Below are 523,727 nucleotides of genomic sequence, written 5' to 3'. Positions count from 1 at the left end.
GTAAATTGGTTTATTATTGTCACAGATATGAGGTACAGTGAAAAACTTTGTTTTGCATGTCATCCATACAGATCGTTTCATCACATCAGTACATCGAGGTTGTAAAATGGAAAACAATAACAGAAAAGAGGTGAGTCTCTGTGCGTGTGCTTGGGAGCTTTACCTTGTAAGAGTCTAAACCAGGCACATCTGCAAATTGTTACCAGTTGACTGGCTGATTAACAGCAGCAAATAAAAAGAAGGGACATCTAACCAGAGCAGCAGTTTTGGGGGGGGAGAAAAAAAAAGCAAAGGCTTTGGTGAGAAGTTAAGTTTCTTTCTTTGCTTTAGTGCCAGGACAGAGTAGTAAGAATGGCTCTAGGATCAGTGGTGTGTTCAGCTTGTGAAATGTGGGAGTTCTGGGAGACATCCAGTCTCCCTGATAACTACATCTGCATGAGGTACATCCAGCTGCAGCTCCTTACAGACTGTGTTTGAGAACTGGAGCTGCAGCTGGATGAGCTTTGGCTCCTGCAGGATAATGAGTTTATAGGTGAGAGCTACAGGAAGGCAATCACTCCTAAGCTAACTCCAGGAGGTAGGTAGCTGGGTGACTGTTAGGAGAAGGGTAGAGGATAGGTAGGTAGTGCAGAGTACCCCTGTGGCTGTTCTCCTCAAATAACAGGTATACTGCTTTGGATACTACTGGGGGGAATTACCTACCAGAGGAAAGCTGCAGTGACCAGGTCTCTGGCACTGAGCCTGGTTGTGTAGCACAGAAGGGAGGGAGGGGGGAGGGGGGGGGGGTGGGGGGAGAGAAGAGTGGTAGTGATAAGGGGTTCCATAGTAAGGGGGGTGGGGAGGAACAGAAGGAGATTCTGTGGATGTGAAAGAGACTCCTGGGTGATACATTGCCTCCTGGGTGCCAGGGTCAGGGATGTCTTTGATTGGGTCCACAGCATTCTGAAGGAGGATGAACAGCCAGAGGCTGTGGTATATATTGGTACCAATGACATAGGTAGGAAAAGAGATGAGGTCCTGAAGAGGGAATATAGGGAGCTTGGTAGGAAGCTGAAAAACAGGACCTCAAGGGTAGTAATCTCTGGATTGCTGCCTGTGCCAGTGAGAGTAAGAATAAGATGACTTGGCAGGTGAATGTGTGGCTGAGGCGTTGGTGCAGGGGCAGGGTTTCAGATTTGTTGATCATTGGGATCCCATCTGGGGAAGGTATGACCTGTACAAAAGGGATAGGTTATACCTGAACTGGAGGGGAACCAATGTTCTTGCAGGAAGGTTTGCTGGAACTGTTGGGGAGGGTTTAAACTAGTTTCCCAGAAGGATGGGAAGCAGAGTGATAGGTCAGATGTTGGTGCATTTAGTGTACAAGTAGATGCAGAGTGCAGAAAGACTGAGGAAGGATAGGCATTTGAAAAGGCAAAATTGCAGTCAGTTGGATGGGCTGAGGTGTGTGTCTACTTTAATGAGAGAAGTATCAGGAACAAGGCTGATGAACTTGGAGTGTGGGTAACTATGTAGAACTATGACAGGGTGGCCATTACAGATGACTGTCACAAGGGCAGGAATGGCTGCTGGATATTCTGGGGTTTAGATGTTTCAGAAGGGACAGGTGGAGGAGTCCCTTTGCTGATCAGGGACAGTATCACAGCTGTAGAAAGGGAGGATGTCCTGGAGGGATTGTCTACTGAGTCGGTGTGGGTGGAAACAGGAAGGGAGTGATCACTCTATTGGGAGTATTCTACAGACCCCCACCCCCCAGTGTCAGCAGAGACAGTGAGGGACAGATTTTGGAGAGGTGCCAAAATAACAGGGTTGTTGTCATGGGTGATTTCAACTCCCTGAATATTGATTGGCACCTCATCAGTGTATTGGGATAGATGGGGCAGAGTTTGTTAGTGTCCAGGAAGGATTCCTGACACAGTAAGTGGACAGACCAACTCAAGAGGCCATTCAGGACCTGGTACTCAGCAATGAATCTAGTTGAGAGTCAGATTTTTTTGGAGATAGTGACCATAACTCCTTGACTTTACCATAGCCTTAGAGGGATAGGAGCAGATGATATGGGTGAGGGGAATTATGGTGCTATTAGGCAGGAACTTGGGAGCATAAATTGGGAGTATGTTCTTGGGGAAGCAGAAATGTGGAGGTTGTTTAAGGAATACTTCAATGGGCTTCTGGATAGGTTTGTCCCATTGAGGCAGGGTAAGGTTCACTCTAAGGAACTGAGGTTGACAAGAGACATAGAATGTCTTGTCAAGAGGAAGAAAAGCTTACCTAAGTTCTAGAAAGCATGGATCAGACAAGGATCTGGAGAGTTACAAGGTAGCCAGGAGAGCTTAAGAATGGACTTGGAGCTAGAAGGGGGCATGAGAAGGCCTTGGCAAGTAGGATTAAGGAAAACCCCAAGGCATTCTATGTATAAAGAATAAAAGGATGACTAGAGTGAGGGTAGAACTGATTGAGCATAAGAGGAAACGTGCCTGGAGTCAGAAGAGGTAGGGGAGGTCCTTAATGAATAGTTTCCTTCAGTATTCACCAGACTGAGAGATCTTGATGTCTGATACGCTAGGGCATGTTGATGTGAGGAAAGAGGATGAGCTGGAACTTTAGAAAAACATTGGGATAGATAAGTCGCTGGGGCCGGATGGGACATATCCAAGATTATTATGGGAAACTATGGCAGACATCACTACAGCTTTAGTGATGATCTATCCTCACTGGCCACAGGAGTAGTGCCAGATGATTGGAGGGTGGTAAATCTTAGTCCTTTCCCCAAGAAAGGGAGTAGGGTAACCCTGGGAATTACAGGCCAGTGAGTCTTACTTCAATGGTGGGCAAATTACTGGAGAAGATTCTTAGAGACAGGATTTATGGGCATTTGGAGAAGCATAGGTTGATTAGGGACAGTTAGCATGGCTTTGTGAGGGCCAGGTAGTGCCTCATGAGCCTGATTAAATTCTGAGGATGTGACAAAGCACATTGAAGGTAGAGCAGTGGATGTGGTGTACATGGATTTTAGTAAGGTGTTTGATAAAATTCCTCATGGAAGGCTCATTCAGAAAGTCAGGAGGCATGGGATCCAGGGAAACTTGGCTCTGTGGATCCAGAATTGGCTTTCCCATAGAAGACAGGGTGGTGGTAGATGGAGTATATTCTGCCTGGTGACCAGTAGTGTTCTGCAGGGATCTGTTCTGGGACCCCTGCTCTTTGTTACTTTTATAAATGACTTTGCTGAGGATGTGAAAGGGTGGGTTAGTAAGTTTGATGACAAAGGTTGGTGGTGGTGTGGATAGTGTAGAAGGTTGCTGTAGATTACAACAGGATATTGATAGGATGCAGAGCTGGGCTGAAGTGGCAGATGGAGTTCAACCTAGAAGTGTGAAGTGATACTTCAGGAGATCTAATTTGAAGGCAGAATACAAGGTTAATGGCAAGACCATTGGCAATGTGGAGGAACAGAGGGATCTTGGGATCCATGTCCATAGATCCCTCAAGGTTCATGCACAGGGCAATAGGGTTGTTAAGAAGGCATATGGAGTGTTGGCCTTCATTATCTGGGGTATTGAGTTCAAAAGCCACAAGATAATGTTGCAGCTCTATAGAACTCTGGTTACTCCACACTTGGAGTTTTGTGTTCAGTTCTGGTCACCTCATTATAGGAAGGATGTGGAAGCTTTAGAGAAGGTGCAGAGGAGATTTACCACGAGCTACCTGGATTGGAGAGCATGTTTTATGAGGATAGGTTGAGTGAGCTAGGGCTTTTCTCTTTGGAGAGGAGGCTGAGAGGTGACTTGATAAAGGTGTACAAGACAAGAGGCGTAGATTGAGTGGACAGTCAGACTTTCCCCGGGGTTAAAATGGCTAACATGAGGGAGCATAATGTGATTAGAGGAAGGTATAAGGGGGATGTCAGAGGTAAGTTTTTTTTAGAGGTGGGTGCATGGAATTCACTGACAGCAGAGGTTGTGGGGGCAGATACATTAGGGACATTTAAGAGACTTAGACAGTCACATGAATGATAGAGAAATGGAGGGCTATGTGGGAGGGAAGAGTTGGATAGATCTTAGAGCAGGATAAAATGTCAGCATATTGTGGGCTGAAGGGCCTGTTCTGTTATGTTCTAGAATGCAGAATGTCTCACTTAAAGTACAGTGCAGGTAGACAGTAAGGTCCAAGTTCATAAGGCAGATTGAGGTCAAGAGTCCATCTTATCATACTAGGGGACTGTTCAATAGTCTTAAGTGAGATGGATGCTATCCTTGAGCATGGTGGTACATGCTTTTATATCTTCTGCCTGATGGGAGGGGAAGGAGAGAGGATGTGATGTCTTTGATTATGTCAGCTGCTTTAAGGCAGTGAGGTGTAGACAGAGCCCATGAAGGGGATGCCAATTTCTGTGATGTGCTGGGCTATGTCCACAACTCTGCAGTTTCTTCCAGTCCTGGGTAGAGCAGTTGCCATTACCAAGCTTATGATGCATCCAGATAGGATGCTTTCTATGGTGCATCGACAAGAATTGGTGAGGATCAATGAGGACATGCCAAATTTCTTTAGCTTCCTGAGGCTTTCTTGGCTGTGGTGTCTATGTAGCTGGACCAGGACAGACAATTGGTGATGTTTACTCCTAAGAACTTGAAGCTCTCAATCATCTCCAACTCAGCACCATTGATACATACAGGGGGGGGCACTTGGTCCACTCCACTTCCTGAAGTCAATGACCATCTTTTGTTTTGACACTGAGGGAAAGGTTGTTGTCATTGACACTGTCACTAGGCCTAACAAAGCAGTTGGCTATTCCTGCGCACATTGTAGTGAGCTGAGGGGCAGGTCACACCCTGACTGCAGAAGGTTGACAGTGTGGGGTAGCACAGTGATGCAGCCTGTAGAGCAGCTGCCTCTTCACTCCAGTGACCCAGGTTCAATCCTAGCCTCGGGTGTTGTTCATGTGGAGTTTACAGTCTGTGACCTGCTCCAGTTTCCTCCCACGTCGCAAAGATGTGCGGGCTGGTGGGTAAATTGGCCACTGTAAATTGTCCCTAGTGTGTGGATGAGGAGTAGAATCTGGAGGGGGGGGCGTGTGATGGGAATGTGGAGAGAATAAAACAGATGTATAAATGGGCAGTTGATTGTCAGCACAGTCTCTGGGCCAGAGGATTTGTTTGTGCTGTATGAATCTAATTGCTCCTGTTCATTCCTCTGGGGAAGTTTGAATGAAAAGGTCTGAAAGCACTGAATGGAAGTGGTGCTGGGTGAAGGTAATCCACTGAATGATCGCAGGGATGAGGGTCTGAATGGTCTAAGATAGGACATTCCCACTGCTGCCTGTAAGGAGTTTGTACGTTCTCCCATGTTGGCATGGGTTTCCTCCAGGTGCTCTGGTTTCCTCCCACATTCCAAAGAAATACGGGTTACGAAGTTCTGGGCATGCTATGTTGGTGCCAGAAGCATGGAGACACTTGCAGGCTGCCCCCAGAACACTCTATGCAAAAGATGCATTTCACACTGTTTTGATGTACATGTGACTAATAAAGATCTTTAAAAAAAAAGTCCTGATCCATGATCTTGATGGATGGAACAGACTCAAAGGGCCAAATGGCCCACTCCTGCTCTTAGTCCTCATGTTCTTGTTAAACGTGTGCCTTTTCTGTAAGGCACTTGAAGTTAATATGCTTGCACAAGAGAAAGCCTTCACCATTGAACAGAAATCAGTAGTTAAAATATCAGTTAAAAAAAATAAAAACAAGCAGATTTCTGTATTATTTAATTTTGTTTTATCTGCATTTGTGGCTGTTATTGAAACCTGAATTTTCCACCTCATTCACTGCTGGTGTGCTTGGATGGTTAGTTTGGTTCTAGGATCACTGGTCTTGAGTGAGGATCAATAACAGACTGTAAAACAGAAACAGAATGTCAGCACGATTGGAAGGAACAGAAGCATTTTCTCATCTAACCCCTGGGATAAGAAAATTACATTCTCCACTTTAGTTTTCTAAGCCCTGGCTGTATCAGAAAAGGCTGCATTATTTTACTAATTCCAGGTTTCTGTACAGGTTTTACACATTAGCATTAAATAAAATAAAAATGACAATAGTTAGAATCCATAAATTTTAGGGAAAGAATGGCTGAAAATAAATGCAATTCACTCTTCCTTTTATCCTTCATTGAGTTTATAACAAAACTCATTATTGAACAATGTTATTGTTAGTGGAGTTGTAAGAAAAACTCCAAAATGGAGAAGTCCAGCTGGGATGGATGTATAAAATACACACACAGTAAGACATTTGACAAGGTCCCACATGGGAGATTGGCCTGAAAAGTTAGGGATCCAGGGCAAGCTGGTAAATTGGATCCAAAATTGGCTTGGCAAGAGGAGATGGTGGTGGGTTGTTTTTGTATTGGATGACTGCAATGAAGGGTGTTCCACAAGGGTCAGTGTTGGGACCCTTCAATTTGTAACAGATGTGAATGATTCGGTTGTGGGTGTTGGAGGTGACAAGGAGTCTGGTGGACTTGTTGACAGTGTGGAGGGCAGTCTTACTCCACCAACACGCATGTCTTTGGGATGTGGGAGGGAACCAAAACACCCGCAGGAAACCCACACAGTTACAGGGAGAACGTGCACAGGCAACACCCAAGGTCAGGATTGAAGCCAGGTCACTGGAGTGTGAGGTAGTGGCTCTACCAGCTGGGCCACTGTGCCAACCTTCCCATAAACATCTGATAAACCCAGGGCAACATACAAAGAAGACTGCTAATGTGAGCATCTCCTTGTGATATGATCCCATCAGTGGCACCACAGTTTCCAATCTCATCCACAGACTGAATGTTTGCATTATAGAATGGAAAATCAGGAACAGAATGCATGACATTAAAATGGGAGACTTAATATGACTCTGCAACTAAGCAATACCCATTGCCCTTTAACTCCACCTCACCTGAGGGATGCCCTTGGGATGATGGTACTTTGGTTGCAAGTACTAATCAATGTGATAGTATCACAGTCTGTGTTCCCTGGTCAGCACTATTGATATCACAAGCTGAGTACAGCCAATACCACCATATTCAACAATGGGAGACCACAGCTTGAATGCTGAGTAGAGGTCTGGTCACCACATTACAAGAGAAATGGGACTGCATCAGAGAAGAGGCAGATGAGATTTAGACCCATAGAGTTATAAGGCATGGAAGCAGGCCCTTCGGCCCTACTCATCTATGCTGACCAAGTTAGACATGTCAGGCATGGTAGTGTAGCAGTTAGTGTAATGCTATTACAGCACCAGTGACCTGGGTTCAATTCCAGCTGCTGACTGTAAGGAGTTTGTACGTTCTCCCTGTGTCTGTGTGGGTTTCCTCCGGGTGCTCCAGTTTCCTCCCACATTCCAAAGATGTACAGGTTAGGAAGTCATGGGTGTGCTATGTTGGCACTGGAAGCATGGTGACACTTGCAGGCTGCCCCCAGATCACTACGCAAAAGATGCATTTCACTGTTTTGATATACATGTGACTAATAAAGATATCTTAAGTTGTCTACCTTATGACCTTGTTTAAAACAAATTGTTTACTTCTTGTGAATGCTGCTTATCTGATGCTCTGTGCCTGTGATGCTGCTGCAAGTAAGTTTTTCACTGCACCTGTGCACACGTACTTGTTCATATGACAATAAACTCAACTTTGACTTTGATGATGTCACCAGGACTAGAAAATTGTAGCTATGAAGAAAGATTGGAAAGGCTGGGGTTGTTTTCTTTGGTATAGAGGAGTCTATAGGGAGACCTGATTCAGGAAAATAGTTGGTGGGCCCAGGTGGGGTAAACAGGGAGGATCTACTTCCTTCAGATGGGGGCATGAATTTAAAGTGATTGTAGGATTAGAGGGGAGAACAAGACATGTAAGTTATGTATAATTTATGTTAATTAAGTTTGTTAACTATGTTTCTCCTGGTCTTGGAGTCCCCCTCCAGATTCTGCCTCTCACCCACACACAAGGGGCAATTTACAGGGGCCAATTACCCACCAACCTGCACATCTTTGGGATGTGGGAGGAAACCAGAGCGCCCGGGAGAAACCCGTGTGGCCCAAACTCCACACAGGCAGCACCGAAGGTCAGGATTGAACCTGGGTCTTGAGTTATGAGGCAGCAGCTCTATCATAGAACACCACAGCACAGTACAGGCCCTTCGGCCCACAATGTTATGCAGACATTTTATCCTGTTCTAAGATCTATCTAACCCTTCACTCCCACATAGCCCTCCATTTCTCTATCATTCATGTGTCTATCTAAGAGTCTCTTAAATGTCTCTAATGCACCTGCCCCCACAACCTCTGCTGACAGTGCATTCCATGCATGTTTTTAAAAAAAAAACAACTTACCCTTGACATGCCCCTTGTACCATCCTCCTATCACCTTAAAATGATGCCCCTCATGTTAGCCATTTTTGCCCTGGGTAAAAGTCTCCAACTGTCCACTCAATCCATGCCTCTTATCATCTTGTACACCTTTATCAAGTCACCTCTCATCCTCCTTTGCTCCAAAGAAAAGCCCTAGCTCGCTCAACCTATCCTCATAAGACTTGCTCTCCAATCCAGGCAGCATCCTGGTAAATCTCCTCTGCACCCTCTCTAAAGCTTCCACATCCTTCCTATAATGAGGTGACCAGAATTGAACACAATACTCCAAGTGTGGTCTAATATTCTGGAGCTGTGTTAGCCCAATGGAACAGTTACAACTTTCTGATGCTCTCCAATCCAGGCAGCATCAGTTGTGCTACTGTGCCATCCCAATCTTATACAGCATTGTCTCAGCCCTTATTACCAAAGTCCCATCGAACCTTCCACCTGAAACACCTCAGGCGAGCCTGTTCTCGTGGCACATGTACCTTGGTGACTCGCATTAAGCCCAGTTGCAACAGTTGCAGGAAGCCTGGTAGACCAATCCACTGGGACAGCTTTTCACATAGGTTTTCCCATTGAGGCATCCGTAGAACTTGTGGGGATTTTGTGGGTCAGGGTAGTTGCCATTAGCTTTGCCAGCGCAGAATCCGGACCCACCGCTGCTGCCGCCACTCCCACTTCCACTACTGGGCGCGTCAGTTGGGGGAGGCCCAGGTGCATATGTGGTTTTTGATGGTGTACAAGCTGAAAGGAAGGATAATTGAGTTGAAAGCAAAAGTGAGGACATTGTCACAGGACAAATTCCCCTCTTGACCTGTTTGTTTCCAGGTCAGTCACTTTACTCAACCCTTGTGGCCCCTTGTCAAAAAGTCCGAGGACACTTCACTATGGGAAGTATACATATTTCTCCAAACTGTACTGTGGGATCTTTCATGGTCTACTAAACCTTTGGAAGGTTGAAGCTCCAGCTCAGCAGCACTTCCTCCATACCGCCTGAAGATACAACTCAAGAGCCGTGTGCTCCAGATCAAAAGGGAGGCTGGAGCCATGACTTTCCAGGAGAATTGATATTGGTTTATTATTGTCACATGTACTGAGATATTGTGAAATTACTTGTTTGCATGCCATCCAAACAGAAGATCATAAGGGTCATAACGACACTGTAACCAACCCTTCAGCCCATTCAGACCGGCCTTCCATCAAGCACCCATTTATACTAATCCCATTTTATTCTTACATCCCCATCGACTCTCCCCCAGATTTCCCCTCTGATCTGAACCCTAGGGACAACTTGCAGTGGCCAATGAACCTTCCAACCTGCACGTCATCGTGACGTGGGAAGATACCAGAAAATCTGGGGGAAACCCACGTGGTCACAGGGAGAACATGCAAACTCCACACAGACAGCACCCGAGGTCAGGATTGAACCCAGGTCACTGGAGCTGTGAGGCAGCAGTTCTACCAGCTGTGTCATATGCCCAAGCCAGTGATTCCATGTAAACAATCCAACTTGGCTCTGTGGACATAGGAGGCTGGAGATGCTGGAATCTGGAGCAACACACAATCCGCTGGAGGAACTCAGTGGGTCGAGCAGGATCTGTGGGGAGGGAGAGAGGAACTGTCAATGGTTCAGGTCGAAACCCTGCATCAGGACTGAGAGGGAGATGCCTGGTCTAAAGGGTGAGAGAAGAGTTCAAGGTGATTGGACCCGCTGAGTTCCTCCAGCGGTTGTCTGCTGCTTTAACGTCGCTAATCAGTACAACATGTCACCTCCAGAAATCCCAAGGCCAGTGTGCAGAGTGTTAATAAGGGGATAGGGTCCCTGGTGACAGAAGGCTCCAGAGAAGTCATCCAGGGCAAGATCCCACACCATGGCTCCTCCAAAGTTGTTGTTCTTCAGCCACTCAACCTGGAAGAGAACAAGGGCAAAATCAGTCCGTGGAACTTTCTTTGGAGGAAGGTCAGGTTACTAAAGACTAAACTATTGACAAATTTATTTGGAAAAAAAAAACTTTTCCAAATGCTTTTGTAACAAGTGGCCAATCAAAAATTAAACCCATAAAACAATTCTATTAGAAGGTCACCTCACCCACCTCCACCGAGAAGCCATGTCAAGCATGGGTTGGGCAGACAATGGTTATACAAATGAACATATTTCATTCTGTGATCTGTGGAGTTTACTGACCAAGACCACCAAGAACTGAATGCTGTAACTAGGGAGATCCCTCAAGTAATGACACTAAAATCTGATGGGTGCCCAGTTCTTTAAATCCATCCACAATCCCCAGTCCCAGTTGCTGGTTATAGCAGGGGAAAAGCATTGAATTTCATTTCTGAAGTTTTGTTCCAATGAAGTCCCCATTTCACCCGTGTTATCATTCATATTGCTTTGAATAAGTAAATGCAGTCTGATACGCCAGGGTTTACAGAAGATACCTTGTCTGCAAAGCTGTTGGGATTATCATATCCGACCCATATTCCTTGCTTAAAGGTGTACGGAGTCATCTGTGGGGCATCCCATTCCTTGGTGGCACCATTCAAGAACGTGCAGATCTGTCAGAAGAGTGAGACATTAGGGAACAAGCCAACAGAGTTGCAAGGTGGCTAGTGATTTACATACAGAACAAAAACGTTGTTAATTCCTAGGATCAATTCCAGTTTTTCACCAGTTGGTGCGCATTTTCCAAAAGTGATATTTTATTAGAAATTTACGAGTCTTCAATGAGGTCAAGTCCCTGATTACTGTCCAATCACAGAGGGAATACTGATCACAATAACCCCACAGATTCGGGAATGTGGAATACATAACAGAAGCAGAAATACTCAGCAGGTCAGGCTGCATCTGTGGGAGGAGAAACAGAGTTAACATTTCAGGTCAAAGATTCTTCAACAGCTCTCCCTGATGAAGAGTCTTCACTTGAAATGTTAACTCTGTTTCTCTTCCCACAGATGCAGCCTGACCTGATGCGTTTTTTCAGTATTTTCTGTTTATATTTTAGATTTCCAGCATCTGCAGACTTTTTATTTTCATTCGACAGTGGAATACTTTCTGTGGTGACCAGACTGGAAGAGGTTGCTCACCTGCACACAAGTTTAAGTCAGCTTCTTCGCAGATGGAACCAGGACCACTTTGCTTCACCTTCTCACATATAAGCAATCTGACCGGATCTATGTCACACCAAGAACAACTTAGAACAATGGTGCAGCCCATTGCAATTCTCTGTTGTCAAGAAATGAAGCCAACTTGGTCTCAGGTGACTCTTGGGACATGTAGTGAAAGGTATCCAGGAACACTGATCATTGGTCAGTATGCTATCTCATTGGAATCTGCCCTACAGTTCATTGGTAGCCCTCTCACCTCTTGAGTTGTGGGTTCAAGTCCTACCCCAGAGACATGAGCGCTAAGTTCTAGGATCAGTCTGAGTGCAGTCCTGAGGGAATGCTACAGTGTCAGGAATTCCAGACCTTTGCATAGGGCATTAAATTGATACCCCAGTCATGCTCTCAAGTGGATACTTAATGTTCCATTTGAAGAAGAGGAACATATATCCCTCAAGTAATGTCTCTAATATAGATTATCTGCTCAGTATCACCCCAGTGTTTGTGTTTCCCTAGATTACCAAACGACACAAATATAAAGAGGTGGGCAAAGGCACAAAGCAGATGTGTGGTTCTGATCTGGAACTCACTGTCCTGTAGGTACGGTGGAATTGAGGAATTGGTTTATTGTTGTCACATGCACTGAGATAGAGTGAAAAGCTTTAGTTTGCGTGCCATCCAGACAGATCATTCCATACATAAGGACATCGAGGTAGTACAAAAGGAAAAAGACCAGAATGCAGAATATAGTGATACAGTTACAGAGAAAGTGCAATGCAGGCAGACAAATAAAGTGCAAGGGCCACGAAGAACAGAATTCATCTGGGCTTTCCACTGCGACATGGACAGGTATCAGAGGGCAAATCATTTGCTGGGCTGTGTGGAAAGAGGGGGGAAATGGGACTGAAGGGAGTGCTCAGTACAGAATACATGCCTTCTGTGCTGAACAATTCTTTGCTGAACTTTGTTTGACAACCCCTTTGGTTTGGAAATGGCACTTATATTTTCCTTTTCATTAAACCACTTGCAGAATATTCCAAATATTTGCAACTATTTAACAATGTTGAGCGACAAATGCGTTAGTACCTCATAATAAGCCAAGAACCCGGCCTGCCTGGTGTACTTCCCTGCTGGTCCAGGGCCTCCCGCTGGGGCTAAGACCCCGGTGTTGGATGAGGTCAGTCTGAAGGTGTGCCCATACGTGGGGAAGCCAACGTTCAGTTTCTCTGCCGGCGCTCCCTTGCTCTTCCAGTAGTTCATTGCATAGTTCTGCAGAGACAGAAACGGGGGTCAGGTTCGTGTTGGAAAGACTTATCAGGCTGTCAAGTCAAGTTTATTGTCATGTGCACAAGTACAGTGAGGTACAGGTACAATGAAAAACTTGCTTGCAGCAGCATCACAGGTACGTAGGTACAGACAACACACAGAACATAAGTTATACCAGACAGTGAAGAAAAGAAAATTGACCATAACCTGGCTCCATGTTGATGGGATAGACACAACTGAGTAAAGTAGATTCACTGGAGTTTAGACTACAGTGTATGGAAGTTCAAGTAACAGAAATTCACCATTACAGAATTCACAAATCACAACCAAAAAAATTGAGGTATACAATAAAAAAAATCACTCATGGAATTTATGCAAGAAAAAATAACTAAATAAACACAAAATTCAAAAGAAACAACAAATTTTGACAATTTTTGTCAAGGGTTTCATGCTATGGAAAATTGTGAGATGGACGGTTTTCAAGGAACACAAACCACCCATAACGTGGGAGCGGACTGTACCGGCGTTGTCCCACTGAACCTCACGATTCTGGGCACTAGAAACATCAAAGTGATTGTTTCCTGAGGTTGGAAAGGAAGGCACGTTCTGAGGGTGAGGGCAGGAGCTCATTTACAAGCAGAAATGTCTTCCTTCATGGCACTTTGAACATTTGGAATTCATTTGAACTTCAAGGGAGTCAACGAGGAGAAGGAGAGAAAGGAAAGTGGTGCCCAGGCCATGATTGGATCAGCCATGGTCTCACTGGATGGTGGAGCAGGCTCAAGGGGCCGTGTGGTCCACTCTTGCTTGTTTCTCATGTTCTATGTTTGTGGATGCTCAGTTACTGTGATCAAAGGAATCAAGATGGGTTAGTTAGTTTGAAGACAATATCAGGATTGGTGGAGTTGTGAATAGTGTAGAAGACTGGTGACGGATACAGCGTGATATAGATCAGCCGCAGACGTGGGCAGTGAAATGGCAGATGGAGTTTAACCTGGATAAATGTGAGATGTTGCACCTTGGTAGGACCAATGTCAAGAGGCAGCACACTCTTCAGGGCAAGACCCTTAACAGTGTTGAAGAGCAGAGAGACCTTGGGGTGCAAGTCCATGACTCATTGAAAGTGGCTACACAGGTAGACAGGGTGGTTAAGAAGGCTTATGGAATGGTTGCTGTCATTAATCGAGGTATTGAGTACAGGAGTCAAGAAGTTATGATGCATCTCTATAGAGCTCTGGTTAGGCCGCATTTAGAGTATTGCGTGCAATTCTGGTCACCTCACTATAGGAAGGATGTAGAAGCTTTAGAGAGGGTGCAGAGGAGGTTTACCAGGATGCTGCCTGGACTAGAAGGCATGTGCTGTCAGGAGAGGCTGGACAAACTTGGGGTCTTTTCTCTGGAGCAGCGGAGGCTGAGGGGTGATCTGTTGGAAGTGTATAAAATTATGAGGGGCATAGATAGGGTGGACAAGCAATATCTTTTTCCCATTATTGAGAGATCCAGTACCAGAGGGCATGCATTTAAGGTGAGAGGGGGTAGGTTCAGAACAGACGTGATGTTTTTTACTGAGTGTGGGGGATGCCTGGAATGCGTTGCCTGATAGGGTGGTGGAGGCAAATTCATTGAAGGCTTTTAATAGGGGCTTGGATGGGCACATGAATGAGAGGAAAATGGAGGGATATGAGCATTCTGTAGGTAGGAGGGATTGGCTGTGTCAGCACAACATTGTGGACCGAAGGGCCTGTTCTGTGCTGCACTGTTCTATGTTCCGTGTAAGACAGAGAACAGTAGAGCACAGGAACAGGCCCTTCAGCCCACCATATCTGTGCCAACAATGATCCTGCCTTCCTGTACATGATCCATATTCCTGCAATCCCTGTATATTCACGTGCCTGTCTAAAAGTGTCTTAAACACCATTAATTTATCTGCCTCCACTACTACCCCTGGCAGCCTGTTCCATGCACCCACCACTCTGTGTAAAATGCTTTGTAAATCTCTCCCCCTCTGACCTTAAAGCTATGCCCACTAGTGTTTGACATTTCTACCCTGGGAAAAAGATTATGACTGTCTACCCCGTCTATGCCTCTTGTAATTTTATATACTATCAGATCTCCCCTCAGCCTCCAACACTCCAGAGAAAACAACCCAAGCTTCTCCAACCTCTCCTTATAGCACATATCCTCTAATCCAGGCAGCTCCCTGGTGAACCTCCAGCACCCTCTGCAAAGCCTCCACATCCTTCCTGTAATGTGGCAACTGGAATGGGAAACAAGCAGGACAGGGGGAGATAAAATATCGCCCACAATTGTACAGTCTTCTCCTGCTCCAATTTGTTGCATTCTTATGGGAGATTATTTTACTGAGTACCTACCACATTGAAGTACAAATTGGTGTAATCCTGGTTATTGGGGAGGGAATAAAGGGGACTATTTTCTCCAGTCACATGGCTCCAGGGTCCATAGAAGTCGTAGGTCATCACGTTGAAGAAGTCCAGAACCCTGCAAGAGAGGAGATCTGAGTAACTCTGATAACTTATCTGCAGTCGTGAAAACATGTCACTGGGCTGAGTGAGTGAGTACGAGCAATTCTCTCGCTCCCGCTAATCATTGGTACAACCAGGTTTGATTGAATTTGCCAGCTAGGGATCGGTAGGGAACACATTTGCTTTTAAAAATGTTGTGGGTTCATCGTCTTGTTGTGTGTGGGATCTTGCTGCGCATGTTGGCAGCTTCAACAATATAGCAGAGCCTACTTCAGACATTCCAGCTGTGGGACAGGAACAGGCCGAAACAACAGTTCTCTGCTTTGTGGTCCCTCCACCAGCTCCTGATCTGCTTTCTCACCTCCATCATCGTGAACTCCCATTCCCGTGACCCCTTCCCAAGCAACCCTCAGAGGTGAACCATCTGCTCTTTCACCCCTTCCCTTCCCATCCGGGGACCCAAACACTCCTTCCAGGTGAAGCAATGGTTCACGGGCAGTTCTGCTCACAGCAGAGAGACCAAACACAGGTGGCGGCGACCACTCTGCAGACGGTTTCAGTTCAGTCTGCAAGGGTGACCGTAGTCTTCCTGCTGCCTGTCACTTCAGTACTCCTTCCCACCCCCACCCTGATCTCCCTGTGGTCTCCTACCCCCACCCTGACCTCCCTGTGGTCTCCTACCCCCACCCTGATCTCTCTGTGGGGCTTGGATGGGCACATGAATGAGAGGACAATAGAGGGATATGGGCATTCTGTAGGTAGGAGGGAATAGCTATGTCGGCACAACATTGTGGGCCGAAGGGCCTGTTCTGCGCTGTCCTGTTCTATGTTCTAAATCCATTCCTGCTCAGTGTGAATGTAATGGCGTGAGTATCCCCTCCCCTGTGCCATAAACCCTTTCTGATTGTACGGTGTGAACACTCACTGTCCAAGCTGAGGAACTTCATATCCAGAATCAATGATACTCTTCCCGCCGGCCACAGCCGCTGACAGCAACAGTCTTGGTTTCCCGCTGCTCTTACCCTCAGCCTCGAAGGCCGCCATCAGTTCCTGCGGGTTAGAGTGGTCAAAGTTTCCTCTGGTCAGTGTGGAATGGATGCTTTCAAACTCTGCTCAACATTAGCTTCCACCCTGTGCAATAAATCAAGCCCCGATCCAACCATGCTCATTGGATGGCTCTCTTGTCATGGATTCCCCACCGCCCCTCGAGGAAGGAAGTTCAAAGACTCACGAATCTCTGGGAGAACGTAAATTACCATATCCCTGTCTTAAATGGGAGAACGCTTCTTTTAAAACAGTGACCTCGAGTTCCTGGTTGTCCCATCCCATGTGTGAGTATTCACTGTCGGCAGATGGGGCACGAAACAACGGCCCGGGATCCCCTCCCAGATGGATGGGAAGGTCCCTCTGCATTCTTCTGAGGATTGGGGAGATTTGTGATTCTTTGGAACTCGTTTATTTAATTGCATTAAACCAGATCGTGTAGCCCCTATCACAGTGCTGCCTCTGGCACCTTGTTCTGAGGAAGTTTGCTGTTGTAGTTCCTATCGCACACATATGTTTATATTTCAAAAACACTTCTCAAGGTCCCTTGGAACCTCTTGAGATGTGAACGGCACAATATATTATTATTCCATAAATGCCATTGTTGAACCAATTGGGATTTTGCAATAATCTAATTCCTACACATTCACCACAGTTAGCAATACCATCCTTCATTTACAGTGTTATAGTTAAGCCAAATTTTCAATCTGCCATGATTTAAGTTTGATATATTTTTCTGGATTACTAGCCCAGCAAAGTAACCACAGTACCACGAATTAGGAGAAGAAGTAGGCCACTTGGCCCCTCAAGCCTGCTCTGCCATTCAGTAAGATCGTGGCGAATCTGACTGCACCCTGAATTCTACATTCCCACCTACGCCTAGTAACGCTTCAACCTTTTGCTTATCAAGAAGCTATCTGCCTCTACCTTCAAATATTGCAAGACTCTGCTTCCACCGCCCCTCAAGGAAGGAAGTTCAAAGACTCACGAATCTCTGGGAGAACATATATTACCATGTCCTTGTCTTAAATGGGAGAACGCTTCTTTTTAAACAGTGACCTCGAGTTCCACACCATCCCCAGGATCTCTTAGGACTGTACTTTTGATCTTACCTGTGCCAAGACGGTGTAGAGGTGCTTGTCGATGGAAGGACTCCCTCTAGACCCAGGATATTCCCAGTCTATGTCCAAACCATCAAAGCCGTAGCCCCGCAGGAAGCTGATCACTGACTTTACGAAGATTTGACGAGTTCCTGCTGTGGAGACCATCGCACTGAATCTGGAGGAAGGAAGGATGGGAGGCGAGGAGTTATAAAGATCGGAGGTAATAAATTCTCATCATTATAGCCCAAAAATAATTGCATTCAGCTTAATGCAGATCTTTCACCAAGGTTCTCCTCTGTCTTCTCTGGGACTGAAAGGCTTCCACTGAATTTATCCAACTCCACCAATGTAACACCATTGAAAATGTAAGTGAAAGGCTCCTTAACGGATGAACATGATTTCCATCACATCTCCAGAGACTTTACAGCAAAGCCTGGAGCATCTCCCTGGAAATTGTAGAGGTTTCCTTCTCACAAATGGCAGGTAATTCATTGACAAGTTAAGAAATAATTACTCCTGAATTTGCAAAATTTTCTTCAATTAGAATTGATAAATGTTTACAAATTATGTTCACCAATTCCAGCAAAGGGAAATGAAAGATGGGAGTTTAACATTACACCAGTAACCAGTAACATTAGAACATAGAACACTACAGCACAGTACAGGACCTTCGGTCAACAATGTTGTGCCGACATTTTATCCTGCTCTCAGATCTATCTAACCCTTCCCTCCCACATAGCCCCCTCTTTTTCTATCATTCATGTGTCTATCTAAGAGTCTCTTAAATGTCCCTAATGTATCTGCCCCACAACATCGGCAGGCAGTGCGTTCCACACACCCACCACTCTCTGTGTAAAACAACTTACCCCTGAAATCCCCCTTATACCTTCCTCCAATCACCTTAAAATTGTGTCCCCTCGTGTTAGCCATTGTCGCCCTGGGAAAAAGTCTCTGACTGTCCACTCGATCTATGCCTCTTATCATCTTGTGCACCTCTATCAAGTCACCTCTCATCCTCCTTCTCTCCAAAGAGAAAAGCCCGAGCTCACTCAACCTATCCTCATAAGACATGCTCTCCAATCCAGGCAGCATCCTGGTAAATCTCCTCTGCACCCTCTCTAAAGCTTCCACATCCTTCCTGAACACAATACTCCAAGTGTGGTCTGACCAGAGTTCTATAGAGCTGCAATATTACCTCGAGGCACTTGAACTGTATGGCCAACACTCCATACGCCTTCTTAACAAGCCTATCGATCTTCATGGCAACCTTGAGGGATCTATGGACATGGACCCCATGGGTCAATTTGTATATTCCATTAAATCTTCCCTTATTTCACCTAAACTAAAAGGGATTCCCCAACAGTGGCCCTCCACTATTAAATTATGGAAATATTTTATCTGAATGGATTTACCATCTTGTGCATGAGAGGATTTCTTTCCCTAGTAATGGTATGGACATTAGTGCCAAAAGAAATAAAAACTCTCTTTGAAACAATCCTTAAGTAAGAAGTTTCCAACTTACTTCTGAGTTCCAAAGTTCCAACCGCCAATGGACAGGAGAGTCTTGAGGTTTCCATTCCTTTCAAAAAGAAATAGTGGAAGAATTAGAGTAAGAAAAGGCAAAATATTATTAATATTATTTCAGTTATCATTGTATTTCTGTTGAAATCTCTTAATTTCTTTAGAAATTTGGCGACATCAACTTCTTCACTCAAGCAACTGAGTGGCAACAGCTTCTATAACCGAATCTCATCTTCAATTACCTCAAACCCAAGGTCCAAGGAGATGAGAGAAACTCAGGATAACATGCATCCAAGTTGCAGGAACGTTCCCAGTTTGGGCATGGCCCCACATAATACAACAATCACATGTGTGATTGGGCTGTTACTACCAGTAGAGAGTCGTGAACACAGCCCAGTCCATCACGATAAAAGGATTCCCCTCCGTTGACTCCGTCTACGCTTCCCACTGCCTTGGGAAAGCAGCCGACATAATCAAGGACCCCACCCACCCCGGTCATTCTCTCTTCTCCCCTCTCCTGTCGGGCAGAAGATACAAAAGCTTGAGAACACGCACCACCAGGCTCAAGGACAGTTTCTATCCCACTGTTATAAGACTGTTGAACAGACCTCTTGTATAATAAGGAAGAATTTTTGATCTTTCAATCTACTTCTCGTGGCCCTTACACCTTATTTATTTACCTGCACTGCACGTTCTCTGTAGCTGTTCTGCACTGTTATTGTTTTTCCTTTAGTATGACCTCGATGTACTGATGTATGGAATGATCTGTCTGGATGGCACGCACACAAAACCTTACACTGTGCTCCCTTGAAATTTAAGATTTTTTAAAGATTTCTTTATTAGTCACATGTACATCATAACACAGAGTGAAGTGCATCTCTGCATAGAATATTCTGGGGGCAGCCTGCAAGTGTTGCCACGCCTCCGGCGCCAACATAGCATGCCCACAACTTCCTAACCCGTACGTCTTTGGAATGTGGGAGGAAACCGGAGCACCCGGAGGAAACCCACACAGACACGGGGAGAACGTACAAACTCCTTACAGACAGCGGCCAGAATTGAACCCTGATCGCTGGCACTGTAATAGCGTTATGCTAAGCGCTACACTATTATGCCTGCACTGTACTAAGTTCACTGGAACTTTTTATATACTACTGCACTAAAAAAGTGAATAGAAAATGTTATGAATTGAATTGGTACAAAATCCACTCGTCGGGAAGATCTGCCAGTCAGACACCATCAAAGTACTGAACATGCCACATTAATGGAGTGTCACACAACCTGTTTTTAAGACTGTTGATCTCATGGTAGAGTTTCACATCATTCCATTCATAAGTAGAGATCTCATTGTTCTTCATCCCAGCGAAAGCATAGATTACATGTGTGCACAGGCAGGGGTCCACATTCTCGGGCAGGTATTTCCCTGCTCCTGGTCTGTACTGAGCCCAGTTTGTAAAGTAACAAACCAGTCTGTAGGCAGAGCCTGTGGGTGGGAAACAGGGGTCAGCAGAATGGCTCTACCCAACAGATAAAGTGAAGCAAAGCTTGAAATGCACAAAGACTCACCCAGCTGCAGGCACGCCAAAAAGACCACCGCTGTAATAAAGAATGCAGAATTAATGTTAGAATTTGGGAACAAATTATGCCTTAAACTATAGCAAAAGATAAGATAAGATTTCTTTATTAGTTACGGGTTAGGAATTTGTGGCCATGCTACGTTGGCGCCGGAAACATGGCAACGCTTGCCGGCTGCCTCCAGAACACTACGCAAAAGACATATTTCACTGTGTGTTTCAATGAACACTGGGAGAACATACAAACTCCTTACAGAAAGTGGCCAGATTTGAATCCGGGTCGCTGGCGCTGTAAAGCATTATGCTAACCACTATGCTACCGTGCCTGCCCTGCTAAAAGTAACTAGCTTATAGAGTTATACCGAGCAGAGACCCTTCAACCCACCATGTCCATACCAACCATCAAGGACCCATCCATACTGATCCCATTTACCAGCATTTGGTTGGTAACTGCCTTGGCAATTTGCACTTGCCCAGATGCTCCTTCAATGCTGTGAGAGTCTCTGCCTCCACCACCCCCTCAGGGAGTGCATTCCACATCCCAATCACCACTGGGTGGAAAAATTCTTCTCCAAACCTCGTACTCTTCATCTTAAACATATTCCCTCTAGTTCTGGATACCCCTGCCATGGAGGAAAATTTCTCACCTTCCACCAAATCTCTACCCCTCATAATTCTGTCAGGTCCCCCCTCACCCTCCCCTGCTCCAAGGAAAACAAACCCAGCCTGGGCCACGCTACACTGCAACAAAACACTGCAGAGGCTTGAAATCCAAACAAAAAGAGAAGAGCATTGGAAACACAGCAGGTCAGCCCACATTCACGGGGAGGGAAACAAGAGTCAATGTTTCACATCAAGACCCTTCTTCAGAACTGAAAAAGTGTGAAAATAAGTATGGGGAGGGGTTGGAAGCAGCAGACGCAATGTCTGCACTGAGCTGCAGAGTAACCAAGGCAACAATTCTTCTAAAAGTTGAAGAGTGAAGATGTAAAGAAACAAATTGAAGAACACAGCAGTAACCTGCCCCTTCCTCTTCCTGATGGGTGTGGCTGCACCTTCATCTTTTCGGGTTTTTAAATTAAGTTGGTAAATTGGTTTATTACTGTCACATGTACCGAGGTACAGTGAAAATCTTTGTTCTGCATGCCATCCATACACATCATTTCATCACATCAGTGCACTGAGTACAAGGGAAAACAATAACAGAATGCAGATTATAGTGTTACGGAGAACATTGTCTTCACCCTAATTGTCTGCACCCTATCACAGGCAGTGCCTCTGCTCTCTCCAGCCCTCCACTCTATGCACCATGTCCCAAACCATCCGCTCAACTCCTCTGCTCATGAACACTGTCTAACCTGCTTTGAGAATTTTCTGCTGTTGGGTTTGTTAACAAAATTTCTTTGAGCTCCTAAACTGAACTGGGAGTACACAACTCTAGATCGCAAATATATAACTATTTATTTTTGGAATTAAAGGGGTCACGTGGTTTCTTTCTGTGCAGTAACGATTGCAAACTGCTGGAGGATCTCAGCAGGTCAGGCAGCATCTGTGGGGGCAGAGGGATGGTCCAGGTTTCTGGTCAAGACCCTGCATCAGGACTTGGCCCTGTTCTGTTCTCTGACCCTTTACAACAAGTGGGGAAGTGGTTTGAACTGAAAATGTCCAATCCTGTTTCCTTGCATCATTCCCTCTAGCCTCAGTCCTGCACTTTCTGCCATGGATGGAATATTGGAATATATTCAACTGGAACAGAGAACAGTACAGCACAGGAACAGGCCCTTCAGCCCACATGTCTGTGCCGACCATGATGCCAAATTAAACTAATCCCACCTGCCTGCAAGTGATCCATATCATTCTATCACTTGCCTGTGTCTGTCTAAATGATTCTTAAATGTTGCTATCGTATCTGCTTCCACCACCACCCCTGGCAGCCCGTTCCAGGCACCCACCGCTCTCTGTGTAAAAAAAACTTGCCCCGCACGTCTCCTTTAAACTTCCCCCTCTCACCTTCAATGCATGTCCTCCAGCGTTTGACATTTCCACCCTCGGAAATTCCCACTGTCTACTCTATCTGTACCTCTCATCATTTTATAAACCTGTATCAGGTCGCCCCTCAGCCTCCAGCACTCCAGAGGAAACAATCTAAGTTTGCCCGAACTCTCCTTACAGCTAATATGGTATTGGTATTGGTTTATTATTGTCACCTGTACCGAGGTAAAGTGAAAAACTTGTCTTGCGTACTGATCGTACAGGTCAATACCTTACACAGTGCAGTTACATTGGGTTAGTATAGAGTGCTATGTTCCAATCCTGTTAAAGGACCATAAACACAAGTCCAGTCAGGTTTCTATCTGTGTTGCAGTTAATAGCATCGATAACTTCCCTTTTGCACCAATCCCATCCAAAAATATAAGTTCTTGGACAGCATTTTGCTTACAGCATCAGAATTAAATGTTTTATAGTCACCAATGTACAAGAGAGTTTACATTTCTTGAGTATTTGTTATAGTGACTGAAGAAATTGTGCAACCAAAAATTAAGAAATATATTTTCGTAAAATTTCCATCTCTCTCTTCCCTCAAATTTCTTCCTGTTCTCTAATGGCAAAATTCCCTCTCATGTAAGTATGATTGCTACAAAGCTGTGACCAGCTGTTTCCTTTGCAAGCACTCAGTCACAATTAATAAATCTCTCCTGTAAAGGTCACCAAAAGTCAAAGTCAAAATTGAGTTTATTGTCACATGCACAAGCACATGAAAACTTACTTGCAACAGCATCACAGGAACATAGCGTCATATAAGTAGTATTCACAAGAAAAACATAAATTAAACATAAATTAAACAATTTTTACAAGAAAGCACACAATAAGAACAAAAACAAAGTCCATTTTAGTGCAAAGTGTTCAAAGTGGTCATAGTGATGCTCAACTGTTAGGGTTTTGCCGATTGGTTCAAGAACTGAAAGGTGACATCTGACCAGCAGACAGAAGGAACCTAATGTCCTAGTCCTGCCCTTACTTCTTATGTTTTAGAACATCTCATTAACAGAGAGGGTCTGAACAAATCCCTTGAGTGTAAAGAGAACAGATCTCCAGAGAGGGAACTTGCAATAATTACTGTTCAAAGCAAATGACTGAAGTTTTGCTCAAAATTGCACGATTATTTCAGAGCTGAACACAAATCTAAGAGATATCCCTTCACTCTGACATGTATGCAATGCTAAAAATTTTATAACATAAGTGAATAAAACGTTCACTCACCTGACACAAGCAGAAGTTTTGCCATCTTGCAGTGTCTGGACGTGGACCTTACAAGTCCTTTTATACACTGAGCTTATCACCACTATGAATGGCTCATATTTTCATATAACGTGGGACCAGTCACATTGCTGATTTAATATTTGCAATAGAAAAACTCTGCCAGTTCTACTTATCTTAGTGCCTTTTGTCTTGAATATTACGCGTTGTCTTCATGGACTGGTGACTTTCACTGTGTCCTGAGCCTGACAGATTGTTCCTTTATTACTTTCATCTGTTGGAAGTAGTTGACAGCAGTAGTAACTCTATGTTTTGGATTGAAATCCTTCATCTGGGTTGTTGCATCCCACCGCTGCAGTCCTGATGAAGGGTCTCGACCCGAAACATCGACTGTCCATTTCCCTCCACAGATGCTGCCCGACCCACTGAGTTTCTCCAGCGTCTTGTGTGTTGCTGGTAAGTCAGTATGTTGGGATCTATTAGACTGCAGATAACAAGCAAACATCCGTGGGCCTGCACAATTAGTTGTGAAATATTTCAGTAAAAGAGAAAGCTAAGAACCATAAATATGCATGGCAAACCCTGTAGCCTTCGGTTCCTTCGGGACACTGAAATCTTCTCCTGTGTATACGCTCGAATAAATTCTTTAGTTACTTGAAATCCATGGCCTCGTGATCGGCCTTCATCACACAACAGTAACACAGACATTGTGCTTCCTGCAGTAACTGACTGGAATTGGTTTATTATTGTCACATGTCACCTGAGGGGCAACTTTTTCACGCAGAGGGTGGTGAGTATATGGACGAGCTGCTAGAGGAAGTAGGTGAGGCAGGTACAGTATCATTTAAGAAGCACTTGGATAGGAACATGGAGGGTTGGGGCTTATGGGGATATGGGTTGAATGCAGGAAATTGGGACTAACTGTGTGGGCACCGTGGTCGGCATGGACTGGTTGGGCCGAAGGGCCTGTATCTGTGCTGTATTGCTCTATGACTCTATGTACCAAGGTACAGTGAAAAACTTAGTTTTGCAAGCCATCCCTACAGATCATTTCTAAACATAAGTACTCTGAAGTAGGACAAAGGGAAAACAACCATAATAATCAATGATTTCAATTATAATCTCCCGCTTGCAATCCGGACCTGGCAAATCATTCCTTCCCTGGAGCAGGAACACTGGGAGTGAGGATGAGCATGTTACCTCTCACTCCGGTCTGAAGGTATTTCTAAAACCTGCCTCATTGACCAAGTACTTGATGCCCCACCCTAAGATCTCCCATGTGGCTCAGTGTCACTTTGGTTGAGAGTGCCTTGTGGTGCTTTTGCTCAGTTAGAAGGATCTTCTCGTTGTTTCCCATTATGCAACCAACTTAGACACAGCTGTCAGCAGCCGGACCACAGACAGGCGGGACGGCACTGACCAGTGGGCACCCATCTGAATCGATCCCATCTTCCAGCACTTGCCCAACAGCCTTCTATGTCTGGGTCATTCAAGTGCTTGTCCAGACACTTCTTAACCAATGCGGAAGCGACTCAGATCCCACTGCAACACACAATCTGCTGGAGGAACTCAGCGGGTAGGGCAGCGTCTGTGGGAGGAAAGGATATGTCAACATTTCGGGTCAAAACCCTGCACCAGGACCCAATTCCTTTCCCTCCGCACCCCCCCCCCCCCCCCCCCCCCGCCACAGATGGTGCTTGGTCTCTGTGTCTCCACTCTGGTTCCACCCCCGTCTCCAGCAGTACATTCCAGATACTCACCACTCTCTGGGTGAAGAAGGTTCCCCTCACATCTCCTCTAAATCTCCTCCCCCTTACCCTAAATCTACGTCTTCTAGTTTTATCCACCTGCAGTCTACCTTACATATCCCCTCACATTGACTCTGACCTGTTGTTAAGGAATAGACTCCAGAAGGTGGACGGCTGAGGGTTATGTTACAGTTTTGTGAGAGCTCAGTGCACTGACCGATCCAACAATTCCGGAGCACTGGACTGGTCAAAGTCTTAGATCCATGCTGGGTAACCTGATGCACATCAGCGCAAAACCTTGTATGCCTTGTTTGATTTTCTGCAGAGTAGACCGGGAACAATTGGCTCAGGACTATGGGATTGACAGTGGGCTGAAGGGCCTATTTCTGTACTGTACAACACCAAAGCAAAGTTACTTGGAGCCAATGCTAAAAGATCCCTGGTAAAGCAGTACAATGGTGCAGCTGGTAGAGCCACGACCTCAGAGCGCCAGAGAGCCGGTTTCAATCCCGACCTTGGGTACTGTGGGTGTGGAGTTTGCACATTCTCCCTGTGACCCTGTGGGTTTCCCTCGGGTGCCACGGTTTCCTCCCACATCCCAAAGACATGTGGGTTAGTGGGATAATTGGCCGCTGTAAATGTGTGGGTGAGTGGTAGAGTGTGGGGGCAGTTGATAGGAATGTGGGGAGAATAAAAAGTGAGATGAATGTGATGTAAATGGGTGGCTGAACGTGAGCACAGACTCGACGGGCCAAAGGGCCTGTTTCTGACTGTATCTCTCTGTGACCCTGGTGCCAGGCAGGCGTTAGTTATGAGGCAGTCACTGGAGGGAAACTAACCATGATGTAAGGTCTGCTGATCTGGAAAATGGTCATATTTGGCTCGGATCTCCCCTGCTGCTCAAAATAATTATCATAAAGCAAATTACAGAGACCATCAGGACCCTCCTTGTGACTACGTACACACCTGATAAGGAGCCAAGGACATTTCTATAAGATGGAAAAAAAACACTGAAATGGAATCTGGCTTTAACTTTGTAAGGCCTTTGAGAAGATGCCACATGGGAAACTAGTCCGAAAGGTTAGAGCCCATGAGATCTAAGGCCAGTTGGCAAATTGGATCCAAAATTGGCTTGATAATAGGAGGTATAGGGTGATGGGGTAGAGTTGTTTTTGTGACTAGTGGTGTACCACAGGGATCAGTGCTGGGATCCTTACAGTTTGTTCAAGGGATAATTGCCTTCATTAGCTCAGGCATGGAATATAAGAGCAGGGAGTTTATGGTACATCGGTTAGACCACCGCTGGGGTACTGTGTACAGTTCTGGTCATCATACCATAAGATATCTTCATTAGTCACATGTACATCGAAACACACAGTGAAATGCATCTTTTGCATAGAGTGTTCTGGGGGCAGCCCGCAAGTGTCGCCACGCTTCTGGTGCCAACATAGCACGCCCACAACTTCCTAACCCGTAATTCTTTGGAATGTGGGAGGAAACCGGAGCACCCAGAGGAAACCTATGCAGACACAGGGAGAAGGTACAAACTCCTTAAAGACAGTGGTGGGAATTGAACCCAGGTCGCTGGTGCTGTAATAGTGTTACACTAACCGCTACACTACCATAGGAAGGATGTTACTGCACTGGAGAGGGTGCAGAGGAGATTCGCCAGGAATATACTTCCTGCGTGAGTGGTGGAGGCAGAGACTCTCACAACATTTAAGTATCTCTCAACAGGCCCTTAACTCATCAAAGCATCAAAGCTATGGGTAATGGGATTAGTATGATGGTCAGCATGGACAAGGTGGGCCTAAGGGTCTGTTTATGTGCTGTAGGACTCTATGACACTATGACTCTAATCAGTGAGCTGAAAACCGACTGGAAGGAGCATCCTGTTTGAAAAGACACTTCTGCACATAAGACAAGTTAACGCTGGTCAAATTCAGCACTGCTGCATGGGATTGAGGATGACGTGGGATCTGTGGGTTTTTGTCTCACTCCACGAACTGGAGCATAAATATCTAGGCTGACACTCGTGGGGAGTGTGGCACTGTCAGCGGCACAAGCCTTTGGATGAAATGTTAAACCCAGCCACTGCCTGGCCATAGAAGATCCCACGGCCCTCGGTCAAGGAGAGCTGGAGGTCTGTCCTGATCAATACTTCTCCTGAACTTAGAGTTGCTAACATAAATAAGATCTGGACATTATCACATTGCTGCAACACACAATATAAGAGCAGGGAGTTTATGGTACATTGGTTAAACCACTGCTGGAGTACTGTGTGCAGTTCTGGTCATCATACCATAAGATAAGTTATCTTTATTAGTCACACGTTTGTCGAAACGCGACTTTTGCGCCAGGTGTTCTGGGAGAAGCCCGCAAGTGTCGTCACGCTTCCGGCGCCAACATATCACGCCTACAACTTCCTAACCCGTACGTCTTTGGAATGTGGGAGCAAACTGGAGCACCCAGAGGAAACCCACACAGACACGGGGAGAACGGACAAACTCACAGAGAGTTAGAGGAACGGAGTTGACGACATAATATTGCTCTGTTTCTACTGAGAAATTTTAGTCCAGTCTTTTTTTGTTTTTTTTAAATTTTTCTGTTTCGTTTAGTTCATATTATTTATAATTTTTCTTCTTGATTTGGTTTTTTTATCTCTTTCTTTAATTTATATAAGAAATCTTTTTCTTTCCTTTCTTTTATATTATATTCATTTACTAAGAGATCGTTGGATCTACAGATTTTTTATATCTTATTGTTCTTTATGATTATCCATGCCATGATTCTTCTCCAAATCTCTTTGTATTACATGTATCAACATTGATGCTATATATTAATCTGTATTAATTTGAAAACTAATAAAAAGATTGAAAAAGAAAAGAAACAGACTCACAGACAGCAGCCGGAATTGAACCCGTGTCACTGGCACTGTACTAGCGTTACACTAACCACTACACTACCATGCCTGCCCTTCCCTCAGTAAGATTGAAGTATGATAGAGGAGGTGCAACAGAGATTCACCAAACTGGTTCCAGGGGCGGCAGGGTTGCAGTATGAATAGAGATTGAGTGGACTGGAACTGTTTTCTCTAAAGTTTAGGAGAATGATCTCAGTGAAACACAAAGATACAGGGAAGGTATTGTCCCGGCTGAGGGAACTAGAACCAAGTCTCAGAATAACGGGTCAGCCATTTAGTACAGAGATGAGGAGTGATGGCTTAGGTCATTTGATGGAAAATCATTGCTATTCACACCCCTGGAGGCTGTGGGGACTCAGTGACTTACTTCACCAGAACTGAGATGGATAGATTTCTCAATGTTAAGGGGATCAACAGATATGGGGTTAGTGCAGAAAAATGACATTGAAGTCAAAGATCAACCATGACCTTGGTGAACAGCAGAGCCTGCTAGTTTTTACATTTTTATAACTTTCAGGGTCAAAAACTGAACACCTTCTTCTGGTAATCTGAAGACCAATCTTGGACTTTTTCTACCTTCCTCTCGGTTTTCCAGCATCTGAGGTATTTTAGTTTTGTTCCTCTAGTAGTCCTGGTTGAAGGACAATGTGACCTATTTAAATATAGATTAACTAGCTCATTCAAGTTACAGAGAACTTAATGCTGCTTGAATATGTTGAGTTCTAATAATACTTAAGTAGTTTCTTATCTTGTTTCTTATCTTGATTTCAGCAAGGCGTTTGATAAAGTACCCCATGTGAGGCTTATGGAGAAGGTGAGGAGACACGGGATCCAAGGGGACATTGCAGTGTGGATCCAGAACTGGCTGGCCCACAGAAGGCAAAGAGTGGTTGTTGAAGGGTTGTATTCTGAGTGGAGGTCGGTGACCAGTGGTGTACCTCAGGGATCTGTACTGGGACCCTTACTATTTGTGATTTTTATAAATGACCTGGATGAGGAAGTGGAGGGGTGGATGACATGAAGGTTGGGGGTGTTGTGCATAGTTTGGAGGGCTGTCAGAGGTTACAGAGGGACATAGATAGGATGCAGGGTTGGGCTGAGAAGTGGCAGATGCAGTTCAATCCAGATAAGTGTGAAGTGGTTCATTTTGGTAGGTCAAATATGTTGGTGGAATATAGTCTTAATGGTAGGACTCTTGGCAGTGTGGAGGATCAGAGGGATCTTGGGGTCCGAGTCCATAGGACGCTCAAAGCGGCTGCACAGGTTGACTCTGTGGTTAAGGAGGCATATGGTGTATTGTCCTTCATCAATCGGGGAATTGAATTTAGGAGCTGAGAGGTATTGTTGCAGCTGTATAGGTCCCTGGTCAGACCCCACTTGGAGTATTGTGCGCAGTTCTGTTCGCCTCACTACAGGAAAGAAGCCATAGAGAGGGTGCAGAGGAGATTTACAAGGATGCTGTCTGGAATGCAGAGCATGCCTTATGAAAGCAGGCTGAGGGAACTCGACCTTTTCTCCTTGGAGCAATGGAGGATGAGGGGGGACCTGATAGAGGTGTATAAGATGATGAGAGGTATTGATAAGGTAGATAGTCAGAGGCTTTTCCCCAGGGCTGAATTGGTGGCCACAAGATGACATAGGTTTAAGGTGCTGTGGAGTAGGTACAGAGGAGATGTCAGGGGTAAGTTTTTTACTCAGAGAGCGGTGAGTGCACGGAATGGGCTGCCGGAAACGGTGGTGGAGGCGGATACGATAGGGTCTTTTAAGAGACTGTTAGATAGGTACATGGAGTGAGTAAAATAGAGGGCTATGGGTAAGCCTAGTAATTTCTAGGGTAGGGACGTGTTCGGCACAGCTTTGTGGGCTGAAGGGCCTGAATTGTGCTGTAGTTTTTCTATCTTTCTATGTTAACACAGACACCCGAATTCTAGAGAGAGGTTATTGGCTGTCTGAGACATTTACGGATTGAACGGTTACTGAAGATTTACTGACCTTGTGTAGACCTTCAGTGAGCTGATTCTTTTCTCTGAGTCTGTAAGGATGAGACTCACGTTGTAGGGGGAGAGTGGGGACCAGACAATCACTGACAATCTAGAGACACGAGTTCTGTGAGCCTCTGGCTCCGAGATTGGCCGGAATTGCACTGGGGCCAGGGACCACTGTGCCATGGTCCAGACAGTCGAGTCACAGAGTTGTACAGCACAGAAACAGGCCCTTCGGCCCTCTGCATCCATGCCAACCTTTTTTCCTATCTACACTAATCCCATTTGCCTGCATTAGGACTGTATCCTTCTATGCCTTGCCTATTTAAGTGTCTATCTAGTTCAAGTTCGTTTATTGCTGTCTTAGGCATACATACCCAGGGTATAAATGCCATGAAAATTACCTTCTTGCATCAGCAGCACAGTGCATTACACACGTGACAAACATAAGTTTGCAATTTTCGTCCAAATCATTTATATACATCACAAACAGCAGAGGTCCCAGCAATGATAAGTACATAAGAACATATGAAATAGGAGCAGGAGGAGGCCATTTAGCCCATCGAGCCTGCTGCACCATTTGATAAGATCATGGCTGATCTGGCCGTGGACTCAGATCCACCTCCCTCCCTTTTCCCCATAACCCTTAATTCCCCTACTATGCAAAAATATATCTAACTGGGTCTTAAATATATTTAATGAGGTAGCCTCCACTGTTTTCCTGGGCAGAGAAGCAGTAGAGGCTACCTCATTAAATATATTTGATCCCTGCAAAACCACTGGTCACGGACCTCCAGTCAGAATAACACCCCTCCACCACTACCCTCTGTCTTCTATGGCCAAGCCAATTTTCAATCCAATCTACTATGTCTCTGTGGATTCTGTGCCTTCATCAAGAACTCCATCAAGCTTCTAAGACATAAACCTGCCCCAGGGCCATGCTGACTATCCCCTTTTTTCACGTTTTCCATGTTTTTCCTGATGTGAGTAGATCCTATCCCTGAGAATCTTCTCCAATGATTTCCCTACCGCTGATGTAAGACTCACCAGTCTATAATTCCATGGTTTGTCTCTATTGCCCTTCTAAATGTGTTGGAGCATCTGACAGATCACACAAAAACACAGGATGACGAAAGACAAACTAAAATGCAGAAGGCATTTTGCACAGATTTATAGACAGTTGGGTTCACTTGCTTCATTGCCTTTTTCTAACATATGTCACTTTACTGTCCTCTGTCTGTGGTTACTGTGCTCCTTGGACATTCTCTGGACATCCTGTCGTGGATCGCTGCAGGTTCCCCGAAGGGTTTCTGGCAGATCCATCGAGGTTCCCTGCAGGTGGGCTTTTACATCCTGGATTTGTAAATCTGAGAGCACAGGCTTTCCCAAAGGAGAGTGAGAGCCCTAGAATATCTCTATGGTGAATCAGTGGACACTTAATAGGGGGTTGACTGTATTTCACTCTCCTATATTTGGCTGTGGTCCACAAATTTTGACCAGACATCCTGTTGCCAATTAAGCCACATTAAATTCAGCAGATGACAGACCACACCAGACAATGACTTTGCACGTTAACTGTATTTCTTTATTAATTGCAATTACATCAAACAACTCAAAGATTCACTACGTAGAACCAAAACAAACTTCATTAACTCTTTTAGCAGTTTCACTACTCCATTAAATCTATTCAGACATTACCCGCTCCAGATGAACCTGGTCAGGGTTCGACATGGCCGGTTCCTCTCCGAGCCAGAGACTTGGGATCTTCTTCTGCAACTGTTGGTCTCCAGAGTTATTGATATCGATCATCTCATGAGGCACCTTTTTATACATTACTTTGTAAACTTTTCAGACATTGCTTTGATTTCATAGCTTATTATATGGCTAAAGTCAAGTCCTTTTCCACAGATGTACTTGTTTGAAACTTTCAAATTCTTGCTGGTTCTTGTAATCATCGTAGCCACATGGTCCACAGGTGTCAGTATAGACTGGTACAATGCTGTTCCTGCTACACAGTATTCAAAACTGTCTGTGTCTCTCGGTGTCAGGAATAGTTGGTGGGGAGAATACAGCACTGTAAAATTGTCTCAGGTGGAAAATGTCTGCATCTATGTTCCCACACTGACACCAACCGAATGTTCACATGTCAGAGTAACCCCACCACATCGTCCCTTCATACTGACCAAGCCTCTTTTGTTGTTTTCAATTCGTCCATTCACCACCTTCTTCTCTCCTCGACTGTCTATACATAATAAACAATTTTGTCAATGTAAAAGATCGAGATTTTAGCTGAATCTATTTTGTGAGTTATTCCAGGATCTCTGCAGTCCACTTCCTTCCTTCTGCAAATCCAGCGGTTTGGGCCGTGACTGGTTAATGGATTGTCTGCCAGAGATGATGAGAGTTTACCCTGGCCTGGGTAGAGGGGAGTAGTAAAAGCCACCAGCTCACCATGGAGATGATTTCATGTGAATTGTGTCCATTCTCCAAGAGCCATTCCTCCTTGTTGCCTTTTCAAACAGTTTGTCAGACAATAGCTTCCTCAAATAAACCCATACTGAATGTCATTGATCAACTTATAAATGATGTATACAGTCCTTAAGAATGTTTTCTCCAACAGTTAGCCTAACCTCACGCTGTCTGGGCTCCCTTGCTCAGGTTAGATGGTCCTCGCTTCCTGGAAGGGCACCAGGAGCTTGGACAGCTCCCCAACAGCACCTTCACCACAAGGTTCATGACGGTGATGGGCAGCAAATGATGGCCTTCCTTGGGAGAGCTACTTCCTGGAATGGATAAAAAAGGTCATAGAATGGTTGGCTGAGACCAGGAGAGAGTGGAACTGGTGAGCTTTAGCTGCACTATAAGGACAAGGCGATAAATGGAACAAGAATGCACCACGATGGACTTGTGGGTTTTTTTGCATGAATGTCTTGGTTTTGCACAGCCTTCTTTCTTCAGTGTCTTGTATAATTTATATACTGGGTGTTGTCTGTACCTACGTGCCTGTGATGCTGCTGTGAGCAAGTTTTTCATTTTACCTGCACCTCACTGAACATGTGCACATGACAATAAACTCAACTTGACTTGACTTGACTTAAATGCTCCCATTCTGCTGTGGTCCAGACTCAGTGGTACCAAGCGACTCTGTTGATTGTGGTTTTAATACTAAGTCAGGCTGATAATGTTTCTGTCAAGCTGTGATGTTCCTGAGTGCAACTGGTGCTGTCAGAGCCAGCAGCAGAAATGATGATCCCAGCTGCCAAAAGAGCAGACAATATATTAGACCAGTTGTTGCTCTGATAAAATTATCTACTTGCTTTTGCAACCCAAGGAAATGCCCTTGCAAAAGTTCAACTCTCCAATCTTTGAGTCTCATGGAACAGCCCTGAAGTTAGAGTGACAATTGCACCATTCATTTAAGTTCTTCATCTACATCTTGAGTGTAAACATTACAGACCACTGGAATATTTAGCAGGACGAGCTCAGGCACAACAGATACTTAAACCACTTCAGCTGTGCTCTTGGTATAAGGAAAATAAATATGGCCAGACATTTCTAATCATTTGTCCCATGAATCCACCGACAAAACCAACCAAAGCCGTGAAGAGCAGCTGATCTGAAAGTTATATACCATGCAACATCATTAGATCTGGCTGAACTACCTGTTCACACATTTGTAGAAACATTAAAAATGTGCAATCTTTCTGATTCCTGACAAGAACCTCCCCTCCAATTGACTGACTCAATAATGGTTTGTATTATGACACCTGAAAACTGATTGTGACATGGCATATGGAATTTAAGCTCTAGCTCTAAATTACATTGGATTTCTGGTACTGGAGGAAGAAAAATAATGTAAGTTAATGAAAACTCAAAGAAAAATACGAATGTTAAACGGTAACAGTGCTGTTCTAGGAGGTGAATCACAGCTCCCAACAAAAAGTCAAATGTTTACAATCTGGTCAACTTCAACCATTTTTATTCTTCACGATGGCTCACCTGGCTATCAGTAGATTGAAGGAAAGCTGGAGAGAAAAGGACAATGCAACTCAAAAACCAAAAAGGAGTTTGATCCTTGACAGAATTTCTGAATAGAGATCCATTAACAAGCAAATCAAGGTGACTGGATAAGTTGCACCAATTATTTATTCCACTGAATTTCAGGATCTCTTTTAGATTTTTTGAGATCACTGTAAAGCTTCAGTAGTTGATGAGGAAGGTAACCTGGTGAACTCCCTTTTGCTGCAAGGAATGTGAAAGCACATATTGGTGCTGAACATTTAACCCTGCTCAAAACAGTCCACCAGAGTGAACGTGCATGGGCTCTCATAACATCCTCCTGCACCGCAGGAGATCTGTGCTCAGAAGCAGCCATGTCACTCACCAAGCTGTTCCACTGGCACTTACTGACAATACAGAAAATTACCCAGGTATGTCCCATTCACAAAAAGCAGGACTAACCTAATGCAGCTAACTATTGCCCAACTAGTCTGTGACCAGTGGTGTTCTGCAAGGATCAGTGCCGGGACCTTTCTGACATATAAATGATTTGGATGAAAGTGTAGCTTGGCTGATTAGCAAGTTTGCAGACACAAAAATTGACAGAGTTATGGATAGTGAGGAATGCTGTCAAAGGATTCAGCAGAATATAGACGCCTCTCATATCTGCTTCCACACCACCCCAGGCAGTGCATTCCAGGCACCCACCACTCTCTGTGTAAAAAACTTTCCCTGCACATCTCCTTTAAACTCTTCCCCTCTCACCTTAAAGCTATGCTCTAATATTCAACATTTCAACCCTGGGAAAAAGATTTGGCTGTCTACCCTATCTATGCCTCCAGTAATGTTATAAACCTCTATCTGGTCTCCCCTCAGCCTCCGACACTCCAAAGAAAACAATCCAAGTTTGTCCAACCTCTCCTTGTAGATAATACCCTCTAATCCAGGCAGCATCCTGGTAAATCTCTTCTGAACCCTCTCCAAAGCCTCCACATCCTTCCTGTAATGGGGCAACCAGAAATGTATGCAATACCCCAAGTGCGGCCTAACCAAAGTTTTATACCACTGCATCATGACTTCATTGACTCTTCTGCTCTATGCCAACTGATGAAGGCAAGCATACCATACACCTTCTTTACCACTCTATCTACTTGGCTCCCACTTTCTGGGAGGTATGGACTTGGACCCCAAGATCCCTCTGTACATCAATGCTGTTAAGGGTCCTGCCATTAACTGTGTACTTTCCCCTTGTATCTGATCTCCCAAGGTGAAACACCTCACTCTTGCCCAGATTAAGCTCCATCTGCCATTTCTCCGCCCATAACTGTAACTGATCGATGTCCTGCTGTATCCCTTGACACCTTCTTCACTGACCACAACGCCACCAATTTTTGCGTTGTCTGCAAACTTACTAACCAACCCATCTGCATTTTCGCCCAAGTCATTTATATATATCTCAAACTACAGAGGTCCCAGCGCTGATCCCTGGGGAACACCACTGGTCAAGGACCTCCAGCCAGAATAACACCGCTCCACCATTACCCTCTGTCTTCTATGGAGAAGCCAATTCTGAATCCAAATTATCAAGTTACCGTAGATCCCACACATCTTAATCTTCCTGATCAGCCTGCCGTGAGGGTCCTTGTCAAATCCTTGCAAAAGTCCATGTCGACAACATCCACAGCCCGACCCTCATCAATCACTGCTCCGTTACTGTACAATCGCTGTACTATTCCATGTTCTAGTCTACTCTTAACCATCATCAAAGAGAGGGAGATGCTGTTGACAGTGGTCTTGAAGGACACTTACTCACATAAGAAGTTGATGACATAAAATTTAGGAGCAAGTCTAGGCCACTCGGCTCTTCGAGCCTGATCTGCCAGATATCGAGGTCGGGACTGACCTTCTACCACAGTGCAACTTTCTCCATAGTTCCTTTAATATAGAAATATGTCATAGAGTCATGGAGTGATACAGCATGGATACAGGCCCTTCGGCCCAGCCAGTCCATGCCGACCACGGTGCCCATACATTTAGTCTCAATTTCCTGTGTTCGGCCCATATCCCTCCAAGCCCCACCCCTCCATGTACCTATCCAAGTGCTTCTTAAAAGATACTGTTGTACCTGCCTCACCCACTTCCTCTGGCAGCTCGTTCCATACACTCGCCACCCTCTGTGTGAAAAAGTTGCCCTTCAGGTCCCTTTTAAATCTTTCCCCTCTCACCCTAAACTTGTGCCCCCTAGTTTTGGACTCCCCTACTCTGGGGAAAAGACTGTTACCGTCCACCTTATCTCTGCCTCTCATAATTTTAAACATTTCTATAAGGTCGTCAAGGAATAAAGACCCAGCCTGGCCAACCTCTCCCTATAACTCAGGCCCTTGAGTCCTGGCAACATCTTCGTAAATCTTCTCTGCACTCTTTCCGGTTTAATCACGTCTTTACTATAACAGGGCGACCAAAGCGGTACACAGTGCTCCGTGCGGCCTCACCAACGGTGAGATGCTTCTTCTCCATTGTTTCTCTCTCACCCTCCATCACAAGAACCATCCCCCCTCCTTTTCCATTTGCTCGTTTCGTCTAAAAGTTAAATATCCTGGAACGTTTAACACCCAACTTTGGTCACTTTGTGACTTTGAATTAAACAGATGTCATTACTTTAAATTATTAATTCTTTGCAAGTTCCTTATCTTTGAGTTCTTCTACAGTTCTCTTTTAAGTGATGTACACATACCATCAAAAGCCTACTCAATATAAAGCCAGTGATAGAACTACCTGCTTCAAACACTAGGATGGGCAAGGAACTTCACCTGATGGGTAAGCTTTGGATATTTTTATCATAGATCTTCATTTATAATCTAAGAATTAGAATTAAGTCATCCACAAGGCTGCAGGGACCTCCTGCATCATTCAATAAATCCTGACTGATCTTTTACCTTGACACTACATGTAAACAAGTAAGGCCAGACAATAGGGCCGTAGCTTTCATTTGCAGTCTGACCTGATTAGGTTTCTCACTAACCTTCAGTGTAACAGAATGTTGTAGAGAGGCAGTACAGCAGCACAACTGGTAGAGCCACTGCCTCACAGCTCCAGAGACCCTGGTTCAATCCTGACCTCAATTGCTGTCTGTGTGGAGTTTGCACATTCTCCCTGTGATCGCATGGGTTTCCCCCGGCTGCTCCGGTTTCATCCCACGTCCCAAAGGCATGTGGCTTGGTAGGATAATTGGCCACTGTAAGTTTCCCCGGTGTGTAGGTGAGGGGTAGAATCTGGTTGGAGATGATGAGAATGTGGGGAGAATTAAAAAGATGGGACTAATGTTGGATCAGTGTCAACAGGTGATCGATTTTTGGGGAGGACTCAGTGGTCTGAGGGGCTTGTTTCTGTGTCGTATCTCTCTGTTTCACTGTGCTCAATTATTGACATCTCTTTTCATTCGTCAAAAGCCAACATCAAAGACATAAAGATTATACAGAATGGCGATTGACACGTCAGAATACACCGTTTCACCAAAGAATATTCAATTGATAATACAAACTTGAGTTTTTAAATGAGTTTGTAACCTTCCTTGTAACACTAAAGGGCTCCACGTAGAACACAGAACATAGAACACAGAACATAGAACATAGAACACAGAACAGTACAGCACAGAACAGGCCCTTCGGCCCACAATGTTGTGCTGAACTCATTAAACTAGTAATTAAATGCCTAATTTAACTAATTCCTTCTGCCTACATATGCCTACATCCCTCCATTCTCTGCATATTCATGTGCCCATCTAAGAGCCTCTTAAACGCCCCATCATATCTGCATCCACCACCACCCCAGCAGTGTATTCCAAGCACCCCCCACTCTCTGTGTAAAAAACCTTGCCCCGCACATCTCCTTTGAACTTTCCCCCTCTCACCTTAAGTGCATGCCCTCTGGAATTAGACATTTCGACCCTGGGAAAATTTAATTGGGATGTATTTAAGGCTATTTTTACAAATGTGATAAGAACTAAAGACATGTATTTACTTTTGTCTTAGTGAGTGTGATCTTCTTGTTACATGGATCTCTGGGTAAGTCATTGCTCATTTCTAATTTATTGCTGTGGTGTGCTTCGGTCACACTGTGAGTGTTCTTGAGTGTTCATCCAGTTCAATGTGAACGGAAGATTGGCATTTTGGATTTGGATTAAAAACTATAGTTAGTTAAAATCAGGAGAGAGAGAGAGAGAGAGACAGAGAGACAGAGAGAGACAGAGAGAGACAGAGAGAGGTAGAACAAGGTATTGTTCTGAATTGATATCGTAATGTAGACTGTCCCTGAATTCAAAGTCACTCTGAGATCTTTCAGGCAACAGTCAAGCAGGGAGAAACAGTACTAATGCAAAGTCATTGGCTGATACAATGATGTGAAGACCTAGAGTGTGCGAGATTTTGTTCAGTAAGGTCTGTCATGAATGTAGCAGCAGTGGGGATGGTGGATATCTGCGCCAGCAACTCTGTGATCGATCTTTAGTGAAAGAGGCAGCAAAGATCAACACTAGAGCCCATAGAATTCAGTCTAGACCAGATCTTAATTCTGGTAAAGTAAAATATGGAGATGTTTTACCACTGCCTTTCAAACCCTGTGATTAATCACATTGGAGCTGCTGTGTGGTGTGATGAGCTCAGTAACCATCTGAATCATGACAGCCCAGAGCAAGCCTCACTGGCCCAGAGGAAACCTTACACCCAGAGTAAACCTCACTGGCCCAGAGAAAACTTCACTGCCCCAGAGGAAATCTCACTGGACCAGAGCAAACCTTACTGAACCATAATTGATAATCGTTCCTGTGAATTTCTAAAATTGTCATACCAATATTAGCAAAGGTGCACCAATCGTCTCTTGTTTACAATTAGAACCTGTAATGTGCAATCCTTGATTGGCCTGCAACCAACACATAAACGTTCATGCACTTCACCACTGGCTCACAGCGGCTGCAGGGTGTTCCATACAAAATGCACTGAAATTACTCACCCAGGCTACTCCGACAGCACCTCCCAAACCCACCAGCTCTCCCACCCAGAAGGACAAAGCAACAGGGGGAACATCACCACCTGCAAGTTCTCCCCTAAGTCTCACACCTTCCTGACTTGGAAACATTTCACTGTTCCGTCGTCGTTACTGGGTCTAAATCCTTGAACTCCCAACACTGCTGTGGGAACATCTTCACCAAAAGGACTGTTGTGGTTCAAGGAGGTGCCTCACCATTATTTTCTCAAGGGCAATTAGGGATGGACAACGAATGCTGGCCTTGCCAGTGACACTGAGGTGATAGAAAATGAAATAAATAAATGAAAAGGCATTGAGACGGCACATAACAGCATAACAACCTGAGAAGGAACAAGCAGAGTCAGTCAATAGATGCTGCCTGACCTGCTGAGTTCCTTCAGCTTTTTGTGTGTTGCTCCAGATTCCAGCATCTGCAATCTCTCTTGTGATTTAGCTTAGCCTCACTAACTGTCTTTATTCCACAATTCAACCCTTTACTCTTCCCTGAGATAAGCCAGCACACATTCACTGACAAAGTATTCCAGATGTCCAGAGCTGATCATAATCTAATCGAGCTCTCATTATCATTAGACTAGTTTATTACTCAAAATAACTGCATTGTTTTCTCTCACACTTTAGTCTCCTCCTACAAACTGGTCTGTTACTACGCAAGCTGGGCTCAGAACAGAACAGACGGTGCTAAATTTCTGCCAGAAAACATTGACCCATGTATGTGCACCCATCTGATCTTTGCCTTTGCCAACATGACAGACAACTATGAACTCACCACCCTCGAGTGGAATGATGAAATGATGTACAAGAGGTTCAATGATCTAAAAAATAAGTAAGTCATATCATTCCCCCTAAATTATGTTCGTTTACAACCTTTGGATCTATTTCACAATTCGTAATTAGTCTCACATCTGGTTTAGCCAAGCAATCACTGACGTAATCAGTGTTTATTCTTTGTGTGGCTGAAGTGAAAGTTGGTGCGATATTTTCTGAACCGTTTGCAATACTAATAGCGACATGGTTCTAACTAAGGAAATAAAAGAAGGCATCAAGCTGAAAGCTCATGCATACAAAATCGCCAAGAGTTGTGGGAAACTGGAAGATTGGGAAAATTTTAAAAAGCAACAAAGAACCACTGAGCAAGCAATGAGGAAAGGGAAGATAGATTGTGAAAGTAAATTAGCACAAAATATAAAGACAGATAGTAAAAGTTTTTATAATTGTATAAAGTGGAAGAGGGTGGCTAAAGTGAACTTACATCCTTTGGAAGATGAGAAGGGGAAGTAATATTGGGTAATGTGGAAATGGCCCAGGCCTTGAATGACTATTTAGTGTCAGTCTTCACAGTGGAGGACACGTCCAACATGCCAAAGAGAGATGTTTGGATGCGGTGGGAGGTGAGGACCTCGATACAATCGCTGTCACTGAAGAGGTAGTGATGAGCAAACTAGTGGGCCTACAGGTAGACAAGTCCCCTGGTCCTGATGGGATGCATCTCAGGGTACTGAAGGAAATGGCGGAAGTTATAGTAGAAGGTCCCGGCGGATTGGAAGACAGCGAATGTCACACCACTGTTTAAAAAAGGATGTAGGCAAAAGGCAGGTAACTATAGGCCAGTTAGCTTAATGTCTGTAGTCGGGAAAATGCTTGAAGCTATCATTAAGGAAGAAATAGCGAGACACGTGGATAGAAGTGGTTCCATCAGGCAGACACAGCGTGGATTCAGGAAGGGCAGGTCCTGTTTGACAAACTTACTGGAGTTCTTTGAGGATATAATGAGTGCAGTGGATAGAGGGGAACAGGTGGATATTGTATACTTAGATTTCCAGAAGACGTTCAATAAGGTGCCGCATAAAAGACTTATCCATAAGATAAGGATGCATGGAGTTGGGGGTAATGTATTAGCATGGACAGAGGATTGGTTAACCAATAGAAGGCAGAGAGTTGGGATAAATGGGTGTTCCTCTGGTTGGCAGTCAGTGGTGGGTGGGGTGCTGCAGGGGTCGGTGCTGGGCCCGTAACTGTTCACGGTATACATTAATGATTTGGAAGAGGGGACCAAGTGTAGCGTAACTAAATTTGCTGATGACACTAAATTCAGTGGAAAAGCAAATTGTGCAGAGGATGCGGAGAGTCTGCAGAGAGATATAGATAGGTTAAGTGAGTGGGCAAGGGTCTGGCAGATGGAGTACAATGTTGGTAAATGTGAGGTCATCCACTTTGGAAGGAAAAATAGAAGATCAGATCATTATTTAAATGGTGAAAGATTGCAGCATGCTGTTGTGCAGAGGGACGGGAGTGCTTGTGCATGAATCACAAAAGGGTTTTCAGGTACAACAGGTTATCAAGAAGGCAAATGGGATGTTGGCCTTCATTGCTGGAGGGATTGAATTTAAGAGCAGGAAGGTTATGCTGCAACTGTACAGGGTGCTGGTGAGGCCGCACCTGGAGTACTGCGTGCAGTTCTGGTCTCCTTACTTGAGGAAAGATATACTGGCTTTGGAGGCAGTGCAGAGGAGGTTCACCAGGTTGATTCTGGAGATGAGGGGGTTAGCCTATGAGATTGAGTCACCTGGGACTATACTCACTGGAATTCAGAAGAATGAGAGGGGATCTTATAGAAAAATATAAAACTATGAACGGGATAGATAAGATAGAGGCAGGAAGGTTGTTTCCACTGGTAGCTGAGACTAGAACTAGGGGACATAGCCTCAAGGTTCAGGGGAGTAGATTTAGGATGGACTTGAGGAGAAACTGCTTTTCCCAGAGAGTAGTGAATCTGTGGAATTCTCTGCCCAGGGAAGCAGTAGAGGCTACTTCATTAAATATATTTAAGACACAGTTAGATATAGCTTTGCATAGTAGGGGAATTAAGGCTTATGGGGAAAAGGCAGGTAGGTGGATCTGAGTCCACAGCCAGATCAGCTGTGACCTTATTGAATGGTGGAGCAGGCTCAATGGGCCAGATGGCCTCCTCCTGCTCCTATCTCTTATGTTCTTATGTTTTTTCTTTGTAACAGAAATAAGAATTTGAAAACACTCTTAGCCATTGGAGGATGGAATTTCGGCACCATCAGGTAAAATCTTACAGTTTGGTGAGGCAGGAGTTGAGAAATACTGTAAGGAGTTTGTATGTTCTCCCCGTGTCTGCGTGGGTTTCCTCCGGGTGCTCCGGTTTCCTCCCACATTCCAAAGATGTACAGGTTAGGAAGTTGTGGGCATCCTATGTTGGCGCTGGAAGCGTGGCGACACTTGCGGGCTGCCCCCAGAACACTCCACACAAAAGATGCATTTCACTGTGTGTTTCGATGTACATGTGACTAATAAAAATATCTTATATCTTATATATCCACCCTCTGTTGAAATGAGGGGAGTACTGAAAATAAAAGAAAACTGCAAGTGCTGGAAATCTGAGTTCTGACGATGGGTCTCTGACCCAAAACATTGATTCTGTATCTCTTCCCACAGATGCCACCTGACCTGCTGAGTGTTTCCAGCATTTTCTGTGTTTATATTATATCAGACGTGTTCTGTTCAGTGCTGGAACTGGTAAATTGGTTTACTATTGCACATGTACCGAGGTACAGTGAAATGCCCGCCATACAGATCATTTCATCACGTCAGTGCATTGAGGTAGTACAAGGGAAAACAATAACAGAATGCAGAATAAAGTGTTACAGTTACAGAGAAAGTGCAGTGCAGGCAGACAATAAGGTGCAAGGTCATGAGGTAGATTGTAGGGTCCATCTTATCGTACTAGGGAACCGTTCAATAGTCTTATAGCAGTGAGATAGAAGGATAGAAGCTGTCCTTGAGCTTGGTGGTATGTGCTTTCAGGCTTTTGTATCTTCTGCCTGATGGGAGGGGGGAGAAGAGAGAATGTCATGGGGTGGGAGGGGTCTTTGATTATGCTGGCTGCTTAACCGAGGCAGCGAGAGGTATAGACAGAGTCCATGGAGGGGAGGCTAGTTCCCGTGATGTGCTGAGCTGTGTCCACAACTCTCAGCAGTTTCTTGTGGTCCTGGGCAGAGCAGTTGCCATACCAAGCCATGATGCATCCAGATAGGACTTCTCTGATGCATCGGACAACTGTTCAGCTATAGCATGCTGGTAGATGTCTCATTCAGTTGCTGAGATGAAAATTAAGTAGACAGACAGACAGCCCAAAAAATGAGCCATTTTTACCAGGAACCTAACTCTAACTATCTGCAGAACTTGCACTATTAGTGGAGACACAAGAGACTGCAGATGCTGGAATCTGGAGCAACACACAATCTGCTGGAGGAACTCAGCGGATCGAGCAGCATCTGCGGGGGGAAAGGTATTGTCGACATTTCAGGTCCTGATGCAGGATTTTGACCCGAAACGTCAACAATTCCTTTCCCCCCACAGATGCTGCTCGACCCGCTGAGTTCCTCCTGCAAGTTGTAAGGAGCTCTGCAAATCTGTGGGCTATTCTTGAGCAGCTTTCTAAATATTGACAACCTTTCCCTCAGAGGATGTGCACTTGCCTGCCATCAGTAGGCCCCAAACTGATCTGGAAATCTTTTTATTTCAAAAAATAAACTTTATTCATATTAATAAAAAACAAAATAATAAACACAGTGTAAAGCTCTAGGTGTTGTTTGGTCAATACGTTCAGTGTTGCTAGGTCTGTATGTAGCAGTGTTGGCACATCTTCTTATGTTGTACATGGCGCCTTTGCCACTCATGTGGACCCCTGGGGTGATACACCCTTCCGATGTTTGAGGGGCTTCCCACCTGACTCAGCCCCTCCATGTGCGGTAGTGGAAGGAGCCCAGACTGTGGACCTTCCCCACAGAGCCTTAGCGTTGGCTGCACCCAGCTTCAGTGCGTCCCTCAGCACAGTCTCCTGCAGCCTGGGATGTGACAGTTGGTAGCATTCCCTGACAGACATCTCGCTGTGCTCTGGAAAAAAAATTACTTCATCATCTCATGTAGTGAGATTCCCCGGACTAAAACGATCAGCAAGAAATCACCCCAGTTAAATGACACCTTTCCCAATGTTGGCACTTCACTGCTAACGAATGTGGTCACCGATATAATGCAGGAAACTTAGCAGCCAATTACAAAGCAATTTGACCAGAGGGTGTGCTGACTGACATTGCGCAGGACAATGAATGTTGGCCAGGACATAAGGCTTGTCATTGTTCAATATGTTCCCTCTGGATTTTAAGTAAACATCTGCAATGACAGACAGGACCTTCATTTAACATCTTATCCAAAGAGCAAATGCCCAGTTCTGCACTATTACCTCTGTAAAAGCGTTCACATTACAACCTGGAAAATGTGGTTACATTTCTAGGGTTGGAGGCAGCGGTGGCAGCAGGTAGTGCTGCTACCTCACAGCTCCAGACTTCCAGGTTCAGTCCTCTGCCCTCCGGCGCTGTCTGCATGGAGTTTGCACGTTCTCTCCGTGACCACATTAGTTTCTACCAGGTGCTGCAGTTTCTTCCCTCATCCCTCAAAATTCCCTCAAAATTATGAGGGGTATAGACAGAGTAAATGTGAGTAGGCTCTTTCCATCTAGATTAGAAGAGAAAAGTACAAGAGGACATGGCTTTAGGGTGAAAGGGGAAAGACTTAGGGGGAACTTCTTCACTCAGAGAGTGGTGGGAGTGTGGAACGGGCTGCCATCTGACATGGTAAATGCGGGCTCAATCTTAAGTTTTAAGAATAAATTGGATAGATACATGGATGGGAGAGGTCTGGACTGGGTGCAGGTCAATGGGACTAGCAGAATAAAGTTTTGATACAGACTAGAAGGGCCAAATGGCCTGTTTTCTGTGCTGTAGTGTTCTATGGTTCTATTCCCAACCACTGGCTGGGTGGAGGTTAATTGACCATTGTTACTTACCCCGAGTGTGGGTGTATCGGGAATGTGAGAGGGAACACATTGCAGGGAAATGTGAGGAAATCAGATTACTGTGAGAGACAGCATAGTCTTGATAGGTTGAATGGTTTCCTTCTGTTTGGTAAGAAAATAAGAAGAGATATGACGTGAGAATTGAACTCATAACCACCTGACTTGGAGGTGATTTTTTTTTTCGCTGAACCAGTTTTATCTCCAGGCAATATAAGGTGTGGACCGGTTACATTCCTAGAAAATGGTCCATACTGCGATGTTCCATAACGCAAAGCCATATCACCGGCGCATGCGTCAAGAAATACGAGCTAAAAAAATAAATTTTATATTTATTTATTTATTTACTTACTTTTTTTCATGCAAATTCCATGAGAGAGAATTTTATTGCATATCTCAAATTTTTGGGTAGTGATTTGTGAATTCTGCAAGGCCGAATTTCCATAACTCGACCGGCTGTGATACGGGGTCCCCTGTAGTCAACTCCAAAATGTCTCTGATTAGAGTTTTGTTTGAAAGACCTTCCCTGTGCGAGATTCCCACAGCCTTCCTTCCCATTTCAGGAAGATAATGCTCAGCAAAAAATAAACCCATAACCACACACAAACCCCATTCATCACAGCAACCCCCAATTCATCACGTCCGCCAGTTTTTGTTGGAATCAGAGTATACCAGTGAGTTGGGGTTTCAGTCAGTGTTAGAAATTTAACCCAAAATATAGAAACACGGAATAATCACAGGTCCAGTTTACCCCCACAGACACAGTTTACAACCACAGACACAGTTTACCACCACAGATACAGTTTACCACCACAGAACTAGTTTACAACCACAGACACAGTTTACAACCACAGACACAGTTTACCACCACAAAACTACTTTACCACCACAGACACCTCCACAAATTGGAGGTGTCTGTGGTGGTAAATTATTGTCTGAGCGGAAAATGATTCAGCAAAAAATTTCAGAACAATGATCGACATCTTAGAGGACTGGGCAGTGAATACAATCGTGTAGTTAGTAAACCGTTGAGATTACTCTGAACAGGTTAACTGTGGTTTACCAGAAAAGAACATCTCCAAATCAGCTGCCAATGAGATCAGCTGTTACATCATATTCCTGCCTTATTTCCTTAGACCAATCCGATCTACACCAGCTCTCAGAGCAGTCCCATCCTATATAGAAATAACAGTCATACAGAACAGAAACAGGCCCTTCGGTCCAACTGGTCCATGCCGACCAAGATGCCCACCTAAGCTAGTCCCATTTGCCCGCATTTGGCCCATGTCACTGTAAACCTTTCCTATCCAATGTAGAGTCAAGTTTATTGTCATGTGCACAAGTTCGGTGAGGTACAGGTACAATGAAAAACTTACTTGCAGCAGCATCACAGGCACGTAGGTACAGACAACACACGGAAGATAAGTTATACATAATTATGCAAAGTGAAGGAAAAGACTCTGCAAAACATTTGTGCAAGTACAAGAGGTGGTCCGTAGTGTTCTGTTGCTCAGGTATGGTTAAGATTACATCGAAAACATAGAACATAGAACAGTCCAGCACTGGACAGGCTATTCGGCCCACGATGTTGTGCCGATCTTGATGCCAATTTATACTAAATGTCCTCCTCCTGTGTATCATCCATCTCCCTCCATTCCCTTCATATTCATGTGTCTGTCTAAAAGTCTCTTAAACTCCACCAAACTGCCTGCTTCCACTACTACCCCTGGTGACCCATTCCAGACACCCACCACTCTCCGCGTAAAAAACTTGCCCCTCACGTCGGCTTTAAACTTCCCCCCCTCACCTTAAAAGCATGTCCTCTGGTGTTTGACATTTGTACCCTGGGGAAAAGATTCTGACTGTCTACCCTATCTATACCTCTCATAACTTTAAAAACCTCTATCTCCCCTCAGCCTCCAATGCTCTGGTGAGAACAACCCAAGTTTGTCCAACCTCTCCTTATAGCTCATGCCCTCTAATCCAGGCAGCGTCCTAGTGAACCTCTTCTGCACCCTCTCCATAGTCTCCATATCCGTCCTATAACGGGGCGACCAGAACTGCACACAATACTCCAAGTGCGGTCTGACTAAAATTTTATACAGCTGCAGCATGACTTCCTTACTCTTGGACCCGACACCCCTACCAATGAAGGCAAGTGTGTCGTACGCCTTCTTTACCACCTTATCCACTTGCATAGCCACTTTCAGTGAACCAAGATCCCTCTAAATGGGTTGTAGGACTGGTACCTGTCCAAGTGCCTTTTAAGCGTTGTGATTGTCCCTGCCATCCATGCAATCTCATCAGTGTCATTCCTGATTTTTTTCCATGTTGCTATTCTCTCTCACATCCCCAACTGCCCCCTGATTCCCCCACCAGCCACCTACATGAGGGGTAACACATTGGCCGATTAATCTACAGACCTGCATGTTACCTCACAAAGGAATAGTGCAGGTCAGACAAGCAACTCCAGCCTGGAAGTTGGATCAAGCATCTCTGTTTTGTCAGCATCCAAAACCAATTTTACCTAAAGTAAACCACATTAGTGATCATTTCCAGATCAGATCACTGATGCGGCAATATTTACTGCTGCAGAAATGGTAACATCCAATTTCTGAAGTGGAGGTACACGAATTTAATGTGTTCCCTGTTCCCTTTTATTCCCATTAGATTCACCAACATGGTCTCAGTAGCAGAATCCCGGGCAACGTTCATCAGTTCCGCTGTCTCCTTTCTGCGGAAGTACAGATTTGATGGTCTTGACCTGGACTGGCAGTATCCCGGCTTCCGAGACAGCCCACCAGAAGACAAAAACCGGTTCACAAGCTTGGTCAAGGTGAAAGTCCGAGACTCTGCCGTCACTTTTCATCCAACACCGTGAATTACTCCGTTAATAGTCCTGGCCCTGGACACTGGTTCTGGGTTTATTTGTGAACATGGTCAAGTTGCTCATCAATTCTGGGCTTAACTTGGTTGCAAGAGTACAGAGACAGCACACACACACACACACACACACACACACACACACACACACACACACACACACACACACAAACACACACACACCCTCTCTTATATACATCTACAGGCGCACACACACATGCACATATACAGGTAGACACACACAGGCACCCTCTCTTATATACATCTACAGGCACACGTGCGCGTGCACACACACACACACACACACACACACACACAGAGGCAGACACTCTCTCACACACACACAGACACACACACACATACATACAATCATCCATTTACCTGTTGGGTTCCAGACTCCTGTTCAGCTTTGTGAAATCGATAAGCTTGTTTTAGCATCAAACTTCCTGATGCGATGGTTCTCTTGATGGTTTAACTGGTAATCCGTTCAACCAGATGTTTCTTACATGATTACAAAATATGCAGCAGTTAAAGTCATAGGGTTGTACAGCACAGAAACAGGCCCTTCTGCCCACCCTGTCCGTGCCAACCTTTTTGCCCATCTACACTCATCCCATTTGCCCACATTAGGTTCATGACCCTCTGAGAGAAGAAGTTCCTCCTCATCTCCATCAGTACCTTGCCTATTGAACTATCTGTCTAAATGTCCCTTAGTGAATGTGTCTGATTCCACCCCCTCCACTGGCAGTGAGCTCCAGATAGCAACCACTCTCTGTCTATGTTTGGACATTGGGATAGGCTGGTACATTCATGCACTTTGTATTTTGTCCTTGCCTCAATCACCTGTTAGCCACACATCTGATATTTATCAGTTCATTTGCATCTATCGATCTTTGTCTTTTAGAAATCAAAACCCATTTGGTTTACCGAACAGTTGGGAAGGTTACTGTCCTCAATAGGTTTTGTGAAATGTCCAGGTCGGATTTTGGCACATCTATTATCTGCCTGTTAGAGGAGAAATTGGCATATTCTCTTCTGCTCAAGACTTCCCAACAAACCAAGCCTTGGTTTTAAGATATGACCATGAGAAAATAGAACAGATGAAGAACGTTCAGCCCCTGAATCCTGTTCTGCTGTTCAATACGATCATGGTTGATCTGATCTTGGCTTCAATTCTGCTTTTCTGCTTGTACCACGGAACCCTCAACTCCTCAAACAATTCAAACGTCCATCCACCTTGGCCTTGGCAGAGAATTCCAAAGGTGCATAACCCTCTAAGAGAAAAAATTCCTCCACATCTCCATCATAAAATTGTGACTCTCTTTAAACTGTACCCCCTGGTCCTAGATTCTCCCATGAGGAGAAACATCTCAGCACCCAACATGTCAATCCCCCTCAGAATCTGATGTGTTTCAATAAATCATCTCTCTCTCCTCAAAGTCCACTCACCATAGGCCCAACTTGGTCAACCTTTCTTCATAAGACAACACTTCATCCTGGGAGCCAGATTTCCCCACTTCTATACTCCGTTGCCCTTTGTAGTTAAGATCGGCATCATACTTGGCCTCCGGAGTACTTACTTATAACTGTGTCTCGCAGTTTCAACATCTGTGATGATCCTTCCTCCTTGCATTCTGCAGTTGGAAGATCCAGCCACAACTTTTACCATCAACCTTTTACCAACAGAAGAGTCAAAGCTCTTCAAGATGGGACTAACTTGCTGGGCAACACAGTCAGCATGGACCAGTTGGGCCGAAAGGCCTGTTTCCATGCTGTATGACTCTATGACTATTTTGTAGTTCAGGGATTAAATGACTGGATTATCATTCGGAGGTCTGAACCATTGGCAGAGTTCAAAGCCGATGAATTCAGCTGGGGCAAAGTACTGACAATAATGGTGACCATGCAGGATTGCTCAGTCTACCGCCATCTGCAGCTGGTGACTTTCTGCATCAGACACTTCTAAAGATATAGGAGCAGAATTAGGCCATTCGGCTATTGCATCTGCTCTGCCATTCAATCATGGCTGATTTCTTCAACCCCATTCTCCCTCCTTCTCCTCATAACCCTTAACCCCCTCACCAATCAAGAACCTCTTGATCTCTGCTTTAAATACACCCAATGACTTGGCCTCCACAGCCCTCTGTGGCAACGAATTCCACAGATTCACCACCCTCTGGCTGAAGAAATTCCTCCTCATCTCAGTCCTAAAGGGACGTCCCTTTATTCTGAGGCTGTGCCCTCGGATCCTAGACTCTCCCACTGATGGAGGCATCCTCTTCACGTCCACTCTGTCCAGGCCTTTCAGTATCTGGTAGGTTTCAGTGAGATCCCCTCTCATCCTTCTGAACTCTTATCGAGTACAGGCCCAGAAGCATCAAACGCTCCTCATACATTAAGCCTTTCATTCCCAGGATCATTCTTGTGAACCTCCTCTGGACCCTCTCCAGGGCCAGCACATCCTTCCTTAGATATAGGGCCCAAAATTGCTTACAATATTCCAAATGTGGTCTGATCAAAGCCTTATAAAGCCTCAGCATTACATCCTTGCTTTTATGTTCTAGTCCTCTCGAAATAAATGCTAACATTGCATTTGCCTTCTTTACTATCAACTCAACCTGCAAGTTAACCTTTACAGAATCCTGCACTAGGGCTCCCAAGTCCCTTTGAACCTCCGACTCTGGCAAATTTAGCCATTTTCAGGCTCATTAATTTCATTGGTAGTAACTGAATTAATTCCTCAGCAACACTGTTCCTTGGTCCTCCAATATTTCTGGGAAGATCTTTGTGTCTTCCGTGAAGGTAGATACAAAGTGTTTGTTTAATTTCTCTGCCTTTCCCTCATTCCCCGTTACAAATTCTCCCGTCTCCACCTGTAAGGGACCCACATTTATCTTCACTAGCTTTTAGCTTTTAACGGATTTAGAGACTGGCTCGTCTGGGTCTGTTCCCCTTGGAATGGAGGAGGCTGAGGTGGGACCTCATAGAGGCATACAAAATTATTAGAAGCACGGATAGGGTGGATAGTGAGAAACTCGTCCCCGTAAGGGAGATCAAAGTCAAAGTCAAGCTTATTGCCATATGCACAAGTACATGTATGCACAGGTGCATTGAAAAACTTACTTGCAGCAGCATCACAGGCACAGAGCATCAGATAAGCAGCATTCACAAGAAAAACATAACTTAAGCATAAATTATACACAATTTTTACAAGAAGGAACATAATTAGAACAGAAAAAACAAAATCCATTTTAGATCAAAGTGGTCATAGTGTTGCTATACTGAGGCAGTGATTAGGGTTGTGCCGGTTGGTTCAAGAACCGAATGGTTGAAGGGAAGTAGCTGTTCCTGAACCTGGTGGTGTGGGACTTCAGGGACTACCTCCTGCCCGATGGTAGCTGCGAGAAGAGGGCATGATGTCCAAAACCAGAGGACATAGTTAAAGGTGAGGAGTAAGAGGGTGAGAGGGGATGGAGTCATCGAGTCATCACATCATACAGCAGGGAAACAGGCCCTTCAGCCCAACTGGTCCATGCCCACCAAGCTTCCCAGAATCTGAAAAAAAATCCTAAAGAAAGGATCTGAAGAAATAGTTTTTCACTCAGCAGGGGATTGTGATCCGGAAGGAGATTATAATCTCAGAAGGTGATGAAGTTAGGTGTTCTCAACTTTCAAAAAATATCTGGACAACCACTTGAATCTCCAAGTCATAGAAGGCTTTGTACCAAGTGCTGGTAAGTGGGATTAGTGTAGATGGGTACTTGATGGTTGGCATAGACATGGTGGGCTGAAGGGCCTGTTTCTGTGATGTGTGACTCTACAGCTCTTAACTGCATCTATAAAAGATCCATTAAAGTCTATATTTTGTTTCTCACTGGTCTGCTCTCACATTCTATTTTTCCTGTCATCGATGTCCTGGTCGTCCTCATTAAACCTTGAAATGTCCTCACCTTTTGCAGGAGTTGCGGGAGGCCATTGATAAAGAGGGAAAGGATTCAACAAACAGCAAACTCCTGCTGACAGCCGCAGTTGCTGCTTGTCTGGAAGTTAGCGATGCTGCATATGATATATCCGAGATTTCACGGTGTGTACTACTGAGAGAAAGTTATGGATTATTTCATTTTTGGTTGGCTTATTGGTTTATTATTATTGTCACATGTACCAAGGTACAGTGAAAAATTTGTCTTGCAGATGGTTCACACAGACCAATTTTACACAGTGCATTGAGGTAGTACAAGGTAAAACAATAACAGAATGCAGAATAAAGTGTTACAGTTACAGAGAAAGTGCAGTGCAGGCAGACAATAAGGTGCAAGGCCATAACGAGGTAGATTGTGAAGTCAAGATTCTATCTTATCGTACTAGGGAACCATTCAATAGTCTTATAACAGTGGGATAGAAGCTGTCCTTGAGCCTGGTGGTACGTGCTTTCAGGCTTTTGTATCTTCTGCCCGATGGGAGAGGGGAGAAGAGAGAATGTCCAGGGTGGGTGGGGTCTTTGATTATGTCGGCTGCTTTACTGAGGCAGGAAGAAGTGTAGACAAAAGTCCGTGGAAGGGAGGCTGGTTTCTGTGATGCGCTGGGCTGTGTCCACAACTCTCTGCAGTTTCTTGCCGTCCTGGGCAGAGCAGTTGCTGTACCAAGCCACGATGCATCCAGATAGGATGCTTTCTATGGTGCATCGATAAAAATTGGTAAGGGTCAGAGGGGACATGACAAATTTCTTTAGCCTTCTGAGGAAGTAGGGGCGCTGGTGAGCTTTCTTGGCCTTGGCATCAACGTTATTGGATCAGGACAGGCTATCGATGATGTTTACGTAGGAACTTGAAGCTCTCAATCCTCTCAACCTCTGCACCGTTGATGCAGACAGGTGGATGTGCACCACCCCCTTTCCTGAAGTCAATGACCAGCTCTTTTGCTTCGCTGACATTGAGGGAAAGGTCTTTGTGATGACACCATGTTACATTGTTATTAATTATTCATTAATTGATTAAATTAATTGTTTTGCATAATTTCATTTCATATAAGTCAGTGATAATGAATCTGATTCTGATTAGAATATTACAAATAAGTCATTTGCAGAATTATGCGAAGAACAGGTAAAGATTTTATGGAACATCGAACACAGCACAGGAACAGGCCCTTCAGCCCACAATGTTGTGCCGAACTAATTAAACTAGTAATTAAATGCCTTAACTAAACTAATCCCTTCTGCCTGCACAATGTCCACATCCCTCCATTCTCTGCATATTCATGTGCCTGTCTAAGAGCCTCTTAAAAATACCTCTATCGTATCTGCCTCCACCACCACCCCTGGCAGCACATTCCAGGCACCCACCGCTCTCTGTGTAAAAAACTTTACCCACACATCTCCTTTGAACTTCCCCCCTCTCACCTTAAATGCATCCCCTCTAGTATTAGACATTTCGACCCTGGGAAAAAGATACCGGCCTGTCTACTCCACTTATGCCTCTCATAATCTTATAAACTTCTATCAGGTCTTCCCTCAGCCTCCGCTACTCCAGAGAAGACAACCCAAGTTTGTCCAACCTAATAGCACATGCCCTCTAATCCAGGCAGCATCCTGGTGAACCTCTTCTGCACCCTCTCCAAAGCCTCCACATGTAATGGGGCGACCAGAACTGAATGCAATACTCCAGATGCAGCCTAACCAGAGTTTTATAAAGCTGCAACATAACCACATGACTAATTTTCTGATTTTGAATAATGTTAATATTGAATTCTTCAGGGGCAATTAGGGATGGACAATAAATGCGGGCATTCCCAGTGTTATCCACCCCCCCCCCCCCCATGAACAAATAAGTCAACAGGAGTTTGATGTGTTTGTACTTCCCCACAACCCCAGTCATGACCCAGCAAGGACATTGATGGTAAAGCCATCATTTATTGGCCATCCCCGAACTGCTGGTCAGAAGGAGGTGGAGAGCTACATCATGGCCAGCACAGATATTGTGGGCCGCAGGGCCTATTCCTGTGCTGTACTGTTCTATGTTCCATTCTTGAAGCTGCAGGTAAAAGTTCTCCCACAGTGCTGTAGGGGAGGATTTAGAGCCAGTGATGCTGGAACAGCTCCAGGTAGGGCTGGTATACAGCTTGGACCCTACAGGTGGTGGTGTTCTCTGACAGCTGCTGCCCCTGACCTTGGTGGCAGAGACTGTGGGTTTGGGAGATGCTGTGGCAGTAATTGCAGTGCATTTTGTAGATGCTACTGTGTATTGGTGGTGGAGGGAGAGAATGTTTAAAATGCAACGGAAGCAGATCGTTGAATCATAAATGGTCTGGAGTGTAGGATCGGGTGACGCAAATGCACTGGGCCTCATTAACTCACTGGTAGGGTTGTCCTCACCACAGACGTGTTCCTGCTTACACTGGAACCAGCTTTGCATTGTGCATAATTATGTTTAATTTATGTTTTTCTTGTGAATGCTGCTTATCTGATGCTCTGTGCCTGCGATGCTGCTGCAAGTAAGATTTTCATTGCACCTGTGCACACATGGACTTGTGCAGATGACAATAAACTTGACTTTGACTTTGACTTTGATGTGCCCAAACCAGTGAAGCACATGACCTGAAGCAGAAACTGTGGCCTAGGAAGTTCATCAAAAGCTGGTCAAAAATCAGATGGCTCTGCTGTTAGGACCATGGAGTCACCAGAACGCAAGACAATCGGAGCAGGAGTACATAGAACGCCACAGCACAGTACAGGCCCTGCGGCCCACAATGTTGTGCCGACGTTTTATCCTGCTCTAAAATCTACCTAACCCTTCTCTCCCACACCACCCTCCATTTCTCTATCATTCATGTGTCTATCTAAGAGTCTCTTAAATGTATCTGTCCCCACAACCTCTGCCGGCAGCGTGTTCCACGCACCCACCACTCTCTGTGTAAAAAACTTACCCTTGACATCCCCCTTATACCTTCCTCCAATCACCTTAAAATTATGTCCCCTCGTGTTAGCCATTGTTGCCCTGGGGAAAAGTCTCTGACTGTCCACTCGATCTATGCCTCTTATCATCTTGTACACCTCTATCAAGTTACCTCTCATCCTCCTTCTCTCCAAAGAGAAAAGCCCGAGCTCACTCAACCTATCCTCATAAGGCATGCTCTCCAATCCAGGCAGCATCCTGGTAAATCTCCTCTTCACCCTCTCTAAAGCTTCCACATCCTTCCTATAATGAGGTGACAAGAACTGAACATAGACCACTCAGCTCCTCAAGCCTGCCCTGCCATTCAATAAATGGCTGATCTTTGCCAGACCTCAGCTACCAATTCCACATAGCCCTCAATTCCCTGATCATTCAAAATTTATTTACTTCCTCTGTAAGACCCTCAATGATCTAGCTTCCACATTCCTCTGAGGCGGAGAATTCCAGAGATTGATCACCTGTTTTGTATCTTTGGTCTCCTCATTCAAGAATTTCTCAGTGGTGGAAGTATCTCAGCATCTACCCTGCCATGTCCCTCAACGAGATCACCTTCACTCTTCCAAACTTTAAAGAATGCAAATCCACAGAAACCCAATAAATAATGCTGAAAAATCATCTATGCCAATAATTTGCAGATACAATAGTGGTATTCAAGAGGCTTTCAGATAGGCACATTAATATATGCAGGGAATGGAGAGATATGGATCATGTACAGACAGAAGGAATTAGTTTAACTTGGGAGAAACAAAGGGCTGCAGATGCTAGAATCTGGATGAAAAACACGATGATGCTGGAGGAACTCAGCAGACCAGGCAGCATCCATGGAGAAAAGCAGGCGGTCAACGTTTCGGGTCAGGACCCTTCTTCAGGACTGAAGATAGGAAAAGGGGAAGCCTGATATATCGGAGGGAAAAGCAGAGCAGTGATAGGTGGACAAAAGAGGGGAGGTGGGGTGGGCACAGGGTAAGAGATAGTGATGGGCAGGTGTGGGGGAGGAAGGGAGAGCAGATCCACCGGGGGATGGGTCAAAGGTGAGGAGAGAGAGGGGAAAAATTGGGGAGAAAAAAGAGAGACAGGCTAGGAGAAGAAGCATGGTGGTGGGGAGTGTGGGGAAGTGGGGGGGGGGTGGTTACCTAAAGTGGGAGAATTCAATGTTCATGCTGTTAGGCTGCAAGGTTCCAAGATGGAAAATGAGGTTCTGTTCCTCCAGTTTGAGTTTGGACTTCTCCTGGCAGTGGAGGAGGCCGAGGACTGACATATCAGTGATGGAATGGGAGGGGGAGTTGAAGTGACCGGCAACGGGGAGATGCAGATCGCGGTTACGGACAGAGGGCAGGTGTTCTGTGGTAATGCTCAGCACAGACATTGTGGGCCAAAGGGCCTGTTCCTGTGCTGTATTGTTCGATGTTCTATGACTAATGCACTGGGATTAATATAGATGGGTACTTGATGCTCGACATGAAAATTCAGATTCAGATTAATTTATTGTTATATACACCAGGGTGCAATGGAATTCCTTGCTCGTGTGAAGCTCACAGAGTAAAGAGTGTAGGTGGTAATAATAAATACGGCAATAAATACAGTGACAAGCACAAAACAACAGAATGGGGCAAAGTACAGTAGCGCAGAATGAGGTGGTGCAAAAAGAAATGTTAAAGTGACAATAACAGCAGAGGTCGAGTTAAGAGTCCGAGAATGTGGCAGCACCACCAGGAAGATGTGATCAGTTCAGGAGTCTGACAGCGGCGGGGAAGAAGCTGTTCTCGAGTCTGGACATCCAGGCTTTCAGGCTCCTGTATCTTCTGTCAGAAGGTAGAAGGGAGAAAAGCGAATGGCCGGGGTGGCAGGCATCCTTGATGGTACTGATAGCCTTCCTGATGCACCGTGCCGTGAAGATGGACTGTGGACCAAAGGTTGTGTTTCTGTGCTGTATGATTCTATGACTCCATGAATTAATATGTTTTTTTATCAGATATTTGGACTTTATGTCCGTGATGACGTTTGATTTCCATGGGCATTGGGAAAAATTCACTGGCCACAACAGCCCCCTCTACCGAGGTTCCATTGATCAAGGCAAATATATTTACTATAATATTGTGAGTACGTTCATTAAAAAATGACCAGTTTTGCATCTTATTCATTGTCGCTGTTTTACCAACATGTGACAATATATTTTTAGCAAGTCGAGCTTCAGTAAAGTTACCGCGCATATTAATCTTTGCAGGACTTTGCTTTAAAATACTGGCAGGACCAAGGTGCCCCAGCAGAGAAGCTCATCGTTGGGTTCCCGACATACGGGCGCACCTTCACCCTCAGCAGTCCCGCTACCAGTGTCGGTGCTCCAGTGTCTGGAGCAGGACAAGTTGGCGTGTTAACCAGGGAGCCAGGACTAGTGGCCTACTACGAGGTAATAGAACAAACAAAGTTATTCAGTCGGAACAACAAACAATCTTCAGGAGGAACTCGGCCGGTCGAGCAGGATCGGTGGGAGGAAAGGAATTGTCGACGTTTCAGACTGATTCAGGATTTTGACCATGTTTTGACCCCTTTGGATTGTTGTTCAATATTGACAGTGGCTGGTCAGCCTTGTAGACCCAGTGACTTAAACCAATGCACATAATATATTGACCAGCTTGGCATTCAGTGGCTGGGCTAAATATTTCAACTAGTTCAGTCCACAATCCTTTAGCAATGAATCTCTCTCATGAGTCTGCAGTTTAGACACAGACAATCTGCTGGAGGAATATGCATCAGCTTACAGTCAATGAGAACTGTTGCAGGGTTTCGACCCAAAGCATCAACAATTCCTTCCCCCCACAGACGCTGCTCGATCCGCTGAGTTCCTCCAGCAGGTTGTTTATTACTCCAGATTCCAGCATCTTGTGTCTTCTCTTTATTTTAAACTATTTCCCCAATTGGCAATTTCAAGGTACACAGTGGGGTATGACTGCTGAAGGGTCAGTTGTAGAACCAATTTGTTTCACCCCATTCCCAGCTGGATCTGGTCAATGGAGTATGAAGCTTTCCTGCACAAACCTTACCCTACGCCTTCTCACCCAGTCCTGCTGCTTTCAATTTCTCAATAAAAGCGGGGAGTGGGGAAGGGGAGCAGAGGAGAGAGATCTCCAAGAGAAGAGTCAATTACAGTACAAATTGAAACACTAACCCCAACCGTAACCTCCCTCATATTACTCTGTCACAGAAGCCCCTTCCTCAGAGTTGGCCATAGTAAGAACAAGCAGATGAAAAGATTCCTAAGGTAGGAATCAACTTCACATTGGAGACCGTGCACAATCATTTGCAGACTGACAGGGCGGCTATGCCATGAGCCCAAATATTTCAGATGTGGCGAGGGAATAATTTTTAAAGAGAATGTATTCCTCATTACCCAGTGGCAATCGAGCTTTTGCTTAAGCACATGATCTGAAATGTTTAGCTTTATCAAACTTTCTAAATGAGGCACAGATATGCAATGATGCTAGCAGCTGTCACATCAGTGTGACCTATGTCTGCACATTGGACAATGTTATTCGCCCAAAATGAGAACTTATTTGAAGAGTGCTAGTGTCTAGAGAATGATTCACTACAAACCAACATCAAATAAAACGTAAATACATGTCCAGACATCCTATACCACTCAGACATGTTCTACGTTCCTGTGCTTCTCCACAGATGCTGCCTGACCCACTGAGTGTTTCTGGCATTTTCTGTTTTTGTTTCTGATTCCCAGCATCTGCATTTCCAGCAAAACTACAAGTTATTCGTGTTGACATCTCCAATAAAATGCCAAATATTTTCTTCTAATATAATTAATTGTGTTAGTTACATACTTGACTAGGCACTAATTATAATTGAGGCTGGACTTTAGCACAAGACAGAATTAATTTGTCTGAAATGTTAACAATATTTATTTTTCACTGACAGACTTGCGTATTTTTGAAAATCGCTGTCTCACAAGTTATTGCTGACCAGCAGGTTCCTTACGCATTCAAAGGAAATCAATGGATCGGGTACGATAATCAACAGAGCTACAAGGTCAAAGTACGTAAATTAACTTCCATAGTTTCACACATCCATGTTGACTTGTTCAATCTTTAACATCTAACATCCACTAGTATTATACAAACCAGGGAGCAGGGACCGTGAGTTACATATTCATAGAGTCATTAAGTTGCACAGCGCCCAACTGGTCCATGCCAACCAAGCTGCACATCAAAGCTAGTCCCATTTGCCCATGTTTGACCCATAACCTTCCAAACGTTTCCTATCAATGTACCTGTCCAACTGTGTTTTAAATGTTTTTATTGTACCTGTCTCAACCACTTCCTTTGGCAGCTCGCTTTGTATACTGACCACTTTCTGTGTAAAAAAAGTTGCCCTCAAGTTCCTATTAAATCTTTCCCCCCCCCCCACCTTAAACCCATGCCCTCTAGTTCTAGACTCCCCAACCCTGGGGAAAAAACTGAGTGCATTCACCCTAACTATGTCCCTCATGATTTTATACACCTCAGTCTCCTATGCTTTAAGGAAAAAAGTCCTATCCTGTGCAACCTCTCCCTATAGCTCAGTCCCTCGAGTCATTTACCAACTGTTGTGTTTTTGTGGACTATACAGATGAATTTAATCCCAAATCACACGAACAAAGAGCCAGTGGAATTGCACTGTGTGCGGAGTCTGTGTTAGTGTGCACAGGATGTCGGGGTGCGCACACGTAACGGCAGGTGTTATGCACGCCTTGTTCGTTGAGCCTGCAGCTGAGATTGGGTCCTGCGTTTCCTGCTCGGTGAACCTCATGGGGCAGCCGATCACCGTGCCTCTTCCCAGCCTTGATTCTGGCTCCTCAACCCTCCCCGAATCAGCTGTCGAATGTGATGCTGGAGGCAGGCCAGAGAGGCTACAGGGGACTCCAGGGTGTCTCTCCGCCCTCGCTTCTCTGGTGGTTTCCCTGGGTGTGCTGAGCAAACGGAAGGTGGATTAGGGACAAAGCAGATATGTGCAGGACCCTCACTGTTGGCAGGAGGAGGGGGGAGAAAGGCTCAGGACACAGCCTTGTTCAATATGCCGCCATTCATATCTCCTGCTTTTGGTGTAGAAATATATGCAGAGTCTCGAGCCGCATCTGTGGAGGGAAAGGAATTGTCGATCTTTTGGGTCAAGGCCCTGAATCAGGACAGATGCTCGAAATGTCAACCCCACAGATGCTCGACCTGCAGATTGTTTGTAGCTCCAGAGTCCAGCATCTGCAGTCTCTTGTGTCTCTACATCCAAATTATAAAGTTTTCCAAGTCAGTGGTGGTGAAGATTGTGACCTTCCATGTTTACTGACTGCACACACCTGTGTCTGGAACAGCTCCTCCTTGGCAGGTGAAGACCACGGTCACCCTGAACTTCCCTGGCCTCTGAACCAGTCCAGGCAGCATCGGCTGACCTCTGGCACCACTTGTGCTTTGCTGCTACTTGAAGCACTGGGAGGGTAACTGATCAGTTCTACTTCAGGAAAAGGTCCATGTCACTTCCTTCAGTAAAGCCCTTTGACAAGGAGGAATGCTGATTTGAAAGTATTGTAGGATTTTGGAAGGTCAGAAACTTTACTCATTAAGTTGCTTGAGTTCCCCTTGAGAAGGCAAAGCTCCTTGTGAAGGATGATGGTGAAGGTTCTGCACGTCCTCCAGGAGCACAACTATGGAGGGAATTGGTCCTGACTAATGCCATTCCTACAGGGACCTTGGAACCTTCACTTACTCTCAGATGGTCTGGAACACCCGTGGAGGCTTGTCCCTCCACCTGACCTCTCCCTCCTCTTCAGCTAATGCAGCTGAGTTCTGGTACAACAAAAGCCCCAGGACCAGATCAGAGAAGAATGCCATTGGTCTTCAGGTTAACAGCTGCATGCAAAGCTCCAGCAAGGTTTGGAGGTCCAGCAGGCAGAAGACTGGATGTAGGCAACAAATGACAGGAAGTCCTCTCTGCACAGTGCCGGAAGGTGGCACGGCTAGTATAGCCACTGCCTCACAACGCCAGAGACCCAGGTTCAATCCTGACCTCGGGTGCTGTCTGTGTGGAATTTGTACGTTCTTCCTGTGACCATGTGAACCTCCCCCAGGTTCTCCGGTTTCCTCCCACATCCCAAAGTCATGCAGATGAAGCTTAAATGACCACTGTGAATTACCCCAAGTGTGGGTGTGAGTGCTAGAATCTGGGGGGAGTTGATGAGAACGTGGGGAGAGTAAATCACGGGATTAATGTAGGATTAGTGTAAATGGGTGGTTGGTGGTCGGCATGGAATCGGTGGGCTGAAGGGCCTGTTTCTGTGCTGTATCTCTCCACTAGTCTACAGTTCTATGATTTTATTGCCTGCTGGTTTCACTGAGGACCCTTCCACTCTCTCCACACCACAACCACGATAGCCCACCCAAATGGTGCATGGGTTTGGTGTTCATTGCCCAAGGTCTCACAGCAAGCGTAATCTCTCTCACTGGGACAGTCTACATCAAGTGCGGTCGACTCACCTGGAGTTGCTGGTCCAACAGATGGTCAATATCTCCAGCATTCTCTGAGCAGAATCCTAGAGGAATCTTACCCTGAGGTGGAACCATATCCTAATGAGTCTTCACGCCTTGTGCAGCAGTACAAGTACATCACTTCCTCACTTTGGGAAAGATATTCTCCGTACTAAGTTTCCAGGCTATAGAACATCACACAAATAAGGAGACTTTTTTGAATTTATTTTTGGGGTTTCCAAGGCCAACATTTACTGCCCATTATTTATTTCCCCTTGATAATCTGGGGGGTGAGTCGCCTTCTTGAATCCTTGCAGTCCATGTGGTAAAGGTGCTCCCAAGTGCTGTTGGGGAGGGAGTTCCAGTGCTTAGACCCGGTGACGGTGAAGGAACTGCCTCCGTGCAGTCGTCACACCGGTGGAGCTCCACAAGCAGTTCTTGCACCGTGTCTGTCCAAGGGGTTGGCTCCACCCACTTGTTCCTCTCCCACCCTGGGTAAGTCCTTCAATGCAATGCCAATTTTATTCAACAAAGCACACCTTTCAGTCATGGTTCTTTTTACTGCAGGCTCAGTGGCTGATGTCCAACCACTTTGGAGGTGCCATGGTGTGGTCTCTGGATCTGGATGACTTCAGCGGAACAAGATGTAAAGAAGGCCCCTACCCTTTGGTCAACGTATTGAAATCCCTCCTCAACATTAATGGTTTGGATAAATTATTAGTTACATCCCAAGTAAAATTGAACTGCTTTCAATTGCTACAATATATTAACAGATCCTAGAAATTGTGTCACATTGAGAGGTTTCGTTCACCATTATGGCTGCTGATTTGAGTCCAGTTTTGATCGTGACTGCAAGTGCCTATTTGGAGCACAATAGGAGTGTGCAGAGAAGTTGTGTTAATAGCTGCTGTAGAGATTAGGAATGAGATCACAAGGAGTCTTCCTTCTGCATGTGGAGGTCTGGTCCCTGCAACGTGGCACCAACTTGATGGCCTCAAGGATCAGAGAGGAGCCGCCCATGAGCAAGTTGCTGCTCTCAATGAGCAGTGAGATGCCACTTGTCAGCACATTGCTGCTCTCGGTTGACACAGGCATATGAACTGAAGACAACTTGTAGCTCCCCAGAAGCAAAGGGATACAATGAGAGGGCAAGTAGATTCAGTAGGAGCAAGAGGAACAGGAGGAAGACGGAACAGGGAGATGCCTTCTGTGAGCAGTTCAGTGTCCAGAATGGTCGGACAGATATAAAGATTGCTCTCCATATAGGTAGCTCATTCCATATACGTAACACCCTCTGTGTGATAAAGTTGCCCCTCAGCTCCTATTAAATCTTTCCCCCTCACCTGAAACCCATGCCCTCATTCCCCGACCCTGGGAAAAAGACTGTGTGCATTTACCCCATCTATGCCCCTTATGATTTTATACACCTCTATAGGATCACCCCTTGGTCTCCTACTCTCCAAGGACTAAAGTCCTAGCCTGCCCAACCTCTCCCTATAACTCAGTCCTTTGAGTCCTGGCAACATCCTCATAAATCTTTTCTGCACTCTTTCTGGTTTAATGGCATCTTTACTACAGCAGGGTAACCAAAACTGAACACGTGTGGCCTCACCAATGTCTGCAACGTAACATCCCAACTTCTACACTCAATGCCCTGATTGATGAAGGCCAGTGTGCCAAACGCCTTCTTCACCACCCTGTCTACCTGTGATGCTACTTTCAGGGAACCATGTACCTGTAATCCTGGGACCCTCTGTTCTACAACACTCCCCGCGGCCCACCGTTCACTGTGAAAGTCCTACCTTGGTTTGACTTCCTGTGAGTAAGTTTGTGTGAAGATTGGTGGAACTGTGGACAGCGAGGATGGCTGTCTAAGGATACAGAGGGACATGAGTTGGAGCAGTGGCAGATGGAATTTAATCCAGGCAAGTGTGAGGTAGTGCATCTAATACTGGCTGGATACGTACAGTAAAAGGCAGGGGCCTTAGCATTGACGTACAGAGGGACCTAGGGGTGCAAGTTCATAGCTCCCTGAAAATACCAACGCAGGTGGATAGGAAAGAAGGTGTTTAGATGCTTGCCTTCAAAAGCAGGGGTATTGAGTATAAGAGTCAGGACATCATGTTGCATCCCTACAAGACGGTTGGGCCACACTTGGAATATTGTGTGCAGTTCTGGTCACCACACTATAGAAAACATGTTACAGCACCAGAAAGAGTGCAGAAGAGATTCGCCAGGGTGTTGCCTGGAACGGAGGGCTTTAGTAACAAGGAGAGATTGGATAGGCTGGGACTGTTCTCACTGGAGTGAAGGAGGCGTTACGGAGGTTTATAAAATTATGAGGGGCATAGACAGGGTAGATAGTCACAGCCTTTTTCCAAGGGTGAAGGAACATAGGTTTAAGGAAAAAAGGGAAGTATTTAAAGGAAGTCTAAAGGGCAAGTTTTTCACACAGAGGATGGTGGGTGTGTGGATTGAGCTGCCAGAGGAAGTGGTAGAGGCAGGTACAATCACAGGTAAAATTCATTCAGACAGGTACACGGATAGGAAAGATTTATAGAGGGATATGGGCCAAATGTAGGAAAATGGAATTAGCATGGATAGGGATCTAGGTCAGCATGGACAAGTCGGGCTGAAGGGCCTGTTTTCTATGACTCCATGACTCTATTCGGGGTAACACTGAAGTTGGACCTCTCAATGTTCAAAGAATGGGTGCTACACGATCCAATTTCACCTCATAGAACAGCCACATCAGCCAGGTATCCCGGTGTAATCCAAGTCATTGAAACGTCTCTCTCTCCCTCACAGGATGCCAAGAATCAATCACAATAGCACTCCCATCCATCGACATTCAGACCAATTCCACTGTTCCAATCACCCTCATCACGCCCACTAACCATGGAATGAATGCAAATTCGTGGTGTGAGGGCAAAGCGGAAGGGATATACGCTGACCCTATTGACCGCAGTAAATATTACCTGTGTGGAGCTGGAAAAACCTTACACAGTATGTGTCCTGAACTGCTGATCTTTGATGAAAATTGCAATTGTTGCAACTGGTTGTAATTCATGGAAACAGGAATAAATACAGTTGATTACAACATATTACCTACCATGAGACTGGAATGAAAGATTGAAGCATGCTAAACATACAATATTTAATTTTTTAATAATATGCAAGTCTGTCATTGTATTTGCTGGAATTCAATGTGATGCTGTAAGATTATGTCTCCAGTAACCACAGCTATAGTTTTGTTTCATTAATGTGAACGTGGTGATGAATCAATTGTTTCTGAGGAAAGATATTTTATGAGGGGAGGCCTGATAGAAGGTAAATAAAAATATGAGAGGTATAGATAGGGTTAATAAGAGTCCTTTTCTCAGGTATGTCAGATACCAGAGGACATGGCTTTAAGGTGAGAGAGGGAAAGTTTAAAAGAGATGTGCGGGGCAAGTTTTTTACACAGGGAGTGGTGGGTGCCTGGAACGGGCTGCCAGGGGTGGTGGTGGAAGCAGATACGGTAGCAACATTTAAGAAGTATTTAGACAGACACATGAACAGGCAGGGAATAGAGGGATATAGAATACATCCAGGCAAATGAGATTTGTTCAGATTAACATCATGGTCAGTGCAGATACAATGGGCCAAAGGGCCTGTTCTTGTGCTGTACTCTTCTATGTTCTATGTTGAAAGGCTGGAGTGGGACACGCTGGGGCCAAGGTCAGGATGTGTGTGATCATTTGTTAGCTGTTTGGCTTCCTGGATGGCCCTAACCTCATTCGTGATTAGCAACATATACGTGGCAGCAGATTGGAATGAGGTTTGGCCTAATTCTGGGTAGTGCATTGTGTGAAAGTGTTTGGTTGAAACTAGGCGCCGTGGAGCCGAGGATGTTTGGCACAGTCTGTGGCAGGCACACACAGCAGAAATGTAAGTGACGGGACAGAACAAACCACAGAGACTGGAACAAGACCGACAACACTGCACTGTTGTCCCAAGGCTCAGAAACACTTATCCCTCACTTGATTCGTTTAATTGAAAATCAAAGAACTGCAGATGCTGGAAATCTGAAATAAAAACAGACTGCTGGAAACACTCAGCGGGTCAGGCAGCGTCTGTGGAGAGAGAAGCAGAATTAACGTTTCAGATTAATGACACTCCATCAGAACTGGAAATGAAAGAAAACAAGTTTTAAGTTACAGAAAGTGTGGGGAAGATTGGATAGGACAAAGGGAATATCTCCAACAGGGTGAGGGGCCAACACTTGTTCAGCTGCAGTGAAACTCCGGTAATCACTCTCAGGACTTTGAGGTGTGGGGTTCGGAGTTTCTCTGTATTAGTGGATGATGAAGGAACGGCGATCTATTCCCAACTCAGGTTCATGTTCCCCAAAGAGGATTGAGTCCCACATGTTTATAAGAGCCTGCCACATTGTCCTTCAAAGTTCAAAGACCTCATGGTTCTGGGAAGTGCTGTCAATGAGCCCTAGTGAAACTGCAGCAATAAATCTTGTAGATGCTGTACCTTGTTACCATGATGATGAAGGGAATTGCTGTTGACTTGCATGTCAGTAAACTGATTGACTTGAAAATGCCAGTAAACTGATTGACTTGAAAAGTCGTGAGTTTTTGGAGCATTCCTGATGCTACACGTAACCATTTGAACAATATTTCACTGAACTGTTGACGTGTCTTGGAGGTTGGAGCAAGACTTTGGAAAGTCACGGAGACGCACAAGGTAAACAGCTCAAAGCAGATTATGCAGCCTTTAACCATCACTGCAGCTCCAGCTTTTATCTGCCACTCCAGTTAAATTTCCAGCCAATGGTGAGCCCTACAAGATCAGTGGCGGGGAAGATCGGAGAGATTTCCTTTGCCCTATCCATCCCTCTGCAACTTAAAACTTACTTGTTTTCTTTCTTTCCCAGTTCTGTGAGATGATGAGGGATAGGCTCGCTCCCAAACGTGAAGGGAAAATCCAGATGTTCTGAAATTATAACTCTGTTTCTCTTCCCACAGATGCTGCCTGACCTGCTGAGTATTTCCAGCATTTTCTGTTTTTATTTAAAAGCGAATGTTTGCATTATCTGTTGGTGGAAACAGGTAACGGCAGTAATAAAGAGCTTGATTTCTGTGGGCTTTAATAACCAGCATCTGGATGCAGCAACCATCTGGATCCTTCACCCGCCACAAGAAGAATACAAAATGGGAAACAAGAGAAAACAAGACTCACTGCTTTCTGCTGGTTTTATTTGGGATTCTGTACTTTTCTCCCACACAGTTCTCTGCCCCTACACACCTTGGTATGACAACTGCTCTGCCTAAGAACACAGGAAATTGATGAGAGTCATGGACACAGCCCAGTCCATCACAGAGACCAGCCTCCCCTCCATGGATTCTGTCTACACTTCCAGCTGCCTTGGTAAAACAGCTGACATAATCAAAGATCTCTCCCACCCCGGTCACTCTCTCTTCTCCCTCCTACTGTCAGGCAGAAGGTACAAAAGCTTGAGGACACATACCACCACCCGAAGACCCACACTCAGCGATTCAGGAACAGCTTCTTCCCCTCCACCATCAGATTTCTGAACAATCCACGAACCCATACACTCTACCTTATTATTCCTTTTTGTTGCACTAATTATTTATTTTAGTAATTTATAGATGTTTATGTCTTTGCACTGTACTGCTGCCACAAAACAACACATTTCACATCATACAAGTCAGTGATAATAAACTCGATTCTGATTCCCAATCTCATTCTGATTCACCAGGCTCAAGAACAGCTTCTATCCCACTGTTATCAGACTCTTGAACTGACTTCTTATACGATAAAGACGAACTCCTGATCTCTCAACCTACCTCATCATGGCCCTTGCACTTTATTTGTCTGACTGCACTGCACTCTCTCTGTAACTGTAACACTATAATCTGCATTTTGATTTTTTTTCTTTTGTACTACCTCGATGTCCTTATGTCTGGAATGATCTGTCTGGATGCACGCAGACAAAAGTTTTTCACTGTATCTCAGTGCATGTGACAATAATAAACTAATTACCAAATGCCAACTTCCAAGGAGCAGGGCAAGACAACTCAGCGGGATCCCCCACAGCATGTGTCCAACTCCTGTACAGACAGAGGAGGCGATTAAAACATAACCTAGCCATAATCTGTAGCAGACTGGTGGAAAACCATCAGGAACCAGAGGTTTCCCATCACAAACTCTCTGATAATTAAAACCCACCTCTCTCACCCCAGTCTCCCCAGTATTTATTCCCGTGTCAGTGTATTCTACAAGTTGCAATCAATATATGACATCTCTTTTCAATGTGAAAATGGATTGAAGATTATATAAAGGAGATTTTTAGGACAGACAAATTGTTTTCCCTAGAGCGTTGGAGGCTGAGGGATGACCTGGTATAAATTTATAAAATTATGAGAGGCACAGATAAGGTAGACAGTCAGAATCTATTTCCCAGGGTGGAAATGTCAAATACTAGAGGAAATAGCTTTAAGGTGAGAGGGAGAATGTTTTAAGAGGCAGGTTTTTTTACACAGAGAGTGGTAGGTACTTGGTGGGAGAAGATACAATATAAAGATTTAAGAGGCATTTAGACAGACACATGAATAGGCAGGGAATACACGGATCTGGATCACGTGCAGGCAAAAATTTAGTTTAATTTGGTATCATGCTCAGCACAGACATGGTGGGCCGAAGGGCCTGTTACTGTGCTGTACAGTTCTATGCTCCATGAAAGCAGGATCTCAACGTTTAGTTTCCCTCCTGTGACAAACCCCAGCAGGTTTTCCTGGTGAAATTCAGGAATCCCAGGAATATCAGACTGCTGTGGTTAAACTTTGTTCAAAGGCTCGAAAGATAAACTTCAACATAGCACTGTGACGTCAGCAGTGAAAGTATGCAGGGGAATTCCTCACAGCTGACACTGTTGAATTGAACTGATAAACAAACACAAGGTACACCGTTTATCTGCTTGAAATAATGGAGTTATTTTATTGTTTTAACTGCAACAATAACCTTCAGGTGAGGCAGTCGATGAGGCAGTGTCATGTCGATATTGTTGTCAAGCGAAGATAAAGGCACTGGAACAGAAAGAGCATCTTACAGTTCTCTTGTCCAAAAAGTATCTTTTAATATCTGATCAGTGGCATCAAAATTAATGTTTAAAGTACATATTTTTTAAAAGTTTAAGTGATTTCTTCACCTCCGTCGCCCAAGGGGTCTGAGTTAAACTTCCTCAAAAAGTCCAAAAACTTTACTTTGAATCACTTTCTGAAAAATCATAACAGCGTCTTGGCCTGAAATGACACTCAGTAACTGTGTGAGGTTTGTCACTGCAGAGGTTCCCGAAACCACAGTGTGAAGCTGCACACTCCCCGAAGCCCCAGCATACTGCCTTGGAAAAGGAGCCAACATAATTCAGGACCCCTCCCACCCCCGGCCATTCTCTCTCCTCCCCTCTCCCATCAGGCAGAAAATACAAAAGCTTGAGAACACGTTCCACCAGGCTCAAGGACAGTTTCTATCCCACTGTTATCAGACTCTCGAATGGACCTCATGTACGATAAAGATACACTCTTAATCTCTCAACCTACCTCGTGGTGGACCTTGCACTTTATTTGTCTACCTCCACTGCACTGTTTCTAAGTTTTCCATTTATTTGTGAAGGTTCGGAAGGAAGTAAAGTGCAAGCATGAATTTTTGTTTTGTCTTTCCTTTGTCCTTGGACTTCGTTCCTTTGGAATTGATATGACCATAAGACATAGGATCAGAATTAGGCCATTCAGCCCATCGAGTCTGCTCCACCATTCCATCATGGCTGATTTATTTTTCCCTCTCAACTCCTGCCTTCTCCCCGTAACATTTGACACCCTTACTAATCAAGCACCTATCAACCTCTACTTTAAATACACCCAATGACTTGGCCTCCACAGCCGTCTGTGGCAATGAATTCCACAGATTCACCGCCCTCTGGCTAAAGAAATTCCTCCTCATCTCTATTGTAAAGGGACATCCTTCTATTCTGAGGCTGTGCCCTCTGGTCCTAGACTCTCCCACTACTGGAAACATCCTCTCCGCATCCACTCTATCCAGGCTTTTCAATATTTGGTAGCTTTCAATGAGATTCCCCTCATCCTTCTAAATCCCAGTGAGTACAGACCCTGAGCCATCAAATGCTCCTCATACGTTAACCCTTTCATTCCTAGGATCATTCTTGTAAACCTCCTCTGGACCATCTCCAATGCCAGCACATCCTTTCTTACCCAAAACTGCTCACAATACTCCAAATGTGGTCTGACCAACCCCTTGTAAAGCCTCAGCATCACATCCCTGCTTTTATATTCTAGTCCTCTCGAATGAATGCTAACATTGCATTTGCCTTCCTTACTACCGACTCAACCTACAAGCTTTAGGGAATCCTGCACTAGGGCTCCCAAGTCCCTTTGCATCTCCGATTTCTGAATTTGCTCCCCGTTTAGAAATAGTCTGCACTTTTATTCCTTCTACCAAAGTGCATGACCGTACACTTCCCTACGCTGTGTTCCATCTGCCACTTCTTTGCCCATTCTCCCAACCTGTCCAAGTCATCCTGCAGACTCCCTGCTTCTTCAACACTACCTGTCCCTCCACCTATCTTTGTATCATCCGCAAACTTGGCCACAAAGCCATAAATTCTGTCATCCAGATCATTAACATACAATGTGACAAGTAGCAGACGCAACATCGACCCCTGAGGGACACCACCGGTCACGGGCAGCCAACCAGAAAAGGCCCCCTTTATTCCCACTCTTTGCCTTATCAGAAGGAGGGAGAGAGACCTGAAATCCCAGATTCTACCACTCATCTACACACAGGGGGCAATTCACTTTGGGATGTGAGAGGAAACCCACGCGGTCACAGGGAGAACGTGCAAACGCCACACACAGACAGTGCTGGAGGTCAGGATTGAACACAGGTCACTGGAGCTGTGAAGCAGTGGCTCTACCAGTTGCTGCTGTACCAATTTTGTCCAATGTCTGTTTGGGGCACCCAGTCACACCAATGGTAGGAAAGGCTCAGACGGACATGGGCCAAGTGCGGGCAAATGGGACTAGCTTGGATGGGCATCTTGGTCAGCATGGACCATTTGGGCCGAAGGGCCTGTTTCTGTGCTGTATTACTCTATGACCTGAACATAGAACAGTACAGCACAGGAACAGGCCCTTCGGCCCATCATGTTGTGCCGAACTAATTAAACTAGTAATTAAATGCCCAACTAAACTAATCCTGCCTGCCTACACAATGTCCATATCCCTCTGTTCTCTGCATGTCTATGTGCCTATCTAAGAGCCTCTTGAACACCTCTATTGTATCTGCCTCCACCACCACCTCTCGCAGCCCGTTCCGGGCACCCACCTCTCTCTGTGTAAAGCACTTGCCCCGCACATCTCCTCTGAACTTTCCCCCTGTCACCTTAAGTGTCTAGTGTTAGACATTTCAACCCTGGGAAAATGATACTGGCTGCCTACTCTATCCATGTCTCTCATAATCTTATAAGAGGCATAATCTTATGATTTTATTCTATCTCAATATCTAATCCAACATAACAGCGTAGAAGGACAAAAAGGCTCAGCATTGAACTGTTGGGCCAAAGGGCCTGTTTCCATGCTGTATGACTCTACTCCCCACCCGGTATAGAGCGCTAGGTTGGTAAGCATGCTCACCTTCTCTTCAAGGCCAGCTGCAACAGTCACAGGCAGGATCAAAGACTAATCCAGCGGCACAATGCTTCTCATAGGTCCTTCCATTGACACACTGGAAAAAGGTGTTCTTGTTTTTGGGATCAACGTAGATACCATTGGCCTTGCCAGCGCAGAACCCACTGCCACCACTACTGCCACCACTACCGCCACCACCACTTGGGGCATGTGTGGGAGGAACTGCTGGTGCCAACGTTGTCTTGGATGGAACGCAAGCTGGAAAGAAACAAACTTTGTTAATTCATCGCCCAATTCAAAATGGACGTCAACTTTACACCATGCCAGGGGAAGTGATCAGAACTGGTTAGAACGAAGTGATTAGCATTAACTGGTAGTTCAAGGATGGGGCGGGGGCACTGATAATAACTTCTGGGCAAATGGTACAAGGGGGAAGGCAAGAGTTGTTTTTATAGCCCTGGTTGTCGGGGTAGTGGAAATCGATCCAATTAGGACTTTCAATGGGGAATTGGACGGGCACTTGAGGGAGAATAACCTGCAGGAAAAGAGGAAGGCAATGGCATTGAGGGGCCGAATGGTCTCCTTCTGTGATTTTCTGTGATCGATTCACTCGGTGGTAACTTCCTTTGGAACATATATAACAGTGAATTGACTTCGGAATTTCAATTCAGTGAGATTCACTGACGGAAACCTTACTGCCCCTGAGAATGGAGTTTAAATTTTCAGTGGAAGCTTTGAGATGTGGTTTAATTTTCATTTTATTTATGGCAGATGTTACTGCACCTTCTAATTAAAAATTTGATCATAACGTGACAGAAAGTTACACAGATAAGTCAGCCATTTGACCCAGAGTGGAAAGAAATGATCAAGGTTTATCCATTTCAAGGCATTGAGTTCTAGATTCCCATTACCTGTTAAGTGAAAACACTTTTCAACTTCCCTCTAACTCTTAACTCCTACCTATTGTCCATTCTGCTGAGGGAAGTGAGTCTCCATAATTCCTTGCACCTTGATCAACTCCCCCCTCCTTTTCCCCTCCACAGAAATCGATTTCAGTCTTGTGAGATTCCTCTTTTGCAGTGTACATTTAACTAACACACTGGTACACATGTTCTGTCTGTTTGTACATGCTGCCAGATATTTCACTTTGTGCAGCCTCAGTCCCTGATATATGTACATGTACCTTACAGTGAATTCTCTTTGGAGCTTTTCTTGCATAAGTATTCAGAAATATTTTAGTAGTCAAATTACTGCTATTTTAAAAACATCAAGATTGAAATAAGTTCAGGAGCTCCAAGAAATCCAGGAATTAGTGGTAAGGTTGCCTTTTGTGTGAGCAAACTTCTATCCGGCTGCAGATTCTGACAATTACCTCCAGAAATCCCAAGGCCAGTGTGCAGAGTGTTAATGAGGGGGTAGGGTCCCTGGTGACAGAAGGCGCCAGAGAAGTCATCCAGGGCAAGATCCCACACCATGGCTCCTCCAAAGTTGTTCTTCTTCAGCCACTCAACCTGGAAGACATTGTTCACAGGCTTATTCAAAACAATCCTCATTTGAAAGCAATCTTGGCTCAAATTGTAATTAAGGACAAACAATGCAGGCCAACTGAATACAAAAAGATTCGCCTGAAATTGTGGAAATGTGCAGTTTCTCTCCATGAGTATTGCCTCGTGAAGGTTTACGTAATGTACCAGGGGATGGGGATAAAAGAAGAAATTCCAAGTTCCCTTGGTGTGAGTCATTTCAGGTTAGTCCCATCTCTCTCTCTGGGCCACAGGAAATACGTAAAGTCCCCTGAATATCAGTGCATAAATCAAAATTGCTGTGCTCAAACCACTTGAGAAATACATATCTTCATCTCAACAGCCACTTATACAGCTTCTTCTGGTTCATGAATTGTGTACGGTGAACAATTATGCCTCCATTCAACATCCAGCAAGGTGCAGGATCTAAGGCCAATGTGACATTATTTTACAAAATTATAATATTATAAATTTTAATCTGGTGAGTACAGAACGATCTGAAAATCCTATATGTAGTGACAAAGCTATTCAAATGATCAGTATTACAGTATGGTTCTGAAGCTTACTGTTAGAACTTTGGCAGTATATTACAATAAACATTACAACAATACTTCAGAAGGTTGAACACCAAAGATCAACGATACCTTGTCTCCAAAGCTCTTCTGATTGTCATATCCGACCCATACTCTTCCTTTGTAGGTGTATGGAGTCATCTGTGGGGCATCCCATTCCTTGGTGGCACCATCCAAGAACGTGCAGATCTGGCAGAAGAGTGAGACGTTAGGGCACAAGTCACTGTGGTCATAAATGATCAGTGGTTTGCAGTGCCCTCTTTATGTGTTCTTCTTTCGTCTGTTTTATTCAATATCATGGTCTCTCAAATGCCAATCTGAAATGAGACCCCTTCCTTGTCTGCTAAACACTATTTTATATTTATATTCTGAATACTGTGATTTTTTTTGTTATTCATTCAGAGGATACCGATGTCACTGGTAGCGCCAATACTTATTGCCCATCTCCAATCCCCTTGACCTTACGGGGAAGTTGAGAGTCAACCACATTGGTGGGTCTGGAGTCGTAAACAGCCCCGAATAGGAAAGGACATCAGATTTTATTCTTGACAGTCAGGTGGTTTCATGGTGATTGTCACTATTAGAACATAGAACATACAACAGTCCAGCACCGGACAGGCCATTCGGCCCACAATGTTGTGCTGATCTTGATGCCAATTTATATTAAATGTCCTCCTCCTGTGTATCATCCATCTCCCTCCATTCTCTGCATATTCATTGTCTGTCTAAAAGCCTCTTAAACTCCACCAAACTGCCTGCTTCCATTACTACCCCTGGTGACCCATTCCAGGCACCTACCACCCTGTGTAAAAAACGCCCCTCACGTCGCCTTTAAACCTTCCCCCCTCTAACTTTAAAAACATGTCCTCTGACATTTGACATTCCTACCTGGGATGAAGTCTCTGACTGCCTACCCTATCTATGCCTTTCATAATTTTAAAGACCTCTATCAGGTCTCCCCTTGGCCTCTGATGCTCTAGGGAGAACGACCCAAGTTTGTCCAACCTGCCCTTATAGCTCATACCCTCTAATCCAGGCAGCATCCTGGTGAACCTCTTCTGCACCCTCTCCAAAGCCTCCACATCCTTCCTACAATGAGATGACCAGAACTTCACACAATACTCCAAGTGTGGTCTGACTAAAGTTTTACAAAGCTGCAGCATGACTTCCTTACTCTTATACTCAACAGCCCTACCAATGAAGGCAAGCATCCCAGACACCTTCCTTACCACCTTATCCACTTTCATAGCCACTTTCAGTGAAGATTTTATTTTTATTTTTAATTCCGAGTTGAAAGGATTAGTGCTAGAACCTTTGATGTTTATAATATATATTAACCACTTGGATGCAGACACAGGATATATGATTAGTAAATTTGCAGATGACACGAAAGTTGGTGGTGTTGTGGATAGTGAAGAAGGTTGTCCACATGGGGTAGTCTTTTATCTTCATTAAAAAGTAATCAGTGATTCCTCACACTGCCAGTTCCCACTCCAAGGTGCTGGAGGACCCAAGCGGCTCTTTGGACTTCAGTCAAAGTGCAGTAAAGACACTGGCATCAACAGGTAGCTCACACAAGCTACCTGTGAGGAAATAGAACAAGAACCTGGGACCCCAACCCAGAACTGGGGGAGGTGGGAATGCTGAATGATGTAAAAGATCATGGGGAAAATTTCTGCTTTGATCTCTGATGGTAAACTGCTGCTAGTGTACCAGCTGCCCACTATGGTCAGCTCTGCACATTCGTATGCGTTGAAGTACATGGAACAACACAAAAACTGGTGTGGTTGTGGACGGTGTAGAGGGCTATCAAAGGATATGGATCAATTACAGATACAGGCGGAGAAATGGTAGATGGAGTTTAATCCGACCAAGTGTGAGGTGTTGCACTTTGGGAGGTCAAATGTAAGGAGAAAGTATACAGTTAATGGCAGGACCCTCAACAGCACTGATGTACAGAGGAATCTGGGGTTCCAAGTCCATAGCTCCCTGAAACTGGCCACACAGTAGATAGGCTGATAAAGAAGGAGTACGGTGTTCTTGCCTTCATCAGTCAGGACGCTGAGGATAAGAGTCAGGAAGTCATGTTGCAACTCTGTAAAACTTCGGTTAGGGCTACTCTTGGAGTATTGTGTGCAATTCTGGTCACCCCATTACAGGAAGGATGCAGAGGCCTTAGAGAGGGCGCAGAAGAGGTTCACCAGGATCCTGCCTGGATTAGAGGGCATGAGCTATAAGGAGAGGTTGGACAAAGTTGGGTTGTTTTCTCCGGACTGTCAGCTGAGAGGAGACCTGATGAAAGTTTATAACATTATGAGAGGCATAGATAGGGTGGACAGTCAGAATCTTTTCCCCAGGGTAGAAATGTAAAATACCAAAGGACAAAGTTTTAAGATGAGAGGGTTTAGAGGGCATATATGGGGCAGGTTTTTTACAGAGAGAGTGATAGGTGCCTGGAACTGGCTGTCAAGGGCAATGATGAAAGCAGGGACGATAGTGGTGTTTAAGAGGCTGTTAAATAGACACAAAAATGTACAGGGAATGGAGGGGTATGTGCAGGAAGGATACATAAATTAAATTAGTTTAATTTGGCATTGTGATATCATGGACCGAGAGGCCTGTTCCTGTGCTGTACTGTTCTATGGACCTGTGAATGAAGCTGGCACATACACCTCGAACCAGTTTCCTCAGCGGGATTTCTCCTCCTCTACCTACTGCTTCCAGAGCAGCCAACAATGGCCGGATAAAGGGGTCAAAGACCTCCCAGTGATGGAGGGGTCACCAAGTCTTTATCCTTCAAAGCTGGAGGACAAATCATGTTCAAGTATCTCTGCGTGCAGCAGAAATACTCAGAAACAGATCCTTAGCAACAAACGATCTGCTGGAGAAACTCAGCGGGTCGAGCAGCATCTGTGGGGGGAGAGGAAATGTCGACATTTCCAGTCGAAACCCTGCATCAGGATCTAATGTGGGGTCTTGACCTGAAACATCGACAATTCCTCTCCCCTACAGATGCTGCTCGACCCGCTGAGTTCCTCCAGCAAATTGTTTGTTGCTCCTGATTCCAGCATCTGCAGTCTCTTGTATCTCCAGAGACAGATCCTTGCTCAGGATGTCAAATGTACCATTAGAGTTTCACATAAGGATGTTCCAGAAACTGCCATTACTTGTCCTTAAGTGACCTCGGGCAGTTCCTTTAATTACAATCATACAGGTATCCCCAGTATAAAGCTCAGGTGTTTTTTTTCTTTTGGTAGACCACAGTATATGGTTATTCAGTACATTCAGATAGAAGATAACATTGCTCCTGCTGTAAGATGTGGGGTGTCAGGGAACCTCACTGTCTCCCTGATGACTACACCTGCAGGGTGCACCCAGCTGCAGCTCCTGACTGACCAGGTCAAGGAACTGGAGCTGGAGTTGGATGTACTCCGGACCATCCGGGAAGCTAAAAACCTCATAGATGAGAGTTTTAGTGAGGTGGTCACACCCAGGGTACAGGCTTCAGATAGATGGGTGACCACCAGGAGAAGTGAGGGGACTAAGCAGTCAGTGCAGGGTTCCCCTGTGGCCATATCCCTCAGCAACAAGTCTACCCCAGGTCAGTAGCACTGTGGCCGGCTCTGTGGCTCAGCAGGGAAAAGTAAAGTCAGGCAGAGCAATAGTGATAGGAGACTCAATAGTTGGAGGGACAGACAGGAGATTCTGTGGCCGCGAAAGAGACACCAGGATGGTGTGTTGCCTTCCAGGTGCTAGGGTCAAGGATATCTCAGAGTGGCTGCAGAATATTCTCAAGGGGGAGGCTGAGCAGCCAGAGGTTGTGGTGCACATTGGTACCGATGACACAGGTAGAAAGGGGGAAGAGGTCCTGCACAGTGAGTATAGGGAGTTAGGAAAGAGGCTGAAGAGCAGGACCTCAAGGTAGTAATCTCTGGATTACTCCCAATGCCTGTGCTGGTCAGGGCAGGAACAGGATGATAGAGCAGATGAATGAGTGGCTGAGGAAATGGTGCAGGGGCCAGGGTTTCAGGTTCTTGGATCATTGGAACCTGGGGCAGGGGTGACTTGAACAAGAAGGATGGGAACCAGCATCCTGGCTGAGAGGTTCGCTCGTGCTACTTGGCAGGGGGATGGGAACCAGACACCGAGTCGGAAGGTGGAGGGATTGAGAGGAAGGGAGATGTCAGGGCCAGTAAAACAGGCAGGAGCAAAGTAATAGACACGATGGGACAGACAGTTCGAAGTGTGTGTGTTTGAATGCTGGGAGTATTAAGGGTGATGAACTTAGAGCATGGATCAGTTCACGGAACTATGGCGTTTTGGCCATAACAGAGACTTGGCTGAGAGAGGGACAGGAACGGATGCTCAATGTTCCAGGGTTTCGATGTTTTTAGAAAAGATAGAGAGGGAGGTAAGTGGGGGGGGGGTAGATGCACTACTGATCAGGGACCATATCACAGCTGCACTCAGAGGGGACATAATGGAGGGCTCGTCCACTGAGTCTATACAGGTAGAACTCAAAAATAAGAAAGGTGTAATCACTCTGATGGGATTATACTACAGACCCCCCAATAGCCATTGAGGAACAGATATGCAGGCAGATTAGGGAAAGGTGTAAAACTAATAAGGTTGTTGTGGCATGTTACAGCATGCTTGCCTTCATTAGTCGAGGTACTGAGTTCAAGGGTCAGGAAGTTACGTTGCAGCTTTATAAAAATTTAGTTAGGCTGCACCTGGAGTACTGCATTCAGTTCTGGTCGTCCCATTAGAGGCAGGATGTGGAGGCTTTGGAGAGGGTGCAGAAGAGGTTTACCAAGATGCCCTCTGGATTAGAGAGCATGTGCTATGAGGAGAAGTTGGACAAACTTGGGTTGTTCTCTCTGGAGCGGCGGAGGATGAGAGGAGACCTGATAGAGGTTTATAAGATTATGAGAGGCATAGATAGAGTAGGCAATGAGTATCTTTTCCTCAGGGTTGAAATGCCTAATAGCAGAGAGTGTGCATTTAAGGTGAGAGGGGCTAAGTTCAAAGGAGGTGTGTGGGGCCAATTTTTTTACACAGAGAGTGCTGGGTGCCTGGAATGTGCTACCTGAGGTAATGGTGGAGGCAGATACGATAGGGGCGTTCCAGAAGCTCATAGATTGGCACATGGATATGATGAAAATGATAGGATATGGACATTGTGTAGGCAGAAGGGATTAGTTCAGTTGGGCATTTTATTACTAATGTAATTGATTTGACACAACATTGCGGGCCGAAGGGCCTGTTCCTGTGCTGTACTGTTCTAGGTTCTAGGTTCTATGTTCTAGGTTCTAGGTACTATGTTCTCATACCTCATAATAAGCCAAAAACCCGGCCTGCCTGGTGTACTTCCCCTCTGGCCCTGCACCTCCCGCTGGGGCTAAGACCCCGGTGTCGGATGAGGTCAGTCTGAAGGTGTGCCCGTACGTGGGGAAGCCAACGTTCAGCTTCTCCACCGGTGCTCCCTTGCTCTTCCAGTAGTTCATTGCGTAGTTCTGCAGAGACAGAAATGGGGGTCAGGTTCGTGTTGGCAAAAGGTAGATGCCAGTTTAGAGAAAGGAATTAAAATGTTTGGGAGGATTCCCTTTTCTTGAGTACCTACCACATTGAAGTACAAGTTGGTGGTATCCTGGTTATTGGGGAGGGGATAGAGGGGACTATTTTCTCCAGTCACATGACTCCAGGGTCCATAGAAATCGTAGGTCATCACGTTGAAGAAGTCCAGAACCCTGCAAGAGAGGAGATCTGAGTCATTCTGACACTCTGTTTACCAAATTAACAATAATATCTCAATCACCATCCAAAGAACTCTGACCATTGAAACTCAGAAAGAAGAAAAACTGGTTAAATTATCACTAACCAGTCAAACTCCTGAGAAAACATGCAAGTAAAAGTTGAGTTATCTGTTCTGAAGAACACTCACTGTCCAAGCTGAGGAACCTCATATCCAGAATCAATGTTACTCTTCCCGCCGGCCACAGCCGCTGACAGCAACAGTCTTGGTTTCCCGCTGCTCTTACTCTCAGCCACGAAGGCCGCCATCAGTTCCTACGGGTCAGAGTGGTCAAAGTTTCCCTTATTGGTATTGGTTTATTACTGTCACATGAAAAGCTTTTGTGTGCGTGCCATCCAGACAGATCATTCCATACATAAGTACATCGAGGTAATAAAAAGAAGACAGAATGCAGAATATATAGTGTTACAGTTACATAGAAAGTGCAGTGCAGGCAGACAAGTAAAGTGCAAGGGCCACGGCGAGGTAGATTGAGAGATCAAGGGTTCATCTTTTGCGTAGAAGAGTTCCGTTCAAGAGTCTGATGACAGCAGGATAGAAGCTGTCCTTGAGTCTGGTGGTGCGTGTTCTTAAGCTTTTGTATCTTCTGCCCGACAGGAGGGGGGAGAAGAGAGAATGACCAGGATGGGAGGGGTCCTTGATTATGTCGGCTGCTTTCCTGAGGCAGCGAGAAGTGTAGCAGAAAGTCAATGGAAGGGAGGCTGGTTTGTGTGATGGAAAGAGGCCTTTTAATCACCAATTAAAGTGTTTTTTGGTTCCATAAAATGAATCTGGGACCAGGAGAGGGAGGAACGCAGTCTGATGGTCACACTGAGCACCCAGCTCCTCTTCTGTGACTTAGACCGCTCACGAGTTCCACACCTAGGCAATGCAATGTAGGGAAATCACTGGAAGTCAGATGGAGGCACATTTGCCTCTTGCTATGCCCCTGGACTCAGCTCTGAGTCAAGGAGTATTTCATTAAAGGGCTGAAGTGGAGGGTCTGATACTCTCTGGGTCAGCTTCACAAGCTACAGCCAGTGCATCAAGTGGTGGCAGAACAGCGTCACCGAACATCATTAAAGAGTAAATGAAGGTAAGTGAATTGTGTTCTTTTATCTGTTATTTTAATTAATATTGTTTTAATTAACTTATGTTGATAACAAACACTTTTGTCAGAGTGGCTAATGACGCCGCCATTAAACAGTGGCGCAGCAGGTAGAACTGCTGCTTCACAGCACCAGAGACCCGGGTTCAATCCTGACCTCCGGCGCTGTCTGTGTGGAGTTTGCACGTTCTCCCTGTGACTACGTGGGTTTCCCCCGGGAGCTCTAGTTTCCTCCCACATCCCAAAGACGTGCAGGTTGGTAAATTGGACACTGTAAATTGCCCCTAGTGTGTAGGTGAGTGGTAGCAATCTGTGGAGCGTTGATGAGAATGTGGGGAGAATAAAAAAAAATGGGGATTAATGTAGGATTGGGAGAAATGGGAATAGATGGTTGGGATGGATCTGGTGGGGTGAGGGCTGGTTTCTGTGCTGTATCTTTTTTTAATTTTATTTGCAGCATGGTAACAGCTCCTTCTGGCCCAATGAGTCCACGCCGCCCATTTTAAACCCATATTAACCTACCCGTTCATCTTTAGAATGTGGGAGGAAACCGGAGCACCCAAAGGAAACCCAAGCAGACAAGGGAGAACGCACAAACTCCTTACAGGCAGCGACGGGAATCGAACCCCGATCGCTGGCGCTGTAATAGTGCCGCCCCTATCTCTCTGAGACTCTATGGGAATTCATAAATTCCTTCATCTAATCTATGAAAATCTGTCCTTGGTGAGAATCTCGAGAGGATATATTTGACAGTTCTTTTAGTTTAACTAATTGATGAATCATGTAGTTAAATATATTTGATCCTACCTGTACCAAGACAGTGTAGAGGTGCTTGTCAACAGGAGGACTCCCTCTAGACCCAGGATATTCCCAATCTATGTCCAAACCATCAAAGCCGTAGCCCCGCAGGAAGCTGATCACTGACTTTATGAAGATTTGGCGGGTTCCTGCTGTGGAGACCATCGCACTGAATCTGGAGGAAGGAAGGATGGGAGGCAGGAATCAGAACTGATGCATTCTGGTCTTTGCAACAGCAGCTATTTAACGGTTTGGTATCCTTCAGCATTTCCAAAATAAACCGGGAAATCAGTAATAATTTCCAGTCATAAAACAGATATTTGTTGCATTTTTCCATCTCTGCTAATTCTACTAATCTTCAGTCTTCCTCGTACAGGAAAGGTCCATGTCTGAGGGACAGAGATGAGGAGATATTTCTTCACTCAGGGGCTTTGCCTTTGATAATTGGTTGTCAGACTAGATAGAGATCAATAGATTTGCAAATATTTGGGATATGGGCATTGAATGGGAAAGTATTTTTTTTACTTATTCATTCATAGCATGGGGTCTCCCTGCATTGGCTACTACTTGCTGTCCATCTCTAGTTCTCCCCAAGAGGCATGCTGTGCCTTTCCAATTAAGACAATGTTATTGGTGATTCTGAGGGCCAGACTGGGTAAGGATGGACTACTCAGCCGGTCAGGCAGCATCTGTGGAGGGGAATGGACAGTCGTCATTTTGGGTCAAGACCCTTCACCTGGACTGAGTAAGTTGACTGCTTCCTCTCCTAAAGGACATCAGTGAACCAGGTAGATTGTTGTGACAATTCCCCAGCTACAGTGGGAACAGTCCAGCTCTAAACCCTAGCTCAGTAATGCACTGACTCTGCTGCCACATCCTATCAAGTACAGATTGACCCATTCCCTCATTAAGTGCTCAAGTGGCTTGTCCCTATACCTGCCTGATGTATCACATACAATGATTCTCTCTGAAAATAACATTATCGTTGCTCTCAGGCTGGCCTGAATCACCTACATTACTCAAATTGCAATTTGCACACTGCTCAGGTTACTGTAGGATAATCCCTTATATATTTACCAAAGGCTACATGAATATCATTTCCAAATCATGTACATTTGATATCACAAATAACTGGAAATGATCTACTTGTCATCCGACACCCAGATAAAAAGTTTCCAACCTACTTCTGAGTTCCAAAGTTCCAGCCTCCGATGGACAGGAGAGTCTTGAGGTTTGAATTTCTGCAGGGAAAATGAACAAAATATTGTTTTAGAATAACATTCAGAGCAACAGAACATTTTCTGAACTTTTCAGGAATTCCCAGATCTTCTGTTCTTTTGGCGTTATACTTAATTGAGAGGATTTGCCTCAGCGCAGGGCACACGGATATCTGAGAAAGTGAGGGGCAAACTCAGTGCAACAATGTTTCATAAGTAATGGGCCAGTCTCACTTGGTGGGCCAAAGGACCTGTTTACATGAATTATGACTCAACAATTCTATGATCTTTTTTGCAAGTTATAGCATCATAGAGTCATAGAATCATCCAGCATAGAACCCAGCCCAACTCACCCATGCCGACTGTGTTGCCCAGCGAGCTAGTCCCGTCCACCCGGGAGTTAAAAGGTTATTAGCTTTCTCCTGAATATCGCCCTGGACAACATAAATGGAGCAAATCTCCTTTCAAACCAGGAAAGTAGGTGGCATGGAAGCAGGGTTTCAAAACCACCAACAAATGGAGGTGTAATAAGTAGGGAGTAGTCTTATCACCGAGCTGACGTGTGTTTAAGAATATAACAACATAAGAAACAGGAGCTGGAGGAGGTCATCTGGCCCGTCAAGCCTGCTCTGCCATTCAATAAGATCATGGCTCATCTGGCCGTGGACTCAACTGCACCTACCTGCCTTTTCCCCATAACCCTTAATTCCCCTACTATGCAAAAATATATCTAACTGTGTCTTAAATACATTTAATGAGGTAGCCTCTACTGCTTCCCTGGGCAGAGAATTCCACACATTCACTACTCTCTGGGAAAAGCAGCTTCTCCTCATCTCCATCCTAAATCTACTCCCCCGAATCTTGAGGTCATGTCCCCTAGTTCTAGTTTCACCTACCAGTGGAAACACTGCCTTTAATATATATGTTCCTATAAGATCCCCTCTCATTCTTCTGAATTCCAGTGAGTATAGTTCCAGGTGACTCAATCTCTCCTCACAGGCTAACCCCCTCATCTCCGGAATCAACCTGGTGAACTTCCTCTGCACCGCCTCCAAAGCCAGTATATCTTTCCTCAAGTAAGGAGACCAGAACCGCACGCAGTACTCCAGGTGCAGCCTCACCAGTACCCTGTACAGTTGCAGCATAACCTCCCTGCTCTTAAGTTCAATCCCTCCAGCAGTGAAGGCCAACATCCCATTTGCCTTCTTGATAACCTGCTGCACCTACAAACCAACCTTTTGCGATTCATGCACAAGCACTCCCGTCCCTCTGCACAACAGCATGCTGCAATCTTTCACAATAATAACCTGATCTTCTATTTTTCCTTCCAAAGTGGATGACTTTGCATTTACCAACATTGTAGGTGGCTGGGAGGATTAAAACATGTTCAGTGATATCCTGCTCACTCTGGGCATTGAACAGGTATGTGCACATGGTGGACTTGCATAAAGTTCAGTACCTAAGACAAGTAGAATCTTGCTACGTACTCTTCAAAACAACCTGTTCGCTTGATCAACCATTCAAAAAAATGCTGAGTGTGTGCAGGATGTTTCTTTGCTTGCAGCAAGAAACTGGTGAATTAATGGTTGAATTAAGGCTAATTGGACCCAAATCAGCTCCACTCCACCCATGGCTCAGTCATGAAAATTTTGTAACTTAAAACAAAACGTAAAGTTCCCACATAATGGAGACACAAGAGACTGCAGATGCTGGAATCTGGAGCAACACACAATCTGTTTGAGGAACTCATTGGGTTGAGCAGCGTCTGTTGGAGAAAAGGAATTGTCGACACTTCAGGTCGAAACCCTGCATGCTTAACATTTCAGAAACACTGTTAGTGGTTATTGTGAAACTATACTTGTTTTTAAGGCTGTTGAATTCATGGTAAAGTTTCACATCGTTCCATTCGTAGGTAGCGATCTCATTGTTCTTCATCCCAGCGAAAGCGTAGATCAGGTGGGTGCACAGGCAGGGGTCCACATTCTCGGGCAGGTATCTCCCTGCTCCTGGTCTGTACTGAGCCCAGTTTGTAAAGTAACAAACCAGTCTGTAGGCAGAGCCTGTGGGTGGGAAACAGGGGTCAGCAGAATGCCTCCACCCAACAGACAAAGTGAAGCAAAACTTGAGATGCACAAAGACTCACCCAGTTGCAGGCACGCCAACAAGACCACCGCTGTAACAGAGAACATAGGGTGTGTTAGAAATATGAGCAGCTTTTGCTGAACTGTTGCTTCTACACAATGATGCTGTTACATAAGTGGTTGGGAAACTATAAAGATCTATCCTTCAGCTCATCCTATCCCTGAGTCATACACTGCTCTTTAACAAGTTCATCTGAAGACAAGCAGTCAGCATACACAACTACACTGCTGTCACATGACCACCAGCTCTCGACTACTTAACATTACTTGTGAAGTAATTCAATTACTCCACACATTCACATTACTTGTCCAGTCCTGATGGGACATGATATTTTCTCAACTCAACATTGGAGAGACACGTTGGTCTCCCGAAGCTGATGCCCCAAAACTTGCCGCCAACTCCTTCCTGGTGACTGTCTCAGACCAACTCCCAGTGGCCACCCACTTCAATTCCACATCCCACTCTCATACTGACATGTCTGTCCACGACCTCCTCTACTGCCACGTCGAGGCCAGGCGCAGGTTGGAGGAACAACACCTCACATTCCGCCCTGGGAGTCTCCAACCTGACGGCCTCAACATCGATTTCTCTAACTTCCGGTAACCACACCCCTTCTTTTACTTCCCCCCTCCCACTCCTTTGTCTTCCCTTATTCCTGTGACTCCCTTCCCCTGCCTTGATGACCTGCCCATTTCCTCTCCTCCCCTCCCCCATCCTTTATTCCATGGTCCACTGCCCTCTCCCACCGGATTCCTCTTCCTTCAGCCCTTTGCCTCTTCTACCCATCACCTCTCAGCTTATTACATCTCCTCCCCCTCCCCCACCCACCTACCTTCCCCCTCTCACCTGGACTCACCTATCACCTGGACTCACCTGGACTCACCTGTCCCCCGCCTGCGTGTGCTCCTCCCCCTCCCCTCACATTCTAGCTTCTACCCTCTTCCTTTCCGGTCCCGATGAAGGGTCTCGGCCCGAAACGTCGACTGTTTATTTCCCTCCGTGGATGCTGCCTGACCCGCTGAGTTCCTCCTGCACTTTTTGTGTATTGCTCCAGATTCCAGAATCTGCAGAATCTCTTGTTGTCTCCATGAATGGAGAAAGGTTTGTCAATGGGACTGAAGGGAAGTCTACAGTGGAACTACTCCCCTTAACATATCTTGATAATTTAGACTTGGGTAAAGGGCGGCAGTTCCACATTTCCAAATGACACCTCACCCGAAGAGTAGTGATGGACACCAAGGAGATATAACAGATTGGTGGAGTGGGCAGGGAGGTGCCAGATGAAATGCAATGCTGAGAAACACTTCATGTTATATTGTGGTAGGAAGAATAAGTAGAGGCAATATAAACTAGAGGGCACAATACTGAAATGAGTGCAACAGACAGATCCTAGGTATATGAGCATAATTCATTGAAAGTTATAGGACAGGTTGAGAGAGTATTTGAAGAAACATTCGAGAGCCTGGGCTTTATCAACAGACGCATCAAGTACAAGAGCAAGGAAGTCGCGAGGAAGCATTGGTTTGGCCTCAGCTGGAGAACTGTGTTCAGTTCTGGGCACCATACTTTCGGAAGGTTGTGAAGGCTTTGGAGAGGGTACAGAATAGATCTGCCAAAATAATCCCAGGGATGAGAAAGTTTAGTTATGTGGAGTGACAGGAGAAAGTGGGACTGTTCACTCTGGAAGAGAGGAGGTTGTGAGGGGATCTTATGGAGGGATTTGAAATCATGAAGAGTCTAGAGAGAGTAGATGCGAGAAACCTGCCCTGACTAAGGGGGGGGGGTTCAAGAAGTGGGGGACATGGGATGAAGATGCCAGTAGAAGAGTTGTGTTAAAACCACAGGGTAGTCCAAGTTCCATGATACCTGATTGTCATGTTTTCCATTGGAAATTCCAAGAATTTTTTGCCGTAATAAGTAACACTTCAGAATGTAAGAATTAGGAGCAGGAATCAGCCATTCAGTCCTTGGGTCTGCTCCACCGTTCATCAAGATCATGGCTGAGCTTTACCTCAGCACCTTTTTCCTGCATGACCCCCACTTTACCAGGTTCCCTTGACGTCCATAAATCAATCGATCCCTATTTTTAATGAATAAGTGAGGGCCTCAACAGCTTCTCTGAGTGAAGAAATGTCTCCTTATCTCAGTCGTAAGCGACATACCCTTTATTCTTATACTATGCCCCCAGTCCTAGATTCCTGAGTCAGGGGAAAAGGTTTCCCTTCACCTGCACCATCAGACCCTTTGGTAAGTATCTGTAGCTTTTGGTTATGTGGATATAGTAGCAGTAGAGGCAGTGCAAAGGAGATTGACCAGGGCTAATTCCTGGGATGACAGGGTTGTCCTGCCAAGAGAGACTAGATAGCTTGGGTCTGTATTCCTTGGAGTTTAGAAGAATTAGGGGTGACCTTATTGAAACATATAAGAATCAAAGAGGGCTTGACAGGGCAGATGTTCAGATGCTTTTACTCATAGAGTCATGGAGTAATGAGCAGAAGACCATAAGGCCATAAGACATAGGAGCAAAATTAGGCCATTCAGCCCATCGAGTCTGCTCCGCCATTCGATCATGGCTGATTTATTTTTCCCTCCCAACCCCATTCTCCTGCCTTCTCCCCATAACCTTTGACACCCTTACTAATCAAGAACCTATCAACCTCCGCTTTAAATATACCCAATGACTTGGCCTCCACAGCCGTCTGTGGCAATGAATTCCACAGATTCACCTCCCACTGGCTGAAGAAATTCCTCCTCACCTCTGTTCTAAAGGGATATCCTTCTATTCTGAGGCTGTGCCCTCTGGTCCTAGACTCTCCCACTGATGGAAACATCCTCTCCGCATCCACTCTGTGCAGGCCTTTCAATCTTCGGTAGGTTTCAATGAGATCCCCCCCTCATCATAAACTCCAGCGAGTATGGCCCAGAGCCATCAAACGCTCCTCATATGTTAACCCTTTCATCCCTGTGATCATTCTCATAAACCTCCTCCGGACCATCTCCAACACCAGCACATCCTTCCTCAGATATGGGGCCCAAAACTGCTCACAATTCTCCAAACGTGGTCTGACCAACACCTTGTAAAGCCTCGGCATTACACCCTCGCTTTTATATTCCTCTGGAAATGAATGCTAACATTGCATTTGCCTTCCTTACTACCGACTCATACTGCAAGTTAACTTTTAGGGAATCCCGCACTAGAATTCCCAAGTCCCTTTGCACTTCTGGTTTCTGAAGTCTCTCCCCATTTAGAAATTGACATCATGCACAAAGTTCTGGCTCAACACACAGAATGCTGGAGGAAGTCAGCAGGTCAGGCATCATCTGTTGGAGGGAAATGAACAATGTTCTGGCTACATTCCTGCAAGTGAAATCTTCTGGGTGAAATCATACAGCCTGTATCAACACCCTTGCGTGACATCCCTCTGCTTTTCTAACCTGTTTAGACAGGCACTGCGAGGAGGCTAAGCTGAGGAAGAAAGTCCTAGTGCTTCAAACCCACCATTAACCGATTGTGGTCGAGAGAGCTCACACCCGTATCTCTGCCATTTCCCGCACCTCTGCTCTCAGCCCCACCCCTCCCAGACCCAACAGGAATAGGGTCCCCCTTGTCCTCACATTTCACCCCACCAACCTACGTATCCAATACATCATTCTCCGCCACTTCCACCATCTCCAAGGGGACCCCACCACCAGCCGTATCTTCCCCTCCCCACCCCTTTCTGCCTTTCGCAGGAACTGCGCTCTCTGCAACTCCCTAGTTCACTCCTTCCCCCCCCCCAACCCACCCATCCCGCTCCCACCCCGGGAACTTTCCACTGCCCCCACCATAGGTGCAACACCTGCCCCTACACCACCTCCATCACCTCCATCCAGGGACCCAAACAGTCCTTTCAGGTGAGACAGAGATTCACCTGCACCTCCCTTAATATCATCTACTGCATTCGGTGCTCCAAGTGTGGCCTCCTCTACATTGGTGAGACCAAACGCAGACTAGGTGACCGTTTCGCAGAACACCTGAGCTCTGTCCGTAACCGCGATCTGCATCTCCCCGTTGCCAGTCACTTCAACTCCCCCTCCCACACTATCATTGATATGTCAGTCCTCGGCCCCCTCCACTGCCAGGAGAAGTCCAAGTGCAAACTGGAGGAACAGCTCCTCATTTTCCGTCTTGGAACCTTGCAGCCTAATGGCATGAACATTGAATTCTCCCACTTTAAGTAACCACCCCCCCCACCCCAACCAGGCTTCTTGTCTTCTTCCCTTTCCTAGCCTCTTTTTTTCTACTTTTTTTTCCCTCTCTCTCCTCACCTTTGACCCATCCCCCGGTGGATCTGCTCTCCCCTCCTCCCCCACACCTGCCCATCACTATCTCTTACCTGCATCTACCTATCACCACCCTGTGCCCACCCCACCTCCCTTCTTCTGTCCACCTATCACTGCTCTGCTTCTCCCTCCTATATATTGGGCTTCCCCTTTTCCTATCTTCAGTCCTGAAGAAGGGTCCTGGCCCGAAACGTTGACCGCCTGCTTTTCTCCACGGATGCTGCCTGGCCTGCTGAGTTCCTCCAGCATCACCGTGTTTTTCATCTAGATTTCAGCATCTGCAGTCTGTTTCTCTATTAAGTTTAACCCATCAACTTCATGATTGGTTAATAACTGAGCAAGTGTGCCTGTGAAGCAACACTGAGGTTATCCCAATCAGCTGCAAGCCAGAGCCTTCACAGTCTTCTGCATTCCAAAAGAATATTCCCAATGGATGATGCTTCCATGAAGGATTTAGTGGAGAATCAGCAACTACAAAACTACTGAGTTTGCTTCAAAGCATCTCAACAGAGTTCCAGCAATGGTGAACTAACGTCCGAAAATACAAAAAAAATTAACACCTTTTTAATAAAACTTGTTCTCATCCTCATTTAATCCTAGACCTGAATCTTTCACAAAATATTAAACCGAATTAAATGACAAAAGCTGCTTACCTGTTCCGAGGAGAAGCTTTGCCATCCTGTCACTGTTCTGCTGCGGACTTCAACTGCCTCTTTTATACAATCGACTTATCATTAGCAATAATTAAATCTGTAGGTTACGCACTTTATCACCAGGAATGGGACAGTCACTACGATTCTTCTGCTGTTTACAAGGGGAAAAATAACAGTTCTTATCTTGACCTTGCTACATTCTCTGAAATAACACCTTGGTCCTTGTGCAATGTTGTTTAGATTGTTGACCTTCATCTTAACCTCAAGCCTGTTTTTGTGGTAAGAATGGAGAGCTGGAAACAGATGGAAGGGGACTTGGCCACATACTCTCATTATAGAGCTGCGGGAGTAGAAATGAGGTGGAAGGAAGCCAATATGAGGAACCTGTAAGTAAATGACTCAATTGGTACAAATGCATATTTTGAAATGGAAAACTGATGCTAGATTTACTTAATTACATGAATTTAAATTTAAATTGAGGTTGACACGGTGGTTAGTGCTGCTGTCTCACAGCTCCAGAAACCCAGGTCCAATCCTGACCTCTCCTGCTGGTCTGTGTGAAGTTTTCACTTTCTCTCTGTGACCGCGTGAGTTTCCCCCGAGTGCTCCGGTTTCCTCCTACATCCCAAAGACGTGCAGGTTGGTGGGTTCACTGGCTGCTGTAAATTTCCCCTGGTGTGTAGGTGAGGGGTAAAATCTGGGGGAAGTCGATGGGAATGTGGGGCAAATTAAGTTGCAGGCAAATAATTGGGGGACTGCTCTGGGAGCTTGCGTGGACTTAATGGGCTGAATGGTCCCCTATGTCACGAGAAACATGAAATATGAAACCTCCAGCAGTGGTGAGATTTGAACTCGTGTCTCTGGATCAAATGTGCAGAACTCTGGCTGTTAACTCAGTAACTTAACCACTATATCAATAAACAGCAGGGCTAGAGGGTGAACCATCTCTGGAACCACCACAGTCCATGTGGGGACTCAGCGATGCTGAAGGAATGGCGATTTATTTCAGGATGTAGCTCGACCGCCTCTTGTAGCCGCAGTGCTCTGTTTCTGTTCAGTTTCTGGTCAAATGGCAAAAGTTGTGGAGTCATAGAATCGTTACAGCACAGAAGGAAGCCATTCAGCCCTCAGACTGGATGCTGACTCTTTGAAGGATAAGCCAGTCAGTCCATTCCCTGGTCCTTCTCTGGAGCCCTGCAAATTATCTTCCCCCCAACAACCCATTTCTCTTTGGGGAGCTCTGATTGAGTCCATGTCCAGAAGTTCCTTGGCGTCACCCAACACACTGCATGTCCTGGGTGGTGCTGCGTCCGTCCAACTCTGCCCCCACCATCCACCCCTCTCCCCACTACTGACCCACCGAACTGCCGGGCAGCCAAGAATGGCCAGGACCTCACTGTGGAAGGTGGGTGACTCTGGCCAATGGAGCAGCTGTAAGTTCTGGGCTACATTTGAATCTTCTGCCTTACTTACAGCCGTAATGAAATAACTCTCCAGCCAGGTTCCAGGAACCTTAGAAGATCACTGCTCTACAAAAGCTCCATAAAATCAGCTTAAATTAGGTTAAATCAGGTTAAATTAGGTGTGTGCTCTCCTATAAAAAACTCCATAAAACTAGGTGTGCACCCCCTATATAAACTCCATAAACTGGGTGTGCGCTCCCCTATATAATCTCCATAAAATTAGGTGTGTGCTCCCCTATAAAAACGCAATAAAATTAGGTGCGCACCCCCTATATAAACCATAAAATTGGGTGTGCACCCCCTATATAAACCATAAAACTGGGTGTGTGCTCTCCTATATAAACCATAAAATTGAGTGTGCACCCCCTATATAAACCATAAAATTGGGTGTGCAACCCCTATATAAACCATAAAACTGGGTGTGTGCTCCCCTATATAAACCATAAAATTGGGTGTGCACCCCCTATATAAACCATAAAACTGGGTGTGTGCTCTCCTATATAAACCATAAAATTGGGTGTGCACCCCCTATATAAACCATAAAACTGGGTGTGTGCTCTCCTATATAAACCATAAAATTGGGTGTGCACCCCCTATATAAACCATAAAATTGGGTGTGCACCCCCTATATAAACTCCATAAAATTAAGTGTGTGGTCCCCTATATAAACTGTAGCGGTTGCTACCGCAGAATGAACACAAGAGTTTCAGAACAGAACTGGTTTATTTTCCCGCCTTGCGCAGGCCTTTTAAGAGAGCCTGTTCCCGCCCACTCAAAACGGCAATGACGTATACGCCACGTCATCAAACCTTTCCCGCGCGCGGGTTCTCCCTGTCGCTCGGGGAAGACGGAGGCCCACCGCCATCTTGGGCCTCGCCGCTTCAACGACACGCGACCCGACTGCTGAGCCGGTTCGCTTGCTCGGACGGTGAGTCGCTACACAACCCCCCCCAGAACCGGCGATATGGTCCCCAAGGTCCATGGGCTGAGTTAGCCACTGCTTAGGAGGTCAGACTCTGCTTCGCAGTGCTGGAACCTCGACTGGTTGTTGTAGACCTAAATGGGCCGGTTTGAGGCGGTCCATCGTGAAGACCTGCTCCTTGCCCCCAATGTCCAAAATAAAGGTGGACCCATTATTCCTGATGACTCGGAACGGCCCCTCATATGGTCGTTGCAACGGTGCCCAAGGTGTGCCCCTGCGAACGAAAACAAACCTACAGTCTCGTAGTTCTTTGGGCTTACAGGACAGGGCTTGACCGTGCCGAGAAGTGGGAATCGGGGCCAAGTTGCCGAGCCTCTCGCGCAGTCTTTGCAGGACTGCCGTGGGTTGTTCCCCTTGGTCCTGAAGGGAGGGTATGAAATCCCCTGGAATGACCAGGGGCGCTCCATACACGCGTTCAGCTGACGAAGCGCGGAGGTCTTCTTTGGGGGCAGTGCGTATGCCGAGCAGGACCCGAGGCAGTTCGTCGACCCAGTTAGGACCCTGCAGGCGGGCCATCAGGGTGGATTTCAGATGGTGGTGGAAACGTTCCACTAACCCGTTTGATTGAGGGTGGTAGGCCGTGGTGGTGTGCAGCTGCGTCCCCAGCATGTTTGCTAATGCAGACCAGAGGCCGGAGGTAAATTGGGTGCCTCTGTCTGAAGTGATGTTGGCTAGAACACCAAAACGTGAGATCCAAGTTGTGAGCAGCGCCCGGGCGCAGGAATCAGTCGTGATGTCAGATAGAGTGGTTGCCTCTGGCCACCTCGTGAACTGGTCAATGATGGTAAGCAGGTACTGGGCCCCTCTTGAAACCGGCAGAGGGCCTACAAGGTCGACGTGGACGTGGTCAAACCTTCTACGGGTAGGCTCAAACTGCTGTGGCGGGACCTTGGTGTGTCGTTGGATTTTCAATGTCTGGCAGTGCTGACAATTCCTGGCCCACTCCCTGACCTGTTTGCGCAGGCCATGCCAGATGAACTTGCTGGCGACCAGCCGGACAGTGGATCTGATGGACGGGTGCGTCAACCCATGTATCGAATCGAAAACGCATTTCCGCCAGGCTGCAGGAACTATAGGGCGGGGTTGACCTGTTGCGATGTCGCAAAGGAGGGTCTGCTGACCCGGATGTGTGCGCTCCCCTATATAAATTCCACACCCATTCTGTGTGTTGTCTGCACCGATTTGCCTTGTGACACTGCTGCAAGTAAGTTTTTTGTTTCATCTGTACCTCACGTACTTGTGCACGTGACAATGACTTGACTAGACTTGATTTGACAACACTGGGGAAACCCAGCTCATATGTATGTGATTCTCCCCGAGAAAACTGGCAACATGGAGTGAGTATCAGGGGTGATCATCTCCCACATCATTAACACCTGGGACCCACCAGCTGCCATCCATTTAGCCCGTACACTGAAAGGCACCCAGATTTTTAGACAAGATTGTATCAGGAGTTTAGGACAAGTATACATCTGAGTAAGCACCTGCAGAAAAGTTGTTTTGTTCTTATCAGGATTCGTGTTATTTGGCCTAGTGAGTCAATGGAGTATTGTGGTTTGATACATAAAATGGGATATGTTTGTCAAGATCAAAGAAAAGACCTTGGGGAGGTTTGATGCATGAGCTATAAATGGCAATCTGACTGGGTAGATCACATGCCTTTTGTTTAACCTGTACGATGTTCTTTCCATAAATGAGATGACGCCCAGGTTGATACAACTGATCTAATTTCTCTTTCTCTGGTGACTGCAATGGGTGAGTCGTGGAAGTAACACTGAAGATAGGTAACATCGAAGATAGGTAACATCTTTGGCTTTCAGCGTCAACATTCATTCGGCCTAATCCAAGGGATATCTCAGACGTTTGGTCTCGTTACCTGAGAAAAGATACCTGCCACAGAATGCAACAAAGAGTCGCCAGACTGATTCCTGAAGAGGATTAGGTCAACCAGGTTTGTTTTCACCCAAAATTTAAAAGAATGAGAGGAGATCTCATTCAAACATACAACATTCTGACAGTGACATACTTGATGTCACAGGGAGGATGTTTGCTCTGGTCTAGGTGTCTAGAATAAGGCCTCACAATCTCAAGGTACAGGGTAAGGGATTTAGGACTGAGATCAGAAATGTCTTCACTTAAACCTGCAGACTTCTCTACCACAGAGAGTTGTGGAGGCCAGGTCACTTAAGGAGGAGATAGGTAAAGTTCTAGATACAAAGCACTGAGGAACGTGGGAAGATGAGGAACATGGTGTTGAGATAAGTAATTAGCCAAGATCATATTGAATGCACAGGAGGTTCAAAGGGCGAGTGACGTACTCTTGTTCATATTTTCTTTGAGTTCTCTGTATGCACCAACATTGAGGACAATGAAAATTGATTCCCTTAATATCCAGAGCTCTATCGATCCCCAATCTGAATGAATTTAATGACTGAGGCTCCACAGCCCACAATGTTGCGCTGACATTTTATCCTGCTCTAAGATTTATCTAACCCTTCCCTCCCACATAGCCCCCCATTTCTCTATCATTCATGTGTCTATCTAAGAGTCTCTTAAATGTCACTAATGTATCTGCCCCCACAATCTGCCATTAACCGTGTATTCTCCTTCAAATTTGATCTCCCAAAGTCTATCACTTCACACTTTTCCAGGTTGAACTCCATCTCCCACTTCTCAGCCCAGCTCTGCATCCTATCAATATCCTGTTGTAATCTACAGCAACCTTCTACACTATCCACAACACCACCAACCTTTGTATCATCAGCAAACTTACTAACCCACCCTTCCACATCCTCATCCAAGTCATTTATGAAAATCACAAACAGCAGGGGTCCAAGAACAGATCCCTGCAGAACACCACTGATCAGCGACCTCCAGGAAGAATATGCTCCAGCTACCACCACCCTCTGTCTTCTATGGGCGAGCCAATTCCAAATCCACACAGCCAAGTTTCCCTGGATCCCATGCCTCCTGACTTTCTGAATGAGCCTTCCATGAGGAACCTTATCAAACGCTTTACTAAAATCCATGTACACCACATCCACTGCTCAACCTTCATCAATGTGCTCTGTCACATCCACAAAGAATTCAATCAGACTCGTGACGCATGACCTGCCCTTCACAAAGCCATGCTGACTGTCCCTAATCAGCCTATGCTTCTCCAAATGCCCACAAATCCTGTCTCTAAGAATCTTCTCCAGTAATTTGCCCACCACTGAAGTAACTGGTCTGTAATTCCCAGGGTTATCCCTACTCCCTTTCTTAAACAAAGGAACAACATTTACCACCCTCCAATCATCCGGCACTACTCCTGTGGCCAGTGAGGATGCAAAGATCATCGCCAACGGCACAGCAATCTCTTCCCTCGATTCCCATAATAACTTCGGATATATCCCGTCCGGCCCCAGTGATCTATCTATCCTGATGTTTTTCAAAAGTTCCAGCACATCCTCTTTCTTCACGTCAACATGCCATGGCAGAGTCTGTTGTACGCCATCCTCACAAACGTCAAGGTTTCTCTCTCTCTCTCTGGTGAATACTGAAGCAAAGTATTCATTACGGACCTTCCCTACCTCTTCCGACTCCAGGCACATGTTTCCTCTTTTATCCCTGCTAAGTCCTACCCTCACTCTAGTCATCCTCCTATTCTTCACATACATGTGGAACGCCTTGGGGTTTTCCTTGATCCTACTCACCAAGGACTTCTCGTGCCCCCTTACCTTAAGTCCATTCTTAAGCTCCCTCCTGGCTACCTTGTAACTCACCAGAGCCCTGTCTGATCCATGCTTTCTAAACCTCAGGTAAGCTTCTTTCTTCCTCTTGACAAGATATTCTACATCTCGTGTCAACCACATGTACTGAGATACAGTGAAAAACGTAGTTTTGTATGCCATTCATACAGATCATTTCAAAACATTAGTACATCAATGTAATACAAGGGAAAAACAGTAACAGAATGGAGAATATAGTGTTACAGTTACAAAGGAAGTGCAGTACAGGCAGACAATAATGTTCAAGGCTACGACAGGTGGGAGAGACTGGAGCCAGTCCAAAGGAAATTCACCAGGATAATTCCTGGAATGAGAGGGTTGTCCTATCAAGAAAGGCTGGACAGTTTGGGTCTGTGTTCCTTGGAGTTTAGAAGAATGATGGGTGACCTTATTGAAACCTGTAAGATCCAAAGTTGGCTTGACAGGGTAGATGTTGGAATGTTTTCACTAGTGGGAGAATCACAAACATGGGGACCCAGCTGGAAAATAACATGCCAAAATAAGGACCTCATCTTGGTAGCAGTGAACTCAAGAACAGACAACTTGCTGTGTGAATTTTTACACCAGGTTTTTTCCACTTCCTTTGACAATCGCCTTCAATCTCTGATTCCTGACCCTCCTCTCAATGCCCAGGAAGTCATTAGCGAGTGAGGGAAGCTCCCATGCCCCACTGTCATTACTGCCTGATGTTCATGTACCTCAGACCATGACGAAGCAGGATTCGTTCAATAACACACATTAAGTGGGACTGTCCTGCCGGTCGGTACTAACTGATGTTATACCTGCTTCTCAGAGAAAAACGGAGGATTGAATCAAACCACCAGCTTTGGCATCACTGACAACAGCAATAGTGGTGAAGGTTCTGAATTCATAGATCTAAGGACATAAAGTTCGAATCCCACCACAGCAACTCGGGGATTTAAATTCTTTTAAATAAATAAATCTAGAATTGAAAGAGAAGTCAGTTTCAGTAACAGTGATCATGAAACTACCAGCTTCAGAGGAGGAAATTTGCCATCCTTACCTAATCTGGACTACACATGACTCCAAAGTTGCTGCCTCCTTCAGGAAGGATTATGAATGGACTGGTGATTTCCACGTATGAGAATACAAAGGCACCAGAGTACAGGCTCCCTGTTCCACTGAAGCCCACTTTAAGATCCTGAGGAAGAGGTGGAGACTCGGAGCGAGGTCCTAGATGTTGGGTATAGGGAAAGCCAGCAAAGACTGTGAGAGATGAGGCCAGACACACCAGTACCTGGTGATGTCCCAGGAACAAGTGAATGATCTCACAGTTTGTGGTCAATGGACTCAGCAATAAACCTCAGCTGACCAATCATGTACCACCTTATCACCCACGCACACATACCAGATACTCAACCACAGCAGACACATTGCGACACACCCACTTACACTCTCCCTCTGCCACTGGGACGGAGGTGGAAACCAACCATAGATTCAAGGGACCCCCACTCTGCGACTGGTGTTAGGAGAAGGTGTGAGCAAATGTTGGGCTCACCAACTCAGAGGCAGTTGCTAGCTTTGGAGGCCATTGAGGCCCTCGTTGTGTTTCTATCCAATGTGATTGTTGGTTTAAAGGGGAGGCGAGGTATGTTTTTACCCGGAAGGTGGGGGTCTGGAACTCACTGAGAGGATGGTGGAAGCTGGACCCCTCCTTACGTAACCAGTGTAAGGGCGTGAGCTGGAAGGGCTGGGAGCCTCAGGGTTATGGACCCAGTGCTGGATGGTGGGATTAGTGGGAAGCTCGTTTTCAACCAGCAAAGTCACAATACACAGTTCCTCTGTGCCAGAATTTTCCATGACTCAAATCCTCCTTCCAATGACCTTCCTCAGTCTACAGAACATACCAAGGCTTGCACAACCCACCAGTCTCCCTCAGCCCTCACTTACCTATCTTTCTCCCCCCTTCTCTCTCCCTCTCTCTCCCAACCCTCTCCCCCTCCGTCTCCCCTCTCTCTCCCCTCCCTCCTTCCCTCCACCTTCTTCCTCCACTTCCCTCCACCCCCTCCCTCTCCCAAGGACAGCTTCTATCTCGTTGTTATAAGACTATTGAACGGTCCCCTAGTACGATAGATACTCTTGACTCACAATCTACTTCATTATGACCTTGCACCTTATTGTCTGCCTGCACTGCACTTTCTCTGTAACTGTAACACTTTATTCTGCATTCTGTTATTGTTTTCCCTTGTACTGCCTCAATGCACTGTTGTAATGAAATGACCTGTATGGATGGCTGCAAAACAAAGTTTTTCACTGTACCTCGGTACATGTGGCAATAATAAACCAATTCCAATTCCAACTCCCTCTCTCCCCTTCTATCTTCCCTCTCCCTCCCACTCCCTCTTCCCCCTCCCTTTTCTCCCTCCCACTCCCCCTTTCCCATGCTTTACTGTCCCCATCCCTCTACCCCCTCTCTGCACATCCCTCCCCATCCCTCTCCCCCCTCTCTCCCTCTCTCATCTCTCTACACCTCTCCCTTTCCCTCCCCCGTCCCTCCTCCCTCTACCCCTTCCCCCTCACCCATTGCTCCTCCCCACCATGGCCTTCACAGGCAGAGGCCACACTCGAAGCTCCGGCCTCTGCCATTGTTGGTGGGAGCTTCGAGGGGTCAGATCCCTTCGGGGATCTACGCCCCAGGGATTGCTCAGCGAGGGAGAGTGTCACCTGTGGAGGATGAAGCCACTGCCCTCTCTCGGCATCCACACTCACATTGCCCTCATAGCGTCCGTCAGCCAGTGGCCCAGACTCAGGAACCACCTCCTCAACGCAGTTCTTGGGGTGAGACGGTTCCTGTGTTAGGCGAGTTACCTCACTGAATGACATCTCCCACACTCTGGACCATCCAGGAAACTTCAAATTAGACCATAAGGCCATAAAATATAGGAGCAGAATTAGGCCATTCAGCCCATCATGTCTGCTCCACCATTCAATCCTGGCTGAATTTTGTTTTCAACCCCATTCTCCCATCTTCTCCCCATAAACCTGAACCCCCCTCACCGATCAAGAACCTATCAATCTCGGCTTTAAATACACAGTCTCCACCGCCCTCTGTGGCAATGAATTCCACAGGTTCACCATCCTCTGGCTGAAGAAATTCCTCCTCATCTCAGTTCTAAAGGGACGTCCCTTTATTCTGAGGCTGTGCCCTCGGATCCTGGACTCTCCCACTGATAAAAGTCCATGTCTGCTCTATCTAGGCCCTTCAGTATCCGGTAGGTGACTTATGGTTAAAGATGAGGTTAATTCCAAACTTTCCATGACTCCATGACTGTCAGTCAGGAATCTTGTTAGCAGATCCCACCTTTCCTGTTCCAACAGTCAATAAACAACCACCCAGCTCCATGGTGAGATCTGGTCAAAACAACACCCCAAGGAGATCTGCAGATTGTAGAAAAGGATCACACACCAAAGGAAGGTGCAACGAATCTTTTCTTGGAGTTATTATTTTTGTGGTGTTAACCCCTTATTTAGGATATCTTCTGTATTTTGTTACACATCCTTTGCCTGAGTTTCGGCAGTGGGAAAACTAATAGGAAGCCTTAAGGATCTGTTGGGCCAATCCAGCTGCCTGAAGATTGCTTAACCACTTAAGAGATTTCACTTTGTCATATGTTTTTCTCCCCTTCCCTCTTTCTCTTCCTTTTTCTTCTCTACATTACCCAACGACCTGTATGTTTTTGATTATGGAACAGGACACGCGCTTGCATTTCCGAACTTCACCCGCCCGACGGCCCATTTTGAAGCAGGTGATTGATTGAAAAGTGGATCTGAAAGTGTTTCTCTTGCAAAGTGGAAGATAAGTTATATGGTGTATTGTCCTTCATCAATCGGGGAATTGGATTTAGTAGCCGTGAGGTATTGTTGCAGCTGTATAGGTCCCTGGTCAGACCCCACTTGGAGTACTGTGCTCAGTTCTGGTCGCCTCACTACAAGAAGGATGTGGAAGCCATAGAGAGGGTGCAGAGGAGATTTACCAGGATGCTGCCTGGATTTCGGAGCATGCCTTATGAAAGCAGGTTGAGGGAACTTGGCCTTTTCTCCTTGGAGCGACGGAAGATGAGGGGGGACCTGATAGAGGTGTATAAGGTGTTGAGAGGTATTGATAGGGTAGATAGTCAGAGGCTTTTCCCCAGGGCTGAATTGGTGGCCACAAGAGGACATAGGTTTAAGGTGCTGGGGAGTAGATATAGAGGAGATGTCGGGGTAAGTTTTTTTACTCAGAGAGTGGTGAGTGCGTGGAATGGGCTGCCAGCAACGGTGGTGGAGGCGGATACAACAGGGTCTTTTAAGAGACTGTTAGATAGGTACATGGAGCTGAGTAAAGTAGAGGGCTATGGGTAAGCCTAGTAATAAAGGTAGGGACATGTTCGGCACAGCTTTGTGGGCCGAAGGGCCTGAATCGTGCTGTAGGTTTTCTATATTTCTAAGTCATCCATACCTATTGCCTCAGACCAGAAGAGTGAAACATTACGGAGGGTAATTCCTCAGAGGAGGCAGTAAGATTAGTTTCTCTGTACTTGCGTCAAGAGTGAGTTAAGTTTCTAACCTTCTGCTTTGCAGAACTTCTCTTGAAGGTTAAAAACAAATCAGAGTTTCACAGTTATCTGCCTGTGAATGAACCAGGCTTGAACACAATATTTGCTGCTTTTTGTGAAAGTGACGATCACATGCTGGATCAGGAGGTAGGGGTCCAGAGGCAGAGGTCAGGTGTGGGTCTGAAAAAAAACAAGGGCAAGTTAACAAGGAGACATGGGCTCACACACAGAGTGAAAGCAATCCATTGGTTATTTGTGCAAGATTATTGGCTGAGCTTGATAGATCATGTTACACCTCCTTCTGAGATGTTGGAGGAACGCAGTGGGTCATGCAGCATCTGTGGGGGAGAGGAAGAGTCAAAATTTGACAACAAATTGTAAATGTCGACAGTTCCTTTCCCTTTACAGATGCTGCTTGATCCACTGTGTTCCTCCAGCAGATTGTTTGTTGCTCCGGATTCCAGCGTCTGCAGACTCTTTTGTCTTTACCAAGATGTTGTTTGATGTGGAGCATTCCAATTATGAGGGGATACTGGAGAGGTTAGGTCCCTGGAGCAGAGGAGGTTAAGAAGGGACACGATTGAGGTATGTAAAATTCTGAGGGGTTATAGAAAGGGTAGATTGCAAGAAACTTTTCCCATATCTCCGATTTTCTCCCACATCCCAAAGGCATGCGGGTTGGTAAATTACTTGGCCATTGCAAATTGTTGCTAGTGTAGGTTAGTGTTGGAATCTAAGGGCAGTTGATAGAATGCAGGGAGAATGGGATTAATGCAGGAGTAGAGTGGCTGATGGTTGGCACGGACTTGGTGGGCTGAAGGGTCTGTTTCCGTGCTGTATCTCTCTGTGATTCCTTCTGTTAGATGTTAAACTGATGACACAACTGCTCACTTACGTAGTCGTAAAAGGTCCTGTTAGCTGTAGACTGAAGAAAAACAGAGGGTAGTTCATGGTTCCTGAGCCAATATTTAATCTTCGACAAACTTCACATAGTAGATTATGCGGCCACAATCACGTTGCCATTTCTGGGATATTGCTGTGTACAAACTGGATTCCATGTTTCCAAAATTCACCTCCAAAGTATCTGGCCAGCTGTGGGGCAGTTTGGAAATGTAAGCCTTTCTTGCTTTATATAAAAGAAAAGGACAAGCTTTCATTTTTCTGCAGCATCTTTCACAAACTCAGAAAGTCGCAAGTTCACGACTGGCTGTGTAGCTTGGAAGCATACTTGGAGTGCGGTCACTCTCATGAAAGAAACATTGAGATACATATTGACCAGACTAACAGGAATAAGGTGTGCACTCCCCTATATAAATTCCATATCCATTCTGTCTGTTGTCTGTACCCACGTGTTTGTGTGTTGTCTGTACCTACATGTTTGTGTGTTGTCTGTACCCACGCGTTTGTGTGTTGTCTGTACCCACATGTTTGTGTGCTGTCTGTACCCACGTGTTTGTCCCCATAACAACTGATCAACTTCTGCAATCACTTCACAGTGTGGTCCTGATCAGCTTTTGTACAAGGAATTGCCATCAGAAGACACGAATGGGTGTCAACCACAGTGAGCAAGTATTTGAACCGTTGCTGCTGTGGCGGGGGTCCAGTGTAATCGATCTGCCATACCTGGGCTGGGCCAGTGTCGCCTTCAATATGGGCAGCCGGTCCTGCAGGGAGAGGTCTCCCTTTAACCTGCTGACAAACGTCGCATGCACTGACAACTTCCTCAGTCATGTCCACCGGTAACCGTACACCTCATTGTTTAGCCCACTGCATGGTACCACACACTCCCAGATGCCAGCCCATTGTCCCGTCGCATGGGATTCAGGGTATTTATCTGGCTTAACTCGGACTGGCTGGTCCACCTGATTAGCGGAGGAGAGGAGTCTTTCTGGTGGGTGTCTACGTGAAAAACGGTGATCTTCATCTGTTGGGACGCCTCCGAAATCTGTTCCCAGGGCGCCTGCCCCCACAGGGTGTCTACCTGTTCCACTTCTGCCATCCCGTCATCTACATGGGTGACTGCCACCCGTTCAGCTGGCGGGCCGGAACCGGCCCTTCCCTCCCACTGCAGAACTGTCCCTGTGACTGGGTTCAGCGCAGCAGCTCTCCACCCCTGAACACCGACTGTCCGATGGCTGGAGCCGTCCGTGAACCCGGCGTGGCATCGGTCTGCTTCGGGCAGCTGTTCGTACAGCACGCCCCACATAACAGGAGAGGGAGGTGCAAGGATGCCGGGATGGGAGGGTTGAGGGTCCCTGTGCACTTATCCAGGGGCGCGTGGCCTACACGTTCATGTGAATTACTGACCCCCTCTGGACCCTCACTTGTTCAGCAATGCCCCACTTCCACCACAACAGAGGCTGGCTGTGCCCTCCCCACCCTGTTGGCTGAGCTCTCCGCAAACACCCACATCATGGTGGGGAGGTCGGGTCTCATGGTGACCTGGCTCCCCACTGTGGGGGATTCTGTCTCCACTAACGCCCAGTAGCAGGCTAACAGTTGTATCGTTCAGCTGCATCAGGCAGGGTGCAGGACCAGAACCCCAGGGGAGTGTTCACTCCGCTCTGTTTCTGCCACAAACTCCATCCAGCGGTGTTGTGGTGTATGGACACCTGTCACTCAAATGGCAGCCCGGGTAAACGAGTGGGCAGGGGCAGTGTCTGACCCACTGCTTCCTCGGCAGCCCCGAACACCTGTGGTTGCTCTGGGCCCCATTCAACAGCTGCCCTTTTCCTAGTTACTGCATATAGAGGTCAGAGCAGGACAGTTAGGTGTGGAATGTGCCACCTCCAGTAGCCCAACAGCCCCACAAACCTTTGTGTCTCTTGTTTATTGGTGGGGTAGCCATTTCAGCTGTCTTGTTTCGTACTTTATCAGGGATCATTCAACGTCCTGAGACCCTCTGGATGCCCAGAAACTGGACTGTCTGACCCGGCCCCTGAACCTTCTGTGGATTAACCACCAGCCTCTGTCCCTCATGTGGCTGACCGGCACATCCAGGGCTTTAGCTGCCCATTCCTGGGTGGAGCCTCTGAGTAAGATGTCGTCGATGTAGTGGGCTACCTGTATATCAAGCGGGAGAGTACACACATCACGGTCCCGAGCTATCAGTCTGTGAAACAGGGTAAGACTGTGTACGTACCCCTGAGGTAACCTGGTGAAGGTGCACCGCCTGCCTTCCCGTGTGAAGGCAAATTGATCCTGTGACTGTGGCGACAGGGGAATGGAGGAGGATGCGTTGGCCAGATCTACTATGGCGCACCACTTCTTGTCTCCTTGTGACACTCGTTCCACTAAAGTCCCTATGTCTGGAACAGCAGCAGTTAGCAGAGGGGCGAGTTCATTTAGCTGGCGATAATCGACTGTCGTCCTCCAGCTGCCATCAGCCGTCTGCTTTCCTCACTGGCCAAGAGGACTGTTTTACCCTGAGGTTGCGTGCCTTGTTTTAATAACTCCACCACGGTGTCCGAGACCTCCGAGTGTCCTCCCAGTGTCCGAAACTGCCTCACGCAGACCACAGCACTGGGGGTGGGGTTGTCGTGAGAGGCTCCCACTTCAATGGTTCCACTGAAACTGTTGCCTTTAGAATGCCAGATGTGAATTTTTGCAGTTCAGTCTGCACTGCTTGTCCCTGGAGCATATTTATCCCAGTTACGTTGTCAGGTAACACAGCAATCAGTACTCAAGCTTCCAACGGCAGCCCCTCCCCAACGGCCAATTGAACTGTGGTTTACCGTGCCCTTCCTACAGATCCCACTAACTCCTCGATCCACACCTGCTGCCAGTCAGCGTTCCCATTGACCGTGTGTTCAGGGCTCGTGTCTAACAGAGCATTAACCCTTTGCTTGTTCCCATTCTTCCACCATACAGTGATGGGCGTACAAGGTCTCGGGTCCCCCTGGTGGAGAGGCTCCATCGTTCTAACTGCCCGAGGACCCTGACCACGCCCCTCTGCGAGAGGCTGGGCCACACTGAATCGGTCCCTGTGACCCTGTTGTCAATCATTCTCTCCACCTCAGCCTGGGTCAGGGGTTGAACTCCCACGGGAGGGGCCCAAGGCTCAGCTTTCTTACTGGCACAGTGATGTTTCCATAAGGCATGCATGGTTCCCGTGGGAATACCGTCAAACTTTGCCTTTTCCACTCCTGCCTTTTTGAAGGGCCAGATCCATTCCTTCTCGGGTTAACCGGGGGTCACCGACTACATCACCCTGTCTGCCCCCCCGTACCTACTTTTGACCGCAGAGCTCTGACTTACGCTTTTCTGTCATCAATCTGCCTCAGTCCCCTCATCCCGTCACCTGCCTCCCACACGGACAGTCCCACCAGTGGTGCTAAGGCAACCAGCAGGACCCCCTTCAGGTTGGTGGGCACATGTCAGACTCATCTATTCATGTGTCATGAGTTTGAGGAGATTTGGTGTGTCACCAAAATTTCTACAGATGTACGGTGGAGAACATTCTGACTGGCTGCATCACAGCCTGGTATGGAGGCTCCAATGCACAGGATCAAAGGAGGCTGCAGAGGGTTGTAAACTCAGCCAGATCCATCATGGGCACAACCCTCCCCGCCATCTGGTTCTAGCTGTGCCTCAAGAAGGTGACATCCATCACTAAGGACCCTCACCACCCAGGACATGCCCTCTTCATGTTACTACCATGGGGGAGGAGGTACAGGAGCCTGAAGACCCATACTCAATGATTCAGGAACAGCTTCTTCCCCTCCGCCATCAGATTTATGAATGGTCCATGAACCCATGGAGACTACCTCATTATTCCTCTTTTGCATTTTTATTTACGTTTGTAACTTATAGTGACTTTTATGCCTTGCACAGTACTGCTGCTGCAAAACAACACATTTCACAACATGTGTCAGTGATAATAAACCTGATCCTGATTCTGATTCTGGCCCAGTGTCTCCTCATCAGGACCACCCTACCTGAGTCCACGTCCACAGATCGCTCAAGGTTGCCGCACAGGTCGATAGGGTTGTTAAGAAGGCGTATGGTGTGTTGGCCTTCATTAGTCGGGGTATTGAGTTCAAGAGCCATGAGGTGATGTTGCAGCTCTATAGGACTCTGATTAGACCACACTTGGAGTATTGTGTTCAGTTCTGAATGATAGAAAAATGGGGGGCGATGTGGGAGGGAAGGGTTAGATAGATCTTAGAGCAGGATAAAATGTCGGCACAACATTGTGGGCTGAAGGGCCTGTACTGTGCTGTGATGTTCTATGTTCTAAATCCCAGTATGCCGATCAAGGTACAATGATTCCCTCGTCTATGGTATACCAAGGTGCGCTACGTGGCTCCCAATCTACTGCGGAGGGGTAAACTCTCAAAATCGCGCGTTGGATTCGTGCGAACAAATCCATGGGGCCTCCGCCATCGCCTCACATCTGGTGATTAGGACTTGCTTTGTACAGAGAGGGAGCAGATCATTGGCCTCCTCTGCTGTCAGAAACACCATGTTGGATCCTGTGTCCCATAACCAAATTAACCACAAAGCAAGGGGCTCTCCAGTCTTTTGTTCAAATTCATCCCGCATGGCCCCCTTCTCCTGGGTCAACCACCCCCGGTCATTCTTTCTTCTTGAGTGGTGCGTTCATTCTCTGCGATCGCAGCCTTAGTTCCATGGGTTGTCATCAGAGGAGCGTCTACCATCGGGTTCTCATCCCTGGGGCCCTGCTCATACCTCGGTGGGGAGTCCTCAGGACCATCGCCACGCCGAGGGTCGGAATCGTACTGTATATTGCCATCACAGCACTCGGGATCCCAACCCTTGGCCAGCAGTGCCCTTACTCTGACCGGATCCAGATACGGATCCCTCATCTCTTCCCAATTTTCCTGGCATTCTTTAATTATGTAACAGGCTAGGGAGGTTTGCTGGGTTTCGGCCTTTCCGACCTGATCCTGGGCTGACTTTGCCGATTCGGTTAAGGTGCCATTTTGTTGTTCCAGGGTTACCACGTGGCACTCGTTGCTCTGCCGCCTGACACAAGTCATGTTCCTTTTTCCAGGCGCACAGCAAGATCCATAAGGCTGTACCCTTACTCTCCTCTTGTTTGGGGGACCCTACCTTATCTAACAGAGTGACCCCCTCACCCGGGAGGTTGCCACTCCTGCTGTCCATCTCGGATCTCCAACATGTGAGAGAGCAACACGTGGACAATGTGTTGGCCACTTCTCCAAAACCATGGGTGCTGTCCATCCACGCCGGAACCCTAAGCTCGGACCCGTCAGCGGGTACGTCCTGCTGTTTGCGAAACATTGTGTTGAACCCTGCCGACTACACCAATTTTGTAACAAAATAATATTTGTTCTTTTCCGATACAGCAGCAAGAGGTATTCGCAAACAAAGCCGGCATTGTACACGTGTTAAAGGTTACCAACAAACTACTTTATTAGAATTATATGGTCCGCTCATTAACCACTTCATAAATAAAAATCACAAAGATCAGGGGTCCCAGAACAGATCCCTGTGGAACAGCACTGGTCACCGACCTCCAGGCAGAATACTCTCCATCTACCACCACCCTCTGCCTTCTGTGGGCAAGCCAATTCCGAATCCACGTACCCAAGTTTCTATGGATCCCATGCCTCATGACTTTCTGGATGAGCCTATCATGGGGAACCTTGTCAAACACTTTACTGAAGTCCATATACACCACATCCACCGTTCTACCTTTATCAATTTCTTTTGTCACCTCCTCGAAAAACTCAGTTAGACTCATGAGGCACAACCTACCCCTCACAAAGCCATGCTGACTATCGCTAATAAGACTATGCTTCTCCAAATGCTCGTAAATCCTGTCCCTAAGAATCTTCTCCAATAACTTGCCCACCACTGGCGTAAGACTCATTGATCTATAAATCCTGGGATTATCCCTATTAAATTTCTTGAACAAGGGAACAACATTTGCCACCCTCCAATCCTCTGGTACCACTCCTGTGGTCAGGGAGGACACAAAGATCATTGTCAACACCCCAGCAATCTCTTCCCTCACTTCCCATAGTAACCTGGGGTATATCCCATCCTCTCCCAGGGACTTATCTATCCTAATGTTTTTCAGAAGCTCCAACACTACCTGGTATTGGTATTGGTATTGGTTTATTATTGTCACCTGTACCAAGGTACAGTGAAAAACTTGTCTTACAAACCAATCTTACAGGTCAATTCATTACACAGTGCAGTTACATTGAGTTAGTACAGAGTGCATTGATGTAGTACAGGTAAAAACAATAACAGTACAGAGTAAAGTGTCACAGCTACAGAGAAAGTGCAGTGCAATAAGGTACGAGGTCACAACAAGGTAGATCGTGAGGTCATAGTCCATCTCATTGTATAAGGGAACTGTTCAATAGTCTTACTACAGTGGGGTAGAAGCTGTCCTTAAGTCTGGTGGTACGTGCCTTCAGGCTCCTGTATCTTCTACCCGATGGAAGAGGAGAGAAGAAAGAATGCCCCGGGTGGGTGGGGTCTTTGATTATGCTGGCTGCTTCACCAAGACAGCGAGAGGTAAAGACAGAGTCCAAGGAGGGGAGGCTGGTGTCCGTGATGCGCTGGGCTGTGTCCACAACTCTCCGCAGTTTCTTGCATTCCTGGGCAGAGCAGTTGCCATACCAAGCCATGATACATCCAGATAGGATGCTTTCTATGGTGCATCTGTAAAAGTTGGTGAGAGTCAAAGGGGTCAAACCAAATTTCTTTAGCCTCCTGAGGAAGTAGAGGCACTGGTGAGCTTTCTTGGCCGTGGCTTCTATGTGATTTGACCTCTTTCTTAACCTCAAGACATGCTCCAGCACATTAGCCTGACCTCACATTCGTCTAAGTCCCTCTCCCTGGTGAACACCGAAGCAAAGTATTCATTAAAGATAGAAACAACATGTTTTGCAGAAAAACATGTTTTTCACCATTGTCAGGCAGCCAATTTGTCCTTACAGCTCATAAATTTTCCTAAGCAGGCACATAACAGGGCAGCAGAAAAATGCCGCAATGCATATGGCACAGTAAAGACTGACCAATTATTCAACATCCAAACAGGACCAGCAGATAGTGCAATCCATTTCAGAAGCTGCGTTCTGTACATCCTCAAAACATTCCCACATTCCAAGCAGACACCATTTTGTCTGACAACCACCATTTTGTGTTACATACTTTTCCATATAGTGGATCATGGTTTTTTATTGCTGTTGCAACTAAGTCCATAACCAGCCCTAACTCCCACCCATGTACCTACAGAGCACTGACAATATTTATCTCTTCCACATAAACTAAGATATAACTTCTACAGATGTACCATGGAACGCATTCTGACTGGTTGCATCACGGCCTGGTGTGGGATCTCCAATGCACAGGATCACAAGAGGCTGCAGAGAGTGGTGGGACTCAGTCAGTCCCATCACAGGTACAGCTCTCCCCACTGTCGAGGACATCTACAGGAGGCGATATCTCAGGAAGGCGACATCCATCAACAGGGACCCCCACCATCCGGGCCGTGCCCTCTTCTCGATGCTGCCACCAGGCAGGAGGTAAAGGAGCCTGAAGACCCACACCTCAAGGTTCAACAACAGCTTCTTCCCCACTGCCGTCAGGTTCTTGAACCCACCTGAAAAACCCTAATTCTACCTCAGACTGTAGTTCCCTCCACTTGCACTAATGTCGTTATGTTTATATTGTCATGTAAGTTATGAACAATTTATGTTAATTTAAGTTTATATAACTTATGTTTGTCATGTCTGTAACGTACTGTGCTGCTGCTGAAAAACGTTAATTTTCATGGCATTTATACCCATGACAATAAACTCGAACTTGAAACAACTGTAAGAGCAGAAAATGCTGGGAATTAGCTCACTGGCTAGAAACATTAACTCTATTTCTCTCTCCACAGGTGCTGAGTAACACCAGCACGATCTGTTTTATTTCAGGTTTTGAGCATTGTCCTTTTGTGTTTTTCACTGAAGGAAGCATAGAGATGTATCTCCATCATCGGAATTAGTTCCTTCACATCCAGTAATCTATCATAAAATTGTTCACATAAGCTGGGTGTATTTATAAAACAGGTAATTCACTTCACAAAGTTGTAAAAACAGGTAAGACAATATTGAGAGACGCTGTTGCCTCCTGTGTTACAGATTTGACTAAAACATCCAATTAATGCTGAATAACTAAATAAAGTTTAACCATCTGCTGGTTTTCTGATTGTCAACCTGTTTGGCAGCTGAATAAAGTTTAATTGATTTATTATGTCACCAATCATGCTCATTGATCAAATATCACGGATACAAAATAACTCGAGGAATATCAGGTTGAGTGCAGGCAGACAGTATCTGCTCCGTGCGGGAGCCTGTGGCGTCTAACCTGGTGAGCACTGCCATCTTGTGGCAATAGGGGAAGCGTCATAGAGTCATCGAGCACTCCAGCACGGAAACAGACCCTTCTGCCCATCTAGTCCGTGCTGGCCTAGTTTTCTGCCTAGTCCCATCTACCTGCACCCGGACCATATCCCTCCAAACCCCCCCCATCCATGTACCTATCCAAACCCCTCTCAAATGTCACAATTGAACCCACATCCACCACTTCCGCTGGCAACTCGTTCCACACTCGCACCACCCTCTGAGTGAAGAAGTTTCCCTTCATATTCCTCTAAATATTTCACTTTTCACCCTAAACCTATGACCTATAGTTCTAGTCTCACCCAACCTGAGGGGAAAAAGCCTGCATGCATTCACTTGATCTATACCCCTCATAATTTTGTATACCTCCATAAGATCTCCCCTCATTCTCCTGCACTCCAGGGAACTCAGCATCAATCTCCATGGTCAGGAAAGTCAAAGGTATATTGGAAAGTGGGAGGTTTGAGAGACAATCAGTTTTCTGGCTGGTATCGTAGAACGGTAACAACACTGAAGAAAACTACTCAGCCCAAGATCAGTCTTCCGAAGAGTGAACACGAGGAAGGCACCTGGCCCAGACAGTGTCCCGGGCCACGTGCTCAGATCTTGTGCTGATCAGCTGGCAGAAGTATTTGCATATATATTCAACCTCTCCCTGCTTCAATCTCAGGTTCCCTTCTGTTTTAAGAAGACCACTATCATCCCGGTACCAAAGAAAAGCAAGGTAACATGCCTCAATGACTACCAACCAGTGGCTCTGACATCCACCATCATGAAGCGCTTTGAGAGGTTGGTCATGGCATGCATCAACTTCAGCCTCCCAGACAACCTTGACCCACTGCAATTCGCCTATCGCCGAAACAGGTCTACAACAGATGCCATCTCCCTGGCCCTTCACTCAGCTCTGGAGCATCTGGACAGTAAGGACACTTACGTTAGACTATTCTTTATTGACTACAGCTCTGCCTTCAATACAATAATACCAAGCAAGCTTGTCACCAAACTCCGAGACCTAGGACTCAACACCTCCCTCTGTAACTGGACTTTCTAACAAAAAGAACGCAATCAGTGAGGATAGGCAGCAACTCCTCCGGCACGATTATTCCCAACACTGGTGCACCTCAAGGCTGCATCTTCAACCCTCTACTCTACTCCCTATACACTCATGACTGTGTGGCCAGATTCTGCTCTAACTCCATCTACAAGTTTGCAGATGATACTACCGTTGTAGGCCGTATCTCAAACAGTGATGAATTGGACTACAGGAAGGAGATAAAGAGCTTAGTGGAATGGTGTCATGACGACAACCTTTCCCTCAATGTCAACAAAACTAAAGAGCTGGTCATTGACTTCAGGAAAGGGGGCGTTGTACATACACCTGTCTACATCAATGGTGCTGAGGTCGAGAGGGTTGACAGCTTCAAGTTCCTAGGAGTGAACATCACCAACAACCTGTCCTGGACAAACCACATAGATGCCATGGCCAAGAAAGCTCACCAGCACCTCTACTTCCTCAGGAGGCTAAAGAAATTTGGTTTGTCCCCTTTGACTCTCACCAACTTTTACAGATGCACCATAGAAAGCATCCTATCTGGATGTATCACGGCTTGGTACGGCAACTGCTCCGCCCAGGACCGCAAGAAGCTGCAGGGAGTTGTGGACACAGCCCAGCGCATCACGGACACCAGCCTCCCCTCCTTGGACTCTCTTTACCTCTCGTTGTCTTGGTGAAGCAGCCAGCATAATCAAAGACCCCACCCACCCGGGACATTCTCTCTTCTCTCGTCTTCCATCGGGTAGAAGATACAGGAGCCTGAGGGCACATATCACCAGACTTAAGGACAGCTTCTACCCCACTGTGATAAGACTATTGAACAGTTCCCTTATACAATAAGATGGACTATGACCTATGACATGACCTCACGATCCACCTTGTTGTGACCTTGCACCTTATTGCACTGCACTTTCTCTGCAGCTGTGACACTTTACTCTGTACTGTTATTGTTTTTTACCTGTACTACCTCAATGCACGCTGTACTAACTTGAAGTAACTGCACTGTGTAATGAATTGACCTGTAAGATAGGCTTGTAAGACAAGTTTTTCACTGTACCTCGATACAAGTGACAATAATAAAGCAATTCCAATTCCAATACCAAAATTCACACTGACTCTCCAGGTAAGCAGTAGCTCCACTGCAACTGGAGTGTGGCATTCGATTCAGATCAATTCACCTTTGGAAAGCTGAAGAGTGCAGCAGGTCCTCTCCCATAACCTGATCCAACTCCTTCTTAGAAGTCACACTTGGACCTTCCACCACCGGTCGGAAAATGCATTCCAGACCTTGAACACCCTGTTCACATCACCTTTGACCAATCATCCCATGTGTTCTTGGTTCTTCACCCATCCACCAACAGCTTCCTCTCTCGCTGCACCTTCTAGCACCCTCATTGTCTCAAACATCTCCTTCATGTCCCTTCTCATATTTCCCAGTTGCATTGAGAACAATCCCAGTTTCCTCAGCCTTTTCCTCGGACCCACATTCCCAACGCTGGAACGAATCATTTCATCATTTTCTGAGCCTCTCCAAAGGCTCCAAGACCCTTCTTCCTGAAGTGGGTGCAATACTCCACCTCCAGCTGAACCAGTGTTGCTCCCAATGGATTTGGAGGATTTTTGGGGAGGCAACATTGGTGTTTTTGGGGGTCTGTTGTAGACACAAGAGGGGAGTGAAGATCACTGCTACAAGGCCGTCTCCAATGTCGGACCCTCGCCAGGACCCTGTTTGAAATGGATCACTCCTTTTGTCTCCAGAGGCACCTGTCAATCAGTGATGGAATCTCCCACCACCTCCTGTGTACAAGCAAAGTATTTAGCCATTTGGAGAAGCGTATTTGAGAACAAGACCTGAAACCCAACACCAAGCTCAGGGTCTCCCCAGTAACATGTCACTTTAACAAACTTTCAGAACTCCACATTAAGCACATATTTTCTAGAAGCTTCCTGTGTTATTTGCAGTTCTTCACTCCACAGCACCATTGCAGTATTTAAGAATGATGTGATGATTTTGACCAGTGTATGCGAGGACTGTTCAAGAGTCTTGTAACAGCAGGATGGAAACTGTCCATGGGCCTGGTGTCCATGAAACTGTCCATGGTTCTCAAACTTTCGTATCTTCTGGCCGATGGGTATTGGTATTGGTATTGGTATTGGTTTATTATTGTCACTTGTACCGAGGTAAAGTGAAAAACTTGTCTTGCATATCAATTGTACAGGTCGATTCATTACACAGTGCAGTTACATTGGGTTAGTACAGAGTCCATTGATGTAGTACAGGTAAAAACAATAACAGTACAGAGTAAAGGGTCACAGCTACAGAGAAAGTGCAGTGCAATAAGGTGCAAGGTCACAACAAGGTAGATCCTGAGGTCATAGTTCATCTCATTGTATAAGGGAACCGTTCAATACTCTTATCACAGTGGGGTAGAAGCTGTCCTTAAGTCTGGTGGTACGTGCCCTCAGGCTCCTGTATCTTCTACCCGATGGAAGAGGAGAGAAGAGAGAATGTCCTGGGTGGGTGGGGTCTTTAATTATGCTGGCTGCTTTGCCAAGACAACGAGAGGTAAAGACAAGAGTCCATGGAGGGGAGGCTGGTGTCCGTGATGCGCTGGGCTGTGTCCACAACTTTCTGCAGTTTCTTGCGGTCCTGGACAGAGCAGTTGCCCTACCAAGCCGTGATACATCCAGATAGGATGCTTTCTAAGGTACAAATGACCAGAGTGGGAGGGGTCCTCGATTATGTTGGCTGCTGTCCTGAGGCAGGGAGTATCCTGCTGTTATCAGACTCTTGAACAGACTTGAGAGAGCTCAGCACATCACAGAAACCAGCCTCCCCTCCATGGACTCTGTCTACACTTCTCGCTGCCTCGTTAAAACAGCCAGCATAATCAAAGACCCCACCCACCCTGGTCATTTTCTCTTCTCCTCCCTCCCATCGCGCAGAAGATACAAAAGCTTGAGAGCACGTACCACCAGGCTGTCCTGTCCCACCGTTATCAGACTCTTGAACGAACCTCTCACACGATAAAGATGAACTTTTGACCTCACAATCCAGCTCATTATGGCCGTTGCACCTTATTGTGAACCAGATGAGATTTCTGACCAAAACAGAAATAGCTGGGGACACTCAGCAAGTCAGGTAGCATCTGGAGAGAGAGAGAGAAACAGGGTTAGCTGTGACATTTCAGATCAATGACTCTTCATCAGAACTGGAAACATGAGAAAACAAGTGTCGCAGAGAGGGGAGAGGGAACCTGTGACAGGTGGGGACCAAGGTTATTGGGGCGCCCCTCAGAGATGATGATGAATACTTATTAATCACAGCTGATTTGTCTGATGAAGGTGTAAATAGCAGGAAGGGAACGAGGGTGGAGAAAGAAAAACAAAATATTGGGACTCTGAGAGCAGTTGCTGGAAATCGAAATACAACAGAATCTCAAAGAGGGAAGGACTGAGTTTAACAAGACATGTGGATGAGTCTACATCAGATATCGCTGGTTCTGACACAAGGGAGAAAGGTTGATTATCTTTTGTTGTTAAACTTGATTGAATTCCAAGAGCTGTGAACTGTCCAGGTGGAAGCTGAGGTACCTCTAGCACCAGCTGGGCTTCATTGAAACAGTCCAAAGCTAGAGCGGTCTGAGTGGGAATGAGATGAAGAATTAAAGTGACAGGGGACTAGGAGTTCAGGGTCTTGCAGACAGAATAAAGGTGTTCTGCAAACTGGTCGCCTAACCTGCAGCTGGTTTCTCCACTGCAGAGGACAGCACACTGTGGGCACTGAATGCAGTACACTAGATTGGAAAAAGTGAAAGGGAGTCACCGATTCACCTGGATGGAGTGTTGGGTCACTGGGTGGTGGGAAGGGACGAGGCTGCATCTCCTGAGGTTGCTTGGGAAAGGTGAAGGGTTGATGGAAATGAAAGAACGCACAATGGGGTTGTGGAAGGAACCGTCCTTTCGGGATGCAGAAAGGGGAGGGAAAGTGCGTCTGCTGGTGGAATCATGAGGGTGGATATTACAGAGAATGACTCATTGAATGTGGAGGCTGGTGAGATGGAAGTTGAGGACAAGGGGAACTCTAAACGCTCTTGCTGGAAAGAGAGGCTCGAGAGCAGAAACAGAGATGTGGGATGTTAGAGGGGTTAAGCAAAAAGGAAGACAGGAGGTTAGAGGTGGAGAAAATCAGCATCAGAACAGATATGACAGAGCTGGCGAAACTGGGAGAATGAAATGGAATCCTTCCAGGAAGCTGGATGGGAGGAGGTGTAGTCAAGGTGGTTGCAGGACTCAGTGGGCTTGTGACGAATCTGGGTCATCACTTTCCTGATCTTCGAGAGAGCGAGATCGAGGAAGGGAAGAGTCAGGGGGGCTACAGAGGGTGGTGGGACTCAGCCAGTTCCATCACAGGTACAGCTCTCCCCACCATCGAGGACATCTACAAGAGGCGATGTCTCAGGAAGGCGACATCCATCATCAGGGACCCCACCATCCAGGCCATGCCCTGTTCTCGATGCTACCATCAGGCAGGAGATACAGGAGCCTGAAGACCCCACACCTCATGGTTCAACAACAGCTTCTCCCCCACTGCCGTCAGGTTCTTGAACCCACCTGAAAAATCTTAATTCTACCTCGGACTGTATTTTCTCTCCCTCCCTCAACTTGTACGGATGTCATTGTGTTTATTTTGTCATGTAAGTTATGTATAAAATTTTTGTTAATTTCCATTTATGTGAAGTTATGTTTGTCACGTTTGCAATGTGCTGAGCTGCTGCTACAAAACGCTCTTTCATGGCATTTATACTGTGTATACATGCCCATGACAATAGACCTGAAATTGAACTTGATATTTTCAGGTTTTCTCACCAACTCTCCACGTTACTGATATTCACATTGTATGCAAGATTTTTTTAATTCCTTGAATATTTAAATTCCTCAAGAGCCAAAGTGGGACTCAAGTTGATGTCCATGATCAATAATTCAGCACTCTGAATGCTGCATACTCCTTCCTGCCCCACCTGAACACATGTTAACCATTTATATGTCTACAGCAGCTTCCTTTTGTTCGTTGTTGGTCTATTTCCATCTTTGTCAGTTCCTCTTTCACTTTCCTCTGAGAGTTCAATGTCCAACTGGGTTCTTGTTTGTATCAACCTGACACCTATCATACGCTCTCTGCTTCAATGTGCTCCTCTTTTGTCACCTCGGGAACTCGGTCTTTGAGTGAAAATCCAAAACAAAACAGATGCTGTAAATCTGAAGCAAAAATAGAAAATGCTGGAAACACTCAGCAGGTCAGGCAGCATCTGTGGAGAGGGAAACAGAGTGACGTCTCAGGTAAATGTCTCAGGTTTGACGATGATATTTGTGTCCTCCCTGCCACAGGAGCAGTACCAGAGGATTGGAGGATGGCTAATGTTGTTCCCTGGTTCAAGAAAGGTAATAGGGATAATCCTGGGAATTATAGACCAGTGAGTCTTACGTCAGTGGTGGGCAAACTATTGGAGAGGATTCTTAGTGACAGGATTTATGAGCATTTGGAGAAGCATAGTCTTATTAGGGATAATCAGCATGGCTTTGTTAAGGGCAGGTCGTGCCTCACGAGCTTAATAGAGTTTTTCAAGGAAGTTTCTACACGAATTGATGAAGGTAGATTGGTGTATGTGGTGTATATGGACTTCAGTAAAGTGTCTGACAAGGTTCCCCATGATAGGCTCATCAGATAGTCATAAGGCATGGGATCCGTGGAGACTTGGCTGCATGGATTCGGAATTGGCTTGCCCACAGAAGGCAGAGGGTGGTGGTAGATGGAGAGCATTCTGCCATGGGGGTCAGTGACCAGTGGTGTTCCACAGGGATCTATCCTGGGCCCCCAGCTCTTTGTGATTTTTATAAATGACTTGGATCAGGAAGTGGAGGGATGAGTTAGTAAGTTTGCAGATGACACGAAGGTTGGAGGAGTTGGGGATAGTGCAGAAGGTTGTCATAGGTTACAACAGGATATAGACAGGATGCAGAGTTGGGCAGAGAAGTGGCAGATGGAGTTCAATCTGGATAAGTGTGAAGTGATAAACTTTGGAAGAACAATCTTGAAGGTGGAGTTAATGGTGGTTAATGGTGGTTAATGGCAGGATTCTTAGCAGTGTGGAGGAACAGAGGTATCTTGGGCTCCAAGTCCATAGATCCCTCAAAGTTGCTGCGCAAGTTGATAGGGTGGTTAAGAAGGCATATGGTGTGCTGGCCTTCATTAGTCGGGAGATTGAGTTCAAGAGCCGCGAGGTGATGTTGCAGCTCTACAAAACTCTGGTCAGACCACACTTGGAGTATTGTGTTCAGTTCTGGTCACCTCATTATAGGAAGGATGTGGAAGCTTTAGAGAGGGTGCTTCCTGGATTGGAGAACATGTCTTATGAGGAAAGGCTGAGTGAGCTAGGGCTTTTCTCTTTGGAGCAACGCAGAATGAGTGGCAACTTGATAGAGGTGTATAAGATTGTGAGGGGCATAGATAGAGTGGACAGACAGCACCTTTTCCCCAGGGTGGCAATGGTCAATACCTGAGGACATCAGTTTAAGGTCAGAGGAGGAAAGTTTTGGGGAGATGTCAGAGGTAGGCTCTTTACACAGAGAGTGGTGGGTGCCTAGAACATGCTGCTGGGGGTGGTTGTAGAGGCTGATACCAATATGGACATTTAGAGGACTCTTAGATAGGCACATGGATGTAAGAAAAACGGAGGGTTATGGGCTGTGCAGGAGGGAAGGATTAGATTGATCATGGAGGAGATGTTCATATAGTTGGGTATAGGGCCTGTACTGTGCTGTACTGTTCTGTGTTCTATGTGAAGACACATCTCCAGAACTGGGAAATAGAGAAGAAAGTTAGCTTTAAATTGCAGAGAGAATGTGAGAGAGATGGCTAGGAAACAGGAACTATCTCTGATGGGGTGAGACCAGGGTTGTAGACCCTCAACCTGAAACATGAATTCTGTTTCTCTCTCCACAGGTGCTGCCTGATCTGCTGAGTATTTCCAGCATTTTCTATTTTTGATTCTGTCTTTGGTCGACCTGACAGGGATCTGAGGGGTTAAATTTTCACACGAGTAGTTTGCATCTAGAATGAGCTGCTACAGGAGGCGATGGAGGCAGGAACCAGAGCATTTAAGAGGCAACTTCACAGGTACTTTAATGAATAGGGCAAGGCAGGATGTGTGTTAACGCAGGTAAGTGGGATGAGTATAGATAGGCATGAAGGTCGGCATGGACACAGAGGGCCGAAGGGCCTGTTTGTATAACTCTATAACTCCAAGGAAGGAAGGCCATTGGGCGGTAACAGAAGCACCTCTGCTCTCCAGATGATCTACTGCCCTGCAGAGAGTGCAGGGCTGACAGTGATTAAATCAGGTGTTACAGGTGTTCTGTGTTGATTTTCCAGTCAATAAACCAAGGTCACAGATGAGACCAGAACCGCGAGTTAAACTGCGAGATGTGCCTCACTTGCATGGTAAATAGATGAACTTTCACTTGAAGCCTGAAGAAAACCTGAGGGCAGGACTTGTCCAACAGCTCCTTGAGCTGCTCCACCATTCCGTTCACTGGTGGCTCACCTTGGTCTCAATACTCTCCTGCTGGGTGTCCGTAACCCTTCACTGCTCGGTCTCTGTAACCCTTCACTGCCCAGTCTCCCTAACCCTTCACTGCCCGGACTATGTAACCCTTCACTGTCTGGTGTCTGTAACCCTTCACTGCCCGGTCTCCATAACCCTTCACTGCCCGGTCTCTGTAACCCGTCACTCTCCCACAAACCTCATCAATCTTGGCCTTGAATATATCCAATGATTTCCTGCCACAGTTCTCTTGAGAAGATAATTCCTAGGATTTACAGAGTAATTTCTCTTCATCTGTCTTAAATAGGTGATCCCTTCCTTAGAAAATTTCGAATTCCCCCACCGTTGGAAACATCCTCTCAGAATCTCCACTGTGAAACATCAGAATGCTACTCTGCTTCACTGAGATCTCCTTCCTTGGTTTTCTACTCTTGGCCAAAGCTCCCAATAGTCAGCAGGAACTAGAGGAGTAAATACTTATGTCAGGTGATCGCAGATGGCTGTAAGAATTATAAGGCTGTAGTTGTAGAGGCTTTTAACTTTGCAAACGTCGACTGGGAGTGTCTCTGTGCTAAGGGCTTGGATGGGGAGGAATGTGTTGTGTGTTCAGGAAAAATTTCTCAATTAATATGTAGATGGCCCGACCAGAAAGGGGGCAAAACTCGACCTACTCTTGGGAAGTAAGGCAGAGCAAGTGACTGAAGTGTTAGTGGGGGAGCTCTTTGGGACCAGTGACCATAAATCTATTAGTTTTATAATGGCTCTGGAAAAGGATAGGACTGGTCACAAATTGTAGAGTCCTAAATTAGGGCAAGGATGATTCTAATGATATGAAACAGGAACTTTCAAAAGTTGACTGGTGGAGGCTGTTTGCAGATAACGTGATGTCTGGCAAGTGAGACAAAAGCAAGATAGCAAGAGTTCAGGGCCACCATGTTCCTGTTAGAGTGCAAGGCTGGCAGGAGTAGGGAACCCTGGATGACAAGAGATGTTGAGGCTCTCATCAAGAAAAAGGAGGCGTATGCCCAATGTAGGCAGCTGGGATCAAGTGAATCCCTTGAGGAGTATAGGGAGTGCAGAAATACACTCAGAGGGAAATCAGGAGGGCAGAAAGGGGACAAGATGGTTTTAGCAGATAGGGTAAAAGAGAATTCAAAGAGGTTCTATGGTTATTTTAAGGACAAAAGAGAAATGACCACAACCTTGCCCTCAATGTCAGCAAAACAAAAGAGCTGGTCATTGAAGGAAGTGGGGTGGTACACATGCTCCCGTTTACATCAACGGTGCTGAGGTCGAGAGGGTTGAAAGCTTCAAGTTCCTAGGGGTGAACATCACCAATAGCCTGTCCCGGTTCGACCACGTAAATGCCACCAGGGGCCTCTACTTCCTCAGGAGGCTAAAGAAATTTGACATGTCCTCTTTGACCCTCACTAACTTTTATTGATGCACCACAGAAAGCATCCTATCTGGATGCATCACAACTTGGTACGGCAACTGCTCTGCCCAGGACCGCAAGAAACTGCAGAGAGCTGCAGCACAGCCCAGCACATCACGGAAACCAGCCTCCCCTCCATCGACTCTGTCAACACTTCTCGCTGCCTCGGTAAAGCAGCCAGCATAATCAAAGGCCCCACCCACCCCAGACATTCTCTCTTCTCCCCCCTCCCATTGCTCAGAAGATACAAAAGCCTGAAAGCACGTACCACCAGGCTCAAGGACAGCTTCTGTCCCACTGTCATAACACTATTGAACAGTCCCCTAATATAATGTTGGACTCTTGACCTCACAATCTACCTCATTATGGCCTTGCACCTTATTGTCTGCCTGCACTGCACTTTCTCTGTAACTGTAACACTTTACTGCTCATTCTGTTATTGTTTTCCCTTGTACTACCTCAACGTGCTGTTGTAATGAAATGATTTGTATGGATGGCATGCAAAACAAAGTTTTTCACTGTACCTCGGTACATGTGACAATAATAAACCTATTTAAATTAATTTAAATTAAACCAATATAACTAGTGAGAGAATAGGGTCCCTTAAAGATAAATGAGGTCATCTATATGTGGAGCCATAGGAAGTGGGTGAGTATATGAATATTTCTCATTTGTATTTACTGTGGAGAAAGACATGGTTGCCTGGGAACCTGGAAGTTAATAGTGATTTCTTTAAGAGAGTCCAGAGGTGGTGCTGGAGGTCTTAAAATGTATAAAGGTAGATAAATCCCTAAGACCCAACCAAGTGAATCCTAGGACCTCGTAGAAAGCTAGGGAAAAAATTGTGGGGCCCCCAGCAGAGATATTTGTATCATCGATAGCCACAGGTGAGGTGACGGAAGACTGGAGGGTGGCTAATGTTGTGTCTTTATTTAAGGAGGGCTGCAAGGACAAGCCAGAGAACTACAGGCCGGTGAGCCTGACATCAGTGCTGGGTAAGTTATTGGAGGGGATTCTGATGGACAAGATCTACGTGCATTGGGAATAGTCAGCATGGCTTTGTGTGTGGGAGATCGTGCCTCACAAATTTGACTGAGTTTTTTGAAGAGGTCACCAAGTAGATGGATGAGGACAGCAAGTAGATGTTGTCTACATGGACTTTACAAGCCCTTTGACAAAGTACCGCATGGGAGGCTGGTCCAGAAGGTTAGATCCCACTGGATCCAGGACTAGTTAGCCAATTGGATACACAATTGGTTGGACAGTAGAAGACAGAGGGTGGTGTAGGAGGATTGGTTTTCAGACTGGAGGCCTGTGACCAGCGGTGTGCCGAGGGGATCAGTGCTGGGTCCGCTGTTCATCATTTACGTTTAAGATTTGGATGAGAATGTGGGTGAAATGGTTTGTAAGCTTGCAGGCGACACTGAAATTGGTGCTAGAGTCAACAATGAAGAAGGTTGTCTAAGGTTACAACGGGAACTTGGTCAACTGGGCCATTGGGCCAAGGAATGGCAGATGGAGTTTAATTCTGATAAATGCAAGGTGTTAGATTTTGGTCAGACAAACCAGGGCAGGAGTAAATGGTGGGCCCTGGGAAGTGTTGTAGAGCAGAGAGATCTGGGAGTGCAGGTACATAGTTCCTTGAAAGTGGTGACACAGGTAGACAGGGTGGTGAAGAAGACGTTTAACGTGCTTGCCTTCAACAGTCAGGATATTGAGCACAGGAGTTGGGACGCCCAGTTACAGCTGTACAAGACATTGGCAAGGCCACATTTGGAGTCCTGTGTACAGTTCTGGTCGCCCTGCTATAGGAAGGATGGCATTAAACTGGCATCAATAACAGGCCCAGTCTGAAGATGAGGTGCTGTTCCTTGAGTTTACATCGGGGTCCCTTGGAGGCCAAAGCCAGGGAGGTCAGAATGGGATGGGGAACTAATGTGACAGGCACCCATAAACTGTAAGGAGATGGACCAGAGGTGTTCTGCAAAAGCTTAAATGATTAATATTGTCAGTTTTTTGTGACTCATTTTTACATCAAGCTGAATATTTCTTTTCCAGGACAATGCGATGAGATACTGAAGGGTTAAATGGTGCTCCTTGGGAAAAGCTACTGTACGGACAGACCTTCAAACTAATCTCCACCTCCAGCACTGATGTACGTGCCCCAGTAAGTGGCCCTGCACAGGCTGGTAGGTACATCGGGGAGGAGGGAATCTGGTCTTACCATCAGTTAGTTGCTTTTTCATTTGGTTCCCACAATAGCTTCCGTTTTCCTTCAGCCTTTCCCCCGATTTTGGGCCCAAGATGCTGAAACTCCCAGGCAGTTCACAATGAGCATCCTACAAACGTACATCTGTAAAGTTATACAGCACGGACGCAGACCCTTCGGCCCTGCACTCCAGTGAGAACAGTCCTAGCCTATCCAGTCTCTCCTTGTAACTACAGACCTCCATTCCAGGCAACATCTTGGTGAATCTCTTCTGCATCCTTTCTTGCAGTACCCCACCCTCTCTATAGTGTGGTGACCAGAACTGCACACAGTATTGTCAAATACCACATTAACTGTCCTTGAGGAAGAGCGTGAGAACTTCGGAGAGGGGACAGAAGATATTCACTCGGTTGTTACTGATCACCTGAATAGATCAGAGAAGGTGGGATTGTTCTTTAAAGCAGGGAAAGGGTTAAAGGGATCTTGGGGGTATTCAGGGAATGGTAACTTAGTGGTTAATTTAGTGAAATGCAGGAAAAACTCGCCCAGTCAGGCAGCATCAGTGGAAAGAGAGGCTCTAGACTTAATTTAGTCGACTAGCAGACCATGTCCTCAATCCTTTATAACATAAGATTTCTTTATCAGTCACATGTACGTCGAAACACACAGTGAAATGCATCTTCTGCGTAGAGTGTTCTGGGGGCAGCCCGCAAGTGTCGCCACGCTTCCGGCGCCAACATAGCATGCCCACAACTTCCTAACCCCTACGTCTTTGGAATGTGGGAGGAAACCAGAGCACCCGGAGGAAACCCACGGAGACACGGGGAGAACGTACAAACTCCTTACAGACAGTGGCCGGAATTGAACCCGGGTTACTGGTGCTGTAATAGTGTCACGCTAACCGCTACACTACTGTGCCTGCCCTTTTGACTATTATCCAGTAAAGGGAGTTTGACTCTCACTGTGGTACCTGGAGAATTTAAATTCAAGAATTTAAAAAAATTTGGAATTTAAGGAAAAAACTAACCTCTGTGACAGTAACTGTGAAACCACTGGAATGCTGTCAAAGACCCAGCTAATTTGGGAGCACACCTGCCACACCTGACATGGAGTGCTTGTCTCCTCACTTCAGAATCTGGCGCTGGCTTCAATATCCACGAGAACACAGCCTCAGAATAAAGGGATGTCCCTTTAAAATTGAGATGAGGAGGAATTTCTTCAGCCACAGGGTGGTGAATCTGTGGAATTCGTTGCCACAGAGGGCTGTGGAGGCCAAGTCACTGGGTGTACTTAAGGCAGAGATCGATAGGTTCTTGATTGGTGAGGGAGTTAAGGGTCACCGGGAGAGGGCAGGAGAATGGAGTTGAAAAAATTCAGCCATGATTGAATGGTGGAGCAGATTTGATGGGCTGAATGGCCTAATTCTGCCTCTGGAGCTTATGGTTTTATGGTCCTGTGAACAAATAAAGGAAATAATTTTAAAAATCATGAGAGTTTAGGTATTATCAATGCAGTTAAACTGTTTTCAGTGCCTGAAGTGTTGACAATCAAGGAACACAGACAGGTTTTAGCATCGATTGGAACGCATTGCCTGGAAATGGGAATGCATTCAGTAACAACCTTCAAAGGAAGATTGGACACATAGTTGAACAAGAGAAGCAGCATGCAAGGATACATGGAGAAAGGGAAGGGTGGGGACCGCATCACTCTGGAATCAATGTTGTGCTGATATAGCTATTCCCTCCTGCCTACAGAATGCTCATATCCCTCCATTTTCATCTCATCCATGTGCCCTTACAAGCCCCTCTTAAAAGCCCCCAATGAACTTGTCTCCATCGTCCTATCAGGCAACACATTCCAGGCATCCACCACTCTCTCAGTGAAAAACGTACCCCTCACGTCTGTTCTGAACCTACCCCCTCTCACCTTAAATGCATGCCCTCTGGTATTGGATCGCTCAGTAATGGAAAAAAGATATTGCTTGTCCACCCCATCTATGCCCCTCATAATTTTATACACTTCCAACAGATCACCCCTCAGCCTCTGCCGCTCCAGAGAAAAGAGCCCAAGTTTGTCCAGCCTCTCTTGATAGCACATGCCCTCTAGTCCAGGCAGCATCCTAGTAAACCTCCTCTGCACCCTCTCTAAAGCCTCGACATCCTTCCTACAGTGCCTGGTATCTGAGTGACCTGGGCAGGCAGCTGAATCTCAGACTGAAGCACTGAGATATTAACAGTGCAGGAACAGTGATGGTGTTGGCTGGTGGTTGAGTTCAATGTCAGATACAGCACAGGAGGTAAAACAGAAGGAAAGAAAGGTGGATTAAGAGAGAAGTAAGAGACAGAAAGTAAATATCCTACATCAATTAAAATCTGGAGGAATAAGACCCCACATGTAATAGTTATTTTCAATACCAGAGAGGTTGAGGGACAGTAATTAACGATCGTGTGGTTAAGGGGGTACTTGGAATGAAGTGTTTAGATTAGACTTAGTTTTGCATAACTGGTTTAAGTTTAAACCTTCTGTACAAACACAGGGTCATTACGGCAATCAACATGTTTGAAGGGTGAGCTGGGCAGTGAGCTGGAAACTCTGTAAAGTTTACATCGGAGCAGCACACACAGACAGGAAATTCTGCTCTTCTGCATTTAGCTGCTGATCTTCCCCTCTGAAGTTGCTGTTTGTCAGTAACAGTGAGCGGCAATAGGCAGCTGTGGCAACAAAACATGGTCCATTGGATCTGGAGGAAGAAACAGGTCCAACTGTGACCACAGAAATACAGAGCTTAGGGAGAGGCGTTAACAATACAAGATCGTTAGAAGTCGGAACAGGAGTAGGCCATACGCTTCTCAACGCCGCTCCGTCATTCAATAGAACTACGGCTAATCTGATCTTTGGCCACAGGTCTATTTCCTGTATCTCCCCTTCATCCTTAATTCCCAGTGATCCCAGCCTAAACATTCTCATGGGCAAGGAGACAATAGGCTAACACAAGAGATACATCTCAAGCAGCAAATAAAGGAGTGCAAAACATTGGGGAAAATGAAGAACAGAGTTAGAAGTGTCTGTGAGCAGTACAGGCATTGAACAAAGTACTGGATTTGGGCAGCAGAAGAAAAGTGATGGTGGAAGGGAACATTACTCAATCCAGTAATCTCACTGAAGATATCCCCCAGTGAAGCTTCCAGTTACGGAGGTACCAGTTATAGACGTACCTTACACACAATAATTAATCTCCACTAGAAACTTAGTGCCCTACTTGTAAGAATTGATTTGCTATTTTTACCAAAGTTGTTAATTCAATAAAACTAGTTTATGGTTAACTAAAATAACAAAATAAAATGTGGGTTCAACTGTATTAAGCGAAAACTACGCAAAGAGAAATGTCTAGTTGATAATGTACAGATCAATATTCAAATACAAGGCTGTTCTTCTCTCAGGAAGCAGGTGTTTTTTTAAAAAAAATACCCAAACTCTAATCTACACAAACACAACCTGCATTTATATATCAACTTTTCATGTAATATTGGTTCCCAAACTGCTTGACAGTCACATTATCAAAGTTTGACTCTGATCCACAGGGAAATGAATAGATCTGATGACTAAAAGCTTGGTGAATGAGTTAAGTTCTCAAGAGCTTCATAACAGTGGTGAGTAATGTAGAGAGGTAGAGAAGTTTAAAGAAGGATTCATACAGCATTGAAACAGGCCATTTGGCCCACCATGTCCATACCAACCAGGGGCACCTGTCCACACTAATCCCACCTTCCAGTACTTGGTCCGTAGGGGATTCAAGTGCTTGTCAGACACTTGTTAAATCCTGTCAGTGACTCTGCTTCCACCAGTCTCTCAGGCAGTCTGGTCCAGGTACTCACCGCTCTCTGGGTGAAAACAGTCCCCCTCAGATCCCCTCTAAATCTCTTGCTCCTCACCCTAAATCTATGTCCTCTTGTTTTATTCTCCTCTGATAAAGGGAAATGTTTCCTGCAGTCTAGCCTCTCTATGCCCCTCATAATTTTATATGTTTCAACTATGTCCCTTCTTAACCTCCTACGCTCCAGGGAGAACAGACCCAGCCTTGCCCCAGAATTGTCTTCATGTTTAGTCATTTGTAATTATTTAGGGTACTAGTTGTCAGTAACTAATGAATTTTAGCTGTAGGGAAGTAAGGACAAGTGTTTACCTGAAGTAATTCCAAGCAGGATGCTTGCTTTGGTAACAAGGGGATAAGGTCCCTGATTGCAGAAAGCACCAGCAAAATCATCCATATCAAGAGATCAGACCAGAGCTCTGCCAAACCCCAGCTCTTTGAGCCACTGAATCTGTATGAAAAGACACCTTTCATGTTATTGCAAAGTTTCATTTTGCATGAAACCACGACACATTTCCCCACTGCTTACTACGTGGGTACTGAACAACTTATCTCAACACCTCATTGTCAACAACTGCAATACTTGGAGTATTGTGTTCAGTTCTGGTCGCCTCATTATAGGAAGGATGTGGAAGCTTTAGAGAGGGTGCAGAGGAGATTTACCAGGATGCTGCCTGGATTGGAGAGCATGTCTTATGAGGAAAGGCTGAGCAAGTTAGGGCATATCTCTTTGGAGTGATGCAGGATGAGAGGTGACTTGATAGAGATGTACAAGATGATAAGAGGCATAGATTGAGTGGACAGTCAGACACTTTTTCCCAGGGCAAAAATGGCTCACACGAGGGGGCATAATTTTACGGCAATTTGAGGAAGGTATGGGGGCATGTAAGAGGCAAGTTTTTTACACAGAGAGTGGTGGGTGTGTGGAACGCACTGCCGGCAGAGGTTGTGGGGGCAGATACATTAGGGACATTTAAGAGACTCTTAGATAGCCACGAATGATAGAGAAATAGAGGGCTACATGGGAAGGAAGGGTTAGGTAGATCTTAGAGCAGGATAAAATGTTGGCACAACACCGTGGGCTGAAGGGCCTGTACTGTGCTGTAATGTTCTATGTTCAATGTATGTCGTCAACACCTCATGTTCCCCCGGCCAGTCTACAACCCAACAGTATGAACGTTGAATTTTCCAATTTCAGGTAACCCTTTCCTCCTGTGTTTTATCCCACACCCTCCCTCCATCCAATCCCTCTCCACTCCTCCCATTTTTGTCCCCTCCCCCCCATCACCCATTTTCAACCCCCTCCTCCTCCTGGTTCCTCCCACCTACTACCCACACATTTCACCCACTGGATTCCTCCTCTTGTCCCCTCGAGTTCCGTCGGCCTATCTCTCCCCTAATGGTTCCCATTGTCACCTTCCTTCCATCAGATTCCAGCACTGGTGTGTCCCTGCTCGTCACCCTCCAGCCGCTGTCGCCACCTTCACCCTCCCCTCCATCCACCCACCTCTTTTGTCTCCCAACTCCATCTCTCCCCTCTCCTTGGTCCACTAATTACTTACTGGCCCCGGTCTCACCACTCCCCCTCCCCTCTCTATACCGGCCATCTCCCCTCCCCACTCTCAGTCCTGATGCAGGGTCTTGACTTGAAATGTCAACAATTCTTCTCCCCCCACAGATGCTGCTCGACTATTGCAGCAGGTTGTTGGTTGCTCAGGGTTTCAGCATCTGCAGTCTCACACACAAAATGCTGGAGGAACTCAGCAGGTCAGGCAGCATCCATGGAAGGAAATAAACAGTCGATGTTTTGGGTCAAGCAATTCCTCCAGCACTCTGTGTGTTGCTCCAGATTCCAGCATCTGCAGAATCTCTTGTGTGTCAGTATCTGCATTCTCCTGGGTCTCTGTTGTCAAGGTGGTTCCAAACGTGACTGAACCCCTGAACTCTGCTGGAGACTGATTAGGTTCTCAGTTTCTTGTGTGGAACCTTCCCTCAGGTTCAGGGTCTCCTCAAGTGCAGCATGCAGGATCTGGTGTGTATCATTTACAGCTGAATACCGAGATGTAGCAATAGTTTGACTGAGGGATTGTGACAAAGATCCCTGGCTTCCTGTGTTGCCTGTACTACTACATGCATTCTCCTCGCTTTACAGAATGCCCATCAGTAACTACTATAACTAAACCTTCAACAAGATTATTCCACACAAAACATGCAAATAAATATCATTTTCATAGAGCAGTCAGTTTAAAAATTTGAATAACTGACATCAACTAACATCAAGACCCTTAACAGTGTTGAAGAGCAGAGGGACCTTGGGGTGCAAGTCCGTGACTCATTGAAAGTGGCTACACAGGTAGACAGGGTGGTTAAGAAGGCTTATGGAATGCTTGCTTTCATTAATCGAGGTATTGAGTACAGGAGTCAAGAAGTTATGATGCATATCCATAGAACTCTGGTTAGGCTGTATTTAGAGTATTGCATACAACTCTGGGCCGAAGGGCCTGTTCTGTGTTGTACTGTTCTAGGTTTAAATAAAATGCAAGACGTGATTCTCAGCTTTTCCTACACTGTGATAACTGATATATCCTCACAGCTTCAGAGACCCAGGTTCAATGCTGACCTTGGGTACTGCCAGTGTGGTGTTTGCACGTTCTCCCTGTGGCTATGTGGGTTTCCCTTGGATGCTTCGCCTTCCCCTCACATCCCAAAGATATGTGGGCACTGTAAATTGCTCCTGTATGTCGGTGAGTGGTAGAATCTGAGGGGCGGGGGGTGGAGGGGGTGGGGGAGTTGATGAGAATGTTGGCAGATTAGCTTACAGGGAAAATTAGTGGGGGAATGGGATTGCTCTGTGAACTGGCATTGACTCGCTGGGCTGAATGGCCTCCTTCTATGTCAAAAGGAAATATGGAAACCTTAAAAAGGACTAATATGAAACAACAGAAAACATGCTATTGAACACACGGATGGTACATGGATGGGAAAGGTTTAGATGGACATGAGCCAAACATGGGCAAATGAGACTGGCTTAGATGGGCATCTTGGTCGGCATGGACCAGTTGGGCTGAAGGGCCTGTTTCCATGCTCTATGACTCTATGAATATTAAGGCATCAATTGGTTGTTCCAACAAATTGACTTGCCTTCACATTCCTCCAAAGAGTCTGAGCTACTTTAAGTATCTGTTAAAGGTGATCCATTGCAGAAGCTTTGAATTGACTGAACTGTTCTCTTCCAGATGAGTATACACCATCAGTAACAGCAACAGCAACAACCACCACCCACCCCTCCCCTTATACCAGAAGTTGGAGAAGGTAGCACTGGAGGTGAGGCAGAGACTTGTGTTGACAAAACTGATGGTACTTATGGTGACACAAGCGATCCAGCAAAGTTCTTTAAATGCGCTGGAGGAATAGCATTTGCACAACACTGGATGAGTCTTTGCCAATGCCTGCAACTGTTGCAACTGAAATAGATGCACACTTTCAAATATAACTGTGGCAATGGCTGGACAAATACTGAATCAAACTAGATTCTAATGACGTCAATGAATTGACTATATGTTTATTCAGGTGTAAAAGTTAATAAGTCAATTTTACCCCAGTATTATCCATAAAATGTAATCTCTGTGTACGATTGCTACAGTGAGGAACTTTGCCAGTTTACTCCTTCAGCTGATCAGGTCCTCATGGAGTTACATTCCAGTGAGTGTGCACAGCCTTTGTTATTGCTCTCAGCCACTGGCATTGTCCATCCTCAGGAGAGGACGTTGGGAGATCGGTAACACCATAAGAAATAGAAAGAAGAGTCCGTTTGGCCCCCTGTGTCGTCACAGCTGATCTTTTACCTGAACACCACTTTCCTGCACTAACTCCATTTTCCTCAATTCCCTTATTATCCAAAAATCTATTGGTGCCTCTGTCTGTTCGACCACAAGGGATCAATGAAATCACCTCCTGACATCCACACATGCACATTTTCACCTGGAAATCATCAGCACTTCGAATGCTGTTTCCCTTCCCGTCACATCAGAGGGTAAAGTTACCCACCACCAACCATCCTGACTTGGTTGAGATGAGCAGGCATGGTAGTGTAGCGGTTAGCGTAACGCTTTACAGCGCCAGCGACCCAGGTTCAAATCCGGCCACTGTCTGTAAGGAGTTTGTACGTTCTCCCCGTGTCTGCGTGGGGTTCCTCCGGGTGCTCCGGTTTCCTCCCACATTCCAAAGATGTACGGGTTAGGAAGTTGTGGGCATGCTATGTTGGCGCCGGAAGCGTGGCGACACTTGCGGACTGCCCCCAGAACACTACGAAAAAAGATGTATTTCACTGTGTGTTTCAATGTACATGTCACTAATAACGGTATCTTATCTTATGAGGAAGTTAAACCTCGGACTTTCCTAAAGTGTGGCCCAATTATTTATTATAAATTCATTTCATCTTTCAGAGGGAACTAGCTAACTCACTTCTGCCCCATGGTGTAAATAAATAATTTGCAGGAAATTATTCCTTAGAATTAAACACTGTAACAGAGCAGTGGGGGAACTGTACTTCCCAGCTCTGGCCAAATGGATTTACTTTTGATTATTTCAAGTGAAAGGTTGTGCAACTAAAAACAGACATTTTATTATTCAATATTAACTAATTTCTACTTAAGTACAAATTCGAGGTTTCGAGAAAATGAGTCTTAAGCCTAAATTAAATCCTTACGACGCTGGATCTTAGCTTAAGCAGGTATACAGTAATTCAACAAATTTGCCCTTTAACACAGTGGTGAGTTGAATATTCTGCAATGCCGACTGACAGAAGGTGACTATAGAAATTGGAATACCTCCTCGCTTCCTGTACCATGTGTCATCATTAGGGATTTGGAATTCGCAATGAGACTCAGCATTTCCAGAGAATGGTCACACTACGTCCCAAAGTGTGTTACAGCGACATAGCTGCTAATAATGTGTGATCAGGTCTGATTATTAGGAGCCCCGTGCATTCACCTGCTGCATTAAGTAGCACTGTCTCTAAACAGGATGACAGAGTCTATGATTTTGGCTTAGTGCCCATTCGAGTTTTGGCTGGATGCTTGCACTACGTCAAGGAGTTGCTGTCAGGGATGTTTTGTCTACCTCAAAATACAAACCTCATTGGACCACAGTAAATATATTGCAATAGATCAGGGCCAATGAAGTGTTGAAACATGTTGGATGTCCTGACATTTTCGAGATAGAGGCGATCAATGTTCATGGCAATGTGACCTTGTTTACTGTGGAGCACTGAGCAAAGATTTGAAGAGTCAGAGTGCAGAAACAGACCCTTCGGCCCACTCTAACCATACTGACCATCAGGTACCCACCTATACTGAGAGAGAGGGAAGCCTAAATTTATCATCACTTAGTGTCCAACTTTTAAGCAATGCACAGATGAGTTATTGGAGCAAAGTCAGTTGTTAGCCAGGAATGGGACAAATACCACATTCAGCACAAAATGAAAGTTTTGTTCAGGCATGTTGTCGCACATGATGAGGCTAAACATACCGATCTTAGAGTACACGCAGGTGACATCAAACCCACACAATGCTCAGTTGGAGGCTTCTTTGTGAAATCATCAAGGAAGTGTAATTAACATGAGGTGAAGCCCTTGGAATTGGAATTGGTTTATTATTGTCACTTGTACCGAGGTACAGTGAAAAACTTGTCTTACATACCGTTCATACAGATCAACTTATTACACAGTGCATTGAGGTAGTACAAGGGAAAACAATAACAGAATGCAGAATAAAGTGTTACAGTTACAGAGAAAGTGCAGTGCAGGCTGACAATAAGGTGCAAGGTTGTGATGAGGTAGATTGTGAGGTCAAGAATTCATCTTATCGTACTAAGGAACCATTCAATAGTCTTATAACAGTGGGATAGAAGCTGTCCTTGAGCCCGGTGATACGTGCTTTCAGGCTTTTGTATCTTCTGCCCGATGGGAGGGCAGAAGAGAGAATGTTCAGGGTAGGTGGGGTCTTTGATTATGTTGGCTGCTTTACCAAGGCAACCTTGCACAGGGCTCCAATGTGACTTAGAGAAGTTAAGACAAGTCAAGTTTAATGTCATGTGCACAAGTGCGGTGAGATCCAGCTACAATGAGAAACTTGCTTGCAGCTGCATCACAGGCACGTAGGTGTACACAACACACAGAAGCTAAATTATACATAAATTATACCAGAGAGTGAGGGAAAAAAGAGACTGTGCAAAACAAGATATTAGTGCAAAACCACAACCAGAGACAAGTCCACAGTAGTGCAAGAGGTGGTCCGTAGTGTTCTGTTGCTGAGGGAGGGTTAAGGTTGTGCAGGTCAGTTCAAGAACTTGATGGTTGTCAGAAAGTAGCTGTTCCTGAGCCTGGTGGTGTGGGAGTTCAGGCTTCTGCACCTCCTGCCCGATGGGAGCTGTGAGAAAATGGCACGGCCTGGATGGTGGGGATCTTTGATGACAGATGCTGCCTTCTTGAAGCAGCACCTCCTGTAGATGCTGTCAGTGGTGGGGAGGGCTGTGCCCGTGATGGACCGGGCTGTGTCCACTGCTCTCTGTAGCCTCATGTGTTCCTGTGCATTGGAATTGCTGTACCAAGCAATTGGATGAGTGAGCAAATGCAATTTTTGGTTGATAAGTGTGAGGTTATTCAATTTGGTTCTAAAAACAGAAAGAAAGATGACCTGAATGTTGATAGATCAGGAAAAGTGAAGGTGCAACATGACTGGCCTGTCCTTGTACGTCAGTTCTGAAAGCAAGCGTTCGGGAGGAAAATCGTATATAGACCTTCATTACAAGAGGATTGGGGTACAGGAATGAAGATGTCATGTTGCAGGGTAAAAGGGTCTTGGTGAGACCCATTTGTAGTTTTTTGATCTCTTTATCTGAGGAAGGATGTTCTTGCCATGGATGGAACACAACAGTGGTGGCCTACGCTGATTCTTGGGTTGGTAGGACTTATGATGAAGAAGAGTTTGGGTCAATAAGGCTTCAGTTCACTGGAGTATAGAAGGTAAGAGGGGATCTCATAGAAACACATAAAGTTCCAGCAGGTGTAGACAGATACCAGGAGCATGGTCCTGATGGATGGAGAGTCCACACTAAGGCATCACAGCCCCAGTTTATGGAGTATGCCATTTGGAACCGAGATCAAGGGTAAGTTAAACCCAAGGCAGGCGAGGGATTGGCTGTTTGGAAAAAGTCTGCTCTCATGTTGACTCTGTTTGATGGGTTATCTCGTACCTTTGAACTTTAAACATTTTCTGCATTTCCACCCACATTCGCCTTTTGTCTCTCATTGCCTGGTTGATAATTTATTGGGACTTTGATTGCATTGCTTCCTTTGCTCAGATGAAATATTGACATGTAGGATATCTATAACCAGGTCACACTCTGAGCAGCGTACAGTGCTAACCAGCATCATATTAACAACCTTCCAAAAGCATTGTTCCCAGATCAAGAGGAGCGAGATGGCAAAGATCATTCTATGTGTTGGTAAGGATAATATTCACCCAAATATCTTAATGACATGAAGCACATATTTAAAAATACCTTAGTTAACATGATGAGTTTTTATCAAATGATGAGTTAAATGTCTAAGCTGATGTACAACATGTATATTTCAATATATGCTAAGATTTTCAATTCTTGTTTCTACTACTTTAGTGGGATTGGTCCTGCTGTTACAAGTGTACGATGGTAAGCAGCAACCTCCAGCCAGCACTGAAGTTATCATATGGTGATGCTATGAATATTTATGTTAACATTTCAAATATTACAAGGTAAACTGTTTATCTGAAAGTGAGCAAAGTTAAATAATACCTGTAGTTTGTGGCAGAGTGACCGATCTGAGGTATTTGAGAGGTATCCACGGCTGCACATTCAACTCAGCTAAGAACTCTTTGTCTGTAAGTGGAGCTGATAGTTAAATGCCAGTGTGCTTTTTGCCTTGACAGCAGCAAGTAACAGGTAAATTGGTAAATTGGTTTATTATTGTCATGTGTACCGTGAAAAACTGGTTTGCATGCCATCCACACAGATCATTCCATTGCAACAGTGCATTGAGGTAGTACAAGGGAAAACAATAACAGAATGCAGAATAAAGTGTTACAGTTACAGAGAAAGTGCAGTGCAGGCAGACAATAAGGTGCAAGGTCATAACAAGGTAGATTGTGAGGTTAAGAGTCCAACATCGTACTAGAGAACCATTCAATAGTCTTGTAACAATGGGATAGAAGCTGTCCTTGAGCCTGGTGGTACGTGCTTTCAGGCTTTTGTATCTTCTGCCCGAAGGGAGGGGGGAGAAAAGAGAATGTCCGGGGTGGGTGGGGTCTTTGATTTCACCAGTATGTTTACATTTATACAAAGGTTATGTGTTACTTAAGAATGCTTCTACTTCTGATATTATCTTCTTCAAATGTATATTCTAATTGCACAAATAACCAACTAATATCTTTTTCTCAAACAGCTTTAGGTAAGGATTACAAGATAGTTTGTTACTACCCAAACTGGGCCAATAAACGAGGAGACTGTAAGATCTCACCAGAAGAAATTAACCCCAAGTTATGCACGCACCTTACTTATGCTTATGCTTATGTTGACAAGAACCATCAAATAGTTCCAGGCGAAGAGGAGGATAAAAATCTTTACGTATCATTTAATAATCTTAAAAAAAGGTATGTGATGTTACCTTGTGAAAAGTTTCTTTGGTTATTTCAACTATGAACATAAATTTTAAGTTCTGCTGTTAACTTCTTCACAAGATATTAACGTAATCAGGGAATTGTACTTTCTTTTCTAAACAGATAAATTAATTGTGATAATAATGCTGGACCATACCTGCAGCTTAATAGTAAATATGAATGAATATATTGTACATACATAAATGAGTCTGAAGTAATTAGAAAAAGTCTTTCACTGTGAAAGTTGCTATGGTAACTATTAAATATTCTGCTAAAACAGTCACGCAGAGTTCAACACTGAAGGAAATTAATTAGTGTTGACAAATAGAAAATTTTTTCCCAATTCACAATGGCATTAACCACTAGTAAAAATCAAGTCATGCAGTAATACACCATAGAAACAGGCCCTTCAGCCCATCATGTCTACGCCAACCAACAGGCCTATCGATACCAATCCCACTTGCCTGCATTAATTCCACATCCCTCAATCCTCTGCTCAGTCAAGCACCTCGCCAGATGCCCCTTAAATGTTGTTACTGTTCCTGCCTCCACCACCACCTCTGGCAGCTCATTCCAAATACCAGCTACTCGTTGTGTGAAACATTTACCCCTCAGATCCCCTTCTCACTTTAAACCTGTGCCCTCTAGTCTTAGACACCCTTACCCTGGAAAACAGAGTCCAGCTATCTACCCTATCGATACCTCTCATAATTTTATGTACCTCTGTCATGTTACCACTCAGTATCCTTCACTCCAGGGAAAACAGTCCCAGCCTATCCAATCTCTCAAACCCATTCGGCCAGGCAAATCTTTTCTGCATGCTCTCTACCTTAACCACATCCTTCCCATAGTGTGATGACCACAACTGCACACAGTACTCCAATTATGGGCTAATCAACAACTAATACAACTGTTTCGTGATGTCCCAACTCCTGTACTCAACACCCCGCCTGATGAAGGCAAGTATACCATACACCACCACTCTGCCCACCTATGTGACCACTTTCAGGTCCTATGTATTAGTACCCATAGGTCTCCCTGTTCAATAATATTCCCCTGGCCTGGTTTAACTTCCAAAATGCATCACTTTGCGTTGATCTGAGTTAAATTCCATCAGCCATTCCCTTTAATTCCCCCTTCTCCAGTTAATCTAGATCCTGTTGTAACCTTAGACAACCTTCTTCACTGTCCACCACTCCACCATTTTGGTGTCATCTGCAAACTTCCTAATCATGCATCCACATTCTCAACCAAACCATTAATATAAATGATGAACCACAGAGGAGCCATCACCAATCCCCACGGCCAGCACACCACTGGTCACAGACCTCCTGTGTGAAAATCAACCCCCCACTACCACCTCCTGACTCCTCCCACCAAGCTAATTTTACACCCAGTTGGCTAGCCCACCCTGCATCGCCTGCGTTCTCAGTGTTTGGATCAGCCAACCATGCAGGACCTTGCCAAAATCCATGTAGGCAATGCGTACCACCCACTCGTGTCAACTTTGGGCACCTCTTCAAAAATCCAAACAAATCGATTTCCCATGCACAGAACCACACTGACTATCACCAATCAGTGCTTGCCTTTCCAAGTGCAAATAAATCCCTTCCAATAACTTTCCCAACACTGATGTAAGGCGCTGGCCCTAACCCTGGCTTAAATAAAGGCACAACGTTAGCCAGTCTTCCAGTACCTCACCGTGGTTGATGAAGATACAAAAATCTCTGCCAGGACCCCAGCAATCTCCTTGCTTGCTTCCCATAATATCCTAGGATACCCCGGTCGGGCTCTAGGGATTTATCCATCTTTATCCATTTCAAGACCTCCAACACATCCTGCTTCGTAATGTTGATATGCTCCAGCATATCCCCGTTCTCTTCCCTGGATTCACCAGCTTCCATGTCCTTCTTTATGGTAAATACAGACATAGTTTCTGTACAGACATGTACAGACTCCTAGATGCAGTTGTTATGCATACCTGCATTATCCACCTTAAATGGAATGCCAGAAAAGTAACTTTACCCCATCAGCACGTGATTGATTTGTGAAGGTCAGTAAGACAGTAGCATCAGGATGAGGTCCTTCTATCAGCCAGGGGTTGTTCCATTGGCAGTAATTCAGCAGGGGTTGTGCCAATGAATTGTGGTACCAAGTGCAAGAATGAAAGTGCAGGACATCATCGTGATTTGTTGGTGGGGTCTGACTGCTCTTTCTCGTTTTTTTGTGCTCTTTTAAAAATGATTATCTCCTCTGATTTTCACAGAAACCCAAATTTACAAACACTCTTATCTGTCGGTGGCTGGAACTTTGGAACTGAAATGTAAGGCTCTTTTTTGATTGAAATGTTCTACTTATAAATGGGTCATTGACTGCAAGAATTGCAGATTGTGTACCAGAAGAAATGCATGCAAGTCCAACCTGAGCTCTTAGCACAATAATAGAAAGTTAAATGGATCACGGTAACCTTCAGAATGCAGATAAGTTGGATAAGTATCTAAAAGGGAATAGTTGCAGGGCTCTGGGGAGAGGGCGAGGAGGGAGACTGGGTGGATTTCTCTTGCATCGAGCTGGTACAAACTTAATGGGCTGAATAGCCTCATCCTGTTTAAATATTCTGTAATTTCTGCACTGGTACCTTGACTGAGGTGGTAAATTGGTAAATTGGTCTATTATTGTCACATGTCTAAGGTACAGTGAAAAACTTTGTTTTGCATCCCATCATGCAGATCAATTCACTACACAGTGCATCGAGGTAGTACAAGGGAAAACAATAACTGAATGCAGAATAAAGTGTTACAGTTACAGAGAAAGTACAATGCAGGCAGACAATAAGGTGCAAGGCCATAACAAGGTAGATTGTGAGGTCAAGAGTCCATTTTATCGTACTAGGGGACCATTCAATAGTCTTATAACTCCGGGGTGGGTAGGGTCTTTGATTATGTTGGCTGCTTTACTGAGGCAGCGAGAAATGTAGACAGAGTCCATGGAGGGGAGGCTGGTTTCTGTGATATGCTGAGCTGTGTCCACAACTCTCTGCAGTTGCCATACCAAGCCATGATGCATCTGGCTTAAAGCAAAGTTATGTTGCAGCCAATATAATGTAGTGCTCCACAAACTGCCTGGCGTGTTGCTCCTTTCACATCAGTACTGCCAGCAACCTTACTACCAGAACTGGTTGTAGTCCAAGTTTAGGATAAGATGTCTAGTTGTGCTGTGGAGTGTGTTCAGTCCAAAGGGTCATAGTCTGAACGTTGTTTGCTACTTATGACACAGAAGGCTATTCAATCAATTGAATCCATGCCAGCTCCCAGGGAAGCAATCCCAACAGTCCCACCCCTCCTCCCCTTATTTCCTGTGTCCCTACTACTTATTGTCCCTCACACATGCCCATCAACACCTTTCAGTTTTTTTTCCACTTACTACAGCAGGGGTAATTTATAGTTATTTAACCTACCAGCAAGTCATCGGGATGTGGGAGGAGACCAGAGCACCCAGAAACATCCATCTGATTAAGAAGTAGAAACCTTTATTAATGAAATTAGTGAGTCAGAGGTCTCTGAATACAATTCAAGAACAACCAAAGAAAGACACAGTTTAGGTTTATGTTTAGTTTATTATTGTCACATGTCCTGAGATACAGTGAAAGGTTTTGTTTGCATGTCATCCAGACAGCTCATTCCAGACATAATCACATCAAGACAGGGAAAAGAAAACAGAATGCAGAATATAGTGTTACAGTTACAGAGAAATGCAGTGCAGGCAGACAATAAAGTGCAAGGGCCACGATGAGGTAGATTGGGAGATCAAGAGTTTATCTTTTACCGTATGAGTGGTCCATTCAAGAGTCCGATAACAGCGGGATAGAAGCTGTCCTTGAGCCTGGTGGTACGTGCTCTCGAGAATGACCAGGGTGGGAGGGGTCCTTGATTATGTTGGCTGCTTTCCTGAGGAGGTGGGAAATGTAGACGGAGTCCGTGAGGGGAGACTGGTTTGCATGATGGACTGGGCTGCGTTCACAACTCTCTGCAATTCCTTTCAACACACAGTCCATGTATTTATGATTACAGGCTGTCCCCAGGTTACAAACATATTCCATGTTTACAGACGGCCATAAGTTGGTCGGCTGGTTTTCATGATGTGCTGAGCTGTGTCCACAACTCTCTGCAACTTCTTGCAGTCTTGGGCAGAGCAGTTGCCATACCAAGCATCCAGATAGGATGCTTTCTATGGTGCATCTATAAAAATTAGTGAGGGTCAATGAGGACATATCGAATTTCCTTATCCTTCTGAGGAAGTAGAGGAGCTGGTGTGCTTTCTTGGCCGTATCATCTGCGTGGTTGGACCACGACAAGTTAATGGTGATATTTACACCTAGGAACTTGAAGCTCTCAACCATCTCCAGCGCAGCACCATTGATGCAGACAGGGGTGTGTACTCTGCGCCGCTTCCTGAAGTCAATGACCAGCTTCTTTGTTTAGCTGACATTGAGGGAAAGGTTGTTGTCCTGACACCATGCCACTAGGCTCTCTATCTCCTTCCTGTACTCCATCTCATCGTTATTGGAGATCTGGCCCACTACAGTGGTGTCATCAGTCAGATGAGAAGAATGGGAAATAAATTGAATAAATTTATGAAAAACCTAGTTCGCCACCAGAAGGTAGATAGGAAGGTCACTTCAGAGAACATGATGGTACTAAGTCAAGTGATAGCAGTGTAATATCACTGGTATAGTCAGCTCAACTCAGCAAGATAATGGAAAATAACAACCACTAAAATTCCTCCCACATTCCAAAGACGTACGGGTTAGGAAGTTGTGGGCATGCTCTGTTGATGCCAGAAGCGTGGCGACACGTGTGGGCTGCCCCCAGAACACTCTACGCAAAAGATGCATTTCACTGTGTGTTTCAATGTACATGTGACTAATAAAAGTACAAGCATTTTGAAGAAGTGCTGGTTTTGTAACCAGGTATGAACATGATACAGCAACTGAACATTCATCAGGGACTGTGTGTCTTTACGGGATATTCCCTCATAATCCAACTGCAGAGTTTGGAAGATTAAATTCTGAAAGGACGTTTAACTATTAATAAATAAAAGATCCTTCTCAGCCAGCCATGAGCAAGACTAGAAACTTCATGTATGAAAGTTACGCTGACCATATTGTTTCCAAACCTATTTTTTCAGGTTCACTGCCATGGCTGTTAGTAAAGAAACTCGCTTAATCTTCATTACATCTGCAATTAAGCTTCTAAGAGAAAAAGAGTTTGATGGTTTGGACCTGCACTGGGAGTACCCAGGGTTTAACAGAAGCCCACCTGAGGACAAACAGCGATTCACTTTCTTGGTTCAGGTGAGCTGCACACATCAGATCTCTCACTTGTTGGGAGGTAAACATGACAGAATTTTTCCTGACTATAAAGCTAATGGAATGTTGGCCTTTATCTCAAGGAAACTGGGAGACTAAAGTGATGGAGCGAAGTTCCAGCCTCACAACATCTTAGTTAGGCCTCATCTGGAAAGCTGCATTCAACTTCTGATGAGATACATCAGAGAAAATATATTGATTTTGGACAAATTACAGTGCAAATTGATCAGAATGTTGATAGTACAGAAAGGATTAAACTACAAGGTCAGGTTGTGTCAGGTGAACTTGTGTTGCCTGGAAGTCTGATGGTTGAGGGATGATCTAATGGAGGCTTTTAAAATCATCCATGGGGAGTTACCAACCACAGCTGTTCCAAACCTGGAGATGGTCACTTCTCCATATCAAGGGAGAAGGGTCATCATCTCAGGGTAGTCCTGTGAACTTCACATTGCTGATGCAAAGCATCTTTCCGGATGATCAGCTGCCTTTTCTACACCGAGGACTGGCATAATCTGAAGGAAATAGTGTGACACAGTTATAATGATAAAGAACAGTAATCATTACAGAATTGTGTCTCCATTACTAAATTTTTCATTACCATTGCACTAGACATAAAAATTATATTTTCAACCTGTAGCATATCATGTTTCATTGCTGTAATTTTCTTAACAAACTGTTGGTTATTTGTTAATTAATAGGAGCTCCTGGAAGAGTTTGAGAAAGAATCCAATGAGACCAACAAACCCCGACTACTACTTTCAGTTGTAGTAGCGTCTGCAATAAGAAACATTCAAGCAGGATATGAAATAGAAAAGATTTCAGAGTACGTTGGAGTTCATTTTGTAACTGGTACAACTTTAATCATGTTCTACCCTAAATATATTCATCAAAACCCTGCAGATAATAACCATGACTTTGAATAAGGGCCATGTTATTACAAAAGTGTCCAATGAACATTTCAAACATCAGGACAGGAGACCAAAGGTCAGATGAAACATGCAATGAATAAGAATTGTGGATTAAGTTATTTAAAAAAATCTCGCTAAAGCAGCAAAATCAGTGATGCAAGTTGTAAGTAAATAAATTCACTTTCAGAGAGAGAAGAGGGGGTGATATAGTGAGAGGACAAATGTATAAAATCACAAGGGGCACAGATAGGGTGAATGCACAGACTGTTTCCTAGGGCTGTGGAATCAAGAAATAGAGGGTAAAAGCTTAAAGTGAAGAGAGACTTAAAAGGGGAGAGATTTAATAGGAACTTGAGGGGAAACTTTATTTGCACAGAGGGTAGTCTTTATGTAGAATAAGCTGCCAGAGGAAGAGGTTGAGGCAGGTGCAATAACATTTAAAAGACAGTTGGACGGTACACGGATAGGAAAGGTTTGGAAGGATATGGGTTAAACACAGGCAAATGGGACTGGCTTGCTTGGGTATCTTGGTCGGCATGGACCAGTTGGACCGAAGGTTTCCATGCTGTATGACTCTATGACTCTAAGTCAGTAGATTGGTTTTTGAATAAACCAACTAGATGGATATAATGGATGTACCTTGGTCATTAATATTCTCATTTTTTTTATTAATTATGATTGACCAATAAGTTGCGGAGATGCTGGTAAAAGGATAGATTACCATGGTTGTCCAGCCATAACATCAGTGGTTGCAATAGAAACTTCCTTCAGTGTGATTCTCAACACATTTTTATCTTGTACAGACACGTGGATTTTATTGGTGTGATGACCTACGAGTTCCATGGTCCATGGGATTTAAAAACTGGACCTAATAGTCCACTGTACAGGAGTCCTCATGACAAAAATGATGACAGATACTTTAATGTAGTATGTATATACCTCCTTCATGCATTACCACTTGTAACTCTTGTCCAGTTTCCTAGAATGTAAATTCAGGGAATCAGTTCCAATAAAATCCTTTCTTACAGGAGTTTGCTACAAATTACTGGAAAGAACACGGTGCTCCAGCAGAAAAGCTGTTGGTTGGATTCCCAACGTACGGACGTACTTTTACTCTCTGTTCTCCCGACAGCAGACCTGGTGCTTCAGCATGTGGTCCGGGGGCACCGGGGAACTGCACCAAATCAGCTGGAATTTTAGCATACTTTGAGGTACGGTCTGATGCACAGTGTTACTTCAGCAGCTTGTCAATCTTACAGAAAAGGAGTGCACTTCGATTATTACTATTTATTGCAACTATTACTAACAAGCAATGCATCAGGCCCCTAATGGAAATGTAAACTTATCATAGCAACACTCTCATGATTTACTGATCACACTGACACGTGAACGGAAGTCATTATAAAATTTACTCTAACAATTACCATCTAACATTAATTGCAATAATTAATAATTGCCAATACAATAACTGACATTCTAGTTTACTTATTTATGGGTAATTATATGAATGATGTTTTCATCATCACACTTTGGTTGCCTTACACAGAACAGTACAGCACAGGAACAGGCCCTTCGGCCCACCACATCTGTGCCAACCATGATGTCAATCCTAACTGATCCCATCTGCCTGCACATGGTCCACATCCCCCCCAGTCCTGGCCTGTTCATGTGCCGGTCTAAATGCCTCTTAAACGTTGCTGTTGTATCTGCTTCCACCACCACCCCGGCAGCTCATTCCAGGCACCCACCGCCTCTGTGTAAAAAAGTTGCCTCAAAAATCTCCTTTAAACTCCCTCCCCCACACACACATTAAAGCTATGCCCTCTAGTATTTGACATTTCCACCATGGGACTACCTATCCTATCTATACTCCTCATAAATTTATAAACCTATTAGGTCTCTGCTCATCCTCCGACGCGCCAAAGAAAACAACCCAAGATTGTCTGATACCTAATACCCTCTAATCAAGGCAGCCTTCTGGTGAGCCTCTTCTGCACCCTCTCCAAAACTTCCACATCCTTCCTGCAATGGGATGACCAGAACTGCACACAACACTCCAAACGTAGCCTAAACAAAGTTTCATACAACTTCAACGTGACATCCCGACTTTTATACACAACACCCCGACCAATGACAGCAAGTATGCCGTATACTTTCTCAACACTACTTGTGTTGCCACTTTCAGGGGGCTATGGACTTGCACCCCAAGATTCCTCTGTACATCAATGACCCTAAGGCTCCTACCATTTACTGTATACTTCCATCTTGCATTTGGCCCCCTAAAGTGCTATGGCTGTGACTTACTATGGTAATATTGCTGGCTTTCTTTACTGAAAGTACAGTACATACTACATGCCAGAGTATGTGATTTGATTATAATACACATATAAACTCCATCTTCATATTCTCATTCCCTGAATTCTGATACCATACAGATCAACATTAATACAATTTTCTTCATTCGTAGCCAAGTGTTTAAAGAACTGCATCGGTAAACAAACAAATGCTCTATCCAGTCTCTAACAAACACTGCAGTCCCGGCAACATTCCTGTGAACCTTTACTGCACCATGTCTAGTTTAATCACATCTTTGTGTAGTTTAGCAACCAGATCTACACACAATACCAAGTGCAGCCTAACCAACACTTGGTACAATGGAACATGATATCCAAACTCTTGTACCCAGTGCCTCGACCACTGATGCAAGCATGCTATGTGCCTTCTTCACTATCTACCTACCTGTGTTGCCACTTTCAGGGAACTATGCACTTGTACCCTGAGGTCTCCTTGTTCAACCACACTCCCGAGGAGCCTGCAATTCACTGTGTAAGTCCTACCCTGGCTTAACTTCCCAAAATGTTTCACTTCACATTTGTCTGAATTAAATTCCACCTGCCATTCCTCTGCTCACTTCCCCGGTTGATCAAGACCTGTTGTAACCTCAGACAATCTTCTTCACCGTCCAGCACACCACCAGTTTTGGTGCCACCTACGACATTCTCATCCAAGTCATTAATATAGATGACAAACAACAGGGGACCCAGCACCGATCCCTGAAGCACACCACTGGTTACAGACCATCTAAAAAATTGCCATCCTCTGCTTCCTGGCGCCAAGCCAATTTTGTATCCAGTTCAGTAGCTCACCGTGAATCCCATGTGATCTCAACTTGCAGATCAGCCTAACACAGGGGACCTTGTCAAAGACTTAACGTCTATTGCCCTACCCTCATCAGTCATTGCTTCTTCAAAAAACCTCAATCAAATTCATGAGACATGATTTCCCACACACGAAGCCATGCTGATGATCCTTAATCAGTCCTTGCCTTTCCAAATGCAAATAAATCCTGTCTCTTACAAGTCCCTCCAACCACCGATGTAAGGCTCACTAGTTTGTAGTTCCTTGGCATATCCCTGCTGCCCTTCTTAATGAAATGTACAACAAAGATGTGCGGGTTAGGAAGTTGTGGGCATGCTATGTTGGTGCCGGGAGCGTGGCGACACTTGCGGGCTGCCCCCCAGAACACTCGACGCAAAAGATGCATTTCACTATGTGTTTCGATAGACATGTGACTAATAAAGAAATCTTATCTTACCTTAGCTATCCAATGTACATACTAGGGTCTCACTGCATGCTTTAAAATGACAATCAGGATTATTCTGAGTGAAAATTCCTTGTGCTGTTAACAAAGTTCAACTGCAGTGATAGGGAAAGGATTGAATTTGTCAAGCAGACTGAATTGAATTGAATTGGTTTATTATTGTCACGTACCGAGGTACAGTGAAAAACTTGTTTTGCATGCTATCCATACAGATCATTTCATCACATCAGTACATTGAGGTAGTACAAGGGAAAACAATAACAGAATGCAGAGTAAAGTGTTACAGTTACAGAGAAAGTGCAGTGCAGGTAGACACTAAGGTGCAATGTCATAATGAGGTAGATTGTGAAGTCAAGAGTCCATCTTGTCGTACTAGGGGACCATTCTATAGTCTTATAACAGCGAGATAGAAGCTGTCCTTGAGCCTGGTGGTACGTGCTTTCAGGCTTTTGCACCTTCCGCCCGATGGGAGGGGGGAGAAGAGAGAATGTCCAGGGTGGGTGGATGGGACTGCCTCAGGTTACCAGCGCTCTGTATGAATGTCTATGCCCTGCTGAGTCTAAATATTAGTCTAAATATACAAACACACAGCCGATGCCAGTAACGTTTACCCATTCATAAAATTTAACATTTCACATCATGTTCCCATTATTTCTAGATAATTGTTTCACTTAGAGCCTTTAGTGTCCATGGCTCACTGGTACTGCTGCTTACCAAGGTAAATAACGAGGCAGAGCAGCCAACACAGTATCCTTTATTGAAGGACTGTAAACCCAACTTACAGCAGTGACTGGTACAGCAATGCATCAATCGTCACACTACTTGGTAGACTCAGTTCTTACAGGTACACTTGCACTCATACACACTACATCCTCATCTTTTTGAATGCAAAGGTAGTTTAGGAAGCAGCTTCACCTTTGGGGATGATCATTGTCTAACCCAATTCCCACATATTGCAGCAAAGTAAATGAAAGGTAACCTGCGGGGGAAGTGCAAGACTACACTTTCCCCTCAACCAACAAACGAACTGCTGGAGGAGCTCAGCGGGTCGAGCAGCATCCGTGGAGGGAGAGGGTAGCCGACATCTCGGGTGGAGACCCTTCATCCGGACTCGGGACAAGAGTCCTGATATAGGGTCACAACCTGAAGCGCTGACCATCCCTCTCCCCCACAGACGCTGCTTGACCCGCTGAGTTCCTCCAGCAGATTGTTTGTTGCTCCAGATTCCGGCGTCTAGTCTTGTATTAGCACCTTTTCCCTTAAATAATGTGTTTATACTCTATATGACTTAAACATTAATCCAGTCTAGTCTAAAATAAAATTAAGATCATTGGCTATTCAGCACCCACTCCCCCCCCCCCCCCACCCTATAAGTAGGCTGTGAGGGTCTGTACCTTGTCTATTTAACAACCTTGGTTCCCAACATTTGGACATCCCTTCCCAACAATAATCTATAATTCTCAGTCATTAAAGCTTCACTTGATGTCCCAGTAGCCAGAACTTTTAGGGAAGAGAATTGCAGATTTCTTCGTTTTGCAACAACAAAGTGTTTCCTGATTTCCTTCTTAAATATTTAGTAGATTTAGGGCGGAGATGAGGAGGAATGCTTTTCCCAGAGTGAATCTGTGGAATTCTCTGCCCAAGGAAGCAGCAGAGGCTACCTCATTAAATATATTTAAGACAGGCTCAATGGGCTGAACGGCCTCCTCCTGCTCCTATTTCTTATGTTCTTAAATGGGAATGGCTGTTCTGTGACTGCTCAAAATGGAGTAGAGGCATTCAGGAAGTCTCTGAGCACCCAAGATCTCCATGACGAGACCAAGTGAAGACCCTGTACAAACAGAAGGGTTACACAACATCCCTGACTACCTAGCCGCCACCTGACCTGTCAGTCAATGTCTGATCCCACATGGGACTCTTCCACTACTTCAGACCCACAGAACAAATTCATGAATAAGTCATCCTCAACCCCAAGGGGCTGTCTAAGATGAAGAATGACTAACTCATTCATATCTTAATAAAATTAATGAGCTTTTGTTCTTAATTCTTCCATAAAATAAACATCTACCCTATGGAACCCTGGTAATGCTTTAATCATCTCAAACATGCTACCCCTCAAAATCCATGCCCAAGGGAACAAAGATTGTGTTTCACTTTGAGAGCTATGGAGCGCATTGAAGAACTTTTGAAGCAATTATAAAGTACATACTGCATGTTATCGTTACAGGTATGCAACTTTTTGAAAGGTGCCACCAAGGATTGGCTTGAGGAACAGGAAACTCCATATGCATACACTGATGATGAGTGGGTTTCTTATGACAATTTGAGGAGCTATGAAAAGAAGGTATGTATTTTATTGTCATATTCATTACATGTTCCTGTATATCCTTGTACAACTGATGGGATGTGTGGAGTTTGCACATTCTCCCCGTGACCACATGGGTTTCTCCCAAGTGCCCTGGTCTCCTCCCACATCTCAGAAGGTGTGCTGCTTGGCCACTGTAAATTACCCCTGGTGTGGGAGGGTGGCAGGAGATCAAGGTGGGGTTGATGGATGTGAAAAGAATATGTTACCAGGAAATAAATAAGATTTCTTTATTAGTCACATGTACATCGAAACACACAGTGAAATGCATCTTTTGCGTTGAGTGCTCTGGGGGCAGCCCGCAAGTGTCGCCACGCTTCCGGCACCAACATAGCATGCCCATAACTTCCTAACCCGTACGTCTTTGGACTGTGGGTAGAAACCGGAGCACCCGGAGGAAACCCACGCAGACATGGAGAGAACGTACAAACTCCTTACAGACAAAGCTGGAATTGAACCCGGGTTGCTGGCGCTGTAAAGCATTACACTAACCGCTACACCAAGAGCCAGCATAAACTCAATAGGCCAAATGGCCTCCTACATCCTGAGAAAATAAAAAAACAAGAAAGTAAATTCACCTGGACTATATAACATGCAAGAAGGTTAGATCACAGTTGACGAATATATTTACTTCTTGAGAGCGTGATAACAGAACTGTAATTTTAAGTTTGATACCATTTTAGGCAGTTCTGAATTTATCCCTGTATTCCCTTGATATCTGTGTCTAATAAGAGTTCATAAAAAAATGTTAGACAAAAAAAATTCTCTGCAGGGATTGAAAATAAAAATGTCATTTATTTGGGAAGTTCTTGGGCCACAGAGTTCAAAATACAATACAAGCCACTGGCAGTAGGACGCTGTACTCCACCAAACGACCTTTGACGGTATCTGAGGCTCTACAGCAGGTATAGGCAGGGTATTTAATTGTGGTGACATTGTGATTCATTCAGTAGATTGGGTGTTCAGAGGCATTGTGTCCCTTTTGTAATCCAGCACCCAAATATTAACAATTAAACACTCTACATTAGGGGCAAAACTTGCAACCCAGGACACCCAAGGTTAAAAGATTTTTAAAATTCTTTTCATTCAGGTGGAATGGTTGAAAAATAATAGCTTTGGAGGTGCAATGGTTTGGACAATCGATCAGGATGACTACGAAGGTACTTCCTGTAACCAAGGAAAATACCCCCTGATTAATAAACTGAAGGTTATGCTTTCCTCAGGTTCTGAACCCAAGGAAATCCCAGAAGGTAATTAAATTACATCTAAAATAGCTTTCCAAAACAAGATATTTATGTTTTCTACATCAAATATTTAAAGAATTAATTATGTCATTGTAATCATGTCATCTGCAACATTTTTCATAATATGAAATTGAAATATTGTACATTTAATGAATGGTTTAATTTTATTATTTGGGTCAATGCAAGACCTATATCATAGGAGACATCAAATTAAAAATCAAAGAACTCCAGATGCTGGAAATCTGAAATTAAAAATGCTGGAAAGATTCAGCAGGTCAGGCAGCGTCTATGAAGAGAAACAGTTAACGTTTCAGGTTCAGAACCATTTGTCAGAACTAGAAAAGAGAGAAAACACATTAGCTTTCAGTAGGAGAGAGGCTGGGGAGGGATGGGTATACCTCTGAGACCAAACAAGTTAACGTGGCAGTTGGAAGCACATTTTGCTTCCTTGTCTGTGTAATACATTGTTCATAACAAGGCTGTGGAACGTGCCCAGCAGGTCAGAGAGTACTACAGAAAGAGAAAAACTGAGCAAAAATGAGGGCAGGAAGAAATGCCCAGTTCTTCCACAAACAGAAAGAGTTACCCAAATTGGAAAGTTTGATTTTAAAATCTGGAAAGCCACCAGGTGCCCAGATACAAGGTGGTTTCCCTCAACCTTGTGTTGGGTCTCCTGAGGAGCCCACAGAGAGAAAGGTTGGAGTGGGATGGGGAGTTAGTGGCACGGAACTGGAAGCTCAGGGTCACTCCTGAGGACTGAGGGCAGGTGCTCCGCAAAGCAATTACCCAATCTATGTTGGGTTTCTCCATTGTAAAGGAGACCACATTGTGATCTCTGCATAAGGACACTTGATTCAGTGACGTGAATTGCTGCTTCACCTGTTTGGGTTCCTAGATGATGGGAAGAGAAAAAGTGAAAGGGCAGCTGTTGCGTAGGAAGGTGCTATACGACGGGAAGTGCTGGTGGGAATGGAAGAGTGGACCAGGGAGTCACAAAGGAAGCGATCCCTTCAAATTGCTGAAAGGTGAAGGGGAGACAGGGAGGAAAACTGGTTTTCACTCTTGTGTCTCCTGCTGACAGATCAGCTGTGATTAACCAGCCTTCATCACCCTCCCTCAGTCTGCACCACCACCCCTGTGTCACTCAGACTTCTGTCCTCCACTCTCTCACAGACGTTCTCTCTCTATCCCTCCCCATTCCCTGCAACTTAGACTATGTCCGATTCCCAACTTTTCTCAGTCCTGCTAAAAGATCATCAATCTGAAACGTTAACTCTTCTCCCACCACAGAGGCTTCCTGACCTGCTGAGTACTTCCAGCATTCTGGGTTTTTATGTCAGATTTCCAGCATCGGAATTTTTGTTTTGCTTTCTGTATAAACATACGCAAGTGCATTAGGAAAACCAAGGAGGTAAACAGTGGAAGCTCTGACCATCATTTTCCAATTCCTCTTGGAAGCCAAATGATCAAAGGCACAACACCAGGGAAGTGGAAATTCTAACGTGGTGCTGTTGTTTTAACGAGTAAGGGAGGAACTGAGACACTATAGGCCAGCTCAGCCCAAGATCAGTGACACAACAACTTCTGGGAAAAATTCTGGAGGACGGACATTTAGAAGGATAAGTAGCATGGATTTACTATGGAGAAATCGAGTTAGTTTTTTTTGAGGATGCAGGCAGAAAGGATTAGGTGTCATTAGCTTAATTAGTTCGGCACAACATTGTGGGCCGAAGGGCCTGTTCCTGTGTTGTACTGTTCGATGTTCTAAGGAGAGCCAATAAGGGTAATGCATTTGCTGTAAACTACATATATATTTTAGCAAGGAGCAAAAAACAAGCTGCTGGAGGAATTAGTGGGTCAGGCAGCATCAGTGCAGGGAAATAATGGAGAGTCGACGATTGGGATTGAGACCCTTCACCTGGACTGAAAGTGTATAGGGGAGATAGCCGGCATAAAGAGGCAAGGGGAAGGGGAGGGGCAAGAGCTGGCAGGCGATAGGTGGATCCAGGTTAGGAGGGGCGATAGGCAGGTGGGGGAGAAGGGAAGGGTGGAGACAGACAGAGGCTGGGAGGTGACAGGTGGAGGCAGATGGAGTGTGGAACCAAATGAGGCAGATGGGAACAGTGAGGGGAGGGGACCCAGTGGGAAGGGTGTGTGGATGGACAGATGGAGTGGGTGGGGGCAGGGGAGAGTCAGCGGGGGGTGGAAGGGTGTGTGAGAGAGGACCTGGGTCCCACAGTGGCCCCTCCCACCTCCAGGCCAAGGCCAATGCTGACAGCGGTCCCGCTGCCCTTCCCCTATTTTAGCAAGGAGCTTGTAAAAGTTCTGCGTGAGGAACTAACTTTGCAGTGGAGATTGGCACTAGGTCCCCTACTGTCCGGGGTTAGGGTTAAAGATTGGGATTTTGATGCTGGAGCCATTTGCAGAAGATACCAACACTGTAAAATTATGAGAGGCACAGCTAGGGTAGACAGTCAGAATCTTTTTTCTCAGGGTGGAAATGCCAAATACTAGAGGACATAGCTTTAAGGTTGGGGGGGGGGGGGGGAAGCGGAGTTTAAAGGGGATGGGCAGGGCAAGTTTTTTTTCCTTACACAGAGTGCGGTGGGTGCCTGGAAGGGACTGGAAGGGGTGTTGGTGATGTTTAAGAGGCTGCTAGATGAACATGCAGGGAATGGAGGGATATGGATCACGTGCAGACAGAGAGGATTCGCTTAATTTAGCATCATGTTCGGAGCAGATATCATTGGCCAAAGGGCTTGTTCCTGCACTGTGGCCTTGTGATTGAAGATAAGGGTGAAACCTATATACGGAGGAAAGATATCAGGTGTGCAGGAAAGTGTAAATAGAAATACAAGAGCAAGTAGTCAAGTAGCAAGGCCTAGAAATACAAGAGCAAGTAGTCAAGTGTACAAGCAATAAAGAGTACAAAGAGTACAAGTGCACAAAACATCTGTTGGGCTGCAGCTGGTTGTGTGTACGGTTCCTGTCAACTATCACTAGTACAGGAAACACAGGCACTGACACAGCGTACTTACAAGAATGCTGCCAGGGCTGGAGAACTTAGAGAACAGGCTGTCTAGACTGCAGCAGTTTTCTTTGCATTAGATGAAGAGGAGGGGAGATTTAATTGAGGTGAATAAAGTTTGAAGTAGCTTTGAAAGGGCATACACAACGGTCTAAATCTCTCAGCAGAGCTCAATACAGGGCCAACTATTTGGAAGAATAATGAGAGATGAGGAAACATTTTTACCTAATGAGAAATTTACTGCCTGAAGGGATGTGAAAACAGAAAACCACATCAGTTTAAGCAGTGCTTGTGTGAACACTTGATGTGCAACACTTACAGGGCCGCTGGCCAGGAAAGAGGGTTAGTCTAAGTAACTGCTTCACGGTTTACATATGGATAATGGTTTTTGATGCCACAAATTTCCATGGCCTGGAATATATGGTCACCAGTGAACAGAGATCGCACCGACCTTGTGTGGACCTCCTGCGGCCCACTTGCACAGTGTGCGTGCGGAAGTGGGAATCCCAAATCTACCTTCACCTTATATATAGTACGGGAAATTTCCTGCAATATTCAAAACACTGATTCGGATCAGGAGAGGCATCTTGGAATGTTTTATTAAGGTCATCCTTGCCACATAGTCAATAGTCGAGTTTATTCCCTAGAGCGCAGAAGAATGAGTGGAGATCTTATAGAGGTATACAAAATTATGAGGGGTATAGATAGGGTGAATGTATGCAGGCTTTTTCCCCTCAGGTTGGGTGAGACTAGAACTATAGGTCATAGGTTTAGGGTGAAAGGTGAAATATTTAAGAGGAAGCTGAGGGGGAACTTCTTCACTCAGAGGGTGGTGCGAGTGTGGAACGAGCTGCCAGCGGAAGCGGTGGATGCGGGTTCAATTGTAACATTTAAGAGAAGTTTGGATAGGTACATGGATGGGAGGGGTTTGGAGGGACATGATTGGGCTGCAGGTAGATGGGACTAGGCAGAAAACCAGGCCAGCATGGAATAGATGGGCAAAGGGCCTGTTTCTGTGCAGTAGGATTCAATGACTCTGCATTTGTCATATGCACAAGTACATAGGTGCAATAAAAAACCTAAATTGCAGTAGCATCACAGGCATATTACAGACACATTCACAAGAAAAACAAATTAAACATAAATTACACCCAACTTTTACAAGAAAGAATACAATTAGAACAAAAAAAAAGTCATTTTAGTGCAAAGTGATCAAAGTGTTCATAGTGTTGCTAAACTGTAGTGATGAGGGTTGTGCAGGTTGGTTCAAGAACCGAATGGTTGAAGGGAAGTAGCTGTTCCTGAACCTAGTGGTGTGGGACTTCAGGCTTCTGTACCTCCTGCCCGATGGGAGCTGCGAGAAGATGGCACGGCCCGAATGGTGGGGATCTTTGCTGATGGATGTTGCCTTCTTGAGGAAGCACCTCCTGTAGATACTACCGATGGTGGGGAGGGATGTGATGTATTGGGCAGAGTCCATTCTTCTCGCAGCTTTTTGCGTTCTTGTGCATTCAAATTGCGGTACCAGACCATGATGCAACCAGTCAGGATACTTTCAACAGCATGTTCAGAAGCTTGTTAGAGTGTTCAGTGACAAGCTGAACCTCCTTAACCTCATAAGGAAGACGCTGGCGCACCTTCCTTGTGATTGCCTCTACGTGCTGTGCCCAGGACAGGTCATCCAATATGTTAACACCCAGGAATTTAAGGCTACTGACCCTCTCCACCGCCGATCCCCCAACGTAGACTGGTGCATGTAGACGTGCTGCTGGTAACGAAAGGCACAGAATAATTTTAAGCCTGAAGCTATCGGCAGCCACATGCATGTAGGGTTAATCACCTTGCTGTTTCTTTTTTCAGTGACTCCGTTGCCTACCTCGACATCACCAGATTCACAGCTTTCCACCATGTGCCCTAACCTGGAATTCTGTCAAGGCAAAAAGAATGGTAACTACGAAGTTGAGTGTGCCGCAGACAGCTTCTATCGTTGTACTGACAATGACACACATATTCAGAACTGTCCCAGAGGTACTTTCTACAACAGTATCAGAGACAAGTGTGTCTGGCCACCCAGATTATTTCCAGCAATTACTTTGGCAGACAGCAGCTTTTGCAAAGGCAAACCTGATGGTGCTTATGCAATCCCAGTTCCCACATACTACAAATGCAAAAGTGACCAAACACATGTAAGGCAATGTTCCTCTGACCTACTCTATGACACAATCAGAAGGAAATGCATCAGTGCAAATACATTTAGCGACTATGATGTGGCCTTTTGCAACAATAATGAAGATGGTACCTATCCCATTCCTGGCAGACCTACCAAATACTACCACTGTTCCAACAGGAATACCAACATAGGAAGCTGCCCTAAGGGAAGTGTCTATAATAATTTCTGTAAATGCTAAATCTAGTTTTATGTAGAAACAACAATAAAAGTCATTTTAACAAACTGATTTTACTGGATGGCAATAATATTGTGCATGAACACAAAACAAACTGAATATTTCTTGGTGATATGTTTGGACATAGAAGTTCCCAAACTCAACCAGAAAAGGCCCCCTTTATTCTCACTCTTTGCTTTCTGCCAGTTAGCCAATCCTCTATCCATGATAGTACCTTTCCTGTAATACCATGGGCTCCTATCTTGTTTAGCAGCTTCATGTCTGGTACCTTGCCAAAGGCCTTCTGAAAATCCAAGTAAACAACATCCACTGACTCTCCTTTGTCTATCCTGCTTATTATTTCCTCAAAAGAATTCCAACAGATTTGTCAGGCAAGATCTCCTTTTAAGGAAACCATGCTGACTTCGGCCTATTTTATCACGTGCTTCCAAGTACCCCAAAATCTCATCCTAAATAATGGACTCTAATATTTTACCAACCACTGAAGTCAGGCTAACCGGCCTATACTTTCCTGTCTTTTGCCTCCCTTCTTAAAGAGTAGAGTGACATTTGCAATTTTCCAATCCTCTAGCCAATCCTGAATCTAGTAATTCTTGAAAGGTCACTACTAATGCCTCCACAATCTCTTCAGCTACTTCCTTCAGAACCCTGGGGTGTAGTCCATCCAGTCCAGGTGACATCCACCTTCAGACCTTTCAGCTTTCCAAGCACCTTCTCCTTAGTAATAGCTCACTTCTGGACCCTCATCTGCACCCCCCCCCCCCCCCCACTTCCCTCCCCGCTACTTCTGGCACATTGCTGGCAGTGAAGACTGCCAGAAAATACTTATTCAGTTCGTCCGCCATTTCTTTGTTCCCCATTATTACTTCTCCAGCGTAATTTTCCAGCAGTGCGATGTCCACCCTTGCCTCTTTTACTCTTTATATATCTGAAAAATCTCTTGGTATCCTCTTTTATATTATTGGCCAGCTTATCTTCATATTTCATCTTTTCTCCCCTTATTGCTTTTTTAGTTGCCTTCTGTTGGTTTTTAAAAGCTTCCCAATCCTCTAGCTTCCCACTAGCTTTTGCAATATTGTATGCCCAAAGATGTGCAGGTTGCTGGGTTAATTGGTTACTGTAAGTTAACTCTAGTGCATGTGGGTGGTAGAAGAATCAGGAGGGGGTTTATTAATGGGCATGTGCAAGAGGATAGCTTACAGGGAAATAATTGGAAGGGGGATGATGGGATTGCTCCAAGAGGCAGCATAAACTCAAAGGGCTGAATGGCCTCCTCAGTAAAAGGAAATATTGAAAAACATCTTGTATTAAGACTCATTCACAAATTGTACCATCCCTCAATTAAAACTAGCTCCAAATCCATCAACAAATTAAATTTAAAATCTTAAAATTCCACATTATCTATTCACTAACTCTGCAACGTTCTCCAGTTTTAAATATTCACCATCTAGACCCAGCAGACTACCGACTCTGACATTTTATTTATCATTTCCATTTACAGTACTGTTTTAATTTCCTAAGGTTCCCTGCCCAGCTTATGATTTCTTCTTCATTAAATTCTATCTTTTCAAAAGGTTCTTTAGAACAGTTTCCCTCTCCGTCAGAATCAGGTTTATTATCACTGACATACATCATGAAATGTGTTGTTTTGCGGCAGCAGTACAGTGCAAGACATAAAATAGTGCAAAAGAGGAATAACGAGGTAGAGTTCATGGGTTTATGGACCGTTCAGAAATCTGATGGCAGAGAGGAAGAAGCTGTTCCTGAATCGTTGAGTGTGGGTCTTCAGGCTCCTGTACCTCCTCCCCGTTGGTAGCAGTGAGAAGAGGGCATGTCCTGGATGGTGAGGGTCCTTAATGATGGATGCCGCCTTTGAGGCACCCTCTCTTGAAGATGTCCTCGATGGTGGGGAGGGTTGTGCCTGTGATGGAGCTGGCTGAGTCGACAACCCTCTGCAGCCTCTTTCAATTCTGCACATTGGAGTCTCCATACCAGGTGGTGATGCAACCAGTCAGAATGCTCTCCACCGTACATCTGTAGAAATTTGCAAGAACCTTTGGTGACATACCAAATCTCCTTAAACTCCTAATGAAGTAGAGCCACTGGCATGCTGCCTTCTTCATGATTGCATCAATGTTGAATCCAAAATAGATCCACTGAGATGTTGACACCCAGGAACTTGAAGCTGCTCACCCTTTCCACCGCTGACCCCTCAATGGTGTGTGTTCTCCAGACCTCCCCTTCCTGAAGTCCACAATCAGTTCCTTGGTCTTGCTAACGAGGTTGTTGTTGCGACACCACTCAACCAGGCAATTTATCTCACTCCTGTACGCCTCCTCGTCACCATCTGAGATTCTGCCAACAACTGTGGTGGCATCCGCGAATTTATAGATGGCGCTTGAGCTGTGTCTAGCCACACAGTCATGAGTGTAGAGTACAGCAGAGGACTAAACACACATCCTTGAGGCGTGCCTGCATTGTCAGCGAGGAGATGTCACTACCGATCCGCACTGACTGTGGTCTCCTGGTAAGGAAGTCAAGGACCCAGTTGCAGAGGGAGGTACAGAGGCCCAAGTTTTGAAGCTTGTTGATTAGTACTGAGGGGATGATGGTGTTGAACGCCAAGCTGTAATCGATAAACACCAGCCTGACATATGTACTGCTGTTGTCTAGGTGCTCCACGTCTTGACACTGGTTCTTGTTGTCTTTCCATTTGAGAAGCAAATTATGACGTTTTCACAAGCTTAAGAGTTCTTGTGTTCAAATCTACAGCAATTTGCACTTACAAATTGATTAAAATGTAATTGTTCATTCAATGCCAAACCCATTCCACTGCAGGATGCACTTAATTTGTTCACCAATTCAGACATGCTCAGTTAAAATTTCAGTACATCTAGTTTCCATTAAAGGGTACAAGTTTGATTATTATATAAAGGACAGATGTAACACATAGCAAAGCACACAAATGTAGTTAAACAAATAAAATTCAGTTTAAAATTCAAAGAGTATTTTATAGTGTTTATTTCAAGATTTATTTAAACTTTGCTTTCATCTTGATTGATAACAATTTGAAAACAATAATTTGCTTAGTCAGTGAAAATGAATAGCAGCATTCAGCTCACAAGATACTCGGAAACTCTAGGTTGCTAAAATCATAAGAGAGCAATAGCTTATAAACCAAATCCCATCCATTCCAAAATGGTAACATAGAACTCTCTCAAAATTCTTTGGCTGTAATAATAAACCATACAGACGCTGGTGCAATGCCTCATTTTTGTAAGTAGGTCTGTCTACATGGATAAACACCAAATTGTCACAATTCTGAGCAGTTCTGCCATCTGGTTGGAATTCCGTAGAACACCTTTCATGTACTTGGGACCTCCCACAGCCAACAAGTGATGTCGGAACTATCGCCGTTGTTTCATGAATAAAATCATTTGAATACAGCAAGATTCAACAAAGTCACTCAGGTAACCAGTTTTAATGATATTGATTGAAGAATAAAGGATGCTAAGGACACCAGGACAATACTTTGGCACAATGGGAACATTTGCATTGACAGAGTCCCACACCACCAGATTCAAGAACAGCTACTTCCCTTCAACCATTCAGTTCTTGAACCAACCAGTACAACCCTGATCACTACAAGACTATGACCACTCTGATCACTTTGCACTAAAATGGACTTTTTTTTGTTCTAATTGTGCTCTTTCTTATAAAAATTGGGTATAATTTATGTTTAATTGATGTATTTCTTGTGAATGCTGCTTATATGAAGCAACATGCCTGTGTGTGGTGCTGCTGCAACTAAGTCTTTCATTGCACCTGTGCACACCTGGACGTGCATATGACAATAAACTAGACTTTGGCAGTCAGAAGCCCAGTTTGCATTCCCAAAAGCCAGCACGTCCTACGATGTAAAACTCATTCCGTGGCACCGATGTGTCAGCCCGATTCCCATCCTGGAATGGAGCCTGATCTCAAATCTTTTGACTTGGGAGCAGGAGTGCCTCACAGATCCACTCGTGAGGTAAACAGAATAATGGAAGAACTCAGCAGGTAAGGTAATGTCAGTGGGGAGAGAAACAGAGTCAAGGGCTCTTTGTTGCAGAGAGGAGAAAGGGAATAGAGGGACTGTCTATGATAGGGTGCAGGCCAATTGTTCTGCTGTCTCCACACCTGCCCCTCTCTGCAATTTAAAACACTTGTTTTCTCACCTTACAGTTCTGATGAAGGGTCCCTGAATGGAAATGTTGACTGTTTTTCTCTTTTGATGCTGCCTGACCTGCTGAGTGCTTACAGCTATTGCAGGCTTTGTTTCCAATTTCTAGATCTTAAGTTTATCTTAAATTTTACTAGAGATATTACATTTTCTATTTTATTGGTGGGGGGGGTGGTGTAGATTTTCTTTTCAAACCAGACTTTCTAAAATATGAATACCTGATGCCAAGGAGACATAGTGGTAACAAATAAAAGCAGGTTATTTTCGGAACTATCATTTTGTTCAGACCTATGACTTTATCAAAAGATGAATCAAACTGATTGATCATTTTTTGGTAAAGGGATTTTCATATATTAATTTACAATGTACACATTTCACCATAGCGAAACATGAAGTCTAATCAATTTCAACACTTTGAACCCCAATTGTAATGGTGAAAAGCACAGATTATGCATTTTACATGTCAGATTAATGGCTTTACAGAGATGAGGATGATAGAGATAATCTCCTTAAAGTAATTTAATTGCTATCTACTGGAGATTTTGGAGTAGCTAAATACAAAACATCTTCACTCTCAGAGCTCTTGAGAGCCAAGCCTTTTATGTTACTACAATAGATGTTATTACAAATATGCATTAAATAAAACATTATGAACCATATTCTTGAATTTTCAATAATAATATAAATGAGAGCCTTTTAAATCTGATCTGAGATTTGGAGAGCTCAAGTGTTTCTCCATTATGGATGGAGGATCTGGTAGAGTGGAGACAGTCATCCTCAATGTAATTTTAATCAGAGGATATGAATAGTGTTAGCTCAAGGCAACTCCCTCCACCACAGTGGCTGTAGTGTATACCAACTAGAAAATGCACTTCAGTCTCTCTCTAGACTTGTCCGACAGCACCCCTGCAACCCATTTACCACCAATAAGGAAAAAGGCAGATGGTGGAAGGGAACACCACCACCTGCTAGTTCCTCTAACATTCCTCCTCCATCGCTGGTTGAAATCTTGGAATTCCCTCCCTAGGACACAGGGTTAGGCAATACAAGCTGGCCTTGCCATGATGAATAGATCACTTAATTAAATAGATAGATGTATCCACACAAACCATGGAGATTGTCAAGATGTGATGAAAAAGTGGAAATTAAAAACTTACAGAAATATTAAACAGACGATGGAACATTAAACTATTCCATTCCCAAGCCAGACACAAAGACAGAATTACACTACTGCTCTTGACATAATTCTCTAACTCAACCAACCAAATAAAAGAGAGAAAATGCTGGAAATACTTGGTAGGGTAGGTGACATCTGTGGAGAAAGAATCAGTTAATTTTTCAGGGGTTTACTCTGGGCAGTAACTCTGTCACAAGAAATCTTTAAGATTGCCTGAACCCATCACTGTCCATACCTCCTACAGTCACATCCGTATAAATAACATCAAACATTCCATTCATTCCATTTTTGCAAAATATTTTAGTACCCGTTCTGGGCAACTGAAACTAAAGATGACATTACCTAATCATATACAATACCTATTAAATTGAAAGATTTTAAAAGGACAAGTCATAAAACACTGGCCACAACAAAAGCTACATTACTGCGGTGACTCCAATTCCAAGCTCTCAGCTGGCACCACTGGGTAAAGTAGGAGGCTGGGAGAGGTGGAGGGAGTGAGCCAAGGAAAGGCGGCTTGGGTGGGTGGGGAAGAGAATCACATACATCACAGACAGAAAATCTAGAATATTCTGTGCCCTGGTGCAATCTAAATATCATTTTTTTCAGGGACTTCATGTAAATGTACGCCTAAAGCAGGCCAGGTCTTTTATTATTTAACACAGATTCCTATAATATATAAACATATCCTGGGTTTGCCCAATCAGATTGGTTGGTTTCAGGAGAGAGTAAATTATGGCCATGTAAAAGGGGGCACTTACCCACAATCATTAACGGCCAGAAATCTTGCAGAACTTTGTGTTCTTTTGATGGATTTGGGAATGAATTCATTCTTATTACTGCATTCATCAACATCTCCTTCTGTTACAAAAGGGGGACTGTAAATGTTCACCCACAGAAGCAAACCCCCCCCCCCCCCACCCCACCCAGCACTGATCTGTAAGGGAAGAGGAGCAGGAGCAGAGAGCTGTAATAACACCGAGGGCAACACAACTTAACAATGCCCCAAAATTCAGCACTGTGCAGCTCACCAGCACCAATGCATGCTGCTGCAGTGGAGACCTAGTTTTTGATCATAACCATGCAAGTGCATTCTTCCTGGCCAAGAGGAAAATTAAGCAATGGATCTAACACAGCTGCCAGTACTTTGTAAAGCATGTCAGGGCTCCTGCCCTTAAAGGGCACTCTCCACTAAAGCATTGCTCCCACAGAGGGCCGGACCACACTGAGGTGCCCTCCTCTGGATGGGCATTGAAGCCACACAAGCCGACATTACTGGTACCACAGCACCGAATCCCCCGGTACACCTGTATCTTGTCCTATACCATCCATCGCTCCCTCACCACGAGGGCTGGAGGGTAGGTTAGAGAAGCTTGTGTCATGTGGAGATATCTGGCACTTGGGTCCTGTGGTAGGGCCAGATACGACAGGAACCCAGCAGTCTGGCAGTGAGAAGTGAAAAGTCACAGGTCAGTATTGCCCAGAGGTTACAGAGGGGAGATATGACGAATCCCACATGAGAAAGCTGATGGGGATGTGTGACCAAATGCTCGGAGCATTGTCTACCTGATAGGTAGACTGCGAGATGTCATGGAGCATGGACCTGCCCAACACCAGTTCCCTGTGCAGGGGTGCGTGCACTGCTGGGGGTGAGCTATTCCACTATGGGAACAGTGCTGCAGTGCTCTGCGGCATCAACGCTTCCATCTGGGGCTGAAAGGGCAGGGCTCTGCCTTCCTGGAGGTACAGGCAGAAGTCAGTCCGTCTTCACGACTCTCTGGTCTCAGCCTGATCCCAAGACAGCTCCCCCATTGAGCTTGACTAACTGCCCCGAGCCTGTTGGGACCCAACCGTGTGAGTCAGCTTCGGAGTGCCTCGTGTGTTCCTTCCAGTGAGACATTTGAGCTCAGGTTGGGCCAGTCCATACCGTACTGTGCCAGCCCAGTACATGTGCCAGTGACAGTCAAGTAAGGACTAAATCAGTCAGGTCACAACTTAATGCTCCACTCCAGCAGATCTTTACTCTGCCAAGAACACATTAAACAGACAATGTAACATTAAATCATTGCAGATCCAAGGCACAGCCACGAAGATGGAATTACAGTGAGTACAGAATTACAGTGACAGCCATCTAGTATCAGATTACTGTCGTGACAGATGCCACCCAGGCCCAGATTGTTGTTCTGCGTGAACAAGGAGCTGACAGCCAGGAGGATTCTGCTGCTCTCAGGGGAACAGCTAATTGCGTTTCAGCATCTACAACGTTGCCGTAGATCTGGAGGCTTCAACAACAGCCATCTGATCTGGATTACAACAGGTACACAGTCTGTTGTTGAGACAGTCCTCCGAGCCTCGGTGGCATCAATAGTGAGAAGCAGCAGTGAGAGGAGCAAACTCCTTGCCTTTGTTCCACAGCCGACCACCCCAGACTGCCTCCCCTCACTGCGAGACACTGCAGTTGGAGGACGGTCCTTCAAAGGCAGGAGCTTATCATAATCACCCACTGCTGACATCTGATGTCCACCAACCCCACACCCTCCCACCCTGTGAGAGGGTGCAACCGAGCAGCAGCCACCGAAAGGCACCGTGCCCCGGTGGTAGTTCAATCCAACTGATCTGGAAGGTTATTGCTAAGGACAAGCAGTAGGGTGTTGGAGTTTTAAAACCATGAATAATTTACTGACAATTTTTTAATTACAAGCTCTTTCTTTCTGATCATTCAAGCATACAATGGTAGTTGTCAATGGAGCAGATTTGGAACTCTACGTGATGCATTCTACGTTGTCCTTCCTCATAGGTCTCCCAGTTGTTTAAAATTCCCTGAAACACTGATACCATAATTGAACCTCTCAAATTATTGGGAGGCAGCAGGCAGCTGACTACTTCATGCCCCTTCACCAAGGAGATGCAGGTGTTTCAGCTTTGTTAGGAAGCATGTGGCAAATGTATCCGGACTGTTATAGAGTTGCTCATTTACCCCTTCACAACTATAGCTGCAAATTTCTCTTTATCTATCGGAGGAACTAAATGGTGAATGTCCCTCACCTTGACCTTGACCCATTGATGATGAATCAATTTAAAAGTTAGAGGCAGTCAATTTAATAGACAACAAATGAAACCAAAGTCAATGCTGACTGCATTAATTACTGCAGCAGGCAGCCAAGCATGTAATATGTTTGCAATGTTCATGCTCTCCCATCAGGAGAATCCCTGCCCATCTGCACTTCCCTTTCATTTTGCACAAGTAGTGAGACAAAGCACATAGAAACATAGAAAACCTACAGCACAATTCAGGCCCTTCGGCCCACAAAGCTGTGCCGAACATGTCCCTATCTTAGAAATTACTAGGCTTACCCATAGCCCTCTATTTTTCTAAGCTCTATGTATCTATCCAAGTCTCTTAAAAGACCCTATCGTATCTGCCTCCACCACCGTTGCCGGCAGCCCATTCCACACACTCACCACTCTCTGAGTAAAAAACTTATCCCTGACATCTCCTCTATACCTACTCCCCAGCACCTTAAACCTGTGTCCTCTTGTGGCAACCATTTCAGCCCTGGGGAAAAGCCTCTGACTAACCGATCAATGCCTCTCATCATCTTATACACCTTGAAGTCCCCACGTACCACCAGGTTCAAGGACAGCTTCTATCTCACTGTTATAAGAATATTGAACGGTCCACTAGTACGATAAAAATGGACTCTTCATCTCACAATCTACTTTGTTATGGCCCTTGCACCTTATTATCTGCCTGCACTGCACTTTCTCTGTAACTGTAACACTTTATTCTGCATCCTGTTATTGTTTTCCCTTGTACTACCTCAACGTACTGATGTGATGAAATGATCTGTATGGATGGCATGCAAAACAATTTTTTTCACTGTACCTCAGTACATGCGACCATTATAAACCAATTTATGTGAGATGGCCCAGTGTAATGGGATTCCTTCCTTCCTTGGTTGTCCCTTCAAACCTATTTCATGTGGTGATGCAGACAGCCCCCAAAATCTCTCTGGGATTTGCATCAGGAAGTCACCTGCAGGGATGGATGTGCATTTCCAGGGAATTTGATGTTCAAAATTCCTGAACTGTTTTCATTGCTCTTGCCCACTCTTCTGGTCACTCACTTAGTCTTGGACTGATGTGCAGTGTCAGAACTCCACAATAGGCATCCAAAAGATTTTGGACAGCACAGTTCCTCAAGCTCAGTGCTCCATCAATGGCTGCATTAATTGCAGCTCCTCCAGACTTTGCCCAATTGCTTATTAAAGCAACTGAATATTACATTGAGACCTGGCCAGAGCACAAAGCAAAACAATTCTCACAGGATCATTCCTATCACTAACATCGATGTAACAGAACTCACTGCTGTTGGCATCAAATACACCGCAAGTGCCTGAAAGGGATCCGTAATGGAACAAAACACTTACAATGAATAAATCATGATTGCATACCACCGTAACTGATGGGGTAAATTGTGGTCCCTTGTTCATCAGACAATAAACCAGAACAGTCTAACCACGAGGTACAGAAACCAGAGGATGAGAACGTTCTCCTTGCCTACCCTTTATTTATCCTTCTTGTTGCAGCAAGATCATGTGACAATAATAAACCAATTACCAAGTGGACCCAAATGGAGTTTAGACCATGGATTAACTGTGGAAACAGTACATCTCATTCAAAGACCATACAGGACTGAACAGTCCTGCAGAGAACTGGTGATGGGCAGGTCCATGCTCCGTGGCATCTCGCAGTCTGTCAGGTAGAGGATGCTCTGAGCATTTGGTCACACATGCATCAGCTTTCTCATGTGGGCTCTGTCATATCTCCCTTCTGTAACCTCTGGGCAACACTGACCTGTGACTTCTCACTTCAGGATGCCAGACTGCTGGAGTCCCATTGTATCTGGCCCCACCACAGGACCCAAGTGCCAGGTATCTCCACATGACACAAGCTTCTCTAATCTACCCTCCAGCCCTTGTGGTGTCAGGCTGGATGGCACCCTCTCCTTTAGAACAGTGAGGGAGAGGTGGATGGTGTAGGACAAAATACAGGTGTATCAGGGGGATTCGGTGCTGTGGTACCAGTAACGTCAGCTTGTATTGCTTCAATGCCCATCCAGAGGAGGCACCTCCAGTATGGTTCCGTCCTCTGTTGGAGCAATGCTTTAGTGGAGAGTGTCCTTTAAGGACAGGAACCCTGACATGCTTTACAAAGTACTAGCAGCTGTGCTGAATCCATTGCTTACTGTACATATTTCAGAAGTGCCACCTACCTACAGGTTACTTACGCGAGCACACTGCAGGATGCCCAGTCTCCAGTTCAAGCTCAGGTCTGTTCCCTTTTAGAGAGTAACTGTACTCTTACAATCTCCAGCTGCGGCTTTCTGATGAAGGCAACACCATGAAAAGCCTCAAATTATCCTGCTGTTAGAAAAGTAAAACCAGGAAGCTTTGATTCTCATGAGAAACAATCAAAGAGCTACAAAACACACAAGAGCTGCAGCCAACCTTGGCACAGAGCCATTCCCTGCTATGGTAACAGTCAAGGTAACCAAAACAAACATTTTACTGCTGCAAGATTATTTCTGACTTGTTGAGGATCTCTCACATCAGGTAACCGAAATTAAAGAACAGGCAGAATCAACATGTTTTACAGCAGGAAGGAGTGTTTGATAAATGAGGTTTTTTTGATCATTTAACTATTAGAACACAGAACAGTACAGCACAATACAGGCCCTTCAGCCCACAATGCTGTGCCGACCTTTAAACCTCGCCTAAGACTGTCTAACCCCTTCCACCCACATATCCCTCTATTTTAAATTCCTCCATATGACTATCTAGTAATTTCTTGAATTTGACCAATGTACTACCACCACTACCCCAGGCAGCGCATTCCATGCCCCAACCACTCTCTGGGTGAAAAACCTTCCTCTGATATCTCCCTTGAACTTCCCACCCATTACTTTAAAGCCATGCCCTCTTGTATTGAGCATTGGTGCCCTGGGAAAGAGGCGCTGGCTGTCCACTCTATCTATTCCTCTTAATATTTTGTACACCTCTATCATGTTTCCTCTCATCCTCCTTCTCTCCAAAGAGTAAAGCCCTAGCTCCCTTAGTCTCTCCTCATAATGCATACTCGCTAAACCAGGCAGTATCCTGGTAAATCAGGTTAGGTTAAATACTACATTAGCTGCTTTTAAGGGAGAATGCAGTACAGAAACAGGCCCATGTCCATGCCATCCATCAAGTAAACCCATTTCACCTGCATTCAGTCCTCAGCCTTCCAGCTTTGGCCATTCAAATGCTTGTCTAGATATCTAAACATTACGAGTCTCTCTGCCTTCCCCACTTACTCAGGGTTATATTCCAGATTCCAATCACCCTCTGGGTAAAAAAAGATCCCCTCTAAATCTCTTATTCCTCACCCTAAATCTATGTCCCCTAATTTTAAACACCTCTGCTATGGGTAAAAGTTTCCTATTATCAACCCAATCTATGCCCCCCAGTTTCGTGTACCTCAATCAGGTCCCTCCTCGGGCTCCTGTGCTCCAAGGAAAACAAATCGAGCCGATCCAGTCTTTGCTTAGAACAGAAACATTTCATCCAAGACAACATCCTGGCGGGTCTCTACAACACCCTCTCCAGTGCAATCATGCCTTTCCTGCAGTGTGGTGACCAGAACTGTATACAGTACTCCAGCTGTGGCCTAGACAATGCTTTAATAAAGTTGTACCATAGCCTCCCTACTATTATATTTCATGCCCTGCAAGTAAGCCATATGCTTTCTCCACCACTTTATCTGGCTGTGATATCCCATATGGGAATCTTTGAACTTATCCCCCTCTTCCTTAATGCTCCTTCATTCAGTCCGATCATTCATATTAAAATTTTCAAGTATTAAAAAATACCTCCTTTTGTGGCTTAAAAAATGGGTTTATGGGGCTGGGGATTATGACATTATATACAGAATTGATTAAAGGACAGGAAACAATGGGAGTATTTGGGTTACTGGTGGGATAACAGCTCAGATAAGACAAGGTATCGATTTTGCTAACAATATAAAGGTAAGTGTTGTGGCAAAGACCCATGGAGATTGTGAAGGGATATACATTGGTTAAGTGGTGGGCAGGAAGGTGACAACAGGATTTTTATCCAGGACTAGTAGGCTCCAAGCGAGCAGGCTCTTTCCACCTAGATTAGGAGAGATAAGTACGAGAGGACATGGCTTTAGGGTGAAAGGGGAAAAGTTTAGGGGGAACATTAGGGAGAACTTCTTCACTCAAAGAGTGGTGGGAGTGTGGAACAGGCTGCCACCTGATGTAGTACATGCAAGCTCACTCTTAAGTTTTAAGAATAAATTGGATAGGTACATGGACAGGAGAGGTCTGGAGGGTTATGGACTGGGTGCAGGTAAATGGGACTAGCTGAATACCGTTTTGGCACAGACTAGAAGGGCCGAATGGCCTGTTTTCTGTGCTGTAGTGTTCTATGGACTGTCAAAGCCAGCTGCATTACACACTTCATGGGAACCAGCAGGCAAGGGTACCAAAATGCTGTTAGTGCAAGGTGGTAACTTGCGAAGAGTAGCAGCTAATCCAAGACAGTGGACTGGCAAATCAAAGATTAAAGTTCTAGTCAATATAACAGCGATGAGCTGAGATGAACAGCAGCAGTTTGAACTTTGATTAAAACATCTGTGTGGAGAGCTGGGATGCAGCAATAAGATGTAACTGCATACCCACGGTAGATATCACAAGTACTAATACCATTAGACAGAATACTGCACAAGCTGAAAACACACTGCTTTATGCTACCAAACATGCTATGCCAATCCAAGGCAGGCAACTCAATGTCATGATTATTGGTGCACATCACAGACCATCTCCCTTTATAGACAACAAACAATCTGCTGGAGGAACTCAGCAGGTCAATCAGCACCTGTGGTAGGAAAGGAATCGTCGATGTTGATGCAGGGTCTCAACCTGAAACAATTCCTTTCTCCCTACAGATGCTGCTCAACCCACTGAGTCCCTCCAGCAGATTGTTTGTTGCTCCAGATTCCAGCGTCTGCAGTCCCTTGCATCTCCCTTTGTAGGCAAGCTCTTCAACATTAGCATCTATGCTGCTGAGTAACCTAGGAAATGACCCAGGTACATCTATCACATCACTCTGGGTGTTCCTGAGGCACAAAATGAAGGCATCTTGAGGAGGACTGGCTCCATCAAGATCATTCCTGAGTGGTTCTAGCTGATGAGAACATCCTAGAGAAAGGTTCAGCATGGCAGGATTAGAGAGTATCACAACAACACACAGTATGTTTGAATGACTGAAAAAAAGTGAATACTGATTGCAGTCTCGTCATTATTTATGCTTGTTGCCTTCATCACTATTAAGCTGGTCTTCTTCCTCTGTCTGCCAGAGGATCTGGATGGAATCTGCCCTTCTGGTCCTCTTCTAATTTGGTAGTAGCTTCTGCAAAAAGAGTTGAATTGAGTTAATGTGTGGTTCTTGAAACATGCAGTTTAGCTGTGCAAGGCATGTACTGGCTGGTGTATAAAAGCGTGAAAGGAAGGTGTTCCCAAGATGCTTAATTCAGCATAGCAGGCAATTGGAATGCAAAAACAGAACTGCAGATGAAGGAAATCTTAAAGAATGAAACAATGCTAGGGATACTCAGCAGGTCAGGCAGCATTTGGAGAGAGGGAGTGAGCAAGCGAGCGAGAGAGAGAGACAACATTTCAATCAATGACCTGACAAACACTCCAATGGCAAGGATATGTTCTCATGAAGGATAACTGTGTTTCTCTCTCTCACTCTCAGAATGCTGCCTGACCTAGTGACAATTTTCTATTTTTCAGTAATAGCAAGGTTGTCTTGCGCTTAATTTTTCAATAATCTTGATTAATAACGCACATGAATCGGGTTTAAAGTACAAATAATACCACCGTCTAGCTGTTAGACGAAAACATTAGAAATATCTTGATAAATACACTTTCTCGTTCACCACTAGAATTAGTCTACAGCATAGTGAAACAAAATACAAGAATTAAACAAGCTTTCATTCCTCTAAAATTTCACATTTATTGTTAACATCTTCTATAATCTGGGAGGTAGAATAAATAACTTTTTCAGCTGGGAACAATGTGGGAGGTGGTGATTGCCAATGCCTTCAGATATTAAATTTAAAGCAAGTACATATTTCTCGCACTGCAACTTAAAATTATAGCAAACCAGGAAAAAAAATTCTTTTACAGCAGCAGGACAGTGATGGGGAAATGCTGGAGGACAAATTACTGACCTCATTGCTCCAAAGACAATTAACACATGCCCAGCAGGTCACTAACAGCCTTAACTATCAAAGAAACCAGCATCTTAATTCATTAAATATGCCACTCAGTTCATTATGTGGCAAGCTTTTCTTACTGTATATACAGATCAACTCTAGTTTTTGTACTTATGGCTTGAGAGTTAATTTGTTTGGTCATCAGAATATTAACGTATCAAATTAGGTCCTATTTCACCATGCACTCGAGACTGAGTAACTGACAAGTGGAGGAAAAGTTGAAAAGAATTTAATTACTCTCCAATGCTTTTCTCCTTGGTGGCTTAATATTTTTAAGCATTAGAGTTCATACTTACTGAATCTTATTCAAGTTATACAGATCCACATCATTTCTCATACATCAAAGCAGATTCAGTCATTCTACTGAGATACAAGGGAAAGTATAACAGAAATAAACAAAAATACATAAATATTGTGAGAATTCCAACCATAGAACACATTACACTTAACAAAATATACCAGGTAGAGAGAAATGGACTATCCTATGAAGTCTTTCTAAGTTTTAGAATTGCATAAACCATTTGATAGTTTACATATCACTTAAAACTGCGAATAAAATTACAAACTGGAAATAAGGGCAATTAATACCAATAGAATATATTTTTGCAACCAGCAAGGTCAAAAAGTGTAATGTGTAGAGGGATGCAAGCGTCTCAATGAACATCTTCCAGCACTGTTCTCAAAGCCACAATACTCCTTCCAAGTATGATTTATCTGGAAGGAAGACGCAATACTCTCCATTTCTGAATTCTTTTCAGAAGCACAGTACATTTCCCTGAAATTGTACTTAAACAACAAGTCCCTTAAAACAAATGACATCAGTGAATACAGTTAAGCAGTCACTGATCGGCTGACATGTTCATTCCAACTATAGTCTGAAACATCTGTGTATTGCAATGAACATTATACAACAAATTGGTAAATGTTTCAATAATATGATTTTACGGGACAGCATCACTGTAATCCACTCCCCATGTGCAATCCTTCAAAAGCTATCACAAAGCAGATACACTTTCACTGTGTTCATACAGTATAGTCGGTCAAGGTACCATTCAGATTTGAGAAGTTTCCAAGGTTTATTGAATAATGGAGAGTTTCGTAAACTGGAATCAGTATTGGTAAAGAAGAAAGAATTAAATGAATTAAGGATAATTCTCCTGAAGTTGTTGGGATTGGCTGACGACATTCCATAAGACTGAAGACAAAAGGGACAACAGATATCGGAATCTGGAACGGAAAAACAATGCCAGAAGAACTGAGTGGATTAAGCAGCATGATGCAGGGTCTCTTCCCGAAACGTCAGCTTATACCCTTTGCCTCCACGGATGCTGTTTGACCCGCTGAGTTCTTCCAGTGTTCTGTTTTTTGTTCCATAAGACTGTATTACTTTGTGAAGTTATGATTTGGACATAGGTCTAAAGGGAGCAATAAAACAATTTCTAGAGAGTATCAAAATGAATAATTCATTCATTCAAAAGCCAAGAACATTTGAGAGGTATTGATAAAGGGGAAAATGTACTAAAAAGTGCCAGATAAAAATCCAACGGTGTTAGAGTTAAAGAAACATGTAATTTTTGCAATTACATTTGTAATTTTTTAAAAAATCTCTCACTTGTGAGGCTTCAACTGGATGCATCCACGCTGCAGGGCAGCAGCTCTACACCAACACAAATGGCTCAGCTAGTAGAGCTGTTGCCTGACAGAACCAGTGAGCTGGCTTGAATCCTGACCCCTGGTGTTGTCTGTATGGAGTTTGCACATTTTCTGTGTGACCATGCTGATCTCCTCTCCAAGTGCTCCAGTTTCCTCCCACATGCCAAAGACAAGCGGGTCAGTAGGTTAACTGGCCACTGTAAATTTCCCCTAGCGTGTAGGTGGTAGTGTGGGGAGAATAAAACAGGTTCAAGGGTGGATACTTGATGGTCAACACGGACTTGGTGGGCCAAAGGCCTGTATCTCTGCTGCACCTCTCTTTGACCCTAATGATACTCCAATTGCATTTGTCTTGATGCTGTGGTAAAGGAGAGTGCTTTAGGTTTATAAGGTTTAAAAACTTTAAAAGTACTACCTAAAGTTGATTTGGACCTTAAACAGAGTTTTTCTCTTTTACAAGAACATAAACGCCAAAAAAGGTACTGATGAACCTGTATAAAATGTCAATAATTAGTTTCAGTTGAATACAGTTTGCAATTGTAAGCACCATAATCACAGCAATGCATAGTGAGGGTTTGGAGTGTGGACAGAGCAGGTCCCTCAGAAAATACAAATACAAGAGGCCCGAAAAATTGAGGCATTTCATCACAAAAACTGATATTTACAATTACAATAGGATGAAGTAGTAGACAGGATCACACAGTTTCTGGAAGAAGGTGGTCACTGAAGCAAAGTTAAATACAAGACGTGCAATGGTGTGAGCAAAGAACCTTCATTTCCTAATCATACAGCTGAGGAATCACTCAAAAATAGCGATCGAGGCAAAACCAAAATTTGAAACTGTTAGATAGATAATGGAACAGGGCAGCAAAAGCAATTATTTATTTAGAGATAAATGTCGACACAAACTATTGAGCTCAATGGCCATTTTTCATCCTGTAACTTCTATGTATTTCTAAGAATTAACGAAATTTCTACCACTGCTCACTCCAACTCAATGCTTCATCATCAGCTCCAGATGTCCCAGGATCTCTCTCCCCCTTTCTCTTCTCACTACTCCTCAGCAGCCTCAAACAAACAATATGTTTCACAACAAGGGACGCGTCATTAATAGAAATCCACACCAGAATTTTTACAGCCTATTAATATAACCTAACATCAGTGGAAGGTAAAATAACGAATCCCTGCTAACATGAATAGAAGAACATCCAGAAATGAAAAGTATTGCAGTGAATAGTCAGGAAGTATTTCAAAAGGGAAAAATTTTTACTGAATTTGAGGTACAGAGAAGGTAGACAACGGTAATACAGTAGATGCAATTTAACTCGACTTTCAAACGACCTTCAATAAGATGTTTCATAATAGACTATGAACAAGGTCAAAGACGGAGGTATAAGGAACAAGTAACAGAATGGATTGCTAGCTAACTTCAGGACAGAAAGCAGAGAGAAGTGCAAAGGGTAGATATTCACAGTGGATAGTGGTGTTCTACAGGGACAGTGCTTGGACCACTGCTGTTCACAATTTACATTAACAATTTAGACTCTGGAATCAAATACATTAACAATTTAGACTCTGGAATCAAATACATAAGTTCTAAATTTGGGAGTGATACTAAACTAAGGGAGATATCCAATACTATGGATTACTGCAGGAGGCCATTAATAAACTTGCAAAATGGGAAAATTGAAAAATGAAGCTTAAAGCATCATTTTGAATAAGTACATTTGATTAAAGAAAAACAGGCCGGTCACTTATTATTCTGAAGATGTTTGTCTAAGTTGGGTAGACCAAAACTTCTGAGTTCCAGTAGACTATTCAATAAAGTTAGCACCACAGCTTAGCCAGATCATCAAACAGAAAAGCAAACAAGCATAAAGGGTTTTCTTTCTATAGGTAGAGGATTTAAAAGTAGTGAAGTTATGCTGAACTGTATGGAACCTTGGTTAGACTACATTTTGAGTACAATGCACAGTTCTCATCTCATTATAAAATGGATTAGAGGCACTGGAATAGTTCTGAGACTTACAAGGTTACCAGAAATGTGAGGGAATACATATCAGGAAAAGACGAACAGACCGAACAACTTTTCTCTTGAGGAGAAAAAAAGAGGCCAAGAGATGACCAAATAAAGATCTTTAAAATTATGAAAGATCTTGACGTTGTAGATACAGAACACATTTTCACCTGAGGGGAAATGCACAACTGGAGGTCAATAATACAAGACCATCACCAGGAAGCTCAATTGGTAATTTAGAAAAATCTTCTATACCAAGAGTGGTGGGAGTGTGAAACTCACTTCTGTAGGGAGAATTCAAAGTGTACAGTGTAGTCACCTTCAAAGGGAGGCCAAACAAGCATATGAAAAGGAACTAGAGGGTCATACTGACAGGAATCTGAACAGCCTGTGCAGTGTACACTATGTAATTGATCTACTGTTGGTTGAGACATGGCACTAAGTTACCAGCCTCATATTTAAAGACATGGACTGCAGACTGGGATTAGCCAAAAAGTAGTTATGGAAAAGATGCATGAAAATGATCAACATTTAACAATTGATCTTATAACAGAGGCATTATCGGCTGCGTGCCTTTAAAGACAATTTGAAAATCTATTTTGCTGGAATTCTGTATGGAAGATGCTAAATTGGGTCATCACTGTAGATTTATTTACAAGATATTCAGTTTGTATATTCATTTACAAGATATTCAATGGCTTTTATATATATAATGCATTGTCCAAAAAGACAAAATCAACACACATACCATCAAAACTGGTACTCTCTGTCCTTTTCTCGTTTTTTTCTAAAATATTTTTCTTGACTGTAATCTTGTCCTTTTCCACTCTTTTCAGAATAAACATGCCAGGGATCAATATTTCTGGAAGTATATCTCACAGAGTCACAAGGTCTTTCTTGACCAAAGCTGTCTCTTTGATCTCGGCTTCTGTCTGAATGGTGATCTCGGCTTCTGTCTGAATGGTGATCTCGGCTTCTGTCTGAATGGTGATCTCTCCGAGGAGAATATTCACAATGAATCCTTTGATGATTTTGTTGCCTCTCTTGATCATAATCCATTTTTTTCTCTTGATAATGACCATCACTGGAACACGGACTCCTGGAACGATCTCTCACAGATCCACTTCTCTCCCCAGATCTCTGATTTTCTTTGCGCCTTAGATATTCATGCTCCCTTATTGTGAGTGATAAAATGCAAACTCATTAGCATAACCATTTACTGCATTTATTCACCCAAACATTTTGCATCTTGTCAAATTACCAGATAGCACATCTTTAATCATTGACTTCTACCTTAGCAGAATCATGGGCAAGAAAATTCAGTGCAAATAGAAAAACAAAATTTAATATACAAGCTGCTGAACATTCTGCAAGAAAAATAAATTACCGTAATCCTGAGGAAAATTGTTTCGATTCTCCTCCGTGCAGCTGATTTGGAGGACAATTTAATGAATCCCTGTAATTATCTTGTGCGACTGCTTTGGACTTTTTAACAAAAGAAACAAGCCTAAGGAGACTCCCATAATCTTCCGAACAGTCATCTGAAACAGGGATGGAGGAAAAGTTATTTTAGAAAACTACTTATCTGTCCTTTCTTGGATGAAAAAATTTCTTAGAAAATAAATATATGAAAACATCCATCTGCTCTCATTTGAAAACTTTTAAGATGGAGAAAACTAGCAATTGCACAGCATTGAAACAAAATGTTTACTCATTACCAAAGAAGTCAATCTTTAATACTTGCTGCAAACATCAATAAGTAAACTAAACTGGCTGTAAAGTGCCGTGATATCATGAATAAGCAAAACATGTCTTATACGTCCAAGTTTCTTCTCACTATCCATCCACATTTAACTTGGGTCACGTGCAAATTCAGGGAAGTGTTCTTTCACAGCAAGAATAGTCCACTTTTCAGTCAGCACTTGCACTATTGCAGTGATGGAGCTACACAAACTGCAGGTTTACTTACTGCAGTAACTGAATAAATATTTAGAATCCCCACACCTTTTGAATTTATTTCGTCAATGAGCATATCGGAGGCACAACCAGTATTTTTGTCCATCTCCATCTGCCGTCAAGTGGTAACAGAATAAGGACTCGTCAGGCTGTGAGGTTAGATTGTAATGGAATAAAGTCCTGTTGCTGGTGATGGCCCAGAGCACCTAATTAATGCCCAGGTAAGAGTTGCTTGATTTGTTCTGAATCTTAACGAAAGTGTCATGTAACATGTTGGAGAAAGGACAAGACTTCTTAAGGACCAATCCCCATCAACACAGTCATGGATAAAAGCATCTGCATTGAGTAAATTGGCAAGGATAAGGGCAAGGAAGTTTATCCCTGGTGTCAATTCGCACATATTCTGCCACAGACTGGTCTGGCAGCTATATTTTTCCAGAACCCTGTGCTGCGATTAATAAGCCACTTGTTACTGCAAACATTGAAGGCCTCCACCAAGAATACACTGTGCCCTTGTTACTCTCATCAGCCAAAGGACAGTAGGTGGTTTCATCCCCAGTGCTTAACTTGCAATCCAAGATCAACATTAAGGACTAATGGATGTGCCCCACTGCTGTCAAGGGAACAGAACGTATCCATGGATTGTGATTTTAACAGTTGAAGATGCTGATTTCAAGTAACAAGTTTAACTACAACTCTAACAGGTGACTGCTTGACTGGTCTGCATGACAAATTGCCCAATTTTGTACATTAATCCCCAAGGGAAGCAACAGCCATCATGTTCGAGTGGCAGCATATGTTCCAAAGACGACTCAGTCTATCTCTACTCCTATTTATGTTCTGCTTGCAGAGAAAAACTTGGGATAAAATAATAAAAATATGACCATCGGTTCATATTTCAATCAGTTTTGACCCTTTGACATTGTACATGCATATTACTTCTAACATACACAACTTCAATGAAGTGTTTCAACTCATTCAACTTGCTTCTCAATAAAAATCCCAAGCCTTTTTTTTAAAATAGCTCTAGAAAGTAGATCATTCTTTCAGTTATGGGGGCGGCACAGTAGCGTAGAGGTTAGCGCAATGCTATTACAGCGCCAGCGATCAGGATTGATTCCCATCGCTGTCTGTAAGGAGTTTGTACATTCTGTGTGGGTTTCCCCCAGGTGCTCCGGTTTCCTCCCACATTCTAAAGACATACGGGTAGGTTAAACATGGGTTTAAAATGGGTAGTGCGGACTCATTGGGCCGGAAGGGCCTGTTACTGTGTTGTATAAATAAAGTTTAAAATTAATAGCTTGACAAATGTTTGCCACTGCAAATGGACAATTTGGGAAAAATCGGTAAAGAAAATAGTAAGTTGTACAGGACAATAATGAGACCCATATTTAAAAATACATATTGTATACAGTATTGGTCTCCTTATTTTGAGGAAATATGCTGTGTTGGAAGTAGTTCATGGGTAGTCTACTACACTAGACCAACACCTAGAATGGGTGCGCTGCCTTATGAGGAAAGGTTGGATAGGCTAGACTTGTCCCCACTAGATCTTAGAAGACCAAGAAGGGACTAGATTCAAACACAAGATCCTGATGGAGCTCAACAGGATGAATCTAGAACTAGCTTCACTGTTTAAAATTAAGAGGTGACCCAGAGAAGACAGGAACAAGGTGAAATTTCTTCTGAGTTACACAAGTCTTTGGACCTCTCTTCCACAAGAAGCAGAGCCTTTGAATATTTTTAAGGCAGAGTTAGATGGATACTTGATAAGCAAGGGGAAAGGCCACTGTGGGAAGTTAGAAATGTGGAGTTTAGATTACAGTCAGAACAACCATGAATGGAAGAGAAGGTCTGTGGGTCCTAGGGAACTACTACTGCTCCCAATTCATATGTTCATACGGGAGAACTGAAAGTACACATGGAGATGTCTTCAGAGAGCACAGCCCACCTTTGAAAGTTCTATCTTGCCTTCTTTAGATTACATATAGGAAACAAATGTGCATTAATATTTCTGATGAAAGATCATTAACTGACCAGCTGTATACTGAGTGTCATCTTTTTTGCAGATATGAACTCCACATTCCTAACTTCCCACAGTAGCCTTTCACCTTGCATCTGCAGCATTTTGCTTTAGGCTAACATTTAGTTGTTTGTTTACTTACCTTTGCTCTCATCATTACTCGTTAAAATAGTCCCTTTTCTATCAAGTTCTTTTGTGATCTCCTTGCTTTGCAGTGTCTCTTGAAAACCTGGCTCCCTGTGAAACAAACGGCCTTAATTAAACAAGACTTTAGAATTCAACTTGCAGCAGGGCAAGTGATACTGGATCGGATTTGCTGGACTGAAGGTGCAATGAAAACCTCCAACAAGTTATCAAATGAAGAACCTAAAGAGCTCAGATTAAAAGCATGCTCTGCATAATTGACACCTTCCTGAACTTCTACAGGTCAAAGAATAAACAATGTGATAAGCACTGAACCACCAGGCTACAAGGGCATGCAGTATATACTGAGATCTCCACGTTCAGCCAAGATTGCAGACTGGTTCTAAAACAATGGCACTTCAGGTTTAAGCAGAATTCATTGATGGAACAGTAAAAAGGTCATTCCTTCCGATGCTCTCTGGCAAAACATGCATGGATCCCAGGGAGAAAGAATGCATCAGCCCCTCAAGCACATGCATAATAGTGGAAATGAATGACAGCAGGCCATCACAATCAGGAGTCCAAAAATCAGGAAAATAAGCCAAGGTTTAAAATTAATAATGTACAGCGGGTACAAAAAGCCACACATACAGTACAGAAAGCAGTACAAATTGAAAACTGTGTACCTAACCAGAGTGAGACAGAATTGCAAATATCATTGAACGTCTCAAAAAAATGAAGAGTCCAATAAACCCTGTAAGTACAGTCAGTTATGAGGTCAAGAACAAAAGATACAGGATGTCTTCTGACCCTTTGTACCTGCTCCACCTTTCAGATCATGGCTGACTTTTTAAACCTGCACTCTTACCTGTATCTACCTATCACCACCTTGTGCCCAACCCGCCTCCCCTCTTTTGTCCACCTGTCACTGCTCTGCTTTTCCCTCCTATATATTGGGCTTCCCCTTTTCCTATCTTCAGTCCTGAAGAAGGGTCCTGGCCTGAAACGTTGACCGCCTGCTTTTCTCCACGGATGCTGCCTGGTCTGCTGAGTTCCTCCAGCGTCGTGTTTTTCATCCAGATTCCAACATCTGCAGTCCTTCGTTTCTCTGACTTTTTAACCACTTTGTCTCTTCCCTGAACTAACCCCTACCCCTCGATTCCCTTAATATACAAAAATCTCTCTCTTGAATGCACTCAGCAACTGTTTCCACAGCCCTCATTTTAGACAATTCCAAAGCTTCACCAAGCTCTGGGTGAAAAAATGCCTTCTCACCTCAGTTCTGAATGGCCAGACAGTTACTGAGTCTGCAACCCTTGGTTCTAGAAACCCCAGCCAAAAGGAACACAGTTTCCCAGCACCTATGCTCTCTAACCCTGTAAGAGTTTTGCATGTTTCAATGAGACCAGCACTGATTCTTCCGATCTCAAGAGCGTATACCCCACTTGACCAGGAATCAATCTTGCACTCACTTTATTGTGAGTATATCCTTCCTTAGATAGGGAAACCAAAACTGCACACAAATTTCCAGTGCAGTCTCAGTGGGGATCCATTTGATTTCAGTTTATTCCTCTCTCCATTTGAGTTTGTCAGTGGTGGAAAAACTAATGGAAATATTGTCAAGGACAAAATTAATTCACATTTGAGAACCATAGAACCAAACAGCACAAAACAGGCCCTTCGGCCCACCATGTTGTGCCGTCCATCAAACCACCCTCACACTATCTAACCCTTTCCTCCCGCATATCCCTCTATCTCACATTCCTCCATGTGCCTATCCAACAAACTCTTGAACCTGTCCAATGTATCTGCCTCCACCACCACCCCAGGCAGTGCATTCCATGCACCAACCACTCTCTGGGTGAAAAACCTCCCCCTGACATCTCCCCTGAACCTGCCACCCATAACCTAGGTATGGGTTCAAACATAGGTAAGAAAGGAAAGCCAGCCTAGATTTACTAAAGTCGAATCACACCCGACTAATTTTATTGAAGTTAATTCTTTCAAGTAACTGATGATTGAAGATAGTGCAATACACGTTGTACATATGAAGATTCAAAAGAGATCTGACAATGTACCACATAACAATGGTATCTTGAGTAGATAATTGGCTTAGAATGAGAGAAGTTTGTCCAACGGAAGTGAAGCAGTGTGGTTCATCAGGGCTTGGTATTTGAAAATGCTTTTCTAGTTTGGACTTGGATAAAAAAAACAAAATTGTGATAATAAGTAGACCCCCAGGTAGATGCAAATTAATACTGGCAAGTATTAAGTGATACCCTTTGGAATAAATACAATAGGGTTAGACAGGGTGATGGTTAATACAATTTAAATTATATTATTTTAAGGAGGCTGCCAGAGCAAAGACATGCAAGTCTGGATACTATCTTGAAGGTGCGAGGTAAAGTAAATAACAATATGGGATATTTATAAGTGGAACCATTGTATAAAGAAGAGAACCTTGTTAAACTGCCATATGCCATTACTTAAGTGGAATTGTGTATTAATCACTATAACTATTAATAAAGTAATAAAGTGGCCAGAATTAAATTGGAATAGTGTGTTTAACTCTAGCCACCATACTTTAGAAAAGATATCAACGCAACAGTGATACACAAGAATATGGATTGCAGAACCTGGAATTTTTCTACTTCATTGGCAAGTTGAAAATCTAATGGAGGTACTCACAATTATTAGAGAATTAAATAGAGAAAGTAGGGGGGAAAATGTTCCTTGATAGATATAGATAGATATACAGATCTTTATTTATTGTCACATGTACATCAAAACACACAGTGAAATGCATCTTTTTGCGTTACTGAGAATGTGCTGGGGGCAGCCGGCAAGTGTCACCACTCTTACGGCACCAACATAGCTCCTAACCTGAATTAAAATTAATTTATTTACCACAATGTGGACTGTTAAGATCTGAAAATGCACTAGATTGATGAATGGTGGAAGCATATTTCAAAGGAAATTTCAAAAAGCAATTAGGTATGTACTTGGACTAATTTGCAGTGTACGAGGTTTTCTTTGTGGGGAGGGTGGTGTTAGAGTTTGCATGTGGGACTTAGCTGCACAGATCTTTCTGAGAATATCAAAAATAAAACAAGAAGAATGGCATCCTCTGTTACAACGTTCTATGAATTTACATACCAACATTAATCTCAATTAAGTGTTCTTAGAAGAAGCCTTCAGGAACACATGGCAAGTGGCAAGAGGTAAGAGGAATTAAATTCGTGTGTTGCTTCAAGTTGGAACCAGCACCAATTCAGTTTTTCTTCAAATTTATAAAGTCTTTTCCCCAATCAGATACAAGCATAACTACTTTCAAATAAAAACACGTTAAATAAAAAAACTCAAGCTGCAATAAAATCAATCACTCCTTTCAGCATTATAACCTCCATTGACTTGTGGAATGATTGACCTTTGGCTGAGCAATAACCAGCAAAATACTGACCAAACTATTGAAAACATGCTCTAATTACAAAATACGCTGCTCATTTTAACAAAAGGGAAATTAGGGACGGGCCATTAAATGCTGGCTCAGCCCATGAAGCCCACATTCCTTGAATAAACAAAAAAAAAATTAGGTACAGAAGCCATTCATTGACTACATCACAACCTGCAAGCCCAATGTTTGTGCAGAAACAAAACAACATTAACTGGACCAAGAATGGCTCTGTGATTGCTTGAAAGCAATAAAGCTCTCCCTTTTACAGCTACTACCTCAGGAGGCTGAAGAAATTTGGCACGTCCCCTTTGACCCTCACCAATTTTTAATCGATGCACCATGGAAAGCATCCTATCCAGATGCATCACGGCTTGGTACAGCAACTGCTCGGTACAGCAACTGCTCTGCCCAGGACTGCAAGAAATTGCAGAGAGTCGTGGACACAGCTCAGCACATCATGGAAACCAGCATCCCCTCCATAAACTCTGTCTACACTTCTCACTGCCTCAGGAAAGTAGCCAGTATAATCACCCCACCCACCCCAGATATTCTCTCTTCTCCCCCCCTCCCATCAGACAGAAGATACAAAAGCCTGGAAGCACATACCACCAGGCCCAAGGACAGCTTCTATCCCATGGTTATAAGAGTATTGAACCCTAGTACAATAAGATGGACTCTTGACCTCACAAACTACCTCATTATGGGCTTACACCTTATTGTCTGCTTGCAGTGCACTTTCTCTGTAACTGTAACACTTTATTCTGCATTCTGTTATCGTTTTCCCTTGTACTACCTTAATGCACTGATGTGATGAAATGATCTGTATCTCGGTATAAAATTAATCTGATTAATCCAATTCTGCAAAAAATCAAATTTAAATAAAGCTTTAAATTCTCACCTTCCGAGTATTCTGTAATCTTTATAGTATGCATTAAACACAGGTGATTTCTTGTTTTCCAAAGGAGAAATGCTGGTGTTGGTTGGTGGAATGAAGGTCGCAGGATCAGTGCAAGCCGTATGCAATGACTGACTACGACTACGTCCACCAAGACCTAGACCTGGGATACTCGTAGAAGAAACATCCAACGAAATGAAGTCTTGTAACAGAAAGTTGGGAGAAATAGAAGAACCAGGATGGAGTTTACTTTCAATGATTGAAGCGGTTGATTTAACTGACAACTGCTCGAAAGGTGAAGGGGTTTGGTCTTGAAGGGTTGAATCGCCTGTCATTGAATGAAGATATTTAAGCGTATGCTGGATCTGCTGTGAAATTGGTTCTTTTCAAAGAAAAAGAAAACAGTCTTTGTAGTATCTAAATGGAAAGTTAACCAAATATAATCTTAAATACGGAATAATTTTTCATCTAGACTTTAGACAAAAGGTATCTGTAAGATCTTTCTAATGCATCAAAATATTTCAAGTTTCAGACAAATAATTTCATTGCTAAACAGAACCTAACTCCCAAAATCCATCAAATAAACATCCCAGTTGAGCAAAACAACACCCATTCATCCAGCACAACTTTATAAATAAATGCCATCACCGTGTTAATATACAAATAAATTCAAGCAATTTTTCCTCAGATATAGGTCAGAGGCTGGACATCTTGCATTAGTGGAACCTGGAAATCTTTCTCACTGAAATTAAAGCTACCAAGAGAAATGCTGTGGTTAAACAGCAAATACTCCATTATTGTTTGAAATAACTATTATTAATGCAATACACACAGTGGCCAGGAATATTACTTGTAAGGAGTAGGAATGGCGGGGGTATTTTTTTTACCATGTGTATTACAGTGATTTTTCTTGTTTAAGTTGACCAACTTCATAAATACTTTTCCTAGATATTATTTGCCAATAAAACTTCCATAAAATCAATTTACAGCGTCATGTTTTAGGAGGAATAATACTTTCACTTAACTTGCTCTTCAAGTTGCACAAAACAGTCTGCAAATTAAGTACCATCAGCAAATAATATCTAGGAAAAGTATTTATGAAGTTGGTCAACTTAAACAAGAAACATCACTGTGGCAAGGAAAGGTTAGACTTGTAAAGGTTTGACTTGTAAAGGTTTAATGGAACTTCCTTTGACAAGTCATTTCTTACAAGAATGGAAATAGCTGTAAACAAAACTACCACTTATAAAGCACTAATTCTACATAAGTTTTTTAAACTTTACCAGAAACTATGTGAATTGAGTAAAAGAGAAAATATATTAAGTGCAAGAAACTGGCATGGAATGGAAAAAAGTATTCCAAATTACTTCCACAGAAACTTCCAAGTGATCGTAGAACACTCAATTTGTTTGCTGCTCTTGTCAACTCATCTTAGATTAGAAACAATCACAATATCTTACTTATTTTAATTTGAGGGACAGAGAAACAAATTATCAATATATTGGCTGCACAATCTTTTTCTTTAAACAAAACTTTACGGGAGATTGGAAAAGCCAACAATGTAGTACTCATGATAAATGCCTATTTGGCCCTTGAGAATGTAGTAAGTCACCTTTCTGAAATACTGCTGTCCTTCTGAAGTTGCTCAGTTTTTGCTCAATACAGAGTTTCAATATTTAGACCAAGAGAAGGTAAAGAACAACAATAAATTTCCAAATCAGGATAGTGAGAACTAGTAAGGAAACTTGCAGGTGACCTTGTTCCAATAATATTTACTCATTGTTTTAGTTAAAGGCTGTGGGTTTCAAATGTGATGTTGAAGTAGTCTTGGCAAATTCCTCCAGTTCATTTTGTACTTTTAGAAGGGCTGCCAATCAAGCAGGCTTCTTTATCCTGGACAGTGCTGAGTTTCTCTAGTGCTTCTGGTATTACATTCACCCAGGAAAGTGGAGAGTATTCCATCACACTCTTGACTTGTCCTTTATAGCTTACAAAAGTTCTGGAAAGTCAGGTCGTAATTCGCTTGCCACAGAATACCCAGTTGTTGACTGTGTTTTCTAGCTACAGCGTGTGTACTCAAAAGCACTATTCAATCAAATAATGGATGCATGAACAAATTCTGAGGCTAGATCGAAAAGTACTAAATGGCCCAACAACTTTACCCACTGAGTAGCATTACACTCAAGGGAAACAAAATGGGTTAATTCCTGACCTACCCTCAATTTAATCATCTGAGCCACAGCAGAACTATTTGGTGTAATTAGTAAAAACATCTGTTCAAAAAGCAAAGCGTAAATTTCCCACTCAATCACCATCTAGAAGCACCTGAGCAAAGGTGGAAGGACAGGATTTAGCTCAGCTGTGATACTTCCCCGGACTCGCTGTAAATGCTGATAACCCAAATAATGATATTTAGGTATTGCAATGGAGGAAAGCCACAACTTGTAGAAATAAAAGTCAACAAATAGCCCATGCCTTCAAGAGAGGAATAAAAATGTTGGGAACTTGGCAGTGAAAGACAAACGCACATCAGTTTGAATATAGGGTTAAACGCACCTGGAATTGTTTCTCTTGAAGAATCAAATGCAGATTGGCCGTCGTTTCCATCATAACCATCAAAAACATCATCTTCTGCTGAATACAACTTTGATTTTTCCACTGCTGCAAGATAAAGAATATTGTGCTATAGACCACTGTACTATAGACCACTGTGGTAGACAGATGTCCTTCATATGAGAGAAATATTGTGTTATAGACCACTGTGCTATAGAGCACTGCGATGGACAGATGTCCTTCATGTGAAAGAAATAAAGCCAACAATCCAAAATGAAATCCACTTTCCTGTTTTCATTACTAGGCTACTTTCCCCTTAAAATACTAGTTTCCAAGTTCAGATTTATTGTCCTAGGCATACATAACCAGGGTATAAATGCCATGAAAATTAGTTTTTTGCAGCAGCAGCACAGTAGGACAAACACCAGTCAACATAAAACTTAAATTAAAATAAATTATACACAAGTTACATGACAAAATAAACATAACAACACTAGTTCAGGGAGGGAGCGAATCTCTATCTTCCAAATATTCTGAGAGAAAAATCCGTTTACTTCAACAAGAACCCACCAATTAAGCATTTTAATCAGATTCCAATTTTCCCTGTTCAAGTTCCAATATCAGATTCTTTAGTTTTTTCTACCACCTAAAACCTCTCAAACCTAGAATTTCCCAATTGATTTTCCAAGGGTTTTCTGAAACAAGGTGTTCCAAACTGACAAAAATCTTTCACCTTCAGCTTAGCTGAAAGCAGTCTTGCCAATAAAAATACCAGAAAAAAATCTGGTTATTATCGCAGTCCTGTCTGTTGGAGCTTGCATTGCGTCCTACATTACATGGAACTTTACTGGCTACAAAGCACTTTTGGACTTTGAGATTCTGGGATACAAAGACAAATTCTTTCTCAGTTGTGGCCAGTTGTTCGGGTTTACCATTGACCTCTTGACTTCTGTTCTTTATTACTTAGTTATGAATCAACAGTCCATGTGGATTTTGAAGAATATGGCTATATTCTCCCAGCTTTAAAAAAAAATGTATTCAGTATTCTAGTTCTAATTTCAATGTTTGACCAGTTATTGTAATTCTTCCTGTTCACTGCACAAAATGCAGTAATACAGACCCAGTGTAGCATTTCTTTCATATTATGAAGGAGACTTTTTTTTTAAATATCCCCTCGACCTTCTGATCCCTACTTTTATTTCCTATGATGTTCCACATCATAATTTTATTTTAAAGATAGTTATAAAATCTCAATTTATCCATGGAACATCTATTCTTTGATGCAAAGAGGAAAGTATACAGTAAATGGCAGGACCCTTAGGAGTATTGATTTACAGAGGGATCTTGGGGTGCAAGTCCATAGCTCCCTGAAAGTGGCAGCACAAGTGGACGGGTGGTAAAGAAGGCACACGGCATACTTGCCTTCATCAGTCGGGCATTGAGTGCAGAAGTTGGCAAGTCACGTTACAGCTGTATAAAACTTAGGCAAGGCGATTGCATGCAAACCTGGTCGCCCCATTATAGGAAGGATATGGAGGCTTTGGAGAGGGTGCAGAAGAGATTCACCAGGGTGTTGCCTGGATTGGAGTTACTAGCAATAACAAGAGGTTGCTTCCTCCGGAGCTTCAGAGCCTGAGGGGCAACCTGGTGGAAGCATCTAAAATTAGGAGAGGCATAGATAGGGTAGATAGAGTACTTTTCCCAGGGGAGAAATGTCAGATATTGGAGGGCGTAGGTGAGGGGGGAAAGTTTAAAGGAAATTTGTGAGGCCAGAGAGTGGTAGGTGCCTGGAATGTGCAGCCAGTGGAGATGGTAAAGCAAATAAGATAGCAATGTTTAAGACACATTTAGACAGACGCATGGACAACAGACAGAAGCAGGGAATAGAGGGATATGGACAACATGGAGGCAGATGGGATTTAGATCGGCATCATGGTCAGCGGAGACATAGTGGGCTGAAGGGCCTGTTCTTGTGCTGATCTGTCCAACGTTCTACAATTCTGCACCCTTATCTTTTAACAGCATCTTAGAGCAGATCTTTTATACTGTTTAAGTTAGTTTCAAAGTTATAAAATAGTTTTTTATGCATTCTAAGTATAAAATATATATACATTTTAAACTATGTACTATATTTTTGTTTGAAAGAACTTTGATATAAATGTAACTGAATGCAAAAGACAATTGCAGATATTCAATGACCCCAATCTCACAGAGTCTATAGCCTACAGGTCTGGAACATGGAGGTGGTAATGGGCTCGGTCAGAAAGTAAGATATTCACCAGCCATGAAAGCCCTTCCATGAATTCAGCTGGCTACGTGCTCAGACAGCCCCTACACTGCCCTCACTAACAAGATGCTGAGCTTGCAGAAGACTCTGCTCGGCACCATGCTGAAATACACAGCACAGAGCATGTGGTCAACAACTTGGGGGCAATGAGAACTTTGTCCCATCCATTCCATACTGTAACCACTACTATTTACAATCTCTTCCTGCGCAATGTACCTTCACATCTCATTGAATCATTCTTCTAGTCAAGCACCCCTTACCTTTCACCACATTATCCATGACCTCTTTTTAGAGCACAATTACGTGGTGACGACTGTTTTCCCAAATGGTTTCCAATTCCCCTAAGTGTTGAGACCATAACCAAGCACCTTCAACAAAAGCACTCCCATACTGTGGCTGTTTACCAATTTCATCCCAAACCAGCTGAATGTAATTAACATCTCCAATTTATTGCCCTAAACTTGCCGCAATTCCCTATTTATAATCCTGTACTGTTTAATGATCTGTTATGCAGATTGAGTATTGACAATTTTCATTTTTATTCCTTAACTGGATTCTGTTTAAAGCCAACCCTTGCATTTCAATGTTGTGACAGACTAATGCCACTCCACACCCATATTTTCCCTCTCAATATTCCTAGTTTCACAACAGAGATAAAGTTCGCCATCCCATTTAAACTCAAGACGGGTCATACCCTGTACAGTCATTAATGCTTCCAACAATCAGATGCTTTGTAAGTTTACAGATATAGTGCCAGAGTGTTTAGTTTATCAGACTGGCACCGCGAGACCTATGAATCAGGTACGAGTGTGAGTCCCATCATTCCAGTTGGAGAACTGAAGTAAGTATGGATTAAAACGTCAGCAATTGTATGAAACTACCAGTGTTGTAAAATGCCATTCCCCAGTTTGGTATTGGTATTGGTTTATTATTCACTTGTACTGAGGTACAGTGAAAAACTTGTCTTGCAAACAGATCGTACAGGTCAATTCATTACACAGTGCAGTTACATTGAGTTAGTACAGAGTGCATTGACGTAGTACAGGTAAAAACAATAACAGTACAGAGTAAAGTGTCACAGCTACAGAGAAAGTGCAGTGCAATAAGGTGCAAGGTCCAACAAGGTAGATCGTGAGGTTATAGTCCATTTCATTGAATAAGGGAACCGTTCAATAGTCTTATCACAGTGAGGTAGAAGCTGTCCTTAAATCTGGTGGTACGTGCCCTCAGGCTCCTGTATCTTCTACCCGATGGATGAGGAGAGTACACGAAGCCTACACTCCTAATCCAGATCTGGACCATGCAACTCCAAACCCACCAACGTGGTTGACTTGTATCTGTGCACTCAGGGATGGACAATAAATGCCAGCACTGCTAGCAACATCCACTTCCCATGAACAACATAAAACTCAGAGGATGGTTGGAGCTGGCGGAGGTAGATACTCTCACAACATTAAGAAGTAATGAGTCAAGAACTTGAATTGCCAAGGATAGAAGATATGGATCCAAATGCTAGTAAAAGTGTAGATCAGTATTTGAAGGTTGGCATGGACATGGTGGGCCAAAGAACCTATTTCTCTGCAGCATTTGCATCAGTGCCTCTACTTCCTCAGGAGGCTGAAGAAGTCTGGCATGTGCCCTTTGACCCTCACCAATTTTTATAGGTGCACCATAGAAAGCATCCTATCCGGATGTATCACGGCTTGGTATGGAAACTGCTCTGCCCATGACTGCAAGAAACTGCAGAGAGCTGTGAACACAGCTCAGCACATCACGGAAACCAGCCTCCCCTCCATGGACTCTGTCTACACTTCTCGCTGCCTTGGTAAAGCAGCCAACATAATCAAAGACCCCACCCAGCCTGAATATTTTCCCTTCTACCCCCCTCCCCCACCCCCAAAAATCAGGCAGAAGATACAAAAACCTGAAAGCACGTACCATCAGGCTCAAGGACAGCTTCTATCCCACTATTATAAGACTATTGAACGGACCCCCTAGGACGATAAGATGGACTCTTGACCTCACAATCTACCTTGCTAAGGCCTTGCACCTTATTGTCTGCCTGCACTGCACTTTCTCTGTAACTGTAACACTTTATTCTGCATTCTGTTATTGTTTTCCCTTGTACTACCTCAATGCACTGATGTGATGAAATGATCTGTATGGATGACATGCAAAACAAGGTTTTTCACTGCACCTTGGTACACGTTACAATAATAAACCAATTTACCATTACCCTAACTATGACTCATTCCCCATTTCAATTTCTTTATTTTTTTGTTATATATTTTCATTTGATATCATACCCACTTCTCCAATATTTTCCCTTCTCATTGCAAAACCTTTTCTTTTCCATCTGTGAAAACTTTCCTCCTTTTTGGTACCAAACCTTTTGCTTTAATTGTGTTTAATTCTGATCTCTTCTTTTCCCCCACCCCCTCCCATCAACACCCCCAACAAAACCTATCAATCTCTTCCTCCTTAAGTATATCTTGAGCCACCCAACCTTCCACTATTTAAACTATACCACAACTGGGAAAAGTGCAAGCAGAGACTGCATTCCTAGAGATCATCCAGTGTGGTATCACAGAGGTGGTAAAACAGTACATTGTTCCAAAACCTCTGCTCCTTGTACTTCTGTTACCCAAATACAAATTTTACTGCACAAAGTTGGATAATTTCTAAATAGACATTAATCATAGCCAATATTGTTCCCAGCTTCCCAGGTTTAATGTCCAAAAACTGCAATAACTTATGAGCTGGAACAATCATGGGCAGGAATCAGGAGGTAACCTTTCTTAATGTTTCACATTATTTGGGATTTACAATATAAATTATACAATTCTAATCCATTATTAAATCACGCTTCAAAATAACCTCTTGTTTTAATAATGTGATAAAGTGCTACATGAAAGAGATGGGTGCTTCAAGCAGTACACAAGTTTTGATGTGCAGTACCTTATATATGCAGAGATAGTAAGCATTCTACCACAGCAATATCCCAAACAGTAGCAAGATGATAATCAGTCATTTTTTGATATTATGACAAAAATGACAATACTGTTATTTCATTAAAAAAAATTTAAAAGCTTTAAGCCAGATTAATTTTAGGCAGTTGCCCTTTCACTTTTCTAAGAAATGAATGCTGTTGCCATTACAAAGACATTCTGATAAAGTTGCCTCATCAGTTAATATAAACAATATGTATACAACAAGACTAATAGTATTATGGAATGAAATCCTCTGTAGTCTATTCTCAGATAGCCAAAAGTAACTTCTAAACTTACCATTTATGAACTGTGTTTCAAAATACTGGCGACTTGCTACGGAATAGGGCCGTACATCAGGAACCCTCTCGTGAATTTTTCTCTTTGGAAGCATTTCCAACAATCTGTTCATATCCCACTCTGAAGACAAATCCACTTTGGCAAATCTAAAACAAAAACAAGTGATTATTTTTTTTAAATCCAAAATGACCCTAATTCAGTAATGCACCTTTATTTTATAGGCAGACCGATGTTTCAGTTAAGAGGGGTATGAATCAAGTTTAGCTTTCGTTATTCATTCTCTCCTCGTCTCTCCATCTCTGGTCTTTAGTGCTCCCACTGTCCCACCACTTAGAGGTACACATTCAGCACCACCCACCCCACCCCCATTCTGGAATCAGCGGTTAGTGCGACCCTATTACAGCACCACAATTGAGGTTCGATTCCCGTCGCTGTCTGTAAGGAGTTTGTACATTCTCCCTGTGTCTGCCGGTTTCCTCCCACATTCCAAAGGCACAAGGGTAGGTTAACATGGATTTAAAATAGGCGGCACCAACTCATTGGGCAGGAGGAGCCTGTACCGTCCTGTATAAATGAAGTTTTTTAAAATCCTAGCCTCTTTCTTAAAATCCAGTTTTCCTATCAATCTTTTGTTCATCACCCCTCAAACTCCTTCTTTAGAGAAGTAATTCTGAGTCAATTATGAATTCACAGAAGCTCCAGAGATAACTTCAGTGCTAGAAGCAATTCTATTGCAGCTGTTCAGGTAGCAGCTACTGGTCAAATTCTGGTCTCATAACAATGCTAAAGTTAATGAATTGCACTGTATTTTATGCAATGGTAGAAAAGCAGTCAAATACGGATATCCAAAAGTTGTTGACAATTAGGACACTGAATTAGGTGTGCAACTACATTTCAGTTTCTGTGCCAGCATTGAGACACAATAAACAGTGCAAAACTGCTGTATTTACACAGTAGGTTTGAACTAAAGCAACCCAAATGTCAAATCCAATCAAACTTAAATGTGAGGAAGTACCAATTATTGACAAACCACTTCTTTTTGGGACTGAAAACATTCCTTCAAGTTTTAAGTGTTGATAGGAAATATTAAGAATGACATTTTTTTTTAAATGAAGTTTTAAAACAAACATTTCATTATGACAGGAGGTTTCCCATGAACAGGTTGCTTTTGTCTACTTTCCACCTATGACGAAGGGTCTTAGACCTGGAACATGAACTGTTTTTCTTCCCACAGATGTGGCCTGATCTGCTGAGGATTTCCAATTTTTTTTTATTCTTAGATTTCAGCATCTAGAGCTTTTCCGATTTTCATTATCCTTTTTCTGCTTAAAGGAATGTCTTTCAATATTTTTCTTGCTATGTGAATTGAGATTAAATACAACCACTTTAAGAAACATTTTCTGCTGGGTCCCACATCCTTACTTCTTTTGGTCCCAGGCATCCCTCTAACTGCCACTCATCGTTTTCCAATCCTAAACTTTCAAGTCTAAAGTTCAAAAAATACATCACCTCTCTCCCAACATAATTGTGCTTTCTTGCCAAAAATAATCTTGCTCCTTCCTGCATGCACCAATACTTGTTTCTGCTTCCTTTCCCCTAGCAGTGAGTAGCCTCCATTAAGTTACTAAGGGTATAACATTACCACAGTAGTGAAGAACTTGTCAGCCAGGAGCACCTCTGCAAATCTGTAGTTGAATTGAGTGGACAGGAAACTTCCCATCAACAATTAACACTTGAAGAAACGAGTCTGCAGTTTCACAGAACACCATGATTGTGGGACAGTGATGATTTAATTGACTTAAGTTCTTGTCTGGATGGAAGCAACCCTGAACTAAACATACAAAATTAACCACAGAAGCTTTTATACAACTTCTCACTTACCCTTTCGATTGGCCGCCTTTTGGAACTTCATAAATTCTGATTTTATCAACATTAAATACTCCTGCAGAACGAATGGAAGCTACCAAGTCATCAGTGGTTGTCCACTGTAAGAAACCAATATATAAACCTAATCAGAACCAAGATAAAACAGCTTTTCCATTGCTAAACCTTTTGATTCCTCACTGCACGTGCACAGCTTGCTATATTTATTAACTGCTCATACATTTTCATCCTGCGTGTCAAATATTCTTTTTAAATTACTAATGCTAGCAGTTCAAATCCAATTCTATAAAAGATTTAACTAAGAGCAAAACAAGCACCAAAAAATGTCAAAGCACTCATAATCCTTTTCTAGCATTCTTCCAAAGGCACTTCAGGCAACTAGTCACTGACTCCTTACAAGCAACAACCTCATGCTCACTGATCCTCCCACCCAGCTCATTTATTTCCGAACAAGTTCAATCATCCATCCTACTTCTCCCACCACCACTGCCTACTTGGAAAATACTGCCTTGTATTCTGCTAATGAATGTTCAGCACATTGCACTTCCTTCAGGAGTAACAACTCAATCTCAAACAAGACTTCCCCATTGTGGATGACTGCATTGAAGTTGGCTTTGACTGATACTTGTGTTAAACACTACACACTGTACCCGGATATCTCCATGACCTGCCCAAACCACCACAGTGGTGTTGCAGCTTAATCTATTTCCTCCCCTCATTCATCTGGCATTCTCTTTCTAAATATCTCATCAGCTTCTACCCCAAATGATTTCTCTGGGAAAAAAAATAATGGTGTCACCTCCTCCCAAACTTCAGGCAACTTCATCTTCCATCAGGCTTTACTCTGAGCAGCTCTTCATCCTCAGTGATCTCAATCCTAATCTCTACTCACCTTTGTCTTCTCTTCTGAACTCTCTTATCCATATGGTCATTCTCAAAACTGACATCTCCCATGGTTTGTTTAATCCTGTGATCTAAACCATAGACAAGACCACGTCCAAACACTTTCTTGTTGCTCTATCCTCTGCCACAACACCACTCACTTCCTTTAGTGTCTTTCAAGTCCATTAAAAACTGTATTTTTTTTAAAACCTACCGATCCAGCCCTTGGCTCTCACTTTCCCACAATACTTCTGCCAATCTGAGTTACTACCATCTTTGTAGAACAAAACAAAGCACCTTTCATCAGTAAAATCTTTACTCTCTATCATCCCAGTAAACTCCCTCAAGTTCAAGAGTCACAAGCTTAATCATATCTGAACCACACTTATTTAGCAATCAATTCCCAATCATGCAGAATTACAACAAATGTTGCCAGGCTGATCAACTTGTACACAATGTTACTGAATCACCGCCAAAACTTTTGTCCACTACCAAACATCTCTTTAGAACACTTCGCCACCTCCCTCCCCCAACCCGCACAATCAGGAACTTTTTTTAAAGAATAATTACTGTATCTGTTCAGCTGCCTTAGCTTCCTACTGACCAATGTGCCAAATCTCACCAACACATTTTTGTGAATAGTTTCTCTGCCCGTCCCTTTCTCCCCCTCAACTGGTCCCACCCATACGCTCTGCCTCAAGCACTTCCTAGCATGGATAGAAGATTGGCAGAAGGCAGACAGTAGGGATAAAGGGGTCCTTTTTAGCTTGCCGGTGACCAGTGGAGTTCTGCGGGGGTCAGTGTTGGGACCGCACCTTTTCACTTTATACATTATTGATCTGGATGAAGGAACTGATGGTATTGTGACCAAGTTTGCAGAAGATACAAAGATAGGTGGAGGGACAGGTAGTGTCACAGAGGCAGGGAGTCTGCAGAAGGACTTGGACAGGTTCGGAGAATGGGCAAAGAAGTGGCAGATGGAATACAGCGTAGGGAAGTGTGGGGTTATGCACTTTGGATAAGATATCTTTATTAGTCTTATGTACATTGAGACACACAGCGAAATGCATCTTTTGCGTAGTGTTCTGGGGGCAGCCCGCAAGTGTCGCCACGCTTCCGGCGCCAACATAGCACGCCTACAACTTCCTAACCCGTACGTCTTTGGAATGTGGGAGGAAACCGGAGCATCTGGAGGAAACCCACGCAGACACGGGGAGAACGTACAAACTTCTTACAAACAGCTGCTGGAATTGAACCCAGACTATTTTCTAAGTGGGGAGAGAATTCAGAAATCAGAGGTGCAAAGGGACTTGGGAGTCCTAGTGCAGGATTCCCTTAAGGTTAACTTGCAGGTTGAGTGGGTAATAAGGCAAATATAAGGTAAGCATTCAGAATCAGATTTATTATCACTGATATATGATGTGAAATTTATTTTGTGGCAGCAGTACAGTGCAAGGACATGAAATCTATAAATTACAAAAATAATTAGTGCAAAAAAAGGAATAATGAGGTAGTGTTCACAGACTGTTCAGAAATCTGATGGCAGAGGGGAAGAAGCTGTTCCTGAATCGTTGAGTATGGAGTCTGAATCATTCCGAGAGGACTAGAATTTAAAAGCAAGGATGTACTGCCGAGGCTTTATAAGACGTTGGTCAGACTGCATTTGGAATATTGTGAGCTAACTTAGGCCTGGTACTTTAGGAAAGATGTGCTGGCCCTGGAGAGGGTCCAGAGGAGGTTCACAAGAATGATCCCGGGAAGGAAAGGCTCAACCTATGAGGAGCATTTGATTGCTCTGGGCCTGTGCTCGATGGAGTCCAGAAGGACAAGGGGGATCTCACTGAAACCCACTGGATACTGAAAGGCCTGGATAGAGTGGACATGGAGAGGATGTTTCCATCACCAGGAGAGTCTAGGGTCCAAGTGCACAACCTCAGAATAAAGGGACATCCCTCTGAAACTGAGATGAGGAGAAATTTCTTCAGCCAGAGGGTGGTGAATCTGTGGAATTCTTTGCCACAGACGGCTGTTGAGGCCAAGTCATTGTGTGTATTTAAGGCAGAGATTGATAGGTTTTTTTATGGTAAGTGGGTTAAGGGTTGCAGGAAGAAGACAGGAGAATGAGGTTGAAAAAAATCAGCCATGATTGAAAGTCAGAGCACAATTGATGGGCCAAATGGCCTAATTCTGCTCCTATATCTTATGGTCTTACTCCCACTTAACCACTGACCACCTCAACCTTCCTGGCCAAAGTTGGCCAGCATGGCAGAAGGTTCAGGTACTGCCTTAACCCTTACAATTACTCCCATTACTGTTATTCCCACCCCAACATACACACTACCAAAAAAGAGCCCGAATAACAGTTTTTAATCCTTGCAAATAACAATCAAGTTGACATCTTCACACAGTAGCTCATTTTACTCCCAATTAAAGCAGCTACTTGAAGTCAACTGCTCGCCCCAACTCAGGAAGAAAACATTAATGAGGCCTGAACTCCTAACTGTTTGAGATCTTCCAAATGCTGTACTGGATAGACACTACAAACACAATGCAGGCATCCATACAAAAGTCTGTTTACACATCTATTCTTGATTATGAATTGTTTTCAAAGTAGCTCATTCCTTAGCTTCTACCCATCCACTATAACTACACTGAAGTAAACATGGTCATAATTATTCATAATTAGTTTCCTCATGCTAAGCATAATTGTCCAGTGAGCTGCCAGAAACATCCAATGCCACACTACAGTTCACAGTGCAGGCATGTTTAATGATGCATCATCGTATCACATCTCCCCACACACACACAGATATACCACACTGTAAACACACTCACCCACGTCAGATTGCCAATCAGCAGAGTCTTCTTCTCAGGAAGTAGAGGAACAACTGTAGCCGGGACAAAATATTTCGATGGAGCTGCTCTAGTTGGAGCAGCAGTAGTTGGGACAATTATATTACTTGATGAGCACTTTGGCAGAAGACTACAATTGTTATTTTCAGGTTTGAACCCATTATTTAAAGGCACTCCTATTATATCATTGATTAAATCATCATACAGATCCATCTGGCTCTGATTTTCATTTTCTGGCTGTGGGGGAGAAAACACAATGATGAACACTTCACATTTAATGTCATAAGTCACAGCAAAGAAATGAATAATATGCCCATCTTTAGAATGTTCTGTCTTAGAAGGACCCCCATTGTTTGTTTTTATACAAAGCTCTGCTCCATTCCACCACTTCAAATCATCTGGTAAAGTGAGGAAAATACTTTTACAACATGCATTTTGTTCAATATTTCCCTTATGTTGTGAATATTAAATAAACATCTATGAATACATCTAATTATCACTGTGGGGTGTCCTGGAATTTGCCTGAAAAAGGTAATTCCAAACATCTCCAAAATCTCATCAGCATTAGTGTATGGGGGAGAAAATATAAATCAATTTCTGAATTCAGAAATGGTCCAAATGAAGGGTCTCAACACAAAACATTGCCTGTCCGTGTCCCTCCATAGATGCTGCCTGACCTCCTGAATTCCTCCAGTGCCTTTTGTGTTGCTCCAGATTCCAGCATCTGCAGTCTGTGTCTCCTCGTTGTAGATTATTCTATCCCTAGGTTAACAGTAAAGACCACAGTCCTGCACTATATTTTTAACACTACAATTCAGAGGCCTTTTTGGAGAATAGAACAAAATACAACCTTTCATTTTGCCACAAGTGGCAAAGTAACACCATTTGCTGCTGACCTCGAAGAAAGTTAGCCACACAAATTTAACAAATTGAAGGGGATCCTCTAGCAGCTGTGATGTCACCAAGCCGGTGAGCAGCCAATCACGTTAAAGAATCTGCCACTGGACATTGAGGGGCTAATCTCTGTGTAGAAGCCTCTCGTCAAACACCTGAAGTTTGTATCGTGCCAGGAGGCCACAAGTGGCAATGGTGCTCTGTACACAGGATGCCCTAACACTACAAATGTATACAACTGATTACACTATGAATGTATACACTGAATGACACTATGAACATAAAGAAAGCCATTCACTATTTATAGAAATATATACAAGAAATACAAAAAATAAAGTGTTATTTTTAAAAAAAAAAGGAAATAAGACAATTCCGGGAAACAACATAGCCTTTGGCAGAGACCGGAATCACTGACAGCAACTTTTAGATTTCTTCGGTAAGATACATGCACTCAAAAAAATCTCAAAGTTGTTGCCAATTTCTTGATGCAATGATGGAAATACTTTCACTGACTTCAAAAACAAGAAAATCCAGTCCGTAAATGATAAACATTTGTTGCACCTGCCTAATCTCAATGGCTTTGCAGAATTTTTTACTGTCACTTGTTGAAATTGTGAACTGCAAATATAATTGAAAAGTATCCAGGTTCTTGTGAGGCCAATTTCAAGCACTTTAAAGAAACACTGTCAACAGTCAGTAATTTACAGATATGGATTCAATACACCTGTTCCTACATGTAACAATCAAATAATATGAAAAAAACTGCAGTAAAACAAAATCCTATTTTAAAAAGGCAACAGAATTTCCTAGAGTAAAGTAACGAACTTGAATGAACTGATGGGATGCATCCACCCGCAGTATACAAATTCACTTTGCAGATGCACTTTTCTAATGACAAACAACGTTAAATATTCCAATCCAAACAATAACATCCCAGAAACCAGCAGGAAAGGTAATTAGGAATGCACTTGAGATACTTGTCTTAAGAAAGCAAGGCACAGAATAGAAGAGCAGGGAGTACAAGACATCAAAAAAAGTACTGTGTGCAGTTCTGGTCACTACACTACTGTAAGGGTGCAATGCCACTAGACAGTGCAGAAGAGATTTGTTAGGAGTAGAGAATTATAGTTATAGGGAAAGACTGTCCCAGCTAGGGTTGTTATCTTCCAGAGGAGGTTTAATTATGATGGTGTAAACCGTTAAATATCTATTTCCCTTATCAGAGAATTCAGTATCTAAGGGACATATTTAAATCAACCGTAGAAAGATTAGAGATGAAGAGTGGAGATTTGTAAATCACTGTCTCAGAGGGTAGTACAGAGAGAAACTCTCACCGCATTTTGGGTCAAGTTGGGTGGACAACGTGGTTGGCACGGACAGGTTGGGCCGAAGGGCCTGTATCCATGCTGTAGTGCTCTGTGACTCTATTTAAAAATATCTTGAAGAGCCATAACTTGCAGGACAATGAATCAAGAGATAAATAATGGTAATAACCTAAAAGTACATTTTTTGCCAGTAGGATTTGCCAGTAGTGGCCTTTTTTAAAAAAATGAGTCCGTCGGACAAAGTTCAAACTAATTACAGAATTACTAAAAGAATAGTAAATTATGTTTTTAATTTCATGAAATTGCTTGATTTTATCTCAGCTTTTGAGACATTTCATTGATGTCTGTGGCTTGATTGGTTCTCTTGACCAGCATTTTTCACAATGCTCACTTTGAAGCAACCTATCACCCACCAGCAACAGTCTTCCACAACTCCCCCCCTTTGCTGGCTCCATCTGCCTATCATCCCAGTCCTCACCTGCTTCCACCTGTCAGCCCCTGCCTCACCTCTTCACGCTACGTCCCCTCTATGTTCTCAGTCCTAGTGCAGGGTCTCTGAACATTGACCATCCCTCTGCCTCCACAGACACTGCCTGACCCACTGTTTGTATTTTTGCTCCAGATTGCAGCATCTGCCAACATGCCAGCGGCTCTACTTTGTTAGGAGTTTGAGGAGATTCAGTATGTCACCTAAGACACTTACAAATTTCTATAGATATACGGTGGAGAGCATTCTGACTGGTTACATCACAGTATGGAGGCTCCAATGCACAGGATCGCAAGAGGCTGCAGAGGGTTGTAAACTCAGCCAGCTCCGTCACTGGCACAACCCTCCCCACCATCAAGGATATCTTCAGGATGCAGTGCCTCAAGAAGGCACATCCATCACTAAGGACTCTCACCTCCGGGACATGCCCTCTTCTCGTTACTACCATCGGGGAGGTGGTACAGGAGCCTGAAGATACACTCAGTGATTTAGCAACAGTTTCTTCCCATCCGCCATCAGATTTCTGAATGGTCCATGAACACTACCTCTTTATTCCTTCTTTTTGCACTATTTAATTTGCAATTTATAGTAATTTTATTTCTTTGCACTGTACTGCTGCCACAAAACAACAAATTTCATGACATACAAGTCAGTGACAATAAACCTGATTCTGATTCAACATCTGCAGTCTCATGTATCCATTTTTCAATAAGCTGTGTTCTCCATAATTAGATGATTAACAAAATATATGCTTATTTCATGATCAATTATATTCCTTGATGGCCACAGATGTCTAAAACAAAAGGGTACAGGTTTAAGATGAAAGGGGAAACATTTAAAGGAGACCCAAGGGCAGGTTTTTTTGTTTTACAGAGTGGTGGGTATATGGAACAAGTTGCCAGAGGAAGTGGTAGACGTGAGTACAATTATAGCACTTAACAGACATTTAGACAGGTACATAGATAAGAAAGGTTTAGAGGGATATGGGCCAAACACAAGCTGATAGGACTAGCTTGAGAAGGCATCTTGGTCAGTATGGACAAGTTGGGCCAAAGGACTGGATTCTGTGCTGCATAACTCTTTACTATTAAATAGGAACAAAACTCTGCCGTATATTATATGTATATATAGTTAAAACTGTCTAGCATCCATAACTGTTCAACTGTTAATGCACTGTGGACAAATCTCAGGAAATATTTCTTTTGATTTTTGAAATGTTTGCCTTGGAATAGAATAGTTCTGAAACGTTAACTTTTTTTTCTCATTCCACTGATGTCACCTGCCCTGCTGAGTGTTTCCAACATTTTGTTTCTATTTTGGAATAGTATTATGCTGCAGGGTTGTGATTAATTGCATCCCACCCAAACATCACCTTAATATCTTGATGGAATTATTTCCTATTCGCAATTAAGGTGGCAGAAGCAGTGTTATAAAGTGGGAACACTTTGAGAGAAGAACCTTAAACCCACTAAAACAGAAGTCCTGGAGGGTTGTTTAGTAGTGTGTGGTCCATCAGCTGGAATGTGGCAGGTATTTGCCCAGATCAAGAGAGGATGTCTGAGGCGTTGTTTGCAAAAGTACAACCCTGATAAATCAGTGAGTGGGTGTGTTTTGGGGGAGAATTCCCAGAATGGGTGTCAACAATCCCCTCCCCTCCCGAGGTACCTGCGCCCCGCCACCCCCAACAGGCCGAGCCTCCGTGGCCCCGCACACACTCCCCTCAAGGAGGAGGCCGACCCCTGTCCCTGGTCCCCCAACAACGGTTGACAGGACCGCTGCTCCGGTCCCACCGAGCGGCCGATGGTTCTCCCACGGCAGAACCCCCGACTGTCTCCCAGCACCCCCACCCCCGGCCCCCACTCCCCCCACCCCCGGTACCTGCTCCGGGCCGCCGGCCCCCGCTCCCTCCGGCCCCGGTACCTGCCCCGGGCCGCCGGCCCCCGCTCCCCCCACCCCCGGTACCTGCCCCGGGCCGCCGGCCCCCGCTCCCCCCCACCCCCGGTACCCGCTCCCCCCACCCCCGGTACCTGCCCCGGGCCGCCGGCCCCCGCTCCCCCCGGCCCCGGTACCTGCCCCGGGCCGCCGGCCCCCGCTCCCCCCGGCCCCGGTACCTGCTCCGGGCCGCCGGCCCCCGCTCCCCCCACCCCCGGTACCTGCCCCGGGCCGCCGGCCCCCGCTCCCCCCGGCCCCGGTACCTGCTCCGGGCCGCCGGCCCCCGCTCCCCCCGGCCCCGGTACCTGCTCCGGGCCGCCGGCCCCCGCTCCCCCCGGCCCCGGTACCTGCCCCGGGCCGCCGGCCCCCGCTCCCCCCGGCCCCGGTACCTGCCCCGGGCCGCCGGCCCCCGCTCCCCCCACCCCCGGTACCTGCTCCGGGCCGCCGGCCCCCGCTCCCCCCGGCCCCGGTACCTGCTCCGGGCCGCCGGCCCCCGCTCCCCCCGGCCCCGGTACCTGCTCCGGGCCGCCGGCCCCCGCTCCCCCCGGCCCCGGTACCTGCTCCGGGCCGCCGGCCCCCGCTCCCCCCGGCCCCGGTACCTGCTCCGGGCCGCCGGCCCCCGCTCCCTCCGCCTGCAGCAGCCCGTGCACCGCCATGTTCGAGTGGACCGCCATTTTAAAACAACCCATGGTGCCAAGCGGCTGGGCTGCGCCCTCTGTGGGCGCCCGGCGGTGCTGCAGGCGGAGGTCCGGCCCTGCCCTGACCATGCGTGCGGGACTGCCCAGCAGGGAGAGAGCACGGGCGACAACAACCAAGGCAGAACATAGCAAGCAATAATCCACATGGAGTCTCGACCCGAAGCGTCGACTGTTCATCTTCCTCCACAGATGCTGCCTAGTCTGCTGAGTTCCTCCAGCATTTCCAGTGTTGCTCCAGATTCCAGCATCTGCAGAATCTCTTGCGTCTCTATTAAAAAACAAGTGGCCCACCTTCTCTGGAAAGGAATTATTACAGTGGATAGATTCAACGTGAAAATGACTCATTAGTGCAAACACAACCACAGAAAAATCCATGAAAGCCATTCATCCAACACGTCAAGTCTAGTTTATTGCCATGTACACAAGTACGGTGCAGCACAGTTACAAGGAAACACTCGCTTGCAGCATCATCACAGGCACGTAGATATAGACAACATAGAGAACATAAATTATACATAAAATTATATAATAGTGAAAAAGACGCTGTGCAGAACGATTCATTAGTACAAAAAAACAACACAATCGGAGACGAATCCATGGTAGTGTAAAAGGTGATCTTTAGTGTTCCCTTGCTGAGGTAGAGTTGGGGTTGTGCAGGTTGGTTCAAGATTGTGATGGTTATATGGAAGTAGCTGTTCCAGAAGCTGGTGATATGGGACTTCAGGCTTCTGTAACTCCTGCCTGACGGTAGCAGCAAGAAAAGGGCATGACCTGGCTGGTGTGAATCCTGTGTCAATGCAAGAATTGGAATTATCATCAACTTATATGACTTGAAATTTGTTGTTTTGCGACAGCAATACAGTACGAAGACATAAAATTACTATAAATGACAAAAATAAATAAATAGTGCAAAAATAAAATAACAAGGTAGTGTTCATGGACCGTTCAGAAATCTGATGGCAGAGGGGAAGAAGCTGTTTCTGAATTGTTGAATGTGGATCTTCAGGCTCCTGTACCTCCTGCTCGATGGTGGTAACGAGAAGAGGGCACATCCTGTATAGGTGAATCGAAAAGGAAAATATTGCGGATGTTGGAAATCTAAAATAAAAACAGAAATTGCAAGAAATACTCAGTAGGTCAGACAGTATCTGGGGAGAGGGAAATAGGGTGAACATTTCAGGTTGTTGACCTTTCCTCTTGGATATTCTTTGGATAGGCAGGTGAATAATGGTATAAATGGAAGTGGATAGATACAACCTATCAGCCACTACAGAGATCAGGTTGAAAAATGACCCAGTTGGGAATTTAACTTTTTAAGAGATCAGCAAAGTGGGTTAGTCCTGATATTAAAAAATGGGATAAAGGCATTTTGAAGGAAAGGATCAGTTCAGAAAACAAGAAACAGAATCTATTTGGATGGGGCTAATAAACTGCAAGGGCACAAAATATTGGTGGGAGTCATCCTTAGGCCTGCAGGTCAGGGTACAAATCAGATGCAAGTAACAATGTCATACATTGGAGACCTTAATCTACATATAGACTGGGCAAACCAAATGAGCAGTAATAGTGTGCAGCATAATTTCATCAAGTACATCAGAGATGGTTTTCTTGATCAGTATGTTGAGGAATTGACAAAGGATCTGGCTACTTTGAATCTAGTTCTGTGTACAGGCCCTCCGCAGGTTACGACAGGGTTCTGTTCCTGAGAACTATAACCCAGTTTGCAAGCCAGAAATGAATGCAGCCACCCGGCGATATATTTAAATAATTCTAAATGATTTAATTCAAATGGTTTAACTCAACCATTCAGATTTCTCTTTCATTGCCACGAACCAAGTTCCCATATGACAGATGATGTCTGCAGCCCCACAGCAGAATCCATCCCTCCAGTCTCCTAAATGCTCGTTCATATGTATGGGCTGTACTTATGTACAGATGACCTGTAATGAATAAGGGTTGCTTGATGATCTGGCTGCTAAAGAGCTTTTGGTGAAGTGCAATCACGATGGTGTTTTAAATCTGAGTGAGTCAAATTATGAAAGCATGATTGGCTACAATTATAAATGGTATACCCTTTCTTCAAGCCAAGGCTGTTTCCTTTTCAGAGGTATGATTGCTACTCTTCTAAAATAAAACAAATTGTCTCTGCTGAAAATGACAGGTAGTTGTGCCTTCCTTTTGGCTCCAAAGTTCTGAAGTATTTTTTGCCTCCCGGATCCAAGCTTTTGATCTTAGCTCCCAGTTTGGCTCCAAGCAGTTTCCAACTTCCTATCCCATTAAAGCACTCTTGCACCATAGCAAAAAGCAGTCCAACTAAAGGCTTGAGCATTATCTTCTATGACTGTGACTATGACCCAGTCTTCCTCACATCTTATTGGTATTGGTTTATTATTGTCACTTGTACCGAGGTACAGTGAAAAACTGATCTTACAGGTCAATAATTATACAGTGCAGTTACATTGAGTTAGTACAGAGTGCATTGATGTAGTACAGGTAAAAAAAAACAATAACAGTACAGAGTAAAGTGTCACAGCTACAGAAAGTGCAGAGCAATAAGGTGCAAGGTCACAACAAGGTAGATTGTGAGGTCATGAGGTCATAGTCCATCTCATTGTATAAGGGAATTGTTCAATAGTCTTATCACTGTGGGGTAGAAGCTGTCCTTAAGTCTGGTGGTACGTGCCCTCAGGCTCCTGTATCTTCTACCCGATGGAAGAGGAGAGAACAGAGAATGCCCTGGGTGGGTGGGGTCTTCGATTATGCTGGCTGCTTCACCAAGACAACGAGAGGTAAAGACCGAGTCCAAGGAGGGGAGACTGGTGTCCGTAATGCGCTGGGCTGTGTCCACAACTCTCTGCAGCTTCTTGCGGTCTTGGGCAGAGCAGTTGCCATACCAAGCCGTGATACATCCTGATAGGATGCTTTCTACGGTGCATCGGTAAAAGTTGGTGAGAGTCAAAGGGGACAAACCAAATTTCTTTAGCCTCCTGAGGAAGTAGAGGCTTGGTGAGCTTTCTTGGCCATGGCATCCACGTGGTTTGTCCAGGACAGGTTGTTGGTGATGTTCACTCCCAGGAACTTGAAGCTGTCAACACTCTCGACCTCAGCACCATTGATGTAGACAGGTGTGTCTAACTACATAATCTCTGTCAGTTATTCTGCTTAATGGGACATCCCTCACTTTGTTCCACCTTTATCTTTCTGATAAAATAAAGGGCATTTCTATCAATGCCTTGCACAGTTATAAGTAAATTACAATTATAATATTGTTCATTAGCTCTTTCAAACAACATAAATTTCTCGAACTGTTATTATCACCACATGCACCTTCACCATTTAGTTTCTTTGCACTTATATCGCAATACCTTTCCAAAATATTGTAAAATTGAACCATGAAAACTTATGGTAAAGGGAGTGGACATTTGACCCATTGTGCCTCTGCCAGCCTAAAAATTGAGTGACTTGGTTCATTCCCAGCTTAGTTATGGCTCCTCAGGCACTCATGCACTCTGTGAGAATTCCCCATTGCATTAAATGTAATTTTCACAGCTTTCTTTCATAGCTTTTTACTGCAGAGGCCATTCAGCCCATCGAGTCTCTGTTGGCTCTGAGTATCCCATCAATCCCATTCCTCCACTTGTTTCCCTGCAACTCATTCTCTCTCACATGTCCACCAACACCACCTTGATTCTCCCACCAGCTATCTACAATACAGGTAATCAACACAAGCTAATTAATCTTCCGGCTTTGGGATGTGGGCAAAAAGCAGAACACTTGGTGAAAATCCACATAATCACTGGAGAACATGCAAACTCTAGACAGCTCTGGATGTCAGGATTGCCAAATTGCTGGAACTTTGAGGGGCACCAACCTTTCACAAAGTTTTTGACTTCCAGTACTCCCTGGGTGAAATAAATTTTCCTAGACTCCCCGCAAATCATCCCACCAATTAATTTCCTTTACATCCTGTCTAGTCCTCTCATCATTTTTATCACCCAAATTAAATCTCAGAGTCTGGATGGCATGCATGGAAAATCTTTTCACCGTATTTCAGTACATGTGACAATAATAACCAATAAATAAATAACTACATTGCCAGTTCTGGTATCTTTGGTACACTTCATAATCAAGGGCCCTACGTTTAAGGCTAAGGAATTAAAATATATTGTGTAAAGAAAGGAATTTGGTAGTAAGGCTTGTGGAATCCCACTGCACATAGTACCCCAGTCACTAAACTCCCAGTGACCATTTTCACTTTGCTTTTTTAATTCATTGTTACTTTCTCTTGGGTCACATGAGCTATTATTTCTCTGATCAATCTGACTTGAGATCAAAAACCTTGCCAAAATCTACAACAAATGTGCTAATCTCATCCACCCTCCTTATTAACTTGTAAAAAAAAATTGTTAGTCAGGCATGACTTTCCCTTAAAAAAAATCACATGGACTGTCCTTCATTTACCTGTTCCTTTTCAAAGGCTGATTTTTGTTGTGCCTTGGGTGTTTTGCAATAATTGCCACCATTGATATTAGACTGATTGACTGTCCTGCAGTTACTTGGTCCATCCTTTTTTTTAAAAGCATACGTGCCACATTACCTGTCTTTTAGTCTTCTGGCAACAATACCTATGCAAAAATTTAACAAATTGGATAATTCATTGAAATAACTTTTTAATTACAGCTGTAGATCAGTTAACATGTTACAATAAATGTGATGCATAACATTACAAAACCTTTCACACCCAAAATAAGAGTTGAGGCTGGGATGTTTTGATTTATCAGTTTCGCTTTTGCCTTTTTACATTCATCTACAAAATCTAGTATCATCGCAAAGCAATCCCTATTGCCCTTGAAAAGAGTAATTGACTCCTTCATGCTCAAGAGAGCAAGACTTATGAGGATAGGTTGAGCAAGCTAGGGCTTTTCTCTTTGGAGTGAAGGAGGATGAGAAGTGACCTGATAGAGGTGTACAAGATGATTAGAGGTGTACAAGATGATTAGAGGCGTACAAGATGATGAGGGGCATAGATCGAGTGGACAGCCAGAGATTTTTTCCCAGTGTGGAAATGGCCAACACGAAGGTGCATAATTTTAAGGTGATTGGAGGAAAATACAGGGAGATATCAGAGGTAATTTTTTTTTAAACATAGAGAGTAGTGGGTGCATGGAACACGTTGCCGGGGTGCTGGTAGAGGCAAATACATTAGGGACATTTAAGATACTCTTAGATAGGCACATGGATGACAGAAAAATGGAGGGGTATGTGGGAGTGAATGGTTAGATTTATCTTAGAGTAGGTTAAAAGGTCAGCACAACATCGTGGGCCAAAGGGCCTGTACTGTGCTGTAATATTCTAATTGTATAGGAGTACTGCATAACTTTGGTTTATTTACTTAAAGGATATGCGTTTCAGAGGCTGTTTACAAGTATTCATATTGCTGTACGTCGAGTGACAATATAGGCTGTGTCAGCTTTCCTTTCCATAAGAGACTTTAGTAAATGACTTTTTATGAAAATCTCACTTTCATGGCCAAGGTTGTTCATCACAGCACAGAAACAAAATACTGCAAATCTGAAATAAAAACAAAATATTATGGAAATCAGGAACTACTGTATTGTCATCAGTCTGAGACATTAATTACACTTCTGAGCCTACAACTGTTAAACCTGAACTGCTGAATATTTTCAGAAATTCCTCTTTTTAATTGTTCCCAGTTTTTATTGTAGATGTAGTTAACTATTTTCATCAGCTACCATGAGATTGGAACTTGCACCTTCAAACTGGGTCCTTCAATATAATCGTTCTGCTGCCTGACCCACTGGAAATGGCCATGAGTTGTATATCAACTGAACCATAACCTGGACCCAAAGTTAAGAAAAGGGACCACCCAAAGCATTTGTATTTTTGCCAACATGAACATAATGGTCCAAGCAGCCTCCTTCAATCCTTTAAGTGCCGATGAAGCTGAAAATTCTGGAAACTCAGGTCAGAATCTGTGGAGAGAAAGTAAACTGGAACAACAAAGGACACAGGAGGCTTTAAAGGACACGGAAGGATTTTAGCTGGATTAGAGTATAACTATAATGAAAGGTTGGACACATTTGGATTGTTTTCTTTGGAGCGCTGGAGGCTGAGGGGATGACCTGAAAGAAGCATATACAATTATAAGATGTATAGCTATGATAGTCAGTCTTTTATCCTAAGGTAGAAATGTCAAATACTAGAAAAGTTTAAAGGAGATTTGAGGCAAGTGTGTTGTTTTTTGTTTTACAGAGAAGGGTAGGTGCCTGGAACGTGCTGCTAGGTGTAGTAGTACAGAGATATAACAACCTTTAAGAGGCATAATTTCTATACTAACTCAATGTAACTGCACTGTGTAATGAATTGACCTGTACAATCGGTTTGTAAGACAAGCTTTTCACTGTACCTCAGTACAAGTGACAATAATAAACCAATACGTAAACAGGCAGGGAACGAAGGATTATAGCCATGGGATTAGTTTATATTGGCATTATAGTCAGGACAGACAGGATGGACCGGTTTCTGTACCGTGAAACGTTATCTCTGCTTCTCTCTCTGTTATGATGTAGTTATAATAAAGAACTACAGTTCGCAGTAGGCAATGGAAGGGGTGACATGGGGGGACGGGAAGTGGCTGTAAGAAGAGAAGCCAGTCTGGTGTTGGTTAATAAAAACGTTCAGATGTTTTGCCTCTTGATGAAGAACAGACATAACCCTGACCTTCTGCAACCTGTGATTCCATTCTCTGTGAAGCGGGGTTCACTCCCGGGCCTTCCCGTTCTCGCCATCCGGGAAGCCACAGGTCCAGAAGAGCGCCGCATCCTCCTCAGTCCTTGTGACCGGGAGCGGCACGACAACCGGCGACGCCGCCACTCCCTCACCAGCCCCTTGCTCTCTCCCGCCGCCCTGGTGAGGCGCTCGCACGCTGATTGGTGCGATGCGGTCACGTGGGCGTCCCGCCGGCTGTGCGCAGGCGCCGCGTTTTGGCGGGAGGGTGCTGTCCGCGGACCGCCGACGGAAGGCGGAGGGAGGTCGAGGGGCTTTGACCGTCGGCGGAGAGTGAGTAACGACGGAGGGAGGTCGAGGGGCTTTGACCGTCGGCGGAGAGTGAGTAACGACGGAGGGAGGTCCGTTGGCCGCGAGTGAGTAACGACGAGCGCTCTGAGGGTCCCGGGATGTGACAGCTGCGACGTGGAATAAAGAGAGTCGCCTGCAGGATGGGCCGCACTGACGGCTGGTTGGAATCCCAGAACCTGCAGCACTGGGAGGCCCTCGAAGCCGGCCTGGTCGCTCTCGTCCATGGCCTCACTCCAGAGAGACGAGCACCAAATCGATGCCTGATGCTGCCCAGAAATGAAGGAGTGCTGCACCGCTTGAAGTAGCTCAAAATAGTGTCCATTCTTCTGTTCTGGAATGGTCATTTTTAACCCTTTGACAACCACTCTTGCTAGAAAGAAGATGAGGTGCTGTTTCTCGAGCTTATTTTGGGCTTCATGTGAGGAGTGTATGAGGCCAAAGTCAGAGAGATCAGATTGAAAAGAAGTTGGAAAATGAAAGTGACTAGTGCCTGGAAGCTCAGTCACTTTTGTGGACTGAATGGAGGTGTTTTGTAAAACCGTCATCCAATTTGTGTTTGGTTTGAGAAGAACACCAAATACAATATGCTAAACTTGTAGAAATGTAAATAAATTACTGCTTCACTTGAAAGGACTATTTGAGTCCCTGGGAAGGGATGAGATAAAAGTACATCCAGTGCAGTTACCCTTTGGAATGCTGAGAAGGGAAGGGAATATGTGTCTGCTATTGGTATCTTGTTGAAAGTGACAGAAATTACAGAAGATGGTTTGTTGAATGTGGAGGTTAGTGGTGTGGAAGGTGAGGATAAAGGGAATTCTATTCTTGTTCAGTCGGAGAGGAAATTGGTGAGAGCAGAAATGCAGGTGATAGAGGAGATATGGTCAAGAACCCTGTCAACCATGTTAGAAGGGAAGCCATGATTAAGCAAAAAGGAAGACATCTCAGAAATACCGGTGTGGAAATTCTCACCATTAAAGCAGTTACGATGTAGATAGTGAAGTGGCAGATTAAAATGGTATCCTTATAGGAAGCAGAGTGGGAGGAGGTAGAGTTTAAATAGCAGTGGGGATCTGGGAGGCTTGTAATGAATCTTGGTTGTTAACCTGTTCCTTGAAATGGAAATAGAGGTTGAGAAAGAGAGGAGTGAGATATACACAGTGTGAAAATGACAGCAGAGAGAAAAATGGCAACAAAGCTAATGATATTCTGTAGCGTGCGAGAAGCACTTCCAATACGGTTGTCAATATACCAGAAAAAGAAGTGAAGGAAAGAGTTTGAATAGGATTGAAGCAACAATTTTTCCTTGCAAAGTGACAGGCATAATCTGGACCCATGAAAGCTCTTACTGGAAAGTGAGTGGAGTTAAAGAAATAGTCCAATGTAAGAACGAGTTCAGTGTGGCAAATGAGGGTGCTAGAGGAGGGGTTGTTTTGCCATCAGTTCAAGGAAGAAGTAAATGACTTTCAGTATAGAGGTAAAGTCATCTGTGATGAAGGCAAGCTGTTGGAACCAGAAAGCTGGAAATTGTTGAAGTGATGGAGGGTATCAGTGTTAGGGATGTATATAGGAAGGGATCGGACAGTGGGAGAATGTGCCTACAACTCTCCACTGATGCTACCTGATGTGAAAAAAATAGAATAACAATTCCTTCAATGAGATTTCAAATGCAGAAAATGGCCTGTCGGCAACAAATTTAAAATAACATGTTAATATGTTATAAGTATCTGTAGAATGTTTAATATTTTGTTTTCCTTTAACATTTCTTTCCTTAAATTACCAGATATTCTGAAATATTTAATACATTTGCTACCTATCAGAAAAATTGATTGTGTGATAAGTTTTACTATAAAACAAAATACCAATAGTTTGACCTTTGATTTAAAAAGAAAAACTGTACATTATATTCCAATATCCTTGGTGGATATTGTGTGCGGGGCTTTGAAGTTCTCCCTCTTGTACCTGTCTCAAGCTCAGAGTTTGTAGATTATGAAGTTACTTTTGTCAAGCTGAACGCTCACAAGTAATTCTAAGAGGTTTGGGGACAATATTTATAAATTGTATATAATCTATTCCTATCATGGTGAAAACGTCAGTGCTTATGTTGTAGGATCCAGTGGTACCACAGTAATCTCATCTGCATGAAGTATAAAGCTGCAAAGGCTCAATGCATCAAAACATGGGAACAATGTTTGGACTGTTTGGTTAGTATGTTTTAAAAATGTATCTATAAAAATGTTGAACTAAGGACATCTGAATTTAAATTCTGTTGCAGCCTAAATATTTGTTGATTGTTCTTTGCTCCACCAACAGTTTAGTAACAGAGTAAACGAACAAACGAAGGCAACAAAATGAATGGCTATCTTCTTAATATTCTTAATGTTATATGTTTGTTCTGTACTACCAAACATATAATACTAGCTGCATTTATGAGAACTCCAGTTTTGTTAGTGACAGACAATTAGAAGCTTGGTCATCCTTCTGTGAGTCAACTATCTAAATTCAACATTTGGAGAAGACAAGATGTGCATGTTTAGAGCCCGTAGTTATCTAATGTTTATTTTCAGAATGGTGCTATTGTTGGGTACTATTTATTGCCCATTATGTTACCCTGAGAAGGGAGGAGTCATGGGCAGCAAGGATGAAAGGCAACCTGGCAGGTTCCCTTTCTGGTGTTATGCTGGGAAGACCAAGTTGTCCCAGGAAAATATGATCCAAGCTCCCCTGCAGTACTCCAAAAGAAGTGTAAAATGGGGAATGATGCCATCTGTTAGGGGGTTAAAGGTGTCTAATGCCTGGAAGTACCCAGTCAAATTTCCAGAATGCTGTAAAATGACCATGAAGTGGTTCTCCCTGTGTCTGCGAGGGTTTGCTCTGGGTGCTCCGGTTTCCTCCCACATTCCAAAGATGTACAGGTGAGAAAGTTGTGGGCATGCTACATTGGTGCCAGAAGCGTGGCAACACTTGCGGGCTGCCCCCAGAGCACTCTACGCAAAAGATGCATTTCACTGTGCGTTTTGATGTACATGTAACTAATAAAGAAATTTTATCTTATTTTTACCTGGATCTCCAGGTAAAAAACAAAATCAATACTTAGCCGCTTTAAATGCTGGAAAAAAATAACATTATGCAATTGAACTTAGAGGCAACATTGTTTTATTAACATTTAAAATAAAGATTTTCTAGGTATATACATTTGATTAGCTGAAATACAGAAAAATTCTAGCCTGTAAGTAGGTTTAGAACTTTTGATTTCATTTGATTTGGATTTCACTTTCCTTCAAATTAATTTAATTCTATTGACTTTGCCATAAATTTCTATTCAGTTTCCACATTTTACTTAATTATTACCTTTTAGAAGATATTAATTGTAGATAAAGGTTCTTTAAAATGTTAGTAGTTCATCCAATGATTCTTTCCTAGAAAATAGAGTGCACAGCATTTTTAATGAACAAATTGTGCATAAAAAAACACTTGTTTTTACATAATAGTGACCATTTCTCATTCATTAGGAAATTGGAGCAGGTTCATGTGGGCATGTTTAACAACCATTGCTAATATTTTTCTCCTGTTCACATATCATCATTGGGCACAAAACACATCTGTGCCTAACCTAATTGTCATAAATTGGAACAATAATGTGCTGCCTTCAACCTTTGTTTATAGCACCCAGTAAAACAAGGAGCAAGCCCTGCAGCATGTTGAGTAACCAATGCAAATTAAAGAGCCCTGACTCAGAGATTGCTGTGTTACTGCCTGCACGTGCATGCTTGAGCTGTTAATACAGTGCAAATTTGTTAAATTATGCAGCATTTTTTTACTTAAAGTTGCATCTTGCATTAAAATCAGCTAATTTCAATATTTCACCTTCAAAGTGGTTCACTGCATTGTTGTAAATTTGGATTGGTTAAAAACATGGTTAACAAATAAGGGTTAAGGTCTGTACAGATGCTGCGTATGTAGTCCAAATTATTAAAGAGGTTTATAGCATGGGTGCATGGCATTTAGGGCAACAAGGCTTTCATCTTTTTCTTTTACTCCACTCAGTCCACTGTTTTTGCATCAATTGAAAAGAGCTACCCAGTCTTTCCCAACTTCTGGTGTTAGGTCCATAGCCCTAAGGGGCATGGCTTTTCCAGAGACATAATGTGTTAAATGTGATGTGGATTTCTGTTTCTACCAGCCTTTCCGATAGTGCATTCCAGACTGCTGCAACGCTCTGGCTGAAAATATTTTTCTTGATCTTCTTTTAATCATTTTACAAATTACTTTTGATCCCTCTGCTAGGGAAATAGATCCTTTAATATTTACTCTGTCAAGGCCTTGTAATTTTATGCATCTCAATTACGGTTCTTTCAATGACCTCAATTCCAAAGGAGGCAACTTTAGTTTACCCAAAATAGTAACTGAAAACTTGACAGCTAGGCATTATCTCTGGGGAGAGAAATAGAGTTAATGTTTCAGGTTGATGATCTTTTGTCAGAACCTGCTGAAACACCGAATGTGATGAACGGTAAAGTGGAATTGCAGATCAGGATAGCTTTGTGATAGTGAATTGATAGTATTGCAGAGAGTAGTCAGGAACATGCAGGTGTCGATGCATAGATTAAGTGTTGAATTTAGAATAAGAACAATAATTGGAGAAATGCTGAATAGTGTGAACTAGTGTGAACACACCTGATCATGGGTGGATCTGAACTGTGATGGATGGAATTTCAATTGGAATCTAAGTGGAATAAGTTTGAGCTGGAAACATTTGTTGAGAGATGTGTCTGGAAGTTTTGGTCAACACCTTTCAAAAACAGAAAGGAAACAGAAATCATTTAGGCTGTACGAGGTAAAAGAGCAATAAAAATCCTATCAGATACAGGAGCAGAGCTTCTTCAAGGTAGGCATTCCTAGAAGAGGAGTGGCAGTGAATTAAGCAGAATTTTAAAAACTAGGTACTCCAGAGCCTGGAAATTTGAAATAAAAACAGAAAATGCTGGAAATGCTCACCAGGTCATGTGCATCTTTGATTTTAAAAAACATATTTCAGATTTATGACCTTTCATCAGAATTTGTCTAATCTTTCCTCATGGCCACAAACTTTCCATAAGCCTGGAAATCTCTGAGACTCACCATTGCAATCACATTATTCTTTTAATGTCGTGAAATATTATAGTTGGCGGTGACAGAAATCCCCTTTACATAGAATTATAGTTAAAGTTACCATCTTGAAATAAACAATGTCACAATTAGTTTATGCAAGCAGTAGTGCCATCCCACAAATTCTGCCTTCTCTAACTTCTTCCATGGTTAATTCATTTGAGAATTGGTGATGTTTTGTGTTCCTCTCACTTTGGCCTTTTGTGCATTCTTCCGTTGCTTCATTCAACTACTGAGATGTGCCTTCAGCCATCTAAATCCCTTTTTTTTGCGTAAATCCTTCCACTTCTCCTTCGGAGAGTTTCTTTAAAACCTATTCCTTTGATCAAACCCCTTCCAGTATTTGGCTCAGCATCCATTAAGTCTTGCATTATTTAAAGTGATAAGCTGTTGTCGTAACGTTTCATTCTGAATTGGAGAAATCTAAACAAAATACATTTTCTGATTATTTTTCCTTTTTATTCCAGTAGGATTCATATTATCTCAGTTGCAGCTGGGTAAGTCACAATATTGCTGGCAAATGCAAGACTTGTTACTGCTTATTTTCGTATCTCAATAGTCCATTTTCTTAAAAAGTTGTGAATGAGTAAACAGTAAACTCATAAGAATCTGCATGTTGAACATGTGTTTAGATTTTTAAGGGAACATTCTAAAAAAAAGTGAGCCTTGTTTTAAAAGATTTCTATTTCCTTCATCAAAAATTAAATGGCTATGTTTTAGAGAAGTAAACCTTAGTAAGATTTTAAATATTTGCCACGCAGAAGACAGATTTGCGCTAAATACTGGTGTTGCTTTTGCTTTCAAATGCTTAAATATTATGCTGAATATTTATTCTTCAATAATTACAAATTTTGATTTAAAAATTTCTATTTTAGGCAGTAATTTCAAGATTGTCTGTTATTTCTCAAACTGGGCACAGTACAGACCTGGAATTGGTCGTTATATGCCTGAACAAGTTGATCCTTTTCTGTGCACCCATCTGATTTACGCATTTGCCGGCATGGGTGAAAACCATAAACTTACTACTTACGAGTGGAATGATGAAGTTCTTTACAAATCATTCAATAATCTCAAAACAAAGTGAGTAAAGATGCCTTCCTCGTAAGTTCTTTTCCCACATTAAAAGTTGCAAATCATGGCTTTTCTCCCATACAGAATCTTTTCTTCTATCCTTCCACCCTCCCCTCTTAAATTTTTTCCCCTGTTTTCAAAGTACGGATGAAAGTGCTGTTTAACATAGAACATATCACCAAGTTTTCTGGCTCTCAAGAATGGGTTCACAGTTATGCATGAATTTGAAGTGTTGCCCAAAAGTTATCTTGGGCATTGTCCCCAATGTTAATTTGGATAAGCACAGATATAATGATCATTGGGAAAGCTGGAAGTATGTTCAACACATCTGGCAGTAACTTTTTACCTTGCCTACTTTTTTATTACTAATTGGGAAGTAGATCTCATGAAGACTGCATGTTACAATTTCAGTTTTTATAGGGTTAATCTAGAGGTGAACCAAATTTGAAATTTAAAAGAATTCAAGAGAAGCCATCAATGGATTTGAGTTATTCAGAAACTCTGCAAATGTGCTATGTTTTTTCATGTGCTGTTGGGGTCAAGAGAAGTGAGACAGATGTACCATTCAGAAGGGGAAAATATGTGGCAAAAACAAAGATGTGATGGGATGTTGAGCAGGAGAGTACAGCAACTATGCTACTCCTCCCCATAATCTTGTAATTGCATGCACCCTCCCTCACCCTTATTCACCCCCTCCCTCACCAACACCAACAACTCCATACAACTCCATTGCCTGCTGACAATTAGCTGCACTCTGTTCCAACCTTCAGCCTTCCCCAATTCCCAAGCCTTTTTTACTTGTGGCATCCAGAAATGACCCTAGACCTTCTATGTGTGTTTTGTTCAGGCACAATACTTAAGGATTCAGTGATGCCTGATACTTTGAGACTTGGTGGTACTCAGCTGCTACATGACATGTTCACAACAAAATAGTGGTTGGTTGATCCCACATTGACCAATTAAATGTCATTACAGGCACCAGTAAGTTTCTAGACCAAATATTCCATCACTGGAATAAGTGCATGGATGTAATCATTCCCAGATGCAGAATATTGGAAGTCGGTTATTGAAGAACATCTCTTTGATCCCTTTTCCTTGAAAACAATCCAAAATAGCTGTTTTTCAGCCAAAATATTGTAAAGAAATAATTGAATGTAGACTTGGAATAACAAGCCTTGGTTTCACCAAGTATAATTCATTAAAGGTGGAAGATCAAGTTTGAAGGTTGTCCCAGATAATCTCATGACCACAAACAATTGTCAATTATATTCCAAAGGTATTATACAGTTTTTAACCACTGAAGCTAGCCTTCATATACAAAATTGTACAATTTAATTTGGTTGTTAAAATGGCACCAAAAAAATTGCTTTATTGCTTGAAGGAATCTCCAGTTGAAGACACTGCTGGCACTTGGAGGATGGAATTTTGGTTCTGTACGGTAAGTGTGTGTTTATGCATATTAACTAAATATATAGATGTCAAGTATTCATAATGTTTCCCTGTAAAAGATGGTTAAATTTATACTATTAGAGAGACCAAAGTCACTGACGGAGCTGGCTGGGTCAGAGAACCAGAGGTCTGACAGTCTTAAAAGTAGGACTTCTTCAATGTATTGAGGAAAACTTGGTTACTACTATTTTCTTGCTGACTTCCTTGTCCAGTGCATCTACTGGAGACTAATCTTGCTTTTCCCTTTTCTCCTCAACTAGTGCTGACCTTGTAGGATTCAGAAGGGCTTGACAGTGAGAATGCTGTGGGTTTCTGTTTAAACTTTGCTGGAGAATCTGGAAAATATGGGGTCTAGTCTTTGAATAAAGGGTAGGACTTAAAGAGCTTCACTCAGAGACTTATACTACTGGCCAGCCTCTACTTCCCTACATTCCACAACCTAAGTTCTTCCAAAACTTCTGCCCATTACCCCTGTGCTTGCTAACATGTATTAAACATTGCTGCAATTTTAAAACCTAATCTTCATTTTCTAGTCAAATCCTTCAATCATCCTTTCCTATGAAATCCTCTAAAATATCTGCATTCCTTCAGTTCTAGCCTTTTAATCGCTTCCAAATTTAATCACTGCGCTATTGATGAATGTGCATCCAACGCCAAGAATGCAGGCCAAGAATTCTCTTTCCAAATCCCACCACCTCCTTATGTCCCTGTACTCTTTCAAAATGCTCCTTAAGATCTGCTGTTTGGTCAAGCTTTTTTTGATTCTTCATCCTTAAAGCATTATTTGAGTACGGGTTATTATTATCAAATAGTTAGTTTGCTGGGTGAGCGAGAAATAACACTAGTAACTATAAATTTAAATTTTATTTACAGTGTGGTAACAGGCCCTTCCGGCCCAATGAGTCCGCGCAGCCCATTTTAAACCCAAATTAACCTACCTGTACGTCTTTTAGAATGTGGGAGGAAAGCGGAGTACCCGGAGGAAACCCATGCAGACACGGGAGAACGTACAAACTCCTTACAGACAGCGACAGGAATCGAACCCCGATTGCAGGCCCTGTAATAGCATCACGCTAACCACTACACTACCGTGCCGCCCCAAGCAAAGGTGCAGCTGGGAATCCTGAAGGCGATTTCTGATTCATCCATGACCTTATTCCAGCAGGATAAAATTTTAAAAACGAAGAAATGGAGTCCAATTGCTCAATGCTGACATTATCGAATATCCTTTCTGAAATATTGATGTGGAGGGTAGATGTGATTAAAATCAAGGCTATTGATGCCATCATTGCACTCCATTTCCCATTCTTTATCTGAACAGACCAGCTGACTCAGGATAGATCTGGGGCTAACTATGGAATCTTTCTGATTTATATTTTTAGTGTCATGTTATTTACTCAGTGACACTGTGGGACCTAACTTCACAAGTATGTTTAACATCAATAACAATTTCTTAAGGACCATTGAGTTGAGTACTATTAAATTTAAAAATTGATATTTCTTACTTAATCGGCATTTATGTCTACATCAAAATGTTGACAATGTTTTTATCCACTGTATGCACTTTTCCTGGAAAATATGTAATTTCATTCCATTTCATGATCAAGCATATCACCAACATACAGTTTGATGTTTAGATTGTTACAAATATCAATGAAGTAACTCAGCCAGTTCTTTTAATTTCCTCCTACTGCTCTGGTTTCTCCTTCAGCTATAATAGCATGGTGTCTACTTCTGTAAATAGAGCAACATTCATCACTTCTGTGATTACTTTTCTGAGGACGCACCAATTTGATGGTTTTGATCTGGATTGGGAGTATCCAGGTTCTGAAGGAAACCCACCCCAAAACAAACAACGTTTCACAGCATTGTTAAAGGTAAATAAAACAGTATTCAAATTAAATTATGTTAGTTGAGCTGTGCCACTTTTGTATTTTCATTTTCAGATGAAATTATTGTAAAGGAATTTATTATTTTGGTAAATGTCTCTGATTTGTTTGTACCAAGTAATACAATTTGGGAAGTCAAATTCTGGTAGGACATATAGAGTAAATGGTAGGGACCTTAGGAGCATTGGCAAGTGCATAACTAGGAAGGTGGTGGCACAGGTGGATAGGGTAGTGAAGAAGGCACTTGGTATGGTTGGTTTCCTAGGTGAGGGCATAAGAGTATAAGATTTGAGACATGGTGTTGCAGCTGTACAACACATTGGTTAGATTGCACTTGGAATATTGTGTTCAGTTCTAGTTGCCACACTAATGGAAGGATGTGGTAACAATAGAGAAGGTGCAGAAGGGATTCACCAGGGTGTTGCTTGGAACGGAAGGCTTTAGGAGAGATTGGTTAGGCTAGTTTTATTCTCACTGGCAGGTAGGAGGCTGAGGGGTGACTTTATAGAGGTTATGAAATTATGAGGAGCATAGATAGGGTGTATAGTCAGACTCTTTTTCCCAGAGCAGGCAAATCTTGAACTACAGGGCACAGGTTTAAGGTGACAGAGGAGACATTTAAAGGAGATCCAAGGGGTAAATTTTTCACACAGAGGGTCGTGGTTATTTGGAGTGATCTGCCAAAGGAGGTGGTAGAGGGAGATACATTCACATTTAAAAGACATTTGGACAGGTACTTAGATAGGAAAAGCATAGAGGGATACTTGCCTAATGCAGGAAAGTGGCATTAGCAATAGATAGGCATCACAGACGGCATAGATGAAGTGGACCATTTCTGTGCTGTACGATTCTATGATACAAGGATAAACACAGTGGTATGGTTGGTGTTATAGTGACATCATTCCATCAAATTTAGATGGTGACTTTAAGGTTCCAATGCATTTTGTTTCATTATTGAACTAAATTTACACTAAATTGAAGGAAATTCCAGAAAGCTGGGTAGAAGATTGATCAAATTACTAGGCTTTAAGGGAGAATCAAAGGAAGAAATAGTTGTTGAAAGGGGAAAGGATTTAGGAAGGGAATTTCAGAGTTCATGGTCTTGACAGCTGAAGGCACAGCCACAAGTGGAGGAGAGATTAAATCTGGGATGATGTAAAAGCCAGAATAGGAGGAGCATGGATAATCCTGGAGGGTTTAGGGATAGAGGAGGTTACAAAGTTAGGCAGGGGAAGACCATGAAGGGATTTGAAAACAAGGGTGAAAGTTAAATTCTTCTTCTGCAGGAACCACTGTGGGTCAGCCAACATAAGATAATAGATGAATAAGACTTTGTGTTAGTTAGGACAAAGGCAGCAGAATTTTGATGACTTCAGGTTAACAAAACAGGAGGAACACTAGCCAGGAGTGCATCGAAAGTCAAGCCACAAGATAGTAATGGAATGGATGAGATTTTAGCAGCAGGCAAGCTGAAAGAGGGAAATCGGGCAATGTTAGAAATAGGTGGTAGAAATAAGCAATGTTAATATTGGAGCAGGTATATGGTTGGAAGCTCACCTTGGGGTCAGATGTGATAATAAGATTACAAATAGTCTATTTTAGGTTTCCATCATCTGCTTTTTTTTTGTTGTTACAAATAGTCTTGTTTGCTTTCAAACAGAAGTGAGAGAGAAGAATGAAGTTGGTGGCTAAGGAATAGAGATTTAAATAGGGACCAAAGCTAGGAGTTGGGTCTTCCCAATATTTAATTGGAAGAAATTTCTGTTTGTCCTGCAGTGTGTCTGACAAACATCCTAACAACTTAAAGATGCTGGGGGGGTGGGGGGGGGGGTCAGTAGAATTGATGATGAGGTTTAGATACAGTAGTTGTCATCAATTTGCATGTAGAAACTGATGCTATGATTTCAGATGATGTTGCCAGGGGCAGTGTGTGGATGAGATACAAGATGGAGCAAGGGGATAGATTTTAGGGGTGCACCAGAGGTAATGATATTTGTAGTTGCTACTAATATTTTTAAGTTTGTTAGCCAGCAGCCAGACTTGCTTTGTAACTATTGATATATTCGAAGAGGGTAGTTAATTTATGAATCTATTTAATTTATCAGTATAACAAAGTACTGTTCTTTCTTTCTTTTTCAATCTTTTTATTGAATTTCAAATTAATTCAAATTAAGATACATGACATTAATGATTATACATATGGTGCGAAGAGATCGGGATAACAATAATAATAGTTAATATATATACACACGAGGAGTAAAGTATATAATCCGGACCTCCTGCTCTCTTGCTAAGTGAACATGATACAAGAAAAAATTGAAAAGAAATTTAATTATATGAAAAGAGAACCCCCAAATCAAAAAAAAATTAATAAACAAAAGCAAACCAAAAACTTCAAACAAAAAACTGGACTGATATTTCTTTGGTTAAAAAAAAATTACTGTGTCGGTAGCTCCACTCCTTTATATTCAAAGGTTATTGAAAGGGATTTGAAAAAGGTCTGCTTATATCATATGGAAATACTGAATAAATGGACTCGAAACTTACTCAAGTTTAAGCGAAGGATCAACAGTACCACTCCTAATTTTTTCTAAGTTTAAACATCGTTATAGTTTGAGAAAACCATTGAAATGTGGTAGGAGGTATAGGATCCTTCCACTTAAATTGAATGGATCTCTTGGCCATTAACGTAACAAAAGCAATCATACGACAAGCAGAAGTGGATAAATGGCCAGAATCCATCATTGGTAACCCAAAAATTGCAATAATAGGATGGGGTTGTAAATCAATATTAAATACAGTTGAAAACTGTCTTTCCAATATTTTTCCAAAAGAGGACAGGACCAAAACATGTGTCAGGGAAGCCACCTCCAAATTACATCTGTCACGTATGGGATTTATATGGTGATAAAAATGGGTTAACTTGTCCTTAGACATATGGGTCCTGTGAACAAAGTATTGTTAAAATAGGTAAAATAACGTAATAATTAATTTGCAGTGGAATTTGAAGGGTCTGATCTTGGGTCCAAATTTAACATGGACTGCATGGTGATATATGATTAACTCAATGAGATTTTCAAGTGAGGACTAGGCCATTTTATCTTGCTGGGCTTCATTTAATATGTTTGCACTGTGTCCCATCAAAAGCCAAGGAAAATCTTTGGACCAATATTTCTTCTTCTGGGCACTATTTCCCATCAGGTTTTAACTGTGGTTTTGCAGGACTGATGACATAATTGGATTGCAATTTCTGAATATTAAATTTGCCTTCACCAGTTTCAGGTGACCTGGGTTAAATGCTGCTGCATTACTATTGGAAGTTTGAAGGGGCAGAGGCTGGATAGAGGGTTAGATATAACTTTGGAGCTACAATTATCTAACCTGTGATCCCTGTAAACATCTGCTCAGATCATGGGACCATATTATTATCCATTCCGTTACCTTTACCCCCCAGGAAATGAAAACTGCTTTTGTAAGAGAAGCAAGAAGAACAGGAAAATCTAGATTGCTGCTTTCAGCTGCTGTGGCTGCTGGTAAAAGCAACATCGATGCTAGTTATGAAGTGGATAAAATTGCTAAGTAAGTATAAATTTTAAGTGCAGACACTTTTGTGTTGTACAGTTCTTTTCTGCAATTTTGGGCCAAGGCCAAGGAAACAGGGCATAAGTGAGAAGAGTTTAGTTCATGAATAGTAGAGTTAACTCTGCCTTCATCACTTTGCTGATGATTAAGATTAAGTTGGTGAAGTGATGATGAGGCAGATTGAATTTATTCAGCTTTTTTGTGAATAGAGGACACTTTGGGCAGTTTTTGACCGTCTGCTAGATGCCAGTGTTGTTGCAAACTGGAACAGCTTAGCTGGAGGTACAGCTGCTTTTATAGCGCTAGTCTTCAGGATGATACATGGAATCTTGTATCCAATGAATTCAAGCAGTTATTGATGTCACATAGAATACTGGTGGAATGGAGAGAACATCAGTGATAACCAAGGTAAATCATTTTCTTGGCACTTCTGGAAGAAGAATGGTATGAATACTCAACCTTTACACTCGCATGCTGGACTCTCATCACTGTCAGGAAAGTTCATGGAGCCATTTTGTCTGACCTTGGAGCTTTGATCTGAACTATTGATTATAGAATGGCATAGCTGTGTCTAAAGTATGTTGCCTCTTCTAGTTAGCATGCCTGTAGTCCTGTGTTATAGCTTCAGGTCAACATCTCATGTTTGGGAAGCAGTCTCTGCCAGCAGGCAGCAGGACTTAGACAGCATTCAAGCGTGGGCTGATAAGTGACAAGTAACATTTGTGCCACACAGATTCCAGGTACAATGATCTTCAACAAGAGAGAATCTAAGTATATCCCCAAAAAAGTAAATAATCCCCGGGGTAGTTACCCAGGGTAATTTTTCCCAGGGTAGAAATGTCAAACATCAGATGGGGGAAATTTAAAGGCAATGTGAGGGGCAAGTATTTTACGCAGAGTGGTAGGTATCTGGAATGGGTTACCGGGGTAGTAGTGGAAGCAAACAGTTTGGTGGAATTTAAGAGGCTTTTAGATATACATGAATATGAAGGGAGTGGAGGAATACGGATGGACATTTAGTATAGATTGGCATCAAAATCAGCACAACATTGTGAGCTGAATGGCCTGTAGAATGCTGTACTGTTCTATGTAATTAAAAACCTAGTTCATTGAGAGTTTAGAATGGAAATAAATGTTGTCCAACTTGGTTGGCTGCATTTGCTCTGAAGCACAGGTTGTCAGTTATATAGTTGGAATATTGTCTGGTCCTTCTGTTGGGCTCTGATACACCACAAATGTTGATAAAGGAATGTGGGACATTGGTTGGCAGGTATGATTCTGTGTGACTGACTTTATTAGGCTGTAGCTTAACTGTTCTGTAGAACCGTTTTCCCAGTGTTTTCATCCAAGCTTAAATCCTCTGGTATTATTGAGGAGAACTTGGTAACATCAATTGGATGTGTCTTTGCCTTAGTGAAGTCCAGTTCCTTATTTAGTGCTAGGTGGACCTTCACTCCTTATTCTTACTGAATTCTGTTACAGTTGTTTTGTACAGTAGAGTGGTTTACTGGGGTACTTCAGAATAAGCCACATTGCTCAGAGTCACATATAGGTTAAACCAGATAAGTAGGAATGATTAAGTGAACTAATTGGGTTTTTACAACAAATGGATGGCCTCATGGTTAACATTATTGATAATAGCTTTTTAAATCTAGATTTACTTAATTAACTGAATTAAAGTTCCTCACCTTGCATGGTTGGTCTTGAACTCTGTCACCAGGTCATTAGTCCAGGACTCTGGATTACTAGTCTAATATGAAAATGCAATTATTATGATTGTGTACATTTTAAATTCTAATTTACTGCCTTGAGCAGATTTCATGTTATATCCTTAAACAGAAACTGGTTTTCAACAACCAGGAGAAATTATTCAATATTATATGTACACAGATTATGCATTGTTATATATAAATGCATGATTTTATCAGCCACGTAAATCAGTATTGCTATTAATTATCATTTATTACATTTTCACTTTTTTAGACTTCTGGACTTTATAAGTGTGATGACTTATGATTACAATGGTGCCTGGAACTCTTTCACTGGACACAACAGCCCTTTGTTTCGTGGAAGTTCTGATCATGGTGACTCTGTGTATTTTAATACAGTATGTTTACAAATTTCCATTGTGTATGGCCATAGCGATGTCATATTCTCGTTCTTGGATATTTGAATCATTCTTTGAATAGCTTGAAAATGTGTTTAATTTTCCGTGTACTCATTTGCAGGAATTTTCTGTTAAATATTATCAAAGCAAAGGTGCACCAGCAAGAAAACTGCTAGTTGGAATCGCAGCCTATGGACGAAGCTTTAAGCTTAGTTCTAATGATTCAAGTGTAGGTGCTCCAGCATCTGGTCCTGGACCACCAGGTGCATACACAAGAGAAGAAGGTATCTTGGCAAATTATGAGGTGATTAGACTTGAGTACATTTTTAGTTGAGCAAGTTTACATTAAATCAAATTGGAAATTGCACAGTAAGTTGTTTACTTTATCTGTGTGTAAGCCCATGGCATGAGTTTGTACGTTCTCCCCTTATCTGCGTGGGTTTCCTCCAGGTGCTCCGGTTTCCTCCCACATTCCAAAGACGTATGGGTTAGGAAGTTGTGGGCATGCTATGTTGGCGCCAGAAGCATGGCGACACTTGTGGGCTGCCCCCAAGAACACTATGCAAAAAATGCATTTCACTGTGTGTTTCAATGTACATGTGACTAATAAAGATCTTATCATCTATCAATAGCATACAACCATTTTGAATGCCGTAGGCTTGGAAAAGGCTTTCTTGGATATTGGCAAATTCAATAATAGGTCAGCTCTTTAAAAAAAACAGCATACTGAAGAGTTGAAGGTTTTGCTGGAGATGATGTATCAGAAACGTGTAGTCCCATCTCTGGCAGGAGGCTCTCTTCTAGTAAAATCATAGTTGCAAGCTCTGAAGAGGGGCATTATTATCTACTCAATTGAATTGATAAGATATTCATTTAAGGCTGCATACAAAGAAACCTACAAGGACCGAAAATGTTGTCAAAGTAAATTATTTCTTGCTCTCATTTCTCGAGGTCATCAACCATGGCACTAGGCTAACTCTGGCCCATCAGTTCACAATGCACAAAGATTAGACCAGTGACAAAATGCTATCTTTGTAGACAGAGGAAGATTCAATATGTTTAAACTTGAAAGTATTGGATGTATGAAAGTCTCATGCTGTGGCAAACTCTGCTTTTAAAAAAACTTGCTGAACACAGATGTTTTGAGCAGTAAATGGCACAACTGCTTCAGCCTATCTTGGATAGCAAAGATAAAAAAAAGTTTACAGTTTTCATCCCAGAAATGTCTGAAGTGTCCTTCTTCTTCAGGAAATGTGGCTTCCCCTCTACCATAGTTGATGGAGCCCTCATGTGCATTTCCTTGATTTCCCACACGTTTGCTCTCCTCTCCCCAGACTGAATGGAGATGGTTCCTCTGGTCCTCCTCTTTCACTCTATATGCCTGTACATCCAACATATCATCCAATACGACTTCCACCAGCTCCAATGGGATCTGATAAAACAACAATTGGTGCTCGTTTCTTCAAGAGTAATTTCAGCTTTTCACCAGTTAATATGGGATCATGCATGATGATTGAAAGACAATCCCTCCAGAATGAGGTACAAACAGAAAACACTAGAATCACTCAACAGGTCAGGCAGCATCTGTGAAGAGAGGAACAGCTAATATTTCAGATTTACGGTCCTTTGTTAGAACTAGGAAAATTTAGAAAATTGATATTTTAAATCACTTCTGTGAAGAGAGCAATGGAAATGTCCGCGATGGGGTAGAGACCAAGAAAAAAAAGATGGCACAGTGATGTTGGCTTGGAGGGTGGTGAATGGCAGCTAATCTGTTTGGAGGAGGTGCAGATGGAGAGTAAACAGAGGAGAGAGGAAAATCAGGATATAAATTAAAGGGAAATGCAAGAAAAGCCCAGGAAGTCAGGCAACATCTATGGAAAAGGAAAAATATAACAGTACAAGTTGATGATCAGAATCAGAGTTTGAAAAGGAAAACTGCAGATCACGGGAAGGAAATAGGTAAATGGGCAGTATTTCCTATCTTACGGCTCATATGGTAGTGGAGATGGAAGAGTGAATGAGGAAGTTGTGGAGGGAACAGTCTCTTCGGAATAGTGAAAAGGGAGGGGAGAGGAAAATGTGCCTCCTGGTGGCATCTTGGTAAAGGCAGCTGTTGAATGTGGAGTCGGTGGGTTGAAGGTGATGGGAGGTCTATCCTTGCTCTAGTTGGGAAAGAACTGAAGTGCAGGAAATGGAACAATAGTGTTTGAGCCCTTTCAATTATGCTAGAGGCGAAGCCACAGAAAAAGACATTTCAGAAATATTTGTATGGCGCCTGTTGTCAACAAAACAAGTATGCTGGAGGAACTGGAAGAATGGATGCAGGATGGGGAGAAGGTTAGTACAGATGGCTGTGGGAGTCAATTGGCTTGTAACTGCTAACATCCCATGAGAATGAGATAGAGAACTCAAGAAAGGACCAGAGCCAGAGATGGATATGTGAAATTGAGAGCAGTGTGGAACTTGGCAGCAAAGGTTTTGAAACCTTCAAGTTCCATACAGGTATGTAAAATAGCACCAATACTGTCATCCATGTACTGGAAAAAGAGGTCGTGGAGGGGATCTGAGTAGGACTGAATCAAGGTCTACATAACCTATCCTACAAAGATACAAGTATAACTAGGAGACAAAATAGACTGCAGATGCTGGAATCTGGAGCAAAAATTAAACTGCTGAAGGAACTCAGCAGCTCAAACAGCATCTGTGGAGGCAAAAGGATGGTTGACATTTCGGATCATGACTGCATCAGGACTCAAGAGTGCAAAGGGAAGATAGTTCATAGAAGTGAGAGGGAGGGGCTTGTAGGTGATAGATGAAACCAGATTTGGGGGAGGGGGGGGTGAGGGGGATGATGGGCAGATGGAGCAAGATGGGGGCTGAGACAGAGGCTGGTGAGTGATAGGTGGAAGCATTAGAAAAGAAAATTTTAGGCAAATGGAGCCAGATAAATCTTAGGATGTTGTGAGAAGCAAGGGAAGACATTTCTAGGGCTCCAGTAGATATTTTTGTATCTTCCTTAGCAATGGGTGAAGTATCAGGAGACTGGAGGATGGCTAATGTTGTGCCTTTAGTTAAGAAGGGCTGCCAGGACAAGCTAGGGAACTACAGAAGGTGAGCTTAAATTCACTGGTGGTTAAAATACTGGAGGGGATTCTGAGAGACAGAATCTATCTGCATTTGGAAAAGGAAGGCTTGATTAGAGATTGCATGACTTTGTGCATGGAAAATCATGTCTCATGAATTTGAGTTTTTTTTGAAGAAGTGACCAAGAGAATTGACGAGGGCAGGGTGGTAGATGTTGTCTACGTGGACTTTAGCAGGGCTTTTGACAAGGTCTCACATTGTCGACTAGTCTGAAGGTGAGATCACATGGCATCCAAGGTGAGCTAGCCAATTGGATACAAAATTAGCTTGGTGGAAGGAGTCAGCTGGTGGTAGTGGAGGATTGTTTTTCAAACTGGAGGCTTGTGACTAGTGGTGTGCCCCAGGCATCAGTGCTGGGTGTCCTGTTGTTTGTCGTATATTTAATGATTTTCAATGAAAATGTAGGTGGCATGATTAATAAGCTTGCAGATAGCATCAAAATTGGTGGTGTGGTGGACAGGTAAAGAAAGTTGTCTAAGGTTACAACAGGATCTAGATTAACTGGGAAAATGGGCAAAGGAATGGCAGATGGAATTTAGCTCAAACAAGTGTGAAGTGTTGCATTTTGTGAAATTAAACCATGGCAGGACTTCCTGGCCCTGAGGAGCATTGCTGGGTTGGGGTACAAGTACATAATTCCCTGAAACTGGGGACACAAGTAGACAAGGTAGTGAAGAAGGCATATGCATGCTTGCCTTCATCGGAACTGGTATGGAGTACAAAGGTTAGGACATCATATTGCAGCTGTATAGGACGTTGGTGAGACTGCATCTGGAAATATAGTGTGTGCAGGCGCCATACTAAAGGAAGGACGTGATTAAGCTAGAGAGAGTGCAGAAAAGATTCATAAGGACATTGCCGGGACTGAAAGTCTTGAGTTATAAGGAGAGACTGGATAGGCTGGGTCTGTTTTCCCTGGAGTGAAGGAGGTTGAGGGGTGACTTTATACATAAAATTATTAGAGGCGTAGATAAGGTGGATGGTCACATTTTTTCTCAGGGGAGTGGAGTCTAAATCCAGCATCTGCAGTCTATTTTGTCTCCTAGTTATACTTGTATCTTTGTAGGATAGGTTATGTAGACCTTGATTCAGTCCTACTCAGATCCCCTCCACGACCTCTTTTTCCAGTACATGGATGACAGTATTGGTGCTATTTTACATACCTGTATGGAACTTGAAGGTTTCAAAACCTTTGCTGCCAAGTTCCACACTGCTCTCAATTTCACATATCCATCTCTGGCTCTGGTCCTTTCTTGAGTTCTCTATCTCATTCTCATGGGATGTTAGCAGTTACAAGCCAATTGACTCCCACAGCCATCTGTACTAACCTTCTCCCCATCCTGCATCCATTCTTCCAGTTCCTCCAGCATACTTGTTTTGTTGACAACAGGCGCCATACAAATATTTCTGAAATGTCTTTTTCTGTGGCTTCGCCTCTAGCATAATTGAAAGGGCTCAAACACTATTGTTCCATTTCCTGCACTTCAGTTCTTTCCCAACTAGAGCAAGGATAGACCTCCCATCACCTTCAACCCACCGACTCCACATTCAACAGCTGCCTTTACCAAGATGCCACCAGGAGGCACATTTTCCTCTCCCCTCCCTTTTCACTATTCCGAAGAGACTGTTCCCTCCACAACTTCCTCATTCACTCTTCCATCTCCACTACCATATGAGCCGTAAGATAGGAAATACTGCCCATTTACCTATTTCCTTCCCGTGATCTGCAGTTTTCCTTTTCAAACTCTGATTCTGATCATCAACTTGTACTGTTATATTTTTCCTTTTCCATAGATGTTGCCTGACTTCCTGGGCTTTTCTTGCATTTCCCTTTAATTTATATCCTGATTTTCCTCTCTCCTCTGTTTACTCTCCATCTGCACCTCCTCCAAACAGATTAGCTGCCATTCACCACCCTCCAAGCCAACATCACTGTGCCATCTTTTTTTTCTTGGTCTCTACCCCATCGCGGACATTTCCATTGCTCTCTTCCATTGCTCTCTTCACAGAAGTGATTTAAAATATCAATTTTCTAAATTTTCCTAGTTCTAACAAAGGACCGTAAATCTGAAACATTAGCTGTTCCTCTCTTCACAGATGCTGCCTGACCTGTTGAGTGATTCTAGTGTTTTCTGTTTGTACCTCATTCTGGAGGGATTGTCTGTCAATCATCATGCATGATCCCATATTAACTGGTGAAAAGCTGAAATTACTCTTGAAGAAACGAGCACCAATTGTTGTTCTTGACTCAAAAGAAATTGAACTCCCAGCTGTCTTCCTTTCTATTTCCGTTCATTTCTGGTAGCTCATCCTCAAAACGAAGAACTTAGCTTTTAATTTTACATTTTTTTTAAACAATTAATGTGTTAGTTTTTTCATATTAATCATTGCATGAAACCTAATTTTTTATCAGATTCATTTTCTCTAGAGCAGATTAAATAAATGTGATGGACTCATAACAAAATTCCAGAAGCTTAATTGAAACAATTTTAACAGTAGACAAAGATTTAGAGAATCCTGAGGTGAGCTCAGAATTCAGTTTATTTGCAGACTGCCAAATCTCCAACAGAGACCATGAGCAGTACAGATGTTTTATTTTTATTAAAGTGCTTTTCGCCATTAGTGCATACTGTATGATTAATGTTTTGAAAAGGTTAGTGTTAATTTCCCTTTCCGTTAATCCTATATGTTAACTGCAGTTAATCGCTAGCCTAGTTTTTGCATTAGATCAGTCATAGTCACCATTATTGATACCAGCATTTTAATTCCAGAATGTATCTAATTAACTGAATTTAAATTTCCCAGTGGCCATTGTGGAGTTTGAACTCGTGTTTCTATAAATCAAAAAATGCTGAAAATAGCCTCTCTGAATCATCAATCTAAGCTTCTGGAGTGCTAATCAAATAATAGCCACAACCAAGGTCATCAAATTACACCATCCTGGAGCTCTCCAGCAGCACCAAGAGAGTATCTTCATTACACAGTTATCAGTTGCTCCTCGCCACTGGGTAATTCAGGATGAGCAATAGTGCTGGCCTTGCCAGGGATGCGTGCATCCTAGAATGTAAGAAATAGCACCAGGAGTAGGTCATATGGTTCCATGAGCCTGCTCCACTATTCAATATGATCATTGGCCTCATCTGCATTTTCTTGCTGATCTTATAGCCCTTAGTTCTTCTGATGTCCAAAAATAAATTTGCCTCAGCTTTGAATGTGCTTTTGTTGCAGCCCAATTGGCTTCCTGCTTTAGTTATACAGCACGGAAACAGGCCCTTAGGCCCAACTTGTCCGTGCCTACCAAAGTCTGAGCTAGTCCTACTCGCCTTCATTTGGTCCATACTCCTCTAAACCTTCCGTATCCATGAACCTGTCCAAATGTCTTTTAAACATTGTAAGTGTACTTAATAAGTAAACAACTACAACTCTCTGGGATAATGAATTTTGGAATCCTCCAGCTAAGGGAAAGATCCTTGCAGCATCTATTTTATCATGTACCTCAGAATACCTCTGCAACGGAAGCAAATTTATTTTAGAACGTCAGAAGAACTATAAGATCAGCAAGGAAACGTGGATGAGGCCAATGATCATATTGAATAGTGGAGCATGCTCATGGAACCATATGACCTACTCCTGGTGCTATTTCTTACATTCTCGGATGCATAGTCAATGAATATCTGTCATTCTTTTAAACTACAAGGAGTATAGCCCTTCCTGCCCAATTTTCTCTCCAGGATTAACCTTCACATACTTTGATTCAAAGTTATTTCATGTTACTTTGATTCAAACTGAATAAATAAAATAAACCAATATTGCATTAAAATGTTATAATTATACCCTTTTAATTTTTTTGATTCTAAAGGTACAATTGTAAGTCATTGACACCAATAATACCATCTTGCTGGTGATGTTAACTAACTACAAACTAAATAACGTTTTTTGTATTAACTCAATACTGCCACAAATGTTCATTAAATTCAAATTGTTTTTTAAAATCGAGATATATTATTGTAACATAGGAACAGAACTAGTGCAGGCTTCTGAACCTCTGGAACTTTGATGAAAAACATTGGAATCCCAAGAACATAAAGGAAATAGACGTTAATGCTATTTTCTCAAAAAAAAATTCCAGTTTTTACCTGAAGTTTCAACGTAATCAAGAAAACCCATACAGATATATACTGTCAACGAGAACTGAATTACATGAATGCACCCTTCTCCAGATATAGCCCGTCTGCCTGCCTAGGCTTCATATTGTGATCTTTACTCCCCACTTGCAACACTATTAGGAGAAAGTAATGCCAGGCATCTACTCAATTAATGAACCTGGCTCTAACAATATATTCCTTATTAGCTTTCTTGACAAAAGTATAGCCTTCAAGTCATCTTGAGTAGCTTCTGATGGATCAGCTTGTATATACTAACAATGCACCATCTTTCTCTTTAATAGATATGTGACTTTTTGAAAGGTGCAAGCAAATATTGGATTGACGATCAGAAGGTTCCATATGCAGTCAAGGATGGCATATGGCTTGGCTATGACGACATAGACAGTATTAATATCAAAGTAAAGTTAATTTATTCTCAAATTATTTTATGATATAATGTTTGTGTTAATTATAGAAAATATTCCTAATACTTTTATTGGGTAATCAGTAGTTTTTAAAATAATTCTGAATTAGTACTGACTACATGTTAGTTTCCTTGGTAGACAAGTAGCAAAGGTATTGTCTGGTATAGGCAAAAGTGAAAAGGTGAAGTGAGTCTGAAATTGAATTCCCTATATGCTGTGACTTCTTCTTAGGCTCTCCCTCACAATTGAGGCTGACTTGCATCCACTCTGTTTCTGAGGTCATTGTTGAGGCTATTGTGGAAATCACTCTTCCACAGATAGGGGAAGTAGGAGCCTGATTGGATGGGTGGGTGGATAGTTTGTGGGTTGGCTTCTGTGTACTCCCGATGCATGGACTCAAAGTTCTGGGTGCCATCCCAAATGCTCCTTTGGGATACACTGTGTAAAACTATCTCAACCAGGCCAGCTGAAGAGATCTTTGACCCAGGCACATAGGGACACCACTACTTATAGTTCACCTTCAAAGCACTGACTATCTTGACATGGAAATATACAGTTGTTGTTGGTTTTAATCAAAAGACCATAAGATAGAGGAGCAGAATTAGGCCATTTGGCCCAACGAGTCTGCTCCACCATCAGCTGATTGGTCATGGCTGATTTTATTTTTCAACCCCATTCTCCCATTTTCTCAACATAACCCTAACCTATCAATCTCTGCCTTAAATACACCAAATGACTTGGCCTGCACAGCCCTCTGTGGCAACGAATTCCACAAATTCACCACCCTTTGGCTGAAGAAATTCCTCCTCATCTCATTTTTAAAGGGACCTTCCTTTATTCTGAGGCTGTGCCCTCGGATCCCAGACTCTCCCACTAATGAAAACATCTTCACATCCATTTTATCCAGTAGGTTTCAATGAGATCCCCCCTCATCATTCATCAAGTACAGGCCCAGAGATATCAAACGCTCATTCCTGGGATCATTCTTGTGAACCTCCTCAGGACCCTCTCCAGGGCCAGCAGATCTTTGGATCCTGGAACTCCCTAACTCAGGGTCAATTAGGATGGGCAATAAATTGTGGATTTGCCTCAGAGAAGATTTCATAAAATCAATAAAACTTGAAATAAAAACAGAAAATGCTGGAAACAGCAGGTCAGGCATCATGTGTGGAATGAAACCGTTAACATTTCAGGTCTGGAAACCTTCATCAGAATTAAAATAACTGTGACCTGCTATGTGTTTCCAGCATATTGTTTTTATTTCAGATTTCCAGCATCTGCAGTATTTTTAATTTTCAGTAAATTTATTGATTCTGGAACTGAGGAGCAGGAACGCTCTTTGTGATCTCAAATTAAAGCAACTGAATTATTAAACTACATTCCCTCGGAACCATTGAAAAACCTACCAAAAACCTCCTCCCTGCTGTCAACCAGTACTCTGTTCTATTCCTGATACTGGTTGCTGTAATCATCCACAGCAACTCATGAATTTCCAAGCCAGGCCCCGATGCCTGACAACACTTAAATCAATGGCAGCTGAGCTTTGAGTCCTATAAACTAGAAGGATTTTGATGTTTACCAAGACCATTCATATTAGGAATGAACCCAAATATCTTGAGAACCACAGATCTTGTGATTTGAGCACGAATTGTACAAGTAGCTCCCCCCATCTTCTCTCACACCCCAAGGTGCGTGTAGAAGTGTCCATTCAAAAGATAAAGCAAATTTTACAGGATAATTAAATTTGTTGTACAGTACCAGTCTGGTTATGAAGAATCTAACAGTTACTTTATCTCTGTAGGCTAATTGGCTGAAGGAGAAAAGCTTTGGAGGAGCTTTAGTGTGGACACTTGATTTTGATGATGCAACTGGCCATTGCAACGAAGGTGCACATCCTGTATTGCACAGGGTGATTGGTCATCTTTCATCTATTTCAGGTCAGTATATAATTTTTGCATCTGAGTTTTTTTTTACAGTGATGTGGATAAGTAGAAAGATAGTGTTTTTTGATTTAATAGGTTTGATAGCAGTATCAGCACTCATTAAAAACTCCTGGCAATATCTTGATGGTTTACCAGCAAAATTTAAATTAGGACTAAGGCTAAATATTTGGAGAACCTCAGCACTAATTCCATAATTACCCCTCAGCCTTGCCTCTGTCACCTTATGGTTGATATAGAAGATTACATTGAAAAGTTAAAGTAAATCTTAAAAAATAAGTAATTTTGTTTTACATTCCTGCCCTGGTGGAGGAGGGGTGGACCATTTGGCAGTTCCTAAATCACTTCACACCTAAGTTGGCATGTCAAGAGCTTCCATTGGTAATATTTAAAAACCCCACTGGATTTAAGATCAGCATTGAAAAGCAGATGATGAGATCATGCAGCACCACTTGATGTGCCCACTGCTCACTGGCAGACCCTTCATGTGCAAGTTCTTTATAGGGACAATTTCCAAACAGTGAATTATACTGATACATAGTGAGTGGATACATAAGAAGCAGCAAAGTAGTTATGCTTGATGGAGACACAAGAGACTACAGATTCTGGAAACTGGAGCAACACACAAAGCGCTGGAGGAACTCGGCAGATCAGGCAGCATCTATGGAGGGAGATGGACAGTCAACATCTTGGGTTGAGACTCTTCATCTGGACTGGAAGAGGGGAGATAGCCAGTGTAAAAAGATGGAGGGAAGGGGTGGAGCAAGGTAATAATTCTTGCTGTTAATTCTTTATCAAAATTTACAATACCTAGGAAACAGGCAAATGAATTACAAAAGATCAGTATGATACAATGTGAATAAAAAGCACAAACAACTTTAGCCAATTATCTGCTGGAGCCTTTTGTCCTTTTCTTCCGTGGGAGGTTTCAGTCCTCGTTGAGATTACAGTGAAAACCTTCCTTCACTCTGTGTCAGGTCAATTAATTTTTGACAGATAGTTTTACATTTTGTTCCTTAGTTCTGGTAGGTGTGCTGTTAGACCATGATACAGCCTTACCATCAAGGATTTGATTGGCCCTTATAAGGAGCTTCTATTTATTCTTTACAGTAAATTTGAAGTGGTAGAGGCTCCCAGTGTTGTGAGGTCACTACTCTTGACCATTCGGTCAGTCAGTGACTCATTAGGATATCGGGCCACTGAAACATTAATATTATCCTGCTTCACATTATGTATGTATTCACCAGTTACATTTCACTCCAATGGGGAGCACATTTTAGCACTTGCAATGGCAATAATGGAGACCACCTGTAACCCACAACTGAATATGGAGTAGACTACTGACTTCAGGAACAATAGCAGGATCAGCGTCAGCTGACAGCATTCAAACATCAGAACAAAACCACGAAAGAGGACATTTTGAACAAAAGTATTCATTTTTCAGTGTTTGGGCACTGCTGGCAGGGCCATATTTACATCCACCCCTTGTTACCCTTTAGAAGTTAGCAGTGAACCACCTTCCAGCAAAGGTATTCTCACAATGTGTTTGGATAGGGAGTTCCTGATTTAGACCCAGTGGCAATGAAAATTCGGCAACAAGTGTGTGGCTATTCATTTGTTTTGTATGGAACAACTGAAATTTGCTTCCAAGCAGCTTTTTATCAAGTAAGTTTTTAAAACGTATACTGTTATGGCCGCAGCTTCTACTCACATGGTGATTTTAATGAAGCAAACATCCCAAGGTATTTCACAGGAATATATAAATGCCAATCCAGACAAGGCTTCATCAAAAATTGAGGTTCAAGGAGCACCTTAAAGATAGAAACAAAGGTGAAGAGATTTTTGAGGGTAATTCTGGGGCTTATTACCTTTGAAGATGAAGGCCATTGGTAGAACAATTAAAGTCAGTGGTAGTCAAAGGGCCAGGAATGCAGATATCTCAGAAGATTATAGACCACATTTTGGTCCATATTATCTTAATATATAGAAGGAATCCATTTGTCCCATTGAGTTTCTACTTGCTCATAGAGCAATGACAGCACTCTATAAATTTTCACTGTACCCTATTCTCCTTACATTCCCCTGAACTCTCCCCAAATTTTATCACTCACCTGTGCACAAGGGATAACTTAAAGTTGCCAATTAGCCCACCAGCCGCAGATCTTTGGGAATGTGGGAGGAAGTTGGAGCATCCCCCCGGGGGAACCCATGCTGTTACAGGGAGAACTTGCAAGCTCCACACAGACAGCACCAGAGATAGGACTGAACCCAGGTCACTGGAATTGTAAGTTAGCAGCACTGCTGGCTACACCACTGTGGCCCCCTTTTTAACAAAATATGGAGACAGTTGAGTGAAGTTTCACTAGGACGATCCTAGTTGTGGAGGAATTGCCTTAAAAAAAGAATGATCAAACCGGTTGGCAGTCATTAGAGTTTAGAAGACTAAGAGGCAATCTTATTGAAACATAAGAATTTTAGAGAGCTGGACAGGGTATATGAGGAGGATATTTCTTACGGGAAAGTCCAGAACCAGAGCATAAGGTCTCAGAAAAATGGAACTCCTATTTAAGACCAAGATGAAGAAGACCTTTTTCTCTCCAAGAATTGTGAGGAATTAGGAACTTTTTGTCACAGAGATCCCTGTAAGGTTGAGATTGATAGATTTCTAATCAGTAAGGGTTATGGAGACATAGTTACAAGATTAGGGGGTGGTCATGTAATACTGAAATGTGTGGGAACTTTTTGCAGAGGTTGGTGAATTTCTGCAACTCTACCCTGGAGGATTGTGGAGGCTAGATCATTGGGGATATTTAAAGAGGAAGTAGATAATTTTTTGAAAGATCGGGGAATTGAATGCTATGGGGAACTGGCCCAGAAGAGATGAGGCCTGGTACTGATAAACCAGAATCATATTAAAAGGCAGGGCAGACTTGAGGGGCCGAGTGGTCTATTACTCTTATTATGTTCAATGTAAGAAAGTTAACAGTGTTAGTGTCATCTGTGATTTACACAATGGGAGTAGTAAAGCCACGAGTGATGGCAAGATCACGGATGTGAAAACAATAATATTTTATGCAGTGGTGTAAAGCACAAAATATGGAATGCAGGATCATTTAGTGTTTGCCATTTAATGTTGTTTTCCTATTACCCCATCTCAGATCTTTTGTTCTTCCTTCTCCACCTCACCCATCCCATGTGTACTTTCCTCTACCTCTAAAACATTTATCTCTGACTAGTTCCAGTTCTGATGAAAAGGCAACAATCTAAAAAGTTAATTCTGTTTCTCTCCACCATGGACCATGAACTGCTGAGTTTTAATAAGAATGTAAGAAACAGAACCAGGAGTAGGGCTTTTGGCTCTCTCATCAATTCCAACATTCAGCAAAGGCATGGCAATCTTTCCTGTTCAACTTCATATTCCTTGATTCCCTTAATATACAAAATTCATCAATCTTTGTCTTGAACATACTCAGAAACTGAACCATCCTAGCCTTCTTGAAGAGAGAATTCCAAAGATTCACTTCCCAAGTGGGTGAAGAAATTCTTTCTCATTCCTGAATAGGCAACTTCTTTTTACACTGTGATTCCCAGCCAGGGGAAACCTCATTCCTGTATCCCCTCAACCCTATTTCAATCACATCACCTCTGTTTATCTCCCCTCGTATAACAATCAATCTGGTAAACCTTCATATAACCTCCCCTATCACAAATATATTCTTACATAGGTAGGGAGACTGAACCTCCATCTGGTGTTGCAAGTGGCATCTCACCAGACCCCTGTATAATTTTGGTAAGACATTTTTACTTGAATCCTCTTGCAGTAATGTCCCAACAAACTCTTTGCCTTGCTAATTCCTTGCTACATTTGCATGTTAACTTTAAATGATTGATGTAAAGGGACACCTAATTTGAACACTTTTCAGTTTCTCACCATTTAAAAGTACTCTGCTTTTCTACTATACCATCAAACCAGATGACTTCACATTTTTCCACATTATTTGCCAGCTGCCATGACCTTGCCCATTCACGGTCTATCAGTATCCCCTTGAAGCCTCTCTGTATTCACCTCACGAAATACACCCATTTTGATATTTTTTACACCTCATTCTCTCACCCAAATCATTGACACAGATTGTGAACAGTTGAGGTCCTAGCATTAGTTCTGTAGCACCCCACTACTTATAGCCTCCCAAACCAAAACTGACCCATTTATTCCTGTAGTTAACCAATCCTCAATCCTGAAATTTCTGTATTCATCTCAGATTTGCAACATCTGCAGCATTTTGCTTTTGTGTTACTGCATGTAGAGCTTGTTGTGGACACAGTCTAGAATATCTTCTGCTTCCGGACATCTGCTGCATGCATTCAGTTTAGTTGGAAATCAATGTCATTTGTTAATTAGTTAAGATACATGCTTTTAAGTGAAACTTTTAGTTAACTGGAGTGGTAAAAGTGAAGATAGGTAATTCATTCATTATTATTAGAGCAATTAATAATATCATTTAGATAAGATATCTTTATTAGTCGCATGTACATTGAAACACACAGTGAAATACATCTTTTGCATAGAGTGTTCTGGGGGCAGCCTACAAATGTCGCCACGCTTCTGGCACCAACATTTAACAATTAGAATTGTTTATACAGTGGCTTATAAACTGTTTTATAGTTTGGTTTCTTCAGCTTCATTAGATATACAGAAATACATATAGTAGCAATTATTGGGGTTAAATTGTTGATTTTCACTTTGACTGTCTTGCTTTTGCCACTGATTTCTTTTGTGAGCATAGTCATAATTGAAGGTTAATTGGACAAATGGTTTGTTTTCTCTGGAGTGTCAAAGGTTGAGGGGTGACCTGATAGAATATAAAATTATATTAATATAAAATGGTATATAAAATTATGAGAGATTATTTATAAAATTATGGGATATAAAATTATGGGGGTAGATAAAATCTTTTTTCTAGGGTGGAAGTATTAAATACTAAAGGGCAAAGCTTTAAGGTGAAAAGGGGAAAGTTTAAAGGAGGTTTGCAATGCAAGTTTTTTTGTTACACAGAGTGGTAGGTGCCAGGAATATGCTGCCAGGGGAAATGGAGGAAGCAGTTACAATAGCAACATTTAAGAGACATTTAGACAGACACATGAACAGACAGGGAATGGAGGGATGTAGACCATGTACAGGTAGATAGGATTATTTTGGATTGGCATCATGGTTGGCAAAGACATCGTGTTCCTGTGCTGAACTGTTCTATGTTCACCTCTGTTTTTAAGTCAGATAAAATGTCATGTTGTATAGAATTGCCAGAATAAGTGCTAGGATATTCTTCTGATTTTACATGCATAAATCAGAGTCTATATTGTGCTGTTTTTCTTGCTTTACTAGGATTGCCGTTAGGCACAACCAAATTTTTTGTGGCAGCAATGTCAATAATTATGGGAACATGCATGCCATTAGTGCTTTAACACTGAAGATTGCATTTACATTGACCTAGGAGGCCTTACTAAATGCTGCCTCTACTCAGAGATGATCTCCGATGAGTGTTGTTCTGAACATATGGTCTTTGATGAAGACTGTGGTTAAAAATGTCATTTGCAATAGTAGAATGAAAAATATAGTTGTTTGTAGTAAGAAAAATCTGATTTTTCTGTGGTATCCAGAAAACCAAGAGTGAAAGTGTTATAAGTGATCCAAAGCATAGCGAACAGAGAAAATTCATACAATTTGTCACTAGAAGATACTTCCCCCAAAATGCCTGTGTTGGAGATTTTATTTAAAATATATGTATTAGTCTCATTGGACTGTCAGTGAACAAATTCTCAAATATACTGCTGCAGAGATAAATCAGCAAAAATAAGAAACCCAAGTTAAAACAGTGGTATGAATCACAAAATGTTATCTTTAGATCGTTTCCATATAAAGAAGCTGTCATGAATGTCATTAAAATTCTTGAACTCATCTTTGTTAGGTTCTGAGGACTGATGAAATTAAGAGAATGCAAAAACAATTATTTAAATCTTACTGAATACTATCAAGCAAATAGTTTGTTTATTGGCTTTTGTCATTTAACATTTTGAGAAATAGAAATCTACAAACCACAGTATTTAACCAAAGGGTAATTTGATCAGTATTACTGTGAACCACAATGTAAATGTGTTTGAAAAGTGGCCTGAGAATCTCCATCTTACTTGGCTTTATATTAGCTGAAATACTATAAATCGGCTAGCATCTCAGAAAATTCCTATTATGGTTGTCTATACCAAAGAATATTTTTGATATATGTGCTCTTATCCATCTCCAACAGCCAGTTGGCAAAATGCTTATGAAGCCATGAATTCCAAGCTGCGTCCTTAGGAATGTTAACCTTGTAGCAGTCATAAAGTCCAAACAACCTAAACCAAAGTTTGTACACAAATAAATATCTGCAGGGTTTCATATGTGGCAAAGCCAGTTCAGTGTTTTATTACATGTATTGATGTCGCATTGTATACTGTTCTGTGAGATATTTATGACAAGGCAACTAACCTCCATTTTACATACTTCCACTTTTTGTGGTCCAGTTGCGTTAGTTAAAAAAAATAAAGATTCTGTTCAATTTCATTCTATTTCAATTTTAATACATTTATCTTAATGTGTGTGGCAGCAGGCTGTGTAAAAAGCACGAGTTTATGTAAAACATAGAATCATCGAAGCGTACAACCCAGAAACGAGCCCTTTCAGCCCACCATGCCAAACCTGATGCCTGTCGACATTATTGTCATTTGCCTGAATTAGACCTGTATACCACTATGTCTTTCCTATGCACATATCCATCCAAATGCCTTTTAAGCATTGTAAATATATATGACTTCACTACCTCCTCTGGCAGCTCATTCCAGATATTCACCACCCTTTGTTGCAAAAAAAAAATTACCCCTCAGATTTCCTTTAAATTTCTCCTCTCTCACATTAACCATGTGCCCTTCAGTTCTGGACTCCCCTGCCCTGGGGAGAAAAGATCCTATCTGTCATCCTATCTATGCCTTTCATAATTTTATAAGCCTGTATAAGGTCACCCCTCAGCCTCCTACATCCCAATAAGAATAAACCCATTCTATCCAATATCTCCTTATAACTACAGAATTATTTTCTGTATTTGTACTATAGTTAAGTTCTAAAGTACAAACACCCCACAGATGACTTGCTGGATGTCTTTTGATTTAAGTAGTGAGCTTACAGTATTATAATATGCTGAAGGAAATTCCAGTTATGAAATGGTTGCATCCAAAGCCACATCATCTAGGCCTGGCCTCTGACATGTGCCAGGTAATTTTCTGATCAATGGAGATTCAAGGAATGTTAATTTTGGAAGAACTACACATCCCTCCCTGACCTATCTTTTCTCCTACTGAAAATTTAAAATTATTTATTCTGACAAAGGGTCTCAGACCCTGGGGTGGGGGGGCTGGGTGGGTAAAGACCCAGAAATTGTGGTCCACATTGCTATTAATGACATGGCTAGACAGAGGGGTAAGGTCCTCCAAGCAGTGTAATAAGATGGGAGGGGTTATAAAGGATCAGCATTACTCCCAGTACCCATGTGCTAACAAGTACAGAAATTGAGGAATACAATAAATGACTAGAGGGATGTTGCAAGAGAGAGGGCTTTACAATTCTGAGATCGTGGGGCAGAATGTACTTGTGTATGGCACGATCTGCTTGGTGTCACGAACCAGCAACAAAAGAATTATTCCACCATAGAGAAAGAATTGCTGTCGCTTGTTTTAGCCTTGCAACATTTCAGTGTATATGTTTGCACTGCTCAGAAACCATTGACTGTGTATACAGATCATAACCCATTGGTGTTTCTGAGCCGGGTCAAAAACAAGAAGAGAAGGCTGTTAAACTGGAGTTTAATTTTGCAAGAGTTTGATCTCATGATAACTCACATTAAAGGCAAAGATAATGTGATTGCTGATTGTCTTTCCCGATGTTAAATGGGAAACATATATCTTTACTAATCTGATATTCTGTAAATGTGTAGCAGTATAATTATTAACATTACTAACTGTATGCACGGTTAAAATTTTTCTTGGGAAAAATTCTTTTTTAGGTGGGAGGTGTTACGGACTCGGTGAAAGTCCCTTTAAGACAGAGTGTGTGTGTGTGTGTGTGTGTGGCATGCTTACATCAATAGAAGATAAAGGACGTAATGACGTTGTCAAAGAAGTCAGAAGAGAGAGAGGGAAGGGAGAGAGACGCCAGCTTGCTAGTTTTCTCTATTGATGGATGAGAAACAATAACTGTGTCTGCCACTGAAATCCATGTATGGAAATTGGAAGTAATCCAGTGGAGTTCACTTTGTTGCTGACCTGTAGAAGGAAACAGGTATTTGTGTGGACGACCATGATTCGGATACTTTTCAGGGTGAGGAAGTCACTACCAAGTAAACACTGAAGTGTCGTTTAGGTTCCATCGTGGAACATTTGGACTTCGTAATTACTCTCTCTATGTTTCTCTACATCTACGTCTCATCTTCAGACAACGGTGGTTGTTGAAGAAGCCTTTGCTCATGTTTCACCTTATGGCTTGTGGAACTGAACTTTAAAAACCATTCCTGGACTTGGAGTTTGGGACTTTACCACACACACACGAAGAGTTTAGTTTTTGGGGTTTAACATTTTTGAATTTCTAACATACTAACATTTTTACTTCTATTTTTCGTATTATCATAAGTAGTGATTAATAAAATAGTTTTTAACACCAAATCATGACTCGGTGTGTTTCTTTTGTTGCTGGTTCGTGACATTGGATTGAAAGTTTTTCACTGCATCTTGGTATTACGTAACAAAAATTAACTCATACCAATACCAAGCTGGGACCTGCAAAAGTCAGATGTAACTAGTTCAACACAACTGGGACCAATATCCTTGTAAAGGAACCAGATGGTTAACAACATTTAAAAGATACTTGGGCAGGTACATGGAGAGGAAAAGTTTAGAGGGATGTCGGTGAAATGCGGGCAAATGGGAATCTTGGTCGGCATGGAACAGTTGGGTCAAAGGGCCTGTTTCCATGTTGTATGACTCTATGACGCTCTCGTGGAGGGTGTAAACCAGCTTAGCAGGGAGAATGAGAACCTGAGGAAAGAGTCAGGAGGAAGAGAAACAAAACTGGAAATAGAAGTTAGAAAGAGAAACAAAGGACTGCAGATGTTGGAATCTAGATGAAAAACATGATGATGCTGGAGGAACTCAGCAGGCCAGGCAGCATTCGAGAAAAGCAGGCGGTCAACGTTTTGGGTCAAGACCCTTCTTCAGGAGTTCTAACTTCGGAAGAAGTTAGAAATATAGTTAGAGCATGGAAAAATATTAAAATCTCAATTTGAAGACACTATATATAAATGCAGGTCCCATGTGCAACAAGGAGGATGAATTAACAGCTCCAATAGTTGCCATTACAGAGACAGGTTTGCAATGTGACCAAAGGTGTGAACTAAACATTCCAGAATGTTTAACATTTGGGAAGGGCGGCCATAAAGGGTAAGGAGGTGAGGTGGCACTGTCAGTGGGGGGTGATACCTGTACAATGGATAGAGAGGGTGAGGTGGCACTGTCAGTGACGGGTGACGCCTGTACAATGGATAGAGAGGGTAAGGAGGTGAGGTGGCACTGTCAGGGGTGATACCTGTACAATGGATAGAGAGGGTGAGGTGGCACTATCAGTGAGGGGTGACACCTGTACAATGGATAGAGAGGGTGAGGAGGTGAGGTGGCACTGAGGGGTGATGCCTGTACAATGGATAGAGAGGGTGAGGAGGTGAGGTGGCACTGAGGGGTGATGCCTGTACAATGGATAGAGAGGGTGAGGAGGTGAGGTGGCACTGAGGGGTGACGCCTGTACAATGGATAGAGAGGGTGAGGAGGTGAGGTGGCACTGAGGGGTGACGCCTGTACAATGGATAGAGAGGGTGAGGAGGTGAGGTGGCACTGAGGGGTGACGCCTGTACAATGGATAGAGAGGGTGAGGAGGTGAGGTGGCACTGAGGGGTGACGCCTGTACAATGGATAGAGAGAATTGCTTCACTAACGACGCATTCCCTCTCTCGAGAAACCGGCCATCCAGGAGGCCGCGAGTCAAGAGGGGCGCCACATCCACACCATCTCCCCCGCCCGACCGCAACCTTTTAAAGGACAAGCTGAAAGGCTGGAGGCGGCATAACAACAGATAACGCCGCCATTCCTTCCCTCCCGCTGTTGTGTGGGGATGGGCCTCGCATACTGATTGGTGCGACGCGGTCACGTGGGCACCCCTTGGCTCTGCGCAGGCGCCCCGTTTTGGCGGGAGGCTGCTGTCCGCGGGCTGCCGAGGGGAGCTGGTGGGACCGGTCGTCTCCCGCTGGCGTGGAGTGAGTAGCGAAAAGTGCCCCTGAGGGACCCGGGATCCCAGCTGAGCAAATAGCTACGTAGAATATTTTTCACTAATAAATGTGCATTTCACGCTGCGTCTGGGGGGTGGGGGGTTGAGCGGGGGAGTGGGTTGGGGGGGTGGGGGGTTGAGCGGGGGAGTGGGTTGGGGGGGTGGGGGGTTGAGCGGGGGAGTGGGTTGGGGGGGTGGGGGGTTGAGCGGGGGAGTGGGTTGGGGGGGTGGGGGGTTGAGCGGGGGAGTGGGTTGGGGGGGTGGGGGGTTGAGCGGGGGAGTGGGTTGGGGGGTTGAGCGGGGGAGTGGGTTGGGGGGGTGGGGGGTTGAGCGGGGGAGTGGGTTGGGGGGGTGGGGAGTGGGTTGGGGGGGTGGGGGGTTGAGCGGGGGAGTGGGTTGGGGGTGGGGGAGTGGGTTGGGGGGTGGGGGTTGAGCGGGGGAGTGGGTTGGGGGGGTGGGGGGTTGAGCGGGGGAGTGGGTTGGGGGGTGGGGGAGTGGGTTGGGGGGTGGGGGGTTGAGCGGGGGAGTGGGTTGGGGGGGTGGGGGGTTGAGCGGGGGAGTGGCTTGGGGGGGTGGGGGGTTTAGGGGAGTGGCTTGGGGGGGTGGGGGGTTGAGTAGGGGAGTGAGTTGGGGAGGGGCGTTGAGTAGGGGAGTGGGTTGGGCGTGGGGGGTTGAGTTGGGGGGTGGGGGTTGAGTAGGGGAGTGGGTGGGTTGGGGTGTAGGGGTGAGGAGAGAGGGGAGAAGTAGGGTTGGGGTGGGTGGGAAGGGTGGGGTTGGGGTGTGGGAGGGAGGGGTGGGGGGAGTACTGAAATGTCATCCATGGCACTGTGTCCTTTGGAGTCGAGGACAGCTCGTTTCCACTCCATTTCTCGGACATTGGGCGGTGATGAATCCGCTGCAGAATTTTCCTCGCCCTGTGGTCGTGGCGCGTGGGTGTAGGTGCTCTGCACGACAGAAATGCTGCAGAAGCTAGGTCCAGAGCAAATGAGTCAGCGTTACTGTTAGTATAGAAATGGTGCTAGAGACGTTAGTGAGCCTGAAGCCCGATAAATCCCAAGGATCTTCAGGTGTTGCATTTTGGAAAATCAAATCTAAGTAGGACTTTCACAGTGAACAGTAGGGCCCTGGGGAGTGTTGTAGAATAGGGGGACCCAGGAGTACAGGTACATGGTTCCCTGCAAGCAGCATCACAAGTGGTGAAGAATGCTTTTGGCACGCTTGCCTTCAGTCAGGGCATTGAGGTTAGAAGTTGGGAGGTTGTACACACCTGGAATATTGTGTTCAGTTTTGGTCGCCCTGCTATAGGAAAGATGTTATTAAACTGGAAAGAGTGCAGAAAAGGATGTTGTCAGGACTCGAGGGACTAACTTATAGAGAGGGGTTGGACAAGCTAGAACTTTATTTCCTTGGAAGTGTAGGAAACTGAGAAGTAATCCTATAGCGGTGTATAAAATCATGAGGAGCATAGATTGAGTGAATGCACACAGTTTTTTTTTCCCAGGCTTGGGGAATCAAGAGTTTGAGGGGAGAGATTTAATAGGAACTTGAGGGGCAACTGTTTTTGGTCTATATATGAAGTGAGCATCCAGAGGAAGTGGTCAAAGAAGGTACTGTTATGGATTAGGTTGCTATTTGGTGAATGTCCCTTTAAGATATAGTGCCGTAGTGTGTGTGGCATCATTATGACAACAGCAGAAGTAACAACGTGCTGATGTTTTGGCAGTCAGAAAAGAGAGAGAGGAGGAGAGAGACACTGCCAGCTGGTCTCTGTATCGATGGATGAAAAACAATAACTGTGTCTGTCACTACAATCCACATATGGACTTTTGGAATAATCCAGTGTAGTCCACTTTGTCGTTAACCTGTAGTAGGAAACAGGTATTTGTGTGGACAGCCACATTTCAAATGTCTTTCGGGGTGGCAGATACTTCGGAACAAAGCAGTGGAGCTCATCAGTGACAGAGGTGTCGTATGGGTTCCATCATGGAGCATTTGGATTTCGTAATTTCTCTATTCTCTCTACATGGTCTCTTCAGTCAACAGTGGTTTTGCAAAAGCCTTTGCTCACGTTTCACCTTATGGCTTGCTGAACTGAACTTTGAGAACTATTCCTGGACTTAAGGTTTGGGAATTTGCCATACACACACTTCGAGTTTAGTTTTGGAGGTTAATGTTTAATATCTAACATTTTTTTCCTTTCTTATTATCATAACTAGTTATTAATAAAATAGTTTCTAACACTTATATGTGACTCGGTGTGTTTCTTTTGTTGCTGGTACATAACAGTACAATAACAACTTTTAAAAGATAGTTGAACAGGTACATAGATAGGAAAGGTTTGGAAGGTTATAGGCCAAATGCTGGCAAATGGGACTAGCTTGGTTGGGCATCTTGGTTAGCATGGACCAGTTGAGCCAAAGGGCCTTTGTCCTTGCTATGTGATTCTGACTTGATGATGTGCATCCCAGAGCTGTGAAAGGGAGACACTGCAGATAAAGTAATAGGGTAGTACAACATGGAAACAGGCCCTTCTGCCCAACTCATCCATGCTGACCAGGTTGCCCATCTAATCTGGTCCTATTTGTCCACGTTTGGCCCATATCTCTCTAAATCTTTACTGTATATGTTCAACTGTATTTTAAATTTTGTTGTCGTACCTGCTTCAACCACTTCCTCTGGCAGCTCGTTCAATATACGCACCACCCTCTGCATGAAGAAGATGCTCCTTGGGTCCCTTTTAAATCATTCACCTTAAACCTATACCCTCTAGTTTTTGATTCCCATTCCCTGTCAAAAAGGCTGAGTGCATTCACTGAATCTATGCCCCTCATGATTTTATTCACCTCTATAAAGTCACCCCTCAAGTCTCCTTCACTCCAAGGAATAAAGTCCTACCCTGCCAAACCTCTCCCTATAACTCAGGCCCTCAAGTCCTGGCAACATTCTTGTAAATCTTACTTGTATTCTTTCCAGTTTAATGACACCTTTCTTATAATAGGGTAACCAAAACTGTACACAATATGCCAGGTGTGGCCTCACCAATGTTTCATACAACTATGATGCTGGAATCGAGTAAAAAACAATCTGCTGGAGGAACTCAGTGTGCTGAGCAGCATCTGTGGTGGTGGGGGGAACTGTCAACATTTTGGGTTGCCCTCCAGCTGCTGTCTCCCTCCCCAGCTCCATCTGCCCATCATCCTTCACCTCCTTAGTCCACTAATCGCCTACTAGCCCCTGTCTCACCCTTCTCCTCTATACTGGCTATCCTCCCCCTCCACATTCAGTTCTGATACAGTGTCTTGGCCCAAAACGGTTCCTCCAGCACGTTGTTGCTCCAGACCTGTGGAAGAAGTGGTTATCATCCCAAATTCTACATACCTGTATCCTCAGTTTGGTCCCTGCAGATTGAGTGTGGACACTGGGACCTGACTTTGAAAGAAGAGAGAGAGAAAATAGAGAATTATCAACCTTAGCTAGCCTGACTTTGATAGTTGGGAGAATGCTGGAATCTATTTTAAATGATGTCAGATCAAGACCATTGGAAAGTAATAATATGATTGAGCAGAATCAGCATTGATTTATGAAAGGGAAATTGTGTTTGGTAAATCCTTTGTTCCTTGAAGATGCAGTTAGTCAAGTTAATGATGCAGAACTTGTGAATGTGATAGAACACTGATTCCTTGTATCTGTGCAGGATAGACTTCAACATGGACCAGTTGAGCTGAAGGGCCTTTTTCCTTGCTGTATGACTCTGACCTGATGATATGCATCCCAGATAATTTTAAAAAATGTTGGATGCTGCCTAGGCCCTCCCGTTAGCACCCAATACTCTCCATTTCAAATAAGCATTACTATGGCGTATATAAAAACATCATGCATTAATAAGTTTATTAAAACATTTAAATATCTAAATATTCAACAAACAACTTCAATTGAAACTCCCAAGATGCAGCTGGGAAAACAACTCTATCTAGCAGGGAGCCACTTGACAGAGGTGGTCTTCAAACTGATTAGTATATTTATAAAATGATTTGTATCTTGATGTGTACATGTATATAAATATATTTGTTAGGAAAAAAATTAAGTTAGGACCTGGGACTTTTTTTTTGCGAATGTGGATCTGTGGATAGCACGATAATGAGATCTGAATGTATTTGATTTCCTATACAGACATGTTTAAACAAAGTTAGTGGTTATGGAATTAGGGGTGATACATTGGTATGAATTGATAGTTGGTTAACAGAAAAAAAAACTAATTTGTCTTTCTCAACTTGGCAGGCTGTGGCCAATGGAGGATCACAGGGATTTGTGCTTGGGGTTCTAATTATTGACATTCTATATCAATGATTTGGCTAAGAGTACCAAGCACAATATTTCCAAGTTTGCTGAAGGCACAAAAATAGAATGTGAGTAGTAATGAGAATGCAAAGAGGTTTTAAAGGAGTAAGGACAAGCCAAGTGAGTGGGCAAGAGAAACAAAGAACTGCAAATGCTGGAATCTAGATGAAAAACACTATGATGCTGGAGGAACTCAGCAGGCCAGGTAGCATCCGTGGAGAAAAGTAAGTGGTCAACATTTCTGGTCAGGACCCTTCTGCAGGACTGAAGATAGGAAAAGGGGAAGCCCAATATATAGGAGGTAAAAGCAGAGCAGTGATAGGTGGACAAAAGAAGAGAGGCAGGGTGGGCACAAGGTGGTGATAGGTAGATGCAGGTAAGAGATAGTGATAGGCAGGTGCAGGGGAGGAGGGGAGAATAGATCCACTGGAGGATGGGTTAAAGGTAATGAGGGAAAAAAGTGGGGTAGGAAAGGGAAGAAAAGAAGAGGCATGGTTGGGGGTTGGACGGGGGCAGTGGGGAGGATTCCGTCTGTAACCACGATCTGCATCTCCCTTTTGCCAGACACTTCAATTCCCCCTTCCACACTATCACAGATCTGTCAGTCCCCAACCTCCTCCACTGCCAGGAGAATTCCAAGTGCAAATGGAGGAACAGCACCTCATTTTCCATCTTGGAACCTTGCAGCCTAACGGCACGAACATTGAATTCTCCCACTTTAAGTAATCCCCACCGCCACCCCAACCATGCCTCTTCTTCCCTTTCCTAGCCTAACTCTTTCTTTCTACTCCCCTTTTCTCCTCCTTACCTTTGACCCATCCCCAGATTCATGGTGTTTTTCAAGTGAGTAGGCAACACTGGGAGCTAGAGTACAATTGAGAAAATGTGATGTTATCCATTGGCCAGTTTTTCTCATGATCTGATGAATAAACTTTTATAAGGAGTTCTCTGAACCATGTTCTCTGTTTTGGAAACTTCTTGTCTGAACAGTGTATGAAATAGGGTGTCTCTTTAGGGAGTTTGGGATTGGGCATTGGAATAATGTGAGTTTGGACCAATGGACTGTAATTAGAGCCTCAAATCTGAGGAATTTTACCTGGGAAAAGATGCTAATACTCATTTACTTATCTGGAGAATTTTTTCGACAGTACTGATAGCTCTCTGGGGCTTTGAGGTTCACATGTAGGTTGTGCATGTCTCCGTAGCGTCCTTGAGGATGGGATCACTCTAGCATGGTAAATCATGAACTTCATAGTCAGTTTGAGATCTTGGTTATTGAATAGCCTTTTCCTCAGACAGCCAAAGGCTGTGTGGCTCACTAGAAGCACTGGCAAATTATGTCATTGATGTTTGCTTTCTCTGAGAGGTAGCTCTTGAGAAACGTAAAATGATCTACATATTCTGGGGTCTCATGCTGGACATTTATTGTTGGGAGATGGTGTTATGAAGTGGATCAGGTTGGTGGAGGAGCTTTTCCAGATGTTTCATGTAGGACCTAATCTAGCAAACATATCAGTGAACAAGTCAGTGAAGACTTGGGCATTCTCAGGGACTGAGTTCCATATGCAAGTGGCACAGCAGTACTTTTATTTATCTTTTTTAAGCAATAGGTATCGCTGGCTGGCATTTATTGTTCACCTCTGCACGGATCATATTTAAACAATGTGAGGTTTAATTATTATTATGTTTCTGATATCCCAGTCGATTTGTTTTTAACTAAGCCATAGCTGGCAGAGATGAGGCAAGAACACTTACACTTATATAATTCCAAATACACAATGGGTTCTAATTAAACAATTGCTAAGCCACCTAGAAAACATACCCTATTATGGAAATCTCTCAAAGAGATACCATTTGAAAGAACTCAACATCTGTTGGTTTAAATTCATGAAAAGATTAAACAGTATGCTCTTATTTAGGCTAATTTCAGTACCAACTGAATGAAATCCATGAATAAATCTGTTGGTTAATTAATTGGACATGAAAATGTGTCCTATGTGACCAATATTAACGATTCTGAGAAGCATGAATCCAAGTACAAAACAAAGACAGGAAACTGATAATTTGAGGTAAAACCTCCAACTATTCTGAAGTAATTGTTTGGAATACGGGAAATAAGAGGAATTGCATATGTGTGCCAATTTTTTTGTTTGCCTTAAGGAAAACTTAAGTCAAGAGAGACAAGAATGAGGGTGATTGGCAAAAGAACCAAAAGTGACATTGAAGAAAGGTTTTTGTTTAATGCAGTGAGTGGTTGGGGCCTGAAATGCACTACCACTTTGATACAGCAGGCAGATTTAATTCAAAAGGGAGCTGAAAGGATAGAATTTCCAGAGCTTTAGGGGGGTGGGGGGGTGGGGGGTGAGTGGGAGGAAGGTGGGGATAGCACGATGGTACATATATGGAGCTGCTACAGAATCAACAAGCCAAGTGGCTTCCTTCATGCCGTGACGAATCTGTGAAATACTCTTGAGAGCTTAGTGGTGAGACAACAACTTGAATCACTACAGTCCTTCTGGTGAAGGAACACCCATGGTTCTGTTAGGGAAGGCATTCCAAGGTTTAGATCCAGTAGTGATGGAAAAATGGCAGTATATTTCCAGTTCAGGATGGTGTGCAACTTCAAAGGAACATGCAGTGCTTATGTTCCCATGCACCAAAGAATCCTTGTGCCTGCCACACCATTCATAAAATCATGACTGAACTTTTACTCCTGCGCCAATGAATATCACTTGATTTCCTTAATATCTAAAATTCCATCAATTTCTGTCTTGAAAAAAACTGAGCAACTGAGTCTCAACATCCCTCCTAGACAGAAAATTCCAAATGTTCACTCCCCTCTGGATGAAAAAAAACTTATCCATGTTTCCAATGGCTGACCACTTCTACCTTGTCAAGCCCCATCATAAATTTATATTTTTCAATTTCTTGGTCTTATGTTAAATATAAATAACTTGGATGAACCTATTGAAGTTATGGCTGTTAAATATTCTCATGACAAAAATATATGTAGGACAATAAGTTATGAAGAGCATGCAAGGAGCCTTCAAAGGGACATGGTTTGGATTAAGTGAGTGGGGAAAAAATTGTCACAAGGTGCATTGTGAGAAAATGTGAAATTGTCTATTTTGACAGGGAAAGTAAAAAGCAAGAAGATTATCCAAATGGTGAGAGACTGCAGTGTTCAGGTGCAGAGGGATCTGGCTTTCCCAATGCATGATCTGGAAAATGTTAATATGCAAGAAAAACAATTAGTTAGGAAAGCTAATTAAATTTTATATATTATCAGGGAAATTGAATACAGAATACAAGGAGGTTATTGTTACAGTTATATAGGGCATTGGTAAAAGCACATTTTGTATGATATTGGTCTCCTTATGTAAGTAAGGGTGTAAGAAAGCAGTTCAGAGAAGATTTACGAGATTAATACCTGGAATGGGAAGGTTATTGATGGTTAAACAGGCTATGCTTTTGTCTATTGAAGTTTAGAAGGGTGAAGAAACTTGATTGAAATATATAAGGGATTTGGACAGTATGGGCATGGAGGGGATGTTATGTTGAGCTGGAGAATTTAGAATTGGAGTTCACTGTTTAAAATAATTAAACACCGAGTGTATCTGTTTAATTCTCTCATGTTGAAGATGGTTGTTGTCTGGCACATTTGTGGCATGAATGTTTCTTTACACTTACCAGCTTGTACCTAATGTTGTCTAGGTCTTGCTGTATCAGCAAACATCCCTGTTCCTGACTATGTGATGGAAGGAAGGTTATGAAGCAGCTAAAGATGATTGGACCTAGGATACTGCCATGAGAAAGTCCTACCATGCTGCATTTACTCTGGAGATTAACCTCCAACAACCGCAACCATCTTTCTTTGCAAGATATATCTCAAGGTATTTTCCCCTTGATGCCACACTTGGTCAAGTGCTGCCTTGAAGTCAAGGGCAGTAATTCTCACCTTTAAAATTCAATTCTGATCAATATTTGGTCTTGGCAAAACCAAAATCAGCACCCACAAGTATGTTATTGAGTAAGTGTAGCTTGATAACACTGTCAATTACACTCTCAATCACTTTGCTGAAGATTGGGTAAATTGGTTGGGTGGAATTAGCTGAATTGCAATTAACAGGATTTGTCTGGGCATTGTACCACTGATAACATTTGCCACTGTTACAAGTATACGGGAACATTTTGGCTAAATGCATTGGATAGTTCTGGATTACAGGTCTTCAGCTTGACGGCCAAAATAGTCTCTGCTTTATCAGTCATAGAGTCACATTGTATAGAAACAAGCGCTTCAGACCACCATTTCCATGTTGACCTTTACAAACCACACTAATCCCTTCTACTTGCTGAGGTCCATATGCTTCCACACCTTGCCTATTTAAGTATCTGTCTAAATGTCTCTGAAACGTAGTTATTGCATCTGATTTCACCACCTCCACTGACAGTGTGTTCCAAATATCAACCACTCTCTGTGTAAAAAAAAAATCCCCTTTAAACCTTATTCCTCACACCTTAAACCTATGCTCACCTGTTTTTGATACCCCTACCATAAGAAAAAGACAACATCCTTGCTGAGTGTCTTCAGCATTTTCTGTTTTTATATTGTAGTATGAAAGGCCATGGCTGTCAGGTGACAGTGACAACACTGACCCCTCTGGTCGGATGATAGCATTGCTCATCGGGTTGGAAGTGACACCACTGTCAATCAAAGATTTGTCTCCACCCCACCCATCAGGTGCAAGCATAGGGATTGGCCTCGGAGAGCACCTTTGTTCCTGGGTCTGCCTCACCATTGGCCTTGGTAAACACCTTTGTCTTTGACCACCAAACCATTGGCCTGTTTGAATTACCTGAGTTAGATCCACCCAGCTCTCCAGCCCTATAAAAGATGCTGCATGTGTGCAATTTGACCAGGAAATCATAACAATTGTGTCATCCTCTGTAATAGTTGATTTCCTTTGTGTGCTATTGAAAAGTAATAGTCTATGAATTTCTTGACTTCTGCCCTTTTTGTTCTTGCCAGCTGTTTTATATCTAGTTGAATGTTGCATTAAATGATCTGAATTAATAGTCCAATTGGAGCTAGGATCACCCTGCGTGTTTTGAAGAGGCTTTTTTTCAGACATTGTGCTGAGGTAGAGGAAGTTGAAGACATTTCCCTAGTACAGCAGAGTACAGTAGGATTTTCACATTGGATCCCTCTAGAGCTCATATATAGAGTTTGTAGTAGGGTTTTGATAGTCAAACAACAGAGGACATAGAGTCAGTAGGGAGCAGTAAAATGGTTGAGAGATGCGTACAACTATGAATGGACTGATGTGTGAGCAGAAGGAAACTGGATAAGTTAAGAGGCTGGGAGGGAGAGTGCTAGAGAATTCAGAACTTAAGTACTGAGATAACAATTTTAATAGGCTACTTTGGAAGAATAAAGTTAAACTAAAAAAAAGGGATATTAGTTCTGATTATACACAAATGCTGCAAATATCCAGGAGCGTACGGCTAACTAATCTTATAACCCTACATATAAACACATATAGTTTTGGTACTTTAATAATATTTCATTTGTGTCTTTTCACAAATTTTTTCTTTGATAAATTTACATTTATTCTTCCATATTTGAATCAATTATTATTGATAGGATAAGGTTAATTAGAGAATAGGCTTCACTTTAAAGTATAACACCAAGCACTTAGGCAAGTGATTTAAAACAGACCAATAATGCTTCCCTACACCTTGACTATGGGAAATAATGTGCAGAGCTTTAATATTCTGCTTAATGCTTTTGATTTTTGCTCAGAACCTGTTGTTGGTCATATATCTAAGAGATTTGATTGAAATGTATTCTCTGCCTCCCTTTTTGAATGCCAATCAATGTTTGTATGAAACTAATAACCATGTGACCATATATTGTAGGTAATGTGGAGACATTGCATAGTTCCATCAGTACCGCAAAAGTACCCTCAATTACGTCAAGCGTCAAGCTACAGAGGCAATAACTCAACTAATCAAGACATGGGAATGATATTTGAACTTCTTGGTAAGTATGATTTTTAACAATATATTCAAAATCTGCTCAACAATATACAGGTAAACTATTTTTAAAAAAGAGTTATGATTTGGAACAAAAACAAAATGCTAGAAACACTCAGCAGGTCAGGCAGCATCTGTGGAAGAAGAAACAGTTAATGTTTCAGAACCAGGACCCTTCTTCAAAACTGAGGAAAAGAAAGTTAGTTTTCATCAGGAGAGAAGGTGGGGAGGGATTCATAAAACTCTGATAATATGGCATCCAGTTGTTTAGAAATCCATATAGATTTCTAAAACCAATCACCTTTGTGATTCCTTTTACTAACAGTAATATTGTTTTCAAGATTATTTTAAGTAAGCTGCCATGGTAAGATTAGAGCTCAAATTCTGTTGATTACTAGGCAAAGCCTCTAGAAACTAGTCCAGTTACAATACCATGATGCTTCATGTTAATCTACAAAAAATATGCCTGGGCGCCTTCCTAATAACACCTTCAGTCTTAGACTTTTAACAGCATTTTGTTTACATTTATCTTCACCATAAATTCTGGTTGTGTTTGACTTTGCCATAAAAATCCATTTACTTTTCCGTATTTGTCTCAATTACTACTTTTTGAAATGGGCTGATTGTAGAAATTAGCTGTGCTTTAAAATCAAAGTTCAGGTGTACAGTGTGTGATTTAAAGAAAAATTCTCAGCTATTTTTCTTTACCTTTACTATGGATAGAATGCAGAGCCTTGGAGTCTTTGATCTTTAGATCATACTCAGATTAAAATCACTATATTTAAATATTTCCAATTCACTGTTTCTGTGTTCCCTGCATCTGCATAATTTGAATTTGATTCAACTCAGAATCTCAAACATTTTCAGGTGTGGAGGGATGCCGGCCTATAGCCTGCATTACTGGATCAAATAATGGTTCACCCACCCATTTAATATTTGCTACTTTAGCTATTCTTTCTGTGGAAAACCTTGGTACATTTTTGAAATATTAATGGAAATCTACAAATAAGATGCATGTCTAATACTAGAAAAAAAAATCAAAATTATTAAATAAGCTTTTGACTTTTTTTCCAGGGGGATTCTTTATGTTGTCCCAATTGCAATTGGGTAAGTCCAATATTGCTCTCAAATGCAAAAGCTACTGCTGGTCATCATATCTCAGTGATCCTTTTTGTTAAAGCATTGCAAATTATTAAGCAATTAATGAAATAGATATTGTGCTTCAAGTATGTATTTAGATTTTTAAAAATTGAATAATTTTAAAATACTTTTAAAAATTTTAAATTTCTATGACAAAAACAAGTGGCATTTAGGAAAGTAATTTTTTGCTGCTATGAAGTTGGACTTTTAGTAAAACTTAATGGATGATTACATTTAGACATGACAAATATTTGGTGAAATATTTAATTCTGAAATAAATAACAAGTTTTATCATAACACGATTTATTTTCTATTTTATAGGCAGTACTTACTTGCTTGCTTGTTATTTCTCAAACTGGGCTCAATACAGATCTGGATTTGCTCGGTATTTGCCTGAGGAGATTAATCCTTTTTTGTGCACCCACTTGATTTACGCATTTGCTGCCATAAATGAAGATAATAAAATTGTTACCACGGAGAATAATGATGAAGCTTTTTATAAATCATTTAATGATCTCAAGAAAAGGTACAAAAAAGTGGGGACGCGTTCATCAGCAGTTCACTATATACTAAAGACTTTCTTAATCTATTGTTCTTTTTCATGTTAAATGTTTTCATTTGCATATGTCTTTGGAAGCAGCTGGACGTTGAGATAGCCGCTAATGAAGCCTATGGAACCTGGACTGTATAAATAGAGATGTAGTATATGAAAGTGGAAGGGTTATATTGCATTCTTATAAAACATTGGTTAGCCACAATAGGAATATTGCTCCCAGTACTGGTCACCACAGTTTAGAAAGGATGGGAAGATCCAAGAGAAGGTGCAGTAGTAATAGACACTTTAAAAATCATCATATTATTATGGCAAAGTTAAAATAGTTTTAGGAAAGGGAAATCATTCTTGGCAAGCTAAAGTTCAGAACTATACAGCGCAGAAACAGGTCCTTCAGCCCAACTTGTCCATGCTAACCAAGTTGCCTAAATGATCTAGTCTGATTTGCCTGCACGTGGTCCATATTCCTCTAAACTTTTCCAATCCATGTAACTGTCTAGGTACCTTTTAAAGGGTTTTGTAAGAATGTTCTTTGAGCAGGGTAGACAGTGGGAAACTAGTGGGTATAATGTATTTGGACTTCCAAAAGACATTTGATAGGATGTTACGCCAAAGGTTACTGTACAAGATAAGGTCTGTAGTATTAAGGGTAATTACAAAAAAAAAAGAGAAAATATGTTTTTAGCAAAGGCATATAAAGGCACTTTCCACACAAGTGCCTTTGAGATGTCTTCCTTCTTCCTGAGCTATGGCTTACTCTCTACCATAGTTGAGTGAACCTGTGACCACATCTAATCTACTTCTCACACCTCCTGTCTCGCCCCCTTTCCTTCTGGAGATAAGAAGATTAGATTTTTCCTGATGTTCACCTTCTACCTTACCAGCCTCCACATTCGATGGATCAGGTTTCACAATTTCTGCTACTCTTAACAAGATTCAATCACCAGACACATCTTCCCCACCTCTTGCTTTTAAGCGTCTTGAAAGGGCCGTTCCCTTTGTGACTCCCTGCATTCTTCCATCCCTACCAACCACTCCCCTTCTTAGGACACTTGCCCATGCAACTGCGAGAGAACACCTGTCCTTTTACTCCTTCCCTTCCCATCATCAGGGACCAAAATAGTCCTTCCAAGTAAGGCAGAAAATCACTTGCACCTTTCAATCTAGTTTGTGCATTTGGTGTTCAGAATGTGGTTTCCTCTATGTTGGAGAACCAAAATGCAGATGTGCGCAGAGATGATCCTGATATTCCTGCTGCCTGCGAGTCTAATTCTCTATCCTTCTCCCACCCTGAACAATCTGTCTGTGACACTGTTAAAACTAGACCAACCATAAGCTTAAGGAACAGCATCTCATCTTCCATCTGGCTACATTTCAGTCTAACAAACTCAATATAAAACTCTACAACTTCAGCTAACTCTCTTTCTGTCTGTTCCAGGACTGTTTATGCAGGAGGTCGGTTTTTCTGTTACTATTAACATTGACATGTCCAATAGCCCAGCATATTGCAACATTTGAAGCTTTTTTGTTTGTATTATTACTCGCTAAGTGCCCCTATTAACTCACCAACCTCTTCTAATACCAAGGCAATCATGGTCTCACCCTATCACAGATATTTCCTTTGATGCATTTGTCCCTTACCCCACCTACTCTGCAACTTACAACTATTCTTGCTTTTTTCTCTTTCTCATTTCTGATCAAGCGTCTTTGACTTGAAATATTCACTTTCCATTTCCTGCTGAATGTTTCCAGCATTTTCTGTTTTAACATCAGATTTCCAGCATCCGTAGCTCTTTGATTTTCATATAAATAGATTGGAAGGAAAGCTGTGGCAAAAGGTGTACAATGTGAAGAAATGTTACCCACATTGATAGGAAGAATAAAACAGCAAAATATTATTGTTTGAGGTTATTATATACTGGTGTCCACATGCAAGAAGCACAAGGTTAGCATGCAGGTATAACAAGTACTTAGGAAGGCAAAAGAATGTTGGCCTTTATTGAAAAAGGAAGTATGTGGAAGTTTCACTACATCATACAGGATCTTGGTGAGGCCACACCTGGAGTACTATATACTTTGGAATACCTAATTTAAGGATATAATTGCCTTGGAGGCTGTGCAGAGAAGATTCACTGGATTGATTCCCGAATGACAGAATTATTTTATGAGGAAAGATTAAACAGGTGCCTTGATCTCTTGTGTTTTAAACAAAAAGTTAAATGATGTTCTGCAAACATGTAAAGAAACCTGGAGGCTTTGCAGAGGGTGCAGAAGAGATTTACTAAAATAACTCCATTTAGTTGTGAATTGACCAGAGAAGCTAGGATTGTTCTTGAACTAGAAGAGGTTGTGAAGGGGTGTATTTAAAATCATGAATAGTATAGGTAGAGGGAATTTTTTCTCATTGCTGGAGAGGTGAAGAATTGGAAGGCAAAGATTAAATGTGATGGCAAGGGAATCAAAACTAAGATAAGGAAAAATACTTCTATGTAACAAGTGGCTAGGATCTGTAATGCACTGTAAATGGTAGTAGTGGGGGAAAAATTGACTGTAGTGTTCAGAGGAGTATTGAATAAGTACCTGAAAGGAAAGAATGTTCAGCAAATAAGCGATTAGATGGATTTTCTTACTGACAGCTCGTAACTGACTTCCTTCCATGTGCACACCATTCTGTGATCCTGAGAAGAGCTCATTTGTCTGATATGAGTAAGAATTTCTTCCCTTAGATTGTGAATCTTTATACTTCTCTTGTCCAGACAGAATCCTTTTGTGGCTATTGCAATATTATCAGTTTAAATTTATTTCTGTGATGATGGGATGTTGGCTGGTGAATTGACTGCAAAATAATTGGAGGAAGAACAGACTCCAGTGGAAGTCTTTGTTGAGTACTTGCCTATGGCTCAAATTCTCAGAAAGATGTACCTGAAGATTATGATAGGAATACATTTATTATTGTAAAGGCTAGTCTTCACTTGATGACAAGATCCTAAACAGCTGGGATTATTGTTTCAGAGCCAGTTATTCTCCCAGGTCTTTTATCAACTTGCTGTAACAATAAAAACAAAGAAAGTTAACAGTTAGAATCAGACTACTGCAGGTCTTATTGGATGCCTTACTACCTGGGTCACTAGCATCTTTGAAATGACAACAAGGACAGTGGCAATGATGTTAGGTGTAATTTGGGATTGATTGGTATATTGCCAGGGTTATGGCACCAAGGGACTAAAGAACCTTCCAGGCATGGTGGCATTGCAGAACTGTTTTTGTAACCCATTTTCGTCCTTATTAGCATTGCTTGAAAACACTCTGTGTCCCGATATTCAACATGGCTCTGTACTGTAGTTTTCTTTTGCTGCTTTCATTTCCAGGTCAACAAAATGGCTATTGTTTGAGGCACAGTTTTGATAGCATTGATTATATAAGCCATCATATTTATTTTTGCTGCAAGTTTTACTGACCTTTTGGTATGGATTTCTGAAGACAAAAAGCATGAATATTTTTCATACTAGGAGTGAAACGCCTCTTTCACCACAGGAAAGGAAGCAGAGATTTTGATTGTAGGATCTCCACCCATAGATCCAAATGTTCCAAACATGAGGTGTTGCATGCTATTAAAGTCAAGTCGAGTTTAGTCTCATGTGCAAAGGTATAGTGAGGTACAGGTACAGTGAAAAACTTGCTTGTAGCAGCATCACAGGCACATAGGCTCAGACAACACAGATAATATAGATTATACAAGACAGTGGAGAGAGAAAAAGACTGCAAAACAAGACATTAGTGCAAAAAAAACAATCAGAGACAAGTCCATGGGAGTGCAAGTGGTAGCCTGTAGTGTTCCGTTGCTGAGGTAGGGTTAGGGTTGTGCAGGTCGGTTCAAGAACCTGATGGATGTCAGAAAGTAGTTTTCCTGAACTTGGTGGTGTGGACTTAAGGCTTCTGTATCTCTTGCCTAATGGCAGCAGTGAGAAAAGGGCACAACCTGAATGGTGGGGATCTTGATGATATATACTGCCTTCTTGAGGCAGCGCATCCTGTAGATGCTGTCAGTGATGGGGAGGGCTATGCCTGTGATGGACCAGCATGTATTCACTACTTTCTGCAGCCTCTTGCATTTCTGTGCGTTGGAATTGCCGTACCAGGCCATGATACAACCAGTCAGGGTATTTTAAACAGTGCACCTTAGAAGTTTGTTAGAGTATTTGGTGACATGCCGAATCTCTTTAAGCTTCTAAGAAAGTCAAGGTGCTGGACGCTTTCTTCGCAATTACATCTATCTATAAGTTTCTTATGTGCACTTGTGACTATTTAAATGTTGACAATACAATTCTAATCCAACATGCACACAGATTAATCTGCATTTACTACTTATATCTCATCAAGTCTGATAGTGACAGCATTGCCCACACAGTTGATCGACACTGTCAACTCAACATGTATATCCTTTTGGACATTCAAAGTAAATTCACATTTAGGATGTTATTATGAAGTAACTTGTGTATGATCAGGAATCTTGTTGCGTGGTCTTGGTTTCATGTAAATTCGGATGGTTTTGCCTCCCATCATCTACTCAATTATACCAAATTCTGTTGCCAGGTTAGATGCTGAGGGGACCTTTACCCTAATCTGAAAGTCTGGAACTGGGAACGTAGTCTCAGTTTAAGGCATCAGCCATTTCAAAATCAGATTTATTATCACTGACATAGGATGTGAAATTTGTTGTTTTGCAGCAGCAGTACAGTGCAAAGACTTAAAAATAACTATAAATTTCAAAAGAAATAACTAGTGCAAAAAAAAAGGAGTAATGAGGTTGTGTTCATGGGTTCATGGACCGTTCAGAAATCTGATGGCAGAGGGGAAGATGCTGTTCCTAAGTCATTGAGTGTAGGTATTCAGGCTCCTGTACCATCCATGACCCCATGGACGCTAACTCATTATTCTTTTTTTTTGCACTATTTATGTATTTTTGTAATTTATAGATTCTTGTGTCTTTGTACTGTACTGCAATCTCCTTAAACTTCTAACTAAGTAGAGTCGCTGGCATGCCTTCTTCATGATTTGGGTAAAAGATCCAAAAAGATTCTATGCACAGGAGTATGTGAATCTTTGGAATTCACTCCTTGGATGGCTAGGCAAACTTAGTTGTTTAATGTTTCCAAGGCTGATATCATTACATTCTTTAATATGATGATGCAAGAAAGTCGTCTTGAGGCATAGGATCACATGATCTTCCTGAATGGTGGAGTAGGTTTGATGGAACAAATGGCCTATTCCTTATTCTATTTCTTACTTTAAGTAAGCAGATGACCTTGATGATTATTAGCACAAATCATGAAGCTGATTAACCAAATTGTAATAGCAGTTTAAAAACCTATGGGTTAATAAACGAGTAGAATGTGAAAGTAAGGAGATCACAGTATTTTGTAAATTACTAGTTAGGCCTCAGCTTAAGTATTGCAAATAACTCTAGACAGTGCTCTTCAGGAAATGTGTTAAGGCCTGAGAATTGGTAAATGGATAAAGAATGGGTTTATCAGGAAATGACTAAGTATAGGTGGCTTCAATCTGAGGAGAGATGAGAAAATTTAGATTTGTTCTGTTTGAACAGAGAAGGTTAAATAATATTTCCTCTGGCAAGTGAGTCAGTATAGCTTTACCATCACTGGAAAAATCTCTGAACGGTGGGGGGATGTGGGAATAAAGATTATTTTCAAGAAGAGTACTGTTGGAATCCAGAACGCTCCATCTGGAAAGATGTTGAAAGCAATTCCTTTAATAATTTTAAAAGAAGTTGGACAGGTGCTTGGCAAGGAGTGGTTTAAAAGAGTATTGATAAAAAAGCACGAGTGTCGGAATAAACATGAATGCTCTTTCACAAAGCTCACAGATACAAAGAGTTCTAAAGGTCCACTTTTGAACCTAAGTTTTTGTGATTTTAAAATTTCTGGTACCAGAAGCATAAGTTCTGAAATTAGATTCAGATTAGTTTATTGTCATGTACCCCAGGGTGCAATGAAATTCCTTGCTTGTGTGAAGCACTCAGTGTAAACAGTGACCATGATAATAACAATAAATGCAGTGATGAGTGCAAAAACATCAGAATGCTGCAAGTAATAGTAGTGCAAAGATAAATGCTAAAGAGGTGGAACCATAGAACCATACAGCACAAAACAGGCCCTTCGGCCCACCATGTTGTGCCGTCCATCAAACCACCCTCACACTATCTAAACCTTTCCTCCTGCATATCCCTCTATCTCACATTCCTCCATGTGCCTATCCAACAAACTCTTGAACCTGTCCAATGTATCTGCCTCCACCACCACCCCAGGCAGTGCATTCCATGCACCAACCACTCTCTGGGTGAAAAACCTCCCTCTGACATCTCCCCTGAACCTCCCACCCATAACCTTAAAGCCATGCCCTCTCGTCTTGAGCATTGGTGCCCTGGGAAGGAGGTGCTGGCTGTCTACTCTATCTATTCCTCTCAATATTTTATATACCTCTATCATGTCTCCCCTCATCCTCCTCCTTTCCAGTGAATAAAGCCCTAGCACCTTAAGCCTCTCCTCATATTCCATACGCTCTAATCCAGGCAGCATCCTGGTAAATCTCCTCTGCACCCTCTCCAATGCCTCCACATCCTTCCTATAATGCGGCGACCAAAACTGAACACAGTACTCTAAGTGTGGTCTAACTAGAGTTTTGTAAAGCTGCATCATCACTTTGCGGCTCTTAAACTCAATCCCACGATTTATAAAAGCTAACATCCCATTGGCCTTCTTAACTGCTCTATCCACCTGTGAGGCAACTTTCAGTGAACTGTGAATATGAACCCCCAGATCCCTCTGCTCCTCTACACTGCCAAGTACCTTGCCATTTACCCTGTACTCTGCCCTGGAGTTTGTCCTTCCAAAGTGCACCACCTCACACTTCTCCGGATTGAACTCCATCTGCCACTTGTCAGCCCAGCTCTGCATCCTATCAATATCCCTCTGTAAGTTCCGACAGCCCTCCACACTATCCACAACACCGCCGATCTTAGTGTCGTCCGCAAACTTACTAGCCCAGCCTTCCACCCCCTCATCTAAGTCATCTATAAATATCACAAAAGGTAGAGGTCCCAGAACAGATCCCTGCGGGACACCACTAGTCACTGCCCTCCAATCCGAGGGCACTCCTTCCACCACAACCCTCTGGTTAAACCCTCTAATTAAAGGTTAGAGAACGTGGCAGTACCAATGGGAAGGGATGTGAAAGGAGTGGTTGGTTCAGAAATCTGGGCTTCTGTTATCTTCTGGAAGGTAGAAGAAAGAAAAGGGAACAGCCAGGGTGTCAGGCATCCTTGCTGATACATTTAGTCTTCCTGATGCAATGCACCATGAAGATGGACTGGATGGAAGGTTGTGATGAGCCTGTGACAAACTGGGCTGTGTTTATCACCATCTACAGGTTTTGACAGTCCAGAGCAGAGCGGTTGTCATACCAGGCTGAAATGAAAACTGTCAGGATACTTTCTATAGTGTATCTGTAGAAGTTTGAGAGAATCCTTGTGGACAAGCTGAACTTCTGAGATGCCTAAGGAAGTATAAATGTTGATGTGTTTTCCTGATCATTGCATCAGTATGGAACACCATGACACAAGGTTTGTGATCTCTTTCCTGTATTCTGTCTCATCATTGTTTTGATCTGGACAGTAAACTCTTACAGGAAATTAGAACGTTGCCACCCAAAGGCATGAAAACTTTGAATGAAACCTTCCTTCTGCTCCCTGTTGCTTACATTTAATTATCTGCTTTGTGTTCCTGGTCTTGTTCGTGTGTTCCATCTCTTATTGAAACTTGTGTGCTTCCAGTGCCTTGTGAATGAGAAAACTGTACAATATGTAACTTACTTCAATTTTATCACTCTTAAGGCTGGATATAAGTAAGTGTGGTTGCAGTGATTAATTCATGAGAGTGTAGTCTTATGTGTGTGTATGGGTTCAGGCTGGCAACATTAGCCATAGAGTTATACAGAACAGAAATGGGCTCTTCAGCCCAAGTTGTCCATGCCAACCAAGTTTCTATCCAAGCTAGTCCCATTTGCCTGCATTTAATCCATATCCCTCTAAACCTTTGCTTTGTACCTGTCTAAATGTCTTTTAAATATTGTAATTGTATCTGCCTCTACAGCTTTCTCTGGCAGCTCGTTCCATGTACGCACTACCTTCTATGTGAACAAGTTTCCCCTCAGGTCCCTTTTAAATCTTTCCCCTCTCACTTTAAATCTATGTTTTAGATTCCCCTACCATGGGAAAAAGACTGTGACCATCCAACTTATCTATGCTCCTCGTGATCTTATATACCTGTCCAATATCAGTCCAAAATTAAGTACCAGCCCAGCCGTCAGTTGTGGCAGGAATTGCATGCTTTGGCCGGCTACAAAACGAAGTTGAGCAGCATCGCCGACAACAGCACATCCCTTCCCGATGAGCTTAACACATTCTATGCATGTTTTGAACAGAAGGGGATGGATATGTCAACACCGACCCCAGCAGCCTCCAGTGCACCTGAACCTTCCGTCACCATTGAGGATGTAAGATCAATCTTCCGGAAAGTGAACCCGTGAAAAGCATCTGGCCCGGATGGTGACCCTGGCTGTGTCCTTAGGTCCTGTGCAGATCAGCTGGTGGGGGAATTTGCAGACATTTTTAACCTCTCCCTGTTTCAATCTGAGGCTTTAAGAAGACCACTATCATCCTGGTACCTAAGAAAAACAAGGTAATGTTCCTTAATGACTACCACCCAGTGGCTCCGACATTCACCATCATGAAGTGATTCTAGAGGCTGGTCATGGCACACATTAACTCAAGCCTCCCAGAAACCTCAACCCACTGCAATTCCCCTACCGCCAAAACAGGACTATGATGGGCACCATCTCCCTGGTCCTACACTCTTCTGGAGCATCCGGACAATAAAGGCACCTATGTTAGACTGTTGTTTCTTGATTACAGTTCTGCCTTCAATACTATAATTCCAAACAAACTCATCCGCATACTCAGAGACCTGGGACTCAACACCTCCCTTTGCAACTGGATCCTTGACTTCCTGACCAACAGACCACAGTCAGTAAGGATAGGCAACAATACCTCCAGCACGCTTATTCTCAACACTGGTGCCCCACAATGCTGTATCCTACTCCCTATACACCCATGACTGCGTGGCCAGATTCTTCTCTAACTCCATCTACAAGTTTGCAGATGATACCTCCATCATGGGCCATATCTCAAATGATGAATTGGAGTACAGGAATCAGATAAGAGAACTTAGTAACGTGGTGTCATGACAACAACCTTTCCCTCAGCAAAATAAAAGAGGTGGTCATTGACTTCAGGAAGGGGGACAGTGCACATGCTGCTGTCTACATCAACAGTGCTGAGATCGAAAGGGTTGAGGGCTTCAAGTTCCTTGGAGCGAACATCGCCAATAGCCTGTCCTGGTCCAACCACATAAATGCCACGGCCAAGAAAGCTCACCAATGCCTCTACTTCCTCAGGAGGCTAAAGAAATTTGGCATGTCCCCCTTGACACTCACCAATTTTTATCGATGCACCACAGAAAGCATCCTATCTGGATGCATGAATGCTTGGTACTGCTCTGCCCATGACTGCAAGAAACTGCGAAGAGTTGTGGACACAGCTCGGCACATCATGAAAACCAGCCTCCCCTCCATGGACTCTGTCTATATTCTCGCTGCCTCGGTAAAGCAGCCAGCATAATCAAAGACCCCACCCACCCTGGACATTCTCTCTTCTCCCCTCTCCCATCGGGCAGAAGATACAAAAGTCTGAAAGCACGTACAGGCTCAAGGACAGCTTCTATCCCATTGTTATAAGACTATTGAACAGTCCCCTAGTATGATAAGATGGACTCTTGACCTCACAACCTACCTCGTTATGACCTCGCACTTTATTGTCTGCCTGCACTGCACTTTCTCTATAGCTGTGACACTTTATTCTGCATTCTGTATTGTTTTACCTTGCACTACCTCAATGCACTGTGTAATGAATTGATCTGTATGAACAGTATGCAAGGCCAATTTTTCACTGTATCTTGGTGCAAGTGTCAATAATATTCCAATTCCAGTACCTCTGTAAGGTCACTCAGCCTCCCACCCTCCAGGAAGAAAAACATAGCCTTTCCTTGTAACTCAAACCCTTCAGTCCCAGTAACATCCTTGTGAATCTTCTGTGCAACCTTTCCAACTTAATAACATCCTTCTTATACTGCATGCAATAGTCCAAGTGTAGTCTCACCAAAACTTGTCCAGTTGCAACATGATGTCCCACCTCCTGTTCTCAGTGCCCTGACCAATGAAGGCAGCTGTGCCAAACGCCTTCTTCACCACCCTGTCTACCTGTGTCTCCACTTTCAGGAACCACATCCCTTTTGCTACCTATGTCATTCATACCAATATATACAAAGACAACTGATTGCTCACCCTTCCCCACCCTGCAGAGAATGTTCTTCATCCACTTGGAGTCATCTTTTACCCTGGCTCTCAGGAAGCAACATACCATCCTGGAGTCTCGTTTGTGACTACAGAATTTCCTATCTATCCCCCTAACTATCAAGTCTCCTATCACCACAGCCCTCCTTGTCTGCTGTACATCAGAGCCAGTTGTGCCAGGCGTGGCTTCTACTTCTGCTCTCCTCTGTACTCAGTTTTCCTTGAAATATGAGCTGGGAGTAGAAGTGAGTTACAATAACATTTGGGAAAGGCATAAGTTTTTTCAACTATTATAATTTCTATTATAATTCAAGTCCTATTATAATTTTCTAATATTAAAGTCCTATTAAATTATAATAACTATTATAATTTCTATTATAATTCAAGTCCTATTATAATTTTCCTTCCTAGTTTGCTATCTGTTGAGGGACAAGTGCCCTTGATGAGAACACACGTATTTTGTGGGTCAACCCAAAGATAAATCAATCTGAAACATTATTTCTCTTTCCACAGATGTCCCCTGATCTGTTGATTGTTTCAAGCATATTTTGTATTTATTTTGGAGATGATTTACATTTGGAAGTGGAAGAAAGACAGCAGTAACATGAACAGTGAATTTAAGATGTTCAGTTCTGTGCCATGTTTATTGATTCCTTCTTTAATATGTTGCTGGGAGGAGAAAACTAGTGATAGAAGTGAGAGTGCGGTTGATACTGCTGGAGGAACTCTGGGTTAAGCAGCATCTGTGGAGGAAAATGGGTTGCTGAAATACTGAGTCAAGACCCTTCCTGGCTCCATTTCCAGCTCCTGCCATGTCTTCACTATTCCCTCTGACCTTCCCCACTCTGATGCTAAGTGATCTGTCCTCAGCAGAGGCCTTTCATACCCCTGCGCCCACACCTCATCAAGTTCCGGACCCACCATGACGCTGAGCTATTCTCTTCCTCTTGGACACCCCCTTCCGGCCTTTTATCCTCTCTTGACCTTTACATTTCTAATTGCTGATGTGACATCAACCACCTTCTTTTCTCCACACCCCTCACCAACTCCAACTTCAACCCCTCCAAGTGCACAGCTGTCCACTCACTCAGCATCAATCCCAACCTTGCCATCACCTTCTGTGTCTCCAGGATGGGCTTGCACAATATTACTTCCTACAAAGCGAGATCGGTTACCATAAATAGCAACAACCCATCACTCACGTCAGCCTTTTATGCAAATCTTTGTTAGGGAGAACTATGACACACTCATATGAGCCCCCACATCTCTGGATGGCCCTGTAGTCTCAGTATCTGAGGCTGACGTCTGGGCATCCTTCAAGAGCGTGAACCCATGAAAGCTGTCTGGATCAGACGGCATATCTGGCTGAGTATTAAAGATCTGTGCGGAGAATTTATGGACATATTCAACCTCTCAGTTCTGTGATCTGAGGTTCCCACCTGCTTCAAAAAGGCATCTATTGTACCAGTGCCCAAGAAGAGCATAGTGACTTGCCTCAATGACTACCATCTAGTAACACTTACATCAACTGTAATGAAGTGCTTCAAGTGGTTGGTTTTGGCATGAATCAACTTCTGCCTCAGAGATGACCTGGATCCACTTCAATTTGCCTACCACCACAACAGGTAAATAGCAGATGCAATTTCTCTGGTCTGCTCTGAACCATCTGAACAATAGGAACACATATGTCAGGCTGCTGTTCATTGATTAGTTTGGCATTCAACACAATCATTCGATCCAAATTCATAATCAAGCGTTAAGACCTGGGCCTCTGTAGCCCCCCCTCCCCCGCAACTGGATCCTCGACTTCCTCATCAGCAGACCTCAATCAGTGAGGATTGGTAACATCTCCTCCTTGCTGACCATTAATACAGGTCCACCTAAAGACTGTGTGCTTAACCCCCGACTCCACTCCCTATACATACATGACTGTGTGACTAAGCACAACTCAAATGCCATATATAAATTTGGTGATGATACCACTGTTGTTGGATGAATCACAGTGGTGATGAGTCAGCGTACAGGACCAAGATAGGACACCTGATTGAGTGGTGCCACAACAACAACCTCTCGCTCAATATCAGTACAGATAAAGAACTGTGTTGATTTCAGGAAGGGAAAGGAAGGAGAACATGTGCCAGTCTACATTGGCGGTGGAGAAAGTCAGCAGCTTTAAGTTCCTGGGTGTTAACATATCAGATGACCTGTCCTGTCCCCAGCACATAAATGCAATTACAAGGAGGGCACGCCAACGTCTTTACTTTCTTTGAAGGTTAAGGATGTTAAGCATGACACCGAACATGCTAACAAACTCCTACAGATGTACCGTTGAAAGTATCCTGACTGGTTGTATCGTGGTCTGGTACGGCAATTCGAATGTGCAGGAACATAAGAAGCTGCAGAGATTAGTGGACTCAGCTGAATACATCATGGGCACATCCCTGTCCACCATCAGAAGTACCTGATGAGGCACTGCCTCAAGAAGGTAACATCTATCATCAAAGATTTCCACCATCCGGGCCACACTATATGCTTGAAGCTACCATTAGGCAGGAGGTGCAGAAGTCCCACACCACCAGGTTCAAGAACCCTAATCACTACCTCAGTATAGCAAAACTATGACCACTTTACACGACAATGGACTTTGTTTTTTCTTGTTCTGATTGTTCTTGTATAATTTATGTTTAGTTTGGGTTTCTTTTGTGAATGTTGTGTCTTTAATGCTATATGCCTGTGATGCTGCTGCAAGTAAGTTTTTCATTGCACCTGTACATACATGTACTTGTGCATATGACAGTAAACTTGACTTTGACGTTTTTGAGTTTGACCAAGAAATGACTAGCAACAGTCTAGTGCCACTGCTGGAAGTAATGGATGAAGCAGTTTAATGACATAATCTGAAAAGTTAAGTGCTGCTCCAGGTTCACTTGTATCATGGTATACACATCACTCTACCAGTTCCTTTGACTTTTCAAATATACTCCTTGCATCCAGTTAGCTTGCATAGATATCCTTCCCTGTCATTGCACCTCTTCATGCTCTTATCTATCAGCCCATCATTCTCATTTACTTTTATCCTTTGGAAGTTAATGCTTCACCATAATACTCTTGTGAAATGCTCATTTTTGGTTGGCCAAACACACTCAATCATGGATTTGTTTATTTCCTCTGTATGAAATTAGAGCACAGGACATCAGGGAACTGGACAGAACAAGAACTGGCCAGAACAAGAAATAGATCTTCTTTTCCCTTTTTACAGTTAACAAGTGCTGAAGATCAGCAAAGTTTCAGCATTCTGAGCTGAAGGACATGAGGTCCTTCCAGTCATCTGGTGACATTATTAATCGTGAACCACCCACATTCTATCCTGTTGACTTGATTTCAACATCAAGTGAAGTATTATCTTCTTCATAATGAAATGTTGCCTCATTGTTACCTTTCTGGTCACCACATTATAGGAGAAGGTGCAGAGGAGATGCACTATTTCCTAGGACAGACTGTTTCAGCTATGAGGAGAGACTGGGTAGGCAGAGCTTGTTTTCCTTGGAGCAGGGAAGGCTGAGGGAGGACCTGATTGAGGTGTACAAAATTATGAGGAACATAGATAATGAAAATGTTTTCCCTTTGGCGGAGGTACCTATAATCAGAGGGCATCGTTTAAGGTAAAGTGGAGGTGGTTAAAACTGGAACATGTTGGAAGTATCCTCGGTACATTTAAGAAATAATTTGCTGAGCACTTGAAATATCAGGCATGGAAGGTTCTGGAAAATGGAATTAGTATAGAAAGGCACGATGGCAGGCTTAGACACATTGGGCTGAAGTGCCCATTTCCATGCTGTATGACTGATTTTATCTCTGAGACCTCAACTAATTCTTCCTTCAGCCTCCTCTGTTCCTAATAAAACAATACCAGCCTTTCTGATCTTTTCACATAGCCAAATTTTTCCACCCTTGACAGCATAAATTTCCTCTGCAGCCTCTCCAATGTAATCATATCATTCCTGTAATGTGACCAGAACTATACGGAATACTTGTGTCCTGCTGCCTTAAAGGTTCTGTGGTCCTACATGCCCTCTGTTCCCTTATACTTCTCAAACAATTGTACATGTTGAGAAATCAGCCTTTGTCTGTGAAAATGGGGTTGATTAGTTTCCAGACCATTTGTCTCAAGTTGTTCCCTGCTGTGCACTGTTCGAGAGCACAGTCTTTATTTACACAGCAGTGATTTCTAAACTGCTCAATGCTTGTAAGTAATTAATACATTTCGTGGAAGTAGTTTGTTAGCTAGTATAATTTCTTTTTAGATTTTTAAACATTTTAGTGTATTTGTTAAGACATATTAATGCTTTCAGAACATTAAACATTTATGTTTAATTTTGGGGTGTGAGTGTTGTATTTGGTTTTCTTTGGGAAGAATGTGGATAATGAGGAGTTCATGTATGGTTTATTCCTTCCCTTTTCAAGCAATAGTACAACATTAGTAGTCTTCGAGCACCACCCTGTACCAATGGGTGATTCAGAAATGAGGATCGAAGTGTCTGCAATTTCTTTCCTTTTTTAGCCTAGCATAAATTTCCGGGTGTGGCGACTCACCGTCTAGTCGGGCGAACCGGCTCGGCAGTCGGGTCGCGTGGCGTCGGAGCGACGAGGCCCAAGATGGCGGCGGGGTCAACTTTTACCATCGTTTCATCCCTGCAGCAGCCCGTATCATGCGCCCTCTGTTCTCGCTGCTGGCTGGTAAGGGCAAGGACATCACCTGGACTGACAAGGCTGCGGCTGCTTTCGTTAAGGCCAAAGACGCCCTGGCAGACGCCACGATGCTGGTACACCCCAGGACTGACGTCCCGACTGCCCTCACAGTAGACGCGTCCAACACCGCGGTGGGTGGGGTACTGGAACAGCTACTCGAAGGCCGCTGGCAACCCTTGGCATTTTTCAGCAAGCACCTTTGACTGCCCGAACTGAAGTACAGCGCTTTTGATCGGGAACTTCTAGCGCTGTATCTGGCGGTCCGGCATTTCCGATACTTTCTAGAAGGCAGGCCTTTCACCGCTTTCACCGATCATAAGCCTCTGTCCTTTGCCTTCTCCAAAGTCTCCGATCCCTGGTCAGCTCGTCAGCAGAGACATTTATCCTACATTTCCGAGTTCACAACTGACATCCAACATGTCTCCGGAAAGGATAATGTCGTTGCTGATGCACTTTCCAGACCAACCATCCACAACCTATCCTTGGGTGTCGACTACACGGCCCTAGCTGACGCACAGCAAGCTGACGACGAACTGCCCAGCTACAGAACCGCAGTCTCGGGTCTGCAGCTCCGAGATTTCTTGGTTGGTCCAGGTCAGCGGACCCTACTTTGCGACGTTGCGACTGGTCAGCCCTGCCCTATAGTCCCTGCAGCCTGGCGGAGACGCGTTTTTGACTCGGTACGTGGGTTGGCGCACCCGTCCATCAGATCTACTGTCCGACTGGTCGCCAGCAAGTTTGTCTGGCATGGCCTGCGCAAACAGGTCAGTGAGTGGGCCAGGACTTGTCCGCACTGCCGGACGTCAAAAATCCAGCGACACACCAAGGTCCCACAACAGCAGTTCGAGCCTACCCGTAGGAGGTTCGACCACATACACGTCGACCTCGTGGGCCCTCTGCCGGTTTCAAGAGGAGCCTGGTACCTCCTTACCATCGTGGACCGGTTCACGAGGTGGCCTGAGGCAACCCCCCTGGCTGACATCACAACTGATTCCTGCGCCCGGGCACTGCTCACAACTTGGGTCTCACGTTTTGGCGTTCCGGCCCACATCACTTCAGACAGAGGCACCCAATTCACTTCCAGTCTCTGGGCTGCATTAGCGAACCTGCTAGGGATGCAGCTGCACACCACCTCAATCAAATGGGTTGGTGGAACGTTTTCACCGCCATCTGAAATCGGCCTTGATGGCCCGCCTGAAGGGTCCTAACTGGGTTGACGAGCTGCCTTGGGTCCTGCTCAGCATACGCACTGCCCCCAAAGAAGACCTCCGCACTTCGTCAGCTGAGCTTGTATACGGGGCGCCACTAGTTGTCCCCAGGGATTTCATACCTGCCCTTCGGGACCAAGGGGAACAACCCCCAGCAGTCCTACAAAGACTGCGCGAGAAGCTTGGCGCCTTGGCCCCGATTCCCACCTCACGGCACGGTCAAGCCCCATCCTGCCAGCCCAAGGAACTACGGGACTGTAAGTTTGTTTTCGTTCGCAGGGGCACACCTCGGGCGCCATTGCAACGACCATATGAGGGACCGTTCCGAGTCATACGGAATAACGGATCCACTTTTATTTTGGACATTGGAGGCAAGGAACAGGTTTTCACGGCGGACTGCCTCAAACCGGCCCATTTGGATCTGCAACAGCCTGTCGAGGTTGCCACGCCGCGACACAGAGGCCGCCCCCCTAAGCGGCAGCTGGCACAGCCCACGGACCTTGGGGACTGGCTCGCCGGTTCTGGGGGGGGGGGGGGGGGGGGGGGGGGGGGGGGGGGGGGTTGTGGTGGCGACTCACCGTCTAGTCGGGGCGAACCGGCTCGGCAGTCGGGTCGTGCGGCGTCGGAGCGACGAGGCCCAAGATGGCGGCGGGCCTCGTCTTTCCGAGCGACGGGGAGAACCCGCGCGCGGGGAAGTCCTGATAACGTAGGACTTACGTCATTGCTGGTTGTTTTGGGCGGGAACATTCTCCCTTAAAGGGCCCGCGCAAGGCGGGAAAATAAACCAGTTCTGTTTAGCAATCCTCCGAGTAGAATCTTGTTTTATTCCGCGGTAGCAACCGCTACACAGGCCTGATTACTTATCTACTTTCAAAACTGCTAAACACTTCAATTTTTTCCCTTTTACTTTACTAATCTCAGCCAGTATTTCACAGCTACAATGTTAGCTTCAACCCACTCTGTTGTAAAGATAGCTGAAAACTACTAGAAACCCTACCATATCTTCTGCCACCATATATGGGTTACCCTTTTATTTCCTGATCGTGTCTAACCTTTCCTTAGATATCCTCTTGCTCTTTATGTACACATAAGACATCTTTGAGTTTTCTTGATTTAACCTTCCAGTATTTTTTTTTTGACTTCTCATTGTTTCCCTTTGAATTTCACCCCTATACTTTCAGAATTCTTAGGCTTTCTGTAATAAGTTCTTGGTATCTGAGTTCCTTTATTTCCTTATCCTGGTATCTATGAACCTTGTTATCCAGGGAATTCCCACCCTTTTAATTTATAAGAACATGTTTATTCTCAACCCAAATTATTCATAAATAGAATGCCAAGCTCAGTAGAAAAGTCACATACTCCAATGAGATGAATCCATGGAAGCCCTTACCTTGATTGTCCTATTCTTGGATAACACATTTTAAAGTGAAAGTCAAGTTTATTGTTAGATGCACAAGTACATGTATGCGCAGGTGCACTGAAAAATTTACTTGCAGCAGTGTCACAGGCACATAGCATCATATAAGCAACATTCACAAGAAAATCAATTATACACAATTTTTATAAGAAAGAACGCAATTAGAACAAAAAAAGTCAGGTCCCCTTTAAACCTCTCACCTTAAACCCGTGCCCTCTAGTTTTAGACTCCCCTACCCTGGAACACGTGGGGGGAGCCCAGGGAGAACAGGCCAACTGCACTTTGCCATCACAAATTACAGTACTGAAGTAGCTGTACTTCTAACCAACTATGTAAAGAATTGAAATAAAAAGAGAGAATGTTGGAAGTATTCAGTAGGTTAGGCAGCATCTGAAGAGAAATGTAGTTAATGTTTTGGGTTGAAGACCATTCATCAGAATGCAGAAAATTACCCAGGTTTATCCTGTTCACAAAAAGGACAAATTCAAAACAGCAGTCTCTTCTCAATCATCAGAAAAGGTGTCATTGACAGACTATATTCAATAACTTGTTCAGCAAGGCTCAGCCTGGGTCCTGCCAGAACGACTTGGCTGCAGATCTCATTACAGAGTTGACCTGAAAATGGAGAGAAAAGTTAAATCTAGATCCAAGTTGAGCATGACTACCTTTGATATCAGAGAATCAAAAAACCCTAGTGAATTGAAGTCAATAGAAATCATGGAGGGAGGGGTAGGGGTGGGGCAGAGGAGCTCATCACTCACTAAAGGAGGATGATTTTGGTTGTTAGAGATAACTCATCTCAGTTTTTCTTTAGTTGAGGCCCAACCATTAAACATAGCTTCGTTGGTGGCCTATCATAAGTGGGAATGGCTGTTCAATTCCATTTGCAGCCTTCAGAAAGTGAAGCAGCTAATGCTTGTATGTTGTAAGTGCAGGATAATTTTCAGGCCTGGGTTTGATAAGTAGCAATTAATATTCATACTATATACAGTATGTGCCATGCATTGACTACCTCTATTTAACAGCAAGGATATTTTAATTAAACAAAGGAAAAGCCCGCTGTGGGGGATATAATTCCACCCTGACAGAACAGGTTTACAATGAAACATTTGTTGCAACATACAACAAGTTTTTGTCCCACCATTCTTAAAGAGGTACACACCCAATGTTAGATAAGCCACATATGCTACATCCTCCTTTATTAATGAAAACATCGAAGGTAATTGGCCAGTGTTGCCGTGCTTTATATTTGCATATGTCTTTCAGATATTTGGGTTGAGGGACTCTCCTTCCAGATCTGGTCCTAACTGGTTGCAGTTCTCCAGGGGCCTATTAACCAAGCTGTGGTGTTTTCACTCTGCAGGGTAAGTGGTGCACCCTTGACTATTTCCAAATCTGGTTCCTCATTGGTCTTCTTGAGATGGGTGGTGCCTATTCCTCCAATTTCGCATATTGTCCTCCATCAAGACCTCATATAATCTGCAATTTGTGCATATTTCTTCACCTCTGCTTTCTGTTGTAAAATCAAAAAGCTACAGTGTTGGAAATTTGAAATAAAAGCAAAAAATGTTGTAAACACTTAGCAGGTCAGGCAGCATCGACGGAAAGAGAAATGGTTAATGTTTCAGTTCAAAGCCCCTGTTGTCAGAACTGGAAAAGACAGAAAGCAAGTTTTAGGTTGCAGGAAAGGTGGGGAACAAAAGGAATATATCCGATAGGGGGAGGTTAGGGTCCCCTGGGGACAAATGGCAGAGATCATCTGGCGGATGGGCTAATGGGAGCAGCTGGGGAGAAATAGAACCAAAGTTTAAATGGCAGCAGTTAGAGCATATAAACAGGAATGTGAAAAACTGCAACATGTAAGGCTGTAGACATGCCCAGCAGATTGGGCTATGCTCATAGAGAGAACCTGGGCAAATACTGTAGATGGATGACTTACAGCAGACATAGCCAATTCTGATACGGACAGAGAAAGTGAGTTAGCTAAAGTTGTAAAATTAGATACTGAGTCTGGACGACTGCATTGTGTTCAGATAGAAAATGAGATGCTGTTCCTCAGGCTCACATTAGGCATCCCTATAACAGTGTAAGAGGCCATTGGCAGATCAGTCAGGGTTAAAATTAAAGTGTCAGGAAATAGAGATCTCTGAGTCACCTTTGTAGACTGAACGCAAGTGCTACACAAAGCAGTTATCCGGTCTGCATTTGGTTCTTCTGATGTAGAAGAGAGCAAAGCATGAACACTGAAGATGGCATACTAGATTAGAACAAGTGCAAGTGAATTGCTACTTTACCTTAAAGGACTGTTTGGATATTGGGAAGGAAAGAATTAAAAGGATAAGTGTAGCATTTCCTTCATTGCATAGGAAAGTGTTGCAGCAAGTGGGGGCAGAAGGATGAACCAGGGGATCATGAAGGGAATGTTCGCTTCAAAATGCTGAGAAGGAAGGGAAGGGAAGATGTGTTTGGTGATGGAATCTTGTTGAAGCTGTTGGAAATGTGAAGGATGATCTGTTGAATGTGGAGGTTGGTGGAGTGGAAAGTGAAGACCAGGGAAACTATCCTTACTTTGTTTGGAAAGACAGAAAGTGAGGGCAGAGGTACAGGAGATAGAAGAGATGTGGACCTTGGTACTGCTAGTGGTGGCAGAGGGGAATCCACAGACCAAGAAGCATGGAAGGCATCTTAGAGATACAACTGTGGAAAGATTCGTCATTGGAGCAAATACAACAGAGAATGAGGATTGGGAGAATGGAATGTAGTACTTACAGGAGGCAGGGTGGGAGGAAGTATAGTCGAGGTAACTGTGGGAGTCCGTAGACTTGTAACGGTTGTTTGTCATTTGTTTCCATCTCAGGAAAAAAACTGAGAAATCCAGAAAGGGAAGGAGATAATTAGAGATAGACCGTGAAGGTGAGGGTAGGGTGGAAGTTAACTGCAAAAGTAAAAACATTTTTAGTGTGGGACAATTTCACTAAACCACAACAATTTCAGTCATCCGTGTGGACTGAGCCTGAGAAGGACTGTTCAAAGACTGTTCTACATAACCCACAATAAGTCAGGCATAGCTTAGAATCACACGTTTACCTAACTACACTACTGATCTGGAGAAATGAGTGGAGATGACAGAGAAGTTAATTCAACATGAAGGTGAGTTCAACCAACCAAGTGAGTGAGTGCGTGTAGGGGAACTGGTCGAGCCTCTGTTCCAGAAAGAAGCAGAAAGTCCTCAGGCCATCCTTGTGTATAATGAAGGTTTAGACTCTGTCACCTTACTTCTCCATTTCTCTCCCACTGTGACCTATCTGTACCTCCTACATTGTTACAACAATTCCCCATATACACTTAAGGAATAGCACCTCGTCTTCCATTTGGGCATGTTGCAGCTCAGGACTTAATATTGAATTCGTCAGCCTTGGGTAACTTATCTTCTCTGTCTGTATCAGAACTGTTAATTTCTGTTGAAAATCATCCAGCCGCACAATTGGCTTGGCTTCTCTCTCTCTATTAGCACAGCTTGACCTCCTGGATGTGTCCTGTGGCCCTGCACCTTTTCACAATTCTTTGTTTGTATTTTCATTCTTTAACTACCCCATAAACCCATCGACTGGATGATTACATCCCTAGGACAACCTTGGCCTAACCCTATCAGAGATATTCCCTTTGTGATATCTATCTGAGCTACATCTTTTCAGTAACTTAATGCCAGCTTGTTTCCTGCTTTCTCCCATGTCTGGTGTTAGTTTGAATGGGCTTCGTCCTCACAATGTCTCCAGTTTTTAGCAGTGGCAGATCTTTGGCACTTCTGTGGTATGAATGTCCCTGCCTTGGTTGCTTCTGATTGTCTTCCTGCACCCTTTCTGCACTTCTGGTGAACAGCATGTTAATATTCATATGTGAATTGTGTGATTAAAGTGATTGCTTTGGATGAGGCAATGTTCACTAACCTATCATGGTCTGTGTTTATCAATTCCAACTGTGTACTGTATTGCTTCCACATATATGTGTGACATCTCTCTGGTCTGTTTTGAAGAAATTCACATCAGATTTCCCTTGATTCTTTGGGTTCACCACCTTCAGAGAGTATGCCCCAGCCAGTTTCAGTGTGATCTTGTTGTACACCAACAGTACTTGTTGTGCCAGAACTAAGTGAAAATGTTGTTGGTTACTCTTGCACCATCACCTAGACATAAGAACATCCAGTGCATTTACCTTCCACTGAATTGACCTGGGATTCATTGTATTCAACTGATAAACTGAACCTAACCCTCTCTCTGTCCCTGCACAGCTCATCTTATCCACTTTATAGATTTCATGTTCTCTTCATTATGCACTGTTTATAGAGTGATTTTTTTTCAATACATATATTTGCCCTTATGTGGACAGTTCTTTCTTTAGCTATTTATGTCGACGTCCACAATACTTGCAACATCTAAGTCACCTTGGCTATACTTCCCTTTTTCTGCCTTTCACCACATGTACTTCCTTCTGTAGGTCATCCAGTATTTCTAGCTAGGGTTTAGATAGTTTTGCATGTTTGTATATCCATTGGCACTTTCTGTAGGTATTTGTCTAAAGTTGTGCTGTTCTCCCAGGCTAGACTCCTTTGTTCCATTGTGTACTAATTCCACTGACTCGGCACATGTCCATCTGTTATTTCAGTTGGGAAGGATCATACCTGGTGTTTAGTATTCTGATTCGGTCATGGTCAATAAGCACTTTTGACACCATGTCTCAGTAATCTCTCTCTAAAATACTCTAAAGTTGGCAGTGATTCAAATTAACAACAAGGGCACTTAATTAACCACTGGAAAGCATACAGTGAGGAACACTATCCTTGTTGTGGCTTACTTCTAAACAGCAGAAGATTCTACTTTGAAAGACTTGTAACAAGATACGTAGAGTAGTTGGTCGCACACTACGACACTTAAAAAGAAATTCATCCAATATTACATAAGCCATCTATGCCATGTTCTTTCTTTAATAAAAAAAATACAAGGAAGTAGAAACAAACAGCCAAAATAACTGTCGAATTTCTGTGTTTCACTTTAGGACAAACACTTCATAGAATCTTCTGTTGAAGGACAATCCTTCCAAATAGGCCCCTGATTAGTTGCTGTTCTCCCAGAACCTGTTCTCATGCTAGGTTAGCAGTGCATCCTCTGGTATCTGCCCATCTGTTTCTATGAAATCTCTTAAACATGTATATAATCAACATTATATAAGTCACATATGCTAAACTAACAATCTACCCCTGACAGTGGCAAAACCATGGCTGAGCACTCCTATCATCAACATTCTAGGGAATGCCAGAAATATAACAGTACTACACCAGCTTTCTACAAAATCATGTTAGATCTGGGTTGCAATATTCTCCACTTGCCTGGAGAAATACGGTGCCAAAAATACTCAAGGCACTGTCCAGGACAATCAGCTTGCTTTATTGGCACCACTATCCAACAGATTGTCTCCCTCTCTGATTGGAACATAATAGTTTGTGTATATGAGCTTCTGAGTGGTATCAAGGGTTCCAATGCATTGTATATCACATGACTAAGCAATTGTAATGACATGGAACTCGGCTTCAAACAATTCATAGACATAATCTTTCAATATGAGGTCCAAAGACGTACGGGTTAGGAAGTTGTGGGCATGCTATGTTGGCGCCAGAAGCGTGACGACACTTGTGGGCTGCCCCCAGAACACTCTATGCAAGGATGCATTTCACTGTGTGTTTCGACGTACATGTGACTAATAAAGAAATCTTATCTTACCTAAATTTTTAAAGCCTGCTGGTGCAATGTAATTATTCAAAGGAACTACCACACACAGGAGACTGTCATGGGAAAGGTTGGTATACCTATTCACAAAGAGTGCAGGATATCAGAATAATGCTAGCAGAACAGTGCAGGAATGGTCTGATAAGAGCACAGCAATGTCAGTGTTGAAATAAAGTAAAGCCATCACAGCATACAGGCGCTAACAGTGGAACCTGAAGAATTAAAAACTAAATAATTAATTACCTCAGCATCTTTCTGCACAACATTCTGAGATAAAACATATACTGCCAACCCAGAAGTAGTATTAATGTGTTAAAGCTTTGTGACCCTTTAAACAGCACTTCCTGTGGGTAGTGGCCTCTATTCCAATAATGCATTTAGCTGTGCAAGCTTAAGGCAGGGCATTGGCTAAAGCTAGGGTGTTACAAAATGCTAGCCCTGGCATCAAATTAACAATGCATCTTCAATTTGTTAATACAATTCCAAAGATATGGCTGGATTAGTGGAGCATTCTCCGAGGATTGAACATGACTGGGTAAGTGAAGTGAGAGTACATAATGCAGATGAAGGTGCTTTAAAAGGGAGAAGGGAGACCATTTCCATTTGGATCATACAGGAGCAATACTTTGGCTTCTTTAGAAAACCAGTACTTGGTACTTTTTTGTTTAACATATTAGGTCTTTAGTGAAACCTATCAAGTATTTCAACCACAATTTATTTTAAAAATTAATAGAATGGAATGAGGCATTACTGGCAAAGCCAACATTTATTGTTCATCCCTTATTGCTATTGAGGAGGTGGTGATGAGCTTTGTCTTGAACAAGTTCCTGGTGAATGCTGATGATGGATAGGAAGTTTACCTTTCCAATTCGGGATATTGTGCAACATGAAGAGGAACTGGTGCCCTTTGTTTGCTTAGTCACAGACTTAAGAGGTTCTATCAAGGAAGTCTTGGTGAGTTGCAACATAACATTTTGTAGATGTTCTATATTAAAGCCACACTGGTGATGGTGGATCAGATAAAAAAAACATGCTGCTTTATTCTTTTGGTGTAGACCTTCTTGAGACTTATCGGAACTGACTCATCTGATACAGAGTTCTCCATCATAATTTTGACTTGCAGAATGTGAAGAAGAATCCAGGGATGAGGGTTAATGTTGGGAAGTGGCACTGAGACAAAGATCAGCCATAATCTGGTGGAGTCAACATGAGCTCAATGGCCTACTGCTTCTGTATCTTATGTTCTTGGTCAAGGTTTGACTTAGTGAATGCATTTATATAATGTAAATGTGTATAAGGTTCAAAAATATTGGACACAAGCCTTGAGGGAAGAGAGAGTTATTTGAAGGGATGAGCTCTCCTTAAGTAGGGCAACGAACAGTGCTTGGTGATAACTAAGGCTATGGACTAGGGATTAAATGAATAAATGTTGGGAGTTGAGAGGAGCATATTTCAAGTGAGGGAAAAAAGATAAATTAAAAGGGATGGATAAAGTAGCAATTTGATAATAATTCTAGCAAGTCTGTCAGTAGTGTTCCAGCTGTGTACCAGGTTTCTCAGATGTTCACTTCAGATGTCAATTTTATTTTTATTTTAGCAATGGAATCCACTTCAATCTGAAGCATATGGCCAATTCATCACCACTGCTTCATGATAATTATGCCACTCATATCTTTATGACACACAGGTCTTGAGATTATTCTGGACCAGATCATACAAACATATGAAGTAGAAGCAAGAGCAGGCCACTCAGCCTCTAAAGCCAGCTCTGCCATTCAACCAAATCTGGCTGACCTAATTGTAACTTCATTTCTGCTTTGCTCTCTACCCAGTTTTACCCTTCACTCCCCAGCTTACAGTATCTAGGTTATTCAAAAATACAAAATTATTCAAAGACTCTGCTTCTGCCATCCTTTAAGGAAGAGAGTTTTAAAGACTCACAACCCTGTGAATGAAAACAAAATGCTTCATCTCTGATTTAACTATGAAGATTTTTTTCTAAGGTAGGTTTTAAGAATTGAAGTAGTTTGGAGAGATCAAACTCTGCTCCTTGGCATCCTGCACCATAGAAAAGTACACAGCTCTGATAAACCTAAAGTTCGGTTTTAATGTTTTCTGGTGATTTCTAGACTACACTTAAGCTCCTGAAAAGGTTCCTGGTTTTGTTGATTCTATTCTGAATAGAACATAGAACACTACAGCACAGTACAGGCCCTTCGGCCCACAATGTTGTACCAACATTTTATGCTGCTCTAAGATCTACAGTATCTAACCGTTCCCTCCCACATAGCCCCCTATTTTTCTATCATTCATGTGTCTATCTAAGAGTCTCTTAAATGTCCCTAATGCATCTGCCCCTACAACATCTGCAGGCAGTGCGTTCCAAGCACCCACCACTCTCTGTGTAAAAAAACTTACCCCTGACATCCCCCTTATACCTTCCTCCAATCACCTTAAAATTATGTCCCCTCATGTTTAGCCATTGTCGCCCTGGGAAAAAGTCTCTGACTGTCCACTCGATCTATGCCTCTTATCATCTTGTACACCTCTACATGTCCTGACTTATTTTATCATCCTGACTCATTGTACTTACAAAGAATGTCTAAACTGCTGTATTAGTAAGATTTTAATGATGGTGATGGCAAGGTAACATTAAAAGAAATGATATTTTGTGGTTAATTGTCAGTCTCATTTGATGGCTGAATCTATTGACTATTCTTTGCTTTTTTCTCATCTGTGGTATTGTGCATTTGATGGGAAAGCAAGATCATCTGTGTCCTCATCTGGCACTAATGAGCTGTGGCTAGGCAGTGTGCTAAGGAAACTAACATGCCTTCTTCTTGGAAATTGGAGTCGCACAATGATTCTGCTCTGGATTACTGAGATGAGGACTACAGTAGGGGAACATGAATGGAAAGACTAAGTGGATGCATGTGGATATGTCTAGTGCAATGACCAGTCTGCCTGTGAGCCTGGAAGAGATGTCAAAGACCACAGGGGAGTCTTTCTGTAACCTCTTGCTGGACCTTGAGCTTTAACAGGCTAGAGCAGGGTTTTTGCTTCCACTGACACACATGCAGAGGCCAGCCAACGTCTGTCTGCCTTACTGGAGTCTCATTCCTGCTTCAATCAGGTGCCACCCGGGAACAGGCTGCTTGCACCAAGGGGCTGAGAGGTGGCACTCAGGATGGACAGCTGGCAACAATGACCGTAAACACAGCATTGATGAATTGATTGTTCTGGTGCAGATCTTAAGGCATTATCACCAGTGGTGTGGTCCAGCTTCCACCAAACAGGATGCCTGGTGGTAGGAGAGTGCCAATGGCATTGCAAGGATAAATAATATCTTTGCTGGTCAGGTTTGTACATTTGCTTTGAATTCTCTGGTCAAAATGTTAAAGTGTGTTTAAATTCCCAATTGCAGGATGCCTACTTCAGTATAATGAGAAACTGAGATGATGAGGAAGGGCTCAGAAGGATAGAATGGTCATTGTGAGGGCCAGCTTTTTTCTCTCATTAATACGTGTGTAAGACTAGTCATATTGGGGAATTGACCGCTTTGTAAAATGTGTACAGTTTCAGGAAGCACTGAAAATTCTCCTTACTCAACTTGTGATATCATCTGCGTCATTGGGAGAGCTTCCTCTGATTTTTCGTTTATGGAAAAGAGGGTTAGCAGCCCTTTCAATTAGCTCATGCTTCAAACCCTTGTACCCTGTTGTTCATGTAAGCCTTGGTGAAAAGTCAAATTAAAGGTGATGTCAGGGAGTACCAGAGATGAATGTATCTTCATTGGCTTGAGGAATGACTATGGTATTGGTTTATTATTGTCACTTGTACCGAGGTACAGTGAAAAACTTGTCTTACAATCCGATCTTACAGGTCAATTCATTACACAGTGCAGTTACTTCAAGTTAGTACAGAGTGCATTGATGTAGTAAAGGTAAAAAAAAACAGTACGGAGTAAAGTGTCACAGCTGCAGAGAAAGTGCAGTGCAATAAGGTGCAGGTCACAACAAGGTAGATCATGAGGTCATAGGTCATAGTTTATCTCATTGTATAAGGGAACTGTTCAATAGTCTTCTCACAGTGGGGTAGAGGCTGTCCTTAAGTCTGGTGATACGTGCCCTCAGGCACCTGTATCTTCTACCCGATGGAAGAGTAGAGAAGAGAGAATGTCCCGGGTGGGTGGGGTCTTTGATTATGCTGGCTGCTTCACCAAGACAACGAGAGGTAAAGACAGAGTCCAAGGAGGGGAGACTGGTGTCCATGATGCACTGGGCTGTGTCCACAACTCTCTGCAGCTTCTTGCGGTCTTGGGCAGAGCAGTTGCCATACCAAGCCGTGATACATCCTGATAGGATGCTTCCTATGGTGCATCGGTAAAAGTTGGTGAGAGTCAAAGGGGACAAACCAAATTTCTTTGGCCTCCTGAGGAAGTAGAGGCGCTGGTGAGCTTTCTTGGCCATGGCATCCACGTGGTTTGTCCAGGACAGGTTGTCGGTGATGTTCACTCCCAGGAACTTGAAGCTGTCAACCCTCTCGACCTCAGCACCATTGATGTAGACAGGTGTATGTACAACGCCCCCTTTCCTGAAGTCAATGACCAGCTCTTTAGTTTTGCTGACCTTGAGGGAAAGGTGGTTGTCATGACACCATTCCACTAAGCTCTCTATCTCCTTCCTATACTCTGATTCATCACTATTTGAGATATGGCCTACAACGGTAGTATCATCTGCAAACTTGTAGATGGAGTTAGAGCAGAATCTGGCCACACAGTCATGAGTGTATAGGGAGTAGAGTAGAGGGCTGAGGACACAGCCTTGAGGTGCACCAGTGTTGAGAATAATCATGCCGGAGGAATTGCTGCCTATCCTCACTGATTGAGGTCTGTTTGTTAGAAAGTCAAGGATCCATTTACAGAGGGAGGTGTTGAGTCCTAGGGCTCGGAGTTTGGTGACAAGCTTGCTTGGTATTATTGTATTGAAGGCAGAGCTGTAGTCAATAAACAATAGTCTAACGTAAGTATCCTTACTGTCCAGAAAGTTATGTGCTGATGCTATAAGCTTCATTTCCTGGTAATTAGCTAAGTGTTATTCTTTGATCTGCATTAAGAAAGCCAAGTGTGTAGTAGTCCATTATGCAATGTTTAAGCATTAATAACCACTGCAATGTCTGTAGATCTTCAATGAAGCCAGTTGGTTGAACTTATTGGTTCTTCTGATTGTGGTATTAACTCCTCGATGCTAAATCTGTCTTTTTAACTTAGCCCTAACTCAGGCTGAGAAGGACTATTTGACTACTAAATTCAAATAATCATTTTAATGGTAAGGAAGGGATTTCCTTCACTATTTCATTTTAGTTTTCCATAGTTGCCTGAGCAATGGTTAGTTCTTTATTAGTCTGGCAGTCATTGTCGGTTTCCAGCAGGCTGCTGGCAGCTTCTGCTGTAAGGGGTTGTGAATAAAATAACAAACTGGTATCCTGGATCCTGGAACGTTAATCCAGACAAGAATCTGAATCCCACCAAAGCAACTGACTTGGTTTATAAACTGGCAGATTTAAATATGTTATTGAATAAATCAAGAATAAAAAGGTAGTCTCAGTTAACCATGAAACTACTGTATTCATGGAACAAAATATTTCTTAATCTGTCTTACTTTTATGTAATTCCAGACCCACTCAAGTGTTTGAACTTTAGCTGTTTTCTCAGGTTGGTGGTAGTTTGGGTGGACAAGATACTGCAAGTCGGCTTAACCAGTGATGACAGCATTCCATGAATGAATGATTAAAACAAAAATTGGTCGTGGCTAGGAGAAGCAAATGTAGATGCATTAAATGTATGGTCAAAGTGACACAGTGGACTCTCACCTTGGTTCCTTGGCCATTGAATTCCATTGGCCATTGGTGTCAAAAGTAGCCGTTGTTCCCCCAGTTATGATCTCCTTTCCTGTGCATGGAGCCAGCAGAGTAAGGGCCTCGAGAGAATCTCCAGGCACATGCTCTGACTGTGTATCCAGAAAGGGGCTCCTTCATCAACATTTGGCCACATACCACTCTGCCTCATTCTCTACCTGCAACTTTCTTTGGTCATTATTGTTGCTTCCTCATGCTGGATGGTTTCAGGCATCAGAAACCTCAAGATTACACTGGAGCCAAGATAATCTTTGTTCCTTCAAGACCTAACATCACTCTTGTCCCCATGAGCCAGTACTTTGTGCTATGCAGTGCCTGAAACATGGCAGACACAGGCTGCTAAAGAATTATTGAATCATGCAAGTACCCAGAAACAAGGAATCGACCATGAAAATTTTCTTTTTGAGTTCACAGACCAATCAATTGTTTGTTTTTGTAATTTGTGTAGAATTCCATGTTTTCAAGAGAAGATAGGAGTACTAGATGAGTGTAGTCAATCACTTGAACCTTCAAGAAGCCCATCACCATTGCAAATATGCCTGCCCACTATGAGTATAGCAGTGATTTTAGTGATGACACAATGAGATGCAGGCTAGGAAACATAGTATGGCTCAGCTGCCACCACCTGCAGTGATCCGGACACCAGGAGGTTTAGGGTCATATTGGCTTTCACCTAAATAAGCATATCTCCACCAAATCTAGTGGATATCCAAAACAGGAAAATCATGACCCATTTTCAGGTGTAAATGCTACAAAAGAATTCATTTAGTCTATGCAGGTCCTTCAGGCCAAATGTGGGCTTGTATGCATCATGGATGGAAATGCTAGGTATTATTCTGAATTGCACAGAATGTCATGATCCACATGTAAAAGAAATGAAGTACATGTATGTAGAGCACAGCAGATTCTCCACAAAGAATGAATTTCTATGGTGCTGTTTCTGGGTGGAAAATTCAGACAATACTTCAGAATAGAAAGCAGATTTAAACAAAACAGGTTTCACAGAAGATGATTTAGTAATTGTAGGATATTGTGTTGTGTTTCATTACTATTGTGATAAATGAAGAAGACCTGGAGCAAATCTAGATGCTCAAAACTGGACATCCATGAGTTGTGGGAAATCAGCAGTAACAGAACTCTGGAACCACAGAAACATACAGCACAGAAACAGGCCCTTGAGGCCAACCTTGTCCATGCCAACCATGATGCCTTTCTATGATACCTATCCTAATCTCATTTGCTGCATTAGCCCTGTATTCCTCTATGCCTTTCCTATGAAAATACTTGTCTAAACACCTTTCAAATGTTGTAATAGCAATTGTCTCCACCATGTCATCTGACAGCTTTTCCAGATATTCACAACCCTCTATGTGAAAAACTTACACCTTGGGTCTCCTTTAAACTTCACCCCTCACTTTAAACCTGTGCCTTCAAGATGCCTCTGCCCTGAAAAAAAGATTCTAGCTATCTATCCTATCTATGCCCCTCAAAATGTTATGTCACTCCTTAGCTTCCTATGTTCCAGTGAGAATAAACCCAGCATATCCAATCTCTCATATGACTACAGCCCTCTTTTCCAGGAGGCATCCTGCTGAATCTCTTCTGCACTCTATTGCTACCATATCCTTCCTGTGGTGTGGCAACCAGAACTGTACACCATACTCTGCAGTCTAACCAATGTTTTGTACAACTGCAACTATTCTGATATATCTATCATTCTACTTTTACTATTGTTAACTACGAGGAAGTGTGAAACAGATATGCTGGGAGCAGCACCAAATGTATCTAAAAATGACTAAACCTGGGGAAGCTGTAACATGGACAATATGCACTCTTAGTAATAAAAGTAGCATGTAATAGAGCCAAGACAGTTGAAAATGATAATATACAATAAACAGCTAATGGGAGTAAGAAGCTACAAGAACATTCCCATCCTCAAGAATGACAGGCCATAGCATATGAGGTTGAAGAATTTACAGTCATCTTCAATGAGGAATGCCTAGATCCCCACTTTTATAAAGCCAACTGAATTCACCCTACCTGATATTAAGGAACGACTAAGTGCAATGAGTATAGAGAAAGCTAGACAACATCTGCAGTAGAGCTAAAGATATGCATACCTTTACCTGTAGCCAAACTGTTCCAGTACAGTTATAATAACAGCATGTACCTAACAATTTGAAGAATTGCTTACCTGTGTTCTGTCCACAAGAAGCAGGGCTGATTGGCTAATTACTGCCTGTGAGTCAACTCTCAGCAAAGTGATGAATGGTGTAGCCCTCAAATCCCTGATCTGTGAAAAATGTATCTACCTCCACTTTAAATCCTTTTAATGAACTAGCCTCCTCAACCCTGTGGTAAAGAATTCCAGAGATCACCCTCTTTGAGAAGAAATTTTTATGGACCTTTGTTTTAGAATTATGTTCCCTTGTTTGAGATTTTTCCACTAGTGAAAATATCTCGATATCTACCCTGTCATGCCTCCTGAGGACCTTATGTATTTCAGTAAGTCCATTCCTCATTATCCTAAACTCCAGACTTAACCTTTGCAGCCATTCTTCATAGGACAATCTTCTCATCCCAGGAATTAGCCTGGTGAATCTCCTTTTGGGAAGGGGACCAAAACTGTGTGCAGTACTCCAGATGTGACCTCACCAATACCCTGTCCAATTGTAACAAAATATGCCATTTGCCTTCTTAACTACTTGCTGCACCTACCTGCTCCCTTTTTGTGATTCATGCACGAGAACACCTAGATCACTCTGTACTTCACTTGTCAATCTTCTTTGTCACCTCTTCAAAAAAAATTCAAGCAAATTTGTGAGGCACGATTTCCTACTCAGAGCCATACAGACTATTCCACTCAGTCCTTGATCAAGGTCTCCAACAAGAGAGATCATGGCCACCAACTTTTAATATTCAGTGAGAATAATTATCACTAAGTTCTTCCATCATCAGCATTGTGGGGTAGGAGGATGGAGGTCATTAACCAGAAACTTAGCTGGACCAACTATGTATACATGTGGCTGCAGGAAAGAGGTCCAGTGGCTGGGTATACCATACCAAGGAACTCACCTCTGCACTTTTTCCACCATTGACACCATTCAGGACAAAGCACACCATTCACCACCCTAGCATTCACTGACTCCACCATGGCTGTAGTGAGTACCAACTACAAAATGCACTGCAATTAATAGCCTAGTTTCTTCTAATCACATCTTCTAAACCTCCGAGTTGTAAGATCTAGAAACACAATGTAGCTGGAGCCCATGGACGCCATCACATATGAATTTAGCATCACATCACATAACATCCTAGCTTGAAAGTATATTACTGTTCCTTAGATGTTGATGGGTCTAAATGTTAGAACTCTTAAGTTCAAGAAAAAGGCACACTGCCACATTCTCAAGGACAATTGGGATGTACAATAAATGCTAACCTTATCAGTGACATTAATTTTAAAAGGTTTCCTTAAATTCAGAAGGCCAAATTTGCAGGTATTTCCCGAAATAATCTCACCAAATACAATTCTCTTGGAGTTATTTTACTCCAAGGTGCTTGAATAGGTTTTCCTTTAGGCCACTGAGACCAATATTTGTTTACAGCATTGTGAAAGTTTACTTAAATTTATTGTTTAAAAACACATGATTTGTTTTATTTCTTAAAGGAATAAAAAATTGAAGACACTTCTGGCTGTTGGAGGTTGGAGATTTGGTTCCACACGGTAAGAACTTGTGATAAGAATATATTAGTAAAATATGTAAGAGTAACTAATGTCAAATGCCCATCTGTAATTACCTGATACAGAGTTGTAAGCTATCCAAAGAATTCCTACCAAAAAACATAAATGCAACCAGCAATTTTTTTCAAACTGCTACAAAGCTATAAATGAAGATTAGATGAGAAATGAAATTGTTAACTTTTCTCCATTTCCTTCAACTAGTCCTTAAATTAATGGGGAGCTGAAGTATTTATAGGAGAGGCTTAAATTACTGAAGTACCAGACAAGGATAGAGGTTACAGGTTTTGTTGATCTTAAAAGCTTGTTGATTAGCTGGGGTTGATTCTAACATTTTCCATTCCATCCCATCATCTCTCCCCATGCAGTTAAGTCAATTTAGCTAGTGCTGTGTCCCCTTTTCACATCTTCTCCCAGAATGTTTCTTCATGTGAACAAGGCTCTTGCCATCTATGAGCTTTTTATGAATGTTTATAAGCCAAATCACTGGGTATATTTAAGGCAGGGATTGATAGGTTCGTGATTGGTAAAGGGTTACGGGGAGAAGGCAGGAGAATGGGGTTGAAAAAAATCAGCTATGATTGAATGGTGGAACAGACTCATGGGCCGAATGGCCTAATTCTGCTCCTATATCTTATGGTCTTTACAGAGATATCATAACTTTATTGGAAACCTGGCTGGTGGATGATGATACCTGTATTCTAAATATTTCCTCCTTGTTTTACCTTGTCTTGCCTAAACCATCACAGTGGCAGTAACTCGTATTATTTGCTATTTGCTACTTCCTCCTTGTTTGCACATTTTGCCTCATTCCATGCCTCTTGTCTCTTATTTAAAATCTTCAGTCTCAATTGCCGAAGTACTTTATAAATGTTCTCACTGCAACACCTTAACTGCTTTTATCCTTCAGCCTCTGTACTGAATGACTTCTCATCCTCAATGACTGCAACTTCCATTTTAATTTGTTGGAACTCATTCACCTTCTCCACTACCTTCATCTCTCCCTTCAAATAAACTCCTCAAATGATATCCAAGGTCGCCCCTTCTAACATCTCCTTGTCTCTTCCAACTTCTCAGTGACAGGGCCAACTTTGATCACTTTCTTCTTGTGCTGTCCAGCAACTTTCCAACCCCATTTCCTTTTGCATTCATCCTTGTAAAAGAAATTATTTCCCAATTCCTTTCATATACTCTTTAAAAAAAAATTAAACTGTCTAGTCTTTAGCCCTCCGTTGATTATAGTTCTGCTGTTACTGATCATTTTAACTGCATTCTTTCTTGATAGCTTAGTTTGCACCATCTCTCACCTTAGAAACTCCCCTTTATGATACACCAGTTAATTCAAAGAGGTATCGCCTGAAAGGATTATCTTTTTGCCCTTTCACTGCCAGGTCTGGACTACACGAGGCCTTGCTTTCATTTATGATGTTTATTATCCTAAGATTACTCAGAGGTAACACAAAATATGATTTCCCTCTTGCAGTCTTAAATTCCTTTTTCCTGTCTCTTCCAGAATTCATCTCAAATAAGTACATATAGTTCCTGGACTTCATTGTCACTAAAACTGAGATCTGATCAACTGCCTTGAACACCTCCTACCCTATTCTTAGAACATATGGCCAATGTTGCTTCAAGCTACCAAATCCCTGAACTTGGATATTTTTTCTTTTTTCTCCCATCTTCTTTCATGACCCTTCTTTCAACTCCTGGTCCCTTTAATATATTGACCTTCCAACTTCCCCTCCTGATCTCCATTAGTAAATATTATTAACAGTACTCTCCTCAGTTTCTGTCCCATCTTCTTCAAACTGTTGCTTACATCCTTATCTAAGGACCAACCATTGACTCCTCCTTCCTTGCAAATCACCATAGAGTCACACAACATGGAAACAAGCCCTTTGATCCACTGAGTTCATCAACCATTGAACGCCCATTTACACAAATCTATACTGTTCTAATTTTTATTCTCCCATCACTCCCATTCACTCACTTACAGAACAGAGGCAATTTCTAGTGGCCAGTCACAATTTCTAGTGGCATCATCTTTTGGGATTTGGAAGGAAGACAGAATATGTGGGGAAAGCCAACATTCACAGGGAGAACGTTACAAATTCCGCACAGCAGCAGAGGTCAGGATTGAACCCAAGTCTCTAAAGCTGTGAGGCAACAGTACTTGTAGCTGTGCCAATGTGACTCCTAGTCTTTCTCATCCATCAATAGTACCTTCTGATGTATCTGCACTTCTCCTTCAAGATGATTTTAAACATAGAACGGTACAGCACTGGAACAGGCTCATCAGCCCGTGAAGTCCGCATCAACCATGCTGTCAGTCTAAACTTAATCTCATCTGCTGCACGTGGTTGGTATCCTTCTATTTCCTGACTATTCATGTGTCTGTCTAAATGCCTTATAAACTTTGCTATCAGTTCTGCTTCTACCACATCTCCCACAATGTGTTCCCTCCACCCTTGGAAAACGACTATCTACCCTATCTGTGCCTCTCATGATTTTATATACTTCTATCAGCCTCCAACGCTCCAGAGAAACCAATCCAAGTTTGTCCAACCTCTCCTTATAGCTAATACACTCCAGTCCCGGCAACATCCTAGAAATCCTCTTCTGCACCTTCTCTAAAGCCTTCATATCATTCTTGTGATACGTGGCAGTCATAACTACACACAGTACTCCAAATGTGACCTAATAAAAGTTCTATGTAGCTGCCACATAACTTGCCAACTTTTATATTCAATGCCTTGAACAAGAAATAAGATATCTTTATTAGTCACACGTATATCAAAACACACAGTGAAATGCATCTTTTGCATAACATGCTCCGGGGGCAGCCCAGAATGAAGGCAAGCATGCCATAAGCCTTCTTTACCACCCAATCCAGTTGTGTTGCTGCTTTCAGGGCGTTCTGGACTTGCATCCAAAGATCCCCCAATACATCAATGTTCCTAAAGGTCCTGCCATTTACTGTATACTTTCCTGTTGCATTTGACCTCCCAAAATGTATCACCTCACAATTGTATACTTTAAACTTCTGTCATTTCTCTGTCCAAATTTGCAACTGATTTATATCCTACTGTATCCTTTGATAACCTTCCTTGCTATCCACAACTCTGCCAATTTTTGTGTCATCTGCATACTTACTAATCAGACCACCCACGTTTGGTAAATTGGTAAATAGGTTTATTATTGTCACGTACCAAGGTACAGCGAAAAACTTCGTTTTGCATGCCATCCATATAGATAATTTCATTACAACAGTGCATTGAGGTAGTACAAGGGAAAACAATAACAATGCAGTGTTACCGTTACAGAGAAAGTGCCGTGCAGGCAGAAAATAAGGTGCAAGGCCATAACAACATAGATTGTGAGGTCAAGAGTCCATCTTAAGGGACCGTTAAATAGTCTTATAACAGCGGGATAGAATCTGTCCTTAAGCCTGGTGATACGTGGTTTCAGACTTTTGTATCTTCTGCCCAATGGGACGGGAGAAGAGACATCTACAGTTTCTACAGAAGTACAGTGGAAAGCATTCTGACTGGTCGCAGCACAGCCTGGTGTGGGATCTCCAATGCACAGGAGCACAAGAGGCTACAGAGAGTGGTGGGCTCAGCCAGTTCCATCACAGGTACAGCTCTCCCCACTATTGAGGACATCTACAAGAGGCGACGTCTCAGGAAGGCAACATCCATTACCAAGGACCCCTACCATCTGGGCCATGCCCTCTTCTCATTGCTGCCATCAGGCAGGCAGTACAGGAGCCTGAAGACCCACACCTGAAGATTCAATAGCTTCTTCCGCACTGCCATCAGGTTCTTGAACTAACCTGAAAAACTCTAATTTACCTCAGGCTATATTTCCTTCAACTTGCACTAATGTGGTTATGTTATTTTCTGTTTATTGTGTCACTTAAGTTATGTATAATTCATGTTCATGTAACTTATGTTTGTCATGTTTATAATGCACTGAGCTGCTGCTGCAAAAACCTAATTTTCATGGCATTTATACCCTGGGTATGTATACCCATGATAATAATCTTGAACTTAAATTTTGTCCTTGAATGGACCTACCCTTTCAAATGCACTAGGATTCTCCTGAATTCTACTTGACAAGGACATTTCTTGGCCCCTTGTAGTCTTCCTAATTTCTTGTTTCTTTTCTGCTTCTTTTATATTTCTCAAAGGCCTTGTCTGATTTCAGCTTCCTAAACCTTATATATGCTTCTTTTTTCTTTTTGACTATACTTGCAATATCTCTTGTCATTCAGTGTTCCAGAACCTTGCCATCCTTATCTTTCATCCTCACAGAAACATACTGGTCCTGAACTCTAATCAACTGGCCTTTAAAGATTCCCACGTCAGATTTGGATTTACCCTCAAACAACTGCTCCCAATCTACTTACTCCAGTTCCTGCCTAATCTTATTGAATCTGTGGCCTGATTCCTGCACTTTAAAAGTTTAAGTTTACCTGATTTTTAATTACTGCTAGCCACCGAGCCCTTTCCCATTCATTGGTCTGTGTATTGGTGGAGGGGGACATGATTTAATTAGAGGCCACTGAATTCAGTCATTTCCCAATGGAAAGTCAAGTGATGCAGTGCAAATCTGAAGGCTAAATCTGGATTATTTATGCATTTTTTCCACAACATGCTTAATTTGATTTCAATTCCTGAATTTTGAAATGCAGCCAATTGTACTGCATGTAGATTTACATATAAATAAAAAACATAGATTGAAAAACACATAACCAAACTTTGAATTTCCCTACTGTTCTAGTTTTAATAGCATGGTGACCACTCAGACAACTAGAGCAATATTCATCAATTCTGTGGTTAGCTTCCTGAGGCATCATCGGTTTGATGGTTTAGAACTGACTTGGCAGTATCCTGGTGCTGAAGGAAACCCACCAGAAAACAAAGAGCTGTACTCAAGATTGGTTAAAGTAAGAAAGACAGCATTTAACTTTACATCTCTGATGTGCAATGTTATGTAATTATTGAATACGTAATATGGCATACTCTCAAATCAGTTTCTTCTCTGTTTAGGTTTATTTTCATCATTTATTTTCATATGGACATGGTGGGCAGAAAGGCCTGTTCCTATACTGTATAACTTTAGGAACATGGATTAGATATGTAGTTAAAACACTGTAACCAAAATTATCAGTCCTGTGAATCTTCATAATCATCCCCTTAGACCTTGGCTCTGCAATTATTCTAATGACTTTGCTTACTCCTAGGAATTGAAAACCACCTTTATAATTGAGGCAAAGCAAGCAAGAAAACCTACATTACTGCTTTCAGCTTCTGTGGCTGCTGGTAAACACAACATCGATGGAAGTTATGATGTACCTTTAATTGCTAAGTAAGAATTTTTTAAAAATGCAGACCCTCTTTTGTGTCAAAAAGCTTGCAATTTAGCTGCTATTGTTTCAACTAATTGTTTACTACTGAAAATTTACCTTGCTATTTTAGTCTCCAGAGGAGGCTTATTGTCATTCGTGGTTGGCCAAAGTTTTGACCCTTTTAACTGAGAAGTTTTAAGTGCTGAGCAAAGTAAGATAAGCATAAAAACACATCACAAAAGTTGAAAACAGCTGAAGGAAAGTGAATCAAGAAATAATACTGAGATAATCCCAAACTCTGAGTAGATTATGAAAGAAGGACCAAGGCTATTTCATCTGTTCGAGAGGATTCTACCACATTGCTGTTGAATTTCTGATTCTAATTTACATAATGCCAGGAAGGATTCTTATGTTCATGGTAGCTTCAGTTTTGTTGCTTACAATAAGTGCGCAAAATCTACCCAGTATGATGAAAAGCTGCACACCTTGAATTCTTCAAGGTTCAGATGGCTTTTAACACCCCTTCAGGCCAATACCAACCAGCAGGTGGATGGTATTAGCCTGAAGGGGTGTTAGTTCAACTGATATATTTTTCCTGCTTTTAGTAAGAGAGACGTAATTTGGATAATTTTCCATTTTGGACACTGACATTTTAGCGCCCCAAGCTTGACAGTTGTAGTAAGCAAAGAAAATGCTAGGCCATATGACCAAAGGTTATGAATTGTCAACTATATCCCACCATTCTTCATGGATGCCCAGTTTTTCTCTACAATTAATGCTGGTAGTCAATCTTGCTCTCAAAGAGGCTTACCCCTCTTATTGGTTCCCTCATCACATACCACAACACTTAAGAGCTATATTATTTCAGGATATGGCCAGCTTGTTCATTAGTTGTGCTACCAAGACACCCATAGTGATGGACATTAAATGTGCCCTGCCCAGAGTACATATCTATTCCTGCCTGTTCCCTGTGGTTCTTCGACATGGTGTTCAGCGTGGTAAAGCATTGATTCACCGGCTGAGGGAGGTCATCAGTGGGTGGTTTCCTTGGCTGCATTTTAATTGATGATTCATGAGTCAATACCGAGGACTTGAAAGTCTAGGCACCTAACTGTATAACATTTTGAAACAATTCATTGGAGCTGGGTATAGTAGGGATGATTGTAGAGGAGGGCTGGGAAGTTGGCTGATAGTTTTGATTCTGTCAATATAGCTAAATAAGACTGTTGCTTGGTTGGTCACTACCTTCTTTTGGAACACTTCCTCAAATATTGCTAAGGAGGACTCTGTAGGGTCATCTGCACTGAGTAAGTCTGTCTGTGTTGAATCCTATACATAGATAAATGCAGATATTTTCCTATTATGCTTTGTTTTAGTGGTTAGATACAACTGAGTAGCCTACAAGACCACTTCAGAGGAAGATTCAATGACACCCACATTATTTTTGGTTGGGAGTCACATACAAGTCACATAGGGTGAAACTGGCAGATTTATATAGCTTTAAATTCCAAACTTACTTTATTGTCTGAATTTAAATTCCCCAGCTCCCATGGTGGGTGTTGGAGGGATTTGTGTGTTTGGTCTACACCCCTAATCTGGCTTTCACATGGAGCCCAGTCACCCTCTTAATTATGGTTCAGATCAGGATAGCACAAAAAGAAAATCTCATACAGCAGTGGTGAGTTTCTTGAACAAGTCAGTTTATTCAGGCCCTGTGTAACTTGGGGAGCACTTCAAGTGAAAGCCCTAAGTACTTCACTGAACCAAAAAACGCGGCAATTTATAGTATTCGTGTTACAATAGTTACATGTGGATTCTACAATTTCACAATAATTCATCAGTAACCCACTTTTCTTTGTAGTATTTGATTTTTTTTTATCTCTGCTGGAGTTATCTCTATCTGCCTGGCAGCAGTTTCTCCCGTCCTCTGTAATTGGGTGCTCTAATTTATGATCTGGTTTTCCTGTTGTGACTCCGCTTACCTTATGATCAGCTTATGATCTTATTATCAGCTCCCCTGCACTCAGCCTACATTCCAACCTCCACTTGTTTATCTCTGCTCCAGGAGGCTATGCCTTGAAACCTAAACACTTCCCTAACCTAATTACAGTCATGTCTCTTCTGATGTGACCTTTAAACAACCTCCACTATTGGCCCATTTTCCTATCATCCTCTGAAAGTTTCTGTGTGGCATCTATATTGACCATATTACAAACTTTCCCAATTTTCTTATGATGTCCCAGAGATTCCTTCTTCAGTGGGATTTGAACTCATGCCTTAAGTCCATTAGCACATGACTCTAGACAACTAATCTGATTTGGTCATGGAGTTGTTATAGCATTTGTTTTCATTTTAGATTCTAATTTTCTGCATCAAGTAGGTTTCTTATTGGATTCTCTAAAAGCAATATCAACTTGTTTGCAACGATCAGGGAGAATAATCAAAAATATTTTGCACCCTAATTGTACTCTGCATTACTCCATTACTGTCCAAATGAAATAGTATTGCTGGATAATATACAGAACATTGTACTATAGTTTGTGGATAACATATTTTACTGTATTTTAATTTCTTTAGACATCTCGATTTTATCGGTGTGATGACATTTGATTTCAATGGTCCCTGGAACACCTTCACAGGACACAACAGTCCTTTGTATCCTCGAGGAGATGAAGTGGGTGATTCCATGTATTATAATACTGTACGTTTGTAAATCTCTATTGCGGTTGTATAGGGCAAATCTATAACCACATTCTTTTTCAGTTTTGAATCATTTTCTGAAAAGCGGTTTCAAAATGTGCTTTATCTTTCTTGAACGATTGTTTAAATTGCATCTTGCAGGAGTTTGCTGTTAAATACTTAAGAGGAAAAGGTGTACCAGGAAGAAAATTGCTAGTTGGAATTGCAACTTATGGACGGAGCTTCAATCTCTCTACTTCGAATTCCGATGTTGGTGCCCCAATAACTGGTCCTGGACCAGCAGCTGAATTCACAAAAGAGCCTGGTATCATGGCAAATTTTGAGGTGATAAAATTTGAGTATTTTTAATTCAGCAAATGTAATCAAAATTAATTGCTGATTATATAGTATTTTTGTGTTTGTGGCTAAATTCATGATACAAGCCCATTCCTACCCTCCACTTTGAATGCTATAGGCACCAAAAACATTTTGGCTGAGACTATGATCTGGAGTCCATCTTACTGGGATTTGCAAATCCAGTTAACCTCTTACAGGCTTGCAGCTCTCCAGTAAAAGCAAATCCATGGTGGGGCAGAAGGGTTATCTCATCTCCTATTGTCATAGAATAGAGATGTGAGCAACACTGTTACCTATGCTGAAAGTTGAACGTCTTGCTGGAGATGATGCATTGGAAAAGTATTGACCTATTTGAAGCTGGAGGTTCTCCCATTAAAACCACAGATGTTAGCTTAAAAGACGAAAACTGTTGTCCCACCTGAAAGGATGTAATGTGAAAGGACCTGAAAGCCTAATGCTGCGAGAAACTTCACTTCTAAAGAGCCTTTCCTAATCCAAATCCTGTGAGAAAACCTTGGGTATAGAAAGCACAACTCTGTTTCATCCTATCTTGAAAAAATGAAGGTAGCAAAAAGAAAAGTCTTCAGCTGCACATGGAAACATTAGATTAGTTTATTGTCATCTACACGAGAGTGCAATGAAATTCCCTTCTTGCACGAAGCTCACAGAGTGGTAATAAATACAACAATAAATACAATGACACGCGCAAAACTGAAAAATGGTGCAAAGATTTTGGTGAAATCTGAAGTAGTGCAAACAAAATACTAAAGTGACAATAACCAAGAGAAATAGAGTTAAGTGTACAAGAACATGGCAACACTACCAGGAAGGGGATGTGAAAGAGGTGATTGGTTCAGAAGTCTGATAGCAGTAGAGAAGAAGCTGTTCTTGAGTCTGGTCGTCCAGGCTTTCAAACTCCTGTATCTCCTCCTAGAAGGTAGGAGAGAGAAAAGGGAATGGCCAGGGTGGCAGGGATCCTTGACAACACTACTAGCCTTCCTGAAGCAATGCACTGTGAGGATGGACTGGATGGAAGGGACAAGCCTGTGACGGACTAAGCTGTGTTTTACACTGTCTGCAAGTTCATTTGGTCCAGAACAGAGTTGTGGTCATACCAGGCCAAAATGCAACCCATCAGAATACTTTCTATAGCACATTTGCAGAAATTTGAGAGAATTGTTGTCAGAACATGCCCTCTTCCTTCAATGCTCATAAAGTGATACAGCATGGAAACAGGGCACTTTACCCCACTTCTGCCCATCAAGCACCCATTTACATTTTGTCCTATTGATCAACTCCTCTCCATATTCTACCATTCACCTACACAATAGGGACAATTTACAGTGACCTACCAACACGCGCATCTTTGGGATGTAGGAGAGAACTGGAATCTAGATAAAACTTAAACAATCCCAGGGAAAATATTCAAATTCTATATTGACAGCATGAGTGATCGGGATTTAACAGAAGTTGCTGAAGTTATGAGGCAGCAGTTGTGCTATAGTGCTGCCCCAGCTACACCATTGTGCTTTTGAGGAGGGTTTCAGGATTTAGAGCCAGCGGCAATGAAGGACTATCAACCTATTTTCAAGTCAGGATGAAGTGTGACTTGGAGGGGAACTTGCATGTGACGGTATTCTCATGTACCTGCTGCCCTTGCCCTTGGTGGCAGAGATCGTGGATATGAGAATGCTGTCAAAATAACTACTAGTCAAGTAACTACAGTGCATTTTGTAGCTGGTGCTACAACAACCACTCTGGAGGAAATGAATATTTAGGGTGGTGGATGTGTTGTTAAGTAAGGGGGCTTAATAGTATTGAGCTTCCTTAGGATTGTTGGTGCTGCATTCATCCAGGCACTCTCCTGAATTGTGCCTTGTAAATGGTGGAGAGGTTTTGGGGCTTCAGCAACTGAGTCATTCACCACAGGATACGCAGCCTCTGACCTGCTGTGTAATCACGGTATTAATGTGGTTGGTCCATTTTAGTGTCTATGGTGACTCCCACCCCCAGAATATTGATAATGGGGGACTCATCACAGTAATGCCTATGAATATCAAGGTAGACTCTCACTGAAGATGGCCATTCCCTTGTAATCTTCTTTTAATAAATGAGAACTGAATTCCATCAGTATCCAGCTTCAGATTTCCCCCATCCTCTAACTACCTCCCCTTGATGTGAAAACTATGTTGGTTCTTCATCCCCTGTGTACAACATGAACAAAGGAACACCTGTCAATTTAATGACAAAATTGCACTTCTTTTATCGCTTTAAGCAGTGGATATGGTAATAAACAGTATACATGGTACATTTTATGTTTTATTTCACAATAAATGTGCAGGTGCCAATTCACTATGAGTAATAATATTCAATCTGTTTCACTAACAGATCTGTGACTTTCTGAAAGGTGCAGAATATTTTTGGATTGATGAACAACAGGTTCCATATGCGGTCAAGGGTGATACCTGGCTTGGATATGATAACCTGCGAAGCATTAATAGCAAAGTACGGTTTGTATATTTAAAAAAAGCAATCAATAATTTTGTTCTAGTTAATCATTAGGGAAAATATGTTTTTGAGTAAAATATTTATTAGTTTTTAATTAATTATGAATTTACATGCTATTTCTGCGCGGGTTTCCTCCAGGTGCTCTGGTTTTCTCCCACATTCCAAAGACGTATGGGTTAGGAGTTGTGGGCATGCTATGTTGGCCCCAAAAGCATTGCAACACTTGCAGGCTGCCCCCCAGAACACTACGCTAAAGGATGCATTTCACTGTGTGTTTCAATGTACATGTGACTAATAAAGATTTCTTACATCCTGCTATTTCCTTTAAAAGGCTAATGGGAAACATACTGCCTGATATGGTCAAAGATGATACAGACTTGTTGGTCAGGGTGTAATCCCATGCCACATTGTGTACGTGGTTCTCAGTAGTTCAAGCAATTCTATTCTATACAGTGATTGCGAAAAGAGAATCATTTTGTGACCATATTCACAAATGATTTTCAGTAGCCAACGTCAGACTTTGAAGGAAGTTCACACCCACAATGCTTCTTGAAACAGAAGTGACGATTGACAATCACCCTCATCATTACAACGCTATACCATCAGGCCATCACAGAGTAGTCCTGTAAATCAAATTGAAGCATTTGACAAAGGGTCTTTCAACTGAAATTTTAGCTCTGTTTCCTTTTCCTCAGATGCTGCCTGACCTGCTGAGTGTTTCCAGAGTTCTTTATTTTTGTTTCTGACTTCCAGCATCTACAACATTTTTTTCCTATCTTTTGTAACAAGAAAAGCACAATAGATTTTACAGTTAGGTGCCAAATGCTAGGGTAGACAGCCAGAATCTTATTCCCAGGGTAGAAATGTTAAATACTAGCGGGCATAGCTTTACGGTAAGAGGAGGAATGTTTAAAAGAGATGTATGGGGCAAGTATTTTACACAGAGAGTAGTAGGTGCCTGGAACATGCTCTGGGGGGTGGTGGTGGAAGCAGATACGATAGTGGCATTCAAGAGGCTTTAGATAGGCACATGAATATGCAGGGAATGGAGGGATATGGATCACGTACAGGCAGAAGGGATTAGCACAGACATTGTGGGCCAAAAGGGCCTGTTCCTGAGCTGCACTATTCTATGCCCCCAACAAAGAGCTTTGCATGAGAGAGACAAGTGTGAAGATATTAAATCCTGCCCCAATTTCTTTAATAAATCAGGCATGCACAGATACAATGAAAATTCTTTGTCAATTTCATTAGAACTAATGTGGACCAGAATGTAAATTGCAAATCATGAAACACATCAGATTAACCTGTCCATTAAAACTGTTTTGAAGGATTTCAGGAGGCCCTGAATTAATTAACTGACTAACATTTGTGTGTGAAGGGTTTTATGTCAACATTATAGTCAAGAAATTGATGCTTTCTTTGGCTGCCGGGCATTAGATGGCTGGTGTCTCGTGACTAAAAAAATCGGTAGGGGTGGAAAGAATGAAAGGAATGTCTGCCATAACTTGAAGAGATCTAGGGACTGAAGACACAAGTGGTGGTGATACAGGCTGAGAGAAGGTGTTGAAAGCTTGTTAATCACAGACATTTATTCTGAAGGAGATGTGCATAGAAGGAGATGAATGAAAGCACAAAAAGGAAAAGAAATTCTGGAACTTTGAGATACAAAACACTGGAGATAATAGAAATCTGAACTAAAACAAAATGCTGGAAATACTCAGCAGGTCAGGCAGCATCTATAAAGAAAGAAAGATAGTTAAGGTTATAGGTCGATGAACTTTCATCAGAACTAGCCAGCTCTGATATAAAATGGTTATCTGAAATTGTTGAATTCAGTGTTAAGGGCTATAATCTGCTATTGAAAGATGAGCTGCTGTTCCTCAATCATTGGAACAGTGTAAGCAGCTAACAGTTAATTTGTTTTTACAGGTCAAGTGGCTAAAGAAGCGTGAGTTTGGAGGAGTTTTCGTGTGGACGCTTGATTTCGATGATTTACATGGACATTGCCAACGTGGACCACATCCTGTATTGAGATATTTACGACTACTGCTTTCAGCAGCTTCAGGTAAAATATTTGTCTTTACTGCAACTATAGTTTATGTAATGACCCTAGGTAGTGGTAATGCTTGTTATTGCCTTATAGACTTCATACTACCAGAGTTTTTAATGCTAATTGATATATGTAGGATGCAGTCAATTGAATTATAAAAGATCACTCTCTAAGGCAATTGTACTGAAACATATGAAATTCTTAGGGGGCTTGGCAAGGTAATGCTGGTAGAATATTGTAGGAGAGACTGGTTCCAGAGGCCCATAATAAGAGGGGCACATTTAAAGAGAATTTCCTCTCTCAAAAGGGTTGACTTTGAAATTCCCTGTCCCAGAAAGCTGTGGAGGCTGAATCCTTGCATATATTCAAAACTCATATGGGTTTTTAATCAGTAAGTGAATCATGGTTCATGGAGAGAGGATGAACTTGAGGAAAGTTGGATCAAATATGATCTTATTGAATGGCAAAGCAGGCTTGAGGGGCTGAATGGCCTACTTCACCTCCTGTTTCTTATGGTTTCAGCTGACACTGTTTTTCGATAATGTTGCCGAGGTTTATATGTTAAATAAGAGTGTCGCAAGATAAATCCTTGATGATTCTCTGGGTAAAATTGTATACTTAAGAATATAAAATTAAAACTGCACATTCTGGAAATCTGAAATAAAACATAAAATTCTATAAATACTCACTAGGTCAGGCAGCTGTGGAAAGAGAAACAGAACAGATATTTCAGGTTGATGACCTTTGGTTATTTTTTCCAATGAATGAATACTTTATGGTCATTGGTCTGAAACAGAAACTCTGATTCTGTCGCTGAATTCTGTGTGACGAATTGAGGATGTTCACCATAGTCCATATATTTATAAATGGCCCAAAATAAGTGCCTGAACTTTGTTAATTTTATATGCGTAAATCCTGGAGACTATATTGTCTTGTTTTTCTTCCTCTATTAGGATTACAGTTAACTACATTCATAGTGAAGCTATTTGTGGCAGTTTTGGTAATAACTGTGACAGTATAAGATTGGTGATGATGCTGCAACAATAAAGTTTGTACTTGCATTAGCCTGGAAGATCTGGTAAATCTGCCTCTGCTCAGAGAAGACCTATCATGAATATTATCTTTAAGATCTAACCTATGTTGAGAACTGTTGGAACCAGCCTTAAAATATATCAGCTGAGACAGAGCATCAACAGGATGGCATATCAAACCATTTGGCTGTTTGTACAATTAACAACCAGATCCTTCTCTGCTTACCAGAAATGTTTTACTGACCCAGCGTTAGAGGAAAGAGCAACAAGACTTCATTTAAATTGTTTGTCACTAGAACAAAGTGTCTTTGTTGGAGATCTTCAATGCTGAATTGGGCTAACACAATATTATTCTGATTAGTAACTGGGTATATAATCAACACATTTTCAAATTTTGTTTTATAATATTCACAAACCACAAAAACAACCTGCCAGTCCATAAAGGCATTATTCAGTTAAAGCTTCAGTATCAATCACAAAATATTATCTTTAGGTTATTTCTTATAAGGTGCCAATATAAGGCAATATCATTAAAGATGTTCAGTACAGAGTTATACACTAAATTTTAATAATTTATATCCTCGCTTCCATTAATTGATTTGGAAATTTGGCTATAACTTGAGAACTCTGTATTTTTGATTTTTTTATTTTGGTTTGGAAACGGTGAAATCAAGAGAATGTAAAATAAGCCCATGGTGGATGATCTAAATTATATTTAGTTTCCAATTACAAATTCTGCTCTGTACTAAGTAAATTTAAATCTTAGAGAGTATTATTGAAAGAATAACTTGTTATTGTTTTTTAATTATATGCTTTTAGCAATAGTTATTTTCAAAAGTTTCATTAAAAAGACACTTTGTGTGGTATTAAAGTGTAACCACTACACACATTTACTTGCAAAGTGGTCTACAAACATCTATCTACACTACACTTTATATTACATGAAATTTCCACAAAAATCATCATTGTACATCTCTTCAATGAATAATGTTTCAGCAGTATGTTCTATACAATCCCCAACTACCAGTCAGGAAATATTGCACATGGAGCATTTATCCCAAAGAGCTTTCCTGGGAATGCTAAGGTAGTATTCATCGCAATACCCAACCCACAAACTGAAGGGTGTGCAAGAATAAATGTCTTAATTTTTGCACATGTGGTAAGTCTAATGTTTAGTATTATTAAATCTTTTTGTGCTGAGATTTCCATAGACTAGATTTGAAAAGAAATTTTCTTGTGCTCTAGACAATGGTGACAATTAATGAATACTAGTTGCCTCCATTTTTACATGACTTCTATTTTGTACAATCCAGTTATTTGTCATGGAATTGTTGAATTTAATTGTAAATTTTTTGATTGGTTGATGTATATCTCAGCAGGTTAGACATTTGGGTTTTTTTTACATAAAAAGTAAAAAGCCATGATAAATGGGTCGTTTGTGTTTTTTGTGCTTCAAACAAATAATTTGTTACATTTAGCTGGAATTTCATTACATAGGCACTTACTGAACCCATTGTTGGATATCTTGACTTAAGTTTGTGGTATAATTATATCCTCTCATTGTGAGCTCCTTTCAACTGGATTGTCAATCACAAAACCAAGTGCCTAGCAAATGCTCTCAAGATACAACATACTGGACATATCAATAGAATTGAAGACCATCATGTTCCAAAATAGTTCTTGTACGGTGAGCTGAGGCAAGCTGAAGAACTAAGTGTCATCTGTACAAATGATTCAAAGACTTCCTTTAGAACAATCTCCAATGAGCCAGTACCAATCCAAATGATAAAGAAACAGAAAAGTTCTAGAACTGCTCAAAAGGTTAAGAAGCATCTGTGGAGGAAGAAAAGTATTATCTTTTCAGATCGATGACCCTTCATCAGAATATCAGTCTTGTGCAAATGTTTCAGGACTGTGGTACCAGAGGTACATCAGGGACTTGTGTACTCTACTTCACAGAGGCATGGCTCACCCCCAGCACTCCAACCCGAGGGCTTCACTGTCCACTGCATGGACCGGACGGCAGCATCAGGTAAAGGCAGAGGTGGCAGCATTTGCTTCATGATTAACTCTTCATGGTACACAGACATGGTGATTCTATCTCAGTCCTGTTCCCCTGACCTGGAACATCTGACGGTCAAGTGTCGAGGGAGTTCTCCACTGTCATCCTGGTAGCAGTGTACATTCCACCCCGACAAACATTAACCTGGCACCGGGTGAGCTGATCAACAGTCACGAGACAGCGCACCCTGATGCCTTCCCGATCATCGCGGGGAACTTCAACCAAGCTAGCTTGAAGAAGTGTCTGACCAACTACTACCAATACATCACCTGCAGAACCAGAGGAGCCAACAGACTCGATCACTGTTGATCATTCTTGATCACTCGATCAAGAATGCCTACTGTACCATCCCGCGCCCGCACTTTGGCAAGTCCAATCACCTAGCTGTACTTCTATTTCCAACATCTGGGCAGAGACTGAGGATCGCAGCACCGGTGGTGACAACTGCGGAGGTATGGTCAAGGGAAGTGGAGGAGCGTTTACAGGACTACTTTGAATCGATGGACTGAACCATATTCAGGGATTCATCTTTGGATCCAAATGAATATGCCACAGCCGTCACTGACTTCTTCAAGACCTGTTGGATGAGCGTGTACCTTCGAGGACATACCAAGTTTTCCCAAACCAGAAGCCCTGGATGAACCAAGAGATTCGCAGTCTGCTGAGGGCTAGATCTGTGGAGTTCAAGACTGGCGATCCAGAATCCTATAAAATTCCAGGTACGACCTACGGAAGGCCATCGCAAGAGCAAAAAGGCAATTCCAAGTGAAGCTAGAGATACAAATGGATGCAAAACAGCTGTGGCAGGGTTTGCATGCCATTACTTTCTATAAGGCATAAACCTAACAGCATAAATGGCAGTGATGCTTCACTTCCTGACGAGTTCAATGCCTTTTATGCATGCTTTGAAAGGGAGAATAACACTACACTTGTGCAAATCCCCACAGCATCCAACAACCCTGTGATCTCTGTCTCAGAGGCTGATGTCCAAACATCCTTCAAGAAGATGAACCCTCACAAGGTGTCAGGCCCCAACGGTGTACCTGGCCAGGTACTGAAAACCTATGCCAACCAACTGGCTGGAATATTCAAGGACATCTTCAAACTATCACTGCTGCAGTCTGAGTTTCCTATCTGCTTCAAAAGGGCAGCAATCATTCTAGTGCCCAAGAAGAGCGGGGTGAGCTGCCTCCACAACTACCGCCCAGTAATGCTCACATCTACTGTGATGAAGTGCTTCGAGAGGTTGGTATGGCTAGGATTAACTCCTACCTGAGCAGGAATCTGGTTCCGCTGCAATTCACCTCCCACCACAACAGGTCTACAGCAGACACAATCTCACTGCTTCTCCACTCTAGACAACCACAAGACATATGTCAGGCTACAGTTTATCGATCACAGCTTGGCGTTCAACACCATCATTCCCTCAGTACTAATAACCAAATTTCAAAACCTGTGTCTCTGTACCTCCATCTGCAACTGGATCCTTGGCTTCCTTATAGGAGACCACAGTCAGTGCGGATCAGCAATAACATCTCCTCCTCGCTGATTATCAACACAGGCACACTTCACGTATGCGTGTTTAGCCCACTGCTCTACACTCATGACTGTACAGCTCAAAAACCATTACAAGTTCACCAATGACACCACTGTTGTTGGTAGAATCTCAGATGGCGATGAGGAGACTTACAGGAGAGAGATACATCAGCTGACTGAGTGGTGTCACATCAACAACCTCAAACTCAATGTCAGCGAGACCAAGGGTCTGATTGTGGGCTTCAGGAAGGGGAAGTCTGCAGAACACACAACAGTCCTCATTGAGGGGTGAGCAGCTTCAAGTTCCTTGGTGTCAACATATCAGGGGATCTATCTTGGGCCCAACTCATTGATGCAATCACGAAGAAGGCACACCAGCAGCTCTACTTCATTAGGAGTTTGAGGAGATTTGGTATGTCACCAAACACTCTTACAAAGCCTCCAATGCACAGGATCACAAGAGGCTGCAGAGGGTTGTAGACTCAGCTAGCTCCATCAGGGGCACAACCCCTCCACCATTGAGGACATCTTCAAGAGGTGATACCTCAAGAAGGCGGCATACATCCTTAAGGATCCTCACCCTCCAGGTCATGCCCTCTTCTTATTAATACTGTCAGGGAGGAGGTACAGGAGCCTGAAGACCCACACTCAATGATTCAGGAACAGCTTCTTTCCCTCCACCATCAGGTTTCTGAATGAGAAACAAAGTGCTGCATATGCTGGAATCTAGATGAAATACACTATGATGCTGGAGGAAATCAGCAGGCCAGGCAGCATCCGTGGAGAAATGCAGGCGGTCAACATTTTGGGTCAGGACTGAAGATAGGAAAAGGGGAAGCCCAATATATAGGAGGGAAAAGCAGAGCAGTGAGAGGTGGACAAAAGAGGGGAGGTGGGGTGGGTACAAGGTGGTGATAGGTAGATGCAGGTAGGAGATAGTGATAGGCAGGTGCAGGGGAGGAGGGGAGAGCAGATCCACCGGGGGATGGGTCAAAGGTGAGGAAAAAAAGGGGAGTAGAAATAAAGAGGCATGGGGGGGGGGGTTGTGGCACTTCTTCCCTTCCCTGGCCTTTCTTCTCTCTACCGCCCCCTTTTTTTTCCTTACTTTTGACCCATCCCCAGGTGGATCTGCTCTCCCTTGCACCTATCACTATCACTTACCTGCATCTGCCTATCACCACCTTGTGTCCACCCTGCCTCCCCTCTTTTGTCGACCTATCACTGCACTGCTTCCCCCCCCCCCCCATATATCGGGCTTCCCCTTTTCCCATCTTCAGTCCTGAAGGAGGGTTCTGATCCAAAATGTTGAACGCCTTTTGTCCACGGATGCAGCCTGGCCTGCTGAGTTCCTCCAGCATCATAGATTTCTGAATGATCCATGAACTGCCTCGTTATTCCTTTTTTTTGCACTATTTATTTATTTTTGTATTTTATAGATTTTTATGTTTTGCACTGTACTGCTGCTGCAAAACAACAAATTTCAGAGTATATGTCAGTGATAATTATTCTGATTCAGGAAGGGCTCACTTGTCATTGATGAGATCAGCATGCAACAGCATCAAGCAAGGTCATATAAGAAGCTCCAAAAAAGATAGCATCAAACCAAATGGTTGCAGATCTATAGTCCACCCAGTTTGTAATCAGGCTTCAGACTTAAAAGTCATTGTATAGCCATTAATAATATCAACAGCAACAACATCTTCATCAAGATGGGTGTCTAGAGATGGTATTATTAAATTAAAATGTAAAAGAGGGATTACAAAGGATTTGGGTGGAGGATTGGAATTGAGGAATCAATTTGAATAACACCTCATTCAATGTTTCAAACTGTTTCACATAGTTAAATTCTTTATCACCACAACAACAGCTGAATTATATGGTATGTAATTATTTTATTAAAATTTGGTTAACTAATTGTAAAGTAGGGGATTGGGACAGATAGGAATATTCGGAGAGCCAGCATAGACATCCATGAGCTAAATGGCATCATACATCATGATGAAATATGAGAAAAGTATTCGGTCATAATTATGAATGAAAAAATCAAAAGCACAGTTAAATATCTGGATTGTGTTCAACCACAGTAATCAATCTTCTTTAATCCCACGTGAAGACAAAAGTATTCTACATCTTTTCAAAATATATCTAAAAGATGTCATTTGATTAAGGTCTGATGATAGGCAAGGGAAGGCCAGTAGGCTTTCCTCATTACACACACCTGTATTCTGGAAAAATGCAAGCATGGAAATTGTATTACCAGTGGTAATATTTTCAGATGGTATACATATTATATAAAAATTGAAATTTTGTATGGACATGGCAGACTATGTGCATATAACACACACACAGAGGATACTAGGCACGCCCAGGGCTAGTGTGCCGTGCATGTTGATCTTTTCATTGGTGGATTCAATCTAAGTTGCTAAAAGTTGCAGCTCTCCAAATTGATACAAACAGGCACTTTTCAACCTCCCAGAGAATGTAGGTGAGGCTACAGGATGATAATGATCAGTTGGTAAAATGGGCAGAGCAATGGCAGATGGAATTATGGCAGGTGCAAGGTGATGTACTATGAGAGGACTAACAAGTACACAATGAATGACAGTGGATAGGGCATATTGAGGTACAGAGGATCCCTGACAATGGCGGGACAGATAGAAGGCAGTTTAAGGGATACTTGCCTCCATTAGCCAGGGAATAAATACAAAAACAGAGAGATTATGGTACAATTTTATAAAACATTGGTTAGGCCATAGATACAATACTGTATCACCACACTATAGGAAGAATGTGATTGCACCAGAAGGGGTGTTGCCTGCAATGGAACATTTCTGTTATGAGAGACTGGACTAGCAGAGTTTGTTTCCCTTGGAGCAGAGAAGGCTTAAGGGGTGACCAGATAGAGGCATACAAAATTAAGAAGGGCACAGATTGAAACTTTTCCTCATAGCAGAGGTCCTTAAAAATATAGGGCATAGGTCTAGAGTAAGGGATACCCTACAACATCTTTTACACGCTTTGAGGTGTCTATAACCAGAGGGCATAGTTTTAAGGTATGCAGTAAAAGTTTTAGAAGGGATGGAGGTATTTTTTCCCATCCAAAAGATAGCTGGATTTTGGAACACACTGCCTGAGAGGTTGGAGCAGGGAGAGCCTCTCAGTACATTTAAGTATCTATACGAGCTCTTAAATTGCCAAGAGATAGAAGGCTACTGTCCAAGCGCTGGTTATGTGGGATTAGTATAGACAGGTAATTGACGGTGGACCTGTTTCTTTGCTGAACGGCTACAGAAGACTATTCCTTGCACATAACCACCCTGCTGCCAGACACTCCGGCTGGAAGCGGCTGCCAGCTGTGGACCAGTAGTCATATCCTGCCAATGTTATGAACCAAAGACTGGGAAATTGAAGCAACAATCTGCTGAAGGAACTCAGGGCGTCGAGCAGCATCTGTGGGGAAACGTCGACGTTTCGGGTTGAGACCCTACATTAGGACTGGGTTATTGGACGCTGATCTATATTCTGCGAGCACAGACACGATGGGCCCAATGGCCTCCTTCCCCCATTGTAAACGTCCGTGGAGCATTTCCACCACTCTGGGAAACCGCCCCTTCCAGTTCCCGCCATCCGGGAGGCCGCGGGTCCAGAGGAGCGCCGCATCCACACCGTCTCCCCCGCCCGACCTCAGGGACACCGGCAAGGCTGGGAGCGGCACGACAACAGGCGATGGCGCCATCGCCGCGGCTTCCCGCCGCCGCGCTCGCACACTGATTGGTGCGGTGCGGTCACGTGGAGTCCCGCCGGCTCTGCGCAGGCGCCGCGTTTTGGCGGGAGGCTGCTGTCGGCGGGCTGCCGAGGGGAAGGGGGAGAGGAAAGTCGAGGAGCTTCACCCGCTGGCGCCAAATTGACCAAAAAGGTGCACATTTCTACATCACTCTCCTCAGTTCCTCTGATTCTGTTGCTTTAAGCGTGTTCCTTACTATGAGAGTTTGAAACTGAAGCGATGGATTTACAGATGATGATAGATACGTGGAGTAGGATAAGACCTGAATATTAAAGGCTCCATGACATCCATCCAGCTGGGAAACGGTGGTGGGGTGGCTCTGTTGGTCAATAATTGCCTTAGGACCACAAGCGACCCAAGTTCAATGAAAACAAGCCGTGGAAAAGTTATTGCTTAAGAAGGGCAAGAAGTCATTTGTATGAGGGTGCACGTAACAGTAACCCAACAGAATCATTGAATGAATATGGGGACCTGGCCAGAAAGGCACGGCAATGAGTGTGGGGGATTTAATCTGCATATCAATTTGAAATAATCTGAGGGACACAACCTGGATGGAGTGATTTTAGAACAGCAAATTCTAGTGCCAAAGCGTGGAGCAAAGTGCAAGCCTTGCTCTTGTGCAACAGGAGGATTAATTCATGACCTCAAGATGGAATTACCTCCAGGAAGCAGTGATAGTAGTGTGATGAATGTTATACTAAGTCTGGGAAAGAGTAGAATGGGTCTAGGGCTACTATTTTAAATTTAAATAAGGGCAATTGTGATGAGATTCAAACAGGGCTAGTTAAAGTGATCTTTAAAGTTAGGTTAAGGGATAACTCAGTCAAGTTGTAGTGGCAGGTATTTAAGGGAATCTTTCAGAATTCACAGCCCTGCAAGAAAAAAAAATCCAAGCACGGTACCCACTATCTTGGTGGCCTAATAAAAGCTAAAGGTGAAATCAGAATTACAAAAATATAACTGCACGAAAATGGGTGATAGAACATACATAGAACAGTACAGCACAATACAGGCCCATCGGCCCACAATGTTGTGCCGACCTTTAAACCTCACCTAAAACTATCTATTAACCCCTTCCTCCCACATATCCCTTTATTTTAATTTTCTCCATATGCTCATCTAGTAATCTCTTGAATTTGACCAATGCACCTGCCTCCACCACTCTCCCTTGAACTTCCCACCCATTACTTTAAAGCCATGCCCTCTTGTATTGAGCATTGGTGCCCTGGGAAAGAGGCGCTGGCTGTCCACTCTATCTAGTCTATCTAGTCTCTATCATGGGAGCCCCAGCTCCCTTAGTCTCTCCTCATAATGCATACTCTCTAAACCAGGCAGCATCCTGGTAAATCTCCTCTGCACCCTTTCCAACACTTCCACATCCTTCCTATAATGAGGCGACCAGAACTGGACACTACTCCAAGTGTGGTCTAACCAGAGTTTTATAGAGCTGCATCATTACCTCGCAGCTCTTAAACTCGATCCTTTGACTTATGAAAGCTAACACCCCATAAGCTTTCTTAACTACCCTATCCACCTGTGAGGGATCTGTGGATATGGACCCCCAGATCCCTCTGCTCCTCCACACTACCAAGAATCCTGCCATTAACTTTGCCTTGGAGTTTGTCCTTCCAAAGTGTACCACCTCACACTTCTCCGGATTGAACTCCATCTGCCACTTCTCAGCCCAGCTCCGCATCCTATCAACATCCCTCTGGTATCTTCGACAATCCTCTACACTGTCCACAACACCACCAACCTTTGTGTCATCTGCAAACTTGCCAATCACCCTTCCATCCCCTCATCCAAGTCATTAATAAAAATCACGAAAAACAGATGTCCCAGAACCGATCCTTGTGGGACACCGCTAGTCACAGCCCTCCAATCTGAATGCACTCCCTCCATGACAACCCTGGCTTTCTACAGGCAAGCCAATTCTGAAACCACATGGCCAAGCTTCCCTGGATCCCATGTCCTCTGACCTTCTGAAGCCTACCATGTGGAACTTTGTCAAATGCCTTACTAAAATCTGTGCAGTCCACGTCTACTGCACTACCCTCATCAATCTATCTGGTCACCTCCTCAAAGAACACTATCAGGCTTGTGAGACATGATCTGCCCTTCACAAAGCCATGCTGGCTGTCCCTGATCAGACCATGATTCTCTAAATGCCCATAGATCCTATCTCTAAGAATCCTTTCCAACAGCTTGCCCACCACCGACGTAAGGCTCACTGGTCTATAATTCCCTGGACTATCCCTACTACCTTTTTTGAATATGGGGACAACATTTGCCACCCTCCAATCCTCCAGTACCATTCCCTTGGACAACAAGGACTCAGAGATCCTAGCCAAAGGCTCAGCAATCTCCTCCCTTGATAGGTTAGAAGTTTTGACAATATCATAAACAGCAATGACAAAAAATGAACAAGGAAGATTAAAATAGAGCACAAGGTAAAGCCAACTAGAAATGTAAAAATAATATGTTTCTACAGACACTTTCAGAAAAGAATTAGTGAAAGATGGTCCTGTGTAAATCTGCGGGATTTAATAATGGGAAGTAGATGGCGGAAGAATTAAATAGGTATTTTGCACACATCTTTATTGTGTACGATAAAAGTAGCATCCCAGAAAAACTAAGTCAGGAAATTGAAGGGAGAGGGGAACTCAGGAACATTACAGTTCCCAGTAAATGGTTCTGAGCAAGTTGTTGTGGAAGCTGTGGACTGACAAGTTCAGTTCTGCTGCACTTCCAGGAGTCTTCAAGGAAGTGACTCGTGAGATGGTTTATACGTTGATTTTAATTTTTCACAGTTCCCTAGATATAAGTAAAGTTCCATTAGATTGGAAATTAACAAATATAACTCTTTTATGCTCATGTAAGAATGAGAGGAGTTATCATAGAAAACAATTGAAAAGGTACATGGATTGGAAAGGTTTAGAAGGTTATGGCCCAAACGCTGGCAAGTGGGACTAGCCCGGTTGGGGCATCTTGGTCAGCATGGACCAGTTGGGCCAAAAGGTCTGCTTCCATGCTGTATAACTATGACTCTAATTAAAATTCCAACACAACTGGACAAACTACAGAGAGGATGTGCCTGATGGCTAGGGCCACAGCCTCAGAATGCAGAGTATGCCATTTAGAACCAATATTAGGAGAAATTTCTTTGCAGGGTGGTGAACTGTGGAAATTTCTATCACAGTGAAGGCCAAGTCATTGAATATTTTCGAGAAGGACGTAAATATATCTCTTAAATACAATGGGGAGAAGGCAGATACAAGGTTCTGTAGGTGATGAGCCATGATTAATATTAAAGACTTTATAGCGGGGCATTTGGAACAATTAGTAAAAAGTAATCTGCAAAGTCTGATTTTTGTGAAAGGGAAAAGTATTTTGAAGAATTACATATGCTGTGGATAAATGGCAACCGGTGGAAGTACTCTGCTTAGATTTCCAGAAGGCATTTGATGAGTTGCTGCATCAAAGGTCATTGCAGCAAATGAAAGCTCACGTATTGGTGTAGATAAAGGATTGGCTGATAAACAGGAAAGAAAGAGGAGACATAACTGGATCTTTTTCTAGTTGGGAACATATAACAGTCGATACTACAGTACTAGGATCTTACTATTTTATAGTTTTATGTAGTGACTTGGATGAAGGTGCCAAAGGCATGATTGCTAAATTCACTGATGACACTAAGATACAAAGGAAATAAGTTGTGAAAAGGATAAGGAGGCCTCAAAGGGGTATTGATAAGTTGTGAGTTGGCAAAAATCTAGCAAATGGAGTATCATGTGGGGAAATGTGAAATTGTCCATTAAGGCAGGAACAATAAAGAAAGTATATTATTTAAATAGTGAGGGATTGCAGAACTCTGAGATGCAGAGGGATCTGGATGTCCTTGTGTATGGTTCACAAAATGTGTGTATATGGGTACAGAAAGTAATTAAGAAAGCTAAAGGAATGAAAACCTTTTACCATGGGAATTAAATGGAAAAGTTGGGAGGTTATGCTTTAGTAATAGAGTGCATTGATAGGACCACTTTTGGAGTATTATGTAAAGCATTGGTTTCCTTGTTTAGGGAAGGATATAAATATGTTGCAAGCTGATCAGAGATTACCTGACTAATACTTAGAATGGGTGAGGGTCTTAAAGTTGGACAGCTTTTATACACTGTTTAGAGCATGAGAAACATATAAAATCCTGAGGGGACTTAATAGGGTGGAAGTGTAGGGTTGTTTTCTCTAATGGGAGAATCTGGAACTAGAGGTCACTGTTTAAAATTAAGAAGTCACTCATTTAAGGTAGATGAGGTGACTTTTTCTTACAGGATTGCAAGTCTTTAGAAATCTTCCACAAAGGGCAGTGGAAACAGCCTTTTAATATTTTTAAGGCAGAGGAAGACAGATTCTTGAAAGAGGACGGTGAACCATTATTGGCAGAAGGCAGGAATGTCAAGTTGAGGTTACACCCATATCAGTTATGATCTTTTTAAATGGTAGAGCAGGCTTGTGGGGCCAAGTGACCTAATTCTGTTCCTTCCGTTTCTGATTTATATGTTTATATGAATGCGTGACCATCTTGGTAGTGGAAATTTTCTCTCTTATTAGTTAAGGATTTGTTTAGAAATTATCTATTTGGTAACCTAGGTGGAGTTGTGAAAACCTTGCAGAACTGAAAAAGGGAGCCATTACACAAGCCAGGGAATTAGATCCATTTGCATTTGATTTTTATGCACAAGTAGCAAATTGAATCATAGACAATTTATGGTACAGGTGGCCATTCAGAGTATCTTGTCTCAGGTAGCTACCCAGTTTAAACCCATCTTCTAGCACTTAGTCCGTAGTCCTTTATCAAGGCCCCTCAATTTTATGCCCTCGGCCTTCTCTCTTCCAAAAAAAATACAGCTCTAGCTTATCCAGTCTTTCCTCATGGATACAATATTCTAGTCATATCTTCATGAATCTTCTTTGCATCCTCTCCAGTGCCGTCGCATCTTTCCTGTTATATGATACCCAGAATTGTCCTCAGTACTCAATTTGTAGTTCAACTAATGTTAAATAGCATATCCTCCTGGACATTCTGTGCCTCGGCTAATAAAGGAAAACATCCCATGTACCCATTAGCCACCTTATCCAAATGCAATGGTATCTTTAAGGATCTGTGGACATATGCACAATGGCAGCCTCCATTCTTCCACAACATGCAATATTTTCTCATTTACTGCCTTGTAGCACCTCTCCAGAAGCATTGCCTTGCATTTCTGTGGATTAGATTTGATTTGCCTAACTAACCAGGCCATCTACATCTTCCTCCAGTCCAGAGGTTTCTTCCACATTGTCATCCACATGGCCAATTTTTGTATCATATGCAAACAATTTTATCACACCCTATATATTTAAGTCTAAATCCTTAATGTACATTACCAAAAGCAAGTGACCGAATAGTAATCTTTGTATCACCCCACTGGTAACAACTTTCCATCTACAAAAATACTAGTCAATCATCACCACCTGTTCTGCCACTGAGCCACATTTAAAGATTTCTCATTCTTCCTTGCATACCATTTACCTCTTCTCAGCCTGCTAAGTGGGATTTTGTCAAACATCTTACTGAAATCCATGTATACGATATTAAATGCACTTCCTTCAGCTCCTCTCCTTGCTACCTCCTCAAAAAATTCTATTGTTTATTAGAACATGGAATAGTACAGCAAAGGAATAGGCCCTTCGGCCCACAATATTATGCCGAACTAATTAAACTAGTAATTAAACGCCTAACTAAACTAGTGCCTTCTGCCTCATGTCTATATTCCTCCATTCTTTGCATATTCATGTGTGCCTGTCTAAGGGCCTCTTAAACACCTCTATAATATTCACCTCCACTACCACCTCTGGCACTGCATTCCAGGCACCTACCACTCTGTGTAAAATAAAATCTTTCCCTTAACAATTCCATGCTCACTATCCATGATTAATCTGTATCTTTCTAAATGATGATTATGGTTCCATTAATAGGCCCATCACTGAAGTTAAAACAACCGTTTGTAATTATTTGGTTTATTCCTTTTTAAACAGTGATGTATTAACAGTCCTCCAATCATTCCAGTCTTGTAGAGAAGGATGATTACAAAATGATGATCAGAATCCCTGCAATTTCCTCCCTTGCTGCTCTTAACCAGGCAATTTATCTCCTTTAATTATGCATATCCTCTCCAATATTTCACACTATTCTTCCACAACTGCAGGATTAACTTCGATTTCCCCGACTGCCACCACTCACACATACACACACGCACACGTGCACATATAATTGTAAAGGCAACTGCAAAGTGTTTTTTTAAGAGCCAGACCCATATCCTGCACCTCCACTCATGGGTTATCCTTTTGGTCCCTAATAGGTTCTACCCCTTTGGTTATCCTCCTGCTCCTTATGTACCTATAAAACATCCTTGGATTTTCTTTAATTTTACCTGCAAGTAATTTTTCATGCCAAAAATGGTTGATTGGTTAATACCCTTCCCATCTTTTGGTCCAATCACTTCAGATTATGGCTTTATAGTGTTCATTCAAATAGTCACTGACCTAAAGGATGCCAACCATCCTCTCAGTGAGTTCCAGAACCCCACCATTCAGAGTGAAATTTTACTCAACTTCCTTCTAATGGTTTGTACCAATTTAAGTGTATGTCCCTTAATCCTCTCTGATTAGCAAAATATTCCTTGCTCTTTACCCTGTCTGGGCTTGCTATAATTTATAAATTGCAATTAAATCTCCACTTATTGTTCTTTCTTTCAATGAACCCCAACTTAGGTAGTCATTCCTAAAAACTATTATTCATCAGCCCTGGCAACACCCTTACAAGTTTTCCCTGCATACCACCCTGCCATTGTTCATCTATTAAACTGTCTCTTAACTTATGTTCCCAGTCCACCTTAGACACCTCCACCTTCAGTATAATTGCCCTTATTTAAGTTGAAGACTGTGGTTTTGGTCCTGTGCTACTGACCCTCAGACTGCATTTGGATTTCTATCATATTACGGTCACTACCATCTGGGGTTGTATAACCGCAAGATCTCTCTTAATCCTTCCTCATTAATCATGATCAACTTCTTGTCACCCAGAACATTTTTCCTCACGATCCATGACAAAACCATTATTGGTTATCATCAAAAAAGTTCTTGATTGTGTTTCACAGATTTAAGTACAAATTATTTATATATACTTGGAAAAGTAGGGGGCCTAGTACCTATGGAATCCTACTACATACAACCCTCCTGTCTCTAAGCTTCTCATTCACTTTGCTCTCTACCACAGAAGCCAGTTATTAATCCAACTTGCCACTTTCCCATGGATCCTTGACCAATCTGCCATGCAGATTGCCTTGCTAAAACCAGTGTGTGCTGCATAAAATTCTCTACACTCATGCACACTCCATGTCATTTCTTTAAAAATGATTCAGTTAAATTAGAAGGATATGATCTTTTCTTCAGTCCATGTTGACTGTACTTAATTAACTTGTCCATATGGAAATACTGATTTATGCCATCTGTCAGAACTTTTTCCAACAAATTGTTTGCTACCAATTTCCAATACTCTGACCTTCAGTTATAAAACATTATTCAGATGTTGTGATGATATTCAAACTTAGGTCACCTGATTATAGTCTGTATTGCTGGATACTAGTGCATTAACCTAAACACCATGCTACTGTACAATGTCCTTAATTAATCAAATAATTGTTGATTTATGTTGAACATCAGAATATTTCTCAACAATTTTTCCACAGCTGTTGTTAGGATCCTGGCTTAACAGACTATTTTTCTCATACATTTTAAGCAGTGGTGCCATATTACAAACCTTCAAGCATACAGCATCAACCCTGCAGCCAAAGAGGACTAGAAAATGATGAAGTTATTTCCTTAGTTCTGTTATTGGCCTGGTTATTCAGGCCTAGTAATACATTTATTTTTAAAGATTCTACTCTTAATTTTTCGATTCTCTCTCTATTTTCAGCATATCTAAGATTTCATTTCCTCCTTGTTTTTGATGTCTGTATTGCCCACTGCCCCCACTCCCTTTCTGTTAAGGTAAATGTAAATTGCTCTTTTAAATCCCTGGTTTTCCATCTTCACACATAGGTTACCTTTTCATTCTCTGTTGAACCCTACTCTTTATTACCTTTTGCCCCTCATGTATTTATAATTCACATTTTGATTTTTCTTAGCTTCACTTGTGGGCTTTACTTTTTGGTTGTTTAGAACTTTTAATTAGATTTTCTTTGGATCTTGCTTCCTTAAAATAGGTAGGCATGACAGTCCCTTGCATAAGTTTATATTTTTTCTTCCATTATATTTGACCTATTGTAAGTCTGGGAGCTACTGAAAGTTTGCTGGTCTGGCATTATGCTGGGGAGTCATGTCTCAGCATCTGCGCCAAGTTACATTGTCATAGAGTTTTCATTTATTTCAATGGGGATTCTCAGCTTGCACAATAGAGAAGGTACATTTTTTTTTTAAAAAATTACCTTGGTTTAATATTTTTAATGGTTTTGAAATGTTTAAATGAATGTTCTTTTTTTTAAGAAAATTTTGAATACTTTTTATTTTCTAATTGCTAATATTAATTTTAATCATTCTTAAGAATGCCAAGGAAATTTAAAAATTAACAAAAAACTCAACACTTTGACAGAAGTCAAAGCTGCACCCCAGCTTTGGTTCTGTTGAAGCCTGTGAGGAAGTTCTGAGTACAACTCCAAAGGCTTACTTTCTATCTGAACTTCCCAGTCCTGACTCCAGGATGTGGCGAGCTGGTGAGATAGATCCTCTGCTTCCTGACCAGTTGAGATTGGGCAGGAACCACAGGCAGTGACTCTGGATAGTGATGTGTCTAGAAAGATTCAACCCAGTCCCTTTTTGAAATATATGTCCACAAATAATTTTAGAGGATTTGTGTATAAAGTTTAAATGGTTTCATATCAGTCTGCTCCTAACATATTGAAAGCACTTTTGTTCTTGTATGAAAATTATAATTCTGTATGTTGTAGGATATCTGGGATCATTGCAAAAGTTCCAACTGTAATCAACTACATCAAAGAATTAGCTGACAAAAACAATAACTCAAAGAATTAAAACATGGGACTAATATTTCACCTGTTTGGTATGTATGACTAAGAATATATTTAAAAGATGCTGAAATATCTACATCTAAATAGATAACTGGATCATCGAGAATTATTGTACTGATTTGTTGAGGATGAATTTATTGTAAACCAATGATGCTGTTCTGTGACTGTTTTCTGTTGCACTGACCTCTTGGTGGCACTACTGTATAGACAAAAAAGAGACAATCAGTGGCTGGCTTCATTTGAGACTAACTATATTTATTACAAACTATACAAACATTAACTACATAGACTGGAATACCAACTTTGAGAATTTGGAGGAAGCCACTGACTTTTGAAATGGGACACCTTTATTTAATGTGAATATACATGCCTGAGAGAAAGGTATTAATAAGGGAAACAATAAACAGCTGCCGCAGATTGGGACAATTCATATGTTCACATAATTGCCTCCTGACTGAGAATCTTAAGAACAAAGAAACTCCCCAGATAGGAAATCTGAGTTGCACTGGGACATTCCACTGCATCATTTTGAAGATGGTTGGAGGTGGCACCCAGTCTTTGTGCAGCATTACTGTAGAGATTACAAAACAGAACTAAGCAATGGTAATGTTTATAGCATGTGAATTGTATTGCCAGTCATGTGCCAGCTTAGTTCCGTTATGCTGTATTTTTTTTTCAGTTTCTGCCATATTTATGCACACACATGTGCCAGGGATGTGTAAAACACTTTTTGCGGTTGAAGGTGTCAGTCAAGGAGCAGCAGACAGGTGGCCAGGTTTCCATCCCCAGCATCTCCCATTTTTAATTTTCTTCTTTTTGATCTTGACCATTATTTCCGTCCATTGTTAAAATATTTCTCCAGTAAAGGGTGCTTTCTTCATCTTTTCCGCCAACCATTGGCAGCTTTGCCTTCAGACAGTGTCCCATTTTCTGAAATGTTCTCCTCAAACCACTTTGCTTCTCCAACTGCTTAAATATCATCTCTGCAAACTTTTAGCTTCCCCTAATGTTTCATTCATCAGTGCACAATCATGAAAAACATTGGGATAATTTTATAAGTATTAAACATAATATAGAAATAATTACTTTTTGACAATGTGGGTTGCATTCTATGTTGGAGAAAAAAAGACAAAACATATTTCCTGATTTTTTTTCTAGTGGGATTTATCATGTTGTCCCAACTGCAAATGGGTAAGTCATATATCACAGTAGTCCATTACTTAGAGTTGTATATTATTGAACAAGCAACTCCATAAAAATGGCATTTTAAACAAGTATTTAGATTTTAAAATAATTTTTGAACTGTTGTAAATACTATAAATTACTGTCCACAGAAATTTACGTGGCAGTATTTTATAGAAGTAAAATTTAGTAAGTTTTGTATCTTTGGTATTATCAAGTTGAACCTTCAGTAAAACATCACCACAGCATTTCTTTCCAAATAATTCAGTATTATAAAAATATACTTCCTGGGGTGAATTACAAGTTCTAATAATTTGTTTTCTATTTTTAGGCAGCAGTTATATACTAATCTGTTATTTCACAAACTGGGCACAGTATAGAACTGGAATTGGTCGATATGTGCCTCAACAAATCGATCCTTTTTTATGCACCCATCTGATTTATGCATTTGCTGTTATAAACGAAGATCATCAAGTCACTACCTCCGATGCAAATGATGAAACTTTTTATGCAATCTTAAATGGTCTCAAAAGAAAGTGAGTAGAAATGCATTAATCAAGATTTCATTTATACACAAGAGATTTTCTTTATCTCAGGTTTGTTTTTCTGTTTAAGTATGTTTTTATCTCTTCTATTTTCAAGTCAGTAAGTTCTTCTGGTGCAGTTCGGGGGTATTAGATCATAGAAAAGTACAGCACAGGAACAGGCCCTTCAACCCATGATGTCTGTGCTAGCAATGATGACAAATGAAACTAATCCCATATGCCTGCACATGATCCATATCCCTCCATTCCCTGCATGTTAATGTGTCTGTCTAAATGCGTCTTAAACACCATTATCGTGTCTGCTTACACTAACCTGACAGCGAGTTCCAGGCACGTACCACTCTGTGTTTAAAAAAAAACTTGCCCAGCAAATCTCCCTTAAACCTTTCCCTCTCATCTTAAAGCTATGCCCTCTAGTATGTGCCATTACTACCCTGGGAAAGGGACTCTAACTATGTACCCTATCTGTGCTTCTCATAATTTAATAAACTTCTTTTGGATCTCCCCTCAGCCTCCAGCACTCCAGAGAAAACAATCCAAGTTTGCCCAGCCTCTCCTAATAGCTAATACTCTTGAATCCAGGCTGCATCCTAGTGAACCTCCTCTGCATCCTCTCCAAATTTTCCATGTCCTTCCTGTAATGGAGCGACCAGAACTGAACATAATACCCCAAATGCAGCTTAACCAAAGTTTTATACAGCTGCAACATGATTTCCTTACTCTTTTACTCAATGCCCGACCAATGAAGGCAAGCATGCCATACGCCTTCTTTACCAGCCTTTCTACTTGTGTTACCACTTTGAGGGAGCTATGGAATTGGACCCCAAGATCCCTCTGTACATCAATACTTATAAGGTTCTTGTCATTTACTGAGTACATTCCCCTTACATTTGACCTCCAGAAGCGCAACACCTCACACTTGCCTGGTTTAAACTCCATCTGCCATTTCTCCATCCATATCTGCAATTGATTTATATCCTTCTGTACCCTTTGTTGACGATCTTCTTTACTATCCACAATTCCACCAATTTATCTGTCATCTGAAAACTTACTAATCAGCCCATCTGCATTTTTGTCCTAGTCATTTATATATAAATAATCACAAACAACAGAGGTCCCAGCACTAATCCCTCTGGTACACCACTGGTCATAGATCTCCAGTCAGAATAACACCCCTCCACCACTACCTCTATCTTCTATGGCCAAGCCAATTTTGAATCCAATCTATCAAGTCTCCATGGATCCCATGCATCTTAATCTTCTGGATCTTGTCAAATGCCTTACTGAAATCCATGTAGACAACACTCAATGCCCCACCCTCATCAATCATCTTTGTCACCTCCTCATAAAACTCAATAACTCAGTCAAGTTTGTAAGACATGACATGTCCTGCACAAAGCCATGCTGACTATCCCTAATAAGGACATGCTTTTCCAAATGTGAGTAAATCCTATCCCTAAGAATCCTCTCCAGTAGCTTCCCTACCACTGATGTGAGGCTCACTGGCCTATAATTTCCTGGATTATTCCCATTGCCCTTCTTAAGTAAATGAACAACACTAGCTACTCTCCAGACCTCTGGGATGTCACCTGTGACTGGAGGGGATACAAAGATCTTCGTCAAGGCCCCAGAAACCTCCTCTCTTGCCTCTCTCAGTAACCTGAGATAGATCCCATCAGCCCCTGTGGACATATCCACCTTAATGTTCTTCCATAGACCCAACACCACCTCTTCCTCCTATTGCCAGTGATGTTCCAGTACTTTACCCTTGAAGGAAGCAGCAATGATGATTCTAGGTTTGTTTCCATCAGTAAAAAGAAAGCTTCACAAGATCAATGAGGCTGATGTTGTGTCTCATCACTCCCTGATCCTCTTTCAGCTGGAGAGGAGAACTTGACTCCCTGTGCACCTTCGAGGAATAGAATATAAGAATGAATCCTACTCCATTTCCTACCTTGAGGTCTTTGGGCATGTTTGGCTTACTTCAGTCCCTGCCCTGCTGTTAATATTCAGTGAACACTCAGTGTAGTTTCACTGAAACACTTATGGTAAAGGTGTAATAATGGGTTCTTGAACAAAGACATCCCTTTAAGTAGTGCAGATGTTGCACAATGGCTGCTGAAACAAAATGCCCTTTTCTGAAAATGGTTTGTGTTATTTTCATATAGACAAATATGATACAATTTCAGCAGGTAGGTTTCAAAGGAGCACAGAGGATTGATTTCTGCTCCATTTCTGCATATTTAATTACCGAGCACAGTGTGGGAGTAAGAATTTCAAATGAGCAAAGCTCACCATATGGTCTTGTTCCAAAGCAGAGATATTCTATCGTATCGCACAAAAAGTCATGGTGCTACGTTATCGAATTTCTAGCCCCTATGATTTAGTAATATATTTCCATTATAGATAAAAGACATTTATAGATTATCAATGCGCAGGAGACTCTGCTACCAAATGCAGCATTCAGGGTTATATTTCAAAGGTACTAGAATGGATTTATCTTTAGAACATACCAGTTTTACAAGATTGCAAGGGTGAAGTTTAAGTGAATTGTTAAGGTCACACCACAAAATACTTTGTTTTTTAAAGAAATCTCCACTTGAAGACACTCCTATCTATCGGAGGGTTTCAATTTGGATCCTCACGGTAAGAACACATGACAAAGCAATTTTAATAAAATACATTAATAGCTAACTATTATGTTCATTAGTAATACCTTGAAAAGCATAGTTGAATTTATAATACATTTACAGGCTTTCCACAATTGTTTTCAGCATTAAAATAAAATTAGCCATAACATCTTTCCAAAATCTACAAAACTGTAGATGGAGTTTAGATAAGAAGTGAGAGTCGTTAACTTTTCTCCCATTTCTTCAACTGGAGACACTGGTCCAGCTGGAGAGGATGTAGGAAAAGCAGAAGTTATCAAAACATCTAGCAAGGTCAGAAACTTGGAGCTCCTACTGATCCTAGAATCAGAGCCTCTTTGATATGTTGTGGTATAACTTGGCTGTGAATGTTCTCTCACTGACATCCTTGGTGAGAGTGAATGCAGAGGCTTTTGATTCACCAGGGTTGCTGTGTAGAAAGTCATGCAAGTGGAAGACCAAAGGCTCAATATTTGATATTTTAAATGTGCAGTTGTAAGTTGAGTTGGGATGTGTTTTCCAAGTTGAGAGTGTTTTCCGAAATGGAATGGGGTTGGAAGAGTGATGAGACTGGAGAGCAGTACAAGCAAACATCAAGATGGCCCTTCCTGATTGGAAGAGTGGGAAATATAACAACAGGTGAAATGGCAGCTTTGATGTTGTGATTCTTATTAAACATTACCACCTCTCATTGCAGGAGCTGCCTTATCATCGTTCCCTTAATTCCACTGGATTGTGGCCAGAAGGGATATGGTTTAGCTATTCATTACCAGAACCTCCTGGATCATATTTGCACTTTCATACCCTTATTTTATTGTCCAAAACTATTTCCTGTTCCAGGATAATACTAGGATATAAAGACTGCCTTTTTCTCTACTGCAAATGTGTGTCATAAACAGCTCTGCCCTCATCTTTCACCCCACCTTCAAAGAGCATGAGGTACTCCTGGACTTCTACAAAACTAAAACTGAAACCATCAGATCTGCTTCTCCTCCCTTAGTTCCTTTCCCAAGCCTTCCAGGACATACTTCCTCCAAGGTTCCACTGCCCTAGCCATGAACACACATTTTCTGTAATAATTCTCTTGCCTGTCATCATGGCCTCTTTGACCTCATCTTGTCCTGTTTCTTTGATTCTATTCCCACTGTACTCACTGTCCAACTACTTTTCCTTACTGTCATATTAGCAAATATTTTAATAATTTTCTCTCTTCAGCCACCGTCTTCTCTTCAGATCTGATGTCATCACATTACTAATGAAAAAAACGAACTTTGATTCCTGTCACTTGCAAAGCACCATCCAATCTTCAACAACTTTGTACACTCCTTTGAATCTGTTGGACCCTCCATTAAGGCAGTCATTAAAATTTATAGTCCTCTGCACTAACATCTCCTTGTGTAACTTGCCAAGGGAGAATACCAGAACAAGCTAAAGGCTCAATTCAATCAAGTAGATGCCAGGCGACTGTGGCAGGGCCTGAATACTGTCATGGACTAGAAGAAGAAACCGGGGGCGATCTCTGGCGACGAAGTATCTCTATTGAATGAGCTCAATTTCTTTTATGCCCGGTTTGAACAGGAAAACAAAGTTCCATCAAGTCACATCCACCCATCCCCCACTGGTTCTTGTCCCAAGCATCTCAACAGCAGAAGTCAGATCTGCTTTCACGAAGGTAAACTCTCGGAAAGTGGACAGCCCAAGTGGAGTCCCTGGACTGGTTCTGAAATCAGGCACCAATCAACTAACCTCTGTCATCGTCGACATCTTCACCCTTTCACTTCAACAGTCTACTGTCCCCATCTGCTTCAAGGAAACCTCCACCATTCCAGTCTCCAAGTAAAGTGTCCTGTCTCAATGACTACTGACGAGGAGCTCCAACATCAACCATAATGAAGTACTTTGAAAGATTGGTAACAGCCCACATGAACACCAGCCTCCCAGACAACCTAGACCCCTTGCAATTTGCATACAGGAAAAGTAGGTCTATGGAGGACACCATCTTCCTTGCACTAGATTCAGCTGTGGATCATCTCGACAATAAGAATACATATGTCAGAATGCCATTCATTGACTGTAGCTTAGCCTTCAACACCATAATACCAAATAAGCTGATCTCTAAACTCCTGAACCTTGGCCTTGGTGCTCCTGTCTGCATCTGGCTTCTAGACTTCCTGACTGACGGACCTCAGACGGTTAGAATTGGTCATAACATTTCATTCACCCTGACCCTCAACACTGCTGCTCCCCAGGGTTATGTGCTCAATCCCCTGCTCTACTCCCTATATACCCATGACTGTGTGGCCAGATACAGCACCATCTGGATCTTTAAGTTCACCGATGATTCCACTGGTATAGGCCGGATCAACAGCAATGATGAGATAAAGTACAGGAAAGACGTCATAGTGTCAGAACAACAACTTAGCCCTTAATGTCAGCAAAATGAAAGAGTTTGTTGTTGACCTAAGGAAGCAGGAGGGGTAAACGCAACCCTATCCTCATCAACAGAGCTACTGTAGAGATGGTCAACAGCTTCAAGATTCTTGGCATCCATATCACCAGCAACCTCAATTGGTCCCCTCACACTGATGTGATGGTCAAAAAAGTTTATCAGCATATTTACTTTCTTAGGCATCTGAGAAGATTTGACATGTCCACGAGGATTCTGTTGAACTTCCACGGTTGCAGTTATAGATAGTATCCTGATCTCAGCCTGGTATGCCGACTGCTCTGCTCCTGATCATCAGAATCTGGAGAGTACAGTAAACACAGCCCAATCCATCACAGGCTTGTCATTTCCTCCATTCAGTCCATCTTCATGGTGCATTGCTTCAGGAAGGCTAGTAGTATTGTCAACGATACCTGCCACCCTGGCCATCCCCTTTTCTCTCAGGATACAGGAACTTGAAAGCCTGGATGTCCAGACTTAAGAACAGCTTTTTCCCCACAGTATCAGATTACTGAATCAATCACCTCTTTCACACACAGTTGCTGGTGGTGCTGCCACACTCTCATTCTCTCAATTTTACCTCTGTCAGTTATTCTGTTATTGTCACTAGCATTTCTTTTAGCCCTACTTCAGAATGCGCTACAATCTTTGCACTTGTCATTTTATTTATTGTTGTATCGTCAAATGGGGGACAGCTGGGAATACCCAAAAATGATCCTAAATTACCTATGGCCTAATTTGATATTGAAGTTTAAAGAGGAAAAGTTTTGTTGTCCTGATGTTTTTAAATACCTCCACCTCTGACCCTCTGCCATCTCACAAAGTGTTGGCTGGGTTGGAGTCAGAATAAAATTGAGACCATTCCCTCCTCAGCACTGTTTCTCAATTCAGCACACAATCTGGGATGAAATCTGGATTCTTCTTCGAGTTCAAACTCATATATTCACTGATGGACTGCAGAAACTAAATCCACAAGCCTGTGTAACATCAATAGCAATTTCTAAGCTGGTTCAGTTCCTTGAACCAACCTGCACAACTCTAATTACTACAGTTTAGCAACACTATGACCACTTTGATAACTTTGCACTAATGTGGACTTTGTCTATTGTTCTAATTGTGTTCTTTTTTGAAAAATTGTGTTTAATTAATATTTTTCTTGTGAATGCTGCTTATTTGATGCTATGTGCCGATGCTGCTGCAAGTTTGCATTGCACCTGTGCACACATGTATTTGTGCATGTGTCAATAAACTCAACTTTGACTTTATAAACATTAGAATTATTGAACTGAAGACCAGGAAATGAAACTTCTTATTATAGACCTTATATTTATTTATGCATCCAAATAATTGCTAACAAGTAAAAGCGAGTTTGTCCACTAAATATACGTTTTCAGAAATATAACTGTACTAGTAGTTTCTTCCAACTATTCCGGCTTCTTCATCAGTTTTAACAGTATGGTGCCAACTCATGCAACTAGACTGGTATTCATCAAATCTGCGATTAACTTCCTGAGACAATATGAGTTTGATGGTTTAGATCTGGCTTGGCTGTATCCAGGTGCAGGAGGAAACCCAACAGAGAACAAAAAACTCTACACAAAATTGGTTAGGGTAAGAAGACAGCCTTTAATTTCACAAATCTTTGATGTGCAATGCTATAACATTTTTAACCATTAGGTGTCGCATATCCTCAAATCAGTTATATTTTATTTTGCCTCATTTTTATTTGGATTTATTTTCAGCCTAAAATGATCAAAACGTTTTCAAGAGATTTATTAGTGTGGTATATGGTACGTAACATGTTATTTTGGTATAAGTCACTTTCAACTGCCTTCATTGGTTGGGGCATGGCGTATGAGAGTAAGGAAGTCATGTTGCAGCTATATAAAACTTTAGTTAGGCTGCACTTGAAGTATTGTGTGCAACTCTGGTCATCCCATTACAGGAAGGATGTGGACGCTTTGGAAAGGGTGCAGAAGAGCTTTACCAGGATGTTGCCTGGATTAGAAGGTATGAGCTATAAGGAGAGGTTGGACAAATTTAGGTTGTTTTCTCCAGATCGTTGGAGGCTGAGGGGAGACCTGATAGAATTTTATCAGTCAGACAGTCAGAACCTTTTTCCCGGGGTAGAAATGTCAAATATTAGAGGACATGCATTTAAGGTAAGGGGGGGCAAGTTTGAAGGAGGTATGCTGGGAAAGTTACAGAGGTACACTACAGTTGGACGTGAGATAGTGGCAGAAGAGCTCCAGCCATGTACTTATGCCAAGGCTGCCCTACCTGTAGAAATGAAAGTCACTGTCACTTTGAACTTACTGGCCTCTGAGTCATTCCAGTGGCAGTAGTGGCTATTTATGCTATGTATTGTAGTTTGGGACTTACCGCTGCTTTCAGAACAAATGTCACCAATAGTTTGTTTTCAAGGTGTAGTAAACGGCACAGTGATGCTGCAGGTATTTAGTTCTGACTTGTGGTGCTATCTTTGTGGCATTTGCACATTTTGTGACCACGTGAATTTTCCCCAGGAGCTCCAGTTTCCTCCCACATTCCAAATATGCTCTGGCTGTTAGGTTTATTGGCTACTGTGAATTGCCTGGTGTAGGTGCAGCACGGAAACAGGCCCTTCGGCCAAACTCGTATATGTCAACCAAGATGCCTATCCACGCTAACCCCTTTTGCCTCTGGTTGGCCCATATCCCTCTAAACCTTTCCTATCCATATACCTGTCCAAATATCTTTTAAACTTTTTAATTGTACTTGCCTCTACCGCCTTCTCAGGCAACTCATTTCATATACCCCCCACCCTCTGTGTGGAAAAACTTGCCTCTCAGATCCCCAAAGGAAATTGCCCCTCAAATCCCCATTTAGCCCATCATGTCTATGGCAGTGGCTTGTTGGAGAATAGGGTGGTGAGGGAGGGTGGAAATGGCTATCAATGGACATGTGTGAGAAAATGGATTGCAGGAAAATAAAGGGGAAAGGGATTGAGGAGTATGGACTCAATGGGTTGAATGGCTTCCTCTGATGTTATGAAATCTAATACGAAATACTAGAAGGCATGGCGGGCACATAGATTTCCAAGGTTTATGGTGTTTCCAATAGCCTAATGGTTGATTGACTGAACTTGTATTTGGAGCTCTGTGTGAATTCTAAACTCTGCATGATTTGAGATTGGTTTATTATTATTATACAGTGAAAAACTTGTATACCGTTCAAACAGATCAATTCATTACACAGTGCATTGAGCTAGTACAAGGAAAAACAATACAGAATGCAGAATAAAGTGTCACAGCTACAGAGAAAGTACAGTGCAGGTAGACAATAAGGTGCAAGGTCATAACATGGTAAATTGTGATGTTAAGAGTCCATCTTATTATACTAGGGAACCATTCTATAGTCTGATAACAGCGTGATAGAAGTTGTCCTTGAGTTTAGTGGTATGTGCTGTCAGGCTTTTGTATCTTCTTCCCGATGGGAGAGGGGAGAAGAGAAAATGTCCGGGGTGGGTGGGGTCTTTAGAACACAGAATAGTACAGTACAGCGCAGCACAGGCCCTTCGGCCCATGATGTTTTGCCGACTTATATAAACCTCCTCTATGATCAATCTAACCCTTCCCTCTGCCACACAGGACGATAGGGTTGTTAAGAAGGCGTATGGAGTGTTGGCCTTCATTAGTCGGGGTATTGAGTTCAAGAGCCGCGAGGTGATGTTGCAGCTCTATAGAACTCTGGTCAGACCACACTTGGAGTATTGTGTTCAGTTCTGGTCACCTCGTTATAGAAAGGATGTGGAAGCTTTAGAGAGGGTGCAGAGGAGATTTACCAGGATGTTATCTGGATTGGAGAGCATGTCTTCTGAGGATAGGTTGAGCGAGCTAGGGCTTTTCTCTTTGGCAAGAAAGAGGATGAGAGGTGACTTGATGGAGGTGTACAAGATGATAAGGGGCATAGATCGAGTGGACAGTCAGAGACTTTTTCCCAGGGCGACAATGACTAACACGAGGGGACATAATTTCAAGTTGATTGGAGGAAGGTATAAGGGGGATGTCAGGGGTAAGTTTTTTACACGGAGAGTGGTGGGTGCGTGGAACGCACACTGCTGGCAGAGGTTGTGGGGGCAGATACATCAAGGACATTTAAGAGACTCTTAGCTAGACACATGCATGATAGAAAAATAGGGGGCTATGTGGGAGGGAAGGGTTAGATCTTAGAACAGGATAAAATGTCGGCACAACATTGTGGGCCGAAGGGCCTGTACTGTGCTGTAGTGTTCTATGTTCTTACACAGCCCATAACCCTCCATTTTTCTTACATCCATGTGCCTATCTAAGATTCTTTTAAATTTCCCTGTTGTATCAGCCTCTACCACCGCCCCCAGCAGTGCATTTCAGGCACCCACCACTCTCTTGTGTAAAAAAACTTACCCCTTAAACATTCCTCCTCCGACCTTATACTGATGTCCTCAGGTATTGGCCATTGCCACCCTGGGGAAAAGGTGCTGTCTGTCCACTCTGTCTATGCCCCTCATAATCTTATACACCTCTATCAAGTCACCTCTCATCCTGTATCACTCCAAAAAGAAAAGCCGTAGCTTGTTCAACCTTTCCTCATAAGACATGTTCTTTAATCCAGGCAGCATCCTGGTAAATTTCCTCTGCACCCTCTCTAAAGTTTCCACATCCTTCCTGTAATGAGGTGACCAGAACTGAACACAATAGTCAAGTGTGGTCTAACCAGTTTAAGAGGCTGCAACATTACCTCGCGGCTCTTGAGCTCAATCCCCCAACTAATGAAGGTCAGCACACCGTACGCCTTCTTAACCATCCTATCAACTTGTGCGCAACTTTGAGGGATATATGGACTTGGACCACAAGATTCCTCTTTTCCTCCACACTGCTAAGAATCCTGCCATTAACGTACTCCGCCTTCAAGTTAGTTCTTCCAAAGTCTATCACTTCATACTTATCCGGATTGAACTCCACTTTTCGGCCCAACTCTGCATCCTATCTATATCCCATTGTAACCTACGACAACCTTCTACACTATACACAACACTGCCATTCTTCGTGTCACCTGCAAACTTACTTTCTTTTTCAATCTTTTTATTAATTTTCAAATTAATACAGATTATTACATATAACATCGGTAATTATGCACGTAATACAAAGAGATCGGGAGGACAGTCATGACATATATAGTCATAAACAATAAAAAATATATTCTAGGCCCCACGGTTTCTTGGTAAATGAATATATTACAAAAAAATCAAAAGGAGAAAGAAAAAGATTTATTATATAAAAAAACCAAATTGAAAAAAAAATTGTAAGTAATAAAACGAAACTAACTAAAAAAAATTTCAAAAGAAAACAAAACTGGACTGATATTTCTCGATGAACAAAGAGCATTATTATGTCATCAACTCCGCTCCTCTAAATTGAAAGATTATTATAAAGGGATCTATATCATATGAAAATATTGAATAAATGGACTCCAAACTTCCTCAAATTTAAGCGAAGAATCAACAGTGCCACTCCTAATTTTTTCTAAATTTAAACATGATATAGTTTGAGAAAACCATTGAAAAGTGGTGGGAGGTATTGGATCCTTCCATTTAAACAAAATGGATCGCTTGGCCATTAATACGACAAGCAGCAGCAGATAGGTGGCCAGATTCCATCATTGGTAACCCAAAAATTGCAGTGATTGGGTGAGGTTGTAAATCAATATTCAATACAGTTGAAATAATGTTAAAAATGTCCTTCCAATATTTTTCCAGAAGAGGACAGGACCAAAACATATGTGTCAGGGAAGCCACTTCCAAATTACATCTATCACATATAGGATATATATGGTGATAAAAATGGGCTAACTTGTCCTTCGACATATGGGTCCTGTGAACCACCTTAAATTGTATCAGAGAGTGTCTGGCACACATTGAAGATGTATTAACTAATTGAAAAATTTTCTTCCATGTCTCTGTGGGTAAAAGTATCTGGAGTTCTCTTTCCCATTCATTCTTAATTTTATCAAGTGTGTCTGGACGTATTTTCATAATTAGATCATAAATTATTGCTATAAAGCCCTTCTGATAGGGATTAAAACCTAAAATTTTTTCCGTAATTTCAATTTTATATGGAGTCGGAAAAGAAGGCATAGTAACTTTTAAAAAATTTCTAATCTGTAAGTACCGAAAAAAGTGTGATTTAGGCAAATTGTATTTATTAGACAACTGTGCGAAAGATAGGAAACACTTATCAATGAATAGATCACGAAAACATGTTATTCCCTTCATTTTCCATAAAGAAAAAGCTAAGTCGATTCTGGATGGTTGAAAGAAAAATTAGATTGAATGGGGCTTGATAAGTTAAATTTATTCAATCCAAAGAATTTACAGAATTGAAACCATATTCATATTGTATGTTTAACTATTGGGTTAGTCATATGTTTACTCAATTTAGTAAGTGCAAAAGGGAGTGAGGCTCCTAAAATAGAAACTAATGAAAATCCTTGCATTGGTTCATACTCAAGGTATACCCATTTGGGACATTGAATTACATCTAAATCTTGTGCCCAAAAAATTAAATATCTGATACTAATTGCCCAGTAATATAATCTAAGGTTAGGCAAAGCCATGCCACCATCCTTTTTTAATTTTTGTAAATATTTCTTACTTAACCTTGGGTTTTTATTCTGCCATATATATGAAAGAATTTTAGAATCAATGGTGTCAAAAAAAGATTTCGGGATGAAAGTTGGAATCGCCTGAAATAGATATAGGAATTTTGGTAAAATATTCCTTAACCACATTAATTCGGCCTATCAATGATAGGGATAATGGGGACCATTTCGTAAATAATTGTTTAACATGATCAATTAAAGGTAACAAGTTAACTTTAAACAGGTGCTTATGCTTCCTGGTAATTTTAACACCCAAATACGTAAAATTATCTGTTACTAATCTAAATGGTAATTGCCTATAAATTGGGTTTTGCATAGTTAATAGAAAGAGTTCACTCTTATTAAGACTTAACCTATAACCAGAAAAAACACTAAACTGAGAAAGCAGTGATAATACTGCAGGGATGGATTCCTCCAGGTTAGAAATATAAAGTAACAAGTCATCTGCATATAGAGATACTTTATGAATCCCCTGTCCACGAGTGATACCAAATATATTAAAAGAATCCCGAAGGGCAATTGCCAAGGAATTCCAAAGCAATATCAAATAATAGAGGACTTAGAGGGCAACCCTGTCTAGTACCTTGAAAAAGCCCGAACGGAGGGGATCTCTGATTATTAGTAAGTATTGAAGCCATAGGTGTGTGATAAATCAGTTTGATCGCAGATATAAAATTGGGACTAAAATTAAATTTCTCAAATGTATTAAATAAATATTCCCATTCGACTCTATAAAAAGCCTTTTCAGCATCTAATGAAATAACACATTCTGGAATTTTAGATGAGGGGGTATATATAATATTCATTAACCTCCTAATGTTAAAATGCAAATAACGATTCTGGATAAATCCTGTCTGGTTATCAGAGATAATTTGTGGAAGAACCTTTTCCAATCTAGAAGTCAATATTTTGGAATCCATATTTAATAAAGAAATAGGTCTATAAGATGCACATTCTTTTTAAGAATTAAAGAGATAGTAGCTTCATAAAAGGATTGTGGTAGTTTACCCACTGATAGGGCATCTTTAAAAATTTTTCCTAACCAGGGAGAAAGAAGATCAGAAAAAGATTTTAAAAATTCAATTGTATACCCATCAGGACCGGGTGTTTTACCCAAATTCATTGAAAAAATTGCCTTCTTTATTTCTTCCTCCGAAATGGGTGCATCTAATATTGAACGTTCATTACATGATAATTTCAGAGTCTTCAGGTCCCTTAAAAATTCATGCATTAATGTAGAATCCTCAGGGAATTCTGATTGGTATAAAGAAGTACAAAATTCTTGAAAAGATTTATTAATTTGTTCATGGTCCACTGTATGGTTACCATCTGGTTTATGAATTTTAATAATCTGACGTTTAGTTGAAGCAGCTTTCAACTGATTGGCAAGCAATCTACCAGATTTGTCACCATGTATATAAAACTGACCTGGTTTTAAGTAATTGATTTTCGATTGGAGATGTTAATAGTAAACTATGTTGTGATTGAAGTTCTGTTCTCTTTTTATAAAGCTCCAAATTAGGAGTATCAGAATATTTTTTATCGATTTCTTTAATCTTATCAGCCAATATACGTATTTCATTATTAGTTCTTTTTTTTCAATCCAGCAGAATATGAAATAATTTGACTGCGGATATAAGCTTTAAAAGTATCCCATATTATCCCACTGGAGATTTCTTCAGTAAAATTAGTTAAAAAGAAAAATGAAATCTGTTCTTTGATAAATTGAAGAAAGTCTAAATCTTGCAATAGGGAAGGATTGAATCGCCATTGTCTGACACCAGAGGGTACATCTGCTAATTTAATAGATAATTTCAATGGCGCATGATCAGAAATGGCAATTGCATCATATTTACAGTCAATAATAAATGGAGCTAATCTAGCATCGGTAAAAAATAATCAATCCTCGAGTAATTATGATAAAAATAAGAAAAAAAATGAATATTCTTTATCATATGGGTGTAGAAATTTCCAAACGTCTAAAATTCCAGAATTGACTAAAAAGGAATTAATAAAGACAGCGGATTTGTTTGGAAGTGCAGGATTCAACACAGATCTATCCATCGGAGGATTTAAACAACAGTTGAAAACCTGCAAACTTACTAACCTATCCCTCCACTTCCTCATCGAAGTCATTCTTAAGAATCACAAAAAGCAGGGGTCCCAGAACAGATTCCTGTGGAACACCACTAGTCACTGACCTCCAGGCAGAATACGCTCCATCTACTACCACCCTCTGCCTTCTGTGGGCAAGCCAATTCCAAATCCACGCAGCCAAGTTTCTATGGATCCCATGCCTCGTGACTTTCTGGATGAGGCTACCATAGGGAACCTTGTCAAATACCTTACTAAAGTCCATATACACCACATCCACTGGTCTACCTTCATCAATTTGTTTTGTCACCTCCTCGAAAAACTCAATTAGGCTTATGAGGCACAACCTACCCCTCACAAAGCCATGCTATCGTTAATAAGACTATTCTTCTCCAAATGCTCGTAAATCCTGTCCCTAAGAATCCTCTCCAATAACTTGCCCACCACTGACGTAAGACTCACTGATCTATAAATCCCAGGATTATCCTATTACCTTTCTTGAACGAGGGAACAACATTTGCCATACTCCAATCCTCTAGTACTACTCCTATGGTAAGGGAGGAAGCAAATATTATTATCAACCCCCCAGCAATCTCTTCCCATAGTAACCTGAGGTATATCCCGTATGGTCCCGAGGGCTTATCTATCCTAATGTTTTTCAGAAGCTCCAACACTACCTCTTTCTTAATATCAACATGTCCAGCACATCAGCCTGTTCTACGCTGACCTCACATTCGTCAAAGTCCCTCTTCCTAGTGAACGCTGAAGCAAAGTATTCATTAAGGACCTTCCCTATCTCCTCCGCCTCCAAACACACATTTCCCCCTTTATCCCTGAGCAGTCCCACCCTCATTCTAATCATCCTCCTGTTCTTCACGTATGTGTAGAACGCCTTGGGGTTTTCCTTAGTTCTACTCGCCAAGGTCTTCTCAAGTCCCCTTCTAGCTCTCCTAAATCCCTTCTTAAGATCCTTCCTGGCTACCTTTTAATTCTCAAGACCCCTGCCCGATTTTTCTTCCTAAACCTTAAGTATGCTTCCTTCTTCCTCTTGACTATATGTTTCACCTCTCTTGGTTCCTTTACCCCATCATCCTTTCCCTCTCAGTGGGAAAAGCCTATTCAAAACCCCATGCAAGTGTTCCGTAAACAGCCTCTACATTTCTGCTGTGCATTTCCCTGAGAGCATCTGTTCCCAATTTACACTCCCAAGTTCCTGCCTAAAACAAGCCCTCCCCCAATTAAACATTTTGCCATAGAACATAGAAAAACTACAGCACAATTCAGGCCCTTCGGCCCACAAAGCTGTACCGAACATGTCCCTACCCTAGAAATTACTAGGCTTACCCATAGCCCTCTATTTTTCTCAGCTCCATGTACCTATCCAACAATCTCTCAAAAGACCCTATCGTATATGCCTCCACCACCGTTGCCAGCAGCCCATTCCACGCACTCACCACTCTCTGAGTAAAAAAACTTACCTCTGACATCTCCTCTATACCTACTGGCCAGCACCTTAAACCTATGTCCTCTTGTGGCCACCATTCCAGCCCTGGGGAAAAGCTTCCGATTATCTACCCGATCAATACCTCTCATCATCTTATATACCTCTGTCAGGTCCCCCCCTCATCCTCCATCACTCCAAGAGAAAAGGCCGAGTTCCCTCAACCTGCTTTCATAAGGCTTGCTCCGCATTCGAGGCAGCATCCTAATAAATCTCCTCTGCACCCTTTCTATGGCTTCCACATCCTTCCTGTAATGAGGTGACCAGAACTGAGCACAGTACTCCAAGTGGGGTCTGACCAGGGACCTATATAGCTGCAACAATACCTCTCGTCTCCTAAATTCAATTCCCCGATTGATGAAGGACAATACACCATATGCCTTCTTAACCACAGAGTCAAGCTGCGCAGACCCCAAGATCCCTCTGATCCTCCACACTGCCAAGAGTCCTACCATTAAGACTATATTCTGCCATCATGTTTGACCTACCAAAATGAACCACTTCACACTTATCTGGATTGAACTGCATCTGCCACTTCTCAGCCCTACTTTGCATCCTATCTATGTCCCTCTGTAACCTCTGACAGCCCTCCAAACTACCCACAACACCCCCAACCTTTGAGTCATCTGCAGACTTACTAACCCACCCCTCCACTTCCTCATCCAGGTCATTTATAAAAATCACAAAGAGCAAGGGTCCCAATACAGATCCCTGAGGTACACCACTGGTCACCGACCTCCACGCAGAATACAACCCTTCAACAACCACTCTTTGCCTTCTGTGGGCCAGCCAGTTCTGGATCCACACTGCAATGCCCCCTTGGATCCCATGACTCCTTACTTTCTCAATAAGCCTTGCATAGGGTACTTATCAAATGCTTTGCTGAAATCCATATACACTAATCTACTGCTCTCCCTTCATCGATGTGTTTAGTCACATCCTCAAAAAATTCAATCAGGCTCGTAAGGCAGGACCTGCCCTTGACAAAGCCATGCTGATTATTCCTAATCATATTATACCTCTCCAAATGTTCATAAATCCTGCCTCTCAGGATCTTCCCCATTAGTTTACCAACCACTGAGGTGAGACTCACTGGTCTATAATTCCCTGGGCTATCCCTACTCCCTTTCTTGAATAAGGGAACAACATCCGCCACCCTCCAATCTTCCGGAACCTCTCCCATCTCCATGGACGATGCAAAGATCATCGTCAGAGGCTCCGCAATCTCTTCCCTCACCTCCCACAGCAGCCTGGGGTACATCTCATCCAGTCCCAGCGACTTATCCAACTTGATGCTTTCCAAAAGTTTCAGCACCTCCTCTTTCCTAATATCTACATGCTCAAGCTTTTCAGCCCGCTACAAGTCCCCACTACAATCCCCCAGATCTTTTTCCGTAGTGAATACTGACGTAAAGTGTTCATTAAGTACCTCCGCCATTTCTTCCGGATCCATACACACTTTCCCACTGCTGCACTTGATAGGCCCTATTCTTTTGCATCTTATCCTCTTGCTCTTCACATACCTGTAGAATGCCTTGGGGTTTTCCTTAATCCTGCCCGCCAAGGCCTTCTCATGCCCCTTCTGGCTCTCCTAATCTCCTTCTTAAGTTCCTTCCTATTAGCCTTATACTCTTCCAGATCTCTAACATTACCTAGCTCTCTGTACCTTTTGTAAGCTTTTCCTATTGACTAGATTTATTATAGCCTTTGTACACCACGGTTCCTGTATCCTCTCGTGACTCCCCTGCCTCATTGGAACATGCTTATGCAGAATTCCACACAAATATCCCCTGAATATTTGCCACATTTCTTCTGTACTTTTCCCTGAGAACATCTGTTCCCGATCTAATCTTCCAATTTCCTGCCTCATAATTCCCTTTACTCCAACTAAACGCCTTTCTAGTCTGTCTGTTCCTATCTCTCTCCAGTGCTAAAGTAAAGGAGATAGAATTATGATCATTATCACCAAAATGTTCACCCACTGAGAGATCTGACACCTGACCAGGTTCATTTCCCAATACCAAATCAAGCACAGCCTCTCGTCTTGTAGGCCTATCTGCATATTGTGTCAAGAATCCTTCCTGAACACACTTAACAAACTCCTCCCCATCTAAACCCCTCACTGTCTGCTATCCTTATCCATGGTCATGCTAAAGGTCAGGGAGTTGTGGTCACTGTCTATGGAATGTCACCTGACCAGGTTCATTGCCTAGTATGTACTAGATCCAGTATGGCCTCTCCTCTAGTCAGCCTGTCCACATACTGTGTCAGGAATCCTTCCCGGACACACCTAACAAAATGTGCCCCATCTAAACCTTTTGCACTAAGGAGATGCCAATCAGTATTAGGGAAGTTGAAGTCACCCATGACAACAACCCTGTTATTTTTGCACCTTTCCAAAATCTGCCTATTTATCTGCTCTTCAGTGTCCCAGTGGTTATTGGGGGGCCTATAGAATACTCCCAATAGAGTGATTGCTCTCTTCCTGTTTCTGACTTTCACTCACATTGGCTCAGTAGACGATCCCTCCATGACGTCCTCCCTTTCTGCAGCTGTGATATTATTATTTGATTAGCAATGCCACTCCCCTCCTCCCCCCACTTACCTCCCTCCCTATCCCTTTTGAAACATCTAAACCCCAGAACATCAGCAGCCAATCCTGCCCTTGTGAAAGCCAAGTCTCTTTAGTGGCCACAAAATCATAATTCAATGTACTGATCCATGCTATAAGTTCATCATCTTATTCTTAATACTTCTTGCATTAAAGTAAACACATTTCAACGCATCCAACTGACTGCGTTTATGCCCTATCCCCTGCCTATCCTTCCTCTTTGATTATGCTGATTGCTTTACTGACGCAGTGAGAACTATAGAGAGTTCATAGAGGGGAGCCTGGTTTCTGTGATATGCTAAGCTGTGTCTAGGACTCTGCAGTTTCTTGCAGTCCCGGGCAGAGCTGTTGTCATACCAAGCTGTGATGCATCCAGATAGGATGCCTTCTATGGTACATCGATAAAAATTGGTGAGTGTCAAAGGGGACGCCAAATTTCTTTAGCCTCTCGAGGAAGTAAAGGCGCTGGTGAGCCTTCTTGGCCATAGCATATACAGGATGTAGTTGGACCAGGACAGATTATTGGGGATGTTCACTCCAAGAAACTTGAAGCTCTCAACCCTCTTGACCTCAGCACCATTGATGTAGACAGGAGCCCCCCTTCCTGTTGTCAAAGACCAGCTCTTTTGTTTTGCTGACATTGAGGGAAAAGTTGTTGTCATGACACCATGTCACTAAGCTCTCTATCTCCTTCCTGTACTCCAACTCATCGTTATTTGAGATACGGCCTACAACGGTGGTATCATCTGCAAACTTGTAGATGGAGTTAGAGCAGAATCTGGCCACGCAGTCATGATTGTATAGGGAGTAGAGTAGGGGGCTGAGGATGCAACTTGTGGGGCACCAGTGTTAAGAATAATCGTACCAGAGGTGTTGCTTTCTATCCTCACTGATTGTGGTCAGTTGGTCAGGAAGTCAAAGATCCATTTTTAGAGGGAGGTGTTGAGTCCCAGGTCTCAGTGTTTGGCAATGAGTTTGCTTGGAGTTATAGTATTGAAGGCGGAGCTGTAGTCAATAAACAATAGTCTGACATAGGTGTCTTTACTGTCCGGATGCTCCAGAGATGAGTGTAGGGCCAGGGAGATGGCATCCGCCATAGACCTGTTTTGGTGATAGGTGAATTTCAGTGGTTCAAGGTTTTCTGGGAGGCTGGAGTTAATGCATCCCATGACCAGCTTTTCAAAGCACTTCATGGTGGATGTCAGAGTAACCGGGCAGTAGTCATTAAGGCACGTTACCTTGTTTTTCTTAGGTACCGGGATGATAGTGGTCTTCTTAAAGCGGGTGGGAACCTCAGATTGAAGCAGGTAGAGATTAAAAATGTCTGCAAATACCCCCTGCCAGTTGATCTTCACAGGATCTAAGGACTGAATCATGAAGGCTATTGTTTCCTGACATTCAGCTGGTCTGTAAACATAAGGTGCAATGAGATGCCATATTTTAAGGGAGCTTGCATGACTCGTTTATTCTGGGGTAGTCCTTCATTTTCAGCAGTCCGTTGTGCCTGCTGAATTTCAGCTACCGTGCTGTACATGGCTGGTTCTTCAGAGACATAAGCAATTCATACCCTCCTTCCTTCCTTCCTCACCCCTCTTTGAAATTCGAATGTAGCTTAACAGCATTACAGCCTAATGTATTGTGCTATCTGTGTCCTAAAGATATGATTGTGATACCTACCATGAGCCAGGCGTTCCTTGAATTACTGTTCAGAGAGGGCCATGTGCTTTGTCATCATTGGCTACATGCTGCACAGTCTTGTTACAGGACCTTAGAAAATTTATGTCATGTGAGGCTATTTAATATATCATGACTGCAAGGTCAGAATAGACATAAGCAGCTTTATCTCATTTTCCAACACTAGATCCTTCGCCCTGAAGGTTGTGATATTTGAAGTACACATCCAACGATTGTTTACATGTGATTAGGGCTTCTGCCTCTTTCAGTATAAGGTTTATTATAGCTGACTTATGTGATGTGAAATTTGTTATTTTGCTGCAGTGGTACAGTGCAAAGACATAAAAGTACTATAATTTACAAAATAAATAAATATTGCAAAACATGGAATAACAAAGTAGTGTTCATGGGTTTGTGGGCCGTTCAGAAATCTGATGGTAGAGGGGAAGAAGCTGTTCTTAAATCATTGAGTGTGGGTCTACAGGCTCCTGTACCTCCTCCCCGATGGTAGTAACGAGAAGAGGGCATGTCCCGGATGGTGAGGGTCCTTAGTGATGGACGCTGCCTTCTTGAGGCACTGTCTCTTGCAGATGTCCTCAATGATGGGGAGGATTGTGTCCGTGATGGAGCTCCAACCCTCTGCAGCCTATTGCGATCCTGTGCATTGGAGCCTCCGTATCAGGCTGTGATGCAACCAGTCAGAATGCTCTCCACCATACATCTACAGAAATTTGCAAGAGTCTTTGGTGACATACCAAATCTCCTCAAACTCCTCACAAAGTAGAGCGTCTGGCATGCCTTCACTCTTTCAACCAGCAAGACCCCCTACTGCTTTTACACTATGGGTAAAAAGATTATTCTGCATCTCCCCTCTAATCTTTCTACCAATTAATTTAAATCCATCTCCCTGATTTATGAGCTGTCTGCACAGGGACATTGATCTTTCCTATTCACTCTGTCTAAGCCCTTAGAATTTCATACACCTCAGTTGTCTCAGTTTGGCCTCTGCTGTTCCAAAGAAAACAATCCTAGTTTATCCAGTCTTTCCTCATAGTTACAATTTTCCATTCCTGGAGACATCCTCCGAAATGGAGGGACTGCATTGAAGGTTAAGTAAACTGATTAAAAAAACAGAAAATGCTGGAAACACTCAGCAGGTCTGGCATTATCTGTGGAAAGAGATGCAGTTAACGTTTCAGGTGCAGACCCTTTCAGCTTTGCTGCTTGATTTACTGAGTGTTTCCAGCACTTTCCATTTTTATTTCAGATTTTCAGCATCTGCAGTTTTTATTTTTAATTTGAATTCTGATCCCCAGCATGGCCAGGCTGAGGTATGAGGGGAGTTTGGGTCAGTTAGGCTTGCACTCATTGGAATACAGAAGAATGAGAGGGAATCTCATAGGAAACCAATAAAATTCTAACAAGACCAGACAGACTAGATGCAGAAAGAGTGTTCATGATGGCTGTAGAACCACAGCCTTGGAATAGCAGGTATACCATTTGGAACTGAGATCAAGAGAAATTCTTCATCCCGAGAGTGGTGAACCTTTAGAGTTCTTCATCAGAGGCTAAGGGGAGACCTGATGGAAGTATATAAAATTATGAGAAGCATAGATAGGGTAGACAGCCAAATCTCTTTCCCAGGTTAAAAATATCGAATACTAGACGGCATAACTTTAAGGTGAGGGGGGAAAGTTTAAAAGCGATGTGTGGGGCAAGTTTTTTTTACTCAGAATGGTAGGTGCCTGGACATGCTGTCGGGTGGTAGCGGAAGCAGACACATTAGTGACATTCAAGAGGCTTTTATATAGGTGTATCAATAGGCAGAGAATGGAGTGATATGGATCCTGTGTAGGTAGATGGAGTTAGTTTAATTTGGCATCATGCTTGGCACAGACATTGTGGGCTGAAGGGCCTGTTCCTGTGCTGTACTGTACTGTTCTATGTTCATACTTAAGCTGTGGGCAAACTAGTATTGCATATAGTCGAGCATAAGCTTCCTACCCTTATTTCTGTACTTCAGCTAATAAAGGAAAGCATCCTATGTGCCTTTTTCATTACCTTATTAAGTAGTTAAAAACCTGACCTGCTGCTTTTAAGGATCTGTGTACATATACCCCAAGGCCCATTTGTTCCTCCACCCCACTCAATATCTTACTTGTTGAAGCTTTCCAAATGCATTAACTCACACTCCTCTGACTTAAATTCATACGCCATTTTTGTTTGCTCATCTGACGTGTATATTCCTGCAACCTAAAGCTTTCCTCCTTATCGTCAAGCAAACAGTCAAATTTTGTATAATCTGCCCTTTACCTTTATGACTAAATCATGTTGGCGTTAACAAGTTCTGGAGTCAAATGATACTAGTAAAATTCAAACTAAGTATCAATGAGCAGATTATTGGTGGATGCCACTTAACAGCACTGTCGCCTACACCTATTCCTTTCCAGAAAATTTATGTAAATTGATATGACAATAAGTAACACAATTGAATTTGTCTTTTTTGTAGACAGAGCCTACCTGGGAAACTTTCCACATTATTGGGTAGATGCCATTATTGTAACATTCCTGGAATAGCTTGGCTAGAGACATAACTGGTTCTGTTTTCATCTTAATCCATTGTCTTTGTTGTATCCAGTGCTCTCAGCTGTTCAGTGAATCAAAGTGAAAAGAATTATGATTAGCTTTTGTAATGGTGGTCTTTCAGGAGGTTGGTTGTCTAAATGTCTTTTAAATGTTGTAATTGTATCTGCGTCTACCACTTCCTTTGGCAGCTTGTTCCATATACACACCACCCTCTGTGTGGAAAAACTTGCCTTTCAAATCCACTTTACATCTTTCCTCTCTCGCTGTAAACTCATGTCCTCTTGTCTCACACTCCCTACCATGGAAAAAAGACCGTGACTATCTACCCTATCTATGCCCCGCATGCTTTTATAAATCTCAGCTCACCCCTCAGCTTCCTTCACTCCAGGGAAAACAGTCCCAGTCTATCCAATCTCTCCTTATAATTCAAGCTCTCCAATCAAGGTATCACCCTTGTGAATCTGATCTGCATCTAACAATCACATCCTTCCTATAGCATGGCAACCAGAACTGCACACTGTACTCCAAGTGTGGTCTAACCAATGTTTTGTGCAACTGCAACATGGTGTCCCAACCCTCGTACTCAATGCCATGGCTGATGAAAACTATATACCACTGGCAGTTAGACAGGACTGTGACAGGAATTTGGGATGTTGGCTGTATTGAATAATATTGTGAATATGGCTGACTGTCAGACTTTTGCTTGACTAGTTCATGTAACAACTCTCCTAAATTTGACATGTCCCCAGATGTTTTTGTGGAGGCATTTACAAGGTCAACCAGGCTGGGAGTGATTTTGTTGTGTCCAAATATTGTGCCAATGACAATGCTAGGTGGTTCTGTCCAGTTTTATTCTTATTCTGTTTTAATAAAGTTTTTTTAGCTATAAGTGAATGACACCTTAGACCGTAGACTTAGAATCACTTGTGGATGTGGAGTCACATATAGGCCAGAACAGGGAAGGGCAATAGGTTTCCTTCCTCAAAGGAAAGACACTCGTTCTAATAACCCACCTGTATTACTATTATGGTCATGTTTTCAAGGCTAAAACAAAATCAGAAAATGCCAGGAACTCACAGCAGATCAGGCAGCATTTGTTTCGAATGAAACAGAGTCAGCGTTTCAGGACAACGATCATTCATTTTGTTTCAAATTTCCATTTTGCTTTAATTACTGAGAATTACCTTTTTAAATTTATTGGAATTGGTTTATTATTGTCATTTGTACAGAGGTACAGTGAAAAACTTGTCTTGCATACTGTTCATACAGATCAATTCATTACACAGGTAGGACAAGGTAAGACAATACAGAATGCAGAATAAAGTGTCACAGCTACAGAGAAGGTGCAGTGCAGGTAGACAATAAGGTGCAAGGTCATAACGAGGTAGATTGTAAAGTCAAGAGTCCATTTTATCGTACCAGGGAACCATTCAATAGCCTTACAACAGCAGGATAGAAGCTGTCCTTGAGCCTGGTGGTATATGCTTTCAGGCTTTTGTATTTTCTGTCTGATGGGAGAGGGAAGAAGAGAGAATGTCCAGGGTGGGTGGGGTCTTTGATTATGCCGGCTGCTCTACCGAGGCAGTGAGGAGTATAGACAAGAGTCCATGGAGGATAGGCTGGTTTCCATGATGTGCTGAGCTGTGTCCACAACTCTCTGCAGTTTCTTGTGGTCCCAGGCAGAGACGTTGCCATACCAAGTCATGATGCATCCAAATTGGATGCATTCTGTGGTGCATCAATAAAAGTTGGTGAGTGTCAAAGGGGACATGCCAAATTTCTTTAGCCTCCTGAGGAAGTAGAGGCGCTGGTGAGCTTTCCTGGCCATGGCATCTACGTAGTTGGACCAGGTCAGGCTATTGGTGATGTTCACTCCTTGGAACTTGAAGCTCTCAACCCTCTCGACCTCAGCACCATTGATGTAGACAGGTGCATGTGTACCACCCCACTTCCTGAAGTCAATGAACAGCTCTTTTGTTTTGCTAACATTGAGGGAAAAGTCGTCATAACACCACATCACTATGCTCTCTATCTCCCTTCTTGTGCTCATCTTTATTTGAGTTACAGCTCACTACAGTGGTGTCATCTGCAAACTTGTAGATGGAGTTAGAGCAGAATCTGGCCACTCAATCAGGAGTGTAAAGGGAGTAGAGTAGGGAGCTGAGGACACAGCATTATAGGGCACCAGTGTTGGGAATAATTATGCCGGAGGTGTTGCTGCATGTTTGATTTAATTAACTGAACTTATTTCCCCAGTGAGATTTCAGTTCAAGTCTCTGGAGCCATCTAAAGCCATCTAGATAGATAGGAGAGGTTTAGAAGGCTATGGGCCAAACACGGACAGATGGGACTAACTCATTGAGCAACACAGTTGGCATGGATGAATTGGGCCAAAGGGCTTGTTTCCATGCTGTATGACTCTGTGTAAGTTCATGTTAACAATGGTATGCCTTGGTGGAAAAATCTGCTTTAAGAAATCTAGTATTGACATCAGATAGCTTGGCACCATTTATACAAGTACTTGGTATTCATTTCCTAATAAATGTTTAGCACACAGTATTAGTGAATCAAAGCACTGTTTGTTTAAGTTGCAGATCTGATGTGTGAGAAGGTCATAGGACACCAAGCTCCAGCAGCTCTAAGAGAAACAGATGTGGGTACGAGAACAATACCATTTTAACATACGTATTTAGGGAGAAAAAATATATTAGCCCCATAGCTTTTATATTTTTATTGGGAAACTTTACTTGGATAGTGGTAAAACAAGGCTATAATTATCTGACCTGCGATCCAAATACTTGCCCTTTTGGAACATTGACCCAAAATATTACCGTAATGGCTTTTTTTACTCCTAGGAATTAAACCTTGCCTTTATAAATGAGGTACAAAGGACAAAACAGCCCAGACTACTGCTTTCAGCTTCCATGTCTGCTGGCAAACAGTTAATTGATGATAGTTATGAAATTGATAAACTAGCTGAGTAAGTATATGCTTCTTTTTATACAGATTGTTGACATGGCGATAGCTTTCAGATTATAATGCCTGATGTTAAAAATCATAGGCTTTTCACAGGGAAATCTTGGTGGATATCTGTCTAATATTAAAAACACATTACAAAATTGAAAACAACAGAGAAAAAATGAGGGATAAACGTAATGATCAGCTGATGCCAAATTGTGTTGAACACAGACATATAAATATATACAAATTATGTATAAAATATGTAAAGATTGTAAAAGGAAAGCAGAGTACATTTCCATCTGTTCTCTGAGCATTCTGCCAGAGTTATATTGTCAGGTTTGTGTAACTTCTGCTAAATTTCTACTTCTAAATGGATTAGAAATTCTTCAGTCCTCATATAGGTGCCTTAGACCTGTGCTGGGCAGAGAACCTATATCTGTCCATGAGAGTGCTGCTTACCTGTGGTTTTCAGCGCTTTGCTTGTTTAAAAGTTTCATGCTCATTTTTAGTGCACAGCATTTTAACCAAGCTGTTTCTGCACAACTGAAGATCATTACTCAGGGCTTCACTGTTTAACAGAGCACTTGACAACATTGCCCATCTTCACAGGGCAAACAATGAATTGATCTCTGGTTTTGAAACAAAGGCTCTCTCGACAAAGCTGCACAATGTATACTCTTCAGGAACAACCATCTAAGGTTAGTGGGTGTGGAGCCAGCCATAGCTACAAGCTGTTTTCGCCCTGGGAAAAAGTCTCTGACTGTCAACTCGATCTATGCCTCATATCATCTTGTCTCTGTCAAGTCACCTCTCATCTTCCTTCGCTCCAAACATAAAAGCCCTAGCTCACTCAACCTATCCTCATAAAACATGCTCTTCAATCCAGGCAGCATCCTGGTAAATCTCCTCTGCACCCTCTCTAAAGCTTCCTATAATGAGGCGACCAGAACTGAGCACAATACTCCAAGTGTGGTCTAACCAGAGTTTTATACAGCTGCAACATTACCTTGTGGCTCCTGAACTCAATACCCTGGCCCTGACTAGTGAAGGCCAACACACCATATGCCTTCTTAACAACCCTATCAACCTGCATGGAAACCTTGATGGATCTGTGGATGTGGACCCCAAGATCCCTCTGTTTCTCCACACTGCTAAGAGTCCTGCCATTAACCTTGTATTCTGCCTTCAAATTCGATCTTCCAAAGTGTATCACTTCACACTTTTCTGGGTTGAACTCCATCTGCCATTTTTCAGCCCAGCTCTGCATCCTATCAATGTCCTGTTGTAACCTACAGCAACATTCTACACTATCTACAACACCAGCAACCTTTGTGTCATCTGCAAACTTACTAACCCATCCTTTCACATCCTCATCCAAGTCATTTATAAAAATCACAAAGAGCAGGGTTCCAGAACAGATCACTGCAGAACACCACTGGTCACAGACCTCCAGGCACTCCATCTCCATCTTCTATGGGCAAGCAAATTCTGAATCCACACAGCCAAGTTTCCCTGGATCCCATGCCTCCTGACTTTCTGAATGAGCCTTCCATGAGGAACCTTATAAAAAACCTTACTAAAATCCATGTACACCACATCCACTGCTCTATCTTCATCAATGTGCTTTGTCACATCCTCAGAGAATTCAATCAGGCTCATGATGCACGACCTGCCCCTCACAAAGCCATGCTGACTGTCCCTAATCAGCTTATGCTTCTCCAAATGCCCATAAATCCTGTCTCTAAGAATCTTCTCCAGTAATTTACCCGCCACTGAAGTAAGACTCACTGGTCTGTAATTCCCAGGGTTATCCCTTCTCCCTTTCTTGAACAAAGGACTAATATTTACCACCCTCCAATCATCTGGCACTACTCCTGTGGCCAGTGAGGATGGTCGCCAAAGGCGCTGCAATCTCTTCTCTCACTTCCCATAATAACCTTGGATATATCGCATACGGCCCCAGTGACTTATCTATCCTGTAGGCAGACATGGTAGTGTAGCGGTTAGCATAACGCTATTACAGCGCCAGCGACCCGGGTTCAATTCCGGCCGCTGTCTGTAAGGAGTTTGTACGTTCTCCCCATGTCTGCATGGGTTTCCTCCAGGTGCTCCGGTTTCCTCCTGCATTCCAAAGACATACGGGTTAGGAAGTTATGGACATGCTATGTTGGCACTGGAAGCGTGGCGACACTTGCGGGCTGCCCCCAGAAAGCTCTACACAAAAGATGCATTTCACTGTGTGTTTCAATGTACACGTGACTAATAAAAACATCTTATCTTAATGTTTTTCAATAGCTCCAGCACATCCTCTTTCCTCATGTCGACATGCCCTAGCGTATCAGCCTGTTGCACGCCATCCTCACAAACATCAAGGTCTCTCTCACTGGTGAATACTGAAGCTAAGTATTCATTAAGGACCTCCCCTACCTCTTCCGACTCCAGGCACATGTTTCCTCTTTTATCCCTGATCAGTCCTACTCTCACTCAGTCATCCTCCTATTCTTCACATACATGTAGAATGCCTTGGGGGCTTTCCTAAATCCTAGTTGCCAAGGCCTTCTCATGCCCCCTTCTAGCTCTCCGGTCCATTCTTAAGCTCCCTCCTAGTTACCGTGCAACTATCCAAAGCCCTGTCTGATCCTTGCTTTCTAACCTTAGGTAAGCTTCTTTCTTCCTCTTGACAAGATATTCTACGTCTCTTGTCAACCATGGTTCCTTCGCTCTACCATCCTTACCTTGCCTCAATGGGATAAACCTATCCAGAACCCCATGCCAGTACTCCCAAAACAGCCTTCACATTTCCGTGCACTTCCCCAAGAACATCTGTTCCCAATTTACAATTCAATTCAATTCCCTGTGATATCAAGAAACAGCTAAATGCATTGATACAGTAAAGGCCATGGGACCTGACAACATTCTGGCAACAGTACTGATGACTTCAGCACCATCTGTGATTCCTCAGATAATGAAGCAGTCCACAACCAAATGCAGCAAGACCTGGACAAACTCCAGGCCTGGGCTGATAAATGGCAAGTAATTCGTGCCACACCTCTTCCAGGCAATGATGATATCCAATAAGAAAAGATCTAGCTGTCACCCCTTGTCATTCAATGGTATTACCATCACTGAATCCTCCACTATCAATATCCTGGGGTTATCATTGACTAGAAACTGAACTGGAGTAGCCATATGCACAATGTGGCTACAAGCACAGGACAGATGCTAGGAATCCTGCATCAAGTAACTCACTTCCTTACTCCCCAAGGCCTGTCCACCATCTACAAGGCTCAAGTCAGGAGTGTGATGGAATACTCTTCATTTGCCTGGATGAATGCAACTTCAACAACACTCAAGAAGTTCGACACCATACAGGACATATCAGCCTGCTTGATAGGCACCCCATTCACAACCATTTACTCACTCCAACTAGAAGGACATGGGCAGCAAAAGCATTGGAACACCTCCTGGCAATTGCCCACCCAGCCACACACCATCCTGATTTGGAAGTATATTACTGTTCCTTCACTGTCGCTGGGTCAAAATCCTGGAACACTCTTCCTTACAGCATTGTAGGTATGTTCACACATCAAGGACTGCAGCGGTTCAAGAAAGCAGCTCACCACCACCTTCTCGAGAGCAATTAGGGATGGGCAATCAAATGCTGGCTCAGCCTGCGAAGCCCAAATCCCCTGACTGAATAAATCATAATCCCATGTGTTGATCCATCGTCTGAGCTCATCCTTTCATCTCTATCAAAGTAAATGCTGTTAAGCCTACCATCCCTCTCAAGCTTCCCTTCCTGTCTTTGCTGCCTCCACCCACTAGACTTGCCTATTCTATTTTGTACTTATGAGTATAAATGGGTTATTTTCAGGTTGGCAAGCTGCAGCTAATGGGGTTCCTCATGGATCAGAGCTGGGGCTTCAGCTATTTACTCCTTACTTTGGTAAATCTATGAATGCAGGCACAAGGTGTATTGAAGTTTGCTAGCAAAACAAAGATAGGTGGGAAAATAAATTTTGAGGGGGACATAGTCTGAAAAAAGGGATTTGATAGGTTTAGTGACTCAAATTGAAATTGGCTTATTAATGTCAAATGTACCAAGATACAGTGAAAAGCCTGTCTTGCATACCATTCATACAGGTCAATTTGTTACACAGTGCATTGAGGTAGTACAAGGTAAAATAACAGAGTGCAGAATAAAGTGTAACAGCTACAGAGAAAGTGCAGTGCAGGTAGATAGTAAAGTGCAAGGTCATAACAAGGTCAATTGTGAGGTCAAGAGTCCATCTTATTATAGTAGGGAACCATAATAATCTTATAACTAGGGTAGAAACTGTCCTTGGGCCTGGCAGTCCATGCTTTCAAGCTTTTGTATCTTCTGCTCAATGGGAGAAGAGAAAATGTTTGGGGTGGGTGGGGTCTTTGATTACGTTGGCTGCTTTGCTGAGGCAGCGAGAAGTGCGGACAGAGTCCATGTAGGAGAGGCTGGTTTCCGTGATGTGCTGAGCTGTGTGCACAACTCTCTGCAGTTTCTTGCGGTCACAGGCAGAGTAGTTGCCAGACCAAGCCGTGATGCTCTCTATGGTGCATCAATAAAAATTGGTAAGGGTCGACGGAGACATGCCAAATTTCTTTAGCCTCCTGAAGAAGTAGAGGCACTGGTGAGCTTTCTTAGTTGTGGCATCTACATGGTTGGACCAGAACAGGCTATTGGTGATGTTCACTCCTAGGAACTTGAAGCTCTCAAGCCTCTCGACCTCAGCACCGTTGATGTGGACAGGTGCATGAGCACCGTTGATGTAGACAGATGGATGTGCACCATCCCTCTCCTGAAGTCAACGACCAGCTCTTTTGTTTTGCTGACATTGAGGGAAAGGTGGTTGTCATGACACCATGTCATTAGGCTCTCTATCTCCTTCCTATACTCCAACTCATCGTTATTTGCGATACAGCCCACTACAGTGGCATCATCTGCAAACTTGTAGATGGAGTTAGAGCAGAATCTGGCCACGCAGTCATGAGTGTATAGGGAGTAGAGTAGGGGGCTGAGGACGCAGCCTTGTGGAGCATCAGTGTTGAGAATAATCATGGCGGAGCTGTTGCTGCCTGTCCCTACTGATGGCGGTCGGTTGGTCAAGAAGTCAAGGATCCAGTTGCAGGTGTTGACTCCCAGGTATTGGAATTTAGTGATGAGTTTGCTTTCAATGTACATTATTGTTGTTTTAAAACCAGATGAATCAATGTTGCTTTTGATTATTATTTAAATTGTTCTATTTTCATTTTTGTAGTTATCTGGATTTTATGATTGTGATGGCATTTGATTTTCACGGTCCTTGGGATACTTTCATTGGGCACCACAGTCCTTTATATCAAAGGAAAGATGAGTATGGTCACATGAAGCATTTGAATGTGGTATGTTAGCAAAACCATTTCTTGGTGGTACATTGGCAGAAATATAACTACATTGTAATTGATGTTTGAAACATTTTTAAAAACAAGTTTGAAAGCATGATTAATCTTTCCTGAATCTATTGTTAGAATTGCATCTGTTACAGGACTTTGCTGTTAAATATTATAGAACTAAAGGTTCACCTGGACATAAATTACTAGTTGGAATTCCAACTTATGGACGGACCTTTTCCCTTCAAACTTCAGATATAACCATCGGTGCTCCAGTAAATGGTCCTGGTCCAAAAGCCAAATACACAAATCAAGATGGTATCATGGGATATTTTGAGGTACTAAAATATAAGTCTATTTTTAACTTACCATCTTAAAATCAAAACTAAGGGTAACAGTATTTATATTCACTATTTTATGCATGTGCTCATCTGTGGCCCAATTTATAAACCAAATCCCTAACTCTGCCCAACCATTTTGAATACTATAAGCATGGCAAAAACTTGTTCTGAGACCTTTACCTGTATTCTTCTTGACTGAGTATTTGAAAATTCAGTTTACATAGAATACTACAGCATAGTACAGGCCCTTCGGCCCACAATGTTGTGCCGACATTTTATCCTGCTCTAAGATCTATCTAACCCTTCCCTCCCCCAATAGCCCCCTATTTTTCTATCATTCATGTGCCTATCTAAGAGTCTCTTAAATGTCCCTAATGCATCTGCCCCCACAACATCTGCAGGCAGTGCGTTCCAAGCACCCACCACTCTCTGTGTAAAAAAACTTACCCCTGACATCCCCTTATACCTTCCTCCAATCACCTTAAAATTATGTCCCCTCGTGTTAGCCATTGTCGCCCTGGGAAAAAGTCTCTGTCTGTCCACTCGATCTATGCCTCTTATCATCTTGTAACTCATAAAGGGTTGCAGTTCTTCATAAAAAGGTAAGTTGTGGTAGAGAAGGAAAAGTGCCAAATTGTTCACATTGTTAAAGCATTGACCTGTGAACAGCACATCTTTTACTGAAGACTTGAAAGTCTTGCTGGAAATGATAGTTCTGTAGTCATATTTGGAGCTGAAGCTCTCAAAGTAAACTTAGAAGTGGTAGGTTTGCCAACTCAACATTGACTAAATACCTAATTGCAGGTGCATGTGAAGCTTAGAAAATTGCATTTTACCGATTTTGGCACTATATTTTGCCCTAGAGTCAAATTATGTGTCACCTAAAAAAAAAATTAAATTGGAACATCCTCACTTTAAGAAATCACTAATGTGGTTGTCTCCCATTTATAAGTTTTGGAACCCAACTTGTGTGTTTACAGTTGGACACTGCTGTCTGAGCTTACAGCTGCCAAAACATTGGTCCTTTTTTTTAATCATAAAGTACCATAATACTACTCCTGTGCATGGTGCCTTCTCAATGCCTTGTGTTTAGTGAATATATTAAAACCACAGAGATTGCAAACTCATATTACATCAGCATATCCTGCCTCAAGTATCTCCCACATTCTAACCCCACCAAGACTACAGTTAATCTTGACTTCCTGCATGCTATACTAGTAGGAATCCGCATGGAAAACAGGCCAAGTTGCCTAATTCAGCTAGTACCATTTGCCTGCATTTGGCCCATAGCCCTCTAAGCCTCTCTCGTCCATACACCTGTCCAAATGTCCTTTAAGTGTTGTAATTGTACCTGCCTCGACTACTTCCACTGCCAGTTCATTCCATCTAATGCACCACCCTCTTGTGTGGAAAAAGTTCCTTTATAAAGCTTTTCCCTCTTGCTTTAGATCTATGCCCTCTAGTTTTGGACTCCCCTATCCTGAGAAAAAGACTGTGACTATTCACCTTATCTTTGCTCCTCATGATTTTATAAACCTCTATAAGGTCACCCCTCAGCCTCCTACGTTCCTAGGGAGAAAAGTTCTATCCAGCCTCTCCTTATAACTCAAACCCTCCAGTCTTGGTAACATCCTCATAAGTCTTTTTTGCACCTTTACAGTGTTATGACATTCTTCCTATAGCAAGGTGACCAGAACTGTACGTAGTACTCCAAATGTAGCTTTACCAGTGTCTTGTACCGTTATAAAATGACGTCCCAACTCTTGTACTCAATATCCTGACCACTGAAGGCAAGCATACTAAACACCTTCTTCACCACTCTGTCTACCTGTGTTGCTGCTTTCAAGAAACTATGTACTAGCACCCCTAGGTCTCTCTGTTCTACAACACTCCAGGGCCCTACCATTAATTGTGCAAGTCCTGCCCTGGTTTGTCCTACCAAAGCGCCACATCTTGCATTTTTCTGAATTAAACTCCATCTGCCATTCCTTAACCCACTGACCCAGTTGATCAAGATCCCATTATAATCTCCAATAACCTTCTTCACTGACCACTATACCACTAATTTTAGTGTCATCCACAAATTTACTCACCATGCCACCTACATTCTCATAATAAGATTATTCTAAAGGCACAGTTACACCTCTGCTATTAAATCACTAGGTCTAGTTGTATTCCATGATGCTTTTAATGATATAAGAGCAAAGCCTGCAACACACTGAGTAATCATCCCAAGGGATCAGCTAATATATACTAACAATGTTTAATCTTTCTTGTTAACAGATCTGTGAGTTTTTGAAAAGTGCAGAACTACATTGGGACACTGACCAGTTGATTCCATATGCAGCCAAGGGAAGAATTTGGGTCGGATATGATAATCTGCGAAGTCTTGATATGAAAGTACACTTTATGTATTACAAATTATCTTGATCCAATCATTTTTGTGATGGTTTAATTATTATAGAAAATATTCCTTTTATGCTATGAACCAAATATTTGTTAGTTTTCAAATAATTCTATATTAGTACTGACTATAACATATTAGTTCACTTAGTCAGCTGATGGAAAGTTGTGACCTAGTGTAACTGGAGGTGATACAGAGCAATAGTTGAATCCTATGTTGTGCAAACTGCAGTCAGCCAGACAAGTAATTTCATTCTACCAATAAGGGGAATCATTGATAATCTTGCTCTTCAGTGACCTGTATCATCATTTGCACATGGGATAAAGACATGTATATAATGTTTTTTGCAGCTAAAGAGCACATTGATTAATATTCTCCATACCCAAGAGTCAAACAATTGCAGACTAATCCTTGCAGTGTACACTGCATAAATTGCAGTGTAAACCATAGTAAATCAAATGGTCCCAATAAAGAGCTTCAGAGTGTCTTATTTGGACATAGGTGTGGAGATCAGTTATTTCTGTCCCGTTTTCACGAATGGAAATTGTTCTTCATTTTAATTTGAATCAATAAAATCATCTACCAGCTTAGCAGTGAGAGGTGTATACTCTGAGAAGTTTAGGAACTGTGAACTGGGTAGTAGATTCAAACATCCAGCAAGTTATTTGTTTCTTATGACCTCAAGATAATAAGATAATAATGTTCAAGTACTAAATATAGAAGTGAATGATAATTGGTAGAGTAGATACAGTTAACATTTCTGGATAAAAATCTAATGATCAGGCATAATTGATTCTACATATAATACAAGAGCTTCTTGACCACACATTTGCCAGGAACTTCCACTTCTCCCAATCCACTATTTTGGCAAATAATCAATACAAACATACTTATTCTGCAGATATGAAATCCCAACAAATTTAAAAAGGTCTAGAGAACAGAAGAAATTCGTAACAAAAAATATTAATGTATTTTTAAAAACATCTTGCATATTTGCCTAGTATTACTGTCTAGATTTGATCATAGCATGTGAAATGTATCCTTGTAGCTGTGTATTTTGACATTTCCCTCCTGACATATCTGTTGGTTTGATATCCTGCATCATGAATATGCCAATAGCAATACACACACAAAAACAGGAGCAGGAGTAGGTCACCTGGCACCTCAAGCCTGCCCTACCATTCAATATGATCATGGCTTATTTGCCCTTTCTCCCCTTCTGTTCTAGTTCCACATAAGCCCTCAATTCCCTGATCTTGCAAAAATTTATCAACCTCCTCTTTAAACACATCCAGTGATCTAGCCTCCACAATCCTCAGGCATAAATTCCAGAGATTCACTACCTTCTGTGAGAAGGAACTCTCCTATACACTTCAGTTTTAAGTGACCATCCCTTTATCTTGTAACTAAGTCCCCTTATTCAAAATTGTCCCACAAGTGGAAACATCTACTTCAACATCTCATTGCCCCTTAGGGACTTATATATTTCAATAAGATCACCTCTCATTCTTCTAAACAAAGAGTACAGATCTAACCATTTGTGATTAGACAACCTCGTCCTAGGATTTAGCCCAGTGAATCTTTTCTGGATTGTTTCACTCTCTGTTTAGAGAATAGTCTGTCCCTTGATTCCTCCTATGCATAACTTCACATTTTCTGCACATTTTCCTGCCAAGTTTTTGCCCACTAACTCAATTTATTTATATCCTGTTGCAGAGTCCAAATATCCTGATTACAGCATGTCCTCCCATCTATGTTTGTGTCATCAGCAGACTAATACCTTAGACTCTGCCTCTCCTCCAAGACATTAATATATAAACAATACGTAGCTAGTCCTACTAGAGACAGGCTCGTACTCAACAATATCTTAAGAAACAAAAGTGGACAGGTGGTGGGGGAACACTTTCAGACCAGTGACCATAATTCTGTAAGTTTAAGGTAGTTATGGAAAGGAATAGGGTTGGTCCTCACGTTAAGGGCTTGAACTGGAGGAAAGCTGATTTTAATATCGTAAGCAGGGACCTAGGAAAAGTAGATTGAGAGCTGATGCTTTCAGGTAAAACGATTGCTGACAAATGGGAATTTTTAAAAGAGAGTTGGTTAAAGTTCAGGGCCAGTATGTTGCATTAAGGGTGAAAGGCAAAGATGGCAAGATTAGGAAACCTTGAATGATTAGATAAGATTTCTTTATTAGTCACATGTACATCGAAACACACAGTGAAATGCATCTTTTGCATAGAGTGTTCAGGGGGCAGCCCCACAAGTGTCGCCATGCTTCCGGCGCCAACATAGCACGGCAAAGGATATTGAAGGTTTGATTAGAATGGAAAAGGAAGTTTTGTGGCAGATGAACTTGAGGGAGTCCCTTGAGGAATATAAAGGGTTTAGGAAAGTGGCAAGACATTATCAAGGCAAAAAGAGGTCGTGAAATATCCTTGGTAAGTAAGATTGAAGGGAATCCCAAGACATTCTGTAACTATATCAGGAGCAAGAGGGTAGCCAAGGAAAGAACGGGTCCCCTTAGAGACCAAAGAGATGATCTATGTGTGGAGTGAGGTCCCAAATGAATACTTCTCGTATTGTATTCACCAAGGAGAAGGATTTTGAAGATGGAGTTCAGGGAGGGATATGTGGATAATCTGGAGCAGGTCAGTATCAAGAAAGAGGAGGTGTTCGATGTCAAAGGACACACAAGGGTTGATAATCCCCATGGCCTCATGAGATTGATACAGGAAGCAAGGAGCTAGGGTTTTGCCAAGATTTTTGCATCTTTGTTAGCCACAGGTGAGCTGTTAGATGACTGGATGATAGTTAATATTGTTCTTTCACTTAAGAAGGCCAGCAGGAAAAAGCCAGGTAACTCCAGACCATTGAATCTTACACTCAGTGGTAGGGAAATTATTGAAGAAAATCATAAGGAATAGGATTTATGTACTTTTGGAAAGGTAGGGGCTGATCAAGAATAGTCAGCATGCCTTTGTGTGGGGGAAATCCTGCCTCACTAATTTGAGTTTTTTTTTGAGTTGGTAACTTTGAAGATTGATGAAGGCAAGGTAGTAGGCGTTGTCTGTATGGACTTTAGTACAAGGTACTACAGGGACTGGTGCTGGGACCCTTGTTGTTTGTGATATATATTAACAAGTTTGATGAGTATGTTTGTGGATGACATGAAAGTTGGTAGTATTATGGATAGCGAGGAAGGTTGTCTAAGATTACAGCAGGATATAGATGGAAAGTTAGGCAGAGCATTAGCAGGTGGAATTTAATCTCAACAAGTGTGAGGGGATGCATTTTGGGAAGTCAAATAGGGGCAGAAGATGTATAGTAAACAGTAGGGCACTAAGGAATATTGATGAGCAGAGGGACCTTGGGGTTCAAGTCCATAGTTCCCTGAAAATGGTGGAAGATGTCATAGACAGTACGTTTAGTAAGTTGCTCATGCCACAGGTACAGAAAGAAAGGAGATGGTTGACCACCAAGAAGGACTGTAAGTGCAGGCAGGTGGTGCAAGAGTTCCCTGTGGTCATTCTTCTCTGAAACAGATATACCATTTTGGATAAAGTTAGGGAAAGATGGCTTCTCAGAGGAGAATAGCAGCAGTGGCCAAGGTTGTGACACCACAATTGGCTCTGATGCACAGCAAGGGACGGAAAGGTCTAGAGAAGTAGTAATAGTAGTGGATGCATTAGTGAGGAAAACAAACGAGATTCCAGAATGTCTTGGGATAGGGTACAGAACATTCTGAAGGGGGAGAGAAAACAGCCAAAGGTTGTAGTAAACATTGGTACTAACAACGTAGATAGGAGGGATGAGATCCTGCAAAGTGAGTTTAGGAAGTTAGACAGAAGGCTAAAAAGCAGGAACCCTAGGATCATCTTAGGATGTTTCCCTGTGCCACCTGCTAGTGAGAGTATAAAGTGGGGGATAGGATAAATGACCACATGGCTAAAGAGCAGTGCAGGAGGAAGAGCTTTAGGTACTTGATCATTGGGATCACTTCTGGAGTAGATGGGACCTGTACAAGAAGGAGAGATTGCATCTAAACTGAGGGAAACCAATATCCTTGCAGGAAGATTTGCTTGCGCTACCAAGGAGGGTTTTAATTAATTTGGCAGGGTGGGAAGCAGAGTAGCAGTGCAGCAGGTGGGGAGAAAAATGTAGTGAATAAATCAAGTAAGTCCAGTGGGTAAACCAGACAGAGACAAGTTGGGGAACGTGGGAGGACTGGCAGGTTTAATTTAATGCAAGGAGCCTCACAGGCAAGTCAGATGAGTTTAGAGCATGGATCAACACTTGGAATTATGATGCTATTGCAATCACAGAAATGTGAGGGAAAGGCAGGACTGGCGGCTTAATGTTCCAGAGTAAGGTTCATGTGTGACAGAGGGGAATGCAAAGTCATTCTACTGATTAGGTAGAACATTTATGACAGTACTTAGAGAATGTCCTGAAGAGATTATCTGATGAGCCATATGGGTAGAATTTAGGATTAAGAGAGGGGCAATCACTTTGCTGTGGTTATACTAAAAGCCTCCCAATAGTCAGCAGGAATTAGAACATTTATGTAAGCAAATTGCAGAAAGGTGCAAAACAAGTAGGGTTAGAGTAGTGGGGTATTTTAACTTTCTTGATATTGACTGGGATTGCCAGTGCAAGAAGCTCAGGTAGAGCAAAAATTGCTAAGTGCATTCAAGCACATTTTTTTGAGGTCATACATAAAGACTACAAGAGATGGGGAGTACTCAACCTTATCTTCAGAGATGAAACAGAAGGTGGCGGAAGTGTCACTAGGGGAGCAATTTGGGAACAGTGATCGTAATTCTGTAAGTTTCAAGGTAGTCATAGAAAGGGATAAGGTTGGTCCTTAAGTTCTTGAATTGAGGAAACACTGATATCAATCGCATAAGGGAGGACCTGGTGAAAATAGATGCTTTCAGGTAAAATGACAGATGACAAGTGGGAGTATTTTAAAAGATAGGAAGTAAGAGTCCAGCATGTTCCAGAAAGGGTGAAAGGCAAAGATAGCAAGATTAGGTAGGGAAACTTGAATGACAAAGGATGCTCAGGAAAAAAAAACAGAAACATATGGCAGGTATAGGCAACTGGGACCAAGGGAGTCCCTTGAGGAATATGGGAATGTATGAGGTGGCAAAGAAACAGGTGGGCAAAATGGGGCCATGAAATATCCTTGGCAAGTAATATTGAGAATTCCAATACATTCTATATCAGGAACAAGAGGGTAGCCAAGGAAAGAGCAGGTCCTTTAGGGGTACCTAAGAGGTAATCTGTGTGTGGAACCAGAGGATGTGAACGAGGTCCTAAATGAATACTTCTCCTTTACATTCACCAAGGAGAAGGACATAGAAGATGGTGAGTTTAGGGAGGGGTACATGGATAGACTGGAGCATGTCAGTATTAAAAGGAAGCAACATTAGATGCCATAGGATACATTAAGGATTGATAAATCCCCATGGCCTAATGAGATCTATCCTAGGTTGGTAGGGGGAGCAAGGGAGAAGATTGCTGGGGTCCTGATGGAGATTTCCTGGGTTTCTGACTGCTAGCTGTTACTCTGAGTTCTTTAAAAAGGCATCAGTTAACCACAGATGAACCCACTATTAATCCACTTTCATGTGAATAAAGGGCCTTATGCCTGCCTAAGGGCCTTGCTGTAAAATTGGCCCAAGGCAAACATTGCCATTGCCAGTGCCATTGCTCTAGCTCCAATTAAAGTAACTTACCCAAATGTAGAGGCAAGAGGAAGGGGAGCTAAGGTTTCAAGTTACATGCCATTGCAATTGCTCTGGAACTGATTCCCATAGACTGTCTTTCTGCTCTCAAACCAACCTTGAACTTCATCCTGATACCAATCCTCCTAATCAAAGATACCAGCCTGATGGTGATCCTAACCCCAAAAAAGTTATAACTTAAGGCTGATGTATCCCAGATTTGGCTACTTAACTGACAGTTTCTCGATGCTTTATCAGCAATAAGGCCCAAGGCAAAATACCAGACTTCAAATGTTACTCACTCTCCTCTCCATTACCACATGGTGTTTGTAGAAGCATCCAGTGAAGAGATAATGCAGACTGCACAAAGTAGTTAAGCTTGTTCTACAACTGTACTTTATTCTTGAAGCAGCTGACAGTTAATTTACCTTTGTAGGTCAAGTGGCTAAAGGCTGAAAAGTTTGGTGGAGCTGCAGTCTGGACACTTGATTTGGATGACATAGTGGGTAATTGCAGACAAGGACCATATCCTTTGGTGAGAAGATTGCAAATGCAGCTTTCAGTAGCTTCAGGTAAAAATATAACACTGTCTGTATTGCAGTGGGTATGCAGCCAGGTAATATTAATGCATGCTATCACCTTAAACTAGTTGTACTTTCAGAGTTTTATATATTATGAAGGGTCACTATAATAAAACTGTGAAATTTGAAGCTGAAACCCAAGGAAACTGAGTTTTCTGGGGGACTCTGCCTTCCTTCAGGTTATCTCAGGTCACCACTGGGATTGCCCAGTCACACTATCTATCCATCACTGATATTTGGCAACCCTTTTATGCATGCTCATCATAATTCTGGAACGCATGCTTCCTTTCGGCCATGACCCAGTCTTACCATTATGATTTCATAGGCCTTGCATGGATTATATATTTATCCTTTACAAGGCAGTACACAAGAGGGGTCGGAGCTCCTGTTGTTGCCTGTTCCAATCTCTAGCCTCTAGATAGATGGCTATGTCAAGTCAAGTCGGGTTTATATCGGGTATGCGCCAGTATGGTAAAGTGCAAGTACAATAAAGAAAAACTTGCTTGCAGCAGCATCACAGGCTCATAGATTCAGACAATACGCAGAGCATAAGTTATACATAAATTGTACAAAATATTGGAAAAAAGGACTGTGCAAAACAAGACAAAAGGAAACACAATCAGAGACAAGTCCATGGTAGTGCAGGAGAATGTCTGTAGTATTCTGTTGCTCAGATAGGATTAGGGTTGTGCAGGTCGGTTCAAAAACCTGTGGTCATCAAGGGTATCAGCAGTATTGGAGACCCTCTGGGGGTCCAGACCTAAAGATGGAGCATCATTTAGATAAGGGATTCCAAGGAAGCAGTTTTGACTTTTCTCACTACCTGCAAGACCTAATTTGAGAAACAGGCATCCAAGAATTTTCCATCATCAAGGAATCCTCATAAAATTGAAGTCAATGAAAAGAGTATACCTTTGTTTTGAATCATACCTCAGAAAGGGAGCTGTTTCTTGTAGATGGAGTTCAATAATTTCTTCCCCAGATCCTCAGAGCATTAGCCTAGGCTCAATTATTTCAGTTACTTCATCATTAACTTTCCTTCTATCATAAGGTCAGAAGTGGGATAATTGCAAATTATTGCACAATGTTCAATTCCTCTGAAAATAAAGCATTCATTACCTATGATACACTCCATAAACTCATCCTTCATACTATTAACTTGTCACACACACACACACTGATTTCTCTTAACTGACTAATTCTATGGTACTTAATTTAAGGTGTGTCACTGCCTTTCTGGAACAAAGTATCCAGGTGATATTACCACTTCTTGCCCAAATCTCTGAATTGAGTTCATCAGTTTTGATTCAGGAATCAAAACCGGCATAGCGGTTAGCATAACGCTATTACAGCGCCAGCGACCTGGGTTCAATTCCTGCTACTGCCTGTAAGGAGTTTGTACGTTTTCTCTCTGTGTCTGTGTGGGTTTCCTCCAGGTGCTCCGGTTTCCTCCCACATTCCAAAGACGTACGGTTTAGGAAGTTGTGGGCGTGCTATGTTGGTGCCGGAAGAGTGGCGACACTTGCGGGCTGCCTCCAGCACATTCTTAGCAATGCAAAAAGACATATTTCACTGTGTGTTTCAATGTACATATGACTAATAAATTAATATCTTCAAAATTCCTCAAGCTGCAGATATGTACCGCAGACGTATATGTCATGGATCCCAATGATTTCCATCAACTTCCACATACGACTTAATTTGTCAGTGTTGGCCTAACCTACCCCACACCTGTAAATGCTGCACTCACAGGATTCTGCATTTTTCTCCAAGTACCAGTGCTTTTGACTCACCTGACTTCAATTAGCCAGTTCTAGATGTCACCTATTTATCTGGGAGACCAAAAGGCTACTCATTTATCACTTAATATCACTGTAATTTAAAATCAAAATAAAATTTAAATAAATTCACCTTCACAGAATGCACTTCTGTGCTGAGCTGCATGCACTGTTTAAAGAGTGCACTCCTGATATTGCAAGCTGAAGTCTAATGCAAGTTGGAAATGATAATCAAAACAAAAATGGCAGAAGTACTAGATCAGAGTGAATCAGAATTAATATTTCAGATCAATAACCTTTAATCAGAATATAAAATGTAACAGAAAAACCGAGTTAGAAGTTATGGAAAAATTAGAAAGGAGGAAAGAAGGGAAAAAGCAATGTTCTTAATGAAATGAAAGTAGGAGAGATTAACTGACAAAGCAGGTGATGGTGTAAGCCAAAAACAATGGAATGCAGCATATCCATTTGTCATTTTTCTGCCTACCAGCCAATAGGACACCTTCCATGTTGTTCGTCCTGCACCACTTTATCAGCATCTTACAACATGATTCTTATTTGTTCCAATCCTGATGAAATAACATAGACCTAAAATCATTTTCTCGAATAACTTATATAGGGAGTCTGTTTTCAGGCTCCATCCAATTTTCAGTCTGTATTTTCTGATTCCACTGTCTTCATTCATAATGAATGTCATTACTTAGTGAAAGGTTTGGCAACAACAAATCAGTACACAGAGGCAATTAATTTGGGAAACATTTGTTTTAGAAATACTCTAAGGGAGTCATTAATTGAAGGAACTTTCTTAACATAGTTAACTGGAAAGGTATAAATGAATGCAGATAATTCATTCTGACGAGCAAATAAAAGTTTTTTTCACACCGCAGTTAAGTAGCAAAATTAATTATGTAATGCATTATAGAGTTGCGCAGAAAAGGACCCTTTGGCCCACCACGTCCATGCCAAACTTTTTGCCCAGCTACACTAAACCCATTAAATGTTCCTTAAACATAGTGATTGTATCTGACTCCACCACCACCTCTGGCAGTAAGTTTCAGATTTCTTCATTAGTCACATGTACATTGAAACACGCAGTGAAATGTATCTTTTGCGTAGAGTGTTCTGGGGGCAGCCCGCAAGTGTCACCACGCTTCCGGCGCCAACAATAGCATGCCCACAACTTCCTAACCCGTACGTCTTTGGAATGTGGGAGGAAACCGAAGCACCCGGAGGAAACCCATGCAGACACAGGGAGAACGGATAGACAGGGCCTGATTAGGGACAGTCAATATGGCTTTGTGCATGGTGGGTCATGTCTAACCAATCTTGTAGAGTTTTTCAAGGAGGTTAGCGAGAAGGTCGAGGAGGGAAAGGCAATGGACGTTGTCTATATGGACTTTAGAAAAGCCTTTGATAGTGGCTGGTCCAGAAGGTTAGGTCACTTGCAGTCAGGATGAAGTAGTCAATTGGATTTAACATTGGCTTAGAGGGAGAAGCCAGAGCGGGGTAGTAGATAGTTGTCTTTCTGACTGGAGGCCTCTAGTGGTATGCCGCAGAGATTGGTGCTGGGTCCATTGTTGTTTATCATCTATATTAATGATTTAGATGATAATGTGGTAAACTGGATCAGCAAATTTGTGGATGACATCAAGATTGGGGGTGTAGTGAACAGCGAGGAAGGCTATCAAAGCTTACAGCATGATCTTGACCAGCTGGGAAAATGGGCTGAGGAATGGCAGATGGAATTTGATACTGACAAGTGTGAGGTATTGTACTTTGGGAGGACAAACCAGGGTAAGACTTGCACAGTGAGTGGTAAGGCTCTGAGGTGTGCAGTAGAACAAAGCAATCTAGGACTACAGATTCATGGTTCCTTGAAAGTGGCGTCACAGGTAGAAAGGGTCGTAAAGAGAGCTTTTGGCACTTTGGCCTTCATAAATCAGGGCACTGAGTACAGGAATGTTGAAGTTGTACAAGACGGTGAGGCTGGATTTAGAGTATTGTGTGCAGTTCTGGTCACCAACCTACAGGAAAGATATCAATAAGCTTGAAAGAGTGCAGAGAAATTTTACAAGGATGTCGCCAGGACTTGAGGACCTGAGCTATGGGGAAAGGTTGAATAGGTTGAGACTTTATTCCCTGGAGCATAGGAGAATGATGTGAGATTTTAGACGTATAGACAGGGTGAATGCATGCAGGCGTTTTCTCCTAAGGCTGGGTGAGACTAGAACTAGAGGACATAGGTTTCGGGCGAAAGTTGAAATGTTTAAGGGAAATCTGAGAGGAAACTTCACTCAGAGGGTGGTGCAAGTATGGAACGAGCTGCCAGTGGATATGATAGATGCAGTTTCAATTGTAATATGTAAAGAGAAGTTTGAATAGGTACATGGATGGAAGGGGTTTAGAGGGATATGGTCCGGGTGCAGATAGTTGGGACTAGGCAGAATTCATATCTGCTTGGACTAGATGGGCCGAAGGGCCTGTTTCTGTGCTGCAGTACTCTGACTCCAAAACGTACAAACTTCTTACAGACAGCGGCCGGAATTGAACCCGGGTTGCTGGCGCTGTAAAGCATTACGCTAACCGCTATTAACCACTCTGTATAAAAATGAACTTTCCCCTCATTTTAAACTCCTTCCATCACCTTAAACCAATATCCTCTCATTTTAGATTCCCCTGGGGGAAAAAAAATTCTGACTGCCCTATCTTTGCCTCTTATAATTTGATATCTCTCTGTCAGATCACTGCCTCCTTCACTGCGGCAAAAAAAAAACAAACCTGGCCTTTCCAATCACTCCCCATTACTCCATTCCAAGCAACTTCCTGGTAAATCACAGAATCTCATTTCCTAAGATAAGGTTGGGAACTGCCCTGTCTCTGTTATGACCCATAAAGATCTGTAATCATCTTTAGGTAGTAACAAGGATCTCTAGAACAACATATAGCAGCAACATTATATATTAAATTCTTTAATCTTCAGCTCTTGGCTGCCTTGGTAAAACTCACTGAATGTTTACAAGCACAGTCAAGGTTAGTCGTCCTCTGGTATTTATGTAAAGAAGTATTTCCATATGTTCAGAAATGACTGAATTAGTACCAGAAATTCAGCTTTTAACATATGTCCTGGAGCTTATATTGCTGTTTTTTTTTAACCACCATTAGGATTGCAGTTAAATACAATCGCAATGAAAGTATTCCTGGCAGTGATGGCAATAATTAAGACAACATAAATACTGGCGCAACAACAGATTGTACTTACATGGTCCCAGAAGATCCTGCTTAGTGATAACTTTCCTTGAGCACTCCTGAATAATTACTTTTGTTTTTGAGAAAGATTATGCATCAGTAAGATGGTATGTCAACAAACCTGGTTATCATTACTAAGAATAACCTGGTTCTTCTTTGCTAATGAGAAATCCTTCACATATAAAAATGTTGTAACAGACCTGGTGATGGTGGAAAATAGTTGGCAGAACAGTGTTTGGAGAAAGAACCAAGATCAGAGCAGGTTCACTTTGCCGCTAGAAGATACCTCTCCAAAGTACTTTTGGTGCTGAATTAGGCTAAAGAAAAACTAGCTTGATCGGTAACTTTAAAGTACATTTTATTTTACTAACATTAGGTAATCCATCAACAAATTCTCAAGCTTGTGTAAAACCAGTAAAATCAACAGAACCAGCCAGCCCATTAGGATATCAATTAAGTAAAGCTGTAGTATGAATCACAAAATGTTAGCTTCAAATTATCTCCCTAAAAAAGGTGCTAGCATAAAGCAACATCATTAAAGATCCAAATATAGCATTAGAAGTTTTGATCTGTTTATTCCTAATTTTAATTCAGTTGTCAACTTTGGCTTCAGTCAAAACCTGAATATTTGGATTTTTGATAGTCCTATTTTTCAAATTGTAGTAGAAGTTAAAACATCATAAGACAAGTTTAATGTCTAAATTATATGTAACATTAAATTACAAGTTCTCATCTGTACTAAATAAATTTAAATCGTACTAATTGTTGTCCAGAGGATCGTGTTTATTGGCATTTTTTTTAATAAATGATTTTAAAAAGTCACCTACAGAACAAAGTATTTCATTAAGGAGGTAGTTTGTGCAATCTGTTCACTATGCACATTCATTTGTAAAGTGGTCCCAAAACATCTAACCACACTTGATGGTACGTAAAGTGCCTTCCAGTTGTGTAGTGTTTCCAGAAAAACAGCATTATATTTCTCTACACTGAAAGACATACTCTTTGTAATGTCCAACCCATCAAAACCGGATGATGTACAGGGATAGGTGTACAAAATAAAGCATGTGCCTTCTTTGGTATTATTAAATGTTTTTGTGCTGTCATTTCAAAAAAGTATAAAAATTATAGACTGTGATGAAAACTATTTGCTCCATTTTTTCAAAACCTGTATTTCTTGCAGACCCAGTTATTTGTTACGTGCAACTCTGTGAATCTCATTGAAATGTGCTTGTATCGATTTAATAAATTTACCTTTCTTAGTTAAACAGCTTGATTGATGTATGTGTTAGCATAAAAGTAGCAAGAATTCATGAAGAACACATCTTGTGTTTCTTACATCTTGTCCTTATCAATAATTATACTTGCACACATTGTAACATTTTTAAGTCTCTAACTAAAATCCAGCAAGATTCAGTACAGAAAGATGTACTGCAGTTAGATTAGTAATGGTCATATTAAGTGGCAGAGCAGGTTAGAAGGGCTGAGTGACCTACTCCCCATTTGTACATTCTATTGCAAGATCTTTATAAAAGGATTGCCAAGAAATAGAGGTGTTCTAATTTGAAACAAATGAACTAAATTGTCATTACAAGCAAAAATATTTTTAAAAATTGTATTCTAAAATGTTTGAAAAGCTGATGCACAGTTGTGCAAACAGGAAGACATTTTAACATGGGATGCTGAAATTGGATGCAGTTGATAATGAGGAATAAAGCTGGTCTGTGGAAAGATATTAGGTGCAAGATTTACAGTTACTGACAAAGCCAACAGAGCTTGGTTTTGATTCTCCTTCTGGAGATTAACCATTATGGTTTAAATAAAAGGAAACTGTGAGTCAAGCTTAGCCAAAACCTTGCACTTATGCCCTAAAAAATGATTTTGAAATATGTTGGTAGAAATTGGGTAGGGATTAGAGAAACTTAAGAGGAGGAGTGAACTATCCAGCCCCTCAGATACAGAACATGACTGACCTCTGATCCAACTCCATATACTTACTTTTACTCCATATTCCTTATTATCCTTTTTAATGAAAATAATGTCAGCCTCATATTTAAAACTGACAATTAGACTAGCATCGGTTGCCATTTTCAAACATGTGTCTCTCCCCTGATAGCCTGGTTCAAATTTTTAGATTCTGGATTCCCCTCCAACATAAATAAGAGATAAACTTGGTTCCCCTTAATACCTGAAAAAACAATTTCACAAGCCTGTATAATTGTGAATGGCCCTGTTTTGTGTTCTCCATCTCACTCCCAATCTACCTCCAGGCACACAGAATTGCCTTTCACTGTCATTGTACATCCCCTTCAAGAAATTACATCTTTCCTCTTCTTATTCATGCAGCAAATGACTGACCATTAATTAAAACTTAAGCAATATAATTCATATATTTAGGGAGAACAGTTAGCATACAGCTTAGTTACACAAATGATATTGATCGGTTTTCACTAACGGTTGAAATAACTGTCGGTGAGGACCCTGCAACAACTCTGATGTTTTTCTAAAAGTCCCATGCTCTCTCTTACACCCATCTGAACAGGTCTAACATCACAATAAAAAGACTGCAGATCTACCTCTCCATAAATAAAGCTGGATATGCCCTGGAGTAAGTCCTTAAGTAACGCAGAAGGGCTTCAACCCACAATATTCTAAACATCCAGCAAGAACTTATCACTGGACCAGTCTGAGATATTTCAGTTAGTTGTCAATTGACACAGTGAACTACTGCTTTCTAACTATGAAGGATAACACATTCACTAAGTTCTGTTTAATGAGACCTACTACACTGACACATAATTACAGAGTATGTTGTGGACAGTATTATAAAAGACTGTTCTGTGATCCACAGATGGTATCAATGATACAGTGAATGATAATCCATGACAGTTGTATTAAGATCCAGTCCTTGACGTTATCAGGTGTAGTACAAGCTGAAATATGCCACTCTATTCCTGTGTTTCCGGAATTCCTTGTCACCAGCAAGCTAAAAGTAAAAAAAAATTAAAATTGATTCTCTTTTTTTTTCCTCTCTCCGTTGCTGAAAGCACCGTTGTTTACTAATATTTCTATCCTCCAACTTCACTGGAAGAGTTAACAAACCAACATCAGCGTCCTCACCTAGGCCAACAACCCCAGCTTTGAGGACCTACGTCACTCATTGTTTGCGTGCCTGCCATCAGACTCCTTAAAAATAGACAATTCCAAGTTCTGTAGCAGGAAGACACTGCCAGTCAGATGGAGGAAAAGGTTCGAGGTCGTCTGCAAATCCTACTTGGAAAAAAATGCAATTGCGAATTCCTAGCACCAATTCACAAACTACCCATCCAATCATCTGCCATCATATGCCTCACCTGTGGAGGAGTCAGTGGTTTCCACACTGGCCTCATCAGCCACCGCAAAAAGATGGAGTAGAAGCAAGTCACCCTCAATCCTGAGGGGTTGCCCAGAAGTTGGAAGAAATTACTTACTAAACACATTATCGTGTGCCTTGCCCGAGTGGCCACTCTTGCATGAACTCGGGCAGCGAGCCTCAGCAAGCCACCCGATTGTGTGCATATCACAGGGAAAGCCTGGAACTCGCAGACGTTTACAACACAGAAAGGGGTGATTAGCCTGTCAAGACCTTGCTGGTCAAACCAAAACAGTGAGACTAATTCCACTTCCTGGACTCAGTATGGTTCCTCAAGTGCACATCCAGGTGCATTTTAAATATGGTGAGGGTTTCTAGCTTCACTACTCTCAGCTGTGGGTTTCAGGACCCTGACTCTGGATGATTTGTTTCCCTCAATCCTTGCATCAATTACTTTAAATCCATGCTCTTTAATTACTGGCCTTTCATCAGCACCCTGTCCAAAAGTTCTCATAAACAAGTTAAACCTTCTCTCAGTTGCTTCGGTTCCAAATGAAACAACGAGACTAGCCAATCATTCCTCATTACCAAACTTCCTCAGTTATGGTAACATTCTTGTAAATCTCAATTGAGACCCTCTTAGTGCTACTACACAATTTTTATAATTGGTGATTTAACTCTAGCTGTGGTCTACTTTGTATATTACTTCTAGTATGACCTCCCTACCTTTATACACTATGGTTCAAGTCAACAAGGTATCCCATGTACCTGCTCACTGCCTTATCTACCTGCCCTGGTGTCTTCAGGAATCGATGACCATGCATGCCTAGAGCCCTCTGCTCCCCACCTTTTACTGTGTATTCACTTACCACGTTTGCCCTCACCAATGCACTATTTCAAGCTTCTATGGACCAAATTCCATTTAGCAGTTTTCTGATCTAACTAACTGATTAGTGGCTTCCTAAAGTCAAAGGCTCTCTTCCTCAATATCAACAAGTCAATTTTAATATGATCTGCAAAGTTCTTAATTATGCCACTACATTTACATTTTCATTGTTTATATACTCCATGAAAGGCAAAGTAGCACTAAACCTCATTAAATCTCCACCAGCCTTCCAGTTATTAAAAGCACCAATCATTACCCTCTCTGTCCATGTATAGCCTTCTCTCTCCCTTGCTCACTCTCTGCAATAGTTTGCCCATTCTCTCACTCCCTGTGCATATTTTAATCCCCCATCCCAGTCCACGTGTACATTCCTCCCACCACTCTCTTTCCTCCCCTGTCCTCCACCCCCACCCCCCCAACCACTTGCAGATTTTCCCTCTCTCTCTGTAGCTTTAGATATAAAAGAAACAGGAGCAGGAGCAACTCAGTCCCTTGAGCCTGCTTTGCCATCAAGATCTTGGCTGTTCCAGCCTTGGCCTCAACTATACTGACTCTATGAGCACTTTTTCTGCTCTTTCCCCATACCTCTTGATTTCCTTGTTGTTGAAATGTCTGTCAGACTCTTTCTTGAATACATTTAATGACTCATCACAAGTCTCTGGGATAGAGAATTCCAAAGAGTCGCAACCCTCAGAGAAGAAATTCTTCATCATCTGCATCTGAAATGGGTGACCCCTTATTCTGAAACCAGACCCCAAGTTCTAGATAGCCCTACAGGGGGAAAACATCCTGTCAGCTCTATCAATCCCACTCAGAGTTTTATATTTTAACACAATCATCTTCTAAACTCCAATAAGCAAAGACCCAACCATTACAACCTTTCTTCCTATGTCAACCCCTTCATCTGAGGAATCAAACTAATAAATCTTCTATTCACTGCCTCTAATGCAAGCACATCTTTATATATAGGGATCAAACCTCAAAACAGTACTCCGAGTGTAGGCTCACTAACCCCTTATAAGGCTGGATGAAAACTACCTTCCGTTAATGATCCATATCCAACATTCCATTAGCCTTCCCAATTACTTGTTGCTAACTTTGTGCTTGGTGCACTAGTATCCCCAGATCTCTGTACCAGAATATTTTGAGGTCTCATTCCATTTAAGTAATTTTTTTCTTCGTTATTCTTTCCAAAATGTATAACCTCATTTTTTTCCTACATTACACACTATATGCCAACTTCTTGCCAACTCACTTAAATTCTGTTTTGTTTTGCAAACTTGTATCCTCATCACAACTTGCTAACCCATTTATCTTCATATCATCGGCAAATCTGCTTACAGAAAACTCAGTCCCTTCATCCAAGTTACCAATCCGGGTTGTAAATAATTGGGGCCTCAACAATGATGTCTGAAACTCCCCACTAGTACTGCTTGCTGATCCAAAAATGATCCATTTATCCAATTCTGTTTCTGATAGTTAATCCCCGTCTCTATCAATGTATCACCAATGTGCACCCTGAAACCTTTGCAGTAACATTTTATGCGACGTCTTATCAACGTCAGCTTCTTCTTAGGGAGACACTCAGGATCAGAGGTGACTTGTTTCCACTCTGGTCTTTTTGGATTCTGAGGTGGGTGATGAGGCTAATATGCGAACCAACCTCTTCCACTGGGGCAGGAGGTGGCTGTTGGAGTGGGAGGGTGGATGGATTGTGAGATGGTCCACCCTGTTCCCCGCTTACACAAGTCTGCCCCCAGTGCATGTCCTCAAGCTGCTCAATAACAATCCAAATGCTCCTCCAGTTTATTATGAGCCACCAGTTCATCAAATTTTGCCTTTCTCCACGTGTATCTTTCTCTGTTTCATGTGTAACTTTCATCCTTGCTGTCAGCCAGTTCAATTTTGATACGATCCACTAAATTCTTAATTATGCCCCAATATTTAATTCTTAACGATTGACGTACAGCACAAAAATCAATGGACTTGGTGTTGGAGGGTGCTGAGCCCAACAGAATCATTCAGCCTGACTGCCCTGGTTTTATTTCTCAGTGCAACCCTTGACTTCATTTGCTGATCAATCTCTCTCCTCGCAGCTGCCTCACCCCAGGTCCAAACAGCCATCCCTGGACAGTGATTGGGAAAGCAAATCCTAGCCAGTTCTTCAGTCCGTGACGCTGTACTGATTAGACATGGATCAGCCAACCCAGCACAAGACTGGAAGTCCTTTGCTGTGTGGCTCAGTGGTGTTCTGGTCACCCATTCGTCAATCGAAGGAAAGCTTTGCAGGCCATCTCAACTACCTTTTCTTTGGCAAAATTACCACTGTTTTAAGTATTTGTTGCCTTTTGTATTTTCACAGAAGAGCTACCCTTTTAGAACGTAGAACAGTACAGCACAGGAACAGGCCCTTCAGTCCACCATGTTGTGCTGAACTAATTAAACGTAATTAAATGCCCAACTAAACTAATCCCTTCTGCCTGCACAATGTCCATCTCCCTCCGTTCTCTGTGCATCATGTGTCTAAGAGCCTCTTAAACCCCTCTATCGTATCTGCCTCCACCCCCACCCCTGGCAGCACATTCCAGGCACCCACCGCTCTCCCACACATCTTCTTTGAACTTTTCCCCCCTCACCTCAGATGCCCATCCGCTAGCACTAGACATTTCGACCCTGGGAAAAAGATACTGGACATTGTGCAGGCAGAAGGGATTAGTTTAGTTGGGCATTTAATTACTAGTTTAATTAGTTCAGCACAGCATGGTGGACTGAAGGGCCTGTTTCTGTGCTGTACTTTTATGATGTTTTGAACAAGCAGTGCTTGGAGCTGCTCGACAGATTCAGTCCAAAGGACATTCCTACCAGTTTGGTAGCCGTACCTCAATCCGTAACGTGCGCTTTTTTGGAGCAGAGACCAAACTCCAGTCCGGAGTATCGAACTTCATTGGCCACGTTACATGCCTGTTTCTTGGCGTGTTGGGCTCATATGTACCAGGACTACAAATAAAACAAGATTCTATTTTTAGGTTAATTTGGACAGGTAAAGTGCAACATCAATTAAAAACTAATGTAAGATTATGTATTTCTCATGGGAATGGAATAAGATCAGACTCATAGTAAACTCAATACAAAGTTATATTTCAACCAAGACTCAAGGATAGATATTTTAAAATTAAGAATACATTTTAATTTGCATTATTTTGCTCAGTTTGCAACAATGGATTGTACAAATTGCATAAGTTCTGACTGGGTTTTCACTGTGCGAGTTTGTTGATTAAATTTCCAGAAAGCTGTGATGAGACGTAATTGAGAGGAACAATTTACAGGAATGTGACTCATGTAAATGTGAAACTCTCACTGTGCAATGTACAATAAATGAACTCCCAACTAAAGCTTTACACACTATCACAAAGAAGATGCAACCATGAAGAAGGCACGCCAGTGGCTCTACTTGGTTAGGAGTTTGAGGAGATCTGCAATGTCACCAAAAGCTCTTACAAATTTCTACAGATGTACGGTGGAGAGCATTCTGACTGGTTACATCACTGCCTGGTGTGGAGGCTCCAATGCACAGGATCGCAAGAGGCTGCAGAGAGTTGTAGACTCAGTCAGCTCCATCACGGGCACAACCCTCCCCACCATCGAGGACATCTTCAAGAGGCGGTGCCTCATCACTAAGGACCCTCACCATCTGGGACATGCCCTCTTCTCATTACTACCATCGGGGAGGAGGTACAGGAGCCTGAAGACCCACTCTCAATGCCATCAGATTTCTGAACTGTCCACGAACCCTCGTTATTCCTCTTTTATTTGCACTATTTAGTTATTTTGTAATTTATAGCAAGTTTATGTCCTGCACTGCTGCTGCAAAACAACACATTTCATGACATATGTCAGTGATAATAAACCTGATTCTGACACCAGCGAAGCCAATCTTCACATTGCAGATCTACCAACATCAACAGGCTAATTGCATGCTTAAGTCAGGTCTCCCACTTTGCTGCTCGTTGCTGCATCAGGCACCATATAAATGGAGAGATGTCTTCATCTACTTTTGATTTCAGTGAGCATCTCGAGAGCTGGGATGTGTTATGCAGTTGCAAGCAACCATTGACTGTGTTCTTACATCAATAAGGGCCCAGTCATTAACAAGGACATTCTCCTTAGCAGGAAGGAGATGTGTACCTTCTCCAAGGGAGCTCAGATCCTGGGGCTTTAGGACCACCCTGTACTTCCACAGCTCCTCCCACCAATTCACTGCCTCATTGCCATTGCTACAGGAGGCACACTAATGGCAGAATCACTACTGGCCTTCTAAAAATGGAAACAAGACCATCTGCACCAGTCCAGGGGTGTTTTGCATTGTACGCCCCACCCGTGTGCAGACTTCACTGTCATCTGCAACATGTAGCCAACTGACGGTGGACGGTGCTGGGGGAGCGGCCTGAGGAAAGAGCCAATGGGACGGGGGCACCACGAAGATAAGATTTCTTTATTAGTCACATGCACATCAAAACACACAGTGAAATGCATCTTTTGTGTAGAGTGTTCTGGGGGCAGCCCGCAAGTGTCACCACACTTCCGGCGCCAACATAGCATGCCCACAACTTCCTAACCCGTACGTCTTTGGAATGTGGGAGGAAACCGGAGCACCCGGAGGAAACCCACGCAGACACCGGGAGAACGTACAAACTCCTTACAGACAGCAGCGGGAATTGAACCTGGGTCACTAGCGCTGTAATAGCATTACGCTAACTGCTACACTACCATGCCTGCCCGACTGAAGAGCAGCAGGAGGAGGAGGGTCACCAGGGCAAGTCCCAGCAGAACAGCAGTGGCCCAGCAGAGGGATAAAGGGAGCCATTGACTGCACAGGTCATAATGAGCTTCCTCATAAAGAGCCACTCCTTAGATCATAGTGGCCAAGGCACAATGATCCCCTCCACACTAATCCTCATCACAGACACAGTTTACCGAAAATCAGCCAATAACCTGCAGGACCATTTGCACTGATCAGAACTGTAAATTGCCCCTAGTGCCTGGGTGAGAGGTGGGATCTGCGAGGAGATGATGGGACTTGATGGGATCCGTGTAAAAGCGTGGTTGATGGTCAGTGTGGACGGTGGGTTTGGGGTGGAGGGAGGGAGGGATGGTGGGGATGGGGGCCAGAGGGATGGACGGGGTCCCAGGGAGAGTTGAAGGGGACTTACATGCGGGGATAAGGTAATTCCTGAACACATAGAAAATCTGAAGCCAACACAAAGTGGTGTGGGTCTCCCCCATCATTCTGGGAGGTTGATTGACCCCTGGCGTAGATCGGTGGCGGCAGAATCAAAGGGGAGTTGATGGGATGTGAGAGAGAGAATGGGTTACAGGGAAGGAAGGAGAGGGGAATGGGACTGATGGGATTGCTCTATTGGGAGGGGGCATGATCCCAATGGGCTGAATGGCCTCCTTCTGTGTCTTGATATGAAAGTAAGGCAGGTGAGCTGGATGTGATGTTACACAGGTCACGTGACAGTGACCTGGGAAGTGGACAAAATGCATGGATGAAGCAAGTTGGAAAGAAGAAAGTGAGAGAAGACCAGGTACTGGAGGCGTCAGTCAGGAATGCAGAGAGTTGTGGACACAGCTGAGTCCATCACAAAAACCAGCCTCCCTTCCGTGGACTCTGTCCACTTCACTGCCTCAGGAAAGCAGCCAACATAATCAAGGACCCCTCCCACCCTGGACATTCTCTCTTCTCCGCACTCCCAGCAGGCAGAAGATACAAAAGCTTGAGAACACGTTCCACAGGCTCAAGGACAGCTTCTATCCCGCTGCTATCAGACTCTCGAAAGGACCCCTTGTACGCTAAAGATGAACTCTTGATCTCTTAATCTACCTCGTCATGACCCTTGCACCTTATTGTCTGCCTGCACTGCACTTTCTCTGTAACTGTGACCCTATTTTCTTTTCCGTTTATACTACCTCGATATACTTGCGTATGGAATGATCTGTCTGGATGGCACGCAGACACAAGTTTTTCACTGTATCTCAGTACATGTGACAATACTAAAGCAATTACCAATTGTTTGATAGCTTTACATACCCAGGAACTTGAAGTTTACTTGATGAGCTCTGTTTACTCCTATGAGATGTGGAACCAAACGGTGCACTTGATGGTTTGAAACCCTGATTTCTTCCAAATCTTCTCTGATGCACTGCAGGGCCAGGTGATATACTCTGCTGTAGAGGACACGTTAAAACCAAACAAAGGAGTTTGCAAAACAGCAGCATGAAGAGTGAGAAAAAAATTGGAGTTGGATTGGTGCCAGGTCACCTGCTAACAAACCCAAAATTAATATATTTTTGTTAACCACAGGCAGTTACAGTGGGACCCAGATGGATACGTATGGTTAGATCACAGGTCAACCATGATCTACAGGGTGATGGAAGGACTCAAGGGCACCTCCTCTTCCCGAGTTGCTACAACAATGTTCTGGACATCACCTGCTGCAAGATCAAGTCTTATCTCTTGTTATTTTGGGCCCAGCCATTTCCCGTCACTGGGAATGTCAAATTATGAGGCAGGAGTCATGGCGACACATCACAGCATGGCAGGTAGATGCTCCTCAGATCACACACTGTTGTCAACCATATTTCCAAACGTGGTTCTGTTCTCTGGAACAGAGTTCCTGGAGCAGGGTCCAACACCACACATCACTGAGGATCAACTCTTTGAACCACTGCCCACAGAGTTAACAACAGGGAACTTGTTTGCAATTATCCTCTGCTGAATCATTAGGTTTTATCAACCCCCTGAAAGCACTCTGCAGAAACGTTATCTGCAGGGGCTGTGCTGGATAGGCTGACTGTCAGTGAACACAAGTAACATTGTTAATGCTATTCCACTACCTACCGTAGGCGAGAATCGAACTGACGTCCTCGCTCCCAACGTATATCCTATTTTACTCTCTGGTTTCTTTCCCAGGTTGCCAGACATACTGTTTTGCTGCAAAACAAAGGAAATGTAACGAACGAAAGGCCAATTCCAACACAAACTTAATGCAGGCTGGACCTAAGGAACCGTCTAAATCAATCCAAACGTTCCTGCAGACATGGGGGATTGGGTGCTGAAGGTAGCGTTTAGCTTGCTTGCAGAGTGTTGAGTAGGAGTTGGGACATCACGTTGCGCTGTACAAGACATTGATAAGGCCACACTTGGAGAGCAATACAGAAAGAATGTGGTAGCAATAGAAAGAGTGCAGCGGAGATTCATGTCGCTGGGACTGGAGGGCTTTAGTCGCACGGAGAAACTGAATAGTCTGGGACTGTTTTCCCTGGATTGACAGGGGCTTATTATACAATTATGAAGGGCATAGATAGGGTAGATAGTTGCAGCCTTTTTCCAAGTGCAGGGGAGTCTAAAACAAAAGGACATTGGCTTAAGGTGAGAGGGGAAATATTTAAGAGAGACCCAAGGGGTAAGTTTCCCCACACAGAGGGTGGTGGAGTGTATGGAACGAGCAGGTAGAGGCGGGTACAATCACAGTGTTTAACATGCACTTGGACAGGTACATGGATAGGAAAGGGCCAAATGCAGGAAAACAGGATTAGCACACAGTAGATAGGGATATCAGTCACCATGGACAAGTTGGGCTGAATGGCCCGTCAACTATGACTCCTGCCTTGTGATGATCTTTGAAGTTTTTTTTGATGTCTCAGAGGAGCAACAAGTTCTTTGACAGACTGATACGAAGTATGTTTGATATCAGGCCAGGGACGATCAGGGATGGGCGAGGTTAAGAGTCACTTCAGGACATGAAAACTAATTTGCAAAGGATACTTCTGCTGATGGCATCCTCAGCCAGTTCTTGTAACCCCCGTATGAGTTGCTAGACATCAGATCACAGGATCTCCACAGAGATATCTTGAATAAAGCAAGAAACCAATGGACGGTGCAGCCACACGAGTTGTGAGCAAACACTTCATGTTTTGTTCCCTCAGACATTTGGTTTTAGAAAGCTCTCCTCTCTGTGCCAAAGGCACCTCCTAGATCTGCAGTGTTATGCCCTCCTGCTCCTCTGGTTGGGTTCCATAACCTTTATATTTGTCACAGATAGGGGTTTAACCAGAAATTTATCACTGCTACAATCATTAAACTAATCAAATAGAGGTACAAGAGACTGCAGAATCTGGAGGATCAAACAATCTACCAGAGGAACTCGGGGGAGGAGGATTGGCAACATTTCAGGATGACACCCTGCATCAGGACTAGTCAATTCCGATAGAAGTGTAAATGTAATTTGAATGGCAGCCCCATCAGTTTGTCCGAACATGGATCTCATAGTCACTGTAACCATGGGTTCATGAGATTGACTCAATAAGTGGGATGATATGAAGTACGGTTGATGAGAATGGACCTCTAGTCCTTGGAGAAGTGAACAATGAGTGGGGATTTTGGTGAAACAGTAAGGCTTCAACCTTCCAAAACACCAGATTTACCCACAAGTGAAAACAGGTGAAGGACTTCCACCAGGTACAAAGCAAACGTGCGAGTGCCAAGCTTGCCAATGAATCTGCAACAGTGGGATGATTGCCTCTCAGCTCCTGCACTGGGTCATATCTGTCAGTGACCCCCACCGATACAAGGAGGACTGAGGGAGTGGGTTTCCCAGGGTTGGGGAATCAAGAACTAGAAGGCAGTGGTTTAAGGTGAGAGGGGAGAGATTTAATAGGGACCTGAGAGGCAACTCTTTCACCCAAAGGGTGGTCAGTATATGGAACGAGCTGCCAGAGGAAGTGGTCGAGGCAGGTACATTAACAACATTTAAAAGGTACTCAGGCAGGTAAATGGAGAGGAAAGAAAGGTTTAGAGGGACATGAGCCAAACGCAGGCAAATGGGACTGGCTTAGATGGCCATCTTGGTCAGCATGGACCAGTTGGGCCAAAGAGCCTGTTTCTGTGCTGTATGACTCTGTGACTGAAGATATAACTATGGGCAGAAAATCCTTCTTTAAATTATTTCAATTTAATATTATTCATTTTCCTTGGTTTTATTTCAAAAAATATCAATTTTTAAATAATTTTTTTCATAGTTTTAAATGCCTCAGAATGTCAGAGACATTCACTGATCTTGTCCTGAGAGGAAAGGTGGGGCCGGGTAGGCTGGTATCATCTGGGGTTTAGAACAGGGAGACACACAAGACCAGAGGGGTGTTGGTAGGGTGGGTGTGGAGAGGAACCTCAAACCAGGGGTCACTGTTTAAAAGTGTCACCCATTCAAGTGAGAGACGAGGCAATTCTTTTTCCCCCACTGAGGTCTGAGAGTCGTTGGAACTTGCTTTCTCAAAGGGTAGTGGAGGCAGAGATATTCTTAAGGGAGGAGCAGATAGATTCTTAAAGGCAAGGAAGGGGTGGAGCTGAGGTTACAATCTGATTAGCCATTCTGGTGGGGCAGGACCGAGGGGCCTATTCAAGTGCAGGAGACATCGACTGGAGGTCAAGGAATTCCTTCACTCAGGAGATGATGAACCTTTGGAACTCTCCCCCAGAGGACGTGGATGCTCAGTTGTTGAGAGTATTCACAGTCACACAGCACGAAACAAGCCCTTCGGCCCAACTGGTCCATGCCAACCAAGATGCCTCCCTAAGTAAGTCCCATTTGCCTGCATTAGGCCCATATCCCTATCCATGAACTTGTCCAAATGTTTTTAAAACATCATAATTGTACCCGCCCCTACCACTTCTTCTGGCGGCTCGTTCCACACACCCACTGTGTGAAAAACTTGCCCCTCAGGTCCCTTTTAAATCTTTCCCCTCTCATCTTAAACCTGTGCCCTCTAGTTTTAGACTCCCTACCCTGGGGAAAAAGACTGTGAATATCTACCCTATCTACGCCCCTCATAACTTCATAAACCTCTGTAAGATAACCCCTCAGCCTCCTTCGCTCCAGGGAAAACAGTCCCAGACTGTCCAGTCTCTCCTTACAACTCAAGCCCTCCAGTCCTGGCGTCAAGCGGAGATCAATGGAATCCAAGGAATGGGGGGGGGGTTGGGCTTGGAAGATCTTACTGAATGATGTCTGGATTCATTGCCACAAACAGCTGTTGGCCCAATCATTGGGGGTGTTTAAGGCGGAGATTGATAGGTATATAATTAGTCAGGGTATCAAGGGATATGGGGAAAGGCCGGGAATTGGGGCTAGATGGGAGAATAGTTCAGCTCATGGTGAAGTGGCGGAGCAGCCTCGATGGGCCGAATGGCCTGCTTCTGCTCCTTTGTCTTGTGACTCGAGGGTCAGCTGCCCAACTCCTGCCCCCGTTTCTCACATGGAGTATCATGATCAGAGCAGGACGCTGAGCTTCCTGGCTCGATTTACCTCAGTCGGTGATTACATCCACATTTAGTCACTGTCTTAGGTCATAGTCATGGGGTTATACAGCATGGAAACTGACCCTTCTGCCCAACTGGTCCATGCCGACCAAAGTGTCCATCTGTTAGTCCCATTTGCCCCACTTGTAACCACCACTGATGAATAAAAGTAATCACTTTGAGCATACAGAAAAGGTGTCATAGCAGCCGGGTCCACGGTTCGGGGTTCCCCTTATTGGGGGGAACTCATTTCCGAGTCTGTCTGAGGCCCAGTGAAGAGGAAACAGCTTCCGCTCAGGCACATCGAGAGGCAAGGTTTTCCGTGAAGCTGAGGGGATTGAAGAGAAATCAGTAACAGCAGTTAGCCAGTTCATCGTTATCATAATTCACAGTTTTAATTTTGATAATGAATGATCTCAGCACTTTTACTGGTCCATTCAGGTGACAGTGGATCTCCCAGGGACTGTGGAGTCTCAGTCACAGATTGATAAGTTTTTTAGATATGAAGGAAGTCGAAGTATATGGAGTTAGTGCAGGAAATACTCTGAAATATAGTCAGTTACAATGCCATAAACGTAGCAACTAATTTGCAGACGATGAACCCCGCAGACAGAAGACTTGTTGATCTGCTTTAGGGAAAATAATTGAGGGATAAAAATTGATCAGGACATGAATCAATCAGGACTTGCAAAAAGAAATTGGATAGGCTCCTGAGGGACAATAACTTGCAGAGCAACAGGGAGTGAGTAGGGAGTGGATCGTTCTGTGAGGAGTTACGTAGCCTGCCTCTACACTCTGATAACTCAGTTCTCCCAATGGCCTCTCACAAAGGAGTGTGTGCAACCAGAGCATCACGGTAACACCTTCATTCCAATCCCCTTGGAATCCAGTCATTCCAGTTGATCATTTTGAGTATCTAAATTTTCTTAACTCATCCATATCCTTTTAATCTTATCTTGTTTAAATAAAATCTCACTTGCATTTCTTGGATTCAGAGCCATTTATCCTGAGCTGGTAAATAACACTGGCCGTAACTGGACAAGTTATGCACCCATTATGTACTTGACAGGGTCAAAACGAACACAAATGCAGGAGCAGTTAAGGCGAACAAAGTATCACAGTGGAAAATGTAAATAGGTAACACCGGCTCTCTCCCCTACCCTCTCTTTCCAGTCCTGATGAAGGGTCTCGACCCGAAATGTCGACTGTCCATTTCCCTCCACAGATGCTGCTGACCTGCTGAGTTCCTCACAGCTTTTTGTGTGTTGCTTACACAGTGACAGGGTGGATATGAAACTCCAACCCATAATCAAAGACCCCACCCACCCGGGACATTCTCTCTTCTCTCCTCTTCCATCGGGTAGAAGATACAGGAGCCTGAGGGCACGTACCACCAGACTTAAGGACAGCTTCTACCCCACTGTGATAAGACTATTGAACAGTTCCCTCATACGATGAGATGGACTCTGACCTCACGATCTACCTTGTTGTGACCTTGCACCTTATTGCACTGCACTTTCTCTGTAGCTGTGACACTTTACTCTGGACTGTTATGTTTTTACCTGTACTACCACAATGCACTCTGTACTGACCCAATGTAACTGCACTGTGTAATGAATTGACCTGTATGATCGATATGCAAGACAAGTTTTTCACTGTACCTCGGTACAAGTGACAATAATAAACCAATACCAATTTGAATTGATCCAATGGGTCTCCTTTCGGCATGGAAATATTACTTACGTTGGAGGAGGAGCCACTCAGATCCTCGATGCCCCAACACTACCTCAGCTCCACTGACCACCTCTGATACACACACTGACTGTTGACATTGGTCTGAAGATTTCCATTGATCCAACCCCACAATCTTGTGAGGTAAAAGTTCCAGAGATACACAGATCCTTCCCCACTAGGAAGGATGTGATTAAGCTAGAGAGGGTGCAGAAAAGGTTCACAAAGACATTGGTGGGACTGGAGGGTTTGGGTTGAAAGGGGAGACTGGGACTGTTTTCCCTGGAGCGAAGGAGGCTGAGGGGTGACCTTATGGAGTTTTATAAAATCATGCAGGGGGCACAGATATGGTGGATGGTCAGTCTTTTCCCAGGGTAGGGAGTCTAAAACTAGAGGGCATACGGTGAGGGGCAAGATTTAAAAGGGGGACCTGGGGGGGTAACTTTTTCCCACACAGAGGGCAGTTGGTATATGGAACCAGAGGCAGCGGTAGAGGCGAGTACAATTACAGTGTTTAAAGACACTTGACAGGTGCAGGACAGGAAAGGTTTAGAGGATATGGGCCAAATGCTGGCAAATGGTTCTAGATCAGATAGTGATTCTTAGTCAGCATGGGTGAGTTGGCTGAAGGGCCTGTTCCTGTGCTGTGTACTCTGACTTTAATCACCTCTACCTTTCTCCAAAACTCCTTGAATGTTTTCTACTTCTGTCTCTTCCGTCAAAGCCGTCAGCTCCAGCAGGCAGTGACTTCCATACTCTCACCTCTTTCAGGGTTAAGAAATTCTTAAATGACCATCCAGTATTTGCCCCGTCCACTCTCTACCCAGTGTTCACCCGGTTCACTGGACCTCAGGCCTCAATCTCTCCCCTCCTTCCATAGGCACTGTTTTTTTTATTACTTTTTCAGGAGCTGGACATCACCGGGAGGCCAGCATTTATTGCGATCCCTAACTGCCCCTGGACCAGGTGGTGTGCTTTTCACTGAAATATCCCCAGGCAGTTTCACACCACTGTAGCTGTTAGACAAGCAAAAACCTGCAGCTACTGGAAATCTGTAACAAAATGCTGGAAACACTCAGCAGGTCAGGCAGCGTCTGTGGAGAAAAAACAGTCATGGCACGCATTAACTCCAAACTTCCAGACAACCTCGACCCACTCCAAATCGCCCACTGCGGAAACAGGTCTATGGCAGATGCCATCTCCCTGGCCCTACACTCAGCTCTGGAGCATCTGGACAGTAAAGACACCTACATTAGACTATTGTTTATTGACTACAGCTCTGCCTTCAATACTATAATTCCAAGCAAACTCATCACCAAACTCCGAGACCTGGGACTCAACACCTCCCTCTGCAACTGGATCCTTGACTTCCTGACCAACTGACCGCAATCAGTGAGGATAGGCAGCAACACCTCTGGCATGATTATTCTCAACACTGGTGCCCCACAAGGCTGCGTCCTCAGCCCTCTAATCTACTCCCTATACACTCATGACTGTGTGGCCAGATTCTGCTCTAACTCCATCTACAAGTTTGCAGATGATACCACTGTAGTGGGCCGTATCTCAACTAACGATGAGTCGGAGTACAGGAAAGAGATAGAGAGCTTAGTGGAATGGTGTCATGACAACAACCTTTCCCTCAATGTCAACAAAACAAAAGAGCTGGTCATTGACTTCAGGAAAGGGGGCAGTGCACATCCCATCTGTCTACATCGACAGTGCTGAAGTTAAGAGCTTCAAGTTCCAAGGAGGTGAACATCACCAATTGCCTGTCCTGGTCCAACCATGTAGACACCACGGCCAAGAAAGCTCACCAGTGCCTCTACTTCCTCAGGAGGCTAAAGAAATTTGGCATGTCCTCTTTGACACTCACCAACTTTTATCAATTCACCAGAGAAACCACCCTATCTGGATGCATCACGACTTGGTATGGCAACTGCTCTACCTGAGACCACAAGAAACTGCAGAGAGTCGTGGACACAGGTCAGCGCATCATGGAAACCGGCCTCCCCTCCATGGACTCTGTCTACACTTCTCACTGCCTTGGTAAAGCAGCCAACATAATCAAAGACCCTGCCCACCCCAGACATTCTCTCTTCTCCCATCAGACAGAAGAAACAAAAGCCTGAAAGCAGGTACCACCAGGCTCAAGGACAGCTTCTATCCCGCTGTGAAAAGACTATTGAACAATCCCCTAGTACAATAAAATGGACTCTTGACCTCACAATCTACCTCGTTATGACCTTGCACCTTATTGTCTGCCTGCACTGTACTTTCTCTGTAACTGTAACACTTTATTCTGCATTCTTTTATTATTTTTACCCTGTACTATTTCAATGCACTGTGTAATGAGTTGATCTGTATGCAAGACTGGTTTTTCACTGTCCCTCAGTACAAGTGACAATATTCCAATTTACCAGTGAGCATTTCAGGTCTTTTCTGACCAAGGATCATTGACCAGAAATTGACCGTCACTCCACACAGCTGATACAAATCCATTAGTTAACTTCTCTGTTCAGATACACGACAGAGCCTCCAGTTTCTTCTACAAACTGAAACCTGCTGTCTGAATGAAGAAGTACGAACCATATTTTTCAGATAAAGACCTGAAATACGGAGTGCTCCGGGCAAAAAGCACGGAAGGGTCACCGGCAAGGGTGGGTGGGTGAACAACCTGTGTTTAACCTTTTAAGAGTCCGGCGCTCATGGGTGGTGGGAGGGAAATCCCTGGGGTGGGGGTGAAGAGAGGGAGGGAGCTGCTCGGTCAGGCGGGAGGGATCTCCCCGGCCGACTGGAAGGGAGGGAGCTCCCCACTCCAGACCCTCATGACGCCTGGACTGACGGACTGACTGGCCCCCAGCCCCGCTCCCGTCCCCCTGGACCCGGCCCCGGCCCCGGCCCCGCTCCCCTGTCCCCCTGGACCCGGACCCGCTCCCCTGGACCCGGCCCCGCTCCCCTGTCCCTGTCCTGGACCCGGCCCCGCTCCCCTGTCCCTGTCCCGGTCCCGGCCCCGGCCCCGCTCCCCTGTCCCCCTGGACCCGGACCCGCTCCCCTGGACCCGGCCCCGCTCCCCTGTCCCGGCCCCGCTCACCTATCCAGGCAGCAGCCATGACGCCGCCACCCTGTTGCAATCCGTTGCCCGGGCGACGCGGTTGTTACAGCCCGTGCCGGCACCGCGCGTGCGCCGGGGGACCGGGTGCCGGCACCGCGCGTGCGCCGGGGGACCGGGTGCCGGCACCGCGCGTGCGCCGGGGGACCGGGTGCCGGCAGCGCTCCCCTGGGGAGGCTGCAGCGGGCAGTGGTCGGTCGGTCGGTCGGTCGCTGTGTTATTGTCACACGCACAGTGAAAGAGTTTGTTCTGCACGTCATCCACACGGATCATTTCATCACATCAGTGCATTGAGGCAGTAGAGGGGAAAACAGTAACAGGATGCAGAATAAAGGGTCACAGTTACAGAGAAAGTGCAGGCAGGCAGACAATAAGGTGCAAGGACATAACGAGGTAAACTGTGAGGTCAAGAGTCCATCTTTAAGGGCAGGTTACACAAGCACTTGAGAGAGAAGGGAATAGAGGGTCACACTGAGGAGGCTCTAGTGAAACATACAGCGGACAGTACATCCTGTGATAACCTGCGTAAATCCACAACAACGTGAATGCCTCTTAACTGCTCTCTGAAATGGCCTGCAAGCCACTCAGTTGTACCAAATAGCTCTGACAAGCGGCCATTAATGTCGGCCTCGTCAGTAACAGCAGCATCCAGGAACAAGTATAAAAATGATTCCAATTCACTCAATGTGCTGATCACCGCAAGCTGTTCCCCTTTGATGTCATTAACTCCACTACTTTAACCAGTAAGTTATCCCAAATGTTTACTACTGTTTATCTATTGGTTCATCTTCTTAACTGCCAAGCTAATAATTAGCTGGAGCGGGAGCTCTGTGTCAGTGTGGGTGTGTGACCAATGCAAGTCCCTTCTGATTCCACATTTCCACTAACGACCAAAAGCAGAAGGTTCAGCAACAGAATCGACTGTCCATAAGATGAAGAGAGGACTCTGTTTAGTTGGTAAGTATGTTTGTTAAATTAAAAAAGTCAAGGAATTTGATGAAAACAGTATTGTAATCTTCCAATGGTACAGGAAAGTGTTAACATAGTGATGTTACATGTATGTAAAATTCCAATGATCCGGCATTCTCTGCACTGTGGTGGTGTGGATGGGTAGATTTTCTGCACTATTGGATTTATTCCTATTACCACTACAACACGTTTTTAATTTGCACAGAAGTATAATACTTTTGTTTTCAGTTAGAGAAAGCATAGGAGCAAAACCTGGTGAGTTTAAAGGTGTGCAGGAACATGTGTGTGGGAAACAGGGCCCCGGTGGGTTTATAGGGAGTGTGGGAATGGGGTCCTGATGGATTTAAAGGGAGCACAGGAAATACCTCCAAGTGAGACAGATGCAAACCAATGGGATTTCCAAACAATTGAATAGCAGATCATCAGAGTATTTCTATATTTAGCATTTGTTGAAGAGATGAAGTACTGAGGTACCCAGCTACAACTTACTTGGTATGTTAAGTGTTATGTTCCTAAAAGCTGAAGTTTGAAAACACTCCATTCATTTAAAACAAGTCGTTATACTGTGACACATGGTGCCCATGCCATTGTCCGGAGATTTGATTGCAGTCGAGAGTAGGTGTGTGGAGGTTGGAATGGTATCACACATCTCTCGGCAGTGACACTGCCAGCACGTAATATTCACGCTAATTATATCACCGGGATATGTAACCATCACTACTCAGTGCACAGGAGGGCAGATATCGGCATCTATGATCCAGCAAGTTTCAATGGAGCAATAGATATTGGCTGTAGATGGGTTGGGAGCTTCTCCAGAAGGTTTTGAGCAGACAAAATGTGACACCAAAGGGACATTCTCTTCTTCCTGCACACATCTGGACAGACTCAGTCAGTGACGGGAGGATTGTATTGCCAGATGTGTTGAAATGTTGGAGGAAATTCAATGACGGAAGAATTATTAAGACAGGAACCAGTACCACCTCCTCCGAGCTGCGCAAGCTGTGCCCTGACTAATTGCAACATGAATGGTGACAACAAATCTCCTCAGCCCCTGCCCTTCACTCTCCTCTCTCTACACTTTAATACAGCTCCTCCTCAGATTCACACACTCGCCACTGTTAGGACTTTACTTCGCCACAGCCGAGACCACCAGCTACCTGACCATGACAACCACATTCTCACCTCACTTCACAAGACCTTTCATAGGGTGTTGTTTTCTTCCTCGAGGGACACCAGGCAATTGGTAGGTGTGTGAGGAGGACGAGTTTCCCTGTAGGCACGCACTCGCACTAAGGCTGAGTGCTGTGTGCAGGGGAGGAGACCAGATAGTGGTGACTTGGCTCACTGCTTATTTATTCCTTCTTGTTTCTTCTGACTGTTGATAGCTCCCAGTTCTTTCCACTCCTCACGCCATCACCGTTACCTCAGTCTCAGCTCTCCCAGTCTGGCCCATCAGTATTTCAGCCCAGGCGATGGGATAGCACCTGACCCAACTCACAGCTCAGATACTCTCACCACATGGACGAGAGGCGAGGTGCAGGAGATTCAGGGAAATTCTAGGTGCCCTGTGAAGTTGTCATGGAGCCCACCAGAGGCCATTGGTTAAACATCACAGGCAGCAGCACTGTGACGAAGCCTTTCAGCATTCACCCAGGCCCCACAAGCTCCACTGTTGTACACACCAGCTATTCAGTCCAAGATGCTGGAGGAACTCAGCCGGTCATGCAGCATCTGTAGACAGCCTTCACAGACCCTGCTCGACCCACTGAGTTCCTCCAGCAGATTGTTTGTTGCTCCATATTCCAGCATCTGCAGCTTCTGGTGTCTCTGTTCAATCCAAGGGAACTGCCCACCATCAAACACTCTTTTCTTCCCAGGCAGTCCCTCTGGATAACCTGATTCCACCCCAGTTCTCCAGATTCTGAGGTAGCTGACAAGCCAAGGTGGGGCCCATAGACTCTGCTACAGGTAGGCAGAAGGTGCCTGATGGGGCGGGTGGGGTTAGTTTGGGATGTGCTGAGACCTTCTGCTATTCTTGACTCCATGTCCTGCCAGAGTAGGGGTCATCATTCTCAATGTCATCACAGATGGTCCTTCTCTGTTCTGACCCATGACAGGCCTGGGATCCCATGAAATGGTGACACTGTTACATTTTTTACCAAGAAGGCCTTGAAAACATCCTTGAGGAATTCTCTTTGTCCTCCTGGTAATCACAGAGCACAGAAACAGGCCCATCCCATGCACGCTGACCTTTTTGCCCGTCTACACTCATCTCATTTGCCTACATCAGGACCATATCCTTCTATGCCTTACCTATTTAAGTGTCTCTCTAAATGTCTTATAGTCTAAATGTCTCCCTAAGTGTCTCTCTAAATGTCTCATAGTTATTGTATCTGACTCTACCACCATCTCCTGCAGAGAGTTCCAGATATCAACCACTCTGTGTATATAAAAAAAAACTTGCCCCTCAGATCCCCTTCAAAATTCTCACCTTGAACTTTTGTTCTTGATACCCCTATGATGGGGAAAAGATTTTGACTATCAAGCCTATCTATACCTCACATAAACTTAAACACCTGTGTCAGGTCACCCCCTCCCCCAACCAACCTCCTTCGCTCCAGGGAACTCAATCCCAGTCTCTCCCCATAACTAAAGCCCTCCAATCCAGGCAACGTCCTGGTGAATCTCCTCTACACTCTCCCCAGTGCAACCTTGTCAAATGCCTTACTAAAGTCCATATAGATGATGTCTACTACCATACCTTCATCAACCTTCTTGGTTACCTCCTCAAAAAAACTCAATCAAATTAGTGAGGACAGGACTTCCCCACACACACAGCCATGCTGACTATCCCCGATCAGCCGTTGTCCTTCCAAATGTACATAAATCTTCTCCCTTAGAATTTTCTCCAATAACTTCCCGACCACTGATGTAAGGCTCACGGGCCTGTAGTTACCTGGCTAATCCCTGCTGCTGCCTTAAATCAAGCAACAACATTAGCAATCCTCCGGTCTTCTGGTACCTCCCCTGTGGCTAACGAAGATGCAAAACCTTGTGCAGGACCCAGCCATCTGCTCCCTTGTTTTCCGTAGTATTCTGGGATAGATCACATCTGGCCCTGGGGATTTATGCACCCTTTTTTTACAATATTTTTATTAATTCTACAAAGAAAATATGTAGTACATGCATCAAAAAGAGGATGAAAATACTACTGAATACATTGTGTTAAATCATACTTGAGATCACAGTACTCTAAGTGAATAATCACATGATTGTTAGTTAATAAAGAAAAAATTGAAATAATTTTATTATTTAAAAAAATCTAAGCCCACTACCCATAACCAGAGCTGTTTAGTAAAAAAAAAACAAGGAAAGACCCTTGAGACATAACAATATCAGCCAATATCTGTACTTTAGTCACCAAATCAAAGGTTTTTAAAATAATTTTAAATATGTGTTCCAGGAAATCGAACACCTCCACCTTCTTAATACTGACATACTCCTGACTATCAACCTATTCCTACTTGAACTCACTGTCCCCCATGTTCTTTTCCTTGGTGAAATCAGATGAGAAGTATTCCTTTAGTATCTCACCCACCTCCCCAGGTTTCACACATTGATTACCCCTTTAGTTCCCAAGGAGACCCACTCTTTCCTTGGCTACCCTCTTGCTCCTGATATACTTACAGAATGATTTAACATTCTTTTGCCCTCCTAATTTCTTTCCTGAGTACTCTCCTACACCCGGTTCATTCCTCAAGGGACTTGCTTGATTGTGGTTGCCTATACCTATCATCTGCTTCTTTCTCTTCCCTGTACAAACCTTCAATAATGTTTGTCATCCAAGGTTCCCTGATCTTGCCATCTTTTCCTTTGCTGAACATGCTGTCCCTAAACTCTTGCTAACTCTTTCAAACCACTCCCATGTCAGATCCTCACAAGCATCTGCTCCCAATCTACTTTCACCAGATCTTCTTTTGCAGTATCAAAATTAGCCTGTTTCCAATTTCAGACCTTAACTTGAGGACCTACCTTATTCCTTTCCGTAACTACCATGAAACTTATAGAATTGTGGCTACTGTTTCCAAAGTGTTCCCCAACGGACAGTTCCAATACCTGCTCAGTTTCATTTCCTGAGGTAAGTTCAAGTACAGCCCCTTCTCTGATGGGACTATCAACATATTGTCTCAAAAAACTATCTTGGATATGCTTAGCAAATACTGTCCCATCTAAGCCCCCTACACTAAGGTAATCTCAGTCGATATTTAGAAAGTTAAAATCTCCCACTATTCTAACCCAATTACACCTCTCTATGATTTGCTTGCGTATCTGTTCCTCTAATTCCCACTAATTGTTGGGAGACCTGTAGTATAACCCCATAGTGATCACCCTTCTCTTATTCCTAAGTTCTACCTAAATGGCCATACTCATGTTCCCTCCAGGATATTCTCTTCACATCCTGTTGTGATGTTCTCCCTAATCAGCAGTACAACTCCCCAGCACTAAGCTGGCAGTCCTGCCCTTCAGTAACCACATTTCCACAGTAACAATATCAGAATTCCAAGTACTGATCCATGCTCTAAGCTCATCTGACTTGTCCATGAAGCTCCTTGCATCAAGGTAAAGGCAGCTGAGTCCACCAGCTCCCTCACCTGCCTCTATCTGCTCTGTCCAATGGAATGCTTAATTTATCCTCTACATCCAGGTCAATCTCCCCAACTGCCACACCGCTACTGAGTTTCCCACCCTTCCCCTCATCCCACCGCTTGTTGTGATAGATCTCAGAGCAAGAGCGTCTGTCTCAGGAACTGGGTATCAGGCAAGTGAACAACATGGTCCAGTCATCCATCGGAACTGGTTAACTATGGGTGCCGAGGACCTTGACCTCGGAAAGCATGCTGATGTAGGTCCACATCCTGCCAGGGGAATTGTTGAGCTTTTACAAGATGTTGGTGAGGCCACACTTGAGGTACTGTGTACACTTTTGGTTACCCTGTTGTAGGAAAGACGTCATTAAGCTGGAAAAAGTGCAGAGGAGATGTATGAGAACGTTGCCAGGACTCGAGGGCCTGAGTTATAGGAAAAGGTTGGACAGGCTGGGACTTTATTCCTTAAAGTGTAGGAGAATGAGGGTCAACCTTATAGAGGGGTATAAAATCATGAGGGGCATAGATAGGGTGAATGCACACAGTTTTTTTTCCTAGGGAAAGGGAATAAAAGGGTATAGGTTTAAGGTAAGAGGGGAGAGATTTAAAAGGAACCAGAGGGGCAACTTCTTTATGCAGAAGGTGGTCAGTATACAGAACGAGCTGCCAGAGGAAGTGGTTGAGGCAGGTACAATAACAGCATTTAAAGACAGTTGGACAGGTACGTGGATAGGAAAGGTTTAGAGGAATGTGGGCCAAACTGGGGCAAATGAACTAGCTTAGATGGGCATCTTGGCTGGCATGGACCAGTTGGGTTGAAGGGCCTGTTTCCATGCTGTATGACTCTGACTCGATAGTGCCAGTTTAAGGAATACCCCTTTTCGAATACTACAAGATGCTTTTTGTAACTCATAGAGTCACAGAGCAATACAGCACGGATACAGGCCCTTCGGCCCAACCAGTCCATGCCGACCACAGTGCCCACACAGCTAGTCCCAATTTCCTGCATTCGGCCCATATCCCTCCAAGCCCCGTCCCTCCATGTACCTATCCAAGTGCTTCTTAAATGACACTGTTGTACCTGCCTCACCCACTTCCTCTGGCAGCTCGTTCCATACACTCACCACCCTCTGCATGAAAAGGTTGCCCCTTAGATCCCAATTAAGTCTTTCCCCTCTCACCCTAAACCTATGCCCCCTCCAGTTTTTTGGACTCCCCTACCCTGGGGAAAAGACTGTTACCATCCACCTTATCTATGCCTCTCATAATTTTAAACAGTCCTATAAGGTCGCCCCTCATTCTCCTACGTTCCAAGGAACAAAGACCCAGCCTGGCCAACCTCTCCCTATAACTCAGGCCCTCTAGTCCTGGCAACATCCTCGTAAATCTTCTCTGCACTCTTTCCAGTTTAACCACATGCCCTGGCTGATGGAGGCCAGCGTGCCAAATGCCTTTTTCACCACCCTGTCTAACGCCGCTTTCAACGAGCTATGTACTTGTACCCCTCGGTCCCTCTGTTCCATTACACTCCTTAGAGCCCTACCATTCACAGTACAAGTCCTACGCTGGTCTGACTTTCCAAATTGCATCACCTCACACTTACCTGTATTGAAGTCCATTTGCTGCTGCTCGGCACCCTTCCCGAACTGATCGAGATCCCCCTGTAATCTACGATAACCTTCTTCACTATCAACAACGCCTCCTAATTCCGTGTCATCCACAAACTTACGGATCAAGCCTTGTGCATTCGCATCCAAATCATTTCTATAAATAACGAATAACAAGGGTCCCAACACCAACTCCTGCGACACAACACTAGTCACCGGCCTCCATCCCGAGAAACAACCTTCAACCACCATCCTCTGCTTCCTACCTCCAAGCCAACTTTGAATCCACCTAACTAGCTCTCCCTGGATTCCATGGGACCAACCTTCCAGACCAGCCTCCCATGAGGGACCTTGTCAAAGGCCTTGGTAAAGTCCAAATAGACAACATCCACTGCCCTAGCCTCATCTACCTTTTTGTTTACCTCTTCAAAAAAACTCTAATAGGTTCGTTAAGCAAACTTTCCACGCACAAAGCCATGCTGACACCTCCAAATCAGACTCTGTCGATCAAAATGCTCATGGATCCTGTCTCTCAGAATCCCCTCCAATAATTTTCCCACTACTGACGTCAGGCTGACCGGCCTGTTGTTCCCTGGTTTGCCCTTGCTACCTTTGTTAAACAACAGGACAACATTAGACACCTTCCAGTCTTCAGGAACTTTACCAGAATTCAAAATATATTAATGTTTTCTATGCCAGAGAATGGTTCAAATCCTTGAATAAACCTAACTATTGTTTTCTTTATTTCTGGCAGGATTTATCGTGTTGTCCCATCTACAGCTGGGTAAGTTGTGCCATTAGTTCAGGAATATCAGGATTATGGGCAGACCGGAGAGCAGCTTTGTTAACACGTGTTCTGTTCCTGAGTTCAGGCACTGCTTTCAAGCTAATCTGTTACTTCACGAACTGGGCCCAACATCGACCAGCTATTGGCAAGTTTGTGCCGGAGAACATACCCCCCTGCCTGTGCACCCACCTGGTCTTTGCTTTTGCTGTCATTGATAACAACTACAAGGTCTCCATCAAGGAACAGAACGATGAAGCACTCTACGCGTCATTCAACGGTCTCAAGAAAAAGTGAGTCGTCAGGTATTTCTTGGCTGTTTTTGGGGGGGGTCTACTTCTCCCCACCCCTGGGGTCTGGCCCTTCATATCCAGCAGCTGAAATTTGCCCACTGCACACCCTGCCTGCTCTTCCAGTTTCTCTTTACTTGCCCTCGCACTGATACTGACCAGAGACAATATATTTTAGGCACAGTCTCCTAACACACCCCCTGAATGATCACTCAATCCATGTGATTCTGTGCAGAGAGCATTCTGTTCAACAGTCTCCGCGTTTGATCCTCTTCCCCCAAGATGTCCATGTGCATATCTTTTCCAACAATTGGTCATTGATTTATTATTGTCACATGCACTGAGATACAGTGAAAAGCTTTTGTCTACATGCCCTCCGGACAGATCATTCCAGACAGAAGTACATCGAGGAAAAAGGGGAAAAAAAAAAGAATCAGATTTATTATCACTGTTTTATATGACGTGAAGTGTGTTGTTCTGCGGCAGCAGTACAGTGCAAAGACATAAAATTACCATAAATTACAAGAATAAATAAATAGAGCAAAACAAAAAGGAATAACGAGGTAGTGTTCATGGGTTCAAGGACGGTTCAGAAATCTGATGGCGGAGGGGAAGAAGCTGTTCCTGAATCGTTGAGTGTGGGTGTTCAGGCTCCTGTACCTCCTCCCCAATGGTAGTAACGAGAAGAGGGCATGTCCCGGGTGGTGAGGATGGATGCCGCTGCCTTGAGGCACTGCCTCTTGAACAAGTATTACAGTTACAGCGTACGGTGCAGGTGGACAAATAATGTGCCAGGACCCTGATGAGTGGTCATGTTTTTGAGCGCTTTTGAGTCATCAAGCTTTTGAGTGGTACATGTTCTCAAGCTTTTGTATCTTCTGCCTGATGCAAGGACTAGGTGAGAGGGGTCTTTGATTATGCTGGTGGCTTTTCTGTGGCAGTGGGAAATGCAGACAGTCAAATGGAGGGGAGGCTGGTAAAAGATAGGTACTAATCCAATTATATCCCCCTTCCTAACTGAGAACAATAAGGCTCAATCCGATATTCCAAACACCATCCCTCCCAGGGCCAGGCACTCACACAGCCCAGGGACCCTTACAGAATGGTTAAAAAAAAATCCATAGATTCCTCTGCGTTCTTTGTAGATTGATATTAAAATTTCTCTCCTCAAAGTCTGAGTTACCTCCTCCAGCCCCACAACCTGCCGGGATCTCTGTTACTCTCTGATTTTTGACCTCTTGCTCAGCCCTAAATTTAATCCTCTAATGTTGATGGCCATGTCTTCAGTTCCCAAAACCCACCTGTTAGAACCTCTCCCCAAACCTGTCCCTTACACTTCTCTCTCCTCCTTTAAGGCACTTTATTAAGTTGAAGTCCTTGATCAAGTCTCCATATTGTGTTGGTTGGATCAAACTTTACTTGATAAGTTCTCTAATGAAACACCTTTGAGTGTTTGAATATTATGAAGAGAGTGGATGGGCTGGGTTTTCCATGAAGGGGAGGAGGCTGGGGGTGGGGGGGGGGGGAGGTGGGAACTGAGGGTGATGTACAAAAGTATGAGGGGTATAAATAAAGAAGACAGTAGGAATATTTTCCCCATGATGGAGGTGTCTAAAAGTGGAGGGCATGGTTTTAGGATAAGGGGTAAAAGGTTTAGAGGGGATTGGAGGAGGAATTCTTTCACCCTGAGTGTGGGTGGAATCGGAACTCACTGAGGGGGTGGTGGAGCCAGAGACTCTCACAACATCTAAGAAGCATCTGTCCAAGCACTTGAATCACTGAGGCATGGGCAGCTATGGTTCGAGTGCTGGTAAATGGCATAAGTATAGATAGATACTTGATGGTTGGCATGGAGATGGTGGGCCAAAGGGCCTGTTTCTGTGCTGTATAATCTACGACTCAATGCTTGAATGTAGATGCCAGGAAATGAGTTAGGAGCAGGTGTTGCCATCTCGGCCACCTGAGTCTCTCTTGCCATCTAATAAGATCATGGCTCCACATCCCCACCTATCTCCATAACTTTACACCTTGAAGCCCTATGTAAAGAATAACGTTGTGTGGAGCTCCCGCTTGTTACAATCACATTAAGGTGCTGGAGACATCATCAGATCTTTAATCGTTAAGGGCTTTCTTCATTCATGGTTCGTTCCCCTTCCAGCCAATTTTTGTGCTGAGTTAGGCAAGATCGAGTGGGAATATTTGCAAACCGCCCAGTGGAATGGGAAAGTTGGAGGTAAAGTCAGAGAAGGTCACTGAAATCAACATTACGTGGCTTTAAAAGAGCCCTTTCTATAGGAAGAATCAATGTTAATAAAGGAAGGAAAGCAAAATTAAAGCTCCCACAGACAGCAATGTGATGATCACCAATTAAACTGTTTTAGACTTTGCCTAAAGGCAGAACATTGAGGAGAACCCCTCAAATTTACCATGGGATATTCTACCTCCACCTGAGGGAGCAGATGGGGCATCTATTTATTGGTAAATATGAGATCCAGTCCCTCTGACAGTGTGGCCTCAGTACTACACCAGCATGTCAGTTATTTAAGGCTCCAGGGTTGAATTTGGACCTTGCATCTGAGAGGCAAGATTGTCGCCACTGCACCAAGTTAGAAAAATATTGCAACCAACTGATGAAACAGGTTCTTGGTCTTGTCAGAATAAATGATTAGAAGATTTTTGTTTAAACATTTATCAAAAACCAGGAACTGAGTGTCTTAAGGATCTAAACAGAAGTTAATTTGTTGACATAAAACAACTAGAAACATTGTGTGACTTTCCTGAGCCAGAATGGTAGGAACATGACCTGTGTCCCATGATCTATTTGGTTAAATATTCTCAAAAGCAGAGTCTTGATATACAAAGCCATCTCTTAAAACCACAAGAGAGGATGTGTGCTGTGTGACATGCCAAGATTACTGCCAGTTCCTGTACCAAATTCCTAATAATCTCCCAATGGCTTTGAGGTCGCACAGATTGAGGATTAAACTCACTCGTTGACTACTGGGAAACTGTGATCAAACTAAGGTGGGGACTTAAAGGAGATGTATGAGAATGTTTCCAGGGCTGGAGAAGTTTAGCTGTATTCTTTTTCATGAAAGGCCACTGTTAATGTAAGAGGGGAGAGATTTAATAGGAACCTGAGGGGCAACTTCTTCACACAGAGGGTGGTCCGTATATGGAACGAGCTGCCAGAGGATGTGGTTGGGGCAGGTACAATAACACTTAAAAGCTACTTGGACAGGTACATGGATAGGAAAGGTTTAGAGGGAAGTGGGCCAAACGCGGGCAAATGGGACTAGATTAGATGGGCATCTTGGTCAGCATGGATGAGTTGGGCCGAAGGCCCTGTTTCCGTGCTGTATGATTCTGTGACTCTACTCATTACCCATCCATGGAGAAGGTGGGGCTGAGCCACTTCCTTGAACCACTACCGTCCTTCAGGTGAAGGTGCTCCCAGTGCGGTTGGGAGTTCCAGAGTTTAGACCCAGTGATGATGGAAGATCAGTGATATATTTCTAAGTCAGGATTCAAGCTGTTTAGCTCAAGGACAGCCTCTATCCCACTGTTATCGACTATTGAACGGTCTCCTAATACGATAAGGTGGACTCCTAACCTCTCAATCTACCTCATTGTGGTCTTTCACCTTATTGTCTGCCTGCACTGCACTTTCTCTGTAACTGTGACACTTTATTCTGCATTCTGTTATTGTTTTCCCTTGTACTACCTCAATGCACTGATGTGATGAAATGATCTGTGTGGATGGCATGTAAAACACAGTTTTTCACTGTGCCATGTGACAATAATAAACCAATTTACCAATTTTACCAGGATGGTGTACGACTTAAGGGGAACCTGCAAGTGGTGGTGTTCCCATGAACCATCTGCTCTTGCTTGTCCTCCTCAGTGGTAGAGGTCCTGAGTTGGGGAGGTGCTGTCACTGCAGCCTTGGTGTGTAACCACAAGCCCAGTTTGGAAACAGTGCACACTGCAGCCATGGTGTGCTGGTGGTGGAGGGAACGAAAGTATTGGATGGGCTGCCAGCCAAGCAGGCTGCTTGGTCCTGGACGGCGCTGAGCTTCTTGAGTTGTGGGAGCTGCACTCATCCAGGCAAGTGGAGGGTATTTTATCGCGCTCCTGATATGTGTTCTGTAGGAGGTGGAAAGACTTTGGGGGTTTTAGGGGTGATAGCCAACCTCTGAGCTGCTGTTGTAGCCACAGTTTTTGTGGGCTGGTCCAGCTGATTTTCTGGTCAATGGTGACCAATGGAGTATTAATGTTGGCAGGTCTTGGTAAAGAGGAATGTACTAGGTGAGGCTTGTTTTGTTGAGAATGGGGAAGGCTGGGGGAAGATTTAATCAAGGAGTATACAATTATGTGAGGGTGAATCTTTTCCTTTGGGAAGCGGTCAGTAAGCGGGAGGCATGATGTGTTAGATTGTAGGATTAGAGGTGACTTGAGGAAGATCTTTTTCACCCAAAGAGAGGTGGAGGGAGAAATCCTCACCACCTGTTAAACGCAGCTGGTGAACACCAAGCACTGGGGCAGAAACACACTTGGCTACATTTGGGTGGGTAAGAGGCACATTCTGGTGGTTTGATGGATCCCAACAGTAGGAAGGGGTGAGGCAGGGACAAGTGTTCCAGGGATAGTGGACCCATTGATGACATTTGTCATAACTCCCTGAATTCCAGGAGGGGACCAGAAGATTGGAAAACAGCCAGTGTGACTCCCCATTCAAAGAGAGAGGAAGACAGGAGATGGGGAACTATAGGCTAGTTAGTTTAACATCCATTATTGACAAGGTGCTAGAATCCACCATCAAAGAGGAAATAACTAATCACTTAGGAAACTTGAATATAATCAAAGCTCATCAACATCAATGTAAAGTAAATCATGCTTGACAAATGTGTTTGAATTCTTTGAGGATGTGACCGGGAGGGTTGATAGAGGGGAACCTGTAGATGTAGTGTATTTAGATTTCCAAGAAGCATTTGATAAGGTGCCACATAAGAGGCTGGTGCATAAATTAAGTGCCCAGTGTATTGGAAGAAGTGTGTTATAATGGATTGAAAACTGGCTGTCACATAGAAAACAAACAGTTGGAATAGAGAAACAAAGGATTGCAGATGCTGGAATCGAGATTAAAAATACAATGATGCTGCCAGGCAGCATCCGTGGAGGAAAGCAGGCGGTCAACATTTCGGGTCAGGACCCTTCTTTGGGACTGAAAATAGGAAAAGGGGAAGCCCGATATACAGGAGGGAAAAGCAGAGCAGTGATAGGTGGACAAAAGAGGGGAGGCGGGGTGGGCACAGGGTGGGGATAGGTAGATGCAGGTAAGAGACAGTGATGGGCAGGTGTGGGGGAGGAGGGGAGAGCAGACCCACCGGGGGATGGGTCAAAGGTGAGGAGAGAAGGGAAAAAATGGTAGAAGAGGCTAGGAAAGGGAAGCAGCATGGTTGGGGGGGGTGTGGCGAAGGGGGGTGGGGTGGGGAATACCTAAAGTGAGAGAGTTTAATGTTCGTGCCGTCAGGCTGCAAGGTTCCAAGACGGAAAATGAGGTGCTGTTCCTCCAGTTTGCGCTTGGACTTCTCCTGGCAGTGGAGGAGGCCGAGGACTGACATATCAGTGATAATGTGGGGGGAGAATAAATGGGTCCTTTTCAGGCTGGAGGGATGTAACTAGTGGAGTACCCCAGGGGTCGGTTCTTGGCCCTCAGCTATTCACTATTTATGTTAATGACCTGGAGGAGGAAATGCAATGTAAGGTTTCCGAGTTCACTGATATAAAAATGGGTGCAAGGGCAGGTTGTGATGTGGACACTGATTCTGCAACAGGTTATCAATAGACTGAGTGACTGGGTGAAAACCTGGCAAATGGAGCAAGTGTGAGGTCATGCACGTCAGTTAACGGGAATCAAAAGGTGGATTATTATCTAAATGGGGAGAGACTGAAAGTGAGTGAAGCTCAGAGGGAGCTCGGTGTTGTAGTGCATGAATCACAGAAAGTTAGCGGGTAGGTCCAACAAGTAGTTAAGAAGCAAACAACATGTTGGCCTTTATTGCAAAGGGGTTGGAGTTTACGAACAGGGAGGTTTTATTCCAGTTGTACAGGGTGTTGGTGAGGCCACACCTGCAGTACTGGGCACCAGTTTGGTCCCCTTCCCTAAAGAAGGATATGGTAGCATTTGGAGGTGGTCCAAAGGAGATTCCCCAGAGTAATTCCTGGGATGAGAGGGTTGTCCCATCAAGAGAGACTGGACAGTTTGTGTCTGTGTTCCTTGGAGTTTAGAAGAATGAGGGGTGACCTTACTCAAACATATAAAATCCTAAGGTGGCTTGACAGGTAGATGTTGAGATGTTTCACCAGTGGGAGAGTCATAGACAAGGGAGGTAGCTACAGAATAAGGGGTTGGTCATTTAAAACTGATGCACATGGAAATTTCTTCCCTTGGGGGGGTGTTGAATCTCTGGAATTCTCTGCCCCCGAGGGTGGTGGAGACTGGATCATTGGATATATTTAAGGTGGAGATAGATATTTGAAAGATCGAGGTCAACAGTCAACAGGTCAACAGTCTATCTGTATATAGGGCAGGCACAGTAGTGTAGCGGTTAGCGTAACGCTATTACAGCGCCAGCAACCCAGGTTCAATTCCAGCCGCTGTCTGTAAGGAGTTTGTACGTTCTCCCCGTGTCTGTCTGTGTGGGTTTCCTCCGGGTGCTCCAGTTTCCTCCCACATTCCAAAGACGTACGGGTTAGGAAGCTGTGGGCGTGCTATGTTGGCGCCGGGAGTGTGGCGACACTTGCGGGCTGCCCCCAGAACACACTACGCAAAAGATGCATTTCACTGTGTGCTTCGATGTACATGTGACTAATAAAGACATCTTATCTTTATATTATCTATCTCCCCTCTACACCCTCCGTCCTAATACATGGTGTTGACCCAAAGTGCCAACCACCCCTCTGCCTTCACAGATGCTGCCTGACCCACTGAGTTCCTCCAGCTGTTTGTTTTTTGCTGCAGATTCCAGCAACTGGCGTTCATTATACGTCCACTAATCTCTCGTTGAACTTAACCCTGAGATGAGCTTCGGTACAGATCTGAGCCCAGTACCAGGACGGTCTGTCTGAGGGCAGCCATCAGGCACCTTGTTTCAAGTGCATCGTTTGCTCCCTTAAGTCCTCCTCCATTCTGTTATCATCGGTGCAGAGTGTTGACACCCAGCCTGACAGCAGTCAGAGAGGACGAAAGAATGAGGGGAACTGGAGGTGTTACCATTTGCTCTTTGTTTCGTCCCAGAGAGCTGGGCCAGAGGGGTTGCCTTTCCATAATGTGTTCAGCCCCAACACCACAGGGAGGACAAGGTGATTCTTTCATTAGCAGCTCCACAAGTTGAATGGGGGTAAATTTAATATTGACCTCTGCCTCCTCCCTGCATCCATATCAACCCAGATACCCAATCCTCGCTGCCAGCTGCAGATCTGTACAAGGTCCTGGCAATTCAGAGTGTGAATCCATTTACTGTTTATGCTGCCATGCATCATTGTATGTTCCCTGCACTGCTTGCAAAATTAAAAATAAATATATGAGGAGCGTAGATGGGGCAGTTGGGAAGAAACGTTTCCCCATGGCAGAGGGATCTCAGATCAGAAGACCGGTTTAAGGAGGAGTGAGAGGGATCTGAGGAAGAACTTTTCACGCTGAGGGTGGTTGAGGTCTGAAACACACTGCCCGAAACAGACACCCTCACAATATCTGGACTAGCACGTCAGTCACCAAGGCATTGTAGGCTGTGGACCAAGTGCTGATAAATGGGATTAGCGTAGATGGGTATTTAATGGTCAGCATGGACGTGGTGGACTGAAGGGCCTGTCTCTGTACCATAGGAATCCAAGTGTCTGTGGCCACCAGCATTGTGGGCCTTCCTCAGTAGACCTCACTCCCTGAAGACTGATGCCTTTAAAAGCTCAAAGCTCAGCTTTGTCCAAACTCTACCACAGACACTGGGTTTCCATCACTCAGTCCCAGTGAAATGTTGCGGGAGGTTTCTCTGTGTTTAAAGGGATGGTTTAATCCAGGTTCTTGGTTCATTACTTTGATTTTCTTTCTATTTTCATCCAGTAACTATCACTGAACCATTTGAAATTATTAGAAGTACTACTATATTTACTACTACCACCACTATCTACTTACGTTACTGTTACATTTGAGGTAAAATACAAGGAGTGACAATTAGTTGGCGCAGGAATATTGTAGTAGAATGCTCAAATGCATGGATTCAGTTCGTGCATGGTGGCTTAACACCCTCTCAATAGTTAGCTGTGAGTCATAGACTTTCAGCCACTAGAGAGAGCTAATGGTTTACTGATGAAGGTCCTCACAGGGAGAGCTGAATGAAGCCCCCGCCATGGGACTACATCCCTGATACTTGTGAAACTCCTTGACCTCACTGGAGAATAAGTCTGCTTCCAGGGTTAAGGCATTTAGTTTATGTCAGTCATTTAAATGAGATATTACTCGTATTTTGTTTGTTCTACTAGGAATCCGAACTTGAAGACATTCTTGGCTATTGGAGGATTTAATCCACAAAGGTAATGTCTGGCACAGGTATAAACAGGTGGTGCACTGATCCTAAGTGTGAACATTTAAACAAGTCCACTGGGTTCAAGAGCAGCTACTTCCCTTCAACCATTCGGTTCTTGAACCAACCAGCACAAGCCTTATCAATCTTGGTATAAGCAACACTGGGACCACTTTGCACTGCAATGAATTTTGATTTTTGTTCTAATTGTACTCTTTCTTGTATAATTTAGGTTTAGAACATAGAACAGTACAGCACAGAACAGGCCCTTCGGCCCACAATGTTGTGCCGACATAGCTATTCCCTCCTACCTACAGAATGCCCACAGTCTCTGTAATGGCCACAACATCATAGTTCCATTTATGTTTAATTTAAACATTTACATTTAGCAACACTGTGACCACTTTGATCACTTTGCACTAAAATGGACTTTTTTTTTGATCCAATTACGTTCATTCTTATAAAAATTGTGTTTAATTTGGTTTTTCGTGACTGCTGCTTACCTGATGCTCTGTGCCTGTGATGCTGCTGCAATAAGATTTTCATTGCACCTGTGCACACATGGACTTGTGCATCTGACAATAGACTCGACTTTGACTTTGATTTCTCAGTGGGCCCAGAAATGAGAACGGGCAGGCTGCAGCTCGTGCAGGTCTACACCACCAGTGTTACACTCTCTGCTCCAACTGGGCAGCAGAGCTGGAGGGGAAGGGAGAGGGTGGAGAACTGCAGGTTACCACCCGACCTACTTTACCTTCCGTGGAACTTCGGCATTCACCCACAAATAGGGAGTTTCCGTAAATGGGAGGAGTTCCTGGAAATTCCAAGCCACGGGGTCTGGGACTGAACCACATTGGTGCAGTGAGGGGTGGAAGATGGAGCTGGAGCAGGACAAATGAACAGAAGTCAACATTTAAATTCACTAATGTGTGCAGTTGAAGTGTATTCATTTCAATCCCCTTCACAGTAAATGTGCACTAATTTTGTAAAACATTAATTCATATTGAGAGTTCACACTGCACTTAGTTTCACTAATGGATTCCTACACTTGGAAATGTAAATTAGTTAATTAAGTATGGCACTTGAGGTCAGAAGGACTTCTTGAAAGAATTAAATGTTCTCATTCTCTGCACATCAATACACTTGGCCAGCTCACTGTAAAAACTTTGCCAACACATAAAACCTCCAGGATCTCCTGCCTCTGTGGATGAACCACTAAATCAAACAGTGAAGTTATCCTAGAAAGGAATATAACAGCTTTTTACATCACAGCTGAGTCTAATTTGAGCCAATTAAATTGGAGAGATTGGTCCTTAGCAACAAACAGCACAGTCAACATTTAGGATTGAGACCCAGCCCAGATAAAGGGTCTCCACCTGAAACATTGACCGTCTATCTCCCTCCACAGGTGCTGCTTGACCCACTGAGTTCCTCCAGCATCTTGTGTGTTGCTCCATATTCCAGTGTCTGCAGTCTCCAGACTGGTCTGTGGTCGTTTTGTTAAGCCCACACTCATGTTAGCATCACTTGTGATCACCTGAGCTCATTCCATTTGACTTCAATGGAACCAGATGTTCAGAAGCAAGTGCAGCCAGTGGCCTTAAATGTGTTCAGTGCAGAAACCTTCACTCCTCCTCCCCCTGCCTTCAATAGCACCAACTCACTGAAGTGGCTGCTATGAGAACACATGGTTCATTAGGAATTCTCGTGGAGAAAACCCCTTGCAACAGGAGATTGGGGCCATGGAGTTATTTGTGGCTTGTATCTTTCTATTCACTTCGTTTATCATCATAAAAGGGAAGGTTCCTGTTACAATTTCCGCGCTGGTAGAGAGCGTTTCTTGGGATCAGTGAGTTCAGTTCTTACTGAGGTGATTTCCTGCCCTGTATCGATTGGCACACCAGTGTGGCCTGCAGGTGTACACAGGTAAACTCTTGTCCTTGCACCATGAATATCAAGTCAAGTCAAGTGAAATTGAGTTTATTGTCATCTGCACAAGTACGGTGAGGTACAGGTACAATGAAAAGCTCGCTTGCAGCAGCATCACAGGTACGTAGGTACAGACAGCACACAGGATATAAATTATACATAACATTACACCATACAGTGCAAAAGATGTGCAAAAGCAAGACCTTAGTGCAAAAAAACAAAGACACAATCAGACACGTCCATGGTTGTGCAAGAGGTGGTCCGCAGTGTTCTGTTGCTGAGGTAGGGTTAGGGTTGTGTCATTTGGTTCAAGAACCTGATGGCTGTCATTGTTACAAATCATTAAACTATTATTTTACAATGCTTGCTAGACCATTTCAGGCAAGAGCTACCCACAGTTAAACCATCTTTATCCAGAAGTATCAGGTAGATCCACCTGGCTTTTTCCTGAGCTCCCTCTCACCATGACACCAGTGAGCACTGGGCACAGTGAAGGCCATGGTACCAGACAACAGTCCAGCCATGCTGAAGACACACTCCAGAAATTATCATTCCTCTGGGCAAACCATTCAGGGGCCCTGCCAACATTGGCAACTGGGCAAGATGGAAAGTTCCCAGGTATGTCCTGTTCAATCAGGACACCCAAATATTGGCAAGTTGGTGAAAGATGTCATCTACAGCACTAGCCAGTGGCACTTACCCACCAATTATCCACTCACCAATGCTCAGCTTGGGTTTCCCAGGACGCTGAACTCCGTAGCTCATCAAAGCCTTGGTCCAAACTTTGACACCAGTTTTTCATCTGAACAAGTGCAGCCTCTGGGATCCTGGTAAAACTGAAATCAGGGGCCAGACTCCACTGATTGGAATTCATCCTAAGGAAATGGGTGAGGTCGTTGGAGATCATTGCAGTTCATCAAGGGCCAAAAACCACCAGCTGCTTCATCTTCCTTCCACCATAAGATCAGAGTGGGGATGCTCACTGGCGATTGGTCGATGTTTAGTTCCAATCACAACTCCTCAGTGCACAGAGACTGCAGCTCCATGCAGCGAGACTTGGAGAAAATTCAGACATGGGCTGATAAGTGACAAATAACATTTGCACTACACAACTGCCAGGCAACAACCATTTCCATTAGGAGAGAGTGTGACCACCTGCCGTTAACATCCAATGGCATTACTGTCACTGGGTCCCCCACCATCAACATCTGGGGGTCACCAGTGACCAGAAACCTTACTGGATGAAGCTACGAAAGTGCTGTGGCTACAATTGCAGGTTAGACAACACAGCGGTCCATGCTAAGCATCAAACACCCATTTACACCAATCCCACACTAATCCCATTTTATTCTCCCCACATATTCATCAACTGTCCCCAGATTCTACCCCTCACCTACACACTGGGGGCAATTTACAGCGGCCAGTTAACCCACCAACCTGCACGTCTTTGGGATGTGGGAGGAAACCGGAGCACCCGGGGGAAACCCACACAGTCACAGGGAGAACGTGCAAACTCCATGCAGACAGCGCCCGAGGTCAGGATTGAACCCGGGTCGCTGGAGCTGTGAGTCAGCGACTCTACCCGCTGTGCCAGCCCACAGTGTAACAAAAGTAAATTAGGAAAGACACAATGAACAAGGAGCTGTTTAAGGTGCCGTGGATGAGGATGTGGACCAACATGGCTACTAATTCCACCTGTGAGGTGAGATATTCTCCTCTGGTCCCAGGTGTACGGGGAAGGTTCCGTGAGACTGGTGAGGATTGAAAATATTCCTTTTGTTCTTCCATTCTTGTCAGGTTGATAAGCACAGCTGCTAGCAAGGAAAATCGCGTGACCTTCATCAATTCCGTGATTAGTTTTCTCAGGAAGTACGGCTTTGATGGGTTAGACTTAGTCTGGGAATATCCTGGTTCCAAAGGAAATTCCTTGGAAGATAAAAAATGGTACACGACTTTACTTAAGGTGGGTAAAAAATTTTCTTTTTCTCTGTTTCTTCTCACGGCACTGATTCTGCCAGGAAATGGATCCTGGGATCAAGAGCCTGGAAAATGTCCAAATGTTACTGGGACACCTTGTCATCTGGAACCAACAAATAGATCACAGCATTGCACCCTGGTACGGTTCCATTCTCACCCTCAGCGTCCATCTATACACACACACACACACACACACATACCCACACACACACACACACACATACCCACACACACACACACACACACACACACACACACACACACACACATCTTTAATGGGGATACTACAAACAGTTAGAAACAGACTTTCCTGCCATTCCCCTCCCCAGGGGTAGTTGCCACCAAACTTTCCTCCTGTAAGGACAGATAACTAAGCACCAGTTCAACCCAGACTGGTGAGTCTGAACCTTCTGCAGCAGAGATCCATGAGAACAAATAGATCCCAGCTGCAGGGTCCTGATTCTCAGCTCTAGCTGAGGGGGTGCTGAGTTCTGTGGGGCTCACAAAGCCGGCCTGGTGGTTCTGCACCTCCGCCTCAGCTGGGAAATGAAGGAACGTGTCAGTTCCTGATCCTTTGAACCTGATCTCCCATCCTTACATCGGTAAAAGGGAAACAAATATTGATATGTAATTCTTTTGTTTATTTTCAATCTCACATGTTCGAAACATTATCCAAAGTAATTAATTCATCCAAATAAGATCACTAGGTTGATATTTCACAAGACCTAAGAACTTAAGTCCGTTTCTCTCTCTCTCTCTCTCTTCATAAATAGATGATCACATTGACTACGCTCTCCTCCACGGAAACTTTTCCCTGAACTTATAGAACTTCAGAAGATCCACAGAACAACCACTATCTCAAAAGCTAACTTTTTTCCAAAATTCAGGGATGCAAGCCATCAGATCCTGGGGAGTATCAGCTGTCAACTCACCAACTTCTCCAGTGGGATTTTTCAACTCTCAGTTCCTCATTCTTGCTGGACCCTTGATTCTCTCATACATCTGGCCAGTTTTGTGTCTTCTTCTGTGAGGACAGGTGCAAAGTTGTTGTTTAATTCCTCTTCCATTTCCTTATTCCCACTAGAAATTCCTCTGTCTGTCTGTACAGGGCCCACACTTACCCACACCAGGTTGACAATCTGTCCTGGTACAAAATTATCCAGTGTGGCTTGTTCTTCAAAGTGTTGTGGGTGTGTAGTTAGGAATCCTGCAAATAGACCTGGAGCATCTTTACTCTTCACCAAGGGTGAAGGAGCCAACAGCACTGACCACATCTGAAGTGACTGCAGTTGACTTGAGGAGTTGGCATTTGGGTCAGATGTGAGTGAAGCTTCTGGTGGGAGCCTGAAACAACAAGATCACAGCACGTTAGTGTGTAAAATAGTGGAACCTGCAATGAAGGATTTAATAACAGAACATCTTGAAAATAATAATAGGATTGAGCAGAGGTGGTGTGGATATCTGAAAGAGAAATCAGTTTGTGTGACCTATTGGGATTCTTTGAGGATGAGACAGGTAGATAAGTCAAGGCCAGAGGATATGGTATTTATGTACCACTAAAGAAGGCAAATGCAATGTTAGCATTCATTTCAAGATAACTAGAACATAAAAGCAAAGATTTACTGCTGAGGCTTTATAAGACTGCATTTGGAATATTGTGAGCAATCTTGGGGCCCATATCTCAGGTAAGATGTGCTGGCATTGGAGATGGTCCAGAGAAGGTTCACAAGAATGATCCCAGGAATGAAAGGGTTAACACATGAGGAATGTTTGATGTCTCTGGGCCTGTACTCAATGGAGTTCAGAAGGATGAAGGGGGATCTCATTGAAACCTACCGAATATTGAAAGACCTGGATAGAGCAGATGTGGAGAGGATGTTTCCAGTTGTGGGAGAGTCCAGGATCCGAGGGCACAGCCTCAGAATAAAGGGACATCCCTTTAATACAGAGATGAGGAGGAATTTCTTCAGCCAGAGGGTGGTGAATCTGTGGAATTCATTGCCACAGACGGCTGTGGAGGCCAAGTATTTAAGGCAGAGATTTGATAGGTTCTTGATTGGTGAGGGGAGTTAAGGGTTACAGGGAGAATGGGGTTGATGGTGGGAGAACAGAACAGACTCAATGGGCTGAATGGCCTAATTCTGCTCCTATATTTTATGATCTTATGGTCTAGAAGATGTTCTATAAGACCCCACAGAGGAGTTTGATCAATGGTTAGAGCACATGCAAGTAGAGTTAATACACTGACGTGGATTGAGAAAGCAGAGTGTGAGATGGTGTGGGTGGGCAGACTCAGACTCGTGGGTTACGGCAGGGATTGGTGCTTGGGACCCAGTTATCCGCAATCTATATCCACAAATGGCCGAGGCACCAAGTGTGGGATCTTCAATGTACCGACGACACTGAACTAGATGGGATTATGAGTGTGGATGTTGAAAGACTTTGGGCATATGGATAACATGTCAGAGGTCTGTTAGCACCAGAACTCAGATTATTCCACTCCAACATTCGGTTTCTTTTCCAGGAACTGAGGCAAGCCTTACAAGAGGAAGCCAAACTCAACGGAAGACCACAGCTACTCTTTTCAGCCGCTTTTCCTGCTATTCAAGATAAATCTGATGTTGGCTTTGAGATGAGTAAAGTTGGTCAGTGAGTATTAATTCTTCAGGAGTAGAATGTTTGGGGTGCAGTTGTTACAGTTGGGTAGCCCACAAGAGTGTTACTGGGCATTGTTTGGGGTGTGTTTGGGTTACAGTTGGATATCACACAAGAGATTAACGATCGCACTGGCCCCACACAGTGTATCACAACCTCACTTCAGAGAAACATAACTCCAATCTCAGAAAAGTTTCTATCTCATTAAGAAACTTTACGTAAGGGGCAGATCCACAGGCAGGACAACTCTAACACTGAAAAAGGGGCAATAAATATACTAAATTCCTATGATCTGATGTATTGGTGATGCACTCTCTACAGGCCCAGTACGTCTGGTTTAAAGAAAGACACTTGCATTTCTATAGCACCTTCTAATAGTCAGGGGATCCAGAACACGTTGCACACAATAAGGTATTCTGAAGTGTAATCGCTGCTTTGAACTTGTTGTACTCTTGAAATCCTGGGCCAGATACATTGTCGTTGGTGAGACCACACTTGGAGTACTGTGTGCAGTTCTGGTCGCCCTGCTATGGGAAGGACGTCATTAAGCAGGACAGGGTGCAGAAAAGATTCACGAGGATATTACCGGGACTGGAGGGCTTGAGTTATGAGGGGAGACTGGACAGGCTGGGACTGTTTTCCCTGAATATAAAAGGTGAAGGGGTGACCTTATAGAGGTTTATAAAATCATGAGGCGCACAGATAAGGTGGACAGTCACAGCCTTTTCCCCAGGGTAGGGGAGTCTAAAACTACAGGGCATAGGTTTAAGGTGAGAGGGGAAAAATTTTAAAGGGACAACTTTTTTTACACAGAGGGTGGTGAGTATATGGAACGAGCTGCCAGAGGAAGTGTTTGAGGCAGGTACAATTACAACATTTAAAAGACATTTAAACAGGTCCGTGGGTAGGAAAGGTTTAGAGGGATATGGGGCAAACGCGGGCAAATGGGACTAGCTCAGATAGACATCTTGGTCGGCATGGATGAGTTGGGCCGAAGGGCCTGTTTCCATGCTGTATAACTCTGTGACTCTATAAGAGATCCCTGACACTGTTTCGAAGAGCATAGGCGATGACCCCCTCAACCAACAGTTCTGAAAATAGAGTAACCTGGTCGTTTTGATAAAACATTGTGGGATCTTGCTGTGTGCAAATGGGCAGCCACATTCCCAACATTCCAACGGTGATTACACTTTGTGTGTATTTCATTGGCTGTTGAGAGTGTTGAGTCATCGTAAGGAGGTGAAAATGCCCCAGAAATGCAAGCAGTTCTATTTTTAGAAGTGATCTCAGTTTCATTTGCTGCATTTTGATTTCTGCAGGTACGTGGACTTTCTCAATGTGATGACGTATGATTTTCACGGCGCCTGGAACTCATTCACTGGACATTGGACCTTCCCCACACAGGTCGAATCATCATTTTTTAACATGGTAGGAGCACGTCCAAGATCCACGATGCATTTTTCACAAATTGGTTTCACTCACATTTTGATACGATAACATTTGTGACTTTGATAACAGTGGTTTGAAAATACATGAGGGGGAGAGGTGGGGTTAAAGCTGGCGAGAGATAGGTGGATCCAGGTGTGATAGACAGATGTCCCTCCTCCCCACTGTTCCCACCTGCCCTCCCCACCTCCCTTATTTGGTTCCAGGCTCCACCTTCCTCTCCCATCAGATCCCACCATCTGCATCTGGGTCACCTCCACCCATCACCTCCCGGCCCCTGTCGCCGTTCCCACTCCCCCCTCCTCCATCTGCCTCTCACCCCTCCTCACCTGGATCCACCTATCACCTGCCAGCTCTTGCCCTGCCCCTCCATCTCACCTCTTTATACCGGCTATCTCCCCTCTATCTTTCAGTCCAGATGAAGGGACCTCAAAAGTCCACTTCCCCCCACTGATGCTGCTCGACCCGCTGAGTTCCTCCAAAGGATTGTGTGTTGCTCCAGATTCCACATCTGCAGTCTCTTGTGTCTCCAGTTTGAAAATACATGTCTTTTTGAGCCATGAAGTTGCTAATTCTTGTACAATTAAAATTAAAATTCAACGGTGCTGTTAAGCTGTACATCACAGACTGGATATAAAAGGTCTGCAGGAGATTTTGCTGAGGAAGCATTTTGGTTATGTACAGTAGCTACCAGTCTCTTCAAATCAGCCAGCTTGACGTGTCACACAGGTATAGAGGCCAAGGGATATCTTCAGTGTTTTACTTCCATGTTTTATGCATTTCTGGGAAAGGATTCTGTCATTGCTGAGCTGTGGACTGCTGCTGTGTCTGCCCACTGAGTTCAGGTTATCACTGACCAGATGTGAAAGTCGACCCGCGCTGTAATAAATCAGACAACAGCAGAACCAAGGAGGGTACAATGAATGCTTTATTATTTAACGCTAGCGGGAGTGAGGGATACAGAGAAAGAGTAAACAGTGTAACCCGAGCTCTGTACTGATCCCCACTCAGAGATTTACAGGTTAGTGTCCCTACTTTTATACTTAATCTGTGTGAAGCCTCCATGGGACGTTGCACATACAAGGGCAATTGTTTACAGCAGGCTTTTAGCAAAACAAGATATACCTTAAACACTTTGTTGTTTCTCACCAGCAACCTGCACATGTTACAGTCATAACTATAGTCACACCATGGTTGAAGCAATATCACACCATGGTGCAAGAAACCATTAACCCTTATATTTCCAGTTACCTTTCACATAGATACTGTGGGCTCCTGGATATCACACACGCAGCCACATGAACCCTAAGGAAACCACTCCCTGCGGTGCTGAGCCGGAGGGTGGTAACCGAGACACAAACAGGTCAGACCTGCTCTCTCAGCCAGTCCAATATTGCATCAATCAACCATTCCTCTTGGTTGTCCCAGCACATTCAGTTAAGGCTTGGCTGTCTGGAGACAAGTCTACCTGCAACACACCTGGTTCTTGATTAGCTTACAGTCCTATCATTAGATTTATTGGGTTATAGGGATTGGGACTAATTGGTTAGCTCTTTCAGAAAGTCACCACAGGTATGAATGAGCTCATACTGTGCTTAAGATTCTGTGATTCACGGTTTGCTACAATTAGATCCACTGCTCCCCCCACAGACAGCTCAACAACTAGGTTCCAAAATGATGAGATAAAAACAGAAAGTGCTGGAAACACTCAGCAGGTCAGGCAGCGTCTGTGGAGAGAGAAATAGAGTTAATGTTCATCAGAACTGGACTGGAAAAGACAGAAACCAGATTAGGAAGGGGAGGGATGGATAGCACAAAGGGAAGCCCTCCTGCAGGGTGAGGTCAGGGTTGCTGTGGGGATAAATTGAAGAGGTCATCCAGTCAATGGGCTAATGGGGACAGGTGGAGAGAGTAGAAACACAAAGTCAATCCAAGTGTACTAGCCGACGCCAGGGTTGCTGTACCACCTGTAGCATCACCACCTGTAGCAGGGTCACCGACCATCACAGGAACACTCTTTACACAAGGACCCCACATCTCTCCAGTAGATCCGGTGCTTTATAGAACAGTGTACACAACGTTTGTCATGGGATGTGAAAATAGTGCAGAAAGGTGGCATGTAGGTGAGGGATCAGCCATGATCTAAAGAACTGGTGAAACAGGTGTGACGGGGTGAATGATCCATTCCTGCTGCTCGTTCTCGGGTTAACAAGTTTCGGTTTGATTGGTGAACGGCTACATCTACCTAACTACTGATAGATAGAGGCTCGGGATAGAAGTTTCCTGTTACTCACATGTTCTGAACATGCCACAGTTTTGTGTGTGTGTGTGTGTGTGTGTGTGTTAGAACATAGAACATAGAAAAACTACAGCACAATTCAGGCCCTTCGGCCCACAAAGTTGTGCTGAACATGCCCTACCCTAGAAATTACTAGGCTTACCCATAGCCCTCTATTTTTCTCAGCTCCATGTACCTATCCAAGTCTCTCAAAAGACCCTATCGTATCCGCCTCCACCACCGTTGCCGGCAGCCCATTCCACTCTCTGAGTAAAAAACTTACCCCTGAGATCTCCTCTGTACCTGCTCCCCAGCACCTTAAACCTGTGTCCTCTTGTAGCAACCATTTCAGCCCTGGGGAAAAGCCTCTGACTATCCACCCGATCAATGCCTCTCATCATCTTATACACCTCTATCAGGTCCCCCCTCATCCTCCGTCGCTCCGAGGAGAAAAGGCTGAGTTCCCTCAACCTGCTTTCATAAGGCATGCTCCACATTCCAGGCAGCATCCTTGTAAATCTCCTCTGCACCCTCTCTATTGGCTTCCACATCCTTCCTGTAGTGAGGCGACCAGAACACAGTGTTTTGTGTGTGTGTGTTGTGTTTGTGTGTGTGTTGCGCGCGAGTGTGTGTTTTCTACTCTGCTTCTGCACTGGAGAACAAACCCGAGTGAGCAGACAGCCACCCTCAGGTGACTACACAAACACAGGGGAGCTGGGAGATGACCCACACACCGATGTGGACAAGTTCACAGCTCCGCCCCACACTATAGCACAAACTTCCCTGTCTGCCTGTGTAATCCAGAATCCAACATCCAGAACTAAATGTGATGCATTGTTCTGATCATTTCCACTGCAGGAATCTGCTGTCAAATATTGGAAGGAAAATGGCTTACCGCCCCAGAAGATAATAATTGGATTCCCAACATATGGACGGACATTCACCCTGAAGACTGGCAATCAAAGCCTTGGTGCTCCTCTCGCTGGCCCAGGTCCAGCAGGGAACTACACGAGGGACCCGGGTTACTGGGCGTACTATGAGGTGATTACACTGGAAACACTGCGTGGTGTGGTAGCATTTACATCCCTGGATTAATAACCCACAGAGCGAGAGACCAAATCCTCCGATAAATGTAGGTAGATCATCCCATGGCATTTGAAACAAAAAGCTACATGAGGACAGATGCCCAAAGGCTGGGTTCTGAAGGCAGGGCAGCAGCGAGGGGCTGTTGGGTAACTTGCCTTTTCCTTATATTAGTACAACAGTAAAAGGAAATTGCTGGTGCACTGAATGGATGAAAAGGGTGAACTTGCTTTAATATAGTACTAAAGTTGATGATTTGGTCATCGTGGTTTTGGGGTCTGAAGTAAAGTGTCACAGCTATAGGGAAGTGCAGTGCAGGTAGACAATAAGGTGCAAGGTCATAACAAGGTAGATTGTGAGGTCAAGAGTCCATCTCATTGTATAAGGGAATCGTTCAATAGTCTTATCACTGTGGGATAGAAGCTGTCCTTGAGCCTGGTGGTTTGTGCCCTCAGGCTCCTGTATCTTCTTCCGGGTGGGTGGGGTCTTTGATTATGTTGGCTGCTTCACCAAGGCAGTGAGAGGTATAGACATGGAGGGGAGGCTGGTTTCCGTGATGTGCTGAGCTGTGTCCACAACTCTCTGCAGTTTCTTGCAGTCCCAGGCAGAGCAGTTGCCGTACCAAGTCGTGATGCATCCAGATTGGATGCTTTCTGTGGTGCATCAATAAAAGTCGGTGAGTGTCAAAGGGGACATGCCAAATTCCTTTAGCCTCCTGAGGAAGTAGAGGCGCTGGTGAGCTTTCTTGGCTGTGGCGTCTACGTGGTTGGACCAGTACAGGCTATTGGGGATATTCCCTCCTAGGAACTTGAAGCTCTCAACCCTCTTGAGCTCAGCACCACTGATGTAGACAGATGGATGTGCACTGCCCCCTTTCCTGAAGTCAATGACCAGCTTTTTTGTCTTGCTGACATTGAGGGAAAGGTTGTTGTCATGATACCATGTCACTAAGCTCTCTATCTCCTTCCTGTACTCCAACTCATCGTTATTTGAGATACGGCCCACTACAGTGGTATCATCTGCAGACTTGTAGATGGAGTTAGAGCAGAATCTGGCCACACAGTCATGAGTTTATAGGGAGTAGAGTAGAGGGCTGAATCATGCCGGAGGTATTGCTGCCTATCCTCACTGATTGCGGTCTGTCGGTCAGAAAGTCAAGGATCCAGTTGCAGAGGGGGGTGTTGACTCCCAGGTCTCGGAGTTTGGTGATGAGTTTGCTTTGAATTATAGTATTGAAGGCAGAGCTGTAGTCAATAAACAACAGTCTAAAGTGGGTGTCTTTACTGTCCAGATGCTCCAGAACTGAGTGTAGGGCCAGGGAGATGGCGTCCACTGTAGACCTGTTTCGGCGGTAGGTGAATTGCAGTGGGTTAGATTGTCTGGGAGACTGGAGTTGATGCGTGCCATGACCAGCCTCTTGAAGCACTTCATGACAGTGGATGTCAAAGCCACTGGTCAGTAGTCATTAAGGCACGTTACCTTGTTTTTCTTAGGTACTGGGTTGATAGTGGTCTTTTTAAAACAGGTGGGAACCTCAGATTGAAGCAGGGAGAGGTTAAATATGTCTGCAAATATTCCTGCCAGCTGATTAGCACAAGATCTGAGCACACGGCCAGGGACACCATCCGGGCCAGATGCGTTCCTCGTCTTCACTCTCCGGAAGACTGATCTTACATCTTCAACGGTGACCACGGGTTCGGTTGTATTGGAGGCTGTTAGGGTGGGTGGTGACAAACCACTCCCCTTCTGTTCAGAACATGCATAGAATGCGTTCAGCTCTCAGGAAGGGATGCGCTGTTGTTGACTATGCAGCCCGACTTCGTTTTGTAGCCCCTTATAGCACATAAACCCTGTCACAACTGACGGCTGGTCTTGGACTCTATCTTGAACCGGTATTGTCTCTTGGCATCTCTAATAGCTCTACGGAGGTCGTATCTCAATTTCTTGTAAAGGTCAGGGTCACCTGATTGGAATGCTGAAGTCCTTGACTTCAGTAGAGAGTGGATCTCTCGGTTCATCCATGGTTTCCTGTTTGGAAACACCCCTAATTGTCCTCTTTGGTACAAAGTCCTCACTTGCTGATAAAGTCCGTGACAGTGGTGACATACTCATCAAGGCTGGCAGCTAAGTCTTCAAACATGGACCAGTCCACTCAGTCAAAGCAGTCACATAGAAGCTCATCTATTTCCTCAGACCAGCACTGCACGACTCTCTGTACTGGACCCTCCCGTTTCAGTTGTATGCAGGGAGGAGGAGCACAGCCTGGTGGTCTGATTTACCAAAGTGAGGGCGAGGGGTGGCTCAGAAGGCATCTTTGATGGTTGTATGGCAATGGTCAAGGGTGTTAGGGTCCCTAGTGGGACAGGAGACGTGCTGATAGTATTTTGGTAACACACTCTTGAGGTTGGCCTGGTCGAAGTCACCTGCAACAATGAAGAGGGCCTCAGGGTATCCTGTTTCAAGGCTGTTGACCACAGAGTATAGTTCATTGAGTGCAGGATTCATGTCCATCTGGGGTGGGATGTAAACTGCCATCAGGATAGCCGAAGTGAACTTCCGTGGCAGGTAGTATGGGTAACACTTCACCGTTAGACATGCCAGGCTGGCTGAGCAGGTGCTGGCAAAGGGAAGTGACTCGGACAAGGTACTTGGACGGTACATGGATGGGAAAGGTCCAGTGAAGGTAGATGGGATGGGCGTAGATGGGTCTCACGGTCAGCACGGACGGTGGGTTGGAGGACCCGTGTCTGTGCTGTACAACCGTATGACCCATGACTGCACAGATAAGGGGGAACCCGTGGGCAGCACAGAGCAGCAGGTAGTACTGCTATCTCACAGCTGCAGTGACGTGGGTTCAATCCTGACCTAAAATATTGATGCACATCGTGACCTTCCTGCTAGGTACGCCACAGGTCGGTCTGGGTGGACCACCTGCCAAGAAGAGACTTGACATGATTGGCGATGGCCTTGGACAGAATCTCGTTTTGCAGATCGAGATGGAGCGCCAATTACTGATCTCTTTTTCACCTTTCCGTCCATCCGGTACCACAGGGTGGACTACAACCCAGCTGGTAATGAGAAGCAGTGAGACCTCATTGGCTGAACCAGACCAGACTCTCCTGCAGGTTGCCAGGACATTACTGAGCTGTAGATCACAGAGCTTCGCTCATTGGATCAGATACGGTCTTCGAACAGACAGATCCCCGGAAACCCTTCCTCAACCTCGAGTATATCCTTTGTTCAGACATGTCCACAGTATTCCAGAATCGGGCTCACCAGAATTCTACTCAGGTGGAACCTTTGTACTCAAGTCCTTCTGCAGTGAAGTCCAACGTACACTTTTCCTGCCTTAACGCTTCTGAACCTATACGTTAGTGTCAGTGAGTGGTGCACAAGGGCATGCAGGCTCCTCTGAACACCAACTGCTTTCCACCTCTCACCAGTCAAACATACCCTGCTGGATGCTGATCATGTGACAATGTCCAACCCTTCTCATTGGCAGATCTGCGACTTTTTGAAAGAAGCTGAAGTTGAACTGATTAAAGACCACAAGGCCTCGCACGCACCCAGGGAGAAGATCTGGCTTGGATACGATGACATAAGCAGCTATGAAACCAAAGTATGGTTTGTTATTCTGAGATACTTTAATTGAATCAAGTCCCAGAAAATCCTCTGTGGTATTTGCAAACATTGTTATGGGGAAATTCAGGGTAGGAATACACAAGAGTCGCCCTGGTGTGAGAAAGGTGCTATATAAATGCAGGGGTTCTTGCTTTGTGTGGGATTTGAGGATGAAAATCACTTGGCTTGTTCCTGCACCTTTGTTCTAATAGACGGCTGTCACTGGATACTGTGGGAAGATGTATCAGAGAACCATGGACCGGTTACAAAACAGAAGGTAATTCAGCCCATTGATCCTCTGCTGTCACCTGATAGACCAACCCCAACAATCCCACCCTCCTGCCATTTCCCCCACAACTCTTTAAGTTCCTCTCCCTCAAGCCCGTCTGGTTCCCACGTGAAGGCCTTGACTGATTCTGTCTCCACTGCCCCATGGGCAGTGAGTTCCATATCGCATCCACCCTGTGCAAAACAAGGGCTTCTTCATTGCATCCCGTGTACCATCCACCCAAAACTTTAACCGGCTCTCTCGAACTAGCGGGAGCAGCTCCCCTGTGTTACCTTGTCAAAACCCTTCATGGTCTTGTCTCCCCCCATCAAATCTCCTCCCAACCTCCCTCCCTGGAGGAGGACAACCCCAGCTTTTCCAGTTGGAAATTCCTTGCCCCCGGAACCTTTCCAGTGAATCATTCCTTCACCCTCTCCTGGGTCGTCCACATCCTTCCTAGAGAGGGGTGTCCAGAATTGGTTAACATATTCCATCTGTGTCCTAACGCGTGCTTTGTAAAGGTTCAGTGCAAACTCCATGACTGCATCTTCTTGTAGTCTGGCACCACCCTCCTCACCCCAACACCTACAAACTCTGTGTCATCCACAAATCTGGACACTTCACTTTGTATGTTAGATGAGGAGAATGAAACTAAGCAAGGACAAGATGTCCCATCTTCAACCACCAGCAACAGGCAGGTCCAGGACCTGTGCAAGAAATATTTTGATCAAAGCATTAATCTAGCTAGCTAAGAATGGACAAAGTAGGAGCTGGAGATGGCCATCAACACCTGGTCTATTGTCCTGTACATTGGCTCCACAGTCCTGCCTGAGCTCCATATCCTTTGATCCAAATATCTACTGATCCCTGCCCTGCCCAGAGATACTGGGACATGGAGGGGTCAGGCCATGAAGGGAATTGAGGTATGGGTCCAATCAAGAGCCAATTCAAGCAAAATGGTGATGGGTGAATGGGACTTGGAGTCAGGACATGGAAAGTCGTCAGGTCGAGTTGATTGCCACGTGCACAAGTACAGTGAGGTAGAGGTACAATGAAAAACTTGCTTGCAGCAGCATCACAGGCACGTAGGTACAGACAACACACAGAATATAAATTTTACATAAATTATACATCAGTTATACAGGACAGTGATGAGAGAGAAAAAAAAAGGCTGTGCAAAGCAAGACATTAGTGCAAAAACACAACTAGAGACAAGTATGCAAGAGGTGGTCTGTGGTGTCCCGTCGCTGAGGGAGGGTTAGGGGTGTGGAGGTCAGTTCAAGAACCTGATGGTTGCAGGAAAGTAGCTGTTCCTGAACCTGGTGGTGTGGGACTTCAGGCTTCTGTACCTCCTGCCTGACAGTAGCAGTGAGAAGAGGGCATGGCTCGGATGGTAGGGATCCTTGATGATAGATGCCGCCTTCTTGAGGCAGCGCCTCCCGTAGATGCCATTGATGGTGGCGAGGCTGTGCCCGTGATGGACCGGGCTGTGCCCACTACTCTCTGCAGCCTCTTGCATACCTGTGCATTGGAATTGCCGTACCAGGATACTTTCAATAGTTATCTGTAGACGTTTCTTAGAGTGTTTGATGACAGCAGAGCCTTGGACATCTTCAAGCTTATTGAGAGCAGAATGAGGGAGGCAGCCAGGAGGGCAGCAGAATAGTCATCTAAAGGGAAGAAGTCCAGTTTAAGGGTTTCAGCACCAGAATGGGTCAGGTCAGGACAAGAGCGGACAATGTTGGGATGGTGATAATGAGTGGTCTATAGCTGGTGTGGCTACGTACCCTGAAACTCATCCCACGTTTCAAACAGTCTGGTTCAGTTTCACGGTCAAGATCTAGAGAATGGAATTAACAATGCAATTCCTTCAGACTTCTTGATGTTTTGCTCCCCTTAAAGATGTTGGGCAAGGAGGCTGCAGGGGTTGGGAGGGGAGACACCTCTGATGTGGGGGGTAGATGATCCTGAATCCAGGGCCCTGACCTCACCTCTCTTAAGCTTCCAGATTTCTGCCTGGCTGGGGTTAAAGTTAAAATGGTGCATAAAAATGGAATGTATGTCCTCATTGTAATGTGTGAATTGACAGCTTGCCTCCCCAGCCTCTGTCCCAATTCCCTTAAAAACAGGACTGGGAAAACTACAACAGATTCAGTTATTTTATCATCCCACCAAATGCAAACACACCTGTTTACGAGGGTTTAAATTAGCCTCAGTATCACCAAGACCACTTGAGTAAGTAATAATGGTTAACTATGTGTAACAACATTTAGAAAAGTTATTGATGAACTTTTGTGTTATTATCACCGTAGGTCCAATGGATGAAAAGTAACAATTTTGGAGGTGCTTTTGTGTGGACAATAGACCTTGATGATTTAAACAACCATTGCAAACAGGGAGTACTTCCTCTAACAAACAGATTGAAGAAGCTTCTTGACATTAACACAGGTGAAATATTTACCATTACCTTAGATCAAGGGCTTGACAGGGTAGGTGGGAAGATGATGTCATCTCTGACTGGGCTGTCTGGAGACAACCTAAGGGGTCAGCATTGAGCAGGACTGGAAATTCTTCTCCAAACCAGAAATAAAACCAGAAACTGCCAGGAACACTCAGGAGGTCAGGCAGCATCTGTGGACAGAAGACAGTTAATGTTTCAAGTCTGGTACCCTTCATCAGATCTGGGACAGACCGAGAAGACTCTCTCTTTCCTGAAAGGTTAACTTTGTTCCTGTCTTCATACATGCTGCCTGACCTGCTGAGTGTTTTTTTTTATTTATTTTGTATTTCCAGCATCTGCGGTTCATTTACAAACCAGTGTTTTATATTACTGATAACTGGTGATTTACAGAAGATAAATCAGTTGCTAAGAGTTTTGTGCAGAATGCCGCACCAACTACTTTATATTGTGCATTTAATGTTGCACATCATTCAGTGTGATCAGACAAAACTTGCCGCCGAACCACACGAAGCCGGCTATTGTTCCTTGGAGCGTAGGAGAATGAGGAGTGACCTCATGGAGGTGTATAAAATCATGAGGGGCATAGATAGGGTGAATGCACTCAGTCATTTTCCCAGGGTTGGGGAATCAAGAACTAGTGGGCATAGGTTTAAGGTGAGAGGGGAGAGATTTAATAGGAACCCAAGGGGCAACTTCTTCAAGCAGAGGGTGGTGGGTGTGTGGAACGAGCTGCCAGACGAAGTGGTAGAGGCAGGTACAATTACAACATTTAAAAGACACTTGGACAGGTACATGGATAGGAAAGGTTTAGAGGGATATGGGCCAAACAAACACAGGCAAATGAGACTGGCTCAGGTGGGCACATTAATCGGCATAGATGAGTTCGGCTGAAGGGCCTGTTTCTGTGCTGTATGACTCTGTTACTCTATATTGGCAGAAGTTCAGGATCTTGGCCACAGAATGCCTTACACATGGAAAAAGAGGGAGAGGCAGAGTTGAAGGAGAGAATTCCAGAGCCCAGGGCATTGGCAGCTGAAGGTACAGTTAACAGTGGTGGAACAGTTAAGCTTAAGGAACCAGAACTGCAGGAGTGTAGGTACTTTCTGGTGGAGATTGTAGTGAAAGGGAGAGTCAGTTAACAGGGAAAGATTGGAAACAGGGAATCTTACAATTAAGGTGCTGGTTAACTGGGAGCCAATGCTGGTCAGTCTGGGAGGTGACCCAGGCTGCAGATTTTTGGATGACCTCCAGTTCTGGAACCAGGGAGTCTTTCTGGGAGAGCACTGGAGTAGTCATATGGTGGTTACATGGGTACAGATGTAACTCATAGATCCAAGGATATCAGGACCTTTGGTGTATTTTAAGGAAATTCTCATCTACTCTCCTGAAAAGAGTCTATAAAGGCAATTACTTCAGTAACAATTAGGATTAAAGGATTGAAACCCCGCAGCTCTGCTTTGAAGCAACACAAGTGATAACTGTAGGTGATCTGAAGTGTTCTGTTGAAGAACAATACAATAAAACTTTCACTGCCAATGCTCAAGGAACGTATTGCAGAGATACATCAGCCAAACTATTGACTGTCCATTGCCCTCAGCACACCAGCTAACTGCTATAGAAATGAATTCCTCCTTTGGTCTGAATTGATTGAAGTGAATCAAAAGTTAATATATTTTTCCCCTTCCAGGCTGTGAAAAGCTGAGCTCGACCCCAACACCAGCTCCATCCATTATCCAGCTTCGAGCCAATAACATTAAAGATGGCAGCAAGGAGGATGGTGCTGTGGATGTGGGAGTTAATCCAGGATGGTGCACTAATAAAAAACTAGGGGTTTACATTGACCCAGCAGATCAAACCAAATTCTACCGCTGTGCTAAGATAGCCATTCACGAGGGGTGTGCCGAGAAAATGGTCTTTGATGAAGACTGCAAGTGTTGTACTTGGCCTCGGGCTAAGGATATTCAGGAATCCGACTGGTGCAGCACTAAACCTGATGGTTTCTACAGTGACCAGTATAACAATTCAAAGTTCTATATCTGTGCGAGGCAAGAGACCTTCTGGAGATCCTGTCCTGCAGGGCTGGTGTTCTACGATGCCTGCAAGTGCTGTAACTGGCCAATAAACAAGATTGCAGGTTAATTGAGACCTTACCAAAGATAAATAGAATTGCAAATATGAAATATCAAACCTATTTCTTTTCCCACCTCCTGTCTCCTATATCATCAATGCACCAATAAAATCAGGAGTCTCGCTGCAGCTATGAATTGAAGGCTGTTGCCCTCAGCTGATTTTTCCTAAGAATGCCAACAACCACTCATTACTTGTACCTGGTTCTCAGGCACCTGCAGTCCTGGCACCTTCAGATATTTGCTGGTTCACTCTCTGGTTAAGGAATTAAGGAAACACAAACACATGCTCGGTTTTGATTGTGATTGATCAAAATTGCAATTAATGTCATATTCAAAATACTTCTCTGCATTTAATAAAGTCAAATTTTAGTTCAAATCTTTCAAGAATTTGTTCAGTGTTTTTTGTAAATGAACTGGTAGAAAGTAGTGAAAAATTGGTAAACTATAACTACCCAGGTGGCACTGCAGGTTGAGCCACTGCCTCACAGCTCCAGTGAACCTTTGATCCCCACCTCCGGTGCTGTGTGGAGTTTGCACGTTCTCCCTGTGACCACGTGGGTTTCCCCCGGGTGCTCCGGTTTCCTCCCACATCCCACCGATGTGAGGGTTGGCATTTTAATTGGTTCCTGTAAGTTGTCCTTGGTGCATAGGTGAGTGGTAAAATCTGGGAGCAGTTGATGGGAATGTGAAGAGAATGGGATTGGTGTGCGAGTGGTTCATGGTCAGTATCACTCATTGGGCTGAAGGGCCTGGTATGATTCTATAATTCGTGGCCCAGCTGAAGATACATAATTGTTGTTTTGGTCATTTTTTTCCCCCTCACCCTTCCACTCTTCTTCCTTCTCCCTTTGGGCTGTCGGTTGGGGTAAGCAGGAGACAGTAATCTGCTGCCATAACTACAGAGCAGGACCAAGGAAGCTCCATCCAGGCAACCTGTTGCTTTCACACACCTCCAGGCACTGAGCACAGGGACAAGCAGCTACCGGCTTCGATGTGGGTGAACTGACCAGTTTCCAAATCTGTTAGTGGCACAGAACTCTGAAGCATAGCGAATTGTGAAAAGGTTAGTAATAGACTTTAAGGAGATTTGAGCATGTTTGTGGAAATGGTGGACAGGTGAAATCTACCACAAAATTACAAGATGTTATATTTCAGTAGAAGGAACAAAGGAGAGATGCAACTCTAAAAATACAGGATACAGCAACAGAGAGATCGAGAGGTATTGAGCATGAGTAGTTGGAAATGACTGGGCAGGTTGAGAAAGCAGTTGGAAAGTGCAGACAGGATCCTGTGCTTTTTAAACCAAAGAATTGGGTGCAAAAGCAGTTACGTCAGCATAAACCTGGGCTTTCCCAACTTTAGGAAAGATGCAAGGCCTTGGAGACAGTACAGAGGAGAGGTACTGCAATGATTCAAGAGGTACTAATGAAGGACATTAGTTATATGAACTAGAGGAACTGGGTTTTTTTTCCCACCTCTGATGGGAGATATTTTAAAATCATGAAGGGTATAAACAGAGAGAAACAAAAGGTGGAGGAACTCAGCAGATCAAGCAGCATCTATGGAGGGAAATGGACAGTCAACATTTCAGGTTGAGACCCCTCATATGGCCTGACCCACTGAGTTCCTCCAGCAGATTGTTTGTTGCTCCAGAAACCAGTATCTACAGTCACTTGTGTCTAGATAGAGCGAAACTGTTCCCGGGGGGGGGGGGGGGGGGGGGGGGGGGGGGGGGGGAAGAGAAGGGGGGGGAAGACTGTTCAAGAATCAAGGACTGTAACAAAGGTAATTGGCAAAAGAACCAGAAATGATGCAAAGATTTTGTTTTGCAGATCAAGTGGATAGAGTTTAGAATGCACGGTTAGTGGTGTAGACATTCAGTCATGGCTTTCACAAGGCAGCTGGATTTGTATTTAAAACAAACATATCATAGGGTTGTGGTGAGGGGCAGGGCAGTAGGACACTAGCCAGAGTGTTTTTACATAGAGCAGGCACAGATGCAGAGACCAACTCGCCCCCTTTTCTGTGATTGGAAGTCATTTGATTCCAGCTTTGTAGTTTTGGGACCTTCAAACTGGTGAAGTCCAAGAACGATGATAGTGAATCAGTACAGCATATTTAAACAACTACTTTCAACTTCAGGACCAACAGTTTGAAAGGTCACTTTTAGAAGTCAATCAGTTGCAAACACTGCACAGCCCCAAGCAAACTTCTCAAAAATGAAATTGTTCTGACTTCACAGGAACCAGCCATTTAGTGAACACATTGCTAATAGTTCAGTTCTTCTCACAGTAAGCCATAGAAGTATGATTGCATTGGAGAGGGGGAAAATCAAGAGATACATTTCTGCAGCTGTGATAACTGCAGAGCAGGAACAAGGGGAAGCTACCTGCAGCTTGTAAATTTATAAACCACTGTGACAGAGGGAAGTGGGATTTGGGGCCAGGATTACACAAGAAGATACAATGAATGATCTCTGATAGTTCCACTTAACACCAGCCAGCATCCTGTCCTCCAGGGGCCTGAGACATACTGGGTCCCCTCTAAGTTACCTCTACTGAATTAGACGCCCCCAAGAGAGGGAAGTGTGTCATCGAGGACAATGGAAAAGTCACAATTGAGTCTCTGTCAGCACATGCAAACTGTGGACATGAGGGCAAGATGGATGAAGCATACAAGTGCGAAGGTGATGAGCAAAAGTTTTCAGTAGGTCCATGATAAGGATGTGGTGAATAGTGTGGCCTCAGACTCACAATGGGTTCAGCAGCCCAGAGAAACTGCTGAACTTGCAGCATCCATGTCAGTGGGGATTGACACATGGTTTTGATCTCCAGTGCCTTCACCACCGTTCAGCATTGGCCTCGATGGTCTCTTGGATCCCACACACGTGGGATCTCCCCTACTTTCCAATTCAAGTATGACCACCTGCCTGGTCCACACACCTCGTGTTGTTCTCCAAGGACCAGGCTGCAGTGCAATCTACATTCAAACCCTTTGTCCCAAGAGACACCGATTTGGTTAACTAGCACTAGGAAATTACCATCTCTGCTCCTGCGTTTAGCCAATGTACTTCCTGGTCAATGCAGTTACCTAGACAACAGTGTAAGGCTGGGACACCGGCTGCACTGCGATCAATGGTCACAGAGTAATTGCACAGCCAAGTCTGAGATAAATTATACACAGTGGGGACTAAATTAATTAGAAACCAAAAAGTGATGTTCTTCAAAAGAAGTATAAGCAAGTACCTTGAGGAATATGGGTGAGGGGAAGAGTACACAAGGAAATTAGGAGGGCAAAATGAAGTCATGAAAAATATCCTTGGCTAGCAAGATTAAGGAGAATCCCAAGTCATTCTGTAAGTGTACTAGGAGCAAGACAGTAATTAGGGAAAGAGTGGGTCCCCTTTGGGACCAAAGAGGTAATCTATGTGTGGAGTCATGGGATGTGGGCGAGATCCTAAATAAATGCTTATCTGTATCCACCAAGGATATGGAGGGTAGCCAGTTCAGGGATATTATATTAATACGTAGGTATTACGCAGGAGGTGTTTTCGATGCCTCAGAATATGTAGGGTCCGGATGAGGTCTATCCCAGAATGCTATAGGGAACAGGGGGGAGATGACTGGGGCTCAGCAGAGATTTTTGCATCATCATTAGCCACAGGCAGGGTAGCAGAAGATCCAACTACAGCTAATGTCGATGCTTTAAGGGCAGAAGCAGTAAGACAGGTAACAACATGCTGGTGAGTCTCGTGTCAACAGTAGGGAAATTATTAGAAATAAAGTTCCAAGGGACAGGAATTATGTGCATTTGGAAAGGCAAGATTGAGGATAGCTGTGTTAGGGGAAATTCTGCTCTTTGATTGAATATTGTTGAGGTGGTAACGAAGGAGATCAATGAAGGCAGGGTGGTTAAATGTAGTCCATATGGACTTTAGTAAGGCATTTGACGAAGTCCCCCCAGTAGTCTGGTCCAGAAGGTTAAGGCACAAGGGATCTGAGGCAAGCTGGCTAAAGGGTCCAAAACTGATTGGAGGCAGAGGGTAGCAGTGGGGGGATGAATACTGATTGGAAATCTGTGACCAGTGGTGTACCACAGGGATGGGTGCTCTTTGTGATGTATAGTAGTGACTTGGATAGGAATGTAAATGTACGATTTAATAATTTTTATATCTATAAACTTAATGTGGGAAGCAAGGAAGGTTGTCCAAGGTGACAGCAGGATATAGACAAGTTGGGAAATTGGACAGATGGAAGTTAATCCTGACAAGTAAGGTGATGCACTTTGGGAAGCCAAATAGAGGCACAGATAGATTGGATGGTGAAGGAGGAATATTGCATGCTCACCTCCATAGGTCAGAGTATAGACTTTACAAAATACTGGTTAGACCACACTTGGGAGAGTTGCGTGCAGTTCTGGTCACCACACTGTAAGAAGGATGTAGTTGAGCTGGAGAGTGGGCAGATGTGATGCCTCGAGAGTCTGAGGAGAGATTGAATAGTCTAGGCTTGGTTTCCTCTGGAGTGGAGGCAGAGGAGTGACTGAGAGATATACAAGGTCATAAAACAGAGGTTAAGATCTTTTTTTCCTGTGAAGGGGTATTAAAAGGCATATATTTAAGGTGAGTGGAAGTAATTTTAGAAACTTGATCTGAAAGATAGGTTGTTTTTGTTTTGAATGTACACAGTGTGGTTGATATCTGGAACACACTGCTGGTGGTAGAAGTGGAATCAGATACAATTACTACATTTAGAAAGACACTTAAATAGGCAAGGCAAAGGATATGGCCCTAATGCAAGGAAATGGGATTAATGCAGATAGGCAACAAATTGTCATGGACCATAGCCAAAGGGTGTGTATCTGTGCTGTACAACCATCTCAAACAACCAGTTTGTAGCTAATGAAAGGGATCTGAAGTTTTATCACCACATGCTGCTCCTTTGAGGTTTCCTGCACTTCCTGTTTTTATTTCACACATTAGCTTGCAGACAGTATTTACTGTATGTTCTACACTATTTCAAGTTTATGTTGGGTGCAATATCAACTTTTTGATATTCAGTAGAAAGTTAAAGTGTGAATAACTACAGATCTGTCACTTTTAACAGTATCTAAGCATTAATTTCTCATTAACACAAATCATCTGGCTAATTTCATTATTTGGCACTCGAACATGCAAATTGGCAATTTCTTGTTTAGGTATCAAATTGTTTTCCAAAGTACATTTGTTGTTTTAACACTGATCTTTGCAGTGATCAGAGTGAAGTGAGTATTAGCTTCCTAAAGAATGCAACAATTTATAGTAAAAATAATCTGGTCCTCAGTACCAACAGATCTGCAGCATTAAAGCAGCAAATCATTTGCATTTTCCTGGATAGCACAACATTGGATATACTGTTTGAAAAATGCCCTCCAACTTTTCTTTTGTAAACACCACCTGCAGCTGGTCAATAAAGTCTTTGTTTGAAGAGGAGCCTACGTGGATGTTTTCACTCGTGTTGGATCAAGGTGCAGTCCAAGGTTCAGGATTCAATATTTGTACCACTGCCCACGGGGATGCTAGCCACCTCACATCTTCATCTGAAGTAGGATAAGACTGGAATCTAATTTCTCACGCAGCACAATGCACACAAGCTGACAGAAACACTTTTGGTGGATTTTTAGGCATCCAATTAAATAAGATCTCCATCACATGACCCCCTCACCCCTTTCTGCAACTTGCCCTGAAAAGCACGTCCCTCAGTTCTGGCAGAGTCTCAATGAACCTTACTGTGATTGGGCAGACAGAGACAAATATAAAAGAGGTACAAGTACAGTCTATGCCAATTTAGCAAGGATATACAAAGCACATGTTGCAGGAATTAGCTGTAAAACAAGGCTCAAAGTGGATGAGAATAACATTGTTAAAATGGAAGACATTGGGATTTCTGATACCAGCACATGGGCATCAGAATACAAAGAGGGTGTGATGGCAGCTACATTAGTCAGCAGCTCAGGTTTAAATCAAATCCAACTCAAACTGACCAGAGCTAATCTGAACCCAACCCACTTACAGATACAAATGCAGCCCTGAGCATTAGAACATTTAAAGACCCAGCCCAACCCAAGAACCCAATTCTTTTCAAAACCCAAACCTACCAACCAGTCAGGTCCCACCAGCTAGCCTAGCCACCAGGTTAATTATTCTTGAATAAAACTCATTTGGCAACATTTCACTGTAGTGTCCTTGTAACCCACTGGGACAATGATCCTCTAATTTGTTTTTAAGATAATGGAAGTAGTAAGGCTCAGTACAAGTCATTGACTTCAGAGTCTGCTGTAAGATGAATAATGAACTAGTAAAGATCTAGATAACCAGTCACAAACTGAACATTGAAATTACACCAGCATTCAGAAGATGAACCAATTCATATCCACCATAATGCTTTTTATCAACGTTAGAATATAGTTATACCCAACATCTCCAGTTGAAGTTACTGCTTTTTGATGAAGTCAATTTTTAAATCAATTCAATATTTGAAACGCAGATTAAAAACCATGTAGTACATTTAACACTAAAACCTGTGTCTATTACTTTCTACAAGCATTTTTCAATTTGAAAATTTATACACAAATAACAGTGCATTAAACCAGTCAGACCAATCTGCAATCAACTTGAGAAACAAAGTTAATCAACAAAAAAACCATGCATTTTATTCTGAAAGCAGACTTTAATATTAGAACTTTCAGATTATTTTTCTTGTATTGAAGGAATTCAGTTCCAAGCAAACAAAAATTGATTCTGTTGATGAAAGCTGGCAAGGCCAACACTTGAAACTGAAGGCTCTACTCAATTCATTTTTTGGTCAATATCCAGGAGCACATTTATAAATATTATGGATATTTTCATGTGATCAGTGCATTTTTAACCACCAATCTCAAGGATAGCTTCTATCCCACTGCTATAAGACTACTGAATGGTTCCCTAATTTGATAAGATTGACTTTTAACCTCACAATCTACCTTGTTATGGCCTTGCACCTTATTGTCTACCTGCTTTGCACTTCGTTTTATAGATATCTTTATTAGTCACATGTACATCAAAACACAGTGAAATGCATATTTTGCGTAGTGTTCTGAGGGCAGCCAGCAAGTTTCGCCACACTTCCAGTGCCAATATAGCATGCCCAGCTTCCTAACCCGTACGTCTTTGGAACGTCGGAGGAAATCGGAGCACCCGGAGGAAACCCACGCAGACACAGGGAGAACGTACAAACTCCTTACAAACAGTGGCCCGAATTGAACCCAGGTTGCTGGTGCTGTAAAGCATTAGGCTAACCACTACACTACCGTGCCTGCCTCTGTAACTGTAACTTTATTCTTTATTGTTGTTTTACCTTGTACTACCTCAATGCAATGTTGTAACATATTGATCTGTATGGACAGTATGCAAGACAAGTTTTTCCACTGTCCCTCAGTACATGTGACAAAAATAAACCAATTTACCTAAAAATATTGCAAGTGTGGTCTCTGCATTATATTCATTTACCAAAGGAAACTCTTTACCTTCTCCCCTACACAATTTACCTTGTCACACAATTACATTCAGGTATCAAAACACTGATCAGTGCTTAAACTATAGATTAGCTTTTCACGTTGCTAGTATGCAGTTGAGAAAAATAATTTTGCTCACATCTGAGACCATCTACATTGAACATTGGATGGGACAGTCAATTGAACACATGCAAATGCTAACAACTTATCCAGTTGAACAGAACAATCAAAAGCAGATTAAATTAGATTCCCTTCCTTTCAAATGTGCTGATCATGTTCAAGTGCCTCCATTGCTTAAAGTTTGAATGGACAAAGGATTTTATTATTGAACCAATTTGTACAACAATCGAACATGGACCCAGATCAGATTCAAATCAGCATGCTCTAGGGTCATTAAGCCTAAAAAAAAGACTTCTGGGTGGTCAAGGTGTTGAAGGTGGAACGTGATGAAACAGAAGCCAATCTGACAGTATCCTTTGCCAGATAAATTTCAGGATTATTTGTCTCGTTTAACAAAGGGGGCATTGTAAAGGATGACCATTTTCCCCCAAACTAGTGCAGAGACATACAGACTTCTCCTGCAGCTCATCACCACACAAGGAAGATCTGAATTTGACAGCCAAGTCTCTCAATCTCAATGACCAACAATAAGAGTGTTAACATTGTTCTGAACACTATGGATAGGCAACCAGAACAAAAAGCAAAAACAAAACAAAAGAGAATGCATGGATCCCTATTGCTATCCAGACTCCCTTAGTGGAAGTATATAGTGTGGTTGGAGACCACCACCAAGGTTGTACAGGAAAAGACTTAAGGGTGATAATGAAAAGTTTGCAAGGTATCTTGCTCATTTGTATCAAATGGTTTTCCACATCCATAGATAACTAACCAAGCCTTTAACCCAAGGACTATTTTGCAGTCCATTTGGTACACAGAAGTTCAACAGGCAATTTCTTTACTCCCGTAGCTTGTACCCAAGTGCACAAAGCCACACACTCAAGATAGCAGCTTGCCAACAGTATATGAATATTAAAGGTGGCAAAAATGTTCCGGGTAGATCCGTTTAGGATAATACTATTCCAATTTGTCTCACTTTCAGATGTGCTAGACTTATCCTAAGTAGCACATCCACCTACTGCAGCTCCTAAGAATGTGGTGGACACTATTCATGTCATGATATCAGAATCTCTTCAGAAAACAGGATATAATTTTGAAGCAAAAGATGCAGGGCTGTATGAAACAGCTCAACAGTAATGAAAGAGCCATCATAGATGATGATGAACTCTCTCAGCAATTAACTCTTCCAATAATATTGGATATTCAACAGCAGAGATCAAAACACCCTTTGCACTCCATTTTTATGCAACATGAAATATAACAATCAAGATCTTTAAAAATGGATTAATGGTTTTGTAATTTATAATTTTTCCAATTAGAAAAAAAAACAAAGCTTACATGTTCCAGTTATCCTAGAGATTGCTTGAAAACAGCAATGTACAAAGACAGTTCTATCTCAAGGCTAAATCGCAACATACATTTCATACCATGGTTTCCAGAGGACCAGAATTTTGCTCATTGACAGATGGTAAAATTGAAACAAAGATTATGGAAAACTTCATGCAGCAAGTTATGCATAAAACTTATCCTGCAAAAGATCAACAATACTTTGAGCAAGTTTGCATGCGCATATCTCCGCTAGAAGAATATTCAAATTTTAAAACTAAGTGATCTGGAATTATACAGCAATGTTTATGTTAGAGAGAGCAGGAACTCCCTTCAGTGGGAATGGCGACACATGGACAAAAATAGTAAAAGTTCCCATGAACAAATGCACAAGATGGTTAGCAGCTTCTAAAATCACAGTGCTAAAGTATCACAGCCTTCACCTCAGCCAAATGCATGCACAGCCAGAGCATTTGCTTGCCTGGTGCAGGTTATGGGTTAAGAATACTGTGATATCGATTCACAGAAAGACATTTCTATTGTTAATTTTTCCTATACACAATTTACAAGAGCAGCACAAAGCAGAAAACAATCCTATATCATTTTAGAAAACAAAAAAACCCAAATTATAATAAGGTTCACAAGCTTTTGAATTCAAACTGAAAGCATAAAAGGTTGTCAACAAATAAATTCTGTAGAGTAATTCTAAAAACAGATTTTCCAAACAGATTCGGTATACATTCAATTAACTTGCTATTTCTTAAACATGGATAGTATTGAGATATAATACCCTAAAAGGACACAACAATTTTACACTGCTTTCCAATTTACCACTGAACTAGTTAAAAACAAATGTCAGCTGGAATGATTTATGGTCTTAGTGAAATGTCAAAAAGGTGCTTGGGGCATGGACCAGATATTATTCAATGTTAATTTATTGTATTCTTTTTTTTAAATATACCTACTGTTTTATAGCAGCATTGAAAGAAACAGAAAAAGTGCAGCAGGTCAGGACACAGCATTCAATTTTAATTTAAAATTAAATTACAATTGACAGTTGATTAGGGCTTATTCTAAATATGCGAGTGCTCTCATTAATTATTCATTGATTTATGAGGCATAACGCTTGAGGTAAATTAATTCTCAAAATCAACAGTATGTCACATTTAATACATTGCTGAACTATTTAATGTATTGATATGTGCATCTCTAATGTAGTCCTTATACACATCAAGTATACAGAACAATATCTCTGTAAGAGAGTTCCTATCTGAACACTGATTTTCAGGATTTAACTTCCCTAATTAAAAACTTGCCATAAGAGAAATTCCAAAACCAATAAAACAAAGGTGCGGTGTGACATGTTGAATAGTTTTAGGAAAAGCACTGCTGCAATTAATGCCATTTTTGAAACCTAGACATGGAATTCTATCTGGGTTTCTGGATTCAATGGCATTTTCCAAGTTGCATTATTTAACATTGGTTTACAAATTCACCCACTGCATTTAATTTGTGACACAGTTAGTCTCAGCGCAAATGTTGGTTAGTGCAGTCTTTTGTCAAGAGTGGAAGGTCATATAAAAATAAGTCCATTAAAGCATTATGTACTCAGAAGCAGATTTTAAAAAGCTTTGAAAAGAAATCAAAATCCAAAAATCACAAAAGATTCCCCTTCATTAAAAACGACATCTCCCGTCAACACCAAATCTCTTCCCTCCTCCCACTCCTCCTCATAAACAAAGCTTTCACAAGCGGTTCCAGTAAACCAGGACAAGTCTCACGTGACTGCAGATCGAGATACACCACATTCATAAAAATGTCACATCGCCTGCACCTGCTGTTGAATCAGAGAACATCTGACGCAGGCAGCGGCATCTCCAAGAACTATGGTGATGTTTGTTTGGCAAGAACAGCATCTTGTTACTTCAAAATATTCTTTTCTACTCCAGAAGGTCCTGTTAAAAGAAACAAGTTTGGATTACAGTAGAACAAATGTTAATCTTTAGTTAAAAGTTACTATGCAATGGAATACTTTCCCATTACTAAACCTAATGAATCCTAAATTCAAGAAGCAAATCTTTCAACATTTCAATTGTATATGCATAAGAAATTTTTACAAACATTTCAACTTTGTGTCTACAAATAGTAGAAGCTGAACCCCACAAAAAAAATAGAACAGTAGGAATAACATGCAGGGAAGTTACATTACAAAGGTGCTACGTGGGATAGGAAGACGTGGGGTAAGAGCGTAATGTGCATCAAGGAGAAACCCGTTTTAAAAAAAAATGGGAAGAGCTAAGTAGGGAAGAAGGGTGATCACTAGCCAAAGAAAATGGTTAATGGGCAAGGAGCTGATTGGTTGAATGTTAGGTCATTGACAAGACGCAGAGTGTGCGATCTAGTGTGGTTTAGGTCTGTGCAGTTGCCTCAGTCCTTCTGCTGGGATTCTGTTCCTGATCTATGCCGGTCTCTTCACCTGACCTCTATGCACCAGTCTTCTCCTTTCCTCACCAGTTGGAGATGCTGTGCATCACTCTGCCTTTCCAAAGACCCCACCCACCCCAGACATTCCCTTCTGCACCCTTCCCCCCCCCCCCCCCCCCCCCCCCCACTTTTGGGAGGATAAGATGGACTCTTGACCTTAATCTACCTCATTATGACTTTGTACCTTATTGTCTATCTGCACTTTCTCTGTAGCTGTGACACTTTACTCTGCAGCTGTGACACTTTACTCTGCATTCCATTATTCCTTTTCCCTTCTACTACTTATCTGGATGCATCACGGCTCGGTACGGCAGCTGCTCTGCCCAGGACTGCAAAAAACTGCAGAGTTGTGGACACAGCCCAGCGCATCACGAACACCAGCCTCCCCTCCTTGGACTGTCTTTACCTCTTGCTGTCTTGGTGAAGCAGCCAGCATAATCAAAGACCCCACCCACCCGGGTCATTCTCTCTTCTCCCATCAGGTAGAAGATACAGGAGCCTGGGGGCATGTACCACCAGACTCAAGGACAGCTTTAACCCCACTGTGATAAGACTATTGAACAGTTCCCTTACATAATGAGATGGACTCTGACCTCACAATCTACCTTGTCGTGACCTTGCACCTTATTGCACTGCACTTTCTCTGTAGCTGTGACACTTTACTCTGTACCCTGTACTCTGTACTGTTATTGTTTTTATCTGCACTACATCAATGCACTCTGTACTAACTCAATATAACTGCACTGTGTAATGAATTGACCTGTACGATCGGTATGCAAGGCAAGTTTTTCCACTGTACCTCGGTACATGTGACAATAATAAACCAATACCTCAATGCACTGTGTAATGAATTAATCTGTACGAACAGCATGCCAGACAAGTTTTTCCACTGTACCTTGGTACATGTGACAATAATAAACCAATACCTCAATGCACTGTGTAATGAATTAATCTGTACGAACAGCATGCCAGACAAGTTTTTCCACTGTACCTTGGTACATGTGACAATAATAAACCAATACCTCAATGCACTGTGTAATGAATTGATCCGTACGAACAGCATGCCAGACAAGTTTTTGCATTGTACCTTGGTACATGTGACAATAATAAACCAATTTAATGTCACCATTAAGCTGTTGTCTGACTCATCTCCATTACCAGATTAGCTCCCACTTCAACCTTCAGCCATGTCTGGTTGGACACTGGTTCTTTTCTCTCTCAGGTGAATACTTTTCCACTGTCCACATCTCCATTATTCCTTACAACAAAGGATGCTATTTAGCACACTGAATCCATGCTGATTTACAGAGAAATCCCATGCCCCACCAACTGTAACTGAATGAAAGGGTTAACGTACAAGGAGCATTTGATGCCTCTGGGCCTGTAGTCGCTGGAGTTTAGGATGAGGGGGGATCTCATTGAAAGGCCTGGATAGAGTGGATGTGAAGAGGATGTTTCCAGCAGTGGGAGAGTCGAGGACCAGATGGCACAGCCTCAGAATAGGAGGACATCCTTTTAGAACAGAGATGAGGAGAAATTTCTTTAGCCAGAGGGTGGTGAATCTGTGGAATTCATTGCCACAGAGGGCTGCGGAGGCCAAGTCATTGGGTGTATTTAAAACGGAGGCTGATAGGTTCTTGATTAGTAAGGATGTCAAAGGTTATGGGGAGAAGGCAGAAGAATGGGGTTGAGAGGGAAAGTCAGCCATGATCGAATGGCGGAGCAGACTCAAAGGGCCAAATTCTGCTCTTATGTCTTGTGGTCTTATAGGTTCAAGAACAGCTATTTCCCTTCAACCAACTGGTTCTTGAACCAACCATCAAAACCCTAATCACTACAATTTAGCAACACTGACCACTTTGTGTTAAAATGGACGTGTTCTAATTGTGTTCTTTCTTGTAAAAATTGGGTATAATTTATGTTTTTTTTCCTTGTGAATGCTGCTCATATGATGCTATGTACCTGTGATGCTGCTGCAAGTAAGTTTTTCATTGCACCTGTGCACACATGGACTTGTGCATCTGACAATAAACTCGACCTTGACTTTAAATTTTACATTCCCATTTTACACAGAATGCAAAAAAACTGAGAAAAGTGTGCAGAGATGTTGATGTAGAGAGTAGAGGTAATTGCATGGTTTTGAAAGAGATAAGGTGATCTAAAGAATACATTTATATAAAAATTACTAGTTTTAAGCAGAGTTCCACCAGGTGCTACGGTAACAATTGCAGGCTGGCGTTAAAGGCAATTTGAACCCCAGAAAGAATTATGAGATAAGTGACCCCTCACGGACAGCAGAATGGTGCAGCTGGTAGAGTCACTGCCTCACAGTGCCAGAGACCAATTCAATCTGGGGGAATCTAGACTAGAACTAGCCTCAAGATTCAGCAGAGTAGATTTAGGAGAGAAATGAGGAGGAACTGCTTCTCCCCCCCAGAGTAGTAAATCTGTGGAATTCTCTGCCCAGGCAAGCAGTAGAGGCTACGTCATTAAATATATTTAAGACAGTTAGTTAGATTTTTGCATAGTGGGGGAATTAAGGGTTATGGGGAAAAGGCAGGTAGGTGGATCCAAGTCCACAGCCAGATCAGCCATGATCTTAATGAATGTCGGAGCAGGTTCCACAGGCCAGATGGCTGACTCCTGCTCCTATTTCTTATGTTATGTTCAATCCTGACCTCTCGTGCTATTTGTGTGGAGTATGCACTCTCTCGGTGACACAGTGCAATTTGTCCTGTTTCCTCTCACATCCCAAACACACGGGGGCTGGTAGGTTAATTTGCCCCTGTAAATTGTCCCTATTGCGTAGGTGAGTGGTAGAATCTGGGGGCAGTTGATGTGAAAACAGAATAAAAAGTGAGGAGATCTCTATGGGATTAGGGTAAATGGATGGCCAGCACAGACATGGTGGGCCAAAGGGCCTGATTCCGTGCTGTCTCTCAATAACTGTTATTAAGAGTGGTGATCCAACATCAGTAGAACAATTTCAAAGTGCTGCAAATTCTTACCACCCCCTGGACAGGTAGGTGTGGCCAGTCTTATCTGAAGGTGGTCTGAAAACACTGCAATCAAAGTGTCAGGATTAACTAATTGAACCTATAAAACAAGAGTGCCAACAACCAAACCAGGAGGAGAATGAGACACTGGTAAATTCTGGAATAAACTATATTACACTTGCCTCATCAGAGTCATCATGGTACTCTGGTTTATTGGCAGATACCGATGTGTCCAGTTCATCGGCAGTGGTAGACTCCACATGCTGCTGCAGGACTGAGTAGCGATGTACCAAAAATCTGAAAGATCAAAACAAATTGAGAAATTACAGCTCGGCATCCTTGGTTATTGGTTTAATACACAAGGTATGCATCCATTAAAGGAAGTGTGCAAGAAACTGGTCTTCCAGTCTCAGCAAGTAATGCCAAATTGAGAAGCAGCAGCAGAAAGATGGATGTGGAAGTATTCTAGGGAGCATTTTAAATACAAAAGTACATCCATTGGGTCTCTGTATTTTCAGATTACGGCTTCAATTCAAAATAGAGAATTATAGGACATCCATTGCATCAAAACGAAGGAATAAGGCCTTTTAACTTGGTTCCTCACATTTTTTTTTATTCAAGACAGCAATTTATGGAAACTGGAAGCACACGCAAATGTTAATCTATGAAAACTGCCATCTTTAAAGGTCTGCAAACTTTAGATAACTTAATATCAAACTTGCATGATTCCAAGGAGCACAAAGTTCTAGATGCAGAAACAACTTGATTTCATTTGCATTGTATCTTGTGCTGAATTCCCCACAATCCTTCCCAAAAATCCAAGGTTTAAAAAAAATGTATTCTTTTGCATTCCCATCATTGGTACTTAAAGCTAAATGTGGCATCTGCACCTTGCAATTCACTCAAATTACTGGTAAAGTTAAACTCCTCATACGTAGGTTTCCAGGGTGTACCATATTCAAACCTGACCCAAGGTTTATGCTACAATTCTAATGAAAGCCATTGCACATTAAAATTATAGCCTTACTGAAACCTATGAAGCAGATAAAAGGTATCTAAGATTTAAATGTTTCCTACTATCAGCACTTCAAGGTAAAAGGCAATCCAACTGGTCCCCAATTTAACAAACCGTTCAAGGTGTCTAGTACACTGCTTCTTTGATCCCACACTTTAAATTAAAAACCCACCACATCACAATTGCAAATATACACAAATCCAAGAGATACCACAGGGCACAGCAATTAGTAGAACATATTCACTAACGAAAATCCCCCGGACAACTGTATGTGCAAATTTACAACCAAGGGACCATTTAAAGATTTGTACGGTGCATTCCAAAATGCTCATAGCTGGCAAGAAAAGTACACAATTAAATTCAAGACAAATACACTTCCCTGCACTGAACCCCCACCGAGAAAAACCCTTGTATCTGTTCCCTTTCCGTTTCAAAAATCAGTTACCAACTGGACAATGACCTAGTGGAAAATTAAGGTTCTCCAACTATAAAAAGTCAAATCAAATGTACTTACCGTCCACCACATACATATTTCTTGATAAAGATCACTCCAAAGATCATCAGAATGAGTAAGAATGTTATTACAGTAGCAATGATTGGCACAGAGCTGCTACTGTGTGAATCAAACTGAAATCAAAAGGAAACGTTATTTAATCCAAATAGTATTTTGACCAAGTTCCAGCAACAGGTACTTATAGCATCAGAGCACAGAGATCTTAGTTTTCTTCCCAAGCCATTTTGAAGGTGCTCAAAAGATAAGCCAATGTTACCAGGGAAACAAAAATAGACTGTGTACCATATTAGCTTTTTAGATCAAATTCAAGGAAAATTTCTTCCAGCTGACCTTAATCCCAATCTGTGAACCTATTCTTAAATTTTGCTCTTTATACTATGGTTTACGAGCTAGTTGATATCAGTCATGGAGGCAGCTGGGGCTTCAATTGTTCTAGACAATAGCCTCTAAGAAAGGGTGTGTGGATATTAGGCAAAAAACGCCTTAGTAGCTCAATGTTAATGAACCTCTTAACTCTCCTTGGCCAAATGGCACACCACTCAAACGCAAAAGGTGATAAAAGGAAAAATCCCAAAGATTACTGATATTTTAGTTCTATGTTGTAGTATTTGCTGCAACACAAAGTATTTGAGAACTTGCACCTTACTAGGTTAGAGTGCACAAAATTTTATCAACAGGCACCCACAACCCTGCTCTACATCAAGACTCCCTTCACATTTTAGCCATGTTTAAAAAAAAAACAAATTAAAGAAACTTTAAAAAATCCTGAGCAACAACATTTAAACCAAATGCAGTTTTGCCAATTTCATTATACTGCATTTCAATATGGTCTTGTTAGAATTAGTTGTAATTGTCAATTTGAAAAAAAGTTTGAGGAATAATCTGATTGGAGACTAAAAATCAATTCCATAAGGTTACCAGGTGTACTTTCAAAATACACTTGATAGATGTGTTACATACATTGTTACATACAGTATATGGAAAATTTACCACTGTGCAAGGATGCTTATGCATATGGGAATCCACACTCTGATCATTAAAAAAGTTATACATCATGACCAGTTTAAAAATAACTCTACAGTTCAGTAAATATCTGAATTTCACAAAGGAGTTTAATCCCTTGCTCAGGAAAAGAATCTAATTGAAATTTCTGAAGTAGTAACTATTCAGATTTGCTTCTGATTTCAGAGTACATTAAACAATTTCACCACTTGCTCCGACTATTTGGTTGGAAATATTTTGATAGCTGCAATTAAAATATTTTAAAAACAGAATTTTAACTATGTCCAAAACTAATCTACAGAACGATTTCCATCTTCTTACCAACATAATTTTAAAATTCAAAATAGCAACTGGAAAATGGAGGTCAATTTATTCAAAAACCTGCAAATTAGGCTTTTGCTTCATTCATGGTTTGTAAATAAAAATACTAGTCTCTCTCATTACCAGATTTAATGTGACTCAAATTAGATTTGAATCTGAGGCACCATCTACAATGACCAAGGGACATGGCCACATGCCACCAGATGTCATTTGATGGCTTTGAGCCATCCTAACTGCTCCCTTTGCTAGATCATCATGGGCACATACAAAAAGAAAATATTAACTACTATTTCTTTAATGAAAAGAATTTCACTGCAGCCAAATCAGATCTCCATTCTTGAACTCGCTTTCTGCAGCCCTGCAGGTTATGACTAAGAGCTCATCTATGTACTTATTTAAATGGGAGGTTTCTACCCTCACTACACTTTCAGGCAACTAGTCCCAAACCTCAACTACTTTACCCGATGGAGGCTGCAGATGCTGGAATCCAGAGCAAAAAAAACAAACCGCTGGAGGAACTGGTACAGATGAAGGGTCTCGACCTGAAATGTCAACTGTCCATTTCCCTCCACAGATGCTGCCTGACCTGCCAAGTTTCTCCAGCAATTTGTTTATGGTTACCCGATGGAAAGATTAGATAAGAGTTGGGGAAAATTTCAATAGTAAGGGAAACCACTCTGGTCTAGGTCTCACCTATATACAACTCCATAAATCACCCAGTCTCCTTTCTACACAATCCCAGCTCACTCTGAGCTGCCTCAGAACTACAATTTTCCAGTCCTGACTATGCAAAATTTCCTCTGCACTATCTTTAGGCATAATATTAATGTAGTAAATGGAAAAATACTAACTCTGCATATTTTACCCAAGAAATTATCCAAGAAAAATTGCCATTTTTCACTTCCCTCCAAGTAGTCAACATGCCCTCATGCGCAATCCAGGTGCACTTACTAGTTCCTGCGGTTCGATCAAGTTACTGACACATTTTTTACTGATATCTTTCACAGTGCGATCCACTTGGACACCTCCATAACACTGGTCTCCAGGAATTTTCCGGTATCTAAATAAGATATTTACAAATCTGTCAACATACCCAACTTCAAAATAGACTGGAAAGATATGAAAAAAGACAAAGAATTAAATACAAGAACTGGTCTTCAGTGAGTTTAGGTCATGGTCAAGTTGACTGCCCAGAAAAATTAACTGCACAATGTGTGTCAAACTGTTCAAAAGAACTCATGGTTGACTTTAAGATCTCAAATATAATTGACAATAACTAACTTTATAAAATAACATCTTTTCAAAATGGCCTTTATGTAAAAATGCAAATCACATTTAAATCAGGAGAATACTGATAACGTCAAGTGTTTAATAGGAATCACATCCTTTATTTTTTCCTCTTACCTTTGACCCATCCCCCGGTGGATCTGCTCTCCCCTCCTCCCCCACACCTGCCTCTCACCTGCATCTACCTATCACCACCCTGTGCCCACCCCACCTCCCCTCTTTTGTCCACCTATCACTTCTTCTGCTTTTCCCTCCCATATATTGGGCTTCCCCTTTTCCTATCTTCAGTCCTGAAGAAGGGTCCTGACCCGAAACGTTGACCGCCTGCTTTTCTCCACGGATGCTGCCTGGCCTGCTGAGTCCCTCCAGCATCATCGTGTTTTTCATCTACATCCCAGCATCAACAGTCCTTTGTTTCTCACATCCTTTATGCTTCGTCTCCTGCTTACTACCCAATGTTAAAAAAATTGTCAAAATTTTAGCAAGTTCTGTACCAGTCCTCCCCCAGCTTACGAATGCCCGACTTATGTACAGCCTGTACATACGTGCGCTAGGGAAACTGGCGGGATGGATTTGGCAGCTGCTGCAGGGCTGCAAGTGACTGTCCTTGACACTAGCTGAAATGCTGCCATATCAAACCCAAGAAGAACACATTCCAGTAACATGTTGATGCCTATTTTGTGAATCCCATCTAGAGACACAGCATCCGGGTCACCAGTGTCCTTTTTAAAACTGTCAATGGCATTTAAAACCTTTTAAAAGGAATTAGTCAGAGATGGGTTTGGTCTAAATTTGTTAATATCAGCTTTATTAAGAATGGCAAAACAAGATTTAAAATGCTTCTTCAGACTACCTATCCCTATGGGACAACCCACCTCTGCAGGAATCTTCTGCCACGTGGGAACTCTGTTCGCGGCCACATTTCCGAATTGCAAACTGTTTGGGTTATGAACCGTTCTCAGAAACTAAACCCTGTCATAACCTGGGGAGGACCTGCAGGAAGTTTAGTTCGTAGATCACATTTGGGAACCAGAATATGTCCACTGCTTGGTGGTCTCTAATGATGGCAGCACAGCCTTATAATACCATTCCCTGTCAGTTCTGAACAACTTTCCCATATTTTCCTCCAGGGAACAAGGGGCTTCTCATTTTCTCCACGCAGTTAAATGCTGGAAGCCAGCTAGGGTCCTGGGCTCAAAACTCTGAATCTTTGACGATCATTGGCCCAGAGCTCCACACCAGTAGTTACCCAACAGGTTGTCTCACTGGTCGTCCTTCCAATGATAAATTGGAATGCTGCACCTGTCAGTAAATCTGGGACTTGGTTTGCCGATAGTGCTTTTGTGGAGGCCATGGACTAACTATTTAAACGGCAGGGTAAACCACTGCATTAGCCAGAGATTTTTAGTGCTTAATTTTGACGGGCTATGGCATACACATCACTAGGTCAGACTGTCTGATGCCCTTACAACAGCATAGTAGCAACAATGCTATCAGCCTAGAAAGAAACATGCACAGAAGGCCAAGCCTCACAGAAATTCCTGCAAGTCCAACTACTCTCTCCCAAATCAAACCAGTCAACCACTGTTTTTGCTTCATTAACTCAAGCCTGATTTACATGGAATCAGCTGCCTGGAATGCTAGCACACATCAGGAGGCAATGTTTGTGCATTAAGGTAAGGTACATTCATTACCCATTTGTCTTCAATTTTTCTTTTTTCCCTTGCAAGCAGAACTCCAAGTCATGGCCCTGTAGATCAGATTGTTCTATGCATTCTGAACTATTTTCCTTTCGATAGTATCCAAAGTCACTGGAAGGTGAAAGATAACAAGCTTGAGTGACAAAGCTATTCCCAGACAATTCCTCAAAGTAAAATTCATCTAAAACTGCTGCCAGATGACTGAGGTTTCTGAAGCTGACTAGAACTACAATTTAGAACCAATCCCATCCATATTTTCCCACTACAAGATATTTTACAGATTTCTAGACGTTTGTTATAATCAGTTGATTTTCTATGTGCTACATATTCCAAGAACTTAGAATGGAAAAACAGATTTTACTTCAACCATTGGATAAAAAGCAGTAGCATACCACAAATAATCATCCAGAGTACAGAGACAGACGTTGGGCTGTTTATTGACAATGTAGTCATGTCCATTTCGGCAGAGGGAAGATTTCCTCAAACGTCGGAATTTCTCTTTGTAACCCAACATACAGCCATCATTAGGATCATTAACGTTACTCGAATGGGCAAGCCACTGGATGTAGTCATCATCAGAACCTGGGGAAATTAGAACACAGTCAGAGGGGAAACTGGCCCTTCGGCCCAACATGTCAATGCCAGCCATAAAGCACTCATCTATACTAATCCCAGCACTCATCCCACAGCCTTCCATGGGACTTCATTTCAACTGCTCATCTAAATACTACTTACTGTGACAGTACCTGCCTTCAACTACCCAGACAGTGCATTCCAGATTCCAACCACTCTCTGAGCAAAAATATTCTTTAAATCCTCTCCAAATCTTTTAACCTTTACCTTAAAGCTATGACCTTTCGCTATTCGACACTTGTGCTAAGGGGAAAATGTTTTATAATATTGACCATACTTGTGCCCCTCAACAGTGTATATACCTCCATCAAATCATCCCTCAGCCTCCTTTGCGCCAAGGAACACAAACCCAGTCTCTCCTCAAAGCTGAAACACGCGATCCTAGGCAACATGCTGATGAATCTCCTTTAAACCCTCTCCAATGCAATCACATCCTTCCTATATAGTGTAGCTACCAGAACTGTAACAGTACTCCGGCTATGGTCAATAGCCTCCCTTCTCTTGTAATCTATAATCCCTGCTGATGAACACAAGTAGTATTCCATCCGCCTTCTTCACCACCTTATCTACCTGTACTGCTGTCTTTAGGACACCAAGCCCCCTCTGTCCCTCAGTAGTTCCTAGGGTGCTACCATTCATTGTGTACATCCTAGCCTTTAGTCTTCCCAAAGTATATCACCTCAGTTTTCAGGAGAACAACAGCCATTGCTCTACCCATCTTACCAACTCAATTTAGTAGCCAAAGACTAGCCTCTTCACTATGAACAGCAGGTTTCATGTCATCTGTCACTTTAATTACCATACGTTCTCCTACATTCACATTTGGTGCATCATCTACAGAAGTCATTAAAAACAAGCCTGAAATGTGCTAGAAAGTAGCTTCAGAGCATAGAACATCCTGTAATATTTCCAATATTTTTTCCCCCCAACAATTAAACATTAAAAGCTCACAGAACTAGCAGGGGCCAGTTTGGTTACAACACTCTTACCCAGACCAGGTGGTCATGAATTCAAGTTCCACTGTGCAGCTGAAGAACAACCCAACTGTGTACCTCAGTGTTGCAATGTCTGAGATGCCACTAGTCAACCTCACGACTCGAGGGAATGGACTCAAGGGATTGAGTTAGATTGGATAGGCTACGACTTTTTTTCCTTGGAGTGTAGGAGACTGAGGGGTGATCTTAGAGGTCTACAAAATCATGAGATGCATAGATAGGGTGAATGCATACAGTCTTTGCCCCCAAGATTGGGGAATCAAGAACTAGAGGACTAATGTTTAAGATGAGAGGAGAAAGATTTAACACGAACCTGAGGGGGCAACGTTTTTCCACACAAGGGAAAACAATAACAGAATGCAGAATAAAATGTTATAGTTACAGAGAAAGTGCAGGTAGACAATAAGATGCAAGGTAGATTGAGGTCAAGAGTCCATCTTATTGGATTAGGGGACCGTTCAGTAGTCTTATAATAGCAGGATAGAAGCTGTCCTTGAGCCTGTTGGTACTTGCTTTCAGGCTTTTGTATATTCTGCCCAATTGGAGGGGGGAGAATAGAGAATGTCTGGGGTGGGTGGGTCTTTGGTTATGTTGGCTGCTTTACCAAGGCTGTGAGAAGTGTAGACAGTGTCCATGGAGGGGAGGCTGGTTTCTGTGGTGTGCCAAGCTGTGTCACAACTCCCTGCTGCCCCAAGCCTGGACTCCTCTTCTAAACCAGATCCCTACAGACCTCCATTCCCTAACCTTTCAGAAGTTCATCTACTTCCTTGTAAATACCCTCTAATGTTTTAGCCTCTTCAACCCTCCAGGGTAGAGAATTTCAGAGACTCACCACCTTCTGTGAGCAGCTCCTACACACCTAATTTTTAAATGGCCATCTAACCTTTTATCAATGACCCCTCATTAGAGATTCTCACACTTGTGGAAACACTGACATCCACCATGTCATGCCCAAAGTTTTACGTTTCAATAAAATTACCCATATTTCCCTAAACTCCAAACAATATCGACCCTATTTCTTTATCTGCTCTTGATGGGATAGCCGCAACCTTTCTCCATTTGGATAAAACTCCCTTTAGATTCCTCTTACCAAAGTGGACTCTCTTTCCCACATGAAGCTCCACTTGATAGGTTTTCACACTCGCTCAACCCATCTACATCCTTTAGAGTCCAGATATCCTCATTGCAGCACGCCCTCATGTCATCAGCAAACCTGGATACCTTGCTCTCTGTCCCCCTCCTCCGGGTCACTAATATGAACTACAAGTAACTGAGGCCAAGAACTGATCCACTGGCTACATCCTCCAGACCCATCTATTCTAACTGTACGTGCTAATCATTCTCCCATCTATGCTGACACCATCTGTACTGGCCATCAACAGTGAGGCAATTTAGTCCTGAAGGTCATCAACTTCCTCTCCACAGAGGCTGCCTGACCGTCAAGAGTTCCAGCATTTTATTCCAGTTTAAGCAAATTACTGCTGGGGAATGCAAGAGGGAAGAAAGCAACGATGAACTACTTTGTACATGATTGCAACCCTGAGTGAGGAGGGTTCAGCAGCAGCAAACGGGAGGGTTTGCCAAGGCTGGATGGTTGCAAAAGATAACTGGGAATGCAAGGGTTAACGACTGGCAATGTACAGGTTAATTGTACGCAGCTAATTTCCTGATAGTCAGCTATTCTTCCCATGGTAAAGAGCTACCTCAGCCATGGGGTGACTATAGTTATGGCTGAAGTGAGGCCAGGTGTGGGTGAGAAAGAATTTTTTTTTAAAGACATCTTGTTTTGCTAAAACTTGCTGTAAACAATTGCCTCAGTGAGTGCAACGTCCCACAAAGGTGTCTCACGAAGGAGGTATAAAGGTACAGACTAACCAGGGGATCTTTGAGTGGGTCTAATACAGAGCTCAGGTTACACTGTTTACTCTTTCTCTGTATCCCTCACTCCCACTAGTGTTAAACTAATAAAGCATTAATTGTAAGTTCTTTGGTTCTGCTGTTATCTGATTTATTACAGAGCATAGGTCAACTTTCACATGGTGTTGGTGGGGCAAGAATTGGGCTATGTAAATTTATTAAAAACAGCACTGAGGGGACAGCTTCAAGCACTGCAGTGAAATCAGAACAGTTGTGTAGGTTGAAAAAAATCACTGTGCATATGCTGGAGTTAGGGAGGTTAGATCAGTGGAAATAGGACTACTGACATCCTATATACATCTTTTACAGAGTAGATTTTAGATCATCCTATATATAGGGTAGATTTTAGATTCTACAATCCATCTTTTAATGTTCTATTCATGGTGACAAATACTGCTCAAATCCCAAAATCTTTTCAAAGCCTGACAGTGGTTCAAATAACTTTTCTCCACAGCCAAATGCACTCAGTGGAGGGCATCAAGACCACAACAAATGACAAATCATCAGGGTTAAACCACCAAAAGTAGTAATTGTCAGGCCTACAATCTTTCAAGTACTTGAAGCACAAAATTTAATTGTCATTTAACAGAAATGAAACTGCTCAAATTCAATAACAGTCAGGATGTTTTAATTAAACTGTACTGATTCTCCATCTGATTGAATCTAAACTTACAATCTCTTGTAAGGAGCTCTTCGAAGTCGATGGTGACAGAAACCCAGCTTTGTGTAATTATGAGATTCACATATCCCCAGATACTGACGTTCATTGATTTAGCTCCTGGTTCCGATGCAAGGCCAGTAAATATAATGGGTTCCTTGGTGAATTGATACGAATACCAGCACTGGCCTTCATCAATTGAAAACCTAGGAATCAAAGAAACTTACTGAGACATCCAACTTCAGAAGAGGTAGTTTTCTACACTCCAAACAAAAATGATTAAAACAAGTCCACCTCATTTAGGGTATGCCAAATTCCAGACTAGTCAGTGAAGCACAAATACAAGATTTCTTTATTAGTCACATGTACATCGAAACACACGGTGAATTGCATCTTTTGCGTAGGGTGTTCTGGGGGACAGCCCGCAATTGTCAACTAACTTTAATTTTGAAAATTCAAAGAGACTTATAAAAGCAAGCTCAGGAAAATTGTTCTCTATTGCAAAAATCAGGAGGGAAAATTAGGAAACTGGCGTTGAGAGGAGATTCCACCCCCCCCCCCCCCCCCAAAAGCCCATTTAATAAATCAGTAAATCTAGGGACCAATGGGTTATGCTACATAGGCTAGGTATTGGGGTCAACTTGTCCTAAATTTGCAGCATTAATAACACTTCCATTAACAAACAAAATAGTTTGATGAACTGTAGTTTCTATTCATTATTGCCCAGTTATTCACACCTGAAATCACTAAGACTACAAAGGAAGCCTTGGCCAGGCTACCGAGGTGCTTGGTACCTACTCATCCACAGCACTGGACAGATATGATACATAAATGATTTGCTCGTAAAATGCCTGGGAGGATTTTGCACCTCGAAGTGTGTGCCAACAAGCCTACAATATCAACTTCAGACTGACTTTAACGTAGGTTTCCCCAGAAGCATACCAATGAGAGCAGAAACAAAACACAAGCTGCTGGAGGAACTCAGCAGATTGAGCAACATCTGTGGCGGGGGGGTGGTGGTTAGGGTAGGTAAAGGGGTTATCAACCTTGTGGACTAAAACCCTACATCATAACCTAGAACCTAGTGGAAAGGGGAGATAGCCAGTATAAAGAGCAGAGGGGGAAGGGCAATATAGGGGTGATAGGTGATAGATGGACTAAGGAGGGGTGAGGGACGATGGCCAGAAGGAATCATGTAGGGGAGGGAGAGAAAGCATCTCAGAGCATGATCGTAGAGGTGCAGATACAGGGGACTGCAGATGCTGTAATCCAGAGCAATAAACCAAACCTCGAGAGGAACTCAAGTGGGTCAGGCAGCATCTGAAGCAGAGGGATGGTCAACATTTTGGGTTGATACCCTGCGTGAAGGAAGGGATGTCCGCGTGATTATCTGTTTGAAGAAGTTTTGTTATCAACCACTCCTAAACTTGATGTACTTTCTTGGAAATAACTGCAGGGGGTTTGGGATCAGAGGTACAGATATACAATGTGTCACCAGCAAGTACATCTGTGCCTATTTGCAACCTGAAACTGCGTCTACATTTCTGCACAGACACCACCTGGTGATGTCAAAGATCTCACGTTACCCCTGGTTCTTGCACTAACCTTACATCTGTGTCCTCTGGTTCCTTGCCCTTGTGCCACTAGAACCGAACTCCCTTAATCTAAACACTTCATGAACAAATTTCCTCACAACCTTCTCTAGACTTCAAAACATCCAGCTTCTCCAGTCTGTCCATCAGTGAAATCCCACAATCACTTCCTATTTTAGTTAATCTCTTCTGAGAGCACTTGAATCCATGTTGTGTTTTATAGATTCAGCAAAATGCCTGTTATCTATTTTTCAAAAGCCAAGGATCCTATTTTTATTTAGAAAATCTATTGACAGAGGATCAGCCATGATCATACTAAATGGCAGAGTAGTCTTAGAGGGCCAAATCCTGCCATTTTCTATGCTCCTAATAGAGCCGTGATAATGTGACTACCTTGCATACATAATCTAACCCCCACATGCCAAATGACTCACCACAGAGGAAAAAAATTAGAGTTTAAAATTTATGAAGCAAACCAACCATATTCAGACTATTGACACCCATTATAATTATGAAGGTGCAGCCACTATATGGCTGAATATATATTTTTTTTAATTGCTTCTAGCCCCTGGCACTAGCCAACTTATCTTTAAGAGATTGACGATCGAATAGTTTTACAACAATGCACACAAGAGTTATCAAGCGACAATACTTACTTTACTATATTGACACCACTATATACATTGTGCTCCACAGCAACTATCAAGCCTCCAGAATCCAGTATGGCATAATAATGGGGTCCGCTTAAAGCTTTAAACCAAGAGTATCCACCATCATCGGACACGTACACATCAGGACTCATTACAGAGATAGCGTCCCCAACGCTGCCTGGAAATAACAAAACAGAAGTTACAACTGTTGGGTGACTAAAAGCCAAACAAATCGCCTCACTGGTAAAATCTCATACTACTGGGAACTGTATGTATGCCACTCCATCACTTCACTGTTCTACTGTTTTAATAGGTTTACTCTCACTTAAAGGAATGTCAGAAATAGCCAGCAAGTTCTATTGTACAGAGGACATTATTAAAATTGAATAGCTATAAAGATCAGATTAGGGCAACAATTTGATACTACAGACTAGTTGCTGTTCAAAAAACATTAGCCCTTCTAAAACACCAAGAGCAACATTAAAAATTTCCAATATTATTACACCTGCATCCAAGAAAATCTGTTTTATTTGATAATGCCACAGTTTGAACAAGTATTTAATTGATTCAAACAGATGTTAACAAGATACTCGAACAATACCAGGGTTTTCCTTACAGCTCTAATATTCATTTTGCTCAGCTCTCTCCTGCAGCTCAAAAGCTGCAAAGTGCAAGCATTCAATGCCTAAAGTACATTCCACAACAAAATTACAGACAAGCGTTACAGTGACAGGCTAATTACCACTACTCTAAAAATATTCAAAGAGAAAATAGCCACTCTGATGCAGACCCTTACCTGCCCTTTTGATCTAGGATTATAAGCCATGAAGAAAATTCAGAAAGAGTTCAGATTTTTGGGAGGAAGGCATTCAAAATAAGCAAAAATCAAATAAAACAGATGTACCAAGGAGGGAATCCCCAGAATTAAAATCTGCCAGTAAACAAAATCAACAATGCTTTCACAATATTGTAGTGTCTAGAGCGAGAAACTATTGAGACAATAATAAAGTTTAAGATTAATACCATGTGCTATGATCAGACCAACAGCATTGGGCTCAGACAGCGGTGGCATTGGCACGTTCAGTTTCTGGGAAATGCTGTAGGATGCATGGATGTGCAGACTACACTGGAGAATCAAAGACAAAGATTAGAACTACTCAATGAAGAATCAAACTGCAGACATAATACCTGTTAAGATCAAAACATTTAAAAAGTAAATGAAAATATCAGAATAACCACATACCTTAGCAGAGAGACAAAACTCAAGTGGGCATGAACTTTAACTAATAATAACTGGAGAGATGAGACGAGGAAAATTTCCATGCAGAAGCAGAACCCTCAATACATTTACACAAGTACTTGGACGTGCACTTTAAGAAACTGGACCTTCAGGGCTGGAAAGCTCTTAGAGACACAATGGACCACATTACCAGGACCCACTTTATAAGTTTTCTATGATTTGATCTTTATAAATATGACACTTCAGTGAAAAGCACTCAGTGATATTACTAAAATTATGAACACTTTGTCCCACAGTTTGGCTCATCAAAGCAATTAACCATTGAGTTTGAGAGTGAGAGCGCGCTGCAGGAATACAGGAAAATGAGTGGGAATGGGACTAGTGGATGGTTCTCCAAGGGGCCAGTATGGATTGAGGGCTGAATGGCCTCCTGGGTTAAGTATGTAACATGATTCTTTGTTGCTGGAAAATAAGTATACCTAGATCTGATCATCATTTCCTTAGAATTTGTACAACTCTGAAATTAAAAAATCTCTTCCACTTCCAAGCTAATGTTCTACCTCATTGGACTTTTGTGCTACATTTGCCATGAGAGAGCAGAGTGTGTAGCATAAATGCCAAATGCAGGCTACCCACCAGTGTTAACCTTGAACTGTCCAAAAGGGTAGAAACCCATCCAAGATTCTGGCCTGGTGCTTACTTATACAACTTAGCAAACATCCAGAAATAATTGATATTTGCCAATATCTGTGCTCCCTTACAGACTACTTGAATTAGCATTGCTTAGTTTGGTAGTATATTTAACTCGAGACACCCTGCACATAAGTAGGTACAACCTGGTCAGGGTAGTGTATCCCTCAGGAGCTGCTTCACCAGCTTTTTTTTTAAAACACTCATTTTCCAAAAGGAAGCAACTGATCTTTAAAATGCATTCCACAAATATTGAACTTCATTACGAAAAATGACAGAATTAAAAATTGGTTAGAAAACAATGTCCAAGATTATCCCTATCGTTTTTCAAATCTTTGGATGCAGAGCTTAAAGATCCCTGCCCAAATAGGGAAAAATACACCAGCCCTGCAGAAAAAAAAACAGGTGCTGTTCATTTCTGGTTTCCTGTGTTCCAAATGTTGGTGCAGACTTTAAAAATGTTCAGTTATTTTGTGTTTTCAAATTTGTACCTTTTCCTCCTTTCATTCCCATTCCTTAGGGCTCAATCCACACATTCGATCACTGATTCACTGCAGTTGTTCTACTGACACTTCCCACCATAATTAAGTAATCCTCATATCAAACAGTCACCAGGGCAATCACCACTCCTGTACCTTCCACACATTTCCTTATGACAGAGGAGGTTATCATTAGGCCATTGAATCTCTGCGGCCCCTTTGAGCAATCCCATCAGTTCCTCTTCCCACTTAGTGCCTGTAACCTATTCTCCCTCATTTCTACTGATATTACAGCTGAGGAAAAGACTCAGTTATATGCCTACTTGCATACACTGATCCTTAGAGTTGCAGGAGCACTAGAACATCCGGTACAATTTCTAAGTGTATGATTGTCTAGAAGGAGTTGGAAAGAGTGCAAAGAAAACTTAAGGGAATGTTGCCAGAACTCAAAGGCCCAAGTTATAGGGAGAGATTGGGCAGGATAGGACTTTATTCCTTGGAGCATAGGAGTCTGAGGGGTGATTTTTTTTTGTGGTGTATAAATCATGAGGCATAGACAGGGTGAGTGCAGGCTTTTCCTCGGGAAAGGGAATCAAAAACTAGAGTGCATACGTTTAAGGTGAGAGGGGAAAGATTTAAAAGGGACCTGAGGGACAATTTCTTCATGCAGAGGGCGGTATGCATGTGGAACAAACTGCCAGAAGAAGCAGTTGAGATAGGTACAATAAAAGACAGGTTTGTGGATAGGAAAATGTTTAGAGGGACATGGGCCAATTGCAGGCAAATGGGGCTAGCTTAGACTATCTTGGTTGGCACGGAGAAGTTGGGCTGAAGGGCATGTTCCTGTGCTGTATTACTCAATGACTCTACAAGCTGGCAACACAGTGAATATGCATGCCCCAAATAAATGATCTGTACTACAAGGAAAATAAGACTTGCATTTAATTGATTTGCTAGAAATATAGCTAATGTTCCTTAGATAGTCAGGGGACAGAGGGCAACCTTGTTAGTAACTGTTACACTGCTTTAAAATGGTTAAAAGTGCACTGCAATTGTTAGGATTCTATAGTAAAATATATGAGACCCAAAGAATTGATGATATTATTCAGATAAAGTGAATGCTCTGAACATTTGAAATAATCATCCACCTCAAAAACGTAGGAACTGAAAACAGGCATTTCTGAAAATTTGACAAGATCTACTGTCTGGATTGGTGAGCATGAAACTCAGTCATAAAACCCTATCTGGTTCACCAATGTCCTTCAGACAAGGACATTTGCAATCCTCAATGCGGTGGACTCTTAACTGCCACTCAGCTCAAGGGAAATTAGGAAGGAATAATTAAAATGCCAACCCAGCTAACAAAGACCACAATCCATGTTCAAGTAAAACAAAATCTGTGAACCTCGAAGTATTCTACGGTATGCAATGTCTCATACGTTAGCAAAGACAGCAAGGCAAAGTGGACCCAATAGAAACACTGTACACTGCACATTAATGCACATTAAGGTCTTCTGTAGACCAAATATTGCAGCATAACCACAACCGTAGCCCCAAAATTCTTAAGGTATTAATGGTTCAGTTCTGAGGCAAACTTTACTAAAATGGTATTCACACCAATTTTCTTACCAGTATACCAGCAGCAGATGTCAATCAGAAATATGTTCTACCATTTCTAAAAAGGTTGGAATTATATACAAAATCGCTCATTAACATGCTGCAAAGAGACGATGTTAGCAGGGCATCTGTAGCACATCCAGAAAAAAGGCTTCAGAGCCACATCAATTCACGTGTTCAGCACATACTCACCTCATCCTTATTTCTGGCAGTTGAATCACAATCACTGTTCTCTGGTTTTCTTAAGGGCTGCCACTTTCCTCCTCTGTCAAATGTAATGACAGACTGAACAGAACCATCTAGGAGAAAATGAAAACATAGTATTTAATAGTCTAGACATGATACCAAAACTAATTACAACTAGTGGAAAGTTTCAGCAGTGACACTGAATTCCAAGCTGAGTTGCAGTGAGTGATAGACATTTCCATCACTGTATAACCTGTAATAGTATTTCCTGGCCAAATCAGAGCCCCAAATGCTTAGCTTAAGGTGCAGTTCATTGGCCAATGGAAGTAAACAGAAAGTGGTTCAGGCCATCTTACCCTTCCACATGAAGCAAGGATGCAGGAGGGCGAAGGAAAAAAAAGATACCCATTAAGCAAGTTCTCAGTGCAGCTAACACACACAAAACTGGCCCACTTGTGCACCAGTCAAGCACGTATACCAAAACCAGTGTGCAGAGTTAAAAATTAAAACTTTCACTAAAGACACTAATTACCGAATGCAGAAACTTATATCTAAAATGATTTTTACTCAATTATCACCCCAACAGATTTCTTGAGCTACTTTTTTAAAAATGTAGCAAGACTTCTCAGAAAAGGGGACAAGATTCCAAACGATATCAAGTTTAATATAATGCAATTTTATAAATTTATTTTTACAAAAGAGTTTAATTATACTGCTAAAGTTTTAAAGTGTATTCTTCATCAAAATGGGGTCCAAATCCCAGAACTCTTTATCCAATAGCACTGTAGGAGTCCCTTCAGGCGGCAGACTCCTGAGGTTCAAGGCAGTGGCTACCACTACTTTGAGGATAATTAAAGATGAACAATTAATACTAGCTTGACCAACAATGACTTCAACCTGTAAACAAAGTTTTACTTACCTTCTGCAAGTATGCTACTAACATATACTCCACGCAGTGAAGTAATATTTGTGAAATCTGTCTCGCCTCCTGTTGTCGTGTACAAATGTCGCTCAAGAGATTTAGAATACACTATTCCACGATCATCTGAAGCGTAAATAGTGCCAAAGCCTGTATCTGGATGGGGAGGAAAAATAACATTTAATGGTATAAGTTAGTTGAACATAATATGTAATACAACAGCAATATCGTGTAGATGCTGGAAATCTTAGGCAAGCTCAGATGTTTAAAAAAACAGGTGTTGTAATGTGCACGAATACAACTTCAGTTTTAATCAATGCAGATCAGGGATAAAATTAATAATTGCAGCAATTATCAATTTAAACAGATTCAGTTTAATTCCCAGCACAGGTAGTCCCTGGGTTAAGGGTTCCGCTAATTGTTTGTAAGCCGATTTCTTTGCAAGTCCGAAACATTTTTCTATAGCTACCCATATATTGCTCTACATACACCTGCTATAATTCTTTCATTTCACTGAATATTCATCCTGACACAACCCATAATTAAACTAATGGAATATATATGATACCCAGTCATTAATGAACACTACGAGACACATTATTATTGCAATCTTGAAAAATACTTTAAATATGTATGGAAGAATTCACATAAAGTTGGATTTCCGTATATCAGGTCATCTGTAACCCAGAGTGTCCCTGTACACAAAAACCTCAAAATTGAAAGGCAGGTGAATTTATGTTGTAACGAAACTCAGCTGTGCCCAAGCACAAATTTTCCAGAGGAAAAGTAACTTGTGAAATTTAAACCTGCATCCCATTTATTTTATTCCTGATGTGGACATGTTTGATACTGATAATTGCCAAAAGGAGTAACATTTCTCTTCCATATTGATATTCCTTACCGATCAATACATGACCAAAATTTCAATTTGCAATTTCTATCATAAATAGAAGCCTTCCTAGAATTTACAAACAGTTTACTATGGGACAAATTATGTGGAATCAATATGCTTCCCATAATAAAAGCCAACTTAAACTGATGATTCAAATTATCAAATGTTTAATTTGGTGGTTCTTCAAAGTGTTTTGAAGTTTCAAAACCATGAATTCATATAAAACTCAATGCAGAGTAACAAAAGGCCACTACACAAACTAAAATCAGTCTGTCAGGTCACCCGAAGCAGAAAAACCTTGAGGGGTTGGCATAACATTTAATCAGAGTGAGTTACTGAAGGGCCTTTGGAGTAGGACACCTTAAATGACACAAGGAGAAAGTAGAATGGGTAGTTACAAGGATAGGGAAGAGAGATATACAACAAAGGAGCAAATATGAATTTTAGAACTGTGAAGGGGCAGAACTGGAAAGCAAATTAAAAATAATTAGAATTTTAAGGTGAAGGTTTTGAGGAAAATGGGCCTGGGCAAAGCCTGCAAGAAGTTGGTTGATGGATTTAGTGCAGGACAGAACAAGGGCAGATTTGCCCCAAACTACATCCAGGTTAAAAATTCCCCTGAATTGAATTTTATGGAAGTCTCCTAGAAGGCTAATGGAATAAGGCTTACGGTGGGCCAAAGGGCCTGTATTGTGCTGTATTTTTCTTTTTCTTTTCCATAATCAAATTGGAGGATGACATAAATAAAAGCTTCAGTGGCTGATGGGCTGACACTTTACAAGTGGAAATCTTCTATCGGTATAAGATTAAGTCTGAAACTCAGGCTGGAGAAAAAGAGTTTCAGTGTTGCTATCGGCTTAGTTGGGCTCAAGACAACTTCTGGAAGGTGGTGGGGATGGCGTTTTAATCAATGGCTTGAATCTGGGGCTGACGGCAATAGTTAAATCTTCCTGATATTTAACTGTACAGAAACTGCAGGAATAAGAAGGTGATGGAAGCAGAGCAGAGCACTTCAGCATACAAATGGAAGCTGACCATCTGTCTACAGACAAGGGAGAGTGTAGTCAAGGAAGACGGTGATGCTGACTAGTGGTACTTATAAATATGAAAATTGATTTAAATATAGCACTACTTTAGAATTAGTATTGTCTCAAGACCTACCACCAGGATCATCGACATGCATAAATACCATGTCATCATTTGCAGCCAGAATGGAGTAGAACTGTTCAGCGGTTACGTGAGGCAACTGCGCCATATTCCAGGTGTCTCCCATATCCTTAGACACATGGAGTGCCCTTAAACTGGCCTATGTGATGATATAAATAAATGAAACTTTTTAATGACTAATGGTGAGAAAAATCCAAGGCTTACAAAAATCAGAATTTATAAAAGAATGGGTATACATAAATTTGCACTTTGATTATTCCAGCCTAAGTACACGACTACAATGGCTAAAGTAATATGCAAAAATAAACTGAGCAACCTCCAAAGAAATCTCCATACAGTAACCTATCAAATGGCACTTTATAGTAAAATTGCATTATTTAGTAAAATATTAGTTTATAAACATTACTCTACCAAGAATATAAACTACATTGCAACATAAACTGCATAACCTCACAAACATGCACATAAATAGGCCCTAAGTAAAAATTTAACAAAATTGATACTTCAGGTTTTTCTTTTTGCAAATGATTGTGATTAAATGCATAATTTAGGATAACTAAAAACTGCAACACATCTACTATTGGTCACAAAAAGGGGGAAGAAAAATTAACATCTTACGCAGCATCCAGTGAACTGATCACATTAAACTTATCATTTTTTTGTTAATTGTGAAAATGCATGATAAAGAGTTAACAGGATTTTGGACTAAAATCCACATTTGCTAAGGATTTTGCTTTTCTACAAGATGAAATTTAAGACAGAGTCATCGTACTTTCAATACATGCTTCTAAACATTACAAAGACAAAAGTTCACCCAAAGTATGATACAATATACCACCGTGTCCACCTTATTTTAAGGTTTACAAGAAAACATGTTTGCCTAGGAAATAAATTTTAAGATGTGCTAGTATCGATTAATAAAGACTGTTTCCCTTTTAGAACAGGTTGACAAATGGAGTTTTGGTTTGCCACGACCAGTTATTCTACCATAATGGAACTTAAGCTAACTCAATGCTGGTTTAACGTCGCAGTTATACTTGGATATATTTGAATGAACAGAGTTGGAGCTACATCAGGTCCTTCTGAGTGAAGGACGTGCCAAGTATGAAGTCAACTGTCAATAAATAAACACTTCATAATCAAGGTTCCAGTGCAATGAAATATGCCTCAATTTGATTCAATGACCATGATTTCACAGAAATGCCAGCAGCATTAACAGATACCCATTTCAGTTTTCCAATATTAACATTCGGGGCATTAATGGCTACGTGAGGCAAATTCAACCACAGTTTTATAGTCAAGGGCATTACTCCAACAAGGTTCAGCCAAAGCGAGTCACTTAGTAGCACAATATGTTTAGGATATAATCCTGAAGCTAGATTTCATGATGAAACAGCATAGCCCTGACAATGCATCTTGCAAAACTGAGCATTTTCTGAAGTATGCTTCATTATGAACAATTATTGATAATTATACCTGCAACTGATAAAAGGATTGCATAATACAAAATGACGACATAAAGGGGCACTGTATCTGAACAATTACAACTCACTGGTTATGTTGGACAGTGTAGCTTTACTTTTGTTTGCTAACTGCTTTCATTTCTGAAGTAACAGTTTCAGCATGGCTGATTTAAACACTAGATGCCAAAACTGATAAATGGCATTTAGTATCATTCTCTTCTCCCACATGATCTTCAGTACACACCAGGGTCCTTTCTGACCACAGCTCCACGTGCCCAATAACTTCACGGAGCACACAGGCCAAGTAGTTAACTAAATGGTACAAGCTGGACAAATTCTATTCCCAGACAATACCAATGTCTATGCAGCAATCTTTGCAAAATGAAATGATGACTCAACCAAAAATAAATAATTACAATTTAATAACTGCAATGAAGATCAGGTTAACAACTAATCACATTAAAATTTCTAGGATACTTAGCTTTCAAAAAAAAAGTGGAAAAGGAGGGCTAGCACAGAAATAAGGTAAAAGAGCAACAATCTTAATTGGAAAAATCTAGTGGTTAGTATGGGTGGGGCTAAGAAACAGCAAGGAGCAGAAAACAATGCTGGGTATCATTGACACATCATAGTACAACAAGAAATTAGAGGCACAGATAAGCAGGGGTAATAACATAACTTAGGGGAACCTTAACCTACACAGTCAGGACAAATTAAATTAGTAGCAGTAACATGGAGGACAAATTCATGGAGTACACACACACACACAAAATGGTTTCCTAGATCTGCATTCAGTGTAGCCAACATTGGGGAGGGAGGGAGGGGGTGAGAGGGGAGAATATACTTTAGACCTACTGTTATGCAATAAGGAAGAATTAAGCTATAGTCCTGCAGTTAAGAGGCCATTAGTGAAGAGCGATAATATAATTTTATATTAAAAATCAAAATTGATTTAGTTCAATCCAAAAATCATAGTCTAAATGTAGGCAACTAGAAAGCTGGTACGAATTGAGTACAGTTGAATTGGAAACTACATTAGAACATTTGACAATAAACAAGCAACAGCAAACATTAAAAAATTAAATATCCTTTTAAGGCACAAAAGCCCTACACGAAAAAATGGTTCAACCATGCCTAACAAGTAGCTACAGCATTAAACCAAAAGGAAAATGCTTGTTAACAACAAGAGTAGCAGAACAGTGAAAATTTCAGATTTCTAAAGGACTGTCAAAAACAAAAAATGAAAGCAGAACAAGAACCATCAAGAAACAGAAACAGTCAATAAAAGCTTCTATAGACTTGTTAATGATTAGCAAGTTTTAATTTTGGTCTGTTACAGACCATGACAAGAAAAATTATGAGGCAGAGATAAGGAAATGACAGAATTAAATATTACATCTGACTTCATGGAAGATGACAAAATACCTCCTGTAAAAGTGTGAAGAATAGGTCTAGAAAGTGAGGAACTATAAGAAATTAGAAATGGAAAAAATATATTAGAAGAACTTAATGGGACTAAAAGCCAACTCCCAGGTCCCAATTGAATGCATCCCGAAGTTTTGAAAGACATCTTAAAATTTCATGGATGCTAGAAAGGCTCGCACAGATTGGAAGGTGGTTTTCAAAAAAAACACTATTTAAGAAAGGAGGGAGAGAGAAAAAACTGTGTCTGATATTAACAGGGAAAATGCTAGAACTGATCATACAAAAGCAGGGCACAAAAGTAGGATTGGGCAAAGTCAGCATAGATTTATGAAAGATTTGTTAAATATTTTGACCCTATTTTCTGACACTGCAACTAGCAAAACAAGCAAGGACAAGCCAGTAGAGTAAACAAAATTAAGGCATATGGGCAACATATAAGCATGGATTGAGTAGTAATGGAAAGAAAACAGTAGGAATAAACAGGCCATTATGGGATTTAGGAGGGCATGACAAGTGGGGTGCCATAGGATTCGTACTCTGCTCCAACTTTTCATTCTATATCAACCACTAGGTTGAGGGGAGCAAGTTTCCCAGTGATACAGAACTGGCTGGCTGGCTGTGCAAAATGCAATGTGAATGCAAAAGAGGCTTCTGAGGGATACAAACAGGCAAGGACATGGCAGATGGAACAATCTGGAAAAATGAGGTCTTTCACAGGCAAGGAAAACAAAATGTCCTTTTTAAAATGGCAAATTAGACCAAAGTTGGTGTACAGATCAATCTGGATGGTTTTGCTGAACAATACACTGGGCCTTTGCTGCAAAACAATTTGAATATGAGTAAAGAAGTTTCACTGCAATTATATAGGGCCCTGGTGAGATTTCATCTGGAATATTACATATAGGTCTGATCTCCCCACCCAAGAAAGAATGCACGTAATAAAGTGAGTGCAACAAAAGATTCACCAGACTGATCCCTGGGTTTTGTCCTGAGGAGAGAAAACGACAACTGGGCGTACACTCTGGTTCAGAAGAATGAGGTGACCTCACTGAAAAATACAAAATTCTTAAGGGAATTGACAGGGTAAATGCAGGGACAAAGTTTTCCTCAGGTACAGTGTCCTGAACCAGGGTTCAGTTTCAAAATAAAGGGTTGGCTATTCACACCAAGACGAGAAGAATTTTCTTCACCCGGAAGATTATGACATCAAACTCGGTACAAAGCTCATGTTCTACCGGGCTATAGTAGGTCCCCTACTCTTGACTTACTGACTACCAGTAACACTCAAGAGCACTGGAGATAACACCAGCAGTCTCCACAAAATCCTCCCAGCCCACTGCCAGGATAAGCAAACTAACATTAGCATCCTCTCCCGGCCAACATCCCCAGCACCAAAGTCCTAATTATAGTCAGGTGCCTCCATGGGCAGGCCACGTTACTTGTGTGAAATAGATTCACTATTCAGAGTTTGAAGACAGCAAGAAACTATTAGGTGGACAGAAAAATATGCAAAGATATTCTGATCTACTCATGGAATACCCTGGCCACAAATGCACAAAACATAGCAGCATACTGGATGCCATTGAGAATGAGACCACTCATCAGGAGCCTACAGAAGCACATCACTTCTCAACTACCCTCCCATCCCATCAATTGCCTCCTTCCCCACTTATAGTAGATCTACAGGTCCCACATTGCCCTCATCAGTCACTTCAAAACCCATAAAACTGGAGTGGAAACAAGTTATCCTTGATCCCGAGGAACTGCCCATGCAGCAGCTAAGGGACTGATCAGACTTTTTCATTATTCAGGTCTTTTAAAATGGAGCGACAATATTCCACTGCACTTATTTACCAGTGGTGATGAGCTGGCAACACATTAATATTCCACAGTTGCATATTGCTTGGGAAAAACAAAACATGATCCAGCTAGGAGGAGGAAACTAAATCTTTCCAAAGGCAAATTAAAAGTGTAAAAACATTATGCATTTGTGAAAAAAAACTACATGAATCTTTACCTTATCTGTCATAACTGAAGCAAAGAGGAAACTTCCTCCTAGTCCAAATGAGTAAATCTTTGATGCAATGGTTTTGAATGTATTTCCAAAATCATCAGTTCTTTTAAGCTCCAACAAGCCCCTTGCAGCTGCAAAAAAAAGTGTTCATAAGTTACTAGCACAGACTCCTGGCTTTAGATTTACCAGAATATTTAAATCAACATTTTGCATAGCAGTAACAAATACAAATAAGCTCCAGTTTATTTAAACAAAACAAAAAGCTTTGTATTACAAACTCTAAAAGCTGTCCACCCAATTAAAAAATCTGCGATGATTTGAAACCCAATTTGAATAGAACACTACCCGAGGGTTAACTGTGATTCGGCAAACTACCGACAGCCAATGTTGCAAAAACAAAAAAATCAGCATTCACAAAAGGCACAGTAAAAGAAAATAAATGCACATGGTTATTACTGATGGATACATTGATTCTGGTACCAACAATTTTGCTCATCAATGAAGGATCGAGTCAGTTCCAGGCAGGAGGTCTACACAGTTAAAAAGACCACCTGCAGTTAACTGTACTCATGAATACAAACAAGAGACTTAAGACAGATGAAGCAAAATTGAATATATAGAAAAAGTTGATTACTTCTACAAAAAAAATTTTTTAAATAATGCAACATTTGATTTCCCTTTAAATGGCACTCAGAATTTTGTCCCGGTAACTCAACCAACAAAATTGACCAAAGGAGACTTGCTCTTCTGTGACCTCGCATGTTGAAGAATTTTTTAAAAACCGTGCTGCGAGAGCCTGCTTACATTTTCGCTGTTCACCATTTTATTGGCCACGAAGACCGATGGAGCCATCGGCCTAGTTTGAAAATGGAAGCAAGCCACAATTTCATTCGAACCAATTCCCTGGGCAACACCACAACTTTCATACCCAACCCCTGCTTAATGTGACGATTAAACTTCCCATCTCTCCCTAAACAAGCTACTGTCCACCAGACAGGAGTGGGGATGGTGTGGATGCTGCTTTGTTGATCCTGAACTGGGCAGTTATCAGTGTAACCAGGTCTGGAGAGTCATCAGAACCACTGATCGCTAAAGACCTGGTCATTATCACAATGCTGTTTGTGGGAGCTTGCTTTGAACAACTTCTTTGTTGCATCACAACAGTGACTGCACTTTAAATATTAGGTGTAAGTGCTATAAGAGAGAGGGGGAAATTTAAAGGAGGTGTGCAAGGTAAGTTTTTTTCCCTCTTTTGTTTCAATTTACACAGAAGTGGTGGGTGCCTAGAACAGGCTGGCAGTGGAGCTGGTAGAAGCAGATACAACAGCAACATTTAAGGGGCATTTAGACAGGCACATGAACAGGCCAGGAATGGAGAGATAGACCGCAGGCAGGCAGTTATGCAATTTAAATTGGCATCATGGTTGGCACAGACATCGCGGGCTGAAGGGCCTGTTCCTGTGCTGTACTGTCCTACATGCTATGCAAATCCTAATCTTTCAGAAGCATAGCAAATGAACTGTTAACAGATAAAAACCATACCCCTAAAAACATCCAAAAGGAAGAGAAAAGTATAAGTGACCAGTGTATCAATATTACAGATTGAATTATGAACCAAGACAGAATAATTCAGGAGTAGTAATGGGAAGTGGGATTTAAGTGCATGGAAGAGGTAACTTACTACAAGATCCATTTGGGTGGGTAGTGAAGAAAATTGTATTTTTTGGTCCCCTGAGGGGAAAAAACAAAAACAAATTAAAATAATGCATGTTATACAGAAGGAAAAAATCTTAAAGAAAGGCATTAAGAGTTAATTTGTAAATAAATCAAACACTGCAAACAAAACCTTCTTGGAGTTTTAAATATTAACTACCATGTCATGAATTGGTTTATAAATGGGATGGATTTTAGTTTTTTCCTGTACATTGGATCAGATACATGGGAGAACTTGCTACCATCAGTGAACACTAATAGTTTTCCTTTATTAACAGTATTTACTAATAAAATGTTTCTGTGCAAAAGTTAATGCAATGATCACAAGGGTGCTGTCCTGGTTAACTGATCAGTCAAGGAGCAAACAACAATACTTCCATGTTTTATAAATTACATAGCCAATAGCAATCCAACATTTCACAAATGCACCAAGATAAATAACTCAATACACCACGATTAGACAATGACATGCATTGCATGTTTAGCAGACTTTCAAAGAATTAAGAGATCTCCATCAATAGATCAGATCAGAGCTCTACAGTCCGGCCACATCTAGCTGTGAATAGTGGCAGATGATCGAACATAACAGGAGGAGCAACAAGAGACCGCAGTTGCTGGAATCTGGAGCAACAATCTGCTAGAAGAACTCAGCAGGTCAGGCAGCATCTGTGCGAGGAAAGAAACTGTCAACGTTTTGGGCTGAAACCCTGCATCGGGACTGCGAGTGGAGAGGGGAGATGACCAGCACAGAGAACAGGAGTGGTGAGAAAAGATTCCGAGGCGATTGGTGGACTGAGGAGGGGTGTGAGATGACAGGCAGGTGGTGCCAGGTAGTGGAGGTGGGGTTGGGAGACAGTGGCAAGTGAATGATAGATGGAGGCAGACAGAGGGAGAGGGGAAAAAAAGAGAACAGGTGGAGGAAGGTGAGGGGGGAGGGAGTGTGAAAGTTGGAGACGGCTACTGGAGGGAGATAAGCAGGAACACAAAACACTACCAGAGCTGGACTCAGATAAGTAAAAGGAGGCGAGAATGGGAACCACGAGAGGGGAGGTGAGTAGCAGTTATGAGATGGAGGCTCCAAGAACATCCCATCCTCAGTGATGGCAAGGTGCAGGAAGTGACTGTTTTCGACAATTAGGTTCAGGCAGAAGTACCAAATGGATGATCCACTTCATCTTCCTCCAGAGATCCCCGTGGTCACAGTAGCCAGTCTTCAGCCAATTCAATGCATTCCGCATGATCTCAAGAAACAGCTGAGAATACTGGATGCAGCAAAGGAAACAGCTAACATCCCAGCTGTAGTACTGAAGACCTGCACTCCAGACTAGTTACAACACCAGCATTGAGTCACACAGTTCAGAAACAGGCCCTTTGGCAAATCCTGACCAAAAAGTGCCCATCAATACAGAATCTCATCTAGTGTAGTAGTTAGCGTAATGCTTTACAGCGCCAGTGACCCGGGTTCAATTCTGGCCACTGCCTGTAAGGAGTTTGTACATTCTCCCCGTGTCTCTGTGGGTTTCCTCCGGGTGCTCCGGTTTCCTCCCACATTCCAAAGATGTACAGGTTAGGAAGTTGTGGGCATGCTATGTTGGCACCGGAAGCGTGGCGACACTAGTGGACTGCCCCCAGAACACTCTATCGCAAAAAGATGCACTTCACTGTGTGTTTCGATGTACATGTGACTAATAAAGAAATCTATCTACCAGCAATGTGGAAAATTACCCAAATATACTGTTCACAAAAGAGGCAATTCCAAACCAACTAAATTATTGCCCAGTCTACTCAATCATCAATCGAAGATGCTGTTGACACTGCCATCACGTGGCATCCCCCCCACCAATGACCTTCACCTCAAGGCACAGTTTGGGTTTTGCCAGAACACGACTCCAGAACTCATCACAGCCTTAATCCAAATCGCAAAAGTGAAGTCAATGTGCATCAAGGGGGAAGTGCTCTAGTTATCTGAATCTTGCCTCACACAAAAGGAAGATGGCTATTTTTTATTGATTGAGATCAATAATCCTGACCTCGGGATATTTGCAGGGGCTCTTCAGACCAGTGCCTAGGTCCAACCATTCTCAGCTACTTCAATGGTCTTCTTTCCACCTTAAGGTCAGATGTGAAGATGTTTGCACTATGTTCAATTTCTTTTGCAACTACTCAAAGAAAAAAATAAAGCCGCCCATGCTGCATGCAGTAAGATCTGGACAACACTCGGACTTTGGCTGAAAATGTCAATTAACATTCATGCCACAAAAAAAAGAGTACCAGACCATCTACAGCAAAATGTCTAAGAAGCTACAAAGTGTCTAACTATTGATCAGAAACTCAGCTGGATTAGCCATAAGAGCCAGGGTCAGGGACTGGGTATCCTGCTGCAAGTGCAGCTCCAACCACACAAACAGCAAAAAACCATAAAACCAAGTGCATACGGTGACTGCAGTGTGTACTCTTCAAAACTGACTGGAGTTACTTGTCCTACAATATCTCCCAAAACTACTACCTCAAACCATCAAGAACAAGGGCTTCAGGCACACGGGACCACCATCACCTGCAGGTTCCCCAAGTTACACATTATCCTGACTTGGAAATATATTGCAATCCCAACATCATCACTCTGTCCGAATCCTGGATCTTGCTCCCATCAGTATAGGTTCAAGGAAGCACTTCACTACCATCACCTACTCAAAGGCAATTAAAGATGGACATTAAGTACCCAAGAAAAAATTGAATAAAATTGAAATGATTTTCCTTTTCAAAAAATTTAATTCAAATTCTTCATTCTCAAATCTCTCTATAGCTTCACATCCATTCTATTACTGTTGTCTCTTTCAATCAGTAACCTTCAGTTCTGGCCTTAGAGTCTCTTCTACCCCCAATGCAAACTGAAATAAGGCCTTTAAATGAAATTCTTTGGAACTGCCTTCATAAGCCACCTTGTTATTTTGCCTCTCTATTCTCCAACCATTAACTAATTTTTGTAGTTGACTTTCCATTTTACTTTTATGGAGAGCTTGGGCCATTCTGAACTTGAAAATGGTACCACATTAAATGAAAGCTCAAGACTAATTAATTACTCTTGTCACTAAGATAACTACTAGTCAAGCTTTACTTACCACTTAACAAGGCATACGAAGTCATGAATTTTTTTCCACGTTTCACCAAAATCGGAAGAAAACCACAACACGTTCTGGAATATTATTGAATAATATGTCAGGCAAAAAAAAACATGGATTGCACAAATCAGTGTGTCATGGGCATACATCGTGCAAAAATGTTCTCACTTGTATAATGAGATAAACCTTTAGATTACCAGCACCTACATTTCAATGAGAGTTTTGTTATGTTTAAACATTCCCAACTCAATGACATAATTCTGTTTGTTGTGGAATGCACAAAACAAAACTGGAATCTTTTTGGCTTAAACACTGGCTCTCTACTTAACTCCCACTATAGGAATAAATGATACTAGAATACTCCAAATGATGATAACTAAAAAGCAGCAAAAGATGGATTAAGGGAGAAAAAGTGGTCTTCAAACAAGGACATTGCTTAGGGTGTGACCTTATCAGGTCATTAAAATTGTTTTAGTCAGACTTGCAGTATTCTATTTGCTTTGTTGGAACATTGAGTAAAGTTAAACAGGATCAGAAACTCTGAACTTTCTCTTTTGCTAATTTAACTGCAATTGCGCAGGATTTATGTTATTAGTTTCACTCTGCTAACAATACATTGCACATTTCAATAATGAATTACATCTGTCAGTGTTCACTTTTTTGCTAAGCTATTTTTCCTGATTAGTTTTTCATTTAAATTTTAAAACTGCAGAGTCAGGTTGCTGCCTCCAGGTTTCAACATTTGTTGTAAATGAGAATTGAGAATGCAAATTAGAAACAGAAGTTTGATTGATCATCCTTCAGAAATAGAAACAAACGAATGTTAGAAATGCTTAGCTTCTGCAGAGAGAGAAAACAGTTTCAGGTGTAGTGGTTAGCGTAACGCTTTACAGCGCCAGCGACCCGGGTTCAATTCCGGCCACCGTCTGTAAGGAGCTTGTACGTTCTCCCCGTGTCTGCGTGAGTTTCCTCCGGGTGCTCCGGTTTCCTCCCACATTCCAAAGACGTACGGGTTAGGAAGTTGTGGGCATGTTATGTTGGCGCCGGAAGCATGGCGACACTTGCAGGCTGCCCCCAGAACACTCTATGCAAAAGATGCATTTCACTGTGTGTCTCGATGTGCATGTGACTAAAAGATATTTTAATCTTATAAAATAGACGGTGCAAGGAAAAGCATAGTGGAATGAAATGCCTTGGTCCAGAGGGAAGTGCAAATAAGAATAAAAGAACCCATCTGAAAGTTTTGAACAACATTGATTCCAGAAAGCCATGAATGTGTCAAGTCAAAAGATGCTGGTATTATGACAAAATTCGCTGTAGAAGGCTAAAGATGTTGCAGAATATTTCACAAAATAAATCAACAAATCATTTTCTCTTCTGGTGTACTTACATCTATGCTTAATGCCAGCAGATGTTCAGAGTTCTTTGAATGATAAAGGATTTGCAATAGTGGATGGAAAGGAAGGTTTGTGGGGACAAAATTCTTTCCAAAATCATTTGATCTAAATATTCTTCCCCCACTACTCTTTCCAGAAACATCAGCTGTGAGGATCACCTGAAAAAGGAAGGAAAGTGTACAATCAATATTTAACATCCATAACAAAAGTTATATTTAAAATGCAGATCAATTCCTCAAGTCATTTTTCAATACTCTCCACAGTACTGCAGTCAGGATGACACACTGGTGCAGCTAAATCTGCCGCCTCAGCTCCAGCAACCAGTTCAATCCCTCGGTACAAGTGACAATAATAAATCAATAGCAATACCACTGCAGAATGTGCATGTTATCCCTGGGACCACGTGGGCTTCCTCCCAGTGATCCCAAAAGTATGCAGGCCGGTAGTTTAGCTGGCCATACAAAAAAATTGCTCATTATGTGTGGGCAAGTGGTAGAATCTTGGTTTATGGGCCGTGTAAAATAGAACAATATTAATGTAGGATTAGCATAAAATGAGTGTTTTATGGTCAGTGCAGATTCAGTGGACTAGAAGGCCTGTTTCTGTACTGTACAACTGAGCTTTGAGAACATAATATAAACAGTACAGTACAGGAAAAAGCTCTTCGGCCCATGATATTGTGCTGAACTAATTAAACGAACGGCACGGTAGCGTAGCGGTTAGCGCGACGCTATTACAGCGCCAGCGATCGGGGTTCGATCCCCGTCGCTGTCTGTAAGGAGTTTGTACATTCTCCCTGTGTCTGCGTGGGTTTCCTCCAGGTGCTCCGGTTTCCTCCCACATTCCAAAGACGTACGGGTAGGTCAATTTGGGGGTTTAAAATGGGCGGCGCGGACTCGTTGGGCCAGAAGGGCCTGTTACCATGCTGTAAATAAAAGATTTTTAAAAATTTCAATGTCTAACTAAACTAATCCCTTCTGCCTACAATGTCCATATCGCTCCATTCTCTGCACATCCATGTGCCTAAGAGCCTTTAAACGCCTCTATCGTATTTGCCTCCACTACCACCCCGGCAGCGCATTCCAGGCACCCATGTTTAAAAAAACCTGCCCCGCACATCTCCTTTGAACTTACTCCCTCTCACCTTAAGTACATGCCATCTAGTATTAGAATTTCCACCCCAGGAAAAAGATACCAGCTACTTATTCTATCTATGCCTCTCAATCTTACAAACTTCTATCAGGTCTCCCCTCAGCCTCTGCTGCTCCAGAGAAAACAACCCAAGTTCGTCCAACCTCTCCTCATAGCACATGCCCTCTAATCCAGGCAGAATCCTGGTAAACCTCTTCTGCACTCTTCAAAGCCTCCACATCCTTCCTGTAATGGGATGACCAGAATTGAATGCAATTCTCCAGATGCAGTCTAACTGGAGTTTTATAAAGCTGCAACATAACTTCCCTTGTACTCAGTGCCTCAACTAATAAAGGCAAACATATCATACACCTTTACCACCCTACCAACCTGTGCAGCCACTTTCAGGGAGCTATGGACTTGGACCCTAAAATCCCTCTGTTAATGGCAAGGCCCTTAACAGTGTTGATGTACAGTGTACTGTCCCTTTACATTTGATCTCCTAAAGTGCAACACCTCAGATTTCTCCACCCATATCTGCAACTGATCTCTATCCTGCTGTATCCTATGGCAACCTTCTCCACTAGCCACAGCACCACCAATACATCGTCTGCAAGCTTACCAACTCACCCATCTACATTTTCATCCAGGTCATTTATATAATATCACAAACAGCAGAGGTCCCAATATGGATCCCTGTGGAACACAAGTCATAGACCTCTAGAGAGGTCCACATTAATTAATAACATGCTGATGGAACAGCAAGCTGCAATGAATAGCCACAAATTTATAAAAGCAAATTAGTACATCTTCATGAAGACATTTCAAATCAATCGAATTCTTATAGACAGATGTACATCCAATTGAAATCCTAATTTATTCAACGTGACAATGCTGCAGTGTCTTTTGTGCCACTTCCCCATTCATACACGAGGTCAAACATTTCACTACCTTTACTGCAATTTTCACCTTGCTCTGACTTTCACACAGCCCATCACTGACTCCTCCCTTTCTGGAGGTCTACCCCCTTCTCCAGGACAGGTTAGTGACCAAGCTCCAGAGTTACTTTGATTTTCCCTCCTCCCTGCTTCCTCCACAAATTCCATTCCATTTTCTGTTTGTCCAGCTCCAATGTTCTGATGACAAAACTTTCTACACCAGTTCTTCTGTGGGTTCATCCCAATTCCTTCACTGTGACTTCCCCACCACCAGTTAATTGGCCCACAATCACACCTGCTCCATTTTCTACATTTTCCCTCTCACTCTGAACAAGGGCAGAATTCCCCAGTACTCAGCTTCCATCCCACCACTTTCTCCACCAGAAATAAGTTTCTCCACCAGCACCTACTCTCAGCATTCCAAAGGGACCACTTCGTTACTCTCTGGTTTGTTGTTCCATCTCTGCCAAACACTCCACTTCCCACGAGATGCAACACTTGCCTTTTCACTTTGTCCCTTGCCAACATTCAGGGATCTAAATATTCCTTCCAGGTGAAGCAGCAATTCATCCACACCTTTCCCAAATCAGTGTATTGCCTTTGCTACTCAGAACATGGTTTCCTTTCCACTGGAGAAAGGCAGGATTGGGTGCCTACTTTCCACAACACCTGAAGGGTAACCCAGAATTTCCAGCTGCCGGTCACTTTAATTCTCTATCCCACTCTTGACTTCTGTTGCAAATGTATAGGAGGCCAAGGACAAAGTCCAAAGCAAGCTCAAGAAGCAGCACTTCATCTTCCATCCAAAGACACTGTAGTCCTTGGAAATAAAAACTTAACTGAACAATTTCAGGTAGAAACTGTGTGTCACAGCTGATTAGTTTTGATGCAAGGTCTTTCACCTGTAACATTCCTAGTTTTGCCTCCTTCAACAGGGGCTACCCAATCTGCTGACTATTCCAACATTTTATTTCAAATCTCCAGCCACTGCTGCATTCTGTATCCTAGTTCCAGAGCCATTTTTATCTCCAATACTTTTCACCTCAATCTGTTTACATTCCTCCATACACATACATTCTTACCCTCTCTTAAACGATGGCAACAGCATGCATTCCCTGGACGATCTTGGTTTCTGCCCTATCCCAGACATTCAAGTATCCCCTCCACCTTTCCCCATCTCTGCAACTTCTCATTTGTTCAGTTCTGACTCAAAACACTAATACTTTCTTTCCAAAGATGTGCCTGATCTGCTGAAGATCTACAGGATTTTTTGTTAATGCTAATCTTTGATGAACAATCATGTGGCAAAACAAAAAAAATGCTTTGGTAGTGGAATTGCAGAGACTTACTGGATATGCAAGCCAAGTTAAATGGCACACCTTTGATACACAAACACCATGCAATAAAAATGGTTGTTTTCTCATTTCACAGTTGAGTTACTACTTTAAAAATCTTTTTCCACTTTTAAAAGTCTTCCTGTATCAATGGACAATTAAACAGCTCACACGTGCCTGATCTAGTTCTTCACTAGAATTTTTCTGAACCTGGGTTTTGGGAAATGGAAGATAACAGCCCAAAAAGATCATTTATAATAATAGGAACAAGACATACTGGTGCTAACCACACAGAAGGGACAACATCTGTAGTTTTGCAGGAAAAAAATCCAGGGCTGTCAATCCAAATCTTGACTGCAGCAGGAGGTCCAAAATCAAAATACATGAAAAATTTAAAAGCAGTAAAGGTGGCAGTATATTACAATATCTTGCTGTGGTAAAATTATAAACTCTACCACTTGAATAGATCTAGCAATCAAATAAGATTTACCTTTCCAGAGTTCTCAGGACCAATAGCAATTCCAAATTCAGTACGAATGAAAGTATTGTTGATGAGTTTTGTAATATCGGAGTAGGTCTTCCCATAATTATCACTGAAAGAAAATTTAAGTACAGGATACCAAGTCCAGAATAAGTAAACAATATTTGAAAATGCCCAAGAGCATTTCATCAGCACATTGTACCAACATTGAATCCTAGAAGATTAAGGACATTATAAATTAAGAAACTGAAGTATTCTTCATGCAAGTACAGACCTAAAGTGCAGTGTTCTTCATGAGGCTTGGAAGTCCTATACAATTGCAACTTCCTTTTTCTTATATGCCATTTCCCTTGTAATAATGGCCAATATATTGCATTAGCCTTAAATTCACTCATTTAGGGTATATATAGTGAATTTGAGGCCAATATAACATGTTGGCCTTTATTGGGCTATTTACTATCTGTATTAACAACTTAGATAAAAACAGGCAGCTAATGACGCAAAACTAGATGAAAAAATATGAGTTATGAGAATTTGCAAGTTGGCAAAGAGGTATAGACAGAATGAGTACAAGGCAGCAGTGAATGAATTGTGGGGGTTGTTCATTTTGATAGGGAAAGAAAATTCTTCAAACATTGAAAAATCAATACATGTTGGTGTACAAAGTGGTGTGTGTCAAAGTGCGCTAACTCACGAGTTATAAACATGCAGGCATAGCAAGCAATGTAGTATGAAGACAAGAATCTGCAGATGCTGGAATCTGGAACAAAAAAAAATAGAACTCCGGGTCAAGCAGCATTTGTGGAGGCAAAAGTTGTAAGTTGATGCTTCAGGTCAAGACCTTGCATCAGGACTGAGGGGGAAGGGGGAAAGAGGAAAGATCAGTAGTATATAGCAGTACTGGCAGGAGGAGGGGCAAGGTGGAGGCTGGTAGGTGATGGGTGGAGCCAGATGGAGAGACATTGATGCACAGATGGAACCAGGGCTACAGAAGGAGGTGACCAAAAGGGAGAAATTTATAGTGTATCAACCTCGAGATAAATCTATCAACCTCTGCCTTGAATATACTTTGGACAGGGAATCTAAGGAAATGGGGATGCAGTGAGAAAGGTGACCTGGTGACAGCAGATCAGCTGGATCTCATTGAATGGTGGAGCAGGCTTGAGCCTTTGGCATTCTCAGCCAGCAACACCACTATTTGTTATTCATTTGCAACTTCAAACACGCTAGACTTTTTCTGAGTCCAGATGAAAGGTCATCAATCTCAAATGTTAATGTTTTTATTTGCAGAGGCTGCTTGATCTGAGCATTTGCAGCATTTTCTGGTTTTACTTCAGATTTGCAGTTTTTTGCTTTTCAATTAGACCATTCTTATTTATGACACAGCCTAGTTCACTGCTTCCCTTCTACCAAGGAAATTTTAAAATTATCAGAGAGATAAAGAATTTAGATAGCTCCATGTTTCTATACTCCAAACTAAGTACTGAAATTATTCTCAATGTAATTTGGCTTCTATGGAATTACCATAGAACCATACAGCACAAAACAGGCCCTTCGGCCCACCATGTTGTGCATGCATACAGAGGCATACAATTTGGCAAGCATGGTATTTCAGAATACACCTCCATATTCTTCCTGTAAACCTAACAAAAATCCAACTTCTGAATGCAAGCATTCAGATTACAAGGTACTGTTGAAAGTTTTTTGCTAATTGAATGCCAGCATAGCTAATGTCAGATCAAAGTAGCAGGCAAGAAAGGAAGAAGAATGAGAACAACAGAATAATCAGAGCTGCTCTTCAGGTAAATATATAGCATGCTCAGTTGCAAGACAGCCACTATTGCTACTCCTTACCTGAAAAAAAAAACAGACATTTTTCAGGCATTCCCAACTGAAGCAATGCCTATTAATTTCCCCAAACTAGTTTCCTCTAATGGGAATTGTTCACCAGACCCTCAAGTTCAAACTGTTCGAAGTAACCACCTTGGTTGTTTCAAATTTCCATTTCAAAAGACATTGAAAGTTGAAAACAAGTATTACCTTCTGTACAGCTGCGATTGTCCAAAGTGTTTTCCCAAGAATGGCAACTGAAAAGTTGTTAATGCCAAGAGCACCTGTGAATGAAAAATAATTAAATAAATTTAACCACATGACTGAACTCCCCACCACGCCAGTACTGACTACTTAGAATCAGAATCAAAGCAATTTGTATCCCAAAAGGAAAACTTTCACATTCACAAAGGATGAGAAAAAATGTTATCCAATTGAACTTCCATTTCCTAGTTTTTGGTTTATAACCCAATACGTTACTAACTATCATCCCGGTACCCAAGAAAAGGTGATGTGCCTTCATTAATGGCTCTGACATCCACCACGAAGTGCTTTGAGAAGCTGGTCATGGCACACGTTAACTCCAGCCTCCCAGACAATCTCAACCCACTACTGCCGAAACAGGTCTATGGCAGATGCAATTTCCCTAGGCCTACACTCATCTCTGGAGCATCTGAACAGTAAAGACACCTATGTTAGACCATTGTTTATTGGCTACAGCTCTACCTTCAATATTATAATTCCAAGCAAACTCATCCCCAAACTCCTAGACCTGGGGCTCAACACCTCCCTTTGCAACTGGATCCTTGACTTCCTGACCGCAATCAATGAGGATAGGCAGCAACACCTCCGCCACAGTTATTCACACTGGTGCCCCACAAGGCTGCGTCCTCAGCCCCCTACTCTACTCCCTGTACACTCACGACCGTGTGGCCAGATTCTGCCCCAACTCCATCTGCAAGTTTGATGACGACACCACCATAGTGGGCCACATCTCAAATAATGACGAGTCAGAGTACAGGAGGGAGATAGAGTGCCTAGATAGATGGTATCATGACAACAACCTTTCCCTCAAGGTCAGCAAAACAAAAGAGCTGGTCATTGACCAAGAAGGTGGGGGGAGGCAGCGCACACACTCCTGTTTACATCAATGGTGCTGAGGTCGAGAGGGTTGAAAGCTTCAAGTTCCTCGGAGTGAACATCACTAATATCCTGGTCCAACCACGTAGACGCCAAGGCCAAGAAAGCTCACCAGCGTCTCTACTTCCTCAGGAGGCTAAAGAAATTTGGCATGTCTCCTTTGACCCCACCAATTTTTATCGATGCACCATAGAAAGCATCCCATCTGGATGCATCATGGCTTCATATGGCAACTGCTCTGCCCGGGACTGCAAGAAACTGCAGAGAGTTGTAGACACAGCTCAGCACATCACAGAAACCAGTCTCTCCTGCATGAACTTTGTCAATACTTCACTGCTTCGGTAAAACAACCAACATCAAAGACCCCACCCATTCCAGATAGTTTCTCTTCTCCCCTTTCCCATTGGGCAGAAGATACAAAAGCCTGAAAGCACATACAAGGACAGTTTCTATCCTGCTGTTATAAGACTATTGAACAGTCCCCTAGTACAATAAGATAGACTCTTAACCTCACAATTTACCTTATGGCCTTGCACCTTATTGTTTGATTGCACTTTCTCTGTAGTACACATTGTTTTCCCTTGTACTACCTCAATGCACTGTTGTAATGAAATTATATGGATGGCATGCAAAACAAGTTTTCCACTGTACCTCAGTACAGTGACAATAATAAACCAAATGCAAGTCCAAGACTCCAGAAATCAAATTTCTGCTTTTCTCAACTAGCCATAAATTCTAAAAAAAACAAAGAAATTGCTTTAAAAATACCAAGGCCCTGAACTGCACAGGACTTCACTGACCACACTAGAAGATGCTTCCTTCAGGAAGTTTGTACTGGAAAATCAGCTTCAGGTGGTCCAAACCCAACAGTGAATCACAATGCTTCCCAACCAAAACTAATAGGAACAGCTTTCCAAAAAAGAAACTACACTAAATTCATAGCTCCACAAATTCCAATAAAACATTCCTTATACAGTCCCCAGTTAAGAAAGTTCCCTTTTTACAGATGTCCACAAATTGATTTTGTCCATAAATCAGAAAATACACAAAAATCACTATAGGCAAACCATACCTCTACACTACTGTAATCAATGGGATCAAAAGCAAACAAAACTGATGAGAAACAATTACTAAACATGGAGAGGGAGGTGAACTTGTTTTGCCGTTCATAGGAATGAACATTTGTACACAAATCAGATGGAGTGAGCTCCACAAGTTGGGCATTTGTAACTCAGGGACTGCCTGTATAGAAAGCTGCTCAAGGCCTCAGGGGACCTTAACACAGATTAGAAAATGAAACAAATCTTCTAACAAGATTAAATGGGTGCAATTAACTATTTAATAATGCGGCTTGGAAATCAAACCATTCAGTAAAGATGGCAAACTGTCACTGCTTCTGTAACGCAAGAACACAATTTATTTTAAAATAAAAAGGCTAGGGCTTGTCAATTTATTGTACAATTTTGCAATCTGGTGTCGCCCACATTGAGATATGATAATACGGTGCAGCAAGCCTGCAGAACCAGATTTTCCAACAAGGATTCACATAGATGGGACTTCCTTTTGAACAGGAACATTTAATAATTGTTCTGATATTCATAAACACAATAGAGACAGCAATCAGCTTTATGAACTTTAGGAACTTCTATTGCCTTCAAAATCTTCAAAGAAGTACAATGATAAAGACAGTAAAAAGCCTCTGCAAAGCTGGCAGAGGTGGATAAACCATGCCCACACATCCCCACCACTTTGTGAGCATTCAAGAGAAAAGGTAAACCAAACCAGGTCTGGTATTCAATTTTTGTTTCAGTGGATCCCTGCAACTACAGACTGCATAGTTGTGATTTATGAAATTTGTTCCACAGAATGACGACAAACATAATGGTAACACCACGTATCAGTTACTAAAATGTGGAAGGCACCCACACTTTACCTGAAAGACTTTCCACATTTGGTACTTGTCACCACCTGCAATTTGCAGTCCAAAAAAAAATTGTCTGATGGTCAAAACACCACATAACATGCACAAATTTTGTTCAGATACCTCTACGGTAGCCAGAGCAATATATTTTCCATACCAAAAGCAGATTGCAAGGAAGATTGCTTTATAGTACTGGTGACCCTGTGTTACAGCCATTTGGGTTACAGAAATTTGCCCTGACTGCATTCACAAATCACTACCCAAAAATCTGAGATATGGCGTACAACTCATCCTTACAGAATTTATGTGGGCAAAAATGTGTCACAAAAAGGTCTGAAATCATGCTAAATAAAAGATTACTTTAATAACACATTTCAGCCATCTAATACCATAATAAAAGTGTCAACTTGTATATTGATTAAATCTAATCTTTTCTTTCTCATGTTCAAACAAAGTTACCTGGCATTCCACAAGATCTATGCACATGCTCTGGAGAACTAGCTTAATGTGAGACGTTTAAGTGTTTTGTTTAAAATAGCTGCCCACTTCTTGGAAATTACTTCTGTTTCAGCATAATGCTAACCTTTGAGGTTACAAATGCATATAATGGACACAAATGTGCAAACAAAACTAAGGAAAACACAGCTCAGTTAATACTTACACCAGTTCCGTCACCAACCCATGCCAATGTCACAGATCCACTCAGGTCCACAAACCGATACTGCAACAAAAAAAAGTTTAGGACTTTTATTGCAAAGAAAAAAAATGTCATATTCTGATTTGTATTCATATGCTGGTCTCATAGTAGGTCTCACCACTATCCCACAGCACCAGTGACCCCACTCAATCCTGCCCTGCAGTACTATGTGGAGTTTGCATGTTCTCCCTGTGACCATGTGGATTGCTGCAGTTCCCTCCCACATCCCAAAGCTGCACAGGTGAACAGGTTAATTGGCTACTCTGACATTACCCCTGGTGTGAGCAGTAGGAGAATCCAGGGGTGGGGGGAGGGGGGTACTAACATTGCAATTTTCACCATGCTGTATCTCAGTTATGAAAGAGTGGTGTACTGACATGATATTCAGATTGGCAACCCTCAGACTAGACAGAACTCCCAGGCAGTGTTCTTAGCAAGTGTGCAGTGCATGCAGAACTTTGCACTCTTGTATTTCAGCACTTCAACTGACCAGTTACAATCACACTTGATATTACTAAACATGTCTGGCTGCCTCAGACATTCTGCCTTCTAGACTTTTCCTGGAATTCCTTGGTTGCTGGCCCAATTTGGGAAGTTGGACCAGCTATCAAGTAGGTCCAACTAATCATGGTTGTAAGATATATTTGGCCAACAAAATGTATTACTTTTCAAAGCATGTGGTATATGGGAAATGACTGGTGATGATTTTCCAAGCAAGTATCTGTCACAACACTCAACATTCCCAGTTAAACATGATCTGAGAGGGTGGTGACAAGTTGTAGAGAGAAGCAGTTAACATTAATGTCAATGACACCTTAACTTTTTGAGGAGTCTGCTGGGAAGAAAATTAAAAAACAGGCCGAATATCAGTATGGTTGTTGCGATCTGACAGCCTGGTATTTTCTGGGGGGGGTTTGTGGGTGTGATTCAGCAGGTGTTGGCAGTCTTTGTCAGCACTATTGACAGTCTTTGGCAGCACAGATCATTGGAAATAACGTGAACAACTTGATCCCATCCCCAAAGATCAGGCATCATTCAGGATTATTGAGCGCTCTTGTAACAGTCAATGGATAGATAATTTATCTTCAACTTAATTGTGTACATTGCATGCACTGAGAAATAAATACGATTTGAATTTGTAGTACCAAATTTCACAATCTGCAGACCGAACAAGATTAGTTGATCCTACTGCATGGCATAACCTTTTCAGAAATACTAGATCTGAAAGATTGACCAAAAATCTGTGGAGAGAAGTGTTACGGGGACCAGGCAGGAAAGCAGAGCCAAAGCCTAGATCAGATCAGCCTGGATCTGTTAGAATGGTGGATTAGATCCAAGGGGACACATGGTATAACCCTGCTCCCATACATCTTCTTGCAGGTGGCAGTTGCAGCACATTAACAAAATAACCATCCATCCTTGAAATCCAACAGTACTACCACCAAAACCCCACCAAAAAGACCAGAAACTACTTCATAAATTGTACAGATACAATAGCAAACCAGAGACTGGGCAACCTGTGGTGAGCAGCTCACTTCCTAAATGTCCAAAACCTTTGCCTTGCTGACAGAAGACACACATCAGGAACAAGATAGAATGGATGAGTGCAGCTCCAACACCTGAAACCATCCAGGCCAGAATAACACTTCATGGGCACCCCATTCCCCCACTTTAAAAATTCATTCCCTCCATCACCAGTAGCTGTGATCTATCCAACAGTGTGAACTTACAAGGCTTCTCTGACAGCGCTTCCCAAATCAATGACCTGCATCAATGAGGATGAAGGCAGTAACCTTTGGCACCCTTCCAAGTCACACACCAGCTGACATGGAAATGTAATCACTTCAGTTCTGGATCCAAATTGCAAAACTCCCAACAACACTATGGAACCACCACAAGGACTACTGCAATTCAAAGTCCAGCTCACGATAACCTTCTCAAGGGCACTTGAGATTGACATGGAAAACAGGCCTTAGCAGTGACAATCACATCAATTTTTTTAAATGTGCAAGTCTAATGGAAAGCATTTAAAATAAAGATTTCTCACTCCTTTCGACATTTACAGAAAATGATGGACAGCCTAGAAAAGATTAACCATTAACAATACAGGCCCTTCGGCCCACCATGTTGTGCCAACCTTCAAACCACACCTAAGACTATCTAACCCCTTCCTCCCATATATCCCTCCATTTTAAATTCCTCCATATGCTTATCTAACAATCTCTTGAACTTGACCAACGCATCAGCCTCCACCACCATCCCAGGCAGCGCATTCCATGCACCAACCACTCTCTGGGTGAAAAACCTCCCTCTGACATCTCCCTTGAACTTCCCACCCATTACTTTAAAGTCATGCCCTCTTGTATTGAGCATTGGTGCCCTGGGAAAGAGGCGCTGGCTGTCCACTCTATCTATTCCTCTTAATATCTTGTATACCTCTATCATGTCTCCCCTCATCCTCCTCCTCTCCAATGAGTAAAGCCCTAGCTCCCTTAGTCTCTCCTCATAATGCATACTCTCTAAACCAGGCAGCATCCTGGTAAATCTCCTCTGCACCCTTTCCAACACCTCCACATCCTTGAGGTGACCAGAAATGGACACAGTACTCTAAGTGTGGTCTAACCAGAGTTGTGTAAAGCTGCATCATTACTTCATGGCTCTTAAACTCAATCCCACAACTTAATAAGAATGTACAAGCAATTTCTTTAAAGATATAGACAGCTCATGGTTGAAGATAATCTACATTGATTTCAACCAGTACACTGAATTCAAGAGGAATTAGATTACAATTCTACATTATTTCTACACCACAATTACATTGTTAAGTACCTTTTCAGGTTGTTTGTAAAACATTATTGAAGTAAAACTGCAATATTGGTTAGTTGGTATATTATCATCACATGTACTGTGATAGTGAAACGCTTTGTGTGTACCATCCAGACCATGCCATAATGATCATGAATTCATCATTAGTGTATAAGAGGTCTGTTCAAGAGTCTGATAACAGCAGAATAAAAGCTGTCCTCGAGTCTGGTGATATGTGTTTTCAAGCCTTTATCTTCTACCTGACAGGAGAGGGAAAGAGAGAATGGCTGGTTGGGAGGCGTCCTTGGTTATATTGGCTGCTTTCAGAGGCAGCAGAAAATGTAGACAGAGTCAGTGGAAGGGAGGACAGCTGTGTGATAGACTGGGCTGCATTCACAACTCTGCAATTTCTTGCAGTCCTGAGCAGAGCAGTTGCCATAAAAACAGATGCTATAGTGCATCTGTAAAAAAAAAATGGTTAAGGTTCATTGGGACATGCTGAATTTCCTTAGCCCTCCGAGGAAGAAGAGGCTCGTGTGCTTTCTTACGTGGCTGGATTAAGACAAACTGTTGGTAATATTTACACTAGGAACTTGAAGCTCTCAGCCATCTCCACCTCAGCACCATTGATACAAACAGGGGCATGTACTCTGCCCTGGTTCCTAAAGTCAAGACCAGCTCCTTGGTTTTGCTGACATTGAGGGAGAGGTGGTTATCTTGACACCATGCCACTAGGTTCTGTCTCCTTCCTGTACCCAGTCTTGTCATTGAAATCCAGCTCACCACGCTCATGACTGTGGCCATATTCTGCCCTAACTCCATTTACAAGTTCACTGATGACGCACTACAGTGGTGTCATCAGCGAACTTGTAAATTGAGTTAGGGCAGAATTTGGCCACAGTCATGAGTGTGGTGAGCCAGCTGAAGGGCCTGAATTGTGCTGTAATTGTTCTATAATTAGTATAGTAAGGGACTGAGGACACTGCCTTGAATGGCATCGGTCTGGAGAATAATTGTGGAGGTGGTATCACTGCCTATCCTTACTGATTTCAGTCTGTTGGTCAGGAAATCAAGGATCCAGTTGCAAAAAGGAGGTGCTGAGTCCTAGGTCTAGGAGTTTGGAGATGAGCTTGTTTGGAATTATGATATTGAAGGCAGAACTGTAGTCAATAAATAGGAGCCTGATGTAGGTGTCTTTATTATCCAGATGTTCCAGGGATGAGTGTAGGGCCAGGGAGATTATTGAAATATTCCCAAAAACTACTGCAGATTCTAGAAACATACTGACAAATAATCAATGGTGATGGAGCTTTAAGTCAACGTTTTGGTCATCCAAGAGGCACAAGGATGCATTTTGTTGGGTGCATATAGGGAGGGATTTTGAATAAATTTCCAAATCAAGCAACCTAGTCAGATGATCAGGTACGCCCTTATTTTCAAACATAACACTTGATTTACAAAACACAAGCCTAGATTCAACTCTGAAGGGGTAGACTTTCAAAACATCAGTTTTTGTTTTAAACTGAACTTATACTAAAATTTCAATAACCAACTCATTCCACTAAAAATAAACAAAACTGCAGATAAAATTAAAGCCCTGGCAAATGCTTCAGATTCAACTGATGTTCCTTGTCACTGGTGACTAGCTAGGCAGCCAATCAGTCATGGAATTCCTTGTTTTAGTTACATTTCCCTAACACTGCCCGAAAAAAAACTTCAGGAGACATACAGGCTGTGATTGAGAGAAAGAATCAAGAAAATGGTTAATACTTGTTTAAGGCATCCCAGACCATGAAACAGAAACTTAAACCAACTTTGCAGATTCGCTAATCAGTAAATGGAACAAAGTCACAAAAATAGACAGAGACTTCAGGTGCTGGAAATCTGGAGCAACACTCAAAGGAACTCCGCAAGTCAGGCAGGGAAATGGACAATTGACGTTTCAGGTCGAGACCCTCCATCAGGACTGGAAAGAAAGAGGGAAGATAGCCAGTATAAAAAAAGGTGAAGAAGGGGTGGAGGAAGAGCTGGCAGGTGATGGGTGGATCCAGGTGAGGGAAGGGAAGAGCGAGAATGATGCAAGAAGCTGGGAGGTGATAGATTATTTCACAAAAATACCCTTACCCCTGTCAACACACAAACCTAGTTAATCTAGGATGATGAATTTAAGATAGGACAGCACAGGAAATGAAATAAACCCAGTTTCATGGCACTAACATTAAGAAACAACCAACTCAGTATTTGTTTGACCAACGTTGGACACAGGTTTGCTGGCAGGGCCAACATTTACTGCCCAAGCCCAATTGTTTCTTGGACCAAGCAACTTGGGTTGCTACAGAGCAGTTAAAATCACCTTGTTGTTGTGAAGCTGAAGTAATGAACAAAGGAGGAATAGCAAACCACTGGAAGAACTTGCAGTGGAGCGGAACTTCAAAGTGGACATCTGTTTGTTTGCAGCAATACACAACCAGCACTACTGATAGCAGCACTTTAACCTCGGGTTTTTAAGCCAAGTGCATTTCCCCAGCTGCTGTGGTAGAATTTAAACTCTGGTTATTCAGTGATATTCTGGACCACTTGCTGAGAAACTTAGCACTGACAAAACCAATACTCTCAATATATTCAACTGGTCTTGGACTAGACCCAGGGAGTCCTAAAAACTATTTTTTTGTTACATTGATATCTCCTTTGAATGAAAAAAGCTGCTGAGGTATTCAGCTGCCCTTTTGAGCCAGAGTCCAGAATAATTTAAAGACAAAAATGGATTAAAAAGGCAAGTTAGTCTGATGAAGGGTCTCCACCCAAAATGTCAACTGTTTATTTCCCTCCACAGATGCTGCCTGACCTGCTGAGTTCCTCCAGCATTTTGTGCTGCTCCAGATTCCTGCATATGCAAAATCTCACGTCTCCAAAGTCAGTGTTTCTAGCTTTCCAGTGACTGATTTCAAAAGGCTCAAGACAGTAAGCTAGTTTCAATAATCTACCAGAGCTAGTGTGCTTCAACAGCTATAACCAATTGTAGAAACACAAGACTCAAGATGTTAGAAAATCAGAAGTATTTGATCTCTGCACAGATGCTGGGTGTCCTGTTGTGTGCTCCCAATCTTCTATAATATTTATTTCAAATCAGCTTGATTGGACAAGACTAAAAGCAAAAAAAAATCAGGAGGATGTCATCTGGAACCAGCGACCAGGAACATCAAAAGCAACTGACACCTGACAGCTGTCAACTTCTCTGAAGATTTCTGCACCACAGAGCAGACTTGTGCTACAGAGAAAAAACTTCATGGCTCACATCTATATTGCGCTTGATGACAATACTTCACATTAGTCAGTAAAAAAAAGTCTGGCATATCAATGATAGGCTATTTAGTAGAGGTCATCTCAACATACAAACAAAACTGAGTCACATTACTATAACACTGCAGGCCAATTTAAATATTGACAAAAGATCAACTATCAGCTGTCCCATCTGTCAGAAAGTTACAAATTTAATTAGCACAAAAGGCAGGATCAAACTATATTGACATTTAAAATAGTTTGCTTTAATGCAAAATCTTATAAATAATGTCAAGCCTGTCTAAACTGTCAAACATGACACCAGTTGAAGACAAACATTTCCATTTGCTAACTTGCCTGCCTTCCTTCAATGCTCACTGAAAGATATACACTCCTGGTCATACATTTCCAGAGTGTATTTCTGATTTCCAAAGGAATCCACAGCCTACAAAGCATCTGTAATTTCCTTGGGACATGAAAAGGTCCTATACTATTTCAAGCAACATACAAGGAGCTGGAGGAACTTAGCAGGTCAGGCACCATCTATGGAGGGAAATGGATGTTTTGGGTCAGTACCCTTCATCAGGACTGGAAATAAAGAGGGGAGATAGCCATTATAAAAGGTAGGGAGGAGAAGGGGTGGAGCAACAGCTGGCAGGTGATGTGGATCCAGGTGATTTTGGGGGGAGGGGTGGTTGACAGGTAGGTGGGAGACCGGGGATGAAGCTCAGAGGTGAAAGGTGGAAGTAACAAAGGGCTGAAGAAGACAGAATCTGACTGGAGAGGGCTAGACCATGGCATAGAGGGAAGGGGGTGAGGAGGGGACCCTCGTCTTCTTCACTATACCAGTTCAATTTTGTTCCTTATTCAAAGAGATCCATGCAGTTGCTCAACTTATGTGAACCACTTCAGTTGTAGAAGGATACATTAAACAGCATGTCACACCTTCTTCAGTATTGATACAAACTCATTAACAGACCTTGTCCAATGGACAACTTTTCTTACACTGGAAAAGTTGGTCTTGCAGAAGGAAATTTAGTCAAACATATGACAACAGTTTCTGTTTGCCACACAAACAAAGCTATTGCCTCAGTGAAGCTTGGGCAAAATATTTTCTTGTGTGGTATGCTAACAACCTGTGTGGGATAACAAAACATCAAGGGCGTTGGGCTTCACTCAACTTTGAAAACAGCCTAAGTGATTGCAAGTCTATTAGCTCCAGGTTAAGAGTAAAAGAAAAGAATGGGACTTAAAAAAAAACATTCAAGAACTTCTGCAAGATTACAGTGCAGTAGTTTAGAGATAAGACTGTACAGTAGCAAAACATGACCAACATTGAAACAAGAACAGACCCAATTACAGAATGATTGGCAAAGCAGCACATCACACAGGAAGATGGAACTATTTCAGTACAGCAGTTAATCTCTTAACTGTTGAGACCACGTCTTTGTATTCAAATGCAGATAACACCAAAAAAAGCTACTTTTGTACCAGACAGGCAAATTCAATAACACAAAGTGGGCCTGGCTATGCAACTAATTTTATCTCCTGCAAACACTCGCAAAATTGAAAAATAAAAAATTATTGTGCTCATGGCAATTTATATTCTGCTGAGGATTACTGGGTTTTGGGGCTATATTACCACAACAATCAATACCAGAGAGGAAAGGCAAGCTACAAGTCAAGAATATTCAACCTTATTTGTACAGATGGTGTTATATTTTTCTAATAAAAATGAACCTGTCAAACTTGAAAACTAAAAAAAACAAAAACCACCCTGCAGGTTCCAAACAGGTCATTGACCTGGAATGGTAAATACTTCCCTAGCTGTGTTGTTTTCACTGAGTCCCATAAGGACCTGGTTGGTAGATTAATTGGCCACTGTAAACTGCCAAGTGTGTAGGTGAGTGGTAGAGACTGGGGAGAGAATGTAGTGAATACAGATAACAGGGAGAGAATCAGGTTTATCACCACTGACATATATCGTGAAATGTGTTGTTTTGCGGCAGCAGAACAGTGCAAAGACATAAAATTACTACAAATTAAAAATAGTGCAAAAATAAAAAGGAATAATGAGGTAGTGTTCATGGACCATTCAGAAATCTGGTGAAGGGGAAGAAGCTGTTCCTAAATAAGAGAGTGTGGGGGGGTGGAATTAAAAAAGGGAACATGTAGGATTAGTTTAAAATCAGTGTTTCATGGTTGGTGCAGACCCAGCGAAATGAAGGATCTGTTTGTATCTTTCTGACCATCACAAAAACTACAACAGAAGCTTCAGTTTCAGCCCATTATTTGACCCTGATCAAGCTTTTGGCTCAACAGAACCTTCAAGATGTTTTATGCAACATCTGAAAGGTATTAACTCTTACTTCAGTTCAAGTGTTTTTTTTAAAAACAGAAGTTTTCAAAAACTCAGATGATGGTTCTGCTTAGATTTATGCAAAGACTTCACTCCCACTCTGAATTAAAATAAGAAAAAAAGATTCAGCAAAATGATTCCGGTTCCCAAACACATGGGATTGAAACAAATCACGATTGTGCTAAATAGATTGTTAAATTTAGTCCTCCAGGATTTCAAGGAGCAGCTCTCCCCCGACATGCAATTTTAAGGCAGCCAGCCACCAGTCCTTTCAGAGGGAATAATCAGCCAAAAAGATACTGACCCATAAAATTGGACAAAATGCTTGCTCATTTTGCCTTTTCAACTACTGGAACCACAGATCCTGCCTCCTGAATTATTTTTTTTAATCTACTCGGCAGATGCTAGAAAAACAATACCAGAAGCCCCACATTCAAATCAGAATAAGCCAACCACTGGAGACAAGTTACACAATAATTATTTTATTGTTGCTAACAAAGCTCGACAAGGGGGAAAATTGCAGCAAATCAGCACTTTTCATAGAAGGAAAACAAGGTATGAACAAAGTGAGAGGTGAAAAGCAAGCTGGTATAATGCATTAGCAAAAGAGACATGCAATCACAGTACAGATGGATTAAAAATCAACTATGCAAGTGAAAAAAATAAAAACATCTCAACAGATTAAACAACTGAGTGCTCAACTATAAATGCTGACCAAATTACAATCAGTAATTTTCTACTCAGGTTGAGATTCCCCAATCAGAAACCTCCAGAATAACATTAGAATTTGAAGTTGCAATTATACTTGTACATAAATTACATAACTTTAAGACAGTTTTGAATAGTGATCAGCACAAATGCTGCAGCACAACTCAAGGTGCTATCAGCCTCACTTCAAAAGCAGGAGCTCTCATTTTGGAAATTGCAACATCAGTCTCACCTACATTTCAAGGAATGCAGGTCAATTCCTACTTGAAAAGATATCAATGTTTTCACAGCTGCAATTTATAAATTGTGACAGGTTTTAAAGTTACAGCACTCAATTTAAAAATTAAAATAATCAAATCAGAAAATGAATACTGAGGATTCCAAACCTGAACTTTTCACAACAAATACACAAGCCTCAAAAGATTTTGCTTCCTTAATTAATGACCTCAGAATACAACCACACTGAGTAGCATAAAGTGAAGTCTACATAGGGAGTGAGGATTTTTCTTATTATACATATCAAGTTAAAATTTGAAAAACACTTCTCATGAGCTTAACTGCTACCAAATTTGACAGCACATTTCCAATAACAGTAGTTTCAGAGAATTTGAGATGCTTACTCAAAAATAAAATGTCTAGTCTCATACCAGAGATATCAATTAAAATCTTCTACACCCATGGCATTTATAGGATTACATTCATTAAAAGGATTTTCTTTAGACTATGCGCTGTGTTGGATAAAAATACTATATACCCAATATATTCACAAATTCTGATGCACAAAGTATTTTCAACTGCACTTACAGGATTATAGGAGTGTTAATTTATTAATAACCTTTTAATTGAAAAAATTCTGATGCAACTTTGTTGCTTAAAAAGGTTAAGGGTACTCTAACAATTAAATGACATATTTATGTATACTTTTCTATTTTTGTTTAGAAGTTATGATGGGCTTAAATAGGCAGAAACTGAAATGTTCAGCAGGTCAGCTATCATTTGCGTCAGAGTTACACTTCAGGCAGATTCTGAGAAGATAAAAGAACCAGAAACCAAGTAAAAAGAAAGTAGATGCAATGAGAGAGCAAAGCTGAACTTAAAAGTGGGCAATCCTGGAATGGAAGGAATTTCTAGAGCACTTTTCAAACCTCAGGACATCATAAATAACTTCACAGAAACTTTAAATAAATGTCAGTTTTTTTTTAAAAACAATTCCTAGACAAGCAAGAGGTACTGTTACTACTGCAATGTGCGAAATAAAACAAGCAATTTGCATACAGCAAGAGTCCAAAAAAGTGATAACGATCAGACGAACTGTTTTAGTCACACAGAGAATAATAGCTGGAATACATGGTAACCCCCTGCTCCTCCACTTCAAAATAGCCCCATGTCACAAGATAACATCTGGGTAGGATGAAGCCCTGGTTGAAGTTCTCATCCAAAAGAACAAACTTCCAATGGTACACCAATTCTACTGGTGGGCTTCTCCCAACTGGTGACAACAAAGGGAATGTCCGTGATAGGGTGCAAACCAAGACAGACTGAATGATGCAAGTAGCGATGGTACTGACACTGGGTGGAGAAGCAAAATAAACAAGATGCTAAAGGAACTCAGAGTCAGGCAGCATCTGTGGAGGTGAAGGGATGGTCAGTTTTGGGTTGAGACCCTGCATCAGGACTGTTACAGCTTGTTAATCACAGCTGATCCATCTGGAGATGCAAACAGAGGGGAGCTGATCAAGGACAGAGCAAAGGATAAAATCAATGCTGGAACTGTGGGATGTACTTCACTGCTTTTGCTAGGAATCGGAACGAAAATGCCTGAAATACCTAGCAGATCAGACAGCACCGAGAGAGAGGGAGAAACTTATTGTTGATGACATTTCACCACAACATCAGTTCCAACAAATCAGAAAAAGTTGGTTATCTGAAATTATTGAATTCAACATTGAATCCTGTGGGCTGTGACATACTTTATCAGGAGAGGTTCAGGCTTATGTTTGGCTTCATTTGATTGGCACAAGAGACCAAAAACACAGGTCAGAGTGGGAGTGGGATGCAGAATAGAAGTGGCTGGCAACTGGAAGTTCAGTCACCCCTTGTAGACTGAACGGAATGGTCACACATTTGATGTCTCCAGTGTAGAGGGGACCTCATCCTGAACACTGAATTCAACACACTGTATTAGAAGAAATGCTTTGCTTGGATAAAGTATTTGGGTCCTCCGGTGACAGAAAGGGAAGAGGTAGGGTGCTGCATTTCTTGTATTTGCACAAGCTGGTGCTGTGAGAAGAGGGAGTGGGCATTGGTGGAGATGGACGAGAGTCAGAGGGAATGGTCCTTTCACATGCTGGAAGGGGACAAGTGGGAGGATCAGCCTGGTGCTGGCATCTCAGTGAAGGAGAGAGATTTAAAATAAGATCAGATCTTTATTAGTCACACGTACATCAAAACACACAGTGAAATACATTTTTTTTGCGCAGTGTTCTGGGGGGGCAGGGGGGCAGCCCGCAAGTGTCGCCACGCTTCCGGCGCCAACATAGCATGCCCACAACTTCCTAACCTGTACGTCTTTGGAATGTGGGAGGAAACCAGTGCACCCGGAGGAAACCCACGCAGACACGGGGTGAACGTACAAATTCCTTACAGACAGCAGTGGGAATTGAACCCGGGTCGCTGGCGCTGTAAAGCATTACGCTAACCGCTACACTAGCGTGCTGAGTTTGTTGACTGTGCAGGTTAGTGGGGTGGAATGCAAGGACAAAGTGAACCCCATCCTTCCTCTGGGTGGGAGGGGAGGGTAAGAGCAGAAAGTGGAATGGGCACAACTGACACGTCAACACATCGAAGGGATAACCAGAGTTAAGGAAGCACCGGTATGCCAAGCGTCTTTATCTGATACAGAGTCAGGGAGAGAGAGAATGGAATGGAGACCTTACAGGAACCAGGGCTGGAGGAGATCACATCACCTCATCTGGCAACCACTTTGACAGTACGAAAGTACACAGCCACTGGGGAGGTACTGGCAGATCACCCAGGAAAACTTCACAACAAAGCACCTGCGAAGTGGCAGTGTGGTGTGGAAAGAATGACCCGCCTTCAACATTAGCAGATCTGGTCTGGCGAGGTGTTGATGCATCAGACTTAACATTAAATGCGACTGCAGATACAGAGGCTGTGAAACAATCTTCACATCTAGAGACATGAGACTGCAAATGCTGCCATCTGGAGCAAAACATGTCTCCAGATGTGGAGATTGTTTGGTTGTCTTTGCATCCAGCCCAACAAACAATCTGCTGGGTGAGCTCAGTGGATCAGGCAACATCTGTGGGGGTGGGGGAAGGAATTGTCAACGTTTCGGGTGGAGAGCCTGCATCAGGTCCTAGCACCTGTAGTTTCTGTGTCTCTCCTGTCCTGGTGCAGGGTCTGGACCAGAAACCACCACCGTCCACCAGCCTCCACCAGCCTCCACAGACGCTGCCCGACCCGCCCAGTCTCCCCCAGCAGGTTTGTTTCTTGCTCCAGATTCCAGCAGATGTAAACTGCTGGGAGGATCAGCGTCTGTGGAGGCAGGGGGCTGGTGGAGGTTTGGGGTTCGGACCCTGCACCAGGACTGACAGATGTCCCCGGCCCGCAGCAGTTTGTTCCTTAAACCTGCACATCTGCAGCAGCCGCTGCTCCCACTGGCCGAGAGGATGCACCGGGAGACACCGGCATCAGCAGGGGTCTGCGGCCCCGGACCGGCCCCCCACCACCCACACCAGGCGAGGGTAGGGGGAGAGGGGGCTGGGGGGGGGATGTCCCAGTCCCAGACGCCACAACGCCCCCATACCAACCCCAGACCCCCTCCCCGAACCGCGCCGCCGGTGCCCCCCACCGCCCTGTCCCGACCTCCGGTCTCCCTCCCCCGGACCCCCCCCCACCCGCCTCCCCCACCCCCCCAGTCTCCCACGTCCCCTGAACCCCCGGGTCCCCCCACCCCCCGGTTCTTTCACGTCACCCCCCCCACCCCCGGGTCTCCCACGTCCCCCCACACCCCCAGGTCCCCCCCCACCCCCGGGTCTCTCACGTCTCCACCCCCGGGCCACGTCCCCCCCCACCCCCGGGTCTCTCACGTCTCCACCCCCGGGCCACGTCCCCCCCCACCCCCCGGGCCTCTCACGTCCGTCCCCCCCCCCACCCCCAGGTCCCCCCCCACCCTCGGGTCCCCACCCCCGGGTCCCCCACGTCTCCCCCCCCCCCCCGGGCCGCAGGCCCCCCCACCCCCCGGGTCTCTCACGTCCCCCCCCCCCGGGCCGCGGGCCCCCCCTCACCTCGTGTGTGTGCTCGCTCAGGTTGCCCTGGAAGGCGCGGCGCTGACAGGCGGCCCCCGCGGCCCCGCTGCCGCCCGGTGCGGAGGATGCGGCCGCCACCAGCAGCAGCAGCAGCAGGAGCCCCGCCACCCCCGGCATCGTCCCCTCAGGCGGCGGCGCCACTACCAGGCCGGCATCGCGGCCGCTTTAACCCGTCTCCGCCTCGCCCAGCCGTCGCCGGAATGTCCGCCCCCCGGCCCAAGGTCGCCGCTGATTGGGCGGATACGGCGTCAATCAGATCACGTGTCCTTGCGGTGCGCTGCTGGGACCGCCTCCTGTTTGGGGTATCAACAACAACAACAACAACAAGTGGAAGAACGTGACAACAGTGCAACTACAACAATGCAACAACAGTGCAACAATAAGAATGCAGCAACAACAGCAACAGTGCAGCACAACAACACTAAGTACGCCATTGACTTCAGGAGGGGGTGGTGTACATGCTCCTGTCTACCTCAATGGTGCTGAGGTCCAGAGGGTTGAGAGCTTCAAGTTCCTGGGAGTGAACATCACCGACAGCCTGTCCCGGTCCAACCAATTAGACGTCACAGACAAGAAAGCTCACCAGCTCATCTATTTCCTCAATAGGCTAAAGAAATTTGGCATGCCTCCTTTGACCCTCACCAATTTTTAATTGGCGCACCATAGAAAGCATCCTATCCGGATGCATCACAGCTTGATACGGCAACTGCTCTGCCCGGGACCACAAGAAACTGCAGAGAGTTGTGGACACAGCCCAGCACATCACAGAAACCAGCCTCCCCTCCATGGACTCTGTCTACACTTCTCACTGCCTCGGTAAAGCAGCCAACATAATCAAAGACCCCACCCACCCCAGACATTCCCTCTTCTCCCCTCTCCCATCAGGCAGAAGATACAAAAGCCTGAAAGCACCTACCACCAGGCTCAAGGACAGCTTCTATCCTGCTGTTATACAACTATTGAACGGTTCCCTAGTACGATCAGGGGACTCTTGACCTCACAATCTGCCTCATTATGACCTTGCACCTTATTGTCTGCCTGCACTGCACTTTCTCTTGTAGTTGTAAGACTTTATTCTACATTCTGCATTCTTTTCCCTTGTACTATCTCAATGCACTGTGTAATGAATTGATCTGTACGAACGGTATGCAAGACAAGTTTTTCACTGTACCTCAGTACATGTGACAATAATAAATCAATTTACCAATTTATAATGCAACAACAAAGCAGAACAACAGTGCAGCAACAATATAAAACAACAATAACAACAGTATACCAACAGCTGTTCAACAACACCAGCAACCACTGTGCCACAACATTGACAACAATATAACAACATCAATAACACAAGCAACCCAGAACATCACCAACAGCATCAACAAATACAGTACAACACCATCACCCAATACCAAAGACAGCATCAGTGCAATACCAGCAACAGGATAACCACAATGCCAACCAATATATAACAACCACTGCACAATAATAGCACCAATGCAGCCATATTACCTGTTCCTATGTTTTTATATTCTGAAGTTCAGAACAGAGTGTCTGGGGTTGGGCACGTGAACAAGATGGCCTCCCTGACTCAGATGACTCAGTGTAACTCGGGAGATGTTGGCCTGGGGGAGTTCGCTGATGCTGGCATGCTTATTCTGCCAGTGGATTTGGAAGAATTTCTGAAGACTGTGACATCTCTCGTGATATCTGGGTAATGGTTCCCATTAGAACCTGATTCGGGAAGGGTCAGGAATAATTCCAAAATCCAACTGTATAAAGCAATAGATACAAACGATTAGTCACAAGTACTGTGCACCAGCTGTAGCTTGCTGTGCAGCACTCCTGACTATGGAATCCTAGTCCAGCAACTCGAGCACAAGGTTCCAGGGGGTGTTACACTAAGGCCCGGACCTTGGTTTAGAAGGTTATGGGCAAAATGCTGGCAAATGGGACTAGCTTAGATGGGGCATCTTGGTCGGCATGGACCAGTTGGGCTGAAGGGCCTGTTTCCATGCTGTATGGCTTTATGACTCTCCAGTTCTTTAAGGTGCCTATTGTAAATTGTCCAAGTCTCAGAAGCATCCGAGTGGCAAGGATCACTGTGGACCAACTTTGTGCTGGGTTTGAGGACTTGATCTCAATGGGCAGTGCTGGGGCCCTGGGGGTGACAGTGAATTTCATCACTAACATCTGCCTCATTGAGAGGTGAGTGCGCATTTACCAGGGTCCCTTCATGGACCTTTAGTGTCGGGGGCAGTGTTGTGCAGCAGGGCGGGTTAGTAAAGAACGTCAGATATGCAGATGTTAAGTGTAAGCACATCCTGTGAATGTGTTGTTGACAGTTTGGAGCACGGTGTCTGAACATGTGCATCCACAACTGCCATCTGAATGCTGCAGCTCAACGACTGGAGTTGGAGTGAGCTTGGACTTGGAATGGAGATGATATGGGTTAGCTTCACTCCAGTGGGGAGCTGGAGCCTCCTCTGGCTGAAGGCAAACTTATCAAGAAAGAGTGACAGTCAGTGCCATTAGACAGCTCTTTGGAAATCTCCACAAATGTGAATCTGTCCTTGACCAGAGCCCCCATGTAAATCATCCGCCGTCACTGACTGACAAGAGGTCACAAAGGCCACACCAGCTGAAAAACAAAAGCACCTCAGGAACATGCGGTATGTTTTTTTGTTCTAATTGTGTTATTTCTTGTAAAAATTGTGAATAATTTATGCTTAATTTATATTTATCTTGTGAATGCTGCTTATCTGATGCTCTGTGCCTGTGATGCTGCTGCAAGTAAGCTTTTCATTGTACCTGTACCCCACCGTACTTGTGCACATGCAATAAACTCAACTCGACATGACACAAAGGACATAATCATCATCTGTATCAAATCCAAGAGAAATACAGGGAGCAGCATCAAGAGGCTTTGACGCCATCAATTGTGAGAGACGGTGGAGCATCTTTCTGCTGTCTGCTAACACTCATCTCCATTGTACATGATGACAGACAAGCCACAGTCGTAACATCTCAGTGAAGGCCAGTGTTGAGCACGGCTGAATTACTGCCCCAACACTTCTCTCAATCTTTCTTGCCGCAATGTTGTTTCTCATCAACAGCATGACTGCCAGACCAAATGTACCTTCCTGCAGCCTAAAGCTTTCACCAAAGGGCAACTTCTACAAAGGTCTTCAATATGCCACCTACAGCTCTAAATCATTAATATACACCAGAAAAAGCAATGGAGTACTGGCGACCCCACTGGTCGGCATGGACTGGTTGGGCCGAAGGGCCTGTATCAGTGCTGTATTGCTTGATGACTCTAAGACTCCATGGTCACGGTCTTCTGGTCACAGAAGCACCCATTCATCGTTTGCTTCTGCCACTAAACCCATTTTGGATCCAATCTACTGTCTTCCCAAGGACTGTGAGAGGCTTTTACTTTTCTGACTAGCCTGCTCTGTGATACCTTGTCAACAGCCAGGCGATAATCCATACTGACCACATCAAATGTACTACCCCAATGGACCCTTCTTGTTGATTAGGTCGACATGGACATGGCAGGCTAAAAGACCTGCTTCTGTGCTGTATAACTCTGTGACTCTATGATCTCCAACATTTCAGTCGTTGGTCAGACGCAGCCTTCCTTTAACAATGCCACCTGAATAGTCTGTATCTTTGAAAGCTTTAGAGTGTCCATTAGAATGGATTCCAATAACTGACCCAACACCAAAACTGGCCTGTAATTACTAATGTTGTCCCTTCCTTTTTAAACACCAGGACAACATCAGCAGTCCTCCAATCCTCAGGCACTGCTCCTGTAGCCAGGGAGGAATATTGTAGCCGGAGCCTCTGGAAATGCTTCTTTTAATGGCCTGGGATATATTTCATTCCAGCCTGGTGAATCATCCCTCCATTACTTCCACTTACAATCCCACTCTTACTCCAATATTTTGCTCACTTCCTCCTTATCTACAGCACGAGTACAAACAGCCACAGAGTACTCACTGCGGACATTACTCACTTCCTCAACCTCTACACATGTTCCGGCTTTGGTCCCTAGTAGCCTTTCCTCTGCTGCCCTCTTGCTCTTTAGCTACTGTTACAACATCTCTGGGGGTTTTATTTTACCTGCCCCTCTCGTTTCTTTCTCAGTTTCCCTTTCAGTCTTACTCCCTCACTCCCCACATTCTCCCAGGTTTTCTGCTGTATTAAGCTCTTTGTGTTTCAAATAGGCTTTTCCCTTTTTGCCTCTGTAACCCTCGAGACATATTGTCACCTGAGGAGTTCTACATTTAGCACTCCCACCCTTGTGGGTGGAACACGGTTAACCCCCAAACCCCTTGAATCTGCTTAAACCCTCTGACACAAATTTATTGCAGGCAGCACAGCTGATAGGGCCGCTGTCTCCTAGCGTCAGAGACCCAGATTCAATCCTGACCTCAGGTGCTGTCTGTGTGGAGTTTGCTTGTTTTCTCTATGATCATGTGGGTTTCCCCTGGGTGCTCTGGTTTCCTCCCATATCTCAAAGACGTGCAGGTTGGTTCTGGGGTTCTGTGACTCTGTCTTCAAGTAGGTGGCACACAAGGTATTATAGGCCATAAATACCTTGAATCACTTTGTATATTACACTCTGCTAGCTGGGTTTCAGCAGCACAGGGGCTGAGGCAGGGTAGGGCTAAACTATTCCACAGGTGAGAATAGACTGACTGTGGTGCTGGGGTATGAGGCCAACTGTGCTGGTTCACTTTCAGACAGTGGGCTGGAAGATGGTTGGGGTTGGTGGATTGGCTTGTTGGAGGGGATTGGTGGATTGAGTTGATGGACTGGGTTGTTGGAGGGGATTGGTGGATTGAGTTGATGGACTGGGTTGTTGGAGGGGGTTGGTGGATTGAGTTGATGGACTGGGTTGTTGGAGGGGGTTGGTGGATTGGATTGGTGGTTGGGATGGAATGGTTCCATGGGTGGAGTTGGTGGGTGGGGTGGTTGGGTGGGGTTTGATGGGTGAGGAATTGTTTTAATTCATTGTTTGGGATCTGGGCATCCCAATTTATTTATTTATGCTTGTTAAGCAGGGGTGAAAAGTACAATTTATTCATTTAACTATCTTCCAGTGTAGCAAACAATCACCCACAGAAAAGCAGACATTCATTGAATTGGTTTTCTTCTTCATTTTCGCCACCACTTACCTGAACCAGAGCCATATCCCTGGATTCTCTTCGTTTGGTTTTGAACATACTCAGTGCCTGAGCCTCTTGGGTAAAGAATTCCGAATATTCACCATCCTCTTGGAGCAGAAATCTCTCCCCACCTCTGTCCTAATTGGCTGACCCCTTTTTTTTCCAGACTGCATCCCCCATTCTGGACACCCAGCCGAAAAAAATCAAGGTCGCTGTACCTATCATGTCAAGCCCCAGAACAATTCTGGAGACACAAGAGACTGCAGATGCTGGAAATCTGCAGCAACACACAAAAAGCTGGAGGAACTCAGCAGGTCAGGCAGCACCTGTGGAGGGAAATGGTCAGTCGACATTTTGGGTCAAGGCCCTTCATCATAGCTGCTGTCTGACCCGCTGAGTTCCTCCAGCTCCTTTGGTTTTGCTCCCATAATCATTTTGTAGCTTTCAATGAAATCATCCCTCACTCTTCTAAAATCCAGAGCCCAGTCTGGTGAATCTCCCTTCAGACAACAAACTTACGATAACTACCAAATAAACAGTGAATTTTGGAGATACTGGTTCAGTGACGAATGTTGGCAGGCCCCAGCGACCTTGATTTTTTTTGGCTGGGTGTCCAGAATGGCGGACGCAGTCTGAAAAAAAGGGGTCAGCCAATATCTCCTCTCACTGCTCAGAGCAGGGCCTCAGCTTCTCTTACAGACTGGGCCAACAGACGTCAGTCTGACATCTGGTCCGAAAGGAAGCACTTCGCTTTATGACTCGATTTCTATGCTCACGCCTCCAGAATAGGACCTCAACTTAGAACCTCCTGATCTTCGGAGGCCAGCTCCCTTGATCCAGAGACACAAGTTCAAATCCGAGCACAGCTAAAAGGAGACTTAAGCTCAAATAATTAAATAAATTTAGAATTAAAAAAGCTAGCATCAGCAATGGTGATCTTGAGACTGCAGGATTGTTATAAAATAATGTCATCGTTACCTGGTCTGGTCTATATTCTAGGCTCTTGATTAGTTCTGACGAAGGATCTCTGACCTGAAAAATTAACTCTGTTCTTCTCTCCCCACAGATGCTGCCTGACCTGCTGAGTTTTTACAGCATTTTCTGTTTATATTATGTTATGGCTCTTAATTACCTGGGATAGAGCAGGGGAGCACAAACAATAATTTATACATGCACATAATCAGAATCAGGTTTATTATCACTGACTTAGATGACGTGAAATGTGTTGCTTTGCGGCAGCAGTGCAAAGGCATAAAATTACTAGAAATTACAAAAATAAAGAAATGGTGCAAAAAAGGAGGAATAATGAGGTAGTGTTCATGGGTTCACGGATCATTCAGAAGTCACAAAGTTTTGTGAAAAGGCAATGAACCTGTCAAAATGTTCTGCCCTGTTAGAAAATGACCTTGGAACCAGTTATTAAGAAGCATTAAGCCAGCTGATGTCATTTAATTGTGAATATTGGCATTCAGCAATAATAGAAGTCCCAGTGTCCTATTTATAGGTTAATAGATGCTTATTACGATGTGGCTTGGGACATTTATATCACTTAAAGATGTCGAAATACAACTTATTATTGTTTTCATGGCAAGTAATTTATTCCATTGAACCGAAATGTTAGATGGGGAATGACTTGCTCCCAGCACTGGCTTGTTAACGCATTACTCTTCAATGTTAGGTGATCAGAGGACGTTTGAATGTAAACATTTTGTACTAAGCCCCTTTCATGTGATGTCACTTACAGGGGAAGAGAGTGCTGTGGTATCATGGTGTCACATAAGGGGGCCACATTTTATATGATTCATCTGGCAGAACACAAAGTAGATAGAAAGCAGTCAAATGATTTTTGAAACAGATCCATCTGCTTAAGGTTCTTTAGGAACTGTAACCTGCCACCCATGGTCAGCCTGCTCTTCCTGTTAGTCCAGTTACAAACCCTGCAGCTGGCTTTAACCACTGCAGAATTAGCTCAGTAGACCACCCAGCAGTGAGCAGAACACAGTTCAGAGAAACAGCACTGGAATTAGAGCAAAACCAGCCCAGCTGACCAGGAGAAAATGTCCGTGCCAAACCAGGATACCTGTGCTCGAGTTGTCACAGAGGCTCAGCAAGACACAGCCTGGCATTGACGCACAGTCAGAATCACAACCGTCAGGCAATACCCCGGTCCCTCCCTTCAAACTGAGTCAGCGACGAGAGGGTGGCAGAACGGGGAAGAATGTGAGATCCTCCATAAAAGGGGAATTGTTTTTAAAAGGTGGCTGACAGGTCAATGTTATTGTTCCAAGGGACCTGGCTGTTCTCATTCACATCACTGCAGGTGCAGCAGGCAAGTAGGAAGATGATACGTTTGCCTTTATTATATGGATCTGAGTACAGATGCCATCTGGGCAGGCAGAGTGGCGCAGCAGGTAGAGCCGCTGCCTCACAGCACCAGAGACCCGGGTTCAATCCTGACCTTGGGTGCTGTCTGTGTGGAGCTTGCATGTTCTCCCTGTGACCCCGTGGGTTTCCTCCCACATCGCAAAGAATTGGCTGCTGTAAGGTCCCCCTAGTGTGTAGGTGAGGGGTAGAATCTGGGCTCAGCTGATGGGAATGAGGGGAGAATAAAAAAATGGGATTAATGTAGGATTAGTGTGAATGGGTGGTTGATGGTTGGCACGGGATAGACGATGGGCTGAAGGGCCTGTTTCTGTGCTGTATCTCTCCATGACTTTGACTCCATGCCTTACTGAAACTACAGAGGGCTTAGGTGGAATGTTGTGTGCACTTCTCATCTCCTGACCTAAAAAGGATATTCTTACCACACAGGGAGTGCACCAAACATTTACCAGGCTACTTTGGTGGATTTGCTTATGAGGAGAGATTGAGTATACGGGCTCTGTATTCCCTAGAATTTGGAAGTTTGACCTCATTGAAACTTTACAACAATCTTAGAGGGTTCGATAGGCTGGATGTAAAGAGGATGTTCTGCCTGGTGAGGACCAAGGGTCACAGTCTCAGCATTAGGGCAGGTCATTAAGGACTGACTTGCAAGTGGTGTCAGGATTCTCTACCCCTGAAAACGATGGAGGCTCTGTCACTGTGTTCATTCAAAACAGAGATCGATAGGTTTCTGGATGTTACAAGAGACAAGGGATTATGGAGGTAGTGCAGGAAAATCAGCATCAGATGATGGGCTGTATGGCCTAATTCTGCTCCTATATCTTAAAATTCATTATCCTGATGAATTGCAGACCAGGCTCGAAGGGCTGAATGGCCTACCTCACCTGGTTCTTATGTTCAGTATCCTAGGGCGTATCCTGTTCCAACAGAGAAGAGTGCACTTATATACCATTAGGACGTAAGAAATATTAACAAGATTATGCCTTGTGGCCACTTGAATCTGCTTCCCCATTGAAAAACAATCTGATCCTGCTCTCAGCTCCACTTCTGTGCCCGTTCCCTAAAGTCCAAAAATCTACTTGTCCGTAATGTTCAATGATTCAGCATCCACAGCTCTCTGGGGTAGAGAACTTATATGATTCACAGTCCTCCTGAGACAAGAGCTTCCACCTTAGTCTTAAGTGGTTACCTTGAGAATATGCCCCTTGTTCTGCATTCTGCTACCAGAGGAGATATCCTCTCAGCATCCATTCTTTTAGCATCTCATTTACTTCAATAAAATCTCTCATTGTTCTAAACTCCAGACAGCATTGGTCCATCCTGCCCAATCTTTCCTCACAGGGCAACATCCTCATGCCAGAAGTCAATCTGGTGCACCAGTGGTGTCTAACGGACATAAATTCTCACTTGAGTAAGGAAGGCAAATTGGTCACAGTGCTTCAGGTCTGGTCTCACCGACACCATGTGCAGTTGCAGAAAAACCTCCTTGTACTCCCTCCCCAATTGCAAGGAAGATCAACATTCTATGCCTTCTTAATTTCTTGCTGTGTCTTCAGTGTTAACTTTGCATTTCAGCTATGAGGCAGTCAAATCTCTCTGAACACCAATATTTAATACTGCTGTGCTGTTTCACCTTCTGATGTGGACAACCTTGTCATTATACTCAATCTGCCATGTCTTAGTCCACTCATTTCTCTGTAGACACTTTGTAAGTTCTCTTCTTAACATATTTTCCACCTATTTTTGTGTAATCAGCAAATCTGGATACATTGCACTCAGACCCTTCATGTAAGGCACTAATATAGTTTGTAAATAGTTGAATCCAAACCAATAATCCTTGAGTCACCACAATTATTACACCTTGCCAACATGAAAATAACCTGCTTAATCCTAGCCTTTCACTTGTCTCTTAACATATTGGATAAAGGAGTAACTAATCCTCCACACGCACTAACAGTTCCATAAGGATCCTGCACAAGATAAGGAATTGTGGGGCACAATATCTAATGCCTTGTTGAAATTCAAATAAATGACACCCACTGGCTCCCCTTGATCTAGCCTGAAAGTTTAAGAACTAATTTGTCAAACACAATTTCTCTTTAATCAAACCAGATTGGCACATTGAATTATCCTGTTGTGAGCGATTTGCTATTAATTCTTTTATAATGGATCCCAGAATTTTCTCAGTGACTGCCCTAAGGTAACTGGCCCCTGGTTCAGTGTTTTCTCTCTGCCTCCTTTCTAGTTAGTGGAGTTAGATTTCTCTCTTTTCTCACCTGCGAGAACCTGTCCAGAACCCAGAGAATGTCAGAAAATGAAGGCCAGGGTGCCCATCCACCTTTTAGACCCAGGGAGACAGTCCATCGGGTCCAGGGGTTTTGTCAGCTCCTGGTCCAATATTGATTTAAGTTTCTCACTTTCTTGGTTCCTTACCATTTTTAAGTTTCTCTTGCGGTGAAAACAGATACAAAGTATTTGTATGGAATTGATTGTGGACTTCAGGAAGGGGAGGTCAGGAGAACACACACCAGTCCTCATTGAGGGGTCAGCGGTGGGAAGGGTGAGCAGCTTTGAGTTCCTGGGCATCAACATCTCAGAGGATCTATCCTGGACCCAACACGTTGATGCAATCACGAAGAAGGCACGCCAGCGGCTCTACTTCATTTGGAGTTTGAGGAGATTTGGTATGTCACCAAATACTCTTGCAAATTTCTACAGATGTACGGTGGAGAGCATTCTGACTGGTTGCATCACCACCTGGTATGGAGGCTCCAATGTGCAGGATCGAAAGAGGGTTGTAGGCTCAGCCAGCTCCATCACGGGCACAACCCTCCCCACCATCGAGGACATCTTCAAGAAGCAGTGCATCCATCACTAAGGACTCTCACCATCCAGGACATGCCCTCTTTACGTTACTACCATCGGGGAGGAGTACAGGAGCCTGAAGACTCACACTCAACGTTTCAGGAACGGCTTCTTCCCCTCCGCCGTCAGATTGCTGAATGGCCCATGAACACTGCCTTGTTATTCCTCTTTTGCACTATTTGTTTATTTTTGTAACTTATAGTCATTTTTATGTCCTGCACTGTACTGCTGCCACAAAACAACAAATTTCACGACATATGTCGAAGATAATAAACCTGATCCAGATTCTGTTTAAATTGTCTGACATTTCTTAAAATCCCAATTGTTAATTCCCCTCTCAGCTTATTTTTACTAATTATTCTTACACTGTGGGGTCTCCCGCAATGAATCTGTTTATATGTTTCCTGTCAGCTTTCACTGCAGAAGATACAAAAGCCTGAAAGCACGTACCACCAGGCTCAAGGACAGCTTCTATAAGGCTATTGAATGGTTCCCTGGTATGATAAGATGGACTCTTGACCTCACAATCTACCTCATTATGACCTTGCTCCCTAATGTCTGCCTGCACTGCACTCTCTCTGTAGCTGTGACATTTTATTCTGCATTCTGTTATTGTTTTCCCTTGCACTACCTCAATGCACCGTGTAATGAGTTGACCTGTACGATCGGTATGCAAGACAAGTTTTTCACTGTACCTCGGGAGAAGTGACAATAATAAACCATTTCCAATTTTACCTCAAAGTACTGATGTGGTGAAATGATCTGTGTGAACAGCATGCAGAACAGAGTTTTTCACTGCACCTCGGTACATGTGACAATAATAAACCAATTTACCAATTTTACTTCCTCCTCCTTTATCCACTTTTAGAGTTACCTATTACTGTTGGGCCTTTGGTATTGACTTCTGACCTCATTAAGTTTTATTGTTTTGGCTGCAGCAGGTGCCACTGCTACCAGAGATGCAAGTTCAATCCTGACCTTGGGCGCTGTCTGTGTGGAGTTTGCACATTGTCCCTGTTACCGCGTGTATTTCCCCCGGGTGCTCCAGTTTCCTCCCATGTCCCAAAGACACTGTGAATTGTCCTTAATTTCTAGATGGGTGGTAGGAGAATGGACGGGAGGTGAACACGTGAGGGGGAATAGGTTACAGGGATATAAATGGGGGAGTGGGACTCATGGAAATGTTCCGACAGCTGAAGTGGACTCAATGGATTCCTTAGTCACAATATGATAAATCTAAGGAGACCTATTGTTGATTTCTGCCTGAGACACCTCCCTTCACACCCTCGACCTTCTTCCCCAACCCCTTCGACTAACAAAACCATGAACTTACGCTTCAAGTAGTCGGAGGATCTTTAACACAACCTGGAAAAGCAGATGTTTTGTCTGAATGTCTCAAAGTGCCGGATATCCTGAACACTGCACTTTGGCTCCTGGCATGAAGACTGAATACACGCCCTTCCAATTTACCACTGACTGTGATTACACCAGGACAAACAAGAACAATCTATCCGATCCAACAAGCCCCAGCCAACATTTTTACTCTAAAGCACCTACCATTCAATCACGCCCAGGTCTACTTCTCATTTCTCCAGCCAAGCCTGAGGTGAGACAAGTTCTACATTCACAACTCTGGATAAACACATCTTCTGGATTCTTTGTTCATGGGTCTGAGTTCTGGTTTCCTCTGCAAATAGAAATGTCTTCTCTGTGCCTTGTAAAATGTTCATAGTCTTAAAGATCACCAGGTCAGCCCTTAGTCTGCTCGTGTGTGGTGGTACCACAAATTCAAGGTAGTGGATATTGGAAAGAAAAACCTGTGTGATGGGATTAAGTAGGAACAGAGATTTCTTTATCAGTCACATGTACATCAAAACACACAGTGAAATGCATCTTTTGCGTAGAGTGTTCTGGGGGCAGCCCGCAAGTGTCGCCACACTTCCAGCGCCAACGTAGCATGCCCACAACTTCCTAACCTGTACGTCTTTGGAATGTGGGAGGAAACCGGAGCACCCGGAGGAAACCCACGCAGACACGGGGTGAACATACAAACTCCTTACAGACAGCGGCCGGAATTGAACCCGGGTCGCTGGGGCTGTAATAGTGTTACACTAACCGCTACACTACCGTAATTAAATGGATAGGAGAATGAAAGGAACGATAGATTTAGCTTAACATGTCACAACCTCACAATGCAACATTAAGCAAAAAGTAATCAAAGATAAGGAAAGTCAAGGTCGAGTTTATTGTCACATGCGCAAGTACATGTGTGCACAGATGCAATGAAAAACTTACTTGCAGCAGCATCACAGGCACATAGTAAGAGGCGCAGAGTTCTTATTATAAACACTCCAGTAGGAAACCCATGCAGGCACAAGATTTTTTAATGTTCTGTGACCTCAGGGAAATGCTAAATAAAAAAGCTTGAGTGGTACTGTCTTTCCCTGGAAGATTATTCTTCATTTAACTGAGCTATTGTTCTTAGTGCATCTTGTAGTATTGCAGTAGCAATGCCAAAACAGAGAGGGACCAGCAGTTTATGTTACTGGACTAGCAACTCACAAGCGTGGACAAATGACCCAGAGAAGCAAGGTCAAATCCCAGCATAATAGTTAGGAAACTTAGTAATTAAAAAAAATAAATCTGGAATAAAATGCTTGCATCGGTAATCCTAACTGTGAAACTACTACAACCTCTCCAGTTCACTCGGGTCCTTCAGGGAAGGAAATCTGTTCTTTTACTCAGTCCGGCTTCTGAAATTGCCCTGGTCACTGGGTTCAAGGTACATGAGGGATGGGCAATAAATACTAGTCATATCCAGGGAACTGGAAACTACTCAAAGTGCAGCAAAATCACCAGCTTCAAACTCCAACGTTGAGGTTCTTAACTTCAGGTACAGTTTGAATACTATGTTTACTTTAAATGCTTAATTATGATCCTCTTTTCAGGTTTCCTCAATTGCTTGTCCCCAGCTGAAAGTAACTGAAGCATACTAAATATAACAAGCATTTAATTAGGTATTTTGAGTAAGTGAACATAAACTAACTTTCCAGTTACATCAGCCCCAGACGTGCAGCTGTATCTCGCAGCCCTGGGTGCATCAGAGTTTACCTCGGCTCAATATAACTGCAGACAAATTCCAACTCTCTCCACTTGCATGGCAGACTAGTCAGGAGAGAGAATTAACTTTGCCAACTTAAGGCCTTAGTACTAGTTTCCATCAGTGCTGCCATAATCACACAAACTAGTCCTGAAATGCTTATTCATAATCAAAATACCTCAAACAGTTTTAGCCATCAATATTGCCCACAACTCATCCAAAGCGTTGCATCCTGTGTGACATTGAGCCCTCTCCCCGACAATCATCTCCTTTCCCCTGAAATCAAATGATCTCAAAGTCGTCAATGCCCTCAACACTTGATCCATCTACAAACCTCCTCAGTGCACCTTCTAGCATGTACTTACCTTTGCATTTCTCACCACACTTTCAACTCTGTGTCTGAATGTTATCCCCAACCACCTTCAGAAGGTGCATTATGGATCATTCCTTTGGTCACAACCCTCGTCTGGCTCCCCCATTGTGCTTGGTACCTGGTTATTTTCAGCTCTCAACCATTTGGGGTTACTTCCTATTCAAGATGAAGGTGTTATTCACCAAATAGTGTGCGTAAAATATTTAGTTAACTGAATATTTAACAATATTATCTTATATATCTTAATAATGATTTTATAGATGTGTATAAAATTATGAGGGGCATAGACTGGGTAAATGTGTGCAGTCTTTTTCCCAGGGTTGGGGAATCAAGAACTAGAGGGCATAGGTTTAATAGGACAGGTTTATGTGGGCAAATGGGAATCTTGGTCGGCATGGACCAGTTGGGCCGAAGGGCCTGTTTCTGTGCTGTATGACTCTATAACATTGTGGGCCGAAGGGCCTGTTTCTGTGCTGTAATGTTCTATGTTCTATAGCTATTTTACCATGAATGGAAGAAATAAATTCATTCGGTATCATTGTAATAGACTCAGTCACGACAAAACAAAGTAAATTTTCCTTACAATTGAAAGCAGTTACCTCCCAGCATTGATTCTGTCAACTTTTGATTAGTGAATAGGTGTGAATCAACCAGTGGATTTATCATGCATCGCAAATCCTGCTGATGTCCTGAAATCTGCTTGAGCTTCATAGAAGACTGCTTTGGTATAATAAAGGAGCAACTTGGAGGGAGCAGTGAAATAGGCTGCTGTAAAGATCATGGCAAACCTCTAATTGTTAGATGCCTCTTTTTAAAAATAACATTAATGAACAGGCAGTGTTAAACCACAAGGAGCTATCTTTGCTGTGGCACAATCTAACCTTATTTTTAAATTTGAGGTGAAGGGGTCTTCATTCTATTTCTAAGTCACTTCTCTCTCAAGGTACTGAGAATGAGTTGCATACAAAATAGTAGGCCACTCAACTCATTGCATCTCCACCAGTAAACAAAACCATGGCTGATCCATTGTAACCTGTTCCACATTCCCATCTACCCATGGGAACCTTTCACCATTGTTCATGTATCAACCCATGTTTGCCTTGTGTGCAAAGATTCAGCTTCCACTGCCCTCGGAGGAAAATAATTCCAAAGACTCACAAATGTTAGAAAAAATATTTTATCTCATCTGTCTTAAATGGCAACTGCTCAGTTGTAAACAATGATCCCTAGTTCTGGAATTCTCCTATGACAAAACATCTTCTCCATTTCAACCCTGTGAAGATTCCTCAGGATCTCCTTTGTTTCAATCATCCCGTCTCTCTCTCTCCTAAAAATTCAGCAGGTACAAGTCCAGCTGGTCCAATCTATTTCCATAAGCAATTCACCCATTCTGGTATATAGTTTAAACCTTCTCTGAACTGATTCCAGTGCACTAACATGCCAAAGGAGACCGATACTGTAGATCCCATCTGGAGGCTACAATGCAGATATAACTGAAGTATAACCTGCCAATTTTTCTCTTCATTTCCCCTAGTAATAAATATTCTGTCAAATTACTTGCAGTAGCTGCATACTAAGGCTCAACACATCAGTCTACACTGAGACCATGGATCTCAGACGACTGACCCATACTGCTGCAGTGCTGGTGGATAATTGACAGCTCGGACTTCACTGAAGATTCACAAGCCAGTCCCTTAACAGGGTGTCACTGTGGAATTCAGCTGTACCAGGAGAGATGAGCTGTGATTATCATGGTGATTAAAAAGCATCTAGCCAACCCAAACTGAGAAAACACTTTTACACAAAGTAATGAACTGTGAAATAAAGGAAAAGACATTTATAGGCAATATTAACTTATCACTACATAGTTATTCTTCATAATTGTAATAAATATCCGCACATCAAAAATTGGCCTTAAGGATCTTTGTTTTGGAACAAAGTTTATCTCAAGTTTGAACTCTTGTTCCACTTTAGAACACATGCAGACACGATAAAGGGATCAATTCTTGTAAATGTTGAGGTGCAAAATAATTACATGAATTGTATAAGAACTTTCAGCTCTTTTTTTCGGGAAAAAAGAACTACGTAGACGAACAAAAGACTTTGGCAACACACCATCAGTTACAAAAATTTATTTAGTCCCATTTAGTTCACAATAATGGTTCTCAATGCACTATGTACAAAGATTTTCCAAAACCAAGATACAGCTAGTAACACATATGCAGAAACTTTATCTGAAATTGCTCAGTCCTACATTGTTTTATTCCACGAACTGGAAATCTTCGGACTTTGTAGCTTTGATTGCTTGAATTCATACTCAAGAAAACCATAGTCTGGGTCCGAATTCAAATTTAGATTTTCTTTATTTCTTCCTCCAGCTCTTCCTTTGTGTACATGTGAAATGTTTTTGAAGGCTCTATTGTTGCAAGCTGAAAAGAGAATTAAGCAGTTAAAACACTCCAGCAAACTGTAGAACTTAGCAGCTACAAAAGGCTGCGAAAAGGAGCCAAGGTAACTACCCCTACAGCTTTTTGTTTGGCTGTGAAGCTCGTTATTAGTAATTTGTGATTGAGGTGAGACCACTTTCCTGAATACATTTTCTACTTATTCCATATCCCTGTTTCAAGTCCCATCATATTCTAAAGTATTCCCAGACCGTAGACATGGCACAATCAATAATTTTCTAAGGACAAGAAATCATGTAAGATTATCCAAAACAGTTTCCTTTTTAGTTTAAGACAGTGATTAAAGTAATTTTCTAACATTCTTCTGCAAAAACATTAAGTAAATGAATAAAAACTAATCCGTTTCCAAAAAGTTTATTAGAGGCTAAACCATCAAATGCAGAAAACAGACAGCTGCTGTATTTGTTTCCTCTCCTGAAGGTACATGTTCTTGATGAGTTGCAGGTCCTTGGGCACAAGCAAAGCTTTGGTGATACTGAGCCCAAATGGCCATTCCTCATTTAAACTGAGACAATGTATTCCGAACTTTAATCTGAGGGGATCTCATCACAGGCCTGCACCTGACCCAACATCAACAGACAACAGTTCCACCAGTGGGTAGGCAATAGACTGTTCCAATCCCCAGACTAGGGTACAAATCAGGCCCTCCTGACATCAGTTATCTCAGTACCACCAGGGATCAATTCAGACACCAAAATCCACAATGAGTCCTTACATGCATATTTGCCAAGGGGTTTGGGGACTGAGGTGGTTGAATTTCTTCAAATTCAACCTGCTGCAGAAAGGACCAAGAAAAGCCTCTCCCCAATATCTTGCTGCAACTTTTGGCAGGATCCTCAGAGAACCAATGCTTTGTATTCCCCTCCGAGGAGTGTCAGATAAAGAATATACAGGGTACTATTTCCCACCACGTTTTTGACAGGAACGCCTTCACCCTAGGGGTGCTGGGATGAGCGGGGAAGCAGGGGGTAGATAGTTGCCCATCGACAGAGGAGAAAGAACAAGTCCGTGCCGATCAGAATAAATTTCCCAACCTTCGGGATTCAAAGTCTAATTAAAAGGACACCATCCCAGTCAACTGGAAGGGTACTGGCTTACCAAGTACAAAACTTTCATACCTCAATATTAGTAGCACTTAGTTTTTCTTCCATTACTTGTTTCAGGATGGTGAGTGCTTCCTTCTTTGCCTCATCTAACTTCATCGACTGAAATTTTAAAATCAATAGGGTTAGCATTTGTACACTCCACTACCAAAAATGTCTTTAAACTCATCACAACTGCTGCCCATTAAAACTGCAGCTGAGATTTCTGACACAGTAGAAACTAAATCTATCCACATGCAGGTGACCAGACGATGGAAGGGTAGTGAAGTGTTAACTTCAATGGAAGGGTTGTTTTTCCATAAAAATGATAGTATTAACTAACATCGTAAATCAATTAGGCAAAGATTTAAATCTCTTGAATGACATAGTTCCCTGAAAATAAGAGATGGGTACACAGGGTGGTGAGGAGGGTGGGCAGCATCCTTGCCTTCATTGGCCGAGGCACTGAGTCTAATAGTTACAGTTGTACAAAACACTGGTTAAGCAGCACTTGGGAACGTTGTGTGCAGTTCTGGTCACCGCACTATAGGAAACATGAGATTAAGTTAAAGAGGGTTCAGAAAAAATTCACAAGGATGTTGCCTGGATGGGAGGGCCGAATTATCAGGAGAGATCGGATAGGCTGGGTCTGTTTTCCCTGGAGCGAAGGAGGACGAGAAGTGACAGGTTAGAGGTGTATAAAATTAGGAGGGCCATAGATATGGTAGATAGCCAGTGTCTACTTCCCAGGGTAGGGTGTCTAAAACTAGAGGTATCAGCTTAAGATGAGAGGGAGGAGGTTTAAAGAGGACCAGAGGAGCAAATTTTTCACATGAAGAGCAATTGGTGTCTGGAATGAGCTGTCAGAAGAGGTGGTGGGGCAAGAATGGTGCCACGAGGCATCTGGAGAGGTACTTGAACGAGCAGGGTACAGGGTAATATGGAATGGGTGCAGGCGTGGGATTAGTATAGATAGGCACGACGGCCAGCAGAGTCTTAGTGGGCTGAAGCGCCTGTTTCTATGGTGTACAACTCTGTGGCTCCAAAACAAAATTACTCCTGGGACACTGCAGCAACAGCAAGGCCAGAGTTATTATCCCCCCCCCCCATAACTGCACCCAAGAATGGAAGGCATCACCTTGATGAACCAGAATCTCAGCTGGACCTGCCACAGAAATACAGTGGCATTACGAACAGATCAGAAGCTGGGTACCCTCAATGGGTATCTCCCAACTGCAGAGCTTTGCCACTGTCTACAAGTCAGGAGGATGATGGAATACTGTCCATTTGATCAGAAGAGCATAGATCAACAACACTCAGGCAGGCTGCCAACTTCACTGGCATCAAATCCATTGCCCTATGTGTTTGCTAACTCTGTCACCGGCAGACCATGGCTGTAGTGTGTACACCCTGCAGTTACTGGCTGAGGTTCCTTTAACAGCACCTCCTAAATCTGCAGTCTCCACGATTAAGATGAAGGATAGAAGGTGCACAGGACCACTAGCATCCACAAGATGCCCTCTAACTCACAAACTACACTAATGTAGAAACATATCTTGTTGTACATTTGTACGGGAATCAAATCCTGGAACTCCCCTTCATCAGAAGATAACAGTAATTCAAGGCATAGCCAGACCATCACTTTAAGGTAAGCAGGAACGTGTAGTAATTGTTCACACTGGCAACATGCTCAGTCCATAAAACTAATTTAAAAAGTCTGCAGTCAAGGTATTCCAACAGTGCTGCTAAGTGGGGTGTTCCAGGGCTTTGATCCAGTAACAATAAATGAAAAGTTCTCAAACTATATCATGTTTAAACTTGGAAAAAATTAGGAGGGGCACTGTTGATCCTTCGCTTAAATTTGAAGATATTTGGAGTCCATTTATTCAATATTTTCACATGATGTAGATCCCCTTTCAACAACTTTCCAACTTAGAGGAATGGAGTTGACGACATAATATTGCTCTGTTTCTACTGAGAAATGTTATTCCAGTCTTTTCTTTTGTTTTTTTTAAATTTTTCTGTTTAGCTTAGTTTGGTTTGATATATTGTTTATAATTTTTCTTATTGATTTAGGTTTTTTTCTCTTTCCTTTTTTTAAAATTTATATAATAAATCTTTTTCTTTCCTTCCTTTCATATTATATTCATTTACTAAGAGATCGTTGGATCTACAGTTTTTTTATATTTTATTGTTCTTTACGATTATCTATGCCGTGATTGTTCTCCTGATCTTTGTATTACATGTACAAACATTGATGCTATATATTAAGCTGTATTAATTTGTAACTAATAAAAAGATTGAAAAAGAAAGAAAGAAAAGTGAAGAACTTTCAAGTCGGGTTTGTCTGCAGCTTGAAGGTAACACAGATGTGCTGATATTCCCACATTTCCCATGCAAATTCAACCATGAACACACAAGACTTTTGTAACTTCCTTTGTTGTTGAGGATTACTATTATCTTTTGATCAGTTTATGTCCATTACAACTTGACACTACAATATATGCTTGAGCCTGGTTACATGATGAGGTCACTTGGTAGAACTCCTGGCAGTGTTACACTGCCATAAAACGTCAATGCTGAAAATTCAAAAGATAAAATGCATAAACTGCACTGAAGTCTGTTCAAAGCTGCAGGTAGTACTTGGAGTTCAGTTATTTGAAAAATGTGTCATGTACCCACATATTGCAGAATATTTCAGTTTCAGTAGATTTCAAGCGGAAACACTTGTGTAATTTATTATCCACTTAAATTCAGAATTCGAACAGTATCAACTTGTCAGGCAGTAAATTGTTTTTTTTAATATTTAGGAAACATCAAATGTAGTTTCCAGTGGTTTCAAATTTGACAACTGATTGAGCTGTTCACCAGATGACTGCCAACAGTAAATCTTTTATATCAGGAAGTCACTAAAAGCTCCACTGGAGTACAGACTGGTAAAATACTTTCACACTTGAAATCACATTTGAATTATATTCCTGATCGAACTCATCATCCAGCGATTGGTTCCTATACCTTATGATAAACCTCCTGTAGCGCACTCTGGGCCCCCTCAGAAGCAGAACCAATCGCTCTTGCGACACACTGTACAAAGGTCCCAGATGGATCCATGTGATACCTGCACAAGAAATTTAAACACATTGTACTTGTAATCAATGTATCTTTAATATTTAGCAACAAAACAAACCACAAACTGCACACAATAAGTATTGGGTAGAAACCCCGAATAAGTGCCTGAAGGGGAAAAACTTCCAGGGTTATAGTGAACAGCGGAATGGGGAGAACTGAACTAGCTTTTTCCTCAGAGAACGCAGAAGTCAAGTAACATTCTGTGCTTCAGAAGATAATTCTGTTCAGTGTCTTAAACAGACAAAGCCTACAAGCCAAGCTAATTCAACATCAAAGAAGCAGCTGATTATCAGCACAACTGCCACAAAACAGTTACAATTGCCAAATGAATACAATAGCTGCCACGTCTCATATTACCATGCACAATGTGACAGATATTAATACAGTTTTACTGGAAGTTAGCACATTTGCTGTTTCTCTCCAACCTTATTGTAAAACCTGCCTTTATCAGGTTTTCATTTTACAGTGATCTCAACAAAACACAGCTGTTTCACAGAACAGCAGATAAAATTAACATATGCCACAGCTGTTCACAAGATGCACTGTTAACTAGTTTAGATACCAGCCTGAAAAATGTACAAGATTTAATTAGCAAACACGGGCAATTTGGACTACTGTTGTAATTTGCTGCTTGCTAATGTAAAGAAAATGGAATGAACAACTAGAAAAGTGTTCTCCATCGTCTATTATAAAGAGTTAAAGGCATTCATGAAATGTAAATACAAACCCAATATTTCAAGTTTAAAGCACTTATGTACAAGTAAGTAGTTCAAGTTGTTCAAACAGCCCACCACAGAAACTGTGGAACTATTGTGCCTGGAACTATTAACACGGTTGCAAAACTCCTTAGATTTGTTCTGCATCCAATGAGAACATTTCAACATTTATAAACCAAGTTGTGAAACCTTGAATCAATTGTTCAACGCCAAAGTCACACATTTACAGAAAAAATTCCAGATGAATAATTACATTATTCATGGTTAAATAGTATGATATAACACATTCGACATGCCGGAATATATTATTGCAAATAAGATAACAAGAACTCAATAGAAATAATGCTCACATTTGTGGGCCCTTTTCATCAATCCCTCCAAACAGCAATGCCACACCAAATGGTCGGCTCTGGAGAAATAAAACAAGACAGCATTTAAATCACATCTTTTCTCCCACCATAAATGACGATATAATTAAAGGTTACTCTTCCAGAGATTGCTAACATTTTTAGATATTAAGGGAATCAAGGGATATGGGGTTTGTGCAGGAAAGTGGTGCTGAGATAAATATCAGCAACGACTTTATTGAACGGTAGGACAGACACGAGGGCTGAATAGCCTCCTCCTGCGTCTCTATTCTTCTGCCCTCTCCAGTCAAACAAGTGAACACTGAAACACTTACAGAGGTTGCTTGTGATCAAAAAAACACCTCTGCTTAAAGTGGACAGGCCATATTTTCCCACCTTTTGTTGACCAGTGGCTCGGAAAACATCAATTTGGCCAAGTCAACTGCAGAACTAAAATTTAAACATGTTACCCTGCTTTTAACGACATGAAGAATTACTACTACAACCTGCCATGTTCAAAGGGTTAGGCGCTGTGTCACACAGCCAGAGAAATTACCATTGCACCAGGATCTGCATCTTCTTCACCGAACTGCAAGGCCAGGTTGGAAACTGCCTGTGTCACGCTCTCAACCGTCATATTTTCATTGTAGGTAAACCAATGATTCTGAAGAACAGAAAGACATCTGTTAATTTTCTCAATTTAAGAAACTTAATAAAATAAAGCCTCATAATCCGGCTCCCTCAGGACTTGGTGGTGGTGCTGGACTAGCAGATTTTGGACTGGACTGTTTGATGATGTTTTCCTATGCCCCCCCCCCCCCCCCCCCCCCCCCCCCCCCCCCCCCCCCCCCCCCCCCCCCCCCCCCCCCCCCCCCCTTCACTCTTTTCTCCCCATACTACACTGTATATTCCAATGAACCCAGGAAAGGAAGAAATTCTTAAAGGAAGCAAGAAGCAAAATCTGATGAGTTTCAGCGTGCCAGTTTCATCTTGCCAAAACAAGCTGGTGCCTCCACTCTGGGCCCTGGACCAGCCACAAACCCATGCTGGATCCTGACTGCCTCTCCCATGTTCCCGACCCTGGATCCGGCTGCATACCCAGCTCGCACCAGTAATACGTGGCCGACCTTGTGAGCATACAGATCCGTAGATAGTTGGTTCGCAGAGATCGACTTAGTGACTGATGAGTGAGTCAGACACCGAGCATCAGAACTTCCAGACGTTCAGATACTGGACTATAGGTGTTTCACTGTACAAGTCACATTGACAAGGTGGACAAAATTTTAAGAGGAGATTTTTCAATGGTGTGAAAGAAAATCAGTTTTTTATGATTAAATAATCCAGCCAATTACTTGCACGCCTTCAAACACTGGTGGTAAATGTTCTAGCTGCAGTCCTTTACTATATGTTTCTTGAAAAATTGAAGCACTTCTCTCATTGACACTTTACTTCCACAAAAACTTAGTTCAGTGAGGCTACAGACTTTGTTAACACAAACATGCATAAAGTAATTTCTGTCTAAAATTTACAGCAGTTCAATGTAATTTCAAAGCAAACATCAGACGCTGCATAATTTCTTACATACTTAGAACATTACAGCCCTTCGACCCACAATGTTCTGCCGACATTTTATCCTCCTCTAAGATCTATCTAGCCCTTCCCTCTCACATAGCCCTCCATTTCTCTTATCATTCATGTGTCTATCTAAGAGTCTCTTAAATGTCCTTAATGTATCTGCCTCCACAACCTCTGCAGGCAGTGCGTTCCACGCACCCACCACTCTCTGTGTAAAAAAACTTACCCCTGACATCCCCCTTATACATTCCTCCAATCACCTTAAAATTATGCCCCCAAGTTAGCCATTGTCACCCTGGGAAAAAGTCTCTGACTGTCCACTCGATCTATGCCTCTTATCATCTTGTACACCTCTATCAAGCCACCTCTCATCCTCCAAAGAGAAAAGCCCTAGCTCACTCAACCTATCCTCATAAGACATGCTCTCCAATCCAAGCGACATCCTGGTAAATCTCCTCTGCACCCTCTCTAAAGCTTCCACATCCTTCCTATAATGAAGTGACCAGAACTGAACACAATACTCCAAGTGTGATCTAACCAGAGTTCTATAGAGCTACAACATCACCTCACGGCTCCTGAACTCAATACCCCGACTAATGAAGGCCAACACACCCTACGCCTTCTTAACAACCCTGGCAACCTTGAGGGATCTATGGATGTGGACTCCAAGATCCCTCTGTTCCTCCACACTGCCAGGAGTCCTGCCATTAACCTTGTATTCTGCCTTCAAATCCAATCGTCCAAAGTGTATCACTTCACACTTATCCGGGTTGAACTCCATCTGCCACTTCTCAGCCCAGGTCTGCATTCTATCAACAGCCTGTTGTAATCTACAGCAACCTGCTACACTATCCACTACACTGCCAACCTTTGTATCATTAGCAAACTTACTAACCCACCCTTCCACATCCTCATCCAAGTCATTTATAAAAATCACAAAGAGCAGGGGTCCCAGAACAGATCCATGCAGAACACCACTGGTCACCGACCTCAAGGCAGAATACACTCCATCTACCACCACCCTTCTATGGGTGAGCCAATTCTGAATCCACATAGCAAAGTTTCCCTGGATCCCATGCCTCCTGACTTTCTGAATAAGCCTTCCATAAGGAACCTTATCAAATGCCTTACTAAAATCCATATACACTACATCCACTGCTCTATCTTCATCAATGTGCTTTGTCACATCCTCAAAGAATTCAATCAGGCTCATGATGCAAGACCTGCCCCTCACAAAGCCGTGCTGACTGTCTCTAATCAGCCTATGCTTCTCCAAATGCCCATAAATCCTGTCTCTCTAAGAATCTTCTCCAGTAATTTGCTCACCAGTGAAGTAACTGGTCTGTAATTCCCAAGGTTATCCCTACTCCCGTTCTTAAACAAAGGAACAACATTTGCCACCCTCCAATCATCTGGCATTACTCCTGTGGCCAGTGAGGATGCAAAGATCCTCGCCAAAGGTGCAGCACTCTCTTCCCTCGCTTCCCGTAATAACCTTGGATGTATCCTGTCTGGCCCCGGTCACTTATCCTAATGTTTTTCAAAGGTTCCAGCACATCCTCTTTCCTCACGTCGACATGCCCTAGAGTATCAGCCCATCGTACACCATCCTCACGAACGTCAAGGTTTCTCTCTCTGGTGAATACTGAAGCAAAGTATTCATTAAGGACCTCCCCTACCTCTTCCGACTCCAGGCACATGTTTCCTCTTTTATCCCTGATCGGTCCTACCCTCACTCTAGTCATCCTCCTATTTCTCACATACATGTAGAACACCTTGGGGTTTTCCTTGATCCTACTCACCAAGGACCTCTCATGCCCCCTTCTAGCTTTCCAAAGTCCATTCTTAATCTCCCTCCTGGCTACCTTGTAACTCTCCAGAGCCCTGTCTGATCCATGCTTTCTAAACCTCAGGTAAGCTTCTTTCTTTCTCTTGACAAGATATTCTACATCTCTTGTACCATCCACTCTACCATCCTTACCCTGCCTCAATGGGACAAACCTACCCGGAAGCCCATGCAAGTATTCCTTAAACAACCTCCACATTTCTGCTGTGCTTTAGGAGATTGCTTAACGGCACCCAGCTCACCTCTCTACACCCTCACCACAATGTCATACTTATATTCTTTCAAGCATTCACCTAATTGAGTCCATAAAAAACAACTTGAAATGGCTCTACGTACATAACAATTCTGTAATTACCAGTTCTGAAGTTACTTATTTTTGCTATATAATGTGAACATTAAATATTAGTGACAAAAAAAAGTATGTTCTCATCTAAGATGACATTACAAAAATAACTTAACAGTTAGAAATTAGAACTGACCTCATGGAAGCTTGCCTTTAAAAAAAGTTTAATGTATTTTCAAATGCTGCAGTTTTAACTTACCTGTGTTTCAACTCGTGCTTTGTCTATTAAAGTTTTGGCATCAGCGATTAATCCACTCATTGCACAACCTAACAAGAAAATAATTAACATTTAAAACAAGATTTCCCAAATAAAATTCTGACATTTTATTTCAACAGAAGTGATCAGTATAATAACATTTCTGTATTTAAATGCACATCAAATTAAATTAGCTATTCTCATTTAGTGAGCCAGAATATTCTGCTCATTGTAACAAAGTATGCAGTGTACAACTTGAAGCAGAATCTGTGATTGTTGCTTTAAAAAGATGAATACAAATTCTTACCAGAGATGGTGGTGGAAGGAGTCCAATGACTCTTAGTAAGTATTCCAACTGACCTCTCCCCGTGTTCCGACACAGACACACCAAGTGACTTGACAAGCAGTGCAAATTTCCCAATGTGATTTATCAAAATCCCTCATTAATTGGCTGCTAAGATATTGATTTGGTTGCCTAATAACATTCTCTGCTCTATCAGAGCCTCAGAACTAACTGGTAATTGGTTTGTTACTGTCACATATACCGAGATACAGTGAAGATTTGTTTTGCATGCCATCCAGACAGACCATTCCATAAGTACTAGGTCGTGCAAATGGAAAACAAAACAGAATTCAGAATATAGTGTTACAGTTACAGAGAAAGGACAGGAAGACATAATGTGCAAGGGCCAAATGAGGTAGAATGGGAGATCAAGAGCTTATCTTTATCATACAAGATGTCTGTTCAAGAATTTTAACAGCAGGATAGAAGCTGTCCCTGAGCCTGGTGGTGTGTGTTTTTAAGCTTTTGTATCTTTTGCGATGGAAAGGGAGAGAAAAGAGAATGCCCGGGGTGGGAGGGGTCTTTGATAGTGTTGGTGCTTTACCAAGGCAGCTGAAAGTGTAGACAGAGCCCATGGAGGGGAGGCTGGAACCTAAAGCCTCATTTCTCAGTTACATTACAAATAAATGGCTTCTGCTTCCTTTCAAAGACTTTGGTATTCTTTCCAGATGTTGGGTTCTCAAATCTGGAAGAAATACTGCTTTCTAAAAAGAAACGGATAACTTCAGCATTCTCTCTTTACTTCTATAAATTTTACACTGTTATAAAAGTTACCAATCGATTCTTTTTTATGTAGAAAAACTTGCAATTTCAACTTCGAAGTCTCCCTAGTCTTCCTGCTCCCTTGCCAGTGGGCGTTTTCTTTGTTCCACAAGGACATGCCTGAATCTCATTGCAGCCACACCGACATATTCCCAATCACAAGCCTCACTTCCCTTTTACCTCATTTAGTCACTGTCAATATTTCTGTATCAAGTGTTGCTGTTCCATCGACATGCTGTAAACTTTCACTTTTGGAAATGAAGGTAATGTATTGTAATATTTATTTTAACTTTTAAATGACATTTGGCTATTTGTGGTTTAAATTTTGGACAGCAAACCATTTCCTGCTCCCGTGAAATGAATGAAAACACCATAACTTGTCTATGTGTAACACCCATAACGTTGAGAAAAAAATTAAAGGAGCAACAGAATTTGACAGAGCCACATAAGGAGACATTAGGGCAGATGACCCAAATCCTGTCAAAGTCAGGTTTTAACCAGTGTATTAATGTAGGAGAGAAAGGCAGTGAGATTTGGGGTGAGTAGCTGAAAGCACAGCCACCATGATGGGGGTGATTAAATTCATCAGGTACAGGAGCCTGAAGACTCACACATAACGCTTCAGGAACAGCTTCTTCCTCCCCGCCATCAGATTTCCGAAATGGTCCATGAACCCATGAACACTACCTCGTTATTCCTCTTTTGCACTTCTTTTTTGTAACTTATAGTAATTTTTATGTCTTGCACTGTACTGCTGCCACAAAACAACAAACTTATTGACATATGTCAGTGATAATAAACCTGATTCTGAAATAACCCCATGTTTACAGAGACCATGTTTACAAGGGAAGCCAAATGGAGGCTAAGTGTTTTGGAACACTAATTATTCAATGACCTGTATTTACAACATGGGATTTGGGGGGGGGGGAGTAGAAAAGGAAAATCTAAATTCAAGTGAGTTCATAAAGTAATCTGTAGGAATTAGAAACAAAAGATGTCCCTCTTTCCAAATAAAACTTCTAAAAGATTTGAACACAGGCTAAAAATAAATGGCAGATCTCTGTACATCTTACTTTGACATAAAACATTTCATAATCTCCGTGAACATTTTATCTCTGTATTTTTAAATATGAGATTACATATTCAGTAAAATTGAAGAATAAGTTCCAAGGCAGCTAATCGTCTTTGATTCCCCTCCCTCCACAATATACTGACCTATGTGTGAATCAATTTCAACTATTTTCTCAATGCTACTGGGTTCCATCAGCGGGGAAGTGATCCTCTTCTCAACCGCCAGAACAACACCTTCACTGGTTTGGATTCCGATGGCAGTAGAACCCAACTGTGGAATCAGAAAGAGCATGAATTTAATTTTCCAAGTGAAATTTTGTGAGTTATCTTGTTTAAGCGTCCAGTAAGAAGGTTTCTCTGATAGTGCTTCACTCCCTCTGCACTGCACAGGAGTGTCAGCCTACAAATCTGTGCCAGAATAGACTGGAAATCACAACCATCTGACTCACTGGTGGAAATGCCACCTCCTGAGCCACTGCTGACATATTCCACTGTTCAACTAGATTATTAACCTAAAAATATTTACCAATAGTGAGATAACCTGCAAGAAGTAACCCTAGTTTTTTTCTGATTTATTCATTTTCTGGGATCTGAGTTGCTGTCACAGCCAGCAGTTATTGCCCATCCCTCTCTGCCCTGAGGTGACGGAGAACTGCCTTCCTGATCTGTCCTTCCAGTGAAGGTGCTCCCATGGTGCTGTTGGCCAGCGTTGATGAAGATCCATACGTTTGCAGATTCCGGAGAAAAGGAAAGTTGTATTACACATCAAAGTACAAGAAAGAAATAATTTCAGCCTAAGGCTCATTATTGAAAAATATCTATGTATGATAATCAGACAAGGTTAAAGAAACATGAGAAACAGGATGAAAGTAAAACCAAGGTTAATAAAGTCGGCAAAGACAGAAATCCCAGGAGACTGGATGGTGTGACGGGACAGCGCTTTGCACAAGGCAGAAGCAGACAAATCCAAAAGGGTTTTAAAAAGTTAGATTTAGACAGAAGCAGGGTGGTGAGGGACTTAAGCACTAATCCAAGAACGTTAAATTGTTGGGAGCTCAGGATTCACCGTTGGTCAGGAGGACAGATGGCCGAGTATCACCTGATGTAGTTTTGGATGAATTTAGTTTATGGAGGTTGGAGGATGGGAGAGCAGGCAGGACTGAACTGGACTGGTTGGTTCCAGCTGAGGACAAAGTTATGGATAAAGTCTTTGGCAACAACTAGGCTGAGGCGAGGTGAGAGCCCGGCAATGCTACAGAAGTGGAAGTTGGTCTTTGAGAGAATGACAAATACTTCATCTGAAATATCACATTATTTGAAAATTACTTTAGCACATTTTTACATATTCAGGATATTCAACAACATACCTCTGAAGTGAGGTCTTGGTTTAATATAGAACATAGAACACTACAGCACAGTACAGGCCCTTCGGCCCACAATGGCCAACATTTTATCCTGCTCTAAGATCTATCTAACCCTTCCCTCCCACATCGCCCCCCATTTTTCTATCATTCATGTGGCTATCTCTTAAATGTCCCTACTGTATCTGCCCCCACCACCCCTGTCGTCAGTGCGTTCCACCACCACCACCACCCCCACCACCACCACTCTCTGTGTAAAAAACTGACATCCCCGTTATACCTTCCTCCAATCACCTTAAAATTATGTCCCCTTGTGTTAGCCATTGTCGCCCTGGGAAAAAGTCTCTGACTGTCCACTCGATCTATGCCTCTTATCATCTTGTACACCTCTATCAAGTCACCTCTCATCCTCCTCCTCTCCAAAGTTAATTTGTTAATACTTAATTTGTTAATACAAGTCACCATTGTTAATACAGCAGACAATTTACCCCTCCCTATACTTTACAAAGGTTATGCACTTGGGCTGCTTGCTGCTGCCAGGAACCTGGTGCCACCCCTGCCCTCCAGTGGCTTCCTTGCAGCAGTCGGTCAGGGCACTGAGTACAGGAGTTGGGAAAACTACACTTGGAGTGTTGTGCTTCAAGCAAGCAAGGAACTTCATTACACACTGGTGTATATGGCAATAAACTAATCTAGTCTAATCTTATTTCTGGTCACCCAGCTATAGGAAGGACGTCATTAAGACGGAAAGGATGCAGAAAAGATTCACGAGGAGGTTACTGGTGTCTTTACTGATTCAGTGTAAGGTGTGAGTCTGCCCTCCAGCTGCGAGTGCAGTCAAGGCACAGGAACTCAGGAATGACCAAGGGTAGGCATCTTGTCCAAAAGCCTGTACCTCTGAACAATGCAGAACCTTGTTATCTCAACAATAGAATACAAGCACAGATTTGTGTGCTCAGTTCCAGAGTGGGAGATGCTTTTTTATTAAAAGATGTGCATGTTACTACTGAGCCACACTGTTTTAGCATGGGAAAGTAATCAGGTTTTTGAACTGCAAGCTCCCATGTCATTAAGTCACCAGAGAAATATCTTTGCTCTGAAATAATGGCACTGGATCTTTTACATTAACAAGGCATCAAATGAGGTCTTGGGTCAATACCTTATCCAAAGGACCGTACATCTGACAGCCCAAAATCCCTTAGTATTGCGGCACATTGTCAGCCTGGAACTATTGGGAAATGAGCATAATGCTGAGCCACAGCTGCGACCAAAACCTGTGGATACTCAGCTGAATCTGGAGGAAGCTGTTTGACAACATCCATTATTAAGCGAGGCAAGTACACTGTCACAAATCAGAGACAGGGCTAATGACCCAACTCAGCCATGAGAACGTACGGCATCGACACTTGTCACCTGTCACATTTTGACATTAAAAATTATGACAGAATTTAAAGGTTCTTTTTAAAATCAATTTTACCTATTAAGTTCACCCTTAGATTAAAGGAGTATAATCAGTAAAATAATTTACCATAATTTCCAAGTGTGAGAGTTCTCCCACAGCATGGGCTGTGAGAATCTCTCTGGAGTTAACTCACCCATTATAAAACAAAATTATTTTAAAAACATACCTTAATAGCCTCTATAGCATATTCAACTTGAAATAATCGGCCTTCTGGAGAGAATGTGTTAACACCTCTGAAAGGCAAAATGAAATGAAAGAATTATTTGCTCAAAGAGAGCCATAGGATCACACACCACCAGTGGCCACTCGGCCCATCTTCATTGTGTAGTTAAATATTTGGTTCAATCTACACAATTAATCTCACTCCCAAGCTTCCTCCAATTCCACTTCACCTTTCCCATTTGCCTCTGGAGCCATGGCAGAGAACTCCAGATCACCAGAACTTACATTTCTGTGGAAGGTTTCCTCACGTTGTCCATGGTTGTTCTACCAATCAGCTTAAACCTGGTCAACAACCCTTTCAGTCACCAGAGAGTTTCTCCTTATCAATTCCCTCAGAACTGTTCATGGCTTTTAAACACCGCACTTAAAGCTCCCTTTAACCTTCCCTGTTTCAAGGAGAACACTCTCTAGTCTCTTCAGATAACTAGAAGTCCTTCATCCCTGATGTCATTCTAGTAAATCAAAAGGAATATTGCAGATAAAAACAGAAAATGGAGGCAAGGAGTTTCCTTATCTGCGTCCACAAATCACCCACCTGTCTCTGTCTCCCAACTCCACCTGGCTCTTTCTGCCCATCGTCCTTCACCCCTCCTTAGTACATCCATCACCTACTGGCCCTATCTCACTCTCTCCCTCCTCCTTATACCACCATTCTTTCCTCTCTACTCTCAGTTGTGATGCAGGGTCTCAGCACCAAAATGTTGACAATTTCTTTGCCCCCATAGATGCTGCTCAACCCGCTGAGTTCCTCCAGCAGAATGTTCTTTTTGCTCTGGAATTGGGGGCAATGAACTGGCATGGATTGAGAACTGGTCAGTGTACAGAAAGCAGGGTGACAACTGATCTTTCTTGGGTGGGATGACAGAGACCAGTAGGCTATCACAGGGATTGGTGCAGAGGTCCCCACTATATCAACGACTTGGGCAAAGGGAGGAACTCTCATATTTCCAAATCTGATGATACAAAACTAGATCGGATTGTGAGTAGGGAGGAACTTGTAAAGAGGCCGCGGGGGGGGGGGGGGGGATATGAGCAAACTAGCCTTGTGGACGAGGATATGACAAATGGAAAACAATGTCAAAAAATGTGAAGTCATTCACTTTCATGATTAAACATAAAATTGTGATATTTCTTAAATGGCAACAGAATAACAAAAGGCTGATGTTCAAACAAACTTGGGTGCCCTGACATTGTCAATAGGGAGAAGGTTGTAAAGGGCTCCAAGGGGCTACAGACAAGTTAACCAAGTGGAACAAAAGACTGAAATAAATAACTACGTGCCGGATCCAAGCCAGCACGACACGAGGGGCAAAATCCCAATGTAACATCCTCTCAGCTTCACTCATCAACAGTTAGCTAGCTTTACCAAGACCCAAGGTCTCAGAGACCTGATAAATTGGAAGCAACAAGACTGGCCAGCTGGTTGCAGTGAGGTAAGAAACAACAGGTCCATTCAATGGCATCTCCAATCTCAACAGTGGGCAGAAGAGTCAGTTATTACTATGGCAATGAGGTAATTAAAAGCCTCGGGGAAATACCTACACGATGCAGCCTGGTGATCAGATGCATATGCACAGTAAAGTCCATGGGTGAACTATCAGGAAGAATCACACTCCCCTAGACCTGGTAGGCTCAGTATCAATATCCAGGATTCTAAACAAATGGTGGAAAATGGAGGTGGTACCACAGCAACTAAGTTACAACAGGAAGATGATGGACAAAATGGGTGGAAGCTGGATTGCACTATCAATGTGAAGAACAAGGAAGAGATGGGTCTTTGAAACAGGATAACTCCTTACCAAACCCTGGAACAGCACAGGAACCCAGGATTGTGCGAAGGCCCCAGGACTAACACTCACAAGAAGACACAGTGAATCTGGGACTTACAACCAAAGGAAGCTACAAGTCTGATCACCTCACACCTTGACAAGTGCAAAAAGAACAGACGGCTGGAGGAACTCAGCAGGTCAAGCAGCATCCAGAGGAGGCAGAGGGATGGTCGAGGTTTGGGGTCTTGAAATGTCAATTCTCCATTTCCCTCCACAGAGGCTGCCTGACCTGCTGAGTTCCTCCAGCATATTGTTTATTGCTCCAGATTCCAGCAACTGCAGTCTCTTGTCTCCAATGTACAGTGCAAGCTGTGAGTACTTGTACATTGTCCTTGCAATTAAGAGTTTGCCTTTCAGCAGTTGTCAGTGGCATGTTTTTAATATGAGTGTGACTTCAGCACTCAATGCAAGGGGCAAGCGGTGTTGGACCAGGACGAGGCGAAATCCCGATGTATGGAGGCCGGTGAAGCTTTGGAATTCTCCATCTTGGGGTGTCTGGAGATTCAGTCAGAGTTCACTCCAACCAGGGGTGGATGGATTTCTGGACGTTATGGGGATGGGCTGGGAATGGAGCAGGGGCAGAAGACCATTGTGGTTTTGTACTTGTCACTGCATTTATTATTAGCATATGTACTGGTAATTGGTTTATTATTGTCACATGTACCGATGTACAGTGAAAAACTGTTTAACATGCAATTTATACAGATCATTTCATCACATCAATGCATCGAGGTAGTACAAGGGAAAACAATAACAGAATGCAGAATAAAGTGTTACAGTTACAGAGAAAGTGCAGTGCAGGCAGACAATAAGGTGCAAGGACATAACGAGGTAGATCGTGAGGTCAAGAGACCATCTTATCGCACTAGGGGACAGTTCAGTAGCTCTATAACCCTGTGAGCTCCACCCGAACGAGGAATCTGACTGCACCCCGGTGTATCCGACGGTGATCCAGTCCGACCGGGTGAACGGCCCGGGACGGGGGGCCGGGGGACCGGGATCCGGGGACCAGAGTCTGAGACCCTGGGGACCGGGATCCTGGGTCCGGGCGCCGGGAGACCGGGGTCCGGGAGACCGGGGTCCGGGCGCCGGGAGACCGGGGTCCGGGCGCCGGGACCGGGGTCCGGGCGCCGGGAGACCGGGGTCCGGGCGCCGGGAGACCGGGGACCGGGCGCCGGGAGACCGGGGACCGGGCGCCGGGAGACCGGGGTCCGGGCGCCGGGAGACCGGGGTCCGGGCGCCGGGAGACCGGGGTCCGGGGACCGGGAGACCGGGGTCCGGGGACCGGGGTCCGGGAGACCGGGGTCCGGGGACCGGGAGACCGGGGTCCGGGGACCGGGGTCCGGGGACCGGGAGACCGGGATCCTGGGACCGGGGTCCGGGGTCCGGGGACCGGGAGACCGGGGTCCTGGGACCGGGCCCCGCTCCGTGACTCAGCAGCCGCGGCCTGAAACTGAAAGTGAAACCTCGCCGCCTGCACCGACGCCGCCCCGACCGGGGGCCGGTGACCGAGTCCCGGGGACCAGAGCGAGCGAGGTCCGGGGACCCAGGCCCGGGGTCCGGCAGCGGCGAGACCCGAGGCCCCGGCGCCAGGCCCGATCCTCGGGCCGGAGTGGCGGGGACCGCGGCTTCGATGCAACGTGCGGCGGCGGGACCCACCTGTCGTACTCGGACCTGATGATGAACATCCTGGGCGGCGGGTGAGGGCTGAGGCGGCGGCTGGACGGGCGGGCGGGCGGGGGGACCGGGCGGCGGGTCGGGGAGCGCGCCTCTGCTTGTGTCTGAGGACCGAGGCCTCCGTCAGCCGCTAGGCCACGCCCACCAGCGCGCCGATTGGTCAGCCGGTGGCTTCGGGGCGGGGCTCAAACCCTGACGAGCGCTTCCATTGGTTATCCTGTAGTCCAGGGGCGGGGCTCAACCCCCGCCGAGCGCTCCGATTGGCCGGGATGCCCGTCACTCGCCGCCCACGCCTCACGTTTTCCGCGCGCCTCGGGTAATTTTATTTGAGCAGCAACTGGCGGCCTGACCCGGGAACCGGCCCGGTGCCCGGGACAGAGAGAGGGAGCGGCCTCGGGAAACGGCCCGGTCCCCGGAGAGGGCGCGGCCTCGGGGAGCCGAGGGAGTGGCGGGAATGCAGAGCTCGGCCGGGGCGTTCGGGGGACAGAATAACCGAAAGGGAAAAGGTAGCGGAATCGGTGCAACACCAGGAGGTCACCGGTGGAGAACGGCAACTCGGAACCTTGGTTTCCGCCCACCAACATTTCCCCCCCCTCACCTCACTGTTCCTTCATCCCTTCAAATAACATTAACAATGATCTGAGGAGATTTTCAGCGACTGCAGTATTTCTCCGGTATCCTGAAGGTTGCAATGTAGACGCAATGGCACTTTGTCCACAGCAATCGAACACTATTTTAATGAAAACTGCAGATGCTTGAAATACAAATGGTAAAGGACAGCTTCTACCCCACTGTGATAAGACTTGAACAGTTCCCTTACATAATGAGATGGACTCTGACCTCACGATCTACCTTGTTGTGACCTTGCACCTTATTGCACTGCACTTTCTCTGTAGCTGTGACACTTTACTCTGTACTGTTATTGTTTTTACCTGCACTACATCAATGCACTCTGTACTAACTCAATGTAACTGCACTGTGTAATGATTGACCCGTACGATCAGTGTGCAAGACAAGTTTTTCACTGTACAAGTGACAATAATAACCAATTCCAATACCAAAAATGCAGCATCTGTGGGGAAGAGGAACGAAGTTAATGTTTCAGGTTTGGGTCCCTTGGGACTGGGAAAAAGACAAAGCGAAAAAAACGAACTGCTGGAGCAACTCAGCGGGCCAGGCAGCATCTGTGGAGATGAAGGGAAAGTTGA

General features: G+C 43.0%; 12 protein-coding genes across 20 annotated transcripts; 6 read left to right on the top strand and 6 right to left on the bottom strand.

Annotated features, from left to right (window-relative positions):
- Nucleotides 1–5,780: 5,780 nt before the first annotated feature.
- On the bottom strand, nt 5,781–24,138 carry LOC127580757 (acidic mammalian chitinase-like). Its single transcript, XM_052034581.1, has 12 exons — nt 23,739–24,138; nt 20,470–20,499; nt 20,185–20,386; nt 18,905–18,961; nt 17,392–17,557; nt 16,161–16,285; nt 15,125–15,251; nt 12,573–12,755; nt 10,824–10,940; nt 10,158–10,296; nt 8,873–9,131; nt 5,781–5,886 (listed from the first exon to the last, which is right to left on the bottom strand). Exons 1-11 carry the CDS (start codon nt 23,761–23,763, stop codon nt 8,887–8,889), a joined length of 1,416 nt encoding a protein of 471 aa, XP_051890541.1. The 5' UTR covers nt 23,764–24,138; the 3' UTR covers nt 5,781–5,886; nt 8,873–8,886.
- Nucleotides 24,139–40,736: 16,598 nt separating this feature from the next.
- Nucleotides 40,737–65,076, top strand: LOC127580758 (acidic mammalian chitinase-like). 5 transcript variants are annotated; one of them, XM_052034585.1, is made up of 9 exons: nt 40,737–40,818; nt 42,442–42,498; nt 47,976–48,141; nt 52,148–52,272; nt 57,108–57,231; nt 57,360–57,542; nt 59,060–59,176; nt 62,203–62,338; nt 64,444–65,076. In XM_052034585.1, the coding sequence occupies exons 1-9, from the start codon at nt 40,799–40,801 to the stop codon at nt 64,698–64,700; spliced, it is 1,185 nt and encodes a 394-aa protein (XP_051890545.1). In that variant the 5' UTR covers nt 40,737–40,798; the 3' UTR covers nt 64,701–65,076. The 5 variants fall into 5 exon arrangements, with proteins under 5 accessions (XP_051890545.1, XP_051890544.1, XP_051890546.1 ...); XM_052034584.1 differs by having other exon boundaries at nt 40,794–40,853; nt 57,384–57,542; XM_052034586.1 differs by having other exon boundaries at nt 40,794–40,853; nt 59,111–59,176.
- Nucleotides 65,077–68,620: 3,544 nt separating this feature from the next.
- On the bottom strand, nt 68,621–96,956 carry LOC127580756 (acidic mammalian chitinase-like). 3 transcript variants are annotated; one of them, XM_052034578.1, is made up of 13 exons: nt 96,721–96,956; nt 89,482–89,632; nt 84,507–84,536; nt 84,222–84,423; nt 82,331–82,387; nt 81,156–81,321; nt 79,391–79,515; nt 79,070–79,196; nt 78,780–78,962; nt 73,519–73,635; nt 72,724–72,862; nt 71,358–71,609; nt 68,621–68,735 (listed from the first exon to the last, which is right to left on the bottom strand). In XM_052034578.1, exons 2-12 carry the CDS (start codon nt 89,504–89,506, stop codon nt 71,365–71,367), a joined length of 1,416 nt encoding a protein of 471 aa, XP_051890538.1. In that variant the 5' UTR covers nt 89,507–89,632; nt 96,721–96,956; the 3' UTR covers nt 68,621–68,735; nt 71,358–71,364. The 3 variants fall into 3 exon arrangements, with proteins under 3 accessions (XP_051890538.1, XP_051890539.1, XP_051890540.1); XM_052034579.1 differs by having other exon boundaries at nt 89,482–89,629; nt 96,721–96,950; XM_052034580.1 differs by lacking the exons at nt 84,222–84,423; nt 89,482–89,632; nt 96,721–96,956 and having other exon boundaries at nt 84,507–84,584.
- A 36,171-nt stretch (nt 96,957–133,127) lies between these two features.
- Nucleotides 133,128–153,480, top strand: LOC127580754 (acidic mammalian chitinase-like). Its single transcript, XM_052034576.1, has 11 exons — nt 133,128–133,323; nt 133,495–133,527; nt 134,297–134,504; nt 136,777–136,833; nt 139,698–139,863; nt 140,577–140,701; nt 141,590–141,713; nt 141,815–141,997; nt 146,615–146,731; nt 147,843–148,002; nt 152,885–153,480. Exons 1-11 carry the CDS (start codon nt 133,299–133,301, stop codon nt 153,430–153,432), a joined length of 1,746 nt encoding a protein of 581 aa, XP_051890536.1. The 5' UTR covers nt 133,128–133,298; the 3' UTR covers nt 153,433–153,480.
- Nucleotides 153,481–172,472: 18,992 nt separating this feature from the next.
- On the bottom strand, nt 172,473–199,354 carry LOC127580755 (cleavage and polyadenylation specificity factor subunit 6-like). Its single transcript, XM_052034577.1, has 9 exons — nt 199,278–199,354; nt 194,023–194,277; nt 190,303–190,406; nt 188,422–188,567; nt 182,851–182,955; nt 180,298–180,622; nt 175,965–176,059; nt 173,231–173,384; nt 172,473–173,017 (listed from the first exon to the last, which is right to left on the bottom strand). Exons 1-9 carry the CDS (start codon nt 199,350–199,352, stop codon nt 172,594–172,596), a joined length of 1,683 nt encoding a protein of 560 aa, XP_051890537.1. The 5' UTR covers nt 199,353–199,354; the 3' UTR covers nt 172,473–172,593.
- A 13,146-nt stretch (nt 199,355–212,500) lies between these two features.
- On the top strand, nt 212,501–237,972 carry LOC127580986 (acidic mammalian chitinase-like). The gene is made up of 9 exons (XM_052035020.1): nt 212,501–212,699; nt 214,072–214,128; nt 215,851–216,016; nt 219,483–219,607; nt 221,594–221,717; nt 221,839–222,021; nt 229,312–229,428; nt 231,236–231,371; nt 236,758–237,972. Exons 1-9 carry the CDS (start codon nt 212,563–212,565, stop codon nt 236,835–236,837), a joined length of 1,125 nt encoding a protein of 374 aa, XP_051890980.1. The 5' UTR covers nt 212,501–212,562; the 3' UTR covers nt 236,838–237,972.
- A 14,154-nt stretch (nt 237,973–252,126) lies between these two features.
- Nucleotides 252,127–303,683, top strand: LOC127581014 (chitinase-3-like protein 1). The gene is made up of 10 exons (XM_052035073.1): nt 252,127–252,151; nt 253,606–253,810; nt 287,060–287,116; nt 291,917–292,082; nt 292,380–292,504; nt 295,062–295,185; nt 295,326–295,508; nt 297,909–298,025; nt 299,961–300,056; nt 303,450–303,683. Exons 1-10 carry the CDS (start codon nt 252,127–252,129, stop codon nt 303,681–303,683), a joined length of 1,332 nt encoding a protein of 443 aa, XP_051891033.1.
- Nucleotides 303,684–311,182: 7,499 nt separating this feature from the next.
- On the top strand, nt 311,183–352,719 carry LOC127581013 (acidic mammalian chitinase-like). Its single transcript, XM_052035072.1, has 8 exons — nt 311,183–311,267; nt 319,133–319,337; nt 321,936–321,992; nt 325,886–326,051; nt 344,440–344,564; nt 349,837–349,960; nt 350,104–350,286; nt 352,573–352,719. Exons 1-8 carry the CDS (start codon nt 311,183–311,185, stop codon nt 352,717–352,719), a joined length of 1,092 nt encoding a protein of 363 aa, XP_051891032.1.
- An 11,647-nt stretch (nt 352,720–364,366) lies between these two features.
- On the bottom strand, nt 364,367–400,989 carry LOC127580987 (protein pitchfork-like). Of its 3 annotated transcripts, none has more exons than XM_052035024.1 (6): nt 383,442–383,544; nt 378,808–378,947; nt 375,164–375,256; nt 374,354–374,490; nt 371,142–371,259; nt 364,367–367,010 (listed from the first exon to the last, which is right to left on the bottom strand). In XM_052035024.1, the coding sequence occupies exons 1-6, from the start codon at nt 383,458–383,460 to the stop codon at nt 366,942–366,944; spliced, it is 576 nt and encodes a 191-aa protein (XP_051890984.1). In that variant the 5' UTR covers nt 383,461–383,544; the 3' UTR covers nt 364,367–366,941. The 3 variants fall into 3 exon arrangements, with proteins under 3 accessions (XP_051890984.1, XP_051890981.1, XP_051890983.1); XM_052035021.1 differs by lacking the exon at nt 383,442–383,544 and adding an exon at nt 400,841–400,989 and having other exon boundaries at nt 364,448–367,010; XM_052035023.1 differs by lacking the exon at nt 383,442–383,544 and adding an exon at nt 400,841–400,989 and having other exon boundaries at nt 364,448–367,010; nt 374,354–374,487.
- LOC127580985 (chitotriosidase-1-like) lies at nt 384,117–420,905 on the top strand. Its single transcript, XM_052035019.1, has 11 exons — nt 384,117–384,416; nt 391,436–391,465; nt 391,554–391,758; nt 400,297–400,347; nt 404,064–404,229; nt 406,768–406,892; nt 408,218–408,326; nt 411,481–411,663; nt 415,208–415,324; nt 417,907–418,042; nt 419,743–420,905. Exons 1-11 carry the CDS (start codon nt 384,392–384,394, stop codon nt 420,192–420,194), a joined length of 1,599 nt encoding a protein of 532 aa, XP_051890979.1. The 5' UTR covers nt 384,117–384,391; the 3' UTR covers nt 420,195–420,905.
- A 9,260-nt stretch (nt 420,906–430,165) lies between these two features.
- On the bottom strand, nt 430,166–500,015 carry sort1a (sortilin 1a). The gene is made up of 21 exons (XM_052034664.1): nt 499,954–500,015; nt 488,176–488,489; nt 474,679–474,738; nt 471,167–471,240; nt 469,136–469,238; nt 465,236–465,400; nt 463,846–463,919; nt 460,695–460,744; nt 459,017–459,144; nt 454,106–454,250; nt 452,053–452,208; nt 451,140–451,246; nt 447,945–448,047; nt 446,928–447,099; nt 444,695–444,885; nt 440,869–441,058; nt 440,471–440,587; nt 438,441–438,549; nt 436,167–436,279; nt 434,820–434,934; nt 430,166–431,112 (listed from the first exon to the last, which is right to left on the bottom strand). Exons 2-21 carry the CDS (start codon nt 488,311–488,313, stop codon nt 431,098–431,100), a joined length of 2,325 nt encoding a protein of 774 aa, XP_051890624.1. The 5' UTR covers nt 488,314–488,489; nt 499,954–500,015; the 3' UTR covers nt 430,166–431,097.
- A 4,195-nt stretch (nt 500,016–504,210) lies between these two features.
- On the bottom strand, nt 504,211–522,987 carry psma5 (proteasome 20S subunit alpha 5). The gene is made up of 9 exons (XM_052034702.1): nt 522,502–522,987; nt 518,958–519,024; nt 516,113–516,239; nt 513,796–513,863; nt 510,389–510,496; nt 509,836–509,894; nt 508,656–508,758; nt 505,677–505,763; nt 504,211–504,522 (listed from the first exon to the last, which is right to left on the bottom strand). Exons 1-9 carry the CDS (start codon nt 522,528–522,530, stop codon nt 504,445–504,447), a joined length of 726 nt encoding a protein of 241 aa, XP_051890662.1. The 5' UTR covers nt 522,531–522,987; the 3' UTR covers nt 504,211–504,444.
- Nucleotides 522,988–523,727: the final 740 nt, after the last annotated feature.

The sequence above is a fragment of the Pristis pectinata genome, chromosome 20 (genome assembly GCF_009764475.1).
Source record: "Pristis pectinata isolate sPriPec2 chromosome 20, sPriPec2.1.pri, whole genome shotgun sequence".
Taxonomy (NCBI): domain Eukaryota; kingdom Metazoa; phylum Chordata; class Chondrichthyes; order Rhinopristiformes; family Pristidae; genus Pristis; species Pristis pectinata.
The sequence above is the reverse complement of the archived record's forward strand: the minus strand, read 5'-3'. Positions and strand labels throughout refer to the sequence as shown.

Bases quoted from the DNA above. Each gene is read 5' to 3' on its own strand.
- LOC127581013 (XM_052035072.1), top strand. From the start codon at position 311,183: ATGGTTCTGAGCAAGTTGTTGTGGAAGCTGTGGACTGACAAGTTCAGT. The intron at 319,338-321,935 runs GTGAGTAGAAAT...TGTTTTTTAAAG, and splicing joins TTAAATGGTCTCAAAAGAAA to AAATCTCCACTTGAAGACAC. The intron at 349,961-350,103 runs GTATGTTAGCAA...CATCTGTTACAG, and splicing joins ACATGAAGCATTTGAATGTG to GACTTTGCTGTTAAATATTA.
- sort1a (XM_052034664.1), bottom strand. From the start codon at position 488,313: ATGCCGGGGGTGGCGGGGCTCCTGCTGCTGCTGCTGCTGGTGGCGGCC. The intron at 474,739-488,175 runs GTGAGGGGGGGC...TTTTTGTTGCAG, and splicing joins TGAGCGAGCACACACACGAG to TATCGGTTTGTGGACCTGAG. The intron at 434,935-436,166 runs GTAAGTACATTT...TTGATCTTTCAG, and splicing joins AAATATGTATGTGGTGGACG to ATTTTTGGTACATCGCTACT.
- psma5 (XM_052034702.1), bottom strand. From the start codon at position 522,530: ATGTTCATCATCAGGTCCGAGTACGACAG. The intron at 516,240-518,957 runs GTATGTTTTTAA...CTGATTCCACAG, and splicing joins ATGCTATAGAGGCTATTAAG to TTGGGTTCTACTGCCATCGG. The intron at 510,497-513,795 runs GTAAGTTAAAAC...TCTGTTCTTCAG, and splicing joins AAGCACGAGTTGAAACACAG to AATCATTGGTTTACCTACAA.
- LOC127580756 (XM_052034578.1), bottom strand. From the start codon at position 89,506: ATGGCAAAGCTTCTCCTCGGAACAG. The intron at 84,424-84,506 runs GTGAGTCTTTGT...TCCCACCCACAG, and splicing joins GTTGGCGTGCCTGCAACTGG to GCTCTGCCTACAGACTGGTT. The intron at 82,388-84,221 runs GTATAGTTTCAC...TTTTCCCTGCAG, and splicing joins TTCAACAGCCTTAAAAACAA to AAATTCAAACCTCAAGACTC.
- LOC127580757 (XM_052034581.1), bottom strand. From the start codon at position 23,763: ATGGCAAAACTTCTGCTTGTGTCAG. The intron at 20,387-20,469 runs GTGAGTCTTTGT...TCCCACCCACAG, and splicing joins TTTGGCGTGCCTGCAGCTGG to GCTCTGCCTACAGACTGGTT. The intron at 18,962-20,184 runs GTTGTGTGACAC...TCTTTTTGAAAG, and splicing joins ATCAACAGTCTTAAAAACAG to GAATGGAAACCTCAAGACTC.
- LOC127580987 (XM_052035021.1), bottom strand. From the start codon at position 400,883: ATGAAAATCTTATTGCAGCAGCATCACAGGCACAGAGCATCAG. The intron at 375,257-378,807 runs GTATGCTCAAAG...TTTGTTTTGCAG, and splicing joins GCTGCTATGACACCTTTTCT to CAAAACAGTATGTCTGGCAA. The intron at 367,011-371,141 runs GTACGGCTACCA...TTTTACTTTTAG, and splicing joins AGCGCACGTTACGGATTGAG to CTTGCTGGTGACAAGGAATT.
- LOC127580985 (XM_052035019.1), top strand. From the start codon at position 384,392: ATGAAGAGAGGACTCTGTTTAGTTG. The intron at 391,466-391,553 runs GTAAGTTGTGCC...TCCTGAGTTCAG, and splicing joins GTTGTCCCATCTACAGCTGG to GCACTGCTTTCAAGCTAATC. The intron at 411,664-415,207 runs GTGATTACACTG...TCTCATTGGCAG, and splicing joins GTTACTGGGCGTACTATGAG to ATCTGCGACTTTTTGAAAGA.
- LOC127581014 (XM_052035073.1), top strand. From the start codon at position 252,127: ATGGGAATGATATTTGAACTTCTTG. The intron at 252,152-253,605 runs GTAAGTATGATT...TCTATTTTATAG, and splicing joins AATGATATTTGAACTTCTTG to GCAGTACTTACTTGCTTGCT. The intron at 292,083-292,379 runs GTAAGAAAGACA...GCTTACTCCTAG, and splicing joins TGTACTCAAGATTGGTTAAA to GAATTGAAAACCACCTTTAT.
- LOC127580755 (XM_052034577.1), bottom strand. From the start codon at position 199,352: ATGGCGGTCCACTCGAACATGGCGGTGCACGGGCTGCTGCAGGCGGAG. The intron at 190,407-194,022 runs GTGAGTGTGTTT...GGTTTCTTACAG, and splicing joins TGATTGGCAATCTGACGTGG to TGGACAACCACTGATGACTT. The intron at 173,018-173,230 runs GTAATTTATTTT...ACTCACAATAAG, and splicing joins CAATTTTCCTCAGGATTACG to GGAGCATGAATATCTAAGGC.
- LOC127580986 (XM_052035020.1), top strand. From the start codon at position 212,563: ATGCCTGAACAAGTTGATCCTTTTCTGTGCACCCATCTGATTTACGCA. The intron at 219,608-221,593 runs GTAAGTATAAAT...TCACTTTTTTAG, and splicing joins GAAGTGGATAAAATTGCTAA to ACTTCTGGACTTTATAAGTG. The intron at 222,022-229,311 runs GTGATTAGACTT...TCTCTTTAATAG, and splicing joins GTATCTTGGCAAATTATGAG to ATATGTGACTTTTTGAAAGG.
- LOC127580758 (XM_052034582.1), top strand. From the start codon at position 40,807: ATGCGGTGGGAGGTGAGGACCTCGATACAATCGCTGTCACTGAAGAG. The intron at 40,854-42,441 runs GTAGTGATGAGC...TCTTTGTAACAG, and splicing joins CAATCGCTGTCACTGAAGAG to AAATAAGAATTTGAAAACAC. The intron at 52,273-57,107 runs GTGTGTACTACT...TTTTTTTATCAG, and splicing joins GATATATCCGAGATTTCACG to ATATTTGGACTTTATGTCCG.
- LOC127580754 (XM_052034576.1), top strand. From the start codon at position 133,299: ATGGCAAAGATCATTCTATGTGTTG. The intron at 133,324-133,494 runs GTAAGGATAATA...CTACTACTTTAG, and splicing joins AAAGATCATTCTATGTGTTG to TGGGATTGGTCCTGCTGTTA. The intron at 139,864-140,576 runs GTGAGCTGCACA...GTTAATTAATAG, and splicing joins GATTCACTTTCTTGGTTCAG to GAGCTCCTGGAAGAGTTTGA.